The sequence below is a fragment of the Vulpes vulpes genome, chromosome 14 (genome assembly GCF_048418805.1).
Source record: "Vulpes vulpes isolate BD-2025 chromosome 14, VulVul3, whole genome shotgun sequence".
Classification (NCBI taxonomy): Eukaryota; Metazoa; Chordata; class Mammalia; order Carnivora; family Canidae; genus Vulpes; species Vulpes vulpes.
This window is the reverse complement of record NC_132793.1, coordinates 80,457,571-80,963,060: the sequence shown is the minus strand read 5'-3', so window position 1 is coordinate 80,963,060 and position 505,490 is coordinate 80,457,571. Positions and strand designations below refer to the sequence as shown.

At 39.4% G+C, this 505,490-nt stretch overlaps 1 protein-coding gene and 2 pseudogenes across 3 annotated transcripts; 2 read left to right on the top strand and 1 right to left on the bottom strand.

Moving 5' to 3' along the window:
- Positions 1–107,124: 107,124 nt before the first annotated feature.
- Positions 107,125–498,568, bottom strand: OCA2 (OCA2 melanosomal transmembrane protein). 3 transcript variants are annotated; one of them, XM_025982265.2, is made up of 24 exons: positions 498,389–498,568; positions 463,395–463,683; positions 419,390–419,488; positions 414,942–415,130; positions 403,742–403,799; positions 401,644–401,716; positions 394,273–394,433; positions 392,507–392,589; positions 391,128–391,281; positions 361,593–361,664; positions 360,122–360,187; positions 357,408–357,464; positions 355,890–356,014; positions 352,583–352,721; positions 345,501–345,633; positions 336,462–336,609; positions 334,263–334,320; positions 331,246–331,354; positions 282,902–283,029; positions 235,921–235,980; positions 235,213–235,317; positions 215,873–215,966; positions 206,834–206,927; positions 107,125–108,234 (listed from the first exon to the last, which is right to left on the bottom strand). In XM_025982265.2, the coding sequence occupies exons 2-24, from the start codon at positions 463,637–463,639 to the stop codon at positions 108,150–108,152; spliced, it is 2,535 nt and encodes an 844-aa protein (XP_025838050.1). In that variant the 5' UTR covers positions 463,640–463,683; positions 498,389–498,568; the 3' UTR covers positions 107,125–108,149. The 3 variants fall into 3 exon arrangements, with proteins under 3 accessions (XP_025838050.1, XP_072593122.1, XP_072593121.1); XM_072737021.1 differs by lacking the exons at positions 352,583–352,721; positions 355,890–356,014 and having other exon boundaries at positions 498,389–498,564; XM_072737020.1 differs by lacking the exons at positions 394,273–394,433; positions 401,644–401,716 and having other exon boundaries at positions 498,389–498,564.
- LOC112907090 (X-ray repair cross-complementing protein 6 pseudogene) lies at positions 152,573–154,424 on the top strand (annotated as a pseudogene).
- Positions 286,424–290,662, top strand: LOC112907088 (ATP synthase subunit delta, mitochondrial pseudogene; annotated as a pseudogene).
- Positions 498,569–505,490: the final 6,922 nt, after the last annotated feature.

Below are 505,490 nucleotides of genomic sequence, written 5' to 3'. Positions count from 1 at the left end.
TTTGATGTAAAAATGTTGGTTCGGTTCAGAGCTGGTGGCCAAGAAAGAATTCTTGAGATGTCTTTTGTAAAAATGTGGTTTTATTAAAGCAGGAGGATAACATCTGTGGGCAGAAAAGGGTTGCAGTGGGGTTGTGAGGAGTAATTGATTATGTACTTTGGAGTTGGGAAGAGGTATAGACAAAAGGAAATTTCCAAAAGGACTTTCATATCCTAAAAAAGACTCACAAGTTCCTGGAGACCTAGCAATTGTCAGGCTAAGGTTGTTTTTTCCTCTAGCAAAGCATTAACGTTAAGACAGTTGGGAGTTTCCGAAGGAATATCATACTGCCTGTCTCAAGTATTTGTCCATGGGCTGAAGGTTATAAAGAAATTTAATTTTATCTACATTTCCTTCTTCCTTTGTTCCTTACATCACCATTGTCAATATTGGATTATGCCAATGTATTAAATTTTTGTCATTTCGACGAATAAAAACCAATATCCAGTTTTTATTTGACTTTATCTGGTTATAAATATGTGCGAATATTTTCATATAAAGTAACTGTTTACATCACTTCTCAGCCCTTTGGCTAAGATCAAGTGTAGAGAGTAACTGTTTACAATTTCTGGTGGTACCTAAAATAGACTCTCTAGAAAAGACAGAAGGAACTATACACCAAATTCATATTAATTATTAAGTAGCTCATTCTAGTTTTGCCATATCCAGGCCCAGTGACTCATTTAAGCTCCGTACTGAGTGACACACCTGGCACTGTCCTCACTGTCCTACAGAGGCCCTCAGGGTGAAGAGGCTCATGTCTAAACCAGAAGATCCCATTCTCACCTATAAAGACTGACCATATCCTGACAGCCCATTGGCTGCCCTTGGATGTCATAAGCTTCAGGGAACCTAATGCTCTAAAACCTGATTTTTAGCCTATTCTGAATGGCCTCGTATGAAAAATCAATTTTTCATGGACAGTTTCACCTTTGTGAAACTGTTTTTGGGATATACAAATAAATAATTCAAATTTAATTATAATTATAATCTTATTGTTAGAAATCTGAGTAGTTACACTTTAAAGTTTATAATTTTACTGTAGGAATATTATTGTTTACCTCCTGGATCACTATACTAAGTATTTGTTTTACCAAATAGACATTCATTTTCAACTCACTCAAAAAAATGTCACAAATGTTTTGATCTTCAGCAGAATATAATTTACAAAAAAAAAAAATTAGTAACATGTTTTCCAGAAGGGATGATCTAGTAAGACTTAATACCTTGGACATAGACATATTTTAAGACAAATTTATCATTTGTGATAAATTTGACATGCAATATTTTGACATGCTCCACTACATAAACTTATAGGAAGCTGCCTTTTAAAGATAATATTTAAAAATATGTACTTTAAAGGTTGTATCCTTAAAGTATCATTGAAAATAAACTACATTTGAGTAAAATTTTTTTCTTCTTTATGTTCAGATAAAAAATAAGTTGTCATAGATGTTGTATACATGACTTAAATGTTTGTTTTCTTTGTGAAATCTGAGGTAACAAAATTGACATTTTGCTTTTAATTCATTCTAAGAATGTGAGAATTGCCAAATGGAATTTTGTAGGATTTATGGTCTAAATTTAATTAAGTAACTAAAATTAAATCAATCTTTTGTATGCTATGAGTGCTAGGAAACTAAACAATTATCACCATTTTCTGCCTTTATTTATCCTTTAATTTTTAAAATTTAAAATGGATACTGTTAGAAACATATCAGTGGCCGAAGCACTTTTGACTGCCCAAAGCAAAAGTTCTCCACAGATCCTCCAAAAACTACACAGATCAACAGAGAGAAAAAAATAACACCATTGAAATATCACATCTTCAGCATGAGTTGAAGAAAGAGAGCATGACAGATTTTAGATTACATGCAAAAACAAAAATTAATGTCCAACTTGCTTTCTGGTACTGTTCTTATACCTTTCCTATATGTTTGAAATTATATTTGATTAAAAAATAAACAGAATATAAACAAAAAAAATGGCAAGCATATTTCCAGCTGATGGAAATAAAACACAGTAGAGGCTGTGGACATGAAAGCCTAAAAAATAAAATACAAGATGAAAACATTGGCTATAGAAAGAAAATGACAATGTTTTGATGTGTGGAAAGCCATAATTCACAATGACAATATAATAATTATGATTTTCCACCCACCAAGTAACTCAGCTACCATTACAAAACACATTGTAGGAGATGCAATAAGACAAGAGAGAAACAGAATAGACTTTTTACCATACCATGCTCAGAATGTATGAGACATAGAAACAATTTTACATCACATCTTATATCTTGACACTAGAAAATAGATTTCTTCTTAAACTAAGATAATGTTCCTCAGAATTGAATACATATACTAAGAATCAGCAAACTATTTATATAAAGGACCAGATAGTAAATATTTCAAGCCTTCCAGGCCACACAAAAGCTGTCATAGCTCATACATTAAAAAAATATGACTGTATGCCAACAAAATTTAATTTGTGGGCACTGAAATGTGATTTTCTCATAATTTTCATAGGTCATGAAATACTAATCTTTTAAAATATAATTTCCAATGCTTTAATTTTTTTAATGATTTAACATAGGCAATAGGCTAGATTTGACCTGGGGGCCATAATTTTGTGAACCCCTGACATGTTAAGAAACAAAGAAAGAATCTGCAAGTTCTATAAAGTAAGAAACTTTAAAAATAACACTACTCTTTGACCGCAGTGCAAAAAATAACTAGATATAACAACAAATATTAATCAGGTCACCTACAAGGAAAATTGGAATAGGAGTTTTGATTAACAAAATTTGGGGGAAAGTAGGAATACAAACCAAAATTTCAAAGTTTTTTTTTTTTAATAATGACAATAGAAACACTGAAATTAGGCTCTGTGGAATAAATACAAAACATTGATCAAAGGAAAGTCCATTGCCGTAAATACTTATATCAATAAAAAATGAAATAAAGAAGTTTCCCACTGAACTAGAAAAATAACAGCAAAAGAGTGCAAAAGAAAAACACAAGGAAGAATATAGTATAAAGAAAAACTGAAACTAGTGAGCTAGGGAGTATAAAACAAGTTTTAAACATTAAATTAAATTCTTCTTTTTACCCAAAAAATTAATAAAGTAAAGGTGAAAGCCACTTAATAGCTTAAGAAAAGTCAATAAGAAGAATAGCAAAATAATGTAAGAAACAAGAGTGGGAATAACCATTTACACGGAAAAAAAATTTAACAGTAAGAAATTATTTTGTAGCTTTTCACAAATAAATTTGGCACCTAAAAGAAATGAATAATTCTGTTATGTTAAAAAAACTAACTTACTAAAATTGATCCCATTAGCAATAGAAATCTTAAGTGCACCAAATTTGGTAGAAGAAAAGAAAGTTATCATAAAGCTACTTCCAAAATGCACCAGGCTCAGATCATTACAAAAAAAAATTACACACTTTCAAAAAACCAGTAATCCCAATGTTACATTAAAGTTTCCAAAAAATAGCTAATGAAAAGAAAATGTCCAATAAGCAAGTATAACACTGATCATTAATATTTTATTTTTAAAGATATTTTATTTACTTATTTGAGAGAGAGAGATAGAGACCAGGAGCAGGGGGCAGGGAGACAGAAAAGCTGGCTTCCTGTTGAGCAAGGAACTTGATGCAGGGCTTGATCCCCAGGACTCTGGGAACATGACTTTAGCTGAAGGCAATGCTTAACTGACTGAGGCACTCAGGCACCCCAATCGTTAATATTTTAAATATAGCATGTTAATAAGAAAACAATGTCATTGACTATCAACTAAAAATATTAAATAAGCTATCACTCAACAAAATCCAACACCATATTAAGAAAATAATGCCATATGCCCAAATAGATTTGAGTGCATAATATAAGCTTGTTGCAAAAATTGAAATTCATTACTACAATGGATGATATTAGATCTAAAGAGAAAATCATATTATTATCTCCATTTTGCAGAAAAGAAACTGAAAAAACTTAACACTCTTAATGATAAAAACATTAAAAAATAGAGATCTATGCATACGTTGTGAAACCACTATCTTGCTTAATTGTCAAATATAAGAGGTACTTCCAAGAAGATTGGATAAACAGAAAGGATGCTCAGTATCTTCATTCCTATTGAACACTGTACTAGATGTGTTAATCAATGCAATTAGATAGAAAAATCAATAAGACTCATGAGAATTGGAAAAGAAGTAAAACTATTTGCAGAAAATTTGATAGTTTGATAGTATAGCTATAACCCTAGAAAATCAATGATAAAATTAACTCAACAATTTGCCAAGGAAAAAGATATAAAATGAATTAAAAAATAGCTTTGATTATATACTAAAAATCGCCAATTAGAAGATATAATGGTAGAGGAAATTCCATATTCAAAAACAATAAGGAAGATAAAATACTTAGGAATAAACTTATTAGGAAATGTCTAGCCTGTAAGATCAAAATACTGAAGTACTCTTAGAAGACACAAAAGCAGACTTGCACAACCAGGAATGTATCCTTTGTCCTTGTGTAGGATCGCTTAACCTCTTCAATTCTCCCTAAATTAATTTATGAGTATAAGGCAACTCCAGTGAAAATATGAATAAACTTTTTGTATTCAATAAAATTTGCAAGTTTTGTACTGATACAAAATTTTGTATGGAAAAATAAACATACAGCTGGGAGACAACACTGAAAAAAAAAGCTCTAAGGAGAGGCAATTAATTCTACTAGATGTTATAAGATCTGGTATTTTAAAATTGCCTAAATATATAGGCAATAAAAAAATTGCCAGTTTTTTATTACCCAGATCAAAGATAAAGGAGACATAAAAGGTCATTGGAAACAGTTAAAGCTACACCCCATGCCCCCCAATTTCTCTATTAAAGTGTTTAAGCAGTGACACAGTAAATAATTATTTTTTTCCTATTCCTTCTGATGCAAAATATAGCAAAATATTTTTATGCTAGTAGGAGTGAGGCAAGAGAAAAAGAAAGATAAATGGTATATATACAAGTGTATTTAATAGCTCTTTGCACTTCAAAATTACCTCTCTTGAGTATTAATAGCTACTGAATTGCTTAAGAGGCTCTAATGTAAACATAGAGGCAATCATCTCCACAGCACCATTGAAGAAACTTCTACACAGAACAATTTACTAGTTCATTTGTAGTGTCCAAAGAGATATGCAGACATCAACACTAAGCCAAGAAAAGTGAACCATGGTCTAAAAAAACAATTATTTTAGTGCTTCAAGTCACATAGTTACTACCTGAGGTTTGTAAACACTTTAACCTATATTTATGTGTTCCTATTCATTTCTTTGTTTCTCTTCCCTATCCATATAGAAAATTCTAAAATCTTTTTGCAGTCTATGCCTAAACTACAATAAATATGCAGTGGGTGGAAAGTATATTTCCACCATGATAGACGTGTGATTATATATGGATGGATGTTCACACAGTTCTAAATCAACCCAGACAGAATTAGTCTAGTTTCAGACTAAGTTGCATATACCTGTAAAATGTATTAACAAAACCATAATTACAAAAAGTAGCTCCCAGGTAATTAGTCTTCACTTTCACTAATGTAGATTTGTCACTTTATTTCCTTAGCAGTAGCAAAATTAAATGTGTAAAATATTTTCTCGTGACCAATTAGCTCTGAAAGTTGCAAGAAGTTGCGTCTGGAATGGTATCGTCCATGAGACACAAATAATCAACATGTTATTACCTAATATGGGTTGAAGAGAAGGAATAAGCAGAAAGAAAATTTAATTGTAGATCTGTTTTTACAATAGTTTGATTGGCTCTCACTCTTTGCAGAGTTTATGTGGAAAATAAAAAAGATAGCAATTCAGCAACATGGCAGGATATAAAATCAATGCACAGAAATCAGTTGCATATTTATGTACTAACAATGAGATTGAAGAAAGTGAAATTAAGAAATCAATCCCATTTGCAATTTGCACCCAAAACGATTAGATACCTAGGAATAAACCTAACCGAAGATATAAAGGATCTGTGCTCTAAAAACTACAAAACACTTATGAAAAAAATTGAGAAAGAATGGACAATACCATTCCAGACACAAAGAGTTGGAAAAACATTACATGCTCATGGATTGGAAGAATAAATATTATAAAAATGTCTATGCTACCCTGGGCAATTTACACGTTTAATGCAATCTCTACCAAAATACCATGGACTTTCTTCAGAGAGCTGGGATAAATATTCCTAAGATTTGTATGGAACCAGAAAAGACCCTGAGTAGCCAGAGAAACGATGACAAAGAAAATCAAGGCTGGGGGCATCACAATGCCAGACTTCCAGCTGTATTACAAAGCTGTGATCATCAAGACAGTGTGGTACTGGCACAAAAACAGACACATAGATCAATGGAGCAGAATAAAGAACCCAGAAATGGACCCTCAACTCTATGGTCAACTCATCTTCAACAGGGCAGGAAACAATATCTAATGGAAGAAAGATAGTCTCTTCAACAAATAGTATTGGGAATATTGGACAGCCACATGCAGAAAAAATGAAACTGGACCACTTTCTTACACCATACACACAAAAGAAAACCTGAAAATGGATAAAAGACCTAATTTTGAGACAGGAATCTATCAAAATCCCAAAGGAGATCACAGGCAGCAACCTCTATTTCCTCAGCCATAGTAACTTCTTCCCAGATGTGTCTCAAAGCAAGGGAAGCAAAAGCAAAAATGAACTTCTGGGACTTCATCCAAAAAAAGGCTTCTTCATAGCAAAGGAAACAGTCACAAGTGAAATAAGTCAATCAGAGAAAGACAATTATATGATTTCACTAAAATGTGGAATATAAGAAACAACACAGAGAATCATAGGGTGAGGGAGAGAGATCTGAATAGGAAATCATCACAAAAGAGAAAAACCATGAGAGACTCTTAATTATAGGAAACAAACTGAGGGTTGCTGGAGAGAAGTTGAGTAGGGCAAAGGGTAATTTCTTGATAAGCTTTAAGGAGGGTATCTAATGTGATGAGCACTGGGTAGGATACACAACTGAAAAAATATTGAACACTACATCTGGATCTAAGTATGTACTATATGTTGGCTAATTGAATTTCAATTTAAGAAAAAGGAAAAAAAATAGTATGATTGGACTTTTAAAGATGGCAGGGAGTAGGAGATCTTAGTTTTGTCTGGTCCCAGGAATTCAGCTAGATAGCTATCCAATCAGTCTGAATACCTGTGAACTCAACCTGCGGTCTAAGAAATGAATTGCTGCAAGTCTATAAATAGAAAGGTGACCACTTTCTGTAAGAATAAAAAGACAGAAAAACTCATCTCAAAAAGGAAGAAGAGGCAGTACTGACTGCTAGGGAACTAACTAGTATGGATATAAATAAGATGTCTGAAATAGAGTTCAGAATAATGATTATAAAGATACTAGCTAGCTTTGTAAAAAGCTTAGAAGACTCTAGAGAATCCATCTCTGGAGAAATAAAAGAACTAAAGTGTAATCAAGTTGACAAAAAAGAGGTTATTAATGAGATTCAATTTAAAATGGAGGCTCTTACTGCTAGGATAAATGGTGCAAAAGAGAGAATTACTGATATAGAAGACAAAATGATAAAAAATAAAGAACCTGAGAAAAAGAGAGATAAATAACTACAGGATCATGAGGGAAGAATTTGAGAGATACATGATACCATAAAATGAAGCAATATTAGAATAGTTTGGGTCACAGAAGAAGAGGAAAGAGAGAGGAAGTAGAAGGTATCTTGAAGGAAATTATAGCAGAGAAATTTCCTAATCTAGGGAAAGAAATGTGCATTCAAGTCAAGAAGGTACAGAGAACCCCTATTCAAAATCAATAAAATTATGTCAACGTCTGGATATATGTGAAACTTGCAAATCTCACACAACGAAAATGCTGAAAGAAGCTTGGGACAAAAAGTCCAAAACCTAAGAGGGTAGAAACATTAAACATTAGAATGGCAAAAAGACAGCAGATCTGTCCACAGAGACCTGGCAGGTCAGAAAATAATTGCATGATATATTCAGGGTACCTAATGAGAAAAACATGCAGCAAGAATACTTTATCCAGCAAGGCTATGTTTCAAGTAGGAGAGATTAAAAGCTTCCAGGACAAATGGAAGCTAAAAGAATTTGTGATCACTAAACCAGTGCTGCAAGACTTATTAGAGAGAATCATTTAAGTGAAGAGAAAGCCCAAGAGTAACATAGGCCAGAAAGGAACAGACAATATACAGAAACAGTGACTTTACAGGTAATACAACGGCACTGAATTCCTATCTTTCCATTGTTACTCTGAATGTAAATGGGCTAAATGCCCCAAAGGACACAGGGTATCAGAATGGAATAAAAAACCAAGACCCATTGATATGCTGTCTATAAGAGATACATTTTGGACCCATAGACACCTCCAGATTGAATGTGAGGGGGTGTAAAACTAAACAAAAGAAAGCAGAGATAGAAATCCTTATATCAGACAAATTAGATTTTAAACCAAAGACTGTAATAAGAGATGAGGAAGGACACTATATCATAATTAAAGGGTCTATCCAACAAAAAGATCTAACAATTGTATATTTAATGCCCTAACATGGGAGCAGCCAAATATTATATGATCCAGTTAATAACAAAATTAAAGAAAAACATCAATAATAACACAATAATAGTAGGTGATGTTGACACTTAACTCACAGCAATGGCCAGATCATCTAAGCAGAAGATCAACAAGGAAACAGGACCTTGAATGATGCACTGAATCAGATGGCATTCACAGATATATATAGAGCATTACATCCTAAAGCAACAGAAAATACATTCTTTTGAGTACACATGGAACATTCTCTTGATTACAGAATTCTCCACATACTGGGTCACAAATCAGGTCTCAACTGGTACCAAAAATTAGGATTATTCTCTGTATATTTTCAGATCACAATGCTTTGAAACGAACTCAATCACAAGCGGAAATTTGGAAAGAACTCAAATACATGGAGGTTAAACAATATCCTAACTAAACAATGAATGGGTCAACCAGGAAATTAAAGGATTTTTAAAAAATCATGGAAATAAATGAAAATGAAAATACAACTCTTCAGAACCTTTGGGATGCAGCAAAGGTGGTCTTAAAGGGAAGTATATAGTCTGGAGACCTGGGGGCATCTCTCCTCCTTCCACCTCCTTTCACTAAACGCCTGTTCAGTACTTCTATCCAGGTATTTGGGCCTTCAGTTCCTGGACATCCAAGCCCCAGGCCTCCCAAACACAGCAACCACTTACTTTTCTGAGGGTTCCCCCTCCCTATTTGTGGGCCCCAGGAGTCAGACCCAATTCCCTTCCACACTCCCTTCCCACACCTGCTCCGCAGGACCCTGTCCTGCCTGAAGCATGAAAAGCCGCTGTCTTCCGCATCTCCAGGCTCTCATCTGCTAATGCTGGGCTCCCTCCAAGGTCCCCCTACCCCAGATTCCCTCTTCTGGAGGCTCTGCCAGGTCCCCCAGCAAGTGCAGGTGCAGGAGCGGTGCTGCAGGTGGGACTGGGGCGCCCTCTGGCTGCCAGAATTGCCTTGCAGGACTAAAAAAAATGCTCAACATCTAGAAGCATTAGAGAAATACAAATCAAAACCACAAAAAGATGCCACCTCACACTAGTCACAATTGCTAAAATTAACAAGTCAGGAAAGGAGAAATGGTGAAGATGCAGAGAAAGGGGAACCCTCTTATACTTCTAGTGGGAATGCAAGCTGGTACAGCCTCTTTGGAAAAGAGTATGTAAGTTCCTCAAAAAGTAAAAAATAGAGCTACTCACTCTGTGACCCAGCAATTGTACTACTAAGTATTTATCCTAAAGACAGAAATGTAGTGATCTGAAGGGACACCTGCACCCCAATGTTTATAGCAGCTATGTCCACAGTAGCTGAACTATGGAAAGGCCCTAAATCTCTAATATTGCCAAATGCAGAGAAAAGAAAGAACCCTATGTTATCAGGAAAATTCTTGTTAGACTTCAACATTGTCTTGTTTCCTCCTCAACATGTTATACCCTCGAGATAGCATAGAAACATGTACTTACTCAAATTTAGTCAAGCACAGAGGACCCAGAAAATAACCTATACAAAGAGAATCTACAAAAAAAAGAAAGGGAAGAGAAGACTGGATCCCTTAAGTGGATTTTTCTTCGTTAGAAAAATGTTTCCAGAAAAGTAACAAAAATTATAATAAAATGACCTCTACCTTTTAAAGACAGAGTGAATTAATCTCCTCTATGTTTAAAGAACACAAAACGAAGATTTAAAAAAAGAAAAATTGTGGGACCCAGGAAATTTAACAAAATCCCCTATCCCTGGACAAGCAGAGCAGGACTGACTCTATTTTGGGCTGCACCCGCCTTGTGCTGACCTGCTTATTACTTAGGGCACTGCCCCGCTCTAATCAAAGACCAGGACACACCCTAATTGGAAATCCGGCTCAGGGATACTGCCCTGCCCTAGTCAATGACCAGGGCACACCCTAACCGGAAATCTGGCTCAGCGGACCAGCATGACTGTGCAACTTTCTGCGTATCCCATTGGCCACTGGCCCCTATAAAGTTGCTAAGCCTCTTAGTCTCGGGGTTCAAGTCCCTGCTCCACCGCGTGGGGTATACTTGGACCCAGGCTCGAGCTTGTAAATAAACCCTTGTGTGATTGCATCGGTGTGGGCTCCTTGGCGGTTTCTCGGATTTGCGATCTTGGGCACAACAGAATGTGAATATAAATTTTGCAGAGCTCATTAAAGAGGGTTAAGAAAGAAACCAAACTTGTTCTATAAAGGAACATGAAACTGGCAAATGCAAAAAAAAAAAAAAGAAAAGAAAAAAAAAGGTCACTGCTGAAAACAGAGCATGGTCAGCGCACATATGGATCCTGGGAAATGAATGGTTTCAAAAGGTTGGCAAAAACAAATCAAAAACAAAGCAGACTATGTGACAGAGACCAATTGTGCCCACAAAGTCTAAAATATTATTTGGCCCTTTGTAAAAAGCATAGGGATTAAAAGTGTGAAAAGCAAGTTAATGAAGTATAAATGAATAGTTTTAAAATATTTAAAAATTATGAATATGAGATATTTAAGATTGCATAGTCATAATTGGGTTCACCCTAGATGAAAATTAAATATGAAGCCGGACAAACTCTTAAAGGTATAATTTAACAGAAATAAAACATGCATCTACCAATTAAAGGGGGATCTTTGTCCAGGAATAATAATAACCTAAAACAATCAGCCCTAAAACAGCTATTATTAAAGCTATCAGATTTCAAAGGGAGAATACTTGTTTAGCAGTTCTACAGTGCTAGGCACACAAAATTGGAGTTCAGAGTCTGTTGAGGAAGAGGAAACCTTGCTAATTCCCAAGGGTTACATTTTAAATTAGAAGAAACTAAAATACCCAAGCTCTATAATGACAACTCTCAGTCCACAATTAACCAAACTATACTCTGGTTCCTCTACAGGTCACATAAATCTTCCCTCTAAGAATCAACCAAACCATGAAAAGATTAAGCAAAAGTGCCTTCCAAAAGCTAAAAAAGATCTTTTCCTGGGAGAATATTACTTTGAACACCTACAATTTTTCACACACAATTTCCAAGATTCAATAAAAATTAACCAGGCACAGCAATAAATAGGGCCAAGAGGAAAATAGACAAAACAAACCCACATACAATGCAGATATTAAAGTTTTGGGATTAAAATAGATTTTAAAACAACCCTGGTAAATATATTTTTTGAAAGGGAGAGCAAGAGAGAACAAAATGGAGATTCTTTTTTTAAAACCAGAAGATAGAAATTGGTGGAAAAAAATCAAATGGAAATTCTAGAACTGAAAAATTGAAATAAGCAAATAAGAGTTTCATCAAGACTTAACAGCAAACAAGCCAAAACTGAAGAGAGAGCTGGTGAACTCAGCAGCTGAGAAATCAGCAGATATCACACAGGTTGAAACAAAAAAAGTGGACAAAATGAGAGGAAATAGGGGGTATGTGGGTGGCTCAGTCAGTTAAGATTCCAACTGTTAATTTTGGCTCAGGTCATAATCTCAGGGTTCTGGGACCTAGCCCTGCATCAGGCTCCCCACTCAGCATGGAGTCTTTCTCCCTCTCCTTCTCCCCTCCCCGTACTTGCTTTCTCTCTCTCTCTCTCTCTCTCTCTCTCTCCTCTCCCTCTCAAATAAATACTTTTTTTAAAAAAAGGAAAGGAAATTTTAAAAATAAAAGATATGGTGTAAATTTCTAACATATATATATGTAATTGCTGGTCTACAAGAAGATGAGAGAATGGGGCAAAAAGCAGCATTTTCAGAGGAGGTAATGGTCAAGGCTTCCACTACCATATATAATGGAGTAACTTGTAGTAGACTGGCTCTAATGAAAACAACATAAAAACAGAAAAAAATACATTAAAAAATGTGCTCTAGATGTGAGCCCATGATTGCCGTGGTTCTCTGCCTGCAGTTTCCTGAACCTGGTTCAGAAACTGAAAACTGGGCATAACATGATTGTAATGTTGAGTGAAAGATGTGTAGATCAGAATTCAGGACAAATGCAGGTGTGGGGGTACACTATGTGTGTGGTAGGAGGAATCTGTGTGGGATCTACCATGAGTCTTTGACTGAGAGCTGGGCAACACAAAATACCCTAAAACTTCCAAAGAGTAGTTATTCTGGTATTGAAAGGGAAGGAGTAATACCAGAGATTTAGTTCAGGAAGATATTGGAGTCAACCAAACAAATGTAGAACCAAGTAGTGACAAGACCACAAAGCAATTTGGAAGATAAGTCCCATCAAGAAAGGAGGATTTGGAAAATACCTTGTTCTTTTCATAGATTGTCCCTAACACAACGTAAAACAAAGCCAATAAAAGTTCAGAGGAATCAACTAATCATTAACTACCTTCTAAGCTAACAATTAAGTTCTTGAGAAGATTTTTTTTCTAAAAAATCAGTCTCTTAACAATATATCTTTCAAAATTCCCAGTTACAACAGAAAATTACTAGAAATGTAACAAATGGAAAAACGTGGTCCATAGTCAAGAAAAAAAAAAAATCAGTCAGTAGAAATTGCCTATTAAATGGCCCAGATGTTAGATTCAGTAAAGGCTTGAGCAGCTATATGAATATTATTTTTAAAAATTAGAGGGGATCCTGGTGGCTCAGTTGCTTAAGCGTCTGACTAGCTCAGGTCATGATCTCAGGGTCCTGGATCAAGTCCCATGTGGATCTCCCTGCTCTACAGGGAGTCTGCTTGTCCCTCTCCTTCTTTCCCTTCCCCCCATTCTGTACTCTCTTTCAAATAAATAAATAAAATATTTTAAAAATTAAAAAAAATAGAGAAACTGCTAATGAATGAGCAAATAGGGACTAACTGGTAAAATGCAAGGAGTAAAGTGTGAAATGGAAGAAATGTAGTGGAAAGTGGAACATGAAGATTGAGCTCTGTTGGGATAAAGTCCGAAGCGAAAGCAATTACAAAGTCCCATGTGCAAGGTGACATATAGCACAATACTGATTCTAACTGTACACTTTGATAGATTAAGGATAAAAACTGTTAGTCATACATGAATCACTAGGGGAAGAAGTACATGAATATACAGCTAAGAAGCCAAAAAATGAAGAAAAAAAATAAAGATTCAATTAACCAAAAGGAAGGTAAAAAAGGAGCAGTAAAGGAACAAAACAAGAGAAGACTAAATGGAAAACAATGGTAAGACAGTAGATTTAAACTAAACTATATCAATAATTACATTAAATGCCAATGGAATGAAAAGCTAAATAGAAGGCAGAGATTTCCACACTAGAAAAAAAGAGCAAGATCCAATGACAGAATCACCAAAAATATTTCATGTTAAATATAAGGACACAAGGAAGTTTGAAAGAATAGAAAATATGTACACATCTATGCATAGTAAAGCTTGTGTAGTTTATTGCATTAATATCAGGTAGAAGAGAGTTTAATACAAAATTATTTCTAAGAAATAAAAAAATGATGTGTCCTATTGATAAAAGAGATATTTCACCAGAAAGTCATGAGAATTCTAAATATGTATTCACCAAACAACAAAATTTCAAAAATCATGAAAGAGAGAAACAGGCAAATTCATAATTATAGATGGATATTTAAATGTCCCTCTCAGTTATTGATAGAACAAGTGGAAAAATAAAATAAGTATATAGAAGTATATATCTCACACTAACTCACTTGACCTAGTTTGCATTTGCAGAACAGTACAAACTAATCACTGCCAGATATGCATTCTTTTCAAGTGTATAAAAAGCATTAACCAACAAAGAAAATTTCCTAGGACATAAAGCACAGATATACTGTAATTTATTGCACTTCACTTTATCACACTCTGCAAATATTGTTTTTTTACAAATTGAAGGTTTGTGCAAACCCTGCATCAAGCAAGTCTATCAGCCCCATTTTTCCAATAGCAGTTGCTCATTTCATGTCTCTGTCACATTTTAGTAATTCTTACAGTATTTCAAACTTTCTCATTATTATAATATGTGTTATGGTGACTGGCAATCAGTAATTATAACTTGCTGAAAACTCAGATGATGACTAGTATTTTTTAGCAATGAAATATTTTTAATTAAGGTGTACACACTATTTTTTAACTTATTTACTGGGGGAGAAGCAGAGGAGAGAGAGAGAGAGAAACCCAAGCCAGTTCTCCACTGAGCTGGGATCCCAAAATTGGGCTAGATCTCATGAGATCATGACCTGAGTGGAAACCAAGAGCCAGAGGCCCAGCTGACTGTGCCATGCAGGTGCCCCATACATTATGTTTTTAGACATAATGCTATCACATACTTAACAGATTACAATATAGTGTGACTATAACTCTTATATGCACTGGGAAATCAAAAAGCTCATTTGACTCGTTTTATTGTGATATTTGCTTTTCTGCAGTGATCTGGAACTGAACCTGCAGAATCTCTGAGGTACGCTTATAAACACAATAAGCATAAGAACTTGAAATCCTATGGGATATGTTTTCTAATCACAATTAGACACTGAAAACAAGTCAGGTTAAATCAGACAAGATTAAATTAGGTAGCTAAAAATATCCCAAAGGCACCAGCATGCACACATGGGGTCCCTGTGCATGTATTTCTTAGTGGTTCTGTTTCTCCAGTTGAACCCTGATTGGTACACAACCAACAAGGTGTTAAAGGGAAGTTCACAGTTTAGTATCTATATTAGAAAATAAGGTGGAGTTGTTGTCATTGGTGGTGACAGTGGATTTGGGCTAAAAATAATGAAGTTTATTTCTTGGTTACATTATATGCTGGCTAAGGTTTGTTGGAGGCTATGCTCCTAATCCACCTGTCTGCTCATTCTTGGACTCAGACTGAAGGAAAAGCCTACTTGGGTTATATCATTCTCTTGATAGAAAAAGCAAGAGGACTGAGCAGAGATGTAGAACGCTCTTTCAGGAAGAAGTAGTGAATATTGGAAAGGATAATACTATTACCTCCATTTGGTTAATAGCAGTTTCTAGTCCATGATAAGTTCTTAATTTGATGATGAAAATTAAAATGAATTAATTTTAAAGATGATATGAAAGAACCTCCTTTTCTGAATACCGTTAAACTACTCTCTTCTTTGATCCCATAATAACTTTTAAATATCTTTGTTTTAATCATAACTATTTGTCAGTTTTACACACCAGAGTTTATTTCTTGAGGACAATAATTTGGTCTTGTTCACCTTTGTCTTTTTAAAAATCGAGTTATTTATTCACTTATTCTCATTACATCACAACTTATAGGTAGCTATTTTAATGTATTTAATTAATATCATTTTGCCTCAACTCTGAAAAATATATACTATAATGTGTGCCTGTATTTTATGGAATATAAATTTTTTAAAATCAGTGATCTCAGATTAAACACTGAGAAACAACATAAAGAAGAACGAATTAAATCTCAAGTAGGTAGAAAGAGTGAAATAGTAAAATACAAAGTGAATTTAAAAAGAAAGTGACATTCTTCCTCCTCCAGTTTTTCGGTTGTTTAATTCTCCCATCCCTTTGAGTCACTCATCTTGCAGCTTAGGTCACACTAAGCCAATCCTGGGGTTCAGTGATTTCTGTAGGTGCCCCGGGTCAGAAGGCTGAGCTGTTCAACACACACGAGGAGTGCACATCTGCTCCGCTGCCTTCTGTGTTCTGGCTCCATTTCACAAAAGGGAAGAATAAAGATGGAGCCCCTCTTGCCTCCATCATGCAAGCACAAAAAAAAAAAAAAAAAAAGTGACATTTAATAGAAAAAATAAAACCAGACCTCTCTGAAAAAAATTAATTGAAGAACTTAGAGCAAGACTAATAAACATGTTCATGCAGAACATGTCTAAAACAGGATATTTCATTTCCAAAAGAGTGCTTCACTTTTATTCACATTTCAATTAATACCGCTTGCATCCTTTGATTATTCAGGCATTGAGGTTACTATGGATTCTTCTCATTCTCCCATATCCCACACACAATCTATTGGGAAGTCAACCATCTGCCAGTTCTATATCCAAAATATCAGTTGACCCTTGAATAACAGGATTTGAACTGTGCAGGTCCACTTACATGCAGGCTTTTGTTTTGTTTTTTAATAAATATAGTACTGTAATTATATTTTCTCTTATGATTTTAATAACATTTTTCTAGCTTACTTTATTTCAATAATACAGTATATAATTCATATGCAAAATATGTTTAAGGAGCCTATTTATGTTATCCATAAGGCTCCTTCCTAGTCAATAGTAGGCTATTAGTAGTTAAGTTTGGGGAAGTCAAAAGTAATATGTGGAATTTCGATGGAAAAAGGGTTGGTGCCTTTAACTATGCGTTGTTTTAAGGGTCAACTAATACCTCTGAATTAGAATATTTTTACCACTTTTCCTGCTATCACCATAGTGTAATCCCCCATTAGGTACTACCTATATTACTGTAATGGCTTTCTAACTGGTCTTCCTCTTTCCCCTCTAGTCCCCTACGCTTAATTCTCCGGAGAACATTCAGAATAATGTTTTAATTGTGTTAGTCAAACCATGTAATTCCTCGTTATGCTGTACAAACCTCAACTCTGGGGGAGTTTAACACCCTTCCATCTACACTGGCTGACTTGCTACTTCTGCAACACACCAACCTCCTTCCTTTCTCAGCTTTTTGGTACTTGGTGTTTGTTTGTTTGTTTGTTTGTTTGTTTGTTTGTTTTTTGAGTTCAAATCCTGCCATTGCCTCTTTATTTGTTATGTTACTTTGGGTTCTTTTTTTTTTAAATACATTTATTTTTTATTGGTGTTCAATTTGCCAACATATAGAATATCACCCAGTGCTCATCCCGTCAAGTGCCCACCTCAGTGCCCATCACCCAGTCACCCCCACCCCCGTCCACCTCCCCTTCCACCACCCCTAGTTTGTTGCTGTTCTTTTTGTCTGGAATGTTTTCTTCCCAAACCTTGTTATGACTTGCTAATATTTCTTTCAGTTCCCTACTTAAATATCACTGCTGTAAAGAGGTCTTCTGTGACCACTGAACTAAAATAGCCTCCAGTAACCTCCCATTAAACTCTATCACTTACTTTGCTTTATTTAGTTTCCTGTAGTCTGTACTAGTATCTACAGTTATTCCTGCACTTTTTGTGTTGTGCCTCATCAGTTAGAATGCCAAGGTCCCTAAAGATAAGTAGGTAATTTGTCTTCATCACTGAATCCTCCATACTTTTCAACAATACTTCAGCCATATAAATATCCAGTGCATAAATGAACAAATGAGGAAGGGTTCAGAACCCCAGACAAGGGGAGTAGGGATGGGGATCATAATAAGAAACAAAATGGTAATACAAAGTGAGGAAATCAGAATAAGAGTAGTATACAAATATTTCTCAATACCTTTTACTTCTAATGCAATGAATATGTAGCACAAATAAAAAATTATTCAAGAAATGAATAGTGTTACAAAAGACATAATATTTCTTTGGTAGATATGTGCACATGCATAAATCTGCTGCTTAGTTTTTGATCAAAAGAATCAAATGTATGAATCTGGAATAATATTAATTAAAGTAAATAGCATGATCAAAATTCCCTATGCATTAAGTAAAAGAGAAGGTATGATATAATGCGCCTAGAAACTAGCAGATAATTTATATCTTATCAGGAGAGTAGGGCAAGCATTAATATTAAGCATTACATGAATATATATAATATAAGATGAAGACTGAATGCCACTGGAATATTGCATAACATTTCTATGTTTTTTCTGTAACATAGATAGCTAAGAATTTTCTCCAGTATGGTACATTCATTTCTTTATCTATGAAAATTTTAATCCTCAACTTAAACTTTAACTCCTGTAAAAGGTTTAAGCTCAGTGCTTTTTCATTCTTGGTTCAGTATCAATGATTAGCTTCCTTTTTATTTAAAATTAAATAACTCAAAATAGCCAAATAGGGTAAAGAATGTATGCAATTATGGGAATTTGACAGAGCCTTCAATATGGCAAGTGGAACAAAAGTCATGTAGACAATACATAACAATGAGACTATTTACAAGAATTTCTTGCTAGACAACATGTATGTACTTGAGAGGGTTTGAAGAACACAATTATACAAGACAGGGTGAGTCTCTCCAAGCCATCCATGGTCCATATGAGTGACCTTGGTTTTCACAACAGGATGATAACAACATAGAATTTTCTACTCCAGTACATCTTGTCAGAGTGTGGTCATGAACCTGCTGTGATTATTAATTTTCAGGCTCTTAACAATGAAAAAATCATATTTATAGAGGATTGCCTGAAAGACAGTATACTATTATTCCTTTAACCAACTAAAAGCTATCTTTATGTTAGACTAGATTATAGGAGGGCCATGTAACCATTTCATATAATTTTGATCATTCCAAACAACTAGTTTTGCTGAATATACCCCAAGGTGAGAAAGAGCCCTGTGCCTACTGTAAAAGTGTTGCTAAGAGGACTGACCCCTGTATTATATTACCTTCGCCCTATGCCTAATTGTTGCAGGTTATTTTCCTCTTGCCTCTAAACTAGAAATAGTTGTGTCAAGTGTGAATCCTGTAATTTATTTGGATTATAGGATTATTTTCTTATTTTTGACTGTTAGATAACTTTAAGGCAAATTGAAAACTCATTTACAATGAGGATATAAGATGGCTCTATGGTACTTAACTTATTGATTTCAATAAGTACTGGCCATATTACTTGTCTTCTTGTTTTCAACTTTTATTGAAATTTTCAGTAGGCAATACGGAGTTTGCAATACAAAGTTGATATAAAATACATATGGAGAAAACATTAACTCTCAACTTTTTTCTCCATCTCTCTTTCCACAAGTTACTTCGATATAATTTTCTCCCATTTTCCCAGAATTTTCTAAGCCAAGATAAACACCTTTTCACGTTCTTCATTTTTTTAAACAAAGGGTCACTTAGTACACACTTTGTTCTAGTTTTCCTCAATAGTTACTTACAAGACAACTTCTCATTCTTTTTATATCAAAAGATTCTCATTTTATTTTTGATGCATGACATTTTATTTTATGACTGTTCTACAATTTACTTAACTAGTTAAATATTGATGGACATTTGGGTTGTCAATAGTCATTTGCTCTTACAAATAATGCTGTAATGCATAATTTTGTATTATTATCTCTACAAATATCTATGTGCACACCTAAGGATTAATTTTCAGAAGTAGGATTTTTGGGTCAAAGTATATATAAACATGTTAATTTCTTTAAGCATGTTAATTTTTGATAGATATTACCGAATCTCACCTTGTAAGTAACACATCAGAATGCTTATTTCTTTGTTAGCATGCTAAAAATATTGTCATACATTAGGATTTTTACCAATTCATTAACAAAATGGTATTTTAGTATAGTTTTGATTAATTAATTAATAGGTATTCATATATTTATGCATCATTCACATGTCCTTAATTATCTGTCCTTTGATGAATTGTCTACTGGATTCTTAGTCATCTTATTACTTTCTAAGGGGTCTTTATATGTTGAAGATGTAAGCATTTTGTGAGATAAATTGCAAATAATTTTTCTTCTTATGTTAGGTTTTTTTAAGGCAATTATCTTATTTTCTGCCTACAGTAATTTTTGAGTTTTATGATATAAAAATAGAATTTTTTAAAGATTTACTTATTTATTCATGAGAGACACAGAGAGAGGCAGAGACATAGGCAGAGGGAGTAGGGTCCTCACAAGGAGCCCAATGTGGAACTCCATCTCAGGACCCCAGGATTATGCCCTGAGCTGAAGGCAGATGCTCAACCACTGAACCACCCAGGTGCCCCTAGGATTATTTTATTTTATTTTACAGCTTTTAAATTAGGAGATTTTTAGAATAAACTATGAGGGCATTGTACCTAGAAGGCATTGTACAGAGAATATATATTGTTTCAGAGGCTAGGAATTGAATTGTAAATTTCAAAGGTGACTTAGATTTTCTTTTTCCCAAGCTATATATTTCTTGATATCTTTCAGCATATCCAATATGTTTTTCCTCTCTCTAAAGTTCAGTTTTACATATTGCTGCTTATTTTTGTGTTTAATTATTATTCTTTTTCATATTGCCAGGCAATGTGATCAACATTACATGTTGAATTAATGTGACTTCTTCTGGCAACAGAATGACTTCCTGTTCTACAGCACAGTAATGACAGTAAATCACTTTCCACCTCCTCAGTGCAACACCAAGTAATTTAAAGATGACGATTTGATGATTAATGCAAAATTTGAATTTATTGAATTTACTTTATTAAAGTACTAAAGAATATTATATGAATAGCAGACACACCCACATATACTTCAATTGGATCATCTGTAGTGCTGTCCTGCCCTATGCCAGGACTGCCACAGGAGTGAGGATTTATTTTTTTTAATAATAAATTTATTTTTTATTGGTGTTCAATTTGCCAACATACAAAATAACACCCAGTGCTCATCGCATCAAAAGCCCCCCTCAGTGCCCGTCACCCATTCACCCCCACCCCCTGCCCTCCTCCCCTTACACCACCCCTACTTCATTTCCCACAGTTAGGAGTCTTCATGTTCTGTCTCCCTTTCTGATATTTGCTACCAATTTCTTCTCCCTTCCCTTCTATTCCCTTTCACTATTATTTATATTCTCCAAATGAATGAGACCATATAACGTTTATCCTTCTCTGATTGACCTATTTCACTCAGCACAATACCCTCCAGTTCCATCCACGTTGAAGCAAATGGTGGGTATTTGTCATTTCTAATGGTTGAGTAATATTCCATTGTATACATAAACCACATCTTCTTTATCCATTCAACTTTTGATGGACACCGAGTTTGGCCACTGTGGACATTGCTGCTAGAAACATCGGGGTGCAAGTGTCCTGGCGTTTCATTGCATCTGCATCTCTGGGGTAAATCCCCAGCAGTGCAATTGCTGGGTCATAGGGCAGGTCTATTTTTAACTCTTTGAGGAACCTCCACACAGTTTTCCAGAGTGGCTGCACCAGTTCACATTCCCACCAACAGTGTAAGAGGGTTCCCTTTTCTCCACATCCTCTCCAACATTTGTGGTTTCCTGCCTTGTTAATTTTCCCCATTCTCACTGGTGTGAGGTGGTATCTCATTGTGGTTTTGATTTGTATTTCTCTGATGGCAAGTGATGCAGAGCATTTTCTCATGTGCATGTTGGCCATGTCATGTCTTCCTCTGTGAGATTTCTGTTCATGTCTTTCACCCATTTCAGGATTGGATTGTTTGTTTCTTTGGTGTTGAGTTTAATAAGTTCTTGATAGATCTTGGAAACTAGCCCTTTATCTGATATGTCATTTGCAAATACCTTCTCCCATTCTGTAGATTGTCTTTTAGTTTTATTGACTGTATCCTTTGCTGTGCAAAAGCTTCTTAACTTGATGAGGTCCCAATAGTTCCATTTTTGCTTTTGTTTCCTTTGCCTTCGTGGATGTATCTTGCAGGAAGTTACTGTGGCCAAGTTCAAAAAGGGTGCTGCCTGTATTCTCCTCTAGGATTTTGATGGAATCTTGTCTCACATTTAGATCTTTCATCCATTTTGAGTTTATCTTTGTGTATGGTGCAAGAGAGTGGCCTAGTTTCATTCTTCTGCATGTGGATGTCCAATTTTCCCAGCACCATTTATTGAAGATAGAAATATAGAAAGAGATGGAGTACTTCCAAATTCGTTCAAAACCACACAAAGACCCCACCAAAAAGGAGAATTATATGCCAATATCCCTGATGAACATGGGTGCAAAAATTCTCAACAAGATACTAGCGAATTGGATACAAGAGTACATTAAGAAAATTATTCACCATGACCAAGTAGGATTTATTCCTGGGACACAGGGCTGGTTCAACACTCGTAAAACAATCAATGCGATTCATCATATCAGCAAGAGAAAAACCAAGAACCATATGATCCTCTCACTAGATGCAGAGAAAGCATTTGACAAAATACAGCATCCATTCCTGATCAAAACACTTCAGGGATAGAGGGAACATTCCTCAACATCTTAAAAGCCATCTACAAAAAATCCACAGCAAATACCATTCTCAATGGGGAAACACTGGGAGCCTTTCCCCTAAGATCAGGAAGAAGACAGGGATGTCCACTCTCACCACTGCTATTCAACATAGTACTGGAAGTCCTAGCCTCAGCAATCAGACAACAAAAAGACATTAAAGGCATTCAAATTGGCAAAGAAGAAGTCAAACTCTCCCTCTTCGCTGATGACATGATACTCTACATAGAAAACCCAAAAGACTCCACCCCAAGATTGCTAGAACTCATACAACAATTCGGCAGTGTGGCAGGATACAAAATCAATGCCCAGAAATCAATGGCATTTCTATACACTAACAATGAGACTGAAGAAAGAGAAATTAAGGAGTCAATCCCATTGACAATTGCACCCAAAAGCATAAGATACTTAGGAATAAACCTAACCAAAGAGGTAAAGGATCTATACCCTCAAAACTACAGAACACTTCTGAAAGAAATTGAGGAAGACACAAAGAGATGGAAAAATATTCCATGCTCATGGATTGGCAGAATTAATAATGTGAAAATGTCAATGTTACCCAGGGCAATTTACACGTTTAATGCAATCCCTATCAAAATACCATGGACTTTCTTCAGAGAGTTAGAACAAAATATTTTAAGATTTGTGTGGAATCAGAAAAGACCCCGAATAGCCAGGGGAATTTTAAAAAAGAAAACTGTAGCTGGTGGCATCACAATGCCAGATTTCAGGTTGTACTACAAAGCTGTGGTCATCAAGACAGTGTGGTACTGGCACAAAAACAGACACATAGATCAATGGAACAGAATAGAGAATCCAGAAGTGGACCCTCAACTTTATGGTCAACTAATATTCGATAAAGGAGGAAAGACTATCCACTGGAAGAAAGACAGTCTCTTCAATAAATGGTGCTGGGAAAATTGGACATCCCCATGCAGAAGAATGAAACTAGGCCACTCTCTTGCACCATACACAAAGATAAACTCAAAATGGATGAAAGATCTAAATGTGAGACAAGTTTCCATCAAAATCCTAGAGGAGAACACAGGCAACACCCTTTTTGAACTCGGCCACAGCAACTTCTTGCAAAATACATCCACGAAGGGAAAGGAAACAAAAGCAAAACTGAACTATTGGGACCTCATCAAGATAAGAAGCTTTTGCACAGCAAAGGATACAGTCAATAAAACTAAAAGACAGGGACCCCTGGGTGGCGCAGCAGTTTAGCGCCTGCCTTTGGTCCAGGGCGCAATCCTGGAGACCCAGGATCGAATCCCACGTTGGGCTCTCGGTGCATGGAGCCTGCTTCTTCCTCTGCCTATGTCTCTGACTCTCTCTCTCTCTCTCTGTGTGACTATCATAAATAAATAAAAATTAAAAAAAAAAAACTAAAAGACAACCTACAGAATGGGAGAAGATATTTGCAAATGACGTATCAGATAAAGGGCTAGTTTCCAAGATCTATAAAGAACTTATTAAACTCAACACCAAAGAAACAAACAATCCAATCATGAAATGGGCAAAAGACCTGAACAGAAATCTCACAGAGGAAGACATAGATATGGCCAATACGCACATGAGGAAATGCTCTGCATCACTTGTCATCAGGGAAATAAAAATCAAAACCACAATGAGATAGCACCTCACACCAGTGAGAATGGGGAACATTAACAAGGTAGGAAACAGCAAATGTTGGAGAGGATGCAGAGAAAAGGAAACCCTCTGACACTGTTGGTGGGAATGTGAAATGGTGCAGCCACTCTGGAAAACTGTGTGCAGGTTCCTCAAAGAGTTAAAAATAGACCTGCCCTACGACCCAGCAATTGCACTGTTGGGGATTTACTCCAAAGATACAGATGTAATGAAACACCGGGACCCCTGCACCCCGATGTTTCTAGCAGCAATGTCCACAATCGCCAAACTGTGGAAGGAGCCTCGGTGTCCATGGAAAGGTGAATGGATCAAGAAGATGTGGTTTATGTATACAATGGAATATTACTCAACCATTAGAAATGACAAATACCCACCATTTTCTTTGACGTGGATGGAACTGGAGGGTATTATGCTGAGTGAAATAAGTCAATCGGAGAAGGGCAAACATTATATGTTCTCATTCATTTGGGGAACATAAATAATAGTGAAATGGAATATAAGGGAAGGGAGAAGAAATGGGTAAGAAATATCAGAAGGGGAGACAGAACACAAAGACTCCTAACTCTGGGAAACACACTAGGGGAGGTGGAAGGGATGGAGGGAGAGGGTGGGGGAGAATGGGTGATGGGCACTGAGGGGGGCACTTGCCGGAATGAGCACTGGGTGTTATTCTGTATGTTGGCAAATTGAACACCAATAAAAAATAAAATTATTATTAAAAATAGAAAAAGAAAAAAAAAAAGAAAACCATATCTGGGGGCATCACAATCCAGATTTCAGTTTGTACTACAAATCTGTGGTCATCAAGACAGTGTGGTACTGGCACAAAAACTGACACATAGATCAATGGAACAGAATAGAGAATCCAGGAGTGAGGATTTAGATAAAATCTTTGCCCTGGTAGAGCAAATAACCCACTCACAAAAGTTTTTTGGGAGGAGGGGCATCTGGGTGGCTCAGTCAGTTGGAAGCATGACTTCAGCTTGGATCATGATCCCAGGAATCCTAGGATCCAGCACCCAGGTTCCACTCTCTGCTCAATAGAGAGCCTGATTCTGCCTCTCCCTCTGTGGCTTCCCCTGCTTGTACTCTCTCCCTCTCTGTCAAAAAAAAAATTTTAAGATTTTATTTATTTATTCATGAGAGACACAAAGAGAGAGAGAGAGGCAGAAAGAAAAGCAGAGAGAGAAGCAGGCTTCCTCAAGGAGCCTGATGTGGGACCTGCTCCTGGATCTCGGGATCACGTCCTTAGTGGAGTTCGATGTGCCAACATAGCAAAACACCCAGGGCTCAACCCATCAAGTGCCTCCCTCAGTGCCCGTCACCCAGTCACCCTAACCCCCCGCCCTTCATTTCCCTTCCACCACCCCTTGTTCATTTCCCAGAGTTAGTAGTCTCTCATGTTCTGTCATCCTCTCTGATATCATTTTCTCTCCTTTTCCCTATAATTCCTTTCACTACTTTTTATATTCCCCAAATGACTGAGACCATATAATGTTTGTCCTTCTCTGATTGACTTACTTCACTAAACATAATACCCTCCAGGTCCATCCACGTTGAAGCAAATGGGGGGTATTTGTTGTTTCTAAAGGCTGAGTAATATTTCATTGTATACATAAACCACATCTTCTTTATCCATATATCTTTCCATGGACACTGAGACTCCTTCCACAGTCTGGCTATTGTGGACATTGCTGCTATAAACATCAGGGTGCAGGTGTCCTGCAGTTTCACTGCATCTGTATCTTTGGGGTAAATCCCCAGCAGTGCAATTGCGGGGTCGTAGGGCAGCTCTATTTTTAACTCTTTGAGGAACCTCCACACAGTTTTCCAAAGTGGCTGTACTAGTTCACATTCCCACCAAAAGTGCAAGAGAGTTCCCCTTTCTCCACATCTTCTCCAACTTTTGTTGTTTCCTGGCTTGTTAACTTTGACCATTCTCACTAGTGTGAGGTGGTATCTCATTGTCCTTTTGATTTGTATTTTCCTAGTGGCAAGTGATGCAGAGCATTTTCTCAGAGCACATGACTTTTAAAGCACTATCGTCTGAAAATATGCAGGGGACAATCCCAATCTTTTGGTATCAGTTGAGACCTGATTTGTGACCCAGTATATGGTCTATTCTGGAGAAAGTTCCATGTGCACCTGAGAAGAATGTGTATTCAGTTGCGTTTGGATGTAAATTTCTGTAAAATCTGTGAAATTCATCTAGTCCAGTTGTATCATTTAAAGCTCTTGTTTCTTTTTTAATAAATTAATTTTTTATTGGTGTTCAATTTTGGAGATGTTGTGCTTAGAAGATCTGTTGATTGTAGAAAATGCTAACCTCAAGTCACCAAGTATATGTGTATTATTATCTAAGTATGTCTTAACTTTGGTTATTAATTGATTGATATACTTGGCAGCTCCCACATTCGGGGCATAAATATTCATGATTGTTAGGTCCTCTTGTTGGATAGATCCTTTAAGTATGATATAGTGTCTTGTAGACATCATATGGATGGGTCTTGCTTTTTTATCCAGTCTGAAACCCTGCACCTTTTGATGGGGTTATTAAGCCCATTCGTGTTCAGAATTACTATTGAAAGATATGAATTTAGTGTCATTATAATACCTATTCAGTCCCTGTTTTGTGGATTATTTCTTTGGGCTTACTCTTTCTTTCAAGAGTTCCTCTTAATATTTCTTTCAGAGCTGGGTTGGTGGTCACATATTCTTTCAGTTTCTGCCCATCTTGGAAGTTCTTTCTCTCTCCTTCTATTCTGAACGAGAGCCTAGCTGGGTAGAGTATTTTTGGCTGCAGGTTCTTCTCATTTACGACCCTGAATATATCCTGCCAGCCCTTTCTGGCCTGCCAGGTCTCTGTGGAGAGGTCTGCTAATATTTATCCCCATAAAAGTTAGAGATCTCGTGTCTCTTGCTGCTTTAAGGATTTTCTCTCTATCTTTGGAATTTGCTAAGTTTCACTATTAAATGTCGAGGTGTTGAACTTTTTTTAAAAATTTTATTTTTAGGGGGGACCTTTCTATCTCCTGGATCTGAATGCCTGTTTCCCTCCCCAAATTAGGGAAGTTCTCAGCTATGATTTGTTCACATATGCTTTCTGGTCCCCTGTCCCTCTTGGCGCCTTCTGGACCCCCAATTATACATAGATTTTTCCTTCTGAGGCTCTCATTTAATTTCCCTTATCCTTTCCTCGTGGTCTCTTGTCTTTCTCTTTTTTCCTCAGCTTCCTTCCTTGCCATCAATTTATCTTCTATGTCATTCACTCTGTCTTCCACCTCATTAGCCCTCATCGTTAGGACAGCCAGTTTAGATTGCATCTCATTTAATCTATTTTTAATTTCAGACTGATTAGCTCTCATTTATGCCATAACAAAGTCTGTAGAGTCCTTTGTGCTTTTTTCCACAGCCACCAGTAACTATAATTGTGCTTCTGAATTATCTTTCTGACATCGTATTGAAATCCACATTCTGTAACGTAGCAGAGGGTTCCTTTGTGAATTCTTCTTTCTAGTCATTTTGTCCAGTGCTGAGTGGCTGTATTAGCGGGCTGAGTCAAAAATATCGACTACGACCTAAGTGAAACACACCCTAGATGATTCTGAAGAGGTCAGAGACCAGAAAATGAAAAAGAAGATCAGAACCAAATAAAATAAAAGGACCAGTAAAGTGAAAACCAAATTTTAAAACAAAGTATTAAAAATAAAAAGCCAAAAACCACAAAGAAGCAGAAAAAATAAAAAGAATTTTAAAAATAAATAAGAAAATGAGGAAAAATAAAACATAAAAAAGGGGGTGTGCTGGAGGATAGTGATGGTGAAGAAGTTGTAGTGGAGGGAGAATGCAGTCTACCTGAGTGGTCCTACAAGGTGATCCTCTTTGTTCTGAATGTATTTTGTTCTATATGTTAGAAGATGCCAAATCCCAAATTTATATAAACCAGTAAACTTGTAGAAAGCCCCACCATTGAGCACAAAAACATAAATGAGGTTAACGAGGCGGGGCAGAATGTGAATGAAGAAAGAGTATAATCTCACAGAATAAACCAGCATGGTGTTGCGCTTGGTTCTGGGTATATCTTGGTCATGTTTTAGAAGGTACTAACTTCCAACATTGTAAAACAAAATGAGGCAGAAAAAAAAAAAAAACACAAAACAAAAACTTGTATATCTCCCCAAATTAAATTGAATACTTTGAAGGGAATCCAGAATTGAAAAATATATCTAAGACATGTAATTGTAGACATATGCAAAAGTCAAAAAGGAAAAAACTTAAAAATGAGGAGCTGGTAATATATTGTAGTTAAGGTAGGAAGAGAAAAAATATTGGAAATATTTAGTCTGATATAAAAATGAGTCATAATGGAAAAAGAAAAGAAAAAGGATCCTTTAAAAAAAGAAAAAAGAAAAGAAAAAAAAGAAAAAAGAAAGAAAAGAAAAAGAAAGAAAAGAAAAGAAAGAAAAGAAAAAAGAGAAAGAAAGAAAAAAGAAAAGAAAAGAAAAAAGAAAAGAAAAGAAAAGAAAAGAAAAGAAAAGAAAAGAAAAGAAAAAAAAGAAAAGAAAAGAAAAGAAAGAAAAGAAAAGAGATCCTCTAATTCTATATACTATTTTCCCTTGGTCCTGGAGGTTTCCAGAGCTGCCTAGTCAGTAAATTTGCTCTTCCCCTGTCCTTCCCGCTGGTCTTCTAGGGGAGGGGCCTGCTGTGCTGACTCTCAGGTGTGTGTACCTAGGGGAGATGCCCTGCCCCCCCCCCCCCGGTGCTGGGTTTAGTGGGAGCTGTTTACCCCGTGAGGCCCCGGTTCCCTGGGGCCCCGCCTCTCCCAGGCACAAGGTGATACAAGGAGGAACAAGAACAGTGGCGGCGGCCAGGTCTGCAGCCCTAGAGTCAGCTCCCCGCAGTAACCACCCACAGTCTGCCAGTCTGCCCTGGCCTAGGTGCTCCTGGGGCTGGGTGCTGACCTGCACAGCTTGGGGGCACCTAGAGGCAGGAGAATCCTCACTGTCCTGTGCCCTCCCTGCTTCTGCCTGTCCCGGAGGGACCGCAGGATGGTGGGCTGTGTCCCCTGGCACCCTGGGATCCCAGGCCTGTGCTGCTGGAATAGCGCTTCCGGGGCTGTGGCTCCCGAAGGCTGCAGGGCACAGACACCTCCACCCATAGCCCCCGCCTGACCAACCGGCTTCTCCCTGAGCCCCCACAGGCTGCACGTCCCGCCCTTTACCAAGATTGGCCTCAGGATGAGGTGTGCTCTCCCCTAGGCGCACTTCCTTTATTAGTGACCCCAGGAGACTGGAGGCATCCCCGCCCCTCCTGCGGTTCTTTTTTTTTTTTTTTTTTTTAAGATTTATGTATTTATTTATTTATTTTTTCATGATAGACATAGAGAAAGAGAGAGAGAGAGAGAGACAGAGACACAGGAGGAGGGGAAGCAGGCTCCACACCGGAGCCCCACGCCGGACTTGATTCTCGGACTCCAGGATCGTGCCCCGGGCCAAAGGCAGGTGCCAAACCGCTGAGCCATGGGGGATCCCCCCCTCCTGCGGTTCTGCCCAATTTCCCTGCTGAGCACTCCTCCGTCCAGGAAGAATCCGCCGCGGGTTTTTAAGGTTCCCGATTCCCCGGGGCTGGACTTTCCTGTCCTGGATGCTCTCGCCACCCAGCCTTAGCCTGTCTCCTCTCGGGGCCCCTCCCTTACTTTATTCTTTTTTTCTTTTTTCCTTGCCTTCCTACCTGTCAGAAACGAAAACCCTTCTCTCTGTAGCATTCCGGCCATTCTCTCTTTTAAATCTCAGGTCGGATTTGTAGGTGTTTAGGATGGTTTGAAAGTTATCCAGGGAAGTTGGTGGGGCAGGGTGAGATGAGGGCCCTACTCCTCCACCATCTTGCCTCTCCGGCCAGGAATCAATCTCTTGTTGGATCCTCTGCAAAAACAAGACAGGAATTGTCTGTCCAACCATTTCTGTCTCCCAAATTCTTTTAAACATGGTTACAAGGGTTAAGAACAATAACAACAGCAACAACAAAAATTTACAGATTGATCAAATGTGTTCATAGGAATACGAGTTAAGAATGTATTGTTTGCTTATAAACATCTCTACACTTTTTTGGCACCCTAAGAAATATCCTGGTGTATAGGCTGCTTTCACACATTATATTGTATTTCTTCTTCTTCTTCTGGTTAATGTTTTGCAGCCCCCTGTTTGTTTGCACTTGAAAAGTTCCTTGAATAAGATGAAAGTGAGAGTTCTTGTGGCCCACTCACCTAAAGACTCCTTTGAAAAACTGTATTGTATGGTCTGTGTTCCCCCAAGCAATCCCATTAAGAGAATATTAGTTTTTTCTAATTTAGAACCCAGTCTTTTATGTACAAATAAAATGGGAAAAATAATAAATATCTCTGTTAAGATTGCACAGTGAGACAAATCACAGATGCTGCAGGTACACTACATAAAACAATATCACTGTTGGCTCAGCAACATGGTTCTGTTCTCCCTGATGATTCATTGCAAATAGAAGATCTTAACAAAATAGCCCCTTCTTTGTGGCTTGTCCCTACCATTCGGCCATGGGCAAAGCTCTGGCTCCCTGCCTGCCTGGCTAAGATATACCTTCCCTCACAGAATGAGGACTAACAGCATAGCAAACTTTCCTCCTTATAGCACATTTTCCCAGCAGGAGGCATGGCAATGACTTATAGCCTTAATAATCTCTTAACATTTATCTGTTATCACTTTATACTCCAAAGTGCTGTACTTGTTCATCCTTTGAGGCAGCAAAACCACTCTCCAAGGTCACATCTTCTGGCTTCAATTACAGACACAACCTCAGGAAGGCTTCTTGACTTATTTACAATCACAGAGTTATATGTGGGAGTCCTAGAGCTCATCAGAGACAGAATCCAGGACTTCTTACTCTTAATATTTGTTCACTAAAATATGCATCTATTTATTCTAATTCATTTATCTATTTGTTCAAATTAGCTATCTTTAAAAAGGTGTCACCTAACAGGAACAATAGAACATAGCCTGATGGATCTCCTGGGTATTCAAAATAGGCCTTTCAGCCAAGAAAGAAAAAAAAAAAGGAGCATGTTGACATATTGAATCCCTCTTCCCCCTTTAACTCTTACAAAACTAGAAACACATATTAATCCAATGAAAAAATATGCATTTTGCAACCAGTGTCCAGCTCTGTGTAAGGTGCTTTAGAACATGGTTCCCACTTTTCCTGAGGCAGCAGCAGGGAAGAGAAGGGACAGTTGGTGTCCTAGGAAGATTCTTCACTTAATGTGATTGAGAAAGAGACACAGATGTGCAGTGGGTTGAGTATTCCAAGCCACTCCTGTCACTTAAAATCAAATATGTGAGTCAGGGCATGTATAGTGTTCTTGGGGGACCACCATGTGATGATTGCCAAAAACCATGTGCATAGAGAGGGAGGTCTCAGGAAAAGAGAGGTCTAGGAGGGCTAAGGAGAGTGAAGAGTAAGCTGGCAAGAAAGATACTTGGAAGATAAGTCCTTGAGGTAAGACTCCTACCTTAAGACATCTAGTTTCAGTGAATATGGGGGGAAACTATTGACCCCTCAATGGGGGAAAGCCTCCACTGACTCAACACCCCTTGCTGATCCCCCTTTCAATGCTGTTACTGTTTCTGTTTTACTGATGGTGAAGTGGGTATAGGTTGCTTTTTCGATAGACTAGAGTGAAATTCAAATCTTAGTCTCAGACTTCTATTACAATGTGGTTTGGTACTTACCAGGATACCCAGAGAATGGGGACTCTGAAAGCAAGGGGAGTTAACATCCAATTCTCATTTCTCTGGGGAAAATAATGTTCTATTTATTAGTCTAATTATTTCTCCTACTTTCTAAAATAAAAAGAAACAAGCTCTAGTATCACCTCAGTAATACACATTGTTTTAGAATATTTAATTCTCTTACAATTATGAAAAATATATTTTTATAGAAAACTAGAAGCTGTAATAAATACCAAGGAGTCTAAATCTGTAGCTCTCCACCCGGCCTACTGAACAGGCACTATTGGTTAGGAAGATGGGATGACTTAGGACTCATCCTGAAGGAAGAATGATAGCTGAGAAGTTGATAAGAACCTGTAGACTTAGAACAGCTGCTGTCTTCCCAGTAAACAACATGATATTTTTGATTGCTGTTTCAAGAAAACAGTGTGTCAGCCACATTTCTCTATTTTTGGTGCCTTTATTTTTTGAAATCATGAACCAGAATCAGCACATAGAGTAAGAGATAAATGCTCCTGGTTGGTTCTGCCTTTAAAATATTCTGCCTTTTGTTTTTGCTTTTTCCTGAATTTGGATATAATAATCCATATAGCTCAAGTAATTATTGGCAAACTCTGTAATTCAAAAATAGTCTCTATAAAAACCTAAGATTGGAAAACAGAAAATAAACTTTACTAAATCTTGAATTCACATTTTGAGCAGATATCTTTTTTACTTATCTAGCTAATATAACATGTAACAGCCTGAATTTAGGATTACGAAGCACCTCTATTTGCAACATTCTAGTCAACTTAAAATGTATGGATTATAAGCCCAATGGGGTTTAATTTTAAATTAATTATATTATAGTCTTTTCCCAGATCACAGTGAGAGATAGTATGTCATTGGTTTTTGCTGTTAAAAAAAAAAAAAAAAGGAATAAAGTGGATCTCACACCTATGTGACCTCTTTGTGAAGTGGGACCATTCATTAACCCTCTGTTTACCCCAATGCCCACTATGCTCTGAGTTCCCTAATCCAAGAACACTGGGAATAACTCTTGGAGTTTTAAAAATACTTTAATTAACAATAGGAAACAAGTCCTGACTCAATGAAATAACTCCAAACTATTATTGAGAAACTAGCGTGTGATGCAATAATTTTATCAAATTGTCTTCTTTAGTATTTCTAAGAGGGTTTGGTGCCTTAAAAATAATTACGTAAAATAATATACTTTACAAAAGTGCAATGAGCTATCACCTCACACTCATTAGGATGACTACTGTCAAAGAACAGAAAATAACAAGCATTTATGGGGATGTGGAGAAACTGGAGAGCTTGCATGTTGCTGGTGGGAATATCAAATGGTGTAGCCACTATGCAAAGCCACGTAATGTGGCTCCTCACAAAATTAAACACTGAGTTACCATATAATCCAGCAATTCCACTTCTAGAAAGCAGGGTTGTGAAGAGTTCATAGCACACCCAATTTCATATCAGCATTATTCACAACAGCAAAATGTGGAAGCAACACAAGTGTCTATCAATGGGTGAACAGATTTTAAAAATGTGATATACATATAATGAAATAGTATTCAGTCTTAAAAAGGAAAGAAATTATGAGACATGTTACAACATGGATAAGACTTGAGGACATTCTGTTAAGTGAAATAAGCCAGTCAGAAAAAGATAAATAATGTAGGATTCCACTTATATGCAATACCTAGAGGAGTCAAATTCATGGAGCCAGAATGTAGAATGGTGCGTTGCTAAGGGATTAGAAGGAAGAATGAGAAGTTGTTTCATGGATATGGAGTTTCAGTTTTGCAAGATGAAAAAAGTTCTGGATGATGATTGCACAGCAATCTGAATGCCATAGTACTATACACTTTAAATGGTTAAAATGGTAAATTTTATATTGTATATATTTTACCACAATTGTGAATTAATAATTTATTTCAGAATAAAAACTTAGAGGACTAATTGATCATCTTTTTAATAAAGATAAATAATACATATTAGTAATAGCAGAAAAGATGTAATATTTTCACAAATATCAGATTTTTTCATGACTTATATATGTGTGTATATATATATATACATATATATATATATGTATATATATATACATTTTTTAGGGACCCCCAAACCATTACTCTTCAATGCTATGTAATGTAAAAATTCTGCCAATCATCATCATCTTAAGAGGCAATAAAAACTGATATACAAAGAATACTCTTTCAAAATCCAAATTTTTTTCAAACTGTGTACCTCTTAGTCTTTAAAAGATGACAATTTTGACTATTTACCTTAACTAATCCTTTATTTCAACTTTTTTATTATTATTTTTTATTTTTTTATTTATTTTTAAATTTCTTTTTGGAGTCCAATTTGCCAACATATTGGAGTCCAATTTGGATGAGTGCTCATCCCGTCAAGTGCCCCCCTCAGTGCCCCTTACAAGTCACCCCAACACCCCGCTCCATCCCCCTCCACTACCCCTTGTTCATTTCCCAGAGTTAAGTGTCTCTCATGTTTTGTCACCCTCACTGACATTTTCACTCATTTTATCTCCTTTCCCTTTATTCTCTTCCACTACTTTTTATATTCCCCAAATGAATGAGACCATATAATGTTTGTCCTTCTCCGATTGACTTACTTCACTAAACATAATACCCTCCAGGTCCATCCACGTCGAAGCAAATGGGGGGTATTTGTCGTTTCTAATGGCTGAGTAACATTCTGTTGTATACATACACCACATCTTCTTGATCCATTTATCTTTTGATGGACACCGAGGCTCCTTCCACAGTTTGGCTATTGTGGACATTGCTGCTAGAAACATCGGGGTGCAGGTGTCCCAGTGTTTCACTGCATCTGTATCTTTGGGGTACATCCCCAGCAGTGCAATTGCTGGGTCCTAGGGCAGATATATTTTTAACTTTTTGAGGAACTTCCACACAGTTTTCCAGAGTGGCTGCACCAGTTCACATTCCCACCAACAGTGTAAGAGGGTTCCCCTTTCTCCACATCCTCTCCAACATTTGTGGTTTCCTGTCTTGTTAATTTTCCCCATTCTCACTGGTGTGAGGTGGTATCTCATTGTGGTTTTGATTTCTATTTCCCTGATGGCCAGTGATGCAGAGCACTTTCTCATGTGCTTGTTGGTCATGTCTTCCTCTGTGAGATTTCTATTCATGTCTTTTGCCCATTTCATGATTGGATTGTTTGTTTCTTTGGTGTTGAGTTTAATAAGCTTTTTATAGATCTTGGAAACTAGCCCTTTATCTGATATGTCATTTGCAAATATTTTCTACCATGCTGTAGGTTGTCTTTTAGTTTTTTTGACTGTTTCTTTTGCTGTGCAAAAGCTTCTTATCTTGATGAAGTCCCAATGATTCATTTTGCTTTTGTTTCTCTTGCCTTCATGGATGTATCTTGCAAGAAGTTGCTGTGGCTGAGTTCAAAAAGGGTGTTGCTTGTGTTCTCCTCTAGGACTTTGATGGAGTCTTGTCTCACATTTAGATCTTTCATCCATTTTGAGTTTATCTTTGTGTATGGTGCAAGAGAGTGGTCTATTTTCATTCTTCTGCATGTGGATGTCTAATTATCCCAGCACCATTTATGACGAGACTGTCTTTCTTCCAGTGGATAGTCTTTCCTCCTTTGTCAAATATTAGTTGACCATAAAGTTGAGGGTCCACTTCTGGGTTCTCTATTCTGTTCCATTGATCTATGTGTCTGTTTTTGTGCCAGTACCACACTGTCTTGATGACCACAGCTTTGTAGTACAACCTGAAATCTGGCATTGTGATGCCCCCAGCTATGGTTTTCTTTTTCAATATTCCCCTGATTATTCGGGGTCTTTACTGATTCCACACAAATCTTAAGATGATTTGTTCCAACTCTGTGAAGAAAGTCTATGGTATTTTGATAGGGATTACATTAAATGTGTAAATTGCCCTGGGCAGCATTGACATTTTCACAATATTAATTCTGCCAATCCATGAGCATGGAATATTTTTCCATCTCTTTGTGTCTTCCTCAATTTCTTTCAGAAGTGTTCTATAGTTTTTAGGATATAGATCCTTTACCTCATTGATTAGGTTTATTCCTATGTATTTTATGTTTTTGCGTGCAATTATAAATGGGATTGATTCTTTAATTTCTCTTTTTCAGTCTTATTGTTACTGTATAGAAATGCCACTGATTTTAGTGCATTGATTTTGTAACCTGCCACACTGCCAAATTGCTGTATGAGTTCTAGCAATCTTGGGGTGGAGGCTTTTGGGTTTTCTACGTACAGTACCATGTCATCTGCAAAGAGGGAGAGTTTGACTTCTTATTTGTCCATTTGAATGCCTTTTATTTCTTTTTGTTGCCTGATTGCTGAGGCTAGAACTTCTAGTACTATGCTGAATAGCAGTGGTGAGAGTGGACATCCCTGTCTTGTTCCTGATCTTAGGGGAAAGGCTCCCAATGTTTCCCCTTTGAGAATGATATCTGCTGTGGGTTTTTTGTAAATGGCTTTTAAGATGCTGAAGAATGTTCCCTCTATCCCTACACTCTGAAGAGTTTTGATCAGGAATGGATGCTGTATTTTTCAAATGCTTTCTCTGCATCTATTGAGAGGATCATATGGTTCTTGGTTTTTCTCTTGCTGATATGATCAATCACCTTGATTGTTTTACGAGTGTTGAACCAGCTTTGCATCATAAATCCCACTTGGTCATGGTGGATCATCTTCTTAATGTACTGTTGGATCCTATTGGCTAGTAAGTTGTTGAGAATTTTTGCATCTGTGTTCATCAGGGATATTGGTGTATAATTCTCCTTTTTAGTGGGGTCTTTGTCTGGTTTTGGAATTAAGGTGACACTGACCTCATAGAATGAGTTTGTTAGTACTCCATTTCTTTCTATCTTTCCAAAAAGCTTTAGTAGAATAGGTATGGTTTCTTCTTTAAACGTTTGCTAGATTTCTCCTGGGAAGCCATCTGGCCCTGGGCTTTTGTGCCTTGGAAGGTTTTCGATGACTGCTTCAATTTCCTCCCCGGTTATCGGTCTGTTCAGGTTTTCTGTTTCTTCCTATTCCAGTTTTGGTAGTTTGTGGTTTTCCAGAAATGCGTCCATTTCTTCTAGATTGCTTAATTTGTTGGCATGTAGCTGCTCATAACATGTTTTTAACATAATTTGTATTTCCTTAGTATTGGTTGTGATCTCTCCTCTTTCATTCATGATTTTCTTACTTTGAGTCTTTTCTCTTTTCTTGTTAATAAAGCTGGCTAGGAGTTTATCTTTCTTATTAATTCTTTCAAAGAGCCAACTCCTGGTTTTGTAGATCTGTTCTACAGTTCTTCTGATCTCTATTTCATCATTGAGTTCTGCTCAAATCTTTATTATCTCTCTTCTTCTGTTTGGTGTGGGTTCTATTTGCTGTTCTTTCTCCAGTTCCTTTAGGTGTGAGGTTAGCTTGTGTATTTTAGTTTTCTCCAATTTTTTGAGGGATGCTTGTATTGTGATGTATTTCCCTCTTAGGACTGCTTTTGCTGTGTCCCAAAGATTTTGAATGATTATATCTTCATTTTCATTAGTTTCCATGAATCTTTTTAATTCTTCTTCAGTTTCCTGGTTGACCCTTTCATCTTTTAGTAGGATGCTCTTTAACTTCCATGTGTTTGAGTTTCTTCCAAATTTCTTCTTGTGATTGAGCTCTAGTTTCAAAGCATTGTGGTCTGAAAATATGTAGGGAACAATTCCAACCTTTTGGTATCAGTTGAGACCTGATTTGTGACCCAGTATGTGGTCTATTCTGGAGAAAGTTCCATGTGCATCTGAGAATAATTTGTATTCAGTTGCATTCAGAGGGAAAGTTCTGTATACATGCATGAAATCCATCTGGTCCTATGTATCATTTAAGGCCCTTCTTTCTTTGCTAATGTTCTGCTTAGAAGATCTGTCTGTCATTTGCAGAAAGTGCCATGTTGAAGTCTCCAGTATTAGTGTATTATTATCTAAGTATGACTTTACTTTGGTTATTAATTGATTGATATTCTTGGCTTATCCCACATTCGGGGCATAAATATTCATGATTGTTCGGTCTTCTTGTTGGATAGACAATTATGATATAGTGTCCCTCTTCATCTCTTACTACTGTCTTTGGTATAAACTTTAATTTATCTGATATGAGGATTGCTACTCCATCGTTCTTTTGAGGACTATTGGAATGGTAAATGGTTCTCCACCCCATCATTTTCAGGCTGGAAGTGTCCTTAGGTCTAAAATGAGTCTCTTGTAGACATCATATAGTTGGGTCTTGCTATTTTTGTCCAGTCTGATACCCCATGCCTTTTTGATGGGATCATTTAGCCCATTCACGTTCAGAGTAACTATTGAAAGATATGAATTTATTTTCATTGTAATACATTTTCAATCCCTGTTTTTGTGGATTGTTTCCTTGGGCCTCTTTTTTCTTTTTTCTTTTTTTTTTTTTCTTTTTTTTTTTGCAGAGCCGGTTTGGTGGTCACATATTCTTTCAGTTTCTGTCTTTCTTGGAAGCTGTTTATCACTCTTTCTATTCTGAATGACAGCCTTGCTGGATAAAGTATTCTTGGCTGCATGTTCTTCTCATTTAGTGCCCTGAATATATCCTGCCAGCCCTTTCTGGCCTGCCAGGTCTCTGCGGAGAGGTCTGCTGTTAATCTGATGTTTCTTTCCATATAGCTTAAGACTCTCTTGTCTTTTGCTGCTTTAAGGATTCTCTTTTTATTTTTTGAATTTTCAATTTTTGTTGGCAAATCAAACTCCAATTTAAAAAATATGTAAGAAAAAGGAATTTGCTAGGTGCACTATTAAATGTCGAGGTGTTGAACGGTTTTTATTGATTTGGGGGGATCCTCTCTATCTTTTGGAATCGAATGCCTGTTTCCTTCCCCAGATTATGGAAGTTTCAGCTATGGTTTGTTCAAATATACTTTGTGGTCCTCTCTCCCTCTCTGTCTCTTCTGGAACCCTAATTATATGAAAATTCTCCCTTCTGAGGCATCATTTATTTCCCTAAGCTTTTCTTCATGGTCTCTTAATTGTGTTTCTCTTTTTTCCTCAGCTTCCTTCCTTACCATCCACTTGTCTTCTATGTCACTCTCTCTCTCTTCCACCTCATTAACCCTGGCATTAGGACATCCAGTTTGGATTGCATCTCATTTAATCTATTTTTAATTGCTGACTCATTACATCTCATTTCTGCTGTAACAAAGTCTCTAGAGTTCTTTATGCTTTTTTCCAGAGCCACCAGTAGCTGTATAATTGTGCTTCTGAATTAACTTTCTGACATCTTATTGAAATCCATATTCTGTAACTCTGTGGCAGAGTACTGACTGTTTCCAATTATTTCTTTTGTGGTGAATTCTTCCTTCTGGTCATTTTGTCCAGTGCAGAGTGGCTGTATGAGTGGGCTGAGTCAGAAATATCAATGTGACCTAAGTAAAATACACCTTTAGATGATTCCGAAGAGGTCAGAGACCAGAAAATGAAAAAGAAGATCAGAACAAAATAAAACAAAAGGACCAGTAAAGTGAAAACCAAATTTTAAAACAAAGTATTAAAATAAAAAGCTAAAAACCGCAAAGAAGAAAAACAAAGAAAAAGAATTAAAAAGTAAAGAAAAAAGAAACAAGAAAAAAAGGGGGGTGGGCTAGGGGATGGTGGTGATGAAGAAGTTGTAGTGGAGAGCAAATGTAGTTTACTGGAGGGGTCTTAGAGGATGATCTTTGTTCTGAGTGTATTTTGTTCTGTATGTTAGAAGATTCTAAATCCCAAATGTATATAAACCAGCAATACTTGTAGAAAGCCCCACCATTGACTACCAAAACATAAACAAGATAAAAGAGGGGGGCAGAATGGGAATGAAGAGAGAGTATAATCTCACAGAATGAGCTAGCACCATATTCTGCTTGGTTCTGGGTGCATGCTGGTCATGTTTTAGAAGGTTTTAACTTCCATCAATACTTTTAGAAAGCAAGGTGGAAAAAAAACCAAAAAACACACAAAAAAAATCCCCCATATCTCAAATATCTCCTAAAATTAAATTGAATACTTTGAAGGGAATCTAGAAATGGAGAATATATCTAAGACATGTAATTGTAGACATATGAAAGTCAAAAAGGAAAAAACTTAGAAATGAAGAGGTGGTAAAATATTGTAGTTAAGGTAGGAAGAGAAAAAATATTGGAAATTTTTAGTCTGATATAAAAACGAGTTGTACTGGAAAAAGGTGAAAAAGGAGGGGCTCCCTCTGATTCTGTATACTATAAATCCCTTGACTTCCCCTGGAGCTTTCCAGTGCTGCTTGATCAAGAACTTGCTCTTTCCCTGTCCTTCCAGCTGGTCTTCTGGGGGAGGGGCCTGCTGTGCTGATGCTCATGTGTGTGTACCTGGAGGAGATGCCCCGCCCCCACCAGGTGCGGGGTTCAGTGGGAGCCATTTACCCCATGAGGCCCCTGTCCCCTGGTGACCCCGCCTCTCCCAGGCACACAATGACGGCACGAGGAACAACCACACTGGTGGCAGCCAGGTCTCCAGCCCTGGATTCATCTCCCCACAGTAAATACCACAGTCTCCCAGTATGCACTGGCCTAGATGCTCCCGGGGCAGGGGCGCTGACCTGCACAGCTTGGGGACACCCGGCAGCAGGAGAGTCCTCACTGTCCTGAGCCCTCCTTGCTTCTGCCCGTCTCAGGGGGGAATGCAGGATAGTGGGCTGTGTCTGCTCAGTGCCCTGGGATCCAGGACCCTGTGCTTCTGGAAGCATGCTCCAGGGGACCATCTCTCTGGAAGGGAACGGGGCACAGCCACCTCTGTCTGGAGCCACCCACCTAACCCACTGGCTTCTCCCAAATGCCTCAAGGGCTGCGGAGCTCAGCCCTTTGCCCATATGAGATTTCAGCACACTTTCCCCCAGGCGCCCCTCCTCCTACAGCCTCAGGAGTCTGGGAATCTTGATGCTTCACTGCCACTCCTGGGATTTTGCCTGATTTCCCTGCTAAGCGCTGTTCTGTCAGGGAAAACTCTGATGTGGATTTTTAAAGTTCCCGCTTCTCCAGGGCTTTCCTGCCCCGGAGGCTTTTCCCCTCTGCTTTAGCCTGGCTACTCATGGTTCCCTTCCCCCACTTTATTCTTTTTATTTATTTTTCACTTTGCTACCTTGTTAGAAATGAAAACTTTCCTCTCTGTAGCATTTCAGGTGTTCTCTCTTTGAATCTCAGGTCGAATTTGTAGGTGTTCAGAATGTTTTGAAAGTTATCTGGGTAAGTTGATGGGACCAGGTGAGTTGAGGACCCCTACTCTTCTGCCATATTGTCCTTCCCTTCAAGAACATGTTATTTATATATTTTTTACAAGCTAGGTTGCCTCTTGTAAACTTTTCCCAAAAAGTGGTCCTATGCAATTTCTTTCCTTTTTTTTTTTTAAGATTTTATTTATTTGAGATAGAGAAAAAGGGAGCTCAAGCACAAGTGGGAGGGAGGGGCAGGGGTAGAAGGAGAAGCAGACTCCTCACTGAGCAGGGAACCCCATGGAGGGCCCAATCCCAGGACTCTGAGATTATGACCTGAGCCAAAGGCAAGTTCTTAACCAACTGAGCCATCCGGGTGCCCTGCAATCTCTTTCCTTAATCCATGTGTGGAATCCTTTTGCTATGTTTGGTTCCATATGTGAGATTTTACTTAATAAATTTATAAGTACTCATTCTGTGCCACTAAATGCTTTCAAATAAACATGAACTAATTTAAGCCTTAAAACAATTCTGGGAGTCAAGTACCTTTCTAATCTAAACTTTGCCAATGAGGTGCGTGAGGCTCAAGGGGATTAATGACATGTTTCCTTGATCTAGGTCTTGAAGACAGTATGTGGAGAGGTCAGCTTCTTCACCCAGGAGACTGCCTCCTCCTCTGGGCTCCTAGAAACTACACTTGCTCCCTCAATCTCTGAAATCCATTGCACAGGCAAGGACACATAACATGTTCAAGACGTTCTTTTTAATTTACACAAAAGAAAACTAAGTTCAGGCTTTTAGAATGTGAAAACTGAAAGGAATTAAGGCACTGATCTAATCCAGATTCTTCACTTTACTATTAAGGCTGTGGACTCTGAGGTCAAGTTTAAATAGTTGCCCAAATTAAAGAAATGTAATCTACTTCTATTTCATGTAGATAAATGAGGTTTTAAGAAGGAATGAGTGGAGGTGACATCACCAAGATGGTGACATAGGTTTTTCCTAATTTTACTCCCCCACACAAAAAGAACAACTAACAACTATTTATGGATAAGACACTTTCAAGAGAATTCTAGAACATAGGTGCTGAAGCACCTTCCTGCACTACAGAGACCAAGACAGACTACATCAGAAGGGCAAGAGACTGAATTACCCCTCTCCCAAGCCAGTTTAGTACCATGCTAAGAGGTCTCTCCCGAGTCTGTGGTTACCAGTGGAAAAAGAGAACCCAGTAGTGATAACCAGCTCTATCCTCAGTGTTGTGGGTCACTTTATGGGAGCCCCTACTGTGGTTTTTCTGCATGGAGATTGCATGGGAATCTGTGGGTCTCAACCACTTGGAATCCAACTATGACAGGTAATTGGGGAGGGCCTTCCAACAATCAGAAGTCAAATCTTGGCAGTCGGAGTTTTTACCTACAGAGTCCAAGTAGTAATCTCAACCACCAGTTTTGCTTATCTGCAGAACTAAGCCAAGGGTGCAGTCTGAACAGGAAACTTGACAAGGTGCAGGTTTGCCTGATTTGGGTTCCCAAATTAGAGATTTTGTTGGGTCTGGAGCCTGGTTTTAGCCAGGCATAAGAGCTCAGTCATAGCCCCATTCACATACAGCATGGCTCTTAGTTCCTCACAACTAAAAAGATTATTTGGGAAAATTTGAGACTTGCATGAAGTGGACCCTTCCAGTTCCACAGAAGCAAAGGCCTGAGTCATAACCCTACCTGCTGCAGATCATTTGAAAGAGAGAACTGGTGAGAATACTTGGAAGTTGCTGCATAATCTGGCAACTTGAGCCAAGAGGCGAGTGGGTAGAGCTGATCACCTTCAGAGCAAAGCCAGTGGCCCTGTTCAATAAAGGAACTTGGGACACGTCAAAATCATAAATAAAGAGCATTAAGGCCTTGGAGCTGCTTCTCACATCTCACCCAGACAGGGAAATTAATTTGTAGCCCCACTTATTGCTGAATGCAATCTTCAGATTGGCCAAACAGGGAACTTTACCAGAGCACACAGATGCTGAGTAAACCATCCAACAGCCCTCCTTACAGTGGCACTTGAGCAGGAAGCACAGCCCATTACTTTGTCTGCAGAGCAACACTGGTGGCCTCACCTGACCAGGATATTCAGTGCATACCTTTGCCTGATTTGGGTCCCCAGACAATGAGATGTACAGGTCTTGGGTCTTGTCCAGTTGCCTGGTCAGGACGAGGAAGCTAATTCATAGCGCCATCTACTGCTGAGTATAATATTCAGTCTTGGTCATCTAGTACACCTGACCAGAGATTTCAGATAATTGCAAAGCCCATCTTATAGCTTCACTTGAATAGAGAACCAAGCCAGTAGTTCTATTAAGCTATTCTCAGCTGGTGGCACACTCTTCTCCCACCTTTAACCTCAAAGCTCAAACAGTTGCCTTGCTTCCAAAATAGACTCTAATAGCAGGTTTTACCTGCCAAGAGATGTTACCAGAAGACCTGTCCAGAAACCCAAACTGAGCTGAATGGTAAAGAATTGTCGCTGCCAAAGCAAACCAACACAGTCTGAAAAAAAAGCACTTACTCAAATGTGAAGATACCAATGCAAGGGATCAAAAATCATGATCAAATATGACAAATATGACACCATCAAAGGAAACTCATAAAGCTGTATTAAACAACCCCAAAGAAATAGAGTTCTGTGATTTATCAGACAAAGAATTCAGAATAATCCTCATAAAGAAGTGTAGTGAATTTAAGAACACACACAGAGAAAACTAAATGAAATTAGGAAAACAATGTATAAGCAAAACAAGAAGTTCAACAAAGTAACAGAAAAAAAAACCCCAGACATTAAAGAGTTGAAAAATGTAATAACTGAAGTGAACAATTCAACAGAGTACTTCAAAAGCAGACCTGACCATGCAAAAGAATCAGCAACCTAGAAAATAGGACATTTGAAATTGTCCAGTCAGAGGAGCAGAAAGAAAAAAAAAAAAATGAGTGAAGAAAGCATCCAGGAATTATGGAACACAATTTTAAAAAGAAACTTTATTACAGATTTCCAGGAGAAGAGAAAGAGAAAGGGATAGAAAATATATTTGAAGCAATAATGGCTAGAAACTTTCCAAACCTGAGGAAAAAAATAATCATCCAGACCCAAGAGGCCCAATGGATTCCAAATAGTTTGAATTTAAATAAAGCTACACTGAGCCAGATTATAAGTAAATTGTTAAAGCTAAAGACAAAGAAATTTAAAAGCAGCAAGAGAAAAGGGTGAATTACATTTGTGTGAACCTTCATAAGATTATTGGCAGATTTCTCAACAGAAACTTTCAGACCACAAGAGAATGGGGTGATATATGAAAAATATTGAAAGAAAAAAATATTAATTAAGAACACAATTCCAGGGGATCCCTGGGTGGCGCAGCGGTTTGGCGCCTGCCTTTGGCCCAGGGCGTGATCCTGGGGACCCGGGATCGAATCCCACATCGGGCTCCCGGTGCATGGAGCCTGCTTCTCCCTCTGCCTATGTCTCTGCCTCTCTCTCTCTCTCTGTGACTATCATAAGTAAATAAATAAAAATTAAAAAAAAAAAAGAACACAATTCCTGGTAAAGGCCTCCTTCAGAAATGAGGGAAGGATAAATGCTTTCTTGTAGAAACAAAAACTGAGGGAATTCATCACCACTAAACCTGTCTTGTGGTGATGGTAAATAAATAGTCAAAGTTGGATTCTGTATTATGGTAATGGTGATGTGTAATACAACTCTAGTTTCAATGTGAAAAAATAACCATAACTACACTAATCCATCAGTTCCACAATGTAAAAAATACTTTAAGTTATAACATCAATAACCTAACATGTGAGAGGATGGTAAAGAATTGTCGCTGCCAAAGCAAACGAACACAGTCTGAGAAAAACCACTTACTCAAATGTGAAGATACCAATGCAAGGGATCAAAAATCATGAAAAACCGGGCAGGAGAAGTAAAAGTCTAAAGCTTAATAATGCTATTGATATTAAATTATTATTAGTTTAAAATAGGGTGTTATAATTTTAAGATGTTTTATGTAAGCCTCATTATAACCACAAAGGAAAATCTGTAGTAATTAAAAAGAAAAGGACAAAAAAGTCAAAGCATACTGATACCATAAGACAATAAAATATAAAAAAAGAGAGCAGAGCAAGAAAAAGTAACAATGGGTCTACTAAACAACCAGAAAACAATAAACAAAATGGCAACAGTAAGTTCTTACTTATCAATAATTACTTTAAACATAAGGAGATTAAATCCTCCAATCAAGACATAGAATGGCTGACTGGATTAAAAAAAAAACAAATTCCACAATATGCTGCCCACAAATACCCACCATTTGCTTTGACATGGATGGACCTGGAGAGTATTATGCTAAATGAAATAAGTCAATTGGAAAAGGACAAACATTATACGGTCTCATTCATTTGGAGAATATAAAAATTAGTGAAAGGGAATAAAGGGAAAAGAGAGAAAATTAGTGAAAATATCAGTGAGGGTGACAAAACATGAGAGACACCTAACTCTGGGAAATGAACAAGGAGTAGTGGAAGGGGAGGTCTTCGAGGGGTTGGGGTGACTGGGTGATGGGCACTGAGGGGGGCACTTGGTGGGATGAGCACTGGGTGTTATACCATATGTTAGCAAATTGAACTCCAATAAAAAAATTAAAAATAAAAAAATAAAAATAAAAAATAAAGAAAGAAATATTGTGAGAATTACCAAAATGTGACAGAGACACAAAGTGAGCAAATGCTGTTGGGAAAATGGTGCTGAGAGACCACACACTTTAATTTTGTGAAAAATACAGCATCTGCAAAGTGCAATAAAGGAAGAGCAATAAAAGGAGGTATGCCTGAAATGAGCAAATGCTTGTAAGGAAAGTGAAAATATGGCAGGACAATGTGTCAAAGGGAAGAAAGACACATCAGTGACAATTCTCTGTATGCAACCAATTAAACATGTATTTAGGGCTCAGGACACTCAGAAGCCCTGTCATTTGAGCAAATGACTCTTATTTATGTCTTCTTTATTTTGAATGTCTCCTGTATGTTTTAGAACACTGCTTCATTAGCTATTTTGTCTCCACCAAATTACTGATTGATGCTTATCATACAGGCTGGCATTCCTAGAAAGCAACATCACCACTTGATGAAAACTTTCAGGAGAAAACAAAGTAGTGGCTGTTAAGACAGCCCCTGAGTGCTCTAGGTTTTCATTGTTGTATTTTTACTTTTTTTTTTTTAAGGATTTAAAACTTGGGAATTTCCCTCCACTGGGAAAACAGAGATATATGACAATATCCTTTGAGTCAAAAAGTTTGAGAAAATTCAGTACTATATACCTTTGGTTTGGAGATTCCTAGTGCCCATGAGCATACTGAAGAATCTGATGCATTACACAGCAAGATGTGTGCCTACTCTCAATAAATCTAACATTGCAGTTTAATGATGAAAATTTCATTTCCATTTAGCAGATATTCACATCTCCAAGACATAGTGTCCATCAGAACACAGTTTCAGAAACACAGCATGATGCTGCTTCCTTCCAGGAGAGTTAGGCAAAAACAAACTGAGCTGAGAAAGGACCAGTACTTAACTCTTAATGCATAATACACCTAAATGTAACATATTGAAACTTTAAAACTCCTGGGGGAAAAAAAAAAAAAAACAGGAGAAAATCTAGGAAGACCTTGGGCTTAGTCAACACCAAAAACATGATCCATAAAAGAAAAATTATAAGTTGGACTTTAAAGTTTTGATTAATGATCAAAGTTAATAACTTTTTTGTTAACATTAGTTAATTAAAGTTAAAAACTTTTATTATTCAAAAGACTTTAAAATATGAAAAGACAAGCAACAGATAGAAAATATTTGCAAAACATATATCTGATTTGTATCCAAAATAAAAAAAAAAACCTCTTAAAACTCAGTAATAAGAAAATAGTCCACTTTAAAAATAGGCAAAAAATCTGAAAAGACACCTCACTGAAGAAGATGTATAAGTGCCAAATAACCTTTTGGAAGATGTTCAACACTTGAGATGCCTGGGTGGCTCAGAGGTTGAGCATCTGCCTTTGACTCAGGTCGTGATCCCAGGGTCCTGGAACTGAGTCCTGCATCCGGCTTCCCTCAGGGAGCATGCTTCTCCCTCTGCCTGTGTCTCTGTCTCTCTCTGTGTCTCTCATGAATAAATAAACAAAATCCTTAAAAAAGAAAAAAAAAGTTCAACACTGACATTAGAGAATTTCAAATTAAAATAAGGATGACCAAAATCCACAAAACTGGCAATAGCAATTGATGAAGTGGATGCAAAATGGAACAGCCGTACTGGAAGACAGGCAGTTTCATAGAAAGCTAAATGTAGACTTACCATAAAATTCATCAGTTGCACTCCTCAGTATTTACCCAACTGACCTGAAAACTTAGGTCCACACAAAACATGCACGTAAATGTTTATAGCAGCTTTATAGAGACTGTAAAAAGATCAGGCATTGTCAGGAATTTGAGGTGGGAGGTTGAATAGGTTAAGCATGGGGGTTTTTAGGGCAGTGAAACTATTCTGCACAATATTGTAATCATGGATTCATGACACAGTGCACTTGCCAAAATACCACAAACTTTAGAGCCCATAGAATGAATGTTAGATTGTGCAAACTTAAAAAAATAATTTAGGAGGCTGTGGAATCCTTGGATGGAATCTAGAATTTGCAGAGCTACAAATGTATGAAACCACCTCCCTGAAGGGATAAGAGAAAGGTGCTGACCTAAATAACTGTAAATGTGTGACATCTATTAGACTAAAGGCAAAAGGAACTACACATAAGCACTGTTGTATCCCAGGAGAGCACTGGTTAACAATCCTGATTCTATAACACATGTATACCAGAAGTGAACAATGGGGATCCCTGGGTGGCGCAGCAGTTTGGCGCCTGCCTTTGGCCCAGGGCGCGATCCTGGAGACCCGGGATCGAATCCCACATCGGGCTCCCGGTGCATGGAGCCTGCTTCTCCCTCTGCCTGTGTCTCTGCCTCTCTCTCTCTCTCTCTCTCTGTGACTATCATAAATAAATTTAAAAAAAAATTTAAAAAAAAAAGAAGTGAACAATGAATGAATCGCAGACAGTGATAGCCAAGAGTCTCACTGTTCGGAGTGGGAGTTTGGGAGTTTACCAATAAGCAAGGGAAGAAGGGCTATAGTGGTCCATGTAGTAATGGATCAGAGTTGTAGACATTGGTATAAACTCATATTTAGCTTAATATAAATATGAGTAATATGACTGTAGAAGTATTTCTAGATATGTGTGTATATATACATATATAGGATAGTATATATACGTACATTTTCTTGCTCTGCCAGCTGACAAGGCCTAGAACCAACTACACTCCAGTATCAATGAGCATACCTAACACCCAGATTCTGATTTTGAATGCCATTCTGCAATAAAAGGAACAAGGACTCTGGAAAAATGGCTGGTTCTGGACATGGGGAAACATACAAGATAAGCCTGGAATATCTTATAGTGCCATAAAGTAAGAAAGAGTTTCAAACAAACAAACAAACAAATATGATGGTGTATCCTGAAGGGACACAGAACACAGCAGCCACCTAAAAGAACTCCCAATGGCCAAAGCTGGTACCATTTGAGAAAGAAAATAAAGTACTGTGGATTATAAACCAAACTGAAATAAAAATCCATGAGCCATAATGATATAAAGGACTGAATGAATATATTATTTATATATTATATAACATATAATATACAATTTATATTGTAAGTGGAGGAGAAAAGAAAAAACCCTTTGTGGAAAAATTTCAAATGTTTATATAGACACTCTACCTTCAAGCATGCAGAACATAACTTCCCACTCCTTCAGTATGGATCATACAGAGTGCCTCCTTTGCAAAGACTGCAGTATGGAAATGGTATGGGGAAGATTAACTTTACAGTGGAGAAACCTGACAACCAGTACTTCAGGCAGACTGTCAATATCCACATCAACAATGGAGGGTCATTTGAAAGGCCCAAAGAGCAGACTGTGCAGGGGGCTTGTTCCAAACCACTAAGTGTCCCCAACAAAAGAACAACCTGGAGCTACAGGGCTGTAGGAAGTTCTAGTTAGTTTTCTTCCATTAACCTTCTAAGAAAATTCATTGCCAATATACACAAACTATTAGGGGCACTAGACCCCAGCAGAGCTGCAAACATATCTAGTGTCTTCCAGACTTTCTTGGGTCCCCATGGATGTGGATAAGTGACCCCACTGAATGCCAGCGCTTTGTCTGTAGACAGTCATCTCATGGTCCTTGCCCTTAAGATACATCTGCACCTCAGAGTCTGTGACAGGGGTATCTTGAAGGACCTATTCAAGTTCCAGAATTACATCATTGTCTCCATAACCCCCAAACATTCCAGATGCTAATAATTACTGCCAAATATGCCTAAAGCATTTTCAGTTTTCAGTAAATTGTAAAAACATCTTGATGTTATTGGTTCTGAGACCATGTTTAAAAATCCCCAAATTACAGCTTGCAGAAAATAAAAACAAAAAACCGCAAAAGATACTCATTTTGTGATGATAGGCAAGTCATCCTTGTGAACAGCATTTGTCTTAATTATTTTCTCACAATATGGCAGTGATAGTAACAATAGCCACATTAAACATTTTGTATTGTTATGACCATTCTGTGTTTTTTCTAACACCACCAAACAATTAGTTCTCCACAGATACTGGCAAGGTGTCACACAGATTCAACTCTATTCTAACACCATCTACCTGGAGACAGTATCAGATCCCACAGGTTAAGGACTCAGCTCCCAAGACTGTCGTTACTTCAGGCACCAATCACAAGTCCAGGCTGTGACCTGTGCTTCTGACTAGCAATAAATAGAAGGTTCCCGTGTCCCCTTTCTTGGGTTTGACTAGTTTTCTAAAGCATCTCACAGAACTGAGAAACATTTTACTCACTAAATTACCAGTTTATTGCAAAGGATATTGAAGGATACAAATAAATAGTCAAATGGAGGTCTACATAGGAGCTGTTTCCATGAAGCTGGAGCTAAAAGCACATAGATGTGTTCTGGTTCACCAACCCGGAAGCTTTTCAAACCCCATCCGTTTGGGGATTTATGGAGGTTTCATTACACAGACATTAAATCATTAGCTATTGGTGACTGACTCAATTGCCAGCACCTCTCCACACTTCTGAGGTCAGGAGGTTGATACAAAATTCCAGTATTAATCACTTGGTTTACTTCCCCAGCAACCAGCCCCCATCCTGTGGTTATCAAGGGGCTTTCCAAAAAAAATCACCTCATTAACATAAATTCAGGTGAGGTTGAAAAGTGTTTGTTATGAATATCAAGACATGCTTATCACACTCATTATTTAGGAATTCCAAGCCTTTTAGGAGCTCTGGGCCAGAAATGGGGATGAAAACCAAATCACAATATCACAACAATGTTGTGTTTTTTATGTATTATCAACTGCACTTTCAATTAGTTCTCGCAAAGACCACATAAGGTAGGCATACTTGATAAGCCATAGATGATGAGACAGGATCACAAACCCAGTGAGCTATGAGTCCAGGACTCAGGTATATCTCCTTACAGAAACAAGTAGAATCTCAGCCACTTCTCTCTACTGCTATCCAACTATCCCATATAGTCATCAGTGTTGGCAAGAGGATATTTCATCTTCTCAATGGTGGACACATCATCACATATGCTTGGCTGGTAATAAAAAATAAAAACAATATAATTCTAATAAATGGATAAAAACAAAGATGTGTATTGAAAACTTGCTCCATGTTTGACTATAATTATCAAAAGTTGTATAACCAGTGAGTGTGACTTTTTATTTATTAGACAAATCACTTTTTATAATTTTTGGTAGAAAAATCTGGCACCAGATTTTCCAATCTAAAAGTATGAGAGAAGAGTAATAAAAGAGAAAAGTGATAGCCTCTTTTCAACCCCTCAGCTCCTATGTGTTCCTTTTTTGGCAAGAGCAAGAGTTGGAGGCTCTCTGTGTGGAAATAAACAAAGGCCATCCAAATGAAAACAAACAGAGGCTATTTATTTAGTGCTTGCTACACAAGGAAGTCAGCCACCATCATTTGCACTTGGCTGAGACTCCAGGGAAGGCAGAGGAGAGGGAAAGCTTATAGTAAAAAAGGGAGGGTGTCATGATGGGAGGCTGTTGGCATGGAGGCTGGAGGCAGGCTAACTGGAGATAGGACATCTTATGTGATTGGTTTGGCTTTTTCTAGTTAGTCCTTATTTGGGAGCAGGGGGTAAAATTCAGGGAAGCTGGCAGTCACTGGCTGAGTCCTGACTACCCTTGGCTAATGCCTGCAGAGGTTGTGGTTTGCCTTTCTGGGCAGGTTGCTGCAGAGGTTGTTCTATTGGCATATGTGTTCTGGCCACTGTCCAAATGTATACTGTTTCTCATCCAGGTAACTTTAGTTACAGATGACTATCTTTCACCTGGAGACTGAGAGTGGTGGGTTATGTGGGGTACATAAAAGAGGAGTAAAAGGCTCATCCTAGAAGTTATGGAGTGAGACCAACACAAATATGGAAAAGAATAGAAACAAGTGTACATGCACACACAGAGAGACTGGCACTCCTGCCACTATGCCAGGGACAACTGTCCTCTCATCACCAAAGTTCTCCTCAGAGCATGTCTTAGATTGCTTCCTACTCAATGGCACATGGAAAGGTAAGATTTCTCTCTGGAAGCCATGGACACTGTTCAGAATTAGCCTTCCCTCCACCATTATTACCATTTGCCAACAACTGTGTGGCATAGCAACTTGTGTGATTTTCCCAGAGATATAACCATTTGCAAAAAATGGGACTTGAACCATATCCCTGTAATTAAAGCTAGCTTTCATCTACATCTCCCAGGCCATCTAATTGCAAATAATAGTGATAAGAATCAGCCACCCTCAGGACTACACAGCTGCTTGATAAATTTGCAGTCTACAATTTATTCAAATTGCAGATTTTCTACCTTTCCTTCTTTCTAGGCATTGAGAGGCCTCAGAATCAGTGGGAAGGGCCATCCACCTCTTTGCCGATATCTTCTCTTAGTGACATACAGCTTTCTGTAGCAACCTGTGTCTATTTCCACGGTTGAACTTTCTGCAAGAACACTGCTTCTAGACCCTAAACATAAGACAGCTGCAACCCTATCTCCAGGGGCAGCAGAGGAGCCCTTCTAAACAAGAGTCTGAATTCTCTGCCTTTTCCCTGCTTAAAAAATCGTATCTAGCCGCTCTCACCTAGAGGAGTAACTTTGTCAGCTAGTACACTTCCCAAATCTTTAGGCCTAAACAGGTCAGCAAAATATGGTTTATAAAAAAAAAAAAATTAAAAAAAAAATATGGTTTATAGGCTTGCACCTGTTTTGTAAATAGAGCTTTGTTGGCACACAGTGACCATTTGTATCCATATTGTTTGTGCTGCTTCCCAACAACAAGTAAGTAGTGGTAGTAGAGCCCTACTGGCTAAACTATTTGTTATCTGGCTCCTTAAGAAAAAGTTGCCAACCTCTAGTCTAAATATAGGTTTAAGCTTTGCATTTTTTTTAAGCTTTGCATTTTTGAACTGCGAAGTTACACTGACCCTTTTTCCCTTCACAGAGAGGAAACTGGCAGCAACCCTGCTGATGGCCCCAGTGCTCTGGTGGATGAATGCTACCTAGGCTCAGGGGACACAGCTCCCTTCTTTCCCTGACAATGTGTGAACAGCTTACTCCACACACCTCAAGTCACTCTCCCTTTGAGGATAGCCTGCTGCCCAAAGGATCGTGATCTCCTCTTCAGGCCTTCCCTTAACTTGTCCTTCTTGGGCAGGCAACATAGCCCCTGCTCAGGCCATTTTGATTCCTGAATTGTTTGCAGGTGGGATGCAATAGAAACTTGAACATTACCACCTGTGGTGGTCAGCTCTCAATGCTACTGTGGCACTGGGGCTGATAGAGCCCACACCTCTTTCCTTCCAAATGACCTCTTTGCTTCTCATACTGCTTATGATGCCCTGAGGATCATCCAGTGCAGGCTTCACCAAAGAGCCAGTCCCCACTGCGCTCCTTGACACATACACAGGAACAGGATGTGAATACAAAGAATTCTAAAATCCGGAAACATAAGAAGGGTTATGTTATAGAACAGGCCAAATACAAAAAGTAATTGCCTGGATTGTAGTCTGGAAATAGATAGAAGTGTGTTTCCACAAATCAGTTTTATTCCTTTGGAAAACAAAGAAAGCATGAATTGGCTTCAAAGGGGTTTCTGCTCCAAGTTTAATCACCACAAGTTCCAGAAATTATCATAGAATGGCAAAGCTCTTAGGATGAAGAAGATGAACTTTATTACCATTCAAGAGAGGGTGATGTGCACTTACTTACTGCTTCACTCAGGGAAACAAGGTTGTTTGCAGCAGTTTGAGTCTCTAACAAAGGGCCTCCAGAACGTGTTATTCAATGGCATTTACAAATGCCAACTGTTCGCATGGCTCATGGGATCCCCAGACCACTGCCTTCAAAACTCTTCACTGGATATGAGTGGGAAAGAAAGACAAAAAAAGGGGGGGGGGGGGGGGACCTGGCCAACTCTTCTACATGCTTACCAGTGCACTCATCCAGGAGCCAGGCCTTCCACTGCAAAGACTTCTAATTTCCCCCAGCGCTCTGCTCCAGAATTTCCCTAGGATATAAACAGGAACACTGGATCTCATGTGTGGATGCAAACATGCACATACACATTTACACTTATACATGAACACCATGTATGTACATGCACGTGCAGACACAGAAACGTACACATACCCACACCCATCCACATATACACATACATGTATAAGCACACTCACATACTCATTCCTTGTTGTCTGTGTGTGGACTTTTCCATTGTTTTGAAGAATGTGCACACTTAATTCTCCATTCCTATTCTGTCCCTTAGAAATAACTCATACACATGCTTTGGCAGTTCTGAAGCACAAACAGCCGGCCACATCCCAGCAGCTTTAAAAATCATCTCAGGATCTCAGCTGGAAATGCCGTTTTAAAGCTTGCTCATTGCACAAGCTAAAGGGATGTGAAGAAGAGTCATACAGAGCCACAGGGGAGTACAGAGATCTCTGAAGTGTTAGAAAGACCAGCCCTGGTAGACTGGGACATTTCAAATAACGTGAAGTTTTGTTTCCATTTGTCCCACCATGTCTCTGGAGTCTTGATTTCTAACCTTCAGTCTCTCTCTCTCTCTCTCTCCTTTTCTATCTCATATAAACATTTAGATTTGAATTTTACTTTAACTCAACTGAAAATCCTTTTTTTTTTTTTTGTAACAAAACTAAGTTAAGTCCATTTATATTTGCTGAAATGAAATGGCCAATATATTTGATATTAGTTCTGTCATGTTGTTTATATTTCATGGCATATTCATTATATCTTATTGTTTTATACTTCATCTCTTTTAAGTCAAGCTAATACTTTTCACACAAAGGCATATTCTTGTGAAGTTCAAAATTAAAGGGGAGAATTGCCAACAAATATAAAATGATAAATGAAATAATGAGCCATCCATGCCTCTATTGAAGTCCGATTTCTGGGATCCCTGGGTGGTTCCGCAGTTTAGTGCCTGCCTTCAGCCCAGGATGTGATCCCAGAGTCCCGGGATCGAGTCCCACATCAGGCTCCCTGCATGGAGCCTGCTTCTCCCTCTGCCAGTGTGTTTGCCTTTCCCTCTCTCTGTGTCTCTCATGAATAAATAAATAAAATATTTTTAAAAAACTGAAGTCTGACTTCTGTGTGTACCTTTGCTTAGTGAATTCTCTCAGACACTGAATGAGAAATTAAAGCCATGCTCCCACAACAAGGAATGGGGGAGAGAAGAGAGTGACTTTCTGGCATGGGACCAAGTCCATGGCCCACACCTGAAAGACACAATAGTCAGGAGAGCATTTTATAAAACATACAATGTCACACAAACATAAGCAACAGTTTTTATTATTGCCCTGGGCCCCAAGTCTAGAGTCAATAACTTGACAAAAGTCATGGGCTCCTTGGAAGGGTGACAAGCATACCTGGGCCTATCCCTCATGTTGGTTAACCTCACAGCATGCCAGAGGTCATGTTTACAGCACAACATCAATTGGAACAATAATACTACATTCCAGGGTTGCTGGGAAGCCTGAAATTCTACATAGATATCTGTGATACAATGGGATGTAAATCAAGAAAATTCTATTCACCACTTTGGTTTGGTGTAAGAATAAAATATATTAAAGCCAAAGTTCAAAAAAAAAAAAAAAAAAAAAAGCCAAAGTTCTTGTAGCTGTTCTTGGCAATAGTATACACTCAGTAAATAGTAGTAATCGTTATTTTTCCTTTTTGTTTGCTAAAGTAAAAAATTAATCTCTGTTATATACCCCTGCTCTGCGTGTTATAGAGATGCAATAGTGTAATAAGTCTCAAAACATTTAGAGAAGCTACTCACATGTAAAAAAGTTTCCTCTGATCCTTACTCAGACCTTGCCTCTGCCACATTCTGGGGGACATGACCACTAGATCGAAGCTGTGTGGCTCTGAACAGGCAGGCTTGCAACAGACTGTGGAGGAGTTGACCAACAGCCAAGAAGGTAACTACTCACTCCAGCCTCATCCACAGAAGGAGAAGAATGGAATTCTGCTTGCTGAGGAGCTTCCAGAACTAACATTCTGTGATTTTACATCCTTGTAAGCTGTTAAGTGAAGGAGGAGTGATGACAATGCTGATAGCAAGCATTCACAGTGCTCACTCATCATGTTCCCAGCAGAGGTGAACATGAAGAGCGAGGCTATGTTCTCAGTAGTCAGTACACAGGAAGGTACCACCGCATGCCAATCTCAGCCACCTCCCATGTCCCTCCCCCACCCAGGGTGCTGAGATCTCTAACAGATGGAAACCGAGGGTGGAATCCCAGCTGCCAGAGCTTGGTTGCTAAAGTGGTACATGCTCCCTCAGGATGAAAGTTGGACAAGATTATTCCTGTCACTTGATGTCCTCACACAATTAAGGAGTAATCTTTTATTCTTCCAGAATTCATGCCAAATACCAAGGGCACTGCCTCTTGTGGTTTCCTGAAGCTCCTGAGCTGCCTTTTCTCACCACTGGGATTTTCAGGTCCACTATCACTTTAGGTGCTTTTAACTCCAAGAGGCCTAGGACCTGGCCTGCACTCTATTCTGACAAGTCTGTGTGTTTATGGGGCAGCCCAAAGAGCATGTGTGAAAATACCTATCAAGATAAAAAAAAAAAAAAAAAAAAGATAATCACACCTGGGCTATGAGAACTGCTCATGGCGTGAGGGCATTCTGCTCTCTCTCACCCACAGTTATTACTCCCACCTCCCTAGCTCTGATGCAACTTACCTCTTACCTAGATGGAGAGGGTCTGAGATGGGCCTGTACAGCTCAGCATTGCCTAATCACTGTGGGACCCAGGAAATTTAACAAAATCCCCTACCCCTGGACAAGCAGTGCAGGACTGACTCTATTTTGGGCTGCACCCGCCTTGTGCTGACCTGCTTATTGCTTAGGGCACTGCCCCGCCCTAGTCAAAGACCAGGGCACACCCTAACCGCGGAAATCCGGCTCAGCGGACCGGCATGACTGTGCAACTTTCTGCGTATCCCATTGACCACGGCCCCTATAACGTTGCTAAGCCTCTTAGTCTCGGGGTCCAAGTCCCTGCTCCGCTGCGTCGTTGGGTATACTTGGACCCAGGCTCGAGCTTGTAAATACACTTTCGTGTGTTTGCACCTCCTCGGTGTTTCTCGGATTCGCGATCTTGGGCACAACAATCACATGCCTGTGGATGGTCCCACCCTGCTTTTGTTTTATGGGCTCTGAGAACTGGGAAACCAGAGTGTATGCAACCAACTTGCATCCCACCACTAAAACCAACCCAAATGGCCCTGGAAGTATGATGGGCATTGGAACATTTCCTGAGACTCTTCTTGCTTTTCTTCCTTCATTTTCCTTTAGACTGATTTGTTTATTTCTCTTTTATTATTCCTCCATGTTCTATGCACTGTTGAGAGTTCTTCCATTATTTTTGATTTTTGAATAAAGTCCTAAACTAGCAAGGGGACATTTGACCATTGAACAATCAGTCAAATTACTCCAGGCTTTAGAGGTTTCTACTCCTCCATCCAACCTCTTTAAAAACACATGCTCAGGGATCCCTGGGTGGCGCAGCGGTTTGGCGCCTGCCTTTGGCCCAGGGCGCGATCCTGGAGACCCGGGATCGAATCCCACGTCGGGCTCCCGGTGCATGGAGCCTGCTTCTCCCTCTGCCTGTGTCTCTGCCTCTCTCTCTATCTCTCTGTGACTATCATAAATAAATAAAAATTTAAAAAAAAAAAAACACATGCTCAAAGCAGTTTGATCTTTTTGCCTTCTATTGTTGAAAGGCCCACGCTGGCCTTATCTCCCTGCAAAAAGTAATCTACCTGGGGTTCAGAACAGAGTCCAAAAGCCCTTACTTGTTTCCTTTTGGCTAGGACTTATTCATAGAAATGCTAGCTCCAGGCACTAATGATGGTACAGTATGTGTTCCTTGCATAAAGGAGGGACACAGTACCCCACCCTAAGGAGGAGAGTATCAACCTTCAAGGTAGAATTCTTGGGTAAAGGCTCAGGCTCTAAAAACCAAGGCCTTCCTCAGGAACCACCTTCCACTAACTGGAATGGTGAAATTGGGATCTTCCTCACTTGGGAGACTAAGGTCTTGGGGCATCTTGGCTAGGGAACAGGGAAGCCTGAGCCTCGCAAGATTCATTACCATCCAACATGGCATGACTAGGAGTCCTGGGAAGCCATCCCACTACTTCTTTGTGGCCTGGTAAGAAAACAAGACTCATTAAGACCCAACCAAAACTTTGAGCTATTTTTCCTTAATTTTATAAAGATCAATATATGTTCCAGAACTGAGTGTTGGTCTAGTCACACAGACTCTAGTATTAGTGAACCTGGATTTATTTTAACAGTTTGAGTAATATTTATTTTCTCAATGCTTACGTTACCCTTTCTTCCTCTCTGTGCATTTAGATGTGTACTCAAATGTGACAGTTGCCGAAATGCTGGATGTTAAAGCACTAATAACTCAAAATCAGTATAGAGTTGACAAATGATGGGACTTTATTGTGAATTCTTTATGGAGTAATAAAAAGACAGATTCAAATAGACTTGTTCCAATAGGTCTACAAGGAGTATTCATAACCTGAGCTGGGCCACTAGGGCATTGTTTAAAAATGATTTTCAAACAAAGACCAAAATCATGATTCTCATACCCTTATAAAATATGTTAAAGGCTTGAATATGTTAAAGACTTTATTTAACTCATTATCAGTGAGGGAACTAGTCAGATGTTACAGCCAGTTACAATGAAGGAGAACTAAGAATACATATTAATAAATGAGAAATATTAACAGAAATGTTTAAATAGAAGCAAAGTGGCCTCTTATACTATAGGAAGGAAGTCAGTTGGACCTCCACAGCACTCCAGAGTTTACATGGGTACAGAGAGGAAATATTTTTCATTACTGTGAGTTGTCTACAACTTACTGAGTTGTAAAATAGTTCCCTTAGAACCAGAATGGATACCTTGGAAAGGTAAGCCATAGACATGGCAGTTTCCCTCAAAACACATCTTTTATACAAAAAAGGGGTAGGCAGGCACCACATAGTTCCAACACTGGAACCATTTGCTGGGGCCTTAGGTCTGCCTCTGCTTGTTGTGGAGGCTATGGCTGGGGAATCTGTATATTTCTATTTCTAAAAACAATCTCCCAGACGATCTGGTTGCACATTTAATTTAAACAAAGAATTGGCCTACAACTTATATTCTCCACAGTCTTTCTTCCAATTTCCCTCTCTCTGAGACCACACTCAGGATTCCCCGTACCCACATGGAGTTTTGACAGGAGGAAGTTTTCGATATGGCCAACTGCTTAAAATGAAATCTAAGGTACCATCATGCCTGCAATTCTACCTGCAGAGTCTAATCAGCCATATCTCTATAGTGGTCTATTTTTTAAGTGAAATATCCCTGGAATGCATTCATTTATTTGATGATGCTTATAATAATAATTTGAGTAACTAATAATATTTAATGACCACTTACTATATGCCAATATTTAATATTTAGCACATATTATATGCTAAATTCTTTCAGGCATTCTCATTAACCAATTATAACAGTTTTCAGGAATGTTATTATTATTCCCTTTGTGTAGGTGATGAGTCCAAGATCCTGAGAGGTAAGACACACAGGGGAGGTAGGCTGTGACTTCTATAGCATTGGTGCCTGTAGAGTGCTCTGGATTTTCCTATTTAAGGCACCAGTGCTATAGAAGGACCTCCAGAAGGTGCACTTGTGCTGGAGAGAAGAGAAGGAAAGAACAAGAAGTGGAAGTAGAAGGGAAGACACAGAAAGAAAGCAAGGACCCGTAAAGACACGTCTTCTGTCTTACTCCTTGGAACACAACTAACCTTTTGGGTGAGAAAAAGCCTTTTTTCTCTTACTCTCTAATTGTTTACAAAAGGAAAATAACAGAAAAAGCTGACCATTAACCAACTGAACACCAATTGAGCTATTTCATCCATGTGTAATTAGAGAAAGAGCAGCAGCTCCAGCTGCAGATCAAAGGCCCAAACAGCAAGTTGCTGAAATTCTACCTGCCTTTCAGGTCATTTGATCACCAAAGACTAAAAGACTTGTAGATGCTGCAGGGTTGTAGCTGTGTCTATTTTCCAAAACAAATGTTCTTCTTAAAAGTATGTCTTGCTATGACCTTTGCCTCAGTGAATCAGAAGAGTAGACCAGAATGCCCTTTGCCATCCCCCCTTCCTGCCTCACACACTGATTTATCCAAGCTAAGAGTATCCTTCTGAGAAGCCAGAGAACACTGTTAGGGAGTTGTGAAGCCTGGAAGCCTCAGTTCTCTAAAGAGCTACCAGGCCTCTGTTACAATGAAGCTGCCAAATGTGGACTATTCTGTGCTAAACATGGAACCAGATGGAAAAGGACATGTTAAGAAGCTTTGACTTCAAAACAGACACTAAACAAGTATCTATTGAAGTAGGAGGAATTAATGACAATTGGGCCTAAAGGCTAATCTTTACCCTACAGGAACAGAACAGATTACACTAATATTTTTGTAGAAATGAATGGATGAAAGGCCTTTTCTTTTCTATTTTTTTTAAAAATTTTATTTATTTATGATAGCCACACAGAGAGAGAGAGAGAGAGGCAGAGACACAGGCAGAGGGAGAAGCAGGCTCCATGCACCGGGAGCCTGACGTGGGATTCGATCCCAGGTCTCCAGGATCGCGCCCTGGGCCAAAGGCAGGTGCTAAACCGCTGTGCCACCCAGGGATCCCCGGCCTTTTCTTTTCTAATTCAAAATTCAGATTTTCTAAGTTCAAGACTAAGAACTCAGACAGTAAAACTCAAATAGAATCATATCTCCTCTGCACACAGTATTTTCATGGTCTGTTCTTGGAGAGTGATGTTAAATTCTAGGCATTCAGGCCATTATCTCTCCAAATGAAATGCTCTTAGAAGAAAACAGTGGGGTTTTGGCACTTTCTCCTACAATTTCAGCCAAAAATATATTTTTTAATGGACACAATGAATTCTTTAAATGAATTTTAATAATAAAAATGATTTGCAGTTTACTGCAAATACCTACAGTAAACTGCTGTTACCTATCCTCCCATGCACAGAGCAACCCACCAGAACAGGGTCCATGAAAAGAAATGGGGACACAGAAGCCAGCAAATTGCAATGGATTTGATAATATTCTAATATGCAGTGGTTGTTTAGCACAGTCCATTCAGAAAGTATCTTTTTTCAAATTATTATTAATCATCTAATGACTGTTATTATTATGACTATTCTGATTAGTCTTATGACATCGCAGCACTGTTCCAGAGGTCCTTAGCACAGCCCCACTAAGCAGGAATCAGTACCTCCATGTTATGGCTGAGGAAGCTGAGGCTTAGGGAAAGCTTACTTTGCATTAAGGAGCTGACTTTTCAGACTCCAAAACTCAAGTGTTTCAGCACCACTTACGCTGTTGGCCATACCAAGGACTCTTTTCTGGCCTCCCACTTGTCCTCCAGGGTATGTAAAGCAAGATCTGACATCTGCAAGATCTCATCCTCTAAGCATTCCTCCTATTGCAACAACTCCTTCCCCTAAATGAAATAATCCCCTAGGATAAAATCTGTCTTTACCTAAATACAGATTCGTTGTTATCTAGCAGTACTATTATTTTCCATTCACAAGTGAATAAACTGAGACATGGGGAGGATGCAGGGCTCACTGAAGTATACAACTTAGACAGTAGCACTGGCAGCCAGCACCAGAGCCCTATGCTCAACAGCTATGCTTTCTCCTGATATGTGTTTCATACAGGCTTTCCATCTGTTACATCAAAAAGTTTCAAAGTAAAAGAAAAAAAAGTTTCACAGTCTTAATAAAGGGAACTCTCACTAAGATGGAATTGGGAGGCCAGAGGCGTAACCTTAACACTCAATGGTCAATTATAGACCCCACTGGAAGAATCCTCAACAGGGAAAGAATCATCAGGTACAGGCCCCCAACAGGGAAAGCTAGACATAGCATCTTCCACAAGAAATCAACCACCCCAGTAACACAGCCAATGAGAAACCATCACCAATCTGAACGCTTGCTTTTCTCCAATGGTCTTTTCTCCAAAACAACCCCTCCCAACTTCCTTATCCATAAAATAATGTTCCCTTGTTTGTTGGGCTTGCTTATGATTTTGCTGTCTTGAATTGCAATTCTTGGTCAGTTTTGAATAAACCCATTTTTGCTGGTAAAGTAACTGTTTCATTTTTAAGATTAGCAATAATCTTAAATCTGTGGACACCTGAGTGGCTCAGCAGTTCGGCACCTGCCTTAGACCCAGGGTGTGATCCTGGAGTACCAGTATCAAGTCCTGCATCAGGCTCCCTGCAGGGAGCCTGCTTCTCCCTCTGCCTGTGTCTCTGCCTAGCTCTCTCTGTGCCTCTCATGAATAAATAAATAAAATCGAAAAAAAAAAATTAGCAATAATCTGTCCTTCCTCAACTTCAAAGGAATTTCAAGCCTCAGACATGAGAAATTATGACAATTAAAATAAAACTCTTCAAATTATGAGAATTTCAATGGAATTTGGTTACATGAAAAAGAGATGAAAATAGCCCCTCCCCCACTCCATTCCCATTCATAGCAAAATATGGCTCTGAGTTAAATATGTCACTTAGAGAATTAATTTTCTTAGAACTGTTTGGGGCCATCAGTTGTAAGTAATTAACATAAAACAGTTGATCCCATTATTTGTGGATTTTTTATTTGTGAATTCATCTGCTTGATAACATTTATTTGTAACCCCAAATCAATACTCACTGCCCTTTTCCAGTTGTTCAGTTAATCAGAGCATGGCAGAGAATTTGAATCACTGATCCATACATTCCCAGCTGAGTAAAACAAGGCAACACTCTGCCTTTTAGTTTCAGCTTTCACTCTATAAACAAGTGTTCTTTTTGCAGTCTATTTAGTATCATGTTTCTTTAATTTTTGTGCTTTTTGTTGGTGATTTTGTCATTTAGAATGATTCCCAAGCATACCACCAAATTGCTGTGTGGTGCTCCTGGTACCAGATGGAAAAGGACAAAAACCTCTGTTGAAACAAAAGTAAAGCAGAGCAAAATTTTATTAGAGTATGCTCCAAGGTAGGAGCAGGCCAGTCAAGAAAGACAAAGGCCCCAGAAACTTTACAACTTTGGGTTGTAAGCTTATATCAATTTTTCTCTTGGGTGGGTCTATGGTGGCAATATTTGAGTGACAGCCTGGATTATATAATAATCAGTCAGCTACCATGTCCCTTACCAAGATGTATTCAAAGTACCTGCAAAGGATAGGAAACCCCAGCATTATTTCATTCTAGAGACATAGGTCAAATAAGGACAAGTGCAACAAACAAGAACAACAAACGTAACTCTTCCTCTGCTGGGATGTTATAACCACAAACCACCTGCTAGATGGGTGGAATGGGGTGGTCCCTGGGCAGTCTTCAGTTGGGGCTCTGTCAGGATGTCTAAAGTCCATCCTCCTGTTGTTCATGCCTACCTAGCCTCCAGCCTAATATTCCTAAGAGCCAGAAGGCTGTGATGTGCCTTATGGAGAAAATATGTGTCAGATAAGCATCATAATTCAGGCATGAGTTATATGTTAAGTGCCTTTAAACAGAAATACACATCAAACAAGGTTCTATATTAACTAGTTGACAAGCATGTGGCCAGAGGTCACTGGGACCTAAACCTGTATTTCTCCTAGAAGCAATGTTTCAGAATTCACTAATGCAGTGTTCCAGGTGACTTCACACAACATAAATAACTACTGGAAAGAATAGCAAGAATCAGGATAGCCTGCATACTGGGATAGCCTTTCTTTTGTAAAATGACTTCTCTGGTTTGCAAAATTCAAGGTAAGCAAGAGTTTACTTACCAACTACTAAACTAGCTTGCTTGTGTGGGTAAGAAGGAGGCTTTAGAAAGAAGTGGCAGACACTTGGAAACTAGGCAGATTATACATGTGCAAACCACCCCCAAATAATGCAACATTGTTTGTTTTGATGCCTTAACATCTGTTCTGAGAAACAACAGGAGGTGGACCTCAGGGGAAGAGAGAATAAATTCCCAGGACTGTGGACCTTTCTGAATGCAAAATATTCTTTTGTATCCCTGGTTTTTACTCTAAATATAATGCTGAGTATTCACAAACTCTTGCAAGGTGATCAGGTTCAGAATCAAAGCTGCATTTCCCACCTGCGGACTGTAATGCTACAGTATGGGCACCAACACTGTAAGAAGCTCCCTAGCACCATCCCTGGCTTAAGATGCATTTGCAAAGCCCTCACTTGCCCCTTCTGCCTTCCTGTCTTGTCATTAGTGCCTACTTGTATCCATTTATCTCTTTTTCACACTGTCCCAGAAATGTGGTTTTATCCATGGTAGCGGTCAGGTCAGGACTACAGGGTTCTTGTCTTACAGAGTTGAAGAATGAATCTCTTGGACAAAAGGGTGAAGTGAAGTGAAAGTTTATTAAGTGAAGGTGAGAACAGAAAGGAAAGAAATAATTTCCCAAGAGAGACAGGAGTCCCCAGTGGGTTGCCACTAAGGGTTTTTATGGTCTCTCTTAAATAGAAAACTGACCAGGGAACTTGGTAGATTTCATGTCAATAACATGATGGATCTGTAAATATCATGAGAATATCCTCTGTATATTTAGAAGGAAAGTAACAGGTGTTCTTGTAAATTATAGTGAGAACAAACAAGGCGTTCCTTAAATATCATGGGAATTAAGAAGGTATCCATTCTTTCTGGTCAATATTTCCTCTATTTTTCTGCATCTGGGCTTTCTGTGAGCTTCTTCATGTGGCTCCCCACCTCTTTCCCTACCTACCCTCACCTGTCCCTTAGTACCAACAGCAACAAGCAACAGCAATACCTACTCCTATTCTCGCCCTATAACCTGCTGGTGTTCACATCCTGGCCAGGCTACCATTCATATACACACTGTAGATTTTGTTGCATGTGATGCAATAAACAGTAACACCCAAGAAACTGAACAAAATCCCCTACCCCTGGACATGCAGAGCAGGACTGACTCTATTTTGGGCTGCACCCGCCTTGTGCTGACCTTATTACTTAGGGCACTGCCCCGCCCTAGTCAAAGACCAGGACACACCCTAACCGGAAATCCAGCTCAGTGGACCAACATGACTGTGCAACTTTCTGCGTATCCCATTGGCCACTGGCCCCTATAAAGTTGCTAAGCCTCTTAGTCTCGGGGTCGAAGTCCCTGTTCCGATGCGTCGGGTATACTTGGTCCCAGGCTCGAGCTTGTAAATAAACCCTCGTGTGTTTGCATAGGTGTCGGTGTTGGCTCCTTGGTGGTTTCTCCTTGGTGGTTTCTCGGATTCGCGATCTTGGGCACAACAAAACAACTGCAGTAACAGGCACTGAATTGCATTTATTTATTAAATCCTATGAGGCTTGATTGATCCCACTATCAAACAGACAAAATTAGGTCTATCCATGTAAACACCACCAAGACTCTGACAGCACATTTCTACCAAATATGTTTTTAATTATTGGCACTTTGTCTGATCCTGCTTAGCATTTGCTCCAGAGAACCCAGAGCCACTCAAGTTTTGAAAACTGTACATTCACTTGTACTCTTGATTATAATAGGAAAAAATAATATTCTGTAGACTAGAAAGACAAAGAGGAACTACAGATATTTATGTTTGCTGAGACAGGAAAGGGAAAGATAGCAACATTTATAGAAAGCAATTAGAATGTTGAATAGATATAAATCTTACCCATTTCCTGGGCTGCTGTCAGTGTTTACACTGCAGACAGTTCCAAGTGGGGCAATTCACACCAGAGGTTTATTTCTTAGACTGCATCAACCACATACTCCTCTTTCACAATATTTTCAGATAATCTGCCATTAGAGGCATACAGTTTTAGTTGAATATGATATCAGAATGGAAAGTGTATGTTGATTTTTTCCCCCTAGGCTGGGAAATGGACTCCATAAATGTCTGAGAATAGCAATGGGAATTTCAAAGGAAAGATAAATGGAGACCAAATCTGAAATTCTAATTCTTGCCTGTCTTTGCCATAGCTTACTTGTCCTGTTTACAGTTCCATTATTCATGAATAAACTTATCTTTGCTGGTTAAAAAAAAAATGCACACACTTCTATTTTTAAAGTTTATACTTCCAAGATGGATTTCCAGGACATAGGGTGGTGCCAAGTTCTGCCTCCATGTGGAGGGATGGCCAGGCCTGCTATCTGAGCCCTGCTCTCCCTGAACAAGCACCAGGGGTGGCCTTTAGGCTTGTATCTGACTTTCAACCGCAGCTGGCAGGTGCCAAAGACTTGGAGCTCAGAATTAGTAAAACCAGGGGGATAAATATATATGTTTCCCACACAGCTGAGGTTCATTAAAATATCTCCAAGTATCTGTTTCCTATGAATGATTCGAAAGGCTTAGAGAGGTTAGGTGATGACCTCAGGGCAGCTGCAAAGGCTGTAGTGGGTTCTGCACAGAGTTCAGACATAGAGCCCTCAAATAAGAGCAAGTGCACAAGCCAAACACATCGAACAAAAGCATGGTTTTGGTGGGAAGAATGAGGAAGTCACTGCCTACTTATCTGCCCCTTAGCTCAAAGGTGCCATAGAGTTACATGGTGTATAGTGTGACCATCATGGCTCCCTCACAATATTCCCATCCCGCTTGGAGAGTGGTCCTGAACCTTGCCTAGATCCCTACATTCTGTTTTTGGCTATTACTGACCATTTGAATCTGTCCTTCCTTTCCTAGTCAGCCTACAAACTACAGAGACAAATTCCAAGTTCTGCTTCTTTTGGAGATGCCATGCAGACCCCTCTTCTCCCATCTATGCTGATAATGTTGCAGGGTTCTTGTATCATGGAGTCAAAGAATGAATCTCAGGGACAGAAAAGGGTGAACTGAAGTGAAAATTTATTAAGTGAAGGTGGGATAAAAAGGAAAGCAGAAAAAGAAGCTCTCTACAGTAAAAGGAGTTCTGAATGGGTTGCCACTAATGGCTTTTATGGTCAGTTTTTTATAGAACTGACCAAGGAACCTGGTAAATATCTGGTTTATAACATTTAAGGCAAACAACTTAGATTTGTAACTATCAGTACATATCTCATCTATATTTAGGACAAAGTGGATTTGTTATGTTCCCTTCTCTCCGGTTAAATATTGTTTATAACTTTTATCTGTGGTGTCCTTCGAAAGATGAATGGATAAAGAAGATGTGGTCTATATATACAATGGAATATTACTCAGCCATTCGAAACGACAAATACCCACCATTTGCTTCGACGTGGATGGAACTGGAGGGTATTATGCTGAGTGAAGTAAGTCAATCGGAGAAGGACAATCATCTTATGGTTTCACTCATACAAGGGATATAGAAAATAGTGAAAACAATTATAGGGGAAAGGAGAAAAAATGAGTGGGAAAAATCAGAGATGGTGACAAAACATGAGAGACTCCTAACTCTGGGAAACGAACAAGGGGTAGTAGAAGGGGAGCTGGGCAGGGTGATGGGGAAGCTGGGTGATGGGCACTGAGGGGGGCACTTGATGGGATGAGCACTGGGTATTATCATATATGTTGGTAAATCGAAATCTAATAAAAATATATATATATATTAAAAAAAATATTTCTCTGCATACCTTAACCCTTTCTTACTCAAAAACATTGACAGGTAGGGCATCATTAGGGCAGTGTCCTCCCAGTGGGCTGTGTGGATTCCAGGAGAAGTAAGACCATCCACCCAGAAGGGACTAGGAAGAAAACACTGGGACTTCCATGCTTATGTGTGATTTCAGCAACATAGTAACACAAGTCTATAGTTCATAGATAATATATATAGTAAGGATTCATGTTCAAAAAGTTTATTGTTGGATGTCCTTTACCAAAAAAAAAAAAATTAGAATCCAGTGAATTCAACACACTTTAACTGATTTTTAACTAGTAACTTCCCTTACAATTTGAGCTTTATCCCTGCAGGTAAGTGGCTTGATGAAATATAGTAATATGTCCCCCACTTCTGAGAATGCATTCCTCATTTCTGAAATCCAGGCAATATTGGCATTTCCCTTTCCCTAACCAATGTATCCCCTTCATGTTCACCTACCCTGTGGACTCTGTAGCCTGCTGCCCAGCCCATGTCCTCACCCTCTTCTCCCTGGACCTCTAAGCATTCCACAGTATTTCCATCACCCTACAGACATCTGCTGAGCACTGGTTGTGTGCCAGCCATTCCTGTAGGCATGAAACAAAACAGTTCCACTCTCAAGGCAGGTATTCCAGTAGAGATGATCTCCTAACTGCCCTCAGCCCTTCCTGCATTTGCATCCTTAAGGTAGATTCCACACAATGCTTCCAGAGGGTCCTCCTCAAAGTGAAAAAATAATAAGGACATCTTTTACACACCTCCATCCCTTTCTTAAAATATGATCAGCTCAGGGATCTCTGAGTGGCTCAGAGGTTTAGGACCTGCCTTCCGCCCAGGGCATGATCCTGGAGTCCCAGGACCGAGTCCCACATTGGGCTTCCTGCACGGAGCCTGCTTCTCCCTCTGCCTGTGTCTCTGCTTCTCTCTCTCTGTGTCTCTCCTGAATAAATAAATAAAATCTTTAAAAAAAATATATGATCAGCTCCCATCACTCTTGAAATAGAGACTAAAACTCAAAGAGCCTGGGAAGAAGGCTGGGAGGTTGGTCCTGCCCACATATGGTCTTGCCTTTGGGAGGGTGATGGGGAAGCTGGGTGATGGGGAAGCTGGGTGATGGGCACTGATGTTCAAACTACTCTTGAACACTCCTGCAAGCCACTCTGTTTCTCTATTCTCTCCTGCCACAGAGCCTGTCACATGCGGTTCTCTCCCTTCATGCTCACACCCTTGTGCAGCATACTTTCCCACCACCAGACCCTTTTACCTCTTTCCCACATTGATGAATTGCTCTTTCCACATTTCTTACAACTCCAAAGTTGGCAGCTGTAGACTCTGCCTGCTGCAGCTCTCTGTGGCCATGTTGGCCACTGTCTCTAGCCTGTGGCCTGTCAGTCTGGTTGTCTTAACATCCTTGGACTCATTTAATTTTTTCTTAAACTATCCAGAGGGGTCTCTACTCTCTCAACAAAGAGGTCTCACAGATGTGCTATGCTTCCACAATATTCATCATGGTCATTATTTCTCATCTATCTCCTCCTCCAGGCTGTGAATTCCATGACACAAGGTCACTGATTTTGCTCACCACCCTGAGCCCTTGACCAGGGCCTAGCATGTAGTGGTACCAATATAAATACCTAATGAATAAATCATTCATTCATGTGTGGAAAGCTTTACATGTTTCTATTTGTCATAACCAATTACCGGTATGGTAAATGAGCTTCAAAGTTTCCCCATTAGAAACATAGAAACCAGATCTTTTCACGTTACTGGCCAGGTGGTATTAAATTAACTGGTTCACACTCGCGTCTACAGGAGAGTGTGAAGCAGATTAGGCAGATATTGGTGCCTCTTAAGTTCCAGGCAGCCTCGTAGATACTGATGACAAAGGCTTATCCTCCATGAACTCACAACCTAAGATCCAAAACCATCCTAATAATCTTCCACCATTATTCTTATGCTATTTTATTTATCTGTTTCCCAACTAGAAAAGCAACTCACTATTTTTCAATATTAAGATCTTTTCTCTTTGAGAATTTCCTTCTAGTTCCTCCTTGAAAATATTTGCAAATGATATATCTGATAAGGGGTTAATATCAGAACTAATAATATATGAAAAATAATATATAGAGAATTCCTACAACTCAACAACAAAATAACCAACCTGATACAAAAATAGGCAAAGGATTAAATAAACATTTCTACAAAGAAGATCTGCAAATGAACCATAAATATATGAAAAGACACTGAACATCAGTAGTCACTGGGAAATGCAAAGCAAAACCACAGTGATATATTACCTCACACCCATTAAGATGGTTACTATAGACAAAAACAAAAATAAAAACAAAACAAAAAAGAAATAGAAATTAATGAGTGTTAGCAAGTGTGTGGAGAAATTTGAACTCTTCTCCAGCATTCCTGGGAATGTAAAGTGGTACAGTCTGTGGAAAATAGAATGGCAGTTCCCCCCCAAAATTAAATACAGAATTACCATATGATCCAGCAATTCTACTTCTGGGTATATACTCCAAAGAAATAGAAGCAAAGACTCAAAGAGATATTTGCATATCTATGTTCTTAGAAGCACTGTTCACAATAAACAAAAGGTAGAAGTAATCCAGGTGTCCATCAATGGATGAATGGACAAACAAAATCTGTTATACATGCACAATGAAATATTATTCAGTATTAAAAAGGAAGCAAATTCTGACACATGCCACTACTTATAACAATCTTGAGGACACTATGCTAAGTTGAACAAGCCAGTCATAAAAAGACAAATACTGTTTGATTCCATTTCTATGAGCTACTCAGAGTAGATATGTTCATAGAGTTAGAAAGTAGAATGGAGGTTGCCAGGGACTTGGGGGGAGGGCTAAATGAGAAGTTAGTGTTTCATTGGCACAGAGTTCCATTTTGGGAAGGTGAAAGTGTTCTAGAGATCAATGGTGGTGATGGTTGTACAGCAATGCAAAGCTATATACTTAAAACTGGTTAGGCTGGTAAACTTTATGTTTATTTTACTGCAGTGAAAAATAAAATACAACAAAGGGAGTATTGATAAGTCACATGATATGATTTATATCCCTATAACCTATCGGAAAGTATTAACTCTAACTGCCTACCCTCACATCAAGCCACCCAAAGATACATATTTTTTAAAAGTGTATATTCACATTTTACTATTTTATCATTCTTGAAAATGTTTCCAGTCTGAAAGAACTGATTCAGAGATGGAAAGGGAAAGCAAGGGATCCCTGGATGGTGCAGTGGTTTAGCGCCTGCCTTTGGCCCGGGGCGCGATCCTGGAGACCCGGGATCGAGTCCCACGTCAGGCTCCCGGTGCATGGAGCCTGCTTCTCTCTCTGCCTGTGTGTCTCTGCCTCTCTCTCTCTCTCTCTATCTCTCTGTGGCTATCATAAATAAATAAAAATTAAAAAAAAAAAGGAAAGGGAAAGCAACCAGCTGCCACAGAGATCGCCTGCATATGCCTGCCTCTGTGCTGAGCTCTAGACTTTTTCCCCAAGTTTTCTATTCTGGTCATCTACCCTTAGGAAAGTCCAGTGTCATGGACAGCTCTGTACTTAGAGAGTACTCTCAACTCTTGAAGACTTTTCATATCAGTTATCTTAGGACATATTGTGGCAAATGTTCTTTCTTACTGTTCTTAAGGATCCTTACTTAGACTGTTGTTTAGTGCTAAGTTACTTTTCCACTAACTAGAGCCAGGGCCTTGCTCTTTTTGCTGAATTGAATTTATTTGCTCTGTCCTATCTGTAGATTTTGAATAGCAATTGGCCATTTTCATCCATGTTATGCACCTCCAAATCATTGAAAATGGTTTTTCCTATGGACCTCTATTTCCTTTCTCTAGCTAAGCTGAATTCTTCTTATCCAGAAGATCTCTTAAAACCTAGCTGACCTCAAAATATGAACATCAATGTAACAGCTGCAAGAAGTCTTATAGCACTGGGAAGGCCAGATGTATCTCAGGCACCTGGCTCCATGCCCATCTCCAGTGTCCCACAGAAACAGCTGCCCCTCCACTAGTCCTGGTTTTACACTGGCCCAGCTGTAAGATGGCAGCTGGACAATAGGTCCTAACAAGAACAAGCTGGGTGAGACAAGAGCCAGTAGTGCCCAGTCCAGGGAACCAGCAACAGTTACTGTGCCTGCTGTGGGGAGGGCAGTTTTAGACTCCTGGCCTCATTTACCACAGGGAGGGACAGGACAACATTTCTCATGTAATGGGCTTCAGGTCCCTTCTGCCATAGCCTGGAAAATGTCTTCAGCAACTTCAGGATGGGATACAGGTGGTGGGCTTCCTGCTCCACTCCCACTGCGCAGTCCGTTTATGTCCCTGATACATACAGTGGTGAGTCCCTGGTTCTGCTGTGGTCCTCAGCAAGCACTCGGGCTCTGCACCTCTTTGCTCTCTTTCATTAAATGACATAGGCAAACCCAGTTTGCAGGCTTCCTCTGCCTCCTCCTGCTGGATTAGCCATGGTAGAGTGTCCTCTTTTTGGTATCACCCAGACATGGAACACCGTCCTTGTCTTTGATTTGAATTGATCTCACTTTTCCTTCACTATTGCAAGGGGGGGAAAAGCAGCCAAAGCCTTGATGTGTGTAGTAGATTTTTGTACTTTACAAAAGATCTGAGGAGATGGAGAAGATTAATAGTAATCTACCTAAAATTACATATTGGGTGTACTGACTCTCAATATCACTTCAACTATTTTCCTTTTTCTCCTTTCTCTTTTTCCTTCTCTTCTACTCTTCCATTTCTGATTTACTGTAGAGTAAATAAATTTTAATCCCCTTCCTTTTTTTCCCCTCCTCTGTCACTACCATGCCTATGCATCTTACCCTGCATCCCAGACATTACTATGGTATTTTCCTAAGCACAAACCATTCCCTCCCTTAAAGGAATTGAGCTACATGAAAAGAAAAATCCTTGACAATTATTTGGAGTACAACAACACATAAACAATAGCCTGACTCAGAAATGTACATAGAGTGATATATTGAAACAAATGCCTAGAATTGACCCGGGCCATACCTTGCCACAATGGATCACTTGATGAATGAGTTTTGAAAAGCAGAGAGCTAGGTGCTATCTCAACACATCTCATAGACAGAACCACACCCACAGGATGTCATGACATTGGGGTAGATGCTAACTATGTTCTTCAGTCATTTTTCTCAAATAGAGTCATAATGGTGTTTGGAAACAAACATTGTGTGAAAATATTGTTTGGCTCATCTGAGTGTGAGAGTCCTGCCTACATTCAGACAATGCCTTTAACTAGAAAAAGGAAATTAACCGAGTGTTCATCAGGACATAGCTGTACCCTGCACAAGAGACGTATTGTTGAGGCAGGAGAAACTGCCATTTAATTGAAGCTGTCACTTAATGAGCAGCCTACCTTGTATACAGTAATTACACGTATCAGTCTGCAAGACTGACAGTGTGCACTCAGGGAAAGATCTGGATAAAATTAGAATAAGAGAAGGCACTTTGGTGGCAGTAAATTGCTTCTGGCTGGGAAGGACAAAACCAAGAGAAGCACAAGATTAGACGCACTTTGATTCACTGGATATCAACTGAGACCTACTGTGAGTCTGGACCCCAAAAACAAGTGCTGAGTGCAGGAAGGATGCAGAACTGCCTGGGGAACAGGGCTTTTGGGCATGGCAGCCCCAGCGTCTGTGATCTGTGCTAGCAAGCTGCTGCCCTTGGCCAAATCCAACCTATTAAAAATCCAAATCCATTGAGGGATATGCCTCTTAGCATATCCCTCAAGCTAAGGATGATTTTCACACTTTGAGATGGTTGAATAAATATCAAAAGAAGAATAGTATTTCATGATACAAGAAAATTACATGAAACTCAAATTCTAGTGTTTAAGAAAGGTTTATTGGAACATAGCTACACACATCCATTTACATCCATGATGCTTCTACATAACAGAATTGGGTACTCACAATGAAGACACTAATGGCTGGCAGAGCCTAAAATATTTTACTTTCTGGCCTTTCATACAAAGTGTGCTGATCCCTGCACTAAGCTACTTTCTATAAACCAAATTTTTACTCTTGTCCACAGCTGGTAAATACTCCCAAGCTCTCAAACAGCTGTCTGCCTGCAGGCCAGCAACACATGTAAGCAGCTTCACTGTGACTCTGCAGCAGCATCTGCATGTTTGCATGTTGGCATGCATTCTTCCTTATTGGTTAATTCAAATGACAGGGAGAGAAGAAAAGGGAAAGGGCTGGTAGTGAAATAGAGTACTCAAACAAAATTAAATGATGAAAGAGATTGAAAGCTTTCAGCCAGATTCACCTGCATAGATCACTGGATTGCTAATGCAGAGCTGAAAGGGAGTAGGGAGGTCCAGGCAGCCCACAGAAATAAGGAAAGTGGTGGGCTGCCCTGAACAGCACAAATAAGGATATACTTGCTGAGACTTTGAGGGAAATGTCATTTATTTGAATAGAAACCTGAGATTATTCTTTGTAAAAGAGTAAAGATTTCAATTACTGTAATTTCTCATTATTTGCTTTGCTATTTTTATTAATCCCAACTTTTCTCAACCATTTCAAACCTCACATTTTATTTTTCTTCACCTTGTCTTGCTTTGTAGCTGCCCACATGATTTGTTTGGTTGGCTTTAAAATTTTGGAAGAATTTGCTGTCTTCCAATCCAAGAGAAAGAAAAATAAGGTAAAATAACAGGAATCCACTTAAAATATTACAAAGATTTGATAGGAGAGCAAAATGAAATGCTTCAAAATGAATCTGTTCAAGTGGAATTCTTTCTGCCCAATAACTGCCTTCAGAGGGCAGTTTTTCTTTTTTTCTTTTTTTTTTGTTTCATATATTTCCTTTTATTTTTATTTTTTAATAATAAATTTTTTTTATTGGTGTTCAATTTGCCAACATACGGAATAACACCCAGTGCTCATCCCATCAAGTGCCCACCTCAGTGCCCGCCACCCAGTCACCCCCACCCCCCACCCACCTCCCCTTCCACCACCCCTAGTTTGTTTCCCAGAGTTAGGAGTCTTTCATATTCTGTGGGAAATATCAGAAAGGGAGACAGAACATGGAAATTTTTCTTTTTTTTAATCTCTCTAAATGTTGAAAGAGACCTAGTAAGTCACCGCTGCCATTTGGAAATGTCAGAATGTCTCTCACTTGATTTCCCTGATCCCTGTAACATGAGACACCACACTACAAACCACAAATACACATATACCTCCCACATGCATGCTACAAACACACACCCTAGGCAGGCGTGTGCGTGCACACACACACACACACACACACACACACACACACACACCACGGGTGGCACACTACAGATACACACTTTTCTGTATTATAAAATAAAAATGATCCTCTTTGAGTGCATTTCCTCTGCAGACATAGAAGCAGACACAGGATGGCTTATCCAACATGACACACAAAAGGATTTGCATAGTCTGTAAGAAATTAGGCTTTTGGCTTGTCATTAAGGTTGGTGAGGGCATGCCTCTAAATCCTTTTCTAAAGACCCTTCTTTATTTTCTCACAGTATTAAAATCTTTTTTGTAGGCTTTTGAGGAGAACACTACACAGAAGTGTTACAAAGAAAGGAGTAGCATTAGTCATAGGAAGGGGGAGAGGAAGGGCAGAGCCACATCTTGGGATGCCAGCCTCCAGAGAAGAGAGGGCACTTTTGAAGGCTGCACTATCCCTTTACCCACCCTTGTTCATCCAACTACAGACTCACTGAGTTCTAAAAAGAGATGAACTATCTGCTTAAACATTGCATCTTCTTGGAAGCTCCTACTGACTAGCCATGCAGTATACACCACAAAGCCTGGGTAAGAGCACCCCCTCTGTGCACCCATGCCCTTCCCATTTAGCAGTGGCAGGTGTTGCCTCCATGACCAGTAAGAGCTGATGGATGCACCTCCCCTACTACTTTAAGGGGCCTCCCTCTTGAACTTTAAGTCCATCTGAACAAAGGTTAAGTCTGCCCTGCCTTTGAAATGCTCTGGCCATCCTGCACTCAACCCCTGGCACTCAATGTGGGCTGTTGACCAGGGCTGGGCAGTAAAATTAAGTGGTACACATGGCAAAGGGCACAAGGCAGGGAGGATGAGCAGCTCCAGGTATGAGCAGGAACACAGGGGGCACAGCAGCTTGAGCATTCAGTGCAATGCAGGCTGATGCCTGTGCCTGGAAGAGTAACATCTGTATCGGAAAAATAAGGAATGCAGTACCAGGAAGAACTGCAAGGTAGGTGAGAGTTCTTTGGAAACTACAAATCACCTGGGAATGTAGTCTCTTCCATGCCCCCACCCCTGCTGTTTTCTTCCATAACAAGTGTCCTTCATAACCTCTCTTTTATTGAGAGCCTCCTCCTGCAGTGAAATGTAACCCCCACAAAGACAACATTTCCTCTTGTTCATAACTGTGTCCCCAGTACTTACAACTATGCTTAGTACTTGGTAGAGGCTTACTAAGTACCTGTTGAGAAAAAGAAACAAGAGCATTATAATAAAGAAAATGCCTCAGATGAAAAGAACAGGTTCTGGGGAAGCTAAGCTTTCAGGCCCCCAAACAAGCTCAGAGTGCCCTGGGAGGAACACATCTGACAGGCCCTGGGGGACCTGGGGATGCATTGGTTGCCAAGGTGATGCCCCAGGCCACTAGATACTTTGGGCAGCTGACATCTCCTGGGGGGCAGAACAGCTTCACCATTTGCAAGAAAGTCTTCTTGAAATTCTCCTTGCAAAAGAAACACAGAGAACTGCTTTGATTTTTGGCTCTTTGATACTGCAATGACTGCATAATTTTTCATGATGCTTTAACAATTCACACTATGCAGGCTGAGAATCCAGCTGCGTTTGCTAGCCTGTTAAAAAGCCTTAGATTTGGTCATTTTTAGGATACCCCCAATCTCCATTAGAATCAAGGCCTCCGGGCAGCCCCGGTGGTGCAGCGGTTTAGTGCCGCCTACAGCCTGAGGTGTGATCCTGGAGACCCGGGATCCAGTCCCATGTCAGGCTCCCTGCATGGAGCCTGCTTCTCCCTCTGCCTGTGTCTCTGCCTCTGTGTGTGCGTGTGTGTGTCTCTATGAATAAATAAATAAAATCTTAAAAAAAAATCAAGGCCTCCTTTCCATAAGCTGCCAGGTTTGCAATTCAGGAGGTTGTACACATAGGGCAACCCTGTGTTTAGATGGTTCTGGAAAGCCATGTGTGGCAGGCAGGATCCTGCTTCACTTGGATGGCCTTGGAAAAAACTAGCATTTGGTGTCACAGTAGAAATACAGGCTTTATCTGTAAGACCAGATCAGGCAGGTCAATCACAGAGGGAAGTGCAGAGGGCAGATATGTACACTCCATCCCAAGGATTATTTCTTTCTGTTCTGTTTTACAAGGCCAGAAAGGGAACCAGATGAGTATCTAGGGAGGTCTTCATGGAGGGAGGGGTAGATGCAGAATCAGGAGCCATCTTTTGCTCCATTGGTTTTCTTCTCCAAACTGTTTAATGACACCTTTTGTTTCATTGTTCTTTTCTACCATCCATTCAGTATTGGTCAGGGTTAGGTGCTGACTCCAAAAGGAGCCCCTGGTTCTCTGTGCATTCTACTGGGCAGATGGGGATATAGGAGTATGGGTCATGGCCAAGGATATCACTGTGCTTGGTCACAAAGATCAGAGAAAAGGGCCCCTTGAAGGCTTCAACCTTTTCTTGAGAAGGAGAGGGAACCTCATTGGCCAACCCCAGCAGTAATACTTCAGATATTCACAGCATGAGTCAAGGTGCAGCTAAAACTTCTTGCAGGCTGGGTTCAGAGGGCAGTCATATCCACCCAACTGCAATTGCCATGTGTGTTCCCAGGGCTGAGAGGCTCTGTGGGCAAAGCCAGGTGGGGAATGCAGAATCACACAGAATTCAACAGGTGTCTTCTAGACGGGACTTTCTGACACTATCAGCATTCTCAAGTTGCTGTGAGCTCAAAAAGAGGGATATTATCCCCCACAAGACCTGAACATGGTTGACTGGGCCTCCCTGTTCATTCTAGAACAGCTATTGAGATGTGCCCTTACTGAGGTCCTCACAAGACTGAATCCAGTGTGACACTGGTGAATGGAACATTACAGTGGATCACTGTGACCAGGCCCGTTCATTTTGATTTTTAATGTAATTTCTGGGGAAAGGACAGAAACATTGCCAGAGAAATACTGCCATCACATTTCCTGTGATGTATGGGGAGAAGGATCTAGGAGAAATGAGACACAAAAGGAGACAGCAGAAGGATGGAGGGGCCCATGGGATGAGACATGGAAGAACATCTGCATTATGCACAGGCTTTGGAAACAAGAGAACTGGGATATGACTGTGTGCCCTCCCAGATACTGTGGACATCCTGACTATGCCTGCAGTGGCTTGATGACCACTGATGTCACCATGGTCATACAGACCTGTCTCAAGAACAAAACTAACCAGCAGCATCAGATGCCTGAAACAACATTCAGGTGCAGACAGAAGAGATGGAGCCTGGGAAGCTATGAGAGCCTCCTGCACCCCCTGCCAGGAGCCTGGTGAAAAGACAAGGCAACAACCAAGCTCTGGAGGGGAGCAGCATCGAGGAAATAAACAGAAGGGCAGGCTCTGAAACTGGGAGACTGACAGAAGGTATCACCCACAGGGAGGAGGATGCTGAGGACAGTTGCTTGTGAAGAAAGGCTCTGTTACCATTGGAGGAGATCCAAAAAGGATCCAAAAGGTTCTTAAGGGGCCATCTGTCTAGAATAGCAGCCAGAGAATTCCTGTGCCTTGTGGCATGTCTACTGTGATAACTCAATGTTTATTTTAATGAGATATTTCTGCATGTGTTTCTACCCAATTTAAAACATGGGTTCATGGCAAAAAGAAAAAAAAAGTAAGATCTGTAGGATCACATGTTCCAATGACTAGGAAAACAACTGTTAATAATTTGGGGTGAATCTTTCCATAATTTATTCTGAAAAAATAAATTATACTCTATATTATGTGAACCCCTTTTTAAATAAACTACATTAAGGATTTTTCTTTCCAATAAGCACTTATATTAAGAGTTGCTTACCAGTTCATTGCATACATGCAGTACTATTTATGTTGGGTGTATGGGTTATTTTTCAATTTTCCCTACCACCAACATAGTGGGCATCTTTTTAATAATACCTTGATCTCTACTTGATTGTTTCCTGGGAAAGTTCTCAGAATTAGTTTGCTGGATCAAAAGAATTGTACATTTTAATGTCTTCAATGTATTTTGCCAAGTTGTCAAAAAGAAGCATGCAATTATCTGTTCTCCTAACAGTGGAGAATAATTCCTTGTAATCTCTGCCAATTTCATAAGATTTTTAAAAAGGCATTTCAGACTTGTCCTGTGAGATGTACAAGGCATATATCATTATCCTTTTCAGAAAGGAGAAAAACAAGAAGCCCAAAGAGGTTAAGTAACTTATTTAACATCACACAGCTGTAGAGCCTAAATCCATGTAAGCCTTATTTGTTCCACTTGAACTTGGAACAGTCGCAAGGATGGCTTTCTCACATTTGGATTTTGCCTCTTTGAACATTGACACATACCCCATTTCCATTGACTCTAAAGGGGTCTCTATTCTTTTTTAACTCAACTGCTGCTTCTTTGGTCCTTCCCTTTTTCCTTCACATCACCCTTCACTTAGAATATTGCAGCATGTTTCTGGCAGCAATGTCCACAATAGACAAACTGTGGAAGGAGCCTCGGTGTCCATCGAAAGATGAATGGATAAAGAAGATGTGGTTTATGTATACAATGGAATATTACTCAGCCATTAGAAACGACAAATACCCACCATTTGCTTCAACGTGGATGGAACTGGAGGGTATTATGCTGAGTGAAATAAGTCAATCAGAGAAGGACAAACATTATATGGTCTCATTCATTTGGGGAATATAAATAATAGTGAAAGGGAATAGAGGGGAAGGGAGAAGAAATGGGTAGGAAATATCAGAAAGGGAGACAGAACATGGAAGACTCCTAACTCTGGGAAACGAACTGGGGGTGGTGGAAGGGGAGGAGGGCGAGGGGTGGGGGTGACTGGGTGGCAGGCACTGAACGGGGCACTTGACGGGATGAGCACTGTGTTATGTATGTATGTTGGCAAATTGAACACCAATAAAAATAAATTTATTATTTAAAAAAAGAATATTGCAGCATGTTTCAGTTGGAAGAAATAACAAATGGAGCTGACATTTATTGAGAGCTTACTGTGTGTCACGCACTACACCTCTTTCCTCTTTGAAGTGGATTTAAACATATTTTTTCACCTAATTATTAGGTACTTATATTTTTTTTACAAAGGCTTTTGTGGTTCTTACATTTTGCCCATTTGATCTTTAGCATAACTATCTTGAGGAGGTGTTCTCACTACCTCCCGGGGCTGAGGAGTATGTGGGTCCCTGGGCACCATCTCACAGGCCTTTTGATCCCGGGACAGGGGCAGAAACCCTGCCTTCATCTGTTTGGTTGTGGACACAGACATTTATGCTACATTTGGGGTCCAGTGAAAAACCGACTCTTTCTGCTCAAGGTCTGTCTGTGTCACTGGTACCCACTGAGAATTGAGTGTGGAAAATAAATGTAAGATGTGACCCCTTCCCTGAAGGATTTTTCAGTCTTGTCCTGGAAGCAACGCTTCACTCCACCTAACCCTGGAGTAACAGTAGAAGTGTTACCTCATTAAGTGTTACCTCATTAACCCAGATGCAAGCATGCACAATAAGTGTCCTACTTGGACCAGGAAGAGGGAGGTGATGCTGCTGACTTGGATCAGGGAGTGGGAAGTGCTGATGCTGACCTCTGTCAGAGAACCTTCTGGAGGAGGCGCCCCCAGGGAGAGCATAGTCTGGCCAGTGCAAAAGAGCAACCTTCTTCCATTTAGATTTGGCCAGAGGGGAGGGAGTCAGGAGGGTACAATAGCACAAACCAAGCAACAGGGAGGGGATATTTCTTATTTCATTAGACTGGAAGTACAGAAAGAGAATGTGTGGTGCTACAGGCAAATTCAGAGCAGGAATGTGAGATGAAAATGCTAGTGTTGCTACTTAATGAGTGACTGGGGCATTTGTGGTTTCTCTGAGCCTCAAAGTCTTCATTAGATGGTAGGGTGACACCAACTGTGCCTACAGAGCCACTTTCAGGCCATAGGCTTTAGGAATGGAATGTAGAGCAAGGCAAAGTGCCCCCAGTGAGTGCCTGACTGAATACAAACATCAGGTGACCCACCTCAAAACCTCCATGGGATGAGCCACGTACAATGAGACGCAGTTACTAAGAAAGGGAGAATTCCACACAACCTCAGACCTCCTTACCACACATCCTCAGACCTCCTCACCATCCCTCTTTAAAAACAGCCCCTACCTACTGCCAGGTGACCCAATTTCTCCCTTGCTGTCCGGCCCAGCGCTCCCTTGTGCTGTATTCAGTAAACTTCTATGGCCTTCATTCTGCCTCAGGTGAATGCTTTCTCTGCTCATGCCTCCAGCTTCCAACGATTGGTTCACCCCACATTTGGGGTCTCCCACGAAATCAGGGAGACACCACAACACCCACTTCACAGTGTTTGGGAAAGGTCTGAAGGTAAGACATGAGCAGAAAGTATGCAGACGGCTGAGGGGTAGAGGATGTATGTGGAGGCCGAGAAAATTAAGGCCATTCCACCTCAAGTTCAGCGTTAGCACAAGTACAGCCATCTCAGGCCCCTGTGAATAAGAGCTGAACTTTACAGGAAAAACCGCTGAATGCCCTTGACAGAGAGTCCCATATCAGAAAGAAAACAGAGCTCAAAATGCCCTTGCCAGAGACAGAAAGTCCTGTGTTGGAAGGAAAACAGATCTTAGGAGACTCCCCCAACCTTTCCCCCATATCAGAATGAAAAAATTCCTCCACCCCTTCTGAAAACCCGCTAGACCAGCCCATAAAAACCCAACTGTAACCCACCTCGGCATCCAAGTCCCTGCTCTGCTGTGCCGGGTATACTTGGACCCAAGCTCGAGCTTGTTAAACCCTCCTGTGCTTGAATCAGTGTCGGCTCCTTGGTGGTTTCTCCGATTCCCAGTCTTGGGCACAACCATGTACTCAGTCTATGATTGTTGCACTCCAACCCGTTAACCACACAGAGGCAGGTGTATGCATCCTCTAAGTGAGACCTAAAGGGAAGGTTTCAGGAACGTGCACCTCCCCCCACTTCCAATAGGCCCAGGAAAGTTTCAGGCATGTCTGTGTGTCTGTCATCTTTGTGCTTCCCTCTGTGGGAGCCCTTTCACCAGCTATTTCCAGGCAGGCCCAGGAGGGCTCTGCTGAATGGCTCAGCCAGGCAAGAGAAATACGGACTCCAACCTCTGGGAATCCCAAAGTCCTGGCTATTCATAAGGCTTAACCAGCAAGGTCCATCCTGTCTGATATGAGATCTCACACATTCCTTCAGAGAATCATTAAGGCCAGAAGATGGTCTAATTCTAACTGCTTTCTCTGACATCATCACGATTTCTTTGCCAAATACACCATGAGAAACCCTTACTCTTTGCAGCTGGTACAGGGAGGGCAGAGATGCTGGGTGCCAGGAACAAAGCTGCTTCTGCTTTATTATGCTGGAATAGGAAAAGGTTCTATGGAGGGGCATGTGGCTGTTGGTGCTTCCATAGCAACCCAGCTTTCAGCCAAACAGCCTGCAGCTCAGTTCACTTTTAAAGGATTGAGATATCTACCAGCCACCATTTGTTATCATGAAAAAGCAGGTTATGTTTTAAACACAGAGTGACAGCTAATTTGTGTGGACTACCCACCACATGTGCCCCACCCCCACCACTGGCCACCTGCAAAAGGTCATGAGTTACTTGGGATGGTTTTCATGAGAATAATGTTATGAAAACTCTTGTCCTTTTTTAAAAATTTTTTTCTCTTGGATAAAATATTAAAAATTAAAATTATATCTAACGTTAGTAAAGTTTGTTGGAATTATCTTCTTCCCAAAATTCCCCTGCACAGGTTTAAGTGGAAACTTTGATCAACATTATCAGCTTTAATGATTAATTCAGAATACTTTTTAAGTTAAAACACACATGTGGGCTATTTGTTAGTTGAAAGTGGTACAGGAGAGCTAGGTCCTTGTCTCACGGAGTTGAAGAATGAATCTTGCAGACAACAGAGTGAGCAAAGCAATAGAAGTTATTAAACAGATATTTAGAACAAACATGGTGGACTTGTAACTATCATAATAACAAACAAGATGTTTTTGTAAATGTCATGAGCCCAAACAAGGTGTTCACTTCTCTCTGGTTAATAGCTCCTCCATAACATTTCCCTACATCTGGGATTTCTGTGAGCCTAGTAGGGTAGCCCATGGCCTTGAGATTCTTGTGCCATCTTGGTTTGAACAGGGACTATTGATAACATCTTAATGACATGTTTCTTTGTTGTCTGGTGAGTTTTTGTGATTACTTATTAGCCATTAAAGTGGAACTCTCCCTAATATTTTGGAGCTAGGGAGCCAGGTTTTGTTTTTTGTTTGTTTGTTTGTTTGTTTTTACTGTCTTATCTGTTTTCTTGTGATGGGTAGGAGCCTGACTCTAGTTCCTTTCTCCTATCTTTCCCTGCCTAGCCCCATATGCCCCTAACTTATTCCTACATCAAAAGGATTTGTTTAAATTATTCAAAACAACCTTGAAGTTAACTCTACTTATATGAATACTTATATATATATTCATTATACCTGAGTAAAAGAACTAACAGATATATGAATGAGTGCTTTCAGCTGAACTACAAAGAGTCTTACCTTTAAAGTATATTCTGGTATATTGCTCAGATCCTTAGGGGGATATTGCTTGGAATAACAAAGCACAGCTGTAGAAGTCATATTCAGAATTTCAGTGGGGAAAGATGAAAAAGTTCTGGAGATGGATGATGGTGATGGTTGTGTGATAACGTGAATGTACTTCATGCCACAGAAACTGTATACTTAAGAATGGTTAAGATGGCATATCTGTCAGGGTTCTCCAGAGAGATAAGACCGATAGGATGAATATAGAGATAAACAAAGATGTACGATAAGGACTTGGCTGGTGTGATTTGGGAGGGTGACAAATCCCAAGATCTGCAAGGGGTAAGCCAGCAAGCTGGAGACCCAGGAGAACTGATATATAAGTTTTAGCCTGAAATCTGGCAGGCTCAAGACCAAAGGAGCCCATAGTTCATCTCAAGTTCAAAGACAGGAAAAGAACAATATCCTAGCTCATCATAGTCAGGCAGGAGTTCTCTTTTAGCTTTTTTGTTCTATTCAGACCTTCAACTGGATGAGGTCCACCTACACTGGGGAGGGCCATCTGCTTACTCACTCCACCAGAACACGTGTTATTCTCGGGGGACCTGGGTGGCTCAGTTAAGTGTCCGCCTTTTGTTCAGGGCATGATCTTGGGGTCCTGGGACAACTGCCATGTCAGGCTCCCTCCTCAGCAGGGACCCTGCTTCTCCCTTTCCTTCTGTCATTAGCCCTTCTGTGTCTCTCTCTCTCAAGTAAATAAATAAAATATTTTTAAAAATGTTATTCTCATCCAGAAACATCTGCACAGACACACTTAGAAAAATGTTTGACTAAATATCTGGACATCCCCCTGACCTAGTCAGGTTAACATTTATATATATTTTGTTATGTATATAAACAAAATTTTTTGTTTTATGTTATGTATATTATGTATATTTTACCACAATAAAAAAAAAAGATGAAGATGAAGAAGAAAAAAATTTATTTCTTTTCAGAGTTCAACACACTGAAGCCTGGAAATTTTTCATTTACTCCTGAATACGGAAAACAAGATTTCTCAGCCTGCTCTAAACTTGGCAGAAATTCTCCAGTCCCTGATTACCCTCAGCTGGAACCAATACAAGTTGATACTTTTCCACATGTAACATTTTATTTGTGCAACATTAAACTTGGAAAGAACAGCCAAAACTCCCACCTGTAGTGTCACCCCCTGTGGCATTTCTTGTGTTTGCTTTTCCCAGTGAACTCTAAGTACCATGCTTGTCAGTGTGGCCACCTGGGACAAGAGACTGAGGTCACAGGACAACTTCTGAGGCCAGGCACTCACAAACCACAGGGACTGTCATCCTAGTTTCTCAGGGACACTCTGCTCCCTCTACTTTCTGATCTCAAGGGACACTCATGCTATAGAGCCAGGTGGCTGTATACAGCTTCCCTGGTAAGCAGAGCACACTTGCAAAAAGCATGAGGTCAACACAGCTTCATGCAGGCTCACAGGTCCTGACTTGAATGGCTTGGGTACTTTGCTCATTTTTTATATTTTACATAAGTGGAATTGTGCAGAAGGTGCTCTCTGTCTAGGGGTTCATCCACTTGGCATGTATAGTTAGAGGCCATTTATTCTCATGGCTCTGTAGTATTTCATTGTATGACTATTTCACAATTTATTTACCCATTCTACTGTTGATGGACATTTGGAGACATTCCAGTGGGGGCATGGCTTGGAAAACATGCAGTGCCATTTGCAATATTGGTGAACCTCCCTTGTTGTTGTTGTTGTTTAAACATGCTTAGTGTAGATTTTATTTGGATTACTCTCCTTTCACTTGTACTCTAGATAGCTGTGACCTGATTTTATCTTTCTTGGTTTCCTCCACTATTAAAAAACAATGGTGTGTACTGAAACAACATTTTTACAACGCATATTTCTAGCAGTTCAATATTATATCTAAGTATAAGTTTTTGAAACATGGAAGTCAATTACTAATTGAACAAATCCTAACAGACCATTTCCCCAGAGCATCTTGATCATGAACCTGTTCTCAGATACTTGATGAGATCATCCCTGAGCTGCTATCCTCTCAGTGGTGAATTAGTTGTAATGGTCTGATGTGCTCCCCATAGACTACTTCCGATCAGCTGACTTCAGTGGATGGCCAGGGAGATGCAAGGGCTGCTGGGAAACTGTCTAAACACATATGCGTGATTGCCTAGTTACCTGGCTGGCTGCCAGGGAGAGAGGTTTATGGCTGGGGAAACTGTGACCATGCCTCATCTTCTTTGTTAAGCCTCATTATCCTCCACAGCAATGGGGGATTATGTGTCTGAGATTCTCATGTTTCTTAGTAGAGTACAGACATTCTCCCTGTGGTTTAAAAGAGCAGAGAAACCTTCTGCTGCCTCCTGGCTGATTCTCTGCTTGAGCAGACTATGCCAGCTTGCCCCTGGGTACCGGGAGATGATCTGACTAGGCTCTGGAGTAGAAGGCTGTAAGGATTAGGAGTAGCAGAGAGGCAGCACAAGATGAAGGGGTGCTCAGCTGCCTTCTGCCTGGGCTACCTTGGCTCCTCAGCATGGCCACGAACCCAGTGAGCTCATTTAGATGCACTGTCCCCCTCACCGTCCCTTCACAGCCCCTCCTCCACCTTAGCTAGCCCAGTGCACAGACTGGACGAGCCACTACTGCTCCCTTTGTTACAAGATGTATTAAAGGCTGACCAAAACAGCCCTCAATGTGCTCAACTCCACAACGGTTATACTCCCCATAACATCCTCCAGCACTTTCCACTCACTCCAGCACTGCAAACCCCACCCCTCAACCTCCACCTTTTGTTTCAGCAAACCTGAGTTCAGTCTCTCTTCTCAGGCAAAAGCAGGAATAAAATCTTCCTAGGCAGTTCAACTTTGATGCAGTTTTCACTTTGGCGGTGTCATAAGCTTTATCTCTTAAAGGAGATCCCCAAACACCTCTCTCTCCTGTCATTTCATAAAAATGTCACCCCTGTTGGTCTGGAAGCTTCACAGTTTTATATTGAATTTTATTAAATGTAGGCCTTTGGCATCAACTGACCTATCTTTAACATCGGATAAAAACCAAAACATTTAGGAATACTTCTGGATAGAGGACACAGATGCAGGACAGGAAGAAAGTCCCTTGAGGGATAAGCCAAGCTGCTGCACAGCCTCCTGGTGGGCCTGGCATGCTCTGTGCACTCACACATGTGGATCAGAGCTGAGTCCCCAGCTCCTAAGTTCCATGTTCCTGGGCAGGCCATTGCATCTCTGGGCCCTGGTAACTTCCTCTGCAAATGCAGATAGTGACTTAATGTGGACAGTTGCTGAAAAAACAATAAATTATGAAATCATAGAGAGTTGTACCTGTTCAGACACACACACACACACACACACACACACACGTCTGCTCTCAATCATTTTGTATGCTTCCTGTTCAGGAAATAGTGACCATTGTCATCCACAGTGTGAGGGAGACAAGAAGTTTGTTTTTAATTCATGGCCACTGCATTAGGGAAGAAAGATACTGAGTAGGGAAAGGGTTAAGATATAGACAGGGAGAAATAGGAGGCACCTGACTAGGCTCCAGAACTATTCTTGACAGGTGGAGACTCTAAAATAGAGCAGAACAAGAGATAAGGGAACAAACCATCCAGACCACCTTGCCCTGGATGTTAGGGGGTATTTTTTCTATGGCAGCTACATTGTAGGCACAGAAAATGACCAGACCTCAAAGAAGAAGTAAGCCATTAAGGATGTTATCAATAGTCCTTGCTCAAACCAAGATGGCACAAGACTGTCGAGGCCACAAGCTTTCCAGTCAGTTTGCAACAAAAGACTGCCAATAAAAGCTGGCAACCCATTTGGGATTCCTCTCACTCTAGAGAGTTTTCTTCTTTCTCTTCTCACCTTAATTTAATGACCTATCACTTCACCTCTCTGTGTCTGCAAGATTCATTCTTTGAGTCTGCAAGACAAGATCCCAGTAATAATATTTTCCTTTCTATCCGTAAGGATGACAGAGTGCCTCTCACTTCTGGGGAGCATCACAGCTCCCCAGTCACCTATCTTTATCTGAGCCCCAGTGGCCATCCATTCTTCCTGATCAAGATGCTTCATACCCCATTGGAGTCATAGACACCCCCTTGCACTCCACATCCCATGGTTCCCTGATTTGGAAAATGGCACCACCATCCACCCAAAGACTAAAGTCAAGTCTCTTGGTGATCTTCTTTGCACACTTTCAAACTTAGCAGGTCCTGTCAGTTTTGTTTAAGAATCTGTCTCTGGTCCAACCTCCTCCTTACTACCAGCACTCCTCCGATCCACTGGGATCCCATCAACAACCTGTAATCCAGGTCTCTCCTGCCCACAATAGGCACAATGTTATTCTGATTTATGAGGCAGGCATGCCTTCCCTAACTGGCCCTCTGGACTTGGTTCTCACCCACTGGCCCACGGTTACTGCTCTTCCAGGCCAGACAGCTGACCCCGATTTTCTTGTGGCTTCTTTTTCATCACATCTCGGGGATCACCTCACACCATCAGGGCTGAACCATCCTCTGTTACTTCCTTTCCCTTGTATGCCCTACTTTTCTCAGCATAGCTGTCCTGGTGACAGCACATGCCCAGCACATACACACATTGTTTCCTGTTTATCTCCCAGTGACACAAAGCTCCATGAAGGCAGGAGCACTGACTGACTGCCTGCTCCTCACAGGAGCCTCAGAATCTAGAATTACTCTAACACAGAGTAATCTCTGAATACATTTTTGAATGACTTAATAGATCTCCATTCTGTTAATGAGGAAACAAAGACTTGAGATGTTAATATCCACTCCATGGTGGAAAGAAGCAAAGCCAGTCTGTTCTGAGTTGCTCCTTTACCTCCATCCTAGATCAGCCCAATTTGGGATTCTTTTTCTCATGGATCCCCTAGAACCATTCACTCCTTCAAAATGACTTACAAAATATCTCTGTGGGTCAAGAGATTTTCCTGCAGACACAGAATGAACAAGAAAAACTGCTCCTGGCCTCTAAATCTCATCCGACCCCAGGAGCAGAGGCCAGTACAGGCTAACAAAACCAAACATAAATTGATACTATGAAAAGGCAAACAGAGGCTAAGGACTGAGTGAGCTGAGAGGGCTGCTCAGTCTATAGAATGGGATTTTAAGGGTGGAAAGGAGGAGATGGGGAGACCAGTGAGCCGCAGCACCAGTGTTTAGGTAGGGGTAACTGAGTTTGGGGCTGCATTGGTAGCAGGTGAAAGAGAGAGACCCCCATGCATTAGATTTTACTAGGCACATGCAGATAACTGTGAGGTATGTGGATAGCCAGATGTCCTCACACCATTTTCGAATCGTCTTGATATTTGTCAAAAATCAATAACTATAGATATATGGGTTTATTTCTGATTCTCAGTTCTATCCCATATCTATCTTATGTAAGTAACACATTCTTTTGATAACCATAGGTTTGTAATAAATTCTGAAGTCAGAAAAATTGAGTCTTACTACTTTGTTCTACTTTTTCAAGATTGTTTTGGTTATTCTGGGCCTCTTGCAATTTTATATGAATTTGAGGATTAGACTTTCCATTTCTGAAAAAAATTCTATTTGAAATTATAATCACTATCTTAAAAATATTAAGTCTTTAGATCAATGAAGACAATATCTTTCCATTTATTTAAGACTTCTTTCGGGATCCCTGGGTGGCGCAGCGGTTTGGCGCCTGCCTTTGGCCCAGGGCGCGATCCTGGAGACCCGGGATCGAATCCCACATCGGGCTCCCGGTGCATGGAGCCTGCTTCTCCCTCCACCTGTGTCTCTGCCTCTCTCTCTCTCTCTGTGACTATCATAAATAAAAAAAAAAAAAAAAAAATTAAAAAAAAAAAAAAAAGACTTCTTTCTTTCAACAATGTCTTGTCACTTTGAGGTATAACATTTTTATCTTGCTGATTAAATTTATTCCTAGATGTTTTAGTCCTTTGGATGCTTTTTAAATGAAATTGTTTTCTTAATTTATTTTTAAAATTTTTCATTGCTAGTGTATAAAAACTACAACTAATTGTGTATTGTTCCTGTGTTCTGCAATGTTGCCAAATTTATTTATAAGAGGTAATGTACTAGATGTCACAGCTTTTTTTGTGGATTCTTTAGTATGTTCTTTACTTAAGATTATCTCAGCTGCAAAGAAAGATAGTTTTACTTCTTCCTTTCCATTATGGATGCTCTGGCTAGTACTTTCAATAGAGAGTTGAATGTAAGTGGCAAAAGCAGGCATCCTTGTGTTACTGATTTTAGTGGGATAGCTTTAGCCTTTGAACATTGAACATAATGTTAGCTGTGGATTTTCATGGTGGTCTTTATCAGGTTTAGGAAGCTCCCTCCTATTCTTTGTTTTTTGAGTCTAGTTGACACACAATGTTATAGTAGTTTAAAGTGTACAATATAATATACTCAACAAGTCAATAAATTGTACTATGTTTAAGTTTAGCTACTGGCTGTCACCACACTATCACCGTACCATTGACTATATGCCTTATTGTGTACCTTTCATTCCTGGGACTTACTCATTCCATAACTGGAAGCCTCTACCTCTCATTCCCCTACACCCATTCTCCTCCCCTCTGGCAACCATCAGTTTGGTCTCTGTATTTATAGGTCTGTTTCTGCTTTTTTTTTTTTTTTTACTTGATATATTTGTTTGTACTTGATATATTTGTTTGTTTTGTTTTTTGGATTCCATGTATAAGTGAAATCATATGGTATTTGTCTTTCTCTGTCTGACTTATTTCACTCTAGCTCTATCCATGTTGTCACAAATGGTAATATCTCATCTTTTTAATGACTGAGTAATATTCCAGTTGTGTGCATATATACCACATCTTCCTTATCCATTCATCTATCAATGGACACTTGGGGTGCTACCATATGTTGGTTATTATAAATAATGTAATAAACATAAGGGTGGCTCCTTTCTGTTTCAGTTTGTTTTTAATCATGAAAAAGCTTTATCCAAGACATTGCTCAATGGAGATAATCATATGATTATTTCCCTTCATTCTATTAAGGTCATACATTATATTGATTTTCATAGATTAAATGGACCTCACATCCCTATGATAAATCCCACTTGGTCATGGTATATAATCCTTCTAATATGCAGCTGGATTTGGTTTCCAAGTATTTTGTTGAGGATTTTTACATCTATACTTATAAATTATATTGGTCTGCAATTTCTTTTTTTGTGACATCCTTTTAGGCTTTGGTATTGAGGTGATGTTGGCCTCATACAAGGAGTCAGGAAGTGCTTTCTCCTTTTCTAATTTTCAGGAGAGTTTGAAAAGGATTGGTATTAATTTGTCTTTAAGCAATTGGCAGAATTAACAACTTAAGCCATCTGGTCCTGTCTTGGGATTTTCTTACTTAGAAGGATTTTAATTATTGACTCAATCACATTACTTGTTATAGATATGTTCATATTTTCTATTCTTGAGTCAGTTTTGATTGCTTGTGTGTTTCTAGGAATTTGTCATTTCATTGATTTATCTAATTGTTGATATACAATTGTTCACACTGTACTGTTATAATACTTTTTATTTCTGTAAGTCAGTAAGTTATTTATTTGCATCTTCTCTCTCTTTGTCCCTCTAGCTAGAGGTTCTCAACTTTGTTGATCTTTTCAAAGAACAAACTTATGACTTTATTGATTCTCTCTATGGTTATTCTATTCTCTATTTGGTTTATGTCCACTAATATTTATTATTGCCTTCTTTTGCCCAGGCTGTATTTTAATTTTCTCTGCCTTTTCTAGTTCCTTGAGATGTAAAGGTAGGTTACTGATTTGAGGTCTTTCTTTTTTCATGCATATATATATTTACTGCTATAAATTTCTGCTCTCGTTGCATCCAGTGCAGTTTGGTATGTTGTGTTTTAATTTTCACTCATTTTAAAATATGTTCTAACTTCCCTGTGATTTCTTCTTTGACAAATTCATTTTTTGACACTTTGTTGTTTAATTTCTACATATTTCTGAATTTTCCTGTTTTCCTGATCTCATTGATTTCTGATGCATTCCATCTTGTTTTGAGAAGATGCTTTATATGACACTACCCTTTTAGATTTATTAAGGCTTACTTTATGGCTTAATATATGGTCTGTTCTAGAGAATGTTCCATGTTTGCTGGAGGAGAATGTACATGCTACAGTCATTGGGTGGAGTGTTCTATACATGTCTGCTAGGAGTAGCTAGTTCACAGCACTCTCCAAGGCCTCTTTTTCTTATTTATCATTGATTTAGATGGTGTCCATTATTAACACTGGGGAAATCTCCCAACTGTTATTGTGGAATTGTCTGTTTCTCCCTGCAGTTTGTGTTATCCTTCATATATTTTGAGTCTCTTCCATTTGGTTCAAATTTTGGTTTAAATTTGTTATATCTTTTTTATGAATTGATTCTTTTGTCAATTTATAATGACCTTCTTTATTTCTTATAACAGTTCTTGATATAGTTTTTTGTCTGATGTCAATATACTACCTATCATTTGGTTATTATGTGCATGAAGTACCTTTTTCCATCCTACTTTCAACCTAATTTGTGTCTTTGGCTCTAAAGTGAATTTCTTATAGTTACCATATAGTTTGATCATATTTTTCCTTTTGCATTTTCTATGTCTTTTAATTGCTGAGCCTATTTCTTATTTATTCATGTATGTATGTATTCATTCATTCATTCATTTTTAGAGAAAGAAAGACAGAGCATGCATGCAGGGGGAGCAGCAGCAGGAGAGGGAGTCCCAAGCAGACTCTGTGCTGAGTGCGGAACCTGATGTGGGGTTCATCTCACAACCCTAAGATCACAAGCTGAGCTGAAACCAAGAGCCTGACACTTAACAGAATGCACCACCCAGGCACCCCATGAGTTTATTTCATTTGCATCTAAAGTAATTACTGATAAGGAAAAACGTCTTCCATTTTTATTAGTCTTCTGTCTTATCTTACTTTATCCTCATTTCCTTTAATATTCTTCAATCAATTCTTTTGAATTGATTGATATTTTTCTAGTCTAACAATTTGAGTCCTTCCTTTCCCAGTAGTTGCTATGAGGATATCCTCAAAGCAACTAAATTTATTAGATATCCTGTATTTATTTTAAAAATATATAATATATTTATTTATTCATTTTTAATAAATATCCTAAATTTATTAAAATCTACTTTGAATTTGTCACCAATTTATCTAAAATAGCATACAAAAACTCTGCCTTAAAAAAATAAAATAAAATAAAAATAAAAAATAAAAAAAATTTAAAAAACAAAACAACAACAAAAAAAACCTCTGCCTTTATACAGACCATCTGTCCCAAACTCTCTATCCATGTTGCATTGTCACAGATTATACCTTTGCACATTATGTGCCATTAAAATAGGTTTATAGTTATTACTTTATGAATTTGTATATATACATATTTTTTTGGAGTTTGATTTTCAAACATATAGTATAACACCCAGTGCTCATCCTGTCAAGTGCCCCCCTCAATGCCCATCACCCAGTCATCCCATCTCCCCACCTACCTTCCCTTCCACTACCCCTTGCTCATTTCCCAGAGTTTGGAGTCTCTTATGTTTTGTCACCCTCTCTGATTTTTCCCACTCATTTTCTCTCCTTTCCCCTATAATCCCTTTCACTATTTCTTATATTGTGAATTTGTTTTTTAAGTCACATAGGAAACCAAAATAGGAGTTACAAAGCAGAAATGCAATAATATTGCCTTTTATATTTGTCTATATAGTTACTTTGACCATAGTTCTTAATTTGTTCTAATGGCTTTGAGTTACTATCTATTATTCTTTCATTTTGGTCTGAAAAGCTCCTTTTGGCTTTTCTTATAGGTCTACTAGTGACAAACTCCTTCAGCTTATGTTTATCTGAAAATGTCTTAACTTTGTCTTCATTTTGGAAGCCTACTTTTGGTAGATATAGTGTTCAGTGGACAGTTTTCTTCTCTCAACACTTTAAATATGTCATTCTGGCCTCCATGGTTTCTTCTATGAAATCAGCTTTTTTTTTAAAAAAAAAAAAAGATTTTATTTATTTATGAGAGATGGAGAGAGAGGCAGAGACAAAGGCAGAGAGAGAAGCAAGCTCCATGCAGGGAGCCCAATGTGGGACTTGATTCCGGAACTCCGGGATCACACCCTGAGCCAAAGGCAGATGCTCAACCGCTGAGCCACCCAGGTGTCCCTGAAATCAGCTTTTAATCATATTGAGGATCCCTTGTATGTAATGAGTCACTTCTCTCTTGTCATTTTCAAGATTCTTTTTGTCCTGGGCTTGCAACAATTTGAATACAGTATGTCCTATTGTGGATCTCTTTATATTTATCACTCGTATTTCATTGAGCTTCCAGGATGTGCAGACTCACATCTTTTATCAAATTTGGAAAGTTTGGGCCATTATTTCTTCAACTATTCTTTCTGTCCCTTTCTCTCTCTTTCTTTCTTGTATTTATTATGTGTATGTAGGGAACTTTCATTTCAGCAGTTGTACTTCTCAGCTCCAGGATTTCTGGCTGGTTCCCTTGTACCTCTTTATCTCTTTACTAATATTCTCTACTTGATGAGACATTGTCCTCTGTTTCCTTTATCTCTTTGTCTAGCGTTTCCTTTAGGTTTTTTGAGCATATTTAAGATAGTGAATTTAAAGATGTTGTCTAGTAAATCCAATGTCTATGCTTCCTCAGAACACTTCTGTTAAGTTATCCTGTGACATATAAGCCACACTTTCTTGTTTCTCTTACATGCTTTCATGCTTGTTTTCACTGCTTATTCTGAGTTGTAGCTGTTTATTGACTTTCCTAAGCTGTTTCTGCAATAACTGTATTTTTTTTCATGCATGGTGTCTGACATTTCTTTTCCTTTAGCTTGTGGTCATCTGATGTTTTGATAGACAGTTCCCTGAATGCCTGGAGCCAAAAAACAAAACAAAAAAAAAAACAAAAAAAAAAACAAAAACAAAAACAAAATACTTCTCCTAGTTGTTATAGATTATCTCTATGTTGAGACACATCAACACTTAGCAGGGCTTTCATGACTATGCCTTAGTCTTCCCACTATCTGCTCAAGCTGAGCTGAAAACTCAGAGAAAGGTAAAACAGTAGGGTTTCCATGGGTCTGCCCTGAGCATGTGTCCTGCCCTGGGCCTGTATGTGACCTTCTAAATTCCCTGGTATACACACTTTCTAGTAGTCTCATTCACCAAAAAATCTCTTTTCCTCCCAGAGGTGGATGTATCTGTTGTTTGCTTCCACTGTAATATTTTGCTTCAGTCATCAGGGGATGGTTCATTTGCCTTTCAATATTTTTGAGGAATGCATTCTGCATAGCCACCTTTCAACCCTGGGAGAATTCTGATTAGGCAAAGCAAAGGCAGTTGCCTTGTGCCAGTCTTTCAGGTAGCCCCTGGACAGGTCAAACAAAGACAGGCCTTCTCTGCTCTATTTGGAGCCAACAACCAAGGCCCCACCATTGCAATGTGGGTTGCTGTCTTCAACAGTGCTGTCCAGCTAGGAGAAAAGTGGGGCAAGGGAAAGTAGAATGCTGCAAAGCTCTCCACAGCGTTTATGTTGCCTCTTTCCTGATTCAGCACTTGCTTGACTGATAAGCCTATGACCATTTTCCAGAGGTCAAAGTTGGTCCCAATCATTTTTCTCATCCTTTCAGTGTTCCTGTGGAGGGTTGAGCCCTTGTAGTTACCTACTCCACCATTTTCACTGACATTATCCCAGCTGTTATATATATTTTTTTATATTACATTGTGGTAAGTAGAATAATGATCTTTTAAAGATGTCAATGCCCTGATACCAAGAACCTGTGACTATGGCAAAAGGATTTGCAGACCTGATTATGATTACAAATCTTAATATGGGGGATTTTATGGATTCTCTTCTTGGACTCAATCATTCCACATGAAAATGGCTTTTAGCTCAAAACTAGCAAGAAATAGATATCTCAGTCCTATAAGTCAGATAACTGAATTTTGCCAAGAAATTGAATAAGCAAGGGAACACGGCTTCCCACCCCTAGTTCGTTTCCCAGAGTTAGGAGTCTTTATGTTCTGTCTCCCTTTCTGATATTTCCCACACATTTCTTCTCCCTTCCCTTATATTCCCTTTCACTATTATTTATATTCCCCAAATGAATGAGAACATACACTGTTTGTCCTTCTCTGATTGACTTACTTCACTCAGCATAATACCCTCCAGTTCCATCCACGTTGAAGCAAATGGTGGGAATTCGTCGTTTCTGATGGCTGAGGAATATTCCATTGTATACATAAACCACATCTTCTTTATCCATTCATCTTTCGATGGACACCGAGGCTCCTTCCACAGTTTGTCTATTGTGGCCATTGCTGCTAGAAACATTAGGGTGCAGGTGTCCCAGTGTTTCATTGCATCTGTATCTTTGGGGTAAATCCCCAACAGTGGAATTGCTGGGTCGTAGGGCAGGTCTATTTTTAACTCTTTGAGGTACCTCCACACAGTTTTCCAGAGTGGCTGCACCAGTTCACATTCCCACCAAAAGTGCAGGACGGTTCCCCTTTCTCCGCATCCTCTCCAACATTTGTTGTTTCCTGCCTTGTTAATTTTCCCCATTCTCACTGGTGTGAGGTGGTATCTCATTGTGGTTTTGATTTGTATTTCCCTGATGCAAGTGATGCAGAGCATTTTCTCATGTGTGTGTTGGCCATGTCTATGTCTTCCTCTGTGAGATTTCTCTTCATGTCTTTTGCCCATTTCATGATTGGATTGTTTGTTTCTATGGTGTTGAGTTTAATAAGTTCTTTATAGATCTTGGAAACTAGCCCTTTATCTGATACAAGCTCCATGCAGGGAGCCTGACGTGGGACTTGATCCCGGATCTCCAGGATCAGGCCCTGGGCCAAAGGTGGTGCTAAACCACTGAGCCACCTGGGCTGCCCAGTGTTTGGCATTAATTAAAGGTCTGCTTCCTATACACTTAGGATTCTAATGCTAATGTAACATAACATAATGTGTAGATGTATACATCTATACAATATATCAATGTATAGATACATTGAGCATTCTGTTTAAAAAGAAGCACAAAGGACAGTGAGCACACTTCAGAGAAATTCCAGAGGAACTAGAGGGTATTATGCTAAGTGGGGTAAGTCAGTCAGAGAAAGGCAAATATCATATGATTTCTCTCCTATGTGGAATTTAAGAGACAAAGCAGATAAACATAGGGGGAGGGAAGGAAAAATAAAATTGAATTAAATCAGAGAGGGAGACAAACCATAAGAGACTCAACTATAGGGAGCAAACTGAGGAATGCTGGAGGGGAGTGGGTGGGGAGTAGGGTAACTGGGTGATGGGCATTAAGGAGGGCACTACATCAAGTGAGTAGTGGGTGTTATGCAACTGATGAATCACTGAATTTTACCCCTGAAACTAATAATACACTACACGTTAATTAATTGAATTTAAATAAAATATTTTTAAAAAAGAAATTCCGGAGGATGAGTGAAGCCCAGGTTTACTGCCCAGTTCCCACAATGCATATGCATACATGTATGTGAATGTTCATGTGTACACATACAAGTAGACACATATGCACACACATATGCTGCTGGGAATGCACACTGGTGAAAGGTCCTGGAGGGCAGCGGCTGGCTACACCCCCTGTTTCTTCTGCACACAACTCACGAGGCTGTATTAGATTGGGCACTTAGCTGGAAAGCTTTCTCTTAATTCACCCAGAGTATAAAATGTATCAAGGTAGACAACCGAAAGGGTTATTTTGACCCCCTTGCTTCAGTTTCTTCCTGCTAAGTGCCTGGGACGGAAGTGCCTTGGCAGTGTCTGTGGTGCTATGAGGCAGTGGAGAGGGCACCTGCGCCCCATCTGGGTGGGTTGTGAGTGGCTCCTGACAGAGGATTGAGCTGTTCCCTGCTGCAGAGACTAACCAGAGGAACTGACATTCTGCTGTGCTCCCAGGAAAAGGGCAAGGACAGGCTTTATTCCAGTCAACTTCGGGCTGCCCTGAAGAACATCAGCTCTACCCAACGCACAACAATGCTTTTCAATGTCCCTACTCCCTGCTTCTGAACACCAGGGCAGAGAGCCTCCTGACAGCCTTAGGTCAGATTTCTCCATTTGCCCTCCCCGTCTTTTCAGGAAGCTTATTCCAGAGCAGCAACAATGGGTCCAGATGCCTGGATACAGGTCTGAGCATGTCACAGATGTCTGCTGGTGTTGGGTCTACCAGCACTTGGGGGCCAGTGGGCTATGAGTGGCTGATTCAAGCAGCTACAAGCCTGCTGCCCACAGGGCAAAGGCCAGGAGCCCCATCAGCATACAGCAAGTAGATCCCAATCAAAAACCCTTGTTCTTTAGGCACAGATTATGTCCTGGTAGAGCCTGGTAAAAGAATCCCATTGATCCAAGGACAGGAAGGAGACTGACTTCCCTTTGCCCCTTGCAGGACTTCCCTCTCCACACCAGCAGCCCCTGCTGTCCTTCTAGATGCCAGCCTGTTAGTGCACTGCCTTTCCAATCTTCATGCTGGTGCTGTCTCTACTTTTGATCTGTTACTGACTGCTTCCTTTTTCAAAAACACTTCCCCTAAAATCCATTTTGCCCATGAAAGTTTTCATTGATTTCCTACCACTGTAGGATCCATAAAATAGTGTGAAAAAGAGTGCAAAGTCCAGTCCCCCTGCAGCTGGCCCAGCCCATTCAAATAGCAACATCTGTGCCTCATTTTAGTCCCCCTTAGTGCTGAAAAAAGGGCCATATAATAGGGACAAATAATACTAAAAACAGCGATTAAATCTAGCTCTCTCTCTCCACCCTATCCTGGGCAACTGAGACTGTTTGTATTGCTGATGAGAGGGAGAAGTTGGTCTTTTAGTAAGCTGATAAATCACTTAAAATAAGATGTGAAAAAGAGCTATAGGATTTAAAGAAAGTAAAAACAGGATTCTGGAAATTTTACATGGAAAATGAAGACTGGCAGGGGGTTGAAGATGAATCCAGAAAGAATGGAAGTGAGTGGGAAGGAATGGGCTAGACATGGGGCAAGTACTCTGGGCCTGGGAGGAGGAGTGAGCCCAAGGGCCAGGCCAGGGCCAGTGACAGGGAGAGAGACACACAAAAAGAATTTGCTTCTCATGATCTCTGCAGTGGGCTTGTGCTCTTTTTGGTTTTCTTTTAAGGTGCCTATTGAGGAAGTAGCCATAGTGTCCCTCCCCCTGGAGGGGGGCCATTACCCCCTTCAGTGCCCAGGGTCCAGAAAATTTCCCTCAGATGCAGGCCAGGTATCAAGTTGTTGCTGACTCAGATTCCCCATCCTTATTAGGATTCTCCATCCTTATTAGGAGAAATCATTCTCTGTTCCCAGGTGAATGCTGATCTTGCCAAGTCTGTTCTCCCTCTGTGAGTAAAGCACTGTTCCAACCAGCACTATGTAACCCCAACCCCATAAGTGTATGGGTGAAGTGAGAACTTCACTGAGAAGTGAACTTCCTTGTTCTGTATATACCACATGCACCTGTTCAGCCCACTGGTATATCTGCCCTTGCCGGAAGGGAAGCAGGTCTTTGCCTGCAGCAGGAGAGGGGACAGGTAGCCCAATACCCTGATGACATGGGAGACCAAGCACACACTACAGATGCTGATCTTGCCAAGTGTGTTCTCCCTCTGTGAGTAAGGCATTATTCCAACCAGCCCCTCATGTCTGGTAATTCCAACTCCATAGGCAGTAACACGGTGAGCTGGGTCCTGCCGTAGCTGCACCACTGCTAGTGTTGGGCAGTTGTACTCTTCAATGTCTTCCATGCAGTGGGGACCCTCCCTGGGGCTTGTTAGTTGGAGCTTTCTGCTCATGATGCAGGGCTTGTATTGTTATTCTCAGTTGCTTGAATGCTGCTGCATTGAAACAGGATGATGTGGGGCCTGGCAGCTGTGTAATCGTAGCGGCCAAAGTCAAACACAGACCCTCTAACTTCCTATTCTTCATTTCATGTTTGATTAGCAAAGATTAAAACTGTTTCTTGTGATTGGCCAAGATGAGAACTGTTTGTCTCCTGAAACTAGCTAACGTTAAAATAAAAAACAGAGGCCAGCCTCAAAAATTCCCTGAGCAGCCAAGAGCCAGTTCAGTCATACAAACAAAGCTTAATTTGGCTTTTTTTTTTTTCAAGACTAACTTGACCTAGGTTATTTCTTGTTTATGTCTCTGGAAATCATAAGCAAAACTTAAACTGCTTCCCAATATTGGAATGAGGTGACCAGTAACCAAATCCCTATCACTTAAGAAAATTTTAATAGAAAAACCAATCACTGTGAAGACTGGGAAGTCCCTGCCTGCTCATCATATAAGCTGTTCTATGATAATATGCCCCTGAGCCTCAGTCCACATTTTAGTTTGAGTGTTCCAGGTTTGCAAACTTCTTGGTGTGTGCACAGCAAACTTTTACTAATTACTACTATTGACACTGACTACAAAGAAAAGCATTTCTTGTTCTGATAACTGAGTTTTCTCCTTTCAAAACAACCCCAACCTCAAATCATCCATTCGATGATTACTTCCCACTAAAAACAGCAGATCCATCCTTTTTAAGCACTCTGATTTTTGGAACTGGGGCATTTTCCCTATTGCTATAACCTAAACAAAATCAGTCTCCTTACTTGCCTAGTTCTTGTCTTTGACACAGAAATGGAGACAGCAACATGTTTATAAGACAGCTGCGATGTGACACTCCTCCTGTCAAAATTCTCCATTTATATCTACTTTTTTCTTTCAATGAACAAATATCTACAGTCTTCTTGGCCTACAGTCCTGCAGGGCCAGAGCCTGGGTTCCTTTTCCCCTAGCTCACTCTGCTGGTACAATGACACCCCAGCATGTCCCTGCCTTGGGGGTCTCACTTCTTGAGTACTGTGCTGTGCTCCATCTTCAGACCCCTCTATGGCTGATATCACTTATGTTTCTGTTCAGATGTTCTGTCTGCAACTAGCCTATCTAAAACTACAACTGTATTTGTCTTCCCAGAACTCACCATTGCCTGACATATTTATTTAATCTATTCCATGCACCAGCTCAAGTCAGGCAGAGTGGTGACAATGACAGAAGGACCCGGGACCCCTGCTGGGGAGTAATGTTACAAGAGAATTTGATTATATAAAGTTGAACAAAAGCATCAAACCTATTTGTAGTTACCACCAGTGGGGAAGGAGAGTGTTTTTGGGAGGGCAACAGAGAAGAGTTTTGGGTGATATTCAGTATTTTTTTCAAGTTAACTGGTTAGTGCATACACAGATACTCATATTTTTTTTAATTTCTGTATGCCTGAAGTATTTGTTATAATAAGAAGAGAGTAAAGTGGAGAAAAGAAAGTATAAATGGTATAGACAAAAATTGTTTCAAAAAGTTTTAAAAATGGCATGGGAGCTGAAGGAAGACGATGATTTTTAAAATGGGATTAAATATAAATCCCATGTAGTTAGAATTTTTTTAAATTTTTTTTTTATTTGTTTATGATAGTCAGAGAGAGATAGAGAGAGGCAGAGACATAGGCAGAAGGAGAAGCAGGCTCCGTGCACCGGGAGCCCAACGTGGGATTCGATCCCGGGTCTCCAGGATTGCGCCCTGGGCCAAAGGCAGGCGCCAAACCGCTGCGCCACCCAGGGATCCCTAGAATTTTTTATTCATTCATTCACTTGCTATTTCATCTCTAGGATCCGGAGAAGTTGTCCAAAGCATAAAAACATTAAGTAAATACAGGTTTTTCCGCTATCCAAAAGCAGAGCATTCCTATGAAAACTTTCATTAGCCAAAATGACATAAAATGATGAAGCAATTACCATTAATTTATATGGAAAATATTTTAAGCATACTCAGGCCCAAAAAATAATCTCTTCAGGTTTTTCTGGTACCTTAGGATACATCTTGTTAACAGATGCATGAAATGAATCAAGACAAAGCACAGATTCTCACAGACACAGTTCAAAGTTATGGTGGCTTGATGCTGAGACCTTGGGTACAGTTCCTAGACTAGGAGCTTGTAGGGCCACCTTGCTGCTCAGGCCATGCACTCTCTAACAGCTCCCAGACAAACCAACACTGAATGCCATTTTTGCTTTTCACCCTTCCTTGTAAAAGCAAAAATCCTCTTCAGATTTCCTTTAGTTACCAAAAACAGGTACCAATGTAGGTCTTTTGTAAAAGTGCCTAATGAGAACTTTCAAAAAGCAGGGCACACTTGTATCTTCAAATGAATGAATGAGTGAATGAATGAAATCTACAAAATCACTTTTGTATGTGGGTGGGAATGATATGGTAAATGATGCAGAGAACAGTTTCTCATCAGAAACAGTGAAATTCCTGTGAGAAATGAGGGTTACAGGATTCAAAGCAAATGTGGAAGGATTGACCTTTGATGAGGTCACTGTTCTTATTTTATAAAGTAAGACAGAATGTTTGGGTCCAGATGCAGACTTGTAAAGTTACTGAAGACAGTGTTCTTCTCTGAGTGCTTCTATGCTTCTATGTTCTCAATGAAGTGAAATTGGGGGTGGGGACAAATGAAGTGTGAGGGCCTGGAGGAAAGGAAATGTGAAATCCTGGAGGTGTGAAATCCTGGAGGAAAGGAAGTAGAGGAAGGTGAACTTCCTGAGCTGCATCGCCTCCATCTGACCCACAGGCCTATCTCTCATTTCTCCACCCTGCTCCATGCTAGAAGCTGGCCCACATGGACAGTATAAATGGTTTTCCACACCCTGTAATTCTCACTGGATTCAGACAATGGGAATCATTGGCAGGAGCTAGAATACAGGGAGATTGAAATCAGTATTTGTTTTCCTAATTCCCTCCTGCAAGGACTAGTGGTCAGGCTGCAGCCCTTGACCACAAGCCATAGGCCTCTTGGGAAGCCATTTTCACATAGCTTTAGGAGTGACAATGCTATCAACTTGTCATCAACCCCAGGCACTTCTTTCCTCTTTGTAGTTTCTTAACACTGCACCCATACTTTGCAAATAGTACTTTTATCAAACTATTTTCATGTTTTGCAATTTGATTGTACTCTCTATTCCCTACCTAATCTATAAACTGAGCAGCCCCAGGAAATAACCTCCCAAAATGAGAATTGGAATTATTTTCCTCATATCTCTGAGGAAGGCAGGAATAACTCTTGTTCCAGGGGAGAATGGGACCAAGGCTACTCACAGCTACAACAGCAACACTGTCACTGAAAGTCAGAGGGAAGACAAAACATTGGATTCCAATTGGCTATGGTGCTTAATCACCAAGGTGTATGGGGTCACCTGGGGCTTTTCCTGAGAGCCCTGGAGACCATAAACAGGGTCAGGACAAAAATTGAAAGCTGTGGGTATATATCCAGTTGAGAACATGAGTGGTTGATCAGAAAACTTTAAAGGCAGCTTGGAAGTAATCCAGCAGATCTGGCTGAGGCCTGGACCTAGACTTGACTATGAAGATTGGTAAGGATGCTGGAGGGAAGAGAGCAGAACTGTGACAGTGGGGTGTGGGCCTATGATCAGACTCAAACGTGACTGAGAAGTTTAATTCCTAAATTCTCCTGAGTTCCCCCTCAGTAATAAACAGGAGAGCAGCCTTTCTTGACTAACAGCCATTTCATGCCTGTACCTGAGTCAGCTGCCTCTTAAACTGATGTGGATTTGCCTCAAGACTTATGTCCAATACCCTCTTTTCTCTAGGAGTCTTACAAGATATCAGTATGTTTTGGATAGAAAAGTAGAAAGCCTACTTCAAGACAAACTATCCTGTCTATTGAAAATGTTATAGAATTCCACCATTCTGTCTAGGGAGCATGTAAAGGATAGAAATATATAGCTGTCACACCAGGGAGGATGAAATATAAGGCTTTAATGGGCCAAATTCTTGAGTCAGTGCACTCACCTAGAATTTGAAATTTCAATATGTTGGCTTGAGCACTTGGAAGAGGCATCAGTTCTATGCACAACTGGTTAATCCTTGGCATACAGACAAAGGAGTCCAAAGGCTCAGATTGATCATTCATGACCTACCCAGCTTGCCCCAAGTACTCCCTGCAAGAGAACTCATTGGTCACTTCCTTCCTCAGAGCATAACAAGAGCATGTGGAGGAGGCCATCAGTGTCCTTGGAAACCCCGGGGATGACTCTCCTCTGAAGACTGTTGATGATAGTAGGGGTCACAATAATTGAATTGAGTCTTTTTTTTTTTTTTTTTCCAGTTGGGATGATGGAATCCCAAGACAGGAGAAGCCAAGGAAGTGCTTCATTGCTGCAATTAGGTGGGCACAGTTTCCACTGTAAGCTTCAGAGATCTATACTAAAAGGCAAATTGATCATAGAATACATGGTAGTGAATTATATGAGCATCTTCTCATATGAAACTGGAAAAAATCTTCTTCCCTATCTTAGCTCAAGGATCACAAGAAGGATTAATGACTTCAGCTACTTCCCAGACCTAAATGTGTTCCTTGAAAGGAGGCTATGTCTCTTTGAGACAGAACCCTGCAGAACAGGCAAGGATGTGTTTAGGGCTCTCCCCTCATACTTTCCTCAAAAGAATGCGGTGAAACAGCATAAGATATTTGTAGCCATTTATTATTTATTTATTTTAAAAGATTTTATTTATTTATTCATAGAGACAGAGAGAGAGAGAGAGAGAGAGAGAGAGAGAGGCAGAGACACAGGCAGAGGGAAAAGCAGGCTCCATGCAGGGAGCCCAGCGTGGGACTCCTAGGTCTCCAGGATCACACCCCAAGCTGCAGGCAACACTAAACCGTTGCACCACCGGGGCTGCCCATCTGTGGCCATTTATTAGGGGACTTGTGTTATTGGTGAAAAGAATAACCTAGATCTACATCTGTAGGTGTTAATTTTCTACAATCTTCAGTGACCCAAATGCCCCTCTGATTCACAAAGTAGAGACCTATGGAGGGCAAGTGGTAGATGCATTCTGGAGCTAATTCTATACAATAGTTGATCCTGTAAAATGGTAAACCCATCCTGTTATTTCTCCAGCTCCAGGATGAGTCCTGGGATACATACGTCAACTGTCAGAATCTCCAAGTTTGTTCCCTATTATGTTAGAAAGTTTCCCCATTCATACCAAGATGGTAAAAAGAAAGAAATGTAACATCCTGATATAAATGGCAGAGTGTCTCTGCAAAGTGATAGACAAATTGTTGCACTAATCATACATAGACAAAATGCAATTCTTCTTGGTCTACTTTTGATTTTTTTAAGGCAACATAGATTGGAGAAGCTGCTTTAACCCTACTGAGGCTCCCTGGTCTGAGGAGGACCAAAGCAAGCAAAAGTCCTTCAGAAGGGCCAGGATGTAGTGCGAGCTGCCCTGCTACTTGGGCCTTCTGCCATGGTATACACATTGAGGGGAGATGTTAGCAAACCTTCACGTGAGAATCACAGTACAGACACTGAGAACTTGGATAAAATCCCTGCCTTTCTATTCTGACTACTCATCACTAAAAGCAACTTCTGGCTGCCACTGGGCCCTGGTGCATGTTGAGGACCTGATTGTGGGAAATAGTGTGACCAGGCAAGTTGAGCTGTGCATCATAAACCAAGTGCCATCTGACCAATTGATCCATAAAGTTGATCTTCTGTTATGTGGCAGTGGAAACTGGGCCCAAGCGTGTCTGGGAGGCACATAAATTGCAGGAAGAAATTGCTCAGATTGCCATGGCAGTTGTGTCTGTTGCTTTGCCACCTCTCTCTCCACCCATGCCTGCATGTGGCCTTGGGAGTATATCTGGAGCAAGGCACCTGTCAAAGGTAATATACAACTACTAATGCAGGTTCAGAATCCTCATATGTATCAGAAGACTAAATAGATTTTCATCTTGATTTTCATGGTAAGTTCATACAATAAAAGCATTCCTTTATGGTCTTGTGACCCTGAGGGGCTTATGCATGAGGTATCAGAACAACTCTAACAAGGATAACTGACTTGTGGTCCAACATTTATAAGAAAGCTGCAGTTTGTCCCTTCAATGTTGTCTTTTCATATCATGGTGAAACAGGGTTTAATAAGCATTGGATTATTTACCTATTAATTCTGGGACAGTATCAGGAGGGAATATAGACAAACTTGCATTGTTCCTGATCACAGGAAAGCTGATGGCACTTTCAATGTCTTCTGTATTGCAGATGTGAACTTTTCATTTGCCAAAGAGCAAAGTTGGTGGATGAAGTAGTGTATCTTTCATCTGCTCCTCCAAACCCACTTCCATGCTACTTGTCCTACTCTGTGTCCACAGAAGCTGACCTATATAAACAACATCAACAGTTCCTCTCCACTTCTGGCTTCTGGCTGGCTTCAGCCAACTGGAAGGACATTGGAAATTACAGGAAGGAAAGGGAGTTAAAAGGGAGAACAGTGGCAGTTTATTTAAGAGTGGTTTTAAATTTAGAGCAGATAAAAAACTGATAAGGCAAGTTAGCAAAGGGGAGGTGCTGATGAACTAGAGACATTAATGGGGATGTGTGTTTGGGTGGTGATATGGAGTTGAAGACCAGAAATGTCAGAGAGAGACATATGAGATGAAGAATTCAAGGGCCAGTTACCAGGGACTAAGTTCAAATGTAATGAGGCCTGAATGTTGAATGGGGAATGCTGAGAAGGTGAGGGGGTAAGGAGGAGTGGAAGAAATGAGTCAGGAGCCAAAGGTATTTAAGAATGAGAAGGAGTGACTGATGACTGAAGGTGGCATCAATGAAAAGAGGTGGGAGGTGGAGAGATGGAGGCTGCTGCATCATGGGGAGATGTTGAAGAAGAGCAAGAGCCATGAATTAGAAGCAGCAGCTAGGCACAAGGCAAGTACCAACACTACCACTAGGCATGGAAATATGTGAGAGAAGAAAAGACAATACCTTTTAGTGAAAGTCTCTGGGGACATCTAGGCACCAGTAAGGCAACGTGAAAAGGGAACATAGCTAGAACAGCTGTCAGGCCTTCTTCCCTGGAAGGAGGTGGGTGGGGGCCCCTTTGGAGCACTAAGTCAGGTGTACATAGCAGCTTTCGGTACCAAGACCAGATTTTAAAACAAATTGGAGCTTCATGTCACCTTTGCAGTCAAAGAATTCAAAGATAGCTCATGAAGGGCATATTCTCAAAAACTCCCCACCTTTCAGAATAGACACAGGTTGCCATTTAACAAATATAGATTCTAAACTGTAGAAAGAGCACATTCATCCTGAGAGTGCCAGGGAGAGAAATACAACTAGAAAGGTCTCCTATTTTCCAGTATTTAGTGCCCTGGGGATCTTAAACCTTTTGAAATCAGATGTTATATATAACTACCACTTCTGAGCAGAGTCCCCAGTAAACATTTTCATCTCAAGAAATCACACACAGTAAATCAAAAACTGAAGAAGAGGTAGGTTGTCTGGGGTCTAGCAAAGGTACTGATCAAGCAAAGTAGATGAGACTTCAGCTAAAAATTGGCACTCCCTCTTGCTCTTTGCTCTCATTATCTTTATATCACATGTAACTTACCACAAAAGAACAGCACGTATTCTTTTATTTTATTTAAATTCAATTAGCCAACATATAGTACATCATTAATTTCAAAAGAACAGCATTTAATAAACATTAACTGAACCACTGGAGTCCTGTGCAGAGTGCAGAGCTGGGCGTATTAACCACAATTTTATATAATCAATGGAAGTAGCATGTACCACCTTCAAAACTGAAGATTACTATTCTAGGCTGCTAAATATGTAAAATATTATTTAAAAAGCACTTATGACTTTCTTACAAGTCAAATTTCTGCCCTTGTAAATTTTTTTTAAAGATTTCATTTAGCTTTTTGAGAGAGAGCACAAGCAGGGGGAGGGACAAAGGGAGAGGGTGAAGCAGACTCCCCACTGAGCAAAGAGCTCCAACCCAGGACCCTGAGATTATGACCTGAGCCGGAAGGCAGATACTTAACCCAATGAGTTACCCAGGTGCCCCCTGCACTTGTAATTAATGACTTAAAAACTCCATTGAAAAACATAAATGGATAGAATGCAATTTTACATAATGTAAACTACTAAAAAACTAGGATACTAACAAATTCTAAACCTTTTGTCAAGACGGTTTATTTTCTTTGATACATAAAATGTTTCTTTAAAAATTGTCTTCCTTTTCCCAGGAAGAATGTGTATTGGAGAGTATACAATCTGAATGCTGATTATTTTAACATGAAAAGTGATTACATGAAAAAATTCTAGAAGGCCTAGGAAACTGACAGTTAAACAGCACAGCCATTTAGGTAGACTACTGCATTGTGTCTTTTCTTACAGAGCATAGCAAGATGTGTTTTGAAATATACATATTTTCCTATAGTGGAGTCTTTAGTAAGTTATTTTGTATGTTCCATGATTTTCCAGCATTCATCTGAATGGGTGTGGATGCCAAAGATCTCCACCGCAAAGCACGCTCATGGTAAACACCTTTTCTTCTCCCAAAAGTGGTCTTGGGGCAGTTTTCTATTGATGTTGATGATGGGTCAAGTTTCCCCTAATCTTCAAACGATGTAATCTGTTAATTCCATCCCATCACAACATGAGCAAAAAGGAGGTAACACATCCCAACTGTGCAGGAGACGACCATCATTGGGAAGCCCAACCTGAAATACAAAGAAAAGTGGATTGTAGTGTCTGGTATCTGACAAGTACTATAAAATCTAGACTCATTATGACATTTGTCATCACATCATTATATTTGTCATCTCTGCATCATCTTCCAATTGTCCTTCTGAGAAAGCTCGTTTCCCAGAAAGGTCGTATTTCATAGACCTCTGAAGTTCCTAATACTTCAAACTGAAGAGAGCTTCAGAGGTAGGATTAGGAAGTAATATCTAGTTTTAGGAAAGAACAGGAATTTCTTAAGTAGTCAGTGAAATGCAAGATGTGTATAGGTATGCACAAATACAAAGGAGTCATGAGAAGATGAAAGCTTCCCTCATTATATGCTTCCCACAAATCCCTAGCCTGGCTAATAAATCCCAAACAATTTCCACTTCACATTTGGAATTCATACTTTGCAGACATTGCTCCATGCTGCATTGTCACTGGAGGAAATTACTGCAAAGATGAAAGTTTTTATCCCAAAAAGCCTTCAAAATTCACTGGCAAGAGCCTAGTTTTTGATAGTGATAATAATAATGATTATGACATTCTTCCTTTCCCCGGCCATGGGCATGGGGAGTGGCTACTCAGGAAGAGCCACAGCAAGCTCTCCCCACAAAGCTGTAATTTTAACATGGAAACTGCATCCACAAATGAAATAGTTCCTTAAATTCTAAACCAGAATTGCACTTTTCAGGATGGTGGTAGCTTCTCTTTGGACCACATTTCTTTTACAGAACAGAAAACCAAAACAACAGATTTCAGTAAAACTATCTAGATTTCTTGAGATTAGTAAACTTAGTTTTTTTAAAATAGCTGAACATGTTTGCAATTAAATTGGTCAGCCTTGATAACTGAATTCTGGAAAAATACCCCCCAGGAAAAGTGTCTGATCAACTCCAGGCATCACAGATCTCATCACAAGCTTTCAAATAGACGTAAAACCTTCTTGACACTATATGAGATTGTGTGACATTGCATCAGTGTCAAGTAAGATGCTGAATACTTCAACCTGGGTGCTGGGACACCTGGCTATGTTTCAGAAACAAATCTACCTGCAAGGGATGGATTCCACAAAAAGAAGACATTACTCTTGGGGAGTCCAAGCTGAGGAAATTCCTCATAGATGGTTCTGCTGTGCTTCTAAATGGGATTTACTGGTGTCTCAAAGATGGAACCAATCCCAAGAAGGAGCATTGCCTAGAGATTGGTGCAAGCATTCTGACACCATCAGAAAAATGACTGTTCACTTAGCGTCTAAACTCTGTAGACATCCTCACACAGATGACCTCATCAACTGTTCACATCGCCTTTGAGATTGGTATCATCACACCCACTGTACAGATGGGATTTGGAAAAGGAAGCAGACTTATCCAGGTAACTTGGCAAATCTGCTGTGGTGTAGACAATCAAACCCCATAAGTCTAAGTCTAGAATCCATGCTTTTTTTTTTTTTTTTTAAAGAGTAACATTTTTTTTTAAAATTTTTATTTATTTATGATAGTCACAGAGAGAGAGAGAGGCAGAGACACAGGCAGAGGGAGAAGCAGGCTCCATGCACCGGGAGCCCGACGTGGGATTCGATCCCGGGTCTCCAGGATCGCGCCCTGGGCCAAAGGCAGGCGCCAAACCGCTGCGCCACCCAGGGATCCCTAGAATCCATGCTTTTAACCACTATACATTCTGCTTCCCTGTGGGCATAAGTAAACCATACAATGACAATATAACACTCAGAAGTAAGTGAACATCTGCTATATGCTAAGGGTTTCATTGATATAGACATTGATACTTCCCAAACACAATAAGGCAAGTCATACATGTTATCCCTATTTTATAGAAGAAACTGAAGCTTAAAAATATTAAGGAATTTTACAAAGTATGCCAACACTAAAATGCAGATGATATTTTGGCATATTCTCTGGCTTCAAAACTTGTATATATTCCTACCACAACACATTAGTTAAGGGCCTTGCTCTTGTCCAGCTTCATGATGTTGGGCATCTCCATGACTCAACTTCTTTATTTTTGAAATGTGGGTAATAATAGTACCTAGTTACTAAGGTTACTACAAGGATTATATAAGTTCACCCCTGTAAATCCCTTAGACCAGTGTGTCTGGTCACAATGAGCCACCAGAACAGAGACTGACAAGACACCCCTTTGTGCTCATTTAACATGACAGCAAGCCTCAGACAAGGTATCCAGGACTACAGTGGAGACATTTTAGTGTTCACTGAACTTCAGGAAAATAGATCAACCTAAGTCTATTCTAATACCACCTACTGTGTCCTAATTAAGGAACTCCCAAGGTACAAACTCCAGCCTAACCATTGTGAAGAGAGAGACAGAGACAGAAACAGAGAGAAACAGACAGAAATAGAGAGACAGGTGAGACAAAAAGAGAGAGAGAAGGGAGAAAAGGAATAGGAGAAGTGAGAGAGGTAAAGAAGGGAAGATGGAGAGACAGAAGACAGAAAAGATTTACATCAGATGCCAGCTCTAGTATTTTAGATGCCAGCTCCATCATTCGCTAGGTGGGTTATGAATGCCAAGAAAAATAATACTCACAAAGGTATTTGTATGTGCTATAATATCCTTGACCCCATAAAAGTTCATAGACTAAGGATTCTATGAATGAAAAATGTGCTTTTCCAGTCCAAAGAGAATTCACCTAGGTAAACTGCCCCTTTTTATAGATCAAGAAATAATAAACTACAGCCCCCAGGCCAATAATGGCCCCCTGCCTAGGCCAAATAAAGTTTTTGCAAATAACTTTATTTTGTAAATAAAGTTTTATTGGAACACATTCTCTCCCATTCATTTACTTATCATCAATGGCTGCTCTACCATCTAGGGTGGCTGTGTCTGCCACAGCCAGAACAGTTGAGTAGTTGTGACAGAGACCACATGGTCCACAAAAGCCTGAAAGATTTACTATGTGACCCTTTACAAAAGATGTCTGCCATCCCTATTACAGCAAAAGACACTTAGTCCTGGAGAAGGTGAAGAAACATTCAAATGTTCTTGTCAGCTCCCACTCAAAATAAAAGGTAGGCCCAAACCATTAGCCAAGAGAAAGGTACTGTGCGCCACTATGTAATTTCACATTTCTAGTGCTACATATTAAAAAGAGTAAAATGAAACAAATGAAAATAAATTTAATAATTTATTTTATTTAATCTAACATATTCAAATTATTATTTTAACATATAATCAACATAAAATCTCTAATGGGATATTTTACATTCATTTTTTATAGTAAATCTTCAAAATCCAGGGTAGGTTTTCTATTCACAGAATACCTTACTTTAACATGCCATATTTCAAGGCTCAATTGTGCCAGTGACTGGAGGCTGTGTGGTCCAGCACAGCTCTAGGAGTCTCACAACTTCCGGCTAGAAAATGTGAAAATCCAGATTGATGACCTTGAGTAAATGCAGGGGATGCTGGCTCTGGACGGAGCTTTCAGAGAGAATATGCTGGAATGAGTCCTTCACAGAAAGAATAGGTTTAGACAGGCTGACAGGGGTCTGCCACCCTCTGTGTACATATCCCTGGGGCGAGCACTCATCAGGGTGGCTTTTTTCCTTATACATTTTGTAAGTTGCATATGCATATAAAGAATCCTCTAATGTTGGGGTCAAGACAAATGATGAAACTGTTTATTGGCAAATTTGATGGCAGCACTGACAACAGTGCTACACACCTGAATAAACTGATAGATAAAGACAAGGATGGGGCAGCTCCTTCTGCTGAAACTGCTAAAGTTGGCATGTTCCTTTCTGGGGTGATCCCCTGCTGCTTTTTCCTGTGGGAGTGTGGTTAGCTTGATTGGTGTTTCAATGCTTCACTTACTGCCCAGGCAGGAGTCTGCTGGAAGGAGATTTATTTGAAGATAGGGCAGTAATAACTTCCTGTCACTGTCAGTAGTGCTTTGAATATACACTTTTATGGTCCACATTTACCAAGAGTAGTTTCATTTCCCAGAAGATCCATTTGTCTTGCTCTCTAGCCTCTCAAAAAAGCAGTATCTTCACCAAAAGGCTTAGGAAAAGCATATTTGCTCAAAATCCAGCATCACATTATGCTTTCATTTCCCTCTGGGATTATTTTCAATTTACTCTGGCTCCAAACATCACATTCTATTATAGGAAGCAAAAACACCTGAATGTCAAAGCACAAATCAAGATGCAAAATGTCAGATGGATGCCCAGACAAATGCTGCATTCAGTTTTAGGTTAAAAATGTAATTGTAATGACACACAGTACTCCAAGGAACCAAAGCTTCCATATTGCTGGGAAACTAGCTGCCCCAGAACCATGCCATTTCTGAAGGAGGTCAGGCACTGCACCAAGGGCAGAATTCCACACACTGAAGAGAGACCTGGTTTGCAGCAAAAGGAAATGTTTGCTAATGAAGTCTCCGACTTGAGTTTTAGACAGAAACCATTCTTTCTATTTATTTTTCCTTTCCAAAAGGCTTTACAACATACCATGACTATAGGTATTAATCAAAAGCCATTTCATTGTTGCCTTTCTACAAAGGTAATGAATATTTCTCAGCAGAACAGCTTTTGTTTTTATAGGACTGTGGGAGCTTATCAGAGGGATGTACAGCTTGCCCACTTTCCATAGACCATGGATATCTTGAGAATCAGACTCTTCAGCCCCTTAACCAGTCTTCAGGTCATTCAGGGCCCCAGGAGAGAAATTGCTTTCTTATCCTCATCTCTCATCTAAAATTTGAGCAGCCCCATACTTCATGTCCTGGATCTCTCCAGGTGACAATTAGCTAATCCTCTTCATGAAAAAAGCCTGAAGGAACTTCCTGAATCTTGGAAATAAAGCCCCATGGTTACATTTCCCAAAGAGAGAGGGGTTCCTGGTGGGGTAGAAGGTGGTGACCCATAGGGAGAACTACAGAGAAGAGAAGGCATGACTAAGTGGGGGAGGGGTGCTCATGGTGTCTTCAGAGCCCTCCCCATCACACTGCACTGGTGACAAGCTGCCAGCAGCAGAGTTCACGTGGCTAAAGACTAGAAAGGATGACAAAGGAACAGCATAGAAGTCATGGTAAGGAGTAAAGCATCAAAGTGAAAAAGGCAAAGCTTGGAGAAAAAGGCATGTGAGGATGAAATTATAATAATTTTTCCCCGGTCAGAATAGATTCTAGTTTGGGTGGTTTCTTTTTCATGTGTTCAACCTTATGAAATGTATGTGTCCACTTTCATAGCAAGCAAAAGAGAAAGAATTCAAGAAAATTATGTGTTGTTCTTTCTTCTTCTTGCATACTTTGTGCCCACCACTGCCAGCCCCAGCCCGTCTCTTAACCAGCACCACTGCTCTTGGGCGTGAGCAGTGGAGCTGGAACTCTCCTTTCTCCCTCCATGAGATCTGCAGTCAGTTAGCCTCTCCCTTCCGTGTTGGGGAAGACCCTTTACCCACTGGGTATCCTCTGAAAATAAATGGAAAGTCAGACAGCCCTGTAGACACATGGCATCATGTGAAGACATCCAATACCTTCCTGGCTCCTTCTCCCATATTCCCATATTCGGAATATGACCACCTTCTTTCGGACTTTTATTTTTTTTATTTTAATTCTATTTTAATTCTAGCATACTTAACATATAGCATTATATTAGCTTCAGGTGTATAACACTGTGATTCAACAATTCAATACATTATTCAGTGCTCCTCAAGAGAAGTGTACTCTTAATCCCCTTCACCTATTTCACCCATCCGCCCACACCCACTGTCCCTCTGGTAACCAATAGTTTGTTCTCTGTAGTTAAGAGTCTGTTTTTTGGTTTGTCTTTTTTTCCCTTTGTTCGTTTGTTTTGTTTTGTTTCTCAAACTCCACATGAATAAAATCATATGGTATTTGTCTTTCTCTGCTTGATATATTTCACTTGGCATTATACTCTCTAGTTCCATCCATGCTGTTACAAATGGCAAGATTTCATTCTTTTTATGGCTGAATAACAATAATATATATACACATACATACATAAATGGGATATATACATATATATAAATGGGATATATGTATATCCCATTTTCTTTATCCATTCATCTATTGACACATGGGCTGCTTCCATAATGTGCCTATTGTAAATGGTGCTGCCATAAACATAGAGGTGCATGTATCCCTTCTGACTTTTTAAAGAACATCATATTTATCTGGGTTAAATAGCAGGCAACATTCCTCAACTATACCCAGCAAGCCTTTATCCTTATCTTTCTTTTTTCCCTCTATTGAGTATTGGACTCAAATTCTGGACTGCATCTCCATCGCCCTCCTCTAAGAACTTTCTTCACCCAGTGCCTTCTTCTCTCACACCTTTAATGCCTCCTTTCTGACTGACATCTTTTTCTGGCCTATAAATACCCCCAAATCTTCCTTTGTTACAATTAATTGTTCCTCATTTCACTCCAACCCCTCTTAAATTACTTAATGCCTTTGTTATGTACATTGCACTCTGTTGGTTAATACATGGATGATACAAAGAGAAATACAGGCTCTCCCTGCCTGTAGGTAGCCCACAGTGAAAGGGAGCATATAGAAAATCAAATTTACAATACAATATAGTGAGTACTATACAGAGGCCTCTACTCAGGATTCTTTTTTTAATTTTTTTTTAATTTTTATTGATTTATGACAGTCACACGCAGAGAGAGAGAGAGGCATAGACACAGGCAGAGGGAGAAGTAGGCTCCATGCACTGGGAGCCTGACGTGGGATTCGATCCCGGGTCTCCAGGATCGCGCCCTGGGCCAAAGGCAGGCGCCAAACCGCTGCGCCACCCAGGGATCCCTCTACTCAGGATTCTGAAGGAAAGCACTGAAAGCAAACAACTCCTTCATTGGCTGGTGCCCAACTGGTGAGTATGAAGGGCTGAGGAGAACACAGAAGGTTTGTAAGAAAAATGAGTTTCAAGTTTGTTGTTCAACAGAAAATAGGAATTAAACAGCCAACAAAGAGGAGAATGGGCATGAGCGATTTTGAAGACAGCATCCATACAGATTCACTACTTCTTAAAATAACCTTGATGGTTTATATTTTTCCAAAAAAACATTAATTTTATAAAAATTATTATCATATTTATGTAATTTTCTAATATAACTTTTATCTTTACCTCCATAGCCTTATTCCCTTTCTTAGTACCTAGTTTTTGCTTTCATTCCTTTTCTTGATTGAGCCAAAGTTTTAACTATAACATCAAAAACACACACACACAAAAAAGAAAATCACCTCTTGACTTACCAATTCTGCTGTTTATAGTCTTCTTGTGCGTGCGTGCGTGCGTGTGTGTGTGTGTGTGTGTGTGTGTGTATGTTGGGTTGTTTGTTTCTATTTAAATTCCAGTTAACATATGGTGTAATATTCGTTTCAGATGTAGAATTTAGTGATTCAACACTTGCATAGAACACTTGGTGCTCATCACAAGTGTACTCCTTAATCCCCATCACTTATTTCATCCATCTCCCACCTACCTTCCCTCTATCAGTTTGTTCTTTATAGTTAAGAGTCTGTTTCTTGATTTACTTCTCTTTTTCCCCCATGATCATTTGTTTTGTTTCTTAAATTCCATACATGAGTGAAATCATATGGCATTTGTATTTCTCTAACTTATTTCCTTAGAATAATATTCTCTAGTTCCATCCAAGTCCTTGCAAATGGCGAGATTTTATTCTTTTTTATGGCTGGGTAGTATTCCATTGTATATATATCCATTTCTTCTTTATTCATCAGTTGATGGACATTTGGGTTTGTTCCATAATTTGGTCAATGCTGATAATGCTGCTATAAACATTAGGGTGCACCTGTTCCTTCAAATCAGTACTTTTGTATCCTTTGGGTAAATACTTAGTAGCACAATTGCTGGATCATAGGGCAGCTCTATTTTTAACTTTTTAATAAATCTCCATACTATTTTCCAGAGTGGCTGCACCATTTTGCATTCCCAGTAATAGTCCACAAATGTTCCTCTTTCTCTGCATCTTTGCCAACACCTACTGTTTCCTGTGTGGTTAATTTTAGTCCATTCTGACTGGTGTGAGGTGATATCTTATTATACTTTTGATTTGTATTTCCCTGATTATGAGTGATATTGAGCTTCTTTTCACATGTCTGTTGGCTATCTGTATGTCTTTTTTGGAAAAATGTTCATTTCTTCTGCCCATTTTTGAGCTAGATTATTTGGGTTTTATGTGTTGAGGTTTGTAAGTTTTTTATATATTTTGGAGATTAGCTCTTTATCAGATATGTCATTTGCAATTATCTTCTCTTATTCCATTTTTAAAAAAAGATTTTATTTATTTATTCATGAGAGACACAGAGAGAGAGAGAGGCAGGGACACAGGCAGAGGGAGAAGCAGGCTCCATGTAGGGAGCCTGACATGGGACTCGATCCTAGGTCTCCAGGATCACGCCCTGGGCTGAAGGCAGTGCTAAATCACTGAGCCACCCAGGCTGCCCCCTCTATTCCATTTTTAATCTAATTCAGTTAGTTTTGGCTTTGTATTGTTTGATTCTTTCCTCCTTCTTTCCTGTTTTATTTCATTTCTGTTTTATTTTTTTCTCAATTTAAAATTAATTAAAATAACTAAGGCTACACTTGATTCCCAGTACAGCTCCAAGGCCTTCCTTGAACTTTGCAATGTTACCTTTTTCTTTGGAGCTGAGTCAGCTGCTATGACTTACATAGGGGGTGGGGGCCATGCAAAGCCTGGTGTTATGAACTGAATTTGCTGCATACCTTCAACAAGTAGCCAACCTCCCTGAGACTAATTTTCTTATGAAATAATATTTTTGCAAAGAAATTTAAGATACAGTGTATAAAACAATGATTAGGGTCTAGTACTTTATAAATGCTCTTGAAATAGTGAATGTTAATTATTATTTTTGTTACTACTAATGTATATTCTATTAATACAATTACTATTAAAAAATACAATTACTATTACTCCTATTATTATTATTTCTTTTGATTTATCTTTTGCAAAGTGGATCACCATTTTCCTCTTATTTTTAACTTATAATGCAATGCAAATCATTCATGGTTGTCAGACTATGGCTTGTCAATATCCAGTTATTAAATCATGAAGATTGTCTTCACAGCTTATTATACAATGAATATTTGTAGCTGTTTTGTGGGCTCTTGAAGGTATACTCTCCATAGGGAAAAAAAAAGAGAATCATATAACTAATCTTTCAATTCTCAGAAATGGATAGTGTCACATGAAAGTCTTTCAATAACAATGAAGTTTATATTAATTTCTCCTTTTATTTCTGACAACTAATCTTGTTCATTTGATGCTACTATTTTGGCAGTTAAAAACTATTATACTGACTCTGTTTTACTGACTGCGTATTTTATTTTATTTTTCAAAGATTTTATTTATTTATTTATGAGAGACACACAGAGAGAGGCAGAGACACAGGCAGAGGGAGAAGCAGGCTCCATGCAGGGAGCCCGATGTGGGACTCAATCCCTGGACTCCAGGATCACGCCATGGGCCAAAGGCAGGCACCAAACCGCTGAGCCACCCAGGAATCTCCTGAATATTTTAAAGAAGACTTCCATATTTTACATTACGTATGTTTCTATCTTTATTATCTTTTCAATTGTATCAGCCAGACTTACTTTATTCACAGTTCTATTTTTAACCTCTCCTGATCTCTGCTTTTAAAGCAGAATTCATCTAGAATTTTATTTTATTCTCTAGATTTGTCACTTTTAAAAAAATATTTCTTTATTTATTTGAGAGAGTGGGGAGGGCCCACAGGAGAAAATAGAGAATCTTAAACTGACACCATGCTGAATGTGGAGCCCAACAAGGGGCTTGATCTCATGACCCTGAGATCACGACCTGAGCTAAACCAAGAGTCAGATACTTAACCAACTGAGCCACCCAGGTGCCCCTGATCCTTCACTTTTAATGCTATATTTGGCTTTCCTTATATAGTCTTGGTTTATGTTTCATGTTTTTAAATTTGTTTCATTTTTTTTATTATGCTTTTGGCTATATAAATTTCATTGATTTGCCTTTATAAATACAGTGATTTAAAAATTAAATTTCCTTCTCCGATTGACTCACTTCACTTAGCATAATACCCTCCAGTTCCATCCATGTCATTCATTTGGGAAATATAAATAATAGTGAAAGGGAATATAAGGGAAGGGAGAAGAAATGTGTGGGAAGTATCAGAAAGGGAGACAGAATATAAAGACTCCTAACTCTGGGAAACGAACTAGGAGTGGTGGAAGGGGAGGGGGATAGGGGGTGGAGGTGAATGGGTGACGGGCACTGAAGGGGGCACTTGAGGGGATGAGCACTGGGTGTTATTCTGTATGTTGGCAAATTGAACACCAGTAAAAAATAAATTTATTTAAAAAATAATAATAAAAAAATAATTAAATTTCACTAATAGTTACTTCTAAGTGTTTAATAATAAAAAGATAAATCCATAGACCTCAACTACAAAAGATAAATAAATAAACCAGTATCCTTTGACCCTCCAATGCAAGACAAATAAAACAGAAAGTTTTAATTTCTCTCCATAACACCTCAACACATTTGTTTTTTTGTTTTTGTTTTTGTTTTTTTGTTTTTTTGTTTTTTTTACCTCAAAACATTTGTGGTCTTCCTCAATTCAAATGAGATTGTAGACTCAGATTACATTTCTTAAATTCCTAACTATTTACAATATAAATTTTCTGTTTAGATACATTCTGGTTATTGAATTCAGTTTGTCTATTTATAAGCATTAATTATCTTTTTTCTGTAATGTGCATTTAATTGATCTTACTATTTATGATTAATCATATTCTCACCACAAATTGCACAGCTTAAGTGCTTCATTCTGGAATGTATATTTCAATAACCACTTTCAGGAAATGACAGCAGTGATTTGTTCCTGAATGGTGACTCAACTGATGCATTGATGATGATAATGATGAAGAATATGAGAACAATCTAACAATTATACAATAGCAGATGACATCCATGAGTGAGAACATATCAGGCAGCCAGATTTATATGCATTAGCTCAGCTAATCCCCACAAAATACTATGATAGGTAGTATTAGTCTCTACTTTTAAAAATAACAAGATTAAGGCCCAGAGAGGAGGCGAAGTATCTACCCAAGATCACACAACTAGTTAGGAACAAAAAGGTTTCTGTAACTTTAATAGATAAATGGAACTTGATCGAACTTGAACTTAGAACCCTGAGGTCATAGCCATTTCTTATCCAAACTTTGTTATTGGGCATTTAATAATATTCAGGAGTTGGAAGTCCTCTTAATTTTGTTTTCTATTTTTGTGCATAAGGTTCTTGGATTCTTGTAGAAATGTTATCTTTATCTTTGTTATTAAAAATACTAACAAGCTGTGTTATAGCATGATTATCATTTAGTTAATTTTATCTGTGACATAGTGAACATATTTTGGTGTGCATTCCAAAGTCAGTTTTTGTGTGTGCTTTTTTGAATATTCAGGTATATTTTCTTCAGTTATATTTTGATTATTGCTGCTGTTTCCTTCCTTTTTAATTTAATCACTTTTATTTAAGCAAAGTCCCTCAAGAGCTTGTTTTCAATGAACATTGTAGATCCCTCAAGAACTTTTCTTCGATATACATTATACACTGTGATTTGAAATTCATATACATTACAAAATAGTTACGACAGTGGCTAGCTACCATCTATTGGTATGCAAAATTGCTATAATATTATTGCCTATATTCCCAATGGTATACATTACATTCCAATGTCTTAATTTATTTTGTAACTAGGAGACTATAAATCTTAATTCACTTCACCTATTTTATTCATCCCCTCATCCCTCTGCCTTGGCAATCATCAGTTTGTTCTCTGTATCCACAAGTCTATTTCTCTGTTTTTTTTTCTTTTTTATTCCACATATAAGTGAAATAATATATTTTTGTCTTTGTAATGTTGTTGCAATGGCAAGACTTCATTCTTTTTATGTCTCAGTGTTATATATATATGTATATATATGTAACATATATATAATATTTATATTTCACATCTTTATCCATTCATCTATCAATAGACATTTAGGCCACTTCCATATCTTGGTTATTGTAAATAAGTTGTGATGAACATAGGTGTGCATAGGTCTTTTTGAATTAATATTTTCATTATGTTCAGATAAATAACTAGAAGTGGGATTGCTAGATCATATGGTAGTTCTATTTATCATTTTTTGAAGAACCTTCATACTTTTACATAGTGGCTGCAACAAATTATTTTCCCACCAGCTGTACACAATGGTTCCTATTTCTCCACATCCTCACCAAGACTTACTGTTTCTTGTCTTTTTGATACCATTTTGACAGATGTGAAGTGATATCTCACTTTGGTTTTGATTTTTATTATCCTAATGATTAGTGATGTTAAGCATCTTTCCATTTTTCTGTTGGCCATCTGTATGTCTTCACTGGGAAAATGTCTATTCAGGTTCTCAGCCCATTTTTTAATCAGATTTTTTTATATTCAGTTATATGAATTCTGTTAGAAAGGTAGAAATGTGTAATTCTATTATATATATTAGCATTATATATAATGTATATAATATTAATATTATATATTAACCAATTCAGTTATATGAATTATTAATTCTCTGCATATTTTGAATTTTAAGCCTTTATTGGATACACCATTTTGTGAATATCTTCTCCCATTCGCTAGGTTAACTTTTCATTTTGTTGATCATTTCTTTCACTGTGCAAAAGTCTCTTAGTTTGATGTGGTCCCATTTGTTTATTTTTGTTTTTGTTGTCCTTGGTGGAGGAGAAAGATCAAAAAAAAAATATTGCTGAAATTAATGTCAAAGATTTTACTATGTTTCCTTCTAGAACTTTTAAGGCCTCAGGTCTTACGGTTAAGTTTTTAACCCATTTTGAAGTTACTTAGATAATTGGTGTATGAAAGGGGTCCAATTTCAATCTATTGCATGTAGTTGTCCAGTTTTTTCAGCACCATTTATTACAGAAATTGTCTCTCCCCCATTGTATATTTTTTACTCATTTTTTTTAGATTAATTGACCATATAAGTGTGGTTTTATTTCTAGGCTCTCTATTCTGTTCCATTGGTTGATGTGTCTGTTTTTGTGCCAGTACAATACCATTTTATTATAGCTATATAATATTTTGAAACCCAAGAGTATATCTTTAGCATTGTTCTTTCTCAAAATTGTTTTGTATTTTTAGAGTCTTTGTGGTTCCATTCAAATTTTAGGGTTACTTTTTCTAATATTGTGAAAAATTCCATTGGTATTTTGATAGAAATTACACTAAATTTGTAGATTGCTTTGAGTAGGATGGACATTTCAACAATATTAGTTCTACTCCATGACCACAGTATATCTTTCCATTTATTCCTATCATATTCATTTTCTTTTTTCAATGTCTTATACTTTTCAAAGTATAGGTCTTTTATCTATTTGGTTAATTTTATTTTTAAAGTACTTTATTTTTACTAGTTCTGTTAATTCTTTGGTGGAAGTTTTAGAGTTTTCTATATAACATCATGTTATCTGCAAATAGTGAGAGTTTTACTTCCTCCTTACCAATGTGTATGCCTTTATTTTCCTTGTCTAATTGCTGTGGCAAGGACTTCCAAAATGATGTTGACTAAAAATTCTGAAGAGTGAGCATCCTTATCTTGTTCCTGATCTTGAATTAAAAGTTTCAAGCTTTTTACGATTCAGTATGCTAGCTGCAGGTTTGTGGCCTTTATTTTGCTGAGTACATTCACTCTGTACCTTGGTTGACAGTTTTTATTATAAAATGGATGCTAAATTTGGTCAAATGTTTTTTTGCATCTATTGAGATGATCATATGATTTTAATCCATTTTGTTTTCCTTCATTTTATTAATATGGTGTATCATGTCGATTTGTGGATACTGTGTAATCTTTGTATCTCTGGAATAAATTCACTTGATCATTGTGAATGATTCTTCCAATATTGAATTTGGTTCCTTAATATTTTGTTGAGAATTTCTACAACATGGTTCATCAGGGATACTGGCCAGTAATTTTCTTTTTTGGCAGTGTCTGTCTAGTTTAGGTATTAGGGTAATGCTTATCTCATAGAATGAGTTTGGAAGAGTATCTTCCTCTTCAATTTTTTGAAATAGTTTGAGAATAATCGGTTTCAACTCTTCTTTAAATGTTTGATAGAATTCACCTGTGAAGCCACCTGGCCTTAGACTTTTGTTGAGAGGACTTTTTTTGATTCAATTTCATTATTAGTAATCTGTTCAGATTTTCTATTTCTTTGTGATTCAGTCTTGAAAGGTTATGTGTTTCTAAGAATTTATCTATATCTTTTAGTTTGTCCAATTTGTTTGATGTATAATTTTTCATAGTAGTCTCTTATAATCCTTTGTATTTAGTACAAAGTAAATCCTAAACTGTGGTATCAATTGTAACTTCTTTTTCATTTATAATTTTACTTATTTGAGCCCTCTTTTTTCTAAATGAGTCTTGCTAAACGTTTATTAACTTTGTTTCTCTTTTCAAAGAATAAGCTCTTAGTTTCATTGACCTTCACTAGTGTTTTTTTTTATTTTTTAGTCTCTATTTCATTTATTTCTGTTCTGATCTTTATAATTTCCTTCCTTCTACTAATTTATGGTTTTGTTCTTTCTCTAGTTCCTATAGGTGTAAAGTTAAATTATTTATTTGATGTTTTTATTATATCTTGAGGTAGGCTTCTATCATTATAAACTTCCCTTGTAGAAATGGTTTTATTGCATCCCATACACTTTGGGATGTTGTGTGTTTGTATTCATTTGTTTCCAGGTATTATTTGAGTTCCTCTTTGATTTTTTCATTGACCCATTCATTCTTAGTAGCACATTGCATAGTCTACATGAGTTTGTGGGTTTTTCTCACTGTTCTTTTCACAATTGGTTTAGTTTCATAGAAAAGGTGCTTACTATTATTATTTCACTCTTCTTAAAGTTATTGAGACTTGTTTTTGGCCTAATATGTGACATATTCTGGAAAATGTTCCAAATGCACTTGCAAAGAATGTGTATTCTGCTATTTTGGGATGGAATGCTCTATATATATGCATTAACTCCATCTGACACTGCTTTCTTACTGATTTTCTGCCTGGAGGATCTATCCATTGATGTAAATGGAGTACTAAAGTCTCCTATCATTATTGTATTCCTATCAAATTTTCCTTTCATGTGTATCAATTTTTGCTTTATATATTTAGTCACTCCTATGTTGGGTGCATAGTTGTTTATAAGTGTTATACTTTCCAGTTGGATTGAATCATTAATCATTATGTAATGCCCTTCTTTGTCTCTTGTTATAGACTTTGTTTTAAAGTCTATTTTGTCTGACATAAGCATTGCTACTTCAGCTTTCTTTTCATTTCTATTTGCATGGAATATCTTTTTCTATGCCTTCATTTTCAGACTGTGTTTGTCTTATTTCTGAAGTGGGGTTTTGTAGATGGCATATAGATGAGTCTTTTTATTTTAATCTATTCAGACACTCTATGTATTTTGATTGGAGAATTTAGTCCTTTTACATTTAAAATAATTATTGAGGTGGTTCCAAGATGGCAGAGTAATAGGGAGACTCTGAATTTGCCTCACCCTCAGAATACAACTAAAACAACCTCCAACTATTTTGAACAACTAAGAAAAGGATCGTAGTAGTACAGAAATGATCTGCACATCGGGAGCAAGTGAATTTGGCAGAAGCAAGGTTTGGAGCCCTGGATTGGAGGATTGGGAAGCCTTGGTGCTGGGAAAGGGAAGAAGCCTGGTTCACAGAACAGAATCAAGATGAGGGAGAAAGTCAGAAAGATTGCAGTAGATTGTGACTCCTCAATAAGATGGGGCAAGTGGATCCCTGTGTTGCTCAGGGAAGGATTGCTCCCCTTTCTTGAGGGCCTTTGAGAAGCATATTTGTCCTCTCTGGAGACAAGAGGACAGGTGAGGATCCACTAAGGGGAGCTCTGCAGTGGGGTCAGGGCGGAGTGCAGAGGGGAGAAACCCTCTTAACTTTGTGATGTGAGCCACAATAGGCTTGAACCTTTCTGTGAATGCTTTTACAGCTGCTTTTCTGGGGCTGGCTGGAGTGGATCACTGATAACATGGCCAATGCTTTTTGCTGTCTGCCACAATAGAATCAAGCTTTTGTTATGGCTTTTCTGGGACAAAGGGAAGTAGAAGACTAAGTCAGGTACAGATAGCTAATAGCTTGGCTCCAGCTTTTCGCTGAGCATTACAATAAACTTTAGCCTCTGTGCATTCACTGCGTAAAGGCATGCACTAAGTAAAGGAGTTTCAGGGAGACAATGATTCTGGGAACACCCTGGTCCTCCTCCACTGGGGACAGGAGTGGGTGTGCACAGGCCCTTTAAAACTTGGAGTTTTGAATCCAGCCACACTGGCCAGAGATAAAATAGAAGAGATCTGTGGCTCAGAGCATGCCGAGGGATGGCCAAGGAATTGAAGAGAGCCTGGGCCACAAGAGATTGCTTGCTTTTGAGCAGCAGCTACTGGGAGCTCTACCCTCCAGGGACAAAGGGAAGAGGTGACACCATAATCTAACTCCTCCACCACCACCTCCTACTCCCACCCATGAGCAAAGTCAGACTCCATGGAGAAATCCAGTGCCTCTAGTGGAGGCTGGAATCCCTTTACATTAGACCCCACCCCCTGAGCTAGTAGGAGCATCTTTCTGAGGGTAAGTCAGCTTGTGACCCAGCACAGTAGGCCTCTCACTCAGAAGACAAACACAAACCCCAGCATAAACCAAGTCTACTGATTAGAAAAAGCTCCAAAACATCAGCTTCTATCTTAACTTCCCAAACAAATCAAAGCATACCTACTTAAAGGAACAAACACTGCCTACCAGAAGGAGGAACTCTGTAGAGAAATGACCAGTGAGAAAGAGCAGCCAAAACACAACAGGAGAGTATACACAGCATAAACAAGAATTACTTCCTGAAGATATTATTGCTCTTGATATTATTATTGCTGGTTTTACTTTTTGTTTTCTTTTTGTTTTCTTTTTTTTTTTTCTCTTTCTTTCCTCCTCTTTTTTTCTGGACAAAAGAACCAGAGGTAATACTCTCTGCCATAGATTCAATCAATGTGGATATAAGTAAGATGTCAGAACTAGAATTCAGAATAATAATTATAAAGCTACTAGCTGGGCTTGAAAAAAAGCATAAAAGACACGAGAGAATCCCTTAGTGAAGAAATAAAAGAACTAGAATCTAGTCAGGCTGAAATTAAAAATGGTATTACTCAGATGCAGTCTAAAATGAAGGCTCTAAGTGTTAGGATAAATAAGGCAGAAGAGAGTGACATAGAAGACAAAATGATGGAAAGTATGGAAGCTGAGAAAAACAACTACTGGATCATGAGGAGAGGACTGGAGAGATCAGTGACACAGTAAAGCGAAACAATATTAGAATAATTAGGGGAACATAATATGAGGAAAGAGGAAGATAGTGGGAGCCTAGAGGGTTTATTTGAAAAATTATAGCTGAGAACTTACCAAATATGGGAAAGGAAACAAGCATTCAAGTCCAGGAGGCACAGAGAACTTCCCCCCAAATAAATAAAAATAAACACCCTGACATATATTAGTGAAGCTTACAAATTTCATTGAGAAAGAGAAACTCTTGAAAGCAGCTTGAGACAAAGGGTCTTTAATCTACAAGACAGAAACATTAAACTGGCACCAGACCTATCCACAGAGACCTGGCAGGTCAGAAAGGACTGGCATGATATTTTTTTAGGGTGCTAAAAGAAAAAAAAACATGTATCCAATACTTTATCCAGCAAGGCTGTCATTCAGAATGGAAGGAGACATAAAGAGCTTCCAGGACAAAAATAAATTAAAGGAGATTGTGATCAGTAACCAGCCCTGCAAGAAATACTAAAGGGGATACTTTACGTAAAGGAAGAGCACAAAAATAACATAGAAAGAAACAGAGACAATATACAGAAACAGCAACTTTACAGGTAACAGCATTAAATACAATGGCACTAAATTCATATCTTTCAATAGTTACTCTGAGTGTAAATGGGCTAAATGATCCTATCAAAAGACACAGGGTGTCAGATTGGATAAAAAATCAAGAACCATCCATAGGCCGTCTACAAAAGACTCATTTTAGACCCAAAGATACCAAATATACAAAGCCAATCTTACACCTAAAGGAGCTGGAGAAAGAATGGCAAATAAAAGCCTAAGCCCATCAGGAGAAGAGAAATAATAAAGATTAGAGTAAAAATCAATGAAATAGAAATCAAAAGAACAGTAGAACTGATCAATGAAACTAGGAACTGGTTCTTTGAAAGAGTTAATACTATTGATAAATCCCTAGCCAGACTTGTCAGAAAGAAAATAAAAAGGACCCAAATAAATAAAATCACAAATGAAGAGGAGAGATCACAACCAACATACAAGAAATAAAAAAAAAAATTATAGGAACATATTATGGGCAACTATATGTGAACAAATTAGACAATCTGGAAGAAATGGATGCATTTCTAGAAACATATAAATTACCAAAACTGAAACAGAAAGAACTAGAAAACCTGAACAGACCAATAATCAGCAAGGAAATTGAAGGAGATATCAAAAAAACTCCCAACAGATAAAATTGCAGAGCTGGAAGACTTCCCAGGGGAATTCTACCAAACATTTAAAGAAGAATTAATACCTATTATTCTGAAGTTGTTTCAAAAAATAGAAATGGAGGGAAACTTCCAAACTCATTCTATGAGGTCAGCATTACCTTGATCTCCAAAACCAGAGTCCACTAAAATGGAAAATTACAGACCAATATCTCCAATGAACATGGATGTAAAAAAATTCTTATCAAGATACTAACCAATAAGATCCAACACTGCACTGAAAGGATTATTCACTGTGACCAAGTGGGATTTCTTCCTGGGATGCCAAGGTGGTTCAACATCTGCAAATGATTCAATGTGATACATCACATTAATAAAAGAAAGGACAAAACCTATATGATCCTCTCAATAGATGCAGGAAAAGAATTTGAAAAAATACAGCATCCTTTCTTGATTAAAACTCTCCACAGTGCAGGGATAAAGGGAACATAGAGCAATATCATAAAAGGCATAAGTGAAAATCCCACTGTGAATATTATTCTCAATGGGAAAAAACTGAGAGCTTTTCCCCTAAGGTCAGGAACATTGCAGGGATGTGCACTTTCACCACTGCTCTTCAACATAGTACCAGAAGTCCTAGCCTCAGCAATCAGACAACAAAAAGAGATAAAATACATCCAAATAGGCAGAGAAGAAGTCAAACTCTCCCTCTTCCCAGATGACAAGATACTCTCTGTGGAAAAACCAAAAGCCTCTATCCCAAAATTGCTAGATCTCATACAGGAATTCAGCAGGGTGGCAGGATATAAAATCAATGCATAGAAGTCTGTTGCATTTCCTTAAACTAACAATCAAACAGAAGAAAGAGAAATTAAGGAATTGATCTCACTTACAATTACACCAAAAACTTTAAGGTACTAAAGGAATAAATGTAACCAAACAAGTAAAAGATCTGTACTCTAAAAACTACAGAACACTAAAGAAAGAAATTGAGGAAGACACAAAGAGATGGAAAAACATTCCATGCTCATGGATTGGAAGAACAAATATTGTTAAAATGTCTATGCCACCCAGAACAATCTACACATTCAATGCAATTCCTATCAAAACACCATCAACATTTTTCACAGAGCTGGAACAAAGAACCCTAAAATTTGTATGGAACCAAAAAGATCCCAAAAAGCCAAAGGAATGTTGAAAAAGAAAACCAAAGTGAGAGTCATCACAATTCCAGACTTCAAGCTGTATTACAAAGCTGTGATTATCAAGACAGTATGATGACACTGGCACAAAAACAGACACATGGATCAATGGAACAGAATAGAGAACCCAGAAATGGATCCTCAACTCCACGGTCAACTAATATATTTTTTTAAGATTTTATATATTCATGAGAGACACAGAGACTGAGAGAGAAGCAGGCTCCCTGTGGGGAACCCAAATCAGGACTCGATCCCAGGACCCCGGGATCACATCCTCAGCCAAAGGCAGATGCTCAACCACTGAGTCACCCAAGCATCCCTACAGTCAACTAATCTTTGACAAAGCAGGAAAGAATAGCCAATGGGGAGGCACCTGGTTGGCTCTGTTGGTTAAGTATCTGCCTTTGGCTCAGGACATGACCCCATGGTCCTGGAATTGATGTCCACATTGGATTCCCTGCTTGTGTTCTCTCTCTTTCCCTCTATGAAATAAATATATAAAATCTTTAAAAATAAAAGAATATGCAATGAAAAATGACAGTCTCTTCAACAAATAGTGTTGGGAAAATTAGATAGTCACATGTACAAGAATGAACCTGGACCGTTTTCTTTCACCATCCACAAAGATAAACTCAAAATGGATGAAAGACCTAAATATGAGACAGAAATCCATCAAAATTCTAGAGAAGAACACAGACAACAACTTCTTCAACCTCAGCCACAGCAACTTCTTGCTAAACACATCTCCAAAGATAAGGGAAACAAATGCAAAAATGAACACTTGAGACTTTATCAAGATAAAAAGCCTTTGCACAGAAAGGAAATAGTCAACAAAACCTGGGTGGCTCAGCTGGTTAGGCATCTGCCTTCAGCTCAGGTCATGAACCCAGGTGCCCCGCATCGGGCTTCTTGCTTTGTGAAGAGTCTGCTTCTCCCTCTGCCTCTGCCATTTCCCCCGCTCATGCTCTCTCTCTCTCTCTCTTCTCTCTCTGCACTCTTTCTCAAAAAAATAAATAAAATCTTTAAAAAAAAGATCAATGGAACAGAATAGAGAACCCAGAAGTGGACCCTGAAATGTATGGTCATCTAATATTCGATAAAGGAGGAAAGACTATCCATTGGAAGAAAGACAGTCTCTTCAATAAATGGTGTTGGGAAAATTGGACATCCACATGCAGAAGAATGAAACTGGACCACTCTCTTTCACCATACACAAAGATAAACTCAAAATGGATGAGAGATCTAAATGTGAGACAAGAGTCCATCAAAATCCTAGAGGAGAACACAGGCAACACCCTTTTTGAACTCGGCCACAGTAACTTCTTGCAAGATACATCCACAAAGGCAAAAGAAACAAAAGCAAAAATGAACTATTGGGACTTCATCAAGATAAGAAGCTTTTGCACAGCAAAGGATACAGTCAAAAAAACTAAAAGACAACCTACAGAATGGGAGAGGATATTTGCAAACGACATATCAGATAAAGGGCTAGTTTCCAAAATCTATAAAGAACTTATTAAACTCAACACCAAAGAAACAAACAATCCAATCATGAAATGGGCAAAAGACATGAAGAGAAATCTCACAGAGGAAGACATGGACATGGCCAACATGCACATGAGAAAATGCTCTGCATCACTTGCCATCAGGGAAATACAAATCAAAACCACAATGAGATACCACCTCACACCAGTGAGAATGGGGAAAATTAACAAGGCAGGAAACAACAAATGTTGGAGAGGATGCGGAGAAAAGGGAACCCTCTTACACTGTTGGTGGGAATGTGAACTGGTGCAGCCACTCTGGAAAACTGTGTGGAGGTTCCTCAAAGAGTTAAAAATAGACCTGCCCTACGACCCAGCAATTGCACTGTTGGGGATTTACCCCAAAGATTCAGATGCAACGAAACGTCGGGACACCTGCACCCCGATGTTTCTATCAGCAATGGCCACAATAGCCAAACTGTGGAAGGAGCCTCGGTGTCCATCGAAAGATGAATGGATAAAGAAGATGTGGTTTATGTATACAATGGAATATTACTCAGCGATTAGAAACGACAAATACCCACCATTTGCTTCAACGTGGATGGAACTGGAGGGTATTATGCTGAGTGAAATAAGTCAATCGGAGAAGGACAAGCAGTGTATGTTCTCATTCATTTGGGGAATATAAATAATAGCGAAAGGGAATATAAAGGAAGGGAGAAGAAATGTTGGGAAATATCAGGAAGGGAGACAGAACATAAAGACTCCTAACTTGGGGAAACGAACTAGGGGTGGTGGAAGGGGAGGAGGGCGGGTGTTGGAGGGGAATGGGTGACGGGCACTGAGGTGGACACTTGACGGGATGAGCACTGGGTGTTTTTCTGTATGTTGGTAAATTGAACACCAATAAAAATTAATTAAAAAAAAAAGTGATGGGTTTTAGAATTAGACACTACTGGAAACTTTTGTTGAAATCTCTCAGAGGCACATGTTTATTTGAAATGGTTAATAAAATATGGTGGTTGTGGAAAATAAATAATATAGTGCATGTAAAAAAAAAAAAAAAAGAAACAAAACAAAACAAAAATCTAAAAGGAAACCTATAAAATGGGAGAAGATATTTGCAAAAGATATATCAGATAAAGAGCTAGTATCCAAGATCTATATAGAACTTATCAAACTCAACACCCAAAAAAACAGAAAATCCAGTAAAAAAAATGGGCAGAAGACATGAACAGACATTTCTCCAAAGAAGACATACAAATTGCCAATAGACACATGAAAAAAATGCTCCACATCACTTGGTATTAGGGAAATACAAATCAAAACCAAAATGATACACTACCTCAAACCAGTCAGAGTGGCTAAAACTAATAAGTCAGGAAACCATAATTATTGGCAAGGATGTGGAGAAAGGGGAAATCTTCTTAAACTGTTGGTGAGAATGTAAGCTGATATAGCCACTCTGGAAAATGGTATATAGATCCCTCAGGAAGTTAAAAAATAGATCTACCTACAACCCAGCAATTGCACTACTAGGTTTTACCCCAAAGATACAAATGTAGTGATCCAAAGGGGCACCTGCACCCCAATGTTTATAGCAGCAATGTCCACAATAGCCACACTATGGAAAGAGCCCAGATGTCCATGTGCAGATGAATGGATATAGAAGATCTGACATATATACAATGGAATATTACTAAACCATCAATAAAAGATTTACATCAATATGGATAGATCTGGAGAGTATTGTGCTAAGTGAAATAAGCCAATCAGAGAAAGACAATTGTCATATGGTTTCAAGCACATATGAAATATACAAAACAGTGCAAAGGGGTATATAGGGAAAGGGAAGGAAAACTGAATGGGAAGAAATCAGAAAGGGAGACAAACCATGACATCTCTTAACCATAGGAAATAAAGTGAGGGTTGCTAGAGGGGAGGTGGGTGATGGGATGGGGTAACTGAGTGATGGGATTAAGAAAGGCATGTGATGTAATGAGCAGTGGGTGTTATACACAACTGATGATTAACTGAACCCTACATATGAAAGTAACGGTGCACTATATATTGGCTAATTGAATTTAAATTTTAAAAAAATAATAATTATTGATAGTTATGTACTTACTGACATTTTTTCAATAAATTTATTTTTTATTGGTGTTCAATTTACCAACATACAGAATAACGCCCAGTGCTCATCCCGTCAAGTGCCCCCCTCAGTGCCCATCACCCATTCACCCCCACCTCCCTCCCTCCTCCCCTTCCACTACCCCTAGTTCGTTTCCCAGAGTTAGGAGTCTTTATGTTCTGTCTCCCTTTCTGATATTTCCCACACATTTCTTCTTCCTTCCCTTCTATTCCCTTTCACTATTATTTATATTCCCCAAATGAATGAGAACATACACTGTTTGTCCTTCTCCGATTGATTTACTTCACTCACCGTAATACCGTCCAGTTCCATCCACGTTGAAGCAAATGGTGGGTATTTGTCGTTTCTAATGGCTGAGTAATATTCCATTGTATACATAAACCACATCTTCTTTATCCATTCATCTTTCGTGGACACCGAGGCTCCTTCCACAGTTTGGCTATTGTGGACATTGCTGCTAGAAACATCAGGGTGCAAGTGTCCCGGGGTTTCATTGCATCTGAATCTTTGGGGTAAATCCCCAACAGTGCAACTGCTGGGTCATAGGGAAGATCTATTTTTAACTCTTTGAGGAACCTCCACACAGTTTTCCAGAGTGGCTGCACCAGTTCATATTCCCACCAACAGTGTAAGAGGGTTCCCTTTTCTCCACATCCTCTCCAACATTTGTGGTTTCCTGCCTTGTTAATTCTCCCCATTCTCACTGGTGTGAGGTGGTATCTCACTGTGGTTTTGATTTCTATTTCCCTGATGGCAAGTGATGCAGAGCATTTTCTCATGTGCATGGTGGCCGTGTCTATGTCTTCCTCTGTGAGATTTCTGTTCATGTATTTTGCCCATTTCATGATTGGATTGTTTGTTTCTTTGCTGTTGAGTTTCATAAGTTCTTTATACATCTTGGAAACTAGCCCTTTATCTGATACGTCATTTGCAAATATCTTCTCCCATTCTGTAGATTGTCTTTTAGTTTTGTTGTCTGTATCCTTTGCTGTGCAAAAGCTTCTTATCTTGATGAAGTCCCAATAGTTCATTTTTGCTTTTGTTTCTTTTGCTTTCGTGCATGTAACTTGCAAGAAGTTACTGTGGCCGAGTTCAAAAAGGGTGTTGCCTGTGTTCTCCTCTAGGATTTTGATAGAATCTTGCCTCACATTTAGATCTTTCATCCATTTTGAGTTTATCTTTGTGTATGGTGAAAGAGAGTGGTCTAGTTTCATTCTTCTGCATGTGGATGTCCAATTTTCCCAGCACCATTTATTGAAGAGACTGTCTTTCTTCCAGTGGATAGTCTTTCCTCCTTTATCGAATATCAGTTGACCATAAAATTGAGGGTCCACTTTTGGGTTCTCTATTCAGTTCCATTGATCTATGTGTCTGTTTTTGTGCCAGTACCACACTGTCTTGATGATCACAGCTTTGTAGTACAACCTGAAGTCTGGCATTGTGATGCCCCCAGATATGGTTTTCTTTTTAAAAATTCCCCTGGCTATTCGGGGTCTTTTCTGATTCCACACAAATCTTAAAATAATTTGTTCCAACTCTCTGAAGAAAGTCCATGGTATTTTTTTTTTTATTTTTTTTTTAATTTTTTATTTATTTATGATAGTCACAGAGAGAGAGAGAGAGGCAGAGACACAGGCGGAGGGAGAAGCAGGCTCCATGCACCGGGAGCCCGATGTGGGATTCGATCCCGGGTCTCCAGGATCGCGCCCTAGGCCAAAGGCAGGCGCCAAACCGCTGCGCCACCCAGGGATCCCAAGTCCATGGTATTTTGATAGGGATTGCATTAAACATGTAAATTGCCCTGGGTAGCATTGACATTTTCACAATATTAATTCTGCCAATCCATGAGCATGGAATATTTTTCCATCTCTTTGTGTCTTCCTCAATTTCTTTCAGAAGTGTTCTATAGTTTTTAGGGTATAGATCCTTTACCTCTTTGGTTAGGTTTATTCCTAGGTATCTTATGCTTTTGGGTGCAATTGTAAATGGGATTGACTCCTTAATTTCTCTTTCTTCAGTCTCATTGTTAGCGTATAGAAATGCCATTGATTTCTGGGCATTGATTTTGTATCCTGCCACGCTAACAAATTGCTGTATGAGTTCTAGCAATCTTGGGGTGGAGGCTTTTGGGTTTTCTATATAGAGTATCATGTCATCAATGAAGAGGGAGAGTTTGTTGGGGACAGGTGACTTGGGGACCCTACTCTTCCGCCATCTTGCCCCTCCTCTTTACTGTCATTTTGTTAGTTGTTTTTTGGTGGCTTATGTGGCTCTTCTCTGCTGCTTTCTTCTCTCTCTCTTATCCCTGTGTCTTTGACTTTCTTTGGTGTTAAGTTTATTTATTCTTTTTAAGATTTTATTTATTCATAGAGACACAGAGAGAGAGATGGAGAGAGAGACACAGGCAGAGGGAGAAGCAGGCTCCACGCAGGGAGCCCGACGTGGGACTCGATCCTGTGTCTCCAAGATCATGCCCCAGGCTGCTGGCAGTGCCAAACTGCTGCGCTACTGGGGCTGCCCTTTAGTGTTAAGTTTATATGCTTTTATGTTTATTGTTTGTGTATCTTACAGGTTTTTGCTTTGTAGTTATCTGGAGGTTCATACATAAGTACCTACGGACTACTATATTTTTAGTTGGTGGTCACAAGTTCAAATGCATTCTAATAACACTATATTTCTACCTTCCCCCCGCATTTTATGTCATGGACATCATATTTCACATCTTTTTATTTTGTGTATCCCTTCATTATTATAGATAAACTTGATTTTTACTATTATTGTCTTTTATCGAAATACTAGTTTTATTAAGTATTTCATCCACTACCTCTAATATATGTTTGCCTTTACCAGCAAGACTTTTTTTCATCATATATTTTCTTATTTCTATTTATGGCCTTTTTCTACTCAAGGAAATCCCTTTAATATTTCTTGTAAAGGTAGTTTAGTGGTGATGAACTCATTTAGTTTTCGCTTGTCTGGGAAACTCTTTATCTCCCCTTCAATTCTAAATATCCTTGCCAGGTAGGGTATTGTAAGTTTTTGTTTTTGTTTTCCTTTCAGCACTTAGAATATATCATGTCAATGCAAAAGAGAAAAGAATGAAAAAAGTGAAGATAGCTTTAAAAACTCATGAGAAAACATCTAGTAGACCAACATTCACATTACAAGGCATCCAGAAGAGGGAGAGAGAAAGGGGTAGAAAACTTATTTGAAGAAATAATGGCTGAATCTTCCCTGTCCTGGGGAAGGAAACAGATATCTAGATCCAAAAAGTACCAAATAAGATGCACTCAAAGAGAATCATACCAAGAAACAATATAAAGTGTCAAAAGTTAAAGACAAGGACATTATCTTAAAAGCAGCAAGGGAAAAACAACTTGTTACATATAAGAAAACCACCATAAGACTATAAGCATATTTTCAGCATAAACCTTGCAGGCCAGAACGCAGTGGCACAAAAGCACTAAAAAAACAAAACAACAACAACAACAACAAAACACCTCCAACCAAGTATACTCCATCCAGCAAAATTGTCCTTCATAACTGAAGTAGATATAAAGAGTTTTCCAGGGCACCTGGGAGGCTCAGTAGTTGAGCATATGGCTTTGGCTTGGGTTGTGATCCCAGTGTCCTGGGATAAAGTCCCATATCAGGCTCCCCGTATTAAGCCTGTTTCTCCCTCTGCCTGTGTCTTTGCCTCTCTGTGTGTGTCTTTCATGAGTAGATAAATAAATCTTTAAAAAAAAAAAGAGTTTTCCAGGTAAACACAAGCTAGGTCAGTCTTAAAAAGAAATGTGAAAGGGATTTCTTCAAGCTGTAATGAAAACTGTAATGAAATGTTACTGATTTGTAACAGAAAAACATATGAAAGTATAAATCTCACTGGTAAAGGTAAGTATATAGTAAAAATCAGAATAATGTAATGTAAAGGTTGTGGGTTAATCCCTTATCCAGCTAGTATGAAGGTTAAAAGACAAAGCAGTAAAAATAATTGCAACTACAAATAACTTCTTAATGGATATACCTGATAAAAAGATGTAAATTGTGACATCAAAAGCATAAAACATGGCTGATGGTAGTAACACTGTAGAACTTTAGAATGCATTCAAACTTAAGTTGTTATCAACTTAAGATAGGCTGTTATAAATATAGGTTGTTTAATGTCAGCTTTATGGCAGTCACAAAGCAAAAAAAAAAAAAAAAAAAAAAAAAAAACTATAGCAAGTACACAGAAGGTAAAGGAAGGGAATCCAAGCATATCACTTGAGAAAATAATCAAATCACAAAAGAAAACAGCTAGAAAAGAAGAAAGGAAGAATGGAATTACAAAACATCCGGAGAGGAAGTAAAATTGGCCATAAGTACATACCTATCAATAATTACTGTTGAAGTGTAAATGAACCAAAATCTCCAATTAAAAGACAGAGTAGCTGAATGGACCAAAAAACAAGATCTTTCTATATTCTGCCTACAAAAGACTCACTTCCAATGTAAGGACACACATAGAATAAATAAAGATGGAGGAATGGAAAATCAAATCAAAACCACAAGAAAGCTGGGATAGCTATGCTCATATCAAACAAAGTCAACTTGAAGACAAAGACTACATAGAGACAAAGAAAGGCATTTCTTAATGATAAAGGGATCAATCTAACAAGAAAATATACCTCAAGATACTCAAAAGAGAAGGGGTGCCTGGCTGTCTCAGGCCATAGAGCATGCAACTCCTGACGTCTGGGATGTAAGTTCAAGCTCCACATTGGGAGTAAAGCTTACTTGAAAAAAAAAAAAAGGATGCTAGAAAAAGAAGAAAAAATTAAACTCGGAGTTAGCAGGAAGAAGGAAATAAAGATCAGAAGAGAAATACATGAAATAGAGACCAGAAAAACAATAGAAAAGATCCATGAAACTGAAAGATTTTTAAAAAGATTTTATTTGTTTATTCATGAGAGACACACAGAGAGAGGCAGCAGAGTTCCCTACAGGAATCCCAATGTGGGACTTGATCCCCAGACCCAGGATCACACCCTGAGTCGAAGGCAGACACTCAATGACTGAGCCACCCAGGCATCCCTGGAAGATATGGTTTGAAAAAAAAAAAAATTAAAAGAAACTGACAAAGCTTTAGCTAGGCTTCTAAGAAAAAACCGAGAAGACTCAAAATATAAAGGCTCATAAGAGACTAGTAAGAACAATTATATGTCACAAACTAGACAACTTAGAAGAAATGGATACATTTCCAGAAACATATAGCCTACCAAGACTGAATCATGAAAAAAATAGAAAATCAGAACAGACTAGTAATGGGTAAGGAGAATGAAACAGTAATCAAAACTTCCCAAAAAACAAAAACCCAAGACCAGATGGCTTCAGCGCAGAGTGCTATAGCTAATATTCTTGATGAATATAGATGTAAAAATCTTCAACAAAATATTAGCAAACTGAATTTAACAATACATTAAAAGGATCATACACTATGACCAAGTGGGATTTAGTCCAGGGATGCAAGGATAGCTCAACATCTATTAGCACATTAGTGCTACATCACATTAACAAATAAAGGATAAAAATCATAGGATCATCTCAATAGATTCAGAAAAAGCATTTGAACAAACTTGACATTGATCTGTAATAAAAAAAAATCCCCTCTCAATCAAGTGGGTATAGAGGCAACATACTTCAACATAATACATATCATATATGACAAGCCCACAGACATCATCCTCAAAGGTGAAAAACTGAAAACCTTTCCTCTAATATCAGAAACAAGAACAGGATCCCCCCCTTTTATTTAACATAGTACTGAAGTCCCAGCCAGAGCAATTAGGCAAGTAGAAGTAAAAGACATCCAAATTGAAAAGGAAAAAAATAAAGCTGTCACTATTTGTAGGTTACATAATATTATGTACAGAAAACCCTAAAGACTCCACAAAAAAACCATATTAGAATAAGTTAATTCAGTAAACTTTCAGGTTACAAAAATCAATATATAAAAATCTGTTGCATTTCTATATACTAATAACAATCAGAAAGAGAAATAAAGAAAATGTCTAGAAAAATGGCTAGAAGAAAATGATTTAATACATGTCCCATTTACATTCAGATCAAAAGGAATAAATGCTTAGGAATAAATTTAACCATGGAGATGAAAGACCTGCACACTGAAAATTAAGACAGTAATAAAATAAATTTAAAAAGACACAAGTAAGAGGAAGGATAGCCAGTGCTCATGGTTTAGAAGAGCTAATATTATTAAAATATCCATACTCCCAAAGCAATCTACAGATTCAATACAATCTCTATCAAAATTCCAAAGTCGGGGAACCCTGGGTGGCGCAGCGGTTTGGCGCCTGCCTTTGGCCCAGGGCGCGATCCTGGAGACCCGGGATCGAATCCCACATCAGGCTCCCAGTGCATGGAGCCTGCTTCTCCCTCTGCCTGTGTCTCTGCCTCTCTCTCTCTCTCTCTCTCTCTGTGACTATCATAAATAAATAAAAATTAAAAAAAAAAACCAACCTGGATATTATTAAATATCATCATCCCTACCTTACAGAAGAAAATACTGAGGCTCAAATACAACAGCAACAGAAAGTGAGACAGAAATCATCTAGAACTGTTAGATATTAAAGCTCTGGGGGTTTCCTTCAACATTTAAAGTGTCAAAAGTGACAGGATTAAGACTTAAAGTAGAGTCCTTATCTTTTTTTTTTTAATTTTATTTATTTATTCATGAGAGACATGCAGAGACATAGGCAGAGGGAGAAGCAGGCTCCCTGTCAGGAGGTAATATGGGACTCAATCCCAGGACCCTGGGATCATGCCCTGAGCTGAAGGCAGATGCTCAACCATTGACCCACCCCAGTACCCCAGCAGAGTCCTTATCTTAAAGGGATTTAAAATTGTTTCTGATTGCACTGTCCACCCTAATTGTATTCAAGGAAGTACTGTATCAAAATGGCTACACTCTCCATTCCCTGAAAAGTAGGGGAAGGTGAACTGTGGCCTCTGCAATCCTTTCTGCCAAGCCACTTCCTGCTTCCTGGTGTTCAAGCCCAAGCCAGTCTTGGATGGTGGGCTGTGCCCAGAGGTTACTACTGTTCTTCCCCTCATCTCCAGCCACAATTGGCCACCTAAGCATCCTGTTTTGGATAGTGGGCTCTTGCTTGCTGCAAGGGAGCTCAGTTGCCCATCAGAATAGCATATACTATCCATACAACCTGTAAAAGCTCCATGTGCTGCAGCTATAAGACTCCCAGAGAGAGGTACCATGCCTGACTATCCTGTTTCCAACACGGGCTCATTTGCATGTCTCCAGATGTTATTCAAAATGAAATTCCAAGGCCAAATACATTTTGATAAACACTGGCTAAAAAATAGCATAGGTCACTGAAGTAATTAACTATAGAGCTCCTTGAAATCTAATAACCCAATGTGGACTGTGGTTTTCCAGGGATTGGATGTATTATTCACTGTTTCCAAAACAATCTGGCCTGGAAATCCTTTTTTCTTGAGTTATTTCAAGCAAGGAGTGCTCTGCAGGATATCCTTTAAAGAGAAATCGGGAGAAATAAAGTTCTAGGACCAAGAATTAGAGAAATATCAAGAGCCAAAACCTATTTTTAGCCACTTTAGTTAAAAAAAAAAGAAAGAAAGAAAGAAAGAAAGAAAGAAAGAAAGAAAGAAAGACCAAGAGGCCATGATTCATATATGTGTCTTTGTACAAAAGCATGAGGAAAAGGGCTTAAGCTCTGGTCTAATTTAGAATTATTCTAGGGATCCCTGGGTGGCGCAGCGGTTTGGCGCCTTCCGTTGGCCCAGGGCGCGATCCTGGAGACCCGGGATCGAATCCCACGTCGGGCTCCCGGTGCATGGAGCCTGCTTCTCCTCCCTCTGCCTGTGTCTCTGCCTCTCTCTCTCTCTGTGACTATCATAAATAAAATAAAATAAAATTCTATAAAAAAAAAGAATTATTCTGACATTATATCAAAGTACCTTCTCTACACCATTTTAAGATAAGTGTCTCCTCTCAGAAATTTCACTCAAGAAATACCAGATTGTGTCCATCAAACACACCTCCATCATTTCATCAGTGCTCAAATCTCAAACTTACATGTACAGAAGTCAAGAGTTAGCTGCCTTCTAAAATATTCCATTGTGAGCTCTGTTTGTTAAAAGTCCTCCCCTTCATTGAGTCAAAAATCCCCCTTGTACTCATAGGTCCCATTTCTATTCCCTGTAGCAATATGGAAATATTTCCCTCAGCACATATCAAGCCCCTTCATATTCTCTTTTCTACCTCAGATATTTAAAGCAGACTGTCCTTGTACCACATATGTAGAGTACCCACTTTAGAGAGTTGGCTTCACTACCATTTTGTCACTCAAAGATTACAATACTTTTTTACTTCCATTTTGCCATTACTTAGTATTGATTTCCTGATATCTTCAAATGTGAGGAGATCTAGCCTATGATCTTCAAATCTATTTATTTTGTGTACTTTACCATCTTAAATAACTGCTTCATCCTTTCTTGTATGTCATATCAGAGAATAAGACAATTTTTAAAACCTTAAAAATAAGTTATTGGATGTTAAATTTTAATAAATTTCTAGAATTGCAAAGTTAAAAAATAACTTTGGAGGTGATCTTGTCTAAAACTTCATTGTACACATGAAGAAACTAAAGCCTGAGTAATAAAGGGATTTTCTATAGTTGATGATTTTAATACATGTTTTTGAGCATTTACGTAATATGCTCAACACTATTCCATGTACTAGAGATACATTTTCAGGAGGGGGGAAACAAAAGTCTCTGCTCCATTGTGACTTACATTCTATTTTGACAAAGAATTGAGAATTGTACCCAATTCTTTCTCTTACTCAGTATTTCTATCTCTCTCCTATCCTTTTTAATATCAAGATACTCCATAAAATTTTCATATATATAATGTCCAAAACTGAGCTGGGGTGGCTCAGCGGTTGAGCATCTATCTGCCTTCGGCTCAGTGCATGATCCTGGGATCCAGGATTGAGTCCCACATTGGGCTCCCTGCGGGGAATCTGTTTCTCCCTCTACCTGTGTCTCTGTCTGTCTCTGTCTCTCTGTCTCTGTCTCTCTCTCTCTCGCTCGCTGTGTCTCTCATGAATAAAAAATCTTTTAAAAAAAGAACATTTATATTTAAATTAAAGCTGAATTATTTCCAACAGGTCCCAACTCCAACATTTGCCATTCCCTTACCCCCAGCTTTCCAAGTAACCTATTTTATGGCCATCTAACCCTTGCCTCTAAGTCTTGTCAATTCATATCTAGTTAGGAAATGATGCTTTGTCTGCAGAGATGAGCCACCTTCCACAGACTTCAGGCAAAAATACCACTGCCTTGAGGTTGGCTGTGCTCAAGTGAGTCTACATTCCTCACCTGAGGAGAGTGAGTTAGGGCTATAGTTGGAAAGTCTGTATCTAGAACTTAGACTGGTGGGGCAATTTCAATGAGATGAAATGGAAGAAAAAAAAGATAGTATGATCTTCTTGAGTATATGCTTCTGTAACAGAATACAGCTGTCAAAAGAAGAAAATATGTGTGTGAAGTATCCAATAGAACATCTCTAAGGTTATTTTCTTTTTTTTTTATTTTTTTTTATTTATTTATGATAGTCACACACAGAGAGAGAGAGAGAGAGGCAGAGACATAGGCAGAGGGAGAAGCAGGCTCCATGCACCGGGAGCTCGACGTGGGATTCGATCCCGGGTCTCCAGGATCGCGCCCTGGGCCAAAGGCAGGCGCCAAACCGCTGCGCCACCCAGGGATCCCTCTAAGGTTATTTTCTTTTTTTTTTTTTTTTCTAAGGTTATTTTCTAATGCAAGTTGAGAAGCAATCTATCACAAATTCAGTTATCAGGAACATACTAGAACTTTTATATTTTGTTGTTAGAATTGAAAACCACAGTAAAATATCAACTCACATAGAAGTTGACATTTCTAAAAATAATCAATTCTTTACACATCTTTTCTTGTTGTACTGGTAGCCAGCTATTCCACATAATATGCAAAGAAAACCTCCCACAAATTGATTTGTAGACACTGTGTTGAAGAGTCATGCTTAGCAGAATTGGGACTGGGAAATGGTTGACCCTGGTAGGCTTCATGGCACCTAATTCAACATCCTTCCTCATTCCCTTTTCTCATTATGTCCCTTGAAAATGCCACTGACTACCCATTTTTGAAGGTTTCTATCTGTCCATTTAATAGCATACATTGAAAGCCTACTATCCCCATAAGGGGCTGTAAATAAGACAAATTTTGCCTTCAGTATCTCATAAATTTATAAAGAAGACGGATCCATAAACAACTACAATAACACAATGCAATGTGTAAAATTATTCTTAACTGGTTCTGACTGAGCCTTTTTCATTAAATCACTTAGAGTTTTATTATGCTAGGGCCTAGGCTAGGTCTATGGGATTATAGAAAAATGTACACAGTGTTCTGGGTAGTATGAGGCATTAATAATCATGCCTTAAATGCAGCCAGTTAGAAAATAAACTCTGCTGTGATGAGCTATGAATATTTTATTAAGAAGGTGTTTTTCAAACTGGACTTTAAACAATGAGCTGTTACTGGTGTTCTGGGAGGATATGGGTGAGCATTCTAGGTGAGAAGCACAATATGAAAACAGGACCCAAAAGTGAAAGTCATTCTGGAAAATATATGTGAAGATGAATTACTGGAATGTTATAAAGAGAGGATTTAGTCATTTTTTGGAATGTGTTTCCCCATACTGTATACTTTGATTTAATGAATATATCAAAGTGACTCCTGGAAAGTCACTGGAAAGTTAAATTTCCATGCCAAGACTTCCAATTAGGGAAACCCTGGGTGGCTCAGTGATTTAGCACCTGCCTTCAGCCCGGGGCGTGATCCTGGAGTCCTGGGATCGAGTCCCAGATCGGGCTCCCTGCATGGAGCCTGCTTCTCCCTCTGCCTGTGTCTCTGCTTCTCTCTCTCTCTCTCTCTGTATCTCTCATGAATAAATAAATAAAATTTTAAAAAAAGACTTCCAGTTAGAAGAAAGCAAAAAGAGCATCATTCCCAATCTTATAGCAAAAAAGATCCAGACAAGCTGAAATCTAAACTTCTCAAACCTCCATAGAGCTGAGATGTTGGAGCAGCTAACCAACCTGAAGCCTAAGGAAAGGTATGCACATGCAAGGAGAGATGGAGTGCGATCACTTGCAGACACAGGCCAGCCACTACTACAAACAACTCAGTCAACATCTTTCAACAAATTGGCAAAAGCAGAATGCGAAATAACGATAAGATATAGAAATATTGGGGACTTCAGACGGAAGAGGATTTTGTACTCACTTGCAGCTTCTTCACCATGGACCTCAACCAGTGCTCACAGAAGAAGACGGGCCAAGTCCTGAGAAAACACCCCTTGTGGTGCTGACCTAGCAGAGACATCAGCACTTCCTGCTGGAAGGAATGAAACCTGGCCCAGATCTTTCTCCATGATCTCCTCAGTGACCAAAGCCTACAACTGCTGGGCAAAATGAAACCAATACTCCTATGGCACCAAGGAAAATTCATTTCAACCAGGGGAAAGGAACAGACATAAAGCCATAAACCCAGGAGGTGAGGCAAGAACAGTGAATGGACTGAGAAGCACAGCTTGGGAGGGGAAGGAATCTAAAAGGCCACACAGTTAAGTCTCAGAGACATAATGTCTACTTGAGGAATAAAAGCTTAATGCAAATAACAAAGAAGACCCCCACCATACTCCTACCTGGTGAATAAGTGTTGAGTTACGAATAATAGTATTGTACATTAAGACCATGGAGAGAGATTCTCTGTAGCTCAGTTTACAGGAAAGACCTAAAAATGAGGATTGAAAAGACATTGAAAAAAACGTTGACAAATCAAATTCTCCTTACACACAAGATAATACTAGAGGATTGGGGATTATGGGGCCTGAAGGTGATCAAGCAACAAGAAGATATACACCAAGCCAAGTAGTGACTAGATCAAATCAAATATTTACACAAAAGGCCTAACAGCAGAAAAGGTGCATTCATTTCCCGCATAAATGAATATTTGCCTTAGTTTCTATCATCCACCTTTCAACAAAAAAATTTGAAGCATATGAATAAGCTATACTAAAACCAACACATTCTCAAGAGATGATGCAATTAATGAAGCCAGACTCAGGCATGACATTTTCAGATTAGAAATTTTAGATAACTGAGATTAACATGATAAGGAGTCTAATGGAAAATGTGAACATACAATATCAATGGGTAATTTTAGAGGAGAGATAGAAATTATGAGAAAGAATCCAATGCAAATGCTTTGACAGGCTCACCAGCAGACTTGACAAATAAGAGAAAATAATTAGTGAATTTGAAGACTGAACAAATAAAAATTATCCACACTGAAACATGAAGAGAAAAAACAAAATAATAACCAGCATCCAAGTATTAGAGGACAATGCCAAGTCATCTAATGTATATAACTAGAATCCTAGAAGTAGGGGCGGGGGAGGAGAATGGGGCAGAAAACAATAGTATCCAAGAATCTCAAACTAATAATACCAAACCATAAATCTAAAGAGCATGGAAAACACTGTGCTGGATAAATGCTAAAAAACAAACCAACCAAAATCAAACCTTACGTGTATCATATTCAAACTGCTGAAAACCAAAAACAGAGAAATATTTTAAGGTAGCCAGACAAAACAACCACATAATATACTGAAAAACAAAACAAAACAAAAATTATGGCAGAATTCTTGCCAGACTATGCAAACACAAAGGTGATGGGAGGCATCTTTAGAGTACTGGAAAGAAAAACATGTTCACATAAAATTTTATAGCAAGCAAAAAATATATTTCAAAAATAAGGGAGATCGGAAATTCCACAACTAGGAATGTACACAAAAGAATTAATATACAAAAAACAGGTATTCAAACAAATCCCATGTATATTCACACATGATCACAGTAGCACTATTCGTAATAGCAATTCTTGGAACAGGAACAGGAACAACAAAAATGTCCATCAGTGCATGAATAGATAAATAAAAATTTGGTATATCTATACAATAGAATGTCACTCTACCATTAAACAAAGAATGAAGTAGAGCAAAATGGTGCACTAGGAAGCTATGGGCCCTTGTTCTCCCACAGCAACACTGAATGAAGAACTAAAACCTAAGCAAAATAACTTTATAGGAGTTTTGGAAGTCAGCCAAAGATCTACGGCAACAAAGCAAACAACCAATCAAGGAAAAGCCACATTCAAAACAGTAAATAATGTTATGGTGTTTTTACTCACACTTGCTCCACAGCCTCCCTGGTGTCATATATTTTGGGAGATCCCTTCCATGAATCTGAGAGAGTAGAGAGGATGAAACTTGCAACATGTCTAGGAGTTACCTGAGGGATTGGTCTCCATGACACCTACCTTGAAATTCAAATTGTTAAAAGTGGCACAGCTCAGGTCTCAAGCTAGGGAAAATGGCAGGAAATAGCAACTCAACTCCTAAAAGCCACAAGGGACTACAGACTCTAAGACACATGGGATAAGAGATTACTGATAGAGGAATACAACTGAACAGCTTAGGACCCAAGAAAAAGCAAAGGTGAGACTCCAAGGGAGTCGAAGCATTTAAAAGTGGCCTTCTGTTGGGGAGAATTTTTAAAAAGCATACACACAGAACCAGGGGGTGATGCATGCCCAGAATGGCCTTAGAAGACAGTAAGCCTTCAAGTCAGACTGATTAGTGAAGGTTTATCCTGGCATGGAGTCAGTCAACAAACCCTGGGAGAGGTGGCTGTCTTCTCACATATTCAATTTTCAGATCACAAAGTATATAAAGAAACAGAACCCAGAAATAAACCCTTACATATATGGTCAAATGATTTCAGCAAAGGCATGAAGACCATTGAGTGGGAAAATAAAAATCTTTTAACAACATGATGTTGAATAAACTGGATATTCTCATGCAAAAGAATACCTTACACCATATACTAAAAATTAACCAAAAGTGGAATAGAGGCCTAAATATATGATCTAAAAATATAAGCCAATTAGAAAAAAAACAAAACAAAACATTGGGAGTAACTGGACTTGGCAATAGTTTCTTAGATATGACCCCGAAAGCATAGGCAACAAAGAAAAAAATAAACAAATAAGACTTCTTCAAAATTTAAAATGCCTGTGCATCAAATGGCACAATGAATAGAGTGAAAGGCAACCTGTGGATTGGAAAAAAATATTTGTAAGTCATATATCTCATAAGAGATTAATAACCAAAATATATAAAAAATTCCTACAGCTCAACGAAGAAAAGATGAACACCTCTAATACAATACGGGCAAAGGACTTGAATGAACATTTGGTCCCAGAATACATACAAATGGCCAATAAACATATGTAAAGATATTCAACATGACTCATTATTAGAGAAGTGCAAATCAAAACAACGAGATACCAATTCACACTCATTATGTATATTCTCTTATATTTAAAAAAAAAAGATGTAGTATTACAGAGGATATAGAGAAATTGGGACCCTTGAATGCTACTAGGGAGAATGTAATATTGTACAGCCACTATAGATAACAATGACAGATCTTCAAAAACTAAATATAGAATTACCAAATGATCCAGTAATTCTACTTCTGAGCATATACCCAAAAGAACTGAAAGCACAGACTTGAACAGATACTTGTACACTAATATTTACAGCAGCATTATTCACAGTAGTAAAATTGTAGAAACAAGGGTCCATAGATAGATGAATGAATAAACAAACTGTGTACATACATACAGCGGAATATGTGTCATAAAAAAGAAGTGAGGTACTGATATATGGTATAATGTGGATGCACCTCAAAAACATTACACTAAGTGAAAGAAGTCAGACATAAGAGGTCACATGTTGTATGATTCTGTTCATAGGAAATGTCTAGAATCCTAAATCCTAAATCTATAGAGACAATGTAAATTAGTGATTGCCAGAGGCTTGGAGAATAGGGAAATGGGGGAACAGATGCTTGAAGAGAATGAAGTTTTATTTTGGGATGATGAAAATATTTTGGAATTAGAGTTAATGCTTGTACAATATCATGAATGTACTTAAAGCTGCTCAATTGTATACTTTAAAATGGTTAACTTTTATTTCACTTCAATTTTAAAAATATTTTAGGCTGAAAAACTGTCAAAACAAATAAGAACACTGTAAAATGCTATAAGATCAATTAGCCAAGAAAATGTAACAATTATATATGCACTTAACAGCAGAGCACTCTAATATATGAAGTAAACATTGACAAAATTAAAGGGAGAAATAAAAGTAACAACATAATGATAGGATATTTCAATATCTCATTTTTAGTAATAGATCAACCACACAGAAGAGCAATAAGGAAAGAGAGGACTTAACACTACTGACCAATTGTACCTAATAGATATATGCAGAACACTTTGCCCAATAAAAGGAGAATAGACATCATTCTCAAGTGACATGGAACATTCTCCAGGAGAGATCACATGTTAGGTCACAAGTCTTAAAAATTTAAGAAGACATTGGATAATATCAAAGATTTTTTCTGACTACAATAGAATGAAATGAAATATCAATAGCATAGAAATACATAAGCATATGAAAATTAACAACATATTCTTGAACAACCAACAGGTCAAAAAAGAAATAACAGGGAAAATTAGAAAATGCACTGATACTTTTAAATCAAATTATTTATTTTTTGGTGTTGAATTATGTAAGTTCTTTATATATTCTCTATATTCACCCCTCGGCAAATATATTTGCAAGTATCTTCTCCCACTCAGCTTGATTTTGATGTAGTTAAAATAGAGTAATTTTTTAAAAAAGATTTTATTCATTCATTCATTCATTCATTCATTCATTCATTCATTCATTTGAGACACACAAGGAGAGGCAGAAACAGGCAGAGTGAGAAGCAGGTTCCCTGAAGGGAGCATGATGCGGGACTCTATCCCACGACTCCGAGATCAGGACCTGAGCCAAAGGCAGACGCTTAATCACTGAGTCATCCAGGTGCCCCCAATAGAGTAATTTTGCATTTGTTTCGCTTGCCTGAGGAGACATATCTAGAAAAATATTTCTATACTTAATGTCAAAGAAATTACTGCCTATGTTTTCTTCTAGAAGTTTTATAATTTCAGATCTCATATTACATCTTTAATTCACTTAGGGTTTATTTTTGTGTGTGGCATAAGAAAGTGGCCCAGTGTTGCATGTTACTATCCAGTTTTCCCAGCATCATTTGTTAAAAAATGGGCAGAGGACCTGAATAGACATTATTCCAAAGAAAACATTCAGATGGCCAACAGACATAAGAAAAGATGCTCAACATCACAAATGATTAGAGAAATGCAAATTAAAACTACAATGATATATACCTTACACTTGTCAGAATGGCTAAAATAAAAAACAGAAGAAATAAGTGTTTGCTAATATGTGGTGAAAAATTAACCCTTGTTCACTGTTGGTTGGAATGCAAATTGGTGTAGTCACTGTAGAAAATAGTATGGAGGCTCCTCAAATAATTAAAAATAGAAATACCATATGATCCAGTAATTCCACTACTGGGTGTTCACCCCCTAAAAATGAAAACACTAATTCAAAAAGACATATGCACATATGTCTTTATTTTTATGTTTATTGCTACATTATTTATAATAGCCAAGATATGGCTATCCATAGATAAATGGATAAAGAAGAGTTGGTACATATATACAATGGAGTATTATTCAGCGGTAATAAAGAATGAAATCTTGCCATTTGCAACAACATGGATGGAACTGGAATGTATATAACATTAAGTGAAGTAAGTCAGTCAGAGAAAGTCAGACAAATATATGATTTCACTCATGTGGAATTTAAGAAACAAAACATACAAAGAAAAAAGAGATAAAAGAATAAACAGACTCTTAAATAGAGAGAACAGATAGTTGCCAGAGGGAATATGGGTGGGAGGAAGGGTAAAATAGATAAAAGGATCAAGAGTATACTTATCTTGATGAGCAGAGAAATGTAAAGAATTGCTGAATCAGTATGTTGTACATCTGAAGCTAACATAACATTGTATATTACTTAGACTACAATTTTTAAAAATGTGGCTGGCTACACACACAAAAAAAGAAAATGTGTTAAAACAATGAATATGAAAATGCAATACACCAAAACTTATGGGATGTAATAAAAGCACTAAGAAGGCAGTTTAAAGTACATTAAAATAGAACAAAGATCTTAAATTAACAAATAGATTTTACACCTCATGGAACTAGAAAAAAGAAGAACAAACATAAATAGCAGAAAGAAGAAAATAATAAAATTAAATCACAAACAAATGAAATAAAGAGAAAAACAACAGAAAAAAATCAATAAAACTAAGAGCAAACTTTTTACAAGATCAACAGAACTGACAACCCTTAGCTCAACTAAGATTAAAAATAGATCAGTCCACAGTTCCATTTTCAATGGGGAAAAACTGAGAGCCTTTCCCCTAAGATCAGAAACACGACAGGGATGTCCACTCTTACCACTGCTATTCAACATAGTACTGGAAGTCCTAGCCTCAGCAATCAGACAACAAAAAGAAATAAAAGGCATTCAAATTAGCAAACATGAAGTCAAATTCTCCCTCTTCACAGATGACATGATACATAGAAAACCCAAAAGACTCCACACCAAGATTGCTAGAACTCATACAGCAATTTGGCAATGTGACAGGACACAAAATCAATGCCCAGAAATCAGTGGCATTTCTAAACACTTAACAATGAAACTGAAGAAAGAGAAATTAAGGAGTCAATCCCATTTACAATTGCACCCAAAAGCATAAGATACTTAGGAATAAAGCTAACCAAAGAGGTAAAGGATCTGTACCCTAAAAACTACAGAACACTTCTGAAAGAAATGGAGGAAGACACAAAGAGATGGAAAAATATTCCATGCTCATGGATTGGAAGAGTTAATACTGTGAAAATGTCAATGTTACCCAGGGCAATTTACATGTTCAATGCAATCCCTATCAAAATACCATGGACTTTCTTCAGAGAGTTGGAACAAATCATCTTAAGATTTGTGTGGAATCAGAAAAGACCCCGAATAGCCAGGGGAATATTGAAAAAGAAAACCAGAGCCAGGGGCATCACAAATCCAGACTTCAAGTTGTATTACAGAGCTGTGATCATCAAGACAGTATGGTACTGGCACAAAAAATGAATCCATAGATCAGTGGAACAGCATAGAGAACCCAGAAATGGCCCCTCAACTCTATGGTCAACTAATATTTGACAAAGCAAGAAAGATTATCCACTGGAGAAAGGACAGTCTCTTCAAAAAATGGTGCTGGGAAAATTGGACATCCACATGCATAAGAATGAAACTGGACCATTCTCTTACACCAGACACAAAGATAAACTCATAATGGGTGAAAGATCTAAATGTGAGACAACAATCCATCAAAATCCTAGAGGAGAACACAGGCAACACCCTTTTTGAACTTGGCCACAGCAACTTCTTGCAAGATACATCTATGAAGGCAAGGGAAACAAAAGCAAAAATGAACTATTGGGACTTCATCAAGGTAAAAAGTTTCTGCACAGCAAAAGAAACAGTCAACCAAACTAAAAGGCAACCTACAGAATGGGAGAAGATATTTGCAAATGACCTATAAGATAAATGGCTAGTATCCAAGATCTATAAAGAACTTATTAAACTCAACAGCAAAGAACCAAACAATCCAATCATGAAATGGGCAAAAGACATGAACAGAAATTTCACTGAGGAAGACATACACATGGTCAACAAGTACATGAGAAAATGCTCCGCATCCCTTGCCATCAGGGAAATACAAACCAAAACCATAATGAGATACCACCTCACACCAGTGAGAATGGGGAAAATTCACAAGACAGGAAATAACAAATGTTGGAGAGGATGTGGAGAAAGGGGAACCCTCTTGCACTGTTGGTGGGAATGTGAGCTGGTGCAGCCACTCTGGAAAACTGTGTGGAGGTTCCTCAGAGTTAAAAATACTGCCCTACAACCCAGAAATTGCACTACTGGGGATTTAGCCCAAAGATACAGATGCAGTGAAGAGCCGAGACACCTGCACCCCAATGTTTATAGCTGCAATGTCCACAATAGCCAAACTGTGGAAGGAGTCTCGGTGTCCATCAAAAGATAAATGAATATATATATATATATATATATATATATATATATATATATATACACACACACACACACACACACAATGGAATATTACTCAGCCATTAGAAATGATGAATACACATCATTTGCTTCAACGTGGATGGAACTGGAAGGTACTATGCTGAGTGAAGTAAGTCAATCAGAGAAGGACATACATTATATGGTTTCATTCATACGGGGAATATAAGAAATAGCTGAAGGGATTTTAAGGGAAAGGAGGGGAGCTGATTGGGAAAAATTAGAGCAAACCATGAGAGACTCCTAACTCTGGGAAATGAACAAAAGGTTGCAAAAGGGGATTTGGGTGGGGGTTGAAGTAACTGGGTGATGGGTAGTGAGGAGGGTACTTGATTGGATGAGCACTGGGTGTTATACTATATGTTGGCAAATTGGAGTCCAATAAAGGAATATATCAAAAAGTAAGATTAAAAAGAGAGAAGATTCAAATTTTAAAGATCAGAAATGAAAGATGACACATTAAAATCGATCCTACAATAATTAAAAGGATAAGAAACTACCAAAGATACTTATAAACCAACAAATTAGATAACCTAGAAAAACTGATTAAATTTATATAAACATACAATCTAAAGACTAAATAATGAAGACAAAAATTGAAGAGATCTATCAGTAGAAAGTAGATTGAATCATTAATCAAAAACCTCCCAACAAAGCCCTTGGCCTGATGGTTTTGCTGGAGAATTCTACTGAACATTTAAGGAAGAATTAACATCAATACTGGTCAACTCTTCCAAAAAAAAAAAATTGAAGAAGAGGGAACATTACCAAACCAACTTTGGGAGGCCCAGAATTAACCTGATACCAAAATCAAATGAAAATATTACAAGAAAAGAAAACAGGAGACCAATTAGCCCTGGTAAATATTGATACAAAAATTCTCCATAAAATGTTAGCAAACCAAATTCAGCAACACAGTAATAGCATTTTACACCATAACTAATGGGATTTATTCCTGGAATGTAAGGATTGTTTAGTATACAAAAATTACATTATAATCAATGTAATATACTACATTAATAGAATAGAGGGGAAAAAACACTATCATCTCAGCTGATGCAGAAAAAGCATTTGACAAAATTCAATACTCTTTCATGATAAAGATTTTCAACTGATTAAGAATAGAAGAAAATTACCTCAGCATAATAATGGCCATATATAAGAAGTCCACAGTTAACATCATAATCAATGCTGAAAAACTAAAGACTTTCCCTTTAAGATCAGGAATCAAACAAAGATCCTTTCTTTAGGCACTTATATTCAACATAGTACTAGAATTCCTCCTAGACAAAGTAATTATGCAAGAAAAGGAATAAAAGGCATCTAAGTTGGAAAGCAAGAAGTGAAATTATCTCTGTTCAGGATGATGTCATGATTATCATGATGACATAATCGTATACATAAAGAACTCTAAAGTCTACAAGTCTACACTCACACACACACACACACACACACACACACACACACACACACACACCTGTTAGAATTAATAAATGAATTCAGGAAAGTTGCAGGATAAAAAATCCACATGCGAAAGTCGCTTGCAGAAATTTATCTCTTCCTTGTGCCTCAGTGAGCAATAAACAATATGTCAGGCTGGGAGTCTTATTTAAAAAACGAGAGCAATGAAGAAGAAGAGCAAGAAGAGGGCCTTGAAGCCAGTGGAGAATATACATATTCAGGAAGAGATAGTTTGATTTTTTTTGGTTGATGGTTCTAGGGCCATGTTTGAATCTCAGGGTGAAGTTGAACTGACTCCTTTTGACATAAGCATCCAGTGTACCCAGAGTGTGTATACCAGTAAGATCATAAGCAGTAATCAAGATCTCTTGGCAGTGGTGTTCCATGGTACTGAGAAGGATAGAAATTCAGTGAATTTCAAAAATATTTACATCTTACAGGAGATGGATAATCCAGGTGCTAAACGAGTGCTTGAGCTTGACCAGTTTAAGGGGGAGGCGGGGAAACATTTCCAAGACCTAATTGGCTATGGATCTGACTACTCACTAAGTGAAGTGCTGTGTCTGTGCCAACCTCTTTAGCGATGTCCAGGTCAAGATAAGCCATAAGAGGATCATGATGTTCACCAATGAAGATGACCCCCATGGCAATGACAGTGCCAAAGCTAGCAGGGCGAGGATCAAAGCTGGGGATCTCCATGACACAGGTATCTTCTTGGATTTGATGCACTTGAAGAAATGTGGGGGCTTTGACATATCCTTATTCTACCGAGATATCATCATCATAGCAGAGGATGAGGACCTAGGGGTTCACTTTGACAAACTGAGCAAGCTAGAAGACCTGTTGAGGAAGGTTCATGCCAAGGAGACCCGGAAGCGTGTTCTCTGCAGGTTGAAGCTTAAGCTCAGCAAAGATACTGCACTCACTGTCGGCATTTATAATATGGTCCAGAAGGCTGTCAGACCTCCTCCAGTGAGGCTTTACCAGGAGACCAATGAACCAGTGAAATCCAAAACCCGGACATTTAATGTAAATTCGGGCAGTTTGCTTCTGCCTAGTGACACCAAGAGGTCTCAGAACTATGGGAATCGTCAGATTGTACTAGAGAAAGAGGAAACGGAAGGGCTGAAATGCTTTGATGAATCAGGTTTGATTCTCAACAGTTTCAAGCCCTTGATAATGCTGAAGAAGCACCATTACCTGAGGCCCTCCCTGTTCGTGTACCCTGAAGAGTACTTGGCGAATGGGAGCTCAACCCTGTTTATTGCTCTGCTCACCAAGTGTCTGGAGAAGGTCATGGCAGTGTGCAGATACATCCCCCCCACACCCCGTCGGAACATCCCTCCTTATTTTGTGGCCTTGTTGCCATAAGAAGAGGAGCTGGATGACCAGAAAATTCATGTGACACCCCCAGGCTTTCAGCTTGTCTTCTTACCCCATGCTGACAATAAACGCAAGGTGCCCATTACTGAAAAAGTCATGGTGAACCCAGAGCAGATAGACAAGATGAAGGCTATTGTTCAGAAGCTCTGATTCAATACAGAAGTGACAGCTTTGAGAACCCAGTGCTGCAGCAACACTTCAGGAACCTGGAGGTGTTGGCTTTGGATTTGACGGACCCCGAGCAGGTGGAGGATCTGACACTGCCTAAGATTGAAGCAATAGATAAAAGACGGCTCCTTGGTGAATGAGTTTAAGGAGCTTGTCTACCCACCAGATTACAGTCCTGAAGGAAAAGCTCCCAAGCAGAAACAAGATGATGAAGGTGGAAGCAAAAGGCCCAAGATGGAGTTATCTGAAGAGGAGCTAAGGGCCCATGTCAACAAGGGCACGCTGGGTAAGCTCACTGTGCCCATGCTGAAGGAAGCCTGCAGGGTGTATGGGCTGAAGGGCGGGTTGAAGAAGCAGGAGCTGCTGGACATACTCACTAAGCACTTCCAGAAGAACTGACCAAACAGCCAGCCACCCTTCTACACTATAGCCAGGCTGCCTAGTTTTGTTCTCATCAAGTTAAAATACGTTTCTCCTGAACCAGCAAGAGTCTGCCTGATAAAAGCCAAGGGCCTTATATTTATGGGCCTTACATTTAGTGGAGACTTTCTGTTGTCATGGAGACAGCATAGTCCTCCCACTTTGCTGTGCTTTACTGTCTGAATAAAGATCCCTAACTTTGTACTATATAAAAAAAAATCACTTGCATTTCTATACACTATTAATGAGCAATCAGGAAAGGAAATTATGAAATCAATTCCCCAATTTCACTTACAATAGCATCAGAAGATAATAAAATACTCAGAAATATACTTATCCAAGAAGGTGAAAGATTTGTACACAGAAAACTACAAAATAATGTGGAAATAAAGAAGATACAAATAAGTGGAAAGAAATCTGGTGTTCCTGGGCTACAATTAATGTTGTGAAAATGTCCAGACTACCAAAAGTGGTCTACAAATTCAATGCAATCTCTATCAAAAGCCTAATGGCATTTTTTTTAAAATAGGAAAAAATACCCTGAAATTCATATGGAATCTCAGAGCCAAAATAATTTTGAGAAAGAAAAGAAAAAAGACTAACACATCTTGATTTTAAGACATACTACAAAGCCACAGTAATTAATCAAAACAATGTTGGCATTGGCATAAAGACAGACATATAGACCAATGAACAGACTAAAGAATAAAGAGACCAAAAATAAGCCTCTGAGCAAATGATCTTTGGAAATAGTCCAAAGGCTACATAATGGGGAAAGGATAGTCTCTTCAACAAATGGTGCTTAGAAAACTAGACATCCAGTTGCAAAGGAACGAATTTGGACCCTTCACACCATATACAAAAGTTATATCAAATTAAAGACTTATATGTAAGACCTAAAACTATATAACTCCTAGAAAAAAAAAAGCAGGGGAAAAACTTTATGATGTTAGGTTTTGTAATCATTTATTGCAAATGACATCAAAAGCACAGGTAACAAAAGCAAAAATGGACAAACTACAGAACAGAAAATATCTTCTAACCATATATCTGATCAAGGATGAATATACAGAATATAAATAACTACTACAAACTAACAACAAAAAGACAAACACCCATATTTAAGAATACACTAAAAACTTAGACATTTTTCCAAAGAAAATATATGAATGGCCAACAAGCATATAAAATGATGCTCAACATCATCAATAATCATTGAAATGTAAATCAAAATCACAAGACAATCACCTCACATGTATAAAGATGATCACTATCAAAAATAAATAAATTATCAACAAGAAAATAGCAAGTGCTGGCAAGGATGTAAAGAAATTGAAACCTTTATGCCCTGTAGGTGGGAATGTAAAATGAACAGTGCAGTTGTTATGTAAAATAGTATGGTGGTTCCTTAAAATATACATAGAAGCTTATCAAAACCTACTCTGGCTGTCATATTTCTTGGATCACATATTAAATGTATGGATAGTCTTTTTTGTTTTATTTTTAGCAAAAGTGCCAAAGTGACTTAGTGTAAAAATTATTGTGTTTTCAATAAAATGATGCTGTATATGTCACAAAAATGAATATTTACTCATTCATCATACCATACACAAAAACAAACTCAAAATGGATCATAGGCCCAGAGATAAAATGTAAAACTCATTGAAGGACATCTAAGAGAAAAAAATCTGTGACCTTGTGCTAAGCAGAGATTTTTAAGATATAACACAAAAAGCATGACCCACAAAAAAAATTCATAAATTGGACTTTATCAGAATTTAAAACTTTTGTCTGGGAAAGATGCTACTATGAAAATGAAAAGATAAGAAAATTTAGCATGTCACATATGTGAAAAAGAACTTGCATCTTAAGAATATAAAAGCCTCTCAAAACTTAACAATAGGAAAATAATCCAATTTTTAAAAGTATCTTAATAGATACTTCACCAAAGGACATAAACAGATAAAAAACATGTTCAACATCATTAATCATTAGTGAAATGTAAATTCAAATCACCTACCACTACACATATGTCAGAATGGCTAAAAATCAAATCTATTTAGGACTCTCATATATTAATGGCAGAATTCAAAATTATATAGCAATTCCAAAAAGTTAAATGTATGCAAACCACATGGCCATGCAATTCTATTGCTAAGTATTTTTCCAAGAGAAATGAAAACATACATGCACAGAAACACCTCTGAGCTAACTGTACATCTATGTAATGGACTACTACTCAGTAGTTAAAAGACACTTAACTACTGATAAGTGCAAGAACATGGTTGAATCTCAAAAGCATTATGTGAAGTGAAGGATCTAGATTCCATTTCTTTAAGATTCTGAAAAAAGTAAAATTTTGAGGCGCAACACCTCACCAAAGAAGATATGCAGATGGCAAATAAGCATATAAAACTATGCTCCACATCAGATGTCATTAGGGAAATGCAAATTAAAGCAAATATGACATACCACTACACACCTGTTCGACTAAAATCCAACACATGACAACACCAAATGCTGGTGAGGGTGTGGAACAACAGAAACTCTCATTCACTGTTGGTGGAAATGCAAAACAGTGCAGCCACTTTGAAAGATAGTTTAGCAACTTCTTACAAAGCCAGACATACTGTTACCATAAAATCTAGCCATTGCCCTCCTTGGTTATTTACCCAAAGGAACTGAAAACTTACATCCACACAAAAATGTGCACATGGATGTTTACAGCAGCTTTATTCATACTTGTCAAAACCTGGAAGATGTCTCTCAGTAGGTGAATGGCTAAACAAGCTGTGGTACATCCAGACAATGTAATATTATTCAGTGTTAAAAAGAAATGAGCTATCAAGCCATGAAAAGACATGGAAGAAACTTAAATGCTTATTACAAATGAAAGAAGCCAAACTGAAAAAGCTACATGCTGTGTGATTCCTACTATAGTACATTCTGGGAAAAGGAACACCATGCACAGTAAAAAGATCGGTGGTTGCCAGGGATTGGGGTGAGGCAATGATAGAGATTTTTTAGGGCAGTGAAAAATACTCTGTCTAATACTATAATATAATGATGGACATATGACACATAAATTTGTCTAAACTCATACAATGTACAATAACAAGAGTAGCCCTTAAGGTAGACTATGAACTTTGGGTGATAATGATGTATCAATGCAGGTTCATCAATATAACAAATGCACTGCTCTGGTGAGGGGTTTTAATAATGGGGGAAGTTGTGCTTGAGTGAACACATTCCTCTCAATTTTGCTGTGAACCTAAAACAACTCTAAAATAAATATTTAAAAAATGTTTATACTTCTAAGCTGAAACAAACAAAAACAAAAACTCAAAACAATGAAACACTATGGGGACAGAAATCAGATGAGTTCTTACCAGTAGAGGGGAGAAGGAATTGAAAATAAAGGGGTAATATTCCATTGTCCCCCATTAGAAATGACAAATACCCACCATTTGCCTTGACGTGGATGGAACTGGAGGGTATTATGCTGAGTGAAATAAGTCAATCGGAGGAGGACAAACATTATATGGTCTCATTCATTTGGGGAATATAAAAAATAGGAAAGGGAATAAAGGGGAAAGGAGAAAAAATGAGTGGAAAATATCACAAAGGGAGACAGAACATGAAAGACTCCTAAATCTGGGAAACGAACTAGGGGTGGTGGAAGGGGAGGTGGGCGGGGGTGGGGGTGAGTGGGTGATGGGTACTGAGGTGGGCACTTGACGGGATGAGCACTGGGTGTTATTCTATATGTTGGCAAATTGAACACCAATAACAAATAAATTTATTTAAAAAAAGAAAGAAAATAAAGGGGTGCCAGGAAACCTTGGGGAGAAATATTGTCTCAACTAAGATGGTAGTTACATGACTATATATATTTGTCCAAACTCATTGAACTCTGCAGATCTCTATTGTACGCTGGTATGTAATCACACTGGAGTCTACCTGTCTTTCTTTATTATAGTGCAAGTCCCTGTACACCAAGGAAAGAAACTAATTTATTTCTGAATCTCCAGTGGCCCAATAAAACTTGGCTGGGTTCCTCTAAATTCAGAAGAGGAGTAGAGTCTGCTCTGTGGACTAAAGGCTGGAGAGGATGGCAGAGCAGAAGAGAGGTGCCCTGTTCTGGCTTATGTTCACACTGAAGTCCCAGGTGGCTCTTTGGCTGAGTGCACTGGTGTCAGGAGGAGCTTCCAGGGCATTTGGCAGTCCTGGTATCTGCAGGTCTGACAGCTCCCCAGGACTATTTACAAAACTGTAAATCTCATTCTTATAATCACTGACAATGCTGCTTTATCTCTTATCTAACCAGCTTTGAGTGAAGCAGAACCATGATAGAACTAATGGACTGACTAATATAGCACAGATCAGTGGGCTCTGAACCATGATAGAACTAATGGACTGACTAATATAGCACAGATCAGTGGGCTCTGATACTCAAAGCTGGCATCCTGTAATGTGGAACCATTCTTCCAATGGGACCAAAAATTTAAGACTGTGTGTAACTCAGCCAGGTTTTGAAAGTATAAAGCTAATAGCAAATTATCTATGTGATATCTTATGAGTGTTCAGTAAACTACTGCTAAAATCTGACAACGACAATGTTATCTATACCAGGGATGTTTACAATGCCCAACTAGTAAGAACGATGAGCTGACCTAGCAAAAAAAAAAAAATAATGTGAAAACAGTTTTCCATCATTTAAAAAAAAATAATTGCAGATGAATCTTAGCTGGAGATTTTCTCCTGTCAAGATGGTCAAGATTTGGTTTTAAAAATAAAATCCCAATTCAATTGCTGCTTTTTTACTGAAATAACTTTTATGAGATTTTTATTTAGCTATGAAGATTTGTTATGAGTCCTTGCTTTAATTCTTCCATGCATAGAATCATAGAATTTGAGAGCAGGAAATCACCTCAGATACTGTATCATTCAGTCCTTCATGCTCATGTGCTCATTAACTCATTTGTTCATTCACTCAAAGAGCTTTCATGGTTTACTGTAACCTGTCAGTCCTCTGTGTCCTGGGAAAGAAGAACTACATAAAAAGATGGAAAGCCAGGAACACAGTCAAGTTAGCAGATTTGGTGTGGAGGCAGAACTCTGTGCCTACACTGTGAAAAAGTCCTCCCCATGTTCCCATCTCACTTTTCAGCAAAACATTCCCTCAGATCTTCCTGTTCCTGTGATTCTGACACCAGTAGAGTTCCTCCATAGTGGACAAGATGGTTTCACTACACAGATACACCTTCAACTCAGCAGTGACTGTTCCACCTCCAGGAAAGGAAGACCCTGAAATGCTCCAGAACAGACAAGTTTCACTGAAGCACAGCATCCTGAAATCAAAGGTGGTAAGAACAGGAATAGCTGAATCTGTACATTTCTACATCATTTTACAGGATGGACGGGTCTGCCTGAGAGGCAACCCTACATAGCAGAAGTTCTGGCTCATTCTAAGAGAGCCTCATCCTTTGTGTATCCTTTCTTATAGACTGTGGCATTATTGCTGAAAGGGCTCTCGTGGGCTGCATGAGTGGATGTACTCACCCATAGGCTCTGATACCCTCTGCAGCACTCAAGAAAGAAGAAACACTGCCACATTTCATCACTGCCACACACTTGGTGAGTAAGCCCTTCTGGCACCCCACACCATACATGGTGGGTCTGTGGAATACACTGAATGTAGAGAGAGAGGGACCTGGCAAGGATGAGGCTCCATCATTGAGGTGTGATTATACCCCCTTTCCATGCACTTTTCTCTTAGGGCTGTCTATGAGTGCCTTGAGGAGGGTAGCAGGAAGCAAAACAAGCATGAGATAAGCCTCTTGTTTGTGCGGATTATCTGACCTTTGATTCTCAGTGTTCCAGCTCTAAGAATTACACATTTCTCGCATAATGCCTACTATGTGCCAGATGTGTTTTTTTGAGTTCATATCATTATCTAATGATTCAATCAATGTCATTATTGAAAACAATGTCAAGGAAAAGCCTAGTCAGGGCCACAGCTCCCAGCAGGGCTGTGCCTCTGAGCTCAATGGATTATATGATTACACTATATGCATCCAGAAAAAGCAACAGAAAGCCTTGGCTTAAACTCCCAGAAATATATACAACATTGAATAATATACATCTGTTGTCCTTCTAAATACTAAAGGGGCAGGTGAAAGGGGCAGTGTGTGCTTACTACTTATCATGGAACCGGGCTTTCTAGTAGAGCTGAAAAGGCCATGGGTGAGTGAGCTGGGGAAGTACCCTCAGTCTGGGCCTCCCACATGCCTTCCATGCCTATTTTCTTTCATTGGTTTTGTGGGGCTGGAGAGTTCCTGGAAAAAGAACTCAGAAGTGGCCATGAAAGCTGAAGGTTAGTCACATACAAGTATATCAGGTGGATCTTGGGGATTCATCAATAAAATAAGGGGGTTCTGGGGGCCAGGACTCTGCTAGTTTTCTAGAGAAATTCCTCCCCAAGGAAGGAAGATCTTTGCTTAGTAGGTCAGACCTTCAAAAAGCCTGCTTGCAGGAGGAGGAACAAAAGCCACGTGTGCGGAAAGCTCAGAGAACTCATGCCCCCCTGGACACAGAAGCTCTGCACTGGGAACCCTCTGAAAACCAGAAAGACACCAGGTGGCTGGTGACCTTTTAGAGGCATGGCCAGCCGCCATCCTGAGTCGCAGTGTGGACCACGAGCATTGTGTTTGAGCAGAGGCCACTGCTATGATGACAGCCTGCCTCAGGACAGGTCCTGGGCAATTACCAAACCAGAGGGTGCTGTGGGGAGGTCCACACCAGCTGCCTCTCTCTGGGGCACATGCATTCTGCCTTTTTTTCCCCTTTTACTACCTTAAATTCCTATAGAAGCTTACACTTTTGTTATCTTCAACCTATGACATATGAACTATGACTTGTTTTATATTGGATAACATGATCTCCAAACTATATTCTTCCTATGGGAAACCATCTGCTTTGGAGTGTAGCTGGTTAAGAGAGCAGATTTCCTCAGCATCCTGAAAACTAGATAGCTCTACCCAGAACACACGCTGGCACCTTAGACTTGATGCTTGTGTACACCAATATAACAGGAGAGCTCCCTTTTTCATTCAGTATTAATGAAAGTGGAGATAAAAGGACAACTTCCCATCCCTGTATGTGTCAGCAAGTACTGGTTAAACCTCCATCAGCTTCCAGGAAACCACCCTTGCTCACAAAGCAGTCTCTGCTGGCCAGGGTTGGCCCACCCTTGGGATGCCCTGGGCATGCTGTGCTGGGACATCTGAAACTCACACAGAACAGCCTAACAACCACTTATTTACACAGAATCCAAAGAAAGTACTATAGTTACACCCTGCCCAGCCTCAAGTACCCATTTGGTGTTGAGAGGGAATCACAAAACCAATCTCCTTTGCTGAGCAGACATACCTTTCTTCATGCTCTAGTTGCACTGACAGCACCTATCCTTTCGTAGGTTAAGAAAACAATTTAGAATTCCACACATTTTCCTCATCTCCATGCTGATTCAAGAATGGGGCTATTGCTGCCATGTTTAAATACCAGAAACATAAACAAAATATGGGCAATTGTTTGAAGTATTGACTTAGTAGCTTCATCTACCCTGTCTTGGAAATGGTGGGGTCCATGCCAACTTCAACAAATGTGAAAGTCTCTCAAGGTCAGATTTCCCTTGACCCTCGCTGCTTGAAGCTGCATCTCCTGCCTTGCCATTCATTTCTAAGCTGTTTTCCATAAGGTCTCCTCCACGGACAGTGGAGGAGCACAGCATGGTGTGACTGCAATATCAAAGGAGGTACAGCAAGAGTCACAAGGCCACCACCATTTCTGGACCTTTAGCTTTGTTGCATTTTAACATACAGACTGAGGGTTAAGTCTGAAAGAAATAGAGAACTAAAAGGAATTTTATAGCAAGCAAATGGATGGAAGGGACCTTTATTTTTTATATATATATAAATTTATTTTTTATTGGTGTTCAATTTGCCAACACATAGAATAGCATCCAGTGCTCATCCCATTAAGTACCCCCCTCAGTGCATGTCACCCAGTCACCCCCACCCCCCGCCCACTTCCCCTTCCAAGGGTCCCCCGGAAGGGACCTTTAATATCTAAATGAAGGGATCCAGGTTTCCATTGTAACAGGTAAAAAATGAGATAATGCAGGTCAGTGCCTGATACAGAGCCTGGAGCAAAGCAGCCACTCAGAAAATGGTAGATGTTTTTAATACTAGAAATTAGATTAGAAGTTAGTACTGCACTTTAAAATGACAAAGCATGATTTTTAGTGCATAAGGATTTATACACCAAGCTTTTCAAGAGAGAAAATATTCTCCTTATACACTAAGAGTACTGATAAAAATAAGTGGTGTTAATACTCCCACCATGAGTAATTTCAAGCACAAATGTGATGTCACTAAACATGGAGCTGGGAAGGGATCACTGCAGCACTGTTATATAATATTTCTACCATACAGATCAAACAATATAAATAACCTCAAGGACAAAGAAATAGCAAAATGTAGTAAACTAATTAGAAGATATGCTTTTTGAATATTTATTACTTTTGTTTTAGTATACTTAACCTAAGTTTACATAACTCAATTTTTAATAACAACTATGTTTAACAAGTGGGTGGCAAAAATCCTGAAAATTTAACAATCAGCTCTCACAAGCCAGTTCCTGCACATACTTTGTACCAGGTACCTAAGTTTCTGTGTTCCTCCAAGAAATTCCATGAATGTGAGTCCAGCAGCTTGGGGTAGTTCTGTCTCCTGGTGTTTGCACTTGTCAGACCTGTAAGTGTCTGGAGGAGAATCCACTGCTCCACCATGTGGAAGGCATGCAGCTCATTCACCCAAGAGGCATATGAGGAAACCATACTCAGATTGAGAAAGCTCTGGGGGACTAAATGTGAGGGTTCCAGAACAGTGAGTTCTGGAGCTGGAAATTTAGAGGTGAACTTTTACACATGGTTCTTCCTCATTCTGTTCAGGTTCAGTTTAGGAAAAGTGCGTCCATCACCATATCACCCTGAATGTTATGTAAAAGAAAGTGTGCTATAGAGCCAGGAACTTAAAAGGAAACTATACACAGGGACATGTTTAAATATATATTGTCACTTCCAAGTGATGATGTAGAAAATGCATTTATAAATAATATGGTCCTAAGACTCCATTCTTGTTGAAGTGCCTACATCCTTGAAGTGCCAATTTTACCTTGAGTTCCACACAGAAGGACATATTTCAGAAGATCAATGAAAACATAAATGTGTTCTTTGTTCTCAGCACAACTGCCTACTTTAGTAGTTTTGTCTCTTCAATTGCTAATTCTTTTCAGATTATATAGCTTGAAAACAACTTTTTCAGGCAGTTCATATACTGTTTTGAGAAAGAGAGCAGAGCAGACCATTTCTATGGCATTGGAAAACAGATGGAAATGTTGCACAGGGGAGTTAGTTTCTAGCTTGTTAACTATTGAGGTGCTTCCTTTCATTTTATTCAGGAGAGTGACTGAACTTTAACCTAATGCAAGATAAGGCCACCTCCCATTGGATTTACTGGTGCCTAGGAAAAACTTCACTCTGGGAAAAATGAGTTTAAATTAAGACATTTCCATTACCTCAGACTGTTGTGCTCCACATAGCACCGAGCCCTCATCTGATGTGGTATTTTACGTAATTTACAGAGACAACATTCTTCAGAGTGGACTAGCCTTTGACAATAACTGTTTTGGACAAATTCTTATGTGTTTATTTTTGGCTGAACTTTCAAGCCATTTAAAGTCATTTATCTACCATTAGAGCTCTCCTGTCTCAATAAATGACACTGCTATTGACCCAGTTTCTCAAGCTACAAACTCAGAAGCCTCTTTGAATGTTCTCTTCTTCCCCCTCCTTTGTCCACATCACTAATTAATCACAAGGTAGTTGGCTGCCTATCCCTCACCATTGCTGTCTTTCAGCTAATACTCCACCCTGGACCAGTCTCATCTCTTCAACAACTATCTCTCTGCTTTCCCATGGCCTTCAAGGAGATCTTTTAGAAATTTGAACCAGGTCTAGTTTCCCAGATCTGAGAGAAGAGTGGTTGCTGAAAGCAGACCTCTGCCTGGAAGCATTGCCTCTTTGTTAAACTGTCCACAGGGCTCCAACATTGCATGCTCTTGTTGCTACTCTTGGCAGCAACATCTCCATATACATCACTGCTTAAACTAGAAGAGGAACTTCAGAAATGACAGGGATATAGCCTTTAGGAGTGTTTCACTTATAAAATTTATAACACTGTAGAATGAACTTCAATCCACTTGCATTTTCCTATTTAAGAAAAAAAATCAGTACTTGCCCTAAAGATGCATTTTTTGTGCCTTCTCCAGTATTTTAATTGAGTTCTTTAATCTTTACTGCTTGTATACTATCCTTAACCTGATTATGTACTGGCAGAAAGGACAAAGATACTCCAAGCCATCAATGGTTCCACAGGACCATTGTGTGTGCTCTGCTGATGCACACATCTATCTGCATCCTGGGTTGAAGAATGGGCAACATTTGCTATCAAATTTATTGGAACATCACCAAGTCGTGAACATCCATACTAATTATTTTCCACTAATACATGTGTTTCCAAAGCATCTATGGGAAGATGCATCCTTCTTCCCAGTGTGGCAGAAAGAGTTTGGACTTGAGGCAGACAGAGCTATGAAGATCCCAGCCCTGCCATTTGCCACTGAAAGGCCATGAACAAGTTCTATCCACTGTGAGTATCGGCTTCCTCATCCGACAATGGGCCATTGTGATGTCTGGGGATTTTTGGAAGTAGCACATTCTGGGCACTTGCTATAGTGCCAGGTGGGGCAGGTCCTCCTGAGTATCAGTTTCCCCCAACATTTTTAATAGAGCTAAAAGAAGAGTCATGTGAAAAAGCATCATCTGTCAACATCATATCCCTTTCTCAACTATTGTAGACATTTTTTTTTCTATTGCAGACATTTCTTAACCTCACTTTGGAAGCAACAACTAGTAGTACCAAACTGTATAAAAAAATGCCTCAAAGAGCAAATGCCAGGCAAAGCAGTCCTGGATCCCCCATGCTTCCCCTACTCCTCATCAAAGTTTCCGATCTCCCCCTGCTTCTGCATGACCTAATTTCAAGTGTTAGGGCCAGAGTGCTGGGCCCAGTGACCCCACTGATCAGGGCCCAACACCCTTCTCTGGGTGTTTTCCTCAGGGAATGGGGAGGATTCTCCTACTTTCACAAGGAGGAACCAGGGGGAAAATCCACTTCACACTCAATAATTATTAGCTCTACTATTATTTCTCTTTAGTCATTCAGCAAATATTTGCTGAGTACCAGCTGTGTGTGAAACATTGTGTGCCTCTTCATTTTATCTATTCATATTACCCTAATGTAGAATAGCTTTGATCTAAGGGATAACTCTAACGATGGAATTTCAACCTTTAGTTCATGTGGATCAACAGCAATTCAGAGCTATGGTATTTGGACATCAGAACTCTCAGAGATCCCCTGAAATTGTCCTGTCTTCTAGCTGGGCATCTAGGTTCTCTTCTAGGACATGAGTGTTATGTACTTTCAGAAACTGAAACCAGACAGAGAAACCATTCATACTTATTGAGAATATTCTCACCCTTTGGAAGGAATCTAATATTCACCTTCATCACCTTGGATGATGAAGTTTTAGTTTAAGTTTCTGGGACAAAAATGAAATGGTTCAAGTTTCATTTGTTATGTTTGATTTGGGAGTGGGTAATAATATTCAAGATGAGATTAACCTTCAGTGAAAAAAAATATTTTTCAGAATAAGAGGGAATCAGCCTATGATAAACCTGATAAAAAAGCAGCTGAAAAGTAGAATGAAGAGACAAAAGTGATAGACTGAGGGGTGACCAGAACACAAGGGCTCTCCTAGGAGTGTCCCAGGTGTCCATCAGAAATACTCAGAGGCTAGATTAGTTCCTGACTCTCTTGCCCAGGCCTGACTGAAATGGCACCCTGTGGGGAGGCCAGCCAGAGTGAGTTCTCCGCCTGGAAGTTTCCTTGAGGATGGCAGCCTACTGAAGGACAGGGAGGGCATGCTAGCCCACAGGGGGTGTGCAGACCTGGGGGTGTGTAGTGGTGGAAGACAGGACTATAGACATCCCCCATTGCCAGAGCAAGCATTAAAAAGCAAAAATTTAAAAAAGTTTTGTTTAAATTAATGACTAACTGGGTAAGAAAAAAAGATGCAAAAGTCTTTTGAGATGGGAGCCTAGGCCAGAGAAGAGGACTTCGGAGAAGATGAAAGGCCAAGCTGTGGCCAGCAGTTCAGTTCACAACAGGCTGACAAGGGGCTTTGATGAGCTCCATCCTGATACCAAGACCCATGTGCAATAACAAATGCCCAATCTGGGGTGATATTTTCTCCTCCATGGTACAACAAAGTTTGACAGTAGGAGAGATGTTTTTGTTTTTTAATGTAATATGACCTTATCCTCAATTTGGCCTTCTATCTAAAATTTTCTGTGTGACCATGACTTAAAAGAACCTTTATGTTGCAGGAAGTTATGACAGAGAAATGAACACCGAAGACTGAGATGTCCTCAGTGAGGGAGGAAAGACTGTAAAGTAATCTCTCTACCCCTCTTCAAATTAGGGAAGTCTTTCTGATCCTGTCTTACTGATTCGAAGAAAAAAAATCTTTGGGCATCAAAATAAACATACAAAAAGCAGTAGGCCCATTCAAGATGATTCAAGATGTCCCTTCAGGAATCACTAAACAAACAATGCATCTGGATGCCAATGCCAACATTTTTTTAAAAAGATTTATTTATGGGATCCCTGGGTGGCACAGCAGTTTGGTGCCTGCCTTTGACCCAGGGCGCGATCCTGGAGACCCGGGATCGAATCCCATGTTGGGCTCCCGATGCATGGAGCCTGCTTCTCCTTCTGCCTGTGTCTCTGCCTCTCTCTCTCTCTCTCTGCGTGTGTGTGTGACTATAATAAATAAATAAATAAATAAATAAATAAATAAATAAATAAATAATAAAAGATTTACTTATGTGTGAGAGAGCACAATCTGGACTGGGGACAGAGGAAGAGGGAGAGAGAAGCTGAAGCAGACCTGAGCTGAGCACAGAGTCCAAGGTGGTGCTCCATCCCATGACCCTGAGATCTCTACCTGAGCTGAGATATTGACCTAAGCCAAAGCCAAGAGTCAGATGCTTAACCAACTGGACTACTCAGATACCCCAGATTCCAACATTTAAAATAACATTGATTGGTTAGAGGGTTTTGTGCTCTTCTTTAAAATTTGTAAGTCTTTGGATTTACAAAGCATTTAACAAAGACCAGTAAGTACTGAGTCACAATGTAGCTATGTAACCACCTGATTTAAAAAATAAATAAATAAAATTTTAAAGGAGTCTGCAGCTTTAAAGAATTCCATTTGGAATATAGTTTTCTTAAGAAGAACCCAGATGGGCTTTTAGATAAAGAGACAGACCAGCTGCATGTATGGTCAGATCTGTATTACAATTGGATATTAAGAAAACCAAACACTGTTTTTCATTAAACAAGACAGCTCTTTATAAGCAGCTTTAAAAACCATGACTATTTCTCATTATTGTACCAAATGGAAGCCATTCTCTTTGTAGTTGTCAGGGAAATTCTATGGGTGAGGTAGAGGGGTACATTTACAGAGAAGGACCAGGCTGAGCTAAATCTAGAGCAACCCCTGGAGCTCAGTGGACAACATTCATTCATTCACTCAATATGTATTAAAAACCTACTGTAAGCATTCCATTCTATTCCTACCCTTGGTGCCTAACAGCGAGCACTTGAGGATACCTGTTCTCAGTGCCCTTTTATTCCAGTTAGGGGAGAGAGACAACAAACAAATACATATGTACTGCACTTCAAAAAGTATAAATTGCTATGGATCAAAACAGGGCAGGGAAAGTGTAGGGGCTCCTATTGTAATTTGAGTGGTAAATGGCCTTTTTGCTAAGGTCACACTGAGCAGAACACTAAGAAAACTGAGGAGTCAGTTGTGTGACTGAATGGTAGACAAAAATCCCAGAGACAAAGACCTCCAGGAGCCATGGATTTAGGACGTCCAAAACACAGTTTAAAAAGACTAGAGTGAGGAGGGGAAAAATAGTAGAAGATATGGTTGTACAGCAGGGGCCAGACCCCATGAGACCTCACTGGTTTGTATAAGAGAATATAAAGTATATTATCTGACCACATGAAATTAAATTAGATATCAATGACAGGAAAATCCTTGGAAAATGCCCAAGTGTCTAATAACTAAATAGATCATTTCCAAATAACCTGTGTTAAAGAAGAAATAAAAAGAGAAATAGAAAGTACTGTACTTTGAAGTGAATGAAAATGAAAACACAATATATCAGAATTTATCAGACTATAAAGCAGTCCTAAGGAGGAAATTTATAACACTAAAACACTTAAATTAGGAAAGTCTCAAATCAATCACATCAGCTTCTGCATTAAGAAACCAGAAAAAGATGAAGGAAAAAAAAAATAAGACAAACTTGGCAGAAGAAAGAAGATAATAAAGATTAGGGCAGAAATTAGTGAACTAGAAAACAGAAAAACAATAAAGGAAATCAGGAAAAATTTCTTAACAAAATTTTTGCAAATCTAATAAAAAATATATTCAAAGGAAATATATCATGACCAAGTGGAATTTATCTAGGATGCAAGAATAGTTTAAAATTTTAAAATAAATCAATATATCATTGTGGTTTTGATTTGTATTTCCCTGATGGCAAGTGATGCAGAGCATTTTCTCATGTGCTTGTTGGCCATGTCTATGTCTTCCTCTGTGAAATTTCTGTTCATGTCTTTTGCCCATTTCATAATTGGATTGCTTGTTTCTTTGGTGTTGAGTTTAAGAAGTTCTTTATAGATCTTGGAAACTAGCCCTTTATCTGATACGTCATTTGCAAATATCTTCTCCTATTCTGTAGGTTGTCTTTTAGTTTTGTTGACTGTATAATATTCGACAAAGGAGGAAAGACTATCCACTGGAAAAAAGACAGTCTCTTCAATAAATGGTGCTGGGAAAACTGGACACCCACATGCAGAAGAATGAAACTAGACCACTCTCTTGCACCATACACAAAGATAAACTCAAAATGGATCAAAGATCTAAATGTGAGACAAGATTCCATCAAAATCCTAGAGGAGAACACAGGCAACACCCTTTTTGAACTCGGCCACAGTAACTTCTTGCAAGATACATCCACGAAGGCAAAAGAAACAAAAGCAAAAATGAACTATTGGGACTTCATCAAGATAAGAAGCTTTTGCACAGCAAAGGATACAGTCAACAAAACTAAAAGACAACCTACAGAATGGGAGGGAAATATCAGAAAGGGAGACAGAACAAGAAAGACTCCTAAGTCTTGGAAACGAACTAGGGGTGGTGGAAGGGGAGGTGGGCTGGGGGGTGGGGGTGACTGGGTGGCAGGCATTGAGGTGGGCACTTGATGGGATGAGCACTGGGTGTTATTCTGTATGCTGACAAATTGAACAACAATAAAAAATATATTTATAAAAAAATAAAAAATAAAATAAATCAGTATAATTCACTACATTAACAACCTGAAAATATATACTGAGTCATCTCTACTGACACAGAGAAGCATTTGACCAACATGCCCTTTTAATAAAAACTCTCAGGAACCAAGCATAGAAGGTAAATCCCTCAAACTGACAAACTGCATCTAAATACCCGCACACACCGCCAACCTCACACTTAATGGTGAATGTTTAAGTGACTCCCCAGTAAGACCAGGAACAATGCAGCCACCTGGGTGACTCAGTCAGTTAAACATCTGCATCAGGCTCCCTGCTTGGTGGGGTCTGCTTCTCCCTTTCCCTCTGCCCTTCCTCCTGTTTGCCCTAACTCTTTCCCTTGCTCACTCTCTCTCTCTCAAATAAATAAATAAAATATTTTTTTAAAAAAAGATCAGGAACAAGACAACATCCTCTCTCACCACATCTATTCAAAATTTTACTGGAGGTAATCCAGTAAATGCAACCAATCAAGAAAAAGAAGGAAAAGGAATACAAATTGGAAAGGAACAAGTAAAATTGTGTTTACTTGATCATCTACATAATAAATTTGATGAAATCTACAAAAGGAGTACTACAGTTAATAAATAACTTTATCAATCAGAAATTAAAATTTAAATAAACCTTTATAATAGCATCAAAAATATGAAATATTTTGCAATAAACCTGATAAAAGACATAAAACACTTGTATACTAAAAAACTACACAATATTTCTGAGAGAAATAAAAAAGACTAAATAAAAAGATGTACCTTGGCCGAGATTGGAAAAATTCATAGGTCAGGAAATTAATTCTCTACAAATTTTTCTATCAATTCAACTCAATCCTAATAAAACTCTCACAAGGCTTTTTGTAGAAGTTGACAAACGGATTTTATAATTCACATGGAAATGCAAATAACTTAGAATAACCCAAACAATGCTAACAAAAGAACAACAAAGATGGAGAAATAACACTACCTGTATTCAATAATCACTCCCCAAAAGGTGGAGACACCCAAGGATCCACTGATGGATGAGTGATATGTGATATATAAATACAATGGAATATCATTCAAAATGTGATATATAAATACAATGGAATATCATTCAACCTTAAAAAATAAGGAAATTCTGAAACATGCTACAACAATGCTATAAATCTTGAGGACATTGGGACACCTGGGTGTCTCAGTGGTTGAGCATCTTTCTTCAGCTCAGGGCATGATCCTGGAGTCCCAGGACTGAGTCCCACATCAGGCTCCCCCACGAGGAGCCTGCTGCTCCTTCTGCCAATGTTTCTGCTTCTCTCTCTGGGTCTCTCATGAATACATAAATAAAATCTTTTTTAAAAATATTGAGGACATTATATATTCACATCATGAAATGATAACCACAAAATGACAAATGTTGTATGATTCCACTTTATTGAGGTACCTAGAGTGGTCAAATTAATAGAGATAGAAATTCCTGAGGTTGAGGGAGGGGAATAGTGAGCTGGTTTTTAAGGGGTACCATTTCAGTTTTGCAAAATGAGAAGAGCACAGAAGATACATGACAGTGATAGTTGCACAACAATGTGAATGTACTTAATGTCACTGAGCTATACATTTAAAAATGGTTAAGCTGGTAAATTTTATGCTAAGTGTATTTTACTACAACTAAAAAAAACCACACAAATTGCATTTTATACCCATTCAATGGCTGTAATAAGTAAAACAGGCAATAACACATGTATGGTATGGTATGAAAAGAAATGGGAATTCTTATACACTGCTGGTGGGAATGTAAAAATGATGTAGCCATTTTGAGAAACAGGTTGGTGATTACTTAAAAATGTAAACACACACCTACGGTATGATCCAATCATTTCACTCTTAGGTATTTATTCAAAGAACAGATAAGTCCATACAAAAACTTGTACCTGAATATTCTTAGCAACTTTTTGTAATAGCCAAATACAGGAAATAATAACAATTTTCAAAAGAATAATAAGCTGTGAAAAATCCTTAGACTGTAATACTACTCATCAATTAAAGGGAAGAATCAATGATCCACATGACAACATATATGAATCTCAATTTTGTTTAGTGTAAGAAACAAGGCAAATGAATAATACATGCTGTATAATTCCGTTTACACAAAACTAGAAAGTGCAAAGTAAACTTTGTTATTGAAAGACAACAAATCACCAGTACCCTTGGAATCATTAGTGTCCTAGAACCTAACATTCCAAACATCATTGCTAGAAGGCTATTTCCTTAAAAGAGTCACTTCCTTCCTTCCTTTCTTCCTTCCTTCCTTCCTTCTTTCCTTCCTTCCTTCCTTCCTTCCTTCCTTCCTTCCTTCCAGCCATATTTACTTAGCATCCAGGATATACAAAGCCCTATGTTAAGTTCTCCTTTGACCATGATCATGACCCATTAGCAGTTCTTTGAGTATGGGGGGGGGCGGGTGGCAGAGGCAGGAAATGTCTGGGGGAAATATGATGGTGTATTTACCATAACTACTGGGGAAGTTTCACAGATGTAAATATGTTATAACTTAAATTTTATAGTGTAAACATTTGTGGTTTATTGTATATCAATTATATTTCAATAAAGCTATTTTTAAAAAGTAAAAATAGACTATGGCAGAATATAGCAAAATGTTCAAAGCTGTAGCAATTAATAAGTTTTCCTTAAAGAATTCACCAACAAATTCAGATACAATCTTCACCCAGAAATTGTTAGAAGAATGGTAAACTCCTATGCTCCTTCTTCATCTACTATCAAGTCTGGAAAGCTGAACATTGCGATTTTGCTCACTGATTCTGAATTTTAACCCAAGCCACACTTAAGCAACATTTGCACATAAGGAATGAAAAATCAACCATATTAAAAATATCAGATTCCTTGTACTTACTAAATTGTGTTCTTGAAACTTAAAGGAGAAAAGTCACCCAGTTTGACTTTGTGAAGTAGAGAGCCAGAATGGCCCAATTTCATGTGGATGGAAATAGAACCATTTCTTAGGAATATAAAAAAAGGAATTGCCTACAGCACTTTCAAATAGAATGTTCTTTTTTATTTTCATTATTACACTGCAGTTTTATTTCCTGAGGGGCTTTGACAAAAATAGAATCGTAAAATGCTAGCACCACAAAGGACTTCAGAAACCATCTGGTTCAACCTCTTCTTTCTTGGGTGAGTGAACTGAAACCCAGGAAATATGGGGAAATGCCTGAGAAAATCCCAGAGAGAAGACCAGAAAGGGGAGGGGCCCAAGGCTGTCCTTCCCTTGGCAAAGAAAGACAACAAATCACCCTTGGAATCATTAGTGTCCTAGAACCTAATATCCCAAACATCATTGCTAGAACTAGGCTATTTCCTTAAAAGAGTCACTTCCTTCCTTCCTTTCTTCCTGCCTTCTTTCTTTCCTTCCTTCCTTCCTTCCTTCCTTCCTTCCTTCCTTCCTTCCAGTGATATTTACTTACCATCCAGGATATACAAAGCCCTATGTTAAGTTCTCCTGTGACCAGGATCATGACCCAAAATCTCACTGAATTTGCATTCTAGCAAGACACACAGACATTTAACAACTCTCTGTACAGTTATTTAATTGCACCTGTCATCAATGTCATGAAGAAGCACCTATCTGGAAGCACTGCCTTGGGAACATAGTCAGGATTGAGAGATGTTAGGAGATGTGTGAGAGTGGGGATGGCTGGCCTGGGCTGAGGTGCCTAAATACGGGGAGGGTAGGAGCTCTGCGTAGGAAGTACCAGCACCAAGGCACAGATACATGAAGAGTAGTCATGTTCATGCAAGGCATGGTACTTAATACAATGCAAAGCTATTTTTTAAATTGACATTTTGAAAATATTGTGTATATAATGAGGACAAGGGGGCAAGAGTAGACTAGCAATTACTTCCACAAGTAGGGTAAAAAAAGAGGAGCTTTGGGCACAGCTGTAAGGAAGAGATACGAGAAGTGGATGAGTGTTCCAGATAATTCAAAGGCAGAACCAAGATATATATATATATATATTATATATATATATTATATATATAATATATATAATATATATATGCATGCAGTAGTGTGTGTACACATACATATAGATAATGGAATTTTACTCAGCCATTAAAAAGAATGAAATCTTGCCATCCAATCATGTGGATGGAACTAGATAGAGGGTATTATGCTAAGTGAGATAAGTCATCACAGAGAGACAAACACCATATGATTTCACTCATTTGTGGAATTTAAGAAACAAAACAGATAGGGGAAGGGAAGGACAAAATAAGATACAAAAAGAGAGGGAGGCAAACTATGAGAGACTCTTAATTACAGGAAACAAACTAAGGGGTTGCTGGAGGGGAAGTGGGTGTGGGGAGATCAGGTAATTAGGTGATGGGCATTAAGGAAGGCACTTGATCCACTTCTGGGTTCTCTATTCTGTTCCATTGATCTCTGTGTCTGTTTTTGTGCCAGTACCACACTGTCTTGATGATCACAGCTTTGTAGTACAACCTGAAATCTGGCATTGTGATGCCCCCAGATATGGTTTTCCTTTTTAAAATTCTCCTGGCTATTCGGGGTCTTTTCTGATTCCACACAAATCTTAAAATAATTTGTTCTAACTCTCTGAAGAAAGTCCATGGTATTTTGATAGGGATTGCATTAAACGTGTAAATTGCCCTGGGTAACATTGACATTTTCACAATATTAATTCTGCCAGTCCATGAGCATGGAATATTTTCCCATCTCTTTGTGTCTTCCTCAATTTCTTTCAGAAGTGTTCTGTAGTTTTCAGGGTATAGATCCTTTACCTCTTTGGTTAGGTTTATTCCTAGGTATCTTATGCTTTTGGGTGCAATTGTAAATGGTATTGACTCCTTAATTTCTCTTTCTTCAGTCTCATTGTTAGTGTACAGAAATGCCATTGATTTCTGGGCATTGATTTTGTATCCTGCCACACTGCTGAATTGCTGTATGAGTCTACCAATCTTGGGGTGGAGTCTTTTGGGTTTTCTATGTAGAGTATCATGTCATCGGCCAAGAGGGAGAGTTTGACTTCTTCTTTGACAATTCGAATGCCTTTAATGTCTTTTTGTTGCCTGATTGCTGAGGCTAGGACTTCCAGTACTATGCTGAATAGGGGTGGTGAGAGTGGACATCCCTGTCTTGTTCCTGATCTTAGGGGAAAGGCTCCCAGCATATTCAATAAAGGAGGAAAGACTATCCATTGGAAGAAAGACAGTCTCTTCAATAAATGGTGCTGGGAAAATTGGACATCGACATGCAGAAGAATGAAACTAGACCACTCTCTTGCACCATACACAAAGATAAACTCAAAAAAGATCAAAGATCTAAATGTGAGACAAGATTCCATCAAAATCCTAGAGGAGAACACAGGCAACACCCTTTTTGAACTCGGCCACAGTAACTTCTTGCAAGATACATCCACGAAGGCAAAAAAAAACAAAAGCGAAAATGAACTATTGGGACTTCATCAAGATAAGAAGCTTTTGCACACCAAAGTATACAGTCAACAAAACTAAAAGACAACCTACAGAATGGGAGAAGATATTTGCAAATGACGTATCAGATAAAGGGCTAGTTTCGAAGATCTATAAAGAACTTATGAAACTCAACACCAAAGAAACAAACAACCCAATCATGAAATGGGCAAAAGACATGAACAGAAATCTCACAGAGGAAGACATAGACATGGCCAACATGCACATGAGAAAATGCTCTGCATCACTTGCCATCAGGGAAATACAAATCAAAACCACAATGAGATACCACCTCACACCAGTGAGAATGGGGAAAATTAACAAGGCAGGAAACTACAAATGCTGGAGAGGATGCAGAGAAAAGGGAACCCTCTGACACTGTTGGTGGGAATGTGAACTGTTGCAGCCACTCTGGAAAACTGTGTGGAGGTTCCTCAAAGAGTTAAAAATAGACCTGCCCTACGACCCAGCAATTGCACTGTTGGCGATTTACCCCAAAGATACAGATGCAATGAAACGCCGAGACACCTGCACCCCGATGTTTCTAGCAGCAATGTCCACAATAGCCAAACTGTGGAAGGAGCCTCGGTGTCCATCGAAAGATGAATGGATAAAGAAGATGTGGTTTATGTATACAATGGAATATTACTCAGCCATTAGAAATGACAAATACCCACCATTTGCTTCAACGTGGATGGAACTGGAGGGTATTATGCTGAGTGAAGTAAGTCAATTGGAGAAGGACAAACATTGTATGTTCTCATTCATTTGGGGAATATAAATAATACTGAAAGGGAATATAAGGGAAGGGAGAAGAAATGTGTGGGAAATATCAGAAAGGGAGACAGAACATAAAGACTGGGAAACGAACTAGGGGTGGTGGAAGGGGAGGAGGGTGGGGGTGGGGGTGAATGGGTGACGGGCACTGAGGGGGCACTTGACGGGATGAGCACTGGGTGTTATTCTGTATGTTGGTAAATTGAACACCAATAAAAAATAAATTTATTATTAAAAAAAAGATGCACCCTGGGACATTCTGTATAGTTAAGTGTCCCCTTAAAGCTCACAAGCTGTATTAGCATATTAAAAGCTGAGACGCTTTGTAGCAAGAAAGTGTTTAAATTTAACCAGATGTGTCCCAAACTTAAACGTAAGACACTCACTCTGTGACTTTTCCATTAACAAACATCTTATAGGAGAATTCAGCTGAACTTTCAGTAGGAAGCCCTGTGTGGAATGTGCTTCTCCCAGCATGTGATTCACATCCTCAAGGAGAGAGGCCTGCTGCACGTGATTGGACAGTTGTACAGAACCCAAGCCAGCCCTGGGAGAATAAGGGCCATCTCACAGCAAGTTTATCAGTAGATCAGACTGAGCTCTATTCTTTCTGGATGTTGAAACATATAATAAGACAATAAGCTTGTCACATCTGACAAGTACATAAACCTAGAAATTGAAAGGAGCCAGCAAAGCAGAAACCACACAACGCTGAAGAAGGTGACAAATCAAGCTTTGATTTAAATTTTTTAAAAAATTAAATGGTAAGAAATCTTGTAATTAATTCTCAAAGGTTATTATTAAGTTGAATTTTGGAAGGAAGACCCACCTCATACTCAAGTAGGTGTGAGTTTACTAAAGTCAAAGCAAATTCAGAAGGATACCACCTTCCACAAAATGCGGACAGAGCCAGGGATTGTGATTAGCATCAGGTAATAGCAAAAGCCAAATGCTGATGGTCTGCCACACACTAAGGGTGCTGGAAGAGCCCTCAAGATGTATAAATTAGAGAAGGGCTACACTGGCCCACTTGCTAAGTGTTATCTTGAAGACAAGTTTCACTATTAAATATCAAGGTGTTGAGTAGTTTTTACTGATTTGGAGGGGGATCTCTCTCTCTCCTGGACCTGAACGCCTGTTTCCCTTCCCAAGTTAGGGAAGTTCTCAGCTATAATTTGTTCAAATACAGTTTCTGGACCTCTGTTCCCTTCAGCACCCTCGGGAACCCCAATTAAACGTAGATTTTTCCTTCTGAAGCTGTCATTTCCCTTAACCTATCCTCATGATCTTTTAATTGTTTTTCTCTTTTCTCCTCAGTTTCCTTCCTTGCCATCAACCTGTCTTCTATGTCACTCACTCATTCTTGCACCTCGTTAACCCTAGTCGGTAGGACCTCTAGTTTGGATTGCATCTCATTTAATTGATTTTTAATTTCTGCCCGATTAGATCTAAATTCTGCAGTCATGAAGTCTCTTGAGTCCTTTATGCTTTTTTCTAGAGCCACCAGTAGCTTTATAACTGTGCTTCTGAATTGACTTTCTGACACTGAATTGTAATCCAAATTTTGTAACTCTGTGGGAGAGAGGACTGTTTCTGATTCTTTCTTTTGTGGTGAGTTTTTACTTCTAGTCATTTTGCTCAGTGCAGAGTGGCCAAAAACAAGTTGTACTGGAAAAAGGAGAAAAAGAGAGAGAAAAAAAAAAGGAAAATAAAAGGGGGGGGGAGGGAACAAACAGAAAACAAAAAACAAGGGGGAGTATCCTCTGATTCTATTTACTGTAAATCCTGACTTCCCCTGGAACTTTCCAGTGCTGCTTGGTCAATAACTTGCTTTTCCCCTGTCTTAGCTGGTGTTCTGGGGGAGGGGCCTGCTGTGCTGATTCTTAGGTGTGTGCACCTGGGGGAGCTGTGCAGCCCCCTGCCAGGTGCACGGCTCAGTGGGAGGTGTTTATCCTGTGAGGCCCCTGCTCAGTCCCAGGTACAAGGTGACACCAGGAGGAACAACAACAGTGGCGGCGGCCACCTCTCCAACTCTGGAGTCAGCTCCCACAGTAACTACTGCAGCTCCCAGTCCGCAGGGGCCTAGATGCTCCGGGGATGGAGGGTGCTGATCTGCACAGCTCAGGGCCGCCCGGCGGCAGGAGCGTCCTTGCTGCCCTGTGCCCTCCCAGCCTCTGCCTGTCCGGAGGTGGGGAACGCCAGATCCTGGGCTGTGCCCCCGGCGCCCTGTGCTCCCGGCCGCACAGCCCCCTCCGCAGAGCCGCCGCTCGAGCCCCTCCGAGCTGCTCCCAGGTCCTGCTGTGTGCGCTGCAGCCCTTTAGGGAGCTCGGCGGGCTCTCCCCGGGGCGCAGGTGCCTGTTAGTGTCCCCGGGAGCCTGAGGGCATCCCCGCCCTCCTGGGATCCTGCCCAAGCTCCTTGCGAGCCCCTTTCCGTCGGGAAAGATTGGTGAAACTCCTGCATCTCCGGGCCTGGGCTCTCCTGTCCTAGGGACAGTCGCCCCGGCCTTAGCCCGGCTCGTCGCGGGGCCCCTCCCCCTTGGATGCTTTTTTATTTCTTTATTTTTCCCGTCTTCCTACCTTGATAGAAGCGCAAAGTCTTCTCACTGTAGCATTCCAGCTGTTCTCTCTTTAAATTTCAGACCAAATTTGTAGGTTTTCAGGATGATTTGAAAGTTATCTAGGTAAGTTGGTGGGGACAGGTGACCTGGGGACCCTACTCTTCTGCCATCTTGCTCCGCTTCGTTATCTTGAAGACAAATCTGTCCTGCTGGTAAGATTACTATCAGAACACAGAGCTGGGCATGGCCCAAAAGGAACTGCAGCACACATGTGAGAAGGCGGTAGCCTAGAAGAACAACCAACACAGCATGTGAATGGGCATCTCCCACTGATTTAAAGTAAAGGAAGAATAAGACCTGTAACAAAGGGGACATTAGAACAGATAGATAAAAAGACAAACCAGGACAAAGGAAAGGCACTTTTTGGAATGCAAATAATTGGAACACATACCCAAGGACCTGGTCACCTAGAATTTAGAGTCCAGATGCTCACTTCACAGACTCCCTCACAACTGAAACAGAGCATATGGCCTAAGCGTTGCTCATTAAATGACCTGCCCAAAACCTTGAGCTCTATACACAGAGGCAGAGGCCAAAAGGATCTGTTTTGGGGGCTGGTCTCAGCATCTACAGCAGAAGCAACATGGAGTGTCCAGAGGCAGATGGAAGATGTGAACTATGGATATGGCCATATCCATACGGCCATACTGTCTTTGTACCTGTACTACATCCCCAGCATCATCCCTATTGAAATCAGAGAGCCAATATCAATGGTAGCATCTTCCATTAGCATCTCTAATCTATAGATAATAGGCACTAAAAGCACTTGCCTATCACATCTCCACTTAGCTCTCCATTTTGGCTTGTGCAGAAGATGGATAATTCCTGAAAACAGATAGTATATTATGAATATCTTAACCAAAGGGTGAATCTAATTGAGCTGCTCTTCTATATGAGATTTTCTTACTGGAAAAAAAAATTGATAGTCTCTCAGAAACAGCACACAGTATTTGAGTCTGCAAAGGTGTTTTTCTATCAGAAGCAGGGGAAACACATAACTCTCACACCCTTAAGAAAAAAAAGTAAGCATCTCAGCCATGCCACAATTTAATCCTCAGAGAATTTGACCAACACAACTCCACAAGACCTCTAGCTTTTAAAGACCCACAGAGCATAAAGTAGCAGGTGCCTTAAATGCTTTGATAAGACACAAGCATAACAGGTGATGGGCAAATGGATATTTGTGGATAAATCTCATAAATGTACAGAAAATAAAGCTTCTATGTGTGGGAGAGTGAGCATGGGCATGCACAGTACCAGTGAATGTACTTTACTTCCCTGCATTCTAAAAAGGTGGTACAACAGTTGGTATAGCATACATGGTTTTGAAGGAAATATATACCATTTTGGGGTGGCTATGTTTACCTGCTTGCCAGATGACCCCAAAGGCGACCTCTGAGGAGGGTAGAAGAGAATCAGAACTTTTTAAAATCATATGAAACTAATTTGCACAACTATCTACAAATATATTTGAAAACATGAATAGAAATATAATTTAACAAAACTGACTAAGGAAGAGATTAAAAATCTAAAGAAACTAATTTCCAAAGAAGGTATGGGAAAAGAAATTGTAAGACAGATGACTTCTCCCCAAAAATAAAAGTATCAGGTTCAAATAATTTCACAGGGAAAACTGTACCAAATCTTTGAAAAACAGATAAGTCCAATGCAATTAAAATTGTTCCATAGAATAACTAAAAAAAGAAAATTCTCAATTTTGTGAAATACAACATTAAATCCAAAATCTAGCAGAGTATACAATGAAAACTATATTAACTCACTTACAAATATCAGTATAAAGCTCCTACATGAAATATTAGTAGACTGAATCCAGATCACAGTAAAAAATATGCCATTACCAAATGACAAAGGTATCTACTAACATCATTGCTATTTTAAACTTGTACTTTAGCAACTAACTAATGCAATTAGATGGAAAGAAAAAAAAAGGAAAATATTAAAACTAGAAGTAGTAGGTAGAACTATCACCAGAAAATTAAATGTAAAAACATTAATTTAATAAAATACTAATGTATGTAAAATTAATAGCCAAAAATCAAAAGCTTTAAAATATGGAATCACAAGCAGTTAGAAGATATAATGGAAAATATAATGCCATTTACCGTTGATATTACATGGACAAATATACTTTGGAATAAATTTACCATAATCATATTCATGACAACAACTCTGTAATATAGCTTGAAATCTGGAATCATGATGTGTCTAGGTTTGTTTTCCTTTCTCAGAATTGTTTTGGCTAGTCAGGATCTTTTGTGTTTCCATACAAATTTTAGTATCATTTGTTCTAGTTCTATGAAAAATGCTGGTGGCATTTTGATAAGGATGGCATTAAATGTGTAGAATGCTCTGGGTGGCATAGACATTTTAACAATGAGTGTTCTTCCGATCTCTGAGCATGGAATGTTTTTCTATTTCTTTGTGTTCTCATCAGTTTCTTTCATAAGTGTTCTATAGTTTTCAAAGTACAGATCTTTTACCTAGTTAGGTAATAGGTTTACTCCTGGTTTTTGGTGCAATTGCAAATGGGATTGATTCCTTGACTTCTTTTTCTGCTACTTCATTATTGGTGTATAGAAATGCAGCAGATTTCTGCACATTTTATATTCTGCAACTTGGCTGAATTCATGTATTAGTTTCAGCAATTTTTTGGTGGAGTCTTTCAGGTTTTCTACATAAAGTATCATGTTGTCTGCAAGTAGTGGAAATTTGACTTCTTCCTTACTAATTTGCATGCTTTTTATTGTTTCATTGCTGAGGCTAAGACTTTCAGTACTAGGTTAAATAATAATGATAGAGTAGAAATCCTTGTCTTGTTCCTGACTATAGGGAAATGCTCTCAGATTTTCCCCAGAGGATGATATTTGCTGTCAGTCTTTAGTATATAGCCTTTATGATGTTGAGGTATGTTCCCTCTATCCCTACTTTGTTGAGGGTTTTTATCAAGAATGGATGCTGTATTTTGTCAAATGCTTTTTTTGAAATCTATTGACTGGATAGTATGTTTCTTACCCGCCCCCCTTTTTTTCATCAATGTGGTGTATCACATTGATTGATTTGCAGATATTGAAATACTCCTGCAGCCTAGGAATAAATCTCACTCTGTCATGGTGAATAACCCTTTTAATGAACTGTTGAATTTGATTTGCTAGTTTTTATTGACAATTTTTGCATCCATGTTCATCAGGGATATTGGCCTGTTATTTTGTTTTGTAGTTGGGTCTTTGTCTGGCTTTGAAATCAAGTTAATGCTCACTTTGTAGAATGAGTTTGGAAGTTTTCCTTCTATTCTATTTTTGAAAACAGCTTCAGAATAGGTATTAACTCTTTAAATAGTCTGGGAGGACATCTGGCTCTGAACTTTTGTTTGTTGAGGGATTTTTGATTACTGATTCCATTTTTTTGCTGCTTATGGGTCTGTTGAGGTTTTTGATTTCTTCCTGTTTCAGTTTTGGTGCTTGGCAGGTTTCTAGGAATTTTCCTATTTCTTTTAGGTTGCCCAGTTTGTTGGCATATACTTTTTCACAATATTCTCTTCTAATTGTTTGTATTTCTTTGGTGTTGGTTGTGATCTCTCCTCTATCATTTGTGATTTTATCTATTTGGGTCCTTTCGCTTTCTTTTTGATAAAGTCTGTCTATGGGTTTATAAATTTTATCAATTCTTTTGAAGAATCAGCTCTCAGTTTTGTTAATCAGTTCTACTGTTGTTTTTTGTTTGTTTCTATACCATTTATTTTGGCCCTATTCTTTATTATTTCCTTTCTTCTGCTGGCTTTATGCTTTATTTGCTGTTCCTTTTCTAGCTCTTTCAGATATAAGGCTAGGCTGTGTATTTGAGACTTTTCTTGCTTCTGGAGGTGGGCCTGTATTCCTATATACTTCCCTCTTAGGATTGCCTTTGCAGCATCCCAAAGGTTTTTGGACTGTTGTGTTTTCATCTTCCCATGTATTTTTTTGAATTTATTTTTAATTTCCTGGTTAATCCATTCATTCTTTAGTAGGATGTTTTTTAACTTCCATGTATTTGAGGTCTTTCCAAATTTTTTTCTTGTGGTTGACTTCAAATTTCATAGCCTTGTGGTCTGAAAATATGCATGGTATGATATCAATATTTTTGTACTTTCTGAGGGCTGACTTGTGACACAATATGTGATCCACCCTGGAGAATATTCCATGTGCACTCAAAAAGAATATGTATTCTGCTGCTTTAGGATGAAATGTTGTGAATATATCTGTTAAGTCGAACTGCTCCAGTGTGTTATTCAAAGCCCTTGTTTCCTTGTCAATATTCAGTTTAGATGATCTGTTCATTGCTGTGAATGGAGAGGTTAAAGTCCCCTACTATTATTGTATTATTGTCAATGAGTTTCTTTCTTTTTTTTTTTTTTAAATTTTTTTTAAATTTTTATTTATTTATGATAGTCACAGAGAGAGAGAGAGAGAGAGAGAGAGAGAGGCAGAGACACAGGCAGAGGGAGAAGCAGGCTCCATGCACCGGGAGCCTGATGTGGGTTTCGATCCCGGGTCTCCAGGATCGCGCCCTGGGCCAAAGGCAAGCGCCAAACCACTGCGCCACCCAGGGATCCCCTGTCAATGAGTTTCTTTATGTTTATTATTAATTGATTTTTATATTTGGGTGCTCCCAAGATGGAGGCATATTTATAATTGTTAGATCTTTTTTATGGATAGACTCCTTAATTATGATATAAAACCCTTCTTCATCTCTTGTGTGCTGTACTTGTTACAACCTTTGTTTTAAAATTTAGTTTGCCTGATCTAAGTATGGCTACCCTGGCTTTCTTTTGACGGTTCTCCATCTCCTCACCTTCAATCTGCAGGTGTCTTTAGGTCTAAAATGAGTTTCTTATAGGCATTATATAAATGGATCTTGCTTTTTTTTTTTTTGGATCTTGCTTTTTATCCATTCTGATATACTACATCTTTTTGATTGGAGGATTTATTCCATTTACATTCAGAATGATTATTGAAAGATATGAATTTAGTGCTATTATGTTACCTGTAGAGTTGATGTTTCTAGTGATGTTCTCTGGTCATTACTAACCATTGTTGCTTTTGGTCTTCTTTTTCCTCCAGTCAGAGAGACCCCTTAAAATTTCTTGCAGGCCTGGTTTAGTGGTCAGAAACTCCTTTAGTTTTTGTCTGGGAAATGTTTTATCTCTCCTTCTATTCTGAATGACAACTGCTGAATATAGAATTCTTTGCTGCATATTTTTTCCATTCAGCACATTGAATATTTCCTGCATTTTTCTCTGGCTTGCCACATTTCTGTAGATAGATCTGCTGTGAATCTGACCTGCTTTCCTCCCATAGGTTATGGACTTTTTTTTTTCCTTTTCTGCTTTCAGGATTCTTTCCTTGTCTGTGTATTTTATGAATTTGACCATGATATTCCTTGGCAATGGTCAGCTTTTTTTTTTTTTTTTTTAGTTTAGTGGGAGTTCTCTGTGCCTCTTAGATTTTCATAACTGTGTCCTTCTCCAGTTAGGGAAGTTTTCAGCTATAATTTATTCAAATAAACTGTATGCTCCTTTTATCTCTCTTCATCTTCTGGGACTCCTAGGATATGAATGTTATTGTATTTTAATAAATCACTGAGTTCCCTAAGTCTACCTTCGTGGTCCATTACCTTTCTTTACCTTTATTTTCAGCTTTATTTTCCCCATAATTTTATTTTCTTTATCACTGATTCATTCCTCTGTTTTGTACATTCTCGATTTTATGGCCTCCATTTGGGATTGTATCTCAGTTGAAGCATTTTTAATTTTAGCCTGACTAGATTTTAGTTCTTTTATCTCCACAATAAGGGGCTCTTTGTCTTCTATGCTTTTTTTCAATCTCTACAATCATTATTTTAAGTTCTAGTTTAGACATCTTACTTATCTCTGTATTCATTAAATCCCTGGCCATGAGTTCTAACTCTTGTTCTTTCTTTTGGGGTGAATTTCTCCATCTCATCACTTAGTCCAGAAAAGAAAAGAAGAAAGAAAAAACAAAACAACAACAACAACAAAAAAAAAAAAGGTAAAAAAACACAAAAGACAGAAAACCTAGATCCTGGGTGTGTTTTGGTCTGCTTATTAAAAGAATCTAGATCCCAAAATAAAAAAGAAAAGAAACCCAAAAATAAACAAAAAATAATATATATAGATGTAGTATATAAAAATAAAAACTAAAAAGTTAATAAAAATTTAAAAAGGGAATTGGATAAGGAAAAAAGTGAAAAATAATAATAAAAACATAAACAATAAAAGGAAAGAGGAAACTAGATCCTATTTTCCCTATAGCTGAAGCTTTGCAGAACTCTATGATCAGAGTTGTTTATGCTGATCTTCTGGGGAAAGGGCCTGCTGGGTTGATTCTCAGGCTGACTTCTTTCAGTGGAAATGTGCCTCCAGCATGCAGGGGCTTCGTGTAAGGGGCTCCAGCCTCCACTTGGTGGTGCTACTTTGCTTCCTGAATCTTTCAGTGCTGATGGGCAGGATTAACATGGTGGCCCCTGTTCTCTAGCCCCAGAGTTGAAAGTTTGCACACCTCACGCTTCAGTGAGCCCTCATACAAGAGCAATCAATCACCCTCGCTGTGTCTCCAGTTTCCATCTGAACCCTGCATTCACCTTGCCTGTGCCTGCGCTTTTTTTCTCAGGCATGCCACTGAGTTTCAAAACTCCAAATTTTAGGGATTCCTGTAGCATGGACCTGTGCTGTTCCTCTAGGAGGAACACTTTTGCCATTTTCCAGCAGGTCCTAGGAAAGTGGTCACACAGTATGCAGTTTATGGCAAAACAGAACAAAAAACTGGCAACAAACCTCACTGCTCTCAGCTGGCTTCTTTGCTATTATCCCTAGGAAGTATACAGCAGATTGGTGCCACCCATTCTTCTTGCTACCCAGGGGATCCTCAGACCACACTGTGACTCCTGGGATTCTGCTTTACTTCACTACCTGAGCACCTTCAAGCCAGGCACTTCCACTTGGTAGCAGATGTAAAAGTTCAGATTTTGCACTCTCCTGTTTATAATACTTTGTGATAGCTTCTGTAAGCTGGCTCCCTCCCTGCCCCAGTATCCACAACTATATCTCCCCCAAGTCAACTCTCTATACCTCCTACCTTCCAAAAGGTGGTTGCTTTTCTACTCTTAGACTTGCAGTTTTTGTTCTCTCAGAACTCCAATTGATTTCTTTGGTGTTCAGAATGATTTGATAACTATCTAGCTGTGCTTGAGAGATGAAACAAGCTTAGGGTCTCCCTACTCCTCCACTATCCTAACTCCTTTTTCAAAAAACATTTCATTTCTTTATAAACAAGAGACACAGAGAGAGAGGCACAGACACAGGCAGCGGGAGAGAAGCAGGCTCCTCTCAGGGACCTGATTCTCTCCATCCTGGACCCCATGATCACGCCCTGAGGCAAAGGCAGATGCTCAACGCTGAGCCACTCAGGTGTCCCCTAACTCCTCACTAGAAAATTATTTAAATAAATTATGTTCTATATACCATGTATTACTGTATAGCTCTTAAAAACAAATACACAAAAAAATGAGGAAATTCTCTATGGAGAGGTCTTACAATATAATAATAAGAGGAAAAAGCAAGATGCAGAGCAGCACGTCATGTGCTAACTTATGTGTAATAAAGTGGGATGAAATAAGGATATACGTTTTGAGTTTCCTATATCTGCAGAAAGGTAGACTGAAAAAAGTACATAAGAAAGTAATTAAAGTAGACATAAGGGAGCTGGGAGACAGTGAAGTAAATGGTGATAGGCTGAGAATCAGACTTCTCAATGTACTACTTTATTCTAATTTATTTAACCATCTGAATGTATTACCTATATAACATTAAAAAGGAAAATAGCAATAAATTGATTAAAATCACAAAATTAATTAATAATCTTCTAAATAACCCCTAAATTTAAAAAAATCAAAATGAATGGCAAATAATATAGAAAGTGATAAAGTGAAAAACATTTAATATACTTCATAGGACACAGAAAAGGCCTATAAAGTGACATATACAGACCTTTTCATTACTTTTACCTGTAAAGGACTGAAAATTAAATATTTAACATTATAAGATAACAAAAGAACACAATAAATATTATTTAAATTAAAATGAGGGGTCAATTAGGATAAAAATAGAAAACAATGTAGTACAGAAATAAAAACAAACTATGTAAAGTGTAAAAGGCCAAAAATCTATTTTCTGAAATCTCAAATACAAACTCCTGAGAAGTTTCAGTAAAGAGAAAAATAAAAAGAATTCATGCATATATATATAATAATGTCTTAGAATATTTTAAAATTATAAGAGGTGTTTATGTGTGTGTTTCAGCAGAGAAGGGAGACATGACCATAGATATAAGGACTATAGAGTTTCAAGTTATTTCCTAGCAAAATATAAGACATCACATTCAAATGAATTTACAATTCTACTGTTCAATTAAATATGGAAAGCTCTCTGATTCATTTGATGAAGCTAGTAAAACTGTAAAAACCTAATAAAGTTCAAAAAGAAAAGCTGTGACAAAATTTACTTATGAATATAGATACAACAATTCTGATTTTAAAAAATCATTCAAAAGCAAAAGGAATGTACTAAATAAGACTTACTCCAGAAATACAAGAATTATTAGATATTATATTATATTTTCTGATATTAGAAAATCTAAAACATGATTCATTACATAAATAAATTAAAGGAAGAAAATAATCACATAATTATATCAACAGATTCACAAATAGTGTGTAATAAAATTCAGTAATAAATGACAATAAAAGTATAAGATGACTAAACCTACTAACAAACTAGCAAAAACCAGCAGCAAATTAAACAGTAAAATGCACAATTTCCATTAAAAGCAGGAAAATAAGGATTTTGCAATAACTACTATTTTGGCACACTGCTTTTCGAGATTCTGATAAGTAAAATATGAAAATAATATTCTTTTTTAAAAAAGTATAAATTCTGAAGAAGAAAGGAAAAGTCACATTTACAAATGATATGATTGTGTTCCTAAGAAAATACAAGAAAACTTAGTTTTTAAAAAAATCAGAGAATCAAAAATATCAGCCAGATTCAAGATAAACACAAAGCCATCAGTTTTTGCAAGGCTGTGAATAAAGAGTAAACAAAAGACATGAATTAAAACAACCAAATTTACAACAGCCAAACAAAAAATAAAATATTTAGGAAAAAGTCATAAGAGTCCAAAACCTATATGAAGGAACAACAAAACCTTATTAAAGGAAGATAAAATATCTTATTAAAACAAGAGCTGAATAAAATAGAAAAATAAATCAAGTTTCCAAAAGTAAGGATGTTCTATTAGTATAATGTCATTTTTAATCAGAATCTCAATTTTTACTTTATTTTTTTAAAGATTTTATTTATTTATTCATGAGAGAGACACACACACACAGAGAAGCAGAGACACAGGCAGAGGAAGAAGCAGGCTCTATATAGGGAGCCCGACATGGGACTCCATCCCAGGTTTCCAGGATCACACCCTGGGTTGAAGTCGGGTGCTAAACCGCTGAGCCATCGAATCTCAATTTTTAATATAAGTTAAATAACAGAAGTTTCTTTGAAAAGTGAATGATCCAGAATGAACAATTATTTTTAAAAAATAGTAACTTGTCTTAAAATATTTTAAAATTATTATAAAGCCGTCTTTAAATAAAGATACATAGAGATAGAGATAGAGAGAGAGAGAGAGAGAGAGAGAGAGAGAGAGATGGTACTGGCTCTAGGACTCAGTCAAATCACCAAAATAGCAATGGATCCAAATAGAGATTGGAGCTTATTATATCAAAGGGTGGCACTGTGTCCCCATGGGAAAAGAAAGTTTGTTTACTGTAGGGTGCTCAGGGAAGCAGGCTGTATCAAAGTGAGGGTCTACCCTTCTGGTAAGGCCAGGAAGCCCCAGTAGAGAGCTGTAAGATTTTTCCAGGGAATACCAATAGTAAAAAGCATTAGCAGTGTCAGTGCCTGGGGAGTCTGATGCTAAGGGGCAGATAGGGACTTTCCCAGTGCCCTTCTCATCTCCCATGCGGTGGATGCCTACAGTTGTGACTCCCCAAACAGCATCCACTCCCCTCTTCTGGGAGGCACACCTGCTCCCCCATGGTGAATGTGTCACCACGGTGACTGGCCTAGGCAACAAGCACTAGATACACCCTGAAAACAGTTGGGCCTGGGTGCCACAGCCCTTGGTCCAAGAGTGTCACCTAACCTAAGTTAGATCATCTAGAGCCCTTCCCTGGGAATTTTGGAAAGGATGTTAGAGGGAGCCTATTTCATTTCATCTCTGGAGCTGTAGATGGCCATTCCCTAGCATATTAAAGAAGCCCCACACTGAATGAAAAAGTGATGAAAGTCGGGGAGCACTGACTCCTATTGTCTCTGAGGTCCCAGATACTGCCCATCCAGTGTTGGTAGCTTGCTGTTCTGTTCTCCCTCTTGCCCAACCTAATCTGATGATTAGGTTACCCACAACCAAGAGTCCTGCATTAGCAGTGCATTCTGCATTCTTTCTTTTCCTCCCACAGCATCCATGACTGATGTTAAAAGCCCACCCCTAAGGTTTTTGCAAGACTTCTCACTGCCAGTTAGATGTCTTCTTGTCATCATGAAGCTTGCTGATTCCACTTCTGAACTGTACCTCAAACCTGCTCCCTTTCCCCACCTTCCCATTCTAAGGTAAACACTTTGCCCCACCCCATCTCGAAATGGTCTCGAAATGTTGCTACTCTTGACTCCTCCAATCTGTTCACTTTACTGCAGTGAAAAGTGGTCTTTTCAAAATAAAAATCACATCACATTGCTTTCTTGTTTAAAGCCCTCTGTACGTTCCCACCACACTTGGAATAAACCTAGTCTCTCTCCATTGAGTCTATGTGGCAAGTAGCAGCCTCTTTAAGGACTTTCCCTATAGCCCCCTGCACCAAAGTGATCGTAGTTGCTTCACTTTCTCAGGGAAGATACACAATTTGCCTTCTTGGGGCTATTTCTTATCTCATAAAATCAGTATTTTTAGCATAGCAGCATTTGATCAAATTGTGGATAGTTCAGTAGTCTATGCCTGGTTGTATGTATTGCTCCTCACCTGGACAGACTCAAAGCTCACTAGGACCATAGCTGTCTGCTTTACCTACGCACCACTTGAGACTACTTCTTGGTAGTTATAAATGTGTTGACTGAACAGATAAACATAAATTAATGTTATGTTCTTTATGCAATGAATATTCATGAAATATAGCCTGATTAAATATTAGATAAATTCTTTAGTTGTCCATAAGTACATCATTTTATAAGTAAAGAATGTGAATCTATGTTAATATGAATGTCTAAATTCATAATTAAAAGTTTTTATTTTATTACTTTCAAATAGCATATTCTAAGAGGGGAAGTTTAGAGCAAGCGCCCTTTTACTTCAAAAATTTAACCAATAAATGAGCTGTCATGAAAGGATACATGAGGAATGGACAGCATTTCTGCCATCCATAAGCACTGAACTGCACTCCATTGTTGTTTCCAGGAAGTTACAAAATAGGCATTTTGTTTATGGAGACTGTTTTAGAAAATGACTAAAGCTGTCTTGGGACTAGTCTGCCCCTAACTCACCTTATTCCATTCTACCAAGACATTTATTTGTTCATCCTTTTAAGTCTCATGCTTTTTTTAGTCATTTTAAATTATTTTAATTTGCTCAGTATTTCTGAATTGCGTAATGGTTGGAATTCAATTAATAATATATTGAAGACAAGTTGCTTTAATATAATCATTTAGGCTACAAGTAGTCCCATTTGATTTCTTTTCAGCTGTAGGAAATTTGATCAATGCAAAGACAAAGGGAAGTTTTCCATTAGACAACTCATGGAAACTCCATGATATCATTTTTCAATTTTATATTTTAGAGAATAAAGTTTAGCATATAAAGAAACACTGACAATGAATGGCTTTCTTAGCAGACATTTCATCCCTGCCTTGGTGGACAGTCTATACAAAACTGCATTGTCTCTGTGAACAACCAGCTAATGTACCATTGCACACAGCAGGCACATTCCACGCCCTTTTCCTAATAATGAATAGTTAGAAAGATATTTGGTCTCTTTCCCCAGTTCCTGGCACACAGCTCCTAAATACCCTGGAATTTCACGAATGATAAAGATGATAGAAGTGTCTTTGTTCTAATGAGGCATTCTGTAGGCCTCTGGATAGTTTCAGGATGGGAGCTGATCACCAGAAAGACTAAAGCTAAAAAAAAAGAAAGACAGACTAAGGTTTGATTTGAAACTAGAAATTTCAGCCACACTCCCCAACCTTCAGGGAGGGGAGAGGAGCTGAAGACTGAGTTAATCACCAATGGCCTCAATCATGTCCACATAATAAAACTCCCATAAAATCCCCTAAACAGGGACACCTGGGTGGCTCAGTGTTTGAGAGTCTGCCTTAGGCTCAGGTCATGATCCTGGGTCCTAAGATCAAGTCCCACATCAGGCTCCCTGCGAGGAGCCTGCTTCTCCCTCTGCTTATGTCTCTGCCTCTCTGTGTCTCTCATGAATAAATAAAATCTTAAAAACAAAACAAAACAAAACAAAACCCTAAACAACAGGACTCTGGGAACTACTGTGGGTAAACACATCTATGCACTAGGAGGATGGCATACCCCCATGGCACAGGAACAGAAGCACCAGTACTGGGGACTCCTCCAGACTTTGCCCTATATACCTCTTCATCTGGTTGATCATTTGTATCCTTTAAACTGGTGAATGTAATTAAAGTGCTTTCCTGAGTTCTGTGGGCTACTGTAGCAAATTATTGAACCTGAGAGGGAGATTGTAGAAACCTCCAACTTTGTAGAAGTGTGGGTAACCTGGGGACCTGATATCTGCAAGTGGTATCTGAAGTAGGGGCAGCCTTGTATATTGGGCCCTAAAACCTGTGAGTCTGTGTTAACTCCAGATAGTTAGAAAGAATTGAATTATAGAATACCCAGCTGGTGTCAGAGAGTTGAGTACTGATTGGTGTGAGGACAAAAAAAAAACATTCACTGTGGCAGCAGAATTTTGCTGAATCAGCTTCTCAATCTGCCTTCTATAGTAACCAGGGGCTCCTGGTAAGGGTCAGAAGTACAGTCATAGTAGAGACAAAGTATTGCACAGCACATTGTTCTGAGAAATACCAGTCCTACATAACTTGGCCATCAGCCCCAGAAAGTGAACCATGCAATAAGCCAAAATGGGCAACTCATTGTCACAAATCTAGAAGGTTCAATGGCAGAAATGCCTGGCTCTTGATAAAGCATCTTCAACAAGAACTTGAACCTTATATAGATAATGGAATACAGAAAGCAAGGGACAAATTTGTGATCAAATCACTCACCTGATTCAAACAACTATACTAGTATGAATTCTTGAAAATGATCACAAAGTGGTGACATATCTTTAGGCCTCTGTACCGGTTAGGACTCTTATAGTTACAAGTGATAGAAAATCTAAAACAGAATGGCTAGAACAAAAAGTGAGTTATGAGATGTTATGAACTACAAGACTGGGGGTAGATAAAATGACATGGCACCTTGTATTGTCCAAATCTGGCTGCACCAACATGGTCGATCCCACATGTTCCTCTTACCATGTGACATGGTTACTCCTTTATTAGAAGGTTCCTTCCTCTGAATTCGGCAGGGCCTGTGACATACAGTTACAGACAAATGCCTAGGACACCTCAGCCATTTCAGCCCCTAAGTCCTTGGTTCTCCACAGCCCAGCCATCAGACATGTAAGTAAGCAAGCCTCACATGATTCTAGTCTCTGGCCTTTGAGCAGCCCCTGATGATTCTGAGGGGAGCAGAAACAAGCTGGCTCTTTCAAATCCTGCAAAAATGGTTACAAAGGACAAAATAATTATTGCTATTGCCTGAAGCCACTACATTTTGGGATAACTTGTTATACAGCCATAATGACAGGAATAGATGATGTTATCAAGATCCTTGCCCTGGATCTGGTTCCTCTAGGCTCAGAGCCCAGTCTTGGGCTTCTAGGAATCGCGATACATCTTTGGACTTTCCACATTACCAGCATCTAGTGGAAGGAACTTCCCTTCTCCAACAACTCGACCACTTGGGGGGCTGATCAATCTGACTTAAGTTGTATGCCACTCCTCAATTGTTCCTTTGTTGCCTTGTATCCCTCCTCCAACTCTGGGGCATGCCTTCCTGGGAAGTGCATTAGTGGGGGAACGGTGGTTACTCCAAATCAAAACTGGGCCATTGCTTCCATAAAACTGGAAAGTAAAATCAATAAATGCTTAGTAGAACCTTTTTTGCCCCACCTCTCATAGCATCCTCTGACTGTATATCTTGGGCTCTTGTGGGTTCTTGACCTTTGTGGAACTCTTTTATCTTCAAAGGTCTCAAACAGCCCTCTAACACTCTGAACCTGCCCAACTCCTGCCCCCTTATAGTAGCCATACTCAGGATCACTGCTTACAAGTGTTTGAGAACATGCTAATCTACTCAACTGGTTTCATGCTAAGGCTGAAGATTTTATGTCTTATGTCTTAGGAAAAAACCAGGAGAAGAGGTTCCTAATGTTTGTATAAGAGTAGGAGAGTGAGGGGTTGGGGGCATTTAGACACAAAAAGGATCCACCTGAGCAGAGAAATCTGAGGGCCATTTCTGCTCTAAACAGGAGAAAGCTACATGAAAATAATTCCTTTTTTTTTTTTTTTTTAACAAACTAAATGTATGGATGAGACTGACTTGTAATTTACATTCAGAAAAATACTGATCTCATGTTCATGATTTTAACTCTCACAAGGAAAGAAATTATTTGAATTCTAGTTCAGTGAGTTTATAGCATTACAATTAACATAGATATTAACCTAAAAATATAATATTAAGTTAGTACCAGTTTTGACCTTTGATAAAATATAAATTTCTACCTGTATAAACCTCAAAAAAGATGTAGAATTAGCACTTTATAAAATATGGTGGCCAAAAAACTTTGTGCTAATTTAATAGTAATCAATGTTTTTGATCCTTCTGAGTCACACTAAACAAAGCCAAGATATTTTCAAGTGTTGCTTTTAGAATACTAGTTTCTAAATAGTTTATTCTCTGGATATTTTTTCTCTTTCATTTAATTTACTAACTTGTTCATTTTTTTCTCCAACTTATTCATTTAAAAAAAAAGTCTCACAATAGTTAGCTGTATTCCAATAAACCTCAAATGCAAACAAAAGAGCAAATGATTTAAAACACATATCAAGGCTAATTTCCACAATAAAATGAATCCTCTTGTGTCTCTAAATTTAAAGAAATAGTAAAAATCTGCATCATCAATTGATGAAATAACTTTTAGTTTATCCATGTATATTGTCTAGTAGTGTTCCATGGAGGAATACCTATGGAAGTGTGTTCTATGAAAGGGTGCTCCAAGGAAGGTTGCCTTATGGAGAGGTGCTCCATGGAAGGTCACCCCAAGGAGGGTCATCCCATGGAGGGGTGTCCCATGGAGGAGTGTCCCATGGAGCCTATGTTCCTGCTCAGTGAGAGAATCCAACATGAGCATAATCATCATTCATAAAATAATCCCCTCCAAAGAGAACAAGATAAAATTCTATTGTACCTCTGCAGTCATTACAGAAGATCACAAGGGAGAAATGAGTGATACCACTATCTTCAAGAAGAGTGGAGGGCTTCTGGTGGCCAGTGTGACAACAGCCACCAAAATCCTAAGCTCTCCACACAGCTTACAATAAACTCTACAGATCGGTAAGAAGTACAAATAAAACCACATAGACACCACACTTTCAACATAACTAGAAGACAGAGAGCACCATAATCTTTATATTACTTGTCAGCAAAGAAATGAACACCAATTTCCAGCAAAATTGGATCTCAAACCCCTGCCCCAGGTCTCTACAAATTGCTGGAGGAATCAGAAAACTTCACAAAAAAGAAAAGAAGCAATAAATTCCTAGTATTGAGTGAGTAACAACAACCATAAAAAGAAAGTCCAACCTAAATGTTAAAACACTGAAAAATAACCCCACTCAATCACAGTAGAGACAATGGAGAAAGAATGCAAACATGCACAGGGTAACAGGTATGACCTTGGCACATATCCTGGCTAGGAGAGAAGACAGCAGAGAGGAAGGCAGGATTGCTCATTGGAGTTTGGGAGGAGAAGAGGAAAGGTAGCAAGAGGAAATAATCTTATAAGATAAAAAGAACCAAAAATTGATAGACATCCCTTCACCTTCAAAAAAATAAACAAAATAAAATCATTCTTTAAAAAACTACAGTCCATGGCACTGACCACAGAGGGTAGTCTTGAACTAAGAATCTTCAAACTGACTCCAATGGCCAAATCCATCCATGAAAGTGTGTGGATGAAAGCAGATTTCACCTACATAAGGCTTTCATAAGAAAACAACAGAACATGTAAACCTAAATACTGAAACTGATAAAAATTTCTCCAAAAGGCTAAACATGAACTAGAAAAAAAACCCCTGCATTACAATCTATAATGAATTATATATATTAAATAAGCACATAGAAATATCTGGGGGGGGGGGGAAGCAACAAAAAGAACACCTTAAATCAAAACCTAAGTGCTAAAACCAGAAATAGGCAAAAACACGAAGAAATAAAATGATAAAGCAAAAGACCAAATTGCATCAGAAATGAAGATTAAATTATAAAGTGTCCCAGAAAAATACAATCAAGTGAAAATTTAATAAGGGACATTGAAGAAAGAAGGAAAGCAAACAAAGGAGTAAAAATAAATTAAGTATAAGATCAGTTCAAGGGAAGGCAGATGAAATGGAAGACAAGTCAAGTATATCCAACAAGAACATATCTATGAAACAATTAATATTAACACTTAAAACTGATCCAAAACTTTCTGAAACTAAAAAAAGAAAAAAACAGACTTGCTTCTACATGCAAGAAGGGCCCATGAGATACCTGAGAAAATTAACATGAACAGGCAAATCCAGAGCATATCTTAGTAAAATTAAAGGCACTTCAGCCTCAGCTCCTCACACGCTGCACTTGCAGCCAGATCTCACAGAGAGAGCATCCTGGTAGCAAGTGCTATCTACAAGCCAGGCAACAGCCAGAGGAGGAGCCACAGACACTGAGACCCCAAGGCTGTCTTTCATCCTGTCTTCCCAGAAGAGAAGGTGAAATCCTAGTGAAGGAAATGACATGACCATTTAATTCATTGATCAGTACAGGAGCTCCTGACTGCCTACCTGGTACTTTTCCTTCTAGTCATATTTATTTTAAATGTGCTTAGACTGAAAAACTGTACTATATTGCATCAAATCAAAGACTGTGAAACACTTCATAATTTGCCATTAAGAAAGAAAAAGTTTGGAGAGGCTGGGAAGCAAGTAGTGTAGGAAGACTCTAACCTCACCTCCTCCCACAGATGTAACTAGATAACAAATCAGTCAGAGAACCACCCAGACTGGCAGAACAAACCTCTCTAGAACAAAAGGAAGAGAAGAGGCCACATCAAAGAGGGTCAGAAGGGCAGAGATGTGGTGGGGAGCTAAACAGATAGCAAGCAGGCCATCTGCCAGAGGGAGATGCCCTGGGTACAGAATAGGGAGAGAAATAAACTATTACACTGGGTGCCTACATGGGGAAGATGAATCCCCATAACATTTGGCTTTGAAAACCAGAAGGGCTGAATGAATTTCATGAGTTCTTACAACCAGCGGGACTTAAAACTTGGAAGTTAAAAAACCAGCGAGCTGAGATCCAGGAGAGCCTGAAAGGCTATAGGAAACTGAGTCCCTGCTCTTAAAGATACAGCACAACAAATGGCCCACAGAGTAGCTTGAAAAACATCTGTAACATATGGGAGGCAGAGTTACTCATCTCAGAGCATGTCTAGGACAGAGACCATTGAGAGACTCCTCCAGGAAAAAAGGAGCCAGCAGCTGCCATTTCCCTAACCCCATTCTCCAGCATAAACACAAGCCACCTGTGGGAACTAGTATAGCACCAGCATTTGCTAACTAACTTGCTTATGCCCCCTCCCATTGCTTCAGTAGATCTGCCCTCTCCAGTCAGGCCTGCCTCAGTCCTGGCACTATAGGTCTTCTCCCCTAGAGGACCAGGCAAACCTTGCTAAAACTGCATGCTCTGCCTCTGCACATGTGGATCTACCCCTTCCAATATGGCTGGCCTTGGTCCTAGTCCTTTCACAGAGGACCAGCAGGAAAACCTTGCTAACGCTGCATGCCACACATGTGCAGATCTCCACCAACCAATAAACTCTTGCCTGGAGCCCATCCAAAGCAGTGATACAAACCTAGCACTATGCAAGAAGTCCCAACAGGGGCCAGAACCTTCCAAAGTGACTTCTGCCCCAAGGAGAGGGAAAGATAAACACACACAAGTCAGACTGCAGCCCTAGACTGCAGCCCTGCCCACCAACAAAAGCTTCTCAGGACAACATAGGGAAAGCACCAAGCAGTTTGGCGCTACTACATATCTGGCAAGCACCTGGGCTGAGTCAACTCAAGCCCATGGTGGCCCCAGACTGGCTCATTATCACCACAGGCATCAAACACTGCCCATCATGGGCAAAGAGTTACTGCAGACAACTTGGCTGAAGGAAAAAGCTAAGCCATAATAGCAGGATTCATACAACACACACAGGACATACCCCCAAGCACCAGGTTGCAGTAAATAGAGGATATTGCACCACAGGGCACTACAGACCTCTTTTCATAAGGACCCCACTTAAAATAAAAGGTTTATTTATTTACTTTAGAGAGAAAGAGAGAGCATGCAATCAGGGAGAGGGTTAGAGAGAGAGGGAGAGAGAGAGAGAGAATTCTCAAGTAGACTTAGCATAGAGCCCAGTGTGGGACTTGATCCCAAGACTTCAAGATCAAGACCTGAGCCAAAATCAAGATGGCTACCAAACCAAGTGAGCCACCCTGGAACCTCAGGACAGCACTTTTAAGAGCAGAAAACACAGCTGACTTTCCTAACACAGAGAAACAAAGAGACTTAGACAAAATGAGGGGACCGGGGAATATGTCCCAAATGAAAGAAAACAACAAAATCACTGCAAGAGAGAAATGGAAATAAGCAATATGCCTGATAGAGAATTAAAATATTCATCATAAAGATACACACTGGACTTAAAAAAAAGAGTGGAAGATATCAGTGAGACCTTTAACAAAGAGATAAAAAGGAAGCAATCAGAGATGAAGAACACAATAAATGCATTTAAAAATATGTTAACTGTAATAAATAGCAGACTAAAGGAAATAGAAGACAACTCAGTGACCTGGAGGACAGAGAATGGGAAGTAAGCTGAGCAGGTGAGAAGAAAGAAAATTGTGAAAAATTAGAATATACTTAAAGAACTCAGCAACAACATCAGGTGTAAAAACATTTGCATTATAGGACCCCAGAAAAAGAGAGAGAAATGGGAGAAGATAATTTGCTGGAAGAAATGATAGTTTAAATACTTCCTAAATGTGGGGAAGGAAAACAGAAATCCAGATCCAGGAGGCACAGAATGTCCCCAACAAAATTAACCCAAAGAGGTCCACACCAAGACATATAATAATTTTAAAAAGTAGTGATAAAGAGATAATTTTAAAAGGAGCAGGAGAAAATAAAAGAGTTAACTACAAGGGAAACCTCATAAGGCAATCAGCAGATTTCTCAGCAGAAGCTTTGCAGGCCAGAAGAGAGTGGCATGATATATTCAAAGTACTGAAAGGAAAAAATCTGCAGCCAAGAATACTCTATCTAGCAAGGCTATCATTCCAAATAGAAGGAGAGAAAAATAGTTTCCCAGAGAAACAAAAACTAAAGGAGTTTATAACCACTAAGCCAGCCCTATAAGAAATGTTAAAGGGAACTCTTTGGATGGAAAGGAAGACCATGCGTAAGAGTAACAAAAGTAGAAAGCACAAAAGCAGAAAAATAAGTATATCTGCAAAAATCAGTGAAGGGACTCACAAAATATGGTATCATATACCTATAATGTGCCAGGGTGAAGAATTCAAAGAATGGGTTCAAACTTAAATGACCATCAACTTAATATAGACTGCTATATGCAGAAGACTACTATTTGCAAACCTAATGGTAACCACAAGTCAAGAACCAGAAATAGATCTGCAAAAATAAAGACAAAGGAATCCAGGTATATCACTAAGAAAGCCAGCTTATTGTGAGAAAAAGGGGCGAGAGAAGAAAGGAACAGAGAAGAACTATGAAAACAACCATTAAACAAGTGACAAAATGGCGATATATCTTTCAATAATTACTTTGAATGTAAGTGGTCCATGCCAATCAAAGACATAGGGTGATGAAAAAATAAAAAAGCAAGACCCACCTACAATACTGTCTACAAGAGATTTATTTCATACCTAAAGCTACCTGCAGATTGAAAGTGAGAGGATGGAGAAACATTTATCATACAAATGGAAGACAAAAGAAAGCCAGAGTAGCAATACTTATATCAGACAAAATAGACTTTAAAACAAAGACTATAAAAAAGAAAAAGAAGGGCACTACATAATAATAAAGTGACAATCCAACAAGAAGATACAACAATTGTAAATACTTGTACACCCAACATAGGTGCACCAATATACATAAAGCAGTTAATAAAAAACATAAAGGAAGTAACCGATGGTAATATAATAAAAAAAAGGGACTGTAATACCTCACTTACATCAACAGATAAATCATCAACACAGAAAATCCACAAGGAAACAGTGGCTTTGAATGACACTGGACCACTGGGCGCTGGATTTAAGTTATATTCAGAACATTCCAATCTAAAACAACAGAATACACATTCTTTTCAAGTGCACATTGAACATTCTCCAGAATAGATATCACATATTAGGCCACAAAACAAGTCTCAACAAATTAAAAAAAAGACCAAAGTCATACCATGCACCTTTTCTGACCACAATGCTATGAAACTACAAACCACAAGAAAAAATCTGAAGAGCACACATATATGGAGGTTAAATAACATGCTACTAAATAACAAATGTGTCAAATAAGAAATAAAAGAGGAAATTTTTAAAATACATGGAGAAAAATGAAAATGAAAACATAACAGTCCAAATCTTTGGGATGCAGCAAAAGCAGGAAAATTCGAAGAGGGTTCTATGATGGAAGTTTATGGCCATATAGGCATACCTCAAGAAGCAAGAAATTTTTCAAACAAACTTATACCTAAAGGATCTAGGAAAAGAACAACAAACAAAATGCTGAAATAGTAGAAACAAGGAAACAATAAAGATTAGAGCAGAAAAAAATGAAATAGAAACTAAAAATAAAATAGAACAGATCAATGAAATCAGGAGCTGGGTGTGGAAAAAATCAACAAAATTGGTAAACCTTTAGCTAGACTCATTAAAAAAAAAAAAAACTGACAGGAGACTCCAAAAAACAAAATCAGTACTGAAAGAGGAGAATTAACAACAGACACCACAGAAATACAGGGGACTGTTAGAGAATATTATGAAAAATTATATATAAACAAATTGAACAACCTAGAAGAAATGGAGAAGTTCCTAGAAACATATGACTTCCCAAAACCAAATCAGGAAGACACAGAAAATTTTAACAGACTGATTATCAGCAATGAAATTGAGTCAGTAATAAAAAGAACTCCCAAGAAAATAAAGTCCAGGACCAGATAGCTTCACAGGTGAATTCTACCAAACATTTAAAGAAGCATCAATACCTATACTTTGCAAACTACTTCAAAAAATAGAAGAGGAAGGAAAATTTCCAAATTCATTCTCTGAGGCCAGCATTACCCTGATACCAAAACCAGATAAAGACATTAGAAAGAAAATTACAGGTCAATATCTCTGATGAACATACTTGCAAAAATCCTCCACAAAATACTAGCAAAGTGAATCCAACAATACATTACAAAAAAATCATTCACCACAATCAAGTAGGATTTATCCCTAGGTTGCAAGAGTGGTTCAATATTCACAAAGCAATCAATGAATCAATGTGCTACATCACAATATGGTCACATCTATAAGAGAAAGGATTTTAAAACTGATCATTTAAATAGACACAGAAAAAGCATTTGACAAAGTACAACATCCTTCCATGATAAGATCCCTCAACAAAGTAGGTTTAGAGGGAACCTATCACAACACAATAAAGGCCACACATGAAAAACTGACAGTGAACATCACCCTCAATAGGGAAACACTGAGAGCTTTCCTCCTAAGGTCAGGAACAAGAAAAAGATGTCCACCTTACTATTTTTATTCAACATAGTACTGGAAGTCCTAGCCACAGCAATCAGACAAGAATAAAAGCATCCAAATTGGTAAGGAAGAAGGAAAACTTTCACTATTTGCAAGGACACAATACTCTTATATAGAAAACTCTAAAAACACTACCAAAAACTGACTAGAACTGATAAATGAATTCAATGAAGTCACAGGATACACAGAAATCTGCTGCATTTCTATACAGTAATAGTAAGGCCCCAGAAAGATATTTTAAGAAAATAATCCCATTTATAATTACATTAAAAAATAAAAATACCTAGGAATAAACTTAACCAAGGTGGTGAAAGACATGTATTCTGAAGACTATAAGACACTGATGAAAGAAATTGAAGATGACACAAACAATTGGAAAGATAGATATCCCCTGCTCATGTAATAGAGAACACATATTGTCAAAATGTCCATACTACCCAAAGAAATCTGTAGATTTAATGCAATCCCCATCATTTTCCACAGACCTAGAACAAACAATCCTAAAATTTAGATAGAACCAAAAAAAAAAAAAAATTTAGATAGAACCACAAAAGACCCTGAATAGCCAAAGTAATCTTGAAAAAAAAAGCTGGAGGTATAATAATTCCAAATTTCAAGTTATATTACAAAGTTGTAGTAACAAAAATTGTATGGTACTCAATGGAATATAATAGAAAGCCAGGACAAAACCCTAAGATTATATGGTCAATTAATTTTCAATGAAGGAAGCAAGAATATGCAATGGGAAAAAGATAAGTCTCTTCACCAGTTTGTGTTGGGAAAACTGGACATCTACACAAAAAAGAATGAAACTGAATCACTTTCTTACACCATATGCAAAAATAAACTCAAAAATGTGTTAAAGGCCTACCTGTGAGAAACAAAACCATAAAAATCCTGGAAGAAAGCACAGGCAGTAATTTCTCTGACATCAACCATAACAACTTTTTCTACATTTGTCTCCAAAGGCAAGGGAAGCAAAAGCAAAAATAAACTACTGGGACTGCATCAAAATAAAAAGTTTCTACACAGCAAAGGAAACAACCAACAAAACTGAAAGACAACCTAGTAAATGCCAAAGGACAAATCCAATAAAGCATTAGTATCCAAAATATAAGAAGAACTTATAAAACTCAACACCCAGAAAACAAACAATCCAGTTAAAAAATGGGCAGAAGACATAAACAGAATTTTCCCAAAGACATACAGATGGCCAACACATATAAAAAGATGCTCAACATCACTCAACATCAAGGAAACGCAAATGAAAGCCACAATGAGATATTACCTCATATTTGTCAGAATGGCTAAAATCAAAAACACAAGAAAAAAAATACACAAAAAACAAGTGTTGATGAGGATGTGGAGAAAAAGGAACCCTCGTGTACTGTTGGTAGGAATGCAAAGTGGCATAGCCCCTAGGGAAGACAGTATGGAGGTGTCTCAAAAAATTAAAAATAGAACTAACATACGATCCAGTAATCATGCTACTAAATATTTACCCAAAGAATAAAAGAACACTATTCAAAAGGATATGTGCACCCCTATGTTTATAGCAGCATTATTTACAATAGCTACATTATGGAAGAAGCTTAAGTGTCTATTAATAGATGGATGGATAAAGAAGATGTGGTATACATATACAATGAAATATTATTCAGTCATAAAAGAATGAAATCTTACTATTTGCAATGACATGGATGAATCTAGGGAGTATAATGCTTAGTGAAATAAGTCAGTCAGAGGAAGACAAATGCTATATGATTTCTCTTATATGTGGAATTTAAGAATCAAAACAAATGAACATAGGGGAAAAAAGACAAACTACAAAACAAAAGAGAATGTTACCAGAGGGGAGATGGGTCGGGGGATAGGTGAAATAGATGCTTAGGATTAAAGAGTACACTTATCATGAGGAGTAATGAATAACGTATAGAATTGTTAAATCACTATATTGTATACCTGAAACTAAAAACATCATATGTTAACTGTAATGGAATTAAAATGAAAAACTTAGTTAAAAAATTCATTTAGCTTGCAACTGTATGTCGGGAAATTTATCATTGATAAACAAGAATGAAGCAAAGTTTTATCTGCGAAGATATTCAAAACAGAATTGATTATGATAACAAGGAATAAGAAGCAATCTACATGCCCAACAAAACTAAAATAGTGATATATCTACATGTTATAGGTATAAATATATTCCATTTGGAAAGAATAACTAGTGGCCTGGTAAAATGTTCACAATATATTATGAAAAATAAAAGGTAAGACACAATGAAATAAAAAAATTTAACAAGTTTATGTGTATCATGAGAGGAAGGGAAAATGTAAGAAAATGCAACAAATTTCAGTGGTTATTTCATGGCAGCAAAATCACAAGTTACTTTTATATTTTATTCTTTTTCTTTTATATTCCCCTTGGAATATATACTTATATAGTCAAAAAATTAGTAATTTTTAAAAAACAAAATAGTCAACATTTTGCACTGTATATCACAGGAAGCCATCTTTTGTGAAAGAAATTTTGAAATGAGGTAGATTAAAGTCAATTTAGTGCATTTGCAACTGCAAACTAAGAATTTTATGCAAATAAGGACTGAACAGTTAGATGACCACTTAATGACCATACTGCTTTGGTTTCTGAACAGCAAGGACTTGACAAGAAGAATGATCAGAGGTGGAACCATACAGAAATAAGATATGGCTCTTAAACACTACTCACCAGAGAGACATTTTCCCTCCATCTAAGAAGGTGGATGCAATTCTTAAGGCTGCTAGCTAATGTAATTTTGGAGGAGCTCTCAGTCTTGCCCCAGTCTTTCTGAGGCTTCCACAGTACCTAGCTTTTGCCACTGTCACTCTGCACACAAGATGCACATATTGAATAGAAATATAAGGCCTACCTTGGAAAGTTCAGTACACGCAATATATCACCCACTGGAGCTAAACTCTGAGCTCTGGGCATGATCTGAGTGGCTGCACACTAACCCTTTCAGTCAGGTAGATGTCTTGATTATTATTTTTATTATTATTAGTTTCAGGGGCAGAATTAAGGGATTCATCAGTTGCATATAACACCCAGTGTTCATTATATCAAATGCTCTCCTTAATGCCCATCACCCAATTACCCATCTCTCCACCCATTTCCCCTCCAGAAACCCTCAGTTTGTTTTCTAGAGTTAAGTCTCATGGTTTGCCTCCCCCTCTGTTTTCGTCCTATTTTATTTTTTCCTCCCTTCCCTTATGTTCATCTGTTTTATTTCTTAAATTCTACATATGAATGAAATCATATGGTATTTGTCTTTGACTGACTTATTTTGCTTAGCATAATACCCTCTAGTTCTAGCCATGTCATTGCAAATGGCAAGATTTCATTCTTTTGGATGGCTGAATAATATTCCATTGTTATATACACACCACATCTTCTTTATTCATTCACCTGTTGGTAGACACATGGGTTCTTTCCATATTCCCGGTTATTATGTCAAAGTTAAGAAAATATCAGACCAGCATGTATTATTTTTTGTTTTTTAAAGATTTTATTTATTTATTCATGAGAGACACAGAGAGAAAGGCAGAGACATAGGCAGAGGGAGAATCAGGCTCCCTGCAGGAGACCAATATGGGACTTGATCCCAGGACCCTGGGATCACAACCTGAGCCAAAGGCAGACGTTCAACCACTGAGCCACCCAGGCGCCCCAGACCAGCATTTATTGTTGCCCTAAAAATCCTCTAATCTTTTACGATATTAATACGAGGCCTCTCAAGCCTCCTTGTGAGACCAACCAGTGTTGAGTGGCCATGTGAGTATATTGTTGAGTCCAGTTAGAAGACTTTGGCTAACCAAAGAGGAGACTAGGGATATGTTAATGACAGCCTTCCAACTTAGCAGAAATTAGGAATCCATTCCAAATGAGGAAGCCCTGGAATTTGGGGATTCAAGTTTATATCTCCTGTTGCTGTCCCTCTTAGGTCGCTTGCCTCTGAGCCCGCTTTCCTAGCTGTGCTCCAGGAATGAATCCTTACTGCCTCTGCAGCAAAGATGAGATGATAAGTTATACTGCTAAGACCACGGCTGTATTTGCTATAGTGCATGCTGTTCTCATTAAGAAAACTTTTGTCTGGAGGACCTGAGTGGCTCAGTTGGTTAGGTGTCTGCCTTTGACTCGGGTCATGATCCTCAGGTCCTGGGATCGAGTTCCTGCATTGGGCTCCCTGTTCAGCAAGGAGTCTGCTTTTCCTTGCTCTGCCCCTCCTCCCTGTTCGTGTTTTCTCTTTCAAATAAATAAATAAAATATTTTTTAAAAAAAAGAAAACTCTTAAGTAATAGGATCACTCCTTTTATGCTTAGCAGACACTGATGATGCCTAAATAGGAAGTGGCAGTCAATTGCTAAGTTTTAGATCCTGTTTCAGCAGTGGGGTAAACAACGTGCCAGAGTCCTCCCAAAATATCCCATGGCTCACTGTCCAGCCTTGTCCCTCCATCCCATGCCCAAGTCTTCCAGGAGTATCAATTAATTAATTTTAGTGTCCCAACAAATTGTCAAGAACTATTTGTGACTCGTGAACAACAGAAATGGTCAGTATAATAAGTCTGCCAAAATTCAGTGCTATATGTAAAGACTGATGTTGATTCTTACCTGGGTATGACAAGTGAGGTTTTATCCTCAAGCCCAACCCAGCCAAGTAGTGCCCTGCAGAAGCCTGAGGTCATAGCTTCCACAGGATACAGGTCACGCTGCCCCTCAGGTAGAGCTGCTATTCCAAATCTTAAGCAGGGTTGGTTCTGAGAATCATCGCTATGCATACCTGATCTGTGAGTTGACAGTGTAAGAACTTCAACAGAAATCTTGCTCAACACCAAATGAATGTCAGTTCATTTTAGCAGCACCATTTTATGGGGCCCACCAGTACCTATTCTGTCCATTCATATGCTTCCAAAGTACAATGGTGTCATATGAAAACAGGCATGCAGGGAGTTAGGACCCCAGCAAGGACTCTGCTCTCTTGGACACGTTCTCTTTTGCAGGAGCAAGCAATGGTGGCTCTTCCCCGTGCTGGGTGTCATCTCTGCATGCCCTCCTGATAGGTGCCTACACATGAGTGCCTGTTCCCTATTTGCAATATTCCTGGGTCCTTTCAAGTACAGGCTTTTTCACTGGGCAGTCTGGTAGGGGATCTTCAGACTCTCAGTAAGCACCACAGTCATAGATAGTCAAAGGCACAAATCACTGTTGGAATTTTCAAGAAAACAACATAAACCATCCAGCAAGCCCACAACCATTTCTTGACCCCTAGACTCAATCTGAATTATTCAGAATATCTAAATCATGTTCTGTGTTATGAAGCTAATCCCAGCAATAAATTTTTAATGTGTGTGGTTTTTTTTAGCTAAGTTCACCTACACTAGCATATCTCTAATTGCTAAAAATACACTTATCCTGCTTATCCTAGTGTTTAACAGTTTGCATTGCTATTTTTTTTTAATTAAGTGAGTTTAGGGATTAAACAAAGAGAAATTTAAAATGAGTTTTAAAGTACCTGAAAAATTCCATGAAAGAGAATCCATATCCATGCTGCTCTGCAATTCCTGCACAAACAACATTTGCTGATGCTCCAATCAGTGTCCCATTCCCTGGAATCAAAATTTTAAATGTAAAATAAAATCTCAGTTTATCTTGGTGGTAGCCTTCTATTCTTTTTTGTTCTGTGATATTTGTATCATCTCATAGGATTCTGATTTGATGATTACATGTACTATCAAAGTGATTACTGTGCAAATATCTGTTAGAAATAAAACACTGACAACCAGAAAATAAGTTCACTGTAAATACTGTAATCCATTTACAAATAAGACTACAACTGCTTTATGTGGTAGAAAACAGGAAATGCTAAGGAGAATTGGCAAATCACTGTGGCACATAGTGGCATCTATCTTTTAGAGGAAAATGTAAGCCAGACTAACAACCATAGGAGAGAACAGATGTTTTCAGAGCAGTAGAATGGGATCTCAGATAAGAACCACCTTCCTCAGGACTCCAGGCCCAGACAACCACCAGTAAACACGGTCTGTGGATGGAAAGATGGATGCAAACAACCAGGATAATAAAATGCCTCTCTGTGTGAGCCTTTTTTAACAGTGGGTACATGATCTGTGGGGAATTGTAACCTGCATGTGCATACATACTGGTGAGGCCTTATGGTGAGGGATGTGGCCCAAGGCCAGCGACCAACATGACTCATTCAGGGAAGGGTAAATTTGCTTGGTGAAACAATCGGCATCTTCTAACTCCCAATCACAGAGATCAGGGTTCAGGAATAGGCATATAACTTAGGCTCAGCCTATTTTACTCAGTTTTGACATGTATGCATAAACTACTCAGGAAAAGACTCTGTTTCCTAAGGACTGTTGAGCTGTGAGGCACAAATCTGGAGCTGCCTACTGCATATTGGCACAAGGGAGCAGCCTCTCTGAAATTGGACAACATAAGGAACAGAGCAGGAGAAGGAGGACCAAGGGTGAAATCTAGGCTGTATACACTGAGCCCCTAAGTGCCACCTTTTCTGAGAACCCAGCAACATATTATTTGTGGGTCTTCTGGAGCACTGAGTGTGGAGAGAAGTACAGAATAAATAATCTCAGAGTAACATGGACTTCTGGATTTCTCCACTGGAAGAGACACACAGACTGGGGCCTATTCCCCAGGAGAGGATCTTGTAGAAGATCTGTCAGTGCAAATGACACTCAGCTGAATACATGCTCCTGCTCCCCTTCTTCCTCGCAGTCTTTACCCTCTCCTTGAAACACACAGCTGACAACACAACCACTTGTCAGGCACGCAGCCCAGACTGCCTGTGCAAAGGCTTATGAAGGCAAGCTCAAGCCTCATCTTATTCTCTCTGCTTTTCCTCCAAAGAAGACTTAGACTAGGTTTGTTTTTGTTTTTGTTTTTGTTTTTGTTTTTTTCAGTGGAAGAAATGGAGTGGGGAGTCCAAGAGATCCCAGAGGGCTAGAGGGATCCCAGGAGAGACCCCAAAGGGAAGTGGAGGTATTCCCGCCATGAGCAGGATTCTACACAGTGTTGCTAACTCTGAGATTTAGGCCCAAGGGCCAGGACGAGAGAGGCCTTCGGGAGTCAAAGGCAGCCCAGCTGTCAGCCAGCAAGGGATGGGGACGCAGTCTTAGAACTGTAAGGAACTGGATCCTGGCAACAATCTGAGTGAGCTCAGAAGCAGACCCATCCCAGAGCTACCAGAAGAAACAGAGCCTGGGGACACCTTGATCTTGGCCTCATGAGACCAAGTAGAGACCCAGTGAGCTACCCTTATCTGGAGTACAAGAAATATGAGAGAATAGATAAAGTTTGTCTATGTGTTATGGTAATGATAGAAAAGGTCATGCAGGTGATTCTAGGATTCCAGGACCATTTTGAGACCTCTTGTCTCAGACACCTGCTAGAGCTGAGTCTATATTTTCATTTCAGTTCTAACATCTGTCTCCACCCCCTTCCTAATTTCCATTCATTTCTTGCTAACTTCCCAACCTTTGGCAGCTCTCCCTTCTACCCCAGCAGGCTGTTCTCTGTGAACAAATCAGCTCATATCCTTTGGGGCTCATGGGGCTCATGGGACTCTACTTCCTAGAGAGGTAGGAGATGCATAGCAGGCATGAGATCAGAGAGGCCAAGAGAAATGCTCTGAGGGCTGGGGTCACCAGGCCATGGCCAGGTAGTAGGGCTTCCCCAAGGAAGAGGAGATTTAGGAGGCACCAAGAGAATGAGAAGGCACAGCCAGCTTCAACAAGGCAAGGGGACATATGCAGGCCTCAGTGTGGAGTGAGTTCTGCTAGAGAACAATTTGAGAATGACAAGACCAAAAAAAAAAAAAAAAAAAAAGAATGACAAGACCAGATGTCTGCTCAGTGTCTCCTGAGGAAAATATTCTAAAGGTGTGGTACCTCATCTTCCCCATGACCCCTAGGGTCCCCAGTGTCCCTATGAAGAAACTAAGGCACAGAAAGGCAACATGGTGAAATGTTGGGGCTGGGAAGTAATGAGCCCAGGACTAGAGCCAGCTGTTTTGACTCCAGAGGAGGATCAGAGAGGGAAAAGCTCAATGTGCATGACATAGGCCCAAGGCCTTTCTGTAGACAGTCATGCAGGTTGTCTGAAGGTCTTAAGAAGGTCATAATGTACAAATTCCACAGCAATGATGGCCTCACTCAGCCTCTTTTTGGTTCTGTCACACCAACATATCCATCCCTTCAACCTGCCAGCCAGCTGGCTCCTGCTATCAGTAAGGAGACCTGCTAATGAGGTTCCACACCTTGGTGAGCCATCCTTCCCTGCAATTATTTCCCAAAGTCTGCCAAAGCTATCCCTACAGGAATGCCCATGATCCTCAGATGGTCCTGTCCTGCCAGCCTCCATTGCAGAGCATGTACCTCAGTGCCTGGGTGGTGTTTTCCCTGTAATCTCCAAGCACTGCTACTCCAGAACTTGACATGGTAAGCCCTGCTTCTGGATAGCATGGAGCTTAACACATGGCCCAGGGTACATTCAGCAACCTGTGTGAACTCTAAAACTAAAAAGCAACACTTTTCTTCTCTCCTGTTAGGGATTAATGATTGAAAAAAATAGCCCCTTATTTCCAGTTAAAATCCTATTGCCTGGATCAATAGTATCTTGTCATACTGTAATTGGTATGAATTCCTCAACTGCAACAGACCACTTGTCAGAAAATGAAAGCCCCTTTCTATTTCCTGCCTGTTGCCAGGGGACACTGGCTCAGTAGGTAAATTTGTTCCTGAGCACTTCTGGATCCGGGAAATGGAATGGGAGATTTTCAAAGATCTAAGGAAAGGGATAGAATCTTGGTCTTCTGGCTGCATGATGAAGAGGGCTGGAGAGAGGGGTAGAGTGAAGAGCCCCATGGCTCAAAATCTTTCCTTAGAAAGAATATGAGGCAGAGAAATGAGCAAGGGCTGGACTGACTTCTCTCAGTAAGGCAGTTGTTCAGCTTTTGTATATCTGACTCCTAGCCACCTTTTCAGGAATATAACACAGATGGCACGATGGAGATTGCTATTCCTCCAAAAGCCTTTTCTGCACTGGGATATGGCCTCATAGCCTGAGATCCTTCCCCAGATTTGCCTTTCAATCACCCCTTTGCAGGAAGTCATTCAGCATCCTGAATACCTCATAACCTGGGAAGTGGTACCTATTACCTATTAAGTCTCACTGATTACTGTTTCTTTCTTAAAAATTCTTTATTTCAATTCAATTAATTAACATATACTATATTTTTAATTTCAGGGGCAGAATTTAGTGATTTTCAGTTGCATATGACACTCAGTGCTCATTACACCAAGTGCCCTCCTTAATACCCATCACTCAATTACCTCATCCCCCTCATTCACCTTCCCTCCAGAAAGCCTCAGTTCATTTCCAGAGTTCAGCATCTCTTATGGTTTGGCTCCCTCTCCATTTTCATCTTATTTTATTTTTCCTTCCCTTCCCCTGCTCATCTGTCTTATTTCTTAAATTCCACATATGAGTGAAATCAAATGGCATTTGTCTTTCTCTGACTTATTTCAGTTAGCACAACACCCTTTAGTTCTATCCACGTCATTGCAAATTGTAAATTTCATTCTTTTGGATGGCTGATTTTTTTAAGAAAGCTTTCAGCTATATGTATCAGAAAACCTGGATAACAGTGATTTATACACAATGGAAAATAATCTCCTCCCATGTAACAAGAAGCCTAGGGACAGAGGGCTGCCAAGCATCAGATCAGTGTCATAAGTAATTTCACAAGTGGGTCTTCACAATTTTCTTGGCCTCTCCCACTCATCACAGATGGTTTCATGGTCATATTTAAGGTAGGAAGTATGGAGAAGAAACGGTATCAATACATTTTTATCAAAAGGGTAAAATCTATGTTTAGAGGCTCCCAAACAGATTTCCCTCATATCTTCTTGGTCAGCAAAATGAGACAAACAGTGCAGATGAGCTACCAGAGCAACTATTAACAGTAGAGGGACACAAGAGAGAAGAGGGTAGGAGCAGTGTTGGGTTAGCCAGACAACGGGCCCTGCACAAGTGTATTAGAAACAGAGTATATCAACAGGTAGAGTAGAAAGAATGCTAGATTTGGATTCTGAAGACCTCCATGAAAGTCTCAACTCTGCTAAACCATGTAACCAAGAGTGATCACTGATCAGCTCTGTTATATTGATTAAGCTGTTTTTGGTCATGAGAAAGGAAGATTAGAAACAGTATGATGTTGGTAATACAGAGAGCTTATCTCCTCTGACAGGCAAGTCAAGACTCATTATTAGTTGCAGGGTTCAGTGGTGTTTTTCAGGACCAGTTATCTCCACTTGTATGCTCTTCCACTCATCAACACTCAGACTTGGCCCCACACTCAGTCTGGAAAGGGCTTCAGGCATCTCATTACCACATGACAGAAGACAGTATCCGGAGAAAGAAGCAGGACCACTCTCTTGCCTAAGATTTGTTCTCAGGCTCAGGGAAATCATTACCAGAAGCCCCTCTATCCCCACAGAATAACTCCCTCATGTCTCCTTGACTCCAAATGACTTTGGCAAGGAGCAGAATGCACCTGGCTACCCCTGCTTTATCATCACTGGGGAAGAGATGTAGGTGAGTCAGTAACCTCTGAATAAAATGAGGATAGTCACCACCTTTCCTGATTAAAAATATGAGGGTACTATTCAAATGTCAATGGTTGTTGTAGCAATTTAATAAGATGCTACCAGACTTTCTTATGGTACTCCACAAATGGCATGTGTTCCATGTGGTAAGGAGAAAAAAGCCCTAGGTGTCACTAATGAGGCTCAGGCCTCCTTTCCTGCTTCCATTTATAGAGGAGCAAATAGGTTTTGGTATGTGCATGTGAACAGCTGTTGCCTGTCTTGGCATGTCTGGATAGTCCTACATGGAAAGATGATATATGGATCTAGAGACAAAACAACATTTTCAAAACTATGTCTCATTTTTGATGGATATTTTATAAATTTATAAAGAATCTCCAATTTAACATCCTTTATCAGCCAGTCCAAGTTGGATCAAATATGCCATGCTCTCAGACCACTGATAATTTCCCACTTGACAGGAAACATAAAAATTAACTCTATGCTGGAAATCCCTTTGGTAAGTGGAAGAAACACCTGTCACTCGAGATCTGAATATGACCAAAGGGAAGCAACAGGTTTTAATGCAGCCACATGTCTCCCGGATTGTCCACAATCCCTAGGTAACTTTGAAAAGACAACATGCATGGACCTAAAGTAGTCTTCATTTTTATTTGTTCTCTATGTTTTAATCAGTAGATATTTAAATTATCTTTAAAATTTATTTTTAATACAACTAAAACATGGATATGGCAACAAATAAAATAGAAAAGCTTGATAGTCAAGGAAATTAACAACCATAGCATATTTTACAAGTAGCTAAGACTTCCAAGGTTGGATGTGGGTTCATTCCAACTGGGAAACTCAGTCAGCAACATTTATACCATCCAGACTATGTAAATGCAACCCCTGTAAGGCCAAGACCATTTACTATCTACCAGGACCATGGGCCAATCAAGTCTCATTTCCTATGTTCTATCATTTGCTTAAGGTCATGTTTCATTTTAATTTGCTCCAAATTTGAACACTATTTTTGTACCATTTTTTGCTAAACCTAGTATTTCTAATTTCTTGTTCTCAACGTAAAGAGACCTTAGCCAACAAACTCTGGAGCTGGGCTGCTAGATTCCCAGCTTTAAGATTTACTACTTGTATGACATTAGGCAGGTTTCTAAGCCTCCATAAAGTTCCAAAATTTCACAAAGATGGCATTAGGTATGTATCCACTCATGTGCTGCTTCTACTCAGGAAAATTCACTTCTATTATTGTTTGGATAAATTCCTTCCTTCATTTCAGTGTCTTTCCTGAGATTTTTCTTAGAAGTCAAATATTGGATTTCTCATAATGAATTATTTTGTGTTTTATTTTTCTTCTGTAATTTATTGTTTATTTCCTTGACTTTATTTTTCAGTCAGCCTATCTATCCATATTTAATTAGTTTAGTAATTATGGATTTAATCAATAAGAACATTCTTCCCTCTGCCTTTTCCTTTTTCTATTATTGCAACTGAAGTTTTATTTGAGGTAACTGTATATTCACATGAAGTTATGAAGAATAATATAAAGAGATCCCATGTATCACTTACCAGTTTCCTTCAATGGTAAGGTAATTCAAAATCATAGTACTATATCACAATCAGAACAGTGACATTGATGGTCAATATACAGAACATTTTCATCACCAAAATGATCTCTCCTATGGCCCTTTTACAGCTGGACACACTTCCTTCCACCTTGCCCTGTACTTAACCCCCACTAATCACTAATCTATTCTGCTTTTCTACAACTGTATCTCTTCAATATCATATAAATGTAATCAGACAGACTGTAATCTTTTGATATTGACTTTTTTTTCACTCCATATAATTTCCTGGAGATCCATTAAGGTTACTATGTGTGTCAATTCATAATTTCTTTTTACTGTCAAGTGGCATTCCGTGGTAGGGATGTACCACAGTTTTTTTAGTCATTTACTATTGAAGGACATCTGGTTTATTTCTACTTTTTGGCTATCACAAATCAACATTTTTACGTAGGTTTTGAGTTAACATAAGTTTTCATTTCTCTAGAATAAATGCCCAGTTGTACAATTGCTGGGTTTTATGGTAGTTGCAGGTTACGTTTTTTAAAACACTGCCAAACCATTCTCCAGAGTGATGGGACCACTCTATAGCTCCAATGATAAGTGTATAAGTGACCCAGTTTCCCCACATCCTTGTCAATACTTGGTGTTTTTGCTATTTTTTTATTTTAGCCATTCTTACAGATATGTGATGATATCTTACTGTAGTTTTAATTTACATTTCTCCAATGGCTGCTTATGTTGTACATCCTTAAAAATAGTTAAATTGTACATTGTGTGCCATGTACATTTTACCACAATTTTTAAAAAAGTAATTCCAAACTCTGAGTCGATGAAAGAGGATCCCTTACAGAGTAAGTGTAAAGTTAACACTCAGCACAACTGGGCATCTGCAATCCAGGAACAAGTGTCACTCAATGACCAGAGTTACTAGGTTAAAAAGATTCAAAGCCTTAATACATTTATTATTCATTACAGCTGAATCCCTGCTTTCAAAGGTGCCTCAGTCAAAAGGCATTTATATGTATTTTAGGTTATTAGTCATGTAAATGGTCTATGTTAACTACTGTCCTTGATAATCCCACCCACATTCATTCTACATGTTCTGGGGAATCAGCACTAGCCCAAGAGGCTTCTCACCTTTTGAGACCCAGCTCAAGGCTTTCCTCTCTGGAGGACTTTCCCTGAGATTCCCTCTAGGCTCTGTCTGGGACCTCTAAGTACTCTGTGCATTCCTCCATGAGAGGACACATCTGTTTCAGGTGTAACCTTAGCTTAGGTCACTATCTCCCCACTCAAAAGCAGAATTCAGGTTACAGCAGATGCTTAGTAAGGTTTAATGAACAAAGCCCCACATAACAGACATATTTCCAGGTGCCCCTAGATTCTGTTTCTATCACTGATGTTAAATGTAGCTGTGAATACAGTTATTGCTTCTCCTGGGGTTAATGCTTAAATGGGGGCATTTTACCAGATCTATAGTCTCATAAGTAATCGAAGTCTAAGTTGCTGAATTAAATGAATTAGCTCCCTCCAGAAATCATAGCAACTTCACTGAATTATATTAATCCCCCTTTATAAACAAAGAGATAAACTAAACAGAGAGTTATTGATTTCATAGTCAGAGAGTAATCAAAAAATGAAGCAAGCTGGATTACCTAAGCATGCCTGGATATAAGAATAAAAACTTTAAATGTATCTGGTGTGTTTATCTAAGATTCTCCAAAATCCTCTTGTGTTCCCTACGGTGATTATGCCTCCTAAATATGAGCAGGACTCTAACACAAGCTCCCTCAAAAGATTATCAAAACCCTTGTTTGCTTACCAGAGGTTAGTCTCTTTTGATACTTTCACTAATTTACTTCTTAAATTCTCTAAAGGACAATTCCCCTGTCCAAAAAAGAACAATCTTTCATCCTTTTTCTTAGTCTTAAGTTAGAGTCTCTAGATTTTTATTTACTGATTCATCTTCCCCCCCAACCCTTTATGGAGGAAATAAGAAACTGCACTGAAGATGGTTTCTGATTCAAAATCTGTTTCTAAACACAAGCCACATCTGTGTGGGTGAAGTATGGGTGCAACGTGGGAGCACATTCACTTTGAGATTTCAGTAATGATCATCCTCAGGCTGCAGTCTTAGAATGTCAGGGGAAGTTCTGCAGAGGGCGGGAAGTGACAAGCTTACAGAGGAATAGAAGAGCTCTAGAATTGCTTCAGTAAAAGCTGAAGATGGCTTTTGACTCAGGAAATCATCCAAACTCTCCTTAATTTACCTTCATGTAAACCACCATGTATAAACCACCACTTTGAGGTAACTTCTGTGAATGCATCACACCCCCTTACCTCCCAGGCAGGCTCCAAGGGCCAGGGCATATATGAGCGGTGGTGCAGGCAGGCTGACCTCAGGGTCTTGGATGAGGTTCAGGAGCACAGGAATCTGTAAAGGAAAGGAACACTACAGTCAAATACATGGAAACCCAGAAGAGTTTCCCTAATGTGATTGATTTACAAAATCTAAAGCACTTTTTCATCAAACTGTAAGAAGCATAGGATGTTCAACAGGAAAACAAAGTAAACTTCAGAATCCACAGAACCTTGAGTTTGAGTCCACGGAGATGTTTTTGTTTCCAGCCATATGACCAACTAGCTAATCCTGATTTTCCTCAACTGCCCTAACTTCTGTTGTGGATCCTAAGTGGCATAAAGTCCTGTAGAACCTCTAGTGGCTGAGACCATGACTCTTACCATCTAACCAACATTTCTTAGCCTTGCAGTGGACCAAGTCTTATACTAACTCCACGCACATATCATGTTATTTAATCCTCAAACATCCCTCAGGTCTATTTGTCATCCTTCAATCGATAGATGGGGAAATCAAGGTATGGAGAGAAACATATCTTATAAGTGATCAGACTGGAACCTGAGCACAGTTCTCTGATTCCAAACTGCACAATGGTAACCATGTGCTAAACCACTTCTCAGCACTGCTCTCTGTGCAGTCTTCCCAACCCTGCTGATGTTCATATGATAATAGGTATCAGATTCAATAACTAGAAAGTAGTACTCTAGTAAATCATGCTAGGATCCAGTGTACCTTTCTGACAAAGATGAATTTCATATTATTGTTATCAAAGAAACATGCAGCAGCTGTGAGGTTTCTGTAAGGAATTTGTGTTCCAAAAGCATGTCCCCTTGTGGATCATGTTGCTAATGTAGGAGAATGTAGCCAGGGGGAGGATGTAGCCAGGAGGCCTGCTTCCAGCTGGCTTGGGGGGGATGTTGGTCCATATTGCCACTGCTAGGTTCCTCAGGGCAGCAAACAAGACAAGATGTTACGGAAGGACCATTGAATCTGCTGCCCCAGGGCCTTGTGTGTACATCTCTAAAGAGCAGGTGAGGAGGGTTCCAATGGTAACCCATTCAGAAAGGATTTCCCAAAGTCAAAAGCAGAAAGCAGAAACCAATGTGAGGATATATGACATATGATTTCATTTGCTGTAGAGAATCAAAGGACAGCAGAACTATGCTCTGCTGGAGAGCAGGTCACTTGACATCATAAAAAGTAATGCCTAATTGTTTAATTAGGAAAATTGGATCACTCCCTAGTTCTTTATCCCTGCAGTAGGACTTCACATGCATGCCTCTGCAGTGGCCCCAATGGGGCAAAAGGATCCACTTCCCCACCCCACTGACACTGGGCTTTGACCAATGAAAGGTAAGTGGACTAGAAAAAAGCATCCCATGTTATTGCAAGCTACTCTGGAGCTTCAGGTTCGGCCATGAGAAAAGTATGCCCTAGGAAATACTGCTGCCCTATGGGGGCCCCAGAGGAAGGACACATTGAGGAGATCCCATCTGCCCCAGCAGAGACTGACCGGCAGGCTGCAGGCAACATGCAGACCTATGCACCTGCTGCACACACTCCTCTCTACCAGCCTACTGCACATGTTGCTCTGCCAGCTCTGCTTACAAGTATCCAGAATTGCCTTATAAGGTCTGAGAAAGAGCCCTTAATATTTGTTGGGTCACAAGGAGCATTTTAAAAAGCTCATGTTTCCCCCGCCCCTAATATTTATTGGAAGAGAAAACATCCTGGGAAATCTCTCTGATGCAGACACAGAAACTCCTGGCACAGGGGCCCTGAGCAATATTCATTGCATGTTTCAATCTTTGCTTTTGTTGTCTCATGATGAACCCAAATGCTGTCACAGAGAGTTTCAAACTTGAAGTTTTGGCTCTTTGGAGGAGTAAACAAAGCACAAACTAACACAGCACTGGCCATCTGTCTTCTGGAACCTCCCCTGGCTTTCCCAAAGTGGCTGATGCTTTATATCACATTATGGTGAACTTACTTCCATCATCACATTTAACACACGCCTCACTTCTCCACCAGGGTGGGACCATATTGACTTGTCCACGTTCCTTTGTGTCTTAAAGCATTCAATAATAAGTGACCTACTGCTGCAGTATTTGTCTGTTAATGCTATGTCTACGTAAGAGTTCACATAAGAGACAAAATTCCGTGTCCTCATAGAGCTTATATCAGAGTAAATAAATAAATAAATAAATAAATAAATAAATAAATAAATAGGATGTCATAGAGGACGGCAGAGTAGGAAGCTCCAGAAATCCATCCACCATTCCACCCAAACAATTATTGAAGTCAGCAACTGTCTGAAGTAACTATTATCAATTTCCTAGGGCTGCCATAACCAAGTAGCTTGAAACAACAGCAACACATTGTCTCACAGTTACAAAGACCAGAAGTCTGAAATCCTGTTAGCAGGACCATGCTTTCCCTGGCAACTCTAGAAGATCCTTGCAGCCTCATGTAGTTTCTGGTGCTTCCCAATAATCCTTGCTTATAGGTGCCTCACTCCAGTTGACATGGCCAGATTCTCTTTATGTGTCTTCATATGTTCTTCCTTCTTTGCATGCCTGCTTATGCTTCCAAATTCCCCCTTTTAGTAAGAACACCAGTCATATTGTATTAGAGTCCATCCTAATGAACTAATTTTAACTTCACTATTTCTATAAAGACTCAATTTCCAAATAAGGTCACAATTTCAGGAACCTGGGATTAGGACTTTAACCTAACTTTTGGGGAGATACAATTCAATCCATTACAATACAGGCAAACCGGGATCCCTGGGTGGTGCAGTGGTTTGGCGCCTGCCTTTGGCCCAGGGCGCGATCCTGGAGACCCGGGATCGAATCCCACGTCGGGCTCCCGGTGCATGGAGCCTGCTTCTCCCTCTGCCTATGTCTCTGCCTCTCTCTCTCTCTGTGACTATCATAAATAAATAAAAATTAAAAAAAAAACAATACAGGCAAACCTTCTTTATTGCATTTTATGGTGCTTCACAGATACTGCTTTTTTTTTATATATAAGTTGAAGGTCTGTGACACCCCTGCATGGAGTAAGTCAATTGGCAGGCCATTTCTCCAACACTATTTGCTCACCTTGGGTCTCTGTGTCACATTTTGGTAATTTGCACAATATTTCAAACTTTTTCATTATTATTTGTGTTATGGTGGCCTGTGGTCAGTGATCTTTTTGATGTTACTATTGTAATTGCTTTGGGGCACCAAGACCTACCACATCCATATAAGATGGTACACTTAATTGATAAATGTTGTGTGTGTTCTGATTGTTCCACTAACCAGCTATTCTCCCATCTCTCTCCTTTTCCTCAGGCCTCCCCAATTTTTAAGACAGAATAATATTGAAATTAGGTCAAATAATAACCCTATAGTGGCCTCTAAGTGTTCAAGTGAAGAGTTGCACATCTCTCACTTTAAACCAAAAGCTAGGGGCTCCCTGGTTGGCTCAGTGGTTCAGCGCCTGCCTTTGGCCCAGGGTTTCATCCTGGAGTCTCAGGATGGAGTCCCACATCGGGCTTCGGGCATGGAGCCTGCTTCTCCCTCTGCCTGTGTCTCTGCCCCCCTCTCTCTCTCTGTGTCTCTCTCATGAATAAATAAAATGTTAAAAAAAAAAAAGAAAATTTGGCTCAGATAATTAATGAAGGTGAATACACTAAGGAATAGATTTTTAATGTAGACAATACAGCCTTCTACTGGAAGAAGACACCATTTAGGACTTTTATAGGTAGAAAGGAAAACCCAATGCCTGCCTTCAAAGCTGAAAAGACAGACTAACTCTCTTCCTACAGCGTAATGCATCTGGTGACTTTAAGTTGAAGCCAATGTTCATTTACTATTCTAAAAATCCTAGGGCTCTTAAGAATTATGCTAAATCTACTCTGCCTGTGCTCTGTAAATGGAATAGCAAAGCCTGGGTGATAGCACATTTGTTTACAAAATTATTTAGTGAATATGTCAAGACCTACTACTCAGAAAATGAAAGATTTATTTCAAAATATTACTGTTCATGAACAATGCACCTGGTCACTCAAAAGCTCTGATGGAGATGTACAATGAGATTAATATTGTACATATGACTACTAACACAACATCCATTCTGTAGCCCATAGATCAATAAATCATTTCAACTTTTAAGTCTTACTGTTTAAGAAAACCATCTTTTAAAACCATAACTGCCATAGATAGTGATTACTCTGATGGCTCTGAGCAAAGTCAATTGAAAACCTTCTGGAAAGGATTCACCATTCCAGATGCCATTAAGAATATTCATGACTCATGGGAAGAGGTCCAAATATCAACATGAACAGGAGTTTGGAAGAAGCTGTCCCAGCCTTTATGGATCTTGAGGGGTTCAAGACTTCAATAGAGGAAGTAACTGCAGATGGGGTAGAGACAGCAAGAGAACTAAAATCAGAAGATGTGACTGAATTGTTACAACCTCATGATGAAATTTAAACAGATGAGAAATTATTTCTTACTGATAAGCAGAGTAAATGGTTTCCAGAGATGGAATCTACTGGTGAAAAGGTTGTAAAGAGTGTTGAAATGACAACAAAGGACTTAGAATATTACATACATTTAGTTGATAAAGCAGCAGCAGAGTTTGAGAGGACTGACTCCAATTTTGAAAGATGCTCTACTGTGGCTAAAATGCTATCAAAGAGCATCACACACTACAGAGAAATTGTTCATGAAAGGAAAAGTCCATTGATATGTCAGACTTCATTGATTTCTTGTTTTAAGAAATTGCCACAGCTGCCCCAACGTTCAGCAACTATCACCCTGATCAGTCAGCAGCCACCAAAATGTAGGTAATTTCCTCTACCAGCAAAAAAGATTATGACTCACTGAAAGCTCAGATGCTGGTTAGCATTTTTAGTAATTAAGTATTTTTACAAAGATTTTATTTATTCACAAGACACACAGAGGGGCCGGGGAAGAGACATAGGCAGAGGGTGAAGCAAGCACCCCACAGGGAGCCCAATGCAGAACTCATCCCGGAATTCCAGAGTCACCCAGGGGTCCCTAAGTATTTTTAAATTAAGGAATGTACATTGTTTTTTTTTTAGAGATAATGCTATCACATACTTAATAAGCTACAATATACAATGGGGTAAACATAACATTTATGTGCACTGAAAAAACAAAAAATGCATTTGATTCAATATCTGCTTTGTTGTGTGGTCCAGAATCAAATCCACAATGTCTCTGAGGTATGCCTTTAATTATTTTGGAAATCTGGATTGTGAACCAACACTTGCAGGAGCCAGGGAAGAGATTAAGAAGAAGCTGTTTAATTTTGCCTTTCTTATACTGGTTATCATTCGCCATACTCCCAGCCCTGTGGCAGAAAACCACATTTATGTGTAACTTCCTGCTAGCAAGGCAGACAATAAGGATCTTGTCCTCCAAAAACTGGGTTTGTGTGTTAATTACCGATTACTGCTTTTAAACCCTGAGAGATCGGCACAGATACTGGCCACTGTTTTAATCCCTGAGGGATTAAGCAGTTTCCAGGAGATTTCATGAAACTATTTGGTCCCCCACCCCCTGCCCAACTTTGTGAGCCAAACACTTAAGAAATTATTTTTCAAAATACTGGTTTATTGTAGAGATAACAGAAGAGAAACGTCAATGGCCACTCACAAGAAATGCACACTTAGCAAAAAAAAAAAAAAAAAAAGTTAGGAAAAGTCAGAAATGAAAGGCTCCAGCCTTTCAATGAGCAAGATTTAGCAATCCCTGAGGAGTGGGAGAATTAAATCTAAAGGGTATTACAAGATAATACTCAAAATGCTCAGTTCTCGACAAACAGTTGAGCAACCTACTTCCCTAGACTTTCTGGACGCCACATGAGGACGTACTTCAGTTTCACCCCATCCAGAGACCTGGCAAACCTGAGATCTACAGACATGGCTATGAACAAGGAAGAAAACCAGGGCCTGCCAGTATCAGCTACACAGCAGGACAGACAGCAGTTCCCAGTGACCTGGTCTGCAGATGACCCTGGTAGCTTTTACCACTGAAGACACCACTGGCCAGCATGGTTGCTGCAAACCCTCTGCAGATTTATCAGTTTTTGCCCCCTAGGTATTTGTGTTTCCTGACACCAGCCACCTGAATCCCTCCTCACTTTCTCTATGCTAGCCTCACCCACAGCCCAGAAACTGCATCAGTAGCCAGCCCAGGCTGCTGCAGTTGTGCAAATGCAAGACACAAGCCTAGACCCCTGCTGCTGACCCTCACCTCTGTGTATGTGCTCAGTAACCCCTCCAGCTGTCTACTCTGTATTTTTAGTCTGACATGTGTCACTGACTTTCACTGCCATGTGCACACCCATGACAAGATCCTGCAGCCACAGTAGTGCATACCAATAGCCAAGGCCCCACATAGCTTCTTGTGAGTCCACATTGGTCCTATCTCCTGTTAGTGGCCTGTACCACTGGGCTCACCTGCAGGTAGCCCTTCCAGCTATCTACCCACATGCCCCTACCCACCTCCTAAAGCTAGCCTCTACTGTTGTGTACCTCTGACAAGAACAAGCAGCCATGGTAGCACACACAGACAACCAGAGCCTCTATAACAGCAGGGCAACTTCAGTTGGCCCCACCCCTCACTGCTGGTCCTGACCCCTACCACTATGTGTGTATTTGCAACTAGTCCTTGCCACCACACAGGCACCTGCAGCTGCCCCCTGCAACAAAGTGTGTGCACATAATCAGTTCCAACCACCAATTCTGCCAACCCTGGCCCCTAGCCACAAAAACATAGAGGCAATGCTGAGGACCACAAAAGCATTTGTAGCCTCTGTAGACCACCCACGGTAGTCACCAAGAATCACACAGTGATAGTGTCAATGTTGTGGACTTCAGCAGGCTGAATGAACCAATAATTCACCATACACTCCAGAACCAGAGCTTCCACTGACCCCACACTTCATGCCCTCCACCACTATACCCAGGTATAGTAGCACAGTCCAGCTTGTCCCTACCTGTAGGTAAAGGTCTTTCCTTACTCAGTCCATTAAGTCTGGAAGAAGTGACTGCTTTTTCAAATGCACACAAACCTACACAAGTCTAGAGGGATCTGAAAATTCCAAAGAAACATGGTAAATTTTCAGCAGCTGATGCCAAAGAAATAGAGATCCAGGAATTGTATGACACAGAATTCAAAATAATTGTTCTAAAAATGCTCAGAGGGCTATAAGGGAACAAACAACTTAACAAAAACAGAAAAGCAAAACTAGAACAAACAGTTCAACAAAGAGAAATAAAATATTAAAAGAATGAAATAGAAATTTTGAAGCTGGAGAGTACAATGACTTAGCTGAAGAATTCAATAGAGATCTTTAAGAGCAAACTGGACCAAGCAGAACAAATAATCATGGTACTCAAAGACAAATCATTTTAAATCACCCAGATGAGAAAAAAATAAAAGAATGAAAAGAAATGAAGAAAGCCTATGAAACTTATGGTATACCATCAAGGGAAACAATCTATGTATCTTTGGAGTCCCAGAAAAAGGGAGGTAGAAAGGAGTGGCTGTGGGACCCAGGAAATTTAACAAAAATCCCCTACCCTTGGACAAGCAGAGCAGGACAAACTCCATTTTGTGCTGCACCTGCCACCTCCTGTATGACCCCCACAGGACCTGCTTATTGCTTAAGGCGCTGCCCCACCCTAGTCAATCCGCTGAGCACAACCTTATCAGAAATCAGCTCATAACAATGTAACCCCGACTTGTGCCCGCCAAAACTGCACACCAATTCTGAGCAAAATAATAGGCCAGCCCAAATGGATACTATAGGGTAAGATGTAATTCAATGGCCACCTGTGTGTGGACCGACATGACTGTGCAACTTTCTGCGTATGTTACAATCCCATTGGCCACTGACCCCTATAAAGGTATTACGCCTCTTAGCCTCAGGGTCCAAGTCCCTGCCCCGCTGTGTTGGGTATACTAGGACCCAAGCTTGAGCTTGCTAATAAACCCTCGTGCGCTTGCATCGGTGTGGGCTCCTTGGTGGTTTCTCAGATTCGCTAAGAACTTCCTAAAGCTGGGGAGAGATCTGGATACCCAAGTTCATGAAACTAACAGATCACCCAAAAATTTTAATCCACCTATTCTTCTCTAAGACACATTATAATTAAAATGCCTAAAATCAAAACAAAGAATTCAAAAAGCAGCAAGAGAAAATAATTTCTCTCATACAAGGGAATCCTATAAGGCCATCAATGGATTTCTCAGCAGAAACCTTGCAGTCCACAAAAGAATATTCAAAATGTTGAAAGAAAAATACTGCCAACCAAGAATGTTGGCAAAGCAGCCAGCAAAGCAGTACTTCCGAAATGAAGAAAAAAATAAAGATTTCCCCAGACAGACACTAAGGAAGTTCATCACCATTAGCCCACCTTGCAAGAAATGCCAAAGAAAGTACTTCAAGCTGAAAAGTTACTCATTAGTAACACAAACACAAATGAAAGTATAAAACTCACTGGTAAATGTAAGTATAGAGTCAAATTCAGAATACTCTAATACTATAAATGGTGGAATGTGAATCACTTAACTCTGGTATAAAGGTTAAAAGACAAAAGTATTAAAAATAACTATACCAACAACAATCTATTAAAGGATACACAAGATTAAAAGATGTATACTGTGATATAGGTACATTTAAATATGTGTGTGTATATATATATGTGTATATATATATATATAATATCAATGAAACTAAGATCCACTTTTTTGAAAAGATAAATAAAATGGACAAACCTTTAACTAGACTTAGAAAAAATAAGATTCAAATAAATAAGAATAGAAAAGGAAACATCACAACTGAAACCACAGACGTGCGTAGGATTGTAAGAGACTACCATGAACAGTTATATGACAACAAATTAGACAACCGAGAAGACATGGATAAATTTCTTGAAACATACAACCTGCCAAGACTGAATCACAAAGAAATAGAGAATCTGCATAGACTCATATTTAGTAAGGATATTTTTTTAAAGAGTTTATTTATTTATTCATGAGAGACAGAGAGACAGAGAGAGAGACAGAGAGAGAGACAGAGAGAGGCAGAGGGAGAAGCAGACCCCATCCAGGGAGCCTGACATGGGACTCGATCGCGAGTCTCCAGGATCAGGCCCTGGGCTGAAGGCAGCGCTAAACTGCTGAGCCACACTGGCTGCCCTTTAGTAAGGAGATTGAATCAATAAAGAAAAGTCTTCAAAAAGAAAAAAACTCAAGACCATATGGTTTCACTGGTGAATTCTACCAAAGATTTCAAGAATTAATGCTAATCCTTCTCAAAGTCTGCCAAAATACTGAAGGGGAGAGAACACTTCCAAATTGGTGAATTTTACAAAACATTTAAGAAATGCTTTAATGTTTTAAATTAAAAATATTTAATGAGGGGTACCTGGATGGCTCAGTGGTTGAGCCTTTGCCTTTGACCCAGGTCTTGATCCCAGGGTCCTGGGATTGAGTCCCGCATCAGGTGGGACTCATGAGAGACACACACAGAGAGAGGCAGAGGGAGAAGCAGGCTTCCTGCAAGGAGCCAGATGTGGGACTTGATTCCAGATCCCAGGATCACATCCTGAGCCTAAGGCAGACGCTCAACTGCTGAGCCACCCAGGGATCCCTAAAAGATATATTTACTGAAAAATTAACACCAATCCTTCTCAAACTATCCCCAAACCTGAAGTGAATGCAATACTTCTTTACATTCTATAAAGTGAGCATTACCTTGATACCAAAGCCAGGCAAAGACGTTACAAGAAAACTATAGACCAATATTCTTTATGAAATCTGGCACCAAATGCCTGAACTTAAGGAAGCCATTGCCTCTCCAAACATGATACACATGGAAAGATGCTAGGGTTCTGGCAAAAGAGACAAAGCCACAAAAGGAGCAGATACACAGATAGTATCATTCAAGAAACAAAAAATAAAATTAAAAAGCAGCAAATGATGATAAAGTTTTCCACAAGAAAGAAATGAGATAAAAGTTATACAAAAGGGCTATTTTTAAAATAAGTATTCTAGACTGATTTAGCACTTTAAACTATATGAATGTATAATTTGATTTAAAAATAAACATTAAACAACTAAACAGATCAAAACAAGTAAAATACACAATGTTAGGTGGTATTAAGTGCTTTGGATTAAAAAGCAAAAAGGAGATGAGGGGGTATCACTTTTGCACTGGGCAATATTTTTTAAAAACTTAATAAAAGGGGGGCAAGACCAAGCTCCTAATGATCTGTGTAAAAAATCTCAGGCAGAAAGAATAGGAAGTACGAAAGCCCTAAGGCAGGAGTTTGCTTGACACATCCAAGGAAAGCTAGGGAGGCCAGTGTAGCTGGAGCTAAGTGGATAAAGGGAAGAATGATAGGAAGTGAAATCAGAGGTGATGGTGATCAGATTGGAAAGCTTGTAGGCACTCCAAGACTGAATTGTGCTGAGTGTAATGGGACTCCTCAGGGAAGAATGGACACTTAAGGGTGGAGTGAGAGTAGAAACAAAACAATTTGGAGGTGACTGCAATACACAAGTGGGGAATGTTGGCTAGGATCTGGGGGCAGTGGTGAAGACTATGGGAATTGGCCATATTAGGAAGCTTCAAAGGGCAGCTGGCTGTATGCTGTTAAAAACATGCAAGGGCTCAGTCTGGTTCTAAGATTTGGGGTCCTGAGAAACTGAGAAAATGAAATTTTAATGGAAGTGAGGAGGATTGGGGAAGCACAGAATCAGGTGGAGAGGTGAGAGGGGCAATTGGATACCTGACCCCAGGATCTGCAGAGAAGCCAAGGAGTAGAGTGGAATTTAGAGCTTGAGCTTGTATGAGACCACTTGCAATGAGTCTAGAGAATGAAGTGGTCAGAACTGAGCCCAGTATTTGGGAGCTGAAAGGTGAAGAAGACCTGTGGAAGGAGACCAAAGAGGAGCGGCTGCATGGGTAGGAGGAGAACCTTGAGGAGCCAAACAGGAAAAGGATCACAAGGAGAAGAGAGGCTGCCTCTACCAAGTGCTGCTGACAGGCCAGGTTAGAAGAGAACCAGGAGCATCACTTGGATTTCTCACAAGGGTGAATACCATGAGGTCTTGCAGTGGGGTCAAGAGAAAAATGAAGAGGGATTACAACAAGATGAGGGTGCAAGGATAGACGGTGCTTTCACAGAGTTGGTTGTTAAAGGAAGTAGAGGAAAGGGAAGAGAGCCATAGAGACGCATGGCTCACTGAGGGAGAGATGGCAGCATGTTTAGAACCTGATGAGGATGATGTAGTAGAGAGTGAGAAATAAATTATGTAGGAAAGAACTGTGGCTTTGGGGCCAGGTAGCGGGGCTGGCCTCCACTGAGACTAGGAATCCCTTCCATTTAACTGGAAGGAAGGTAGGATGCACTGGGCAGCCACAGTGGTCATTACTTGTAAAACCTCCCATATGACTGCTTTTATCTTGTCACAAAGGGGAAGCAAGGTCATCAACTGTGAGGAAGGAAGGGGAGGGCAGGGCGCTGGAGGCTCAAGAAGAGAAAAGAGTCAAGAGTCATGGGCAGATGAGGCCCAGGGAGAAGTTGTGTGGCTGGCAGCAGTAAGGAATCATGAGGGAAGTGCTGTGGCTGGGAGGCAAGATGGCAATGCAGGTGCTTGCTGCTCTCTCCATTGTCTGTGCATGTAGGGTGGGGAGGCAGGAGACAGGCTTATCCTGGTCATGGGTAGTGCTTTGCCAATGACCGTGAAGCCAAATAGAGGCAAGGGAGATAAGAATTAATACACAGAAATAATAATAGCCATGACAGGTAGGTGTTTAAAGAGGAAAGAGAGTCTAGAGGAGGGTGGGTCAGCTGGAAGGGCTGTTGACTTGAGTAACAAAGTTATCAACAACAACAAACCCTAGGGCAGGGTCCAGAACTGAGTTATATTTCCCTTTGCAGGTACACAAAGACTTTAAGGGAGCTAAAGCACATGGGTAGTATTAAGGGAATCAATTTCCAGATCTTCCATACATTGTCAAAGTGAGCTGCTTTCAGTCCTAAATAATGGATGTCCTAGGGTCCATGCAAAGAGAGGGAGGAGGGATGGTTCCTGAATCATGGCCCAGTGGATATTGAAAATCATGCAGTTGTTGGGAAAGGTTCTGCTTGGACTGCTCCCAGTTGAGCCCCAGAGATCCTTTACACAGGAAGGAATGCAGGTGAGGTTGGACTGCTGCCTACTCCAGGGCCCATTTGGGATGCCTACTAGGCCTACACACACTGCCTGGTATGCCAAGCCAAGATGCTCTACATTCCCCTGAGACTTCTAGTTTGGTTTTGGGTCTGCAAAAAACAATTATCTTCTTGATATTGCTACAGAGTCATCCTAGGACAGCCATCACCTCACCCCATGCAATGTTACTTGCAACATCCCCACACACGGCTCTGTACAAAAAAGACCAGCTGAGTGCCCACTGCTGACTTGTTCACCTCAGCTATGCCTACAAGGAGTTCTGGGGGGGGGGGGGGGAGTGGCTAGCTCATATATTTTAAGTTAATATGTAAAGTTTGTCATCCTAATTTAAAATAGTTCCCAAGATGACAAAACATGAGAGACACCTAACTCTGGGAAACAAACAAGGGGTAGTGGAAAGGGAGGTGGGTGGGGGGTTGGGGTGACTGGGGGATGGGCCCTGAGGGGGGCACTTGGCAGGATGAGAACTGGTGTTATGCTGTATGTTGGCAAACTGAACTCCAATTAAAAAAAAGTAGTTCCCCAGAATGTAATTGCTAGCATATGTTGACATTATTAAACAAAAGCATTCCATCATTTTTTAAGTCTATACACTTATATTCAAATATTGCAATATTACTTCATCCAAAAACACATATAAAGCTCTTTTTCATATATCTGAGCAGGACACATGCCTTGCTGCCTGACCTTTAACGCCTACAATGGGCCTCTGATCCAGGACCCTAGGAAGGATGGCTCCTGACAGAGTAGCAGGAGAATTAACAAAGGGAGGCTGGCTAGGCTGTCCCTTACAGGGGTGAAAGAAATGCATGGCACAAGATGCCCAGAGAGGGCATGAGGTGGCCCAGGTAGCCAACAACAGGGCAAGGGGCTGCCCTGGGACATGAGGCAATGCAAAGGGGCAGGCATGGCACTTTCAGGTGGACAGCTGCTCTAGTACATCCCTGTGTAATATCACACAGTGGGCTCCAAGAGGAGAGGCTATTCTGTGAAAGAATGTAAACAGCAGAAGCCAGCAGGATCATTTTTGAAATTTGAATTTACTGTCAACATTCGAGAGTTGAGAATTTTTCAGAGAAATATAGTGATACCTGCTTTTTTTTCTTTTTAATCAAGTAAGTTCACACACTAAGCCTACTTCCTTGTAGGGAGACGATGCATCACAACCAGACAGGTATTGCCCTCCCTCTGACCCAGAGTACCTTGCTCTCTCTCTAAGCCCATATCACGTTCCCTTTCTGCATCTACCACTCCCTGTGCCCAGCACACCTGCTCTCCCTCTACTCACCACACCAATCCTCCCTGTACCTACCACCTGCCTTCCTTAAACCCACCACCACTGGGGGTCAGTGTTCACTTAGCCCCAGCTAACACTCTTGCTGATTTCTCATTTTGCTGCTGATACCTGCCAACTGTCCCCAGGTGAGACATTAAATTTGGACACTCAATCTAGAGATTTGTCCCAGCCATCTCTGTTAGATGGGAACATGCTTGGGCCTCTGAAGAATTACCCACTCCTGGCTGGATTCCTTTTGTATGCAATTTAACAAGTGCCCCAGGTAAATACCAAGGACAGTTTGCATCTTTACAGGAGATCCTGAGAATGGAGGGGGTGGAATTGTAGTTTTGCAGTGGCAGGTTCATATTTATAGTGGTAGGGAAACACCCCCAGATGGGGCCTTGGACCAGACCAGCACATCTCCAGTGCACATGTGCAGGTGGTCACATCTTGTCCATGTGCAGGTTCTGAATTGGTAGTCTGGGTAGCCAAGACATGCATCTTGGCTCCAAGGCTGCTGACACCCAGACTCCACTTGAGATGGAGAGGCTGCACATTGTCAATGTAATGCATTCCTTTTCTTCTTCCTGGAACTCTTATCATTACCATGCTAGGTCTCCTGGGTCTCACCAAATCCTATCTTTTTTCATGATTCTATTCCTTTGTACTTTTGCTCTGTACTTTTAGTTAGCACTTTCACTTGGCTTCAAATCCACTCACTCAGGTCCAACACTGACTTTTCTTCAATTAATTATTCAATATTTTTTAAAAAGTCATAGGTTTTAGTTCCAGAAAGTATTTTTTGTTCAATGCTTAAAACCTCCCTGAGTGTTCTTATAATTTCTGTTTGTTTTCCTATGTCTCTGGGACATGCTGTGATCCATCTTCTCTGAGGGTATTGGTGCCCCACATGTGCCACTTGATTTTTGTGGAGTGTCATGGAGCTAGGATCCGGCACTGTAGTGGCCAGTCTTCAAGTCATGGAAGGTGAAGGACCCTCAGCCTGGGCACTGCAGGGCCTCTCAAAGGCCATTCTCTTTAGGAAGTAGGGGAGCCCCTCCCAAAGAAGTTGGGCACTACCCCAAGGGGCTGACTTGCAACCTGACAGCCTGCCAGTACCACAGTGATTAAACTGCAGAAGCTCTGCCAACCTAAAGGGGAAACAGCATCTCTCTGCTGCTGTCACTTTTGTTTCTCTAACCCAGTGCAGTCTCAGCTTGTACAATGATAGAGCTGGGATTCAAGCCCAGACCCACCTTCTCCAGAACCTGAACTGTTAATTGCTACAAATGCTTATGTTCTTTTTTTTTAAGTGCTCATGTTATTAAACCTAACTGCAATCTGCTGGACGAGGTTCAACCCTGCACATAATTTTGATCCTGGGTGTTTTAAGACAGGATAAGCAAAAACAAAATGAGGCTATATAAACAACAAAAGCACATGTGAAATGCTTCTGACTTTTACCGCCCCGAAAAAGCATTTTCTTTGTCAAGGGTTATGGCAGTCTGCCCTCTGTCCTAGCAGGTAGCAAGGAGGAGATGACAAAGACCTACAGGAAGAAGGTAGATGAGAACAAGCCATGAAAAACTGACTTCCACACCAAGCCTGAATGATAATACAGATAATGATGAGGATCCAAGAAGTCAGAGACAACCCACAAAATTATGTGCATAAATTACCATCCTTTGAAATCAACATCCAGGACAAGAATAATCACATTTTAACTTGAAAATAGCCTAAGAATTCTTCCTGTTCAAGCAAATGAGGCTGAAAAGATTTAAATGGAGAAAGGCTGTCAGGGAATTCTCAGTCATCAGCAATGTATTGCAGGTTTCCAATAGTCTCTAGTACAACGTACTGGGGACCTGAGAAAACTGCCTATGAAAACAGGTCTGAGTTCACCTTGGCTCCTGCAGCTCCTTGTCAACAGTAGACAGGAAGGGGAAGAAAGGTGAGGCACAGATGTCAATGGGATTACATAGTATGGAAATATTCATTAAGGCTAAGAAAGACAATACCATATGATTTCACTATAAATGGAATCCCCCCAAAAAAACAACAACAAAAGAAAAAAAGACAAAAAGTAGAATCAGACTTACAAATACAGAGAATTAACTGATGGTTGCCAGAGGGGAGGAGAAGGGGTTGGGCAAAATGGGTGAAGGGGAGTGAGAGATACTGGCTATTGTTATGGAATGAATAAATCACTGAAATAGAAGGCACAGCATAAAGGATACAGTTAGTGATATAATAACAGAAATATGTTAGGACTGATGGTAGTTACACTTGTGGTGAACACAGCATAATGTGTAAACTTGTCAAATCACTATGTTGTACACCTGAAACTAATGTAACATTGTGTGTCAACTATACTAAAAAAAAAAAAAAGAGAGAATACACTTCAAGTGATAAGCACTGAACAATGTGTATAGAATTGTTGAATTGTTATATTGCATAAGCTAATAGAACACTGTTAGCTATACTTCAATTAAAAAAATAAAAATTAAAGGGGTTCCTGATTGGCTCAGTCTATTAAGTGTATATGACTCGTGATCTCAGCTCAGGTATTACCTCTCACAGTCATAAGTTCAAGCCCCACAGTGGGCTCTATGCTGGATGTGGAGCCTACTTACCAATTAATTAATTAGTTAATTAATTAAAAATTAAAGACAAAACAAAAAGGAAATATTTCCAAACCAGTTGATGGGTAGTCACCATCCAAAACCCCCAGTGCCTCCCCTTTGGGTCCCACTCTGCCCCAAGCAAGTAACAGTGACACAGAGTAAGAGGAGAGAGGGGGCTTCACGCTTCCTCCTTCAGAGGCTCCATGTCTATTCTGATTGCCCTAAATAATGATGCAGTATCAATATTAAGTTGACCTAATAATGTTAAATATTGTTTAATAGTATTACCATTAAAAATAAGCAAAAGTTAAAATGAAGGGGAGAGCCCATGGAATAAGGAAAATTTAAAGAAGCAAAGCTAATCCCATAAAAACCCTGGGGTGCTCTTCAAAACCCAGCTGTGCTTTGTTGTAATTTTCAGTGAAGCTCCACCCAGCCAAATTAAAAATCCAAATTAAAGAGCCCATCTACAACCTAGTTTTTTCGACCCTGTATACTTGAGATTAGTAAAAATTCAATAGCATGATCCTGCCTGTTAGAAATTAAGTCTTCTGCATTTCCTGAATTATTTGGTGTTCTCTCTGACCGATGGAAGAAGAGAAATGTCACGAACAAATGTGAATAGTGTTTCCTACTTGCTGAGTTCAGCTCACAGCTGACAGTATGAATACTGAAGGAATGATCGCCAACCCAAAGACACACTCTGGGGAGAAGACATCACCCAGGAAAAGATGGACTTTGTTTTGTCTCTCCAACTCACTGACTTGAAATATTGGAATCATGCTCATAATTCTCTAAAGAAACTTTGAGTAGATGCCTCACAGCCTTGTCAGACACAACCTCAGTCTCCCCACTATCACGTCTACCAGCATTCCTCGTCATTGGAAATGCTGAATGTATCTGTCACATTTCTGACCCTTTTTAGTTACATTTTCATACATGTTAAAATTTCCATGGACATGTATCCTGTTGACCTGGGGAATGACTTTGGCCAGAGTGTGTTCTCACAGCAGAATGAAGTTTGGCTGAAACACAGGCTGTCCTCTGCATGCTAGGCAGTGGGGACATGGGTTGCAGCTCCAATGTTTTCACTGCATATATAATGGCCACAAGCAGGCAAACCTATCTCTACCCCTGTTTTGACCTAATAGTACTTCCACAGAATTTTCTTAGGTCTCCTTGGTTAGCCTCCAGGAAAACAGCAAAGCTGAGAATATGGGAATCTCACAAACCTAAAATCCAACCCAGAAACCAGACCTGTTTGGGCCCTCCAGACTAAGGTGAAAACCTGGATGACTCTCCATGTTCTCCTCTGATGCAGCTACTGTGGATACCTGCTGAGTCATAGAACAGAGATTTGGGAGTTTTAGAAAGCTGCACGCCAATTTGTGCAATAGCTGTATTTTCAGTCTCTCAGCATTTGGTGTCTGTCCATGTTGATTCACATAAACCAAGATTTTTCCCTTGTTACCTTCCATAGTGTGCTATCACATGAATGGATATGCCCCAGATGCATTAGGGTAGTCCCCTCAGCACAGGGAAGAAGGGACACAATCCTAGAGGTTAAGGGAAGGAACAGAGAATGTCATGTTCATCTATATAATACTTTATTTCTTAAAAATAAACAAGAAAACCCAAGCAAAGAGAATACAATGTTTTAACTTCCCCATTTTGTGGTGGTGAGCATACAGATATTATATTATCCTCTGTGATTCTCTCGATTTTTTAAATTTAAATTTTAGGTAAGTTAAAATTAATTGTTAAAATGAAAACATTGAAAATGTCATATTTTTAGAAAATGGAGGAGCCAAAATTTCTAACAATAGGTACCCTCTCATCTACTCCCAGACAGGATCTGGGTCCTGAAACTAGAAGCCTCCCAGGAGGCAGGGTGTAGCAACTTCCTGAACATGCAGACCCCTCGGGACTGATCAAGGTTTACTGTGGCCACACTGTGTGGCCTCATGGGTTCGCACACAACTGTGTCTTCTGGGGACCACCTCATCTGAGAATAGAAGGCACATACAAGCTGAATTGGCATGTCAGAAGCCCAGGGCCGAGCTGCCTTAGTCTGCTTGAGAAATGCTGCAGCCCTTGGCGCTCTGTGGGGCCACAGAATCACAGTCACAGTCATGATAGTGCCTGCTGAGTACAAACCAGGACATTCAACAACTTCTGTACAACTTCTCTAATTCAGTACTTCATGACAAAATAATAACAGCCACAGAATTAGCTCAAAATTAACAAGTCCAGGCCATGGAAGAATAATAGCTAGGTAACTTGAGTGTCAACCTGCAGACACTGTGATCCCAGCAATGAGTGAGTGACACTGAGTGTCAGGTCAGCCTAAGGTCCTGTGAGAGAGAGCATTGCCCTACTCCTCACTGCCAGGAGCCTCCTTGCACAGGCTGTTGAGCAGGGGTATGGTTGGGCTGTCAAGGTCACAAGAACAGAGAAAATTCCCCTGTCCAGAGTCCAGTCATGAGGAATGTTCACTCATGCTTAGCATACCTGGGACCTCAGGTGTTCATGACAGGACTCCCAGTTCCTGTATGCAAGCCCCCATTCCTGCCTTTACATTGCCACACCAGGGATTCACAATTCTGCCCAACACCTATCAGTGATGGCAGAAGACACAGCAGAAACAGGGCTTGCCAGCCTTGTATAAGGCCTTCAATGTGTATCCCAATCTCAGCTGCAGTCAGGACCACACAAAGAACTCAAAATCCTGCCCAAGCCAAGTGCAAGAAGCCACACATGGGTGGCTTCTGTATTCATGGGGAATAATTCATGTTTGCCTTCAACCAGCCTGTCTTTGGTGTCTTACATTTTTTTTAAAAAAAGAAAAAAAAAAAAAACAGACAGTCTTTTCCATGAGGTATGGTAGCTTTCAGTTGACTAACCCTGAAACAACTAGTTTGACTCACAGTGGCATTGATACACTGCCCACTGCAGGCCCATGGATTCCAGCCTGCAGTATGGACTAAGCACCCCTGGCCCAGCTGGACCCAAGCTTTGCCACCTTTCTACCATAGCTATGAGTGCAGCAAGGGGACAAGGTTCATTCTCTGCTTCCTCTGGAAGGAAGAGTGAGCCCAGGTCATGTCCAGGCTGAAAGTCAGGTCCTCGTAACATGGAGGAAGAGTGCAACTCACCATGGTTGCAGTGAATGGGATGTTGTCAATCAAGGAAGATGCAATGGCTGACACCCAGACCACCAGGATGATGGCAGTTGCGAGGCGCCGATCCTCTGGGACCATCTGGAAGGGAGCAGATAATAGCAGTGCTATGTATCACAGTGGCATTGATAAATCACACATACTGCAGATGTGATGGTAGGACATGTGAGGCTCACAGAGCTGTCAGTCCTTCCTTTCACAAAGGAGAAGACCAAGGCAGTCCCAGATGTGCAAACAGGACCAGCCTGGGCTTTCCTGGCTAATATTAGGAGCCTCAGCTAGGTCTCCAGGAAACTGGGAAGAGTGATTCCCAGCTATACCCAAGCCAATTAGCTCCTGGGGCGGGGGGGGGGGGGGGGGGGGGAGCCAGATGGTCCCATTCTTGCTGGCAGCACATACTGGTTACATGGACCTGATCTCCCAGCAGAGCCCTCTGGGGCTGTGCATTCATTTACTAACACTGGTGTCTACCACTCTCCTAAAGGCTAATAGTAAAATTGTAGGCATCTACAATTGTATATTCTTTGGAAAAAGTCTCACTTCATCTCTAGGCTACACAGGATAAAAAAGTTTCCATGCTGTAATTTTTAAATAATTTGTGACTTATTCTTACCAGATTTTTTTTTTTTTACAAAATCAAAGTAACAGTGGCTGAAGCACATTCTGTTGCAGTATTTAATGTACCTTTATCAGCAAAGCAGTCTGTTCTCCGACATATTCTATTAAGTGGAGATGTGCCAGTGCCTAGAAGAAATGGATATATGATGAGAATCAGTTTAAAACTGAGAATATATGCTTTTTTTTTTTTTTCAAAAAACAGGTCTATAAAATGAAAATAAGTGAACATAAAGCAGGTCCAGGCTCTCATGTCTTATAAAGGATCAGACTCAAATATACCGTCTATAAATAATTTACTATCAGATAGGTACAATGAAGATTCACTGAGAAGCACAATACCACAGGCAGGAATTTCTCATTGATTTGTGTTACTGTCCACATTAAATTTAAATTTGAATGGAATGCCATCTCTTTAGGGTCAGTGTATAGGAGCACTGTTCAACTGTATATAGTGAAATGTCACTCCATATAGAAGATCTTTCAAATAACTTGCATTTCAAATTTCTTTTTTGAAGTTCAACATCACAGAGTTTTAGAAAAATCAAAGAAAATGTATGGTTTTTATGACTGTCAAAGAAAAAAAGAAAAGGTCTATTTAACTGAAGCATGTGACTCTTTTCTCAGTACTAGAAAAAAATTACTTTTCTCAGTAATTGAAAAAATTATGTCTATAAAAAGGTAGGAAAGAAGACTGGATGAAGGAGATGTAAATGCAAGAGCTGTTACGCTCAGGCTGCCACCCTGGCGCAGCGAGGGAAGGCATCAATTGTTGCCCACTGCATCCTGGACAGTAAGTACCAATAGGGAACCAGACATGCATGTGACTCAGGTGTCTTGCACCTCTCAAATATGGCCTTTTCACTGTGATGTCACCATGCTGACTGACTATAAATATCGAAAACATCAGCTTTACCATGTTTAAATACAAGTTTACAACTTCTCCATCCACATGTACAGCTGTTTGTTAGTCTTTGTTTAAAGGCTGTGGAATGCAAATTTTTTAATCACAATTTGCAACCAGGTTTACTATTATATCAACAAAATCATAAGGACAAGTCTATTTAGATACATCTGTTCACAAATCTAGTCAGCATTGTTGACATTAGGGACTGAATCATTCTTCATTGTGGGGGCTGTCCTATACATTGTGGGAAGTTTACCATCCCTGGCTTCTACTCCCCAGTGTGACAACCGAAAATGTCTCCAGGCAGTGCCAATGATGCCACAAAATCAGCCCCGACCTCCTGATAAGAATCACATTTTGAATTTACAATATTCCATGAATAAATAAAATTTTTAATTTGCAAAACATAAATGTAGTCACTATTTTATTTCATTTTATAATGAAATATTGATTCATATATTGATTCAAAGAAAAGCCAGGTCTAAACCAGATTAAAACTTCCTGCTAGATATCAAATAAAGATGATTATATATGTGTATATACATACACGTACATATACAGACATACACATACACAGTATCATGTCCACACCTTGATATGTCCTTATAAACTATCTATTTATATATTTAGTGTCATATAATTATCCCAAATATCAATGCATATGGTATGCAGTGTAAGACAACATGAAGGAAAATATTGAAAATACTTGAACACTCTATCTAATAACTCAGTTTGAAGCATCTGATCTCTTCATTGAAAAATGAAAGTTAAAATAGAAGTATATAATAAGAACTCCTTTATAATATGGAAATGAAATAAATATGTAACACTTAACTCTACCAAACCTTTCATACTGGATGATATATATTGTTCTATTTTCAATTCACTGACCTTTTCCTTTGTCATATTCATTCTGCTATTCAACCCATAAAGTTTTTTTAATGAAAGTGTTATGTTTTTAAGTTCTGACCTTTGCATTTGCTTCTGTTTTATAATTTGTTTCTCTCCTAAAGATTCCTATGTTCACTCATTTCAAATTTATTTTTCTTTACTTCATTTAAATGTTATAACAGTTACTTTAGATTCTTTGGTCATTTCAATATCTGGATCATGTTGGGATTAAGATCTATTTATCGTTTTTTTTTTTCCCCCTTGAGAATTGTTTACATTCTCCTCTTTCTTGTATGTTGAGTTCTTTGATATCATCTCCTGGACACTGTCAATGTTAAGATATGGAGACTCTGGGTCCTGTTATAATCTTCTGGAGATAATCTTTTCTTCTCCTTTTCAGTTAGAAGTTAAGTTCAGATCACAATTTCCGTCTTACCATCCATAGGTAGTGTTTCAAATTCATATTTCCCATGGTAGTTTCGTTCGGTCTCACATATGCTGATTTCACAGCACTTGGAAACTTGTGCAGATGGTTCAAGTTTCTGTTGAATTCTTTAAACTTGCTATGTTGGTTTGTGCCTGTCCAGCATACAGGAATTTGAGACTTGTATGAATGGTTCTAATCTCAGATAGTTCTCTAGGCCTTCACTAGGCTGGTCTGGGACTGTACCACACATGCATCATTCATAATTGTACATGCTCATGCATGCAATTCAGGTGTGGGATTCCCTGGCTCTTTCTTTTGAAATTCCCTCATTCTCCAGCCCACAGGTGCTACTTTCCCTGCTCCTCTGGGTGCAAAGGTGAGGATACTATGTGAGTGCTAGGCATTTATGCCACCATGCCATGCCATGATGAGGCCTACCTGTCCTGGAGGGAAATCAGACAAAAAAAAAAAAAAAAAAAAAAAACCAAGACGGTCACTTCTCCAAGAGTATTAACTCCTTTCCACAATCTACTTGGTTTTGTTTATTTTTCAGAGTCCATGTATACTTAGTTTTTGTATTTTGTCCTGAATTTCAGTTGTAATCAGAGAGAGGAATAAACGTTAATAGGTTTATACCCCCAAAAAAGAACTAGAATTCAATATTCTTTCGTATTATGTATGTAACTCAGTTAAAATACTCTTCCTTCAGCTAACTTCTAGATTTAAAAATAGATTAAATATGCTATTTCTCCTCTGCCAAATTCTCTGCAATTGATCTGTGCACCCATAATCACCATCCAGGGACATAGGCAGGGGCATAGCTAGAGCCCTCTGCAGGGTAACAGAGGTCAACGTGAGTCACACAGCAACTCTGGATAAAGAGAGAAGGATGCAAGTCAAACTGAATCCTATAAGATTTGAAGGAAATGCTTAAAAGTCCCATGACCATCAGTTGTACCAAGGTGGAAGTACAAGTACATCAGTATTCAAGAGGTCATACAGAAAGTCATGTGCTTTGAGAAAATGCTCCGCATCACTTGCCATCAGGAAAATACAAATCAAAACCACAATGAGATACCACCTCACACTAGTGAGAACAGTGAAAATTAACAAGACAGGAAATAACAAATGTTGGAGAGGATGTGGAGAAAGGGGAACCCTCTTGCACTGCTGGTGGGAATATGAAGTGGTGCAGCCCCTCTGGAAAACTGTGCGGAGGTTCCTCAAAGAGTTAAAAAATAGAACTACTCTATGATTCAGCAATTGCACTGCTGGGGATTTACCCCAAAGATACAGATGCAGTGAAAGATCAAGACACCTGCACCGCAATGTTTATAGCAGCAATGTCCACAATAGCCAAACTGTGGAAGGAGCCTCAATGTCATTCGATGAATGGATAAAGATGCGGTGTCTATATACAATGGAATATTACTCAGCCATTAGAAACGATGGATACCCACCATTTGCTTCGTGGATGGGACTGGAGGGTATTATGCTGAGTGAAGTAAATCAATCAGAGAAGGACAAACATTATATGGTTTCACTCATACAAGGAATATAAAAAATAGTGAAAGGGATTATAGGGGAAAGGAGGGGAACTGAGTGGGAAAAATCAGAAAGTGTGACAACCCATGAAAGACTACTAACTCTGGGAAACAAAATGAAGCATTGCGGAAGGGGAGGTGGGCAGGGGGACGGGGTGACTGGGTGCTGGGCACTGAGGGGAGCACTTGACAGGACAAGCACTGGGTGTTATACTATATGTTGGCAAATCGAATTTCAATTAAAAAAAGAAAAAGAAAAAAAAGTCATGTGCTCTTTGGTGTTCATCAAATACCCACTTATCTACCTTTCCCTGCTGTTTTTTCCTTTTTCATGATACCTTATCTTATTTTAAAATAATCTCCATCAAAATCTGACCTGATCAAACACACACACATACACACAAACACACACACACATCCTGATTTTAAAAACTCTAAAATATACGGAAAGTTTTGACACTGTAACAGCTGAGAGATAGCTATGTTCATAAACATTTGGAATACATTATAATTGGTGTTATTTTAACTGAACTTAAATTACAGCACTATGTTTTAGAGAATGTCACAATTAGGTTAGAAACAGATTATTGAAATTGATAAAGAGCTCATTGTAAATCCTTTTTGCTGCAAACATCCAAAAATGAAAATACCTGTGTGTCTATTTTTCCACAGAATTATGCATGTATCTTCCCAGTGAACTCACTAATAATCTTGTTTGTAAATGACCCTCGTGTTCGGTGCCTGGCAGAAAAGCTAGACAACCACTCATTCTCTAAAAATAAACTTCTTATGTTGTTCTCTCACACTGGAATCAGAGGTCTATTGAAGGTATTTATAATTTAAAAACAACTTCAATCTTTTTTTATATTCCACAGAAGAAATATATTAGAAGAGACTTGAATTCTTATTGAAAAAACACTAAACAAAAGGAATAAGATTAAATTTTAAAATTCTATTAAGTATTTTTGGTAGTAATAGTGCTGTTTTCCTGTGTTTTCATTTGCTTAGTTTTATTTTTTAAGGGAGTGTTTCAATATTTGTTATTTTTTCCCCAAAGGCAAGAAGAATAAACCATTGGTATTTCTGAATTTGTAAATCTGAATATGTTGGTGGTCAATCTCTGCTCCTCAGGTATAGGCAGCAGTGATCTCTGCCAGCACTCCTCAAAATTAATTTTTCCAGTGAATGAACACTCTTTCACTAATTCACATTATATTATTTCTCATTTGATCTTAACATTTCTTAAGACAGTTGAGGATATAAGAAACATGTGACTTTTATATTATAAACCTCAGGGCTTATGAGTAAAGGTAACATGCCAAAAAGTAACTTATATACAAGAAAATGATGCATAGCAAAGAGAACTTGGAATGTTGCAGTGGAGCTTGCTTTGGAATTTGGCATGAGTTATTAACATGAAATTATTACATGAAATCTATAAATTAGAGCTCTTATCCCACTTATTATTAGGGCTATCATTATTTTCAGTGACAGACTTTTGGCATAGCTAAAGATGTTCCAATGACACCAAAAAATTTAGATGCACAGGAAGACTTTCCAAACACCAAAAATTTAGATGCACAGGAAGACTTTCCAAACATCCTGGACACCCAAGGAAGGAAATGGACCCAAAGCTTGAATATGCTTTAAAAGGATAACTCATTGCTTAGGAACCAAGAAATCCCCAAAGCTTCCTAATACTGCCTAAAGATTACAATTTTTTCCTCTTCCTTCTTGGTTTAAGATTCTGATGAAAATATCCCCATAAGAAACCTTCTTAGATGAATCCAGCCAAGAGCCACTCTCCACACAGCACCTGTGACAATTGTGAATGACTATTATACTCACAAAGTTTCATTTATAAACATAAGTATTTTATAAATGTAAATTCCTCATAAAGCAATAGTCCACATTGCTCAGTCCCATTCATCCCTTTATTTGTTTGACAAATATTTGTTGAGTGCCTATTATGTGCCAGGCATTGTTAAGCAGCTGGCAGCATGCTTAGGAGGAGCACCCAGGTAGAACTGACAAGTACAAATACACTTTCACCTAATAAGGAGGCCATTGGGTCCTGGATTCAGTAAACAAATGAATGCATGATGGAAAATGATGTGTGAGTAGCAGCTGCAGCCAGATCATTCATGTTTAATAAGCTATGGTTGAGGCTTTGGATTTCAGTTCAAGTGCAACAAGGACAACACACTGCTATGAAAACCCCAAATGTCACTGTTGTCAAAATTCTAAGAAAATGAATGGTACTTGCAGCAGTATAGAAGGACATCTACTGTTCAAAAGGTTTTCCAGAAAAATCTAAGAAGCATTTAAAAGCTAACTCTTCAATATCACAGGGCAAAAATGGAAGCAGTATCTCCAAGATTCTCAAACCAAAGTTTACCACCTGAAAAGTCAATAAATCTACTTAATGTCTCTCAAATCCCTAAAATAACCAATTCTTATTTTATTCTTATGATAATAGATAGGCTTAGCTATGTATTTTAATGTTTAAGCCAATAATTAAGAGAAGACAAATATCGATAGCTTCAAAATACATGAGAAAATAGATAAAAACGCGTTTTAACAATATACTTCATCAATAGATCGGAAAAGGAAATACCAAGGAAATAAAACAATATATCAAATATAGGACATAACAGCGAGCAGTTTAAAATTATATACAAACAAATATATGTTCTTTACTGGAAACCAACTAAAAACAAAATGACAGAGATTAAAAATAAATGAATGAGCAATTTCAGGAGACTTCTGTCCAAACAGAATGGTACAGACCCCCTTCCACTTCCTCATATCTGCTAAGCACAACTATAAACCCTGGAAATAAATCAAGAGACAAGTAAAGGAGAACTCTTAAAGGTGCTGATATGAAAGCAAACTGGTTTGGTACCTCAGAACAGGAAGAATCATTATCATCATCCATCACCAAGAACCAACATTTTTCTGACCCTCCCTCCCCACAAACACAGCAAGAGAAAGCAGCCATGTGGGCTTGTTCCTCTTCCAGGTAGAATGGGATCCCCTAACAAACACTATCAAGCACTGCCAACAAAGGTGGCCAGGAAAGCTGTCCATCCCTGATGAGAAGTACCTCGTAGGCATGTAGATCCTACAGAAGGTGCCACTACAACACAAAACTGGGATCTCAGTCCTTTGAACACCAGGCCTGAAACCCCTTCTCTGCCAAAGAGATACCTAGAGCAGCTGTGGGACACTGGTAGAGGTATCCTATCACAGTGCATGGCCCAAAAAATGTTCTGAGGTCCCCACAGGAAAGCGGATCCCACTATAACAAACACCCACTCAGGAGGCCTCTTCATTCCTATAGACCTGAGACTCCCCCTTCCCAACAGAGAAACCCAGGCAGCCCAACCTGGGAAAATCCCTTCCACCCCCTCTTTGAAAATTGAATTCATGGGAACCATAGACCATAGGCCAGAACCTGAAGGCTAAACTTAAAGCATAACTGCCTGCTAAAATAAAAGATTTTGGTATGACTCAGACTCCCCTAAAATAATGGATAAAATATTCAGGATACAACCAAGAGTCACCTCTCATATTAGAAACCAAACCAAAACAAAACAAAACAATAATAAACAGCTTGAATGACAAAGTACAATCAAATTGACACCAACATTGAGATAAATCAAATGCTGGGTTACCTAAACAGGTTTTAAAGAACCCATCTTAAAATGTCCCAATATTTAATTATGAATTCTCTTGAAAAAAAATTTAAAAAAAAAAGAAAACCAAAGTGGAGAAACAGAGCTTATTTTTTTAAAGGACCACATGGAAATTATAGAACTAAAAAATACAGTAACAGGAATCTTTGGAGCACCTGAGTGGCTCAGTGGTTGTGTCTGCCTTTGGCTCTGGTTGTGATCCCAGGATCCTGGGATCAAGTCCTGCATCAGGCCTGCTTCTCCCTCTGCCTATGTCTCTGCCTCTCTCTGTGTCTCTCAATAAATAAGTAATTTTTAAAAGAAATCTTTAACAAAAAACCTCATAGTATGGACTCAATGTAGAGTAGAGATGACAGGGGAAAGAATCAGTGAATTTGAAGATAGATCAATAGAATTCACCCAATCTGAACAATAGAGAGAAAACAAATTGGAAAAAAAGTGATAGAGCCTCAGAACTGTGGGATTATAAAATTTAAAAATCTAGTATCCATGTCATTGGAGTCCAAGGTAAGAATGAGGATAGGGTTGAGAAAGTATTTTATGAAATAAAAGCAGAAATATCCACCAAATTTGGCAAAGACACATGCCTGTACCCAAAAGACAAATCTACAAATCTGTAGATTCAAAAACCTGAGCAAACCCCAGGAACATGGTAACAGGATGAACCCAAAGAGATCCACATCAAGACACACCATAAACTTATGAAAACTAGACCAAATATATATATATATATATATATATATATATATATATAGAGAGAGAGAGAGAGAGAGAGAGAGAGAGAGAGACCATCCAGACAATTATGTATTACCTATAAGGGAGCATCAATTTGAATGGCAGAAAACTTCTTATCTGAAACCATGAGGGCCAGGAAGAAATGATACATAATATTTTGAGAGATTAAAGAAAAGAACTGTCAACTATACATTCTATATCCAGTGAAACGATCCTTCAAGAATTAAAAGGAAATAAAGGATACTCTTAAATGAAGGAAAACTAAAAGAATTTACTAGCAGACTTACCCTTAAATATTGCTTAAAAGAAGTTCTTCAAGCACAAAAGAAATTATAAAGAGAATTCTGAGGTATCAGAAAAAGGAACAATAGAGTAGAAACATGTGCATACAACAGGCTAGTTTTTTTTCATGGGTCTTATAAATCATATTTTATAACTAAAACAAAATTTATAATATCATCTGATACTCAAGATAATGATAGTCAAACACAGAGTAGGTTAAAGAAATATCAATAGAAATGAGATTGTCACACTTCACTAAGCTCTACTAAGTCAAAAATATATATTGTAACTCTCAGAGCCACCACTACAAAAATTATACAAAGAGAATACTCAAATATTCTAAAAATAAATCAATCAAGCTATAACCCCAAAAAGTTCAAGAAAGTCAAAGGAAGAGAAACAAAAACTAGAAACAGAAGAAATAAACAGAAAATAAATAATTTAAGTGCCAGATATAAGTTCTACTTTAAGTAAATTTTAAACTAACCCAACTACATGCTATTTGCAAAAAAATCATTTCTAAGTCAATAATATGGGAAGACTGAAAGTAGAATGACAGGAAAAAATATCACCACACAAAAATTAAGTGGTTATATTAATTTCAGCTAGACAAGAACAAAGAAAATTAGTAGAGACCAGGAAGGTCATTAAATAATGATAAATGTATTACTTCAATGGAAAGACATAACAATTCTAAATGTATACACAAGGAATAATAAAACAGCAAAAAAAAAAAAACAACAATAGAGCTAAAAGAAAAAATAGACAAATCCATGCTTATAGTTGGGGACTTCAACAATCCCCTTCAGCATCTAATAGAACTACTAGATATAAAAATCATTGAAGATACAGAAAAACTAAACAACCCTGGACCAAAAACATTTTATTCACATATATAGAACATTCCAGCCAACAACAAAATACACTTTGTTTTCAAATCCTTGTAGATTTGCCAAGAGACCATATTCTGAGTCATAAAACAAATCTCAACAAATGTTAAAGAATGGAAATCATACAGACTATATTCTCCAACCACAATAATGGAATAAAATAAATCAGTAACAGGAAGACAAGAGAAAAATCTCTAAAACATATGAAAACTAAACAACATACTTCTAAATAATACATGAGTCAAGGAAGAAGCCTCAAAGTAAAATTTAAAATACATAGAGCTGAATGGTAATAAAAATACAACATATCAAAATACATAGGATGCAACTGAAGCAGAACTGAGGGGGAATTTCATAGCACTAAATGTGACATTAGACAAGAGGAAAACTTTCAAATCAGTAATCTAAATTCCTACTTCAAAAACCCAGCAATAATGAGCAAAGGACACCAAAATGGAGCTAAAGAAAGGAAATAATAAAGATCAGAGCAAAAATCAACAAAATTAAAATACAAACACAATAAAAACAATGGCTGGGGGGAAGGTTTTTCTTTGGAAAGAATAAAAAAAAAACTGACAAACTTATAACAAAACTGACAATATACAAATAGAGACATACAAATTACCAAGATCATGAATGAAATACAGAATTTCACTGAAGATACTGTAGTCATTTAAAAAAAATAGTAAAAGAATACTATCAGGGCACCCAGGTGGCTCAGTTGGTTAAGTGTCTGACATTGGCTCAGGTCATGATCTCAGGGTCCTGGGATGGAGCTCCACATTAGCCTCCACGCTCAGTGGGGAGCCTACTTCTCATCCTCTCCTTTTGCCCCTCCCCTTAACTCATACTCTCCTTCTCTCTCTCTCTCAAATAAATAAAATATTTTTTAAAAAGAACACTATCAATAACTTTACACCCACAAATTCAATAACTAAGAAGAAATGGACCAATTCCTCAAGAAACGCAAAATACAAAAATTTAACTTAGTTAAAATAGATAATCTGAATATCTCTTTAACCTTTAAAAAGATCAACCTCATAATTTAAAATCAAGAAAAAAAGAAAGAACAAAAAAATCTGTCATCTATCTATCTATCTATCTATCCATCTACCTACGTACCTATCTATCTCCAGGTTTAAATAGTTTCACCATAGAATTCTACTAAACATTTAAAGAGAAAGTAACACCAATTCTATACAATCTTTCCCAGAAAATATAAGAAAGACTTTCCAACTCATTTTATGAAGCTGAAATCATACAAAGATAGTATAAAAAATAAATACATACCAGTGTATCTCATGAACTTAAACACAAAAATCCCAGTAAAGTGTTAAAAACTGAACTTACAAATATATGAAAAAACATTATATATATTATTATATATATTATATACCATATTATATAAACCATTATAATTATATACCATAACAAAGTGAGATTTCTTCCAAGTATGCAAGACTGGTTTAATATTTGAAAATATACCAATGTAACCAAACAGACTAATAAGTTAAAGGAGAAAAATCATATGATTTTCCCATGAAGCCTCAGAAGTAACACCCTGAGTTTATTTTTTTAAAAGATTTTATTCATTTATTCATGACAGACAAAGAGAGAGAGAGGCAGAGACACAGGCAGAGGGAGAAGCAGGCTCCATGCAGGGAGCCCGACATGGGACTCAATCCTAGGTCTCCAGGATCACGCCCTGGGCTGAAGGCGGCGCTAAACCGCTAAGCCACTGAGGCTGCCCCAACACCCTGAGTTTAGACTTCCTCTGAAACCTCCTGCCAAAACTGAATTCAGACTTCTGGTCTCTACAACTGTAAAGAATCTTATCTCTGTTGTTTAAAATGCTCTTGTGATTTGTTTGAAAAGAAATACATATATATATATATATATATATATATATATATATATATACACATACAGATAAGAACATCCTTTCTTATCCTGCAAGGCTTCAACCCCACCATTTATTGACTTACAGAATTCACTTTAAATCCTTAGTTTCCTCCCCAGTTCCCTTGACAGGAATTCCTATTACAGTGAAGGAAGTACATCATACCAGAATCCACTGGTCTTAACATGTGCTCCACTACCCAGAAGCACTGTACTCAACAGAATGGTGGTCTGCTGAAGGTTCAGCTGCACTACCTGCTGCAACCCAAAACTCTTCAAAGATGGGGTGTCCTCCTATGCCATGCAGTATATGCTTTAAATAAATGAACAATGTATATATGTCACTATCTCCTGCATACTTACCGTAAAGCATGAGAGCAGGAACCAAAGGGTAGAGATGGGAGAGGACCTTCTTCCTATTATACCCAACAACCTAGTTCATGAATTTTTGTTCCCTGTCTCTACAATCTTGAGCTCAGGAAATGCAACTAACAGGGACCGTGAAAGTCCTGTTATGTTGGAAGCTGAGAGCATCCTGTGGCTTTCTGGGATCCGCATATGCTGTAACCATCAAGCAGACAAGAGGAGTCCCTCTGCTATCCAGGACAACCAGTCCCAATTAATTATCAGAGGGAGCAGGGCTGCTGTTCCCTCATAGGGGCAAGGAGAACTGTCCATAAGTTGAGGCATTCACCTAGGTGTTTCCTTGCACTCTGTTAGTCCTAGTGTATGGACACCTGGGTACTCTAATGAAGGCATGACCACCAAGGACTCCGGTCCTATGGGAATGAAGGTTTGGGTCACCTTCAACAGTGAATAAAATCCACATAGCTGAAGTGGTGGCAGGGTAAGGCAAATATGGTGTTAGAGAAGGAAACTGATCAACAATCCAGACTTCATGTCCACTATAGAAGCTGGTACTAAAGTGGGTATGTATTATGGTATTTCAGTGCTTCTTCCCTGGTCTCTGCCCTTTATTCACCATTGCCATATATAAAGAGTACTAGAGTAGCTAACATTTTGAGGATAACTGAATCAACATCACCCTACACTGCATAGGAGCTGATGGGATATTATGCGACTCTTGTGTTGGGGCAGGTGATTTTCTCCTCAGTCAAGCTCTCCTATCTTCTGGTCTTATGTGGATCTGGCCATGGAACACAAGGGCAGAACTTGGCAGGTGGAAGGAACAGGGTCACGGTATTTAACCTCCTGGCTCCTTTCTGGCCAGGCTGCAAACTATTAGACAGCATCCTGCTACAATCTATGGCTGGGCAGCCCTCTCCAGAGCTGCAAATCCCAGTTCTCCCCTCACCCCTTTGGGCCATGCAGTCATGACTTCTGTTCTTATCTGGTGCAGAACTTTAACACACCCATTCTTCCCCCAAACCCTTGACTTTCAAGTACATAATCTCTTTCTTGCTGAGACCCTATGCACCAAGAGAAGCCAAAAAGAATCACCCAGTGTCAAAAAAGTTCAGGTGGGAAAAAAGTAGAAAATATCCAAAATGTCACCTAAAAGGAGAAAGCTGAGTATGGCACAGCCATATGACATAACATCATCAGTGTTTAAATGATATAGCAATATATTTACATGAAAAAGTTTAGAAGCAGGTTATTAGGGAATATGTATAATTGTAATGTGGAAAAATTTTTTATTATAAATGTATGCATATGCATAAATGATTCTAATTTTTAAAAAATTTAATTTTAAGAAATAAACACATATGTGCTCGCTTCAGCAGCACATATACTAAAAAAGAAATAAACACATAGAAAATAGGCTATATAATAAAATATTTATGATTCTCAATGGTGCTTAATGCATAGGCATTTTCTTCTTTTTAATCTAAATTTCCTAACTTGAATAAGTGTGAGAGGTACCTTTAAAAAAAAAAAGATTTTATTTATTTATTCATGAGAGACACACAGAGAGAGAGGCAGAGACACAGGCAGAGGGAGAAGCAGGCTCCATGCAGGGTGCCTGACATGGGACTCGATCTGGGTCTCCAGGATCAGGCCCTGGGCTGAAGGAGGCGCTAAACCGCTGAGTCACCCAGGCTGCTCAGTACCCTTTTTATTAAAGTTAAAATTCTGAAATTTGAATTTTTTTCAAAAAAACTATTATTTTAAATACCTAAAAAAAACCATTTCCATAATCAAACTTTTTGTTCTACGTCTAGAAGATAAGGCCCTAGCAAACATGCCTCTCAGAATCAAATGTAGCAGGTAGTTGAGGCAATTGGAAAAGTTTTATCTTGCTTGGTTGGGATTTCAACATGCCACATGCATGCCACCATGAGAACAACATGTACCACTGCATGTAATTAAATGATGAAACAAAAATTGAACAAGCAAACCTAGATATCCAATATCAGGTAATCATCTCAGGAGATTTTAAAAGTTGCATTTCTCATTTTGAAATCATTATAATGGCAATAATCTTAAAATAATATAAAAATAGTTCCCTGTCCACACAGGAATAGTATCCCATAGTTTAGAATCATAATTGGAGCATAAGTTCACAATCTATGTTACTTAACTATCATAATGTCTAATGCCAAATTTTAGTTACACTTAATTGCATTTGCAAATCCATGGTTGATAACATACAGAAATTATTATAGAGGAAAGGAAATAAAAATAAAGCTAAGTAATTAAAATTTTAAAATCCTATCATTTATTTGGTGGAGAAACTTGAGTACAATGGGTAAGTCTATGACACACATATGTCTTGCTAACATCAAAAACTAATAGCCAATGCCTTGTAGGATTTGGACAATTCAAGGTAAGATCCTGTTGTAGGTTCACTGGAACTTAGTTCCAAGCTTTACATCTTTTTTTTTTTTTTTAATTAATTTTTATTGGTGTTCAATTTACCAACATACAGAAAAACACCCAGTGCTCATCCCGTCAAGTGTCCACCTCAGTGCCCGTCACCCATTCCCCTCCAACACCCGCCCTCCTCCCCCCTTCCACCACCCCTAGTTCGTTTCCCCGAGTTAGGAGTCTTTATGTTCTGTCTCCCTTCCTGATATTTCCCAACATTTCTTCTCCCTTCCTTTATATTCCCTTTCACTATTATTTATATTCCCCAAATGAATGAGAACATACACTGCCAAGCTTTACATCTTAAGGTGGTGGTAAATCCCTCTACTGGCTGTATCATCAGAGGGAGAGGAAGGCTAAGGAAGCACCAGTCTGCCCCACTTGATGCTGCAAAGAAAGCCTACTGCCTCTGCCTCAGCACCTTGTTTGTACAGATGAATATAAGGCCAGGGTTTGGAAGAGGAGGAAATGAAGAGGAATGCCCACAGAAAGCAGGGGGGTGGAAGAAACACTCACCTGGAGGTCAGCCAGGCATGAAGATAGCTTGGACACTGCCTTCAGGCCAAGGTCAGTGCCACAACTGCCAGACTAAACAGCACTTCAGAGTTGGTCGGGGGGAGGGGAGAGGGGGATGGAATAGAACACTAGGACATGTTTCCCCTGCCCATAGGAGACTGGGGCCTTGCTAAAGTTGACTTGGCTTCAGGACCAGAATAGTTGTGCTCTGTAAACCGTCCCCTAAGAGAAGCTGCAGATGGTGGTGCAGGTCCCTCCCAAATGAGAACACAAAAATCCTGGATAAAAAACCCAGTTCAGGGCAGCCTGGGTGGCTCAGTGGTTTAGCACCGCCTTCAGCCCACAGCCTGATCCTGGAGACCCGGGATCAAGCCCTACGTTGGGCTCCCTATGTGGAGCCTGCTTCTCCCTCTGCCTGTGTCTCTTCCTCTGTGTGTGTGTGTGTGTGTGTGTGTGTGTGTCTCGTGAATAAATAAATAAAATCTTAAAAACAAAGCAAAACAAAACAAAACAAAAAACAGTGCAGGTGGCCCAGGGGCTCAGCGGTTTAGTGCTGACTTCAGCCCAGGGCATGATCCTGGAGACCCGGGATGGAGTCCCACATCAGGCTCCCTTTGCCTGTGTCTTTCTCTGTCTCTGTCTCTCTCTCTCTCTCTGCCGCTCTCTGTCTCTCTCTCTCTCTCTGTTTCTCATGAATAAATAAATAAAATATTAAAAAAAAAACAGTGCAGTAGCAGAATGTGGCTGTTTAGTAGACTTGGACCTGCCTTCTCAGGGGTGGCCCTGACAGCTTCATGAAGTTGTGGGTACAAGATTTACAGTGTATTCTGCTCAAAGACTGAGGGATATAGGAGGGACAGGGAGCTGCTGGAGCTGCCTATTGAGAGTCACTGTGACTAGAAAGGCCACAGGGAGTGCTATCTGATGTGTTTGATACCTGGGTTTTATTCATAAAATGAAAGGATTCAAATAAATAATCTCTAATGTTTCTTGCAATGAAAATTCTATGATCGGTGAGACCCATGGACTCCTGCAGACAGACTCACAACTATGGAGAGCATGAGAATCCCTCTGAGTTCTTCCAGCTATATAATATTTGCAAACTTTGAATTCATGAAAGAAAAACTGTTGTACTATTTTTTGACAAATAGGGACTTTCAAGAAAAATTAAAATATATGAAATGCTTTCTTCTTATGAAGCTTAGATGATTTCATAACTTTAGAAGCATTAAAATATATCTATGATTTGATTTGCTCATGCTTGGTACATTACATTTATTTATTTTTTTAAGATTTTATTTATTTATTCATGAGAGGCACAGAGAGAGAGAGAGAGAGAAAGAGAGAGATTGAGGCAGAGAGAGAAGCAGGCTCCATGCAGGGAACCCGCCGTGGGACTTGATCCCGGGTCTCCAGGATCACGCCCTGGGCTGAAGGTGGCGCTAAACCACTGAGCCACCTGGGCTGCCCGGTATATTACATTTAAATGGAACTTATTGAGGCCATAATTATAAATTAACTAATTATGTTTACTTTTTAAAGGCTTTCTCTTCCCCAAATTGAAGTATAAACTGCTGAATTTTAATCAAACTCCAATAAAAAATATACCAAAAAAAAAAGAAATATAGTCCTTAGTTTGCTTCAGTGACATTATAAAAAAATCCAAGAAAAATCTGAAAGAGATCAAACTGTCAATCTTACAGTAAATCTTCCACTTCTCAAACATTCCTAAGCATGTACTATGTCTGGGTTCCAAGAACACATTCCCAACATTTACCATCCATCCCTGTGGAGGCAGACCTCACACAAACAATAATTTTGGTGTAAAGACTCACCAAGAAAATAGACTATGAACTTGGTGACTGAGGAATGACCCGGGGAAGTAACCTTAATCTGAAGGCCAGGAAGGGGATCCTGACTGTGGGAAGAGCCAGCTTACTGTGGGTAAGGCCTTAACCGGACAGTGTGGTGGACTCCCTGAGCAGGCACTGAGCCACCAAATCATAATGTTTCTTGGTTAAGTGTTTTTGCCAAGAAAAGCTGACAAACATACATATACACATTCTTTTTCCGAAAAACGTCAGTTCTTCCCTTTGGAAGTCAGCCTTCATCCCTTCCTGTAAACTATAAACTCCTTCCTGGTAGATGGAGCATCAGTGCCCTGGGGGGTGTTTATAGTACTGGGAGAAGATCTCTCTCCTGAGATACCAGACTGTGAGCCAAGCTTCTCCCTACCATCCTGGGAAGAGCCTGTTTGGAAATAAAGCTAAGCAGAGCCCAGATACTAGGGGGGAGGGCAAATATCCTTTGATCTCTTGATCCAATTGTATTGGAGTTAGCATACATCCGTTAGACTTCTCAAGAGTTTCTGCCATTTATTACCAACTGAGTCCGCTCAGCGAGTGCAATGATTACCTAGTATCCAGAGGCACTGCTTCTTCTTCATAAATGTATTTAATTTAAATGACCTTTTCTAAGAACATTATCAGTACTTCCTACCATCTTATTATTCTATCCAAGTATCATTCATTCTTGTTTCTTGAAGGCAGCAGAAGTTATATGAGTGGCCATGGGCAAATACATATAGTTTTTCTCTTCTACCTATAACAAAGACTATAGCCTAGACAAGGATTTATGTCCTGAGGATGACAGGAGCCAAATGACACCACCCCCAGTGCTCAGCACTTCAAATTCACTCAACCAGTACAGGTGAGACATATGCCCTGAGCCCAGGAGGGGCCCTAGAATGGAGGGTAACCACCTTAGATGCTGAGAGAAGAAAGAGAGAGCCTCTACCTAAGGACTGGCTGCTGCTCATATGCACAATAAACTTCTACTGATTACTACTTTGGTCATTACTGGTTTTACTTCTGCTATTTTTGAACTTTTGATAATTTTTCTTAGACTCTGAGTCTTTGTAGAGATACTGTTCCTCCTGGAGCCACAGCCAGTAACACCAGCTGGCAAGGACATTGTATAAATTCCCATGTTTATTCTTTCAATATCTCTCCACTTAAGCCCCAAGATGACCAAGCACAGGCCCCTGCTAGAGAACAAACAGGTGGGTGAAGCAGGGGCTCTGCTTTCCAGGCAGGAGTGGTCTTTCAAAGAAACGCTGGGAAGTCAGAGATGCAAGCACTGCTATGTGCCTGGAAACTTAGGATCAGAGAGGAGGGATCCCTCACTACATTGGAATGTTAAAATCTTGGGAAGTCTTCCCAAAAGAGATGCTTCAGATGTCCTTGAAAGATGGAGGAACTGCACAATGCAGAGTCTGGTATTCATCCAAGACCCAGAAACAGGGTGATTTCAGAGGACTCTGCCATGGAAGTCAGTGGGAATAAGGGCAAGCCAAGACTGGAAGTGCTAAGGCTACCACAATTTCAGCTCCCAGAGATGAGAAGGTGGAGTTTAGTCCTACAGGCAGGTTGGGTGTGTGCGCCCAAGGTGGGGCAGTGACAAGGGCATTTAGCATATGAAGCATGCAGTAAAGTGCCCCCCCTGATCATCAGAGATCAGTATATATGAGTTTCAAGTCCTTTCAACTGCCAAGGACCCATCTTCCCATTCATGGGGAATATCAAATTGCAAAGTAACAAGGACATGTCCAGGAGTCAAAATACTGACTCCTCATCCTCCCATCCATTCCCCTAACATACACTCTTCCCACCTATGTAGCCTGTTGGGGTAGAAACACTATGTAAAATCTCTGCACATATGATCTGCCACTATCCCAGCATGGTGTTTATTGATTGATTTATAGTGGTTTCCTTTTAGAAGTTGGCACTGTGAATAGCTAGGACAATGGCTGTGGTATAATTGCCTGTCTCACAAAATTTCCACCCCAAAAGATAAGATAAACAAGAAGGGAAAAGTAAACCTCTACAAAACCAGAACTTCCACATTACTTGAAGATAAAGAACACCAGAAGTGCAAAATATTTATAAATAAGAAGAAAAAATAGCAGCACTCTATCTTCTCCCCTCCCCCATGAGGCTTTAGAAAGACTAACCAAAGGGAAGAAAGGAAGGAGGCTAGCAAAGGACCAGGGTGATGGTGCAGCACACGAGAAGCTACTATGGAGAAGAGTCCTGGTGAGGCTCCATGAAATGGGGCAGAAGCACTTAGTGAGCCCTCGTGGGAATGCCTAACTTCTAGGGGAGAAAAGAACAAAGAGGAAGGAAGAAATTTCTTCTTTTCCTTTTTTTAAAGATTTTACTTATTTATTCATTAGAGACACAGAGACATAGGCAGAGGGAGAAGCAGGCTCCCTGTGGGAAGCCCCATATGGGGCTTGATCTCAGGACCCCAGGACCACCACTTGAGCCAAAGGCTGACGGCTCAACCACTGTGCCACCCAGGAGCTTCTAGGGAGAAGTTTCTTTTGGTAATTTAGTTAAGATAAAAAGAAAAAAAGAAGGCAAAAGTGGGGTCCCACTAATCAAAAGTACCTGAACTTTCTCTGCTGACAGAGAGGGCACCATTATGTAGGAATCACTAACACAGGACAAACCAAAAAGCTAAGCAAACAAAAGAAAAGCAAATCCAATAGCATTAAATTTATAGGAGAAAAGTGAAGTTACACATAGAGCTACCCCCAACCCCCAAAAAAATCAGGAGTTGAAATTTCACACATATCACTGGGAAAATTCCCCTCTGAAAACATCTACGAAACAGAAAAACTTCAAGTCCATATCTCAAACTGAATAAATATGCTCCAGCAGGCATTTAAAAATACAAACACTGGGGCACCCGGGTGACAGTTGGTTGAGTGACTGACTCTTGGTTTTGGCTCAGGTCGTGACCTCAGGGTCATGAGATCAAGCCCCACATCAGGTTCCATGCTGAACACAGAATCTGTTTAAGACTCTCCCTTTCCCTCTGCCCCTCTCCCTGATCTCTCTCTCTAAAATGAAAAAAAAAAAAATCTTTTAAAATCAATCAATCAAAATACAAACATCCATCTTAAAATCAGAAATTCAAAAACAGAAAATATAAATGGATAAACGACAGGGAGAAACAAGAGAGTTGAATGACCAGAAGAACAAAATAAAAGAAAAATATAAAGACTGAGTAAAAATTGTAAGGTACCTAGGGACAGTAGACATAAATGAAAACATAATAATAAGGAGCAATGAAGAAAGGCATCAAAACAACCAAGAGAATAAATTGAATAAATAAATAAGCAAAAGGGATCACGAAGACGTTAGTAGAAATGGAAAAGAAGAAATAAAGGAATATTTGCTTATCAGAGTCTCTAAAGAAGAAAAATGAAACAGTGAAATGGAATTGATGTTTAAAACTAAAATCTCTGTGCTTCTTCATTAGCAGATATTCAGGTTTTTTACTAGTGACTGAGAGTTTAAAACTGATATTGAGTTGCATAAAACAGAAAAAAAGAATAAGCTTGAAAATGGAAAGTAGGAAATCTTATCAAATTGCCTTAAAAAATTGGAATGAGGGAGCACTTTAACGCCTGAAAGCTTTATAAATGGTATTTAAACTAGGATTAATATTCCCATTAGTACTTGCAAGAGGTAGTTTGTAATGGCCTCACTAAAGGAAAAATATTTTGTAAGAAACCATGAAATTAAAGGAACCATCAACTCTGAAAAGTAATTATGCAAATATTGCCCCGAGAAACTTGTAAAAAATGCAGAAAAGTAGAAAAAGGCTAAAAGATGTTGCCCCTGACATTTCTTGGATCTCAGATTCTCAGCAGTTTCAAAATCACTGCCCAATGATTTCCACTTGTAATTTCCTGTTCCACTCATCTGCACTTTAAAATTCTGACATTCTCAAAAAAAAGATTTTTAAAACTATTGACTGCAATTTATTTTAGGAAAATGAAGCTATGTGTGGAAAATCTCTGTTACAAGTAAAATACAAATTGGTCTTAAGTACTGTGAAACAAAATAAGTATTGGTTCCTTTCCAAATAAGAAATCAAGTCTTCCAAGAAATGCTTTAAAAGATAGAAGAATTAAAAGTATAAACAAAGGCTGAGCAAAACAAGTCAAACACAGAAAGACAATTATCATATCGTTTCACTCATATGTGGAATATAGGATCATAGGGTAAGGAAGGGAAAACTAAAGGGGAAGTCATCAGAGAGACAGAAAAACCATGAGAGACTCTTAAGTATAAGAAACAAACTGAGGGTTGTTGGAGGGGAAGGGAATAGCGGGGTGGGGTAATTTGGTGATGGGCATTAAGGAGGGCATCTGATGTGATGAGTAATGGGTGTTATATACAACTGATAAATTGTTGAACACAACATCTGAAACTAATGATGTACTATATGTTGGCTAGTTGAATTTAAATTTAAAAATTTAAAAATAAAAGCATAAACAAAGGCATTCAGATAAAAATATGCATGCACAAGAAAATTAAATGTCAGTACAGGACTACTCTGATATGACTAACACTTTAGTTCTTTTTTTCATTCAAATGTAAGGTTACTTTTGCCATATAATACATTCCTATAGTTTAAAACAAAACAGAATACAAATTGTATTGTATTGAGAAATCTTACACCTCTTTCTTCATCTAACCTCTATCCATAAATAATCAGGTTTCTTGTCTCCAATATTTTCTCATCATATTTCTGCTAACAAACTCTAACAATGCTTTTTAAAGAGAATAAAACACCACTATATTTCAGCTCATTCATCTTAGCTTAAAAGAAAACTAAACTAAAAAATAAAAGCTCTAGCATATTCTAATAAACCTATTACATTTCAAAGAATAGAAAACCATCAAGACCCATAGGCAAAAACAGAATTAGACTGGCATTACACCTTTCAGAACCAACATATAAAACAAGGCAATAATGGAACAGTATCTTTTTAAAAATTAGTGAGAGAAAGGGTAATAAATAAATGATGTAAATCCAGCCAACTTGTCTTTAAAATATCAAGAATATAGAAAAACAATTTTCAACATGCAAGAAATTAGGAATGTCAGCACCCTTTCAGCCCTTTGTAAGGAACCATCTAGAGCAGGGATATATTTTTTTGTAATGGGTCAGAAAATAAATATTTTATGCTCTGTGGGCCAAAAGGTATCTATTGCAACTATATAACTGCTAACATCATACAAAAGCAGCCATAAACAATAAATCAGTAAGTGTGACTATGTTCCAAAAAAGCTTTATTTGAAAAATCAGGTATCATGTCAGATTTGGTCCACAGGTTGTAGAAAATAGAAAAAAAAAATCTTACTGCTGTATAGATAATAGGTAGGCAATAAAAGTATTGAGAAAAAAATGAAAAGCCAGATAGCAAAGGTTAAAAAGGAAATTGGGTATTATTGGCATTTTAAAAGATTTAGACACAATGGTAACCAATACAAAACTTCTCAAATATCAAAAATAAATTAATAATACAAGAACAAGGAACATACATCTTTTAGAGAAATGAACATAGCTAATGCAACAAAATACAAATACTTAAAAATATGCCAGAATTAATACTAAAATTGTCAGTCATATCAATAAATGTAAATGTACTTAACTCATCTACCAAAAGAATGACGCTTTCAATTTGGCAAAAAATGAGACCCAACTCTGTGATGTATACAAGAGACATGCCTAAAACAAGGTGATTCTGAAAGACTAAAAGTAAAAGAGCAGGTGAGGTTACACCAAGCAATAGAAACAACAAACAAAAAGGGAGAGGTAGCTGACAAGGTAAATATGACATAAAAGGACATTTTTCATGCTCAAAGCCACAATTCACAATGCAAATATAACATTTATGAATCCCTAATGCACTGAATAACAGAGAAACCGCCTTTATAAAGCAAACCTACAGTATCTGCAAAGATTCCAAAACCTAAACACAACAATTGAAGACAAATATACCACATCTACTAAAAGACCAATCACATGGGCAAAAAGTAAGGAAATAAAATATTCAAGCGACATAATCTATAAAGAAAATATTATGAATTTATATTTAACTCTATACCCTGAAATACAGAATACGAATTCTTGTACTCACCAGCCTGTACCCACGCCAGCTTTAGCTGTTTTGCCAGGGCACCCACTGCATTAGAGCCCAGGGACCACACCGACCTGTACCCATGTTGGCTATACCTGCCCCTCCAGGGCTCCTACTGGACAGCTACAGGACCGGTCAGCCAGCGAAAGTCGTCAAGCCCTACAGAGGGGATGATCATACACAAAACTATTCCTTCAAGTTTCGGAGTAGATATCCTGCCTAATCTACAGAAACAAACAGAGAAACTCAAGCAAAATAAGGAGATAGAGGAATATGTGCCAAAACAATAACAAAAAAAAAAAAGATAAAACTTCAGAAAAAGAACTAAATAAAACTGACATAAACAAAATGTGTGATAAATAATTTAAATGATCATAATGATATTCATGGTGCTGGAAAAAAGAGTGGAAGAACTCAGCAAAACCTTCAATAAAGAGATAGAAAATATTTAAAAAGAAGTAACCAGAATTGGAGAATAACTGAAATAAAACTACACTAGAGGGAATCAGCCATAGATTAGTGGATGCAAAAGAATGTATCTGTGACCTGGAAGACAAAGTAACGGAAAGTACCCAAGTTGAACAGCAAAATAAAAAAGGAATGAAAACAAAAGGGAGAATAGGTTAAGGGATACCTTGGACAACATCAAGCAAATATTCACATTATAAGTGTCACAGAAAAAGAATAGAGAAAGGGCCAGAAAACTTATTTAATGAAATAATAGCCAAAAACTTCTCTAACCTAGGTAAGAAATAGACATCCAGATTCAAGAAACACAGAAATTTCCATTTCCAAACAAGATGAATCAGAGGGTCCACACTACAGCATATAATAATTACAACGTCAAATAGTAAAGATAAAGAGGATTGGATTTTAAAAGCACTAAGAGAGAAGCAAAAAGTTATTTACGAGAAAAATCCTACAAGGCTATCAGTTGATTTTTCAGAAGAAACTTTGGAGGCCAGAAGAAAATGGAATGATATATTTAGAGTACTGAAAGGGAAATACTGATGACAAAAAATACTCTACCCAGCAAGGTTAGAATTCAAAATTGAAGGAAAGATAGAGTTTCCCAAGTAAACAAAAGTTTAAATGACTAACAATTTAATATACACTACTATATACTTAGGATGTTATGTATGAATCTCATGGTAACCATAAACCTAAAATCTATAATAGATACACAATAAATTAAGGGGTGGAATTCAAACATAACACTACAGAAACTCATTAATTACAAAAAAAAAAAAAAAGAAAGAAAGAAAGAGAGAGAGAGAGAGCAAAAGAAAAAAAATAATAGGGAAAATACTTCCAAAAATAGCCAGAAAGCAATAAATGAAATGACAATAAATATATACCTATCAATAATTACTTTAAATATAAAAGACCTAATGCTCCAACCAAAAGACATTAGGCAGCAGAATGGATTAAAAAATAAAAAAGACCCATCTTTGCACTGCCTGCAAGAGACTCACCTTAGACCTAAAGACACATACAGACTGAAAGTGAAGGGATGGCAAAAGCCAGGTTATTGATATCTAAACCAAACAAAAAAGATTTAAAACAAAGATTATAATATGACACAAAGAAAGAAAGGCATTACATAATGATAAAAAGATCAATCCAAGAGGAGATGATAACAATTGCAAATATCTGTGCACCCAACATTGGAGTACCTAAATACATAAAGCAAGTATTAATGGAGAGAGAAGGATGGCAGCAGAATAGGGGGACTCTAGGCTTACCTCACCCTACAAACACAACTATATAACTATCCAATCACCCTAAATACCCCAGAAATTGACCTGAAGATTATCAGAACAAATTCAACAACTAAAGGGAGAAAAGAGGCCACATCAAAGAAGGTGGGTAGTGCAGAGACATGGTTTAGAGGATAAATGCACTGCAGATGCTGCAGAGGGGAAGAAGTCATACTCACAGAGGAGCATACAGGAGAATGCACAAGAATATTTCCACAAAGGCGTTTGGTTGGAAAACAAGAGGAACTAAATTTCATGAGTCCTTACAACCAGTTGGGGTTAAAGCCTGGTATGAAAGGCAGCAGGCTTGGCTGGTAGAGCCCAGGGGCACTGTGCTGCTGCTGGAGACAAAACAAACAACAGCAGCAGGCAAACAGTAACCTGAAGAGTGCCTAGGGCACAGAGTGGGGAGAATATTCACTCTTCTTAGAGCACAGCCCTGAGAGGCAGCATTCACAGAAACATGTGTCCAGGAACAAAGATACTGGCCAGTGCCATTTCCCTCCCCTGCCACTCAGCATAAAACAGAGCCACCTGCCCGAAGCAGCCAGCACTGACATTGGCTGCCTAACTTGCTTACATTAAGCCCCACACTTTGGTAGGACTGCCTTTTTCAGTCACTCTTGCCTTAGTCCCAGCAGGGTGAGTCCTTCCCCCAAAAGGCTAGCACAAACCCCTCCTCACACCATGTCTCCTGACTAGGGAGTTCTGCAGGGCCTCAGTTCTCACGAAGGTGGTGTCATTTCACAAGCAGACCAGAGCATGCCTAGTTAAAACTCACCATATCAGGCTTGTGAACAAACACTCCTCACAGCAGGCAAGGAGAATATCTAAAGACAAATGACCTTAAGGACAGAGCAGCCAAAACACAATAGCAGAGCATATGCAGCACACACAAGACATAATCCCTGAAGCACCAGGCCCTAGGTACTTCATGACCTCTCTAAAATAAGGCCATTATTTCCAAAAGCAGAAGACATAACTTGTATTTAACACAGGGGAGAAGGCAGAGAATTAGACAAAATGCAAAGACAGAGAATTTATCTCAAATAAAAGAACAAGAAAAGGTCATGGCCAGAGAACTAAGTAGAACATGTCTGATGGAACATTTAAAGCAACAATCATATGGATACTCACTAGGCTTGAGAAAAGAATAGAAAATCATATGGATACTCAACTGGGCTTGAGAAAAGAATAGAAAACATCAATGACATCCTTACCACAGAGATGGTTGAAAAGAGTTGAAAAAGAATCAATCAGAGATGGAGTGTGCAATAATCAAAATTGGAAACAGACTGGATGTAACGAACAGCAGGGTTCAAGAAGAAGAGGAATAAAGAGAAAGTAGAAAACAAAGTAATGGAAATTAATGAACCTGAACAAAAGAAAGAAGAATTATGCAACATGAGAACAGACCTAGGGAACTCAATGACTCCATCAAATCTAATAATATTCATACTATAGGAGTCACAGAAGAAGAAAGAGAAAAGGAGTCAGAAAATTTATTAAAGAAATAATAGCTGGAAGCTTCCTTAATTTGGAGAACAAAACAGACATTCAGCTCCAGGAGACACAGAGAGCCCCCCAACAAAATCAATAAAAGCAGACCAACACCACGCATATGTAATTACATTGCAAAATATAGTAATAACGAAGGAATCTTAAAAGCAGTAAGACAAAAGAAATCCTTAACTTACAACAGAAAACCCATGGGCCTACCTGGAGATTTCTCAACAAAAATTTGGAAAGCCAGAAGATATTATATATTCAAGTGCTGAATGAGAAAAAGCTGCAGTCAAAAATATTCTATCCAGTAAGGTTATCATTCAGAATAGAAGAAGAATTAAAGAGTTTCTCAGACAAAAACTAAAGGAATTCATGACCACTAAACCAGCCCTGCAGAAATACTAAAGGGGAACTTTTTGAGTGGAAAGGAGAGACTGAAAGTGACAAACACAAGAAAAAGTTGTAAAACTAGGAGTCACCCACAAGAAAAAAATTGGAAACATCACAAATACATGGAGGTTAAACAACATGCTACTAACCAATGAATGCTTCAACAAGGACATCAAAGAAGAAATTTTTAAAAATACATGGAAACTAATGAAAATGAAAACATTACAGTCCAAAACCTTTGGGATGTAACAAAAACACCCCCAAGAGAAGTACATAGCAATAGCAGTCTATCTCAAGAGCAAGAAAACTCTCAAATAAACAACCTAACATTACACCTAAAGGAGCTAGATAAAGAATAACAAATAAAGCCGGAAGCCAGCAAAAAGAGAAAATCATGATGGTTAGGGCAGAAATAAATGATATAGAAAATAAAAAGAGAATAAAACAGATTGGGATGCCTGGTTGGCTCAGTGGTTGAGCGTCTGCCTTTGGCCCGGGATGTGATCCTAGAGTCCTGGGATCGAGTCCCACATTGGGCTTCCTGCATGGAGCCTGCTTCTCCCTCTGTCTATGTTTCTGCCTGTGTGTGTGTGTGTGTGTGTGTGTGTGTGTGTGTCTTTTGTGAATAAATAAATAAAATATTTTTAAAAAAGAGAGAATAAAACAGATCAATGAAACTGGGAGCTGGTTCTTTGAAAAAAATTGTAAAATTGATAAACTTCTAGATCAACTTACCAAAAGAAGAGAGAAAGGGCCAAGTAAACAAAATCACAAATGAGAGGGGAGAAATAACAATACCACAGAAGTACAATTATAAGAGAATATTATGAAAAACAACATGCCAACAAATTAGCCAACCTGGAAAAGAAGGATAAATTCACAGAAACATGTAAACTATCAAAACTGAAACAGGAAGAAATAGAAAACTTGAACACCCTGATAATCTGCAAAGACACTGAATAAGTAACAAAATAATCTCCCAACACATAAAAGTCTAGGACCAGATGGCTTTACAGTGAATTCTACAAATATTTAAAGAAGAGTTTATATCTATTTTTCTAAAATGACTCAAAAAATAGAAAAGGAAGGAAAACTTCCAAATTACCCAATATTAAAACCAGATAGGGATACCACTAAAAAAGAGAACTACAGGCCAACATACAAATGCAAATATTCTCAATAAAATACTGTACAGTAGAATTCAATAATATATTACAAAAATAATTCACCACGATCAAGTGGGATTTATTTCTAGGTTGCAAGAATGGTTCAATATTCACAAATGAATCCACACAACACATCACATCAATTTAAGAAATTATAAGAACCATATGATCATTTCAATAGATGCAGAAAAGGCATTTAACAAAATGCAGCATCCATTCACGGTGAAAACATTCAGCAAAGTAGAGTTTAGAGGGAACATACATCAACATAGTAAAGGCTACGTATGAACAACCCACAGCTATATCATCCTCAATGGGGAATAACAGAGAACTTTTCCTCTATAGTTGGGAATAAGACAGAGATACCCCCTCTCTCACCACTGTATTTAACATAGTACTGGAAATCCTAGCCATAGCAATCAGACAAGAAAAATAAATAATAGACATCCAAATTAGCAAGAAAGAAGTAATATTTTCACTATTTGCAAATGACATGATACTCTATATAGAAAAACCAAAAGACTCCACCAAACAATTGTTAGAACTGATACACAAATTTAGTATAGTTACAGGATACAAAATCAATGTACAAAAATCTATTGAATTTTTAAGCAAATAATGAAGCAGCAAAAAGAAAATAACAAACCAATCCCATTGAAAATTGCACAAAAAAATAAGACATTTATGAATAAACTTAACCAAAGACATGAAAGACTCGTACTCTGAAAAGTATAAAACAGTAATGAAAGAAATTTACAATAATACAAAGAAATGGAAAGACAGTCTATGCTCATGGGTTAGGGTGTCCTGCACGTTTAATGCAATCTCTATAAAATACAAAGAGAGCAACCTACATGTTTAATGCAACCTGCATGTTTAATGCAATCTCTATAAAATACAAACAGAATTTTTCACAGAACTAGAACAATCCTAAAATTTGTGTGGAAACACCAAAGACCCCAAATAGCCAAAGGAATCTTTAAAAAGCAAGGCAAAGCTGGAGGCACCAGAATTTGGACTTCAAGTTATATTACAAAGCTGTAGTGATCAAAACAGTATGGTCCTGGCATAAAAATAGACAATAGATCAACAGAATAGAATAGAAAACCCAGAAACCAATCCACAACTATACGATCATTTAATTTTTTACAAAGGAGGGAAGGACATCCAATGGATAAAGGACAGTCTTTTCAACAAATAGTGTTGGGAAAACTGGACAGCAACATGCAAAAGAATGAAACTGGACCACTTTCTTACACCATACATATAAAAAAATCAAAATGGATTAAAGATTTAAATGCGAGACCTCAAATCATAAAAATCCTAGAAGAAAACACAGGCAGTAACTTCTTTGACATAAGTCATAGCAACTTCTTTCTAGATATGTCTCCTGAGGCAAGAAAAACAAAAGTAAAAGTAAGCTATTGGGACTTTCAAAGTAAAAAGCTTCTGCACCATGAAGGATACAATTAATAAAACCTATGGAATGGGAGAAGATATTTCCAAATGATGTATCTGATAAAAGGTTAGTATCCAAAATATGTAAAAACTTAAAAAACTAAACACAAAAAAACCCAAAAAATCCAATTAATTATTGTCAGAAGACATAGACAGTTTTCCAAGAAGGCATATTGATGGCCAACAGACACATGAAAAAACTCAAAATCACTCATCACCAGTGAAATACAAATAAAAACTGCAATGAGATATCACTTCATACTTGTCAGAATGGCTAAAATCCACAACACAAGAAACAACAGGTGCTGGAAATGATGTGGAGAAAGGGGAACCCTCTTGCATTGTTAGTGGGAGTGCAAACTGGTGCATCCACTCTGGAAGACAGTGTGAAGCTTCCTTAAGGAGTTAAAAATAGAAATACCAGGGCACCTGTATGGCTCAGTGGCTGAGCGTCTGCCTTTGACTCAGGTCGTGATCCCAGGGTGCTGGGATGGGGTTCAGCATCGGGCTCCCTGCAGGAGCCTGCTTCTCCCTCTGCCTATGTCTCTGCCTCTCTTTGTATGTATCTCATGAATAAATAAATAAAATCTTTTAAAAAAATAGAACTACCTTAGGATTCAGTAATTGCACTACTGGGTATTTACCCAAGAATTCAATAATCCTAATTTGAAGAGATACATTCACCCACAAACAAACAACATAGGGGAAAAAAGGAAAAGAAAGACAAACCAAGAAAAAAAGATACTAACAGTAAAGAACAAAGTGATGGTTGATTGAATGGAGGTGGGGAAGGTGAGTTAAATAGGTGATGGGGATTAAGGAGTGCACTTGTGATGAGCACCTAGTGTTGTACCAAAGTATTGAATCAGCATATTGTAACCTGAAACTGATATTACACTGATATTACACTGCATGTTAACTGGAATTTAAATAAAAACTTTATTTTTTTTTAATTTTTATTTATTTATGATAGTCACAGAGAGATAGAGAGAGAGGCAGAGACACAGGCAGAGGGAGAAGCAGGCTCCATGCACCGGGAGCCCGACGTGGGATTCGATCCCGGGTCTCCAGGATCGCGCCCTGGGCCAAAGGCAGGCGCCAAACCGCTGCGCCACCCAGGGATCCCTAAATAAAAACTTTAAAAAGTCACTGCAGAAATAAAGCACATGGATACTGAGGAAACAACAGAAAAAAGTAAATGAATACAAGAACAGGTTCTTCAAAAAGAAAAATTGATATACCTTAGCAGACTCATCAAGAGAAAAGACCTCAAAAAAATCAGAAATGAATGAGTAAAAGTAACAAATGACACCAGAGAAAATACAAAGGAATATAAGAGACTACCACAATAAGTTATATGCCATGGAAGTAGATAAAATCCCCAAAACATACAATCTTCAGAAATTCAATGAAAAAGAAGTCTGATCAGACCAATTATTGGTAACAAAATTGAAATCAGTAATCAAAAAATTACTAAAAAATAATCGTCCATGACCAGATGGATTCACAGATGAATTCTACATAGTGTTTAAAGAATAGTCAATACCTATTCCTTGCAAACTATTCCAAAAAATAAAAGAGGAAGAAAAGTTTCTAAGTACATTCCAGGAAGGAGTAGGAGACCTTGGTTTCCTCCAGTCCCTGGAATTCAGCTAGATTGCTATTAAATCATTCTGAACACCTGTGAACTCAAACAGAGCTAAGAAAAGAATAGCTGCAACTCTACAAATAGGAACGCGACTACTTTATGCAAGGTAGGAGGTACCAAGAAGTGAATCAGAGGCAACAAATGGGAAGATAAGCCGCGGCGGGGAGGGGGGGGGGGCTCCGGCAGCCGGCTACCTAAAAGTGAGCACAAAACAGAACTTTTGGAAGTCTGCTCCTGTAAGGGAGGGATGTCTGCCTGAAAGGTGTTCGGGTGGTGAAGCAGGGATGGAATCCTAGGTGGGACTGTGTGGTCTCAGGACCCACAAGGCCACAGGAAGACTGGGGGTGTCCGAGTGTGGCAGAATTCCCAGGTATGGGAGCAGGAAAGCCAGCTGCAATCAGCGAGCCCAGGAACTCAGCTTGGAATTAATTGCTCCAAACCATGAACCAGGGCACAGACGGTGGGACTGCTCTCCAAGCAGGGGCCCAGCAAGGGGCAGAACAGGGGAGACCCCCTTCCTCTTCCGGGAAGAGTGGCACACACATGCATGCAAGGAGTCTGCAGGGTCTGGGGACTTGAAACCTGTGGCATAACTGAGATAGAAATGTTCAGTCACAGGCTGGGTGAGCACAGAGTGCAGACAGGGACCAGGGAGACAGGAATGATTGACCGCTTTTCCCTGAGGGTGCGCTGAGGCGTGGGGCCCAGGCTTTCAGCTCTCATCCTTTGCAGATTGGACTAGAGATTGGGAGGCTGCCATTTTCACTCTTGTCCTCTAAAGTGGCACCGAAAGCCTACAGGGAACAAAAGCCATCTAGAGCAATCTGGAGCAGTTTACTTAGTTTGGTCACCTGGCAAGGGCATGCAATTCCACCTGGGGCAAAGACACCTGAAAATCAACACAACAGGCCCCTCCTCCAGAAAATCAGTAAGAACATCCAGCCAAGACCAAGTCCAAACACTGAGAACTGCAAAATTCCAGGACTGGGAGAATACGGCATATGGAATTCATGGGGTTTTTCCCCCCCACAATTCTTTAGTCTTTCGATTTTAATTTTTTTCTCTTTCCCTTTTCAACCAATTTCTTATTTTAGCTACTCTGTTTCTAAAATCTTTTCATTTATACAATTACATTCTACCCTTTCATTGTATTTAATTTCATCTTTGTTTTAATTTCTTTCTTTGCAATCTTGGGACGCAAGATCTTATAACAGACAAAAATATACCTAGAATCTAATGTATGGCTCTATTCTCTTCACTTGTCTGATCATATTTGCTTTTATTTTTTTTAATTTTTTTATTATTTTTATTTATTTATGATAGTCACAGAGAGAGAGAGAGAGAGGCAGAGACACAGGCGGAGGGAGAAACAGGCTCCATGCACCGGGAGCCTGATGTGGGATTCGATCCCGGGTCTCCAGGATCACGCCCTGGGCCAAAGGCAGGCGCCAAACCGCTGCGCCACCCAAGGATCCCTATTTGCTTTTATTTTGTTTTTTCTTTTTTTTGTTGTTTTTTGTTTTGTTAGTCTTTTTTAATTTTCATCTTTACAGTTACATTGTATACTTTCAATGTATTTTATTTTTGTTTATATGTTTTTCTTTCCTTACAATTTTGAAATAGAGCTTTTTCTAACAAACTGACTAAAATACATTCAGGATATAGTGTATTGCTCTGTTCTAGTCATCTGTTTATATTCCTTCTGTTTTTGTCTTTTAACTATTTTACAGTTATATTCTATCCTTTTATTATATTTAATTTTGTGTACATATAAGTTTTTCTTTCATTATGATTTTGGAATCTAGTTTTATAACAAATGGACCAAACTACACACACAATCCAGTATATTACTCCATTCTGTTTACCTGTTTGATTATATTTTCTCTCTCTCTCCCTCTCTCCCTCCTTGATTTTGGGTCTCTATTGATTTATTCAGTGTGTATTTCCCTGGGGTCATTGTTGTTATTTTAGTATTTTGTTCTGTCTTTCATCTATCCTCTGGGTAGAGTGACAAGACAGAAAAACCCACCCCAAAAAGGGGAAAAAGAGGCAGTACTGACTGCCAAGGGCCTAATCAGTATGTACATAAGTAATATGTCAGAAAACTAGAGTTCAGAATGACGATTATAAATATACCAGTGGGGCCTGAAAAAAGTATAGAAGACACTAGAGAACCCCTTTCTGGAGAAATAAACTAAAATCTAATCAAGTCAAAATCAAAAAGGATATCAGTGAGATGCAATAAAATAAAAAATGGAGACTAACTTTGAGGATAAATGAGGCAGAAGACAGAATTACAGATCTAGAAGACAAAAGGATGGAGAATAAAGAAGCTGAGAAAAAGAAAGATAAATAAATACTGGATCACCAGCGTAGAATTCGAGAGGTAAGTGATACCATAAAGGGAAACATGATTAGAATATTGCGATCTCAGAAGAAGAAAGAGAATGAGGGTCAGACGGTATATTGGAACAAATTATAGCACAGAACTTCACTAATATGGGGAAGGAAACAGGCATACAAGTCCAGGAGGCACAGAGAACCCCTCCCCTCAAAATCAATATATATAAGCCAACACCCAGACTTATAATAGTGGAACTTACAAATCTCAGAGACAAAGAGAAAATCCTGAAGCAGCTTGGGACAAGATGTCTGTAACTTAGAAGGGTAGAAACATTACACTAGTAGCAGACCTATCCACAGAGACCTGGCAGGCCAGAAGGACTGACATATTTTCAGGATGGTATATAAGAAAAATATGCAGCCAAGAATACTTTATCCACCTAGGATCTCATTCAAAATAGAAGGAGAGATAAAAAGCTTCCAGAACAAATAGAAACTAAAATAATTTATGATCATCAAACCAGACCTGTAAGAAATATTAAAAGGGATCCTTTAAGCAAAGAGAGAGCACAAAAGTAATATAGACCAGAAAGGAACAGAGACAATCTGCAGAGACAGGGCATTGAATGAAACACTGGACCAAATGAACTTTAATCTGAACATGAATGGACTAAATGCTCTAGTCAAAGGACACAAGGTATCAGATTGGATTAAAAAAAAAAAAAAAAAGCAAGACGCATCCAGATGCTGGCTACAAGAGACTCATATTAGACCCAAAGACACCACTAGATTTAAAGTGAGGAGGTGGAAAACCATTTATCATAACAGACATCAAAAAAGAGCTAGAGTAGCAATCTTCATATCAGACAAATTAGATTTTAAACCAAAGACAGTAATAAGAGATGAGGAAAGACACTATATCGTAATGAAAGGCTCTATCCAATAAGATGTGACAATTGTAATATTAATGCCCCTAACATGGGAGCAGCCAGCTATCTAAGCCAATTAATAAGAAAATTAAAGAAATACATCAATAGGAATACAATAATAGTAGGAGACTTTAACACCCCACTCACAGAAATGAACAGTTAATCTAAGCACAAGATCAACAAAGAAATAAGGGCATTGAGGCAGCCCGGGTGGCTCAGCGGTTTAGCACTGCCTTCAGCCCAAGGTGCGATCCTGGAGACCTGGGATCGAGTTCCACGTCAGTCTCCCTGAATGGAGCCTGCTTCTCCCTCTGCCTGTGTCTCTGCCTCTCTCTCTCTCTCTCTCTCTCTCTCTCTCTCTCTGTGTGTGTGTGTGTGTGTCATGAATAAATAAATAAAATATTAAGAAAAAAAAGAAATAAAGGCATTGAATGAAACACTGGACCAAATGAACTTCACATATATATATATATATATATAGAACATTCCTTACTAATGCAACAGAACACACATTCTTCTTGAGTGCACATGGAACATTCTCCAGAATAGATCACATACTTGGTCATAAATCAGGTTTCAACTGGTACCAAAAGACTATGATCATTCATTGCATGTTTTCAGACCACAATGCTTTGAAACTTAAACACATCACAAGAGGAAATTTGGAAGGAACTCAAATATGTGGAGGCTAACAAGCATCCTACTAAACAATGAATAGGTCAACCAGGAAATTAGAGAATTTTAAAAATTCACTGAAACAAAACTGAAAGCACAACTGTTCAAAATCTTTGAAATGCAGCAAAGGTGATCTTAAAAGGGAACTAAGTATATGACAATATGAGACTTTCTCAAGAAACAAGAAAGGTCTAAAATATACAAGCTAACCTGATACCTTAAAGGAGCTAAAGAAATAACAGCAAATAAAGCCTAAACAAAGCAGGAGAATCAATACAGGTCAGAGCAGAAATCAATGAAATAGAAAAAGAAGAGTAGAACATATCAATGAAACTAAGAGCTGGTTCTTTGAAAGAATTAATAAGATTAATAAATCTCTAGCCAGACTTACCAAAAGAAAAAAGAAAGGACCCAAATTAATAAAATCGTGAATGAAAGAGAAGAGAGCACGATCAACACCAAGGAAATACAAACAATTTTAAGAACAATCAATTTTAAGGAAACAGTCAAAACAACCAAAAGGCAAACTATGAAATGGAGAAGATATTTGCAAATGACATACCAGATAAAGGGCTAGTATCTAAAATCTGCAATGAACTTATCAAACTCAACACCCAAAAAACTAAAAATCCAGTCAAAAAATAGGGAGAACACATCAACAGACATTTCTCCAAAGAATACATACAAATGGCCAGAGACACATGAAAAAAAGGCTTCATATCACTTGGCATCAAGGAAATATAAATCAAAACCACAACAAGATATCTAGTCACACCAGTCAGAATGCCTAAAATTAACAAGTCAGGAAATTACAGATGTTGGTGTGGATGTATAGAAAGGGGAATCCTTTTACACTGTTGATGGGAATGCAAGCTGGTGCAGCCACTCTGGAAAATAGTACGGAAATTCCTCAAAAATTTGAAAATGGATCTTTCCTATGACCCAGCAATTGCACTACTATGTATTATCCTAAAGATACAAATACCTTGATCCAAAGGGGCACCTGCACCCCAATGTTTACAGCAGTAATGTTCACAATTGCCAAACTATGCAAAAAGGCCCAGATGTCCATCAACAGATGAGTGGATAAAGATAGATAGATAGATGATAGATAGATAGATAGATAGATAGATAGATAGATAGATAGATGATAGATAGATACACATACACAATGGACTACTACTCAGCCATCAAGAAAATGAAACCTTGTCATTTGCAATGATTTGGATGGAACTAGAAGATATTATGCTAAGTGAAATAAGTCAACTGGAGAGAGACAATTATCATAGGATTTCACTCATATATGGAAATTAAGAAACAAAACAGAAGATCATAAAGAAGAAGAGGAATAAAATAAACAAGGTGAAATCATAGAAGGAGACAAACCATAAGAGGTTCTTAATTATAGGGAACAAACGGAGGGTTGCTAGAGGGGAAGAGGGTAGGGGATGAGGTAACTGGGTGGTTAACATTAAAGAGAATATCTAATATAATGAGCCTTGGGTATTACATAAGGATGATGAATTACTGACTACGAACTCTGAAACCAATAATACATTATATGTTAATGCAATTTAATTTATTTAATTGAATTTAAATAAATTTTAAAAATAAGTACATTCCAGAAGGTCATTACACAGATACCTAAACCAAACACAGCACAAAAAAGAAAACTATATCCAATACCCTAATGAATAAGTGCAAAAATCATCAACAAAATAGTAGCAAACTGCATTTGACAATACGTTGAAAGGATTACTCATCATAATCATGAGGTAAGATTCACTATAGGAATGCAAGAGTGGTTCAATATTCACAAGTCAATCAAAGCAATGCACCATACATATCAACAAAACAAAGTATAAAAATTATATGATCATCTCAATAGATACAGAAAAAGCACTTGACAAAATTCAACATCTGTTCATGATAAAAACTCAATAAAATGGGTTTAGAGGGAATATATCTCAACAAAATAAAGGCCATCAATAAAAAACCTGTAGCTAATATCATACTCAATGGTGAAACCTGAGAGGAATAAGGCAAAGATGTCCATTTTCCCCACTTTTATTCAAGTGTTAGCAGGAATCAGACAACAAAAAGAAGTAATTAGCATCCTTATTGGTAAGGAAGAAGTTAAACTGTCATTATTTTAAGATGACATACTATATATATATTGAAGCCTTAAATACTCCACCAAATATTTTTAGAAGTAATAAGTGAATTCAGTAAAGTTCAGAACAAAAAATAATGCCCAGAAATTGGTAGTGTTTCTATACATTAATAACTAAACAGCACATAAGAAATTAAGAAAATAATTCCATTTACAATTGCACTAAAAAAACTGAAATACTTCAGAATAAATTTAACCAAGGAGATAAAACACCTGTACCCTGAAAACCATAAAACACTGATGAAAGAAACTGAAGATGAAAATCTCTCTTAAACATTATACTGTCTTAAGCCTGTTAACCTCAATTACATAGATCTAGCAATTTCACTAATAGGTATTTACCCAAAATATACAAAAATACAGATTTGAAGTGATACATGCACCTCCATGTTTAAAGCAATGTTATCAACAATAACCAAAATATGGAGAGAGCCCAAATGTCCATCAACTAATGAACTAATGAATGGATAAAGAATATGTGGTATGTTATAAAATATATATATATGGAATGGTATATTTGGCACATATAATATGGAATATATAATATAATATATAATATATATATAATATATATATATATATAATATATATATATATATATAATGGAGTATCACTCAGCCACCAAAAAGAATGAAATCTTGACATCTGCAACAACATGGATGGAGCCAGAGTATATCATGCTAAGTGAAATAACTCAGAGAAAGGCAAATGCCATATGATCTCCCTCATATGTAGAATTTAAGAAAGAAAACAGATGAACATATTGGAAGGGAGAAAGAGAAAAAGGAGAGAAGGAAGCAAGCCATAAGAGTTCATGATGGAGAACAAACTGACTTTTGATGAAGAGAGGTGGGTAGGTGAATGGGCTACATGAGTGATGGGTTAATACCCATCAAGGGCACTTGATATGATGAGCACTAGGTGTTGTATGTAATGAATCACTAAGTTCTAATACAAAAACCAATATTGCATTGCATTAACCTAAAATTTAAATTAAAAAAAATATATAAAATAAAAAAGAGAATACTGTGGGACCCAGGACATTTAATAAAAATCCTCTACCCCTGGACAAGCTGAGCAGGATTAACTCCATTTTGTGCTGTACCCACCACCTCCTGTATGACCCCCACAGGACCTGCTTATTGCTTAAGGCGCTGCCCCACCCTAGTCAAGCCGCTGAGCACACCCTTACCGGAAATCGGCTCATAAAAATGTAATCCCGTGCACCAATTCTGACCAGAGTGATAGGCCAGTTCAAACGGATACTATAGGGTAAAATGTAATTCAATTGGCCACCTGCGTGCGGACCGACATGACTGTGCAACTTTCTGTGTGTGTTACAATCCCATTGGCCACGGGCCCCTATAAAGCTGCTATGCTTCTTAGCCTCGTGTCCAAGTCCCTGCTCCGCTGTGTCAGGTATACCTGGACCCAAGCTCGAGCTTGTAAATAAACCCTCGTGTCTTTGCATCGGTGTAGGCTCCTTGGTGGTTTCTCGGATTCCCAATCTTCGGCACAACAAATACAGCAACCTTGCTGGTTTTATTAAGTTCGTGCACAAGTGAAATCCCTACTTGCTTTTTCTGAGTAAAAATTTATTATATTTCCATAATTGCCAGAAATTTTTAAAAATCAGTAGAAATAACTTTTATAAAATTATATTCTGACTTTTTATTAGTTTATCAGAGGTACAGTTGAGTTTTTATTACTTTACAAAGGCTGAGTTTAGTTACTCATCAGTTGCATATAAGACTTAGTGCTCGGGAGGCCTGGGTGGCTCAGCGGTTTAGCGCCGCCTTCAGCCAGGGGTGTGGTCCTGTCCTAGAGACTCAGGATGGAGTTCCATGTCGGCTCCCTGCATGGAGCCTGCTTCTCCCTCTGCCTGTGTCTCTGCCTCTCTCTCTCTCTCTCTCTCTCTCTCTCTCTCTCTCTCTCTCACATGCGTGTGCACGCTCCTGAATAAATAAATAAAATCTTAAAAAAAGGAAAACCTAGGGACGCAAAAAAAAAAAAAAAAAAAAAAGACCTAGTGCTCATTACAACCTCTGCCCTCCTCAATGTCCATCACCCAGTTACCCCATTCCCCCAGCCACCTCCCCCCTAGCCACCCTCAGTTTCCTATGACTAAGAGTTTCCTATGATTTGTCCCCCTCTCTGATTTCATCTTATTTTATTTTTGCTTCTCTTCCCCTATGATCCTCTGTTTTGTTTCTTAAATTCCACATATGAGTGAAATCATATTATATTTGCATTTCTCTAACTTATTTTGCTTAGCATAATACCCTCTAGTTCTATCCACATAGTTGCAAATGGCAAAATTTCATTCTTTTTGATGGCTGAGTAGTATTCCATATTTGTGTGTGTGTGTGTGTGTGTGTGTGTGTGTGTGTGTGTGCTTGTGTGTATACACATCTGAGCTCTTTCCAATAAGTTTCAATAACTGGTGATTTCTAAAGGTAGTAATAATTCTGAAACAACATGAATACATTAGCAGCTGAGTTTTCCTTGAGGAGTACTTTCAAGTTTATTTATCTCACTCTAATGTAACAAAACAGTTTACAGAAAAGTAAAACCAACTAGCATATTGACCTGGTATTTTTCACAAATATGATGATGTTTCTGGTATTTTTTTCTTTGTGTATATTTAGGTACCTTAGCTGGTACCTAAATTCCTAGCATTTATTTTATTTTCCTATAACTTCTTTGAGGCCAGAATGATACTTATAATATCTGAGGCATTTGTAAGTTGGTAGAGTCCTCAACATGCATTCTAGGAGTTGATGGGAACTGTAGACCCACCCCTCTCCTATCCTACATCTTATGCTGAATCAATTGGGACCACGCTATTCTTAATACCTTAAGTCTTACACCTACTCATGTCATTGAGGATATGAGCATAAAAATGGCTCTTTAAAAAGAGCTATATGATATTTATCTTTTTTGATATTTTGGATTACTTAATCCTTTATTTTTTTCTTATACCTTCTTTATAGTGTACAGCATTCCCTTTAATTGCCTTTTATTTTCCTGAAGGCAATTAGGGGAACCAAACTGGGTATATTGATTTTGTAACAATGATACTGGAAAAGGCAATTATGTAACCTTATATTCATTCTGCAGCAGTATCCTAGGATAAAAACCAAGTATTTTCTGCATGTGAGCACTGAATTGGGAGAATTTGTCTAGTTTTTTTTTAAGGATTTGTATCCTAATCATTCATTTTCATCAGACATAGACTATATTCATTGTAATAAGTCAGATGACCATCAACATTTTTCATAGAACTGGAACAAATAATCCTAAAATTTGTATGGAACCAGAAAAGACTGTGAATAACCAAAATAACCAAAAGGAATACTTAAAAAGAAAACCAAAGCTGGAGGCATCACAATGCCAGACTTCAAGCTCTGTTACAAAGCTGTAATCATCAAGACAGCATGGTACTGGCACAAAGACACATGTCAATGGAACAGAATAGAGAATCCAGAAATGGACCCTCAACTCTATGGCCAACTAATCTTTGACAAAGCAGGAAATAATATCCAATGGAAAAAAGTCTCCTCAGTAATGGTATTGGGAAAATTGGACAGCCACATGCAGAAGAATGAAACTAGACCGTTTCCTCACACCATACACAAAAATGAACTCAAAATATACGAAAGACCTAACTATGAGGCAGTAATCCATCAAAATCCTAGAGGAGAACACAGGCAACACCACTTTGACCTTGGCCACAGCAACTTCTTGCTAGACACATTTTCAAAGGAATGGGAAACAAAGGCAAAAATGAACTATTGGGACTTCATCAAGATATAAAGCTTTTGCACAGCAAGGAAACAGTCAACAAAACTAAAAGACAACCTTTTGTTGGGAGAAGATACTTGCCAATGTCTTATCAGATAAAGAGCTGATATCCAAAATATATAAAGAACTCATAAACTCAACACCCCTCCCCCCAAAAAAAAATCTAGTCAAAAAATGGGCAGAAGATATGAACAGACATTTCTCTAAAGAAGACATTCAAATGGCCAACAGACACATAAATTAAATGCTCTACATCATTCAGCATCAGGAAATACAAATCAAAACCACAATGAGATACCTCATCACACCCGTCAGCATTATATTTGTGAAAAATTCCAGGTCAAATGCTAATTGGTTTTACTTTCCCATAAACTATTTTGTTATATTAGAGTGAGATAAACTTTTAAATACTCCTCAAGGAAATCTCAACTACTAATGTATTCATGTCGTTTCAGAATTATTACTACCTTTGGAAATCACCAATTATTGACCTTAGAAGGACCAAAAAAATAAAGAAACAAGTAAAAAGAAATGTGGGGAAGCTTAACTTCAGAATGGCCAGATACGGAGCTCTGCAAGTCTATTTCCCAAAGAACAACCAGATGTGGTGAAAAAAAATGTTTTATTTTTGTTTTTTGTTTTGTTTTTTTGTTTTGTTTTTTTTACAAAATTTTCCTGAAATTATCCTAAGGGCATGCACCCAGTGATGAGATATTTATTAAGAAAGATGTTCATAAGAACAAGAATCATTGGCACTTCAAATATAAAGCATTTCCCACTCTGGACTCAGCATAATGGAGACTATGAGTATGTTCAAGAATATAGGGCTCCTTCTCCCTAACTCATAGTGAAAAAAACTACCATACCACCCTGGGAGGAATAGGCCTCCAGCATTCTTTCTCCCTAGTTCCCTGTTACAGAGCCTAATTCCAGAAGAGTTTGGCCAAGAAACTAGGAGATCTCCTCCTCCACATAGGCCTACTCATAGGGTGGAAATCTGAAAAAGTGCATCAGAAAAAGATACTAGAACCATGACTGTCTTCATGGACCCTTTTTGCATGGTGTAAGTTCCAAACCAGGAGAAGCAAGCCTAGAAGACCAGAGACTACTGCCCCCATGCAGTGCCCTACTCATAAAGCAGAAGTATCACTCCAAGAGAAACAAGCCACTGTCCCTGCCCTTAGCTATACAGCAGTGACTCAGAGATTTTGTCCAGGAATAGAAGCAGGCCATAAGAAAAGAGAACTCTGAAACTCTCCCTTAAGGAAATGACTTGGTTTAAAACAGTGTGGGGAAAGTTCAAGCCTCAGAGTTTTCTCAAAAACAATAAAAACTTGATGATAAGCAATTAAGAGGAGACTGATAGCTCCATGAGAGTAACAAGACAAACTATATGCTAGCTAGCTTAACAGAGGGAGCTAGGGAAAGACACAGCTAAGAAGCCTCATTGACTCAGAACAAACCTAAAAACAAATCTCAAAAACTGCCCTTGCAAAGGGAAGCAAATGTAACTGGATCATACTGTGGAGAGACTTATGACTCAGGAAGTGTCAAAAACAACAGAGCAATAATTTGATAATTAATGAAGAACTAACACCTATCTGTGATATCAACGAACACCTTAACAGAGATATCAGGAAAACAGACAAAAATAGACATAAAGAATAATGTAAATTTTAAATATTATGCAGAAATACTACCTTCTCAATATTTACACTAAATGTAAATGGAATAAAAGGTAGATTCTGGCTGAATGAATTTTTATTAAAAATATGTTCCAACTATTGAACAAATTGAACTCCAATTAAAAAAATAAAATAAATAAAATAAAATAAAATAAATTTTGGAATTGAAAAGCATGAGTGAAATGAAAATTTCAGCAGAGGAACTCAACAACGAATTTGAGAGGACATTAAAAGACTCACTGAAAACTAAAATTCATCATGGTGCCTGGATGGCTCAATCAGTTAAGTGTGTGACTCAGATCATGATCTCAGGGTCCTGGAATTAATCCCCTCGTTGGGCTCCCCACTCAGCAAGAAGTCTGCTTCTCCCTCTCCCTTTGTCCCTCTCCCTGCTCATGCTTTCTCCCTCTCTCGTTCAAATAAATAAATAAAATCTTTAAAAAAAAGAAAACTATAATTTATCAAAAGAAATTATTGCTCTAAAGAACAGAAAGAGTAAACAATGAGGAAATATGAGCACAATGAAGAACTTTAGGACTCCATCAAGCAAACAAACATCACTATGATGGGAGTCTCAGAGAGAGAGGATAATAATATAATTTAAAGAGGAAAAAGGGGGTACAAAAGTATAATTGAAGGAATAATAATAAACTATTCAAATACTAAAAGTTGATTTTTAAAAAATTAACCTACAGATCTGAAAGGCTCAAAAGAACATGATACAATAAATACAAAGATATCCACACCTAGATGCATCATAGTCAAACTACTGAAAGACAAAGACAAAGTCTCAAAAGCAGCAACAGGAGAACAGAGGAAAAACAGTATGATTAACAGCTGACTTCCCATAAGAAGTAATGGAGACCAGAGAGCTCAGATTTGAAGTGTTGAAAGAAAAAACAACTATAAACCAAGAGTCCTATATTGATCCAGCAAAATTATCCTTTGAAAATGAAGGCAAAATAAAGACATTCACATACAAAGACTAAGAGAATATGTTCCTAGCCAAACTGCTCTACAAGATATACTAAAGGAACTCCTTCAGGCTGATACCATATGACAACTTAAAAATACACAAAGAAAGAGCCATGGAGGGATCCCTGGGTGGCGCAGCGGTTTGGCGCCTGCCTTTGGCCCAGGGCGCGATCCTGGAGACCCGGGATCGAATCCCACGTCAGGCTCCCGGTGCATGGAGCCTGCTTCTCCCTCTGCCTGTGTCTCTGCCTCTCTCTCTCTCTCTCTCTCTCTCTGTATGACTATCATAAATAAATAATAAAATAAAATAAAATAAAATAAAAAAAGAAAGAAAGAGCCATGGAAAAGGCAAATACATATACAAAAGATTGTATGAATATGTTTTTATTTTCTTCTCTTTATTTAAAATACATTGCATAAAATAATAATGATATAGCTATGTTAGGCATATAAAAAAGATATAACATATGTAACAATAAAAGTGCAAAGAAAAGATGAGAAACTGGAGCCATATTGGAGGGAGGTTTCTATATATTACTCGAAGTAATTTATTATTAATCCAATATAGACTGTAATAAATTAAGATGCATATCTTAACTCCTACTCTAACCATAGAAAATAATGTTTAAAATATGGTTAAGAAAAAAGAAATGAAGAGAACTTAAATACAGAAGAAAATATTTATTTAACACAAAGAAAGGAACAAAAAAGAAATGAGATAGCAAAAACAAATAGCAAAATGGCAGATAAAAACTCAACAATAAAATAATTTTATTAAATATGAATGGATTAAACATTTCAATCAAAAGAAAAATTGCCAAACTGGATTTTTTAAAAAATGATATCCCATACAAACAGTAAACAAAAGACTAAAGTGTCTATATTAATATCAGTCAAAATAGACCCCAGTACAAAAATATTACTAAAGAAAAGGAGGGACTATTAATAATGAAAGAAGCTCTATTCATTGAATGATAAAGTAATTCTAAAATATATGTGCCTAACAACAGATCCTCAGGATACATAAAACAAAATGAATACCCTTGAAAGAAAAAATACACAATTAAGCAATAATGAAGACTTCAATATCCCAATCTCAGTAATTGATAGAACCACACATGTGATGTGTAAGACTTAAAACTGTTAACAAGCATGACATATTTGACATTTAATAGTACATTCCACCAAAACAACAGCAAAGGACACAAACTTTTCAAGCATAAGTGGAATGTTCTCCAGGAAAGACCAAATACTAGACCACAAAACTGAAGTGATGGGAAACACTACTGAATTAAAGACATATCCCTCATGAATATATAAAACGAATTCAAAAATAAAAATAAAAAAAATAAAAATAAGTAAAATAAAATAAAACGAATTCAACAATTATACACCATGACCAAGTGAGATTTATTCTAAGAATGCAAAATATATTTAACATCTGAAAATTCATTAATATAGTATGCCATGTTAATAGATTCAAATTAATAGAATCAAGGATAAAAATTACATGGTCATCTCCATAGATAGACAAGGATTTTTCAAAATCCAATATACATTTCTGTTAAAAATTCATGACAAACTTGGAATATATTCGAACTTTTTCAACCTGATAAAGAGCTGCTATTTAAAAAAAAAAAAACAACCTGCAACAAACATTATGCACAATAATGAAAAACTGAATGCTTTGCCCCTAAGCTCAGGAACAAGGCATGGATGTCAATGCTCACCACTTGTATCCAACACTGAACTGGTAGTTCTAGCCAACAAGACAAGAGAAAAAGAAAGAAGGGAAAATAGGAAAGAGAGGAAGGTGAGAATGTGAGCTAGTTAGCTGCATCCAGATCAGAAAAAGAAGAAATTAAAATGTCTTTATTTGCAAATGATATGGAAGAAAATTCTAAAGAATCCAAAAATAACTACTAGATTAGTAAATGAATTGAATAAGGTCACAGGATAAAACATCAATATAAAAATTAATCGTATTTCTATATAATGGCAAAGTACAATCAGAATCCAATCATATATTTGATGAAAGACTAATATACAGAATATATAAAGGACTATTATGATTTTTAAAAAAACAAATGTAAAGTGGTAAAAAGTTTGAATAGAAATTTACTGAACATATAAAAATGACTAATAACATGATCTTGAATATCACAATGAGATACCACTTCACACCTACTAGAATGTCTAATAATTAAAAAGAAAGGCAATAGGTGATAGTGAGAATGTAGAGAAACTAGAATCCTATTATATTGCTGGTGAGAATGTAAAATGTATATAGCCACTTTGGAAAACATTTTGGCTGTTTCTTAAGAAGCTAAACTTATGATAAATCCTAGCATATACCTCAAAGTAATGAAAATATAAATCCACACAAAGACTTATATACAAATATTTATGACAGCAATATTCATAATGTTCAAAATTGGAAATACAAATGTTCATCAGATGGTGATGGGTAAATAAAACATAGTATATCCACATAGTGAAATAAAAAAAAAAAATCAGTAGTTGCCTAAAGCTGAAGTTGAGAGCTAGAATTATTTGTAAAAGAACATGTGGGATCTTTCTAGATGATGCAAATGTTTTGAAAATTAAAAATCACTGAATTGTAAATTTAACATGGGTGAATTTTATGATACATAAATTACATCTCAATAAAGTTGCTTTAAAAATTCCATTATTTATTCCACCAACACAACAAAGTGAAGCATAAAATTGGGGAAAGTATACCCCAAAATCCAAATGAGATAGCAATTTATACCTGGAGTAAACATGTAATCAAGGCAGAGACTTTCAAAATCCAATCACGAAAACAGTAACCAGAATTTCCCCATCCATATTCTGTGTGTTAGTGTGAGAGAATACCCAAAAGAAAAAAAGGTGAAGTTTTTCACTAGGGAACCAAGGACCTAGAATAAAATCCACAACTCCCTGAGAGATTTGGAGAACTAAAGAAGTCACTTGATTACATCCACACAATTCATTATGAGTAAAGACAAATTACAAAAATTCAAGGGACCTAGCTTAAAGAAAATTAGTGGGGGAGAGTGTCAAAGTTTTAATCCAGAGAAGAATTAAAACCAAATGGGTCTGTCATCAGCAAATTAAGGTAATTAATGTGAGACATTTGGTGTGCTTGAGGATATGTTTTAGGGAGTAGTATTTTTCTATATCAGCTAACCTTGTATTTGAGGAGGATACAAGTTCATCATATAAGTCTCAAGAATGAACAATAATGTCATTAATTTTTGAATAAATTTTGCAACAACCAAAACCATAATTAGAACAATATATTTTACTCACTCTTCTCTTTGATGTAGTCTTTTCCATGATAACAGAATATTTACTTAGGTATTACACAAAATGAAATAGATCATCAATATATTATTCTGTCAATTAGCTGTAACAAATCATTCAGCTCTACAACCAACTTAGAGCAAATTCTACTTTATAGCAAATGAAATTTGAAGAAGTTTACAAATCACAAAGATAATTTTTTTAAAAAAGCAACCAAAAAATTTATCAGAAATATTTAGGTGGAGGGCAGCCTGGGTGGCTCAGCAGTTTAGCGCTGCCTTCAGCCCAGGGCGTCATCCTGGAGACCTGGGATGGAGTCCCATATAGGGCTCCCTGCATGGAGCCTGGTTCTCCCTCTGCCTGTGTCTCTGCCTCTCTCCATCTCTCTCTGTGTCTCTCATGAATAAATAAATAAAATCTTAAAAAAAAAAAAAGAAATATTTAGGTGGCTGAGATAAAAGCTGCTTTAACTTAAAATATTCTAATCACAACCTCCAGCATTTTCATCTTGGTGAATATGTGGAAAGACTTACAGACGGGCTTTTCTCATTAAAACCGGAAGTATAAATATCAGGAAAAGATTACATTGCAAAAGTTCTAAAGTCTTACCTCCATCAGAACAAAGAGCGCTGCAAAGAATAGAAGAGTTGCCCATTCCACTCGGTGTAGAATTATCTCAAAATCATGAATATCAGCTAAAATTAGCAACCAGATGGCACCCAGAATAGCAATCCATCCTGAAAAAGAAATAAGTGCACATATAGACATAGATGTAGTTCAATTGTTAACACACTGAGTTTATAATCTTCTGATTATTTTCCTTGTTTAAAAAAAGTATATTCTGCAAACTGAACATATTTAAAATGTATAATTTAAATTTTGGCTAATGCACCCACAAAACCAATAATAAAATCAAGGTATTGAACACATTCACTGCCCTCAACAGTTTACTAATGTCTGCATTCTTGTATCTGCTCTGACTCCCCTGTAACCCCATCCTACACCCAGGAACTATTCATGTATTTTCTTTCACTACAGATTAGTTTATATTTTCTATTAATACAATCATACAGTATGTGTTTTTTTGTCTGCTTCCATTTCAACACAACTATTTTAAGATTCTTCAATGTTGGTTTTTGGATCAATAGTTCATTGTTTTTTATTGTTTAGGAGTATGCCATAGGATGGCTATGGGATGATATACATATCTATTCACTGTTGATGGGACATTTGGATTGCTTCCATTATTTGACTATTACAAACGAATGTGCTATTAAATGTCATTTTCAATTATCTATATGTACATATGTTTTCAGTTCCCTTGAATAAATAACTGGAAATGGATTAGTTGATTATATGATAGATTAGTATTATAGAATTTTTATGTTTTACGAAATTCTGAAACTGTTTTCCAAAATGGTTGTAACATTTTACCACCCCACCAACAGTATATGAGAATTCTGTTCCCCTAGATTTTCAACACTAAGTCAGCCTTTTTTTAATGTTTGACCTTCCAATGAGTAAGAAGTATCAAATCTCATACTCCAATGAGTATGAAGGGTATTTTATGTAGTTTCAAATTGCATTTCTCTAATGCCTAATGATGTTGAGTGTTTTCTCATATAGCTATTTGCCACCCATAGATCTTCTTTTTTAAATTTTTTGTTCAAATGGTCTGCTCATTTTTTTTAATGAGTAGGGCAAATATAATCCAAGGAAAATATATATCCAAAGAAAGAATAAGGATTGGAGCAGGAATCAGTGAAATAGAAAATATTAGAGGAAAGCAATGACATCAATTTGGTTCTTAGAGAAAACCAAAAAGGTTGATAAAGCTTAGCCAATTTGAATAGGACAAAACATGAAAAACAAAATTTGCCAAGATCAACAATAAAAACAGTGACAGGACTATAAACTCTATAGACATAAAAAGAGTACTAGTTGGTGTGCCTAAGTGGCTCAGCCAGTTAAGTGCACAACTCTTAATTTTGGCTCAGGTCATGGTCATGGGATCAAACCCTATGTCAGGCTACATTCTCTACCCTGCCCCATCCCTGCCCTCTACCTCACTCTCTCTCTAAAATAAATATTTTTTTAAAAAAAAAAAGAGTACTAGTTTTCTACACCTGCCATAACAAATTATCACACGTGTATGGCTCAAAATAAAACCTACTCCTTATATAACAATTTTCTTAGGTCAGAAGTATGGTGGGCTCAGCTACATTTCTGACTAGAACCTCATCAAGACAAAAATCAAAGTGGTGGCAGGACTGAATTCTTTTCTGGAGGCTCTAGGAAAGAATATGCTTTTTGTTCATTCAAGTTGTTGACATAATTCAATTCTTTGCATTGTAAGACTGAGGCCCCAATTCCCTCACTGGCTGTCACCCAGGAGTTGTTCTCACTTCTAGAGACCACTCACGTTCCCTAGGACATGACCCCTACCTTCATCTATCATCAAAGCCAGCAATGGTAGGTCAAATCCCTGTCACACTTCAAATCTCTCTTGCCTCTCTTCTTCTGTCTTATCTCTCTAACTCTTCTGTCTTCCACTTCTACCTTTAAGGGTCCATGTAATTACACTGGGCCCAGCTAGATAATCCAGGAAAATCTTGTATTAAAGTCCCATTGCCACACAACATAACACATACAGGCAGTAAACATCAGGAATTAAGAGTTAAACACCTTTAAGGGACCATGTATGGATTTATTTGGAAAGAGCATTTTAACAACGTAAGGTCTTCTCATCTATGAATGTGGTATATATCTCCATTTATTTAGATCTTCTATATAAAGGTTTTTCTAAGGATGTTCTCTAGAAATCCCAGGCATCTTTTGTGTTGAAATTAACAAATTGATTCTGAAATTAATGTGGGAATGCAAAGGACCTATAATAGCCAATATGACCTTGAGAAAGAAGAACAAAGTTGAATAATACACACTATTTCACACCAAGACTTATTATAAAGCTACAATAGTCTAACAGTGTAGTATTGCAATAGTATATAGTCACTCTGATCAATAGAGAATCCAGAAATACACTCCTACATTCATGGCCAATTGATTATCTTTCTTCTTTTTAAATAAAATTTTATTTATTTATTCATGAGAAACAAAAAGAGAGGCAGAGACATAGGCAGAGGAAGGAAGCATGCTCCCTGCAGGGAGCCCAATGTGGGACTCAATCCTGGGACTCCAGGATCACACCCTGAGCCAAAGGGAGACACTCAACTACTGAGCCACTCAGTAATCCCATGCCAATTGATTTTCAACAAAGGTTCAGTGACAGTTCAGTGAAGAAATAGTAGTTTTTCCACAAATGCTGCTGGAGGAATTGGATAATCATATAAAAAAAAAAGATTTTTACTCTGATCTGATCATTGAATTATATACAAAAGTTAACTAAGTGAATCATAAGTCTAAATGTAAAATTTATAACTATAAAACTTCTAGAATAAAATATAGAAATCTGTTAGTCTTTGGGAAAGTTTTCTTGGATTCAACACTAAAAGCATGATCTACAAAAGGAAATTTTCATTAATTTGACTCCACACTTCTCAAATGTCACTGTTATGTAAATCTCAAGACAAGCCACAGAGTTGGAGAGAAATTTGGAAATTATCTATCTCATAAAGGACTCCTCATATCCAGAATATATTCCTCAAAATTCTCAAAACTCAACATTAACAAACAACTCCATTAAAATGGAGAATGTTTTGAATATACACCTCACCAAATATATAAGGATGGCAAATAAGCATATAAAAATATGCTCAATATCACAAATCATCAGGAAAATGCAAAGCAAAATCATACATACCTTACTGCATGCCTTAGAATGTGTAAAAACAAAAAGCACTAAGTGTAGACTAAGTGTAGTCTAACTGTAGACAACGATTTGGAGAAATGGAACTCTCATATATTGCTGATAGAATTGTGAAATATTACAACCACTTTGGAAAACAGTCTTGCAGTTTTTAAAAACATTGCCCATAAGTCTACCAAATATCCAACGATTCCACTTTGGGGTATTAACTCAAGAAAAATTAAATCTTATGATGAAAGAAAGAATTGAATACAAACATTCATTATAGTTTCAGCCCTAATAGTAAAAAACTAGAAACAAACCAAATGCACAACAACAGGTAAATGGATATATGAGTTGTGGCATATTCAATTCATAGAATACTATTCAGCCAATAAAAGGGAAGGAAATATTGATGTACACTACCACATGGATGAATCTCATAATAATTATGCTAAGAGTCCAGACAGAAATATTACTAATTACACAACCCTTTTACATAAAACTCTTAAAAATGCAAATAGTAGGGTCTGAAAAGCTATAGCTCATTGGTCAAATCTGGCTCACTGTCTGTTGTTTTTTTTTAATGATTTTTTTTCCTTTTAAAATTGCATTTATTGGAGTTCACTTTGCAAACATATAGCATAACACCCAGTGCTCATCCCGCCAAGTGCCCCCCTCAGTGCCCATCACCCAGGCACCCCCACCCCCTGCCCACCTCTCCTACCACTACCCCTTGTTCATTTCCCAGAGTTAGGTGTCTCTCAATTTTTGTCACCCCCACTGATATTTTGACTCATTTTCTCTCCTTTCCCTTTATTTCCTTAAACTGACTTTTATATTCCCCAAATGAATGAGACCATATAATGCTTGTCCTTCTCCAATTGACATATTTCACTCAGCATAATACCCTTGAGGTCCATCCACGTCAAAGCAAAATGTGGGTATTAGTCATATCTAATGGCTGAGGAATACTCTACTGTATACAAAAACCACATCTTCTTTATCCATTCATCTTTCAGTGGACACCGAGACTCCTTCCACAGTTTGGCTATTGTGGACATTGCTGCTATAAACATCGGGGTGCAGGTGTCCCGGAGTTTCACTGCATCTGTATCTTTGGGGTAAATCCCCAGCAGTGCAATTGCTGGGTCTGGGGCAGATCTATTTTTAACACTTTGAGGAACCTCCACACGGTTTTCCAGAGTGGATGCACCAGTTCACATTCCCACCAACAGTGCAAGAGGGTTCCCCTTTCTCCACATACTCTCCAACATTTGTTGTTTCCTGTTTTGTTAATTTTCCCCATTCTCACTGGTGTGAGGTGATATCTCATTGTGGTTTTGATTTGTATTTCCCCAATGGCCAGTGATGCGGAGCATTTTCTCATGTGCTTAAGGCCACGTGTATGTCTTCCTCTGTGAAATTTCTGTTCATGTCTTTTGCCCATTTAATGATTCGATTGTTTGTTTCTTTGCTGTTGAGTTTAATAAGTTCTTTATAGATCTTGGATACTAGCCCTTCATCTGATAAGTCATTTGCAAATATCTTCTCTCATTTGGTAGGTTGTTTTTTAGTTTTGTTGACTGTTTATTTGCTGTGCAGAAGCTTCTTATCTTGATGAAGTCCCAATGATTTATTTTTCTTTTGTTTCTCTTGCCTTCATGGATGTATCTTGAAAGAAGATGCTGTGGCCAAGTTCAAAAAGGGTATTGCCTGTGTTCTCCTCTAGGATTTTGATGGACTCTTGTCTCACATTTAGATCTTTCATCCATTTTGAGTTTATCTTTCTGTATGGTGTAGGAGAATAGTCTAGTTTCATTGTTCTGCATGTGGATGTCCAATTTTCCCAGCACCATTTATTGAAGAGACTTTTTTCCAGTGGATAATCTTTCCTGCTTTGTCGAATATTAGTTGACCATAAAGTTGAGGATCCACTTCTGGAATCTCTATTCTGTTCCATTGATCTATGTGTCTGTTTTTGTGCCAGTACCACACTGTCTTGATGACCACAGCTTTGTAGTACAACCTGAAATCTGGCATTGTGATGCCCCCAGCTATGGTTTTCTTTTTTAAAATTCCCCTGGCTATTCGGGGTCTTTCTGATTCCACACAAATCTTAAGATGATTTGTTCCATCTCTCTGAAGAAAGTCCATGGTATTTTGATAGAGATTTCATTAAATCTGTAAATTGCCCTGGGCAACACTGACATTTTCACAATATCAATTCTTCCAATCCATGAGCATGGAATATTTTTCCATCTCTTTGTGTCTTCCTCAATTTCTTTCACAATTGTTCTGTAGTTTTTAGGGGATAGATCCTTTACCTCTTTGCTTAGGTTTCTTCTTAGGTATCTTATGCTTTTGGGTGCAATTGTAAATGGGACTGACTCCTTAATTTCTCTTGCTTCAGTCTCATTGTTAGTGTATAGAAATGCCACTGATTTCTGGACATTGGTTTTGTATCCTTCCACATTGTTGAATTGCTGTATGAGTTCTAGCAATCTTGGGGTGGAGTCTTTTCGGTTTTCTATGTACAGTATCATGTCATCTGCGAAGAGGGAGAGTTTGACTTCCATGCTGATTAGAATGCCTTTTATTTCTTTTCGTTGCCTGATTGCTGAGGCTAGGACTTCCAGTATATGTTAAATAGCAGTGGTGAGAGTGGACATCCCTGTCTTGTTCCTGATCTTAGGGGAAAGGCTCTCAGTGTTTCCCCACTGAGGATGATATTTGCTGTGGGCTTTTTGTAGATGGCTTTTAAGATGCTGAGGAATGTTCCCTCTATCCCTACACTCTGAAGAGTTTTGATCAGGAATGGATGTTGTACTTTGTCAAATTCTTTCTCTGCATCTGTTGAGAGGATCATGTAGTTCTTGTTTTTTCTCTTGCTGATATGATCAATCACATTGATTGCTTTAGGAGTGTTGAAACAGCCTTGCATCCGGGGATAAATCCCACTTGGTCATGATGAATAATCTTCTTAATGTACTCTTGGACTCTTGGATCCTATTGGCTAGTATGTTGTTGAGAGTTTTTGCATCCATGTTCATCAGGGATATAGTCTATAATTCTCCTTTTTGGTGGGGCCTTTGTCTGGTTTTGGAATTAAGGTGATTCCGGCCTCATAGAACGAGTTTGGAAGTACTCCATCCCTTTCTATCTTTCCGAACAGCTTTAGTAGAATAGGTATGGTTTCTTCTTTAAATGTTTGCTAGAATTACCCTGGGAAGTCATCTGGCCCTGGACTTTTGTGTCTTGGGAGGTTTTTGATGACTGCCTCAATTTCCTCCCGGAAATTGGCCTGTTCAGGTTTTCTATTTCTTCCTTTTCCAGTTTTGGTAGTTTGTGGTTTTCCAGAAATGTGTCCATTTCTTCTAGATTGCCTAATTTATTGGCGTATAGCTGCTCATAATAAGTTTTTTAAATCGTTTGAATTTCCTTGGTATTGGTGGTGATCTCTCCTTTCTCATTCTTGATTTTATTAATTTGAGTCTTTTCTCTCTTCTTTTTAATAAGGCTGGTTAATGGCTTATGTATCATATTAATTATTTCAAAGAACCAACTCCTGGTTTTGTTAATCTGTTCCACAGTTCTTCTGGTCTCTATTTCAATGAGTTCTGCTCGAATCTTTATTAACTCTCTTCTTCTGCTGGGTGTAGGATCTATTTGCTGTTTCTTCTCCAGCTCCTTTAGGTGCTAGGTTAGCTTTTGTATATGAGTTATTTCCTGTTTTTGGATGGATGCTTGTATTGCAATGTATTTCCCCCCTCAGGACTGCTTTTGCTATATCCCAAAGATTTTGAATGGTTGTATCTTCATTTTCATTAGTTTCCATGAATCTTTTTAATTCTTCTGCAATTTCCTGGTTGACTCTTTCATCTTTTAGCAGGATGGTCCTTAACTTCCACGTGTTTGAAATCCTTCCAAACTTCTTCTTGTGATTTAGTTCTAATTTCAAAGCATTATGGTCTGCAAATATGCAGGCGACGATCCCAATCTTTTGGTATCGGTTAAGACCTGATTTGTGACCCAGTATGTGGTCTATTCTGGAGAAAGTTCTATGTGCACTTGAGAAGAATGTGTATTCAGTTGCGTTTGGATGTAAAGTTCTGTAAATATCAGTGAAATCCATCTGGTCCAGTGTATCATTTAAAGCTCTTGTTTCTTTGGAGATGTTGTGCTTAGAATACCTGTCGAGGTAGATGTCCCCACGCAGACGGGAGCCTTTGGCATCCTTGCGGCGCACGTGCCCACCTTGCAGGTCCTGCGGCCTGGGCTGGTGGTTGTCCACGCCGAGGACGGCACCATCTCCAAATACTTCGTGAGCAGTGGCTCAGTCACGGTGAACGCTGATTCCTCAGTGCAGTTGCTGGCTGAAGAGGCTGTGACACTAGACATGCTGGACATGGGGGCAGCCAAGATGAATCTGGAGAAGGCGCATTCGGAGCTGTCAGGGGCAGCGGACGAGGCTTCCAGGACTGAGATCCAAATCCGCATCGAGGCCAACGAGGCGCTGGTGAAAGCTCTTGAGTAGGCGGTACGTGGCCCTTGCCATTAGGGAAACTGAGCAGGCTGGGCCAGCTCCCATGGGTCCAGAGTGATGGCGGGAGGTGGGATGGGCGGAAGGTGAGCAAGCCTAGAGGGATGTGCCCCGTGCAGGGCGTGGTCTTGCGGAAGCCGGCCTCCAGGGGGCAGCCCCGTTAAGCTTCCTGCCGGGAGCAGCCTCGTCAAACCCGGGAAGCTGAGGCTCCTTGCGGGGGTTGGGGCTGCTGACTGGGGCTGAGCTCAGAGACCTTGCTCTGCGTTTTTTTTTGGGGGGGGGGGGTTACCCCCACCGTAGGCTCACTGTGCGCCCCCGCCATCCCTCTGGCCCCATAGACCCTGGCGTGGAGACCCACTCCCAGCCACTTCCATGGAACAGCCTGTCCCCAACTCGAGCTTTCCATTAAAAACCGGGGACCTGAAAAAAAAAAAAAAAAAGAATACCTGTCGATTGTACAGAGCACTACATTCAAGTCACCAAGTATAAGTGTAGTAGTAGTATTATTATAAGTATGTCTTAACTTTGATTATTAATTGATTGATATACTTGGCAGCTCCCATATTTGGGGCATAAATATTGATGATGATTAGGTCCTCTTGTTTCATACATCCTTTAAGTATGATATACTGTCCTTCTTCATATCTTACTACCATCTTTGGGAGAAACTTTAATTTATCTGATATGAGAATGGCTACCCCTGCTTTCTTTTGAGGACCATTTGAATGGTAAATGGTTCTCCAACCTTTCATCTTCAGGATGTAGGTGTCCTTACATCTATATGAGTCTCTTGTAGACAGCAAATAGATGGGTCTTGCTTTTTTTATCCAGTCTGAAACCCTGCGCCTTTTGATGGGGTCATTAAGCCCATTCACGTTCAGAGTTACTACTGAAAGATATGAATTTAGTGTCATCATGATATCTATTCAGTCCCTGTTTTTGTGGATTGTTTCCTTGGACTTCCTCTTTCTTTTATAGAGTCCCCTTTAATATTTCTTGCACAGCTGGTTTGGAGGTCACATATTCTTTCAGTTCCTCCCCATCTTGGAAGCTCTTTATCTCTCCTTCTATTCTGAATGAGAGCCTTGCTGGATAAAGTATTCTTGGCTGCATGTTCTTCTCATTTAGGACCCTGAATATATCCTGCCAGCCCTTTCTGGCCTGCCAGGTCTGTGGAGAAGTCTGCTGTTAACCTAATACTTCTCCCAATAAAGGTTAGGGATCCCTTGTCTCTTGCTGCTTTAAGGATCTTCTCTTTATCTTTGGAATTTGCAAGTTTCACTATTAAATGTTGAGGTGTTGAACAATTTTTATTGTTTTTAGGGGGGGCAGGATCTCTCTATCTCCTGGATCTGAATACCTGTTGCCCTTCTCAAGTTAGGGAAGTTCTCAGCTATGATTTGTTCAAATACATATTCTGGTCCTCTGTCCCTTTCAGCGCCCTCGAGAAACCCAATTAAATGTACATTTTTCCTATTGAGGCTGTCGTTTATTTCCCTTAACCTATCCTCATGATCTTTTATTTGTCTTTCTCTTTTTTCCTCAGCTTCTGTCCTTGCCGTCAACTTGTGTTCTATGTCACTCACTCGTTCTTCTACCTCATTAACCCTCATCGTTAGGACCTCCAGTTTGGATTACATCTCATTTAATTGATTTTTAATTTTGGCCTGATTAGATCTAAATTATGGAGTCATGAAGTATCTTGAATCCTTTGTGCTTTTTTTCTAGAGCCATCAGTATCCTCTGATTCTATATACCGTAAATCCCTCAACTTCCCCTGGAACTTTCTAGTGCTGCTTGGTGAAGAATTTGCTCTTCTTCTGTCCCTTCAGCTGGTCTTCTGGGGCAGGGGCCTGCTGTGCTGATTCTCAGGGGAGCTGCCCAGCCCCCTGCCAGGTGTACAGCTCAGTGGGAGCTGTTTATCCTATGAGGCTCCTGCTTCCTGGCAGCCCTTCTCAGCCCCAGGCACGAGGTGACACAATAAGGAACAACAACAGTGGTGGCAGCAGCCAGCTCTCCAGCCCTAGAGTCAGCTCCAGCAGTAACTACCACAGCCGACGCTTGGGCTCTTCCCGGGGCCTTGCTGGGCATGCGCTCCAGCCCTTTCTGGCTGTGTGGCATGCTCTCCCCCAGGGCGCAGTTCCTCTGTTAGTGCTCCCTGGGATCCTGAGGGCTCCTCTGCCCCTCCTGGGGTCCTGCTTGAGCTCCCGGCTAGTGCCTTTCTCTCTGGGAAGGTTGGTAAAGCTCCTGCATCTCCGGGCCTGGGCTTTCTTGTCCTGGGGGCACTCGCCGCAGGCCTTAGCCTGGTTCCTGCCGGGGGCACCTCCCCCTTGGATGCTTTTTTATTTCTTTATTATTATTTTTTCCGTCTTCCTACCTTGATAGAAGCACGAACTCTTCTCTCTGTAGCATTCCAGCTGTTCTCTCTTTAAATCTCAGGCCAAATTCATAGTTTTTCAGGATGATTTGAAAGTTTTCTAGGTAAGTTGGTGGGGACGGGTGACTTGGGGAATCCTACTATTCCAGCATCTTGCCCTACCTCCCCACTGTCTGTTTTTATAAATAAATTTTTATTGGAATGTATCCACAGTGATTTTTGTATATTTTTTCTATGACAGCTTTAGCACTACCACAGCAGCATTCAGTATTTGCAGCAGTATTTGTATATGGCCTTACATTGCTTCAAATACTATCTCTGGCCCTTTTCAAAACAGTGAAACCCTGATCTATAGTAACAGAAAACAGATCAAAGATTGCCCGGGGAGAAACTGGTGATGGGAAGATTGCAGCAAAGTAGGAGGACCCTAGACTCATCTCATCCCATGAATACTAGATAACTATCAAATCATCCTAAATACCCCCAAAATCGACCTGAAGGCTGTCAGAACAAACTCCAAAACTAAAGATAGAGAAGAGGTCACATAGACGAGGTAGGAAGTACAGAGACAGGCTTGGGAGAGAAACATATCATGGTCAATGAGGTGGGGAGGGAGCCACAGTCATGGAGAAGGGTAAGAGACAGACAACCACATGGGAGAACCCACACTAGGAAGAGGAATCCCCATAGCAATTGGCTTGAAAGAGAGGGGGCCTGAATTTTGTGAGTTCTTGTAGCCAGCAGGACTTAAGGCTTGAAATTTTAAAGTTCAGTAGACTTGGCTGGGATTGAGCCTGGAGGGTATTGGGGCCACCCTTGGAAAGAAGGTGAGGCAAACATCCTGCCGACATACAGCATTGAAAAGACTATCTGAAGAGTGCCTGGGGCAAAGAGTAGGGGAGGTTATTTACTCATCCCAGAGCATGCCAAAAGAGGCAGTGCTCATGGAAAGTTACCCCTTTGGGAGCAAAGGAACTGGTATGCATCATTTTCCTTCCCCATCCCTCAACATTAGCACAGAGCCACCTACAGGACACAGAGCAGCACTAACACTCACTACCTCACTTGGTTACACCAAGCTATGCCTCCCAAAATTAGTGAAACCACCCTTCACAGTTATGTTTGCCTCAGTCCCAGCACCTGTGGTCCCCTGCCCCCAGAAGACAAACACAAACCTCTGCATACCCCATGTCTCCTGACCTGAGAGTTTGGCACGGCCGTGGTTCCAGCAGCAGTGGTTAAGAGGTCTCATTTCACAAGCAGACCAAAATACAACTAGTTAAAATATGCCATATTCAGCTCAGGGACCAAACACTGCCCACAAAAGACAAGAAGAACCTCTGAAAACAACTAGCCTGGAGGATAAAGTGGCAAGGACACAAAAGCAGAGTGTACACAGCACACATTGGACATGCTTAGTGAACACCAGGCCCTGGGGAACAAGGGACATTACAAGGTAGAGCAATCCTGGATATCTTATTCATAAGAAGATATACCTTCAAGAACAAAGGACACCTCTGACTTCTATAACACATAGAAACAGGCACAGAGATTTAGAGAAAATGAGAAGATAGAGATATTTGTCCCAAATGAAAGAACAGGAGAAGGCCATGGCCAGAGATCTAAGCAAAACAAATATAAGTAACATCCCTGGTGGAGCAATGACCATAAGGATACTCAATGAACTTGAGAAAAGAGTGGAAGACATCAGTGAGACTCAACACAGAGATAAAAGTGTCAGAGATGGGATCCCTGGGTGGCACAGCGGTTTGGCACCTGCCTTTGGCCCAGGGCACGATCCTGGAGACCCGGGATCGAATCCCACATCGGGCTACCGGTGCATGGAGCCTGCTTCTCCCTCTGCCTGTGTCTCTGCCTCTCTGTCTCTCTCTCTGTGACTATCATAAGTAAATAAAAATTTTTAAAAAAAGTGTCAGAGATGAAGAGTGCAATAAATGAGATTCAAAACATACTTGATAAAATAAATAGTAGGCTGGAAGAGGCAGAAGAATAAATTAATGACCTAGAAGACAGAGTAATGAAAATAATCAAGCTGAACAAAAGACAGAAAAAAAATTACATAAAATGAGAATAGACTCTGTGAAATGTAATAACATTCATATTTTAGGAGTCCCAGAAGAAGAAGAGAGAGAGAAGCAGGAAAGAAAATTTACTTGAAGAAATAATAACTAAAAACTCCCCTAATCTGGGGAAGAAAACATAACCAGATCAGGGAGGCACAAAGAAACCCAACAAAATCAATGGATAAATTTCTAGAAGAATATAAGCTACCAAAAGTGAAACAGGAAGAAATAGAAAACATAAACAAAGAAATTGAATCCGTAATCAAAAAACTTCCAACAAACAAAAATCCAGGGCCAGATGGCTTCACAGGTGAATTATATCAAACACTTAAAGAAGAATTAATACCTATTCTTCTCAAACCATTCCCCAAAAAACAGAAAAGGAAGGAAGACTTCCAACTCATTCTATGAGGTCAGCATTAACAAGAAACTGAACCAGATAAAGACTCCACTAAAAAAGGGAGTAATACACCAATATCCATGATGAACATGGATGCAAAAATTCTCAAAATATCAGCAAACCGAAAAAAATTACATTAAAAAAAATCATTCATCATGATAAAATGGGATTTATTCCTGGGTTTCAGGCATGGTTCAATATTCACAAATCAATCAGTGTGATATTTCACATCAATTAAAGAAATGATAAGAATCATATAATCATTTCAATAGATGCAGAAAAAGCACTTGGCAAAGCACTTGACAGAGTACAACATCGACTAATGATTAAAAAAATAAAAAACTTCAACAAAGCAGGTTTAAAGGGAACATACTTCAACATAATAAAGACCATCTACAAAAAAACAGCTAAGATCATCCTCAGTGGGGGCAAACTGAAAACTTTTCCTCTACAATCAGGAACAAGACAGGGTGTCCAATCTCACCATTGTTATTGAACCTAGTACTGGCAGTCCTAGCCACAGCAATCAGACAATAAAAGAAATAAAAGGCATCCAAATCAGCAAGAAAGAAGTAAAATTTTCACTATTTGCAGGTGACATGATACTCTATGTAAAAAAACTCAAAAGACTCTAAAAACTAGCTAGAACTGACATACGAGTTCAGTAAACTCACAAGATACAAAAATCAATGTACAGAGATCTGTTGATTTCTTTACAATAATGAAGCAGAGAAAGAGAATTAAGGAATCAATCCCATTTACAATTGCACTAAAAACCATAAGATAATAGTAATACACCTAACTAAAGAGGTGAAAGACCTATACTCTGAAAACTATAAAACACTTAGAAATTAAAGAGACATCTGGATGGCCCAGTAAGTTATGTGGCTACCTTCAGCTCAAGTCATGGTCTCAGGGTCCTGGGATCAAGCCCCAGTAAAGTCTGTTTCTTTTTCTCCTTCTCCCTTTGCCCCTCCCCCTGCTTGTGCTCTCTATCTCTCAAATAAATAAATAAATAAATAAATAAAATATTTTTTAAAAAAGAAATTGAAGATGATACAAAGAAATGGAAAGGTATTCCATGCTCATGGATTGGAAGAACAAACACTGTTAAAATGTCTATACTATACCAAAGCAATTTACAGATTCAATGCAATCCCTATCAAAACACCAACAGCGGGGATCCCTGGGTGGCTCAGCAGTTTGGCGCCTGCCTTTGGCCCAGGGCGCGATCCTGGAGTCCTGGGATCAAGTCCCATGTCGGGCTCCCGGCGTGGAGCCTGCTTCTCCCTCCTCCTGTGTCTCTGTCTCTCTCTCTCTCTCTCTGTGTCTATCATAAATAAATAAATAAATAAATAAATAAATAAATAAATAAATCAATCTTAAAAAAAAAAAAACACCAAGAGCATTTTCCACAGAGCTAGAACAAACAATCCTCAAATTTTTGTGGAAACATAAAAGACCCCAAAGAGCCAATCTTGAAAAAGAAAAGCAAAGCTGGAGGCATCACAATTCTGGATTTCGAGTTATATTACAAACCTGTGATAATCAAGACAATATGTTTCACAAAAGTAGACACATAGATGAACAGAATAGAACAGAAAACCCAGAAACAAACCAATAACTATATGGTCATTTAACCTTCACGGCAGGAAAGAATATCCAATGGAATAAAGTCTCTTCAACCAATGGTGTTAGGAAAACTGGATAGCAACTGGCAAACGAATGAAACTGGGCCTCTTTCTTACACCATATACAAAAATGGATGAAAATCCTAAATGTGAGACCTGAAACCATCAAAATCCAAGAGAAGAACACAGGCAGTAAATTCTTTGACATTGGTCATTGCAACTTCTTATTAGATATGTCTTCTGAGGCAAGGGAAACAAAAGTAAAAAAGAAACTATTGGGACTTCAAAATAAAAAGCTTCTGTACAGTTCAGAAAACAATCAACAAAACTAAAAGGCAACCTATGGAATGGGAGAAGATATTTGCAAATGCTATATCTGATAGAGGGTTAGTAACCAAACTATATAAAGAATTTATAAAACTCAACACCCAAAAACTAAATAATCCAATTTAAAAATGGGCAGAAGGGAGGAGGAGGCAAGATGGTGGAATAGGGGTCCTAATTTCATCTGGTCCCCTTAAATTAGCTAGATAACTATCAAATCATTCTGAACACCTATGAATTCAACCTGAAATGTAAGGAAAGAATGGCTGCAACTTTACAAGTAGAAAAGTGACCACTTTTTGCAAGATAGGAGGGCAGAGAAGAGAAATAGAGGAGATATATCATAAGGTAAACAGTGGGGGGAGGGAGCCTCTCCTGGAGGCTGGCTACCAGAAAGTGATACAGCCATGTAGCTCAAAACCTGGACCTTTAGAAATCTGCTTCTGTGAGATACTTCCCTGCCTGAAAGGTACTCAGTGGTGAAGTGGGGTAGAATCACAGGTGGGACAGTGGGGTTCTCAATATTCCTGGAGGCACAGAAAGAACAGGGTGCCTGAGCCCACAGAGTTCCCAAGCATTGGACAGGGGAAATAGTTTTAGGTCAGTAAGCCTAGGAAGGGAGATTCTCAGCTTCCTTTGCCATAAACTTCAAAGTGCAGCCAGCTGGGGTGACTGCTCTCCTTGTTAGATCCCTGCAAGGGACTGGAATGTAGTAACCCTCCACATTCCTCCAGGAGAGATGGAGCAGGTGCACACTCCAATGGCGAATGCTCTTCATGACAGGGCCCTGCAACCAATATAAACAGAGTGACCCTCTCCTTCCTCCAGGAGTGGCAGAGCAGATGTGCACACAGCGGATGAAAGCTCCGTCTCCGAGAGGCCTGCAAATTACACAAATCAGTGTCCTTCCACCTTCCCCTGGGGAGGACCTGAGGGGATAGGTACCATAGAGTCTGCACAGTTTGGCACACACCAGGATCTCTCAGCTCTGGGGAGTGGCCATTTTTATTTTTACCCGCTACAGACACATGGAAAGCCTCTAGGGAACAAAAGCCACACGCAGCAAACAGCTACCACTGAACCCGGCCCCCTAGCAAGGGGTGGTGCAACTCCACCCCTGCACAGGCACTGAGAATCAGCACCACAGGCCCCTCCCTGAGAAGACCAGCTAGAAGAACAGGTAAACAGCAAGTTTACTAACCAAGCAGCGCTGGAAAACTCCACTGCTAGGGGAAAACAGTAAATAAAATTGGAGGGTTTCTTCCTTTTGATTTATCTTTCAGTTTAAAGTTCCCCATTTATTTTCTTTTTTCTCATTTCAATTAGTATCTTTTTATCAACTCTGTTTTTGTCTTTTTCTAAACTTTCATATTTACATGCTATAGATATATTCTTCAATTTGGATTCCTCTCACTATACTCAATTTTAATTTTTGTATATGTACTATATATATATATATATATATATATATATATATATGAAGTTTTGCTGTCTTTATAATTTTGGAATTTAGTGTCTCCTCTAACACATAGGCCTAAATACACTCAGGACCAAGTGGATAACCCTGTATTGTCCACTTGATGAGATTATATTCTCTCTCTCCCCTCTTCTTTTTCTCCCTTGTTTTCTTTTGTTTTGTTTTGTTTTGTTTTTCTTTTTCTTTGTCTTTTTTTCTTTTTTCTTCTAGTTCCTGACCACCTTGAATTTCTACTTGGGTCATGGTTGATATTTTTTATTCTGTTCACTTGTACAGCCATTCTTCACTGGACAAAATGACTAAAAGGAGGAATTCACAACAAAAGGAAGAACCAGAGGTAATTCTCTCTGCCACAGATCGAATGGATATGCATTTAAGTAAAATGAAAGAGATGGAATTCAGAATAACAATTATAACGTTACTAATTGGGCTTGATAAAAGCATAAGACTCTAGAAAATCTCATAGTGCAGAAATAAGACCTAATCAGGCTAAAATGAATAATACTCTGAGATGCAGCCTAAACTGGATGCTCTAACAGCTAGGGTAAATGAGACAGAAGAGAGAATAAGTGACCTAGAAGACAAGTTGATGAAAAGAAGGAAGCTGAAGAAAAGAGAATAACAACTAACAGCCCATGAGGAAAGGCTCCAAGTGATGCTATGGGGGGAGGGGTGGAAGCATCCGAATTATTGGAATTCCTGAGGATGCAGCAGGGGAGAGAGGGTGCAGAAGGTATATTTGAGCAAATCATAGCTGAGAACTTCCCTAAAAATCATGATTTTTTAAAGAATATATTATGAGCAAATATATGCCAACAAATTAGGCAACCTGGAAGAAATGGATGCATTCCTGAAAATCTATAATCTACCAAAACTAAAATAGGAAGAAAGCGAAAATCTGAACAGACCCTTATTCAGCAAGGAAATTGAAGCAATCATCAAAAAAAAAAAAAAAAACCACAAGAGTCCAGGGCCAGATGGCTTCCCAGGGGGATTCTACCAAACATTTAAAGGAGAATTAAAATTTATCTATTTTCTGAGGCTGTTTCAAAAAACTGAAATGGAAGGAAAACTTCCAAACTCTTTCTATGAGGTCATCATTACCTTGATTCCTAAGCCAAAGACCCCACCAACAAGGAGAATTATAGATCAATGTCCCTGATGAACATGGAGGCCAAAATTCTCACTAAGATACCAACCAATAGGATCCAAAGTACATTAAAAGGATTATTTACCACAACCAAGTGGGATTTATTCCTGGACTGCAAGGATGGTTCAACATCCACAAATCTATCAACATGATAGACCACATTAATAAAAGACAAGAATCATATGATCCACTCAACAGATGCAGAAAAATCATTTGACAAAATGCAGCATCCTTTCTTGATTAGCACTCTTCATAGTGTAGGGATAGAGGGAACATACCTCAGTATCATAAAAGCCATTTATGAAAAGCCCACAGCAAACACAATTCTCAATGGGGAAAAATCCAAGAGCTTTCCCCCTAAGAATAGGAACATGACAGGGATGCCCCCTCTCACCACTGTTGTTCAACATAGTACTAGAAGTCCTAGCCTCACCAATCAGAACAAAAAGAAACAAAACGCATTCAAGCTGGCAAATAAGAAGTCAAACTCTCACTCTTCACAGATTGCATGATACTTTGTGTGGAAAACTCAAAAGTCTCCACTCAAGATTGCTAGAAACCGTACAATTCATCAACATGGCAGGATACAAAATCAATGCACAGAAATCAGTTGCATTTCTATATACTAACAATGAAACTGAAGAAAGATATATCAAGGAAGGATTCCATTTACAATTGCACCAAAACCCAGAAAATACACAGGAATAAACCTAACCAAAGAGGAAAAGGATCTGTACTCTAAAAACTATGGAACACTTCTGAAAGAAATTGAGGCACAAAGAAATGGAAAAACAGTCCATGCTCATGGATTGGAAGAATAAATATTGTGAAAATGGCTATGCAGGGCAATTTACATGTTCAATGCAATCCCTATCAAAATACCATGGACAGTTTTCACAGAGTTGAAACAAATAATGCTAATATTTGTATGGAACCAGAAAAGACCCTGAATAACCCAAGGAATATTGAAAAAAAAAACAAACAAACACCAAAGCTGATGGCATCACAATGCCTGACTTCAAGCTCTTTTACAAAGCTCTAATCATCAAGACAGAATGTACTGGCACAAAAACAGACACAGAGATTATGGAACAGAATAGGGAACCCAGAAATGAACCCTCAACTCTGGTCAATTAATCAACAAAGCAGGAAAGAATATCCAATGGAAAAAAACACAATCTTTTCAATAAACGTTGCTGTAAAAATTGGAGAGCCACATGCAGAAGAATGAAACCAGATCATTCCTTCACACCGTACACAAAAATGAACTCAAAATGGATGAAAGACCTAAGTATGAGACAGGAATCCATCAAAATTCTAGAGGAGAACAAAGGCAACAACCTCTTTGACCTTGGCCACAGCAACTTCTTGCTAGACACATCTCCAAAGGCAAGGGAAACAAAGGCAAAAATGAGCTATTGGGACTTTATCAAAATAAAAAGCTTCTGCACAGCAAAACAAACAGTCAACAAGAGACAAGCTACAGAATGGGAGAAGATATTTGCAAATGACATATCAGATAAAGGGCTAGTGTCCAAGATCTATATAGAACTTACCAAACTCAGTAACTAAAACAGCAAAAAACCCAGTCAAGAAACATGCAGCAAACATGAACAGACATTTCTCCAGGAAGACATACAAATAGCCAAAGACACATGAAAAAAGGCTCCATATCACTTGGCATCAGGGAAATATAAATCAAAATCACAATAAAGTCCCACTTAAAAAAAAAAAAGTTCCACTTCATGCCAGTCAAAAATGGCTGAACAGGGATCCCTGGGTGGCTCAGCGGTTTGGCGCCTGCCTTTGGCCCGGGGCGCCATCGGGATCGAGTCCCACGTCGGGCTCCTGGCATGGAGCCTGCTTCTCCCTCCTCCTGTGTCTCTGTCTCTCTCTCTCTCTCTCTCTCTCTCTCTCTATGTCTATCGTAAATAAATCTTTTTAAAAAATGGCTGAACAACTCAGGAAACAATAGATATTGACAAGGATTTGAGAAAGGGGAATCTTCTTAGATTGTTGGGAATGCAAACTGGAGGGGCCACTCTGGAAAACAGTATGGAAGCTCCTCAAAAAGTTAAAAATAGAGTTACCCTATGATCCAGCAACTACACTACTGGGTATGTACCCCAAAGATACAGATGTAGTGAAAGGAAGGGGCATCTACACACCAATGTTCATAGCAGCAATGTCCACAATAGCCACACTGTGGAAAGAGCCAAGATGTCCTTCTACAGATTAATGGACAAAGAAGTTGATATATACATATCAAATATATCATATATTATATATATATTATATATATAATTGAATATTAGTCCTCAAGAAGAATGAAATCTTGTCATTTGCTGTGACATGGCTAGAGCTAGAATGTACTATACTATGCATAATCAGTCAGAAAAAGACAAATATCATATGATTTCATTCATATGTGGAATTTAAGAAACAAAACAAGCAAAGATATACAAAAGAGAGAGGCAAACCAAGAAACAGACTCTAAACTATATAGAAAACCTATATGGTGGTTATAGGAAAGGAGGGCAGTGGTGGAATAGGTTAAATGGGCGATAGGAATTAAGGAGTGCACTTGTGATGAGTACTGGGTATTATACGGAAGTGTTGAATCACTATTTTGTATGCCTGAAATTATCAACATACTAAATTATTAGTATGTTAACGAAGTTTTTAAATAAAAAACTTTTTAAAAGTTTATATATGCTGATTGATTCCAATTCTTTCTATTACCCTTATCCTACCTTTGAGGGCTTAAGTATAGACAATTCTGGAAAACAACAGTTACTGCATGTGACCTCTGGAATTTGAAGATATACCCAAACTATCTCTTGTAGTACCTTGTACATATTATCCTTCCTTATATCTGTCTTCTCTACTCTTGCAAGATCAGTTTTCACATAGTGTTAGAGAAAACTCCTCTTCATATGGTCTTCTCTGGAAGCGTTCTTACCCTGAGCTCTTTTATATGTCACTCTTGGATGCTTGCTCTGTGTCAGGTTCTGAGCTTAAAGGTTATGGGTGGAAATGTAGGCAAGAAACCATAGTGAATTTTAAGGGATTTGTCATTCTACAGAGAACACACATAGTAATCAAACAGTTGTATTTGATGTAAGTAACATACAAACCATTAGGATGCCCCCACAGAGAGGAAAAATGTGGTGACTGGGAGATTTCACACACAAAAAGGTGATAGGCAAGATCTTAAAGGATGAATAAATTTTCCAAGTAAAGACGGAAAGGGCATTCAAGATAAAGGTAAAGTATATCCAAGGACAGGACATTAAGAAGGAAGAAAGACATCAAAGTGACATCAACAAACTGGTAGATGGGCATTTCCAAGCTTAGGTCCTGTATCAAAAATCCAACAGAAATGGGTGATGGGTATTAAGGAAGGCACTTACCAGGATGAGCACTAGGTGTTATATGTAAGTGATGAATCACTAAATTCTACTTCTGAAACCAATATTACACTATATGTTAACTAGAATTTAAATAGAAATTTGAAACAAAAAAATTCAATAGAAACTGTTAAAACCAAATTTTCAGAACTCTAAAAAAGAGACAAAAGTGGGATGCCTGGGTGGCTCAGCAGTTGAGCATTTGCCTTTGGCTCAGGGAGTGATCCTGGAATCCCACGATCGAGTCCCACATCAGGCTTCCTGCATGGAGCCTGCTTCTCCCTCTGCCTATGTCTCTGCCTCTCCCCCCACCCCTCTCTCCCTCCTTCCCCCCACCGCCCCCATGTGTGTCTCTCATGAATAAATAAATAAATAAAATCTTTAAAAAGAGAGAGAGAAAGAGACAAAAGCTTATAGCAACCAAAAAATTGAATCAAGAAAAAGACAATTTCAAAATGGTAGGAAAGCTTTGTGGCATTTTTACTTGCCCTATCCCCTATCCCCTATCCACAATTCCATGGTCTTGCCATGGAGGCAGCCCAGTATGAGTTCAGAGGGAACAGGGCAGACCTTGTTCATAAATTACTGTCTTTGTTCTAATCTGAATGGAGGCTACTTGAAGAACTCATGTAAAGCATTCATTTCTGTTTCACTTAATTTAGAACTCAGGGCAGAAAAGTGGCAGGCATTGTTCAAAAATACCAGCCAAACTAATAATTCACAAAGGCCTGAGGAAAAGATTATGGTTGAAACACACAATAGGCCACCTGAGGCAAAGGAGCAAAAGCTGGAAAATTATGACATTCAAAAGGAGCCATGTATTTGGGGGAATAAAGAAAGCCACATACATGCCCAGAGAAAGATCCATGCCCACAGAAGGGTGGAGAATTCCCTAAGATATCACCACAGGCTGATGCCTAGTCTTAGTGCAATCCTGACTAAGTGTGGAGGTGCTCTTTGTTTTTGTTTACTTCTTTTTGTTTTTTAGCTCCTGGCTTTCAAGGACATTTTTATCAAAACACTAGCTGAACACACTAAGAAACAGCTTTCATGGACAAATTTCATGGACCATATATGACAAGGAATATAGCCTTACCTCACGTTGTTTATAAAAACTAACTCCAAATTGATCAATGACTGAAATTACCATACGACCTATCAATTCCAATACCCAAAATAACTGAAATTAGGAACTAAACAGATACCTGGATACCACTGTTGACAGCAGCATTATTTACAATAGCCAGAAAAGCAGAAACAACCCAAGTATCCATCAGCAGATGACTGGGTAAACAAACTGTGGCATAAACACAAAATGGAATATTATTCGGCCATAAAAAAGAAATGAAGTTCTGATATATGCTATAACATGGATGAATCATGAAAACATTACTCTAATTTAAATAAGCCAGGCACAGAAGGACAAATATTGTGTAATTCCACTTATAAGCAATATCTAGAATAGGCAAATTCATAGAGATGGAAGATAGATTAGAGATTACCAGGGGTTGGAAGTATAGGGAAAAAGAATGAGAGACTATTGTTTAATAGTTACAAATGTTCTGTTTAGGGTGATAGAAAGTTTTAGAAATAAATCATGGTAATGATTACACAACACTGTGAATGTAATTAACACCACTGAACCGTATACTTAAAAATGGATAAAATGGCAGATTTTATGTGATAGATTTTTTACCACAATAAAAAAAAAATACAAGAGTAAAAATGTCTGGTTGGGTAGGGCATTGCCATTTAGTGTGCATTAGGTAGATCAGAAGGCTTTAAATAGCATGCACAGGTGTTGGGACCTCATTCTGCAAACAGAGAAGTCACTGAAGTTATTTAAGCAAAGGAGCCAGAGTAGCCTGATTTTTCCATGCATGTAGCTTTGTTTGCCTGACTAGATTTTGTTACGGTTTTCTAAATTTTCCAGGACACTTACCACAGTACTAAAAGACAAGAATTGCTTACCTGTTCCATTATATCTGATGGCTGATTCTTTGATTTTACTTCTAAAGATACCAAATTTCTTTAAATTCCCGGTTAAAAAAAAATTGCCAATTGCACTTCCCTAGATAATTCTTTTCTACAAGCCAGAAATAGCATCCCATTGCTTGCTCTGCCACATGCCCATAAGATTTTCTAAGAGTCAGTAAAAACACAAGTTATTGTTCATGATCCTAGCAGAAATTTCAGTCAGGACAGGAAGATGGAAGCTCCAACAGGATGTTTTCTACAGTTCTATTTTCTCTTATCAGTTTGTAGAGGTCTGAATTTTCTTCCAGCCCAAACTCCTGTCATAGCACTCATCAATCCAACTTCAGAATAGATTCTATAATCATAAAGCTTTGTCATATCAGAAAAATTCCCTGCAATAACCTACGATTGAAGTTTCACCTTGTCCCTGCAAAATCTCAATTTCTTCCATAATTTTAATCACATTGTCTGCAGCCAGCAGTACTAATCAAACTGCCTACACATGAGCCTACCTGCTTGGTAATACCTGGTGCCATTACTGAGGAGTCAAAAGGGCACCTTCTAACACTAAAAGTTCCCATGGATCACTATCAGAAATGTTCCATTCTGTTCTCATTCCACGCTGGCTCCTCAATGATAGCCAGCAAGCAATAAGGGAAAAAGTGGTGGATTCTTTTATAGGGTGCTGGAAGAAAGACTGCTGATGGGGACATCACAATTTCCAGCTTTGCATTCTATTATAAATACTAACAATGTGCCATTAAGATTCTTCTAAAAATTAAAAGTGCACGCAACTGAGGATGAATAAGAATAAAAAGCAACATTTATCCAAGCTGTCTTTAACCTGTGGAGCTTCTATCAACTACTTCCTTGAATGGGCATTAATCTCTCACCAAGAGTTTTACCATTCTTTAAAATGAAACCTTTGATAAGTGGCTCTGTACTTTCTCATTTGAATCTCCAACAGAGCCAAGTTTCAGAGCAGAACTAAAAGCTAAATGGCACTCTTTCCTCACATTCTGAAGGCCCTGGGCAACAGGATTCAAAGGAAAGTAGGACAGGGCTTCCACAATTCACTAAGCAGCCTCTCTGACATGGGCATGATCTGGTCACCTCACAGCCTACCCTGTAAAAAAAACTGAGGCTTCCAAAGATTAATTGGTTTTCTTCAGGCTACACAGCCTGCTTGGGGCAAAACCAGGATTCAATGTGAGAATTTCTTTCCATCAAGTTGGATTCATCTCATCTGCTCAGTCTTTAGATGGAATGCTTTCTCTGCTTAAAAATAAATGTGGTAATTCCACTTACGAAACCTCTCTCCAAAAGATAGTTTGGGGTTTTTTTGTTTTTTTTCTTTTTAAAGATTTTATTTATTTATTCATAGACACAGAGAGAGAGAGAGAGAGAGAGAGAGAGACAGGCAGAGGGAGAAGCAGGCTCCACGCAGGGAGCCCGATGTGGGACTCGATCTAGGGTCTTCAGGATCACACCCCGGGCTGCAGGCGGTGCCAAACCACTGCGCCACCGGGGATGCCCCCGATAGTTTGTTTTATATACTCAGAAATGTAACTTAATTTTGTCATAGCTGAAACCTCTCAATCTTTTATAAAAAACATATTGTCCATGTTCCTTTTTCAGGACCTCTGATCAAAAGCAATACTATTCTGATAAATCTATTACCTACAGTTAACATGAACTAACCCATATATCTTAAGCCACACAGGATGCATATCCAGAGAGTATCTCAACAGTTATATACCTCATATTTATCCTTTACACCAAGGAACCTCGCAAAAGGGCTATGTGCACTGGATAAAGTAAAAGCCACTCAGCCTGCTTCCCTTTGGCGAGGTACCTCAATGTGTATTGGCCATAAAATAGGCCACATAAGATTTATCACAAATAAATAGTGGTTTTAGACTTACTTACTATTGAACCTATCGTTTACCCAAGCATTGAGTCTCCAAGATGCAAGCTCCATGCCTCCTCTTAGGAGCTCATAGTTCACAGTTGGGCGAGCAGGCAGGAGAGGCAGCATAGGATGAGTTGGATTAGAAAGTTACAGTAAACTGAGTCACCAATAGGTTACATTCTGTTAGCCATGCAAAAGACAACTGCCTGGCACCAAAAGGAGGAAGAACCTCATTACCAGCAATTACTATATAGCCTGCACATGTTTCCTTTCATGAGAAAAGTTCTCTTCTTTCTAGCTTTCCTTCAAAATCCAGCAAAAGCAAGATTGTTTTTTATTATCCTGTATTTTCCTGAGCTGCTTAGCAATCAGCCTAAACTGTTCATTCACATCACATTCAATTGTGTACCAGGCCCTGTTTCTAAGACCTCTGTCCATATTAAGTGATTCAGTTCTCACAGCAACCTTATAGGGAATAGTGAGGCACAGCAGGTACCCACATACATCAAGCAATTGAGGATCAGAGCTATGCTTACAGCTAGGGTAGCTAGGCTCCAGATCTGCCCTCTCCCTACTCAATTCAGGGTAGTGCCTGCGAACCACCCAAGATTTTGTCTTTGGCTGTGACATCAAAGCTCAGAGTGAAGCTAATGGCTTCTTTTCAAAACCTGGGAGCTTCCATGTGGCTTCCAATCAGGCTTAGGAAACGCAATGATTACATCAAGTCAATAGTTTAAAAGAGCTGAGATTGGAAAGAATGAAGGTGATCGAAACATGAGTGATTTTAATTCTAAGCATTTTGCCTTAGAGTGTCCACCAATACTGACAGGTGAATGTAGTTGCAGGAGACCCTACTGAGTTGCCTTTTCTTGTCCATGATCCAACTCTCTGTCCCAGAGGCTAACTTGTATGGACCCCATCAAAAAAGTTCTCATGTCCAGGATTCCAACTGGTCTCTGCCAAAGGGGAGCCCCAGTAGGAGATAGAGTCAGGGTGAGAGAGGATTCCAGGTATTCATTACTTTGGATCCCTCCCTACAGGATCCTTTCACTAAAGGTCTCACAGCTTTTCTCAAGGTAGCCTTGTCATCACATCCTTCTAGTTCTTAGGAAGCTCCATCCTCTCTTCCTTTCTCTCTTTCTTCTTACCTTTCTTCCCACACCATCTGTCTCTCTGTCTTCATTCTCTGTTTCTCTGTGTCTGTCTCGGTCTCTCTCTCTCTCTCTCTCTCTCTCACACACACACACACACACATACACACACACACACACACACACACTCACAGACCCTGGCTCTGGAACCCCTCCCTACCCCTTTTTCTGTTGGTTTTTTTTTTTTAAGATTTTATTTATTTATTCATGAGAAACAGAGAGAAAAAGAGAGAGAGGCAGAAACATAGGTAGAAGGAGAAGCAGGTTCCATGCTGGGAGCCTGATATGGAACTTGATCCCCAGACCCTGGGATCACACCCTGAGTTGAATCCACGGAGTCACCCAGGCATACCAAACACCTCCCTATCCTTTGTGGATTCCACTACCTTGCTCACACCTTGGTAAAAAGCCCCACTAGTTAATCCTATTCAAATTACCAAATTGGAGTAGACCATCTGTTTTCTGGTGGGACTCTGATTGATACAACGAATATATTTATTAAACCATCTTATAAGGTTTTTAATTGAACCATAGCATACACACAGAAATATTCATTGATTTTAAATATATCATATAGCTCAATTACAAAAGAAACATATCCATGTAACCTCTCACAGCAAGAAACAGTACATTATCAACATTCCAAAAGTCCAATTAGATTTCCTCCCATTCCTACACTTTCCCTTCCACTCCCACCACAGAGTAGATTTGCTTGTTCATGATTTCTTTATACATGGAGTCATTTAGAATGTACTCTTTCCTATCAGACTTTTCTTTTGTTCAACATGTCTATGATTGTTGCAGTTGCAGTTAAACATTTATTTTTATATATGATAGTATTCCACTGTATGATTATCCCACAATTTATTTATCTATTATTCTAGGGTTGACAGATATGTGAATTGCTTTCAGCTGGAGGCTATTATAAATAGAGGTGCTATGAACACTTTCAGATATTTTTTTGGTGTGCATATGTATACATTTCTGTTGCGTATATAACTAAGAACAAACTTTCTGGGCAATAGTATGCATTGTCCTAAACCTCAGTAAATGCTGCCGAATCATTTTCCAAAGTCTTTGTACAAATCTGCAATCTTATCAGCAATATATGACACTTCCTGTTGCTATACATTCTCTCAATACTTGTTATTGGCAAGTGTTGGTTGATAAGTCTAAGATTTTAGCCATTTAGGTATGGATATAGTGGTATCTTGTGGTTTAAAATCACATTTTTTTTCCTGTAGCACAATTTTAATGTTTTACTTTTTTGATAAAGCAGAGTATAATACAAAAAAATAGTTTCCAGTAATATCTATATCTCTATTCAGAATTAAGTCTTCCACAGACATGTTACCTGGAAACAAAAGCCTATTCCAAGTAAAGCCTCAACCAAAGTGGCTACTTTTTGTCTCAGGAAAAAGTTCAACTCTATAGAAGGAGGGATGTGCTATGTAAAATGGCTGTAAGGTCATAGCCTTGAGGGCCCTGGAAGTATATTATCCTATTATACATTAAGTAGTTTGCTGAATTTCAAACATCAGTTTATCTGCAACCATGCTGACAACCTTTAACTGATAGTTTAATCAGGTATTGATGAATTGTGAGGATAAGCACCTTTTCATATGCTTTTGGTAATTTTAGTCATTTCAGTATCCTCTTTAGTGAAGTGTCTATTCAGGATTCCTGCCCATTTTTCTTTTTCTTTTTTTTTAAATATTTTTTTCTTTTATTTATTTATGATAGTCACACAGAGAGAGAAAGAGAGAAGCAGAGACACAGGAAGAGGGAGAAGCAGGCTCCATGCACCCGGAGCCCGACGTGGGATTCGATCCCGGGTCTCCAGGATCGCGCCCTGGGCCAAAGGCAGGCGCCAAACCACTGCGCCACCCAGGGATCCCCCCTGCCCATTTTTCTATTGGGTGTCCTATCATTCTCTTAAAAATTTGCAGCTTTCTTCTTATATTTTGGATATAATTTCCAAATGTAACAAAAATATGTTTTGCACATATATTTTCACTCTATGACTTCATTTTCACTCAATATAGCCCTTTAAGAAAGAGAAGTTTCTATTTTTAAGGTAATTGGAGTTATCAACCTTTAGAATTGAAAAACTGAATTGTATGGCAATGTTTTTGATGACACAATATGCTCTCATGAAGATACTTAAAGACTCCTAGTTTACAGAGGCCACTGAACTCTACAAAAATTAGGTCCTCTTAAACCAAATATGCAGCTCTAGAAGCACATGAAACAAAGGAGAAGGGAGTACCAACTTGCCAAGACAGATATGTCACCTGAGATCTGAAAGAGGTTGGGTTGACAGCCAAATCACTTTTCCATCTCAGCAACATTCTCTATCTCCCTGCAAAGAAATGTCAGAGCCTTACACTCCAGCCTGAGTGCCAGCCTCCAGATCCACTGTGTACTAGATAAGGTGGACTGAACCCAGCTTCCCTTCAGTAAAAATGGAAAAAAACTGTCATTTTGTTCTGTATTCATTCCATCCCACCTTCAAAACCAAAAGACAAAATTGAGGGAGGAGGTAGGCATAGGGGAAAGAAGATGGTTCATCCCTACAAATATGCTGTTAAAAGGTGGCAACTAAAATTTTCAGGTAATCCAGGGGTAACTCTGCTCAGAGAGTGGCAAGCTTTTCCAAATAATAAGGCCTCTAATGAAAACATACACAAAGGAAGAATCCTTGTCCTTCATATATGCTTGTACTATGTACCAAGTATCCAGGCTGTGCCCTGAATGACAGCTCACTCACAATGTCAGACAAAAATAGTGGTACGATAAACGCCTGGGATGGGCAGAAAGAACAGCTCCATCAACACAATGCATGTGGGTTGTGGGTCTCTGTGATAGCCCTATGGGCTCAGGAATAGTGAACTGGACATGTGACTGTACGGGGTCTCATAGAAAGAAGGTCCACATACAATTGTCATGACAACAGCTATGACAACTATGGTGACAGCTATATTAGTGTTGGACATCAAGGTTCATAGAGGTCTCTGAGGTAAACCCACACTCTTTGTTTGAGGCTATGGATGAGCCAAATAAAGCTTAACTCAGCATTGGAGCTAATCTGTGGTTTTAAGCATCTTTGAAGGATGTTGAAAATCAAGCAGTCTCTGAGGAGCTTCCTATTCATGACTGTCAAAACTGACATAAAATAGAACTTCAAGACAAACTTCTAAGAATGCCATCAAGAAGGAGTCCTATCTTATGCTTTTGTCACCTGTTTTTATTTTTATTTTTTTAGAGCTCAAAATCATATGATTTTTCTAACATCTACTTTTTTAAGTTATTGAGATTTGGCAGTTTATAATAAGCAGTACTCGATACTCAAAACAAGACTCTGCTAACATTTTGTTTTTTGTTTTTTTGTTTTTTTTTTTAAAATTTTTTTTTAATTTTATTTATGATAGTCACACAGAGAGAGAGAGAGAGAGAGAGAGGCAGAGACATAGGCAGAGGGAGAAGCAGGCTCCATGCACCGGGAGCCCGACGTGGGACTCAATCCCGGGTCTCCAGGATCGCGCCCTGGGCCAAAGGCAGGCGCCAAACCGCTGCGCCACCCAGGGATCCCTCTGCTAACATTTTGTATTGAACTTCTAGTACCAGCAAGATCTAAAAAGGCAAAAAAAAAATCTAAAAATCAGAGATCTTAAAAATGTGAACATTATGCCCCTTAGATATTTAGAGTAGGATTAAAACTGTGAATGATTAAAGTGAGTGAATTCTTTTTTTCGTTTTTTTACTTTATTTTTAATTCAAATTCAGTGAATTAACATATAGTTTATTATTAGTTTCAGAGGTAGAGCTCAGTGATTGATTAGTCTCATATAATATCCACTGCTCATTACATCAAGTGCCCCCCTTAATGTCCATCATCTACTTAACCCATCCCACCACTTCCCCTCCAGCAACCGTCAGTTTGTTCCCTAGAGTTAAGAGTCTCGGGATCCCTGGGTGGCGCAGCAGTTTACCGCCTGCCTTTGGCCCAGGGCGCGATCCTGGAGGCCCGGGATCGAATCCCACATCGGGCTCCCATGCATGGAGCCTGCTTCTCCCTCTGCCTATGTCTCTGCCTCTCTCCCTCTCTGTGTGTGACTATCATAAATAAATAAATTAATTTAAAAAAAAAAAGAGTTATGGTTTGCCTCCCTCTCTGATTTCATCTTGTTTTATTGTTCTCTCCCTTCTCCTAGGATCTTCTGTTTTGTTTCTCAAATTCCACATGAGTGAGATTATATGATAATTGACTTTCTCCGATTGACTCATTTGCTCAGCATAATGCCCTCTAGTTCCATCCATATCATTGCATATGACAAGATTTCTTTCTTTCTTTCTTTCTTTCTTTCTTTCTTTCTTAGTAATACCACATCTGCTTTATCCATTCATATGTTGATGGACGTCTGGGCTCTTTCCACAGTTTGGCTATTGTGGACATTGCTGCTATAAACATTGAGATGCAGGTGTCCCTTCAGATCACTACATCTGTATCTTTGGGGTAAATACCCAGTAGTGCAATTGCTGGGTGGTAGAGTAGCTCTATTTTCAATGTTTTGAGGAACCTCCACACTGTTTTCCAGAGTGGCTGCATGTTTGCATTCCCATCAACAGTGTAAGAGGGTCCCCCTTTCTCCACATCCTCACCAACATCTATCATTTCCTGACTTTTAATTTTAGCCATTCTGACTGGCATGAAAAATGCATGAATTCTTACATGAAAACAATTAATCATTAGGAAAGAATTCTGAATGCAGTTTGAGAATTCTTACTCTGTATTATTGCATTTTAACTTTGTTAAAGGAGTCCAGTTTATTAACAGAAATGTGGGCCAGTGCTGGCAGGGCATTGCACGTTGTCAGAGACAGTGCCTTATGCCCTGTATCCCCAGTACCTCTCATAGCCTCTCACTAGAAAATACTGGATTAAGAAGCCAATGAAGGAACAATTATCTGCATTAAACAGGGATGTAAATTCTCAGAATATGATATGACATGATAGAATTTCTAGGCCATCCCTGAAACGGGCAGCATTTTATCCTGAGTGTGGCTTTTCCTTTGATCCACTGGAATTGGGCTGCTGCCTCAAGCCATACAGCCCACACAGTGCACAACTACAGTAGTTGTGTTCTATGTGAATGGATTGCCAGAGCACCTCACACTTGACTCTCTTCTCCCTACTGGACCTCAAGGAAAGTTCCCTATCCCCATGGAGTTAGGTAGAGACATAAGATTGACCTAGCCAATGAGCTGTGAGCACAAGAGATGTACCTTTTGACCCTGGCATTTAAGGACTACCTACTGTCTCCTTTGCCAAGGTGACCCTAGAAACTGTGTTGCTATGGTGGTATCACAAAATCTTAGTGTCTTTGTCCACCAATCACCCACACTGGCCAGAACTGAACATATGGTGCCAGCAAGACAAAATCCTTTCTAGTGGTAAGCTTCTGAGATGCCAGGATCAATGTTTTACCAAGCATACCCAACATAGCCTATCCTATTCTGATACCTCCGGCCTGAGAAAATATCAAATGGACAGGGTATAGAAAGAAAAGCTAGGCCAGTTATGTTTTCAGTTGTTGAGTTTTATTCCAATTAACTGTGTCACCCACTAACAATAGAACACCTAATTTCCACAAATGAGCGTTTAGAAAACTGGTCCTCTTATGATAACAAGCCCTAGAAATAAATGGACACAGCCTTAAACTCACAGGATTTATTTAAATTCTTGTTCAAGTTCTTGATCCTGAAGAAACTGAAACACTACTGCAGCATTACTTCAGAAAAGCAAGTGAAAGTTTTGACACAATATATTCTTCCTAGCAATATAACTCCAAAGTTAGAGCTATCCAGAACCTCAGAAGAAATTATCTCTTCATTCCAATACTTCTAAAATTCTGTAGGCATCTGCGTTCTCCAGATTTCATTACCTACAGCAAATATGCGGATTGACCTTTTTATTAAGGCTAAGAGGAGAATATAATTTTACATAGAAAACAACATTAAGGGATCCCTGGGTGGCGAAGCGGTTTGGCGCCAGCCTTTGGCCCAGGGCGCGATCCTGGAGACCCAGGATCGAGTCCCACATCGGGCTCCCGGTGCATGGAGCCTGCTTCTCCCTCTGCCTGTGTCTCTGTCTCTCTCTCTCTCTCTGTGACTATCATAAAAAAAAAGAAAGAAAACAACATTAATAAATATTAAGACCCCTTGGGATGTCAACGTTAATGACCAAAGAGAAAACGGTAAGTAATAGCCATTTAAGCAGATATGAGAATTTTAAATAATTTTCATGATGAAATCATAACTAACACCTAAGTCATTCAACAATAGTTCACAGGTGATTTTGTTTAAATAAACCAATAACACATCCTAAAAGATCCTTGCTTTAAAAGGTGCTGTGACTAATATCCCTGATGAACCCAGATGCAAAAATTCTCAACAAGATATTAGCCAATGGGATCTAATAGTACATTAAGAAGATTATTCACCGTGACCAAGTGGGATTTATCCACAGGATGCAAGGTTGGTTCAATACTCATAAAACAATCAACATGACAGATCACATCAACAAGAGAAAAAACAAGAACTATATGATCCTCTCAATAGATGGAGAGAAAGCATTTGACAAAATACAGCATCCATTCCGGATCAAAATTCTTCAGAGTGTAGGGATAGAGGGAACATTCCTCAGCATTTTAAAAGCCATCTAGGAAAAGCCCACAGCAAATATGATTCTCAATGGAGAAACACTGGGAGCCTTTCTCCTAAGATCAGGAACACGACGGGGATGTCCACTCTCACCACTGCTATTCAACACAGTACTAGAAATCCTAGCCTCAGCAATCAGGCAACAAAAAGAAATAAAGGCATTCAAATGGATAAAGAGGAAGTCAAACTCTCCCTCTTAGCAGATGACATGATACTGTACGTAGAAAACCCTAAAGACTCTACCCCAAGATTGCTAGAACTCATACAGCAATTCAGCCATGTGGCAGGATACAAAATCAATGCCCAGAAATCAGTGGCATTTCTATACACTAACAATGGGACTGAAGAAAGAGAAATTAAGGAGTCAATCCCATTTGCAATTGCATCCAAAAGCATAAGATACCTAGGAATAAACCTAACTAAAGACATAAAGAATCTATACCCCAAAAACTACAGAATACTTCTGAAAGAAATTGAGGAAGACACAAAGAAACGGACAAATATTCCATGCTCATGGGTTAGAAGAATTAATATTGTGAAAATGTCAATGCTACCCAGGGTGATTTACACATTCAATGCAATCCCTATCAAAATACCATGGACTTTCTTCAGAGAGTTGGAACAAATTATCTTAAGATTTGTGTGGAATCAAAAAAGACCCCGAATAGCCAGGGGAATATTGAAAAGGAAAACCACAGCCGGGGGCATCACAATGCCAGATTTCAGGTTGTACTACAAAGCTGTGATCATCAAGACAGTATGGTACTGGCACAAAAACAGACACATAGACCAATGGAACAGAATAGAGATTCCATAAATGGCCCCTCAACTCTATGGTCAACTAACATTTGACAAAGCAGGAAAGACTATCCACTGGAAAAAGGACAGTCTCTTCATAAATGGTGCTGGGAAAATTGGACAGCCACATGCAGAAGAATGAAACTGGACCATTCTCTTACACCAGACACAAAGATAAACTCAAAATGGATGAAAGATCTAAATGTGAGATGAGAATCCATCAAAATCCTAGAGGAGAACACAGGCAACACCCTTTTTGAACTTGGCCACAGCAACTTCTTTCAAGATACATCCATGAAGGCAAGGGAAACAAAAGCAAAAATGAATTATTGGGACTTCATCAAGATAAAAAGCTTCTGCAAAGCAAAAGAAACAGTCAACCAAACTAAAAGGCAACCTACAGAATGGGAGAAGATATTTGCAAATGACCTATCAGATAAAGGGCTAGTATCCAAGATCTATAAAGAACTTATTAAACTCAACAGCAAAGAAACAAACAATCCAATCATAAAATGGGCAAAAGACATGAACAGAAATCTCACAGAGGAAGACATAGACATGGCCAACAAGCATATGAGAAAATGCTCCGTATCACTTGCCATCAGGGAAATACAAATTAAAACCACAATGAGATACCACCTCACACCAGTGAGAACAGTAAAAATGAACAAGACAGGAAACAACAAATGTTGGAAAGGATGTGGAGAAAGGGTGACCCTCTTGCACTGTTGGTGGGAATGTGAACTGGTGCATCCACTCTGGAAAACTGTGCGGAGGTTCCTCAAAGAGTTAAAAATAGAGCTATCCTATGACCCAGCAATTGCACTCCTGGGGATTTGCCCCAAAGACACAGATGCAGTGAAAGATCGAGACACCTGCACCCCGGTGTTTATAGCAGTAATGTCCATAATAGCCGAACTGTGGAAGGAGCCTCGGTGTCTATCGACAGATAAATGGATTAAGAAGATGTGGTCTATATATACAATAGAATACTACTCAGCCCTCAGAAATGATGAATACTCACCAATTGCTTCAACATGGATGGAACTGGAGGGTATTATGCTGAGTGAAGTAAATCAATCAGAGGACAATCATCATATAGTTTCACTTATGCAGGGAATATAAGAAATAGTGAAAGGGATTATAAGGGAAAGGAGGGAAAAATGAGTGAGAAAAATTAGAGACGGTAACAAAACATGAGAGACTCCTAACTCTGGGAAACAAAGGGTTATGGAAGGGGAGATGGGTGGGGGATTGGGGGACTGGGTGACAAGCACTTACGGGGACACTTGATGGGATGAGCATGAGCGTTATACTATATGTTGGCAAATCGAACTCCAATAATTAAAAAAGGTGTGCTGTGGTTCTTTGTCAAATTACTCAGTCTATTAAAAACCTCACTGGCCTTATTGTTAGGCATAAACCTATGTGACCCAATTAGAAAGAAAAAAAATAAAGGAATGAATAGTCATTAAATTGCTCTACTCCAATCATTTGACCTGTTCGTTGTCAATGGAGGATATTGGCTGCATCATTCAAGATACACTAGAGCTAACAGAAGGGGAAGATCACAAACAATAATAGTAAATATTCATGTTTGGAGAATCAGAACCAAAACACAAGCCTTGTGAAATGCTTTACTATGCTCCAATCATTCTTGTGGCTTTAAGCCAATAAAGGAGAAGAACTAGCCTTCTTCATCCAGTATTTTGCAATGTTTGCACTGTGCTGAAAACTGTAGTTCATTCAAATCAGTAAAGATGCTCCAAAGTCAGCAGCAAATTACTTTTTTTAGTTTTAATTCCAGTATAGTTAATATACAATGTTATATTAATTCTAGATATATAATACAGTGATTCAACAATTCCATATATTACCCAGTACTCATAAATATAAGTGTACTCTTAATCTCCTTCACCTACTGTACTTATCCTCCCTCCCACCACCCCTCTGGTAACCATCTGTTTGTTCTATATAGTTTAGAGTCTGTTTTTTTGGTTTGTAGCAGATTGATTACTTTTATAGCAAAATAAGAAGGTTGTAATTAATGTAAACCAAAATTAGAATTGCCAAATAAATGAGAAAACAGTGTCACATGTGACTTAGTAAGAAGAACATTTCAATATGGCAATTACTTTGGGATCCAGCTATCAGGAACAGGCATGGGATGATTTTAAAGACAGAGTGGTCAGGAGGGTCCCCTGAAATCCCTGGAAAGCCACCCATAGGACTGGAAAATGTTGCATACTCAGCCTCAGCAGGGCTCCTGTCTCTCTAATCCCCGTGGCTTCCCCACCTGGACTAGCCTCCCATCTCCACTGAAAGGAGGAACCAGGCTGGGAACCCATGTATTATTACATTCTTAAAGTTCTCTTCTCCTCTTGACTTTTTTCTTACCAAGTTATCTGGAAGCCCAATCTCTACCAGATAATCAAGGTTTTCAGCAGCATCTCTCACCAAAGAGAGATATTGCTGGTCATCAATGATTAAAAGACAAAAATCACAACCCTCAGGAAAGGAAGTAGTCTTTGTTGATGATGACATAATAAATATCTATAATTACAGCCACTTAAAAACTTAACCATTGAATGATGGCAGTGAAAATAGCAAATACCTCAAAAATAGGGGTAAGAACCGCCAAAGTCTACTCCTCCAAAAAAAATAAATAAAAGCAAAAACAATGAGAATCCTGGTAAAAGCTGTACACTCCAGCTCCAACCATGTTGTGGCAAAAGGCAAGATTTCATCCTTTTCCTATCAAATGATATACCATATATGCCACTTTTTTATACATTCATCAATTGATGGACACTTGGGCTGCTTCCATACCCTGGCTATCATAAATGATGATGCTGTAAACATAGGGGTGAATGTATTCTTTGGATTATTGTTCTTGTATTCTTTGGTTAAATACCCAGGATTGCAATTGCTGGATCATGAGGCAGTTCTATTTTTTACTTTCTGAGGAATCTCCATGTGGTTTCCAGAGTGGCTGCACCAGTTTGCATTCCCACCAACAGTGTAAGAAGTTTTTTCTCCATATCCTCACCAAAACCTGTGGTTTCTTGTGTTGTTGATTTTGCCATTCTAATAGGCGTGAGGTGATATCTCATTGTAATTTTGCTTTGCATTTCCCTGATGGTAAGTGATGATGTGCATCTTTTCATGTGCTTGTTGACCATCCACAGGTCTTTGAAATAATGTCTGTTCATGTCTTCTGCCCATATTTTATTTGGATTATTTATTTGGGGATATTAAGTTGTATAGTTCTTTATAGATTTTGGATACTAACCCTTTATCAGATGTGTCATTTGCAAATATCTTTTTCTATCCCATGGGTTGTCTTTTAGTTTTGTTGATTGTTTCCTTTGCAGTGCAGAGGCTTTTTATTTTGAAGTAGCCTGAATTTTTTTTTGTTTGTTTGTTTCCCTTGCCTCAGGAGGCATATCTAAAAAGAAGTTTCTGTGACCAATGCCAAAGAAGTTACTGCCTATAGGATTTTGATGGCTTCAGGTCTCACATTTAGTTAGGTCTTTAATCCATGGTGAATTTCTTTGGGGGGATGGTGTAAGAAAGGGGCCAGTTTCATTCTTCTGCATATTGCTGTCCAGTTTTAACAAACCATTTGTTGAAGAAACTGTATTTTTCCCATTGGATATTCTTTCTGCTTTCTTGAAGATTAATTGACCATATAATTGTGGGTCTATCTCTGGGTTTTCTATTCTGTTCTGCTGATCTATGTGTCTATCTTTGTGCCAGTACCATACTGTTTCAATTACTATAGCTTTGTAATGTAACTTGAAATCTGGAATTGTGATGCCTCCAGCTTTGCTTTTCTTTTTCAAAGTTATTTTGGCTATTTTGGTATCTTTTGTGGTTCCATACAAATTTCAGGATTCTTTGTTCTAGTTCTTTGAAAAATGCTGCTGGTATTTTGGTAAGGATTGCATTAAATGTGTAGATTGCCTTGGGTAGTATAGAAAATGTAACAATGTTTGTTTTTCCAGTCATGAGCATGAAATATCATTCCATTAGTATCCTTTTCAATTTCTCTCATCAATGTCATAGTTTTCAGAGTACCGGTTTTTCACCTTTAGGTTTATTCTTAGGTGTCTTATAGTTTTTGGTGCAATTATAAATGGTATTCATTCCTTGATTTCTCTTTCTGCTGCATCATTTGTATAAAAAAGTGCAACAGATTTCTGTACACTGACTTTGTATCATTCAATTTTACTGAATTTGTTTATAAGTTCTACTATTATTTTCGTGTCGTGTTTTTTTTTATATATATAGTATGATGTCATCTGCACATAGTGACAGTCTTACTTTTCCTTACTAACTTGGATGCCTATTTATTTATTTATTTATTTATTTATTTATTTATTTATTTACTTAGTCTGCTGTAGTTAGGACTCATAATACTATGTTGAATTAAACTGGTGAAAATGGACATCCTTGTGATCAGGAACAACTGATCATTAAGGAAAAGCTCTATTTTTCCTCCATGAAGGATGATGTTAGCTGTGGGTGTTTCATATATGGTCTTCATTATGCTGGGGTATGTTTCCTCTAACTCTGCTTTGTTGAGGGTTTTTTTTTTTAATCATAAATGGATGTTTGTACTTTGTCAAATACTTTTTCTGCATCTATTGGAATGATCATATAGTTCTTATCCTTTCTCTTATTGACAAGATGTATCACATTGATTGATTTGCAAATATTCAACTACCCTTGCAACTCAGAATGAATCTCACTTAATTCTGGTGAAAGATTTTTTATTAATGTATCGTTGAATTTGGTTTGCTAGTATTTTGTTAAGAGTTTTTGCATCTATGTTCTCATGGATATTGGCCTGTAGTTCTCTTTTTTAGTCGTGTCTTTATCCGGTTTTGGTGTCAACATAATGCTGGCCTCATAGAATGAATTTGGAAGTTTTCCTTTCTTTTCTATTTTTTGGAATAGTTTAAGAAGAATAGGTATTAACTCTTCTTTAAATATTTGGTAGAATTCACATGTAAAGCCATCTGGCCCTGGACTTTTGTTTGTTGGAAGTTTGTTTTTCTATTACTGACTCAATTCCTTTGCTGGTTATTGGTCTGTTCAAATTTTCTATTTCTTCCTGTTTCAGTTTTAGTAGTTTGAATGTTTCTAGGAATTTATCCATTTCTTCAAGGTAGTCTAATTTGTTGGTATGTAGTTTTTATAATATTCTTTTAGGATTATTTGTATTTCTGTGGTGTTGGTTGATATTTTTCATCTCTTGTTTGTGATTTTATTTGAGTCCTTTCTATTTTTTTTCTTGGTAAGTCTGGCTAGAAGTATATAATTTTTGTTGATTTTTCAGAGAATCAGCTCCTCATTTCATTGATCTGTTCTCTTTGACTTTTTGGTTTCTATATTATTTCTTTCTGCTCTAATCTTTATTATTTCCTTCCTTCTCCTGACTTTAGGTTTTGTTTTCTTTCTCTATCTCCTTTAGGTGCAAGGGTAGGTTGTTTGATATTTTTCTTGCTTATTGAGGTGAACCAGTATTGCTGTAAAGTTTCCTCTTAGAACCATTTTCACTGCATCCCAGAAGTTTTGGACTGTTGTGTTTTCATTTCCATTTGCTTCTATGCACTGTTTTATTTCTTGTTTGATTTCCTGGTTGACCTATTCATTGTTTAGCAGTATGTTATTTAATGTCTATGTATTTGTGGTTTTTCCAGGTTTTTTTCTCTTGGTTGACTTCTAGTTTCATAGCATTATGGTCAGAAAAGACACATGGTGTGATTTTTATTTTCTTGAATTTGTTGAGGTTTATTTTGCGGGCTAATATGTGATCTGTTCTGGAAAATATTCCATGTACCCTTGAAAGGAATGTGTATTCTACTGTTTTAGGATGGAATGTTCTAGGTATGTCTGTTAAATCCATCTGGTCAAGTGTGTCATTTAAAGCCATTTTTCCTTGTTGATTTTCTCTTTAGATGATCTTCCCACTGATGTAAGTGGGTTGCTACTACTATTGTATTATTATCAATTCGTTCCTTTATGTTTGTTATTAAATGTTTTATGTATTTGGGTGCATAAATATTTACAATTGTTATATCTTCTTGTTGGATTGCCCCCTTTATTATTACATAGTGTTCTTCTTTGTCTCATTACAGTTTTTGTTTTAAAGTCTACTCTACAGATGCCTGGGTGGCTCAGTGGTTGAGCATCTGCCTTTGGCTCAGGTCATGATTCCAAGTCCTGCATCAGGCTCCCTACAGGGAGCCTGCTTCTCCCTCTGCCTATGTCTCTGCCTCTATCTGTGTGTCTCTCATGAAAAAATAAATAAAATATTTTAAAAAATATAAAGTCTACTTTGCCTAATATATGTATTGCTATTCCAGCTTTCTTTTGACATTTCTTTTGCACAATAAAAGTTTCCATCCTCTTACTCTCAATCTGCAGGTGTCTTTAGGTCTCAAATGGGTCTCTTGTAGACAGCATGTAGATGGCTCTTATTTATCTATTCTCTCATCCTATGTCTTTTGATTGAGCATTTAGTCCACTTACACTCAGAATAATTACTGATAGATATGTATTTAGTGCCATTTTATTATTTGTTTTGTGGTTATTTCTGAAAGATTTTCTTATTCTTTATTGTCTTTCCCTTTCTCATGGTTTACTGATTTTCTTTAGTGATATATTTGGATTTCTTTCTCTTTATTCTTTTCATATTTATTAGTGGTTTTTGATTTGTGGTTACCATTAGGATTGTATATTAACCTCTTTTACAAATAGCAGTCTATATTAAGTTGATGGTCGTTTTAAGTTTGAATTCATTGTTTACTCCTCTCTTCCCCACATTTTAGGTATATGTCATCATATTTTACATCCTTTCAATTTATGAGTTCCTTGGCTGATTTTTTAATAGAAATATTCACTTTTTTACTGCTTTTGTGTCTCCTATCTTTATATTGCTACTTGTGTTCTCTCCTTTCCACTCAAAGAGTCCCCTTTAATATTTCTTGCAGGACTGGTTTAGTGGTCATGAACTCCTATAGCTCTTGTTTATCTGGAGACCATTCTCTTATTCCCAGTGATAGCTTTGCTGGATTGAGTATTAATTACTGCAGCCTTTTCCTATTCAGCACTTTGAATATATCATGCCACTCCCTTCTGGCTCGCAATGTTTCTGTTAAAAATCTCCTGCTACCCTTCTACATTTTCCCTTGTAAGTTAGTGACTTCTTTTGTCTCACTGCTTTTAAGTTTTCTTTATCATTATATTTTGCCTATTTAATTACAGTATGTCTTGCTGTGATTTTGTTTGATTTTGTTGGGAGTTCTCTGTGCTCCTGGGTCTGGATATCTGTTTCCTTCCCCAGATTAGGAAGGTTTTTGGCTATTTTTTCTTCAAATACATTTTCTGCCCAACTTTTCTCTCTCTTCTTCTTCTTCTGGGAATCTATTATACAAATGTTATTACATTTGATGAAGTCACTGAGTTCTCTAAGTCTATTCTTATTTTGCATAATTCTTTTTTTTAAAAGATTTTATTTATTTATTCATGAGAGACACAGAGAAAGGAGAGGCAGAGACACAGGCAGAGGCAGACACAGGGTCCATGCACGGAGCCTGATGGGCTCGATCCCAAGACTCCAGGATCATGCCCTGGGCCAACGGCAGGCGCTAAACAGCTGAGCCACCCAGGGATCCCACATTTTGCATAATTTTTATTTTTTTATTTTTTTTTTTTTCCCTTTTGTTCAGCTTGATTACTTTCCATTACTTTGTCTTCTAGGTAACTAATTTGTTCCTCTACTTCTTCCAGCCTGCTGTTTTTCCATCAAATTCTTATTTTGATTATTGTGCCTTTTATCTCTATGTTATTCTTTATCTCTGTGTTAAAAGAGTCTCACTGATGTCTTCCACTTTTTTCTCAAGTCCAGGGAGTATATTATTATTGCTTTAAATTCTCTCATGCATGTTATGTAGATCTGTTTCACTTAGATTTTTGCCCAAGGCCTTGTCCTATTCTTTCATTTGGGATAAATTTCTCTGTCTCATTTTGTGTAACTCTGTGTCTGCTGTGTGCTAAGAAAGCCAGCTGTGTCTCCTGCTCTTGAAAATAGTACTTTATGAAGAGGTCCTGGGGTCCCTAAAGTGGTATGTTCCCTGTTCACCAGAACCTGACACTTAAGGAGAGTATCCTATGTGTGTTACTTACCCTGTGCTGTTGTGCCTAGAGTCACTTTTCCTTTCAGTGTGGTCATCTGCACCGACTCTCTGACTTGTGAGCTGTGCTTGCTTTCTGTGGTATTAGTGATACCACCTGGCAGGCCAGCTCTGAGGAGGTGTGCCTGTCAGAGAACTTGGTAACAGGGCAGCAGTATAGCAAAGTTTTCACTAGTCCACTACTCCTACCCTGTATCCCTCGAAGCACTATGAAAGCAGGGCTTCATGCCAGGCTGCCAGAGGCACGAGGCTGGGCACAGCTGGGCCTAGCACTTGAGGGTGACTGGCGGTGTACAATTGGGTGCGCAGTGTGGTGGATGGGTGGTGGCAGCTATGTACCTGGCTGCTGAGTGCAGCATGCATGCAAATGTGGCTGGTGTGTGTGATTGACCACTGTGTGCCATGTTGCTAGGGGTACACAGCTGGGTGCCCCATGCAAGGGTGCCTAGGCATGTCATGATTCAGTGGCTGGGGGCACATGGCTGAGTGTGGCATGTAAGGGCAGCTCGAGGTGCATGACTAGGTGCAGTGTAGAGTAGTGGTAGGGGCATTTGACTGGACACCATTGAGGATGTACATGGTACCCTGGAGAAGCTATGTACCAAGTCTGATTGTGGAGCATGTGCAGCTTTAACAAAATTTGCCCTGAACCCAGGGCCAAGGCTAGTAGGCTTGGAGTAAGTTAGTCCTCAGGAGAACTCATGCATGTGGTACGCTGCTAGAGGGTTAGTTAGCAAGTATCTATGCACCTGGGGCTCTCACAGGGTGGCTCTGTGTTTATACTACAGACTGGGGGAGGAAAATAGTGCTTGCCAGTTCCCTTGTTTTCAAAGAAGTCCCCCAACATACTCCAAAATTAGTATGAACAGGTCTCCTGTTTTCCCCCAGCATTGTATAAAGTATCATTTTCATGTTGCCTCTCCACATAGGCTACTGTCTCTTTAAGGGAGCAACCCAGCTATCTCTCACCCTCCAGCTTACCTTGTGCTGACTCAGCAAACTTTTAAAGCTCCAGGCTCCAAGTACCACTGGTTTTATAAACTCACAGAATTTAGCCCTTCTGATTTTTAAGCCAAACCACATGGGGATTAATCTTCCTCATGTAAACAACACACTCTTTAAATCAATGGGTCAAAGAAGAAATCATAATAAAATTAGACAATACTTGAAATGAATGGAAATGAAAACACAAAACAAAAATTTTGGATGCATCACAGTAGCACTAAGAGGGAAATTTATAGCTGTAAACACCTTCATTCAAAAAGAGGAAAGATCTCAGGCGGATAATCTAATCTTCCATTTTAAGACTGGGGGGTTGGGGGGAAGAGCAAACTAAACCTAAAGCAAGCAGAAGGAAGGAAACAAAGACGAAAATGATAATAAATGAAACAAAGAATCAAAAGATAATAGAGATAGTCAGCAACCAAAAGAGCAACAAAATTGACAAGCATTTAGCTAGACTGAGCAAGAAAAGTAGGGACATTACCAGAGAACTTAAATGAGTTTAAAAAGATTATAACATACAGACAAACCTCATTTTATTGCACTTCACTTGATTGCATTTTGCAGACACTGTTTTTTAGAAATTGAAGTTATGTGGCAACCTGCATCCAGCAAGTCTATCAGCACCATTTTTTCGAACATTATTTGCTCACTTCATGTCTCTGTGTCACTTATTGTAATTTTCACAATATTTCAAGTGTTTAAATTATTATTTAAAAAATTATTATTATATTTGTTATAATAATCTGTGATCATGACCCATGAAAAGCTCAAATGATGGTTGACATTTTTAGCAATATTTTTAAATTAAAGTACGTACACTTTTTTTTAGACATAATGCTATTGCACACTTAATAGACCACAGTGTAAACATAATTTTATACACACTGGGAAACCAAAAAAATTCATTTACCTTACTTTATTGTGATATTTGCTTTATTGCAGTGGTTTGGAACTAAACCCACAATATCTCTGAGGTATGCCTGTAATACTATGGAAAAAAATTTTAATTAGATAACCTAGATAGAGTGGACAAATTTTTAGAAAGACACAAATTACTGAAACTGGCTGAAGAAGAAATAAAACATCTGAATATATCTATTTGACTAAAGAGATTGAATTATTCATTATAAGATAAATAAGTACAGGGATCTAATGTACAACATAAAGCTATAGCTACACTGCTGTATGGTATATACAAAAATCGTAGAGAGTAAATTCTAAGAGTTCTCATCACAGGAGAAATTTTCTTCCTTTATTTTTTTCTTCTTTCTTTTGTTTTTACTGTACCTACATGAGAAAATAAATTTTAGCTGGACATACTGTAGTAATCTTTTCACAATACACATAAATCAAACTATCATTCTGTATGCCTTAAACTTATACAGCAATGTATTAATTATTCTTTAATAAAACTGTGGGATAAAGTTTTTTTTAAAAAAAAACAATATCCCTCCCTCACACCATATATAAAAATAATGGATCGTAACCTAAATGGAAGATCCAAAATTCTAAAACTCTAGAAGAAAGCAGAAGTACATAACTTTATGATGTTGGATTAAGCAATGGTTTGTTAGATATAACCCTAAAAGCACAAGGAACAAAAGAAAGAAATAGATAAATTGGACTTCGTCAAAATAAAAACTTTTGTGCTTCAAAGGAAACCATCAAGCAAAAAGAAAATCCACAGAATAAAAGAAAATGTTTACTAATCATATATCTGATGAGTGACTAGGGTCCAGACTATCTGAAGAACTTTATAATTCAACAACAACCAAAAGACAAGCCAGTTTAAAAATGGGTAAAGTATTTTAAGACATTTCTCCAGAGAAGATAAACAAATGGCCACAAGCACATGAAAAGATGATCAACAACATTAGCCATTAACCGTCTCATTAACATAATTAGGCACTACTTCACACCCTGAAGTATAGATATAATCAAAAAGATAGACAATAACTAGTGTTGGTGAGGATGTGGGGAAACTGGAACCCTCATCCAATGCTCTCAGGAATATAAAATTAAAGGTGCTGGGAGAACAGTCTATTGGTTCCTCAAAAAGTTAAAGCTATATATATATATGTGCAAGCTTGCATTCCATAGTGAGGAACGAGCCAATAGGTAAATGCTCCCCCTCTCCATGCAACTCCAGGACAGACCTGAGACATATTCCATACTTCTTCTCAGACAACCCTATGGGATAGAGTTACCGGTGGCCCACATCAGTGGCCATAGGATGATGTAGCCTTGTTTTGGCTTTCTCTTTTCACTATTCCGCTTCCATGTTTCCACAGTGTAGTGGTTATCACATTTCACTAGCACTACTCTGCCTCCCTATCCTTCACTTCTCTTCCCTGGAATTATATTTCCCAATGAAAGACCCACACACAAGCCTTTGCCCAGGCTTTACTCTCTAAAGTACCCATGCTGAGTCAGCCATGTCTAAAATTCTCATAATTAAGTTAGAATCTATAAGAAGCAATAAGAAGTTTGTTCATGCATTCTGTACCCTGTATCTTGTATCTATTAACTGTAGGCAGTTACACAAGGCACTGAAGAGAGAAAAGTTTAGCAGACATGTACCATGCCCTGGAGTCTACCTGGGGCAAGGAGGATACTTAAAGACAGAGACACAAACAAACCATTAGAATAACATGTGAGTTCTAGATCTAAGGCATGTAGAAGGTGCTTGGAATTCCAGGTAGGTATTTAACCATGTCCAATGCTGGCAAACACGTGGAGTAGTTGGAGTTCCCAAGCATTGCTATGGGAGCATAAGCTGCTATAGCCAGTCTGGAAAATGGTGCAGCAGTTTCTTTTAAAGCTAAAGATACACCTAGCACATGATACCTACCCACACATAGGTAATTACCCAATAGAAGTGAAAACTTAAGTTCATGCAAAACCATGTACACAAATAATTAGACTAGGTCTTCTCACAATCACCAAAAACTGGAAACAATTCAAATGTCTTTCAATGGGTGATGGGATAAACAAAATGTATCCATACCATGGAAGACTACTCAGCAACAAAAAGAATGAACTATTGATATACAAAGCAACTTAGATGAATTTGAAAGGTTTTATGCTATGTGAGAGAAGCCAATTCCAATTCCAAAAATTGCAAAAAATCTGATTTTATGTATTAGACCTTCTCTAAAAGACAAAACTATAGTGACAGAGAACATATCAGGATGTGCTAGGATTAAGGCAGGGGGCAACTAATAAAGGGTAACACTGAAGTTTTTGGGGGTGATGAACCTGTTCTGTATTCCAATTGTAGTGATGGTTACACAAATCTGTATCTTTGTTAAAATACATAAAACTTTGTACCAAAAGGAAAAGTCCATTTTTCTCTATGGTAACTTAAAAAATAAGAAAGAAAAGGAGAATGAGAATTAATGTTGTGTTTAGGTTATGATGTTTAAATGAAGGAATGTGTTATGATGATGCTATGTTTTGTTACATGGCATAATCTGATGTTATATGACACCATATGGTAATTATGTGATGTCACATTGTACACAGTGTTATATGACACCACTTTATCATATATCATGCTGTTTTATATAATGTCATGTGTTTCATGATGTTATAAGACAGCATATAGTCATTATGCTCAACTTAAACAGCACATCACATTCAAAACAGCAAATCACCAAAGTTACATCTACTGACTGTAGCACTGGGAAAATCTTGCATCAATTTTGCTCCTATTCCCATTAGCAGGGTTACTATAACTATAAGGAAACTATGCTCCACTTAAAATATGTGCTAATTGAACTTTTCTCCTTGTCAATTCAACTCTTTCATCATGATGAATGAAAATATATGGGTTATGTATTCCAGGATCCCCAAATAAAATCATTTCTTCACCAACCCTAACTGAAAATACGAGATTTAAAAGCTTCTTATTTAAGAAGCCCCTGGGTCACATATTTAACAACCATGCAAAGAGAGGTGCAACATCTTAGTAAAAAGCGTTCTCAGGCTAAAATAAAAAATTTTTCAGTAATCAAGATTTTAAAAGTCCATATAGTTAAAGATGTGACTTTAAATTTTTAAAGTATTGTTATTTATACAGTGATTGCTGCCAAATGCTGACAAAATTGCATGCAAACTCCCATATCTTTTAGTCTTTAAAATACATGCTATGTTCTTTTAAAGTGTGATCCCAAATAAAATTAGAAACAAAATATTCTGAAAATACCCAAAAGAATTATCTAATGGAACCCTTCTGCCCACAAACACCAGTTTTATTGTATTTTATTGTATTTGCTTAATTACCAGTGGTGACATCTCTTAAAGGTTTATAATGCTAAAATTACATTATGTCTGCAGCGTTATTCAAAATAATTACATTGCACAATAATTTCTAGATGTAATACACCAAATTCAATTAAAACTCATGACATTTTTACAATGTAAAATGTAAAAGCATTGTAGCTTTTACAATGGCATTCTTTGGCACTCTTCTTTAATACATCAGGATTCTATGTGGATTGGCTCTCAGGTGTGGATAAAGAATACTTGTCATCTTAGAACTCAGCTCAGGCTGCCTGGCAAATTGGATTTGAGATTATTTAAGGAAATAAATTCTGAGAGGTTGTGAACACATGATATAAAGCTGGACACCCAGTCAAAAGCATGTATATCGTGTACTATGTATAAGACATTAGCAATGTGTCTTTCTACATATGACAGAAAAGGGAAATTAATCTACAATCTAATATACCTAATAGTAGCCTAGATCCAAAGGAGCAATGATGTGGTTGTGAATAACTGAAGCTTGCTCACATTATCCATCTATTTTACAAAGTGAAGAGGCTTTGCTTTCTATAGAAGTTATCTTCTTCTTCAAAAAAAAAAAAAGAAGTTATCTTCTTCAAATGTTGCAGTACATCAAATTTTTATAAAAAGATAGTTAACAGGGGAACCTGGGTGGCTCCATGGTTGAGCATCTGCCTCATGACCCCGGGGCCCTGGGATTGAGTCCCACATCAGGCTCCCACAGGGAGCCTGCTTCTCCCTCTGCCTGTGTCTCTCATGAATAAATAAATAAAATCTTAAAAAAAAAAAGATAGTTAACATATCTTAACAGAGCTTCCTCTTGAGGGAAAACCATAAATCTTTTGGCTATAAAGAAAATACTCCTTGATAGGACTTCAAATTTACCTTTCTCATATAAACCTGTACATACATGTGAGGTGCATTTTGGGAATGATTTGGATTTTGTTTTGCTGTAATAGCACCAATATAGATAACTGTAAATCAGTAAGAAAAACCTAAGGAATGTGTAAAATACTGATGAAGAGTGGAGAAATGTCAGGGTCAAGAAGACATCTGGTGAGCTCAATCTGCGAGATAAGCATATCTCAGGTGGGGACAGGCCCTGCAACCTCAACACAGGGCTTGAGAAAACAGAAAGTGAGAGCCATAGCACGGAGGAAGCAACAGAAGAGAAACCTAGGGAGAGGATGGAGAAGGGGTTCTGTGCTATGGGGAAAACAGATGCACCATGGGGGACAGACCTCTTGCACTCCTCTGGCTTGTTCAGTCCTTCATCTAAACCTCAAGTTGCACAAACTGCAGGACTGTGTCCTTGCTGATAGGACCTCTTGTCTCTTCTGGGGGTGCTTCTAAAGCAACAGTTTAAAGATCTGGTTATCAAGTATGAAAGAGATGATAATACCTACTCTACTTCATATTTCCTGTAGTGTTAAACCATGAAGGGGCTGAGAACCCCTGCACTGAGACACTAGGGGCTGGAGATGCATCTCTCTCTCTCTCTATCTCTTTCTCTCTATTCCGGAAAATAAAAAGAGAGGTAGTGGATAAAAGTTTCCTTCTTTCCATCAAAGGCTAGCCATACTCCACATCAGCCCTCCTCACCCATTTCTAGGAACAAACTTTGAAATCTTACCTTCCAGACTATGACAGCAATTGCAAAACCTATCAACATACGGTAACAAAAAATTAGACTCACCAAGATCAAGATGAACACCAGGGACAAATGAATTGAGAAAGAACATGAAGATAACAAATCCCAACACCATCAGGCATTTGGTGAGCAGAATCTTGTCTGATATCCTGTGCTGTGAGAGAGGAAAATGCAACTCATTTACTGGGTACTATCTTCTATTTCCTGCAATATGTCCATCATCCTACATAACTTGAATTACTACAAATTTCTCCTGAAGATTAAAAATATAACTTCTTGAACTTGAAGGAAGATGATAAGGTAATTCATTACAAGGAAGACTGTATAGATTTGGGATTATAGCATTCAAAACCTGTATAAAAAAATAAACACAATAAATTTAAAATATAGTATATTTTAAATATACTGGGTGGGTCACTCTGTTAAGCAACTATCTTCAGCTCAGGATCCTGGGATCAAGCCCCATGTGGCTCCCTGTTCAGTGGAGAGTCTGCTTCTCCCTTTCCCTCTGCTCCTTCTCCCTACCCATTCTCTCTCCCTCTCCCTCTCAAATAAGTGAATAAAATCTTTATATATATAAAACACCTGGCTAAATAGCTTCTCAACATGCTGCAGAAAGTGCTCCCAGCCTCACCACAAGCAGTAGGTGAGATCTTGGCCAATCACTGAGGAGTAATATATGACTTCCAAGGATCTGGCCATGCATTTCCACAGGTGCTACATGCTCATATCCTTTTAATTCAACTATTCTCCTATTACACAAATCCCTGCTCATGGTGGCACTGAGGTTAACATGTTCTTACAATAACATGACTCCCACTAAAGGTTCTTACTGTATCCTTTCATGTTCACAGAGACCCTAAAAGGTACTTGGCAATGCCCTAATCACCAAAATGACATCCATTGGAGCCTCAAAAGCTGTTCATGGCTAAGGGGAGGTGCCAGAGGGCTCTATAGTACCTTCATTAACCTCAGAGATGCAGACCTCGTTGCAGTGGATCTGAGCTACAGGGGCAAGATAGGGCAAGGTCTCCAGAGGCTGCTGGGCTCTGAGGCCACAGCTACGTGGAGCTAGGGAAGGGAGGACAGTCCCAGAAAACCTGTACAGAAGGGCACTGAGTAATCCTGCCCCACCAATCAGGCCCCTGTATGAATCGTACTCCACCATGTGAACTAACAACTGTGTCATGTCCTTTCTTAAACGTAGTCCCACTAGCACATCTGTCTGTCTACATCTGTGTCTATCTAGAATTAGATATAAGTATAGCTATGGGTATAAATATGGATATAGGGAGAGACAGAGACAGATACTTATGGGTATGCACATGGATAGAGATAGAGACAGAGTTAGAGATAGATGATACAGGTATAGTTATATAGAGAGAGAGACAGATGTGTGTATAGGTATAGATTTTTCTCTCTGGGGATCCCTGGGTGGCGCAGCGGTTTGGCGCCTGCCTTTGGCCCAGGGCGCGATCCTGGAGACCCAGGATCGAGTCCCACATCGGGCTCCCGGTGCATGGAGCCTGCTTCTCCCTCTGCCTGTGTCTCTGCCCCTCTCTCTCTCTCTGTATGAGTATCATAAATAAATAATAATAAAAAAATTAGATTTTTCTCTCTGGATTTCTCTGGTCATGCAGTTAGAGATGCTGCCATAAAAACCACAAGCATATTCCTCCAGTTTACACTGGCTCTGGCTGTAGTCCCCAGCCCCCTGCTCACAGATCATGTGGGCCATCTCCTGAACATCTGTCCTCCTTCCTCACCTACTGCCTAAGCTTGTGGCTCAACTGGCCACAAGCCAATTCATCTTCCTCTTCCCACCTCCAAGGAAGGCCAATTTGCCAGATGAGTCTGCGATGGTGAATTAGGAAGAAAAGGGCATGGCACCTAACCTCTTGTGAGGGGAAACACTACATAACTTCTGTGCAGCCATGTTAATCATAGAAAATGGGTATTTTCATGGGCAGTTCCAGAATTGGAAACGGAGGGAGCAGGCAAGTCAAAGAACATTCTAGCATCACTTGCCTGCGATAAGTGGGAATGATCCAAAGTTTGTGCTTATCTGTTATTCTGGGTGTTTGTCAAATTTTCTCCTTTTGGCTACAGAAGCTATCACAGTAAGAACTCTTACATATTATAAGCTCCTTGCTTGTCCCTTCCACCTCTCCTCAATCCTTATCCACCAGGTACACGGAGAGGTACACAATCTCTTCCCTAACTCACAGCTAGCACTACACGGTCTAGCAAAGCAGGCAGTGTCTGCATAAGCCTGGGGTCCAGAAAAGTGTCATAGCTACACCCTTCTTTCCTAACCCTAACCATCTCGGAGATTGGGAAGACAGGCCCAAAGAACATATTACCCACCAGGACCTCATATCCAAATTTCCTTTAAAAAGGGACAAAATGTTCTTACCATAATAAGAAAGTGGATACTCATCCTCTCCCTGCCCCCCAGGAAAGAAACTACCTGGATTCAAAAGTTCACAAAGATACAAATATCTCAAAGCAGATCTGGAGCAGAGTTTTCTTGGCTAGGAGTGGCTAGGAGAAGGGCACTATTTGTCCTCAGCTACACTAAGAAAGTCTGTGAAGGCAGGAAAATTAGCAATAGGACCCAAAAGTCAGAGTCCACCAGAAGGAGAACCATATGAAGAATACACACATACACTTCATCTCTGTCCCAAACACTTCTCCATCTCACACAGCATGCCTCACCTGAGTCAGCCTCCACAATCTCATCCACACAATGGGAACCACAAGACTTGCCTTTTAGGATCAAGAAGATCTTCAAGAGCCTGAGGCACCCAGGCAACTTTCTCTGCAGCCAAATTAACCATAGGAAGGGCCATCCAATCTCAAAGGGCTAGAAAAATTTTGACTTTTCAATTTCTGGACAAAGTAAGCCTACCATGTCAGGGAAATGATTTTCCCATTAACTATTAGAAATAACTTATGCCTTACATACAACTACAGGAATAAAAAGAGAAATTACTTTCAGTCTTAACTTTGTGTGAAACAAGAGGTAAATCAGAAACCCTTAAGAGAAGAAACCACAATACCTTTTTTTGTAGTTCCTGGATATTGGTCTCCCAATTTTTATCTTCCTGTGAGATTTGTCTAAAGGAGAAAAAGGCAGACTCATTATTTTCATAGTGATATAGGGCAGCAACCAGCAGCACATTTAGCATGGACCTCTGGCCCGGATACCACCCACTAAGTCACACCTGAAGTAGTCACGTAATGGTGCACACCTAGTCACAGAAGGTGACCAGTGGAGCTGGGTTTATGGATTGGGAAAGATACTCCATCTATATTTCCAAAGAAAAGTAACACAGGAAATGAATGGAATGTTAATGAGGTATGTGAAGGCATATGTATGTGTGAGCATGAGTTCAGAGAACATCAGAAGAACACTGACCAAAATGTGAACAAGGGGAATAATGATACGCTACTTTTGTATATCTCTTCTTACTTTCTACTTTTCTACACTTTTTTTTTCAAAATGAGGTCATGCTATATTTATAACTAAACTAATGGAAAAAAATAGCAAAAGAAATACCACTTGCTTTGGTGGTGATTTTTATCAATCAGAACAGTGGAGAATTTAATTTTAATGAGCTCTAGCATGTCATAAGTATCAAAGGAGGCTGATCACACAGCCAGAACATACCCTAAAAGAAATCACAGCAGACCCAGGTGAATCCTGAGGACAATTTTTTAAAAGAATATGTAAAAACAAGACCTGCAGGGCCATCACCTGCCTTAGATCATCTTCATTCTACTCAGCTCTTCAGTGGCTGTGTGGCTTTGCAAAGCCACTACCATCTTCAGGCCCTAGTTTTTCTATCTGTGAACAACACAGGATGAGCTGATAGAAACTGGTGAACCTCGGAGCCCATGTTTCCTCACATTTGTAACCCTGAGATACACCTCACAGCAGACAAAGGATGTTGAAGCTTGAAAGTCAATGGGTCAATCGCTCAATACATTTAGAGCAATTTACTCCTGCATCTTTAATTTACAAAGTTTCTCCTTTTAAGAAAAAAACTGAATGGAAAGTCATCAGAGAGGAAGAAAAACCATGAGAGACTCTTAACTATAGGAAACAAACTGAGAGTTGCTGGAGGGGAGGTGGGTGAGGAGACGAGGTAACTGGGTGACAGGCATTAAGGAGGGCATGCGATGTGATGAGCGCTGGGTGTTATATGCAACTGATGAATTACTGAACACTACATCAGAAACTAAGTATGTACTATATGATGGCTAAATGAATTGAAAATCAATCAATCAATCTCTGCCTGTTGCTGAAGTTGGTCCCTGGCCTGCAATTCAGGGTCCTCCTGGAGCCTCAGGACGTTTTTACCCAGTGCCACCTGGTGGAGTTGGGTCCTGGGCTGGGATGGAGCTGAGACATTGCTTTGCCCTGGCTGCCTCTCTGGAGAGAGTGAGTCACCACGGGCTCACCTGTGGCCCTTTCCCCCCACAAACAGAACAGGCTATGAGACAGCCATACTGGATGATTCTCAAGAGTTGGCGCTGGCACCACACCCAGCTCCTGTCCTCAGCCTGGGAACACAGGGCTGGTTCCAGCAAAGTGCAACATGCAAGATCATTTACACTACATTCACAAGGATTCAAACTTCCCTTGCCTTGACAGATTTCTCATCTCTGCCCAGTTCCCAGCTCTGTAGCAGTAATGCTTCAATGTTCCAAGAGGTGGACATGCTCCTGCTTTCCCCATCAGCACTCCCAAAGTGAAGACAGGTTGGAAGTCAGCATTTCATCAGAGTTGGAAGGAAAAACTCACCACTCCATTACCTTTTACATCTCAGCTTTGATTGAAAGCAAATGACAGGAAATGAATTGAGAAGGTCTTAATTATTTTTTGAAGTCCCTGAAAATCAATTACTAGGAGAGTATTTTGTTAGATTCATTTGTTATGCTGTTTTTTATTTTTATTATGCAACAAATGTTATGTGTGGAAGTGCAACAGGCAGGGGTTCAGTGTGGATTCAATCCCTGGTGTCACTTTTTCCTTGCTGTGTAATCCTGGACAAGTTGGTCAAATTCTCTGAGCCTCAGTTTTCTCATCCTGAAACTATCCCAGAAATTCTAGTAAGGGTTAGATAAAATAATGTACCACAAGAGACTTACACAGTGTATACTGCCCAAAACGTACCCACTGGTATAAAGGTAGAGTTACAGTTATAGAGAACGTGTCAACAAAGAGTAGTCCTAGCAGGGCCCTGGCTTGGTACCTGTGGAAGGTGTGCAGCCTTCGGGCCAGCAGGTGCTCCAGTGCCTGCACCTTCCCCAGGAGCAGGCCCCGAACCGCTGTCTCCTCTCGGCTGGCTGGGCTGATGCGCTGTGCGGTCAGGCGCCAGACATGGATCTCGTGCTTCAGTTCTGTAGGAAAGGAAAGATGAGGCTTGAGTCTCCCACAACCTCAGACACCAGCAGGCATTCCACCCTCCTCACCATCTTCCAAGACCAGGAAAAACATACCTGATGATGCACAGATAACCAAGGGCCAAATCAAAGCAATAGCTTCTTAGCATTCATGTTATTGTAATGGAACCAGGAGACAAAGCCCATATTAAAAAATTACCATGGATGCAAAGTACTGTGATTTGGGTAAAAGATAAATTCTTGAATATACATATCAATGCTAGCCCCTAAGAACCTTTTCCCCTCCCAGGAAATTACTTCTTGCAGCCAGAAGTTTGGGTCTCTCAGTTAAAATCCAGGCATTGCCTAATCATTGAAACAGATATAGTGAACATTGGAAATACAAGTGTAATTCTCAGCAGGAGGGCATGTAGCTAAAGCAGGAGGTAGGGAATGACTTCCCTTCTGACTAGGCCTACAAACTGAGCTTGTTGTCCATGAAAGAACACAGCCGAGAGACATAGACAACTTTATGAAATGCTCAAGTTAATATAATGGGCAAATTTCACCCACAAATAAATTCAGGCATCTTCTGGTATAGAAGAGTAGAAAAAGGGAATTGTCAATCTATTGACTCCTAAAGTATCAAAATATTTCATGAAAATTTGCATTTAACCTCTATTTTACAGTTAAAGATGCTACATAAATTTATCAAAATATCCACCAAAAGAATACAAGGAAGCATGGTATTTTTATGAATCACCTCTTATGTGCAAAGTACTATACCACATATTACAAGAGTTCAAGATGAAATTAAAAGACAGATCCCTTTCTCAAGCAGGAGCACTTGACAATGAGCTCAGACAAGAGGTGTATGGCAGAGTGATTATCCAAATCCTGTGAAGTAGCACGTACTTGTGGGTTCAATGACTAGGAAAATACCATCTTTTATGCCCCTTCTATTCAGTAAACAAGTGTTGACCACCTACTATATGACAGACCTGTTACAAATGCTGAGAAAACAAGTATGAGCTAGGCAGAAACACAGACTGCAAATAACGTGTGTCAAGACTCACAAAAGAGAATCAACAGAGGATAGGGGCACTAAAACCATTTCAGTTAACACATGATTTTCTCTAAAGCCTCAGCCTTACAAAGATGAAAACCTTTTAGTACTAAGATATGGATTGTGCTTTCATTCAGTACATATTGTTACTTTGCAGCATAAGAAACTCAACATTAAAAGGAGGAGCAGGAGGAGGAGAAAACCGAAAAAACTAAGCTCCTGAAACAATGAGCCAAAAACACCACACAGGGACAAGAATAGGAAGATGAGACTATGCTGTCTCAGTGGATGTCCACATAGTGCCAGTGTTTCACCCAATGCTCTGAACCACATTACACAGAAGATATCATTCAAAGCCCATCCATTAGAAAGCAAGAAAGCAAGAAAGCAAGAGAAAGAAAGAAAGGAAAAGAGAAAGAAAGAAAGGCTATCCATAAAGTACAGAGACTTTCCAGCCAGTCTTTCAAGGCATGCTGGTGATAGACACTTCTCCAAGTGGCTGATCAACTTAAAGAGCTAAACAAGAGCATTGCTAGTTTCTGGGGCTAATCCATGGGGTACAGGCTGGGAGTCCTCTCCCTATCTGTGTGTGGAGAAGCAGAGCCTGGGAGCCACTGCTGCTTCTGTGAAAATGCTCTGTCAGGTCCCCAGGCTCCTTTCTGCAGGTGTCCTCTCCTGAGACGACTTCAGCCCCCTCATACACACCCAGAGCCTAGCTGCCTTCTAACCCATCAAATCAAACAGGTGGAGCTATTCTCCTCAGCAAAACCCATGCATTAATGTTCAGGTACTGTACTTTTGTTCTAATTTTTTTTTGTTCTCCTAATTTTTGGATGAAAGACATTATCAACTAGCAGGGAATTTAGTTGAGAGAGAGATTTTGCCAAATGAAAAGAAGCTCATTGCCTTCACCCAGAACTCAGTTTACCCAAGTGTATTTGCTCCTCAGTTCCCAGGCTTCTTCCACACTTCTACCATTTCCCTACCCTGTGATCTCTGCTAAGCTCTAAGACCCTGGTTTCAGTGGGCTAATTGATATTGTTCTCTGCTGCTTGTGCTGCCAAGGTTCAAAGATAAACATTCTATCTTCTCCCTACAAAACTCTCTCCCCTCACTTTCTTCATTTTTATATGACATCATTAATCTTCCAGGTACATGAGCCTGAAATGTCATTTTGGTCTTATCAGTGCCACTCTCCACTATTTTTGGGTGAACATTACTGGGCATGTATAGGTGTCAGATAACATGCTAGATGCTAAAGGAGAAAAATTTATAAGTTACAAGATGAGTCTCGAACAAGGTAGAAAGAAATATAAGCTCTATCATAAGTAAACATGAGCCAGGGCAATACTGGTCACAAATGGAGTTTGGGATAAACTGGTATGGTTCTTATAGGATCCACCTGTTCCTACCCCAGGTCACCAGCTTATCTAGGCCTCATATTCTCACACTTGGTGATTCTGATTGTTCCTCAGTAACCTCTGACTGGAGTCACTTCCTACCAATCCACCCATGGTTAGTCATAAATAGATAGTTATATAAGTAGATATAAAGAGAAATCTATCTATGTTCCTACTTACCTATCTTCTAGGAATATAAATCTATCTAGACTGATACATCTAGAAAGATGGATAAATGTGGGCAGACAGATAGATAGGTTCCTTCTTTCAAATATCCATTGATTCCCCATGGCTTGCAGAATAAAGCCAAAGATCTTTAGGGAAGATCAAGATCCTCAAAAGGTAAGCACTACTGTGAACTCGATCTTGCTGTATAAGCTCTTACCTTTGCCACACTGGCCTCTGACCAGGAGACATCATTAGATGTCTCATCTCCACCTCTCTGATTACCTCTAGCCCCTATCTTCCTGAGCTTCTCAATGAAGCTCCTATAGCATTACTTGAGGTTATTGTATACCTGGAAAAAAAAAAAAAAAACAGGCGAAGACATTACCATGTGGGATATATTCTCTCTCCCAGGAGGTGGTGGCTGCCAGAAAGCCTACAGGAGGGTCATCCAGCTCCAAGTGATGAATCTGAGGGGAAGATGCCCAGGCCAGGAGTTGAGGAATGGAATTCTACTATTACAAGATTCTGTTTGTGTTAAGCAGTATAATATCAATTGAAGTTAGTGGTATAACTATCACTAAACTCACAAAACACAACTATAGCCAAAATGTAACAGAAAAAAGAAGAGGTAAATGAAATATTTTTGAAATAATTAATTCAAAAGAAGGCATAAAATTAGGGAAAAGGGGATAAAGAAAAGAAGGCACAAATAGAAAACATGATGATACACTTAAATTTAACCATATCATGAATCATAATCTAACATACCAATTAGGGGACAGAGATTGTCAGATTGGATAAAAAAGCAGACTCAACTGCTAGCTACTTGCAAGAAATGCACTTTACATATAAAGACACAGTGAAAGGATGGAAAAGATATGCTATACTACCACTAGTGAAGAGAAAGCTGGAATTGCTACATTAACAAAATTGATTTCAGAGCAAGAACATGATTATGGATAAGGAAGGTTATTTTATAATGGCAAAAGTGTTAATTCTTCAAGAGGAAATAACAACCCTAAATGTTTATGTACCCTAATAACAGAACTTTGAAATATATAAAGCAAAAATCACATATCTGCAAAGAGAAATAGACAAATCCACAACCATAATTAGAGAATTCTATTTCCATCTCTTGATAATTGATAGAACAAATGGATAGAAAATCAAATACAGAAGACCTGTTGGTTGCATTATCAGCCAACTTGACCTAACTGACCGTACTGACAAAACCCCACCAAAACAGCAGAATACATATTCTGTTCTGTTGCACATGGAATGTTTATAGGGCTAAACATTTAATTCTAGCCATAAAACAATCTTAAGAATTTTAAAAGGATTCGAGTTTTACCACATATAGTCTCTGATATAGGTAACTGCAAAATACCTAAATATTTCCTAAATAAGCACATCTAAAATATCTAAGGATCAAAGAAATCAAAGGGGAAATCAGAAAGTAATTAGAACTGAATGGAAATTAAATAAAACATATGAAAACTGGTGGCAGGTCACTGAAAGAGTACTTAGAAGGAAATTTAGAGCACTGAACACCTGTGTTAGAAAAGGAAGTATATATAAAATAATCTCAACCTCTACTTTAAGAAACTAGCAAAAGAAAAATAAATCAGCCCAAAGTAAGCAGAAGTAAATAAATATCAGAGTAGAAATCATTAAAAGAGAAAAAAATGTAGATAAAATCTTTATAATCAGAAGCCGTTTCCTTAATATCAACGAAATTAATCAACTCTAACTAGACCAATCAGAAAAAAAGCAGACACAAATTACCAATATCAGAAATGAGAGATTACATGATCAGAAATATCCATTAAAAGGATAATGAAAGAATATTATGAACAACTTTAGAATAATTCTTTCAACAACTGAGATACAATAGATAAACTCCAGGGATCCCTGGGTGGCTGAGTGGTTTAGCGCCTGCCATCAGCCTAGGGCATGATCCTGGAGTCCCTGGATCAAGTCCCACATCGGGCTCCTGCACAGAGCCTGGCTTCTCCCTCTGCCGGTGTCTCTGCCTCTCTCTCTCTCTCTCTCTCTCTCTCTCTCTCTGTGTGTGTGTGTGTGTGTGTCTCATGAATAAATAAATAAAATATTTTTTAAAAACACAATAGATAAACTCCTTAAAAGATACAAATTACCAGTAATCACTTAAGAAGAAATAGGATAATCGTAATAGCTAGCCCTAAGTCTATGAAGGATTTTGAGTTTGTAGTTAAACCTTTCCCCCACACACCCCACACACATACATCCAGGTCTATAAATGTCCTAACAAACATTTAAGGGGATAGTAGCAGCAATTCTATACCATCTCTTCCAAAAATCTGAAGAGGAGGGTGTGATTCTGTACTCATTCTATGAGGACAGCAAAAAAGACATTAGAAGAAAGTAAACTCTACACCAGTATCCCTAATGTACCCAGACACAAAAATTCTATACAAAATATAAACAAGAAGCAACTTAAGCTGATATTTGGTGAACAGGAGGACAGACTGGTGGTTATTTGTGCTTTTTTTGCCAAATAAGTCATGTTCTTTCCCTTTTTTTTTTTTTTGAAAGATTTTATCTATTTATTCATGACAGAGAGAGGGGGAGAGAGAGAGAGGCAGAGACACAGGCAGAGGGAGAAACAGGCTTCATGCAGGAAGCCTGATGCGGGACTCAATCCTGGGTCTCCAGGATCACACCCTGGACTGAAGGTGGTGCTAAACCACTGAGCCACCCAGGCTACTCAGTCATGTTCTTTTCCATTCTGGGCCCTTCCTAGGTTGATTCATCCTGGCCCCGTGACCAGTGGGGCCTAGTGACAATCAAGATGACAAGCTATGAACAGAGGCATCCCATATCGGTCAAGAATGGAGCGGAACAAGTGGTTCTCTCTACTTTGATGATCAACAGCTCAGGGCTCTGAGAACCAATGACAAGCAGGGTATTCCCAGTGCACAGGGGCAATGAAGCCAAAGAGAAGAAAAGAACAGTGCTTTGCAATTCACTGAGATTTCAGGGTTACTTTTTTTTTTACTGCAGCATAACCAAACCTGTTCTGACAAATGCTCTAGATGCCACTACAGACTCACTGAACCCAAATCTCTAGGATAGGGCCTGGGAATCTGCAGTTATAATAAGCATGCTAAAATTGGAGAGCCCTATGACCCACAGTGGCCCAGAGCAATTGCCCTGACTGCACAGCCCTGTGCTGATTTACAGCTTGTCTTGGCATTGGCATAGGGTTTCAGCATCATCCAAGTCCCAACCATTTCTTCCCACTTCCCTCAAATGTTTCTCAACTCCTTACTCAGGAAGAGTGGAGAAGTTGATTATACAGATTTGTTTCATATACTTCTAAATCTGTGTATCCTAAATTCATGTCAAGATAGCATTCTCCAGAAGAGCTTATTAACAGCACAGAATTCCTGGGGGTGGGCCTGGTAATGTAAACATATAACAATTGTTCTCAGGTCATTCTGATCATCAGGGAAGTTGGGGGAGAAGCTAGCATAACAGGACAAGATAACTTTCTAACTCTCCACTGAGATACAGCTACACCTGCACAATCAAATTGTTATTGACTGATTATCCATTGTGATCACAGTTTCCTTAGCTCTCCACTGGTGTGACCCTTTCCATCAGAAAACTAAAACTAAGTATTAAGTTATCAGATTTTACACATGCTAGATGATGACAAAACATTCTGAATATCTCTCAATGGGTTTTATGGATTGTATTATGTCCCCCACCCAAATTCATGTGTTGAAGTCCTAATCCCCAAGACCTATGAATGTGATTTTATTCAAAAATAGGGTTGTTGCAGGTGTTATTAGTTAAGGTGAAATCATTAAAGTGGTCACAAATCCAAGATGACTAGTGTCCATATAAATGGGGGAAATGTGAACACAAACACGCACAGGGATAATGTCACATAAACATGAATATGGCCATCTAAAAGCCAATGAGATAGGCCTGGAAGAGATTCCTCCACTTGGTTGGTTGGTTGAGCCAATCAACCTTGCACGCACTTCGATTTTGGACTTCCAGCCTACAAGACTGTGAAGAAATAAGCCACCTCTTCTGGCCTATGAAGTACTCTTAGCATCTGTGGAAATAATCCATCTGTTGTTTAAGCTGATCAGTCTGTGGTACTTTGTTACAGCAGTCCTAGAAAACTAATACACTGGTCAATGGCAAAAATGGATCAAGGCATCTCACCGCCAGAAATATATTTAAAAAAAAGTCAGTTTTGACTAAATTCTTCTTCAAAATAGGGAAGTAATGGGATTATATGTAGTTTCCTCCATTATAAAGCTGTAAGAGAACAGAAGGATCTGGGACTCTTTTTTCCTCAAGAAAGGCACATTCTGCTCTATAGACCATCAGAGATATGGAATTATCAATGCCATCAGGGAAATACAATCTTTCTCCAAAATAAGCAAACTATGCTACATCAGCAGGAAGCTATTTCAACCTTGCAGCCAATAGAACTATTCTATTTGGCCCCCAAAATCTGTGTGTGCACCTGCTCTTCCCTCCTGTACCCTATGCTGGGTTTACCCCCCCAAAATCAGGTCCATGGGTGGGGACCATGCCAATCCAACTGCCCCATGAACAGCTGAAGCACAGGGAGTGTGCCCACTTGTCCTGCACTTACATCCCCTTCACTTGGGACTAGGCTGAGTGGGCACTCAGAAACTCCTTATTGCTTGATCATGTTTAAAGCACCATTTCTAGGAACACCTGGGTGGCTCAGCAGTTGAGTGCCTTGCCTTTGGCCAGGGGCGTGATCCTGGAGTCTCAAGATTGAGTCCCACATCAGGCTCCCTACATGGGGCCTGCTTCTCTGTGTGTGTGTGTGTCTCTGCCTCTCTCTCTTTCTCTATGTCTCTCATGAATAAATGAAATCTTAAAAAAATAAAAATATTTAAAGTACCATTTCTATATCCACAAGGATACTCCAATACTTTGTGCATGTGATTAATAAGTATTGCCTAACATAGAAATTTCTGCTTATCATTCCATTTCTCTGGGAGAGGTGGGTGACTAAATTTTACTAAGAACAAGCTTGGTTTATATAGATGACTCTTGAGAGGGTATATAAGATAATGTTTTCCAAACTAGAACAAAAATAGTCAAACTCTGAATACAAAAGTCACGCATGAAAGAAAGGCAGATCTGCTTTGTACAGTCACCATCTGATGAACAGGAGGACTGATAAGAATACATTTAGATCCTCAGCTTTTCATAAAGAAATAGTACTTTTTTTTATCTTACTAAAGATCAAGAAAACTTGAAGTCCTATACAGTACAAGGATACAGGAATAACAGGATGAGAGAGGTAAATATACAATCTATGAGCTCTGTGAGGACACCACACCATCTGAAATCACAAAGAAGGAAATGCACCTTTGTCACTGTGTTCCTATCACCCAGTTATGCTCTGTTACCCAGGCAACCTGCACAATGTCCTGTACAGGGTCTGGCTGAGAAAAGGATAGCTGTTTCCCAGATAATCTATTGCTTCTAATATATAGGGATCAGTAATATTCTCAATAAAACATTTACTAAAATTTTTAAGTAAGGAAAATACAAAGACAAAAGATGGTCATGAACCCTCTTCCTGCTGGCTGGTGCCTCATCAATATATTCTTGATAAACATAGCACAATGTTGGGCAGCCCTGGTGGCGCTGCAGTTTAGCGCTGCCTGCAGCCCGGGGTGTGATCCTGGAGACCTGGGATCGAGTCCCACATCAGGCTTCCTGTATGGAGCCTGCTTTCCCCTCTGCCTATGTCTCTGCCTCTCTCTCTCTCTCTCTCTCTCTCTCATGAATAAATATATCTTAAAAATCTTAAAAAAAAACATGATACAATATCCTCTGTGCTGGATTATGTTACTATTTTTGTAATCACATTTAATCTCAAAGTATGACATATTTGAACACTAGTCTACATGCTTTGCTATTTGTGTTGTATACATGTGGTTTAATGATGTCATGGTATACGAACTATATCCAATGGCCACTGCTTCCCAGATTTCACCCTAAAGAAAATTAAAGAAAGGCCATGGATTTAAAGTCCCTGAAAGCACAGAGCATACCAGGAGGCAGACAGGAACATACTGAGTATGCAGCATCCCAGTGACCGACATTTCCCTGATGTTCTAAATGTAAGAAACCTCCTGCCTTTTTTGTGGCAACGTCCTCCGGAAAAAAAAAAAATTATTATGATAGTAAACTCTGAGGCTATATGAGATGCTGCTTATACTCACCAACAATCTCACTGGGTTCCTTGTTATAAAGCTTTTTGTTCCAGAAAAGAAGTCTAAGGAGTGGGAAGGAGAACAGGAGAATGAAGCAAATCCCAACGAACATGTGTGCAGTAAATCCTGCGAAGTCCAGGCCCTGGAAATAGGAAAGGGGAAATTAAATGACAAATGGGATTCTCCTCTGTATAGGCATGGTTCCCACTTCAGGATCTTCCAAATGAGAGATCCAGGGAAAGCTGAGCACTAAGACCCAGCAGGGGCAGGCATGTCAGAGTAGTGGGTGTTAGCTAGAGGGCCACAGGGCCCAGCATAAAACCCACAAAAGAACAAGTACTCTTCTCTACAATTTTGAAAATGTTTAAGCTTTGTTTCATATCAATAAACCAAGTCCTACCTGAATAACAAGCAACCTTAGGAGAAAACAAAAACAGGTTATCACAGACAATCTCAACCTTAACTGGGTCTACTTTCACTACTGGATGGACACATTCTCCCAGGATGAAAAAAGACAGACGGGGGCAAAACATAAAACTATGTGGCAATAACTGCCTATTTCCAGGTAAGATGTGTCTTTTTAATATTTCATTTAAGTCCCTGCTATCGGGCAGCCCAGTGGCTCAGCGATTTAGTGCCGCCTTTAGCCCAGGGCCTGATCCTGGAGACCCAGGATCAAGTCCCACCATCAGGCTCCCTGCATGGAGCTTGCTTCTCCCTCTGCCTGTGTCTCTGCCTCTCTCTCTGTGTGTCTCTCATGATAAATAAATAAAATATTAAAAAAAAAATAAGTCCCTGCTGTCAATGTGAAAGAACATCCTTGGTTGATGAGCACAGCCCTCTGCAGGGTGGCCAAAGGCCATTAGGAGTGAGGAGGCCCAGAATGTCCCTACTGGCCATAAGGTCCCAGGCAGGTGCTTCTCCCTCCCCTCATACTTCCTTTGCCCCTCTGCAGAACTATTTGTCATGGTCAGCTGCTGAGGACTTCTCTGCTTTGGGATAAAAATCCCCTACTAGCTTAATCTGTCAGGGATTAAGTCAACAGCATCATTGGCTGGTTTTGTCTGTCTTTTACTCTGTGCTTATACAGGTGATCCCTGAATGTAATTAATATTGTTTGAAGGAAGGTCCCCACAAAGGCAGAGGTGCTTGTTCTGGGCCCTTTTTTGCACATATTAACTATAATTTTTTGTCCTGTTAGAAATGATGGGACAATTGAAAAAACAAGTGATGGGTAGACTAAAGAAAGAAATGGACTAAGGGGCTCCTGGGTGGGGCTCCACAACAAAACACAGCTTTGAGGGGAAGTATATGGTTGCTAGTAGAGTTGTAATGGGTGGAATTATCAAGTAAGAACAATGCAGAGTGTGGGAAAATCCCAGCTGAAAATTTTAAGAAATAATATAGGCAGATGCAATGTATAAGGGATGTAAATATTTTCACTAAGTTTATTAGGTGCATGTATCTGGGCCTCCCTGCTTTACAAGCCTCTGTACCTTCCTACACTTTTCTCCTTAATGTCCTCAGTAACAAAACCACCCACTATTATACTTGCATCAATCTAATGCTTAAATGCAGCCTTTTCTTGCAGGGTGCTGGTTCTATTTTGCCCCTTTCAGTCTTATTTTGTACTTTTTTGGTTTTTCTCCACTCAGATACTCTCTGCTTAATTTTTTCACAAAGCCCTCATTCAATAGTGGAAGTGGTCAAAATTTGAGGCATGTAAAACTATGAAAACAGGATTCCCCCCAAATCAGATTAGAACATCCATAGCTGCATAAACTACATATATCCAAGGGGAATCCAGCTGAGCTACTTCTGGTGCACCAATATCACCTTCTAGGGAAGATACCCTCAGACTAACTCTGGAACAAGTCAGAACAGTCAACTGAGTTATAGTAGGGCTTAGCTGAATCCACCGAATATTTTAGTAAATATCATGATATAATCTGAAGATAGAATCAAGTCTGGAGACTCAACAAGGAGAAGACCCCCGGTGTTACATGAGTGGATATGATAACAGGAGGGATCTGATGTGGGACATCCTGCATGTGAGGGATACTTCGAGTATGTGGAGGAGAAGTCATAAAATACATGCATCTGAAGGAAGCACAAACCTTCCATGTTCTGCAGAAATGTGGAAGTGGGTGATCCCAGTACACAGAAAACAGCAAGCCATAGAGGGCATAAGCTCCACTACAGAATGCTGACCCAAGAGGACAGATGGTCAAAAAAGCAGAACCCCAAGACCCACAGAAATTGAAGAGCCATGTGGAAGCAGAAATCCCACAACAGAGACTAAGTGGAAGTGACCAGAAGGAAGACCAGGAAGCAGCAGAGAGTGATACCATCAAGGTTGTCAGCTGATTAAGTAGAAGAAAACCATGGTGAAGAGCAGCAAAAGAACACCCCAGCATGGATAGCACATGGTGGGAAAACCAAGGGAACATCCCAGTGTACACATCTCTGGGGCACCGTTGGAAAAGCCTTCCTCTGATCTGTGAGTTATCATTCAGAAGTACAGGGACATGGCTCCCCTAAACAAATTTTTCAACTATTATTTAAAAAATAGTTAAGGGGTGCCTGGGTGGCTCAGTCAGTTAAATATCCAACTCTTAATTTCAGCTCAGGTCATGATCTCAGGGTCTTGATATGGAGCCTACTTAAGATTCTCTCTCTCCCTTGGCCTCTCACTACTCTAAAAAAAAAAACAAAAAAACAAAAACAACAACAAAAAGCAATAGCCTCATTCACCACTGGTGAGTCTCCCTAGAACAGGCATAAAGGAGTAAATGTAACTAGCAAAGGAGGATTATATCCCCATTAGCCTGTTAGGAGATGAAGGGACAACACACTATTGGTCATGGAATCCTATAGTGTAGGAGGACCCTGGAAGTCTTCCCCACCTATGTGTTCAGTACTGGAAAACCTGCCAGTAAAGAACCATCCCAAGGAATCTGGGAGGAGTGAACAGGGTGTGGAAAAGATATGGTGGAAGAACTTTCCTCCTAACTTCCTGTAATATCTTCCTAATCCTCAGAGAATGTGGAAGAATTTCTTTACTGTTCCAAAGTCCAGTACTGATTTGTTTGTTTTTATTACTTCTCTAAACTACTTAACTTTCTTCATGAATATTTTAAAAATTAATTTCACAGTTTTTATTTTATAATCTTTTTTCTTTCTAATTCATTTCCTGGATGAACAACAAAATAATGCAAAATAAATGTGCACAAAAATGTATGGTTGTGCTGTCATTGGTAATGAGGCTTTATAAATTAATCTCTGCTGCAGACACTATCCCTGGAACTATGAATTCATTTGCATTCTCTATACAAATAAGTATTCTCTTATCTCTAAGCTACAATAAAATAAATTAAAACCACTCTTGATTATCCATTAAAGGACATTCATTAGATACATTTCCTGTAAGATACATTTTAATCCCAAAATTCAAGGAAAATCATTAAGTGGAAGACAAGGAACTCCATCTTCAATAAATTAAGGAGGACTGTAAGGCCAAGTTCCCAGAGGATGTCACTTTGGCACAAAGCTGTGTGAAGAGCTTCGGCTGAGTCTCATGCAGAGTGAGTGCTCACCTTAAGGGCCCTCTGTGTATTTTTGCAAAAAATTCACCTTTGTCCCCTACTACCATATTTAAATTCTGGATATGTACAACAGCATGTCAGCATATAATGGAGGAATATGGGAATAGTCTGATGGACTGCTCTTTTTCTTTAGCTGTCTATAGACTTGGTAGAGGCCCAGGACTCTTGGGTCACATTCCACTGCTTAGGTGAGAGCGGATTTAGGTGAGAGAGGATTCCAAGGGAGTCCTAAGGGATGGCTTAAAATAATGCATGGTTAACTCGGTTTATGCCCAAGAAAGGCATCATCCTTGGGATTTTACATTTATACTAATGTGATCCTGGCCAGGGACAGCTAAGCTGTTGCATTAATTCATTAATATGTTGTAACAAGAAGAAGAAAAAAGAAGAGGTGAATAACAGAAACTGAAATTTCTAAAAACAGCCTAATGAAATACAGTAGTCATACTCTCACTTGGACTATTTCTATATCTATTCTACTACAAATTGTTTTCTATTTGAACTTTTAAGATTTTAGAGTTTATATTTATGTATGTAAGCCATTTTTTAGTTAATTTTTGGGTAAAGTGGGAAGTGTGGACTGATGCTCATTTTTCCTACATATTTGTTTCCTACATATTTGTTTCCTACATATTTTTCCTACATATTTGTTCTAGGACCATTTGTGAAAAAAATAATCCTTTCTTCGCTAAATTGGCTTTCCACCTTTGTCAAAAGCATTTGTTCACCTATGTGGGGGTCTGTATCCAGACTCTCTACTTTTTACCTATTCACCTGCAGTGATGCCAATACCACACTGTCTTGGCTATTGTGGCTTTTATAGGAAGTATTGGAGATAGGTAGCACTAGCTCTCCCATTTTGTTCTTCCCATTAAGAGTTATATTTTGAAAACAAATTTTTTTTAAAAAAGAGTTATATTTTGGCCATTCTGAATACTTTAATTTCCATATAAATTTTAGAATCAGTTTGCCAATTGCTATCAAAAACAACAACCCTTGGTTTTGGTTTTGACAGGGATTGCTCAAATCTGTGGATCAATCTGGGAAGAACTGATATATTAACCACATTGGGTCTTCTGATCCATGAACAAAATATCTCTCTCCATTTAATTAGATCTTCTTTAATTACTCTGCAATGTTTTGTAGTTTTTAGCATATAGGTCTTGCATATGTTTGGTCAGATTTACCCTAAAGTATTTTATATATTGATGCTAATTTCCAATTGTTTATTACTAGAATATAGAAAATCACTAATTTTTCTATATTGATATTGTATTGCACATTTGTCAAATATACTTATTACTTCTAGAAGCTTTTTTGCAGATTCCTTCAGACTATCCACATGGACAGTCATGTCATCTGCAAATAAAAACTTTTTAAGTCTTCGTTTCTGATATGGATGCCTTGTATTTCTTGCCTTATTGTATCAGCTAGAGCCTCCAGTAAAATATTACATCGAAGTGGTGAGAACAGACATTTTTGTCTTGTTTCTGATTTAATGAAGAAAGCATTCAGTTTTCACATTTAAGTATGACACTAGCTATAGTGTTTCCATAGATGCTCCTTATTAGGCTGATGAAGTTCTCTTATTTTTCTAGTTTATTGAGAGATTTTAATCACTAATGGATGTTTGATTCTACCAGTTATTTTTCTGCATCTATTGAGATGATCATATGAATTTTCTCATGTAGTTTGTTAGTAAATTGCATTGATTGGCTTTTTAAATATTACAAATTCTACTTGGTCATGATGTATTACTCATTTTATATATCATTAAACTAGATATGCTTATTATTAAATTTTTACTTTTAAAAATTAAAAATCTGTGTTCATAAGAAATATTTATTAATAGTTTTCTTATACTGGTTTTGTCTGGTTTAGGTAACATGGCCTCATAGAATGAGCTGGAAAGTATATCTTCTTCAATTAGCTGTAAAGCTGTATGTAAAATTGGTATTATAGCATTATTTCTTCCATAAATATTTATAAAATTCACCAAATAAACCATCTTAGCTTTGCTTTCTACATACTTTCAGTCCTATCCTCCCCACTCAAGGAATCATCAGATTCCTATACTATACCCTGGAAACTCTCTCAAGGCAGTAAACTGGGGCAATTATAGGATTCACCTCATTTGTTTCCCAATTCTCAGAGATCAGTCTTTTTTTCCTGATATACAGTATCTTCCTTACCACTGTCTGGTTTTGCTTTGTTGGGGGGGGGGTTGGTTTTGAGGGGGGGTGTTCTTTTGTTTTGTTTTGTTTGGATTTTCATTAATTTTCTTTTGGGATATCTCAAGCAAGGCAAGAGAGTAAATCCAGTCTCTGTTACTCTACTTTAGCCAGAGAAGAAGCTGTGTTATCTTTTTTTACCCATGTGTATCCACATACAAAGAGACTAGATGCATCAAAGCATTAAGAGGATTTATCTCTGAATGGTGAGATTACAATACTTTTTAAAATTTGTATGTGCAAATTATATTTTCTACAATAGATGTATCACTGTAAAATAAAAATAAAACAGTATTTTTCTCTAAAATTGTTCTCTCCAATGTGTATGATGCCTATCCTGGATGATAGGTGTCCCTAGAATAGATTGCTGGGCTCTGCCACCTTCTGATGTGCTGCAGGGTAACATGATAATGGGCATACTGCTCAGTTCATGAAGCAACACTGGTAAGTGTTGCCAGCCAATTTCCTAGGGTAACTAGGGAGTATTAAAGTTTAGACAAAGCCACCTAAGTTATATCCTGAATCTCTGGAGTACCATGGGCCTACAAGATGGCTACCAACACCTCAGAGCCATGAACTCACAAAGGCTTAAATATTTTTATAGAAGACAGCACACACACACAAACACACTGACACACTTCACAGACACACACATAAACATATCATCTATAATAAATGTTACTAATTTGGAAGCATTTTTGCTAATACTTCACAGAAGAGATATTGAGAAAATTCAAATGACCAAAAATGACAATGAAAATTATATAATTTTAACTCTTTTAAGATACATAAAATACCATTTTAACTCTCTAATACTTGGTTTTTACTTTAGTGTATAAAGAAATAATATATTAATATTTATGAGAACTTTCAAAAAATTCCTAAAGACCTTCATTTTATGACTCTTTAAAAAAATCTTAAATTCTTCAGTAAATTCATCCACCACAGTTGAAAAATGCAAGGGGACAGATCATTTTATCCTTAATATTACTTGGAAGAAACCTCAGTTCCCATTAATATAAATATACTATGGCTAAGTAGATCACGTAATCCAATCACCAGACCACTTCACTCTACACTGGAGGATCAGTCACCTAACTTCCCCTCTCGAGATAACCAATAGCATTTAATATGAAGAAGTGATAGAGAAGAGCTTGGTTTCTAATAAAAGCTTCCACACTGGGTAGAATGTTAAATGGGCAAGTAAGCTGGGATCTATATTTGTTGAAAGCAATCCTGTTACACTGGTACATACCATCTTCCTCAACTCCTGGTTGGAAACAATAATGACATTTGGTGGGTCCCCTATGGCAGTGGCAGCTCCTCCGATATTTGTGAAGATCACTTCTGCAATTAGGACTTGTCTTGGATCAAGGTTGAGCACCTCACATAATCTGTCATAAATGGAGGAAAGTAAAAGTAGCCATGCTATTCAGTTGTGACAGGCCCATGTGCAATCTAAATATTTTGAAAGCACTTGTTTGTACAGAGGAGGCACATACACACCTGTAGGAAGTGCAATGCTGGGGGATAAACAAAAACAACAATGTTTACAGAGCTACAGTTGATCCTCAGAAGTGCATTTCTCTGAAAGTTAATTGGCCACCCATGTGAACCATCAGTGTGAAAATGTGCCTTCCGACAAACATTATATGGTCTCATTTATTTGGGGAATATAAAAAATAGTGAAAGGGAATAAAGGGGAAAGGAGAAAAAAATGAGTGGGAAATATCAGAAAGGGAGACAGAACATGAAAGACTCCTAACTCTGGGAAACGAACTAGGGATGGGGGAAGGGGAGGTGAGCGGGGGGTGGGGGTGACTGGGTGAGGGGCACTGAGGTGGGCACTTGATGGGATGAGCACTGGGTGCTATTCTATTGTTGTTAAATTGAACACCAATAAAAAATAAATTTATTAAAAAAAAAAAAAAGAAAATGTACCTTCCCCCCCCCCCCCCCCCAGATCTGGAAGGAGCACACCTCCCTCTATACAGGCCCTGGCACAAGTGAATGGATGCTGGGCACCAGACCCCTCTGAGTCGGGGTGGGACAGCACACAAAGCAGCACCACTCAGTAGCTCACACCAAGCCTACCAGCCTAATTCCTTACCCACCTTCCCTTTCTCAGATGCTGAGGCCCTAATGTGTCTCCTCACCCCTTCCTTCTAACTACTTACCCATGGACTTCTTCCTTAGGGAAGTAGCACACACTCTATGGCTGTGGTTCCCTACCTTGGCTTGCACACTAGATTTATCTGGGAACCTGTGAAAATTCCTACTGCTCAGCCCATGACACACCAAGCCCTGGGAGTAGGCCTGGGCAGCAGCATTCTACAGCTCTTTAGGTGGATCCAGTGAGCACAAAGTTGAAAAAATTGCCTTAAAGAAGGTTTGGGAAACATATCATAGCCCACCACACCTGCTCATCCACAATGTCCATTTCCATATAGATACCAACCAAGTTTTGGGTCTCTAAGGTGCTGCAGAGGTCCTTCCCACCATCTCCCAGCTCAAAGCATAACCATCAGCATATCTGTGGGAGGATCAGCCTACAGAGCCATGTGGAAGCTGAAAATGGAATGGTATCCAGGGACCAGGGACAGGAATAAGTCCAAAAAGAGGATCAGACCCCAATCACCATCAGCAGCAGCAGCTCTCAGCAGGGAAAGCTCCCAGGATCTGCCTCCAGCAAGAAAATAATTAGGGTACACTAATCAATAATGCCAGAGCAAGCATAGAGATGGCATCCTATGTAAATGGGCCTAGCTGTTTAACTGTGAAGACTAACGCTACTCCAGACAAAGGCAAAAGAATGTTATTAAGCTCAAAAAGTCATGAAGAATATGGTAATATAAATAGTGAATCTAAGCACACTAACACTTGAATCTGAAAGATATAATTTTTAGACTAATAAATGGAAATCCTACTCTCACATAAAATTACAAAGTTAGTTCCTGGAACAGTGAGGATATAAACAAATTCCAGCAAGGCTGAGAAGATGACAGGAATATGGGTGCCCCCTAGAAGCCCACTCTCACTGGAGCTGTGGTTAGAGAGTGTACCAACACTCTGGGACCTGGCACATGCAGGTGATACTATGGTTTCCAAACCAGTGACAGCAACAGAGCTGCCTCAGTTGGAGGAGATGAGTGTGGCCTGTCTTATGCCCCCTGAGGTCTCCTCGAGGTTTGGTGCCTTTCATCAGCAGTATGTGTTACTGTTCCCAGCACCCTTAAAACATACTCATTCCAGCATTCATTTGCTCTCAGAAGAACCTCACATACTAGGAGGTACTACATTCCCTTTGCAGGAAAGCTGTGTCCAAGTGTCCCCTTACCCCAAACCCCTGCCTACATGCCGGAGTGATGAGGCAGCCAAGTTTGTAGAAGCTTGGGCAAGAGACCAACTCTGCACCCTGCAAGCTGCACCTATGGGGCTGCACCCCACCACCACGACCACCTCACCACCCCCACCCAGGCTCCAATTTACTCTGCCTCTGAGAGTCATCAGTCTTCAAATGCCAAAGTCATTATCTAGAATTAGTCCTAAGCCCTGGAGGTAGTCCCTTATTGATCACTTTGAACTTGCTATATCTCCAGCCTCAAGTCCAGGAGGGTCTTTTATCCAACAGAATCCTCAAAACAGTAGCTTGGGTTAGGCACAACCCAGATCAATGTAGCTAAAGGGACTTGTCTAGGGCCTTTCATTATGTAGCTTGCTCCTCTGAATTCCCAGGGGGTATCTGTTTCCCTAGGATCAGCCGAGTACCAGGACATGATGGGTCCAAGCAGGGAAAAACCATGATATGCTGGAGAACCATCTTCAAGACAAAGAACATTAAGTATGGATAAAAGGAGGCACCTGTGTGACTCATTCAGCTGAGTGCCCAACTCTTGATTTTTTTAATTTTATTTATTTATTCATGAGAGACAGAGAGAGAAAAAGAGAGAGAGAGACAGAGGCAGAGACACAGGCAGAGGGAGACGCAGGCCCCACACAGGGAGCACGACGTGGGACTCAATCCCGGGACTCCAGGATCATGTCCCTGGCCAAAGGCAGCCACTAAACCACTGAGCCACCCAGGGATCCCTCAACTCTTGATTTTGGCTCAGGTAATGACCTCAGGGTTGTGAGACTGTCAGGCCAGATCCCACAACACTCCAAGGAGCCTGGTGAGAGCAAGATGGCTGCCCCACCTTCCCCAGTCCCTGGCTACATGCTCCTGCCCACATGGCAAGAGCTCCTACACTGTGCTCTGTTACACCTGTGATCAGCCTAATGGACAAGAACTCCCGGCAACTAATGCTCTGTCCCTCATCCTGGGACAGCAAAGCCTGAGTCTTCTGACTCCTACAGATGTTTCTGTGGCCACCACTGCTGCTGTCATAGTTATACCCATAGCCAAAACCATAGCCATAGCCAAAAGCACTGAGCATCACGGTCCTGGGGGACATAGGCTAGACCAGGGCACACCAGCAAAGGGAAAGCAGGGGCTAGATTGAGAAGTCAGAGCATACCACCATGAGCCTGGATTAATGCCCAGGCAGGGCCACTCTGCATACCTTATGGTCACAGGAGTAAAAAGCAGCAATGTGGTCACATTGTCCAGGAAGGCAGACAGGACAGCAGCAATGAGACACAACATGATGATCATGGCCCACACTCTTCCTCGAGATAGTCGGTATGTCTAAAATATACACACACATAGAACAGGTCAGGATCAGTGGGGTTATAGAATAAATGTGATTTTTCATAGGGATTCTAAGAACTAGGAGTCCAAGAAAACGCTCCATGGTGGATTGAAACTTCAGCCCATGGATTCCTACATTTGCTAAGATGAGGGAGTGATACCTTGTTCCTGGACATTCTGAATCCATGTTGGACTATACTCCTTCCCTCTGATTCTCCTCACAGTCCCCTGTGAGGGTTCATTGATTACAAAGTGATAGCACTGTATCCCTTTAACATTATCCAGTATTTTGCAACCTCCTTTTGGTTAGACAGACTGGGCTGTGACCCTTAAGCCTGCAGATTGTTGGCAACTTAAGATTTTGGGACTTTCAGTATCAAGATATTGAGAGACGCAGGGGGCGGGGCGGGTGCAGGCCCCTCTATCAGACACTGTGGCAATGGCCTTTACCCTGACCCTCCCTTCCCGTGCCCTCACAATAAAAAAAATAAATAAATAAAAATAAATAAATAAATAAAAAAGATATTGAGAGGAAGAGGCCAGATATTTGAAGGTGCAAGATGATACACAAAGATGGCAAAAATCATAGCATGGTTCTATCTTTCAGAGTTTGCAAAGATTTTGATGAGTAAATAATTTTTTAAAAGAACTTTCCAGTTCCAAAACAAAAAAAAATCAAGTACAACATCAGCTTTCACATTAGCACAGCATGGCAAGATCTCCTCTCACCAACCCTGAGTGATATAGCACCAGTGGAGTCTGGCTATTAGAACGTGCTGGTAGATTCTCTAGGATTCCAGTTATAAAAGTGAACATTTAGATGTTCAATGACTAGAAAGAAATCATTGAAATTATTTCACCAAAAAGCAAGTAATCAGAAGTTGAAATATTTAGATGCTCTAAAATGCAAAACAATATTTGATATGTAGCTTTCAACTTGCCAATTTAACCAATGTGACACAAACATTCAACTCAAATACTCCTTTCCTTGATTTCCTTCTTCAGTTTACTGAGAAAATGAAAGTTGCTCAGAGCCATCTAATTCTGCACAGCAACTGTACCCTGTATTAACAGCTGTGATTTTGAAAAGGAGAATGGAACTTTAAAATATTTGCTTTGTTTTTAAAAAGGATTTTTATTTATTCATGAGAGACACAGAGAGAGAAGCAGAGACACAGGCAGAGGGATAAACAGGCTCCATGCAAGGAGCCCATTGCGGGACTTGATTCCGGGACTCCAGGATGGCACCCCAGGCCGAAGACAGGTGCTAAACCACTGACCCACCCAGGGATCCCAAAATATTTGCTTTAAATGGTAGTTTTATTAACTGAATACATCATGGCAAAAAAATTAATTAATACATAAATATTAAATGCCACATCAAACCTACCTTTACAGCACAATAATCAAAAAATCCAGTTTCCGAAAATATAGCTACTAAGATCATCTGTAGGGAAAAACAGAAAAAGGAGTTAAGGAGACTCTTTTAGCAATGTGCCATCCTGAAAGGACATTGGAGTGATCAGTTGCAAATCTCAGCTCTGGCCTCTGCATGAAAGCTGTCACTTCATGAAGCTTCCTTGCTCTCTTGCTGAGTGTAGTCTACTTACTAACTTCCTGAATGAAGGCTCTTATTAGCAGGTGTGCAGCTCTATATTTTTATCCAGGGATATATACCCTAGGTACACTATCATTCCACCTAATCTTCACAAGAAACATCAGATATTATCATTACTCTTTTTTTTTTTTTAAGATTTTATTTATTTGAGGGAGAGAGAGAGCAGGGGGAGAGCAGAGGGAGAGAGACATGCAGACTTTGTGCTCAGTGTGGAGCCTGATGCAGGACACATGATCATGACCTGAGCCAAAACTAAGAGCCAGACCAACTAAGCCACCCAAGCCCCCCTCATTACTCTCTCTTATATAGCCCAAGACACCAGGGGACAGAAAAGGAAGATGACTTGCTCACAGTCACAAAGCTAAAAGCAGCAGAGGAAATGAGCCGGAATGTGGCCTTCTGCACATACATGTCCACATAAACAACAATTAAACACTTTAAGGTTTTTAAACTGGGTTATATTTTGTTTCCTAAAATAGTTAAACAGATTTTCATCACCAATCTGATCAAAACACACAAATAAGAGCAGTTACATTGAAATGATTATTCTCTGGTTCTATCTGAACCCAGAACTTGTGCTTCTTTCTAGTGATAACATAGAGACAATAATGAAAAGTAATGTGCCATTTATTACATATCTAATCAACCAGACATTTCAACCAGCTTGAACTTTCTGGAAGATTCTTTATTCCATCTCTGAAGATGGTAATATACCAATGTATAAACTTGGAATGAGAAGATGCATGTGCAAGTACTAACTCTGCCGCTTAGAAGTAGTTAAATCTTGTCCAAACAAAATTCTTTAATTTTCTGTACTTTAGCTTTCTTACCTCACCTCTAAAGTTTTGTTCCTTGTAAGGCTGTTATAAAAATTCAGTAAAATTATGTAAATTAAAGTACTTAGAAAAGAGTAGGCTCAATATAGTCTTTTAAATATACTATACAAAATGAAAATTTCCAAAAATCAGTTTAGGCTCAGTACAAATATCCACCTTGTCTATAGTAACCATCAATGTTCATCCTAACCCAAATGGCCACCTATCTATAGAATGTGGTGCTTCACTCAACAATAAACGCTTCACATAAACTGAATTGAATGAGTAGGTCCTGTATTGTCTTCCTTTGTGGAAGCTAGTCCACACATTTGCTGCCAAAACTATCCAGAAGAGACTGAGACTCAGGAATTGGGGTCAGTGGCCCCATGGTGGCTGACTGCCATGAAATAAAGAGGTAAAGGGAGCAGCCTGGATATATAAACTATCTTTCCACCTCCAAATTTCTAGAATCCTAGAAGCTTGCTGAACTGACTTCAACTGAGAAAAAAATTAAACCATTTGTTATGGGCTCAATTGTGCCACTTTCCCCCACAAATTCATATGGTAAAATCCTAACCCCAGTACCTCAGAATAAGTTAAAGTGAAGCTCTAATCCAGTATGACTGGTATCCTTATAAGAAGAGATGAGCACACAGACACACACAGAGGGAAGACCATGTGAAGATACAGGGGAAAGATGATCATCCGCAAGTCAAGTAGAGAGGCCTCAAAAGGAATCAACCCTGCTGACACTTGGGTCTCAGAAATCCAGCCTCCAGAAGTGAGGAAATAAATTTCTTTTGTTAAATGTGGTACTTTATTATGGCAGCCCCAGCAAGCTAATACACAACTCACCTAAAGTGTTTTTCAACCTATTTTATGAGACATCTTCCTTCTTCTTTCCAAATGCCCAGGCCCTAGTATATACTTTTCAGGACCAACGTGATTATGAACTTCTCTATAAAGCCTGAGTTCAGAGCACTGATCTATCTCTTTACACTCTAGAGGAGGCAGCTAGTTTGGATCATATTGAAGTTTATAGCAGCATGGCCTTCTGTTATGACTACCAGGGGGGATAAAATGTTACCAAGGAAAATGAGGAAATATAGTAAGCTGCTTTACACAGAGTAGGATTTTTTGACCAGAAAGGGAAAATCCTCCTTTAGGCTACTTAGCTGTTGTGGGGTCTGTTCAAGAACATGTGCAACATTCCCATTGCTGTCCAGGCCCTTATCAGATTTCACTTATTCTAGTTAAATCAGTTTACAACACACGAACTATTACTCAGGGACAATTTCTTCCTTTTTCCATGTAATTACAGTGTTTTTCCAATCACCAAAACTACTTGGTTCGCTTATTTAGAATATTCCATTTTATATTTTAAGGGAAGTAACTCAAAAACTTTGCTAAATTTTCTAAATGGCAATATTATTCAACTATCAGACAGGCCTGTGACTGCAATTCTCCACCTAACTAACCAGAGCACTAATTATTCTATTCCTCCACAGGAAAAATTGTCTAGACCTGCACTAATACTTCTTAATCAAGCCCTACTTGTCAAGCAGTACAATGTTTTTAATATAATAAAAGATTATCCACAGTAGCAGCAAAAGAGAAGGTGCTGGGTTACACAGGCTTGGAACCGTGTCCCACTGGGAGGATTGTAATTACCATGCCAAATAGTAGGGCCAACGTCTCAAAATCAATCCACTCCACCACATGGGTCAGGCTGGGTCTCTACAATCAAAGCACAAATTTCCAATTAATCTTGGGCATCCTCCTCCTGGTGATAAGCTGTAAAAAATGTGCTGCTCTTTATGGCAACCCCACTCATTGGGCCAGAGTCAAAAATCATACCATCCCCTTGCCTTTGAAATTAGAATATATCACTGATGAAAATCACTTGTGACCCAAGGCATAATAATGTCAAGTCTATGCATTTAATAATAAGAAAAGCAAATTTCTTAAATCCTGTCCCTGGCAACTCCATAAAGAACTCTAGCCTGAATTATAGGATTGACCCTTGAGGTTATTGAGGTCCCTAGATGCCTTCCTTGGTGTTGGGGCATGAGGCCAAGACGGCTATAACTAAAGGACACACTTGTCCTACTCACCAGTTGTCTATCAACTCTTACTTCATCTTCTAACAATTCTGCAGAGTAGAGAAGGCTAGGCTCATGGGGAACTGGGAACATGGAGTGTGAAAGTCTGGTTGTTGGGAGAGGACTCCCAACCTGGACTATGGGTGGCCCAGGGAGATACTCACAGTCCAGGCTGTATGCCACATTAAAATTTTATAAAAATAAAATAACTACTATTATACTACTCCTTAAAGTTAATTAAAATAAAAATAATAGTGGTTTATGTATAAGTTTTAGGACTCTGGGACATTTTACCCTAGAGTTAGTATTGTTTATATAAGATCTAACTAAGAAAAGTAAAATAAATAACTGAGCATGGCTCCACATAGTTTTTTAAGCCAGTTATTATTCTTTGGTTGACTGACTGGTCTGTAGTAGCACTTAGCAAAACACTCCTGTGAATTCTATAAAGTTGTTTCCAAATCCAGTTCTGTATGCTCCCACCTTGTTCAGTTCCAGCACTGCTCCTCAAACAATGGCAGGCCTCCATCTCCAGTGAGTGCTTGGCCTCTCCTGCCTTCCTACATTCACGCCTATACTCCTGCCAGACAAGCCATGCACAGACACTGATGGGGTGCCATCCACCCCCAAACATGCATCTCTAGGGACCTCCTGGTATCTGCAAGACAAAACCCTAACCTCATCATTTCCTACCTCTGCTCCATGCAGGATGGTCCCCTCTAGATCCCAAGGGTTGACAGTACCCAGAGTCAACTCTAACACCACTCATTTATATAGCCCTAGCCAATGAATGACTATGATGAGCCTTTCCTCAGCTAAAATAGGGAATAAAAAAACTGTGTATGATAAAGTCAAATGAAAAATACTCATCAATGGTGATAAAGTTTTTAGTTCGTGCTTCTAGTAGGGTTCCTGAAGGATAAATGTGGAAATAGTATATAAAGGAATGAAAATCACCAGTAATGCCTAATTCCTGGACTGTCTTTGAATCTCACACTCTATCGAGTGTTAAGCCATTGACTCAAAATATTACAACTTACATCTCCAATCACAGCCAGCGCTGCTAATGCTGCAAGGGAACCCAACATGGCTGCCAGTGTTCTGTGAACAATCTGGAAAGGAACACAGGAAATTATTTTATCTCAGTCCATAGAGGTTTAAAATGCACAAAAGCCTATATTGCTATTAGTATCTGTTAATGTCGGCCATTCTATACTATATCTATAAGAAAATAAATAAATCATGGGTCTTGTTCTTTCAGAGTCTAGACACCCCAGAGACACATACAGCACCAGTCTGCCTTCTAAAGAAAGCTGATTTCATTTCCTGAATTATTAGATGACCCAGAAGTAGAAGCAGAAGGCTAAAGTATGTTCTATAAGGAAGGCTGCAGTAAATTGTCATTAATTATTTACCATATAATCCCTAGGCAATTAGACCATTAGTTCCACAACATAAATCAATTCTGACCAATTAACTGAGACTGTTATTAAACCAGAAGTATATAGTCAAATGCTTAATCTAATTGAGACTTCAGTATTTTCATTGAATCATGAAAGTATTTTTTCTATTTAATTATAATTCAAATGGGCATGGAATTTCTGAAACAAAATATGAAGAAAGGCAGGGATGTAGAGAAACTGGAACCCTCAAACATTGCTAGTAGGAGTGTAAAATGGTGCAGCCATCATGGAAAAGTTTGGCAGTTTCTTAAAAAGTTAAATAATAAATTACCATATGACCAGAAATTCCACTCCTAGAAATTTACTCAAGAGAAATGAAAACATATGTCCTATTAAATTAATTAAATAAGGCCATTAAATATTAAATTAAATGTGGCTCTAACACCTTTTCATCCTACAAAAGCAAACCAAAATCTAGGCCTGTAATAAATGCCTCAAGATTAAGAAATCAAAATCTAAAGACAACTCATCATAAACAGTCAACTAGGCTTCCTGAATAAGGCAAACCCTTAAGCTATAGCTAATCAAATCATTTCCTTACTATGCTTCCTCCACCTTTTCTCTGTGAAAGTCTTTCCTATAGCTCCTGTTGGTAGAGCACTCCCTAAGTACTTCCAGTTTGGCACTGGCCAATTCAAACTAATTTTTGCTCAAATAAACTCTTAAAAATGTACTATGCCTTGATGTATCTTTTAACAATTCACACAAAAGCATAAATGTTCATAGCAACATTATTCAAAAGAGGCAAAAACTGGAAACATTCCAAATGTCTATCCATGGTAAGTGGATAATAAAAAGTAGTATAAGTTACAACACAGAACTACTGATACATGCTATGTTATGAATGAACCCAAAATACATTATGCAAAGTGAAAGAAGTCAAACACAAAAGACTGTATATTGTGTCATTCTATTTAAATGAACTGTTCAGAATAGGTTAGAGAGACAGAAAGATCAGGGTTGCCTAAGGCTGGAGATAACAATAGAGACTGATCACAAATGGGCCATGGGAGTCTTTTTGGGGTGATGAAATGTTCTAAAACTGTATCATGCTGCTGTGGTTGCTGCATGTGTCTAGATGTTTGTGTCCTCCCAAAATTCATATATTGAATTTCTAATCCCTAAAGTGATGGTATTAGAAGGTGGGCTTTTGGAGGTAATGAGGGTGGAGTTCTCATGAACGGGATTAGTGCCCTTATAAAAGAGGATCCAGAGAGATCCCTTGCCCTTTCCACCACATGAGGATACAAGCTGGCATCTTGACCTTGCATTTCCAGCCTCCAGAACTGTGAAAAAATGTCCATCATTTATAAGCCACCCAGTTTGTGGCATTTTGTTATAGTAGTACTGAGAAGTGAGGATGCTGCTATAATACCTAAAAATGTGGAATTGGGTAATGGGTAGAGGATAGAAGAGTCTGGGGGGATACACCAGGAAAAGCCTACATTGCTGCTAATGATATTAAAAGCAATTCTGGTGAGGTCTCAGAAGGAGGAGAACTGTCCGAGGAGAAAAAAAACACCTATGTATGTGAAAGGTACTCTCCCTGTACTAGGAGGGCAATTCATTTGTTTCAATGTGTTGATTCAATTGTTTGTATCCTAATTTGTGCAAGGTACAACTGATAAGGGATGACATTAGCTAATTAGATGGCTGAGGATTTCTAAGCAAAAAGTTTCAGGAGCTGCCTGGTTACTCTTCAATGCTTTGAGTAAAATGAGAGAAGTGAGATATGACTTAAAGATGGAATTGGAGTGCCTGGGTGGCTCAGTCAGTTAAGTGTCTGCCTTTAGCTCAGGTCATGATCCCAGCATCCTGGGCTTGAGTCCCACATTGGGCTCCCTGTTCAGCAGGGAGTCTGCTTGTCATGCTCTCTTTGCCTCATGCTCACTCTCTCTCTTTCAAATAAATTTTTTAAAAAAATATGGAATTGTTAATCAAAAAGGAAGCTGAACTTTAAAATTCTCAGCCTATCCAAACTGAAAGAAATGAGAAAGTTTATTCAGGAGAGAACACAAAGGGCACAGCCAAATTTGATAAGGTCATCATTTTGTATCTGACATCTCAACAGAAGGTAGGAGGGCAGATGCCATCCTCACCTCCAGAAACAGGGAACTAGGGCTGAGAAGACTATATCAACAAACCTTGTTACTTCACTAATCTATTACTCAAGACCCTTTGTTTTGTCAATTCTTCACAAATTTATTGTTTCCTTGTCTAAAAGCCATAAAAGCTGCCTACTTGGTCATTTCTCTTTAAATCTCCTATGGGAGGGGGGCTCCTATATGTACAAAATTAGTTTGTTTTCTTCTACTTATCTTCTGCCAAATTAATAATCAAACCAACTGTGATATAATGATGATAAAAAATATATCTTTTGTCATTTGGATGACCAACATTCTTTCCTCAGATATATCTAGTCTTCATCACAGTTCCTAGAAATATTTCAGAGCTATTAAAGTGAAATGAAATTAAGGTGTGCACTTGTGATGATGAGCATATATATTATATATATATAATATATCAACTTGTGTTGATGAGGAATTATACAGAAGTGCTGAATCACTAAATTGTACACCTGAAACTAATATGACACTGTATGCTAACCAACTAGAATTTAAACAAAAACTTAAAAATAAAAAAAGGAGTGTACTTGCTGTGATGAGCAGTAGGTGTGGTATGGAAGTGCTGAATCAGTATATTGTACACCTGAAACTAATATTAAACTATATGTTAACTAACTGGAACTTAAATCAAAAATTTAAATAAATAAGTATAAATAAACAAATGAAATAGGTGTTCTGTCATTAATGAAGGTGACTTTTGGACCACACTCAAGGGCAGTGGCTGGTTGCCAGGAGGACCAACCATGTGATTAGAGGATTAAAACTGTTAGATTCACTCCCCAACCTCCAGAGAGGGTAGAGAGCTGAATTAACCAAAAATCAATGACTTACTTAATCATGACTGTGTAAAGAAGCCTCCATAAAAACCCAAGAGGATATCTTTTGGTCCTTTTCTTCAGAGAGCTTCCATGCTTGGGAAACCAGAACACTTCCACATGCCACCAAGCTGGGCGCCAAGCTCCATGAGAACAGAAGCTAGTTCCTTGGGGACCTTGCCCTATGTATTGATGGGGGAACACAGGGCTAGCTGAGGACAAAGCACGAGCCCCAGGCAGCACATTGACAAGTCCTTGAAACAGGCAGAGGGACATTCCTCTATGGACTCAACTGCCTCAATGTTCATATTTTGCTAAAGGCAAAAGGCAATATAAGCCCGACCCCCAGGAGCCTGTAAGTCTACTTTAACATATAAAAATTCCTTCAGAAATTTCCTTTATCTCTAAACCCCCAAGATACATGTTGGCAATCATCCCCCAAGCACATAGCCCACAGATATCCATCTGAAGGGTCTCATGACTCAGGTTTTATTAGATGGTAATAAGTGACCTTTTCCCAACAATAGCTAGACCCCTCAAGGTCCTGGAAACCTTGCTTCCAAATATTCCTTAGAGAGTATGCTATCCCCAAGCCCCTCCCAGCCCCCAGGTATATAATCAGCTACCCTTCACAGGCCGGGGGCAGCAGCTCTTCCTGTCCCTGGGTCCTGTCCCGTGCTTTAAGAAAACCACCATTTTGCACCAAAGATGTCTCAAGAATTCTTTCTTGATCATTGGCTCTGGACCTCACCTATTTTCCAAAACTTCATCATGTGATCTCTTCACATTTTTTAATAAACTGGTAAACGTAAGTATTTCCCTGAGTTCTGTGAGCCACTCTAGCAGATTAATTGAACCTAAGGAGGAGGTTGTTGGAACTTCTAACTTGTTGCCAGTCAGTCAGAAACCTAAGGCTTATCCGGCTGGTTTCTGAAGTTAGGGGAGGGCACTGAATGCTTCACCTATGGAGTCTGACGCTACCAATGAGTAAATAGTGTCATAATTGAGTTAAGTTCTCAGGCACCAGTAGAATGCCTGAGAATTCCTTGATGTTGTGGGGGTTTCTCATGTTGGAACTAGCTCTAGGAACCCTAAAAGATTAGCCAAAAAAAATGTAGGAGAGAAGAAGGGAAATTTTTCCCATCCCTACATTTATAAAACATTACCCTTGGAGAAAAGTGGATTAAGAGTACGGGGAATCACTGTATTTCTTTCAACTACATGTGAATATGCACCTATGTCAAAATTAAAATTTTAATTAGAAAAAAAAGGCATTGCTTCTGTGGAGGCCGAGAAAATTAAGGCCATTCCACGTTCAGCGTTAGCTCAAGTACAGCCATCCTAGGCCCCTGTGAATAAGAGCTGAACTTTACTTCAGTTACAGGAAAAAAACAGCTTACAGCTTAACGCCCTAGAAAGCCCCATATTAGAATGAGAACAGAGCTCCATGCCCTTGAAGGCCCCATATCAAAATGCAAGCAGAACTTGAGGAATTCCTCCACCTCTAGACCAGCCCTTAAAACTAAACTGGAACCCACCTCGGGGTCTAAGTCCCTGCTCCGCTGTGTCGGGTACACTTGGACCCAAGCTTGAGCTTGTAAATAAACCCTCGTGTGTTTGCATCGGTGTGGTGTCGGTTCCTTGGTGGTTTCTCGGATACGTAATCTTGGGCACAACACTTCTCTCCCCCCAAGTCATTGCTAAACTTAAATCAAGGAATCAAGGATAGAATTTAGGATCCCAGTCACCATATCACTTATAATAAAAAAGCAAATAATAATAATAATAATAATAATAATAATAGTAATTGTGGGACCCAGGAAATTGAACAAAATCCCCTACCCCTGGACAAGCAGAGCAGGACTGACTCTATTTTGGGCTGCACCCGCCTTGTGCCGACCTGCTTATTATTTAGGGCACTGCCCCGCCCTAATCAAAGACCAGGACACACCCTAATCAGAAATCCGGCTCAGTGGACCAGCATGTCTTGTGCAACTTTCTGCGATCCCATTGGCCACTGGCCCCTATAAAGTTGCTAAGCCTCTTAGTCTCAGGGTCCAAGTCCCTGCTACGCTGCGTCGGGTATACCTGGACCCAGGCTCGAGCTTGTAAATAAACCCTCGTGTGATTGCATTGGTGTCAGCTCCTTGGCGGTTTCTCAGATTTGCGATCTTGGGCACAACATAATAATTTTTTAAAGAAAAAGAATATATGAGGTCAAATGAGATGACCCCAAAGATCCTTTCTCATTCCAGAATTCTATGGCAATATCCTCCTAAATTTGGAAAGCTGAAATTAATGCTGTCAAAATATAAGGAGCTTTCATAACAAGATGCTTACTTTAATCAGAAAATTCCAGAGCAAAATAGAACACTGAGCACTGCTCCCAGCATTGAGAACTCAGCCATGAAAGACCAGTTCCCATAAACAAGAAATGAGTATTTGGTAAACAGAATGAGGTCCTGGGACAGAGAGGCCTGAAAAAATGACACACTCAGAACACAGGACACCCAGGGAAGGAGGGGAGACAGTTCTGAATAGGTGCCCATGGCCAAAAAGGGCTGCAGTGTCAGGGGCAGAAGGGAAAGAGAGGAAGTGCCAGTAGTCAGGGCCAGGCAATTGGGCCATGGTCAAGAGAGTTTGGGTTTAATTTCTTCATTCTGATGGGGGACAGAAGGGTAGCTGAGGACAAAGCACAAGCTCACACCCTGCACCTCCCCTCCATCCCCCCCCCTCCCCAACACTTCTGGGTGGGATGTGTGTGATATTCCTCAGGTACTCTTGGTTGCCCTAAAGCTAACAGAAAGGAAAAACAGTTAAATTATAGACCCAGTCTCCTTCAGTTTACAAAATGCCTGATTTACAAGTGATTTACAAGAAAAAAGCATTCTTAGCATAACCTAACCTCCAGAAGGAAACTCCCAACCGTCTTAATGTTAATGCCTTACTAGAGGGGGAAACTACCTTAACTTGACAAAGGCAAAGCCTTCAGCACCTTGTAGGTCCTCTTTAGCATATGAAAGTTCTTTTGAAATCTCCCTTTTCCTTACCCAGCTCCCAGGTATATAATCAGCCACCCCTCACAATCCCCGGGCAGTAGCTTGTCCTGCCCACAGGTCCTGTCCCTGCACTTTAATAAAAACACCATTTTGCACCAAAGACGTCTCAAGAACTCTTGATTGGTCATCAGGCTCCAGACTTCACCCCACCAAACCTCACCTATATTCCAAAACTACATGAATTTCTCATTCAAAACAATTTGAAAACAAAAACAAAAACAAAAAACCGAAAAACCGAAAAACTACATCTTTCTGGCTTTGATTGTGTGTATATAAGAAAGAAAAAGAACAGTAAGAAAGAATTAAAGGAAAATGTTGCAGATCAAAAAAAAAAAAAAACAAAAACTTCAAAACAGCAGGGAGCCTTGAGTGAGTTCTCAGCAGCCTGAGTGTATGTTAATTTCCCCGCATCCAACCCAAGGAGGCAGGTTGCCAAGATATAAACAAAGCTCTTTTCCTTCTCACCATGATTCCAAGGCAGGTTACATTTGTCTTATTTTTTTCTATTTTTTGAAAAGCATTATATAAAACATTTTTCTAATTGGTCAGAAGTGGTTTTTACCGCACTTGACATTAAAATCACTGAAAGCTTCATGAAAGACAATAAATAAAAGCACTATTCATAATTTAATGAAGTCTGAAGATAAATGCATTCTGCTCAGAGGTTACAAATCATTTTAGAAACAGCTTTCATGAACAGCAATGTATCTCTATACTTTGCCTATTAAGTGTGATATACTACAGAAACCTGAAATTTAGTTCAAAATCCACACTGAAATGCAACTTTTCTCAACAGTGCTCACAGAGATCACTTTATGTGATGTAGTGCCTTTTTAACTATTATTTTTACAAATAACATAGGCAAAGTTGCTTCAAAATGTTGATAAACTATTCTGGTCCCTGCAAGTTCCAACAACCTTGACAGGTGTCATGCTAATTGCAGAGCCTCTGTCAATGTAGGAAGCCACTTTTAATGTATTAAGAAGTAGATTGAAAAAAAATAAAAATAAATTTAAAAAAAGAAGTAGATTGCATGGATGAAGATAAAGTTCCACTTTAACTGCATTTCTTATGATCTACTCAAGGGCTTAACTCAATTATATTGTTATGTCAATTATTCAATTACATTTAAAAATACTACATATTCTGCTATTTTGACAATGTAGCCTTATACTAATGTAAGAAAAAAAAAAGGGAAGGAGAAAAAGATAAGAGAGAGGGAGGAGAAGGGGAGAGAGACGGAAAGAGTGAACACTATCAAAGGACACTACAGTGATCTAGGTCTTCATTAGAACCAGTGCCTTGGAACCTAAACATTATCTTCACTTTGAATCAGTGTTCTCTGCCTTCTGCTTCACTCTGTCCTAGATTAATCACAGTGGACTTGAATGATCCTTGAGTGGTTAGAATCTGCCATGACCTCTCACCATGCACACCACCTGTCAGGCTCCCTTCTCACAAGTAGTACTTTCAGCCATTGCTCTACTGAGTCTCATATGACATGGAAGATGGATGGAACACTAAGTTTTCAAAGATCTTGAGTTCTTTCCTTGAAGTGTTGATAATCTTAGCTCAACAGAAGACCCTGTTGGTCAACAGGCATAGGAGATGCTGGTTAAACATAGATACACATATGCCTTGCTGCAATATTTCAAAATCCATAATTGCTACTGAGATTCCCCTCTCAAGATGCATCCAGAAGGGAGAGATGAGAGAACATGCACCCTAAGAGGGGCCGCAGGTTATCGGGGAGTCAATGCCCAGCCCCACTAGTCCACTGAGGGCACAAGAGCAAGGATGACAAATGCCAACCTGAGCAGAGCTTCAGAAGTGCTGTGCAGACAACAGTCCTGCCATCAGGTCACAGCAGAGCAGAAAGCAGTGGTCTGTAATACAGTGGGAGGTCTGGAAGAGGTATGGACACAGAAAATATTTACTAACTTGGAAATAGGTCCAGAAGTAAGATGCTACAGAAAAAAAAACCTAAAATCTGTAGCAAGGCTTTCAAGGCTGGGCAGTAGTCCATAAGAAAATTGACATAAAGAGTAGGGGAAAATGGCAACTCAACTTATAGAGTAGAGAAATTTTTATAAGTGGTTACCTGTGATAAATAAGATGCCAAAAATGTACCTGATGAGCTTGGAGATTTGGACACATGCCTGAGAGAGGTGTTAGAACAAAGAAGCTATGAAGACTGAGGTGGATGCTGGGACATGCGGCTGGGGGGTATTAGGATGCTGGAACAGGGGGCTGTGGTGTGTGAGATGGATGCTGAAACAGGAGGCACTAGGTGTGAAGTGGATGTTGGAACAGGGGCATGAGGTATGAGGAAGATGCTGCAACAGGAGGCTATGCGTTGTGAAATTGATGCTGGAACAAGGGGCTATGTGGTGTGAAACAGATGTTGGAAAAGGGGGCTGTGGGGTGTGAGGTGGATGTGGGAACAGGAGGCTGTGGGATGTGAGGTGGATGCTGGAACACGGGGCTGTGGGGTCTGAGGATAATGCTGGAACAGGGGACTGTGAGGTGTGAGGAGAAGGCTGGATCAGGGGGCTCTGCAGTGTGAGGTCAATAGTGTAACAGGGGCTGTGTGGAGCGAAGAAGATTCTGGAATAGGGGACTGCGAGGTGTGAGGAGAATGCTGCAACATGGTCTGTGGGGTGTTAAAGAGGATGCAAGAATAGGGGCTGTGAGGTGTGAGAAGGATGATGGAACAAGAGGCTATGAGGTGTGAGGAGAGTGCTGGACCAGGTGACCCTGGGGTGTGAGGAGTATGCTGGAACAGGGGGATGTGAAATGTCAGGAGGATGCTGGATCAGGAGGCTGTGAGGGATGAGGTAGATTCTCAAACAGGGCTGTGGCGTGGAAGGCGAATGCTGGAACAGGGTTATGGGGTGTGAGGAGGATGTTGCAACAAGTGACTGTGGGTTGTAAGGTGGATGATGGAACAGAGGGCTCTGAAGTGTGAGGAGGATGCTAGAACAGGGGTTGTGCAATGTCAGGAGCCTGCTGGCTCAGGGGCCTGAGAGATGAAGTGGATGCTGGTACAGGGATCTGTGAGGGGTGAGGTGGATGCTGGATCAAGGGGGTATGAGGATGATGATGGAACAGGCAGAAGTGAAGGGTGAGGATGATGCTGGAACAGGGGGCTGTGTCGTCTGAGGCAGATGCTGAACAGGGCTGGGGAGTGTAAGATGGATGCTGGACGAGGGGACTGAAGAGAGGCTGTGGGGTTGAGGAGGATGCTGGAGCAGGGTCTGTGAGGTATGAGGTGGATGCTGGAACACAGGACTGTGAGGTGTGGAGAAGACGCTGGAACAGGGGTTTGTAGTATGTGAGTGGATGCTGAAAAAGGGGGCTGTGCAGTGTGAGGTGGATGCTGAAACAGGGGGCTTTGTGGTATGAGGAGAAGCTGGACCAGGGGACTGCCCAGTGAGAGGAGGATGCTGGACTAGGGTGCTGTGCAGTGTGAGGAGGATTCTGGAAAAGGGGGCTGTGAATTGTGAGGTTATGCTGAGACAGGGGGCTGCTAGGTATGAAGAGGATGCGGGAACAGCAGCTGGTCTGTGTGAGGACGCTGGAACAGGGGGTTGTGGTATGTGGGTGGATGCTGGAAAAGGGGGCTGTGCGGTGTGAGGTAGATGCTGGAACAGCGGGATGTGAGTTGTGAGGAGGATGCTGGAACAGGGGGCTGTGAGGTGTGAGGTAGATACTGGAACAGAGTTGTGGGGTGTCAGGAGGATGCTGGAAGAATGCTGTGGGGTCTGAGGAGGATGCTGGAATAGGGGCTGTGGATCAGTTGGTGTTGGTCTGACCTTGGCATGATCTCATGTTCACAGCCCATAGTTGTGAGACCTTATTTAATTTCTAAAACCAGAGTCAGTTTTTTTTTTTATTTGCTTGAACACTATACCAGATGACATCTTGAGATGCCTAAGCTCTGGAATCTATAATTTTGTGCAACATATGCCAGGCCAGAAAATTATTTCCATACTCTTTGAGTAATACCTAAAAAGGAACTCTATGATTTATGCATATACATAGTCAATCTTAAAAAAAGAACCAAACAAATTTTGGAACTAAAGAATTTAATGAAGGGAATGAAAATGCAACAGAGAAAATGCATCAGCAGCAAAGTAGGTCCAATGGAGGATAAAGCAAGTGACCTAGAAAACAGAAACTCTGAAATGACCTAATCAGAAAAGAACATAGAGAAAAGAATGAAAAAGAACAAAGAAAGCCTACATTATCTATGAAACTCCACCAAATGTTCAAATAGAATAATTGGAGTTCTAAAGAAAATAGAATGAGGAAGAAAATTTATTTAAGGAAATCATAGCTGAGAGCATCCCACACCTGGGGAGAAATTTGGATATCTCAATGAAAAAGAACTTCTCCCAGGGCAGCTTACATGTTCAATGCAATTCCTATCAAAACACCATGGACTTTCTTCAGAGAGTTGGAACAAATAATCCTAAGATCTGTGTGGAAATGGAAAAGACCCTGAATAGCCAAGGGGAATATAGAAAACCAACCAACAAACAAACAAAGCCGGGGGCATCACAATGCCAGATTTCAAGTTGTACTACAAAGCTGTGATCATCAAGAGTGTGGTACTGACACAGACACATAGATCAATGGAACAGAATAGAGAACCCAGAAATGGCCCCTCAACTCTATGGTCAACTAATATTCGACAAAGCAGGAAAGACTATCCACTGGAAAAAAGTCTCTTCAATAAATGGTGCTGGGAAAATTGGACAGCCACATGCAGAAGAATGAAACTGGACCATTCTCTACACCAGATACAAAGATAAACTCAAAATGGATGAAAGATCTAAATGTGAGATGAGAATCCATCAAAATCCTAGAGGAGAACACAGGCAACACCCTTTTTGAACTTGGCCACAGCAACTTCTTGCAAGATACATCTATGAAAGCAAGGGAAACAAAAGCAAAATGAATTATTGGGACTTCGACAAGATAAAAAGCTTCTGCAGAGCAAAAGAAACAGTCACCAAGCTAAAAGACAACCTAGAGAATGGGAGAAGATATATGCCAATGACCTATCAGATAAAAGGCTAGTGTCCAAGATCTATAAAGAACTTATTAAACTCAACAGCAAAGAAACAAACAATCCAATCATGAAATGGGCAAAAGACATGAACAGAAATCTCACAGAGGAAGACATAGACATGACCAACAAGCACATGAGAAAATGTTCCGCATCACTTGCCATCAGGGAAATACAAATCAAAACCACAATGAGATACCACCTCACACTAGTGAGAATAGTAAAAATGAACCAGACGGGAAACAACAAATGTTGGAAAGGATGTGGAGAAAGGGGAACCCTCTTGCACTGTTGGTGGGAATATGAAGTGGAGCAGCCCCTCTGGAAAACTGTGTGGAGGTTCCTCAAAGAGTTAAAAATAGATCTGCCCTACGACCCAGCAATTGCACTGCTGGGGATTTACCCCAAAGATACAGATGCAGTGAAACACTAAGACACCTGCACCCCAATGTTTATAGCAGCAATGTCCACAATAGCCAAACTGTGGAAGGAGCCTTGATGTCCTTCGACAGATGAATGGATAAAGATGTGGTCTCTATATAAAATGGAATATTCCTCAGCCATTAGAAACAACAAATACTCACCATTTGCTTCGATGTGGATGGAACTGGAGGTATCATGCTGAGTGAAATAAGTCAATCAGAGAAGGACAATCATCATATGGTTTCACTCATACAAGGAATATAAGAAATAGTGAAAGGGATTATAAGAGAAAGGAGAGAAAAAGTGGGAAAAATTAAAGCGGGAGGCAAACCATGAGAGACTCCTAACTCTAGGAAATGAACAAGGGGTAGTGGAAGGGAATGTGGGCAGGGAGATGGGGTAACCGGGTGACAAGCACTGAGAGGGGCATTTGATGGGATGAGCACTGGGTGTTATACTGTATGTTGGCAAATTGAATTTAAATTTAAAAATGTAAAAAAAAAAAAAACGAAGAAAAAGAACTTCTCTAAGACACATTATAATAAAACCATCAAAATTCAAAAATTAAAGAGAATCCTAAAAGCTTCCTAAAAGAGAAAAAAAAGATTATAACCCACAAAGGATCCCCTTAGGTTTTCAGAGGATATCTCAGCAGAAATCCTGCAGGCCAGGAAAGAGTAAATGACATATTCAAAGTGTTAAAAGACATGAGAGACAAACAACAGCCAAACAAAAACTGGAGTTCATCACTAGACCTGCCTTGCAAGAAATGCTGAAAGGAATTCATCAATAACAAAAAAAAACCTGATTTTAAAATGGGCAGAGGAGCTGAATAGACATTTTCCAAAGAATACATACAAATGACCAAAAGGTACATGGAAGGATGGTTCAATATCACTAATCAATCTGGGAAATGCAAATTAAAAAACACCTTATACTTGTTAGGGAATCCTTATGCACTGTTGGGAATGTAAATTGATTTAGCCTCTATGGAAAACAGTATGGAAGATTCACAAAAAATAAAAATAGAACTATCACAGAATTCAACAATTCCACTTCTGGGTATATATCCAAAAGAAATAAAAAATGGGATCTCAAAAAATTATTTGCACCCCCATGTTTATTGCAGCATTATTCATAATAGCCAAAATATGGGAAAAAAACTAGCCATCCATTAAAGGATAAATAGATAAAAAAGATGTGGTGTATGTGCATATGTGTGTGTATGTGTGTATAATGGAATACAATCCATGGAAATGGAAATCCTGTCATTTTTAACAACATGGATGGACCTTGAGGGCATTTATGCTAATGGAATAAGTCAAACAGAGAAAGACAAATTACTATATGATCTCACTTATATGTGGAATCTAAAAAAGCCAAACTTGCAGAAAAAGAGTAGAATGATGGTTACCAGGGCCTGGGAGATAGATAAATTGGGGAGATGTTTGAGGGTACAAACTGACAACTGAGGATAAATAAGACCTGGAGCACAGCATAGTGATTATAGTCAATAATACTGTATTATAAACTTCAAAGTTGCTAAGAGACTAAATCTTAATTGTTATCACTACATAAGATAATTGATAATTATGTAACAGTGATAGAGGTGTTGTTTAAAGCTACAGTGATAATCATATTGCAATATTTATATATTTGTACCCTCAAACATCTCCCCAATTTACCTATCTCCCAGGCCCTGGTAACCATCATTCTACTCTTTTTCTGCAAGTTTGGCTTTTTTATTTTTATTTTATTTTTATTTATTTATGATAGTCACAGAGAGAGAGAGAGAGGCAGAGACACAGGCAGAGGGAGAAGCAGGCTCCATGCACCGGGAGCCTGATGTGGGATTCGATCCCGGGTCTCCAGGATCGCGCCCTGAGCCAAAGGCAGGCGCTAAGCCACTGCGCCACCCAGGGATCCCAAGTTAGGCTTTTTTAGATTCCACATATAAGTAAGATCATATAGTAATTTGTCTTTCTCTGTTTGACTTATCTTATTAGCATAAATTAGCAATATATAAATATTGCAATATATAAATTATCAAACATGTTATACAATTTAAGCTTACCCAATGTAATATGTCAATTAAATCTCAAAAAAACATCTGCTCATTATAGAGCGTGGGTGCTCTAAAAATGGCAAAAAGGAAAAAAATAAGAAAAAGAAAAGTATCTTGTAAAATACCAAAACAGAATCTTTTAAATAACACATTGTCAGCAAATAAAATAACATTGAAGAACAACAACAAAAATGTACTGTTTTATCAAGAGATTTGCCCAAGCTAGACCATAAAAGCAGACCTGATGGGAGAGAAACACCCCACAGCTCCTATGATTCTCCCAACACCCAGCTCATCCACCCTGATGCCAGTTGTCCCTTGTGGCTCTCATCCTCCCCCATGGTATGGCAGTGCTTCCTGCACCCTGAATCTTGGCTCTATCTTCTGGAAGAGGTCATGTGGGGAAGGAATGGAACTTGGGCAAGGACTTGGATGTGGACACTCCATGTGTAGTAGGGTCTGTGTGTTCCCAATCCTGAGGGTATCCAGGCCTCTGGGGAATCAACTCTCCAAACTGCCAGGTACAGGCAAAAAACAGGTTGGACTCTCCAACTCTTGCCCTAGCACAGCTTAGTCATGGCTCCAGAGGCAAGCCAGTGACATGAAGACAACGTAGCATGGGGATCTATCTGGTGTATACACTCAACACACATTGTCTCACATTCTAGCACACACACAAACAAGCATACACCAGCACTAACTCACACACACACACAGTCTTACAAACTCCCACACATCCACTCATAGTCTCACACTCACATCTAGTCTTGCACACCCACACAGCACTGACAGTTTCACATACCCACCCTTGCACACACAGACATGCTCCACAGCCTCCTCACACTCTCACTCACACATAGTCTCACTTACACATGCGTACACACTCATCCCAAATGTCCTTCCAATTGATCCCTCCATCTCACAGCAGCCAGGTCTTTGATTACAGACAAAGTCCTGACTGATCATCAAACTGGAGGACAAGGCAAGCCCCTGCCCATGAACTTCAGATTTCTTCTTGCATATATACAAGGGCATTCACCCCCTTGCATCACCCACATGTGTGAGACACTGGGGTCAGGAGGCAGCTTGGCTGGGGCACCTACTTTCAGCTGCACACTGAAGCTCAGCAACCATGTGATATCCTTTGATACCTCCACTCCCTTTCTCAGAGTAGGGGCTTGACCATGGAAGAACATGAGTTCAATCTTGCCTCTGCCACTTACCACAGGTGAGATCTGTATCAAGTTGTCCTCTCTAAGGTTTCTCTAGCTATAAAACAAGAACATAACATCTCCCTCATGGGACCTCCTATGTTAGTCCTAGGGCTGCAGTCACAAAGTAGATGGCTTAAAATTGCACAGATCTATTCTCTTATTCTTTGATAGGTCAGAAACCCAACAAGTCAGCAGTGCAGCATTCCTTCTGAGGGTTCTACAGATGAATCCATCACCTCACCTATTCCAGCTTCTAGAGGCTGCCCATGCTCCATGACCTGTGCCTGTTTTTTCCATTCTCAAAGCCATAAATAGTGGGTCAAAAGCCTTCACATCACCTTTCTATAACCTTTATTCCATAGTTATGTCTCCCTCTAATCACAACTGGGAAAGATTTTTCACTTTCACAGAAATGGGCCCACTTGGATAATCCAGGCTAATCTCCCAAAGTCCTTAATTTAAGCACATCTACAAAGTTTCTTCTACCTTATAAGGTCATATATTCACAGGTTCTAGAGATTGGGACATGCATGTCTGAGGTTGGGGTGGGGGGAGCTTATTTAACCTACCATATCTTTCTGGAATTAAAGAATATAATATTTGCAAACACAAAGCTAGACCATGGTGGGTACATAATAGATATTCATTCACCCTGATGTAGCTTTTCCTGCTCTGGTTGCTGCTGTTTCCTGCTCCTTGACAAGCAGTTCTGCCTAGGGGAGAAGCATGAGTTCCAAAGCCAGTTCATCAAGGATTGAGCCCCTACTTCATCTTTACCAGCAAGCAATTTAACTTTTCTGAGCTTCAATTTCCTGGTCTATAAAATGGGGATAATAATAAAGCCCACCTTGTGGATTATAGTGGGGATCTTATTAACACACATAGAATTTTCAGACCTGTGCCTGTTTGTCCAACATTGCTGGGTATCAAAAGCATCATTATTTTCTTTGAAGTCAAAGCCCTCTTTACGCACTGGCTTCCTTCATCTTCCCCCCCTCCACCCCGCTGCCTCCCGCCACACACACACCTCTTAACTTGATTTAGCTTCAAACCAGACAATTCAGTTCACAGGCTGCGTGTCCAGGAACAGTCAAGGGCATGGGCAACATAGAGCAATCAGGAGGGCTGTAAGTGTTCCAGGGCTGGAACACTTCCAGCACTAGATTACTAAATTACTAGAATTGTAGATAAATCTACAAAATACTGGAATTTTTTCTAAGGAATTTCTTTGAGAAACCATGAAATATGACATTGTGAGCTTGTCAGAAGAAATGTAAGCAGCATGGCCAACTGTGGTTGGAAGACCCACATCCCATCCCAACTCCTTCGATTACAAAAGTGTCTTTGCAATTCAGCATTTTTGTCATTAAGTAAAGGGCTTGTATTACATAATCCACCAGCTCTCGCAGTTCTGAAGTCTTTGATTTCAAAGAAGAGAAAGATAGCTACCTCTCTAACAAGGTAATGGAGGCTGCTAGACAGAGTCTGCTAGATGCTACTAGAAGCAATATGTTCTGTGAATCACAATACTAACTTCTGGGCAATAAAAAAAATGGGCTTGCAAACAAAGGGAAATGATTAAGGGGGCAGAGCCATTGCCCACAGCTATATATTTTTTTAAGATTTTATTTATTCGAGAGAGAGAGAGAGAGAGAGAGAGAGAGAGAGGCAGAGACACAGGCAGAGGGAGAAGCAGGCTCCATGCAGGGACCCCGACGTGGGACTCAATCCTGGGTCTCTAGGATCACACCCTGGGTGGTAGGCGGCGCTAAACCACTGAACCACCACGGCTGTCCAGCCACAGCTATAATTTAAATTACAGCCTTACAAATACAATGACAAATATCCGGAAAGCTTGAGTTTGAGGTTTTCATTGAAAAATGGCATGGTGGTATGTACACTGCATTGTGAAATACAGCTTCTTGCCTCTCTCCAAATGCACCTCCCATTTCTGGAAAGTAAGACCCCCTGAAGAATAAAGGTGTTCTCTATTCATTTGTTTTGAATTTCATTTCATAGATAATTTTTAAACCAAGTGCTTCATGAACTCCTAGACTAAATATGAAAGGACCCAGGGCAATGACACATGATCTCACACAGAGGCTGCATCATTTTGCTTCAATTAGATAAAGTGAGTGAAAAGGAAAGAAAAGACTGCTTGTTGCCAGAAGAAAGGAACCTGTCATAACAATCCTTCCTAAAACATAATTCTAGGCATTGGATGGAGGGCACATGGGGGAAAAGTATTATTTCCTTTATATTGTTAAATATTTGTCATTAAGATTGCATCACACTGTTTTAATATGCTTTTATACAGTATAAGGGCATAAAAGCCTTAGCTGTGATAATGGAATTTTTAGAATGCTGCATTGGGAAATCTCCTAAAGCCCTGCATGGGCTTTAGAGATGCAAACTTCAAGAATTAGGAAGATTGGTCCGATTTTGTTCTTTGGGGCTTTCAACAAGAGCTACTTTACAAGGATGAGAAATACAACTCCAAATCTTCAGGTAAGAAAGTGCCAATCAGGATTAGCTGTAGGGCAAGAAGTTTAAATAACCTAAATAATTTCCTGAAATGATTTCACCCCATCAAGCAATTAAAAAGCCAAAGGGAACCCTGGTTGATGCTTCAGTCCTACACAGTCACTCAGGTGTCAGAGGTGGGTGGTACCCTAGATAACCTAGTATCTAGGTTAGATAAGACCCAGAGTAGGATCTCTGTATATAGTCAAATATCTAAAGACACTCTGGAAACATTATTTACTCTGTGCCCGGTGGTGTATGAAACATCAGGAACCAACACAAAACAAAACCAGAGACAACATACAACTCACATAATGAGTGAACTAGATGGCACAATAGAAAGTGATAATATGACACAGCTACAGCACAGCAGGCCTAGAGGGATCAAGGAGGGTACAGCATGTACAGAGTAGCTGTCAGCAGCAGAGAGGGAGGAGAGATGGACAGATCTCCAGGCCATCCCAAGACTCACTCTTCCTAAGTGAGGGTACAGATGGCAGCAGCATGGCCCAAGCACTCCTGTCTACAGAGTTTAGATACCTCAGGTTCTGGGAAAATAGCTCTACTCAAAGACTTAAGACAACTTCTGAATTCTTACCTAAGGCAAACTCTACCTCTGGAGTAGACTCCTACAGTAGATCCTAGAAATGCTACAATGTTGACTCTGCTTCTAGAAAGTTCATAGGGCTGGGTATGCATCCAGCTTTCTGCTTATAGTGTGTGGATGCCCCATGGGGATTCTGGAAGCACAGGAGTTTCAGAAACACAAAGTCAAGCATGCCATTTTCCTAACACCTCTGTAACATGCTCCACCTTCTGTATCAAATTATGGACAGAACAAAATAGCAGTTTTAGAGTTTCTTAAGTTATTGCTTGGCCTAAGTATACATGGTTTCTATTTACCAGTTACATTAATGGTATTATAAAACAGGGGGAAAATCATGTTATTTTAAGTCCATGGAATATTCACCAAAATAGATTATAAATCTGGGGCATTAACAAATTTTTTTCAACAAATGGTAAAGATCTGAAGTCATATAGAGTAAGTTCTCTGACCATAAGTGAACCAGTTCAGTAACAGAAAAACAAGAAAATCTCCAAGCATTTGGAAATTTTTTAAAGTTTTTCTCCTTATTAGAGAAAAAGAGGGAGAGAGAGAGAGGCAGAGACACAGGCAGAGGGAGAAGCAGGCTCCGTGCAGGGAGCCCAATGTGGGACTGGATCCTGGGTCTCCAGGATCATGCCTGGGGCTGAAGGCGGTGCTAAACCGCTAAGCCACCAGGGCTGCCTGCATTTGGAAATTTAAAAACGCACTTCTAAATCTATAGGTCAAAGAGGGAGTTTCAAAGGAAGATATTTTAGAAATAAAATAAACAAGAGAACTAAATGAAAATGAAAATATAATCTATCAGAATCTGTCGAAAGCAGCTAAAGAAGTGCAGAGAGGGAAGGTTATACCAATTAATATTCACATTAGAAAAGAAAGATTTGTTCCAGGTATTCAAGGCTGGTCCAAATTTCAAAAATAAATGAGTATAATCTACCATATCAAACAGCTAGGAAGGAAATCAACTGACACAAAAAAGTCACTGCAAAAATTCAATATCCAATTATAGCAAAAAGTCTCAGTATTCCAGGAAAAGAAAGCAATGTACTCAGTCTCATAAACAGCATCTACAAAACCTACAGCTAACATCATACTTAATGGTGAAGGACTGAATGCTTTCCCTTTAAGATCAGAAACAGACAAATATATCTACTTTCACTACTCTTGTTTTTGCTACTGCAATAAAGCAAGAAAAATAAACGCATATAGATTTGAAAAAAAATGTTACTATTTCAAATGACATGATTATATACATAGAAAATCCCATACAATCTACAAAAAATATTTAAGAACTAATAAGTAAAAATATTATTAGTATTTTTATTAACAATAAAATAACAGGGTACTAGATCAACATATTAAAATCAATCGCATTTAAATCTAATGACAATGAAAAAAATATAAACAAAAATAAAAAACACAATAGCATTTACTATTTCCCCCCAAAATAGAGGAAATACTTGAGTGTAAACCTAACAAAATATGTACACAATCAGTATGATGAAAAATTATAAAAGAAATCAAAGATCTAAATAAATGAAGAAACATACAATGTTGATGGACTGGAAGACCTCTCTAAAATATATATGGAAAGACAAAGGCCATAGAATAGCCAATAAAATTTTGAAAAATAAAAGTGAGAGGATCATTCATCTCAGTGTCAGGACTCATGATATATCTATTGTAATCAGGATATTGTGGTGCTGTTGGGAGAATACGCACATAAATCAATGAAACAGAATAGAGAATTTAAAAATATATACTCACAAATATGTCCAATTAATTTTTAAGAAAGGAGCAAAAGCAATTCAAAAAATAGTGCTGGAGACTCATAAATTTAAAAATGTACCACAGATCAAAAAATTAATCTCCCCTAAACTTCACACCTTAAGCAATGGCTGACTCAAAATGGATCACAGACTCAAATGTAAAAATTAAGACAACATAAATTTAGGAAAAAACATAGGAAAAGATCTTTGGGATCTAGATTTAGGCAGAGTTCTTAAACTTGACACCAAAAGCATCACCTATGAAAGAAAATATTTATAAACTGAACTAATAGAAAGTGTTTGCAAACTACATAACCAACAAAGTCCTTCTTTCTAGAATATATAAAGAACATTTAAAATTGGACATTAAAATGTTTTTTAAAATATTTTTAAATGTTCATAGCAGCCTTATTTTTGATAGCCCAACACGGAAAAAAATTATTTTAACCTTTCAAGGGATGAATGCTTAAACACACCATTCCATCCATACCACAGAATATTATTGAGCAATAAAAAAGAACAAACTAGTGATGTATGCAACTCTGTGGATGACCATCAAGGAAATCATGCTGAGTGGAAAAAAAGCCAATCTCAAAAGGACATATACTACATTATTCCATTACAAAGCATTGATGAAATAACCTAATTATAAAGAAGGAGAACAAATTATAGTTGCCAGGCCTTAGGGATGATGGGGAAGGGGATGAGTGGCTATACAGAGCTATCACAGGGAGTGTGGTGATGGTAGTTCATGTATCTTTATTGCAGTGGTGGTTACACAAGACTATACACACAAAGTTGCACATAACCATACATGCAAACACACACAAACACACACACAGGAGTGTATGTATAATCCTTGAAATCTGAATATGCTCAAAGGATTGTACCAATGTTAACTACTTGGTCTTGATATTATTAAATTGTAGTTGTATAACATGTTTATGTTGAGGGAGACTGGAGAAGTATGACAAGACTTTCTTGTACATTTCTTTACAACCCCCTATGAATCTGAAATTATTTCAAAATAACAAAGAAGGTTTTTAACAGATAATGTACCAGTGCATTATAATACAGAGCAGTAGAGGAGCAGAGGTGCCTATCCTAAGAGGCACCAGTTCACTTGACGACTTATAAATAGTCTGAGGGTGGAGGGAAGAATTAAGATGACAGAGGAGTAGGGCACCCTAAGTTCATCTGGTCCCTGGAATCCAGCTAGATAGTTATCAAATCATTCTGAATATCTATGAAATCAGATATATGAGAAAAATGTTGCAATTCTACAAATATAAAAGCAACCACTTTTTGGAAGGTAGGAGGAACAAAGATTTGAATCCGGGGTGATATATCTGAAGACACAGTGAAGGGAAGGGAGGCTGCTTAACGAGTCTCCCGCAAAGTATTTTAAGCAGCAGAGCACAAAATCAGAAGTTTTAGAAGTCTGTTATAGTGGGGGACATCCCTGGCTTAGAGGTGCTCAGCTGGCGAAGTGGGGTGAAATCTCAGGTGGGAAAGCATGGTTTCAGGATCCCTGGGATCACAAAAAGAACAGGGGCGCCTTGACGGGCACTGAGGTGGACACTTGACGGGATGAGCACTGGGTGTTTTTCTGTATGTTGGTAAATTGAACACCAATAAAAATTAATTAAAAAAAAAAAAAAAAAAGAACAGGGGCGCCTGACTGCAGCAAAGTTCCCAGGCATAAAAAGGGAGAAGCCAGCTGAGTATGGTGAGTCTAGGTGCCGGCTTTCTGCTCTGTGTTGCCATAAACTGCAAACTGCTGTGAGGTCGTGTGACTGTGTTCCTGGCAGAGGTCCAGTAAAAGTCAGAAGACTGGCAAGACCGCCCACCTTCCTCCTCCAGGAGGAACAGCTCACGATCTATGAGGAATTTTGAAATTCAGTCCCATGCCTGAGATAAAAACACTCAATCACAGACTGGGTGCATACAGAGTTCAAGTGGAAACCAAGAGATAAGAGTAACTGACTGCTTTTCTGTCGAGGCTCACTGAAGAGTAAAGGGCATGAACTTTCACCTCTGCAGCTAGAAAGTGGGGTGCTGCCATAGTCATCCTGGCCCACTGGTGCTGAAAGCCTTCAGAGAGCAAAACAGCATCACATAGTGGAATCCAGAGCTGCTTACACTGAGCCTGCCCTCCTGGCAGAAAGATCCAATTACAATAGGGCAAGTGTACCTGAGAATCAGCGCAACAGGTTCCTCCCCAGAAAAGCAATGTGAGCAACTGGCTCAACCAAGCTTGCAGATCAGACAAGTCTGCAAAACTTCAATTCTTGGGGAAAACAATATATAGTATTCCTTGTTTTTTTTTTCTTTTACCCTTTAGTGGTTCAGAATTAAATCTTCAGTTACTTTCTTATTTTTCAACTCACTTTTATTCTTTTTAATATTATTTTGTATATACAACATATATTTTTTGTTTCCTTTCATTGTATTTTATTTTAATTCATTTTATTTTTTATGTATATATGTTTTTCATTCTTTCCTATTTCAGAATCTAGTTTATTTTAACAAGAAGACCAAAACATACTCAGGATCCAGTTTTCTATTTTCTTCTGCTTTGTTTCTTATTTGCTTTTTTCTTGTTTCATTTTGTTTTTGTTTATTTCTGGTTTATTTAGTTGTTGTTATATCTTTCTCTCTTCTATTCTTTTCTGGACAAAATGATAAGACAGAGAAATTCATCCAAAAAGAAAGAACAGGAAAAAAAAAAAAAAAAAGAAAGAAAGAACAGGGATTTAATTAATACTAATATTAGTGAGATCTCTGATCTAGAATTTTAAACAACTATTATAAAGATACTATCTGGGTTTGAAAAAAGCATAGAAGACACTAGGGAATTTCTTATGGTAGAAATAAAAGAACTAAAAGCTAGTCAGGCCAAAATTAAAAATGATATTACCAAGACACAGTCCCAAAGATAGGCTCTAAAAGTGAGGATGAATGAAGCAGAAGAAAGAGCCAGTGATATAGAAGATAAAATGATAGAAAATAAGAAAGCTGAAAAGAAGAGAGAAAGAAAACTACTGATCATGAAGGAAGCCTTAGAGAACCCAATGACTCCACAAACAAAGTAATAGAAGTCCCAGAAGATGAAGAGAGGGAGAGAGGGACAGAGGTTTATTTGAGCAAATTTTAGCTGAGAATTTCCCTAATCTGGGGAAGGAAACAGCCATTCAAGTCCAGGAGGCACAGAGAACTCCCATCAAAATGAATAAAAATAGGTTAACACCTCAACATATTATAGTGAAGCCTGGAAAATTTCAAAGATAAAGAGAAAATCCTGAAAGCAGCTCAGGACAAAAGGTCCTTAATCTACAGGAGTAGAAATATAAGGCTGGCCACAGACGTGTCCACAGAGATCTGGCAGGCCAGAAAGGACTGGCATGATATACTTAACATGTTAAATGAGGAAAGTATGCTGCCAAGAATACTTTATCCAGGGAGGCTGTCGTTCAAAATATAAGGAGAGATAAGGATTTTCCAGGACAATCAAAAACTAAAGGAATTTGTGAACACTAAACCAGCCCTGCAAGAAATATTAAAGGGGATCCTGTGAGCAGAGAGCCCCAAAGTAACAGAGACCAGAAAGGAACAGAGACAATCTACAAAAACAATGATTTTATAGCTAAAATGATGGCACTAAATTCATATATTTCAATAATTGCTCTGAATGTAAATGGAGTAAATGTTCCAATCAAAAGATACAGAATATCAGAATGGATAAAAGAAATAAGACTCATCGATATCCTGCTTACAAGAAACTCATTTTAGGCACAAAAACACCCACAGATTGAAAGTGACGGGGTGGAGAACCATTTATCATGTCAATGGACATCAAAAGAAAGCTGGAGTAGCCATTCTTATATCAGACAAACTAGATTTTAAATCAAAGACTATAATAAGAGCTGAAGAGGGACCCTACATAATAAAGGGTCTACCAAACAAGAAAATCTAACAATTGTAAATATTTATGCCCCCAACTTGGGAGCAGTCAAATATATATATACCAATTAATAACAAAATTAAAGAAACTCATTGATAATAATACAATAATAGTAGGGGACTTTAATACCCCACTCATAGCTAGGGACAGATCATCTAAGCAGATCAACAAGGAAACGAGGCATTGAATCACACACTGGACCTGATGGACTTCATAGATATATTCAGAGCATTTCATGCTAAAGCAGCAGAATATGCATTTTTCTTGAGTGCACATAGAACAGTCTCCAGAATAGATCACATACTGAGTCACAAATCAGGTCTCAACTGGTACAAAAATACTGAGATCATACTATGCATATTTTCAGACTACAATGCTTTAAAATTTAAAGTCAATCACAAGAAAAAACTCAGAAGGACCATTAATACATGGAGATTAAAGAATATCCTACTAAAGGATGAATGGGTCAACCAGAAAATCAAAGAAGAATTTTTAAAATACATAGAAGCAAATGAAAATGAAAACACGATAGTTCAGAACCTTTGGGATGCAGCAAAGGAGGTCCTAAGAGGGAAATACAGAGTAATACAGGTCTTTATCAAGAAACAAGGAATGACTCAAACACACAACCTAACATTACACCTAAAGGAGCTGGAAAAAGAACAGCAAATAAGGCCTAAACCCAGCAGGAGAAGAAAAATAATAAAGATTAGAAATCAATGATATAGAAATCAGAATAGTAGAACAGATCAATGAAACTAGAAGCTGGTTCCTTTGAAAGAATTAATAAGATTGATAAACCCCTAGCGAGACTTATGAAAAAGAAAAAAGAAAAGACCAAATAAATAAAATCATGAATGAAAGAAGAGAGATCACAACCAACACTGCAGAACTTTAAACAATTATAATAGAATATGCTGAGCACTTATATGCCAACAAATTAGGCAATCTGGAAGAAATGGATACATTCGTGGAACATGTAAGCTACCAAAACTGAAACAGGAAGAAATAGAAAGTCTGAACAGACCCATAACCCACAAAGAAATTGAAGCAAAAACCAACAATTTCCCAACAAACAAGAGTCCAGGACCAGATGACCTCCCAGGGGAATTCTAGCCAACATTTAAAGAAGAATTAATACCTATTTTTCTGAAACTTCAGAAAAATAGAAACGGAAGGAAAACCTGCAAACTCATTCTATGAAGCCAGCATTACCTTGATCCTAAAACCAGACAAACACTCCACCAAAAAGGAGAAATACAGACCAATATCCTTAATGAACATGGACGCAAAAATTCTCACCAAGATACTAGCTAATTGGATCCAACAGTACATTAAAAGAGGGATCCCTGGGTGGCTCAGCAGTTTGGCACCTGCCTTTGGCCCAGGGCGTGATCCTGGAGTCCCGGGATCGAGTCCCACGTCGGGCTTCCGGCATGGAGCCTGCTTTTCCCTCCTCCTGTGTCTCTGCCTCTCTCTCTCTCTCTCTCTCTCTCTCTCTCTCTATGTCTATCATAAATAAATAAAAAATAAATCTTAAAAAAAAACAGTACATTAAAAGCATTATTCACCATGACCAATGGGATTTCTTCCTGGGCTGCAAGAGTGATTCAACATCCACAAATCAATCAGTCTGATACACCATAATAATAAAAGAAAGGACAAAAACCATATGATCTTCTTAACAGATGCAGAAAAGGCATTTGACAAAATATAGTATCCTTTCTTGATTAAAAAAAAACTCTCTCTGGGCTAAGGAAAGAGGGAACATACCTCAATATCATAAAATCATGTATAAAAGACACACAGCAAATATCATCCTCAATGGGGAAAAACTGAGAGTTCTTCCCCCTAAGGTCAGGAACATGACAGAAATGTCCACTCTCGGGCAGCCCGGGTGGCTCAATAGTTTAGCGCAGCCTTCAGCCCAGGGTGTGATCCTGGAGTCCCGGGATCCAGTCCCATGTCGGGCTCCCTGCATGGAGACTGCTTCTCCCTCTGCCTGTGTCTCTGCCTCTCTCTCTCTCTCTCTCTGTGTGTGTGTGTCTCTCATGAATAAATAAAAATAAATAAAATCTTAAAAAAAAAAAAAAAAAGAAATGTCCACTCTCACCACTATTGTTCAACATAGTACTGGAAGTCCTAACCTCAGCAATCAGACAACAAAAAGAAATAAAAGGCAACCAATTATCAAAGAAGTCAAACTCTCACTCTCTACAGAAGACATCATACTCTATATAGAAAACTTGAATTAATCCACCCCAAAATTGCTAGAACTGATACAAAATTTCAGCAAAGTTGCAGGATACAAAATCAATGCACAGAAGTCATTTGCAACAAAGCAGAAATCAAGGAATAAATCTCATTTACAATTGTACCAGAAACCACAAGATACTTGGGAACCAAAGAGGTAAGGGATCTGTACTCTGAAAACTATAGAACGCTTATTAAAGAAATTGAAGAGGACACAAAAAAGTGGCAAAACATTCTAGGCTCATGAATTGGAAGAACAAATATTGTGAATTTTCACAATAAATGAAATGTGTGAAATGTGTCTATGCTACCCAGAGCAATCTACACATTAAATGCAAACCCTATCAAAATAGCATGGACATTTTTCACAGAGTTGAACAAACAATCCTAAAATTTCTATGGAACTACAATAAAAACCCAAATAGCCAAAGGAATGTTGAAAAAGAAAACCAAACCTGGGGGCATCACAATGCCAGACTTCAAGCTGCATTACCAAGATGTAATCATCAAGATAGTATGGTACTAGCACAAAAACAGAGATTATGGAACAGAATAGAGAACCGAGAAATGGACCCTCAACTCTATGGTCAACTCATCTTTAACAAAGCAGGAAAGAATATCCAATGGAAAAAAGACAGTGCCTTCAACAAATAGTGTTGGAAAAATTGGACAGCTACAGGCAGAAGAATGGAACCGGACCATTCTCTTACATCAGACACAAAGATAAACTCAAAATGGATGAAAGACCTAAATGTGAGACAGGAATCCATCAAAATCCTAGAGGAGAACACAGGCAAGCAACCCTCTTCGATCTCAGCTACAGCAATTTCTTGCTAGACTGGTCTCCAAAAGCAAGAGAAACAAAGCAAAAATGAACTATTGGGACTTCATCAAGATAAAAAGCTCTGCACAGCAAAGGAAACAGTTGGGAAATCTGAAAAGGCAATCTATGGAATGGGAGAAGATATTTGCAAATGACTAATTAGATGAAGGGCTAGTATTCAAAATCTGTAAAGAACTTTTCAAACTCAACACCAAAAACAAACAAACAAATAATCCATCAAGAAATAGGCAGAAGACACGAACAGACATTTCTCCAAGAAGACATATAAATGACCAACAGAAGGATGCCTGAGTGGATCAGTCAATTAAGCATCTGCCTTTGGCTCACATCATGATCCCAGTGTCCTGGGATTGAGCCCTGTGTTGGGCTTCCTGTTCAATAGGGAGTCTACTTCTTCCTGCGCCTCCCTGTTTCTGCTCACTCTTTCTCAAAGAACTCTTGCTCTCTTGCTCTCTCAAATAAATAAAATCTTTTTTAAAAAATGGCCAACAAACACATGAAAAAATGCTCAACGTCACTCAGCATCAGGGTAATCCAAATCAAAACCACCATGAGATACTACCTCACATAAGTCAGAATGGCTAAAATTAACAACTCCAAAAACAACAGATGTTGGCAAGGAAGCAGAGAAAGGGGAACTCCTTTACACTATTGGTGGGAATGCAAACTGGTGCAGCCACTCTGGAAAACAGTGTGGAGGTTCCTCAAAAAGTTAAAAATAGAGCTACCCTATGACCCAGCAATTGTAGTACTACAAGTTTATCCAAAGGATACAAACATAATGATTCAAAGGGGCACCTGCACCACAATGTTTGCAGTAGCAATGTTCACAATGGCCAAAATACAGAAAGAGTCCAGATTTCCATCAACAGATAAATGGAGAAAGAAGAAGTCATGTGTGTGTATGTATGTGTGTGTGTACATACACACACACACATACATACAGTGGAATATTACTCAGCCATCAAAAAGAATTAAATCTTGCCTTTTGCAATGATGTGGATGGAACTAGAAGGAATTATGCTAAGCAAAACAAGTCAGTCAGAGAAAGACAAGTATCAGATGTGGAATTTAAGAAACAAAACAGATGAACATAGTGGAAGGAGTGGAAAAATAAAGTTAGATGAAATCAGAAAGGGAGATAAACCACAAGAGACTCTTAACTATAGGGAACAAACTGAGGGTTGCTAGAGGGGAGATAGGTGGGGCATGGGATAACTGGGTGATGGGCATTAAGGAGGGCATGTGATGCATGTTCTATGTGGCCTCTTAAGCGAAAGGAACCCTGCTCCTGGGCTCTCCCAGATTCTCTGATAAGGTTTTTCCCACTGCTGGTCATGGTAATAAACCACAGCCCAGACAGGGCACAGCTGCCTCTGAATCTCTGAGTCTTTCTAGAAGATCACAGTGTATAGGTGTTCAAAGAAATCCAGAAACACAATATTCATTGAGAGGTAAAAAGGAAAATAATGTAAAGAATAGAGTTATGCTGAAATTAAAAAGACATAAGAGATCTAACAACTAAATCAATGATTGGATCTTGGAATTTTAGGCTCAACTTACTGGAGCAAACATTTCTCATCAGGTAGACTAGACAACCATGGAAAGAAAATCTTCTGGAATTTCCTGGCCACTTTTGCAGGCCATTTCCTTGACAACTCCAAGGCATTTCCCATACTTATCCTACACTCATGAAGAAGTACATCTTCAGAATCACATCCTCTACGGACCTGCTAAGCTCAACTTACTGGAGCCAAGATTCCCATGAACGTGTTGCTGTACACCTGGTTTAATGATTAAATTAACAATGGACCAGCCCACCCAGGCAGTGTCTGTACTTTGTTGCATGCTATTAAAGGTAGAGCCGCACTTAGTTTCCCAGAAACATGAAATTTATAAGATATGAGATCACTTATGAAAAGGTTCATTAGCTGAGTTGATACACATCACAAATAATAATTCCTCCCCCCGTATAGCCCAAGGTATCTTCATTCCCTATAATACACACAATCCTATGAAGCAAATAGGGGGCATTTTAATGTGCATCTCAGAGAGGTTCAACACTTACCCCCTCAGCATCACACTTCAAGTGAACGGTAGAGTGAGGGTGAGAAAATCATGTACATATACAGTTTTCTCAGGTAAACTTTTGCAGGGGCCCACTAAAACTCATCTTGCATGTGTCAGTTGCCAAGATTCAGCTAATATTCCAGTAAGATCAATATTCTACCTAGAATGATGGAAATCTTCCTTTTTAGGAAAGATGCCATCACAGTTTGATTAAAAGCAGAACTGAGCCCATCTGGAGCACCCACATGTTGAAAGATACTTACCTGTGAGCCCAGATAAGTCTTAGAGAGCTGGCATGAAAGTTACCTCAAATATAATCAGCATGTAGACCCCAGCAAGGATGACCACAGCAATAGTCACTTGTGTTTCTATGTTTGCACGGAGGTAATGATGAGCCATCAAAAGAGGAACTGTCTGTGTCTGCTGGAGGGAGGCTCGAATGCTGATAGAAACAGTATCTCTGCAGAATGAAGCAAAGATATCACCACTGGTAAGGGAAACCAATCTCTATGTCAACAATTAATGCTTGCTTCCTTGGTGTCCTTTCCAACACAAGTCATCCAGAGTTCAAACTGACCCCAAAGTGATCTAACCCAAAGTCTAACCTGGCAGACGAGGAGTTCTAAGTGCATATGAGCAGTTGAGATGCAGACACAGCCTCCCTGTGGGCAGGTCCATCTGATGTGGGCCCCTCAGCCCTCATCTGGCAGGTGCCACTCCAACAATTAACAGGGAGCAAGGACTTTCATACTGGTTCTAGCCATTTAATTTTCTCTCTCCTCATCACACACTGACTGCTTTGCCTGCTAAAAATAGCAAATACAACCATTCTCACATGATGGAGATTCAAAAAAGGCCATATTCAACCTGAGAACATGTAGACAGGTTGTCATAGATATTTGGGAAAAGTACCTGGAACAAGAAACATCCAAGTAATCAACAGTATGTGGCATGGTGAAACTAAAGCACTTTTCTAAAAATTTAGTCAGTAACTATTCTGAGCTGAACTGTGTCCCTACAAAACATAGACGTTGACACCCTAACCCTCAATACTTCATAATGTGACTATATTTGGAGATAGAGTCTTTACAGAGATGATTAAGCTAAAATTAGGTCACTAGTGTGACTGGTGTCCTTATAAGAAGGGACTGGGACAGACACACACACACACACACACACACACACACACACACACACACAGAAAAGTCCACGTGAAAACATAGGGACAAGAAGCCAAGGAGAGAGTACTCTGAAGAGACAAACCTTCCAGAACCCTTGAGGAAATAAACTTTTACTGTTTAAGTCATGCAGTCTGTGGTATTTGTTATAGCAGGCTTAGCAAACTCAATATGGAGTGGCATTGAAGAAAAAGAGAAAGAATCCTAAAATTTCCTAGAATTCCCCATTGTAGAGCTTCATAATATTAATGAAATTAAAACATCAACTATAAAATACCATTTGCCTCAGAATGGACCCTATAATCAATCCTCATTTCCTGACACTTGTGGTTAATGATGCCCTACTACATTCTTCATGTTCATAGACTGTACAGTTGGAGCATCCCATCCAGACCGCAAAGCTGATCTCCCTATTTGTGCCAGAAATTGGAGTCCCACGAGCCAAACTTTGTAAGTGAGAATGTTCCAAAATACCTCCCCCAAGATCTTTGATCACTTCAGACCCACCTGCTCAGCATCTCAAAGGTCCTGCTCACCACCAAGCGCTCACTTCTTCTTGGATTTAAAAATACTGTCCAATTCTGAGTGACCTGTAAAAATTGAAATGTAGTATCACAGTAAGGCTTTGAATCTGAACCATCACCCAGGATTCAGCACTATTCAGCACTATTCAGCACTATTCTTAGTTTAGAAGAAGAAAAGAAGAAAAAGAGGAACAGCAAGGACTTTTTATACAGCTCCCACATCCCTGACACTAGAGCATATACAAGCTGTGTGGGACTGGCAATTTCCACAATGTAGATGGCTTCAAGGAAAAAAAAAATAATACAGAGTACAAAAACAGAATTAGTGTAAAAGGCACAAAGGTATAGAAGTAAATATGATTTATAAGGAGAAAAAAATCACTGCACTTTATGAGAGACTTGGGATCTTCTGAGCCTTCTGAGGCAACTCACAAGAAGTACTTGCTTAGAACTGCTTCCTGCCTGCAAGCTGGAAGAAGAAAGCTCTCCATACCCATACCCATGTCACAGGACCCCATGGGAGGTAGGACCCAAGGATGAAGCTTCCTTTGCTGCAGGCAAATCTACCCCACATATTCCTGTTCTAAGCAGGATAATGGAGAAATCAGTGGAGGGGGGCCAGATGTGAGCAGAAAGCGAAGGCCTGGCTTAAGTAGCCAAGGGACCAAGGAAACTTTAATGGAGGACTGGAGCTTTGCTGCCCACTAATCATAAAGCAAATGAAAATAGGAACTCTGAAATTGATCAAGGCATGAATGTGCTCATTAGAGCAGAATAGCTCAATACCTCCTCTTGGGCAGCACCTATGTCTGCAGGCTGCAAAAGGTCACATCTTCCTCCACACCAGACCCACAGACAGAGCAGACAGATGTGTGCCCACCTCGCCTTTACCAAGAAATCCTTGCCAGCCAACTGTGCACTGCACACAAGGAGGCCAAGTTTACATCCTAAGACCACAGCCAAGGTAACTGGTTAGAACACTGGTGCAGCACAGACTATCACCCATGAAACCGCAGCCTCATTCATATTGAGGCCTTTGCTCTGTGGACCCTGCTCTGCAAGGCAGGAAAATGTGTCATTTTGGATGACACAGCATTGTGCACCAGTAAGGGTTCCTTTTATTGATTATAAGAGGGAAAACCCTTGAACTTCATACACAAGTCACTATGATAATCCTGGGGAGTCATCAAGCCCAGGACTTGGGGGACAGGTCAGGACGCACAGAGGACTGTCAGACCTTGTCTAGACTCTGGGCCATGGTGACAACACCACTGCTGCCTCTCCTTGCCTTGGAAGGATGGGAGAAAAAGGTTTTTGTCTAGAAGATGCTAAGCACAAGAGTCTACCACTTTGGAAGCAGAAGCTTTGGGAAACTATGCAAGTCTGAGCCAAGTGTCCCCAAGCCCAAAGGAACTGTGCTATTGAAATATCTTCTGTACCATAGGAAAGCCCAGGTTTAATTGTGCTTTAACAACAGAGAACCACTTTCAAATATATAATATTTCCCTGAATTGTCCAGTAAAATAATCTGAATTTAAAAACTTACAAGCTTGATTTTACTACAATGTAAAAGTTGTCTTAGACAAAAGGAGAAAAGAAAATTTCAAAGACAAAGCAAAAGATAGGGCTTGCCTAATAATAGTGCCATTCCCTTATGGCTTCCCATCAAATCTACTCAAAAGGAAACTCGATTTATAAAGAGAGTAAATGAGTTTTTACAATTCCTTTCAAATAACTTATAAGTATAACCTGCTGTGGCCGCCGCCGCCTGGAGCCTGGAACATCAGCCTGGGTCACTTCCACCACAACATGTTCTTCTCTGCTGGTGTAACTTGGGCCACCAGCCACCAGCGCCCCTGCCAGGTCCACCTGGAGCAGTGTGGAGTCCATGTGGCTGGTGAGGTTTGAAGCTGAGGCAAAGTCAAGGTGAACCACAAAGCAAGGAAGTCCTGAGGCCTGAAGTCCCCCCACCATCCACCCAGTGAGTACCCTCCTCAGAAAATGCACACAGAAATACATATCCAGGCTGTTTCCTCCTACTGTACTGCAGCCCTTGGCCACTCCGTATCTCTTTAGCACCTCACTCCTGACATGCAGTTGGTTTTGCAACATCTGATCCTGTGTGTTTCAAATTATCTGTTTAAACCTCAAAGTGGTGTCTCCCCATCCTGCCATTATCTCTGCTTCCACTTTTTGCAGGCAGCATCAAATTGCCTAAGCTCCTAGACCCACAGTGAGCTAGAAGACAAGATGGTTGCATAAATGAAGAGACACACTGATCCACATCCATGCCCAAATCCTTTAGGTTCCAGGTCTCTATTTTTAGAATGAGAAATCACAAAGAGAGTTGAAAGTAAGAATTCTGAAGTCAGCTAAATAAGTGACACACACTGCAGTGAAGAGAGAAATTTCTTCAAAATGTCTTAAGGGCTCTTGATCAGGGAAAAATTATCAGGTAAAGAGGCTTTTCTCCTACAGAATATAATTCCCTTGATACTTACCCCCCACTGTAGGCCTCCCCCTTAGCTCCTACATCCTGCATTTGGGTGTTACACAAACATAGGAGCCTATGTTATTCAGCCCTTTTCTTGCTGCTCTGGGCCAGCTCCTTTCTCTGCTGCAAGGTTCTGGGGGTCATGACAGGGATTCTAACAGTGACTAGCCTAGTCATTTTGATCCAGAAGAGAAAATTGTTGTAGGTGGAAAAATGAATCTCAAAAAAATTTATGCTTTATATGAGATCTCAAAAGACTTAGCAGGAGCTCACTGATCGTAGGAGGATTCAGTAGCCAATTCCCTTAATCTGCCTTAAAACCCTAGAAGAGGGACACGTGGGTGGCTCTGCAGTTTAGCACCTGCCTTTGGCCCAGGGCGTGATCCAGGAGTCCTCAGATGGAGTCCCACGTCAGGCTTCCTGCATGGAGCCTGCTTCACTCTCTGCCTGTGTCTCTGCCTCTTTCTGTGTGTATCTCATGAATAAACAAATAAAATCTTAAAAAAAAAAAAAAAACCCTAGAAGAAACAGGTTGTTTATAAAACAGACTAAGGGAAAAGGCAGAACTTCACTGTTGCCAAAATGTACACAAGATTAGCTTTGACTGTCAAGGGCCAATGAATGGTTAATGCTTTTTTCATTATCTATTTCCTCCAGCACAGTGTACTGGTTTAAATTGTACAAATAAAACATCCTGGTAAAGAAAGTGCTTTATCAGCCCTGTTGTCCATCATGAGAGCCCAGAATGAGCAACCATCCCCAACACTTGGTTGGAAAGCCTCTCCACACACCTATGCTGTTACTTGGGTTCCATCAAGGACAAATGGAAAACGGAAGTCACACATTAGGCAGGATGTATTAAGAAAAGGCGCAAAGAGACACTGCTGTTTCTGCCAAAATTACTCCTGTCCTGGTCTTTCCCCAGGGCGAATACAAACTACAGGGTAGAGAGAATTTCAATTCAGAAAGGATTCTAGAGACCTTGCAGAAACCCAAAAGACAGAACAGCACCACCTTGAGGCCAACATTGGAAAAGCAGTGGCTTCACCCTTAGATTTAACGAATGTTGTTGGAGCATCTATTGGGTTCCAAGAAATGAATGAATAAAATAAGACCTTTGTCCTGAGGGTCAGGGGGTATCTCATACCCTGTTGTGAAGACAATCATGTAACAAAGCACCCTATGATTAACCAACTAAATGGAATGCACACAAAATCATATAGACACAGGACAACAGGTACTTCCACCCTTCCTTTTCTCTTTCTAGATGCCCACCATGCACTTAGGATTCAAAGCCTACTGGGATGCTCGGATGCTCTGGTGTCAACTGTGACTTCCAGATCCCTGAAAACTGGAGCCTCTAACTGAGCCTCACCCCTGCAGGCAGCTTCAATCCTTGCTTTCCAGCCATGTTGAACTGTCTGCCATGCTCATAACACATAGTTCTCTGCCTTTGCCTCAAATGCCTTCCCCAAATCTGAAGAACTTCTACCATCTTTTGAGTTCTCACTCAAGCTTTCCTCTCCTTATATGTTTCCTTGTCATCCACAACTCCAGTAGATCCTCTGGCTTCCTCCAGTGTTCCTCTGTAGATTGGGCTCACGCCATACTGCAGTTGTTTTAAATTTTTCTCCCCAGCTGGTCTCACTCCTCAAGAAGAGTAACTGCATCTTATTCATTTCTCTACTTCTCTAGAAACTAATGTAGTTCTGACCATATTAGATGCCCCAACGAATACTTGTTCCATCAATAATATTTGTTTGCAGCATCATCCTTGAAGCTTAATCCTCCAAACCTAGACCAGAGTCTCTGCCAGATCCAGGGGCATGGAGAAGCCAGAGAGAAATTGCCTCCTTTCTCTAGTTCCTGCCTTTACCACTTCCCAAATCAAAGCCATATTGCAAGAGCTAACTTGAGATGCCTTCCATAAACCTTCTTCTCACTCTGTGAGCCCCCTAAACATCCCTCGTCTGAGTTCCTGGTTAATCATCTTCCTGTTGTACTTCTAATGAGTATAACCATTGACTCTGCTCTGGTTGTCCCAGTGCGGGCAGCTGTCTTGGCAGCCTGTGTGTGATGGGGAGAAAAACACATGACCAAAACACTTCTAAACAGCAGGCAATGTGCTGCTACTGGACACTGGACATGGAACAAATTCACAAGAGCCTGAAAATGGGCCTTCATTTCTATCTAAACTATAGAGTTCTCTAGGACTTACCCTTCAGTTTGCTACAGAGCCAATCAAATGCCAAGTTCGCTCAACAGTGGTCAGGACCCCCTCCTTAACCAAACTTGAGTCCTCTGAGTCCTCTTCTTGATTAAGCCTTAACCTTGGCCTGAGGAGCCCAGTTTACAAAGAATACCTTCACTCATTTTTTTTTTTTTTCAGAATCCCTTCGCTCTTGATGCCCAACCATGTTCCCTTGGTAACTTTCCATCCTCACCCTCGCCCTTACCCTTCTGTAGATTCCCAGTTTACCCTGCTGTATTTGGAGTTAAATCTTTCCCATATTGCAATAGTCTTGAATAAAGCTTTCTTTACCTGTTTATGTGATACAATTTTTCTTTGACACAACTTTTGTTTAGTTGAATGGAGGTAAGAAAGTGGGGTTTCTTTAGACTCACCTTCTTGATAAAAATGTGAGCAATGTCATTTGATAAAGTATAAAACTTTTAAGATTGATAAATTCATCAAAAAATAATCCTCCTAGTGCTGATGTATTTTCTCTAGCATTTGGGACCAAATGGACGAATAATTGCCCTTAATTTCTAGAGTGATGCTGGCAGATGGAATTCTCTGTGATAATAGAAATGTTTTATATCCATGTTGTCTGATATGGTAGCCACTAATCACATATGGCTATTAAGCACTTGAAATGTGGTTGGTGTAAATGAGGAAGTGAAACTTTAATGTTACTTACTTCATTAACATGAATTTAAATTTAAAGAGCCACATGTGACTAGTGACTATCATTGGACAACATAATTATGAGGTAGTATAAGGAGCTTAGGATGTAAGAGAAGAACAGGAGAAAAAATCCTATAACATGTATAGTGTTTTCTTTGTGTACTTTGAAAGCCCAGGGCTACTATGAAGGGTGTGATGGAAAATGGACCATATGTCAAGAAACAAAGGGAAAAGAAGGGAAGGAAGGGAAGAAGAAGGGGGGAGGGTGGGAAGGGAGGAAGGCCAGTGAGCAAGCCTAATTAACTTGCTTATATATAATCTGGCTTGCTGACCATTATTCATCTGTCTAATGACCTAGGAGCCTTGGACAGGTGTCCCCCATAATAAGTACAGAGAACAATTCAGGGAAAAAGAACATCAGGTGCCTGCAATCACAGCCACTTCCTGTTTCATAAAGTTGCTAAAATAAGCCCTGAAATTACTGAGGTGACAAAGCCCTACTGTCTGTTACAAATAAAACATCATGGGGGAAAAGGCAGCTTTGTTATTCTCCAGCTAAAGGATAGAAAGGATTTCTCCAAAAGCACTTGCCACCAAAACACACCCCTGGGGTCTGGCCAGAAGTTAAGAAGGAAAAACAGTGGGGCTCTTCACTCATGAGGTCAACAAAGAGAAGACCACTACTTGCTTTTTAAAACCAGGCCTGAATCACTTTCTGCCTCAGACCTGCACAATAACACCCCTTTGCTGAGAATCACCTTCAAAGGTCCAAACTCTGGTACACAGACTAGCCTCCCCTGACTCTGCCCCTACCTTTTGCAGATACCAGCAGCAGTTGGCTCTCCGTGGGCATCTGACGGGGACCTCTGACCTCTGATCTCTCCTTTCACAAACACTCACAGCAAGTTCTCAGCCTAGGGTCCTGGGAGAGGGTCTGTGAGCTTTCAGAAATGTAGTCTGTTTGGAAAATCTATTGAGAACAATGTACATCTTCTAAAGACCCCCCCTGGGAAGCTTAAATCAGCCTTTATAAAGGTTAATCATTGACAGAGTCTCTCTTTGGCCAAACTTTAGTGAAGCTCCTTTGAACTTTCTTCTCTAAGACTAAGCTCTGACTTTTGGGGCTTCGGTACTCCTCTCTACAAGGTCAGTTTTATAAGAATCCTGTTAGGTTGATTTAGTCAGAATCTCCATTTTTCATATCTAATCACATTCAATATTTGATCAGGTTCCTCATGCTCCTCCATTCCCTCGGGATGTTGTTCACTCTGGCCTGCCTTCCACAAGAATCCTGTGAGGTCAGTTTGGCCAGAATTTCTTATCATCCATGACATTTCCTCTTCATAGTTTTTCGTCCTCTGCCTCCTACCCTGCTCCTTGGCTTTAAAGTACCACTTTTCAAGCTCAATCTCTCCCCATTGCAAGACCTCACTGCAGTAGTCTCTACAAGTATCACTAAGGTCCTGAATAAAATGTGACTTGCCATCTTTAACAAGTGTCACTGAACACTTCTTTTTCTTTAACAGATCCACAGACATACAAGAACCACTCTGTAGCATCCCTATCATTTCACACAGCTCTCTCCGTCTCTTGTACTTCTCTCTCTCTCTTCATCCAAATATGCACATTGCTCAGGAAACAAGAGCAAGAACTCCCCAGTTACTCTTGCTGCTAAGTAAAACCATTTGCCTGACAGCCATTAGGATGGGCTTGGGCTCATTCAAGTCCCAGGAAAGAGTTGGACTGCTCTAGAAGGAAGACCATCTACAGTGTTGTGGAGTAAAAGTGACATAGCACAGTTCTAAGTGGGATAAATAAGACTCTTATTTGTTATCATCTGATTTTACCCCGTTATTATTCTTACTTGTTATGTTTACTTAGGATTTCTGCTGACTGATAAGGTTTATACAGGAGTTGCCACAGTACAGTAATCACTCAGCAACCCGCAAATATTTTGCCCTCCCTATCTGGTTCTCAATGAAGACTGTTTCTGGATAAGATCCCTCCAAGCCCTGGGGTCAGCCTAGGCAGCAGCTTTTGATCATTTGCAGTGAGGTCACATGAAAGGAAGGCAGGATCCATCTTCTAGGGGATCACACCACTCCTACTCTAGGCTAGACAGATGTTAAGTTAATGACATTCTGTCAAGAATGAGGTTGCATCAGAAACATTTAATTTGAAATCTAGAGTGAGACAGGTGACTGTGGGGAGAAACAGGGCCAAATGTTTGCTTCTCTAAGACAGGTGTTCCTACCATACACAGAAGCAGGCAAAATTAAATCAGAAAATTTTGGGGACACCTGGGTGGCTCAGCAGTTGAGCATCTGCCTTTTGCTCAGGGCAGGATCCCAGAGTCCTAGAATCGAGTCCTGCATTGGGCTTCCTGCAAGGAGCCTCTTTCTCCCTCTGCCTGTGTATCTCTCTCTCTCTCTCTCTCTCTCTCTCTCTCTCTGAGCCTCTAATGAGTAAATAAATAAAATCTTAAAAAATAAATTAGAAAATTTTTTACCTGTTCAAGGTCAAGAATGGGTTACTGTGACAGTAGCAAGGCTCTGGCAGCCACATGATTGGGGTGTTTACATTTTCTTATATGAGCTTTTGCTCCACAACCCTAGCACGTACCCACAAAGAAGATGGAGAAATTAGGAGACTCATGAAACAGCCTTAATTTCCTGGGGAAGTGCATCAAATCTGGTACTCTAAGGGCACAGCAGCTTCCCCTTGTGGGAAGTAGGAAGAGTGCACAGCCTGGCAGACAGCAGGAAAGAAGCCAAGCAATCCCAAGTGTCTGGGATGCTACAGGCTACCATGGCAACCACACACTGCAACATAGCTGACCTCTGACTAGATTTATACAGACTCTCAACTAAAGCCCACAGTGCTATGGATTGAATGCTTATCTCCACCACAAGATCATATGTTGAAGCCCTGCCCCCCATTGTGGCTGTATCTGGAGATGGTGCCTCTAAGGAAGTAACTGAGGTTAAATGAAGTCATAGGGTGGGACTCTGATCTGAGAGGATTGTGACCTTATAAGAACAGCCACCGGAGAATGTACTCTTTCCCCACGTACACACACGGCATGGCAATGGCAAGAAAGGCAGTCATCTGCAAGCCAGAAAGAGATCTCCACCAGAAATCAAGTTGGCCAGCACCTTGACTCTGGATGTCCAGCCTCCAGCACTTTGAGTGTAAGTGTCTGCTACCCCAAGACTGTGGCATTTCCTCATGGCAGTTCAAGTTGACTAATACACTCAATATCTACTATCCTATACAACACATCCAGGTTCTAGTGACAAACTATGAGGCCTACAAAAAGGCAAGAGAAAACACAGTATGAAGAAACCAATAATCATCATGCCCAGATAACACAGCCAAGAAAAAGAAGCAATGAACTTAAAAACAGGTCAGTAGAAACCACCTAAACTGAAATGTAAAAGGAAGTGGGGACAGAGTATAAACTAGAGATGCAAGAGCCCAGGTGAGTCAGGCCCTAACTAGAATGTGCCACTTGGCTGTCGTCACCACCAACCACCCATTATAGTCTTACTGGTGCTCCCCTCTCCTTCTGCACTGGCCCATCTTTCATCAAATGTCCTGAAGGAACAAAATATGCACAGGTGGAGTGGTGATCACCTATGCTGTGACCTTTAGCAACAGCTAAAATAGTTCTGTGGTGTCTCTTTGTAAACTATCCATCTCAGTATAGACTGGATACAGTAGCTTTGCAGTGGTGACAGAGCCAACAATTGCCAGAACTTTCCTTGATCTGGATACAGGCTGAATAAAATCTGTAACAATCAGAAACATTTAATGATAGATTTGTGGCAGGATAACAATAGGATTTAAATAATTTTGACAAAAGTTGAAAATATGGGTATGATAATGGCATTGACTGATGTATCCAACATTCACCAGCTCACTCTAAATATCTTTTCTTAGATATTAAGAGATAAAATTCTGATTCAGTATACTATTCTCCACTACAATGGATCTTGATTTTTGATATTTGCTTATTTACCACTTGGCCACAAAATTAAATCATCAGAGAGAGGTAAACATGACTTTTCCATACTGGAGAAAAGGGGAAACAACCCATGTGATGGTTAAAGTATGTGTTTATGGAATTTGCAGAGCACATTATACCTTACCAGAAAGACACTGAAGTGATTATAAGATAGGTTATAGACATTCAAAACAAATTTCTCAAATCACCAAAACTTTAAATCCCAGAAGAAGGGTGAAGACTAGACACAGAGTTCAGGTCAATCCTCAGGAACTCAGGAAAGCCCTGGCCCACGCTGACTTTCTTTTTGGAAATCCCAGTGCACCCACCTACCAGGCCCTGCTAAGCAGCCAAAGCTTTAGAACCACACAATTGTGTGAATAGGAAGTAGAGAGGCAAACTGGCAGCTAAAAAAGTAAAAACATGAAGTTTTCAAAGTTCAATGTGATTGTTCCTTATTTCATGCATAATTTCTCTGGGTCACTGCTTCCCCCCCCCTTGTGGGTTTTTAAAGGGTTGCAGATATTCAATTAAATTCAGCCAATATTGACTTCATGAACTACCCTCACTGCTCAAGATGCAATATTGTTCTCTATATGTTACACTGAGGAGACTCTTCTCATGCACAAAACTGCACACATACAAAGAGTCCTGATACTCATGCCCACATATGCAGATAATGAAAACCAAATATTCACAGCCACACGTGATCATATGTAGTTTCCAGTCATGCAGGGTTCAGCATGTCCATAACCATAGGCTGCCTGCATAGAAGAGGCACAACCAACATGTCCTGAAGTCCACATAGCACAGTCATGAAAACACCATTCACATACTCCATCCTTGTTCACAATCTCATGTGTTATCACACCAGCATGCATCAGCCACCCACTGGAGTCTCCCAACAATGGTGCAAAGTGTCATACCAATGCTGAAAATTGGTACATACCCAGAAATAAGACCCTAAACACAGACGCAACTTCTAAATGATCACAGACCACAAATGCCCCACATGTCCCACACAGGCATGCAGACACACAAACACACAGCAGGCACAAAGGACTTCACATCCACATGTGCACACACAGACACACACAGTCAGGCATGTGCATACATGTGTACACACAGAGATATGCACACTTGAGCACAAAGAATCTCACACTCGGGGGATCTCTGGGTGGCCCAGCGGTTCAGTGCCTGCCTTTAGCCCAGAGCGTGATCCTGGAGTCCTGGGATCGAGTCCCACGTCGGGCTCCCTGCAAGGAGCCTGCTTCTCCCTCTGCCTGTGTTTCTGCCTCTCTCTCTCTCTCTATGTCTATCATGGATAAATAAATAAAATCTTAAAAAAAAAAAAGAATCTCACACTCATTCACTTGGCAAAATATTCTGAGCTCCCACAATGTGATTCTAGCTAGGGCCACATTAGAATACACCCTACACAAATGCCGGCAGTAAGACACATTCTTGGGGCCACTCATGATATTGGACATGTCCCAACACAAATAAAGACAATTTATTGCATGGTTGAAAACAGAATTGGTAAGCTGCTTTCAGGTGGAAAGTTAGACCCAAAGGATGAAGCTAACTGCCTTCTACATATCAAAGTCAGGTCCCCAGGGCTTCTGTTTTATCACATCAGAGGACCATTGCTAAGGAGAGGCCTCCGTCACCAACCTCAGCCCACAATCCCACATCCCCTCAGCATCTCCTCCAAAGAAAGGCGTGAGCCCTATATGTTAGATGCCTTGCTACCCAGCCCAAGGCACCCAGGAGCTCTGCTGACCCATCAGCAGAGCTCTGTGATACTCACAGAGCACACCACCACAAAGACAAACAGGCTTGCAACTTTCAGCCACCGTATGCAGCACCTGTAAGAGAAAAGGTAGGCCCCAAGTCACACCGAGGGCACTTATTTGCATGTGCCCAGACTGCCAAACCTCAGACACCTCTCTGAAGCTTTAGGTAATATCAATCTCAAAGCACATGTTAGGAATTCTTTCCATAATATGGTATGAAGGAAGATACTGCTGACTTCTAAATGTATGGCCTCATGAAAAGCAGCTTGGTGAAGGTTACAAAGGAGAGAAAAAGTAACCTCGAGTGTTTGCACATGTTTCTCACTGGAGATGCTAAAATTCAAATTTGGAGACTCTTTACTAGCTTTTTAAAAGTGGAGTTTCCTGGAAACAAGCCTTATCTGGGTTCTCAGATTAATATTTATCAATTATATTTGCCTAAGTTTTCTGGAAAGTGGAAATATGGATTTTACCATCAAATATAGAAACACTGACTAAGATATAATCAAACAGTTCAAAAAAGAAATTGCAGTGCTATGACTTGCTGTACTAGCAGAGTCTTTTAAGAATCTCTTCAGAGATAATGTAACAATCAGGCCATGCTCTTGGCCCCCTCTGAGGTCTCCTGATGGTGTCCTGGCCCACCTTTCTTAACTGTGGCTCTCAGGGCCCACATGAATCTGGGTCTAGCCCACCTTCTGCAGTCTTTCCAGTCCCATCTCTGCTCATATCACCTCCCCAGGCCCACTGGATCCCATGTTCCAATGACACTATCACTGTCCAGCCCTGGGGTGTGCTCTATCACTGGCCACCCCTCAAGAGCAGGCATTAAAGTGTCAGTGCTTTGTCACTGTATGTGGAAGGGTACTTGGTCCATAGCCCGTGCTTGGAATATGTTTATAGAATACAGAGGTCTATACTGGGATATCTTTTTCAGTATCTTTCTGATCTTTTCAAAATGGTAAAGTCTTATTTTGCATTCTTTTATATTTAATTAATTTGATAAATAATCATTTCACACTTTGATAAATAATCATTTCACACTTCCAAATTTGATAAATTTCACACTTCCAAATAATGATTCAACAGCCCCTACTTAAATGGGAGTCAAAGCTGGAGGTATCACAATCCCAGATTTCAAAATATACTACAAAACTATAGTAATCAAAACAGTATGGCAGTATGGTACTGGCACAAAAACAGACACTGGCACAAAACCAGACATGTAGATCAATGAAATAGGATAGAGACTCCAGAAATAAACCCATGCTTACGTGGTCAATTAATCTACAACAAAGGAGGCAAGAATATACAATGGGACAAAAATCTCTTCCACGTATTGAAGCTGGGAAAACTGGACAGCTACATGCAAAAGAATGAACCTGGACTATTTTCTTTTGTTTGTTTTCAAGAATTTTTTTAATAATAAATTTATTTTTTATTGGTGTTCAATTTGCCAACATACAGAATAACACCCAGTGCTCATCCCGTCAGGTGCCCCCCTCAGTGCCCATCACCCATTAACCCCCACCCCCTACCCTCCTCCCCTTCCACCACCCTTAGTTCGTTTCTCAGAGTTCGGAGTCTTCATGTTCTGTCTCCCTTTCTGATATTTCCTACCCATTTCTTCTGACACTATACACAAAAATATGCTCACAATGGGTTAAAGATCTACATGAGAGACCTGAAGCCCTAAAACTCCTATAAGAGAACATAGGCAGTAAATTCTTTGACATTGGCCATATTAACATTTTTCTAGATATATCTCCTAAGGCAAGTGAAACAGAAGCAAAAATAAACTACTGGGACTACATCAAACTAAAAGACTTCTGAAAAAAAAAAAAGCTTCTGCATAGGGCAGGAAACCATCAACAAAACAAAAGGCAACATACTGAAATGGAAAGGACATTTGCAAATGATACATCTGTTGAAGGGTTTAATAACCAAAATATGAAGAACTTCTATAACATCTATAACTCAACACACAACACACACACACACACACACACACACAAACAAACAATTTAAAAATAGGCAGAAGACACGAACAGATATTTCTCCAGAGGGGGTGAAGCAAAAGGACAGAGGAGTAGGGTCCCCAAGTCACCTGTCCCCACCAACTTACCTAGAAACTTTCAAATCCTGAAAACCTAGGAATTCAACCTGAGATTTAAAGAGAGAACAGCTGGAACCCTACAGAGAGAAGGGTTTTTGCTTCTAACGAGATAGGAAGGCAGGGGAAAAAAAAAAAAAAAGAATCAACTGGGGGAGGACCACCCCCTGCGAGGAGCCAGGCTAAGGCCAGGCGGCAAAAGCCTCCCGGGACAGGAAAGCCCAGTCAGTCCCGAAGCAGGAATTTTAAAAATCCGCCTGGGACTCTTCCCGGACGCAAAGGCGCTTAGCAGGGAGCTCGGGCAGAGCGCAGGAGGGCGCTGGAGCCTCCAGGCTCCCGGAGCCACTAACGAGGCAGCCGCCCGGGGAGAGCGCGCCCCCTGCCCCTCGCCCCACCGCGGCCGAGCTCAGCGAAGGGCTGCAGCGCGCCTGGCGGGGCCTCGGGAAGCTCCGGCGGCGGCTGGGGCGGAGGGGGCTGGTCCCCGCTGCCTTCCGGAGCTGCGTCCGGGAGCGCGATTGCAGCAGCGCAGGCCCCGGAGCCCAGAGCCCCGGGACACAACCCAGGACCCTGCGCTCCCCCCCGGGACAGGCGGGGGCGGGGAGGGCACAGGACAGCGAGGACGCTCCTGCTGCTGGGTGCCCCCGAGCTACGCAGATCAGCACCCGCAACCCCCCGGAGCACCCAGGCCAGTGCGACTGGGAGACTGCGGGAGTCACTGCAGGAGCTGACCCCAGGGCTGGAGAGCTGGCAGCAGCCAGTGTTGTTGTTCCTCCTGTGTCACCCTGTGCCTGGGATGGAGCAGGGCTACCAGGGAACAGGGGCCTCACAGGATAAACAGCTCCCACTGAGCCGTGCACCTGGCAGGGGGCGTAGCAGCGCCCCCACGTGCACACCCCTGAGAATCAGCACAGCAGGCCCCCAGAAGATCAGCTGGAAGGACAGGAGAAGAGCAAGTTCTTGACCAAGCAGCGCTGGAAAGCTCCAGGGGAAGTTGAGGGATTTAAAATATATAGAATCAGAGGATCCCCCTTTTTTGGTTGTTGTTGTTGTATGTTTTTTGTTTTTTGTTTTTGTTTTGCTTTTCATCCCTTTTCCAGTACTTGCTTTTAGCCACTCTGCACTAAGCAAAATGATTACAAAGAACTCACCACAAAAGAAAAAATCAGAAACAGTACTCTGCCACAGAGTTACAGAATTTGGATTACAATTCGATGTCAGAAAGCCAATTCAAAAGCACAATTATAAAGCTACTCTTGGCCTTGGAAAAAAGCATAAAGGATTCAAGAGACTTCATGACTGCAGAATTTAGATCTAACCATCCAAAATTAAAAATTAATCAAATGAGATGCAATCTAAACTAGAGGGTTTTTGAGATAGAAGAAAGAGTGAGTGACATAGAAGACACGTTGATGGCAAGGAAGGAAGCTGAGGAAAAAAGAGACAAACAATTAATAGATCATGAGGATAGGTTAAGGGAAATAAATGACAGCCTCAGAAGGAAAAATCTACGTATAATTGGGGTTCCAGAGGGTGCCAAAAGGGACAGAGGACCAGAAAGCATATTTAAACAAATCATAGCTGAGAACTTCCCTAATTTGGGGAGGGAAACAGCCATTCAGATCCACGAGATAGAGAGGTCCCTAGCTAAAATCAATAAAAACCATTCAACACCTCAACATTTAATAGCGAAACTTGCAAATTACAAAAATAAAGAGAAAATCCTTAAAGCAGCAAGAAACAAGAGATCCAAGTTATATGGGGAGAAATATTATATTAACAGCAGATCTATCCACAGAGACCTGGCAGGCCAGAAAGGGCTGGCAGGATATATTCAGGGTCCTAAGTGAGAAGAACATGCTACCAAGAATACTCTATCCAGCAAGGCTCTCATTCAGAATAGAAGGAGAGATAAGGAGCTTCCAAGATAGGCAGAAACTGAAAGAATATGTGACCACCAAACCAGCTCTGCAAGGGAGACTCTGTGAAAGGAAAAGGAAGCCCAAAGAAATAATCCACAAAAACAGGGACTGAATAGTATTATGATGACACTAAATTCATATCTTGCAATAGTTACTCTCAACATGAATGGGCTAAATGATCCCATCAAAGGACGCAGGGTTTCAGACTGGATAAAAAAGCAAGATCCATCTATTTGCTGTCTACAAGAGACTCATTTTAGACCTAAGGACACTTACAGCCTGAAAATAAAAGGTTGCAGAACCATTTAACATTCAAATGGTCCTCAAGAAAAGCAGGGGTAGCCATCCTCATATGAGATAAATTAAGTTTATCACAAAGACTGTAGTAAGAGATGAAGGGGGACACTATATCATACCAAAAGGATCTATCCAACAAGAGGACCTAAAATCATGAATATTTATGCCCCTAATGTGGGACCTGCCAAATATATCAATCAATTAATAAACAAAGTAAAGACATACTTAGATAATACACTAACTGGGAGGCTTCAACACGGCACTTTCTGCAAATGACAGATCAAAGCACAACATCTCCAAAGAAACAAGAGCTTTAAAATGATACACTGGATCAGATGGATTTCACAGACATTTACAGAACTTTACATCCAAACACAACTGAATACACATTCTTCTCAAGTGCACATGGAACTTTCTCCAGAATAGGCCACATACTGGGTCACAAATGAGGTCTCAAGCGATACCAAAAGATTGGGATTGTCCCCTGCATATTTTCAGACCATAATGCTTTGAAACTTGAAGTCACGCACAAGAAAAAACTTGGAAGAAACTCAAACATGTGGAGGTTAAAGACCATCCTGCTAAAAGATGAAAGGGTCAACCAGGAAATTAGAGAAGAATTAAAAAGAGTCATGGAAACTAATGAAAATGAAGATATAACTGTTCAATATCTTGGGGTACAGCAAAAGCAGTCCTGAGACAGAAATACATTGCAACACAAGAATCCCTCAAAAAATTGGAAAAAACAAATACACAAGCTAACCTCACACCTAAAGGAACTGGAGAATGGACAGCAAATAAAACCTACACCAAGCAGAAGAGAGTTAATAAAGATTCAAGCAGAACTCAATGAAACAGAGACCAGAAGAACTGTAGAACAGATTAAAAAAAACCAGGAGTTGGTTCTTTGAAAGAATTAATAAGATAAACCATTAGCCAGCCGTATTAAAAACAAAAGAGAAAAGACTCAAATTAATAAAATCACAAATGAAGAAGGAGAGATCACAACCAATATCAAGGAAATACAAACGATTTTAAAAACATATTACGAGCAGCTATATGCCAATAAATTAGGCAATCTAGAAGAAATGGACGCATTTCTAGAAAACCCAAACTACCAAAACTGGAACAGGAAGAAATAGAAAACCTGAACAGGCCAATAACCAGGGAGGAAATTGAAGCAGTCATCAATAACCTCCCAAAACAAAAAGCCCAGGGCCAGATAGCTTCCCAGGGGACCTTTAGCAAACATTTAAAGAAGAAACCATACCTATTCTACTAAAGCTGTTTTGAAAGATAGAAAGGGAAGGAATACTTCCAAACTCGTTCTATGAGGCCAGCATCACCTTAATTCCAAAACCAGACAAAGACCCCACCAAAAAGGAGAATTACAGACCAATATCCCTGATGAACACAGATGCAAAAATTCTCAACAAGATACTAGCCAATAGGATCCTACAGTACATTAAGAAGTTCATTCACCATGATCAAGTGGGATTTATCACCCAGATGCAAGGCTGGTTCAACACTCGTAAAGTAATCAACATGATAAATCACATCAACAAGAGAAAAAACAAGAACCATATGATCTTCTCAATAGATGCAGAGAAAGCATTTGACAAAAAACAGCATCCATTCCTGATCAAAACTCTTCAGAGTGTAGAGATAGAGGGAACATTCCTCAGCATCTTAAAAGCCATCTATGAAGAGCCCACAGCAAATATCATTCTCACTGGGGAAGCACTGGGAGCCTTTCCCCTAGGATCAGGAACACAATGCGGATGTCCACTCTCACCACTGCTATTCAACATAGTACTAGAAGTCCTAGCCTCAGCAATCAGGAAACGAAAAGAAATAAAAGGCATTCTAATCAGCATGGAAGTCAAACTCTCCCTTTTTGCAGATGACATGATACTGTACTTAGAAAATCCAAAAGACTCCATCCCAAGATTGCTAGAACTCATACTGCAATTCAGAATTCACACTGCAATTCAGCAGTGTGGCAGGATACAAAATCAATGCACTAAAATCAGTGGCATTTCTATACACTAACAATGAGACTGAAGAAAGAGAAAATAAGGAGTAAATGCATTTACAATTGCACCAAAAGCATAAGATACCTAGGAATAAACCTAACCAAAGAGGTAAAAAGGATCTATCCCCTAAAAACTATAGAACACTTTTGAAGGAAATTGAGGAAGATACAAAGAGATGGGAAAAGATTCCATGCTCATGGATTGGAGGAATTAATATTGTGAAAATGTCAATGTTACCCAGGGCAATTTACACGTTTAATGCAATCCCTATCAAAATACCATGGACTTTCTTCAGAGAGTTGGAACAAATCATTTTAAGGTTTGTGTGGAATCAGAAAAGACCCCGAATAGCCAGGGGAATTTTAAAAAAGAAAACCATAGCTGGGGGCATCACAATGCCAGATTTCAGGTTGTACTACAAAGCTGTGGTCATCAAGACAGTGTGGTACTGGCACAAAAACAGACACAGAGATCAATGGAACAGAATAGAGATTCCAGAAGTGGACCCTCAACTCTATGGTCAACTAATGTTCGACAAAGCAGGAAAGACTATCCACTGGAAAAAGGACAGTCTCTTCAAAAAATGGTGCTGGGAAAATTGGACATCCACATGCAGAAGAATGAAACTGGACCATAAAAAAAAAAAAAGAAACTGGACCATTCTCTTACATCATACACAAAGATAAACTCAAAATGGATGAAAGATCTAAATGTGAGACAAGATTCCACCAAAATCCTAGAGGAGAACACAGGCAACACCCTTGTTGAACTTGGCCACAGCAACCCCTTGCTAGATACATCTATCAAGGCAAGGGAAACAAAAGCAAAATGAATCATTGGGACTTCATCAAGATAAAAGCTTCTGCAAAGCAAAAGAAACAGTCAACAAAACTAAAAGATGACCTACAGAATGGGGGAAGATATTTGTAAATGACATATCAGAAATGCCACTGATTTTAGTGCATTGTTAGTGTATAGAAATGCCACTGATTTTAGTGCATTGATTTTGTATCCAGTGACATATCACATATAGAACTGTATCCAAGTTCTATAAAGAACCTGTTAAACGCAACAGCAAAGAAACAAACAATCCAATCATGAAATGGGCAAAAGACATGAACAGAAATTTCACCAAAGAAGGAATACACATGGCCAACAAGCACATGAGAAAATGCTCCGCATCACTTGCCATCAGGGAAATACAAATCAAAACCACAATGACATACCACCTCACACCAGTGAGAATGGGGAAAACTAACAAGGCAGGAAACAACAAATGTTGGAGAGGATGTGGAGAAAGGGGAACCCTCCTGCACTGTTGGTGGGAATGTGAACTGGTGCAGCCACTCTGCAAAACTGTGTGGAGGTTCCTCAAAGAGTTAAAAATAGACCTGCCCTACGACCCAGCAATTGCACTGCTGGGGATTTACCCCAAACATACAGATGCAGTGAAACCCTGAGACACCTGCACCCCAATGTCTATAGCAGCAATGTCCGCAATAGCCAAACTGTGAAAGAAGCCTCGGTGTCCACTGAAAGATAAATGGATAAAGAAGATGTGGTTGTATACAATGGAATATTACTTAGCCATTAGAAATGACGAATACCCACCATTTGCTTCAACCTGGATGAAACTGGAGGGTATTATGCTGAGTGAAGTAAGTCAATCGGAGGACAAACATTATATGGTCTCATTCATTTGGGGAATATAAAAAATAATGAAAGGGATTAAAGAGAAAGGAGAGGCAATGAGTGGGAAATATCAGTGAGGGTGACAGAACATGAGAAACACCTAACTCTGGGGAACGAACAAGGGGTGGTGGAAAGGGAGGTGGGCAGGGTGTTGGGGTGACTGGGTGATGTGCACTGAGGGGGCACTTGACGGGATGAGCACTGGGTGTTATGCTATATGTTGGCAAATCGAACTCCAATAAAAAAATATACAAAGAAAAAAAAAAACAGATATTTTTCCAAAAAGGACATACAGATGGCCAACATTACTCATCATCAGAAAAATACAAATCAAAACTACAATGATGTACCACCCATCAGGATCGCTAGAATCAAAAAGACAAGAAATAAAAAGTGTTGTTAAGGATATGGAAAAACCGAACCTTCATGCCTTAATGGTGGAAATGTAAATTAGTGCAGCCATTATGTAAAACAGTATGGAGATTCCCCCAAGAGATTAAAAATAAAAATAGCATATGACCCAATAATTCCACTACTGGGTATTTACCAAAAGAAAATAAAAGCATCAATTCAAAAAGATATTGCACCCTTATGTTTATTGAAGCATTATTTACAATAGCCAAGATACGGAAGCAGCCCAAGTGTCCATCAACAGACGAATGGATAAAGATGTGGTGCATGTGTGTATGTCTGTCTGTGTCTGTATACATGTGTTTATATTTACATTTACATATAATGGAGTATTACTCAGCTATAAAAACGATAAGATTTTGCCATCTGTAGCAACATGGATGGACTTAGAAGGTAGTATACTAAGTGAAATAAGTCAAAGAAAGAAAAATACCATTTGATTTCACTCATATATGAAATCTAAAAAACACCAAAACAACTGAATAAATAAACAAAAGCTGACTCAAAACTATAAATACAAGAATAAACTAACCGTTGCCAGATGGGAGGGAGTAGAAGGATGGGAAAAATGGGTGAAGGGGAGTGAGAGATAGAGTCTTCTAGTTATATAACAAACAAAACACTAGGAATAAAAGACACAGCATAGGGAATATAGTCAGTGGTATTTTTTTAAATTTATTTATTTATTAGAGACACACAGAGAAAGAGAGAGAGAGAGAGAGAGAGAGGCAGAGACACAGGCAGAGGGAGAAGCAGGCTCCATGAAGGGAGCCCAACATGGGACTCGATCCCGGGTCTCCAGGATCTCTCCCTGGACCAAAGGTGGCGCCAAACCGCTGAGCCACCCAGGGTTGCCCTAGTCAGTGGTATTTTAAGAGCATTGCATGGTGACAGATGGTAGCGACACCTGAAGATAGCATAACATACATTTGTTGAAACACTGTGTTGTATATCTGAAATTAATGTAACACTGTGTCATTATACTAAAAAAAGTAATAAACAAATGGGAATCAAAATACTTCTTTTTTAAAGCAAGAATCATTAATTTAACTATTCCAAATACAAAATTTTTTTCTGCTGACATATACAGCAGAGCTGACAACCGAAAATATGTTTTACAAGTTTCCTCAATGATCATACACGGTACATTTTAGACCTTTTAAAAAGAATGACATTAAGTCTTTTAGTTCAGTGGCAAGCTCAATGCAACTATTCCATGAATCCTAGAAGATAAAGCAACTACAGAAGGTAATGTCTCAAATTTACTTGGTTTAATTTTCCCATGGTGTAGGACAGTTGAAGAATGTCATCCTCTGGAGCTGTGAACCAACCAGTTGAGGAGGGTGTTAGCAGTGTCAGGGCTTACCATCATGATGGTCCATGGAGCCAGAACCGAATTCACACACTTTCACACAATTTACATAATTTTATAGCACATTTTGTGACCAAATATTTGTCACATCTATGCAGGCAGCTGAGACCAGTAATCATGAAAAAGCAACACATGGCTGGGAATCATGTTGGGAAACATCTCCATAGTCAAGTACAGGTGGGGCTATGGGAGTCACATCCCTGCCTACCCGCCTCAGCTTATAAATTGCATTACCTCAGGCAAAATACTATCCTCCCTGAAGTTCCTTCCTCCATCTACCTCTCAAGATTGCTAGAAGGATCAACGGAACATTTGAGAGTGGGCCTCTCTGCATATAAACAGGTGAACTTTGGGCATGCAATTAGGTACATTTCTAATCAGGCCTTCAAACAGCTTCAGAAAAGACAGGTCTCCTGATGTAGACAAATAATAACACAATTATCTGAGAGCTACAGAGTGTCTTCTCACCTATCCATGAGCTTTCCTACAGATCATCTTAGTAGAAGCCCATGCAAAGCTGTATAGTGAGGGAAACAAGGTGACAAGGAAACAGTTGCACAGATGTGTCTGGCTCTGCTGGTCCCACAGCTACCTCAGAGAATATCTGGAATGAGGACCTGGTGGTCCTGGTTCTCAAGCTTTATTCTGTCCCTAGAGATGCCACTTTCAAACAAGTCACTCTCAAAAGAACCTTTCCTTTAAATAAATGTGGAAGCCCAGCAGACAATGCAGGAAGAGAAGTGCTCTGACTGGCCAGCTCACATGGTCTGACATAATGCCCTCAGCTTTCCCACATACACGCTAAGCCCTCCTCCACATGTGCAAGCAGAGCCTTTCCACCACCACAACCTCCAACCTCCTTCCTCACAGATGCACAGCCTCAGGGTCCCAGCTCACACCAGGCCTGACAACGCAGCTTCTGGAAGAATGTGTCCTGGCGCTAAAACCAACCCTTCCTAACAACTTGCCAACTGCAAGGAGTAATCAGCTTCTAAAACACCACAGGGACTCCTGAAGTGAACTGATTCTATATGCAAACCAAAGTCATGCCATAAGACCCCCGCAACACAAACAAGAAGGAGTGTAGGATGTTAGTCATTTAGGTCTGTAATTGGGCTCTCCTATAGCCTTATACAGCCTCCATGCTGATTAGCAGTGCCACCTTACATATCTTCCAGGGCCGGGAGAAAAGGTTAGATAACCTTCCAAGAAAAGTGCAGCCTGGCCAAATGCAAAAACCCTCTTCTTCACCTTCAGTCTGTTGGTTGGGAAGATGTAATTAGGGTGAGATGCCGCCTCGCCCCATCCCAGGCAAGCAGAATGCTTTGGGCAACCATCACCCTGTGCCAGTGCTAGCACCCCAAGTCTTCCTACCTCAGCTTCAAAAGACGGAATCTGATGCAAGCATTATCCAGAAGCTCCCACTTCTCTTGGGAGGAAGATCCAAAGGAACCAGCCAAGTCTTTGCTCAGCAGGGATCCTCCCTCCCACTCAGCTGAGCTGTTTCCCCAGGATTCTTCAGCAGTGATGAACTCTGGATGGCAAATAGGCATGCACCATGACCTGGAAAGCAAGGTTTGTTAGGTTATTTTCACAGAAACAGTAGCATCTCCAAATAAGATTTCATTTCAGTGGTAAGTATGAAATGTGGAATCAATTCTGGTTTTTAAAAGGAGCACAGACATTCTACTGCTGTGAAACTGGTGGAAATGGATCTTTCTGGACATCACAGAACACCTAGCCTAAAGAAAATCATTTGAGGTCACACATATGATTTGTGGACACTCAAGAAACATCAGCATGTTCTAAGTTTGGAACTTCCCAATAAAGCTATTTCTGGCCCAGACCAACTCCACCTCATTTCAGTATTTGCTTTCTCTTTGCTTGTGTTGGAGTATTCAGTACCTAGTTGTTACACTTGTCCTGAAGCAGAATAAGTGATGCAGGCCTTTCCTCCTCTATGTAGTTCTTTCTGTAACAGAGCTATCCAGCTATAGGCTGGATTTTCCACCCAGACTATACACGATCATGAGCAGGAGTGGAGAACATCAGAGCTGGACTAGTGCTGTCCAAGAATTGAACCTCTGTCTAGAAAGATGATTCAAAAGGAATCACAAACTTTTCTTAAAAGTTAAATCTCTGGCCTTTTGAACAACCTCATCAGTTCAGATGCACTTGACTCTAGTGAGGTTGCACTAAAGCCCAAAATTTTCATGTATTACTTGAAATATTTGGGATCACACTACTGACATAACAGGCCATGATTTTAGAAAATAATCAAGCCCATCTAGCTCAGATGAATAGATAAAGAAGATGTGGTTTATGTATACAATGGAATATTACTCAGCCATTAGAAATGACAAATACCCACCATTTGCTTCAACGTGGATGGAACTGGAGGGTATTATGCTGAGTGAAGTAAGTCAATTGGAGAAGGACAAACATTGTAAGTTCTCATTCATTTGGGGAATATAAATCATAGTGAAAGGGAATAGAAGGGAAGGGAGAAGAAATGTGTGGGAAATATCAGAAAGGGAGACAGAACATAAAGACTCCTAACTCTGGGAAACGAACTAGGGGTGGTGGAAGGGGAGGAGGGCGGGGGGTGGGGGTGAATGGGTGACGGGCACTGAGGGGGGCACTTGAAGGGATGAGCACTGGGTGTTATTCTGTATGATGGTAAATTGAACACCAATAAAAAAATAATTTATTTAAAAAAAAAAGCCCAGCTAGCTCAAGAGGGCATTGTGATTCTCCTGAACACCCATAATTGCTTTCAAACTGGTTTACAACAAGAAAAAAAATAGTCTTACTCATAAAGAGAAGCCCAAAGATGCAAATTAGGCTGTGTCAAACTAATACGTAACAATAACAAATGATGCTGACAGTGCTACAAACTGATTAATACTGAAAATAAAGAGTTTTGTGACCAGGAAATAATAATAATATGTGAATAATATTACATGTGTGAATAATAATATTACAACCCCCTCAGCTGGTGAACAAGTATAACTATAACTAAAATTGGAACCAAGGAAACTTCTTTTAGAAGTGGCAAGAAGGGAGAAAAGGGAACCCTCTTACACTGTTGGTGGCTGAACTGGTGCAGCCACTCTGGAAAACTGTGTGGAGCTTCCTCAAAGAGTTAAAAATAGACCTGCCCTACGACCCAGCAATTCCACTGCTGGGGATTTACCCGAAAGATACAGATGCAATGAAACGCTGGGACACCTGCACCCCGATGTTTCTAGCAGCAATGTCCACAATAGCCAAACTGTGGAAGGAGCCTCGGTGTCCATCGAAAGACGAATGGATAAAGAAGATGTGGTTTATGTATACAATGGAATATTACTCAGCCATTAGAAATGACAAATACCCACCATTTGCTTCAACGTGGATGGAACTGGAGGGTATTATGCTGAGTGAAGTAAGTCAATCGGAGAAGGACAAACATTGTAAGTTCTCATTCATTTGGGGAATATAAATCATAATGAAAGGGAATATAAGGGAAGGGAGAAGAAATGTGTGGGAAATATCAGAAAGGGAGACAGAACATAAAGACTCCTAACTCTGGGAAACGAACTGGGGGTGGTGGAAGGGGAGGAGGGCGGGGGGTGGGGGTGAATGGGTGACGGGCACTGAGGGGGGCACTTGACGGGATGAGCACTAGGTGTTATTCTGTATGTTGGCAAATTGAACACCAATAAAAATAAATTTATTATTAAAAAAAATAGAAGTGGCAAGAAGAAAGCTAATGCCAGTGTATCTAGAACACTGCTGTGCAATAGAATTTACTGTGATGGTGGACATGTTCCCTGTCCTATCCAGTATGGTGGTCACACATGATCACTGGCAACTTGAAGTGTGTAACTGAAGAACTGAATTTTAAATTGTATTTCATTTTAATTAATTTAGCTTTGAATAATACCTGTGACAAGTAGCAACTATGCTGGTCAGTGCAGATGCACAGCATGTTCTGACCCTTGTATCATAGGCTGCACATTCCTGCCCTCAACATCTTGAAAAAAGGGCACCCCCGGTGGCACAGCGGTTTAGCGCCACCTGTAGCCCAGGGGTGTGATCCTGGAGACCTGGGATCGAGTCCCATGTCAGGCTCCCTGCATGGAGCCTGCTTCTCCCTCTGCCTGTGACTCTGCCAATAAATAAATAAATAAATAAATAAATAAATAAATAAATAAATAAAATCTTAAAAAAAAAAATCTTGAAAAGAGGAAAACATTCTATAAGCAAACCTGACCCATGTTCTGTTCCTCTATAGTGGTTTTCAACATGAGGTTCAGCTTAGAATCCCAGGGAATGTTTCTACGCTCCACATCCCCAGGACAAATGCCTACACATGTGCTTTTCAATGAAACATGAGTTCTAAAATAACCTTAATGGTTTACCAAGTAATTCAAAGGAAAACATTAAAGGAACTGATATTTGAAGTGTTTGTTTTTGAAGTTATTTACTTATAGTAGAGATGGAGAAAAAAATAAGTAATCCTCCTGGATGTAGGGGCTGTAATGGACACTGGGATGTGAGATGAAGAAGAGGCAGGCTATGGAACATAGGGCATGTTCTGAAGTATGGACATGAATATGGTATTTGAGAGCACAGAAAAAGCATGGATTCTTGAGGGAATTGTGGGGGGGACACCAATGTTTCACAAGGGAAGTGACATTTGAGCTCTTTTGAAGTTGAGTGAGATTGCTCTGGAGAGCCAGAAGGGGAGGAAGTTAGTCTAGTCAAAGGGCTCAGTGGGAACTTTTGCAGGAAGACAACTTGTCATCAGGAATCTCCTGGAGGGAGCCAGCTTGTCCCTGCCCTGGGAGGTGATAAGTCCACATTCCTACACGTTATCTAAATGAGGGTGAGTCTTTGGCAAGTGAGGCTAGGAATCCACATGGCATACAAATACCTCAAAGAATTCTGATACACTCTAGAAAGTATGAAGCCCCACCCCCATGGTTACAGACAAGCCTGGAAAAAGGGTGGGCAGCTCCTAAAAGGATAGGAGGGAGGTGAGTGCAGGTTACACAGTAGCCTTCCTGCTGATGCAGGTGCTCAGGATCAGACAGCAGGAAATGACGTGTGCCATGACAATGCCCCAAGTTTGTGATGTGTGAGGAGGCAGGAGACACTAAGCAGGTGGTTCAGGTTTCTGGAAGTCTGTCTGCAAAAGGAAAAAGAAATGAGAGTGGATATCTGGGCCAGGGCCCTTCATCCTAGGAGACAGAGTTATCCTCCAGATCAGCTCTGCTCAGAGATTCCAGAATCATCCTGTTTGTCCCCAAAGGGACCCTCAAACTTGCAGGAAGTGGAGGTTCCTCTTAAATCATATGTTTTCAACCTCATCACTAATGACATTTGAGCCAAATCATTCTTTGTTGTGGGGACGTTTCCGGTGCTTTGCAGGATGTTAAGCAGCATCTCTGGCCTTTACCCTTAAATGCCAATAGATAGTACCCCTTGCCCAGCTGGGACAGCAAAAAAGATCTCTGGACTGTGCTTTCCTCACCCCTTGTTGAGAAGCCCTGGCCTGGTAACACAGCTCATCAGAGCTGTGTACATGCATGAATGTACACGTGTTACTTAATCATTGCAGGGATATGCTCAATGTTATTTGGAAACTCATAAGCCACAGACTACAACTACTAGAATCATGAATACATACCACACTGAATTGACAAGAATTTTGCAGAGACCAAACAACATGTCAGGCAAAAATTTGTATCTCAGGAAGAAGTTCTCCAGCATATGTGTCAAGGGCAATGCCCAGAGATTTCTTAATTTTATAAGAAGGGGATGGGAAAACTCACCCTTTCTCTTTTGAGGAACTTCTCAGCAAAGGGGTATTTTCTGTAAAGTAGAGGTCTTTTGACCTGGAGTTGAAGAACGGAAGTAAAGAAGAGTGAGACCTGAAAGACACAGTGAAAGTAAAGTGATTACAAACACAAAAATGGTGGGGTTCCGGCTATGTCCAAGAACATAAGTTATATTTGAATTGTAAAAAGCTGGAGTTTAAGGAGATACAATTAAAAACAACTCTCCTCTCCAGCATAAACCATGTTGGCAATGCAAAGCAGAAACTCATATATGAGACCAGATGCTGTAGGACTGATACTTTTAGGCTTTGTTTAGCATTAACAGTAGATTCCAGCCACCTTTGCCATTCCATGCAGAACTTTCATGAAGAAAACCATTCAGAGTCTGATGAACCTTTCTATACTCTAAAAAGTCTACTTTCTAAGATCACAGTATTTAAATACCACACATTTAAGATATCCTCCTGGCTTCTTATCAAAGACCAACCAGCAGAAGTCAGGATCCATGGGGTCAAAGTGAAATGCTAAAATGGCAAGGAGGGGTATCTCAGGGGAATGGAAGCCACAAGGGAAGCAAAGCAAAGGTTCACACTGTGTGGGGACCCCCTTCCACTGTGCTGGTCTGCACTAGAGGAAAGGCCACCATAAACTTATCCAAATCAGGAGCTTTTCACAAGATGGAAATGATTGCACAGGCACAAGAGAGCCCACAAGCATATATCTTCACATCATTCAAGGACACATAATAATGTTTAAATGCAACCAGATTTTCACAAAAAGCTGCTGAAATCATTTTCATTCCTAATTACTTGGAACATGTCATTTTATACACAAGGACATTGCCTTTCCTAAAGGAGCCCAGGCCACGAAGAGCTGCTGAGGGTGCCATGAAACACTCACCTGGGGGAATAATAGTACTTGAGATCATAAATGCAGAGAAAGGAAAAAAAAATATTCCCACCCCTTTCTCCTCATTCAAGTACACACCTGTGACAGACAACAGGACTCTGGTCTCATGGACAAATGAAACTAGGGTTCTGAGCTGCATCCAACAATACCCACCACTCCGTACTGAAGCCAGGAAGGGAGTCTGTCTTGAGCCAGCAAGTGTTCTCGGAGTGCCACCTCTGGGCAGCCTTGGGTACTTTTAATGGGGAACACAGAGGAGTAAAGACTCTGTTCTCAGGAGATTTAACAGCCAGGGAGAAGAGAACAGTAGAAACAAGTATAGAATATATGCCCTAACTCACATAGATGAGAGCATAGTGGTAAAAGATAAATTCCACTTGAGGGACTTAATAATTAGTGCACTTTAGCTGTTCAAACTGGCTTAAACAATTAGTTGGGAATTTAAATTTTCCATGTCTGATAATTGTAAATGAAGAAGGGCCTCAGGCATATTTAGATAAATGTCTCAATAAGACAACTAATATCCACTGTTTTCTGTTACTCCCTGAGATGGTTTGTATGGGAGAGGTGACCCCACTCACATTATTTAGCCACCCTGAGCTTCCATTTTCTCATCTGTATAATGTGGATTAAAAGGGAAGACTCACTAAAGTGAGTCACACAAAATTAGGAGATGTAAATAACCATAGCTTGGCTTCAATTCAATTCAATTATTTCTATTACACTGCAAGCCTCTTATGAATGGCTGCCATGTTATTTCCATCTTGTTTTATCCTTAAGTACTTAATGACTTAGTTAAATCCCAGTAATCATAGCTTATTTGCATGAGGTGTCTTTTTGACTCAATGAAACAGTTTTCTAAACTATTAGATCAAAAATGTGCTCAGAATCACCACGGACCCTCTGAAGACCAGAGAACGTCCAAGACAGTAGAGATGCTATTGCTCCTTACAAAGTACTATCCACAGGCTCTCAGCACAGCTCACAGCAGCACCACATTGTGCAATCTGAGAATTCACCTTATGCCCACGAAGGAGGAAAACAGGAAATGGGGAAAGACAAAAGTACATTTTATTTTCTCTGAGATGGGCATATCTGGCTGATTTCACTAACGTTTCTACTGCACTTTGTGTATGCATAGTATTTTATAATCGTAGTTAAGTGTACAGAGAGTAGTTTCTAAGCATTGTAATATTTATAATTCTAAAAACCCAAAAATAAAATAAATTTTGCCAGGAAATTTCACAGAAACTTCAACCTATTCCAAATTTTAATTTAATTTAATACTGTCCAGACATTATTTTCCATTGCTCCAAGTCCATTTCTTTTTTGCAAAGAAGAGAAGCTTAGAAGAGAAGTAACATTCCTGGTACTTTACAAGATCCCTGACCTGCTGTTCTGGAAGACAGATAACTCACAAACTGCACATAGAGAAGATTCAGGATTGCACAAGAAACATATTCCAGTCATTTTTCTTTCTGACTTAATTAACGTAGATAATATTGATGAGATCTATATTATTCCTAACCTTTTATCCTTCTAAAAAAGAAATCTCATTGACATTTCTCTGACTTCACATCTAAGCCCAGGTGCTTTCAAAATTCACAAAATTAAACAGTATCTGTTTTCCCTGGTGTCTCAATAACTCTGTGTATACATGTGCAAAATTCATATATGCCTCTAAACTTATAAGTGGGCAATACTTATTTCAATAACTGGAAACCACAGAAGAGGATAATAGATACAATGGTTGTATATAATTCTGTAACTGATACCACCTGTTAAGATTTAAAGATTCTTAACTATAGAGAGTAAACTGATGGTTACCAGAGGGGAGGCGGGTAGGGGATAGGTTAAATGGGTGACAAGGATTAGGTGGTGAGGTATTCATTGTGATGAGCACCAGGTGTTATGTGGAAGTGTTAAATCACTATATTGAACACCTGAAACTAATATTATACTTTAAAAAATAAAGAACTTCCTTTCAGTCTTTTTTTCTACATATAAATGAATATTTCTAAAGTCAGCTTCAAATATACACATGTCCAGACATATTCAATTGCTTCATCCTCTAATTGTTTAATTTAGATATGTCAGAAGCATTTCTGTGTTATTATATATTCTTCTACAATGTGATTTACATGTTGGCATCATAGTCCATTACATGGATCACCACATTAGGCTCAACCATCCATCTGTTGTTAGAAATTTAAGGAATTTCTCTTTTTTATTAATATAAGTAACAAACATTATGAGAGTCCTAATAGATAAGTTGTGTGCCTCCAAAAATTCCTTAGGACAGATTTCTAGAAATGGAGTCCCTGGGCAAGAAGTGTCTTGGTGCTTATGGACCACAGAAAGCCTTACTATACCTTTCAGTTATGGAAGAGAAAAAAATCCCTGTCCCTAAAGCCCTGGGTATTAGCCACATTTTAGATTCTTAAGCAGTAAATTTCAAACAGCTAGAATTGATTCAGGCCCACCATTGTCAAGAAACCTTATTGCCATGATTGTAAATAAGACCCATCTACGCCAACCTGCAAGATACATACAGTGTGTTGGCAATACCTACCAGCCCTCCCCTCTGTCAATAACAGTTTTCTTAGCTCAGACACTCTAGTTCCTTCTTGATCCAAATGCCTTGTAGTCCTATGTTACTTACGTCATTTTTTAAAGTATCTAAGACTGTTAAAAATATGGAATATCAAATATATTAAAACTTCTGAGAAGATTCACATTTCTAAACGCCAGACAAGAGGCAATAACTACTGCAAAGGACACATTGGAGAGGCAGTGGTTTGGTTACAGTGGTAGAGGAAGAGGTTGGCTCTCAGTCTTTCTCAAGCCCTGTATCATGTAGACACAATTAATGCAGCCACAGAAGACAGCACTGCTTGGCAGGGAATGTAGAGCAAATGACAAGGAGTGCAAAATGCTGCCATTTCCTTCCTCTCTCCCTCCCTCTCTCGCTCTGACTCTTGTTTCTTCCTGTTCTCATACTGTATTAACTGTTGAAGCTACTTTTCCAGAAGGAAAAAAGCAAACTAGCAGGCTGGGAAAAGCTGGGTTTGCCCCAAAAGTGATCACACAGAAAACAGCCAAGTGTGTCCATTGACAGAAAGCAAATCTGAGGAAGGAAAGCAAGCAGGGAAGCTGCCACCTACTCATGTGACCTTTTTTTTTGGAGAGTTGGAAGGAGACTCTAATTCCTCACCGAAATATAGTCAGAACTTCAGAGAGTCTGTGTTTGTTCTGTCCAAGCATGGCTAGGCTTTTAAGTTTAATTAACTGCAAAAAAAAAAAAAAAGAGAGTCTATAGCCCAGGCTGCTCAGAGGCTATGTCTGTAATCAGTTGTGACTGAAGAAGTAGAAAACATGAGGGCTCTTTCCCATTTCTTTAGCCTAACACCCCTACTACTTATTTTCTGCACGATTTAAAAAATAAATGCATAGAAATAATTATAAATCTATGTTAATAGATACACGATGTACAAAAATGTAATTTTGATATCAATAATAAAAATGGGCAGAACTATATAGAAGTAGAGATTTTTTATGCAATTGAAGTTAAGTTGGTATCACTTCAAATTAGGTTGTTATAACTTTAGAATGTCATACCTAATTGTCATGGTAAACACAAAGAAAATATAATAAAACATACACCAAAAAAATGAGAAGGGAATCAAAACATGTCACTACAAAAATTTAACTAAACATAAAGAAAGGTAGTAGAAGAGGAAGGCAGTAATGAAGGAAATGAGGGACAAAAAGCTATAAGACATATAGAAAACATAAAACAAAACACCAAAAGTAATTCTTTTTGTAGGAATGATAACCTTAAGTATAAATATGCTAAACTCATCAATTAAAAAGCAGAGGGACTAAAACAGATACAAAACAAAACCAAAAAAAAGCATCATTCAACTATATGCTACCAATAACAATTATGCACCAAACGTCAGAGCTCAAAAAGACATGAGGCAGACACTGACATAATTACAGGAGTAGATAGTTCTACAATTATGGCTAGAGATTTCAATGCCCCACTCTCAATAATGGTTAGAAATCAAACAAAAGATATGGAACTAGAGCCCTTACACAACACTACAAACCAAGTGGTCCTAAAAGACCTACACAGAACAATCTACCCAACAGCAGCAAAATTACACATTTCTCTCAAATACACATGTAACATTCTCCAGGATAGACATATGTTATGCCATAAAACAAATTTTAATGAATTTTCTAAGACTGAAATCATACAACATATCTTTTCCAATCACAATGGAATTAACTAGAAATCAATAATAAAAGGGAAAATGAAAAACTCACAAATATGTGAATTTAAACAAAACAGTCGACCAATGGGTCAAAGGAGAAATAAGAGAAATTAGAAAATATTTGCTGTGAGCTGAATTGTGTCCCCCACCATCAAAAAAACAAAAACAAAAGCAGAAACAAAAAAATCCCCTCATAAAAAAAAAAATCCCCTCATATGTTGAAGCTCTAACTCCCAGTACCTTATAATATGACTGTATTTGGAAATATCTTTAAATACGGGATTAAGTTAAATGAGGCCATTACGGTGGATTCTAATCCAATTTGACTGGTGTCCTTATTAAAAGAGGAAATTTGACATACAAAGAGACACCAAAGACTCATGTGCAATGACAATGTGAAGGAGCAGTAGGATGGCAGCCATCTGCAAGCCAAGAAGCATTAGAGGTAACTAACCCTGCCAGCACCTTGATCTTAGACTTACAGCCTCCAGGACTATGAGGAAATAAATTTCTGTTGTTTAAAGTGCCCTGTCTGTGCTATTTTGTTATGACAGCCCTAGCAAACTAATACAGTTTGAGACAAATGCCCTGAGACAAATGACAATGAAAATACAACATACCAAAATGTATGGGATGAATCAAAAGGAGTACTAAAAGGGAAATTTATAGCTGTAAGTATTTACATTTAAACAATGAAAGATCTAAAATCAACAACCTAACTTTACACCTTAACAAACTAGAAAAAGAGGAATAAACTAAACTCAAAAGCCAAGAGAAGTAAGAAAATAAAGATTACAGAAGTGACTAATAAAATAGAGATGAGAAAAACCATAGAGAAAAATCAAGGAAACCAAAATTTGGTTCTTTACAAAGATCAATAAAATTGACACACCTTTAGATAGATTGACTAAGCAAAGAGAGAAACTCAAATTACCAAAATCAAAAATGAAAGAAGGAACATTTCTACCAATTTTACAGAAATAAAAAAGGTTACAAGAGTATACTATGGATGACTATATGCTAACAAATTGGATATCCTAGATAAAATGGGCAAATTCCAAGCTAAACACAACCTACCAACACTGGTAATGAAGAAAAAGAAAATCTGAATAGACCTGCAGTTATGAAGGAAATTGAATCAGTAATCAAAACTCCCAAAAACAAAACAAAACAAAAAAGCCCTAAACCAGATTGCTTAGCTGAAGCACTCTACCAAATGTTTAAAGAAGAATTAACTTTACCTCCTCAAACTCTTCTAAAAAACCGAAGAGAAGGGGACATTCATTCAGTGAGGTCAGCATTACCTTAATACCAAAGACACTACAAGAGCAGAAAACTACAGACCAATATTCCTGATGAACACTAATACAAAAAATCCTCAACAAAATACTATCAAGTCAATTTAGCAGTATATAAAAAGGATTATACATTATTACCAATGGAATTTATTCCTGGAATTCAAGGATGGTTCAAAATATGAAGATCAATTGATGAAACACACCACATTACCAGAATAAAGGAAAAAACCCACATGGTCATCTAATAAAACTAGAACTAGAAACCTAGAACTAATAAAATCAAACTCAGCAAAGTTGAAGGACACAAAATCAACATGCAATGGTATATTCACACAAATGAAATTTTACACAGCAGTGAAACTGGATGAACTACAGCTAACCAACGCAATATGGATGGGTAAGTGTTAGAAACATAATGGTGACTGAAGAAAAGAATTCATGGAAGAATACATACATGATATAATTTCTATAAAGCTCAAAAACAAGCAACACTAAATAATCATTTTTTAGGATCCATTTACATGGTTTTAGATAGAATAAATAGAGAGGTATATATACACAAACACACACACAGAAATTATAAATACACAATTTCAGAAAGTATTCTTCATATTAGGAAGCAAAAGGATAGGGCAAAAGAGGTGTCAATTAGTTTATGAAAATTAAATGTCATAATTTACTGATATTCACTTACAGGTGGAATATAAGAAATCGCACAGAAGATCATAGGGAAGGAAGGGGAAATGGAATGGAAAGAAATCAGAGAGGATTACAAGAGACTCTTAATGCTCAGAAACAAACTGAGGGTTGCTGGAGAGGAGGTAGGTGGTGGATGGGGTAACTGGGTGATGGGCATTAAGGAGGGCACATGATGTGATGAGCACTGGGTGTTATATGCAACTAATGAATTACTGAACTCTACATCTGAAACTAATGATGTACTATATGTTGGCTAACTGAATTTAAATTTAAAAAATAACTTACTGATATTATACATATTATTTTGTCTATATAAAATATTGTATACTATTTTAAAAGAAGAATGAACTTATCAACTTGAATAGAAGGGAAGTTATGCACAGAAAAGAAATAGCATGGAGATGATCAGGTAGAAAATAGGAATTCAAGAATAATAACATGGAAGGAAAGCTGTACTGAAACCTTGAAATACAGGATGAAAATAACACATTTTCATAATATATTTAAAATATGCATCTCATAATATTTTCAAATAACTGATTATTTCCACTTATCATTCCTGGTTGGTCTAGGAAATGAAGAAACATTTATTTTTCAAAGCCTTTAAAATCAAGCAAGCAGAAGGATAAAACAGGTATTACAAGACCACTTAAGTCTCAAATGAATCACCAAACCAAGAGGTCCTGTGCATTATGCTGTAGTAGAAAAAAAGGAATTTTAAAAATTCATTATTTACAAATAAATCGTCATTTTACTTTCTGTTTACCAACATTACAAAATCTTAATTATTTATACTCCACTAATCTTGGAAATAACCCTCAACTGAAAAAAGATGTGGGAGTTCATGTTAACTTTTGTTTAAACAACTAGTTTTGTTATAGATGGTGTGACTCAATATAAAAGAATTTCTAGATACTGTTTAAAATTTTTACCAGAAGATGTATAATTAACACAAGAATTATGAAATATGAATGGATATTACTAATCACACAAAAAAGGCTAACAGTATACCCAAAGTCTTGGGGAAGTCTTTTTTACTGAGATTTACCAGAACAATTTTAGGATTTACTTAAATGTAAAGACAATCAGATGTATTTAAGATCCAATCTGAATTATTTCCCCTAAGGAATGTTGAAAAAAGAAAACCAAAGCTGGTGGCATCACAATTCCAGACTTCAAGTTCTATTGCACAGCTGTAATTGTGAAGACAGTGTGGTACTGGCACAAACACATACACACAGATCAATGTAACTGGTATAGAGAAGCCAGAAACTCGTAGTTAACTCTACGGTCGACTCATCTTCAACAAAGCAGGAAAGAATACCCAATAGAAAAAGACAGTCTCTTCAACAAATGATGTTGGGGAGGCGGGGCAAGATGGCAGAAGAGTAGGGTCCCCAAGTCACCTGTCCCCACCAACTTACCTAGATGACCTTCAAATCATCCTGAAAACCTGCGAATTCAGCCTGAGATTTAAAGAGAGACCAGCTGGAACGCTACAGTGAGAAGAGTTCGCGCTTCTATCAAGGTAGGAAGAGGGGGGAAAAGAAATAAACAAACAAAAGGCATCCAAGGGGGAGGGGCCCCGCGAGGAGCCGGGCTGAGGCCGGGGCGAGGGTCCCCAGGACAGGAGAGCCCCGTCCCAGAGAAGCAGGAGCTGCACCAATCTTCCCGGGAGGAAAGGGGCTCGCAGGGAGTTGGAGCAGGACCCCAGGAGGGCGGGGATGCCCTCGGGCTCCCTGGGACACTAACAGGCACCTGCGCCCCGGGGAGAGTGCGCTGAGCTCCCTAAAGGGCTGCAGCGCGCACGGCGGGACCCGGAGCAGCTGGGAGGGCTCGGGCGGCGGCTCCACGGAGGGGGCTGCGCGGCTCGGAGAGCGCGATTCCAGCGGTGCAGGCCCCGGAGCCCAGGGCGGGGGGTACACAGCCCAAGATCTGGGGCGCCCCTGGGATAGGTGGAGGCCAGGAGGACACAGGACAGCAAGGAGCTGTGCAGATCGGCGCCCCCGCCCACGGAGCATCCAGGCCCCTGCGAACTGGGAGCTGTGGTAGTTACTGTCGGAGCTGACTCCAGAATTGCAGAGCTGGCTGCCACCACTGTTGTTCCTCCTAGTGTCACCTTGTACCTGGGACTGAGCAGGGGCCTCACAGGATAAACAGCTCCCACTAAGCTGTGCACCTGACAGGATGCTGGACAGCTCCCCTAGGTGCACACACCTGAGAATCAGCACAGCAGGCTCCTCCCCCAGAAGACCAGCTGGAAGGACAGGGGAAGAGCCAAGTTCTTGGCAGACCAGCACTGGAAAGCTCCAGGGGAACTCGAGAGATTTACAGTATATATAACCAAAGGATACCCCTCCTTGTTTTTGTTTTTTCTTTTTCTTCCTTTGTCCAATACAACTCGTTCTTAGCCACTCTGCACTGAGTAAAATGACTAGAAAGAACACACCACAAAACAAGAATCAGAAACAGTCCTCTCTCCCACAGAGTTACAAAATTTGGATTACAATTCAATGTCAGAAAGCCAATTCAGAAGCACATTTATAAAGCTACTTGTGGCCCTGGAAAAAAGCATAAAGGATTCAAGAGACTTCATGACTGCAGAATTTAGATCTAACCATCTGAGATTAAAAATCAATTAAATGAGATGCAATCCAAACTGGAGGTCCTAACGACGAGGGTTAACAAGGTAGAAGAACGAGTGAGTGACATAGAAGACAAGTTAATGGCAAGGAAGGAAGCTGAGGAAAAAAGAGAAAAACACTTAAAAGATGATGAGGATAGGTTAAGGGAAATAAATGACAGTGTCAGAAGGAAAAATCTACGTTTAATTGGGGTTCCAGAGAGCCCCGAAAGAGAGAGAGGACCAGAAACTGTATTTGAACAAATCATAGCTGAGAACTTCCTTAACTTCGGAAGGAATCAGGCATTCAGATCCAAAAGATAGAGAGATCCCCCCATAAAATCAATAAAAAAGCTTTCAACAACTTGACATTTAATAGTGAAACTTGCAAATTACAAAGATAAAGAGAAGATCCTTAAAGCAGCAAGAGACAAGAGATCTCTAACCTTTATGGGGAGAAATATTAGGTTACCAGCAGACTTCTCCACAGAGACCTGGCAGGCCAGAAAAGGCTGGCAGGATATATTCAGGGTCCTAAATGAGAAGAACATGCAGCCAAGAATACTTTATCCAGCAAGGCTCTCATTCGGAATAGAAGGAGAGATAAAGAGCTTCCAAGATAGGTAGAAACTGAGAGTATGTAACCACCAAACCAGCTCTGCAAGAAATATTAAGGCGGACTCTGTAAAAGAAAGAGAAAGTCCAAAGAAACAATCCACAAAAACAGGGACTGAATAGGTATCATGATGACACTAAACTCATATCTTTCAATAGTAACTCTGACCATGAATGGGCTTAATGACCCCATCAAAAGGCACAGGGTTTCAAACTGGATAAAAAAGCAAGATCCATCTATTTGCTGTCTACAAGAGATGCATTTTAGACTTAAGGACACCTACAGCCTGAAAATGAAAGGTTGGAAAACCATTTACCATTCAAATGGTCCTCAAAAGAAAGCAGGGGTAGCCATTCTTAAATCAGAAAAATTAAATTTTATACCAAAGACTGTAGTAAGACAAGAAGAGGGACACTGTATCATACTTAAAGGATCTATCCAACAAGAGGGCCTAACAATCATGAATATTTATGCCCAAATGTGGGAGCTGCCAAGTATATCAATCAATTAATAACCAAAGTAAAGACATACTTAGATAATAATACACTTATACTTGGTGACTTGAACACACCACTTTATATAATCAATAGATATTCTAAATACAATATCTCCAAAGAAACAAGAACTTTAAATGATACACTGGATCAGATGGATTTCACAGATATTTACAGAACTTTACATCCAAACGCAACTGAATACACATTTTTCTCAAGTACACGTGGAACTTTCTCCAGAACAGACCACATACTGACTCACAAATCAGGTTTTAACCAATACCAAGAGAATGGGATCGCCGCCTGCATATTTTCAGACCATAATGGTTTGAAACTAGAACTAAATCACAAGAAGAAGTTTGGAAGGATTTCAAAACGTGGAGGTTAAGGACCATCCTGCTAAAAGATGAAAGGGTCAACCAGGAAATTAAGGAAGAATTAAAAAGATTCATGGAAACTATGAATGAATGAGAATGAAGACACAACCATTCAAAATCTTTGGGATACAACAAAAGCAGTCCTGAAGGGGGAAATACATCGCAATACAAGCATCCATCCAAAAACCGGAAAGAACACAAATACAAAAGCTAACCTTGTGCCTAAAGGAGCTGGAGAAAAAACAGCAAATAGATACTACACCCAGCAGAAGAAGAGAGTTAATAAAGATTCGAGCAGAACTCAATGAAATAGAGACCAGAAGAACTGTGGTACAGATTAACAAAACCAGGAGTTGGTTCTTTGAAAGAACTAATAAGATAAATAAACCATTAGCCAGCCTTATTAAAAAGCAGAGAGAAAAGACTCAAATTAATAAAATCATGAATGAGAAAGGAGAGATCACCACCAAGACCAGGGAAACACAAACGGTTTTAAAAACTTATTATGAGCAGCTATACGCTAATAAATTAGGCAATCTAGAAGAAATGGACACATTTCTGGAAAACCACAAACTACCAAAACTGGAACTGTAAGAAATAGAAAACCTGAACAGGCCAGTAAACAGGGAGGAAATTGAAGCAGTCGTCAAAAACCTCCCAAGACACAAAAGTTCAGGGCCAGAGAGCTTCCCAGGGGAATTCTATCAAACGTTTAAAGAAGAAACCATACCTATTCTGCTTAAGCTGTTTTGAAAGATAGAAAGAGATGGAGTACTTCCAAACTCATTCCATGAGGCCAGCATCACCTCAATTGCAAAATCAGACAAAGACCCCACCAAAAAGGAGAATTACAGACCAATATCCCTGATGAACACAAATGCAAATAGTCTCAACAAGATACTAGCCAATAGGATCCAAGAGTACATTAAGAAGATTATTCACCGTGACCAAGTGGGATTTATCCCTGGGATGCAAGGCTGGTTCAACACTCGTAAAGAAATCAATCTGGGGATCCCTGGGTGGCTCAGCGGTTTAGCGCCTGCCTTCAGCCCGGGGCGTGATCCTGGAGACCCGGGATCGAATCCCGCATCCAGCTCCCTGCATGGGGCCTGCTTCTACCTCTGCCTGTGTCTCTGCCACTCTCTCTCTCTCTCTGTGTCTCCCATGAAAAAATGAATAAAATCTTTGAAAACAAATAGAAATCAATCTGATTGATCATATCAACAAGAGAAAAAACAAGAACCATATGATCCTATCAATACATGCAGAGAAAGCATTTGACAAAATACAGCATCATGCCTGATCAAAACTCTTCAGAGTGTAGGGATAGAGGGAACATTCCTCAGCATCCTTAAAGCCATCTACAAAAAACCCACAGCAAAGATCATTTTCAATGGGGAAACACTGGGAGCATTTCCCCTAGCATCAGGAACATGACAGGGATGTCCACTCTCATCACTGCTATTCAACACAGTATTAGAAGTCCTAGCAATCAGGCAACAAAAAAAAATAAATAAAAGGCATTCAAATTGGCAAAGAAGTCAAACTCTCCCTCTTTGCAGGTGACATGATACTGTACATAGAAAACCCAAAAGACTCCACCCCAAGATTGCAAGAACTCATACAGCAATTCGGCAGAGTGGCAGGATACAAAATCAATGCCCAGAAATCAGTGGCATTTCTATACACTAACAATGAGACTGAAGAAAGAGAAATTAAGGAGTCAATCCCATTTACAATTGCACCCAAAAGCATAAGATACCTAGGAAGAAACCTAACCAAAGAGGTAAAGGATCTATCCCCTAAAAACTATAGAACACTTCTGAAAGACACTGAGGAAGACACAAAGAGATGGAAAAATATTCCATGCTCATGGATTGGAAGAATTGATATTGTGAAAATGTCAATGTTACCCAGGGCAATTTACAGATTTAATGAAATCTCTATCAAAATACCATGTACTTTCTTCAGAGAGATGGAACAAATCATCTTAAGATTTGTGTGGAATCAGAAACCACCCTGAATAGCCAGGAGAATATTAAAAAAGAAAACCATAACTGGGGGCATCCAATGCCAGATTTCAGGTTGTACTACAAAGCTGTGGTCATCAAGACAGTGTGGTACTGGCACAAAAACAGACACAGAGATCAATGGAACAGAATAGAGAACCCAGAAATGGCCCCTCAACTCTATGGTCAACTAATATTCGACAAAAGGAGGAAAGACTATCCACTGGAAAAATGACAGTCTCTTCATAAATGGTGCTGGGAAAATTGGAGAGGCATGTGCAGAAGAATGAAACTGGACCACTCTTTTACACCAGACATAAAGATAAACTCAAAAATGGATGAAAGATCTAAATGTGAGTTAAGAATCCATCAAAATCCCAGAGGGGAACACCGGCAACAGCCTTTTTGAATGTGGGGACAGCAACTTCTTGCAAGCTACATCTATGAAGGCAAGGGAAACAAAAGCAAAAATGAACTATTGGGACTTCATCAAGATAAGAAGCTTCTGCACAGCAAAAGAAACAGTCAACAAAACTAAAAGACAACCTACATAATGGGGGAAGATATTTGCAAATGACCTATCAGATAAAGAGCTAGATCCAAGATGTATAAAGAACTTATTAAACTCAACAGCAAAGAAACAAACAATCCAATCATGTAATGGGCAAAAGACATGAACAGATATTTCACCAAAGAAGGAATACACATGGCCAACAAGCACATGAGAAAATGCTCCACATCACTTGCCATCAGGGAAATACAAATCAAAACCACAATGAGATACCACCTCACACCAGTAAGAATGGGGAAAATGAACAAGACTGGAAACAACAAATGTTGGAGAGGATGTGGAGAAAGGGGAACCTCTTGCACTGTTGGTGGGAACGTGAACTGATGCAGCCACCTTGGAAAACTGTGTGGAGGTTCCTCAGAGAGTTAAAAAGAGACCTGCCCTACGACCCAGCAATTGCACTGCCGAGGATTTACCCCAAACATACAGATGCAGTAAAACCAAGAGACACCTGCACCCCAATGTTTATAGCGGCAATGTCCACAATAGCCAAACTGTGAAAGGAGCCTTGGTGTCCATCGAAAGATAAATGGATAAAGAAGATGTGGTCTATATATAAAATGGAATATTACTCAGCCATTAGAAACGTCAAGTACCCACCATTTGCTTCAACCTGGATGAAACTGGAGGGTATTATGGTTAGTGAAGTCAGTCATTGGAGAAGGACAAACATTATATGGTCTCATTCATTTGGGGAATATAAAAAATAGTGAAAGGAATTAAAGGGGAAAGAAGAGAAATGAGTGGGAAATATCAGTGAGGATGACAGAACATGAGAGACACCTGACTCTGGGAAATGAACAAGGGGTAGTGGGCGGGGGGACGAGGTGACTGGGTGACAGGCCCTGCAGGGGGCACTTGACAGGATGAGCCTTGGGTGTTATACTAATGTTGGCAAATCGAATTCCAATGAAAAATATACAAAAAAAAAAAAAGAAAAGAAAAGAAAGAAAGAAAGAAAATGTAAGTCTATTTTTAACAAATTTTTCTGACCAACCTCTAATTTGAAATCAATACAATAGTCAAGTGTACATGAAGCTAATGGCAGATTTAGTCCCTATCTCATGTTCCTAGTTAGACCCTTCTAGCTACATACTTTACTGTATCTCCTAAGCTCTTCTTGGAAAGCTATCTGGATAGAGATACTCATCCTGGTGCCCTGGAGCAGACACATTGATTAGAGACACCACAGAGAATGATGGACTGTGTCAAATTTCTCTGTAAACCACAATTCTCTCCCCCATGTATGACATGCATTTGAACCCTGGCTGGGGTGAGGGGTGCGTTGGTTTCTGTCAGTTAATGTGAGAGGGTCCTGAAATCTCCAACTATGATTTTGGGTTTGTCTATTTCTTATGTTCTATCAATTTTGCTTTATATATTTTGTAGCTCTTCTTCTTAAGTCTATGAACATTAAGAATTATGACTTTTTTTGGTGCCTGAGTGGTTCAGTGAGTCAAGCATCTGCCTCGGGCTTAGGTCATGATCCCAAGGTCCTGGGATCAGGCCCCACAGGAGGCTCCGTCTCAATGAGGAGCCTGTTTCTCCCTCTGCCTGTTTGTTCTCTCTCTTCTCTCTCTAACAAATAATAAATAAAACCCTTTTAAAAAACCACAATTACTATTAAAAAAAGACTTATGCCCTTTTGATAGATTGATCCCTTTATGACATGGCTATCTTTATTCCTAATAATGTTCTTTGTTCTAACTTACTTGTTCTAATATTAACATAGCCACTCCACTTTTCTTGTAATGTCTTTTTCCATCTTTTTTACCTTTAAGCCATCTGCACTTTTATATTTACAGCGGGCTCCTTTATACAGATAGTATATGTCCACTCACATATAATGTGATTATTGTATATTTAGGTTTAAATCTATCATTTTGCTACTTGCTTTCTGTTTGCCTATATATTCTTTGTTCCCCCTTTTTTCTCTTTTGCTGCCTTATTTTGCAGTAGCTGTGTATTTTATATGATTCCATATTATCCCATTTGTAGCTGGCTTATTAGCTATAATTGTTAGTGTAGTTGTTGCTTGAGGATTTAGAGTATAGATATTTAACTTCCTACAGTCTAACCTAAAATTATATTAACCTGTTCCTATATGGCATATAAAATAATATATACATGCATATCCACGTATATAACTATATATAATCTATAGTGCACAATGGTACACTTAAAATAATGTGCTCCCATTTCTCTCTTCCCAGCCTTTGTGCTATTTCTGTCATACTTTAAACATGTATTATAAGACACATACCACATTTTTATTATTTTTTAAATGATCAATTATCTTTTAAGGACAATAAGAAAAAAATGTATATATTGACTAAAGCCATTTGCATTCCCTGGCACTCTTTTTCCTTTGTGTAGATCCATTTTCCTCCAAGAGACTTGGAGATCATCCTCCCTCTGCCCTTGCTGTACCTTGCATTCGCCTCTGTTGTGTCATTTATTGCACATTTTGCACACTTGTGTATATATATATCTGCCCCCTCAAATAAACCATGAGACCAATACCCAGCATAGCACCTGGCAACCGCAAGCTTAAAATGAGATCAGCTATAACATCTCACGTGATTTTTTTAAAAGATTTTATTTATTCATGAGAGACATACAGAGAGGGGCAGAGACATAGGTAGAAAGAGAAGCAGGCTCCCTGTAGGGAGCCTGATGCAGGACTCGATCCCGGGACCCCAGGATCATGACCTGAGTCAGAGGCAGATGCTTAACCACTGAACTCCCCAGGTGCCCTATCTCACATGATTAAAGCCAGGGAAAACCATCAATTCCATGGGGTGAGAGAAGCTAGCATTATTTTAGCATCTCCCATCACCAAGCACAATGGATGGGATACTGCCAAGACTATGTCTCCCTAGGACAGGAAACTATAGGCTGGCCATGCTCACACTTCAAATCACCATGCCTGAAAATTAATTGATGTTCTCCTAAAACCTACCTGCTCAAAGATTTTCTTCTCGCCACCCTCTTTTTAAACTTCAGATCCTGGAATTATCAGGTGTGTAGTTCTGGAAAATTCCAAGAGTGTTAGAGTACCACTCCCAAGTTTGCCAGCACATCCTCCTCCTGCCATTCTCATTTCATTCTTTCCTCCCATGGCATTGGCTTCCAATTATAAGCCTACAATCAAATTATCTGGGACTCTGCTTCAAAACAATTTCCCAGGACTCTCCCATAGATTCTGATTTGAGGAGTTATAATTTTACAACACCCAAGACATTCTGAAATGGCACCACACTGTGAGAAACATTGGCACAGAGGATGAATCTCAGACTCTCCAGTCTGGTATCAACATCTGCTCATGGTATCATCCTTGAATCTTTCCAACTACATCTCCTCTTAGCTTTGATAGTCTCCAGGGAACAACGCAGTCTGAGCCACTGTTCCTCAGTGATTATGTCTTCTTGTCATCTTCCATCTTAAGTACAAGTTCTCTGGGAGAAGGGTGAAAAGCACTCAGAAAACTAAAAATAGAAGGGAACTTCTTCCATATGATAAAGGAAATTTGTGAAAAACACACATCATCTTCAATGGTGGAAAACTGAAAGATTTCCTGCTAAATCAAGAAAGCCTGTTTTCACCACTGCTATTCAACATTATACTGGAAGTTCTAGCCGGAGCAATTAGGCAAGAATTAAAAATATTTAAATTGGAAAGGAGAAAGTAAAATTATCTCCATTTGCAGATAACATGATCCCATGATCCTATACCTAGAGAATCCCAGAAAACTCACAAGAAAACACCTAGAGCTAATAAATGAATTTAGCAAGTTGCGGGTGCAATAGCAACACAAAAATTTGTTGTATTTGTTTATAACAGCAGTGAACAACCTGCAAAATAAATTAAGATAATTCCATTTACAATAGTATCCAAAAGAAAAAATTATTTAGAAATAAATTTAACTGAGGAGGTGAAAAATTTGTATACTGGAAACTAAAATATGGCCAAAATAAATTAAAGAAGACTTAAATAAATGGAAAGATATCCCACGCTCATGGCTAGAAATACTTAATAATGTTAAAATGTCAATAATATGTAAAGCAATCTACAGATTCAATGCAATCCCTATCAAAATTCCACTTGCCATTTTTGCAGAAATGGAAAATCCAATCCTCAAATTCATATGCAATTTCAAGGGGCCCCCAAAAATCCAAAACATCTTAAGAAAGAAAAGGGTTTCTTTGGCACTCACATTTCCTAATTTCAAAACTTACTACAAAGCTACAGTAATTTGAACAGTGTAGTATAAGAATAGAAATATAAATTTAGTGGAAAAAAATTAAGAGTCCAGAAATAAACCCAATATATTTATGGCCAGTTGACTTTTTACAACAGTGCCAAGACTATTCAACAGAGAATGAACAGTCTCTTCAATAAATGGGGCTATGACAACTAGATTCCCACATGCAATAAAGTTGGACCTCTCCTACCTTATAAAATAATTACCTCAACATTAAGTATATATTTAGATAAAACCATCAAAATCTTAGGAAAAAACATGGAGGTAAGTCTACATGACCTACAAAACCATCAAAATCTTAGGAAAAAACATGGAGGCAAATCTACATGATAGATAAATGCATCTGGCAATGTAGTCTTAGATATGACATTAAAAGCACAAACAGAAAAAAAACTAATTGGACTTCATCAAAATTAAATTCTGAATCACATATATCTCATAAAACTGGAAAAAAATAAATTTAAAAAATGAAGATTCTCTGTGCATCAAAGAATATTAACAAGAAAGTGAAAAGACAACCTATTGAATGGGATGAATTGTTTGCAAATCATATATATCTGATAAGGGTTTAATACCCAGAATATATAAAGAACTCCTACAACTCAACAACAAAGACAATCCAGTCTTTAAATGGGCAAAGGACTTGAATGGACATTTCTCCAAAGAAGATAGAAGCACAGGAAAAGACTCTCAACATAATTAGAGAAATGCAAATCAAAACTACTATAAGATATCACTTCATACCCACTAGGATAGCTAGAATAAAAAAAAACAAAAACAAAAACAGAAAACAACCTTTGTTGGCTAGTAATGAAGAAACTGGAACCCAAATACACTACAAATAGTAATATAAAGTGTGTAAATATTTGTGAAAAGAATTTTGGTGGGTCTTCAAAAAGTCAAACATAGATTTACCATATAACCTGGCAATTCTACTGCTAGGAATGTATCCAGAATAACTGAAAACAGGGACACAAACAGATATCTGTATGACAACGTTCATTGAAGCATATTCACAATAGCCAAAATGTGGAAAGAACCCAAATGTCTACCAATAGATGAATGGATAAACAAATTTTGTATATTCATACAATAGGATATTAATTGCCCATTAAAAAAAAACATAAAAAGGAATGTTTTTTATGTAGCATAAATACATGCTACAACATGAACAAACTTTTTAAAAATATTAGGCTAAGCAAATAATCCAGACATGAAGGGACAAATATTGCTTGATTTCACTTATATGAAATATCTGGAAGATATGGAAGATATGGAAATATCTGGTAGATTAAAGGTTCCTAGGGTCCACAGAAGGGGATGGGAGAGTTAGTCCTTATTGGATACAGAGCTCCTGCAGAGAGTGATGAAAACGTTTTAGGATTAGTGATGATGTTTGCACAATATCGCTGAATTGTATACTTAAAGATGGTTAAAATTGCAACTTTAATTTTATATATTGTATAAGGAAAACAATTTTAAAAACTAGTTTAAACGGGGATGCCTAGGTGACTCAGTAGGCTAAGTGTCTGCCTTCATCTCAGGTCACGATCTCAGGATCCTGGGATCCAGGCCCACCATGGGCTCCCTGCTCAGTGGGGAGTCTGCTTCTCCCTGTCCCTCTGCCCCTCCTCCCCACCAACCTCGCTCCTGCTGGCTCTCTCTCAAATAAATAAAATCTTTTTTAAAAAACGGTTTAAACGTTATAACCTATATAAGCTTGCATTTTTATACCCATCTTCTGGATGAGCAGATAATAGAAAAGTCGCTTGTGCAAGACTGAATAACTAAAAACAGGTGATGCTAAAAAATAAAGCAATGAGGTATTTCTGAGCTAAGGACTAAGATCCACAGCCACCACAGAAATATGTTCAACGCAGATAAACGCCTTGGCAGGAGCAGACACTTGGGAAGTAAGGGCGCCTCTCCTGCAGGCCCGGGGCAGAGCGCACCAGTGCTGGCCCCATCCAGCCCCGCGCAGCGCAGCTCCGCAGCTCCGCCTTTCCCCTTTCACGCCCCTACCCTCAGGCCCATCCCCCACCCCGACAGGTTGTCAGTGCTGCAGGTGGGGCGGCCCTGGGCCCCGGCAGGCTCAGGCCCACTGAGGAGCGCACCTGGCCAGGGCCCGGCTGAGGGGGGGCGGCCCTCAGACCTCTACCAGGGCCGAGGCGGAGCGCGCCGGCAGGCCAGCGTGGGGTCTGTGGACTCGGGCAAGGTGTTCCCAGAAGACGTGAGCTGGTTGCGCAGGCCTCACACACAGTGAAAGTCACGGTGGTGCGCTGGCGTCCGGAGGAAATGAGGAATGAGCTTAGCCGACCTGACCAGCGAGCTCCCTCTCGGCCAGCTCCACCGCTCCGCAGCGGCTGAACTTTCTAGGCAAGCAGCAAGCGCCGTTGAAATATCGGCAAAGACATTTGCCCAACCACTTTCTATTTTTCAAAATATCTAGAAGAAGGCTCTGCCTGGATCCTATCCTATTATTAATTTGGAGTAAGTCTGATCTCAGAAGCAAATGTCTTCCAGGACCTTCCCGGGAGGTAGGAGGCCAAGCTCCAGAGAAGCCTCTGAATGGTGGACAAACTGAGGCTTCGGGGGCACCAGCCAGGCGATGGAGAGCAGGGCCCGCTCATGTGGGGGTTGCGTGGTTTCTGTCAGCTCTGGTCCACATATACCCCCATATAGCATGGGGGTACCCACGCTACCCTTGCCAAAGCCGTGTGCCCTCTACCACGCTGTTCTAAAGAGTGTTCCAGAACACACTTTGAGAACTAAAGCCAGAATTTTGTAACTGACGCCCTCTCTACTTCACCGAGATGGAGGGAGACCTCTTACCTGATGCCAGTCACATCCCACTGAGCTGGGATGGCTCTCAGAAACCCATCTCAGAGCTGGCTGGGATGAAGAGTGGTCCAGATCATTCACACCCCGCTGCTCACCCTGAGCCCTGAGATTCGGCTTCCTGCAGCACAGACCCTAAAAAGCAGTCTTCTGCCCAGCTCAGTATCACCCTTCCCTTACTTCACTAAATTTCTTCTTTGAGCTCAGGCACCAAACTCCCCTTGTGAATCCAGAGTCCATGTCTGCCACAGGCTTATAAAATCACAGATATCAGAGATACTGTGGATTATACACCAGATGGACCTAATTAACTCCCCCAGCTAATGTGAGTGGGGAAGGAAATAGCTCATTAGACACTTGTAAACTACTAACACTCTCAGCTTTGTTCTAATTACATTACATTCACATAGAAAAATAATTAAGCCCTTGCTGATAGGCTGCTCATGACCCTTCCAAACTTGGAATCACACAGTGCCCAACTGCAGTCTAACTATGAGCACTGTTGGCTTTGGGGCTAATTGACCAAATGTTAATCTGCCAGTTATAGATGGCAATCAGTAAGAGTTGATTGGAGAACATGAAAATAAATCCATAAACCCCCAAAGTAATTCCACCCCATCGTATAATCTATAAACTGTGAATAGATGATGCAAGGCAAATAATACCTCTATAAAATGCTACAATACTATTTCTCCATCTTTCACAGATGTATACATGCCAAATTAAGAAAGCTCACAAGCGTAGACAAAATTCCAAACTGAGAAATATTACATTTTGGAATTTGAAATAAGTCAGGACTCTTGCTGTAAGGTCTCCAGAGTCCAAACACACCACCTGCAGCCCATGAGGTTCCTCCTAAAAAGGGGGGGTCCACCTCAGGTCAAGATCATATTCAGAGCTCTTACAACCAGCCAGGTCCAACCTGAGCACTTTGCTTATGTCTCACAATGCTCACAGTAACCACCAGGCAGGGATTACTGGTACATCCACCTTAAAATAAGGGGGAGGACACTGAGACGTGGTATAAGTAGCATCCCTGGGTTTGAGTCCAGGTTGCAGGGCACTGAGGTCTGCTCTCAACCACCCCTCAGATAAGCAGACCATTCCTGGTCCACCCTCTTCTAAACTCACAACTGTTCAGACTGATAGAAACAACTGAGCTCATGTGAGATATATATAAATAAGTGTGTATGTATATGTATGTGTATGTATGTAAACATTTGTATATACATGTCTATTATACATAAGTATGCATGTATATACTGCATACAAATATGTATATATGTGATTAATGTATGTGTATGTGTATAAATATGTGCATATGTGAATGTGTGCGCACACATGCATGTGTATTCAAGTATATGTGTAAATGTATAACTATGTGCATGTTTGTATGTATATATCTACACGTATAAAATGTACATACGTATACATGTATAAATACGTGTCTGTATATGAATGCATGCAAGTGAGTGTGTATGTGTGTGTATACATGTGTGTATACGTAGGCATCCCCATATATATATGGTGGCCCTCTAAAGGTGACTGCAGTGGTTCCTGTGGGTTGAGGGGTCAGGAAGGGGACATGCCCCACTGTGTTTTCTGATGCCTATAGTACCTCCCACACCTATTTTGATTGACCCAATCCCTCGTGGCAGTGGCTAAGGACATGTGCTGACCTTCAGGGCAGATTCCTACCTATATCTTGTCAATGGCCACCAGTGGCCACTAATCCATGGCACACAGGCTGCGAGTGTAACACTGGCATCGCCTCTCATCCCAGGACTGCTGGGATGGCCTAAGGATGGGTGGAACACCAGGGGCACCTGACCAGTGAGCACTGTTATCACTGGGGCTCTACTGAAGCTTGTGTCCCTCCACAGACTTATACACCTGGGTCATGCTTGGTGGAAAGTGAGTCGACCCCCAGCTAATGAGACTGTAACCTAACATGACATTTTCCTAAGAGGAGGATTAACTTCCACCACAAACAAAGCATGCATCCTATCAGCACCCAATATAAACTCTCAGCAGAGTCAGGAGGACAGTGGCCTTCAGGTGGACAACTGGAGAGAGGACACTACCAGATCACCAAACCACTAATGCTCAGCCTGCCTGCATCACCTGATGCTGTCCCCAGAAGGGTTGCAGGACTGAAGAAGCCCTTCAAGGTACTCTCCACTTACTGAACATGCCCAAGTTCTGCAGAAACCTGCAGACTGCCTGCTCCAATCTCAAAATAAGTGGAGGATAGGACAGAGGAAATATGGCTGCCCCAGCTTGGCTGTCTGTCCCATGATGGTGGGGAGCACCTCTCCCCCATCCCAGTTCTTGGCTCTACCTCATGCCCTACTTCACCTAGGTGAGGTTGAGGGTGAACACAATCCAAGCCCTTCCTCCCTGAGTGAAAGACCAGAAGGGAAAACCTTTTCCTGGGGGCTGGAGCAGCCGGTAGCCTACAGAGAACCATGATCTCAGACTTCCAGCCTCCAGAACTATGAGAAATGAATGTCTGTTGTTTGGGCAACCCAGTCTGTGGAATTTTGCTATAGCAGCTCAAGCTGACCTAAACAGAGGGTAAGACTGAGATCACCTCAGAAGGCTAGAAAGGCAGTGAAGGTCTCATGAATCACAGTCATGCTGAACTATGGCAATAAAGCTCTGCTATCTGGAGGCTCTACAATCCATCGGTGTCTACCCTGGCTCCAGGCCCTGATGTGGAGCCCTCAAGACACCCAGTTGCTACCCAACTACCATCACCACTGCAGTCTGCTTTCGGCACATACAAGGACCATGGATAACACTTCCTGCACTTTCAGAATACTTGCTCCCTGACTAGAAATGGTCTTGTTATACTCCACTCCCCAAAATAACTGGCTCAGAAATACACATACACATCTCCTACATTCAAATATTTATCAAGCATTTACTATGCCAGGTGAGTAGAGGGGCAGACATGAATCATGTTCCCTACACTCAGAGAGAGGAAACTTTCCCTGGGGTATAAGGGACCTGAGAACAAGACAGAGGATATAAATGGCCATTGCTACAAAAGCACAGATAAGAAAGAAAACCTTTATCTCAAGAGAGGAGAGGGATTTTTTTCTTGAGACACTCAGAAGTCAAGTCAGAGAGGAAAGTAGATTGAACAAAATGACCCCTCCCCAGGTAAATCTAATTGACATTTCCAGGATGGGCCTTAAGACACAAATCTATAAATAGCTGCTATACATGGGGTGTATCATCCTGGGGTGGCAGGGGATAGGAGTGTCACGTGGCACTCCATCCAGAACTTAGGTGCTGCAGCAAAGTGCCCTAACCCACAAAAGTCCCATCTGGCATCCCTTACTGGAGCAACAGACATTTTCTTAAGAACCCATGAGGTCCTGAAGAACAAGAGGAATTCTGATCCTCCAAGCTTGAAGGTCTACCCAAGGGTGAAAAATTAATATTTGGAAAGTGTTATTCACATATATGTATCCAATTAGATGCCAAAGGCAAACTCATGTGTTTAGGAGGGGCACCCCATCTCTCCACTGATGAGGGGCAGAGCTTCAGACCTCATGCACTATGGCCCACCAGGAAGGAGTCGAAGCCAGGGGCCAAACCTGGCCAGATGCTGTCCTCATCTCTTTTGCACTTTGAAAATCTTCCTTCTTCTATGATGAGGTCTTTATCCCCTTTTTTTATGAGCTTATCCTCTTTCATTTGCCTCTTCTCCTCTGTAGAAGAAGAGCAGGGATGTTGGGGTAAGATTGCTTCCTCTGCACCTCCAGAGGTATAAGAAGTACTGATCAGGGGCAAGCTGGCCTCCAAAACCCTAGTGGCCCTGGACATCCACAGGTCCAGCATCCTCATGCCATTGCATTGCCCTGGTTCTGGACCCACATTCTGATCCCTCTTAAATAGTAAACTGGGAGACTTACTTGGTTCAGTGGAGCAAGGCCAACCCCAGGCTTTCCCCAGCATGAAAGGCCCACAGTGGTTGCCCTGGTTAAATGATGCTATGTCACTTCTCTACTTGTGATTTTATTTTTCTTGCTCCTTTGGATATATAGTAATAGTCCTAGTGACCAAAATGCTGCACACAGAAAAAATGAAAACAATGAGATTTAAAAACTGTTCCCTATCATGAAATTGGGAAGCCAAGGCTTTTTTCATTGGTTTCTCTTGTTCCAGAAGAGAATTTTTTAAAGATTTATTTATTTATTCATGAGAGACACAGACTGAGAGAGTGAGGCAGAGACACAGGCAGAGGAAAAAGCAGGCTCCTCACAGGGAGCCCGTGTAGGACTCAATCCCAGATACTGGGATCACAACCTGAGCCGAATGCAGGCACCTAACCACTGAGCCACCCAGGCATCCCTAGAAAAGATTTAATGAGGCTTACAAGGGTATAGAAAGATATAATAGGATTTCAAATTTAAACTGGAATATTATTCAGCCCTAAAGAGGAAGGAAATTCTGCAAAATGCCACAACATGACGGTTGAGGACATCATACTAAGTGAAATAAGCCAATCACCAAAAGACAAACATTGTATTATTCCACTTACATGCTGTCTGTCCCTAGAGAAGTCAAATTCATAGATAGAAGTAGAATGGTGGTTGCCAGAGATTAGGGAGGGAAGGGAATTGGAAGTTGTTTAATGGGTACAGAATCCATTTTACAAGATAAAAAGAGGTATGGGGATGAATGGTGACGGTTGCTGCACAGCAATGTGAATGGATTTAATACCATTAACCTACACACTTAAAAATGATTAAGATGGTAAATTTTCTGTTATGTGTATTTGCAGTATAAGTGCTGACAACTAATTTTGATTGTAATGTAAGTGTCTGACATTAAGCTTTTAATTGAAAAAGCATACATTTCAAAGACATCTACCCCAAGTAAATACATTGTCAGGTACACAACTAGCTAAAGGACCAGGTAGCCCTATCCATCAGGTTCCCCTTTTATTTTTATTTTTATTTTTTTAATAAAATAATTTTTTATTGGTGTTCAATTTACCAACATACAGAATAACACCCAGTGCTCATCCCGTCAAGTGTCCCCCTCAGTGCCCATCACCCACTCACCCCCATCCACCGCCCTCCTTCCCTTCCACCACCCCTAGTTCATTTCCCAGAGTTAGGAGTCTTTATGTTCTGTCTCCCTTTCTGATATTTCCCATACATTTCTTCTCCCTTCCCTTCTATTCCCTTTCACTATTATTTATATTCCCCAAATGAATGAGAACATACAATGTTTGTCCTTCTCCGATTGACTTACTTCACTCAGCATAATACCCTCCAGTTCCATCCATGTTGAAGCAAATGGTGGGTATTTGTCGTTTCTAATGGCTGAGTAATATTCCATTGTATACATAAACCACATCTTCTTTATCCATTCATCTTTCGATGGACACCGAGGCTCCTTCCACAGTTTGGCTATTGTGGACACTGATGCTATAAACATCGGGGTGCAGGTGTCCTGGCGTTTTATTTTTAGAAAGCTATGGTTGATCTACATAACTGACCATTTGACTAACCACTTGCTTTTCTCTTCCTTTTTATTCCTGCTCTTCCATTTTAAATTAACCAATAAAAAAGTAAATATGTATAGCCCTAAGCACCCCACTCCTGACCCTAATAAAGGCAGAGCCCCAGGTCCACACTCCCTCCCTCTCTGTTGACCTTCAACCTTACGTTCTGGCTCCAGACATGCAGCATACCCTCTAGTTCTTGCTTTTTCAAAGTTGATGGTTGTAGCTGAGGTGTATCTTGCGGTCATAAGAACCACAATGGTGAGTCTGGCCTTAACATTGGCTACAATCAAGGAAATGTCTGTAAGGGGCTGACAGAAGTAATATGGAGCCAAGTGAGTGCCTCCAACATTGCTAGCTAATAACGTCACTATTGACAGGCTGAGTGTGACCCAAAATAGCATTTTAACACAAGAAAAAGAAAAATTATTTTTTAAATTGGGACCAAAGGATAATATAAAAGTCAGGATAGAATAGAAGGAGGACAGCTTAAAAAGAAGAGTTAGAGATGTCTAACTGAGCTGGACTTTGGCATGTTACATTTCTTATCTCTTTTAGTCCCACTGGCCTGCAAGAGGAGCACCATTCATTGTCATTTTGGGGTCATGGAAGTCAGTGTCCTCCTTTCTGATCTCTCTGAGAATGTTTGACTCTGAACTATTCCCCTGTATTCAAGAAGGAATTCTAGTACTATCCAATGTGCAGTGGTCACAGCAAGTAGCATTGATGTCCTTTCTCTCCTCATGCTGGCCTTCAAGGCTCCAGTGCTAGGACCTTTCACCTCCCTTACTTTTGCCACTCTGTGTCACTTGCCCTTGGAGTTTCGACCATATTTAAACCTCATTCACTTTTGAATTGTTACCTGCTCTGCCTATGTCCTGTGGTTGGTGGGAACCAGTGCTCTGTGTCCATATCACTTGGGCTGTCACTAAACTATGCCTCTCTTGTCCTGAGCTTATGTATTTGATATTACTCCTAAGGGGTGAATCCATGACTTTTCATTCTTATTAGGGGGTGACCACACTTCCCCACTGTCCTGAGTGTCTGTGTTCTGGCTGGATACTCAACTCATCCTCATCAAGCCCCTCATAGAGACTCTTGGTGACACCCTTTGGAGCCTTCCTAGTTCCTATGTACCTGCTTGACCCTGGACTCTATGGAAGGGATGGTGCAATTGTTCATGCCCCTGGCCATCAACCCTTAGGACTCTGCTAAGCCACAATTGGCAGCAAGGACAGGTAAAATACCTGCTCCTCAGCTGTGATTCTGGAGGGGCTTCAGAGAGTGGGCCTGAATGTTGGGTGGACCCCTTTATTCTGAGCCCCACCTGGGTGCTGTTCAGGTTCCTAAGGACACACTACTGGTTTCACAAGAGAAAGAAACTGTTGGCTCCTCAGCTTCCTGGCTGAGCAGTAGTGGATTTGGAGAGCATGCCATGAACTAAAATAACTAGACCTTAATCTTCAAAAGGCAATATCATGAAAGTTAAGAAGAGATTTAAAAAATGTTCTAGACTGAAGGAGATAAATAATATCACAACAAAATGCAATATGGCTTCTGAATTGAGTTCTTTGCTTATAAAGGAAGGACATATTTGGAGAGTTGGTAAACCTTGACTGGAGTTTTTAGATGAAGAGTATATAGGAGTTTTTCATATAATTCTGCAACATTTCTGTAAAATTAAAATTATTTAAAAATAAAATAATGTGAAAGTCTAGAAATAAACCTAAAGTGAGGAAAGATAAGCTTAAACTATTCATGAATCTAAATAACTAATGAGATTAAGTGATATCCTACATAAAACTATGTGAAAAGGAGACTAATTTTTAAAGACTTACTGCTTGTTGCTTCCCAGTAATAGTCTTGCAGATTTTCCATCATATTGACCCAAGAGAGGGAAGAACAAATACCATCTGAGAAGGAAGAATGTTTGAACAGAGTCGGAATACCCACCATGTCATTTTCACATGTTAAGTAATTAATTAACTCATGTTTTATAAATGGCCCCCTTGTGCCTCTGATAATGGGAGAAAGGGATGCCAACTGGTAGTTGCTCAGTCTCCTCTTATTTTAAACAGTCTATTTTTATATTTATATTCATTCAACTGAAGGTTCAAACTCCTGATTGGGAGAGATGCTCCCCTTCCAAGAAATGCCACACACACAATTGCACCCCATAATGGAAAGGTTCTGAGAAAAAGCACACACCACCTGGCCCTCATCACAACTGGGCAGCTTCCACCATGCCCTAGGGACACTGTGCAAGCTTCTCATGCTGTCTCTTTTAGTGTTATCTCCCCTACAAAGTCTTCAAATTTTACCTTTCTGGTCTCTGTGAGGCCCATCAGGTGTGCTAGCAAGTGGGAGCTATAGGTCTGCTCAGGATTGAAGACCAGGATTCTATCTCAGAGCACACATGTGGGCACTTCCTCAAGCAATGCTGACATACTACCCTCAGTGGAGCCATGCAAGCAGTGATGTGCCCAACCAGACCAGCACTTCACTGCCAATCTTGCAAAGCTATCACCCTGATAAATTTTTAAATTCTAGCTTGAAATACAAAAGTGAGCAATGACTTGCTTGTTCTTTTTTTTTTTTTTTTTTTAGATTTTTATTTATTTATTCATGAAAGACACAGGGGGAGGGGGGAGAGAGAGGCAAAGACAAAGGCAGAGAGAGAAGCAGGCTCCATGCAGGGAGCCTGATGGGGGACGCAATCCCGGGACTCCAGGATCATGCCCTGGGCCAAAGGCAGGCGCTAAACCACTGAACCACCCAAGGATTCTCTGACTTGCTTGTTCTAAGCCAAATCCAAACTACCTGTACCCTTGCAGGGACAGAAAAATACTCCCACTTAGTATGTCAAAAATATCCTTATGAGATGACATTTTCAAATAAAATCAACAGGAGGTAACAGTAGGAATGGCAGAGCAAGAACTGGTAAAAAATTTCTCCTCCATAAGAGGAACAGAAACACAGAAAAAAATTGTCAAAGTAATATTTTCAGAACTTTAGAAATTAGCCAATCTGCAACAATCCAAGGAGCATTTACTGAAAAAGAAAAGGCTGAATATTTTTTCTTTTTTTTGAATATAGTTGACACACAATATTACATTAATTTCAGGTGTACAACATTAGTGATTCAACAAACTTATGCATTATGCTATGCTCATCACAAGTGTAGCTACCATACAATGCTAGTACAATGCCATTGACCATATTCTTTTTTTTTAAGATTTATTTATTTATTTATTTATTTATTTATTTATTTATTTATTCATGATAGACATAGAGAGAGATAGAGAGAGGCAGAGACACAGGCAGAGGGAGAAGCAGGCTCCACGCCGGGAGCCTGACGCGTGACTCGATTCCGGGACTCCAGGATCAGGCCCTGGGCCAAAGGCAGGCGCTAAACCACTGAGCCACCCAGGGATTCCCCCATTGACCATATTCTTATGCTGTGCATTTTATTCCCATGACTTATTCATTCCATACTTAGAAGCCTATAATTCCTATTCCCCTTCATCCATTTTGCCCCCCCCCTTCCACCCCCCGCCCCTCTGGCAACTATCAGTTTGTTATAAGTCTAATTATGCTTTTTGTTTATTCATTTACTTTTTTTAGATTCCACATATGAGTGAAATCATATAGAATTTCTCTTTCTCAGTCTGACTTATATAATTTAGCACAGTACACTTTAGGTCACAAATGGCATAATCTCATTCTTCTTTGGGGGATGTGTATGCATATAAGTGCATATATATCACATCCTCCTTATCCATTCATCTACAAATGGACATGGACACAGGTTGCTTCTATATCTTGGCTATTGTAAATAATGCTGCAATAAATATAGGGGTACATATATTTTTTCAAATTAGTGTTTCTGTTTTCTTTGAGTAAATACTCAGTGGAATTATGGAACCATATGGTATTTCTATTTTTAATTTTCTGAGGAACCTCCAAACTATTTTCCACAGTGATGGTACCAATTTATATCCCCACCAACAGTGTACAAAGGTTCCTTTTTCTCCACATCCTCCTCACCACTTGCTATCTCCTGTCTTTTTGATACTAGCCATTCTGACAGGTTTACAGTGATCATCTCATTGTAGTTTTTGATTTGCATTTCCCTTATGATGAGTGATATTGAGTATCTTCATGTGTCTACTGGCCATCTGTATGTCTTCTTTGGGAAAATGTCTACTCAGGTCCTTGGCTCATTTTTTGAGTTGTTTGGGTTTTTGTGGTGTTGAGTTGCATAAATTCTTTATATATTCGGATATTAACCCCTATGGATATATCATTTGCAAATACCTTCCTCATTCAGTAGGTTGCCTTTTTGTTGATGGTTTGATAGAGTTCTAAAGCTGGTTCTTTTATATGCTAGTTGCATTAGGGATTTTGTTTTGTTTTTTTTTTTAAACTTATTTTTATTTATTTATGATAGACATAGAGAGAGAGAGAGGCAGAGACACAGGCAGAGGAGAGGGAGAAGCAGGCTCCATGCCAGGAGCTCGACGCGAGACTTGATCCCGGGACTCCAGGATCGCGCCCTGGGCCAAAGGCAGGCGCGAAACCACTGAGCCACCCAGGGATCCCTGGCATTAGGGATTTTGAAAAGCTCCACCACATTCTCGGGAATCTAGAATCCACATGAATGTGTAAGGATACGTGCATTTCCAGGGCTATGCACAGGTTCAAGAAGGCTCTAAGCTATCATCTCTGACTGACCTTGAAACTTTGCTCAATCAAGAAATGAAGAATAAGGCAGAATGCCTGACAGAATGTTGAAGGTTTATCCCAAAATGTACACACAGCCCCTTGGCAAAGGCAGGAGACTTCTGAGCTCTAGACATTTAAGAATATCTCTGTCATATGTGGAATTTAAGAAAGAAAACAAGTGAACATATGGGAAGGGGAAAAAGAGAAAAAGGGAAGAGTTAAACAAGCTGTAAGTGACTCCTAACAAAGAGAATAAACTGAGGGTTGATGGAGGAAAGTGGGCCGAGGATTGGCTAGATGGGTGATGAGTACTAACGAAGCCACTTGTGATGAGCATTAGGTGTATGTAAATGACGAATCACTGAATTCGATTCCAGAAAGCAATAATATATTATAAGTTAACTAACAAAATTTAAATTAAAAAAATTAAATGAGTTAAATTAAATTTTTAGAAAAAGAATCTGTCAATTCACTAAGCTAACAGAACAGAGAATTCCATGTCAACAACACAATAAATGATACAGACTTAAAATTCTTTTTTTTAACTTTTTAAAAAAATTAATATCCAATTTCAACAAAAACTTATGAGACATGGAAAGACACGTATGTCCCATATACAGAGGGAACATGGTTAATAGGCACCATCCCTGAAGAGGGTCAGATATTGGAGTTCCTAAACAAAAACGTTAAATCAGCAATTTTAAACATGTTCAAGAACCAAAGGAAACCATATTTACTTATTTAGTTGTTTTTTGGCTTTTTTGAGGAAGAGAGCACGAGGCAGGATGGGGTGGGGAGGCATGAAGAGAGGTAGAGGGAAAGGGAGAGAGAAAATCTTAAGCAGGTTCATACCCAGTGCAAAGCCAAACATGGGGCTTGATCTCATGACCCTGAGGTCATGACCTGAGTCAAAATCAAGAGTCAGATGTTAAACCAACTGAGCCACCCAGGTGTCCCAGGAAACCATATTTAAAGAACTATATGAAAGCATGAAACTGATGTCTCACAAAATAGAGAATATCAATAAAGAGAAAGTATTGAAAAGAACAAACAGAAATTCTATAATTGTAAGGTACCACAAATGAAATAAAAATTTCACTAGAGTGGCTCAACAGCATGTGCGGAAAGTCTATCAACCAATAATTCTACAGACAGTAAAATGACTCTTCAGAATAAAGAAGAGAGAAGAATGGCAACCTGGGAAGCTCTAAACCTCCATTCCCCCACAGAAACATTAAAAGAAGGAGGAGGAGGGAAAGAAGGAAGAATGGACCAGAAGCTTTCTGAACCAAATTTGTAAGAGATCTGGAAAATAGTCAAAGGTTTATAGCAATGAAGCAAAAGCCCAAACAATAAAAAGCCATCTTCAAAAGGGTAGGAAAGTTTGGGGGCATTTTACTTGCCTTTGACCCATGCCCTCCCTGGTGTAGAGGTGATCTGGGTTTTAACCTGGTGGCAGTCTTGTTCTAAGTTCCCCCAACCCTTCAAACTAGAAGCAGGAAACACCTCATTTAAGACATATTGAATATGTTTATTCTAAGTTGTCTCAGAGCTATTTGAAAGATTCATGCATGATGAAAGGTGCTCATCTCTGTTTCACATACCTCACAGTGCAAATGGGAAAATCAGCAGGCACTGCTCATAAAAGCTTCAAGGTGGACTACAAGACCACAAACACCTGGGGCAAGAGATTATAAGTGGGGATACAGAATAGATCATCTAAGGCCAGGGAAGAAACTGGGGTAGGAGTCTCTGAGAAATTAGGACATTCAAAAGCAGTCATGTATACAAAGGAATTTAGAAAGACACACATATACCAAAGCCAGGCAAATGCTCAGAAAATTCCTGAGAAAAACTTAAACGTTTACCTCATGACGATCCCTATCTCAGAGGAAGTCCAGCTCAGTGTAAAGAAAGAAGAGGAGGGCTGGAGATTGAATTCAATCACCAATATCCAATAATTTAATCAGTCATGCCTATATAATGGAATCTCTGTTTTTTAAAAAATATTAAACTAAAGGAGAGGTTGGGAGAGCTTTGGAATTGGTAAATGCATCAAGTTACTGGGAAGGTAGTGCACCTGGAAAGTGCAGAGACGCCCTATGCCATGCCCACCCCCATATCTTGCCCTGTACATCCCTTCCATCTGGCTGTTCCTTTTCCTTTACAATAAACCAGTAAGCATAAGTAAGGTCTTCCCTGAGTTCTGCAAGGCATTCTAGCAAATTATCAAACCTGAGGAGGAGGTCATGAAAACTCACAACATGTAGTCAATCAGATAGAAGTACAGGAGGCTCAGGATTTGCAACTAGCATCTGAAGTGGGGATGGCACAGTGGGACTTGTGGGATATGACACTAACTCCAGATAGATACTGTTAGAATTGAATTGAACTGTTGGACACCCAGGTGGTTTTTGCACAGAATCGGAGTAATTGGTTGGTGTCAGAAAGGAAAATTCTTTCATTTGGTGTCAGCAGTGTTATGAGTAAAATAGTACATTTAATATCACTTCAAATTAGATTGCTATGACTTTAGGATGTTAGATGTAACCCTGATGTAATCACAAAAAAATGTCTGTAAAAATGGAAATGAAAAGAGAATCAAAATGTGTCACTATAAAAAATCAGTTAAACACAGAAAAAGCAGTAATGGAGAAATAAGAGACAAAAATTACATAAGATATACAGAAAACAAATAGCAAATTGGCAGAGGTCCTTCCTTATCAGTAATTATATAAATATACATAAATTTTCCAATAAAAAGGAAGACTGAGAAGGTAAATTAAAAAATAAGAACCAAGTATATGCTATATACAAGGGATTCACTTTAGATCTAAACACACAAATATGCTGAAAATAAAAAGATAGAAGATAATATTCCATGCAAACCATAACTAAAAGAGAGCTGCAGACAAAATAATATTAAATTTAAAAACTATTAAAGGAGAAAAAAGAAGGCATTATATATTGATGAAAGGGCCCATTCTTCAAAAAGATATAAAAATTGTAAATAACTAATGCACCAAACACCACCCTCAAAATATATGAAGCAAACACTGACAGAATTAAAGGGGAAATAGCACCACAATAATAGTTGGGGATTTTAATATCCCACTTTCAAAAATGCTTCGAATATCTTCATAGAAAATCAGTAAATATACAGCAGGCTTGAACAACACTATAACTCATTTTCATAAATATAGTGCACTTTGCAAAACAACAGCAGAATACACACGGTGGGGGAGGGGAAGGAATCCAAGTAAACAAAATGCAAAATACTTCAACAGACATTTCTCAAAGAAAATATATAAATGGCATAAGCCCATGAAAAGATATTTAACATAATTAGTCATTAAAGAAGACAATTTCTAACAATTCATGTAATATGCAAAAACTATTGAATTGTACACTTTAAATGAGTGAATTATATGGTATGTAACTTACATTTCAATATGGTTGGTCTTTTTAAAACCATACTACAAAGCTACAGTGATCAAGACAGTATAGTACTGACATATATACAGATATATAGAACAACAGAACAGAACTGAGAGTACAGAAATAACTGCTTACATTTATGGTCAATTACTTATCAAGAAATAAGCCAAGGCAATTAAGTTTGGGAAAGAGTCTTTTTTAAAGATTCAATTTAGGGGGGTGACTAGCAAGATAGTGGAGGCATAGGGGTCCTCAACTCGCCTGGCCCCACACACTTACCTAGATAACTTTCAAAACATCCTGAACTCCTACAAATTCGACCTGAGGTAAAAAGAGAACAGCTGGAACACTACAGAGAGAAAAGTTTTTGCTTCTAACAAAATAAGAAGATGGAAAAAATAAAGAAATAAAGTAGGGGAGGGGAACAACAACTAGCAGGGCTAAAGTGGAGTGGGTGAAAGCCTCCAAGGCACAAAAGCCCAGCCCTGGAGAAGTGAGAACTTTAAAAATCCAAGCCTGAGCTTTCCCTGACTTAAAAGTGCTTAGCAGGGAAAATGGGCAGAATTGCAAGAGAGGCAGTGATGCATCAAGATCCCTGGAGACACTATAAGAGGAGGGGTGCCCAGGACAAACCTCACCACAAACCACAGTCCCATATCTGTAAGGGCAGGTGCGCCACAGCCCTCGGGGCATTTGGGAGAAGCCCACTAGTAACTCAGGCTGGCCCTGGCGATCCTTCACCCTAGACTCTGGCACTGGACAGATGCAGCTTTGGAAGAGGTGGTCCCCAGAAGTGCAGGTCCAGTGGCATCCAGGGCCCTGGATCCAAAGTCACCAAAACAGACAGCCATCTATTCTCCATTTCCCCCAGGACAGGTGGAAGTGGGGAGGATAGGGGACAGCAAGAACTCTCCTGCCACTGGGTGCCCCCAAGCTGTGCAGATCAGAGCTCCCGTGCGGCCCCAGGAGCATCTGAGCCAGTGCAGACTGGGAGACTGAGGTTAGTTACTCACAGGGAGCTGACTCCAGGGCTGGAAATCTGGCTGCCGGCAAATTTTTCTCTCTTCATTTCACCTTGCACCTGGCAGATGCAGGGCCTCTAGGGAACAGAGACCTCACAGGATAAACAGCTCACACTAAGCCCAGCACCCAGCAAGGGGCAGGGCATCTCCCCCAGGCACAGACACCTGAGAGTCAGCACAGCAGGCCCCTCCCCCAAAGGACCAATTGGAAGAACAGGGGAAGAGCAAGTTTATTGGACAAGCAGCACTGGAAAGCTCCAGGACTGAGGGAAAATAGAACTAGAGGGTCCCCCTCCCCTATTTTTCATTACGACTTGTTTTTATATCAGGTTAAAATTTTCCAATATTTTTTCTCTTTTCCCAGCTTAACTACAATACTTTACCAACTCTTTGTTTTTACATTTTTTTCATTTTTGACTTTCATATTTCTACAATTACATGTCAGAAATTCAATTCAGAAGTACAATTATAAAGTAACTGGTGGTTCTGGAAAAAAAGCATAAAGGACTCTAGAGACTTCATTACTACAGAATTGAGATCTAATAAGGCTAAAATTTAAAACATTTAACTAAGATGCAATCCAAACTGGATGCTCTAACTGCTAGGGTTAATGAGATGGAAGAGAGAGTGAATGACATAGAAGGAAAGTTGAGGGAAAGAAAGGAAGCAGAGGAAAAAAGAGAAAAACAATTAAGAGACCACAAGGAAAAGCTTAGAGAAATAAATAAATGATAGCTTGAAAGGAAAAATAAATGTCTACTTGAGATTCCAGAAGAGGATGAGAGAGAGAGAGGATCACAAAGTATATTGGAACAAATCATAGCTGAGAACTTCTCATAATCTGGAGAAGGAAACAGGCATTCAGATCTAAGAGAGAGAGATCCCCAGCTAAAATCAATAAAAACCATTCAACACCTCGACATTAAATAGTGAAACTTGCAAATTACAAAGATAAAGAGAAGATCCAAAAGCAGCAAGAGACAAGAGACCCAAAGTTATATGGGGAGAAATATTAGATTAACAGCAGACCTCTCCACAGAGACCTGGCAGGCCAGAAAGGGCTGGCAGGATATATTCAGGTCCTAAATGAGAAGAACATGCAGCCAAGAATACTCTATCCAGCAAGGCTCTCATTCAGAATAGGAAAGATAAAGAGCTTCCAAGATAGGCAGAAACTCAAAGAATATGTGACCACCAAACCAGCTCTGCAAGATATATTAAGGGGACTCTGTAAAAGAAAGAGGGAGCCCCAAGAAACAATCCACAAAAACAGGAAGTGTATAGGTAATTAAATTCATTTCTTGCAATAGTTACTCTGAACGTGAATGGGCTAAATGATCCCATCAAAAGATGCAAGGTATTGGACTGGATAAAAAAGCAAGACTCATGTATATGCCATCTACAAGAGACTCATTTTATTTTATTTTATTTTATTTATTTATTTATTTATTTATTTATTTATTTATTTATTTATTTCAAGGAGGCTCATTTTAGACCTAAGGATATTTATTTATTTATTTATTTATTTATTTATCTATCTATCTATTTATTTATTTATTTATTTATTTATTACAAGGAGACTCATTTTAGACCTAAGGACACCTCCAGCCTGAAAATGAAGGGGTGGAGAACCATTGACCATTCTAATGGTCCTCAAAAGAAAGCAGGGGTAGCAATCCTCATATCAGACAAATTAAAGTTTATACCAAAGACTGTAGCAAGAGATGAAGACGGACACTATATAATCCGTAAAGGGCCTATCCAACAAGAAGATCTAGCAAACACAAGTATTTATGCCCCTAATGTGGGAGCTGCCAAGTATATCAATCAATTTAATAACCAAAGTAAAGACATACTTAGATAATAATACACTAATAGTAGGAGCTTCAACATGGCACTTTCTGCAAATGACAGATATAAGCAGAACATGACCAAAGAACAAGGCCCTTGAATGATACACTGGACCAAACAAATTTCACAGATATATACAGAACATTCTATCTGAATGCAAATGAATACACATTCTTGTCAAGTGTACATGGAAGTTTCTCTAGAATAGACCACATACAGGGTCACAAATCAGGTCGCAATCAATACCAAAGATTGGGATTGTCCCCTGCATATTTCAGACCACAATGCTCTGAAACTACAACTCAATCACAAGAAGAAATGTGAAAGAAACTCAAACACATGGAGGTTAAAGAGCATCCTGCTGAAAGATGAAAGGCTCAACCAGGAAAGTAGAGAAGAATTAAAAAGATTCATGGAAACGAATGAAAATGAAAACACAACCGTTCAAAATCTTTGGGATAAAGGAAAGGTGATCTTAAGAGGGAAATCAAAATACAAGCCTTCTGCAAAAAAAATGGAAAAAAACTCAAATACACAAGCTAAACTTGCACCTAAAGGAACTGGAGAAAGAATGGCAAATAAAGCCTAACCCACATAGAAAAGATATAATAAAGACTATAGCAGAATTCAATGAATAGAGGCCAGAAGAATTGTAGAATAGATGAACAAAATCAAGACTTGGTTCTTTGAAAGAATTAGTAAGATAGATAAACCATTAGCCAGCCTCATTAAAAACAAAAGAGAAAAGACTCAAATTAATAAAACCATGAATGAAAAAGGAGAGATCACAACCAATACCAAGGAAATACAAATGATTTTAAAAACATATTATGAGCAGCTATATGCCAACAATTAGGCAATCTGGAAGAAATGGATGAATCTCTGGAAAACCACAAACTACCAAAACTGGAACAGGAAGAAATAGAAAACCTGAACAGGCTAATAACCAGCGAGGAAATTGAAGCAGTCATCAAACACCTCCCAAGACACAAAAGTCCAGGGCCAGATGGCTTCCCAGGGGAATTCTAGCAAACGTTTAAAGAAGAAACCATACCTATTCTACTAAAGTTATTCCAAAGGATAGAAAAAATGGAATGCTTCCAAACTCGTTCTATGAGGCCAGCATCACCTTAATTCCAAAACCAAAGACCACACCAAAAAGGAGATTTATAGACCAATATCCCTGATCAACACCAATGTAAAAATTCTCAACAAGATACTAGTCAATAGGATCCAACAGTACATTAAGAGGATTATTCACCGTGACCAAGTGGGATTAATCCCCGGGATGCAGGGCTGGTTCAACACTCATAAAACAATCAATGTGATAAATCACATCAATAAGAGAAAAATAAGAACCATGTGATCCTCTCAATAGATGCAGAGAAAGTATTTTACAAATTACAACATCCATTCATGATTAAAACTCTTCAAAGTGTAGGGGTACAGGGAACATGCCTCAGTATCTTAAAAGTCATTTATAAAAAGCCCACAGAAAATATCATTCTCAATGGGGAAGAACTGAGAGCCTTTCCCCTAAGATCAGGAACAAGACAGGGATGTCCACTCTCACCACTGCTATTCAAAATAGTACTAGAAGTCCTAGACTCAGAAAAAAAGAAATAAAAGGCATTCAAATTGGCAAAGAAGAAGTCAAACTCTCCCTCTTTGCAGGTGACATGATACTGTACATAGAAAAGCCAAAAGACTCCACCCCAAGATTGCTAGAACTCATACTGCAATTTGGCAGTGTGGCAGGATATAAAATCAATGCCCAGGAATCACTGGCATTTCTATACACTAACAATGAGACTGAAGAAAGAAATTAAGGAGTCAATCCCATTTACAATTGCACCCAAAAGCATAAGATACCTAGGAATAAACCTAACCAAAAACATAAAGGATCTATACCCTAAAGACTACGAACACTTCTGAAAGACATTGAGGAAGACACAAAGAGATGGAAAAATATTCCATGCTCATGGATTGGAAGAATTGATATTGTGAAAATGTCAATGTTACCCAGGGCAATTTACATGTTTAATGCAATCCCTATCAAAATACCATGGACTTTCTTCAGAGAGTTAGAACAAATTATCTTAAGATTTGTGTGGAATCAGAAAAGACCCCGAATAGCCAGGGGAATTTTAAAAAAGAAAACCATATCTGGGGGCATCCAATGCCAGATTTCAGGTTGTACTACAAAGCTGTGGTCATCAAGACAGTGTGGTACTGGCACAAAAACAGACACAGAGATCAATGGAACAGAATAGAGAACCCAGAAATGGCCCCTCAACTCTATGGTCAACTAATATTCGACAAAAGAGGAAAGACTATCCACTGGAAAAATGACAGTCTCTTCATAAATGGTGCTGGGAAAATTGGAGAGGCATGTGCAGAAGAATGAAACTGGACCACTCTCTTACACCAGACATAAAGATAAACTCAAAATGGATGAAAGATCTAAATGTGAGTTAAGAATCCATCAAAATCCCAGAGGGGAACACGGCAACAGCCTTTTTGAATTTGGGGACAGCAACTTCTTGCAAGCTACATCGCCTATGAAGGCAAGGGAAACAAAAACAAAAATGAACTATTGGGACTTCATCAAGTTAAGAAGCTTCTGCACAGCAAAAGAAACAGTCAACAAAACTAAAAGACAACCTACATAATGGGGGAAGATATTTGCAAATGACCTAACAGATAAAGGGCTAGTATCCAAGATGTATAAAGAACTTATTAAACTCAACAGCAAAGAAACAAACAATCCAATCATGAAATGGGCAAAAGACATGAACAGATATTTCACCAAAGAAGGAATACACATGGCCAACAAGCACATGAGAAAATGCTCTGCATCACTTGCCATCAGGGAAATACAAATCAAAACCACAATGAGATACCACCTCACACCAGTAAGAATGGGGAAAATGAACAAGACTGGAAACAACAAATGTTGGAGAGGATGTGGAGAAAGGGAACCCTCTTGCACTGTTGGTGGGAATGTGTACTGGTGCAGCCACTCTGGAAAACTGTGTGGAGCTTCCTCAGAGTTAAAAAGAGACCTGCCCTACGACCCAGCAATTGCACTGCTGGGGATTTACCCCAAACATACAGATGCAGTAAAACCCCGAGACACCTGCACCCCAATGTTTATAGCGGCAATGTCCACAATAGCCAAACTGTGAAAGGAGCCTCGGTGTCCCCCAAAAGATAAATGGATAAAGAAGATGTGGTCTATATATAAAATGGAATATTACTCAGCCATTAGAAACGTCAAGTACCCACCATTTGCTTCAACCTGGATGAAACTGGAGGGTATGATGGTGAGTGAAGTCAGTCATCGGAGAAGGACAAACATTATATGGTTTCATTCATTCGGGGAATATAAAAAATAGGGAGAGGGATTATAAGGGAAAGGAGAGGAACTGAGTGGGAAAAATTAGAGACAAACTATGAGAGACTCCTAACTCTGGGAAATAAACAAAGGGTTGTGGAAGGGGAGGTGGGCGGGCAGGGGGATGGGGTGACTGGGTGATGGGCACTTGACGGGATGAGCACTGGGTGTTATGCTATATGTTGGCAAATAATTTAAATTAAATAAAAAAAAGAAATTCCCCCAAAATGTTCATTTTTATCTGAAACTCACATTTGCAACCTGCATTCTATCTGGTGACCCTCAGAGCACAAGATGTATCTCTGACCTTCAGTCGGCTGATGAGATGTTAGCCCACGTGAAGTGGCAGAGGCTTAGGACCAGCTTCCATTCCTGAATGATGATTCCTTTGGAAGAATGAGAGGCAGGGGACCCACAGGACCCCTAATTCAGCTGGCAGTCACACCTACACTGGCAGAAGGGGATTAAACCACCACCCTACTACCCACATGAAGTTTATGTTTGGGGTCTGCACTGTTATTGTGGCAAGAGACAGCTGATGTAACAGGTCAACACAGCTTCCAGAGAAGGTCCCCAGTCCCCGTTTCCCCACAGAGTCTGCCTTAAGCCAATTCCACATGTAAATTCTGGAGGTACTCCTTCACCTTCCAAGGGTGCCCTCTCTTAATTATTCATGCACTTCAGACCCAAAATTTTTATTAAAAATTTACTGGGCTTTTTTTTTTTTTTTGGTATGTATTTTTTTTAAGCAGTAAAGAAGGGAGGAGGAAGGGAGAGAGGGGAAGGAAGGGCGACTTAAAAATAACTTCCAAGTAGGTAAAGGAGCTAGGTATAAAGGACTTATAAAAGTTTACAACTTTTAGAAAACAGGAGAAAATATTTATTAAATCAGATAGGAAAGAGAGTTCTTAAAAATATATGAACTTAAAAATATTAACCCCCAAAAAGAGCATAAAACCATGAAAGACTTAACAAATATAATCATATTAAATACTTTACTTAAAAAAACACAGACACATAAATAGGAGCACCTGGAAACAAAGTCGGTTGAGCATCTGACTCTTGGTTTCAACTCAGGTCATGAGCTCAGAGTCATGAGATTGAGCCCTGCATTGGGCTCCATGCACAATGTGGAATCTGCTTCAAATTCTCTTTCCTCCTCCCTCTACCCCTTCCACCCACGCTCTCGCTCTCTTTCTCTCTCTAAAATAAATAAACAAATCTTTTTTAAAAATCATAAATAAAGGGCAGCCCCTGTGGTGCAGGGGTTTAGCGCGGCCTGCAGCCTGGGGTGTGATCCTGGAGGCCCGGGATCGAGACCCACGTCGGGCTCCCTGCGTGGAGCCTGCTTCTCCCTCTGCCTGTGTCTCTGCCTCTCTCTCTCTCTCTCTCTGTGTCGCTATGAATAAATAAATAAAAATCTTTAAAAAAATCATAAATAAAGAGAAAAGATGATCATCTGGCTTGAAGAAGACACTGCAACACAGGACCAAAGAGAGTTAATATAAGAATTTTATTTTAAAAAACCGAAACACAGAAAAATATAAACAACTCATTAGAAAGTTGACCAAAATGTATGAGGTGGCACATTATGAGAAACAAACCCAACTGTCTAATAAACATGTAAGAAAAAGGTCTGCTTTCCTGGACAAGGAAATGCAAATTTCCTTGCAAACCATGACACAGTATATCACATGTATCACATCTTCTCATGTTAAAGTCTGCCAGCACCAAATGCTGGGAATGTGGAAGAGTAAATTTATACAATTATTAATCTGGTACCATCTAGTAAATCCAAAGGTGCGTACATTTTAGGAACCAACATTTGTTCTCAAGAAGAGAGATACTCTAGAGAATCCCCCAACTTATACCCTAGAAAACCTATGGAGAAAATGTGTTGTAGGCAGTTTTTAATAGCAAAAACCTAAGGAGTGTGGGAGACACTGAATAGCTACTTATAGGAGAAGATATGTAAACTGTGGTACATTCATATACTGACATTTTATGTGAGCAGTCCAAATGAATTAACAAGAACTACAGGCATCCAGACTGACAAATCTCAAAAAGATGGACAAAAAAAAGCAATGTTTAACCATTTGCAAAACAAGAGCAGAAACTATTTAATGATACGTAAACAAACAGAAGTATGAACCTGAACACTGGTGAGACCACCCGTAAATTGGGATAGGTCTTACCCTAGAGAAGAGGAGGGGAGAGGATCATGGCAGGTGGTGAGGATCTACACTTGTACGCATTTCTGCGATGCTTTGCCTTTTTAAACATTCGACACTGGCACTGTTTGGGTCAGGTTCTGGCTGAGCAACTGCCCAGAGCAGGACTTACTGCCTGTGGAGACAAGGATACCCACATCTGCAGGGTAACCAATATGTCCCTACATGGGTATGAACAGACACTTAAACAAGATGCTTTTATATCTATTTATTAGCTGTATTTTGGTAAATATTTAAGTTTATCAAAAAGTACTTTTTATGTAAATCTAGATTTTTCTAACATGAAAAACAGTATTCAACTGCTTCATTTAACATATTTGTAGGAATAAAGCACATGCTAAGATATAAATATATATGCTTTTTAAGTCATAATATTTTTAGTGCCTTAAATAATATAGTAAATGCCAATTCGTGCTAAAAACTCTATTTTTATTATCTTTTGGAGTTCTCTTAGCCCTATTTTAGAAAGAGCATTCACTCAAAATAGGTCAAGAAATTACTAGAAAGAGTCTTGTATTTCTTCCATAATATCTGAAAATTTTCCCACAAAACATAGGAGTACTATGTTCATGGGGAAATCCCATATTTGTGAAATCCACATTTACAGGATAAAACTATCAGAAACTGGGATGCCTGGGTGGCTCAGCTGTTGAGTGTCTGCCTTCAGCCCAGGGTGTGATCCTGGAGTCCCAGGATCAAGTCCCACATCCCAGAGAGAGAAGTCCCTGCTTCTCTCTCTGCCTATGTCTCTGCCTCTCTCTCTCTCTCTCTCTCTCTCTCTCTCTCGAATAAATAAAATCTTAAAAAAAAAAAAACTATCAGAAACTCACCTCTGCTCTGTGAGGAATGAATTAAAGTCCCGGTCCACAGAAGCCCAGTGGCTCTGCCCAGCTGCCCTGCTGGGGTAGGAGGTTGACGGCTCTGCCCTGTTCACTCTCGGCTGGAGCCCGCATTTGCTGGTGGCTGATTCTGCTGGCTCTGATCTTCCTAAACCAGCACACATGGGAGCAGATGTCTGATGTAGCTCCATCTCCAGCACACCAGAGGTCAGCCGACCTTTGTTCTCTAGATGCATGTTCCGTTGTCACTCTTCTTACGAGGTCAGCCAGAAAGAAAGCACTGTTGATGAAAACAAACTGGGAATATTGTTTGCGCCTTGGGGAATCCATACGGAATCCATTCAGTCTCTTTCTACCCTTGTTGTTTTTTGGCCTGTTATAATGAGGCCCTTGCAGTGCTTCAGCATTCTAATAGCACAGGGAAACAGTGTACACTCTTTCCAAGGATGAACATTGTAGCATATTTCACACTAGCCATGACCTAAGTATTCAACAAGAGAGTGTTAGTAAAGCAAGTTGTAATATGTGCATAGTATGTAATACTATGCAACTAAAAATGCTCTAAAGGGATACTGATTGATAGTGGGAAATATTAAGGATACAGAAAAAACTGATAAGCTATTTTTCTTGAAATAAATATATATATAGCATATGCATATAACAGAAGACCAAAAGGACCCTGCCTCCAATACAGGACTACCTCTGGGTAATGGAAACTTTCTCCTTTGCTTCTATGCTATGGTTTTATGGTTTTCGCATCCAGCAAATCAATACTTTTGTAATGGGAAAATAATACCTATTATAAAAATGAAAACAATTACTCACTGAAAGTAATTCAACTAATTCAAAGTAAAAATGAAAGGTTATGAGGTCCTACTATTTGGATTATATTTTTAACCATTACCATTTAAATCTTTTACATTTGCCAGCATCCCATGACCCCAGCAATGACCTTTGATTTGCAGCAGCATGGTTTGATATCAAGAGTTGCTAAGAAGCCAACACTTATTGTGAGCTTTGGTTGAGCAGGATTTGTAACATTGTAAAGCAATGTACATAACTATAAGTGGAATGGGTCCACCACTCTTTATCACTCACTCATCAGTAAGAAGAAGGCAGAGTGTTGGTAGAATGTGCCTGTATCAAAAAGTACAGTAAACACATTTAAGTTAGTTTCATGCAATGTTTCCATTGTCCACATGCATGTAAGAACTGCAAAATACAAATTGTACAACTTTCCTGATTTCACCTATAAGTTAAATGCTCTCATATCTGCACTTAAAATGATGCTTCACAATAAAGATGAATGATGACATTCATGCTAATAATTTAGATTTGTAATTTTTCCTTACTTAGAATAATGACATTAAGTAGCAATTTTTAAAATATGGTGACAATTCAGGAAAGATTATGAAAGAAAGGAAAAAGCTTTATGTTTTACTATTATTAACATTTTTTCCTGCTTTTTGAACAAGAAGCCTCACATTTTCATTTTTCACAGGGTTCCACAAATTATGTAATTAGTTCTGCTGAGAGTTTGGAAAGGTATTCTCCTGATTCCCCACTGCCATCTTCTCCCCTCCCTAAAGTACTCCAGCTGCTTCATACAACATGCCAACCTCTTAATACAACTGTCTATCTTCCTAGTCATATCTCTTCATTCTTTAAAAATCTGAGTCCTAACTTATGGTCTCACTCTCTCTTATCTCTATAACCCAAAGCTCTCTATAACTCCTGTTATATTTTGGTTTCAACATCTACAGAGATGATACTTCCAACCCCCTGGGCTCTCAGTTATGTGATCACTTCACTGGCAGGGAGCTTGTCTGCTTCCACTTCAACCAAACCTTCCTTATCCCCACCCCCTGCCCAGCTGAGATTCCACAGTCCAGCAAATACTCTCCTCTTATTTGCCCCAATTCATTCTGTCAAGCTCACCTGATATGTGAGTTTCCTATCGCTGCGTAACAAATTACTACAAAAATGGTCGCTTAAAATAACATGTTTATAATTTCAGAGTTTCTGTGGGTCCAGGGTTGGGTCAGGTTTAGCTGGATCATTTGCTCAGGATCTCAAGGTGTCATCAGGCTGTGTTCTCATCTAGAGGCTCAACCAGGGGAAAAAATATGCTTCCAAGATGACTCAGTGTTGGCAGAATTCAATTCCTGATGCTATAGGACTGAGGGCCCTGCTTCTTACTAGCTGTTGGCTAGAGACCACACTGAGCTCTCAGAAGCCACCCTCACTTTCAACTGGCTTCCTGCAGTTCTGTGCCATGTGGACTCCCCAAACATGTCTGTTCACTTCATCACAACAATGAGAGTCTCCAAAGTAAGTCAACTAGCAAGGCAAATTTTTACATAATGCAACACAACCACATGAGTGACATCCCATCCATCCTCTTTGGTTAGAAGCCAGTCACAGGTCAGGGGAGGGGATCTCACAAAGGCATGACCACCAGGCAATGTGCATCATGGGGGCTATCTGGGGTCTGTCTGCCACCCATGGCAAAACTCAAAACACCGGCTTTCCTGCCCTATAGCACCATCCAAGCAGCTAACTATAGCCATAGAGAACCCTCTGTGGTTCTAACGGTCTCATGTGACTTCCATATGCAGTGTTCCCACTGGGTCCTAGAACTTCCCAGTGATTTTAACATATCTCCCAAGGCAATTTTCACTCTTGTTCTCCTCTACCTCCCTCCTTACACACCCCTATGTCCTCCCTCCTTTTCAATTTCAGCTTTTGCCTTTGCCTTTTCCTTCCTTCACTAACTGAATCAGGCAGGGCCCAAGAAGGAAAGAGAAGCTTCCCAGAATACATAATCATAGACACTGGTTACACAGGAGATGAACATGGTAAGATACTAACCAGAAGATTACCAGTAGCAGGAAAATTTCCACCCCACCATAGTTGAGGAGCAGAGGGAGAAGGGGAGTGCAGAAACTACACTGAGCCTTTCTGGAAGAATCTGAAGCCCCAGAAAAGATGCCCCCAAAGCATGGTGGAATGGGGAGAAGTACTAACTAGCTTCCCCCCCCCCCTTTACCTCCCTCACCTCCCAGCAGAGCTTCCCATTGGCCAAACTCAGCAGGAAAATGCTGACCTGGGGGCCCAAGCAGGAGCCAGAAACTGAGATTCACAGCTGAGTCAAATGAGGGTGATGAATGTCTCCAAGAGCAAAAGTCCCAGGACACACTGAAAAAACTAAAAGGAATGAGAATAAAATGTCCAGCCTCTCAAGTACACACCTGCCTGCAACCCTACTGGGTACACTGGAGCCCAGTCACTCTCATCCATTCAGACTGTTGCTGCAATTCTTCTCTCCTGAATCCTTCCGGCCACCATAGAAACATAAAGTGATACCTGCAAACACTAAAAAGATACATCTCTAGGGGAAGTTAAGATGGTGGAAAATTAAAGGGACCTAACCTTGTCTTGTCCCTCAAATACAGCAAGATAGTTATCTAATCATTCTGAACATCCAGGAGCAGAGTGAAAAATCAGAACTTTAGAAGTCTGTTACAGTGGGAGTCATGACTGGCTTAAAGGTGCTCAGGGGGTAAAGCAGGATAGAATCCCAGGTGTGACATCATGGTCTGAGGATCCCCGGGGTCACAAGAAGAATGGGTAGTGCCTAGGGCTGCACTGTTCCCAGGCATAGGACCATATAAGATGGGTGAGAACAGTGAGTCTAGGTACCAGCTTTCTGCTCTATATTGCCATAAACTGAACCACCGTGTGTTCATGCAACCAATTTCCTGGCACAAGCCCAGAAAATGGCAGAACCATAGGGAGATCCTCCCTAGGAGGAACAGTGCAGGCCCATTTCTTGAAAGTCCCTAAAATTTGTAGTTTTGAAACTCACTCACACATCTGAAATAAAAAAGCTCAGACACAGGCAGGATGAACACAAAGTTCTAATGAAATTGGAGAGATAAGACTGATTGATTGCTCTTTCTGTGATGGCTCACTGAAGAGTAGGGGGTGTGAATTTTCAGCTCCAAGGCTAGAGAGTGGAGTGCCACCATATTAATTTGTGCTCTTATTCTTTATTTTTTATGATAATTTTTTCATTTGTTTTCTTATTTTTTCAGTTTTTTTATTAATTATTTTAATTTTTATATATTTTTGTTTCATATTTTATTTTATTTTTCCTTCATATTTTGGGATCTGGATTCTTTTAAAAAGCAGACCAAAACACACCCAGGATCTAGGATTTGTTTTTTTGTGGGGTTTGGCAGGGGGTGGTGGTAGTGGTTTTGTTGTTATTTTTTCTTTTCCTTTCTTTTCTTTCCTGGACAAAATGACAAGATGGAGAAATTCACCCAAAAAGAAAGAATGGGAGATAGTGCTCACACCCAGGGATTTAATCAATATAGACATAAGTAAAATGTCAAAACTAGAATTTAAAACGATTGTGTGGATACTAGCCAAGCTTGAAAAAATGCATAGAAAACACAAAAGAATTCCTTACTATGGAGATAAAAGAACTAAAATCCAGTCAAGCTGAAATTACAAAAGGCATAACTAAAATGTAATCCTAAGTGGAGGCCATGAAAATGAGGGAAGACAAAGCAGAGAACCAAATAAGTTACATAGAAGATTAACTTATGGAAAATGATGAAGCTGAAAAGAGGAGGTAAAGTAATGTAATGGATCATAAAGCTAAACTTAGGGAAATTAGTAACTTATTAAAACCCTCTTGCACTGTTGGTAGGAATGTTAACTGGTACAGTCACCCTGGAAAACTGTATGGAGGTTCCTCAAAGAGTTAAAAATAGAGCTACCCTATGACCCAGCAATTGCACTACTGGGGATTTACCCCAAAGATACAGATGCAGTGAAAAGCTGAAATACCTGAACCCCAATGTTTTTAGCAGCAATGTCCACAATAGCCAAACTGTGGAAGGAGCCTTGATGTCCTTCGAAAGATGAATCGATAAAGAAGATGTGGTCTATATATACAATGGAATACTACTCAGCTATTAGAAACAACAAATATCCACCATTTGCTTTGACGTGGGTGGAACTGGAAGGTATTATGCAGAGTGAAGTAAGTCAATCGGAGGACAATCATTATATGGTTTCACTCATACAGAGAATATAAAAAATAGTGAAAGAGATTACAGGGGAAAGGAGAGAAAATGAGTGGGAAAAATCAGAAAGGGTGACAAAACATGAGAGACTCCTAACTCTGGGAAATGAACGAGGGGTAGCAAAGGGGAGTGACGGGCACCGAGGGCATTTGATGGGATGCCCTAAGTGTTATACTATGTTGGCAAATCAAACTCCAATAAAAAATATACAAAAAAAAAAACCATAATAATGTTTGTATCATAGGAGTCCCAAAAAATTAAGAGAGAGATATAGGGACAGAAGGTTTATTTGAACAAATGATAGCTCGAAACTTACCTAATCTGGAGAAGGACACAGACATGAAAATCCAAGAAGTACAAGGAAGTCCCATTAAATTCAACAAAAGTCAACCATTGTAAGGCATATAATAGTCAAATTCATAAAATACACAGATAAGGAAAGAATCCTGAAAGCAGCAATGGGACAAAGTCCTTAACCTACAAGGAAGATAGATCAGGTTCACAGCAGATCTGTCCACCAAAGCTGGGCAGGCCAGAAAGGAGTGGAAGGAAATATTAAATGTGCTGAATGGGAAAAATATGTAGCCAAGAATTCTTCATCCAGCAAGGTTGTCATTCAGAATAGAAGGAAAGAGTTTCCCAAACAAAAACTGATTTGCAACCACTAAACCAGCCCTGCAACAATTTTAAGAGATTGATGATTTGAGTAGAGAGAAAAAAGTGATCAAAAGCAACAAAGATTAGAAAGGACCAGAGAACATCACCAGAAACACAACTCTACAGGTTACACAATGGTACTAAATTCATATCTTTCAACAATCACTCTGAAAGTAAATGGACTAAATGCTCCAACAAAAACACAGGGTATCAGAATGAATTTAAAAACAATACCCATTTATATGATGCCTACAAGAGACTAACTGTACACTTAAAGTCACCTGCAGATTCAAATGAGGAGGTGGAGAAATATTAGTCATATAAATGGATACCAAAGAAAGCCAGGGTAGCCATACTTATATCAAACAAGATTTTAAACCAAAGGCTGTAACAAGAGATGAAGAAGGGCATTATATCATAATTAAGGGGTCTATCCATCAAAAAGATCTAACAATTGTAAATACTTATGCCCCTAACATGGGTGAACTGAAATGAATGAAATCAATGATAAGAAACATAAAGAAACTCACTGATAATAATACAATTATAGTAGGGAACTTTAACACCCCACTTACAGCAAGGGACAGATAATTTAAGCAGAAAATAAACAAGAAAACAATGGCTTTGAATGACACACTGGGTCACATGAACTTAACAAATATATTCACAACATTTCATCCCAAAGCAGCAGAATACACATTCTTTTCCTTTTGAAAAAAGATTTATTCGTTTTAGACAGAGACAGTGTGTGTGTGCAGCGGGGAAGGGCAGGAGAAGGAAAGAGAGGTGATCTCAAGCAGACTCTTCATTGAGCACAGAGCCCAACGTAGGGCTTTATCCCATGACTCTGAGATCATGATCCAAGCCAAAATCAAGAGTCAGAGGCCTAACTGACTGAGTCACCCAGGTGCCCCTACATATTCTTTTCTAGTGCACATGGAACATTCTCCAGATTAGGTCACATACTGGGTCACAAATCTACTTCCAACAAGTACAAAAAGAGATCATGCCATGCATATTTTCAGATCATAGCACTATAAAACTTGAAGTCAACCACCAAAAAAATTGGAAAGACTACAAATACATGGAAGTTAAAGAACACCCTACTAAGAATGAATGGGTTAACCAGGAAATTAAAGAAGAAATGACAAAATACACAAAAGAAAAATGAAAATGAAAACACAACAGTCCAAAACCTTTCAGATGCAGCAAAGACAGTCATAAAAAGGAAGTATACAGCAATACAGGCCTACCTTTTTTTTTTTTTTTAATAAGATTCTTTTTTGGCAACCACTGGGGAGACCTGAGTATATACAGTTACCTACAGGATTATTATTATTATTTTTTATTTATTATTTATGATGGTCACACAGAGAGGGGGGGGGCAGAGACATAGGCAGAGGGAGAAGCAGGCTCCATGCACCGGGAGCCTGATGTGGGATTCGATCCCGGGCCTCCAGGATCGCACCCTGGGCCAAAGGCAAGCGCCAAACCGCTGCGCCACCCAGGGATTGAGAAAAGTCTCAAATGCACAACCTACCCTTATACCTGAAGGAGCTAGAAAAGGAAAGCAAAAAAAAAAAAAAAAAGTGCAAAGCCAGCAGAAGAAGGGAAATAATAAAAAGTAGAGCATAAAACAATGATATAGAAAATTTAAAAACAGTAGAACAGATCAACAGGAGCTGGTTCTTTGAAAGAATTAATAAATTTGACAAACCTCTAGCCACTTATGAAAAAAAAAAGAGAAAGGACCCAAATATACAAAATCATGAATGAAAAAGGAGAGATCACAACCAACACCACAGAAATACAATTACAAGAGAATACCATGAAAAATTATATGCCAAAAAAAAAGAAAAATTATATGCCAACAAACTGGGTACTCTGGAAAAAATGGACAAATTGCTAGAAACATACAAACTATCAAAACTGAAAGAGGAAGAAATAGAAAATTTGAACAGACCTATAACCAGCAAAGAAATTGAATCAGTAATCAAAAATCTTCCAACAAACAAGAGTCCAGGGCTAGATGGCTTTCCAGGAGAATTTTACCGAACATTTAAAGAAGAATTAAAACCTAGTCTTCTGAAAAAAATTCCAAAAAATAAAAACAGAGGGAAAACTTCCAAACTCATTCTACAAAGCCAGCATTAACTTGATTCCACACCTAGACAAAGACCTCACTAAAAAGGAGAATTACAGGCTAATATCCCTGATGAACATGGATGCAAAAATTCTCAACAAAATATTACCAAACAGAATTCAACAGTATATTAAAAGAATTATTTACAATGATTGAGTGAGATTTATTTCTGGGATGCCAGGGTTGTTCAACATTCACCAATCAATGTGATAAACCACATTAATAAAAGAAAGGATAAGAAGCATATGATTCAGTAGATGCAAAAAAGCATTCAACAGAATACAGCATCCTTTCTTAATAAAAACTCTCAACAAAGTAGGGATAGAGGGAACATATCTCAACATCATAAAGGCCATATACTAAAGACTGACAGCAAATATCATCCTTAGTGGGGAAAAACTGGGAGCATTTCCCCAACAGTCATAAACAAGTCAAGGATGTCCATTCTCATCATTACTATTTAACACAGTACTGGAGGTCATAGTGTCAGCAATCAGACAACAAAAGAAATAAAAGGCATCCAAATTGGTAAAGAAGAAGTCAAACTTTCACTATTTGCAGATGACATGATACTCTATGTAGAAAAACCAAAAGACTCCACCGAAAATTGCTATAACTCATACATGAATTCAACAAAGTTGCAGGATATAAAATCAATGTGCAGAAATCTGTTGCCTTTCCAGACACCAATAACGAAGCAGCAGAAGAAGAAATCAAGGAATCAATCCCATTTACAATTGTACCAAAAACCATAAGATACCTGGGAATAAATCTAACTACAGAGGTAAAAAGACTTGTACTCTGAAAACTACGGAACACTGATGAAAGAAACTGAAGAGGACACAAAGAAATGGAAAACTATTCCATGCTCATGGATTGAAAGAACAAACATTTTCTAAATTTCTATACTACCCAAAGCAATCTACACATTTAATTCAATTCATTCTTTATCAAAATGCTAGCAACATTTTTCTCAGAGCTAGAACGAAGTTTGTACAGAACCACCAAAGACCTTGAATAGCCAAAGCATTTTTGAAAAAGAAAAACAAAACTGGAGGCATCATAGTTATGGATTTCAAGCTATATTAAAAGCTGTAGTCACCAAGACAGTATGGTACTGGCAAAAAACAGACATATAGATCAACAGAGCAGAATACAGAACCCAGAAATGGACTCACAACTATATGGTCAACTAATCTTTGACAAAGTAGGAAGAAACATTCAATGAACTAAGAGAGTCTCTTCAACAAATGTTGTTGGGAAAATTGGACAGCCACATGTAGAAGAATGAAACTGGACCACTTTCTTATACCATACACAAAAATAAACTCAAAATGGATGAAAGACCTAAATGATCATAAAGATCTAAATATGAAGAGACACTTTTCCAAAGAAGACGTCCAGATGGCTAACAAACACATAAAAAGATGCTCAACATCACTCATCATCAGGAAAATACAAATCAGAATCACAATACCACCTCAACCTGTCAGAATGGCTAAAGTCAACAACAAACGAAAAAAACACATGTTGGCAAGTATGTGGAGAAGGGGGAATCTTCTTGCACTGTTTGGTGGGCATGCAAACAGGTGGAGCCACTCTGGAAAACAGTTTGGAGGCTAAAAATAAAGCTAACCTATGATCTAGCAGTTCCACTACTAGGTATTTGCCTAAAGGATACACAAGTAGATTTGAAGGGATACATACACCCAGATGTTTATATCAGCATTATGAACAATAATAAAACCATGGAGAGAGCCCTAACGTCCACTGACTGATGAACAGATAAAGAAGATGTGGTATATATACACAATGGAGTATTATTCAGCGATGAGAAAGAATGAAATCTTGCCATTTGCAACTATGTGGATGGAGTGAGAGTGTATTATGCTAAGTGAAATAAGTCAGTTACAAAAAGAGAAACATGGTATGATATCACTCATATGTGGAATTTAAGAAACAGAACCGATGAACATATGGGAAGGGGAAAAAGAAAAAAAGGAGAGAGGTAAATAAGCCACAAGTGACCCTTAATGATAGAGAACAAAGGGTTCTGAGAGTTGATGGGAGGAGGTATGTGAAGAATGGGCTAGATGGGTGATGGGTATTAAAAAGGACACTTGAAAAAAAAAAAAGACACTTGAACTGAAACAAAATGAAAAAAGAAATGAAATAAAAGAACAAGAGAAATGAAACAAAAGGATTCTAGGTTGACAGTTCTTTTCTCTCGTTTCTTGAAGAAATATTGTGCCACTTCTTCTGCATCCATGGTTTCTGTAAACCTGGAATCCTCTATCCAGTGAAAATATCATTCAAGAATGAAGGTGAGGGCAGCCCGGGTGGCTCAGCGGTTTAGGGCCGCCTTCAGCCAAGGGCGTGATCCTGGAGTCCCTGGATCCAGTCCCACATCAGGCTCCCCACATGGAGCCTGCTTCTCCCTCTGCCTGTGTCTCTGCCTCTTTCTCTCTCTCTCTCTCTCTCTCTCTCTCTCTCTCTCTCTCTCTGTGTGTGTGTGTGTGTGTGTTTCTCCCATTAATAAATAAATAAAATATTAAAAAAAAAAAAAGAATGAAGGTGAAATCAGATGTTCTTAAATGGAAGAAAACTAAGAGAATTTGCTGCCAGCAGAACAATCCTAAAAGAATGGCTAAGGGAAGTTATCAAAACACAAAAGGACAGATAAAAGAAGGAATTTGGGAGCATCAGTAAGGTACAAAGAACAATGGAAACGAGAAAAGCACAGGTAAAACCAACAATTTCCCTCTTCTCTTGGATTTTCTAAATTTTTCTAAGTTCTGTTTGATTTTGATGAAAAAATTCTAACACTCTTTGATGTAATTATCAGCATATGTAGAGGAAATATTTATTTCTTAAATTTTTTTATTGGAGTTCAATTTGCCAACATATAGCATACACCCAGGGCTCATCCCGCCAAGTGCCCCCCTTAGTGCCCATCACCCAGTCACCCAAACCCCGCACCCACTTCTCCTTCCACTACCCCTTGATCATTTCCCAGGTGTCTCTCATGTTCTGTCTCCCTCACTGATATTTTCACTCATTTTCTCTCCGTTTAGAGGAAATATTTAAGACAATTTTATTACAAATGGAGGAGTTAAAAGGATGTAGAGTGAGGTAAGGTTTTTCAAATTTTACTCAAACTGATAAAATGATAACATGATGAGACCATGACAAGCAATGTATATAGAATTTAACACCTATAGAAATCACTTGAAAAAGCTTTAAAAAAGATATATTTAAAAATACTAAAGATAAATCAAAATAGAATTACAAAATACATCCAACTAACTGGTTCAACCCTAATATATTAAAATTCCATTGAATACAACTAAAAAAGGTCGGCAGAGTGGATTATAAAACATAATTCAGCTATGTGCAGTCTACAAGAAATATGCTTCAAAAATAACAATATAAGTAGGCTAAAATGTGAAAGAATGGAAAAGGATACATTATTCAAACATTAATCCAAAGAAAGCACAAGTGGCTATATTGATATAAGACAAATTTCAGAACAAAGAAAATTACTAGGTAAACACAGAGATTATGTAATAATAGGGTCAATTTACCAGAAAGACATTTAAGACTTAAATGTGTATTACCAAACAACAGCAAAATATGAGGTGCAAAACTAACAGTACTGAAAGTAGAAAGAAACATGTACAGTGGTATTGCTGGAGGTTTCATGTCTCTCTCAGCAATTAGTAGAACAACTTCACAGAAAATCAGCAAGGACATAGGAAAACTGAATAACACCATCAACCAATAGGATCTAGTTGATATTTATATAACACTCCACCCAATAACAGCAGAACACTCATTTTAGGTGTTCATAGAATGTATACCAAAATATACTATGACTTGGGACATGAAACAAACCTCCAAAAATTTAAAAGAACTGAAATGACACAGTGTGTTCTACAGCTACATTCTAATCAAATTAGAGATTTGGAGCAGAAAATCTGCATATCTGAAAATTAAACAATACACTTCTATATAATCCAGAAGTCAAAGAGGAAGTCTCAAGAGAAATCAAAATTATACTGAGCTGAACAAATGAAAACACAGCATATCAAACTGTGGAACAAAGCCAAAGCAGTGATAGGAGGGAAGTTTATAGCATTAAATGTTCATATCAGAAAGAAGAAAAGGCCTCAAAACAATAATCTAAACTCTCATCTCAGTAACATAGAAAAAGAAGAGCAAAGTAAACCTTAAAAAAGTACAAGTAAAAACATAACAAACATAAGAGCAAATATCAATGAAATAGAAAACAGAAAAACAGCAGAGAAAATCAATGAAGCAAAGAACCTGTTCTTTGAAAACATCAACAGAATTGACAAACACTTCTAGCATGATTGACATGAATAGATATTACCTAAGACTAAGAGAATAGATATGAGCACTGTCAGGAATGAAGTGGGGGAATATCACTAAAGACTTACAGACACCAAAAAGATAATAATGGAATACAAACAACTCTATATACATAAATGTGGCAACTCAGATGAAAAGGACCCAATTTCTCCAAAAGCGCAAATGAGTACAATTCACTCAATTATAAAATAAATAATATGGATAATCCTGTAATTATTAAGTAGGATTATTTTGAATTTTTAAACTCCAAAATATAAACCTCCAGACCCCGATAGTTTTACTGAAAATACTACCAAATATTTATGTATGTACGTATGTATGTATATTTTTTATTGATGTTCAATTTGCCAACATATAGCATAACACCCAGGGCTCATCCCGTCAAGCAGCCCCCTCAGTGCCCATCACCCAGTCACCCCATCCTCCCACACTCCTCCCTTTCCACTACCCCTTGTTTGTTTCCCAGAGTTAGGTGTCTCTCATGTTCTGTCACCCTCACTAATATTCCCCACTCATTTTCTCTCCTTTCCCCTTTATTCCCTTTCACTACTTTTTATATTCCTCAAACGAATGAGACCATATAATGTTTGTCCTTCCCCGATTGACTTACGTCACTCAGCATAATACCCTCCAGTTCTATCACATTGAAGCAAATGGTGGGTTATTTGTCATTGCTAATGGCTGAGTAATATCCATTGTATATAGAGACCACATCTTCTTTATCCATTCATCTTTCGATGGACACCAAGGCTCCTTCCACAATTTGGCTATTGTGGACATTGCTGCTAGAAACATTGAGGTGCAGGTGTCCCAGTCTTTCACTGCATCTGTATCTTTCGGGTAAATCCCCAGCAGTGCAATCGCTGGGTCGTAGGGCAGGTCTATTTTTAACTCTTTGAGGAACCTCCACACAATTTTCCAGAGTGGCTGCAACAGTTCACATTCCCACAGTGTAAGAGGGTTCCCTTTTCTCCGCATCCTCTCCAACATTTGTGGTTTCCAGTCTTGTTAATTTTCCCCATTTTCACTGGTGTGAGGTGGTATCTCATCGTGGTTTTGATTTATATTTCCCTCATGCCAAGTGATGTGGAGCATTTTCTCAATGTGCTTGTTGGCCATGTCTATGTCTTCTTTGGTGAAATTTCTGTTCATGTCTTCCGCCCATTTCATGATTGGACTGTTTGTTTCTTGGCTGTTGAGTTTAATAAGTTCTTATAGATCTTGGATACTATAGCAAGTATACTTGGATATACATACACCTGATATGTCATTTGCAATATCTTCTCCCATTCTGTAGGTTGTCTTTTAGTTTTGCTGACTGTTTCTTTTGCTGTGCAGAAGCTTTTTATCTTAACGAAGTTCCAGTAGTTCATTTTTGCTTTTGTTTCCCTTGCCTTCATAGATGTATCTTGCTAAAAGTTGCTGTGGTCAAGTTCAAAAAGGGTGTTGCCTGTGCTCTTCTCTAGGATTGTGATGGATTCTTTTCTCACCTTTAGATCTTTCATCCATTTTGAGTTTATCATTGTGTCTGGTAAGAGAGTGGTCCAGTTTCATTCTTCTGCATGTGTATGTCCACTTTTCCCAGCACCATTTATTAAAGAGACTGTCCTTTTTCCAGTGGATAGTCTTTCCTGCTTTGCCAAATATTAGCTAGCCATAGAGTCGAGGGACCATTTCTGGGTTCTCTATTCTGTTTCATTGATCTATGTGTCTGTTTTTGTGTCAGTACCACACTGTCTTGATAATCACAGCTTTGTAGTACAACTTGAAATCTGGCATTGTGATGCCCCCGGCGCTGGTTTTATTTTTCAATATTCCCCTGGCTATTCGGGGTCTTTTCTGATTCCACACAAATCTTAAGATGATTTGTTCCAACCCGCTGAAGAAAGTCCATGGTATTTTGATAGGGATTGCATTAAATGTGTAAATTGCCCTGGTTAGCATGGACATTTTCACAATATTAATTCTTCCAATCCATGAGCACGGAATATTTTTCCATCTCTGTCTACATCAATTTCTTTCAGAAGCATTCTGTGGTTTTTAAGGTATAGATCCTTTACTTCTTTGGTTAGGTTTATTCCTAGGTATCTCATGCTTTGGGTGCAATTGTAAATGGGATTGACTCCTTAATTTCTCTTTCTTTAGTCTCATTGTTAATGTATAGAAATGCCACTGATTTCTTGGCATTGATTTTATATCCTGCCACACTGCTGAATTGCTACATGAGTTCCAGCAATCTTCAAGTGGAGTCTTTTGGGTTTTCTATGTACAGTATCATGTCACCTGCAAAGAGGGAGTGTTTGACTTCTTTGCCAATTTGAATGCCTTTTATTTCTTTTTGTTGCCTGATTGCTGAGGCTAGGACTTCCAGTACTATGTTGAATAGCAGTGGTGAGAGTGGACATCCCTGTCTTGTTCCTGATCCTAGGGGAAAGGCCCTCAGTGTTTCCCCATTGAGAATGATATTTGCTGTGGGCTTTTCATAGATGGCTTTTAAGATGCTGAGGAATGTTCCCTCTATCCCTACACTCTGAAGAGTTTTGATCAGGAATGGATGCTGTATTTTGTCAAAATCTTTCTCTGCATCTATTGAGAGGATCAAATGGTTCTTGTTTTTTCTCTTGTTGATGTGATCCATAACTTTGATTTCTTTACGAATGTGTAGCCAGCCTTGCATCCCGGGGATAAATCCCACTTGGTCATGACGAATAAACTTCTTAATGTACTGTTGGATCCTATTGGCTAGTGTCTTGTTGAGAATTTTTGCATCTGTGTTCATCAGGGATATTGGTCTATAATTCTCCTTTTTGGTGGGGTCTTTGGATGCTGGCCTTATAGAACGAGTTTGGAAGTATTCCTTCCCTTTCTATCTTTCGAAACAGCTTTAGTAGAATAGGTATTGTTTCTTCTTTAAATCTTTGCTAGAATTCCCCTGGGAAGCTTTCTCGCCCTGGGCTTTTGTGCTTTGGGAGGTTATAGATAACTGCTTCAATTTCCTCCCTGGTTATTGGCCTGTTTAGGTTTTGTATTTCTTCCTGTTCTAGTTTTTGGTAGTTTGTGGTTTTCCAGAAATGCGTCCATTTCTTCTAGATTGCCTAATTTATTGGCATATAGCTGTTCATAACATGTTTTTAAAATCGTTTGTATTTCCTTGATAGTGGTTGTGATTTCTCCTTTTTAATTTGTGATTTTATTACCTTGAGTCTTTTCTCTTTTATTTTTAATAAGGCTGGCTAATGGTTTATCTATCTTATTAATTCTTTCAAAGAACCAACTCCTGGTTTTGTTGATCTGTTCCACAGTTATTCTGATCTCTATTTCATTGAGTTCTGCTCGAATCTTTATTAACTCTCTTCTGCTTAGTGTAGGTTTTATTTGCTGTTCTTTCTCCAGCTCTTTTAGGTGCGAGGTTAGCTTGTGTATTTGTTTTTCCAATTTTTTGAGATATGCTTGTATTCTGATGTGTTTCCCTCTTAGAACTGCTTTTGCTGTATCCCAAAGATTTTGAACAGTTATATCTTCATTTTCATTCATTTCCATGGCTCTTTTTAATTCTCTAATTTCCTGGTTGACCCTTCATCTTTTAGCAGGATGGTCTTTAACCTCCACATGTTTGAGTTTCTTCCATATTTCTTCTTGTGCATGAGTTCAAGTTTCAAAGCATTATGGTCTGAAAATATGCAGGGGACAATCCCAATCTTTTGGTATCACTTGAGACCTCATTTGTGACCCAGTATGTGGTCTATTCTGGAGAAAGTTCTATGTGCACTTGAGACGAATGTGTATTCAGTTGCGTTTGGATGTAAAATTCTGTAAATATCTGTGAAATCCATCTGGTCCAGTGTATCATTTAAAGTTCTTGTTTCTTTGGAGATGTGCTTTGATATTATTTGCAGAAAGTGCCATGTTGAAGTCTACCAGTTAGTGTATTATTATCTAATTATGTCTTTACTTTGGTTATTAATTGATTGATATATTTGGCAGCTCCCACATTAGGGACATAAATATTCATGATTTTAGGTCCTCTTGTTGGATAGATTCTTTTGACATGATATAGTGTTCCTCTTCATCTCTTACTACAGTTTTTGGGATAAACTTAATTTATCTCATATGAGGATGGCTACCCCTGCTTTCTTTTGAGGACCATGTGAATGGTAAATGGTTCTGCAATGTTTTGTTTTCAGGCTGTAGGTGTCCTTAAGTCTAAAATGAGTCTCTTGTAGACAGCAAATAGATGGGTCTTGCTTTTTTATACAGTCTGAAACCCTGCGTCTTTTGATGGGATCATTTAGCCCATTCATGTTGAGAGTAACTATTGCAAGATATGAATTTAGTGTCATCATAATACTATTCAGTCCCTGTTTTTGTGGATTATTTCTTGGACTTCCTCTTTCTTTCACAGAGTCTTCCTTAATATTTCTTGCAAAGCTAGTTTGGTAGTCACATATTCTTTCAGTTTCTGCCTATCTTGGAAGCTCCTTATCTCTCCTTCTATTCTGAATGAGAGCCTTGCTGAATAGAGTATTCTTGGCTGCAGGTTCTTCTCATTTAGGTCCCTGAATATATCCTACCAGCTCTTTCTGGCCTGCCAGATCTCTGTGGAGAGGTCTGCTGTTAATCTAATACTTCTCCCAATAAAGGTTAAGGATCTCTTGTCTCTTGCAGCTTTAAGGATTTTCTCTTTGGAATTTGTAAGTTTCACTATTAAATGTCAAGGTGTTGAATGGTTTTTATTGATTTTAGTTGGGGATCTCTTTATCTTCTGGATCAGAATGCTTGTTTCCCTCCTCAGGTTAGGAAGTTCTCAGCTATGATTTGTTCAAATATGCTTTCTGGTCCTCTGTCCCTTTCAGCGCCCTCTGGAACCCCAATTAAATATTGATTTTTCCTTCTGAGGCTGTCATTTATTTCCCTTAATCTTTCTTCATGGTCTTTTGTTTTTCTCTTTTTTCCTCAGCTTCCTTCCTTGCCATCAATTTGATCTATGTCACTCACTCATTCTTCTACCTCATCGTACGACCTCCAGTTTGGATTGCATCTCATTTAATTGACTTTCACTTTCAGCCTCAGTAGATCTAAATTCTGCAGTCATGAAGCCTCTTGAATACTTTATGCTTTTTTTCCCAGAACCACCAATAGCTTTATAATTGTGCTTTTGAATTGGCTTTCTGACATCGAATTGTAATCCAAATTCTGTAACTCTGTGGCGGAGTACCGTTTCTGATTTTTTCTTTTGTGGTGAGTTCTTTGTAATCATTTTGCTTAGTGCAGAGTGGCTAAAAACAAGTACTGGAAAAGGGATGAAAAGCAAAACAAAAACAAAAAACATACAACAACAACAACCAAAAAAGGGGATCCTCTGATTCTATATATTTTAAATCCCTCAACTTCCCCTGGAGCTTTCCAGCGCTGCTTGGTCAAGAACTTGCTCTTCCCCTGTCCTTCCAGCTGATCTTCTGGGGGCCTGCTGTGCTGATTCTCAGGGGTGTGCACCTGGGGGCGCTGCTCCGCCCCCTGCCAGGTGCACGGCTCAGTGGGAGCTGTTTATCCTGTGAGGCCCCTGTTCCCTGGTAGCCCTGCTCCATCCCAGGCACAGGGTGACACAGGAGGAACAACAACACTGGCTGCTGCCAGCTCTCCAACCCTGGGGTCAGCTCCTGCAGTGACTCCCACAGTCTCCCAGTCGCACTGGCCTGGGTGCTCCGGGGGGTTGCGGGTGCTGATCTGCGTAGCTCGGGGGCACCCAGCAGCAGGAGCGTCCTCGCTGTCCTGTGCCCTCCCCGCCCCCGCCTGTCCCGGGGGGGAGCGCAGGGTCCTGGGCTGTGTCCCGGAGCTCTGGGCTCCGGGGCCTGCGCTGCTGCAATCGCGCTCCCGGACGCAGCTCCGGAAGGCAGCGGGGACCAGCCCCCTCCGCCCCAGCCGCCGCCGGAGCTTCCCGAGGCCCCGCCAGGCGCGCTGCAGCCCTTCGCTGAGCTCGGCCGCGGTGGGGCGAGGGGCAGGGGGCGCGCTCTCCCCGGGCGGCTGCCTCGTTAGTGGCTCCGGGAGCCTGGAGGCTCCAGCGCCCTCCTGCGCTCTGCCCGAGCTCCCTGCTAAGCGCCTTTGCGTCCGGGAAGAGTCCCAGGCGGATTTTTAAAATTCCTGCTTCGGGACTGACTGGGCTTTCCTGTCCCGGGAGGCTTTTGCCGCCTGGCCTTAGCCTGGCTCCTCGCAGGGGGTGGTCCTCCCCCCGTTGATTCTTTTTTTTTTTTTTTTCCCTGCCTTCCTATCTCGTTAGTAGCAAAAACCCTTCTCTCTGTAGGGTTCCAGCTGTTCTCTCTTTAAATATCAGGTCGATTTCGTAGGTTTTCAGGATGATTTGAAAGTTATCCAGGGAAGTTGGTGTGACAGGTGACTTAGGGACCCTACTCCTCTTCCATCTTGCCACTACCAAACATTTGAAGAAGAATTAACACCAATTCTACCCAATTTCTTCTGGAAACAGAAGATAGGTATACTTCCCAATTAATTTTATGAGGTTAGAGTTACCCTTATACCAAAATCAGACAGAAGGCAAGAGAAAAGAAAGAAAGAAAGAAAGAAAGAAAGAAAGAAAGAAAGAGAGAGAGAGAGAGAGAGAGAGAGAGAGAGAGAAAAGGATAAAAGGATAAGGAATAAGGGAAAGAAACTACAAATTAAAAATCCTTAAAATATTAGCAAAGGAAATCCAGCAATATATAATACACACCATGACCAAGTATAGTTTATTCTAGAAAGGCAAAACTAGTTCAGTATTCACAAACTGATCAATGTTAACTATACTGTTACCGTATTAATCAGGAATTCTACTTCTTCATAGATAACCAAAAGAAATGGAACACTTGCCCACACAAAAACATTTTATAGAAGCTTTATTCACAACACTCAAATAATAAAAACAACCCAAATGTCTATCACAGATTAATGGGTAAACAAAATGTGATATATCCATATGATAGTAGGATTCAACATCTATCCTGAATGAATTCAACAATGAAACGAACAGTGTACTTATACATGCTATGACATGGATGAACTTTGAAGAGTCAAAGTGAAAGTGAAAAGAAGTGTCAAGTGAAAGAAGCCGGTCACAAAAGAAAGAGCACACATTGCCTGATTCCATTTGTATATGAAATCTTCTTAATAGGCAAATCTATAGAAACAGATAGTAGATAAGTATTTGCCATTTGGGGAGGAGAGAAAGATCTAAGGAAAAGAAGGGGTGAAAATGCATATGGGCTTTCATTTTGGGTTAGTAAGAATGCTCCAAAATTGTGGTGATGGTCATCCAACTCATTGGATATAGCAAAAACCACTGAACTATACCTTTTAAATTGACATATTATATGATATGTTAATAATATATCAATAAAGCTAATAAAAACATCAATCTAATCTACCACATTAAGAGGCAAAGAAGAAAAATCATATGATCATACAAACTGATGCAGAAAAACACTTGACAAAACTCAGTACCCATTCATGATAAAAACTTAAAACTGGAATAGAGGAGAACTTCCTCACCTGGATAAAGCATATCTACCAAAACCAGTTAACAATATACTTAATGTTAAGAAACTTGAAGCTTTCCTCTATGATCAAGAATAAGGCAAGGATGTCTACTCTCATCAATCCTATTCAACATACTACTGGAAGTTCTAGCCAGTGCAATAGTGCAAGAAAAGGGGGAAAAGGCATATAGAACAGAAAGGAAGAAATAAAACTGTCCCAATTTGCAAATGGTATGATTTTCTACATAATAAAATCCCAAGTAACCTAAAAAAACAAAACAAAACAAAAACCCTCAAAGAACTGAGTTCATCGAAGTCACAGGATACAAGAGAACTATTTTAAAAATCTACATTTCCATATACTTTCAATGAACATGTTGACAATAAAATTAAAAATACAATACAATTCACAACTGATAAAAAATTAAATATTTAGGTGTACATCTAACAAGACAGATATTGACTGATATGCTGGAAACCATGAAAACACTGATGAAAGAAATCAAAGACCTAAATACATGGAAAGCTAAATCGTGTTGATGAATTGGAAGACTCGACATAGTAAAAATGTTAATTCTCCCCAAATTTATATACAGATTTAATGCAATTCCTATCAAATTCTAGGACAATATTTTATAAATATAAACAAGATTATTCTAAAATTTATATATAAAGGCAAATGATCTAGAATACCTAACACAATTTGGAAAAAAAATGGGAGGACCGATCTACCAAATTGCATGATTTATTTTACAGTAACCAATAGTGTGTAGAATGAGCAGACATATATACACACAGATTAACAGAACAGAGGATTCAGAAATAGACACATGCAAATATGCCCAGTGGATCTCGACAAAGGTGCAAAAGCAATTTGACATAAGAAAGACAACCTGTTCAACAAATGGTGCTTGAGCAATTAGATATCCATAGCCAAAAAAAAGAACCTTAATCTATGTCTCATAACTTACATAAAAGTTAAATCAAAATGGATCACAAACTTAAATGTAAAATGTGAAGCTATAAAAGTTTTAAAAATAAACACTGTGAAAATTCTTCAGGATCTAGGGCTAGGCAAAAAGTATTAAACTTGGCAACAGAAGCACAATCCATAAAGAAGAAAACAATTTTTAAACTGGACTTAATCAACGTTACAATTTTTTTGCTCTGTGAATAACTGTTAGGAGGATGAAAAGACAAGCCATGAATTCGGAGAAAATACTTGCCCATCACTATTCAGAAAAAGTAATATCCTGAGAACATAAAGAACTCTCAGTGGAGGGAAGATGGCAGCAGAATAGGGGGACCCTAAACTCAGTTAGATCCACAAATACAACTAATAACCATTAAATCATCCTAAATACCCCACAAATCAACCTGAAGACTGGCAGAACAAACTCCACAACTAAAGGTAGAAAAGAGGCCTCATCAAAGAAGGTAGGAAGTACAGAGATCTAGTCTGGGAGAGAAACGGATCACTGTTGCTGTGGTGGGGAGTCCACAGAGGGAAGACAAATCCCCAAAGCAACTGGCTTGGAAAGTGAGAGGAGCCAATCTACATGAGTTCTTGCAACTAGTGGGGCTTAAAGCCTGGATTTTTAAAGGTTAGCAGCACTGACTCACAGAGACTAAAGGACATTGGTTTGCTCTTAGAGAAAAGGCAGGGAAACAGCATGTGGACAGTGTGGAAACAGCAATCTGAAAGTGCCTGAGGCCCACAGAGGGGAGGTTATTTGCTCATCTCAGAGCATATATCTGAGAGTCAGCATTAGCAGAATCAGAATTCACCAATTCAATTTAAGGAATTGGGAGGCACCATTTGCCTCCCCCCCCCCCCCAGCATAAGCACAGGAGGAACCAGTACAGCACTAACACTTGCTACCTCACTTGCTTACATCAAGCCTTGCCCCCCAGGGAGGGGAGGAGTCACCCTTCCCAGTCATGCTTGCCTCAGTCCCAGTACAGCAGGCCCTTCTCCCAGAAGACCAAACAAAACCCCTGCTTACACCACACCTCCCAGCCCAGGAGTTTTGCAGGACCTTGGTTCTGGCAGCAGTGTCAACAGGTTTCAGTCCAAAAGTGGACTACAGGAGGGCACCTGGGTGGCTTAGTGGTTGAGTGTCTGCCTTTGGCTCAGGTCGTAATCCCAGGGTCCTGGGATCATGTCCTACAGCAAGCTCCCCGTGGGGAGTCTGCTTCTCCCTCTGCCTATGTCTCTGCCTCTTTCTGTGTGTTTCTCATGAATAAATATATAAAATCTTACCCCCAAAAAGTGGACTAGAGCATTCCTAGTTAAACCTCAGTACATTAAGGCCAGGAACCAAACACTGTACACAACAGGCAGAGAGCCTCTGCAGATCACTGGCCTAAAGCATAAAGAGACCAGGACACAATAGAAGAGAGCACACAGTACACACTGGAGACTCCCTGAAGCGACAGGCCCTAGACAACAAGGCACCACAGGACCTCTTCATAAAGCCACTACCCTCAGGAACAGGAGATAGAGCTGACTTTCCTAACATAGAAACAGGCACAGGGACAAACAAAATGAGAAGATAGAGGAATTTGAAAACATGCAAGAACAGGACAAGACCACAGCCAGAGATCTAAGCAAAACAGATATAAATAATACATCTGATAAAGAATTTAAGGTAATGATCAAAAAGATACTCATTGGATTTAAGAAAAGAGTGGAAGACATCCACAAAATCCTTAACATAGAGGTAAGAAATATTATAGCAGAAATGAACAGTTCAATAAATGAAATGAAGGACATGCCTGATGGAATGAGCTGCAGGCTGGAAGAGGCAGAAAAATCCATTAATTATGTAGAAGACAGAGTAATGGAAAGTAATCAAGCTGAACAGAAGAAAGATAAATGATGATAAACGTAGGGAACTCAGTGACCACATGAGATGTAATAACATTCACATTATAAGAGTCCCAGAAGAAGAGGAGAAAGAAAGAGGGCAGAAAATTTATTTAAAGAAATAATAGCTGAAAACTTCCCTAATCTACGGAAAGAAACAGATATCTAGATTCAGGAGGCACTGAGAACTCCCAACAAAATTTTTAAAAAGCAGATCCACACAAGACGTATTATAATTAGGACGGTAAAATGTGATAAGGAAAAAAATTTTAAAGCAGCAATACAAAAGAAGACAGTTACATACACAGAAAACCCTCCATATGGCAATAGGCAGATTTTTCATAAAAAACTTTGCAAGCCAGAAGAAAGTGGCAGGATATATTCAAAGTGCTGAATGGGGAATATATGCAGGCAATAGAAGGAAAGATAAAGAGTTTCCAAAACAAAAACTGAAGGAGTTCACAGCCACTAAGCTGGCTCTGCAAGAAATACTAAAGGGGACTCTTTGCAAAAAGGAAAAATCAGAAGTGACAGTATGAAAGTAGCAAACACAAAAGCAGTTTAAAAACTTTCTGCAGAAAATCAAAGAACTCACAAAATAAAAGGATGTAAAATATGACACCATACACCTTAAACATGGGAAAAAGTAAAGAACATGGATTCCAAATTAAGTGACCATCAACTTAATGTACACTGTTCTACGCAGAATATGTTATACACATACCTAATGGTAACCACAAATCAAAAACCACTGATATGAAAGAATTAAAGAGAAAGAAATTCAAATATATCATTAATGAAAACCAGCAAACTATAAAAATTAGAAAGGATCAGAGAAAAATTTCAGAAACAACCATAAAACAAGTAATAAAATGGCAATAAATACATATCCATGAATAATTACTTTGAATGTAAATGGTCCAAATGCTCCTATCAAAAAGACAGAATGGATAGAAAAAACAAGCCCTATCTCTACACTATCTACAAGAGACTCATTTTAGGCCTAAAGACACTTGCAGATTGAAAGTGAAGGGATGGAGATATGTTTATCATGCAAATGGTGTGAAAAGAAAGCCAGAGTAGCAATATTTATATTGGGCAAAATAGATTTAAAAGAAATACTTAACAACAGACAAAGAAGGACACTATGTAATTATAAATGGAATACTCCACCAAGAAGATCTAACAATTGTAAATACTTGGCATGACACTTTAGAGCACCCAAATACATAAAACAATTAATAATAAACATAAAGGAACTAATCAATAGTAATACAGTAATGGTAGAAGGCTTTTTTTTTTTAATCAATGGACAGATCATCTAAAGAGAAAACCAACAAGGAAACAATGGCCTTGAACGACACAGTGGAACAGATGGATCTAATATATATTAGATATATTAGATATATAGATATAGATTAGATATAATTATATATTAGATATATTCAGAACATTCCATCCTAAAAGAGAAGAACACAGATTCTTTTCAGGTGCACACAGAACATTCTCCAGAATATATCACATATTAAGCCACAAAACAGGCCTAAACGAACACAATAAGATTGAGGTCCATGCACCTTTTCTGATCACAATGCTATGAAACTAGAAGTCAACCACAAGAAAAAAATCTGGAAAGACCACAAATACATGGAGGTTAAATAACATAGGTTAACCAAGAAATCAAAGAAAAAAATCAAAAAGTACATAGAAACAAATGGAAAAAAAAAAACAAACCATGACAATCCAAAACCTTTAGAATGCAGCAAAACTTGTCCTAAGAGGCACATTCATAGCAATACAGGCCTACTTGAAGAAGCAAAAATAATCTCAAATAAACAACCTAATCTTACACCTAAAGGAGCTAGAGGAAGAACAAACAAAACCCCAAACCAGCAGAAAGAAGAAGATAATAAGGATTAGAGCAGAAAGAAATGATATAGAAACTAAAAAAAAAAAAAAAAAATAGAACAGATAAATGAAACCAGCAGCTGGTTCTTCAAAAAGATAAGCAGAATTCATAAAAATTTAGCCAGACTCAACAACAACAAAAAAAATAATAAAAGGACAGAAATAAATAAAATAACAAATGAAGAAAAAGAAATAAAAACCAACACCACAGATATACAAGCAATTCTAAGAGTGTATTATGAAAAACTATATGCCAATAGACTGGAGAACCTAGAAGAAAGTGGATAAATTCCTACAAACATATAACCTACCAATACTGAAGCAGGAAGAACTAGAAAATTTCAACAGACCAGTTCCAGCAAGAGATTGAATCCGTAATTTCAAAACTCTCAATAAATAAAAGTCTAGGGTATCCCTGGGTGGCTCAGTGGTTTAGTGTCTGCCTTCAGCCCAGGGCGTGATCCTGGAGTCCCAGGATCGAGTCCCACATAGGGTTCCCCACATGGAGCCTGCTTCTCCCTCTGCCTGTGTCTCTGTCTCTCTCTGTGTGTCTCTCATGAATAAATAAATAAAATCTTTAAAAAATAAAAATAAATAAGCAGGGACACCTGGGTGACTCAGTGGTTGAGCACCTGCCCCTGGCTCAGGGCATGATCCGCAGTCTGAGGATCGAGTCCCACATCAGGCTCCCTGCCTGGAGCCTGCTTCTCCCTCTGCCTATGTCTCTGCCTTTCTCTCTGTGTCTTTCATGAATAAATAAAATCCCTAAAAAAAATAATAAGCAAAAGTCTAGGACCACATGGCTTCATAGACAAATTCTACCAAACATTTAAAGAAGAATACCTATTCTTCTCAAACTATTCCAAAAAACAGAAGAGGAAGGAAAGCTTTCAAACTCATCCTATGAGACCAGTATCATCCTGACACCAAAACCAGATAAAGACCCCACAAAAAAAAGACAACTACAGGCCAATATCTCTGATGAACATAGATGCAAAAATCCTCAAAAAAATACTAACAAACAGAATCCAACAATACATTTTTAAAAAATCATTCACCATGATCAAGTAGGATTTATTCCCAGGATGTAAGGGTGGTTGAATATTTGCAAATCAATCAAAGTGATACATCACATCAATAAGAGAAAAGAGAAAAACCATATGATTATTTCAATAGACTCAGAAAAAACATTTGACAAAGTACAACCTCTATTCATGATAAAAACCCTCAACAACGTAGTTTTAGAGGAAATATACCTCAATATATTAAGGTCATATAAGAAAAACTCACGGCAAACATTATACTCGATGGGGGAAAACTGAGAGCTTTCTCCCTAAGGTCAGTAATAAGTATCACCACTTGTATTCAACATAGTACTGGAAGTCTTAGCCTCAGCAATCAGACAACAAAAGAAATAAGAGGCATTCAGATCAGTAAGGAAGAAGTAAAACTTTCACTATTTGCAGATGACATAGTATTCCTTATAGATAAGCCTAAAGACTTCACCAAAAAGACTAGTAGAACTGAAAAATGAATTCAGTGAAGTCATGATACAAAATCAATGTGCAGAAATCTATAGCCTTTCTATACACCAATAATGAAGCAGAAGAAAGAGAAATCAAAGAATCACTCCCATTAACAATTGTACCAAAAATAGTAAGATACCTAGGAATAAATTTAACCAGAGGTGAAAGACCTATTCTCTGAAAACTATAAAATACTGATAAAAGAAATGAAAATGACAGAAAGAAATGGAAAGACATTCCATGCTAATGGATTAGAAGAATAAACATTGTTGCAATGTCTATACAACTCAAAGCAATCTACAGATTTAATGCAATCCTTATCCAAATACCAATAGCACTTTTCACAGAGCTAGAACAAATAATCCTAAAATTTATACACAACCATAAAAGAGGGCACCTGAGTGGCTCAATGGTTGAGCGTCTGCCTTTGGCTCAGGTTGTGAGTCACGCATCAGGCTCCCCACACGGAAGCCTGCTTCTCCCTCTGCCTGTGTCTCTGCCTCTCTCTGTGTCTCTCATGAATAAATAAATGAATAAAATCTAAAAAAAAAAAAAAAGAGACCCAAAATAGCAATTTTGAAAGAGAAAAGCAAAGCTGGAGGCCTCACAATTCCAGAATTCAAGGTATTTTACAAAGCTATAGTAATCAAAACACTATGGTACTGGCACAAAACAGATACATATACAAATGGAACAGAATAGAAAACCTAGAAGTAAGCCCACAATTATATGGTCAATTAATCTTTGACAAACCAGGAAAGAATATGCAATGGGAAAAAGTCTATTCAACAAATGGTGTTGGGAAAACTGGTCAGCTACATGCAAAAAAATGAAACTAAACCACTTTCTTATACCATACACAAAAACAAATTCAAAATGGACTAAAGATTTAAATTTGAGACCTAAACCACAAAAACCCTAGAAGACAACATAGTTATGTCCCTGACATAGGCTATAGCAACATTTTTCTAGATATGTCTCTTGAGACAAGGAAAATGAAAGCAAAAATAAACTATTGGGACTACATCAAAATAAAAAGCTTCTGCACAGCAAAGGAAATAATCAACAAAACTAAAAGGCAACCTATGGAATGGGAGGAGATATTTGTAAATGACATATTTGATAAAGGGTTAGTATCCAAAATCTATAAAACACTTAACAAACTCAATACTAAAAAAATTAATAATCCAGTTAAGGAATGGTCATTTTTCCAAAGAAGACATCCAGACAGCCAACAGACATATGAAAAGACACTCAACATTATTCATCATCAGGAAAGTAAAAGTCAAAATTAATATAAAATATCACCTCACAGATCCCGGGGTGGCTAAGCAGTTTGGTGCCTGCCTTTAGCCCAAGGCTTGATCCTGGAGTCCCAGGATTGATTCCCACGTCAGGCTTCCTGCATGGAACCTGCTTCTCCTCTGTCTGTGTCTCTGCCTCTCTCTCTCTCTCTCTCTCTTTCTCCATCTCTAATGAATAAATAAAATCTTTAAAAAAAAGAATTCTTCCCCCCCCCAAAAAAGATATCACCTCACACCTGTCAGAATGACTAAAATCAACAACACAAGAAACCATAAGTATTGGTGAGGCTGTGGACAGAGGGGAGCCCTCCTGTGCTGTTCGTGGGAATGCAAACTGGTGCAACAACTCTGGAAAACAGTATGGAGTTTCCTTAAAAAGTTAAAAATAGAACTACCCTAAGATCCAGTGATCACATTAACTACAAAAACACTAATTCAAAGGGATACATGCACCCCACTGCTTATAGCAACAGTATTTATAATAGACAAATTATGAAAGCAGCCAAAGTGTCCATCTATAGATGAATGGATAAAGAAGTAGTATATATGCAATGATTATCCAGTCATAAAAAAAAAAGAATGAAATCTTGCCATTTGGAACATGAATGCAGCTAGAGAGTATATGCTAAGTCAAAAAAGTCAGTCTAAGAAAGACACATACTATATAATTTCACTCATACGTGGAATTTAAGAAACAAAAAAAAATTAGCGAAAGTGAAAGAGAGAGAAAGAGAGAACAAGAAAAAGACTCAACTATTGAAAACAAGCTGATGGTTACCAGAGATGGGAGAAATAAGTGATGAAGATTAAGGAGTGTACCCGTCATGATGAGCACAGGATGATGTATGGAATTGTTAAATCACTATGTTGTACACAGAAAACTAATACAGCACTGTATGTTAACTACATTGAAATGTTTAAAAATGACTTCTAAATAGTAATAAAGAATTCTCAAAACTTAACAGTAAGAAAAGTTGAAAAAAATTGTTTAAAGATTTTATTTTTTATTCATAGAGATGCAGAGAGAGAGAGAGAGAGAGGCAGAGACACAGGCAGAGGGAGAAGCAGGCTCCATGCAGAGAGCCTGACATGGAACTCGATCCCAGGTCTCCAGGATCAGGCCCTGGGCTGCAGGTGGCGCTAAACTGCTGCGCCACTGGGGCTGCCAGAAAAAATGAAAAATTAAACAAATATCAAATAAGAAAACGTGCAAAGACAAGAAGAATCACTTAGGAGGATATACAGATAGTAAATGAACACATGAGAAAATGTTCGACATCATTAGCCATTAGGGAAATGCAAATTACAACTATAATTATGACATGTCACTACACACCTATGAGAATAGATAAAAGTAAGAAAATAGAGACAACAGCAAATGCTGGCAGAGGATACAGATACTGGACCCCTCACACAGTGCTAGTGGGAATAAAATATAGTATAAACCCTCTAGAAAGCACTTTGACAGGTTCTTTAAAAACTACCATACAACTAGCAATATAACCTAGCAATTGCCCTCCTGGACATTCATGCCAGGAGATAAATGAAACATTCACACAAAAACCTATACATGAATGTTCACAGAAGCTCTATCCATAGTAGTCCAAAACTGGAAGCAAACCTAATGTCACTGGATGAGTGGTTAAACAAACTAGAGTACATCTATATACCACGGAATCCTACTCATCCTTGGGAAGGCATAATTAGTGAAACATGCAGAAATTTGGATGGCTCTACAGAGTGAAAGCACTGGGTGGAGAAAAAGAAAAGCAAATCCCAAAAGGTTATACACTGTATGATAGCATTCTTGAAATAACAAAGTTACAGAGATGGAAAGCATATTAATTAGCAGTTGCTGTGGGTGAGGCAGGGGGTGCAGGCAGAAAAGATGTGGGTGTGGCTGTAAAAGGGCTACATGAGGGGTCCATGCAGTGATGGAAATTCTTTATCTTGACTGTGTCAATGTGTATATCCTTGTTGCGATACCGTATCATAATTTTGCAAGATGTTACCATTGGAGGAAACTGGAACAAGCAAATCTACAATTACCTCAAAATAAAAAATTTAACCTCTCTGTCTTCAGTTTTCCAGCCACTATGCAATTTTTCTCTTGTCCTTTATAGCAAAACTTCTTAAAAATCACTGTATTCATGTCTCCTTTCTTGAATTCACTTCAACCAACCTTGTGCTCTTCTCCCCTGACTCCCGCATTATTGCCAGCGCTTCCTTCGACAAATCCATCAAACTGTGGGACGGCAGGACGGGCAAGTACCTGGCTTCCCTACGTGGCCACGTGGCTGCTGTGTATCAGATCGCCTGGTCAGCCGATAGCCGGCTCCTGGTCAGTGGCAGCAGCGACAGCACGCTGAAGGTGTGGGATGTGAAGGCCCAGAAGCTGGCAGCAGATCTGCCAGGCCACGCAGATGAGGTATATGCTGTTGACTGGAGTCCAGATGGCCAGAGAGTGGCAAGTGGCAGGAAGGACAAATGCCTCCGGATATGGAGGAGATGAGAAATCCTATGTTCTGCGTGACCCCTGCCTGCACTTGCCGCTGCCAGCTGCCTGCCCTGACACAGACGAAAGGCCAGGGTGGTAACCCTGCAGACCAGCATGGTTTGCTGTCCTTGGACAGATCCCAGTGGGGTCCCTCCCCAGAGCAGGAGAGTGGAGCTTACGGGACAATATAACTGAGCTCAGCCTTCGGCCATCACTCTGTACCTGGCGGGGGCGGGGATGGGCTGCGGATGGTGGCAGGCAATGACTGGACCCCTGCTGCCGGCCCATCGCCTTTCCTAAATGTTCTTTCTATTCAGTGTCTGGCCCTAGATTCTGTGACCAAACAAATAATTTATATTTTGAAAAAAAAAAAAAACTGATAGGAAACAATCTAGTCAGGGTGATCTCTAATAACATCCACGCTCTGGCCCTTTCTCAGGTTCTCAGTGGCCTTCCCTGCACTGCCGTCTCTTTTAGTCTCAGGGCTCACTGAGGCTCTAGCTCTTCCTCATTCTCCTTTGGTGGCTCCTTCCACTCTTCCCAGCCTTCACCTTAGGCCCACCCTCCCTAGAAGAGCTCAATCTTGAATTTAGACATTGGCCACTCTCTGGAGAGGTCTATCATTTGATCCAACTAGCTCTGAGCTGAGTCTCCTGCCCACCGCCTCCTCCTGCCCCCTGGCTCAGCAGTGCCTGATGCTTCTGCTCTTGCTCAGCTCACCTCCTGGCCACCTTTTCAGGCTCACAAGGGCTATGCTCACCCCGAGGTCTCTCTCCCTTACCTTTCTTAATCATTTCTTCTCAACACATCCCAAATCCTCCTGCTTGCACTTGTTCATGAATTTTCACCAGGTGGCTGGAACACTCCAGTCTCACGGTCTATCCTCTGGGGACCCCAACTCCTCACACCACTACTCATCCTCTAGGAATGCCCCCCAGTATCCCAGGCCACAGTCCATCCTCTGGGGGGGACTCGCCCAACATCCTAGGCCATGGACCAACCTCTGGGAATGCCCCCAGCACTCTAACCTGAGGCTGCACTTCCCTTGGATCCACAGTTTCATCCTGGTCTCTTCCCACTGAGTCCCGTATGTCTGACCTGCAGACAGAAAACCTGCAGACAGAAACCTAGGGCTCACCCCTAAGACTCCACAAAGAAGAGGCAGTGCCCCTCTGCCAGCCAGGCCTACACTATCACTGAGCCATGGCTTTCATTCTGAGCAAGATTCATACCGAAATGATCAAATTCTCACAGATTTTTAGAAAAGAAAAAAAAAAAAACATATTATGGCTGACACATAAAACCCCACGGAATGCTCCTGTCTTTCTACCTGGTCCTGAGTATGTTCTCTGGCTCTGTTTCCTTCCCCAGAAGTCTTGTAGCAGCACTTCCCCATCCTTCCAGGTCCTCCAAGGGCCCTCCCATATAGACCCATCCTGCAAAGGGAGGACAGGCTCTTGACACCCTGCCCATATCATGCCTGAAGGCATAGTTGAAGCTCACCAACCCTGCTTTGGGTTGTGTGTTTGGCCTTGCTGCTTCCCCTGCAGATGTGCCCCCAGCACAGATGTGGGCTCAATGGAAGGATGGTTCTTGGTACAAGAGTGGCCAAAGGTCAGGGCTCAGTGCACAGAGGCAGGAGACCTGCCCCTGCTGAGACAGAATGGAATTCTGGGCCCTTCTCAACGTGGTCCAGCAGCTGTTGTTAGGTGCTCTGACCTGAGGGGATGACTGGGACAATTGAGATATTACAAAGGGGATCCATAAAGTGTGTTCCCAGATGCTAAAGCCAGGCCTGGGCACCCCCACCCCTCCTGATGGCTCCTGACAGCAGAACTTGGCTGGGGTTTTGTGGGCATAACAGAGTTTGCTGGCATTTATGGAGCAGAGCTAAGGTTTGGTGCAAATGGGCTGGCGGAGGCTTGAGGGACAGGAAGCATGAGTACCACTGGGGTCCCAGGAACCTGTTCTCGGTCCCCCTCAGCCCAGCAAGCTGTACTTAAATACCTATCTTTTAGATCTACCCCATTGTCTCCTGTCCTGAGGATTTGGTGCCTTCCTCTGCACTGACATGCCAATTAGACAAATGGAATTACTGAATGAAGACCAACATGTTGGTTTTGCAGTAGTGCATAAATCAGCAGCAGCAATATACATCTTTTGGAATATAGTACTTTCATAAATTTTAAGAACATTTTTCTTCAAGTTCTTTAATCACTCGACATCAATAATGAAAAGAGAAAAAGAAAGATGTATATTGGCTGCTGTGAAAATCTTATTATTAAACAGAAATTGCTCCAAGTTAATCCTTTCCTCTTGTGGACAGTCTAAGGTCCTAAAAAAACACTCCAGTCATTGAATATTCTTTTCCACGTGAAGCCCTGCTCAGGCCCAAAGCCTCACAGTCAGATCGGAGCTGTCCAGGGGGCTGTCTCCGCAGGGAGCAGCTGTGTCTGCAGGGGTGTGGCTCTGTCAGTGGTGTCTGAGTCCATTGCACTTTTTCTAGTTGATGAAGCCTGGGAAGGGATAGGCACAGGCCCTGGGCGAGGAGGCCAGCACAGGCCAGCCCCAGGAGTCACTGCCCTCTCAGCTACCCAGTGAAAAGACAGATGTGTCTCTGCTGTGAGTAGCAGAGTGGGTTGTGCCTCCACCCCACACCAGGACAGCACAGTCTGACCCAATATCCTTTCAGATAGGATTTGCAACACATGAATTTGAGTAGAATATTCTAGAATTTTCAACCCAACAGCATTGTTTGTAATCCCTTTTATGCTCTCGTGTTAAACAGTCTCTGACTGAGCCTGTGAGGAGAGGTGCCCTTCTTGTGCTGTGCCCAAGGAAGGTGACGAGTGGGCTATACTCAGGAGCATGCCCAAGGGGCCTCCAGGGGCGATGCTGTCCCTGCTGCAGGCGGGAACTGGGCCGCCCTGGGCCACATCCTGCCCTTGGCAGGACCCCCGCTCTCACAGCAGGCCCAGCTACCAGCCTACACTCCGGGGAGAGGCCATCTCTTCTACCTGCATCTCAGGCTGTTCCCCTTATTCCTGTATTGCTGTGCTGTTGACTTTCATCCTCCATGCAAACCAATTTGAAACTATCCTTTGCCCCTCAGAAAACAGACCTGTGCTGGGGCTAGTCCTCACTGTCGTCTCTGTGCAGCGTGACTCCTGCTTCGCAGGGCACAGCAGTCTGGGGCACTCAACCCACAGCGGTGCGGCCAGAGCAGTGACCTCACCACTGAGTGGCCAGAGAGGCCACCACGTTGGGCCCCACTTCACGCGGGCCTGGGCCACTCCGGTAGCATGGGCGACTGGATGAAAGTAGCCTACTCTCCAAGGGTGCGGGGCAGGAGTGGGGGCAGGAGGCATGGGAAAGCTGCCCACAGGAGCTAACCAGAGAGACCTGGTTTTGGGGGTCTCTTCTTCTATATACATAGGAAAGATGCTGCACAGTGGCTAGTCCCTCCTCTGCTGGTCATCTCCCCTGAGCCTTCAAGCCTCTACGTAATCCTTACCCTTTTCTGGCCTTTTGTGTCTCCACTGCACGCCTAACTCCTCCCCACCACAACCCACAGCCCCCCATACCCCAAAGTTAAAAGGCCCTACTCCTCTCCCCTTTCCCAAGAGGCTTAGATCTCTCTGGTGGGCAGGCGATGCCCCCAGCTCCCCTCTGCAGCCCAGATCACTATGTGCAGCTTCCTCCTTGTCTCCCCTGATGTCTCAGAGGTGCTCGACTACCTCTGTGGAGGTCTCAGGCTACTTCTGGCCCTTTCTCAGGGCCTGTGACTAGTCCTACCATCCTTCTAGATGCACCCATCACAAACCCAGAGCCTGAGGGCTGTTCTCACCCTACAGACCCTTTACCATGAAGTGCCCCCTGACCCTGGTTCTGCAGCCACCTCTCAGGGGGCCAGACTCCGCTAGCTACCACCCAACCACAGTGATCTTTCCAAAATACACATGGCACCATGTTTTCCTCTAGCTTAAAACCTTTCCCAGGAGTCCCAGGTGTGGGCACTGCTGAACCTCCAGCCAGATCTTTCCTTACCTCCACCATTCCTCAGACCTCAGCTAACTTCAAAGGCGTCCTGACCTTCTCAAAGGTCAGTACAGTATCAGTATTTGCTTTTCATCAGTATAGTAAAACTTATGGCCCTAAATGGTCAGTTTCACTTTACATCTGATATGAACAACTGCACTCAAGTGTTTGTAAACTAAATTGCCATAACAAGCATTTTCTGTGCAGTCCTTTACAGTTCATCTAAAACTTTCACCTCTCTTGTTTTTAATGAGATATAATCCTCATTAGCAATTATGAGAGCTGGTACCACCAGAAGCATTCGGATTCGCAGCCCCCACAGGTCCTGCCCCAGCGGACTTGGAGTCTGGGAAGCAAACTGTGTGCCACCCCTATATGCCAACCTCAGGGATGGCATGCCCTAGGCTGCCCACAACTGAGAACAGCCTCCTGTTTGCTCTTCCTCGGAGTCACTGCATTTTGTGGCCTTGTCGCATCCTGAGGTCGGTGCTCGGAGGGTCACCCGGGGGCTTCTCGCGCAGCCAGGCGTCTGTGGTGCGATGCCGGGCCCCTGCCGCGCCCCTGGTCCAGGCCTGGTCTGCAGGCACGGAAACGACCACCCTCAGCGAAGCTTGTGCTCAATGTCCACGTCCGTGGAAGGAGCTCGGACATTAAGTCCACCCTTCCAGTGTGTGCGGCCTGCGCGGAATGGGCCCTGCGGGTTGTGGTGTAACATGCACCCCCCACCCCCACCCCCACCCCCACCCCCCACCCCGGCGCATTCCACCGCGGGGACGCCTGACTCGCGCTCACGTGTGAGCCCAGCGCTGGGGCTCAGGCCGCTCGGGCAGCCGTCCACGCTGCGCTCAGGGCGGCGCGGCCCGTCGGGGTGAGGCCGGGGGTCGGGAGCCTGCCTGTCGGGAGCCACGCCGTCGGACCCGGAGGAGCTCACACTGCGGCCGCCCACCTTCCCACCGACGCGCTCGCCTCCCGTCAAGGCACACCGCACACCAGCTGCTCCCCGGAGCACACGGCTCGGCGCCTCACCTCTCCCCACCGGCCTGCACCCTCGATCCTCCTCCAGAACCGCAGCCGCGCGGTCCACACGGACCGCTCCGCAACGCGACCGCTGAGCAGAAAGCGGGGTTGCGAGAAGCTCCGCGCGCGGGCAGCGGGCGGGGCGGCCTGGAGCGCGGCGGGCCCGCTAGGCCACGCCCCCGACCGGCCACGCCCCCGACCGGCCACGCCCCCGCCCGGCCACGCCCCCTGACGGCACCTCGGGCCACGCCCCCGGCCCGGGGCCACCCGCGGGGTCGACAAGGGGCCTGCGGAGGGAGGGGGCTCCCTCCCTGGGAGCTGCTGCCAGAGCAAGGGCCTCACGGAAAGGCCAGACGCTGTGCCCATTGCCCGGCCTGGTAACAGGTGGTTCCCTGGGAGCAGGAATTGGGAAAACGTAAACTGACTGAATATTTTCTTTTTTTTTAATTTTATATATTCATGACACAGAGACACCCAGAGAGGCAGAGCCACAGGCGGAGGGAGAAACAGGCTCCCTGCGGGGAGCCCAAAGCAGGACTTGATCCCAGGACCCGGGACCACGACCTGGGCCAAAGGCAGCTGAGCCACCCTCATTCCCTGAGTGAACATTTTGCCTTTTTTCTCTTCTGCATTTTAAGAGTTCTCAGATATTGCTGATAAACCCAAGCAGCATTTTCTCACGGCCTGTTCCCTCTCCAGCCCAGGGCTGCAGCCAGTGTTACATTTCTGGACATGTAACACTGGAAAGCTCTCCTACTCTCAGGCAGCACACACCAAGAGACATAAACACAGAGACACACACATGCACGGACACACAGACACACAGGCACATAAACTAAACAGACACACGCACACATAGATAACATAAACTACAACCGACACGCACAAGCTAAGACAGGCACACGTAGACACACACACACAGAACAGAATATGCAAACACAGACACACACATGCCACATGCCTACACTATGGACACATTAACCACACACAGAAACAGGGGCACACACAGAAATACAAACAGCACATAGAGAGACACATAAATACACACGTACCAACACACATGCACAGACATACAGAAGCACGAACACATAAGCTACACACAGACACAGACACACAGGCCTGCAGTGGGCCAGGAAGCTGAAGTGGGCCTTAGCCCCACAATCACTGCCTAAGGATTGTCAAGAATTCAGAGGCTCCTAGGTCCTCCACCACGTAGCAGACAAACCCAAGAAGTTCTGGGAAATATCTCTATAAATCTCTCTGGGAGAATTGTTTCTTTGTGGAGTCTGGCTATGCTAGATATTTGGGAGGCATAGTAGACTTTATAACAAGCACGTTGCAAAGGACAGGGTGTGGTCAGGTTACCCAGGAGCGGGTACAAAGGTCTAAAGGACCTCTGGACCTCCTGGAGCACAGTGGACACTGCTGCACTGCAGGCCTGGGGTTAGCCACGACCACTAGAAAGCCCATGTTGTCTGAGATAAGTTTCAGTACAGCATTTGAGACACCCCACATTGGATTACTATGCATGTCATGTGTGGACACAACTCACGTGTGCTGTGCCTGGGGACTCCATCCATGTGGGGCAGGGTACTGTGGAGCCTGTGACCACGGCAGAAATGCTGATGTATCCATGCTCATCCTTGAGCCTGAGCATACTCCTCTAACACCTCAAGAAACACCAATACAGGATAGAAAGTGTCACAGGGGGCCCAGATAATGAAGGTGTAGGCACCTTAAATGGTTGGAAGTTCCTGGGTTGCTGTCACCCTTACAGAATAGCATCCACACCTGGGGAGCTTTGGTGTGCAGGTCAACAGGTACAAAGGAGGATCATGAAGCACATAGAGGGCAACTATGGCCAAACATATAGCACCTAATGCCTGTGTTACTAATATTTACCTGTTAATTCAGCCTGGCCAGCAGGGCTGACTGCATGCTTCCTCCTTCCTTCTTCATCACAAGCTCCATGTTCTTTATGTAGCCGTTAAATGCTTGTGATGGGATCAACTACCCCTGCTCCAGGAATAGGTTCATGTAGCCTAAGTTATGGAAGAAATCCCACTTGCCAAAGATTGGCATCTACATGTCCCAGCCCACACAGAGCAGGATTCCACGCCGGACCAAGTTTCAAGCTCTCCATCTCTAGTCACTGCCAACCCAACATCTTGGTTGTTGAAGTCAGGTCCAATTAGGGAGGGATTTAGGCAGTCAGGAATGAGGATTGGATGCAGATAATGATACTGAAAACCTACAACATAATTCATGGTGCTGGTGCTGTACCATGGAAAGGTTCTGAATTTCTTCAGTCAGAAGTGACTGGGGCAGTCTCAGAAATGATGTGGTGATTCCTGAGCTGGGCAGGAAGATTTCACCAAAATCTAACTATAAAGTCACACTTTTCTTGGATGACTTAGGAAATTCCTGAGGAAAACTACAGAATAAGGGCTTTCTAAATGTTCTTAGCAAAAAGCAGCATCAGTCATAAAATACTAAAGGTGGCTATTTTCAAGTATATAGTACTTGTATAAATTGATATATCTGTAATAAAATCCCTTTGCTTACATTATATAAGTAGTGGTAGGTTTTATATAGATGTGTGGATATGCATATTTTATGTTTGTGGATGATCCAGTGAAGTGCCCCTGGCTTCTACCAACAGACAGATGTGGTTCAAAGCCATCTCCATCAGTCCTCCACCCCAACTTCACAAGGAAATCTGTCTGCAACTCCCCTTTGAAAATCCCACCTTCTCTCAGGGGTCCTTGTGATCTCCCACTGTGCAGGCCTCTTTGGCCACCAGCCTTTGCCTGCTCTGACTGCATACACTATATATTCTGTTCACCCACTGCTGCCCACAGATGGTTCAACTCAGCCCAGCCTCTGCACTGGCCCCTAGGAGATGCAGGAGAGAGGGGACACTGGGCAGACAACTTAAGGCATCTTTCTTCTGTCTCTTAGTGCAGCTGAGTGACCTGAGAGAGAAAAATCAAATGCAGACTCACGTAGGTTCCCTTTATCTACTGCTAAGTAACAAACCGCCCCAAGTTTAGTGGCAAAAATACCAACCATTTTATCATGCTCCCAGATACTGTGAGTCTGGAACTCCAGCACCATGGTAAGAGTTAATTTGGAAGAAGCAACTTGAGACTGGGGAGTGGAAGCATCAGGTGTCCTGCCCTGCCACGTGGCTTCTTCCCTAATTCTTGGACTTCCTTGCAGTATGGTAGCTGAGGCCCAAGGGACAGGAATTGGAAGCCACCATTTCCTTCAGCCCTGTACCCGGGCCTGGCAGATGTCACTTCCATCACACTCCATTGGTCAAGCAGTCACAGAGGCCAGGTTCAAAGGGTCTTGATGGGAAACACACATCTTGGTGTGGGAAAAAGAACTTGATGGTTCTTGATGAGAAAAATGCCAAAGAACATTAGAGCCATGTTCAAAATCGCCACAGACTGCATCCTAGCCAAAGATGTAGGAGGGAACAATGAAGGCATGATGCAAACCATAGGAGGAATTCTGGCCTTCAAGTCTGCACTTTAAAGGCAGTTTAAAATGTCATCAGCTGTGGAACAATAGGAACTCTCATCGCTGGTGAGAATGCAAAATGGTACAGCTGCTTTGGAAGGCAATTTGGCAGTTTCTCACAAAACTAAACACACTCTCATCATATAATCCAGCAGTTGCATTCCTTGCTATTTACCCGAATGAGTTCAAAACTTATGTATACAAAAACCTGCACACAGATATTTATAGCAGCTTTATTCATAATTGCCAAAACTTGGAAGGAACCAGGATATCCCCCAGTGTATGAATGCATAAACAAACTGTAGTATAGTCAGTCAATGGACTATACAGACAATGGAATACTATTCAGCACTAAAAAATGTGAGCTATCAAGTCATGAAAAGACATGAAGGAACCTTAAATTCATTGCTAAGTGAAAGAAACCAATCTAAAAAGATGCCAACCACGTGGCATTCTGGAAAAGGCAAAACTGTGGAGACAAAAAAAAAGATCAAGAGTTTTGGGGAGAGAGGAAAAGTACACAGAGCACAGAGGGTTTTTAAGATAGTAAAACTATTCTGTGTGAAACTACTATGATAAATACATCAATTGCAACAAATTTTCCACTCTGGTGGGGGCTATGCCTGTGTGGGAACAAGAGGTATAAGGGAAATCTCTGGACCTTCTGCTTAATTTTGCTACAAATATAAAATTGCTCTAATAAACGTCTATTTTTTTAATGTAATGAGCTAAAGAAAATTCACTATGTAGATTCCATTGTATATGGGGGAAAAAAATCTTTGAAAAGTGATTGGGGTGGGGCCCACCAGCCAGGGTTCCCTGGGGCACACCTCCTCACACCTGCTCACCCATGAGGACCGTGACCCTGAGGCTCCCCACCAGCAGTAGGTTGAGCCCACTCCAGCCCTGGTAAGGCAAGGGGGCAATGCCCAGGGTCCTGTACCTGTGCCAGCTCCTGTAGTACCAGTATGTCAACTACAAGTTTTCCTGTGCTCTGCAGGGAGACTGGGGCATTACTGCTTTGAGAAATCATGCTCCTTCCAAGGGCCTCTTTCCATCCAAGCCAACTGGGTACTGAGGCCTCCTTAGGGGATGCACATGCACAGCAGAGTGCAAAGCTGGGATCGGGGTCACTGCAATGCCCACAAGACCAAGCACAGGAGGCCAGGGACCATTCTTGGCCTGATGGCAGAATTTACAGTATGTGGTATATACTGCGCACAGCAGAGCTCACCTATCCATGGACCAAAAGACCCTGCCATGTGGCAGAGCTGGTGGAACCAGTTCTCAAACCTCCTATGCTTCCATGTTCCTGTACTCAAGCAGACATCTCAGGGACCCACCCCATGCAGCCTGCACCCAGGGAGCGATGACAGCACTGGGACATCCTCTTATGCCTTCTTAGAGTAGTGCGAGGCTGCCTAGCCAGGGGATGGTGAGCCATAGTCATGGACTCCCTTTCAGATCTGCAAAGGGGCAGAGAACTTCCCTGTGGATGGCCCTGTGGTTAGAAGGGCCTAAGGCTAATATGGTGGGAATTTGTAATCCCTCCTGGCCTATTCCTAAGGTCCCGAGTGCCTGCATGAGCCCCAGGCAGCCTGTCTGGCACCCTGAAGCTCTGGCAGGGCAGAGCCTAGCCTCCCAGGATGGACACACTCACAGATGGAGCCGTGTGTCCCCAGCGTCTCCATGCCCAGGATTCATAGCCCTCTTACTGAGCCTATCAGGATTTCTAAGAGACTTGTCCCAGCAAAGAACCTTGTTATGAAGTATTTACCTATTAAAAAAAAAGGAGTGATTAATCAGCCTTATCGGTGCTGTACTGAGATTAAGAGCTAAGAAGGGTCAGAAGACCCCAGTCCACAGAGCAGACTGAAGCCCCAGGGGTCTCATATGCCATGTTCCCGACCTGCCCAGGCCTGTAGATCCAATGTGCAGGAGGTCCCGACCCCAGCGCTTGGCCCTACATGCAAACAGCTAGCATGTGAAAGCCCACCTGCCCATACCTCAGACTTCTCTCTTCTCTTCCACTGTCCCCAGATGAAAGTAACTTGGCTAGTTTTGCAAGTCAAGACGGTTTACACATACATGGACTCAGGAAGCTCTCTCCAACATACCTTGTTGCTGGGCAGTATTGCGTGCTGGTAAAAATGAGTAACTCACCTTAGTGTTTATTGTTGAACACCTGTCAGCCAGGTACTGCCTCCACATTCTCTAGTACTCAAACAGCCACTGGGGTGAGTGCTGCCATTTGTAGAAGGTGAAATGTGTCTTCCAGAAGTGGACCTGTCAGACTCGGTCCAGTGTCCCGCAACAACACAGAGCTAGCAGTCACTCCTGAGGTCATGGGACAAGTGATGGAGCAGGGGCTACCCACCACACAACCACCCTGCACTGCTCTACAGTCAGCCCAGTCCCAGGGCTGAGACATGCTCAAGGAAGCCAATCCCAGCTCCTAAGTTTTTACTTGGAATCTGAACGATGGAGTATATCAACTTCCACAACCTGAGCCAAAACCAAGAATCAAACGCCTAACCAAATGCACCACCCAGGTGCCCCATCAAATCCGTGACTTATTAACAAGAATACTATTTTAAAAAAATTATTTTCCAAAACTAAAAAAATTTAGTGAGGAGAATGGCACTAACATGTTTATTAACCTTATTATCTGGTTTATGATAGCTGGAGTCCCATTTCTACAGGATATGAAATAAATTTGGTCTCATGTAGATATAGAATTGGAAAAGGGAGGACCTCATGAGACACCACAAAAGGGAAACCAATGGGTCCTCAAACAACACTTTGAGAACTGGTCTTCTAGAAGCAAAAATCATTTGTCAGCCCACTTGGTTTGGGGTTAGCCCACAGAATGTGGCCTCACCTGTTCTCTAGCCCTAGGTAGTCAGAAAGGCATGTAAAGCCGAGCCCTGCCTAACCCACTGTCTTGAGCCATTCAGCCAAGACTAGCCAGGCCAGATGCATGAGAGAAATAAATGCTGCATCCTGTATACCACCAAACTTTGGGGAAGTTTGTTATGCAGCAAAAGCTGACAACAAAAAGGTTGGCAATTAAAAAAAGAAAAAAGAAAAAAACACCTTGCAGATTATAGAGATTTTGAGCTGAGTTAAAAATAAAAGACTAATCTGGGTATTCACCAATTTGATCATGGATAAATTACCAGAAACTTCCTCACTTTGGTCATCTAATGCAAAACATTGTGTCCCTGAATAAAGAAACAGTTTCCCAACATAAAATACCTCCTTTTGCCTCAATCTAGTTTACCTTAAGTTCTAGTGCACCAGACCTGTTGGCCAAATTTCCTACCCTATTCTCAGTTCTTTCCTTTGCTGAGAACCTACCATACACACAAAACTAAAACAAGCAGCTCTCAAATCCTACCTCATGGCCAACAAGACCAGAAACATCCCCCTGACCTCAGGCCAATGGGGCAGGAACCAGGACAGGCAGAGGGGGAGGACAGAGGAACAGACCCTGAAGGCTCCGGGTCCCAGCTCCCCATGCCAGCCACTCCCCTTAACCTTCCCATTCTTTTAATGCCCATTCCTCCTTCATCACCACAGT

What these genes read in the sequence shown, in the direction of transcription:
- OCA2 (XM_025982265.2), bottom strand. Translation starts at nt 463,639, where the DNA reads ATGCATCTAGAGAACAAAGGTCGGCTGACCTCTGGTGTGCTGGAGATG. An exon ending in ACCTTTGAGATGCTGAGCAG is followed by an intron (nt 391,282 to 392,506) that starts GTGGGTCTGAAG and finishes TTCATTCTGCAG; the next exon opens with AGATACTGTTTCTATCAGCA. An exon ending in TCCCATTCACTGCAACCATG is followed by an intron (nt 215,967 to 235,212) that starts GTGAGTTGCACT and finishes TTTCCTTTACAG; the next exon opens with ATTCCTGTGCTCCTGAACCT.